This window comes from Rhinoraja longicauda, chromosome 15 (genome assembly GCF_053455715.1).
Source record: "Rhinoraja longicauda isolate Sanriku21f chromosome 15, sRhiLon1.1, whole genome shotgun sequence".
Classification (NCBI taxonomy): Eukaryota; Metazoa; Chordata; class Chondrichthyes; order Rajiformes; family Arhynchobatidae; genus Rhinoraja; species Rhinoraja longicauda.
The window spans coordinates 30,311,181-30,763,884 of NC_135967.1; the positions used below are offsets into that span (position 1 = coordinate 30,311,181).

Below are 452,704 nucleotides of genomic sequence, written 5' to 3' on the forward strand. Positions count from 1 at the left end.
GCTAAATATTATGTGGGTATGGAATTAAATAGAAAGGGATGTAGAGGATGAAGTTGAAGCCACTTTTGAGGAGGAATGGGGGGGGGGACAGTGAAAACAGCAAGGATGGAAGGGAGGTGGATGGGGCCTGGGAAAAATTAAGGGGAAAATTACCTGGAGGAATTTATAGAATTCAGGAAATGTTGAAGTTTGTACTTCCTGAAAGGAAGAAAAAATATTTTTTTCTTAAAGCAACGAATGTGGCGAAGTGTGAAATAGAAACGTGGACCAGGACAATTTTGAGGGGAAGTAAATTGTGCTTTTGGAGAGAGAATTCTGGATCATGTGCTAATGTATGGATCTTACACATTCAAGAAATCTAATCATAGTTGGAAGCCACATGGAATAAGTCAGAAATGAACACATACTATGGAAGGAGTGGTGGTGTGGAACCAAGTTTTAGTCAAAATCTTAACAAAAACAATAAGGAAAAACAAAAGTTACTGATTGTGAACAAGGCAAACATTCTGGGAAAGTAGCAGTGAATTAAATGGTAATTGAAAAGCAATATTGAAATTTTTATTTAGCAATATTTGATTAATTAATTTGAGTTTATTGCAAACCTGAATGTATCTCCATCATAAATTTACAGAAGTAAACACAAACAATCTATTTGTTCTCAGTATATGAACGCCATTTGCAGAAGAGCCAATCGAAAGTCAGATTCTTAAGTCCTTCTCTAAAATCTAATAAAAAAAGTGGCTGTAAGTAATTATCAAATTTAGGACTTATTGTAGTTTCCATTCTCCCAAATAATTCTGTGCTTTGAAAACAATCTTATTGTTCATTCATCAAAAAATTAACCCTTTTTGATTCTGTCTGTGTACATTACAATATGCTTGTTAATTTAATAAAATACAGTCATGGAATATTTGAATTTACTATGAAATAAAGCAATCAAAGGAACAGGACCTATACATACAGTTAGACAAAAAATGCTGGAGCAACTCAGCGGGTCAGTTACTCCAGCATTTTTTTCTACCTTCAATTTATATCAGCATCTGCAGTTTTTTTTCCCCACTAGGGCCTATACATACATACCTGTAGATCCTGTAGGTATACATGGTGCTGGTCACACAAGTCTGCTGCTTAAAATTCATGAACAATTCCTCTGGTGTGAAAGATGATTTGTGCCTTTTTCCCTCTCCCTTCCTCTTCTGAAATCACAAATTCTAGTTAAAATATATAATATTCACATATCAACATTTAGTCAGGATGTATCATCCACTTGTTATGAGATTTACATGATATCCGCATTACATCAGTTTTTCTTTCTCATACATTTAATGAGAAGTATTGACTCAGGTCATAGCACCATGGTGACCTTTCCCTACCGAAGTCTTCAGCACATCCCTCAAGACCTTGGGATATGCCAGCTTGAAGGTTTTAGCCATGCACAGCAAGACCAGTGAGTTTCAGACAGACCGAAGTGTGTCTTTCACTGAATTGGTAAACTTTGAGTGGTAGCTGGTACATGTCTTAGTATGGTTTCCCGGAAACAACCTATAAAAGCAGGGCATCCTGTGCTGACCAACTGTTCAGGATGAAACACAAAACATACCATTGACATCCTTACTAGACCATCTTAGCAAACACGTATTCGAGAAGGATCTGGTTGATGGCATTACAAGCACCTTGTGATGCACTGCTGTACATGAAGGAACTGACAGGGACAGTCCTTCTTACAAAAAACAAGCAACTTCTTTAGCGTATGTTTGAAAGTTCTGGAGATGAACAATCCTGCCATGTGATGTTGACAATCTGCTCTGGGAACCATTTAACAGCATCCACAATCTCCTTTTCCTGTAGGGATTCAAGGCTATTCAATGCTGACACTGCCTGATTGAAGTGGTCAAGGGTCAAGAGAGAGTCAAGAGTCAAAAGTGTTTTAATGTCATATGTCCCAGAGAGAACAATAAAAATTTTACTTGCTGCAGCACAACAGAATATGTAAACAATATAATAAACGAGAGAGAAAAAAAAGTTCAGTGTGTGTATATATAAATACTCACAAGTACACACACACACATATATATATATATATAAACATATATATATATATACACAGGTACACATACGTACACACAAAAAACAAATAGCAGTGCAATAGTAATAACAATAATAATAATAATAGTTTATTGTAGTTCAGAGCTTATTTGAGGTTGCAGTGTTTAATAGCCTGATGGCTGAAGGGAAGAAGCTGATCTTGAACCAGGACATAACAGTTTTCAAGCTCCTGTACCTTCTTCCCGATGGCAGGGGTGAAATGAGTGTGTGGCCAGGATGGTGTGGGTCTCTGATGATGCTGGCAGCCTTTTTGAGGCAGTGACTGATAAATCCCTTCGATGGTGCGGGGGTCAGAGCCAATGATGGACTGGGCAGTGTTCACAACTTTTTGCAGTCTTTTCCGCTCCTGGGCATTCAAGTTGCCAAACCAGGCCGTGATGAAACCAGTCAATGTGCTCTCTACTGTACACCTGTAGAAGTTCAAGAGAATCCTCTCTGACATACCAAATCTCCGTAATCTTCTCAGGAACTAGAAGCGTGGATGTGCTTTATTTATAATTGCATCAGTGTGCTGGGTCCAGGAAAGACCTTCGGAAATATGCACGCCCAGGAATTTGATGCTTTTGACTCTCTCCACCATCATCCCGTTGATATAAACAGGATTGTAGGTTCTCATCCTTCCTCTTCCAACGTCCACAATCAGTTCATTGGTTTTACTGATATTGAGAGCCAGGTTGTTGTGCTGGCACCATTTGGTCAATCGGTCAATCTCACTTCCATACTCTGACTCATCACCATCTGTAATTCGCCCAACAACGGTGGTGTCGTCGACGAACTTGAAGATGGAGTTTGCACTGTGTCCGGCTACACAGTCATGAGTATAGAGTGAGTAGAGCAGGGGGCTGAGCACGCAGCCTTGAGGTGCTCCCGTACTGATTGTTAATGAGGAAGAAGTGTTTCTGCCAATTTGAACAGACTGTGGTCTGTGGATGAGGAAGGTCAAGGATCCAATTGCAGGGGGATGCGCAGAGCCAGTTCCGTGAGCTTGGTAACCAGCTTGGAGGGGATGATGGTATTGAACGTAGAGCAGTAATCTATAAATAACAGCCTGACATAAGTGTTTTTATTGTCCAAGTGGTTCAGTGCGGAATGGAGAACAAGAGATCACATCCTCCGTTGACCTGTTGTTACGGTAGGCAAACTGTAGTGGGTCGAGGTTCTTGTTGAGGTAGGAGTTGATATGCACCAAACCTCGCAAAGCACTTCATCACCACGGATGTTAGTGCCACTGGTTGATAGTCATTGAGGCACGTCACCTTCTTGGGCACCTTCTTAAAGCAGGTGGGAACCTGAGACCTCAGTAACAAGAGGTTGAAAATGTCTGCAAAAACTCCAGCCAGTTGGTCTGCACAGGTTTTGAGAACTCGACCCGGTATACCATTAGGTTCCAGAAGCTTTCCGAGGGTTCACCCCCCTGAAGGATCTTCTGACATCGGCCTCTGTGACTGTGACTGTAATACCATCAGGGCGTATGGGGGCTTGGGAAGGCACATCAGTGTTCTCCCTATCAAAGCGTCAGGGATTAATGCTTCGGTCAAAAGTGTTCTTGCAGATAAAATGTAATTCCTCCACAATTCAATCAGAGATGCCTAAGAACAATTGGAAAGCCTTTGACCAGGCTTTGGTACTGCACCCTAGGCCTGGTTCTCCCTCAGAGTTGTCTCCGCCCTGTAGGATACCTCTCAAGTGTGGAGGATGGGTACTTTCAGCCCTTCGTATCAGGAAAAGGGATGCGTGGGCAGATGAGCGGCAGGGTTCTGGGCAGCCGCCTGACCCCAGGTATCTGGTAGTATGCATTCATTGCTACTCTCTACAAATGGCTCAAAGGGAAAGAGCCTCTCTGCCCTTTGCTGTCAACACATTCCCCATTTATTTTATGAATTGAGATGATAACAAGAGTTCCTTTTCAGGTTCTCTGAAAAGATATATTTAACAAAACAGTTGCCCAATGTGAAACCAAACAAGGATGATCCCAAGATAGACACAAAAAGTTGGAGTAACTCAGTAGGTCAGGCAGCATCTCTGCATATCCTCGGTTTAAACCAGCATCTACAGATATGTTTCTTAATCTGAACTGGGATGGCTGAACTCCACCAGGATTTTAGCATGGGGAGATAATGTTGTGGAACCTTAAATGCTTTTATCTGGATCTTCAATTTACAGCTCCTTTTTCTTTTAATTAAGAAATGCACAATAACATCTGACATATGTTTTGTATTACATATGATGTTGATCTGGTAATTTAGAACAGACTTAATTCTTTGAGTTAATCACATTTCCCACCTATCCTAATATTGTTCTTCTTTGTTCTTACAATGTGAGAAATAATGTCAGGGAAATGTATTGTCCTGAGGGTATTAACATTTATTGGTATTGGTATTGGTTTATTATTGTCACGTGTACCGAGATATTGTGAAAAGCATTGTTTGCATGCTATCCAGTCAAATTATAATAGATATGAGTACAATCAAACCATACACAAGCACAACAGGTAGTCCAAAGGGAAAAATACCAGAGTGCAGAATATAGTGTTACAGCATTATAGTGTTGTAGTTACAGAGAAGTCCAAGGTCTGCAATGAGGTAGATTGGAAGATTGGGATTACACCCTATCTTATATTATGACTGTTCATTAGTCTGGGAACACCAGGGCAGAAGCTGTTCCTGAATCTGTTGGTGCATGCTTACAAGCTTTTATATCTTCTGCCTGCTGGGAGAATCACATAGTGTGGCCTTTAATTCAAGTGGCTAGACTATGCAGTGGTCAAGGCTACTTTCCATCAAAGGAATTAGTACATTAATTAAGATTTGAAGACAGCTTTTATGATCATTTTTCAAGACAGTGAATATCACTACTGAGTAATTTAACATTTCCTGCTTTTGAGATCGAGAGCCTTATGGTAAAAGCATAGCTTTGCCAGCTGCACAAACCAATCTAATACTCGAGCACTGAGTTACAGGAGTGGTAGGGTTAACAACATGAATGCACTGACTCCTGCAAGAACCAGGATGGAAATATCTGGAAGTCAGTCTCTGACAGACAAAATATCTACATTATAAGACATAAATATTTGGTTTTTAATAAAGATTAATTTTAACTAGTTCCTCCTTCAATACTCTTCCCTCTTTAACACACAGACTTTTGCTGAGGTATGATTCTTCACCCAAGAGGCCACTGATCATGTGTGAGCCTGGAGTGTTGGCAGGCTAATCAATCACAGAGGACATCGTAGGTAAGCCTGTTTCTGTCTGCAGCGTTAACATTCAAACACCTTCCAGCAAGAGTACAGGATAGCTATCAAAAGTCAAAACCCTGGCTGATATTCATCCTCTCCATTCGATCACTATTGAGAGCGATTTCTGCGCCCCAAATGTTGCCCTTAATAAGCTCAACAAAACGTATGCATGGATCAAACCTGGGCCCTTTGAAAAGAGCCTGCTGTTTCCTCTGTCCATACATTGAATCAACATTTTTTTTTTCTATTTCTTTATCCATGCAGACCTCCTTGATTTGTCCAGCTTAGTGACAAATCTGAACATATCAATGCCAAGGTTACAGAAACTGGTTGCAGCAGACCCCTGCAGTTAAACCAATCATTGTAAAAACTCAACAATAAAGAAGAAACACTTTAGTCAGGCCTGAGGCATTATTTGTACCATGAAAAGTGTAGAAGTACCAGATGAACCAGGGAAGGTATTAAACAGCTAAAACAACGTCTAATTTTCACTCAAGGTTGAAGTTAGGGTTTCGTATACAACGTTTACATATTATCATCCATTATTCTCAAGTAGTATAAACCCTGAAAAAGATCTTGAGATTGGGATAGCACTCTACCATCATCCGCATGCATTGAAAAGCATGAAAGTAATACATTCAGATTTTTGTTGATTCGTTCAAAATCTTGCAAAGGTTTCTTACTTGAATGTTACTGCCATAAATTGTACCATTATACAACTTCATATATTTAATGCTTAAATATTATTTTTCCCTTCCCTGATTTCCAGCCTCGGCATCATCCCAGAACAGGTGGGCTGAAAGTTGACACCCACAGACCCACCTAGATTGGCAGGTCCATCAAGTGTTGTAAAGAAGGGAAAACTGATCAAGTGGCCTCAGGTTAACACTCTGATCATTGACGCAAAGGGATCAAAAAGTAAATGGAGACTAGAATGTGTAATTATAAAAACGATTATTGGTGAATATCTGAATAAGAAAGATTCTCAACATGTGGCTTTACAATTAAACATTGAAAAGAAGGATTAAAATCTTATCCTAAGTATTTCAGAAAATATTCAATAAAATTAAAATGAAAATATCCAAACAGTGGCTCTCAAGCTTAATTGTGGTAACAAAAATGGCGGTGCATTTTCACAGCATCAGGAAACCCCCTTTGCAGTCAGTGACAACTGCTAGAATGATTTTGGAGTCTAAAAAATGCACTGAAGCAACTGACTTCTGTGAAATGGGAGAATTAATAGATTAGAGGATGGAGATTTGATAGCTCAATTGCTTTTTCACAATCACAACCTTTCTTTTGTTATTCCTTTTGTGTCATTTTTGGATGGTTTCAGCTGATCTCACAGATTTATTGATTCCGATATTGTTAAAGGGACAAGTTCATACTCAGTGACAGCTCATTCAATGGATGGAATCCAGTGCAGCAGAAATTTCAACGCCACGCTATTACTCTTTACAACTCCGTTAGTAAACTCCTCTGTTTTGTCACTTTCTGATCCCAATGTTAAAACATCTTCTCAAACCCTGGCTTATGTAACACATTTCGTCATCTGCATTCAATTCGCTCCCATTTTACAGTGTCCTTTAGTTTAGTTCAGCATGCTGGGAGATACTTGTTATGTGAAGAATACTGCATTAATGCTGATTCTAGTGCGGGTTGTTGCAGCAATGTGCACCCAATTTATAGTTGGTCAAGAGTTATCTCTACTGAGGAGAATGTAAAGATGTTACACTGAGCCATTTTTCTTCAGCTTGGAGCAAAGAAAAATCATCCCAAATTAACAAGCCTGATGAATTTATACTGAAACCTGATGAAAACTTTGAGTGAACAACAGATGAAGACGTGACTAGATTCAGTTGAGATGCCTCTCTTGATTAGATAATCTCCTTGTACCAGCTGAATAAGATTCACATGGAAAGAGTGACAACTTGGGTGTGGAAGACGAAGTGCCCAATTGGGGTTGCACTTAACCTAGTTCAAAGTAAGACAAGGGTAAGATAGTTAACAACCCCACACATACAGAATTAATCCTTGAGCATTTCCCTTGTATTGTTTTTAAATCATGTTTTTGAGCAACTCTTTAGGAAGAAGGGTCTCGACCCGAAACATCGCCCATTCCTTCTCTCCTGAGATGCTGCCTGACCTGCTGAGTTACTCCAGCATTTTGTGAATAAATACCTTCGATATGTACCAGCATCTACAGTTATTTTCTTATACTCTTTAGAAATGATTTTTCTCACAATGCATTGATCATGTGGTGATATTTGGATTGGGATTTTCCAATATTACATTAATGTGGCCTAGAAATTAAATGAATCTGATAATTCTAGGGAATGTAACTCAGTTGTAGAGTGCGGCTTCGCATGTGTGAGGTCTTGGGTTCAATTCCAATGCACCTGCAGGGTTCCTTTCGGCCTTTCGGCCCACCGATTCCGCACCGACTTGCGATCCCCGCACATTAACACTATCCTACATGCACCAGGGACAATTTTACACTTATACCAAGCCAATTAACCTACAAACCTGTACATCTTTGGAGTGTGGGAGGAAACCAAAGATAATACACAATAGACAATTGACAATAGGTGCAGGAGTAGGCCGTTCGGCCCTTCGAGCCAGCACCACCATTCAATATGATCATGGCTGATCATTCACAATCAGTATCCCATTCCTGCCCTCTCCCCATACCCCCTGACTCCGTTATCATTAAGAGCTCTATCTAACACTCTATTGAAAGCATCCAGAGAATTGGCCTCCACTGCCTTCTGAGGCAGCGAATTCCACAGATTTACAACTTTCTGAATGAAAAAGTTTTTCCTCATCTCCGTTCTAAATGACCTACCCCTTATTCTTAAACTGTGGCCCCTGGTTCTGGACTCCCCAACATTGGGAACACGTTTCCTGCTTCTAGCGTGTCCAATTCCTTAATAATCTTATATGTTTCAATAAGATCCCCTCTCATCCTTCTAAATTCCAGTGTATACAAGCCCAGTCCCTCCAGTCTTTCAACATATGATAGTCCTGCCATTCCGGGAATTAATCTAGTGAACCTACGCTGCACTCCCTCAATTGTACAGCGTAGGTTCACTAGATCTCGGAGAGGACCCACGCAGGTCACAGGGAGAATGTACAAACTCCGTACAGACAGCACCCGAAATCAGGATCGAACCTGGGTCTCTGGCGCTGCAAGTGCTATAAGGCAGTAACTCTATCGCTGTGCCACCATGCCGAAAATTTAGACAATTTGCTATTGACTAAAAAACAATCAGCACATGCCTAACAGAATCCTTACAATCATCCCCAATACCTGTTTGACTTTGTCAACTGAGGGGTGCTACGATTATCTGGTTCCATTCTTATATATAATTATCAGCAGAGATTCAGTTATAGCTCCTCTTCCCACACCTGCACCATTCCTCTTGAACCCACACACAGCCATTCCTGCCCCTTTTCACATTTACATGCTGCCCATTGACAAACTAATTTGAAAACACCATTTCTAAACGCATGGTGTCAGCAACCATCTGAACCTCACATCTGTCTCCCTCGAGTCCTCCATTGTGTTAAAGTTGTTGAAGTTGAACAACATACACCACCTGGACAGGTATATGTGCCTCAGCCCTAATCAGTTCCAGTTTAACATCATATGTCGCATTTCAGGATTGTACTTTCTGAAGTAATTCTCAAGGTAGGAAGCAGCAAATGGGACAACACAACTTTTGCACTGACCCAGATTTATTCCTGACTCCTGATGTTGTCTGTGTGGAATTTGCACATTCTTGCTGTAGCCACATGGGTTTTCTCTCAATTCTTTGATCACCTTACCTAGCAAAACTGATAATTTATTACATATTTATTTGCTGTGTTGCTGCATTTAATGCTCCTGTAAAGCTAAAACAAGGGCGGCACGATGCGATGCGCAGCAGTAGAGTTGCTGCATTACAGCACTGGCAGCGCCAGAGACCCGGGTTCGATCCCGTCCATGGGTGTTGTCTGTACGGAGTTTGTACATTCTCACCGCTGTGACCACGTAGGTTTTCTCCGAGATCTTCAGTTTCCTCCCACACTCCAACGACGTGCAGGTTTGCAGGTAAAGTGGCGTAGTATAATTGTAAATTGTCCCTAGTGTTTGTAGGATATTGTTAGTGTGTGGGAATCGCTGGTCGGTGCAGACTCAGTGGGCCGAAGGGCATGCTTCCATGCTGTATCCCTAAACTAAACTAAAAAGTAAGAATGTCATTATTCAGGTCCCAATGCTTGTGGCAATTAAACAGTTGAAACTTGGCTATTTCCTCATCCCAAAGATGTGCAGGTTGTTAGATTAATTGGTCACTGTAACTTGCCACTAGTTTATAGTTAAGTGGTGGAATCTTGGGGGAATTGAGGGGATGCAGCAAGAATGAAATGAGGTTAGAGTAAATAGGTGCTTGACAGTCAGTGCATATTTGGTGGGCTGAAGGGCCTGTTTCCATGCTGTACAATGCGAAGAGAGCAATTTTGGCAGTTAAAGGAATGACTAAATTCACTGGATATCAAGAGTCCAGACCAGAAAAATTGAGAAAATCATGCAGCATTTGCGAGCTGGAGAAAGTCACAGAATAGTCAGAGGCAATATCAAACAGCAATCTCAAAAAATGTTTTGACTATTAGATTTCAGGGTGAAATATGAGATTGTGGGAGATGGAGTACAAAAGCAGGGAAATCTTACTGCAACTATATGTAAAACCAAGCAGAGTGAGCACTGTATATGGTTTTAGTCTCCTTATTTAGGGAAAGAGGGATTTCAGAGAAGTTTCATTAGGTTATTTCCGGGGATGAAGGAGTTGTGTTTGTAAATGTTGAGAAGATTGAGCTATTTCTTTTGGAGTTTAGAGGTTTGGAGTTGGGAGATAATTTTATTGATATACATAAGATTCTGAGTGGGATTTACCAGGAAAATGGTAAGAGTTGAATCTCTCGTTGGGGAAATCCAGAACTAAGCATTGTTTCAAAAAGTGATACCAATTATTTAAAATAGAGATAAGAAGATTTTATTTTCTCTCAGAGGATCATGAATTTTGGGAATCTCTACCTCAGAAAACTATGTAAGCTAAATCATGGACCCGAAACGTCACCTATTCCTTCTCTCCAGAGATGCTGTCTGACCCGCTGAGTTACTCCAGCACTTTGTGTCTACCAAATTGAAAATGATAGGCATTGAAGAAAGACTGTGAGGGCAAGCATATCAAAGGCAGAATAGTCAAGAATATTTTTCATGATTATTTATAGTCATAGAGACCTAGAGTGATATAGCGTGGAAACAGGCCCTTCAGCCCAACTTACCCACACCGACCAACATATCCCAGCTACAATCGTCCCACCTGCCTGCATTTGGTCCATATCCCTCCAAACCTGTCTTATCCATGTACCTGTTTAACTGTTTCTTAAGTGTTGGAATAATCCCAGCCTCAACTAGCTCCTCTGGCAGCTTGTTCCATACACCCACCATCCTTTGTGTGTAAACGTTACCCCTCAGATTCCTATTAAATCTTTTCCCCTTCACTTTAAACCTATGTCCTCGGGTCCTCGATTCACCCACTCTGGGCAAGAGATGCTGGGCATTTCTTGACTCTTGGAGCCTCTCCCATGACCTACACTGTCATGTACCCATTTAACGCTGCCTCTGATTTTCTTGCTACCTACCTATACCTAACTCAAAGTGGCCATTTAACCTACCAACCAGTACATCTTTAGCACAGGGGAGGAAACTGCAGTACAAGGGAAAGCTCATGCAGTCACAAGGAGAACGTGGAACCTGGAGCATCAGTTGGGTATTATGCTGGGCTTGGGCTGATGTTCTGGTAAATGATGAAACACAGTGGGTGAAGGTAGAGGAAAGGAAGGGAATTGATAAATTGGCATCTGTGCAAACACTAAATTCCCAGGTATGCTTCTGGTTGCTCAGCATGAAGGACTGGAATATAGGAAGACAACACCTGAAAATGACAAGGTAGACAATAGACAATAGACAATAGGTGCAGGAGTAGGCCATTCGGCCCTTCGAACTAACACCGCCATTTAATATGATCATGGCTGATCATTCTCAATCAGTACCCCGTTCCTGCCTTCTCCCCATACCCCCTGACTCCGCTATCCTTAAGAGCTCTATCTAGCTCTCTCTTGAATGTATTCAGAGAATTGGCCTCCACTGCCCTCTGAGGCAGAGAATTCCACAGATTCACAACTCTCTGACTAAAAAAGTTTTTCCTCATCTCTGTTCTAAATGGCCTACCCCTTATTCTTAAACTGTGGCCCCTGGTTCTGGACTCCCCCAACATTGGGAACATGTTTCCTGCCTCTAACATGTCCAACCCCTTAATAATCTTATACGTTTCGATAAGATCCCCTCTCATCCTTCTAAATTCCAGTGTATACAAACCTAGTCGCTCCAGTCTTTCAACATATGACAGTCCCGCCATTCCGGGAATTAACCTAGTAAACCTACGCTAGAAGAATGAATGAAGCCATTTAGCACTTTAAATTGCTCTAATGTACTGCTTCAACACATGATCAAATTATTGTTAAGGATGGGTGAGAATTTAAAAAAAAAAGTTAAATACAGTTAATATTATTGGTCTAAAATAACATTTAATGAAAATGAATAAATCAGCTAAAATTACAATGGGTAGCATTAGTGTTTGATTACAAACTGCATTTGTGTGCTAGTATTTCTCAAAGTGACTCCTAAACCATGATATTATCTTAGAACTATTTCATAACCGTGGCATGTTGCACCATAACAGCTTACGTACTTGTCTGTCATTGAACTGTATTACAACAGCAGTATGTGTAGTATTGGCCGGGATGATGATAGCTAAGAATGGACAATAAGCATCCTGCAGCTCATGTAAAGTAAACCACTAAGGGGTATCAGCTATACAGATCCTTTATTAGTGTTGAGACCATGGTAGTTGGAGTGACTTACTTGGCCCAGACTAATGAGTCCAATTTGTACTTTTTGATGATTAACAATTGATCTTTATGTTTCATATAGGAGAATTTATTTCTTTTGTGCCCTTTTTTCTTTTTTTGTTATTGTGCATGTACTAACAACCTGCACAGCCCCAAAACTAGCCACATGTTCAAAGAAAGCCATTCATTTACATCAGCATGCAATGCTGCACTCGAAGATAGTGTGAAATGCCTACACTTGGTGAAGAGATACGAGGTGTAACAACTGTTATCATACAATTAAAAGTGTGGCCATTTAGCCAGAGGAAATAATGATTATATCCTACTGCCATTAATATTTGAAATTGAAAGAAAATACTGAATTTTGAAAAATGAAACCATTCCTGAAACTGAGGGTCAGGTAATGGGTACTGTGGAAATGGAAAACTGTCTCTCGTTACATTTAGGATATCTCTTCTCCTAGTACTCTTCTCCTCTGTTTAATTAATCAATATGCAACCAATATAAGAATCAGCCCAATGCCCACAATGCATGAGTTCCCGTCACTTTGACAGGCCAAAATTTTTCCACTGTTTACAAATTATTGGTCAATCACTGTTTACTGTACTCTTTCCTTCAGTCAATTTCTCCAGTATGATCTCTTTTTTGCCCGTTTTCTTATACTCATTTTCTTAGACTTCTCCAGTTTTGCCCCTTTTCTCTTGAAGCAGGGTACAGATTCACACAAGGCAAACTATGTTAAGGTGGGTGTAAAGGCGGCACAGTAGCATAGTGTTAGAACTGCTGCCTTACAGCGGCAGAGATCTGGGTTCGACAGAGAACGGTTTTGTACGTTCTGCCTGTCATCGCAGAGGTTTTCTCCGGGTGCTCCAGTTTCCACCCACACTTCAAAGACATACAGGTTATAATATAATTGGCTTTGGCAAAAAATGCAAATTGTCCCTAGTCTGTAGGATAGAGTTAGCATATGGGATGATTGCTGACTTTAACAAAAAGCTATTTTGTCCATTTTACTTCCGCCACCCTTGATTCTCAGCTTCAGAGACATTTTATGTTTTTGTTCTATCTTTCAAGGTTCTTCCTTTTTTTCCTTCCAGCCCTTGAATCTGTTTTGTGCTAGAACATGATTATGTGAACATCATTATTATGTAGTCGTTTTCTATTCTTTAAGCGTTTGTTATGCTTTGGACTCTGGAGTGCATTAAATCCAAGGTGAACATAGTTATTTTCAATCCAAGCAGGCTGACAGCTCAATGGTAGCACTGTGGTGCAGCAGTAGAGTTGCTGCCTTACAGCACTGGAGACCTGGGTTCGATCCTGACTACAGTTGCCGTCTGTATGAAGTTTGCACGTTCTCCTTGTGACTGCATGGGTTTTCTCCAGGTGCTCCGGTTTCGTCACACAATCCAAAGACGTACATATTTGTAGATAATTGGCTTTGGTAAAAATTGTACAAATTGTCCCTAGTGTGCAGGATAATGCTAGTGTACTGGGTGATCGCTGGTCAGCACGGACTCGGTAGGCTGAAAGGCCTCTTTCTGCTTTGTATCGCTAAAGTCTAAAGTACAGTCTAAAGTCTAAAGACAGGAACAGCAATCTAGAGAGGCAACCCGGATAAATATTTCCCTCTCTACATGGGCATGTGTTATGTGCTGACTGTTTTGGTACAAAACAGTGACCTCCGGCCTTTAAGACAGTGCTGTGTGAGTGGCTGGATATGTCCTGGCTTTGATGATTTCCAGAGTAAAATATGAGGAATCATTGTTCAAGCTCCAACATGAAGGATGCCTGCTTGAACAAGGTTCTGGACAGTTGCCAAACTGCAAGCACCTTATGAAATTGCATCCTAACCAGAATCAATGAATTCAGAATGAACTTTGGGAAATAGTTATAGTTATAGTTATAGTTTAGTTTATTTGTCATTCCACTCCTTACAGATCATACAACGAATGGGACGAAACAGAGTGCCTCCGGGAGCCATAGTGCAACACAAATGCAAAACATATAGACAGGGGATGACAGTGCAGTACAATACGATACAGTACAATACAATTAGACAGTGCAATACAATACAATACACATAGGTAGGGGATTAAAGCATGTAAACGGTAAAAGGTAAAGCATTTAACCTAGAGTTTAAAGCATGTAAACGGTGAATTAAAAACCTTCAATGAGAGCAGGTAAATTATTGATTGCACATTAAATGAGATTATAAAGTGCAGAGTGCTAGGTGAGGTGCTACCCCCCCCCCCCCCCCCCCCCCCCCGGGTCAGGTGGGGCAGTTCAGTAGACAAACAGCCTGAGGGCAAAAGCTGTACCTGAACCTGGTGGTTCTGCAGCTAATGCTCCTCAGCCTTCTTCCGGAAGGCAGCGGGTCAAATAGACCTTGGAAGGGGTGACAGGAATCCCTCATGATGCTGCAGGCTTTACTTTTGCAGCTTCCTCTGTAAATGTTACTGATGGCAGGGAATCTGGTCCCAGTGATGTTTTGGGCTGTCTTCACAACACGCTGCAGGGCCTTCCTGTCTGCAGCTGAACAGGTCCTATGCCAGACTGATGCAGCAGGTCAGAATGGACTCGATGGTGCATCTGTAGAACCTGGAGAGAATGGATGTACCCAAACGAACTCTCTTTAGCCTCCTTAGGAAGTACAGGTGTTGTTGAACCTTCTTCACTAAGGAGGAGGTGTTCTAACTCCAGGAGAGATAGTCTGTGATGTGTACCCCCAGATATACACCAGAATGCAATTAAATTCTTTGTTTGCACGAAGCTCACAGAGTAAACAATATACATACAGTAATAAGTGCAATAATAAATACAAGTGCAAAACAGCAGAATGGTGCAGAGATTGCCATGCAAACTAATGCAGTGCAAAAATACTTACGTACAATAATAGAATAACCAAAAGAGGTAGAGTTAAGAGTAAGATTAGTGGCAGCACCTCCTGGATCTCTTATCCACAAAAGCAAAACTCTCTTTGGGATGAATACCAGGCCCCTCTCCTAATGCAGTAAAATAGTGTGAGATGGTGGCTTCACAGTCATTGCTGTTCTTCCAACCACAGAATGGAACCAATAGAGTTTATCAAGCATTTTTAGGAATAAGAGTTTGTGTAAAGTTTTATTGAATTACGGAGCAAAATTCTCACTCTGACTCAATATATTGATCTATATTTCTCAATTGACGTTTCTTTTTGATTTGGCAGATGGACGTGAGATTTTAATAGCTGTTATCCAAGTTTGTAATCCTCAACTTCCTATCATCCATCCTTCAACTTCCATTTCAATAACAGGCGGTTGCTGTGCCCAGACGGAACTCTCATACATTTTCTACATGGCAGTAGGGGAAGTGGCTAATTACACAATATCCATAATAATATCCCGATTCTTGATGCTCCTAGTCAACACTGTTGAGGGTTATGAAACAGCTGAGATGGCCTAATGATCAATAAGACCCTCTTGATATTCAATTATTTTTTGGAATGATGTAAAGCAATTTTGATTGAATATTGAAAAATGAACAGGTTTTTAAGTATATGGATAGGACAGGTTTTTAGAGATATGGGCCAAATGCAGGCAGGTGGGACAAGTGCAGATGGGAAATGTTGGCTGGTGTGGGCAAGTTGGGCCGAAGGGACTGTTTCCACATTGTAAGACTCTATGACTCTATTCTTTTTAGTCAGCCCAACCTCGTCCTTGGCTCTATTTGATTTTTCATTGTGATTTCACATTAGTGAAACATTTAGGTGCATCTCTATGTTGAAAACTCTACCTGGACGCTCATTGTTGTCAGTGATTATTTTGGAAATGCAAATCTTTCCTCCTCGACATAGCCCTCGATTCCATCATAAAATTGCATATGGAACAAAACGGGGTTGGGTTTGTTTTTATTGAGCAAGGACGAGGCTGAAGCGAGATTTAATAAAGGTATACAAATTGATAAGGTGCAAAGGTTGGGTGAATAGTGAAAAGCAGCTCCCCATAATGGAGACATCTAAAACCAGAGGTCATATTTTTAATTTGACAAGTAGGTAGGTTAGTGGGATCTGAGTTGGTGGAGGCAAGTACTCTTACACCATTTAAAATGTAGCTAGATCAGCACTTTGCCAAGGTAGAGGAAGCCATGGGCCAAGAGTAGGTAAATGAGTTTAGTACAATAGGTATCTGATGTTCGACCTCGAGATGGTGGGCTGTCAGGTCTTTCTCTGCTGCATGACTCTATGAAAAGATGGTTTGATATAAAGACCTGCATGGTGCATATAATTGAGTCTGAAGAAGGGTCTCGACCCGAAACGTCACCCATTCCTTCTCTCCTGAGATGCTGCCTGACCTGCTGAGTTACTCCAGCATTTTGTGAATAAATACCTTCGATTTGTACCAGCATCTGCAGTTATTTTCTTATACTACCGATGGGCGTATGCAAGTAATTGTGGCAAGTTTTCACCACAAAATGGTGAACTTTACATTTTCATATCCTGAAAAGGGCATTGGAAATCACGAGTCAGTTATTGGCAGTAAGCAACAACTCACATTAACATTACAAAAAAAATACAACTCAGCTGACCTGCTGAGTTACTCCAGCACTTTGTGTCCTTTTGTGTTTTAGCCAGCATCGGCAGTTCCTTGTTCCCACAGCCCCTTCCCAATGTATTTTTTTTCAATCAATCACAACCGATTATCTGATCATTTACTTTATTTTTGTGTGGGAAGCTTGTTGTATGCAAATTGGATGCTGCATTCCCAACTCAAACGTATGGCACTGGTCTCTAGGACGAACCTGATGCGCGAAAGAGCTATCTAAATGTAAATACAAGGAAGTGCAGATGCTGGTTGGCAAAAAAGACACAGAGTGTTGGAGTAATTCAGTGCGTCAAGCAGCATCTCTGGAGGACATGACAAAATAATGTTTCGGATCGGGACCCTTCTTCAAACTACGTAGTTCCAGTAATCTCAAATGTATATTAAACGCGGGTGTACGGTGATTTTTATGAAGACGTTACCCTGGTTGTTTGCTGTTAAAGGCCTTTCTACCATCATTTCAAAATATGAAAAAGAACTGGGGCCGAATTCCGAACCTCTGACATTTCTCGGGGGCATGAGAAATGCTGTTGAAACATATTCGCGATCCCCAACCGAGCAGGAGACGATTGGGCAACTCGATTGTCAATCTAGCCCTAGCGTTCAATCTGCTGCAAGTGACTGTGGTTAATTTATAGCACAAAACGTCTCCTCGCTGTATATTTTAGATCTGTTGCTATAAGTTGTGTCCTAAGTCTTTAAAAAAATCTTTTAAACAATTCTTTAAACAGATCTATGTTCTGCATAAATTGGTTCTTTCTTCCACAAGAGACCAGACATTGTCCCACTCTGCCTCCACTCCGCTGGCAACACTACTGGCCAATTGTAACCGAGTATCTGAACTACAATGGATGTGGCAACGAACCACGAAAGGGCCGAAACAATTTGATTACAAGTAATGTGTAGGAAGGAACTGCAAATGCTGGTTTAAACCGAAGATAGACACAAAAAGCTGGAGTAATTCAGATTGGTTCTGAAGAAGGGTCTCGACCCGAAAGGTCACCTATTCCTTTTCTCCAGAAATGCTGCCTGTTCCGCTGAGTTACTCCAGCATTTTGTGTCTGTCTTGGATTGCAAGTAATGTGGGTGAGAAAACCGAAAGAGTGGCGTTTGAAGAAAGGATGAGGAAGTGGGATGGTGCGACTCCGCACACGAGTCGACAGATCGTGTGCGATCTGGTCGATAACACGTTTTCACTCTGTGCCAACCAAAAACACCTTTGCTTGATCAGACGGACCAACCCGGGGCGAGGATTTTACACCGGCGAGCTTCCAGCTAAACTGGGATTATCAGAGATTCACAGCGCAGACTTTCAGTTTGGTAAAAAAGCGTGGTGTGGGAAGGGTCGTGAGACGGGCCCAGAGAAAACTGTCCAAATACGGAAGATTCAGTCAGGAAGAGCTGAGTGAAGTCCAGGTGTAGAGTTAGTTGCAGGTCGGGGAGCAATTGTGGAGCAGAGGCGATAACTACGGGTTAACATTAAACAAACTAGCGAGCCCTTTCTCCCCTGCACTCCCGGTGGTTTCGCCTGAATAAAGCGAGAGCCCGTGTGAAAAACACCACAGCTCCCGGGGGGTTCGAGGCTGGAGCCTCGGCCGGTCCAGTGTCTGTCAGTGTTACAGAGTGCACAGTACAAAGAATCGTCTTCCGTTTTACAGGCAAATACAGATTATGATTAGTATTCATATGTAGGGAATGGGGCGGGGAGAGAAGAAGAATCGTTAACATCAATATTAAACAGAACCGTCCCATTGTTGGCCAATGAATAGAATGGACACATTTTGTTTTTGGTTGAGTGCCATCCGAATTACTGCTGTTTTTAACAGCACACCCGCAATCCTTCCTCCATTTGGCGGAAGTTAAGCGATATACGAAACTACAGACTGACCGAGGCAACAACAAAAAAAAAAGTTCACGCTAAAGACAGACTTGAAGCACTGGTCGCAGACGGCTTCAAAGCGCGGAAGCAGGGCGGGTGGGGAGTGTAGGCGTGTGTGAGTGAGTGAGTGAGTGAGCGAGGGCCGGGCGGAATCCAGGCAGACGGATTTTCCCCATTGCCGGCGGCGGAGAGCCAGCTATCCCAGCAGAGATCTGACACCGATTCCCAGCATGAATCACTAAGGGTTCACCCAATTACCCAGTGCACACATTCCCCAGTATGTTGTTGTGCTCGTTCCCACTTTTGCGTGGATTTGTTTCAATGCATTGATATCTTTATTGGATTATTTCACAGTCAGATGATCGTCCAATCCCGCCAAACCCACACCCACACCCACACACACAGGATATTGACACCTGACCATCTCCATCTGATCTGCGCAAAGCCACTGGCTCGGCCCCGGCCCCAGGAGTCCTCCCGCCGAAGGGAAAGCAGAATAAAATCAATGAACCTTGTGCTCATCCAATAAACCACGGCCTGTCCGGTCATTTTCAACGGTCCGAGTTCCAGAGCTGGAGAGTTAAAACACATTCCGAACACACAGATAAAAGCATTCATTGTTCTTTCAATCCGTATTACACACGGAATTTCACGAGCATTAATCCTAAACCGATACACGCTGCATGAAACATCAACCGTGCTGCTATTAAATATAGGCCATTCACCGATTTCCCTCTTTTATTAGTAATAATCGCGATGTGTTATTTCAGGATTTGAGTTATTATTACTGTCTCCCGTTGGCCCGGCGATTTTTTTTTTAACCTATTCCATATCACAAACCATGGTGAAACGAATTGGTATTTTGTGGTGACAAAAACAAAGCAAAGCGCTGGAGGAACTCAACGAGTCAAGAAGCATCTGTGGAGGAGAATGGATAATGTTTCGGGTCGGAGCCCTGAAGACTGGAGTGGGGGGTGGAGGTGAGAAAGCTGGAAAAGAGAGGTGACGATGGGGCAATGTCTGGCAAGTGAAAGGTGGATGCGGGAAAGGGGAGGGGGATGTGTAGGAAGGAACTGCAGATGCTGGTTTAAACCGAAGATAGACACAAAAACCTGGGGCAGGCAGCATCTCTGGAGAGAAGAAATTCAGTCTGAAGAAGGGTCTGACCCGAAACGTCACCCATTCCTTCTCTCCAGAGATGCTGCTTATCCAGCTGAGTTACTCCAGCATTTGGTGTCTATAAAGGGGAGGAGATGACTGGCAGATGGGTGGACATAGTGATAAAGAGGGTCATACAAAGGAGAGAAGAGGAAGAGTGAAATGTAAAGCGGAGGGAGGGATATGGGTGGAAGAGGTAAGAGGGTGGATGAAAGGAAAATGGGAGATTCCAAGATGGCAGGATTGTAGATAATGGTAAGGAGGGGAAAGGAACGGGGTGATGAGTGTGGTGGGAGAAATGAGCATACGTGGAATTTGGGGGAGCTAAGAGAAGTGGTATCAGGGGGTATTACCTGAAATTGGAGAATTCAATGTCCTTACCATTGGGTTGTAGGTTCCGAATGGAATGAGGTGCTGTTCTTCCAGCTGGCATTGTGCCTCACTCTGGAAATGGATGAACCTAAGGAACGAAATGTTAGTATGGGAATGGGAAGGGGAGTTAAAATGGCTAAGCATCAACACTCCGGCACCTCCTCATGCCTACCCCTTGACCATAACTCTAATGATGAATACGAGGCCACCATCACCCAAACCATCCAGCACCATCACCCAAACCAACCATTGCTTCCAGCAATCTTCCCACCACAGCCTGCAATCTTATAGTTCCCCCACCCTGCACTGCTGTTTCCATCTCCCTCCCAAATGGCACAACTAGTTCTGCCCTGCAGGCCCATTGTTCCTGTCCCAATGAAGTAATCGAAATTCTGTCTAGGTGTCCCCCCCCCCCCCGTCCCCCCCTCCGACAAGCTCCTTCCCATCTACATCCATGGCACCTCACACCCTCTTCACCACTTCAATAAATTCCGATTCATCAGCCCCATTGCCTCATCTTTACCATGGATGTCCGGTCCCTTTACACCTCCATTCCCCATCAGGAAGACCACAGCGACCTCAGTATTCCTGCTTCTACAGAGAACCAATGTATTCCCCTCAACTCTCCTCTGCCTGGCGGAACTTGTTCTCACCCATAACAACTTCCTTTTTGACTCCTGTCACTTTCTTCAAGTCAAAGGTGTAACCAAGGGCACTCAAGTGGGTTCCAGCCATGTCTTTCTTTTCATTGGTTACAATGAGCACTCGTCCAAAAGCAGCCCGGCACCTTTCCCTCATTCTTTCTCCACCAAATCGAAAATTATATTGGGGCTGCCTCATGCACTTGTGTAGAACACATTGACTTAATCGACTTTGCCACTAACTTTCACTCTACCCTCCAATTCACTTAGACTATCTCTGACACTGTTCACTCCTTTCCCAATCTCTCTGCCTCCATCACAAGAGATATGCTATATATATTGGCGTCTACTGACTCCCACAGCTACCTTGACCACATCTCCTCCCACCCTGCCTCCAGCCATCCCTAACTTAATTTATCAGTCTTGACCATATCTACACTTAAGTCAGTAAGACATGACCTGCTGCATACAAGGCCACACTATCTGTTCCTAAAAATCCCATTCACTTCCTAATGGGAGTAAATCCTATCCTGAAGAATCCTATCCAATAGTTTTCCTACTACTGTCATGAGGCTCACCAACCTATAATTCCCTGGATTCTTTCTACTTATCTTCTGAAATAAAGGATCAGCATTAACTCCTCTCCAGTCCCTTTGGATCCTACCCGCGGCTAGAGAAGATACAAAGATCTTTGTCAAGGCTCCTACAATTCCTCTCGTGCCTCTCTCAATAACCTGGGATAAATCCCATCAGGCTCTGAGGATTTATCCACAATGCTTTTCATGAGAACCAACACCACCTCCTTGTTGATCTCAAACTGCCCTAGCATATTAGTGGTATCCCATCCTGATCTCACTATCCCCTACGTCCTTCTCCTTGGTCAACATTTGCCAAAAGAATACAGATTCAAAGAAAACTTTCCTTCACTCTAAAGTCTGTTTATTATTTCATCTAACGAGCAAGCTCCTGCAGGAATACTTATTTTCTCAGTGTGGTTGACAGTGATGATGTTGAAGATAATGAAATCATCACTCAAATATATCTCACAACTCATTTAGGAACTGAAAAACATAATAAAGAGTAGACAGCCTGGATTTCAAGTGGAAGGTCATGCTCTATCATGCCTAATGAACTCTTTACAGAAATTACAGAAAGTGTGGCTGACACAAACCCAAGAGACTTGCATACATGGATTATCAAAAGGTCTTGAGCAAAGTAGACTTATGTTTCCAAATACACAGGATGTGATGTTAAAAATCCAAAGAGCCAAATGTCAACTTGCTCCCGGTGGTGATGGGAGGCTTATACATTCACCTATGCTCCTCCGATGTAAGTAAAGTCAAACTCTTATGGAATTAGGATGCGTGTAGCAGAATGGAAACCACTTTTGCCAAAGAAAAGTGAAGTGAGATTAAAGTTAGTTACCCGGTCTGGATGAAACTGGGAAATGCCCTTGTGTAAGTTTAGATCATAGCATCATCAATGCCGTGATTAAAAATTGGGAATCAGAAGTACACTTTGAAAATTTCCCTGTGAATTCAAATTGGGTTCTATGGTTATTGCAGAGGAAGTGAGCACCAGAGAACAGAAAGGACAGCACAGTGGCACTGGGCGGCATGGTGGCGCAATGGTAGAGTTGCTGCCTTACAACTTGTGCTTGTCTGTACGGAGTATGTACGTTCTCCCCGAGACCTGCGTTGGTTTTCTCCGGTTTCCTGCCACACATCAGAGACGTACAGGTTTGCAGGCTAATTGGCTTGTTGTAATTGTAAATTGTCCCTAGTGTGTGTAGGATAGTTTTAGTGTATGGGAAGCGCTGGTCAGTGTGGACTCGGTGGGCCAAAGGGCCTGTATCTTTAAACTAAACTAAACAAAACTTGTAGAGGAGAATGTATTTGCCAAATGAGTTTCTATAGAACTCGGTGACATTTTGGTTAGACAAATAAGGAGGCAACATTTCCCTTGAAAAAACAGGCGTTTATAAGGATAAAATGAACAGAAACAAGGAGGTCTATCACATAATAAATATTAGCAATATTAAAGATCATTAGATTGGTGGAACAGTGGAAACATGGTTACACAATTGGTTAAGGAACATGTCAAAGAGTGATACAGCACAGAAAAAGATTCCCCATCCTCTGGCTAAAGAAACTCATCTCCATTCTAAAGGTGCACCCTTTTATTCTGAGGCTGTGCTCTCTGGTCCTAGACTACCACTACATCCTCTCCACATCCACTCTATCTAGGCCATTTATTATAAGCGAGTTCAGTATCTCGACTGCGCCTGCCCAGGTCATAGGTCACTCGTGCTAAACATTCTCGCCGGCTGAGTTGCTACGTGTATACACCTGCTTTCAAAACTATTAACTAGGTGTATTTATGGTACATTTGTACAAAGCTATGATGATTTCTGTAGGTTTTATTGCTTTATGCTTCGGTGAGTGAGCGAGATAGTGACGATGAATAACAAGCATTCCCATAACATTGGATAATTTTAATCAGTATTTGCCATCCTAATTTTCTGTTATAATCTTGTGATTGTATAAATGAGATCAATATACTTGCATCTGGAGAATAAGCGAGTTCGGTATCTCGCTTCTTCAGACTTCTGAAGAAGGGTCTCGACTCGAAACATCACCCATTCCTTCTCTCCAGAGATGCTGCCTGTCCCGCTGAGTTACTTCAGCATTTTGCGTCTGTCATTTATGGGGTAGCTATGTGCAAAGATGTGGCTGTGGCCCTTACTTTATACCTCAAAAATGTTTAACTGTAAAGTGCTTCAGCTTCTCATGATTAACTTTGATCAAATGCAGAAAATTGGGCAAGATGTAAAATGGGCTGCCGAGATACCGAACTCGTTTATTCAGTAGGTATCAATGAGATCCCTCCTCATCCTTCTAAACTCCATTTATGCTTTGCAAACTCAGATAGTTAGAGAGCTTAAATGTGATCTTTTATGCCACTAACAAGCATACTACCAAGCTAGTCCGGCTGATACTGCCTCCTAAAGTTAATTTTACAGGAAGCCTCATATATTATATATTTCTGTTGAATGAGGTGTAAATTAAAATCTATTCTGAATAAATGTATAGCAGTGTTTGTACTACGGATGCTGAACATTAATGCTACCACATTATATTGCACCTTGCACCCATTATTGTGTTGTAAACAAATTTTGAAAGCAGGATTTACCACCAGAAATGTTGAAACATTTTAACAATTGACAAGAGATTTTCAGTTATTAGCCAACCGAGTGCCCAACACATCTTCCCATCTCCACCCCTTTCCACCTTCAGCAGGGACCAATCCTTCCATCATTCCTTAGTTAACTCATCCTTTCCCACCCGCACCACCACCCTCCCATGTACTTTCCCCTGCAACCGCAGAAGATGCAACACCTGTCTTTTTACCTCCTCTCTTGACTCCATCCAGAGTCTCCTTCCAGGTGAGACAGAGGTTTGCATGTTCCTCCTCTAACCTCAGCTACTGCATCCAGTGTTCCCGATGTGGGCTCCTGGACATCAACGAGACCAAACATAGACTCGGCGACCGTTTCGCTGAACTCTTACGCTCAGTCTCCCTAGGCAATGGGATCTCCCAGTTGCCAACCATCCAACCATTTCAACTCCCCTTCCCATTCCCTTACGGACCTTTCTGACCTGGGCCTCCTCCACTGCCAGAGTGAGTCTACACACAAATTGGAGGAACAGCACTGCATATTTTGCTTGGGGAGCTTGCAACCCTGCAGTATGAACATTGAATTCTCAAATTTTAAGTAACTTAATTTCTTACTCCCCTCCCCTCCTCCCCTCCTCCATCCCTCCTTGCACCCATCCCCCTCCTGACTTGTTTTACCAGTTCCACAGTTCTCCACATTGTTTCTCTTGTGACCACACCTCCCCTGGCCAACAATGGACCTACTAAGGCAACACCCTGCCTGAGGTAATTTGTGGTTGGCCCAGATTGATCCTGATCTTTTCTCGCCTCCAGCTCTTCACCTCCCCCACTTCTGAAGAAGGGTCCAGACCTGAGGAAACACCCATCCTTATTCTCCAGAGACGCTGCCTGACCTGCTGAGTTACTCCAGCACTTTGTGTCTATCTTTGGTATAAACCATCATCTGCAATTCTCTGTTTCTCTGTGCTGTAACCTGAGTTGATTTTCCTATTACCACCACTCCTGGAGCCGCTTCGAGTCTCCAATTCTTTTCAGTTATCATTGGACTTACCATGTCATACATCCGTGTAGTGGTAACTGACCAAGCCAATTACTTGTTAAAGATCGCTTGGAAAGGATGATCTTACCACAAAAATATTGGGAATAGATAGCAATGTAAAACAATACTTGCAGATCCCACCATCCATTGGAAAAAGCTTTTATATTTCAAACTAAGTCTGGTAAGGCACAATGCTAATTATTTGCAGATTCAAAAGTACCTCATTAGCTACAGATATTCATTAAAATTCATACGGGTAGAGAGGCCAATGGAAAAATCTCCGCACTGGAGAACTTACGATGAAGTACTTACCACGAGTGAGGCTCGTGATGAATCCCTGTGCACAAACTACAAAGCTAGGTGCGGAATCCTGACTTCTCCAGTCCCGTGAGCTGACAGTGAAAGATTGGCTCCAGATTGCACTCCAGTGCTGTTTGAAATCATCATTAATAGATTTTCTCTCCTCCTTCACTCCCTTTTTATATTTGTTTAGCACTTTTTATTAACAAATTTGGGTGGCATGGTGGCACAGCAGTAGAGTTGCCAGAGACCCGGGTTCGATCCTGACTATAGGGGTGCTGACTGTATGGAGTTTGTACATTCTCCCTGCGAACACATGGGGTTTCTCCGGGTGCTCGTGGGTTCCTCCCACACTCCAAAGTACTGGTTCATAGGTTAATTGGCTTCGGTAAAAATTGTAAATTGCCTCTTGTATGTAGGATAGTGCTGGTGCATGAGGAATGCATGGTCAACAGGGACTGGGGTGGGCCGAAGGGCCTGTTTCCCCACTGTAGCTCTAAAGTAAACTAAATTAAACTAAACTAAACTAAGATATTAACAAATATCAGATAAGAATTGAAGAGATATCAAAAATATTTTATTACTCAGTCTTGATTTGTAGATCAACCAGTTCTCAACAATAGCAAAGTCCATCTGGAAATTAAATTGCCCTACCAGTTTGATACATGTGATATTCATTATCATGGAGCAATTTTTCATTGTTCTCAGGATGTGAATCATATTAGTATGTCCACATTTATTGGCCAACCCCAGTTATCCTGAGAACTGTGTGAATTTCTGCAGATCTGGAAAGGGCATTATGATGGGCACCACATGGCATTGGAGTATTGGATCAGCCAAAGTGGATGGGAAAAGGGCAGGTTGACTTTCCCAAAGGACATTAGTGCATCAATTTTTTGGTAATCATTTGGAAGTTACCATTACAGATGACACTAAAATGAATGGTATTATAGATGGCGAAGAAGGTTATCAATGACCACAGTGGGATCTTGATCAGTTAGGTACGTGGGCCAAGTAATGGAAAATTGTGTCAATTCAATTAATTGCAAGATGTTGCAATTTGGGAAGTCAAATCAGGGAAGGGCTTTCAAAATTAACAGGTGGGCCCTGGGGGTGGGGTAGAATAGAGGGACCGAGGAGAACAAGCACATAGTTCCATGAAAATGACATCACAGGTGGACAAGTTAGTGCAGAAGGTTCTTGGAATGCTATCCTTCGTAGGTCAGGACATTGAGTGCAGAAGTTGGGATGTTATGTTCCTGGTGTACAAGGCATCAATGAGGCTGCACAGAGTATTGTGTATAGTTGTTTACCCAGACTTAGGAAAAGCTTCATTAAGCTAGAAAGAAGATTTATGAGAACGTTGCCAGTTTTCAAGGGCCTGAGTTATAGTTAGAGGTTGGGCAGGCTAGGACTTTATTCCTTGCAGCGTAGGAGACTGAGGGATGACCTTATAGACGTGGAGAGAATCATGAGGAGGAAACATAAGGTGAATGCACACAGTATTTTCCCAGGGAAGTGGAATCAAAAACTAGATGGCCTAGATTTAAGATGAGATGGCAGAGATTTAAAAGGACTTGAAGGGCAACTTCTTCACACAGAGGGTGGTGTGTACATGGCACAAGCTGCCAGAGAAAGTGGTTGGGTCAGGTACAGTAACAACATTTAAAATATATTTGGACAGGTACAAAGATAGGAAAGGTTGAGAAGGATATGGGTCAAACGCATGCATAAAGCAATAGCTTAGATGAGCATCCTGGTAGGCATGGGCTGTGCTGTATATTCTGACTAGGACTCTATATTAGGGGACCGAGGATGTAATGGGACGGAGGAACTGTAGGGAATCCACATTAGTCAAGAAATGGTGTTTGGTAAACTGTTGGGACTGAAGGCAGATAAATCCCCAGGGCCTGATGGTCTGCATCCCAGAGTACTCAAGGAGGTGGCCCTAGAAATCGTGGATGCATTGGTGAGCATTTTCCAATGTTCTATAGACTCTGGATCAGTTCCTGTGGACTGGAGGGTAGCTAATGTAACCCCACTTTTTCAGAAAGGAGGGAGAGAGAAAACAGGGAATTATAGACCAGTTAGCCTTGCATCATTTGTGGGGAAGATGCTTGTCGATTATTGAAGATGTAATAGCAGCACATTTGGAAAGCAGTGACAGGATCGGTCAAAGTCAGCATGGATTTATGAAAGGAAAATCATGCTTGACTAATCTTTTGGAATTTTTGAATTCTGGAATGATCTGAATTCTAGGATCATCTATGTTCAATGCACTGACCAATTATACAGCCACATAAATAATAATGCCACAGGAACACGTCTAAACCATTTATAGGTATAGGTGGAAAACAAGAGTAATGATCTGTAAAATAATTATACTTGTAGAGTGGTTGCAGATGTATTCCATTGCCCTCTTTATATGAACCTATACTGTATAAGTTCATACAAGCGAATGAACATGTAGGAAGAGACAACATGTAGGACAAGACAAGAAGTTCATTAATGTTATTTTTAAACTCCAAAATGTGGAACTGTTTTCCAGATGCATTCACCCACTGCTCCCATGACCTTGCTTGGTCACATGCTGATATGCCTTCATCACTTCAGGAAACCAAAAAACTCTGAGGCCTCTGTACTCAAACCCCAGTTGTTTCACTTATCTTTGGCAATATACATTACAAAGTACCTTGACTGTCATAACCATCTGTTATTCTGGCTGCAGGTCTGTGACCTGTGGAGTTCGGCAGGGATCTGTGCTGGGACCTCTGTTGTTTGGGATATATATAAATGACTTGGATGCAAATGTAGACAGATTGGTTAGTAAGTTTGTAGATGACACCAAAATTGGTGGAGTTGCAAACAGTGAGGAAGGTTGTCAAAGTCTACAGTGGAATATAGATCAGCTGCAGAACCGGGCAGAGTAATAGCAGATGGAGTTTAATCTGAACAAGTGTGAAGTGATGCACTTTGGGAGATTGGGGTAAATATATAATTGTATAAATATATAATTTGGGGGAAATAAATAATTAATAGCAAGACCCTTAGTAGCATTGATGTCCAGAGGGTTCTTGGGGTCCAATACACAGCTCCATGAAGGTGGCAACAGAAATAGGTAGAATGGTAAAGAAGGAGTATGATTTGGTTTAGTTTAATTTAATTTATTTATTATCACATGTACTGAGGTATGCTTGCCATCGTCGATTGGGCATTGAGTATAAGAGCAAGGAAGTCATTTTGCAGCTTTATAGGACATTGGTTAGGCCGCTTTTGGAGTATGGTGTGAAGTTCTGGTTGCCCTATTACAGGAAGGATATGGAGGTTTTGGAAAGGGTGCAGAAGATTTTTACCAGAACATTGCCTGGATTAAAAGGCATTAGCTATAAGAATAGGTTGGACAAACTTGGGATATGTTCTCTGGAGTGTTGGAGGCTGAAGGAAGACCTAATGGAAGTTTATAAAATCATACAAAGCATAGATGTACAGTCAGAACATTTATTCCTAGGGTGGAAATGGCAAGTACTAGATGGTAGAGCTTTAAGGTGAGAGAGGAGATGGGCGAGCCAAGCATTTTACACAGAGTGGTGGGTGCCATGAACCTGCTGCCAGGGGCGGTGTTGGAGGGATTTGATGGTGGTATTTAAGAGGCTTTTGGATAGGCACATGGATATGGAAGGAATGGATGGATATGAATCACAGAACGGGAGAGGAGTTTAGCTTAATTTGGCATTGTGTTCAGCACAGACATTGTGGGCCGAAGGGCCTATTCCTATGATGCATTGTTCTATGTTGTCATTTTCTGTGTTACACAACCACAATGGGACAGACTGCAGATGCATCATGGCACCCCTTTGGATTCTCATAACGATTACACTTTTCCGATGGGAAAGGAAGAGTGGAAAGATGACTGTTGGGAGAATCAAACTGCTGGCCTGCCTTTTGAGGGCTTCGCCTTGGCATTAACCAAGCCGATACAAAATTACAATGAAGCCAAAGCTACATCTACGAACTGCACTGCAATTGCTTGCCTAGGTTACGGCAACAGCACCTTACAAACCTACACTCTCTACAACCACGAAAGATAAAAACAACAGTCATACGGGAACATCAGAACCTGCAGATCCTCCATCAAGTCATGCACCAAACTGACTTGGAAATGGAATGCATTTCTTCATCATTACTGAGTCTAAATCCTGCAATTCACTGCTCAATAGGACTGTGGGAGTACCTTCACCACAAGGTTATTGCCCTTCATCAAAGGCAATTAGAGACGGGCAGTAAATGCAGTGGGAAACTATTCAACCTGCAGTTTGAATCTTAAAGCAAATCCTCAGGCGTCTGAAACATTATACCGTGTAAATCTCCAGAGTGCAACAAATAAGATTTCTTTGTTACTTGCACTATGAGTCCATTATGAAAACAAGCTTAATTATGGAGGTTGACAAATACGAGTGGCAAAGTTATGGGAGAGAAAGAAAGTGAAATTACTATGTGGCATTAGCTCCCAAATCATGCAAAGAGTAAAGAAAAACCAATGTCCCTAGAATGAATTTCAAGTACATGTGTTACCTCCACACTCAGCTGTTTCACTGCTCTGCTGTCTGGCCTCTCATTCGGCATCACTATAAAGCCAAGCTAATCCAAAACGGTTTACATTCTCCCTCTCATCAGGTCCCATCTAGCTGAGTTTGCCAAATAATGTTGCCTCTTGGTCCTGCAGTGTCTCAAGTTTACAATCTGTATCCTGTATTTTCAAATCTTTCAGTGGTGTTGTTTATGGCATCTTGTATCACTGTAACCGCAATAGCCAACAACCCATTCACAAGCTCTGAGCTCTCCTGCATCATTAATTTAAATTGATCCCCCATTAGCAGCCATATCTTTAGCTGACTGGGCCCCAGACCTGAAACTCTCTCCCCTTGTGCTCTATATCACCTTTAAGATTCACCTGAACCTTCCCCTTTGATTAAATCTCTGGTCATCTCTACTAATATTTTCTTATAACATGGCAAATGCTTTTTCATTATGTTACAATGAAGCATCGTGGACTTGCCACTATCTTACAGCAGGTATACAAATGCAAGTTGTTTATGTCCACCAAGAATGAGTTTAAAATGTTCTCCAATGTGAGTTGTTACATTTTGTAAAAACTGTAAATTGACCTTTCCATAATACCTGCTGTGCTGCTTCTCGGAAACAATCTATTCTTACCTGAAGTCCTGCTTCCGCTTTATTCTCATCCAGGACGCACAATTCCTCAGCACATGTATAAACAAATGCAATGGCTTTGTTTGATTAATTGTGTGTTGTTGCACTGCGATTGTTGTGTTTTCTGGAGGTGTTTCCCCTTTATCCTACCAGATTCTGTGTCATGTTCAACATCTGACCTTTGACAGATCAGAAATGTTTCTCCTGCAGGAAATCTATGTTTCCTTGCTGACCTCCGTGTTTCACTGACGACCTGCTGGGTTTCTGGAAGTCCTCGACCTTGTTATGGTATGTTTTATGATTGCTTTACATTCATTGCTGTTGTAGTGAGTGCTATCTAACAGCCTTTTCCTAGTTTGCTTTCAGAAGCCTCTGAACTTATTTGATGGTCAGACAAGTTATTGGTCCGTAAGTCCGCAAGACATTGATCACATTACCAATCTGCCCGAGCGCTCAACTTGAATAAGCATGGTCTCTGAATCTCTGGGTGTTTTCATTCATTTCCCAACACATTGAAGCTGGCTGTGAGCCAAAAGAACCTACAATGTCTGCTCTGTCAGCTATTTTCAGGCATGGAGGTTAGAGGAATAAGTTCTATACCTTCTGCACTTGCTCTTCCTCACTCCCTTATACCTCTCAATATACCATGAAGATTCAAGGAACTGCAGATGCTAGTTTACAAAAAGACACACAAAGTTCTGGAGTAACTCGGTGGATCAGGCAGCATTGATGAAGAACATGGATATGCTGCCTGAACTGCAGAGTTACTCTAGCACTGTGTCTTTTTTTGTAAGTGACTATGAAGGTTCTCCATTCCTAAATGTTGCTCCCTTTGTACTATTGCCCACACGTCGAGGGCTGTGCTTATATGAGAGTCTATGCTCAGTCCATTTTACTCGAGGTCAGACCTGCATTCATCAAGATATGGAGAATGCTCTTTCAACAATCCGGTGATACAGACAAAAGTACATTTATGACCCGACCTCATTGCTTTGAGAATGTTTTATTGGACATTTTCCATGAACCACTGTCATCATAAATCAAATACCATGCCAACAATGATGTTGAGCGTGAAGTTCAAAGACGATGAACACCTTTTATCATTCCTCGGAACCCAGATCAAAGTGCCAACTTGAATATCAGGGGTTCTGGAGAGAAGGCAGGAGAATGGGATTGAGAGGGAAAGATAGATCGGCCATGATTGAATGGCAGAATGGCGGGGTAAACTTGATGGGCCGAATGGCCTAATTCTGCTCCTATAACGTGAACATATGAATGATTATCTTCAAGAACTCTTTCCATTGCATGACTTCCTTCCTGTGCCGTTGTGCAAGCTAAGCAAGTGGCTGAGTGATGGGAACTCACTGTGACAACTTACATGACATTATGCTACAAGCCAAATACTTGGGGAAGTCCTCATCCACACCTACTCCCTTGAGGCACTCCCAGGAAAGTATGTCAAAGATGCTATTCAAGCTTGGTCAAACGTTTGAATTATCCTGGGACATCAAAGGCAGATTTCCTTTCATCTATATACTAAAACTCGTTTGTTTGTTTGTTTGTTCCTGAACTACAGCCAAAACAGTACACGATAGCGCGACAATTTTAGGCCCACCTTACTGACCATTGTCCCTTTAATGCTAATGGAAGAGGTTTCATTGAAATCAGTGTTATATTTTTAAAGTTATTCACATTTTAAAGTTTAAACCTATCTCCTGGGGGGGGGGGGGGTGGGAGGGACGGAGGGAGGGGGTTGGAGGGAGGGGGGAGGGAGAGGGGAGGAGGGAGGATAAGGTGGGTTGAGGGGATGGAGTGGGGCAGAAGGGGGAGGGGAGGGGAGGGGGAGGGGGAGGGGAGATGGAGGGAGGGGGAAGGGGAGGGGGAGAAGGGAGGGGAGGGAGAGGGTGGGAGGGGAGGAGCGGGGAAGGGAGGAGGGGGGAGAGGAGATGGGGGGAGGAGGGGAGGGGATGAAGGGGATGGGGGAGATGGGGGGGAGGGGAGGGGGAGGGGGGGATGAGAGGGTGCTACACCAATGCAGGAGAGGTTTGGGCCCAACAGGTCCACTTGGTCTAGTATTGATTAATTGCTAGCTGGTTAGAATTGCAGAGGAGTGTTGGAAAAGTGGCAAGATTATACATGTGCACAGTTTCATAGACGCACCACAAGGTACAAACTGAAGAAGTTAAATTCCTTTAAAAACTGTTGGTCTGCACATTGATTGGTATAAACAGCACCTAATTATAATACCATAAATCCCAAGTGACTCAATCAGGAAAAGCACATTTTGCAGTGCTAATACAATGTTAGATGATCTCCCTTATTATAAACTGGATTCGAAATTCTTCTGCCATAAATGGCTGCACTAACCGAACTCTGCAGGGAGAGCCTGCTCCTATTCATCTGGCTGTGCTGCACGGGTTTCAATCACATTCCAAGTAGAAATGCATTGGTACAAATTCAGTGCACAGTGCTCGTTTAGCCTGTTGTTGAAAGGTAAACAGTTATTCGGATTTGACAACCATGCACCTGTGGACATGTCCATCACTGATTAATATCAGAGCTCCAGCTCTTACAGGGCACCCAACTGATATTCAAATGATTGCAGTCTTTCTTGGCAGCATTTCTTCATAGGTTTTGACCCAGGTTCAAGTGGGAAAGAATTCTCTTCCGATTCAGCAGCCATGACGTTTATCCCCTGGTTGCAGGTATGTAGTGACAAGCACTCTATACAGGAAAACATCTAGAGATGAGATTGGGAGAAGTAGCCTGTGAGACCAGGACAAGAAGCAAATCAACCATGAACAGGGGAGAATGTTGCAAAAAGCTCCATAACTTCACCCGTACGAGTTAAGGTCGAATTTCTGATGCTCCAAACTACAAAGAGGAAGTGGTCCTTCTGTGCAGTCATCTTTACTATTGTTCCACCATATGCATGTGCACGCACACACACATACAGACAAAATAATGCACAATAGTAACAATGATACATTGTCACATCAAAGCATAATGTAAGGTCAAGAACCAAATACTTTCAAGAACCAAATAAACAAAAGCTCATTCTGGACTCAATATCCAGTTCAACAACTTTACATCATGAGCATTTCCAGCACTTATGTTTCAAACTTTCAGCTTACACTCAATTTCTGCATTTCCTCAATTATTCTGCATTTGCACCTCCTCCAGGATGATCTTTTATTTTGTATCTTATTACCATCTTCTTTCAGCTGGCCCTATTATCATTTTGTCATTTAATCTTTCATGCCTTCCGCAAATGTCTCTCCTCTCCTCCTGATTTTTTCTGTACTTTAAAATGTTATTTCTCTTTAACTTGTCTTTTTTGATGAAAAGTTATCAACCTGAAATGGTAACCCTCTTTCTCTCTTTGGTGCTGTTGGGTACTTCCAGTATTTTCTGGTTTTATATCAGATTTCCTACCACACACAGTTGTTGGTATTGTTACAATACATTCATCATCACTTTTTCCTTTGCCTTGTGTGATGAAGTTGCAATAAACCACAGCATTTTGCAACAATTGGTATGTAAGCCATTTCATCTCAAAAGACAGCCATGGAAAGTTAGATAAATTAAGTTTCAGACAATGTAATTAGCTTTGTTCAGAGCTTGAGGGGCATCAGGTGGCATAGTCCATCTTTAGTGCTCAATCTATGAATGCCCACTTGTGTTGAACATGGACACAATGGTTCAAGAGGACTCCTTCTGTCCCATGAATATCTCTGAGTCTATGATATCATGAAACTTTGTCATAATGGTGGAACTGCGACTTGAAGAAAGCATACGATAATGTTCACAAATAGCAGCCTGTTGCAGATTAGCACGAGTCTGAAGCTAATCTTTCATAGGCGTACAAGAGAAATATGATTGAGTAAATGGAAATCAAATAACTGCAGATGCTGGAAATCTAAAATAAAACTGAAAATGCTGTGTGTGCAGATAACCTAACGGAAAACAAGTTATCTGAAATTGTTGAATTCTATTTTGAGTCCAGGAGGGTGCAACCTGTCAGATGTAGTTCTTCAAGCTTATGTTGGGTTTTGTTGGCATAGTCCTTGAGGCTACATACCGATAGGGACTGAGATGGTGAATTGGCATAGCCGTAAATCAAAAATTCATGGCCTCTTCCACGGGCTAAATTCAGATCCTCAGCAGTGTGATCCCCTAATCTATGTTTGGTTTCTCCACGCTGGAGGAGACCACGTTGTGAATTAGTTTGGAAGATGTGCAAGTGAATTGCTGCTTAACCTCAAAACACTGTTTGGGTCTCTGGGTGGTGGGACGGGAAAAAGGTGAAAGGACAGTTGTTGTATCTCTTCCTATTGTATGATGACAGAGCTGAGAAACATAGAATGATTTGAACAGTGAAAGTTACAAAAGGAACAATCTCTTCAAAATACTGAAAGGAGAGGAGGAATGTTCTCATTGTGGAATCTTGTTGGAGCTGGCAGAATCTTTGGAGAATGATGAGTTGAATGTGGACTCTGGAGGAGAGGCGGGGTGGAACGTAAGGACCTGAGAACTCTGTTCTTTGCTCTGTCCTGAAGGAGCGATGTAAGAGCAGAGGTGCAGGTAATAGGTGAGATGGCATTGAGAACAAGAATTATCTGAGCACCTGTTACCGTATTTTTCCACCCTACATCATGCTCCTCCTCCTCACAACCTACCTACAACACAGCTTTCTGGCCTAATCTTATGATCTAAATCTGCCAAGATTCATTAACTTTTCACTGCTTTCAAAACTGAATAGGGCACGGCTCCAATATTCTGACATTATCAGCTGAGTGACCCAGGGATTGGTTGCTCAGAGACCAACCAAGGGAAGGACATCAACCAAAATCCTCATCACTTTTTCTCCACAGATGTCAGGCTGATCTGAGTATTTCCAGCATTTTCTGCTTTTATTTTAATGGAGGAGTCAAACTTAGCTCAACAAATGCTCACCAAGATGAAAGGTTCTGTTGCTTTGTTGCATCGGCCAAGATTTGAACAGAAAAGTTCACAGCATTTCCTAAACACAGCAAATGTATTTTACAATAGTTGCAAAGGCTTGATAATGCTGAATCAACCCTTGGTTAGGCACACCAGTGTTCATTCCTTAAACTGTAGATCTACTTCTCATTCCAGAGTTACTTCCTGCTTAGGTCGAATGCATAACATCGGACTTTACTGGCTTTATCTTGCACTAAACGTTATTCCCTTATCATGAATCTGTATACTGTGAATGGTTCGATTGTAATCATGTATTGTTGTTCCACTTACTGGTTAGCATGCAAGAAAAGCTTTTCAATGTATATTCAAAGACTAAGCTTCAACTAACCTTGAAGGAAGAATTCACAACTCCTCACACAGAATTTAAAAAAAAATCATAAATGGGTGACCCTTTATTTTTAAACAGTATTGGGTGGCACGGTGGCACAGCGGTAGAGTTTCTGCCTTACAGCGCTGGAGACCCATGTCTGATCCTGACTACAGATGCTGTTTGTATGGAGTTTGTATGTTCTCCCCATGACCTGCCTGGGTTTTCTCTGGGATCTCCAGTTTCCTCCCACACTCCAAAGACGTACATGTTTGTGGATTAATTGGCTTGGTAAAATTGAAAATTGTCCCTGGTGTGTGTAGGATAGTCCTAATGTACAGGGATCGCTGGTTGGCACAGACTCAGTGGGCCGAAGGGCCTGTTTTTGCATTGTATCTCAGAACTAGACTAAACTAAAAGTAACCTTTAGTTTTACTAGAGCTAAAATTCTAGTAAACTCTACTAGAGGAAACATCCTCTCCACATTCACCTAATCAAGACTTTGGAGGATCTCACAGGTTTCAATTGGATCATCAATGCAAGACTCTGCAAGGTTACACAGGTTTTAATCAGGTCACCTCTCTCTCTCTTTTAAACTACAGCAGATACAAGCCTAAGGTATCACAAAATGCTGGAGTAACTCAGCAGGTCAGGTAGCATCTAGGAGAGAGGAAATGGGTGACGTTTCGGGTCGAGACCCTTCTTCAGACTGAAGGGTCTCGACCTGAAACGTCACCCATTCCATCTCTCCTAGATGCTATCTGACCTGCTGAGTTACTCCAGCATTTTGTGATACCTTCGATTTGTACCAGCATCTGCAGTTATTTTCCTACGCAAATACAAGCCTAGCTTATCTAATTGTTCCTCAAAAGACAACTCACCCATTCCTGTTCTTATCATAGTAAACTTTCTTTGATTGATTCCAATTCAATAAGATTCTTCCTGAAAAAAGGAAGCCCAAACTGTATATTGTACTTTAAATGTAGTTTCACCAATGCCATAAATAAATGAACCCTCCTCCTTTGCATTTATCTCCTTAGTTTTAAACAAGAACATCATGTTGGTTTGCCTAATTGCTAATTAGGTCTCAATCAACTCCCCTCTCACTTTTCTGCATTAAGCGATGCATGCAAAACCTGTCCAACTTTTCCTCATGAGTCAACCTGTTATTTTAGGGAGTAAATCTCTGAATTAATATTCTTCCTTAAATAAAAACATAATGTATACAGTACTCTGGATGTGTGTCACTAAGACCATACAGTATATCACTGAATATAAGTTCCTTACTTTTCTGATCAATTCTCCTTATCAATTCTATTAGATTCCCAAATTACTTGCAGTATCAGTGGAATGACCTTTTGTGAATGAGGCATGAGGACACTCAGGTGCCTTTGCACAATGGAACTCTGCAGTTTCCCTCTCCCTTTCCCTCTCCCCTGACCTCTCATTCGGAAGAAGGGTCTCGACCCAAAACATCACCTATTCCTTCTCTCCAGAGATGCTGCCTGTCCCGCTGAGTTACTCCAGCATTTTCTGTCTATCTGCAGTCTATCATTTAAATAATAAATCTTCTTCTTTTATGCTTCCTGCAATTCCGGGCAATTTCAAAATTTCCATCATCACATTCCATTGCCAAATCTTTCCTTACTCACACAGCCTATCGATATCTTTGTCTTTAGGAGCAGGGATGTTCTACTGCAGTTGTACAGGGCCTTGGTGAGACCGCACCTGGAGTATTGTGTGCAGTTTTGGTCTCCTAATCTGAGGAAAGACGTTCTTGCCTTAGAGGGAGTACAGAGAAGGTTCACTAGATTGATCCCTGGGATGGCGGGACTTTCATATGAAGAAAGACTGGATAGACTAGGCTTGTACTCGCTGGAATTTAGAAGACTAAGGGGGGATCTTATAGAAACATTTAAAATTCTTAAGGGGTTGGAGAGGCTAGATGCGGGAAGATTGTTCCCGATGTTGGGGGAGTCCAGAACCAGGGGTCACAGCTTAAGGATAAGGGGGAAGTCTTTTAGGACCGAGATGAGAAAACATTTCTTCACACAGAGAGTGGTGAGTCTGTGGAATTCTCTGCCACAGAAGGTAGTTGAGGCCAGTTCATTGGCTATATTTAAGAGGGAGTTAGATGTGGCCCTTTTTTCTAAAGGGATCAGGGGGTATGGAGAGAAGGCAGGTACAGGTTACTGAGCTGGATGATCAGCCATGATCATATTGAATGGTGGTGCAGGCTCGAAGGGCCGAATGGCCTACTCCTGCACCTATTTGCTATGTTTTCTATGTTTCTATGTTTCTATGTTTCTATGTCTATTTCTTATGTTTTCTGCATGGCTTCTTTTCCTACATAGCTTTGTGTCATCGGAAATTGTTGCAACCATATCTGTGGTCCTTTTGTCCAAATAATTTAAATAAATTGCAAAATTTGAGTTCCCACCATTGATCCCTTTTGCACATTCTTCATTACGTCTTGCAAACCCTGAAACAAACCAATTTCTATCTACCGAAGATAGACACAAAATGCTGGAGTAACTCAGTGAGACAGGCAGCATCTCTGGAGAGAAGGAATGGGTGATGTTTCGGGTCGAGACCCTTCTTCAAACTCTGTGGAGAGAAGGAATGGGGTGTTGCCTGTCTCGCTGAGTTACTCCAGCAGTTTGTATCTATCTTTAGTTTAAATCAGCATCTGCAGTTCCTTCCTACTCATTTCTATCTACTCTCTATTTTCGGAAGGCATTCAACCATTTCTATTCATACCAACATGTTATCTCCAGCACCATGAGCTTTTATTTTCCACAATAACCTTTGATATGGCACCTTATCAAATATGTTCTGACTAAGTATAGTCAGTTCTTTGTCACTGACAGTACATGCTACTTCTTTGAAGAACTCCAAAAATTTGGCTAAATATCATTTCCTTTTGACAAAACCATATTAACCTTGCCTGATTACTTTTCACTTTTCAAAGTATCATTCAATAATGTACCTAATAAGTTGCCTCTGGCAGATGTGCTGCTAACTGATCTATCGTTTCTTGTCTTCTATCTACCTCCTTTTTGGAATAAAGGAGTCACATTCTCAATTTTATGATCTCATTGAATCTTTTCTGGTTATAAGGAATTTTGGAAAAATTAAACCCATATGACAACTGTTTTGAAAATCAATAAATCTGCTGATGTTGGAAATCTGAAATTTAAAAAAAAGCTGGTAACTCTCCGCAGGTCAGGCAGAAACTCTGGGGACAGAAATGATATTTCACGTCACATTATGGTGAAGTGTGTGTTGTTGAAACATTAACTCTGCTTCACATTCCACCGTTGCTACCTGACCAGCTGAGTGTTTCCAGCATCTTCATTTTTTATTGCACCAATTCCATTATTAGCCACTAGAAGAAGTCCAGCAGGTCTTACAGCTCCAACTATTTGCTCATTACCCTTGCACTGATTATTGCAATTTTCCCATGTCTCCCTCCAATGGACAGCTTATTCTAGAATATTAGTCATATCCTCCAGAGCAAAGTAAGAAATGCCTGCTTAATTCATTCAACATCTTGTTTTCCATGAATAATTCCCCAAACTCACTTTCCAGAGGAATCAATGCCACCTATGTTAACTCTTTTTTTTTCAAAGTATGCAGATAATTTTTTACCAGCTGTTTTTACATTTCTGCCCAACTTTATCTCAAATTCTATTTCTTCTTCTGGGTTGTTCATTGCTGTTATTTACATTCTGTTTAATCTTCTAACATGTTTTTTGTGTTTGTGCAATTACATACTTTTATTAAAGTTTGATACCATCTTTAACTTTTTAGTTAACCACAGATGGTGGGTATTCCCATTTCTTTTTGTAATGTATCTATTCTGGGATATCCAAAAAGATCCCCATAAATATCTGCTGTGGCATCTGGATGGACAGATTCCTTAATCTAATTTGCCAATGCCCTTTGGCCAGCTTGCTTTCATGGCCTCATGGTTAACCATACTTAAGTTTAAAATAATAATATTAGTGGCCTTCTCTCCCGCAAAATAAATGTAAAATTCAGTTATATTATGATTGTTACAAACCTGCGGAGTCTTCACAATAACATCATTAATTAATCCCATCTCATTACACTATACCATGTCTAGTATAGCTTGTGCTCTGGTTGGCTCCACAATAGGCAGTTCTAAGAAACAATCCCAAGCTTACACTTGATAATCCACACTTCAAGACCGCACACTATCGTCAATCATGGAGAGGCTGAATATCACACTAACAATTCAGGTGGGATTCTGCAAAGACTCCAACCAAAAGAAAGGAGATTGAGTAACCCCAAGAATTTCACAAGAAAGGTTCAGCAAATCGGAAGGGTGGGCCTTAGATTAAGTGCGTGGAATTGTGAGTGCAGAGGGAAAATTTGATTAAGGAATACTTTTATTAAGGAAAGACCAGACTCAAGCTGGAAATATTGGAAGATTAGATGCATTCATATTGGAGGCAAATGAAAGCGCTATTCTGTGTTATCCACATTATAGTAGAAAGTAGGAGAGGAAATGAGAAGCACCCATTGCAGGTCCCTTGTGACCATTATAAACTTATTCAAATTGAGTTTTTAACTGGAATCGTGCCTATATCCCAAAATTGTGCACAGCTGGCAAGAACAAAGTGTTTTAGCAAGTGAGACTTGTCTCATGATTATGATCATTGTCACCATCACTGTCAACGTGTACCTGCGTGCTAATGATTCAGAGGAAAGACAATACATGATTACAACTGAGTCATCCGCAGTGTACAGATGATAAAGGGAACAGCGTGAATAACGTTTGGTGCAAAATAACGTCCAATAAAGTCTGATTAAAGATAGTCCAAAAATCTCTGACGTGCTAGAAGGTAACTCAGGACTGCTTTCTAGTTGGTGATAGGATGGTTCATTTGCCTGATAACAGCTGGGAGGAAACTGTCCCTGAATCTGGAGGAGAACTTGAATCTGGAATCTGAATCTGGAGGTATGTGCTTTCACATTCCGATACCTTTTGCCCGATGGGAGACGGGAGAAAAGGGAGTGACTGGGGGGATACTGTTCCTTGATATTGCTGGTATTAGGCCTTGCCAAGGCAACGTGAAGTATAAACAAGACAAAGTGGACCTGTTGGGCCCAAATCACTCCTGCATTGGTGCAGCACCCTCTCCTCCCCCATTCCCCCCTCCCCTCTCCCCCCCCCTCATCCCCCTCCCCCTCCCTCCCTCCCCCTCTCCCTCTCCCCCCTCCCAGGGTTGCCTCTCCTGCATTGGTGCAGCACCCTCTCCTCCTCCGCTCCCTCCTTCCCCGCTCCCTCCTTCCCACTCCCCCCCACTCTCCCCTCCCTTCCTCCCCTCCTCCCATCCTCCACTCCCCTCCCTCCCACATTCCCACCCCCCTCCTCCACCCCCTCACCCACCTCCCTTCCCCCTTCTCCCTCCTCCCCTTCCTCCTTGAAGAGATTTTACAGAATCAACACGATTTTATAGAATTACAGAATCACCACGGGCACAAGAGCAGAAATGCTTTCTTAGTCATAGACTCATATAGCGCAGAAAAAGGCACTTCAGCCCAACTTGCCCAAGCCGATGAAGATGCCCCATCTACACTAATCTGTTCAAATGTCAGCAAATACAATGGAGCTGATAGGATAAGTATATTTTTTGTATTGGTGATAGAAGCACACACTGAGTGCCACAACATATTATGCAGTTCGGTGAAGTATGACATCCCCCTGCAGATTTATTGAGGAAAGAATGATAGGAAACAACAGGGTCATTTTATCAAACAGAATGTATAAGGCACACTGAATGGTCGCAAGGTTATGATTTATTACAAGGGTTCAGATTGTATCTCAATATTGTCAATGCCTTGAAAGTATTCAAGATAGCATCATAAAAATATTGAACAACTTTCACCTGAAATTCTTCTATTGGTAATTTAAATTAATGTTTTTCTCATATTTTCTTATGACATTGAAGGAAGCTATTTGACACATTGTCTTTCATAGCAATTACAACAATGCCTACCCCAATTTATTTCCTTCCAGCATATTCCATCACACATACCCATTATTACAGATCCTCTCCTACTTGGCCCCTCCCCCCCCACCCCACCCCCCGCATCAAGAGTTCTCCTACTACCCATCGATACTGGGCGAAATTTACAATTAACAATTCATCTAACAATCAACACATCATTGGGGTGCGGGGGAAAACTAGATCACCCAAGGAAATTCCACACAACACACTGGATGCCAGGGTTGAAGCCACAGCGCTGAAGCCTTCATGCAGCCACACCATCTGTGCCATGCATTATTATGTGTGGGCTCACTCCTCCACTGAAAGAGCAAGTAAAGGAATCTTAGATCAACATTGAAAGATTTGTGCATAATTTGGGGCTATCAGATTATAGACAATAGACAATAGACAATAGGTGCAGGAGTATGCCATTCGGCCCTTTGAGCCAGCACCACCATTCAATGTGATCATGGCTGATCATTCTCAATCAGTACCCCATTCCTGCCTTCTCCCCATACCCTCTCTAGCTATCTCTCGAAGGCATTCAGAGACTTGGCCTCCACTGCCTTCTGAGGCAATGAATTCCACAGATTTACAACTCTCTGACTGAAAAAGTTTTTCCTCATCTCCGTTCTAAATGGCCTACCCCTTTTTCTTAAACTGTGGCCCCTGGTTCTGGACTCCCCCAACATTGGGAACATGTTTCCTGCCTCTAACGTGTCCAACCCCTTAATAATCTTATATGTTTCTTTAAGATTCCCTCTCATCCTTCTAAATTCCAGTGTATACAAGCCTAGCCACTCCAGTCTTTCAACAAATGACAGTCCCGCCATTCCAGGAATTAACCTAGTAAACCTACGCTGCACGCCCTCAATAGCAAGAATATCCTTCCTCAAATTTGGTGACCAAAACTGCACACAGTACTCCAGGTGCGGTCTCACTATGGCACTATACAACTGCAGAAGGACCTCTTTGCTCCTATACTCAACTCCTCTTGTTATGAAGGCTAACATTCCATTGCCTTTCTTCACTGCCTGCTGTACCTGCATGCTTCCTTTCAGTGACCGATGCACTAGGACACCCAGATCTCATTGTATGTTCCCTTTTCCTAACTTGACACAATTCAGATAATAATCTGCCTTCTTATTCTTACCACCAAAGTGGATAACCTCACACTTATCCACATTAAATTGCATCTGCCATGCATCTGCCCACTCACACAACCTGTCCAAGTCACCCTGCAACCTCATAGCATCTTCCTCACAGCTCACACTACCACCCAGCTTTGTATCATCTGCAAATTTGCTAATGGTACTTTTAATCCCTTCATCCAAGTCATTAATGTATATTGTAAATAGCTGCGGTCCCAGCACCGAGCCTTGCGGTACCCCACTAGTCACTGCCTGCCATTCTGAAAGGAACCCATTTATCCCCACTCTTTGCTTTCTGTCTGTCAACCAATTTTCTATCCATGTCAGTACCCTACCCCCAATACCATGTTCTCTAATTTTGCCCACTAATGTGGGACCTTGTCGAAGGCTTTCTGAAAGTCGAGGTACACCATATCCACCGGCTCTCCCCTGTCAATTTTCCTAGTTACATCCTCAAAAAATTCCAGAAGATTAGGCAAGCACGATTTCCCCTTCGTAAATCCATGCTGACTCGGAACGATCCTTTTACTGCTATTCAAATACTCCGCAATTTCGTCTTCGTCGTATAATTGACTCCAGCATCTTCCCCACCACTGATGCCATTTCCTTGTTCCCCATAATAAATTCCCCTGCTTCTGACTTCAAGGGACCCACATTTGCCCTGACTATTTTTTTCCTCTTCACATACCTAAAAAAGCTTTTACTATCCTCCTTTATATTATTGGATAGCTTACCCATCTTTACTCCCCGTATTGCCTTTTTAGTTATCTTCTGTTGCTCTTTAAAAGATTCCCAATCATCTGGCATCCCACTCTTCTTTGCTATGATATACTTCTTCTCTTTTCTTTCTATGCTGTCCTTGACTGCCCTTGTCAGCTACGGGTGCCTCTTACTCCCTTTTCCTCCTCTTTGGGATATTTCCTCCTCTTTGGGATAAATTGATCCTGCAACTTCTGCATTGTTCCCAGGAATACCTGCCATTGCTGTTCCACCGTCTTCCCTGCTAGGGCCTCCTTCCAGTCAAATCTGGCCAGCTCCTGCCTCATGCCTCTGTAATCCCCTTTGCTAAACTGTAATACTGACACTTCCGATTTTCCCTTCTCCCTCTCAATTTGTAGAGTAAAACTTATCATATTGTGATCACTGCATCCTAATGGCTCTTTTACCTCGAGTCCCCTTATCAGATCAGGTTCATTACACAACACTAAATCCAGAATTGCCCTCTCCCTGGTAGGCTCCATTACAAGCTGTTCTAAGAATCCATCTCGGAGGCACTCCACAAATTCTCTTTTCTGGGGTCCATTACCAACCTGATTTTCCCAGTCTACCTGCATGTTGAAATCTCCCATAACCATCATAGCATTACATTTGCGACATGCCAATTTTAGCTCTTGATTCAACTTGCCCCCAATGTCGAGGCTACTGTTTGGGGGCCTGTAGATAACTCCCATTAGGGTCTTCTTACCCTTACAATTCCCCATTTCTATCCATACTGATTCGACATCTCCTGATTCTATGTCACCCCTTGCAAGGGAGTGAATATCATTCCTTACCAACAGAGCGACCCCACCCCCTCTGCCCACTTGTCTGTCTTTTCTATACGTTGTGTACCCCTGAATATTCAGTTCCCAGCCCTGGTCCTCTTGTAGCCATGTCTCTGTGATTCCAACACCATCATACTTGCCAATGTCTAACTGAGCCGCAAGCTCATCCACTTTATTTTTCATACTTCGCGCGTTTAAATACAACACTCTAACTTTGATATTCACCTCCCCTCTCACACCGGTCACAATTGGCCCTGACCTTACTATCTAGAACCCATCTAGAACCTCCCTTCCCATTTATTCGAGAGTCCTTTGCAATTTCTCCTGTATCATCTGACTGACCTTCAATGAAGTGTGAGCCCTGGGCAAAAGCATTATTTCTTGAATTTTTAGGACACGTTTTATGTATCAAAGTAGTCCCATGAACATTAAGTATGAGCTATTCATGCCTAGAGCAAATGGTTTGTCAGTTATTTTGTGGAACATGGAAGCTGGATTTGACTGGTAGGACTGTGTCAATTTTCTGTGAAAAATAAGGTGACTGATTATGATGACAGGTCAGAACAGCTATAGTGTGTAAATGTTCAGCACCAAAGGGCGGCACGGTGGCGTAGCAGTAGAGTTGCTGCCTTACAGCACTTACAGCGCCAGATGCCCAGGTTCGATCCCAAAGATGGGTGCTGTCTGTACGGAATTTGTATTCCAAAGAAAGACAGGTTTGTAGGTTTATTGGCTTGGTATAAGTGTAAATTGTCCCTAGTGTGTGTAGGATAGTGTTAATGTGCGGAGATTGCTGGTCGGTGTGGACTCGATGGGCCGAAGGGCCTGTTTCTGCGCTGTATCTCTAAACTAAAATATGTGTGAACATTTATTTCCAAGTTGGCAAAGATTTACAATGCTGCTCCATTTTTCATTCGTGATACTATTATTACAGAACTTGGCCAGTTCAGAATATCTTTACACGGGATTTTTCCATGAAAATTGGTACCATTAAAAAAATTGGCCAAGGTGTATAATTAAGAGAACTCCCAATGATGCCATTGTCACTTGTATGGAACAAACCATTGCATTCTGTATTTATCTGTGTCATAAAATACCAATGAAATGCCAATTAAGGCATTATATCTAGCAACTCTGTTTTCTTTTCAAGCATCAAAACATAATCAGTCATGATGCAAATATGCAAAGATCAATTTATTTGTAATAGATGCAAAGACACAAAGATCAATTTATTTGGGATCTATAATTTGTGTTCATCAATATCAGCATCCAACAGGTCCACGTCAAATATAACACAACTAACCATGGAGTGAATCACTCCACCTGTCTTCTCTATATTTGAGAATACCGATGTGCACACTGTCATTATGTCCTTTAATGTTACCCCTTCTACAATGTTATTTTTCTAGTTTGCTTTTCAGTATTTTGGAATCATTATTTCCATTTATTTTGAATCAGCTGCCCCACAATTTGTAAACTCCTTTACGTGAGGGGCCACAGTTTGACAGTACAATGGCTCAGACTGCAACTGCTCCAAGATAGACTGACAAATTATACTTAAATGGTTGACAGTGGAGATGCAATGGCAAAGATTTAAAGACCGCATGGATAAAATCCAGAAATTGTTCATCCCTATCTGGCGAAAAAATAAAACTGGGAAGGCGGCTCAACCGTGGCTGACGAGGGAAGTCAAGGATAGTGTTAAAGCAAAGGAAGAGGCATATAAATTGGCCAGAAGAAGCGGCAAACCAGAGGACTGGGAGAAATTTAGAACTCAAAAGAGGAGAGCAAAGGGGTTAGTTAAGCGGGGGGGAAAAGAGCATGAAAGAAAGCTTATGGGGAATATAAAAACTAACTGTAAACGTTTCTTTAGGTATGTAAAAAGGAAAAGATTAATGAAGACGAATGTAGGTCCCTTTCAGTCAAACCAGGTGAATTTATATTGGGAAGCAAGGAAATGGCAGAACTATTAAATGAGTACTTTGTTTCTGTCTTCACTAAGGAGGACACAAACAATCTCCCGGAAATACTAGGGGACAGAGGATCTAGTGGGAGGGAGGAACTGAAGGGAATCCACATTAGCCAGAAAATGGTGTTAGGTAAACTGTTGGGACTGAAGGTAGATAAATCCCCAGGGTACTCAAGGGTAGTCTGCATCCCAGGGTACTCAAGGAGGTGGCCCTAGAAATCGTGAATACATTGGTGAGCATTTTCCAATGTTCTCTCGACTCTGGATCAGTTCCTGTGAATTAGAGGGTAGCCAATGTAACACCACTTTTTAAGAAAGGAGGGAGAGAGAAAACGGGGAATTATAGACCAGTTGGCCTTACATTGGTAGTGGGGAAGATGCTGGAGTCAATTATTAAAGATATTATAGCAGTGCATTTGGAAAGCAGTGACGGGATCGGTCAAAGTCAGCATGGATTTATGAAGGGGTGATCATGCTTGACTAAACTTTTGGAGTTTTTTGAGGATGTAACAAGTAGAATGGACAAGAGAGAGCCAGTGGATGTGATGTATCTGTGCTTTCAAAAAGCGTTTGACAAGGTCCCTCACAAGAGATTAGTGTGCAAACTTAGAGCACATGGTATTGGGGATAGGGTATTGACATGGATAGAGAACTGGTTGGCAGACAGAAAGCAAAGGGACTAGTGGGGTGCCACAAGTATCAGTACTGGGACCCCAGTTATTTACAATATATATTATTGATTTAGATGAGGGAATTAAATGTGACATGTGTGTGGATGACACAAAGCTGGGTGGCAGTGTGAGCTGCGAGGAGGATGCTTTGAGGCTGCAGGATGAATTAGATAGGTTGGGTGAGTGGGTCGATGCTTGGCAGATGCAGTGTAATGTGGATAAATGTAGGTTATCCACTGGTGGCAAGAACAGGAAGGCAGATTATTATCTGAATGGTGTCAGATTAGGAGAAGGGGAGGTGCAATGAGACATGGGTGTGCTTGTACATCAGTCACTGAAAGTAAGCATGCAGGTACGGTAGGCAGTGAAGAAAGCTAATATAAGAAAATAACTGCAGATGCTGGTACAAATCGATTTATTCACAAAATGCTGGAATAACTCAGCAGGTCAGGCAGCATCTCGGGAGAGAAGGAATGGGTGACGTTTCGGGTCGAGACCCTTCTTCAGAGCTAATGGTATGTTGGCCTTCATTGCGAGAGGAATTGAGTTTAGGAGCAAGGAGGTCCAACTGCAGTTGTACAGGGCCCTGATGAAATTGCACCTGGAGTATTGTGTGCAATTTTGGTCTCCTAATTTGAGGAAGGACATTATTGCTATTGAGGGAGTGCAGCGTAGGTTCACCAGGTTAATTCCCGGGATGGCGGGACTGACATATGATGAAAGAATGGGTCGACTGGGCTTGCATTCACTGGAATTTAGGATGAGAGGGGATCTTATAAAAACATATAAAATCCTTAAGGAATTGGACAGACTAGATGCAGGAAAAATGTTCCCGATGTTGAGGGAGTTTAGAACCAGGGGTCACAGTTTAAGAATAAGGGGTAGGCCATTTAGGACTGAGATGAGAAAAAACCTTTTCACCCAGAGAGTTGTGAATCTGTGGAATTCTCTGCCACAGAAGGCAGTGGAGGCCAGTTCACTGGATGTTTTCAAGAGAGAGTTAGATTTAGCTCTTGGGGCTAAGGGAATCAAGGGATATGGGGAAAAAGCTGGAACAGGGGTACTGATTTTGGATGATCAACCATGATCATATTAAATGGCGGTGCTGGCTCGAAAGGCCGAATGGCCTACTCCTGCACCTATTTTCTATGTTTTGTTGTCCCCAACAACCCTCACCAACTTCTACAAATGCGCCACAATGAGCATTTTATCAGGAGGCATCACAGCAGGCTTTGGGAACAGCTCCATCCAAGACCACAAGAATTTTTCAAAGAGTTGTGGACGTAGCCTAGCCCATCACACATATCAACCTCCTTTCCATTGACTCCATCCACACTGCACACTGCCTCCAAGCCTTTGTGTTGGCTGCACCAAGCTTCAGTGAGTCCCTCAGCACATACTCCTGCAGTCTAGAATGGGCTAGTTGGCAACATTCCCTAACGGACATTGTTCTTCGCTGGGAGATTAACATGTTTCGGGAAGACCAGAGTGTCTTTCACTGCCTTGATGGTCTTCCAGCAGCACTTGATGTTCGACTCCGAATGTCTGCCTGTGACCGTAAATCAGAGTGTTCACTGACACTGAGCTGCTTGGGATGAACCGTGACAAGGACCCTTGCTTCTTTCTCCAGACTGTCTTTGTAAATCCACATTCTGTGAAGAGGTGGGCGACCATCTCCTCTCCAGAGAAGCTGAATTGGGAACATGCCAATTGGATCCAGGCTTCTTTCATTGTGTAAAAAGGAATGTCAATCTATTAACATGGGTCTGTTTTCATTCTGTCTCCAGCCCTTCCATTCAGTTGCACTTTATTGCTTTATGCCATCTTTTACTGCAAAAAATGGTTGGAAAAATAATTATTAAGCAAGCTCTTTCAGGAGAGACGTGTTCTATGGATTCATTTTCCTGAATTATTGTGTCATGCTTGATGCAAATATTGCAAGATTTTCATTTAAAAGACAGCACACCAATACCTTGCTAAACATGCTTTCTGGTGACACTATTTGAGATAAGTTAGATCAAGATTTGTGAACACAATGCATGGAAAAAGTTTTAATATTTGTAACTCATTTCCATATTACCTGCATTGATATTATCAAGTCCTATATAAATACTACATGTTCCAGGTGAGATATTTTTGTTCTGTTATTTTATTCGGCATATTCAAACAGCTGGGATCCAAATATGATCGGTGAGTCACCCTCAATTTTGAAATAATTCATCTCATATCTCATGGTAGTATTCTTTCCCTCAAGTTTTTTATTTTTTATTTTTATGACTGCCACCTTTCTTTCAAACTAAACATGAGATTTCTCCTGTTCTCCTAGTTCTGAAGTAAGAGGATGAGTTCAGTCAGAAAACAAATGTTTCTTAATGTCTCAAAGAACTAACAATTGCATTTTGATTTCCTTGTTGCTCAGCCAGTTACAGTACAGTCACAGTCTCCAGCACGGAAACGCTGGTAAATAACCAGCTTATGACAATGTTGATGCCCTGGGTGATTAGTGAATTCATAATACCATAAACCCAATAAAATGAAACCCAGTCCAGCAACTGGTCTAATTGACAGGTAAAAACAACTGCATATTTAATTATTTGCTAATGAATTGATCCCCATAGCTATTGTAGGATTCATAAAGGCCTTAAAAGGGCTACCAGAATAATCTAGAATGGTTGGATTGGATAAAGTCTGTTAACGTTTGGCCTGGCTACTGGAGACCATTGTTCCAGACATTATTATATGTAATAATGGAATACACAGTAAATTGATGAAAATTTATCCTTGTCTTACTTTTATTTATAATGAATGATCTCTTGCTATCCACTTTGCTGCTGTAACACTGTGGGACAAATAAAGGAATATCTATCTATCTGTCTGTCTGTCTGTCTGTCTGTCTGTCTGTCTGTCTGTCTGTCTGTCTGTCTGTCTGTCTGTCTGTCTGTCTGTCTGTCTGTCTGTCTGTCTGTCTGTCTGTCTGTCTGTCTGTCTGTCTGTCTGTCTGTCTGTCTGTCTGTCTGTCTGTCTGTCTGTCTGTCTGTCTGTCTGTCTGTCTGTCTGTCTGTCTGTCTGTCTGTCTGTCTGTCTGTCTGTCTGTCTGTCTGTCTGTCTGTCTGTCTGTCTGTCTGTCTGTCTGTCTGTCTGTCTGTCTGTCTGTCTGTCTGTCTGTCTGTCTGTCTGTCTGTCTGTCTGTCTGTCTGTCTGTCTGTCTGTCTGTCTGTCTGTCTGTCTGTCTGTCTGTCTGTCTGTCTGTCTGTCTGTCTGTCTGTCTGTCTGTCTGTCTGTCTGTCTGTCTGTCTGTCTGTCTGTCTGTCTGTCTGTCTGTCTGTCTGTCTGTCTGTCTGTCTGTCTGTCTGTCTGTCTGTCTGTCTGTCTGTCTGTCTGTCTGTCTGTCTGTCTGTCTGTCTGTCTGTCTGTCTGTCTGTCTGTCTGTCTGTCTGTCTGTCTGTCTGTCTGTCTGTCTGTCTGTCTGTCTGTCTGTCTGTCTGTCTGTCTGTCTGTCTGTCTGTCTGTCTGTCTGTCTGTCTGTCTGTCTGTCTGTCTGTCTGTCTGTCTGTCTGTCTGTCTGTCTGTCTGTCTGTCTGTCTGTCTGTCTGTCTGTCTGTCTGTCTGTCTGTCTGTCTGTCTGTCTGTCTGTCTGTCTGTCTGTCTGTCTGTCTGTCTGTCTGTCTGTCTGTCTGTCTGTCTGTCTGTCTGTCTGTCTGTCTGTCTGTCTGTCTGTCTGTCTGTCTGTCTGTCTGTCTGTCTGTCTGTCTGTCTGTCTGTCTGTCTGTCTGTCTGTCTGTCTGTCTGTCTGTCTGTCTGTCTGTCTGTCTGTCTGTCTGTCTGTCTGTCTGTCTGTCTGTCTGTCTGTCTGTCTGTCTGTCTGTCTGTCTGTCTGTCTGTCTGTCTGTCTGTCTGTCTGTCTGTCTGTCTGTCTGTCTGTCTGTCTGTCTGTCTGTCTGTCTGTCTGTCTGTCTGTCTGTCTGTCTGTCTGTCTGTCTGTCTGTCTGTCTGTCTGTCTGTCTGTCTGTCTGTCTGTCTGTCTGTCTGTCTGTCTGTCTGTCTGTCTGTCTGTCTGTCTGTCTGTCTGTCTGTCTGTCTGTCTGTCTGTCTGTCTGTCTGTCTGTCTGTCTGTCTGTCTGTCTGTCTGTCTGTCTGTCTGTCTGTCTGTCTGTCTGTCTGTCTGTCTGTCTGTCTGTCTGTCTGTCTGTCTGTCTGTCTGTCTGTCTGTCTGTCTGTCTGTCTGTCTGTCTGTCTGTCTGTCTGTCTGTCTGTCTGTCTGTCTGTCTGTCTGTCTGTCTGTCTGTCTGTCTGTCTGTCTGTCTGTCTGTCTGTCTGTCTGTCTGTCTGTCTGTCTGTCTGTCTGTCTGTCTGTCTGTCTGTCTGTCTGTCTGTCTGTCTGTCTGTCTGTCTGTCTGTCTGTCTGTCTGTCTGTCTGTCTGTCTGTCTGTCTGTCTGTCTGTCTGTCTGCCTATCTGTCTTATTTGTGATCGAACTACAGCCAAAACGGCACACGATAGCTTGACAATTTTAGGCCCACCTTACTCATTGTCATCGCTTTAATGGTAAAGCAAGTAGTTTTATTGAAATTGGTGTTATATTTTTAGTTATTCACATTTTAAAGTTTAAATCTATCTCCCAGGGAGGGAGGAGGGAGGGGGAGGGAGGGTGGAGGAAGGTGGATAAGGGGGGTTGAGGGGGATGGAGAGGGGGAAGGGGAAGTGGAAAGGGGAGGGGGGAGGGGGAGGGGAGGGAGGGGGAGGGAGGTAGGAGAGGGTGCTGCACCAATGCAGAAGAGGTTTGGGCCCAACGGATCCACTTGGTCTAGTGTATATTACTAAAACTCTCTGTCCGTGTGTATGTGTGTTTGTGCACACCATAACTTTGCTGCTTCGCACAGCCAAAACGGTACACCGTAGCGCCACAATTTTTGCACCATGTTACTCACCATTTTCCTGGGCACAATGTCTAACAACTCTCATTCAAATTGAAGTTACATTTTTAAAGCTACAGGCATTTTAAAGTTAAAAACTTCACTTTCTAACTCATTTCCTGAAACTCCTCAGTGTATGACGAGGGGGCAGTGGGGAACAGTGGGGGTGGGGGGAAGGGGGACAGTGAGGGGCACGAGAGAGTGGGGGTGGGGAGGAGGGGAGAGTGGGGGTGGGGGATGGGGAGGGAGGTTGGGGTCAGGAAAGGGGGAGGGGGAATAGGGGTGGGGAGGGGGGAATGGGGGTGGGGCAGGGGAGGGACAAGTGAGGGGGGTAGGGGTATGGAGTGGGTCAGTGGGGGGAGGAGGGGGGATAAGGGGGATTGAGTGGGGGGGTTGAGGGTTCTACGCCAATACAGGAGAGGCTTTGAGTCCAGGGCTCACTCAGTGATGACACCCTCTCCTCTTCCCTGTTCCCCCTCTACGAGGAATGGGCCCAACGGGTCCACTTGGTCTAGTAGTATTATTATTATTATTATTATTATTATTATTATTATTATTATTATTATTATTATTATTATTATTATTATTATTATTATTATTATTATTATTATTATTATTATTATTATTATTATTATTATTATTATTATTATTGTTATTATTGTTATTATTATTATTATTATTATTATTATTATTATTATTATTATTATTATTATTATTATTATTATTATTATTATTATTATTATTATTATTATTTTACCAAGACACTGTTCAGAAAATTATCAATGCAGTAATGTTGTAACACTGTGCTCCACTCTTAATGAATTAATTCAAGCCACTTCCAATGCGACCAGTACCAGTGACTGATTATAACCAGCAGTGCTTCACCCTAGTTTTTGTAGCTTAAAATCTCCTCCCCAATATTACAATTTGGCAATGGAAAACCTATGATGATACTCCAGGCGAACCGTTCAATTGGGCACAGTGTGAGAATTTTAACTGCACATTATCTGGTATGTGCTTGTCAGAAATTTCAGTGATATTCCTGTGTAAATAACATGGAACTACATTTGGTGCTCTGGCCACCTCTGTTCATGCTTCTGAAGGGCCCCACTTCAGCGATGAATAATGCTATTGCTATGGTAACTGCTAAGACTGTTATAATTTGGTATGAACAGTATGCTGACTCTTCTTCCAAGTTCTGTCTATTAGCTTGCACTAGAGACTGATAAACATGATGGAGGTTCACGCTCCGTTTTAATTTGGAGTTTATATTTATGCTTTTCAGCTGGACTGGATTCTACATCCATGTGAAGCAGGGCGGTAGGTTACAGAGTCGAGTCTTACACATGTGATGTCACTTCTAACATTGTGCTTATTTTATTCTTTGGGAAACGACAAAAGTATTTGTGTGCCAATTCAAAGGCCACTGTGAAAATGATCTCCAACAGGAAAACATAATGCCTGGTTTCACAGGGAAATGATCAAGTGTGTCGTGGTATCACTGGAAATAGTAAACTTCCTCTTCGTGTTTGTGTTCATGTGCGTTTGTGCCAGTGCACGTTTGTGTGTGTGTTTGTGCCTGCATGTGTTTATGTGTGTTTGTGCCTGTGTTTGTGTGTGTGTATTTGTGCATGTGTGTATTTGTGCATGTGTGTATTTGTGTGTTTGTGCGTGCATGTATGTGTGTGTTTGTATGTATTTTGTGCATGTGTGTTTGTATGTATGTGAGCTTTGTGTATGTGTGCGTGAGAAGCAGGGAACAGAATAACAGCAATGAACAGAATAATTGTGTGTTAATGTCAGCATCTGATTTGTGAGAGGGCATGGGTGCGGGCAAGCACATACCAGATAATGTGCATATTATGAAAAGAACATATTTGAACTTAACTTTAAGGCAATTGAAATGTTACTATATTTAGAAAATACAAAGGGATCTTTATTCTGTGGCTATCTGCAACGTTTAATGTAGGTTTAGTTTAATTTAGTTTAGAGATACAGTGCGGAAACAGGCCCTTCGGCCCACCATGTCTGCACTGACCAGCGATCCCCACACGTTAACACTATACGACACATACTAGGGACAACTTACATTTACACCAAGCCAATTAACCAGCAAACCTGTACGTCTTGACATTTGGGAGGAAACCGGAGATCTCGGAGAAAACCCACGCGGTCACGGGGAGAACGTACATACTCCGTACAGACAGCACCCATAGTTGGGATCGAACCCTGGTCTCTGGCGTTGTAAGCGCTGTAAGACAGCAACTATACCACTGCGTCACCATGCCACCGTCTATGCAGAAGGTTCTGTGCTTGATCAGAACTTTCCACCTCACGAAGGAAACATGAAAGTACAGCGGAACAAGAGGGCAGCTGGTAGAGCTAGCTCCTCACGGCGCCGGAGACCCGTGGTCGATCCTGACCTAGGGTGCTGTCTGTGTGGAGTTTTCCAGTGTTCTCCCGGTGTGACCATAAGGGTTTCCTCCAGGGTGCTCCAGTTTCCTCCCACATCCCAAAGACTTGAAGGTTTGTAGGTTAATTGGCCTCTATAAATTGTCCCCTAGTTTGTAGGGAATGGATAACATAGAACTAATTTGAACTGGTGACCTATAGTCAGCATGGACTCGGTGGGCCTTTTCTCTTGAGAGATGCTACCTATCATGCTGAGTTACTCCAACTTTTTGTGTCTATCTTCGGTTTAAACCAGCATCTGCAGTTCCTTCCTGCACATCCCTTCTTTTGTATTCCGTTCCTCAATTCATGAACGCTAGGATGCAATATACACCACCAGCCCTTTCTCTCAACCCTGCCATTTTCAAGGATTTATGTGCACATACACCCAGGCCCCTCTGTTCCTGCATGCCCTTTGTTAATTGACAGAAGGGTGGGAGTTGAGCAAAATACTTTTCACTTAAAAAACAAAGCAGATCTGAAATACACTGCCTGATGGCTTGGTGGAGTCCAAAACCTTTATCACATTTAAATATGCATTTGATGTGCTGTGATTTATAAAACTACAGGCCTAGAGCTGGAAATTAGTATTAGTCTTAATAGCTTTTCCCTGTCCGCTAGGTCATTGCTACAGGAGGTCCTTAGGGCAGTTTTTGGCTCGATGAACTCGACCTGCTTTATCAGTGGTCTTCACTCCATCATAAGGTCAGACCAGGGATTGTTTACTGATGTCTGTACAGTATCCAGTTCTTATCCTTTCAGAAAATGAAGTGGATCAAGCTGGAATGCAGCAAGACCAGAAAACATTCAGGCACAGGCTGATAAGTAGCAAGTAACAATTGTACATTATTGTTATTGTTTTATTATTGTCATGTGTAATGAGGTAATGTGAACAGCTTTTGTTTGTATGCTGAGCATCAGATAATACTACACAGTATCAGATAATACTGTACAATCAGCAATACAAGTACAAGAGGTAGGGCAAGGAGAAAAAATACCAGAGTACTGAATATAGTTTTTCATTATTGTAGCGTAACATGAAGGAGGGCACAGAGGCACAGCTGGCAGAGTTGCAGCCTAACAATGCCGGAGACCCAAGTTCGATCCTGACCTCGGGAGCTGTATGTGTGGAGCTTGCGTATTCTCCCCGTGACTGCATGGATTTCCTTTGGGTGCTCCGGTGACCTCTCACATCCCGAAGAGGTGTGGGTTTGTAGGTTAATTGGCCTCTGTAAATTGCCCCTGGTGGATGCAAAAAGTGGGATAACATGGTCGGCGTGGACTTGGTGAGCCGAAGGACCTGTTTCCATGCTGTATCTCTATACTAATGTAAATTAAATTAAACTAAACTAAACAGTTCCAGAGAAAAAGTCCAAAGTCCGCAATGAGGTAAGGTTGAAAAATCAGGACAGTAGTACTTATTTTCAAGCTTTTAGCGGCACGGTGGTGCAGCGGTAGAGTTGCTGCCTTCCAGCGCCAGAGGCATGGGTTTGTTCCTGACTATGGGTGCTGATTGGCGTTTGAATGTTCTCCCTGTGACCGCGTGGTTTTCTCCAGGAGCTCCAGCTTTCTCCCACACTCCAAAGATGTATAGGTTTATATGTTTGTGTGTATTTGTATTGTATTGTATGTAGTTGTGTGTATGTATGTATGTAATTATCTTCGGTAAGAATTGTAAATTGTCCCTAGTGTGTAGGATAGTGCTAGTGTACGAGGATCGCTGGTCAGCACGGACTCGGTGGGCCAAAGGGCCTGTTTTCACACTGTATCTCTAAACTAAATTAAACTAAACTTTTGTATCGAAGATAGACACAAAAAGCTGGAGGAACTCAGTGGGTCAACTAGCATCTCTGGACAACATCTCGACCCAAAACGTGACCTATTCCTTTTCTCCAGAAATGCTGTCTGACCGGCTGAGTTACTCCAGCTTTTTGTGTTTATCTTTGGTTTAAACCAACATCTGCAGTTCCTTCCTAAACATTTGTATTTGCTGCCCGATGGAAACGGGGAGAAGAGAGGATGACCTGAGTGACGATGTTGTCTGCTTTCCTGAGGCATTGTGAAGATGGATTCGATAGTGGGGAGTCTGCTCTGGGTGATGGACTGGGCCGCAGCAACCTTCTGCTCTTTCTTGCGGTCTTGGGCAGACCTATTCCCATACCAAGTTAGGATGCAACCTGACAGAATACGTTCTATGTTGTGTTGTAGAAGCTGGTAAGAGTCATTGGAGGCATGCCAAATTTCCTTAGTGTCCAGAGGAAATAATGACATTGGTGTGCTTTTTTATAGAAACATAGAAAATAGGTGCAGGAGGAGGCCATTAAGCTCTTCGAACCAGCATCACCATTCATTGTGATCATGGCTTATCATCCAAAATCAGTAACCTGTGCCTGCCTTCTCCCCATATCGCTTGATTCCACTAGCCCCTAGAACTCTATCTAACTCTCTTTTAAATTCATCCAGTGAATTGGCCTCCACAGCCTTCTGTGGTAGAGAATTCCACAAATTCACAACTCCATGGTTGAAAAACTTTCTTCTCACCTCAGTTTTAAATGGCCTCCCCTTTATTCTTAGACTGTGTCCCCTGGTTCTGGACACCCCCAACATTTGGGAACATTTTTCCTGCATCTAGGTTGTCCAGTCCTTTTATAATTTTATACGTCTCTATAAGATCCCCTCTAATCTAAACTCCAGTGAATACAAGCCCAGTCTTTCCAATCTTTCCTAATATGACAGTCCTGCCATCCCAGGGATTAACCTCGTGAAACTACACTGCTCTGCCTCAATAGCAAGGACGCCCTTCCTCAAATTAAGAGACCAAAACTGCACACAATACTCCAAATGTGGTCTCACCAGGGCCCTATACAAATGCAGAAGGACCTCTTTGCTCCTTTTCTCATATCCTCTCGTTACGAAGGCCAACATGCCATTAGCTTTCTTCACTGCCTGCTGTACCTGCACGCTTACTTTCAGTGACTGGTGTACAAGGATTCGTTGCACTTTCCCTTTACCTAATCTGACACCATTGAGATAATAATCTGCCTCTTTGTTTTTGCCGCCAAAGTGGATAACCTCACATTTATCTACATTATACTGCATCTGCCATGCATCTGCCCGCTCACTCAACCTGTCCAAGTCACCCTGCAACCTCCTAACATCCTCTTCGCAGTTCACACTGCCACTCAGCTTTGTGTCATCTGCAAACTTGCTAGTGTTACTTCTAATTCCATCATCCAAATCATTCATCTATATTGTAAATAGTTGCGGCCCCAGCACCGAGCCTTGCGACACTGCACTTGCCACTGCCTGCCATTCTGAAAAGGACCCGTTTATTGGCTGCAGCTTCAATGTAGTTGGACCAGGACAGCTTATTGGTTATATTTATGCCCAGGAACTTAAAGTACTCAGCCATTTTAACTTCAGCATCGCTGTTGCTGAATGTGGCATGTACTGCACCACACTCCCTGAAGTCAATAACTAGCCCTTTAGTCCTGCTGACATTGAGGGAGCAGCTTTTGTGCTAACACCATGTTACAAAGCTCTCATCTCCTTTCTGTACTCCGTCTTGTCTTTGTTCGAGATCCAGCCCACCATAGTGGTGTCATCTGCAAACTTGTAGATGGATTTAGAGTAGAATTATGGACTAATTCAGTAGAATTAGTATAGTGCGGGGCAGAGAAAGCATCCTTGTAGGGCATGTGTTATTGTGGTATATGCATTATCACCTTTCCTCGTTGATTGTGGTCCACGGGTCAGAAAGACATTTGGCAGAGGGGAGAGCCGACTCCTAGGTTCAGGATTTTGCAGGATGAGTTTGGATGGAATTGTGGTGTTGAAGATGGAGTTGTAGCCAATAAATATGATTCTAATGTAGATGTCCTTGTTATTGAGCTCAGAAATGAGTGTAGGGACAGAGAGATGAAGTCTGAAGTGGACCTTTTGCAACAGTAGACAAACTGCAGTCGGTCAAGGCTGTCTCGGAGGCTGAAGTTAATGTTCACAGTTGCTAATCTCTCAAAGTACTTCATGATGGTGGATGTCAGAGCTACTGGTCAGGAGACATTAAGGCAGCTACCTTGCTTTTCTTTGGCACCAGGATGAGAGTGGTCTTCTTAAAGGAGGTGGGGATCTCAGAATTGATCAGTGAGGGGTTAATGATTTCTGTGAAAACTTCTGATAGTTGGTCCGCGTAGGTACTGTGGACACAGCTGGAGACCACATCTGGGCCAGTTGCTTTCCGCAGATGCACTTTCAGGAAGGCCGATCTTATATCTGCGACAGTGACCATTGATACAGCACACCCATGGCTAACAGGGTATATGACGTCCATTTGCCTGGTGGATTACAATTCCACCAACTCTTGTCTATGTTTGAAAATAAATTCAGGGAAAAACTATACTTTCTGATAGGCTTTTGGCTCACCTCATATCTTCCATCACAGGTGCAGAGTTGCCACAGTAGGTACTATTTACAAATTGTATGGCAACAGTTTGCCAAAGCGCCATTCACGGCACCACATTTCTATTGCCTTCAGCCTGATCTTGACCTGAGACAATGGTCACACACACACACACGCACGCACGCACACACGCACGCACGCACACACACACACACACACACACACACACATATGCATGCACGCATGCCGCGCACACATATTTTTAGCAGAGGTTAATAGACAGAGATCAGGAGCAAATAGCTCATTCAGATTTCCTCTCTTACCTCGCAGTTACTTAGGTCAATTGCAACAGCATTCTGTAACGTAAAGGGAATCAATTGATGCAGCTTTTAACATGTTTCTTTTTTTTTTTCCTAATCAGATGTGCAGCACTTTGGTCAACGTGGGTTGTTTTTAAATGTGCTATACAAATAAAATTGACTTGACTTGACTTGACATCTGTGTCTAAAGTGCAAACATGGTGAGGAGGAAGAGGAACTGTTAGGACCTCCTCTGTCCTCTCTCCTTCCCACGTTTGCAGTCATGTGCTTGCATACACAAAATCCTGTATATTTAGACACAAAACGCTGGACTAACTCAGCGGGACCGGCATCATCTCTGGAGAGAAGGAATGGGTGACGTCCGAAGAAGGGTCTCGACCCGATACGTCACCCATTCCTTCTCTCTAGAGATGCTGCCGGTCGCGCTGAGTTACTCCAGCTTTTTTTAATGTATATCTTCGGTTTAAATCAGCATCTGCAGTTCCTTCCTACATATCCTGTATATTTACTTGCACCTGTACATATAAACATGCATACACTTTTGCCTTTGTTAACTCACTATTGTTTCTGAGCAAGCCTTCTGATTCGGTCACCCTGCAAAATGCTTCCTTTACTGTACTGCATTGGCAGTTTTCAGAAGAGCAATTAATGCAGATGTGTAATGAGTGGCAGCACTAGTTTCCAAAATGAGTGCTCTTTTGTTCTACGATACTCAAGGCTTAGGAACAATGTAGTAGCAGTAAACACACGAAGCAGTAAGAACAATGTAGTAGCAGTAGGAACAATGTAGTAGCAGTAAACACACGAAGGAAACTCCAGTAACAAGCTGAGGTCATACATCCTGTTTCAAAACACTTGGAGCATGTTCGGCATTTAAATGTCGGGGCTTCACCAAGTAGATTACCCATCCAATTCCTATTTTAACAATTGTTTTGATTTAATCAGCATTAAAACTTGGTGGTAATAGAAATATTATAATAATTGTTAAGAAAGAAAATTAAAGGGCACCACAAATAGAGGGCAATTTGAGCCACTTTTCAAATTGTCATGTTTCTTCACCTCAGAAACGAGAGGATAATTTCACAACATGCATCATTCCAACGTACGATAAACAGAAATATCAGGGTTTCTATTCAGTTCATCTTTCCCTGGTCCATAGTTCGAAATAGAAGGGGTTCTACTTAACGAATATATATGATTTTACCTTCTTCGCATCTACCCAAACATTAAGCCCTTTTAATTATCAAAAAAAATAACAAAACGAGCAGTCGACATGAGTTCGATTAAACCTTTCTGGAGGCTGAACTGAATTTCACATGGAAGGCAATGTCATCGGACACATGTTTGCAGGTGGGTGAGTGGCCATATAGGAAATCCTAGATGACGCTTTATGACCTGAATCGAACATTCAGGTTTCTCTGAATAGAAATTGTCATATATTTTTTAAATTCTTTACTTCTTTAAAATAATAGAACAAGAAAGTGTTGAAATGAAAGCAATGGTGTAGGTTTCTTTTAGCTGTTCACAATGAAGATACAAACATGTACACCAATTATGCAATTATGTAGAAAGAAGACAAAATGTTAAAGTCTAAAATATATTCTCCCTGCTATTGTGCTGCCTGGGTGGAGAAATGTAGTGTGGTGTTAGCTGGGATACTGAACCATGTTTGATATTCAGCCTCTGCTAAATTAACTAATCTCAACCGAAGCAACAAGGACGTTGTAAAAACTGATTGTGCTATAGAGATGAAAAATCAGTCATAGTTCCCAGTCAGACACAAAATGCTGGAGTAACTCAACGGGTCAGGTAGCTCAGGGATTTTTTCATACCTCCCGTTTCCCTCTCCCGTGACTTTCAATGTGAAGAAGGGTCTCGACCCGAAACATCACCTCGTCCTTTGAGATGCTGTCTGACCCGCTGAGTTACTCCAGTAATTTTGTGTCTTTCTTAGGTGTAAAGAATTTTCGGTGGCAGAATCTGAAAAATCCATCAATTTGAAAAAATGGTGCAAGATTGATTTTGACACTTGTCGGAGATGAATGGATATGGTTGGCTGATATTAGAGGGAAAAGTATCAGCTGTCAGGAGAATATACAAACAGAATCCAGTCTAACATTCAGATTGTAGAAACAAGGAAGTGCAGATACTGGTTTACCAAAAAAGACTCAAAGTCTTGGAATAACTCTGAAGGTCAGGCAGCATCTCTGCAGAACATTGGATAGGTGATGTTTTAGGTCAGGGCCCTTCTTCACACTGATTGGTGGGTGGGAGGGGGGAGGGGGAGCTGGAAGAGAGGAGGGGCATGATAAAGTCTGGCAAGTAATAGATGGAAACACATGAGGGGGTTGACAGGCAGATGGTTGGATAAGAGCCAGAGATGAAAAGACAGAAGGTATAAGACAAAAGGATTGAAGAATTGCGAATTGTGAAACCAGAGCAAGGAATGTAGGTGGAGGCGAGAGATATATATAATAGGTATAGAAAAACATGAGTGGAATAAAGAGGGTGAATATAAAGAGTTTTTTTAGCCCAGAGTGATGGAATCAAAAACCAGAGAACACAGAATTAAGGTGAAAGGGGCAAGGTTTAACAGGAATCTGAGCCCATTTTTAACTCAGAGGGTGGTACATGGAACGAGCTGCCTGAGAATATTGTTGAGGCAGTAACTATAACAGAATGTAAAAGGCACTTGAAAAGGTACATGGATAGGAAAGGTCTAGATATGAGTCAAACACGGGCAAACAGGACTAGATAAGATGGGGCATTATGTTTGGCAAGGACGTAACATAGAAAATAGGTGCTGGAGGAGGCCATTCGGCCCTTCGAGCCAGCACCGCCATTCATTGTGATCATGACTGATCGTCCACAATCAATAACCCGTGCCTGCCTTCTCCCCATATCCCTTGATGCCACTGGCCCCTAGAGCTCTATCTACTCAAAGACGTTTTTGACCAAAAGGCCTGTTTCTGTACTGTATGACAATGATTCTAAATGATGGAACAAGCTTGAAGTGCCGTGGCCTTCTCTTGCTCTTAATGTTTGTGATTTTAAAATGTTCTATATCCAATTGTCAATTAATGGACAAATTCACATACTGGACAGTTTATATTGTTCCTAATCCAGTCCAGGTGAAGAAACAGTGAAAGTATCAAGGAACAAGACATTTTTAAAGACATAATAAAAGTGTGAAATGTGATAATGTAGAAAGTCTGTGAGAGAATTATGCAAGGAATAACGTTAGCAGAAACACGGGAAGGCATTGAAAGCTGATATGCTTATATTTTTACGTTAAGAGCATCAGTCAGCTTGGAAACTCCCAACCCGGAAGTCCCTACCCAGTCTTTGCTGCTAGCTGTTCGCAGGGTGAATAATCCATTTCGGTGCCGGGCGGCTGAACGACGGCGGAGAAAGCCTCTGAATTTGGGCCGTGGCACTGTGGCAGACGGAAAGTTATCTGGATTTCGCCCCGGTTAAATCAAATATATTAAAATTATCCGCTGCTTTTTAAATGTAATTTCAATTATATTTATCCTATATATATTCCCATGCGTTCCCATATTCCCAGAAACTCCCATTGGTTTATGTTTTATGACTGTTGGCAGATCAATTTTCCCTCTTGGGATAAATGAAGTCGTATCATACTTTATCCTAACGTGATCCATGTTTATTATTTTAAAACATTTCAGTGGCTGAAATTAATCTATCTCTCTGCTCCAGCCATTGGAAGACGTTTTAAGACGTTTATTTCGTTGGCTAAAAAGTACTTTGATGGAAAGTTTCCCAACCAATTAAAATAACTCAGAGGACTAAAAGGCACCAGGTTTACATTTGCTGGGACTCGAAACAAACGTCCCTTCACTGTAGCGGTGAGCGGCTCTGGTCAGCGGTGAATATGCAGTAACATTGGACCACACCGGGTCAATGCAGTCACGTTAAATGTTCGCTGCTTATCGGGCACTTCATGGGGATAACCTTCAGTGTCTACAGACACTGGGAGGGTCCTGTGGACAAAATGTAGAAGTGGGAATGTTCTGGGGATACGGGGCAGGCTTGAGAAGTTTGCAGTTCCTTTCCGCTTAATCCGCAAACGCGGTGTCCCGACTAAGTCAAGGTTGTACAGCATTGAGCCAGTCAGGGAGGATCGTTGGTCCGATGGGTCTTTATCTCACATGCACCGCCCTCCCAGCTCGAGCAAACAGGATCTTGCAGGCGGGCAGAGTTCAGGCGCTGCCCAGAGCTGGCTTCTCGATAGCATCTTTCCTTTGCCGCTCAGCTGTGTGAAATCCCGCGTCCGCCCGCAGCCCTGGGTCTGAGCGAGTCTGGGGATCGCACTCTGGGTTAATGTCCACAACACTGCACTTAATTTCATCCCACCATTAGTTTATTAAACATACTCCAAGGTCTTGATTTCTTTTTAGTTGATTAATGACCCTAAGTAAGAAGAGAAACGCAGCACAGTCCAATTACTTTCGTTTTTATAAACCAGCAAGCAGAGATGGAACAAACGCCCGGAGTAAAACGACAGAGCAGCGACTGCAGACGGTCGGTCCCAGGTTTACTGCCCGTAACCCCAGTTATGGGCGCAGGCAATCCCGGAATGAAATGTTCAATACAATTCTGTTTTATCAAGCGTTGTTGCATTTCAACAACTCAGTCCCAGAGCTGAAATACGAGTGACCAATGCATTAAGCCTCCCTATCTATCCTTCCCCAGGTCAATGCTGTCTATTACCAACATGGATAGAACATCAACAGATGAATCTGGCAGACAACAATGTTCTCCAATCGTTCCGGGAACTGCTTTTTCTTTTGCAAACATGTCATACATCTTGTTTTGCATATTAATTCAGGGCGTGAATCTCTAATATTAACATCTGCAGCAGTGCCACGGTTACCCCCTGGGAACTTTGCATGAATATTGTCATTGAGGGGTTTGCACGCAATACTCCTCCGACAACAGCACCCTCTGGTGCGAAGGAGCCGCGGCTCACAGCTGAGAGGGTGTGGGCAGCAGCGTGAGCAGCAGCAGCAGCAGCAAACTCTCGGTCGAGTTTTGCGCAGTTCTGGCCTCGAACGCCCCACAGGAGAACAGGACTGCAATGTCACGGGGGAAACGAGTAAGAGGAGCACTCGGGCATTGCATCTCCACTTCCACACTTTTTCACTTGATATTTCAGCTAAAGGATGTTGCAACTATTGTGGTTTTAAATGTTACAAACCTGCACAAGCTGCAAAAGGGTGCAGAGAAGATTTACGAGGATGTTGCCAGGACACGGGGGGGGGGGGGGGGGGGGGGAGGGCTGAACTACAGGGAGAGGTTGTGCAGGCTAGGACACTATTCCTTGGAGCGCAGGAGGATGAGGGGTGATCTTGTAGAGGTGTACAACATCATGAGTTATGGGGAGAAGGCAGGAGAATGGGGTTAGGAGGAAGAGATAGATCAGCCATGATTGAATGACAGAATAGACTTGATGGGCCGAATGGCCTAATCCTACTCCCTTCACTTATGACCTTATGAGAGGAATAGATCGGGTAGACGCACAGTCTCTTGCCCAGTGTAGGGGAATCGAGAGCCAGTTGGTTTAAGGTGAGGGGAGAATACATTGGTTTAAGGTGAGGGGAGAAAGATTTAATAGGAACCTGAGGGGTAACATTTTCACACAAAGGGTGGTGGGTGTATGAAACGAGCTGCCAGAGGATGGAGTTGAGGCAGGTACTATGGCAACATTTAAGAAACATTTGAACAGGTACATGGAGAAGACAGGTTTACAGGGATATGCGCCAAACGCAGGCAGGTGAGACTAATGTAGATGGGACATGTTGGTCAGTGAGGGCAAGTTGGGCCGAGAAGCCTGATTCCAGGCTGTATGTCCCACTGAGTTACTCCAGCACTTTGTGTCCTTTTATGTGTTAACCAGCACCTACAGTTCTTTGCTTCTACATTCTGTAATTCTGTCTCCGAGAGGTTTGCATGTTCCCCCTGTGACCCCATGGGTTTGCGCCAAATTCTCTGGCGTCCTCCCACTTCCCAAAGATGTCTGCATTAGTAGGTTAATCGGCTGCGGTAAATTGTATTTTCTTTGACTGGATAGCACGCAAACAAAAAGCTTTTCACTGTTCTTCGGTACACGTGACAATAATATAATAAACTGAAAAATGCTAATTCCGCTAAATTCTCCAAATTCCCTGACAGGATAAGCCAACAAAAAATCGCTGTCCCCTTCTGCACCAACCTCTCCAACATCATGGCTCTGATCAAGCTTGGCCTTCCACAATACATCATTCACATGCAGGCAGCCAATCTCGAGATGACAATGGAAATTATTGATTTTCTCTGCTTCTATGAGAATAATGTAACATTCCCACTGAATCATGGCAATCTCTAGCCCTTGACTGACCGAAGTTTGAGAAGGAGCATCGGACCACAATGAAGCCAAGCAAAAATGACTGAAAGTCACACCACCTCCCAAATAACCCACCCTTCGTCCCCCCCAAACATCTGTGGCAGTGTGCGCAGATCCTACTTTGTCTCGTTCAGCCACAGAGACATGCAGCATGAAAACAGGCCCTTCAGCCCAATGTACCCTCACCGACCCACGTGTCCCATCTGTACTCATCCCACCTACCTGCGTTTGGCCCCTATCCCTCTAAACCTATCCAATCCATGCACCTGTCTAAATGTTTCTTAAACGTTGCGATAGGACCTGGGTCTGAGTCATCTAAGTACCAGTCATCTGACAACCCAGAAAATTTGGGTTGTAGCAAATTGTTCTCAACTGCACTCGGTTGCCTAAGGAGAACGGGCAGCATAGCACCTATCCCAGAACTAAAAAATAGAAATACAGATCAAAGGGTGAACTGCCAGTATAATTAATTTTTATTTTAGTTAAAATGGAACTGCTTTTGCAGAATAAAGGAAGTGGCGATGCCTTTTATTTGAAATAACTTAAATGAGAAAGATGAATTGCAACTATTATTTCCCCCCCTTTTCCTGTTCTTCCTGAACCACAACTTCTGAATAAAGGGCATCTCTAGTATAATGTCAAATGACCATTTTTTATATGTGCCTGCTGGTTAGCTGACAGTGCAGGGATCACTGCCAGGCCAGCCACATTTCCATCTGACAGTCGTATATGCACTGATATTCCAACAGAGGTGAGTGACAGTACGTTGAAATCAGGAACACTGGATGATTCTTTCCGTCTCCAGTTAGCTTTGGATAATGAGCCTAATTGAAGCCTGCAACTGAAGTTCATCTGAGGTTAATTAACTCGGTATGGACCAGGAATCTGACTAAGTTGTTTTAGAAAAGTGGTTATAATAATTGAAAATTATATTTTCCATTTTCCCTTCTCCCTGTTTCCGCATGCCTCCATGCGATAATGTGGCTAGAAGAATGGGTTGACAATGTTTGTTCAAGCCTCTAGCACAGTATGTGGCTGTGAGGAATTGTGCATAGAAAACTGTGACTCACCTGATGAGTCTCCTCTTTCCATGAATGAGTCATCTCTAGGTTTGACATTTAATTAGGTGTTTTATTTGGTGGTGTATTTAAGTTCCCTGTTTCTATACATGAGATGACTTCTCGGAGAGGCCCGCTTGTACTTTAAGAAAATAACTGCAGATGCAGGTACAAATCGAAGGTATTTATTCACAAAATGCTGGAGTAAATCAGCAGGTCAGGCAGCATCTCAGGAGAGAAGGAATGGGTGACGTTTCGGGTCAAGACCCTTCTTCAGACTGACTTTGTACTTGTACTTTGGTACTTTGGTACTTGTACTTTGGTACTTTGCTCTTGTACTGAACTTGCCTTGAAGGTTTGTATCTCAGAACATCTGAGTGCGACATTTCACATATAAGTCTGATTTATTTCACTCTCAATCTTGACGGTTAAATTTTGCACTAAAGTTCATTCACGAAAAAGCAAGGAATTCTGGAGGTAGAGCATGTCAGCTGTACAATGACACGCTAAACTGCTGAGCACCTATAGAAAGGCCAGGTCTGAAGCATCAGTCTGAAGAAGGGTCCCGATCTGAAACATCACCTATCTATGTTCTCCAGAGATGCTACTTGACCCGTCGAGTTACTTTGGCAATTTGTGTCTTCTTTTATAGAAATGACAGCTTCAGTATAAAACAGATGAGGCTGGGATAATTAAGAAGAAACCCCACCTGCAAAGTTTTTATGTACCTGGCTGATGCAGTTGGGACATTGGAGCTAATATAGGTCAAACGGTCCTTCGATTTTGGTTCATTATTCTGTAAGTTAAAGGCTGATCTGATCTTGGTCCCAACTCCAATTTCCCACCAGTTCCATAAAAAGCCTTGGCTCCCTACTGCCATAAAATATGTTTCAGAGTCCTGAATATTTTCAATAACTCAGTCTCTATGTATCTTTGAAGAAGAGAGATCCAACATTTTGTAACCTTTTTAAAGAAGAAAAGCCACATCTTCACTTATTACAAGTGACATTTTATTCCAAAAGCGCCAGATTCCTCTCATCCCCTCTCAGCATTTACACCATAAATCCCTTCAGAACCTTATATATTTCAATAAGATTACCTTTCAGTGCCACGTGCTAGTCAGAGTAGGAATAGGAGGATATTTCAGATGAATACGTGGCTTGAAAAATGGTGCAAGGGGGAGGGATTCAAATTTTTAGGACATTGGAACCAGTTCTGGGAGAGGTGGGACCAGTACAAACAGGACGGTCTGCACCTGAGCTGGAATGGAACCAATGTCCTAGGGAGAGTGTTTGCTAGTGCTGTCGGGGAGGATTTAAATTAATGTGGCAGGGGGATGGGAGCAGAGAGACAGAGGGGTGTAAAATGAGGGTAGAAGCAACAGGTAGCAAGGTGAAAAGTAAAAGTGGTAGGCAGACAAATCCAGGGCAAAAATCAAAAAGGGCCACTTTTCAACATAATTGTATAAGGGGTAAGAGAGTTGTAAAAACAAGCCTGAAGGCTTTGTGTCTCAATGCAAGGAGTATACGTAATAAGGTGGATGAATTAAATGTGGAGATAGTTATTAATGATTATGATATAGTTGTGATTACGGAGACATGGCTCCAGGGTGACCAAGGCTGGGAGCTCAACATCCAGGGATATTCTATATTCAGGCGGGATAGACAGAAAGGAAAAGGAGGTGGGGTAGCGTTACTGGTTAGAGAGGAGATTAAAGCAGTGGAAAGGAAGGACATTAGCTTGGAGGAAGTGGAATCGATATGGGTAGAGCTACGAAACACTAAGGGGCAGAAAACGCTAGTGGGAGTTGTGTACAGGCCACCTAACAGCAGTAGTGAGGTTGGGGATGGCATCAAGCAGGAAATTAGAAATGCATGCACTAAAGGTGCAGCAGTTATAATGGGTGACTTCAATCTACATATAGATTGGGTGAACCAAACTGGCAGGGGTGCTGAGGACGAGGATTTCTTGGAATGTTTGAGAGATGGTTTTCTAAACCAACATGTCGAGGAACCAACGAGAGAACAGGCCATTCTAGACTGGGTATTGAGTAATGAGGAAGGGTTAGCTAGCAGTCTTGTTGTGCGAGGCCCCTTGGGCAAGAGTGATCATAATATGGTAAAGTTCTTCATTAGGATGGAGAGTGACAAAGTCGATACAGAAACAAGTGTTCTGAACTTAAAGAAAGGTAACTTTGAGGGTATGAGGCGTGAATTGTCCAAGATAGACTGGCGATTGATGCTGAAAGGGTTGACGGTGGACATGCAATGGAAGGCATTTAAAGGTCACATGGATGAACTACAACAAGTGTTCATCCCAGTTTGGCAAAAGAACAAACCAGGAAAGGTAGTGCATCCGTGGCTAACAAGGGAAATCAAGAATAGTATTAAAACAAAAGATGAAGCATACAGATTAGCCAGAAAAAGTAGCATACCAGAGGACTGGGAGAAATTCAGAGTCCAGCAGAGGAGGACAAAGGGCTTAATTAGGAAAGGGAAAATAGACTATGAGGGGAAACTGGCAAGGAACATAAAAACAGACTGCAAAAGCTTTTATAGATATGTCAAGAGAAAAAGATTAGTTAAGGCAAATGTAGGTCCCTTGCAGTCGGAAACAGGTGAATTGATCATAGGGAACAAGGAGATGGCAGACCAATTGAACAAATACTTTGGTTCTGTCTTCACTAAGGAAGACATAAACCGTCTGCCGGAAATAGCGGGGGACCGGTGGTCTAATGAGATGGAGGAACTGAGTGAAATCCAGGTTAGTCGGGAAGTGGTGTTAGGTAAATTAAATGGATTAAAGGCAGATAAATCCCCAGGGCCAGATAGGCTGCATCCCAGAGTGCTTAAGGAAGTAGCCTCAGAAATAGTGGATGCATTAGTGATAATTTTTCAAACTCTTTAGATTCTGGAGTAGTTCCTGAGGACTGGAGGGTAGCTAATGTAACCCCACTTTTTAAAAAGGGAGGGAGAGAGAAAACGGGGAATTATAGACCAGTTAGCCTAACATCGGTAGTGGGGAAAATGCTAGAGTCAGTTATTAAAGATGTGATAGCATCACATTTGGAAAGTGGTGAAATCATCAGACAAAGTCAGCATGGATTTACCTAAGGCAAATCATGTCTGACGAATCTTATAGAATTCTTCAAGGATGTAACTAGTAGAGTGGATAAGGGAGAACCAGTCGATGTGTTATATCTGGACTGTCAGAAGGCCTTCGACAAGGTCCCACATAGGAGATTGGTGTACAAACTTAAAGCACACGGTATTGAGGGTTCAGTTTTGAGGTGGATAGAAAATTGGTTGGCGGACAGGAAGCAAAGAGTAGGAATAAACGGGTCCTTTTCGGAATGGCAGGCAGTGACTAGTGGGGTACCGCAAGGCTCAGTGCTGGGACCCCAGTTATTTACAGTGTATATTAATGATTTGGACGAGGGAATTGAATGCAATATCTCTAAGTTTGCGGATGACACGAAGCTGGGTGGCAGTGTTAGCTGTGAGGAGGATGCTAGGAGGCTGCAGAGTGACTTGGATAGATTAGGCGAGTGGGCAAATGCATGGCAGATGCAATATAATGTGGATAAATGTGAGGTTATCCACTTTGGCGGCAAGAACAGGAAAGCAGAATATTACCTGAATGGTGACCGATTGGGAGAAGGGGCGATGCAACGTGACCTGGGTGTCATGGTGCACCAGTCATTGAAAGCAAGCATGCAGGTGCAGCAGGCAGTGAAGAAAGCGAATGGTATGTTGGCATTCATAGCAAGAGGATTTGACTTTAGGAGCAGGGAGGTTCTGCTGCAGTTATACAGGGCTTTGGTGAGACCGCACCTGGAGTATTGTGTGCAGTTTTGGTCCCCTAACCTGAGGAAAGACGTTCTTGCCTTAGAGGGAGTACAGAGAAGGTTCACCAGATTAATCCCTGGGATGGCGGGACTTGCATATGAGGAAAGACTGGATAGACTGGGCTTGTATTCGCTGGAATTTAGAAGACTGAGGGGGGATCTTATAAAAACATATAAAATTCTTAAGGGGTTGGAGAGGCTAGATGCGGGAAGATTGTTCCCAATGTTGGGGGAGTCCAGAACCAGGGGTCACAGCTTAAGGATAAGGGGGAAGTCTTTTAGGACCGAGATGAGAAAACATTTCTTCACACAGAGAGTGGTGAGTCTGTGGAATTCTCTGCCACAGAAGGTAGTTGAGGTCAGTTCATTGGCTATATTTAAGAGGGAGTTAGATGTGGCCCTTTTTGCTAAAGGGATCAGGGGGTATGGAGAGAAGGCAGGTACAGGCTACTGAGCTGGATGATCAGCCATGATCATATTGAATGGCGGTGCAGGCTCGAAGGGCCGAATGGCCTACTCCTGCACCTATTTTCTATGTTTCTATGTTTCTATTCTGTTAGCTGATAATTAGTGTAGGCAAACCTGCTCAACTGTTCCGCAGAAGATAATTCTTTCATCACAGAGATCATTCTTGTGAATTTCTCTGAGCTGTCACCAATACACACTTATCTGTCCTTAAATAAAGAAACCAAAACTGTGCTCATTGCTTCAATATAATGCTACAAATGTAACAAGATTTTATGTTCCATCTCCTTGTTTTAAAGGCCAACATTCTCTTGCTGTGGCTGCATTCTGCATGCCTCGTTTACAAGGACACCCAGATCCCTCTGTGCAGCTGGAATGTGTAATCTCTCTTCATTTAAACTCAGTTCTGCTTTTCAACTCGCGTTAAACCCCATCTGCCAAATTCTTGCCACTCGCTCAGCCAATCCGTATCCCTCTGCAATCTCAACATGGTTTTTAGTTTAGTTTAGAGATTCAGCGTGGAAGCAGGCCCTTCGGACCACCGAGTCCACGCCGACAAGAGCTCCCTGTACACCAGCACTATCCTGAACATTAGGCTCAATTTACAATTTTTACCAAAGCCAAATTAACCTACAAACCTGTTCGTCTTTGGAGTGCGGGAGGAAACCAGAGCACCTGGGGAAAATCCACGTGCTCACGAGGAGAATGTACAGACTCCGTACAGATAGCTCACGTAGTCAGGAGCGAACCCAGCTCTCTGGCATTGTAAACAAGGGTGCAGTGCTGCCAGAGCTCAGCGGAGCGCCGCTCCAGCACCTCTGTATAAACAAGCCAAAATAAACAGCGGGGAACTTTAACTAGGGGGCAATTTAACAGTGGCCACTCCGGAACCAGTGACGGCTCCAGCACCTAAAAAATTAGCACTGCAACACTGGTTGTAAAGCAGCAACTCTACTGCAGCACCACAGTGCCGCCTGTGCTGTCTCCCTTGTAATTTGATTTTCTGCACATCTTTGCATCACCAGCCAATCTACTGCAATCCACTTGACTCTTCATCGAAGTCTTTAATATAGTTTATAAATCGTTGAGGCCTCAGCCCTGATCCTTGTGGCATCCTATAGCACATCCGTTCTTTAACTTTTCAAATATATTGTCCCTGTGTCATGAATTTTTTAATTTAGGCAATAACCTGTCATGAAACCAAGCTGAAAATGCTTGGTTACATGAACATTTTCAAAATATCTCACTACAGCTTCGTGTACTTCCTTAATAATGGTATCCAGCACTTTCCCAATGACAGATGACAAGTTAACTGGCCTACATTTTCCTGCTTTCTATCTCCCTTCTGGGTAGCGGAGTTACATTTGCAATTTTACAATCAGCTGAGACTATCCAGTACTTAGGGAATTTAGGAAGATCACAACCGATCTATTTAGTGTACTTATAATGACTTATTTTAAACCCCTAAGTTGCAGGTCATCAGGTTCATGGTATTTTTCAAGTTTGTTTTCATTAGTTTGCCTGAAAACTTTTCTGGTGATAACATTCTTTCTTCCTTTGGCCCTCTAGTTTTCACTATGACTGGGATGCTTTTAGTGCATTTTGCATCAAGATATAGACAACATATTTGTTCTGAATCTGGGCAATTTTCTTATTTCCCATTATTAACATCTCATTTTCTAAAGGGATGAAAATTTACTTTAGTTAATGTCTTCCTTATTAAAGGCCACTGGCTATCCAATCTGGGCTAGAGATATCTGGGGGAAAAGCAATAATAAAGATCTGGAAAATACATCTACACATATTTAAAATAGGAAGGAAAGAGGGGCAAAGTCAAGGACATCAGTAATGAGGAAGCCATAGGTCCAGCTACCTGAGGCAAGAAAGAAAAAAAAAAGAATCTCTTTGAGACATTCTGGTCATCGTTATGTATTTTAGTGCAACTTTCAAGAACATGAACCAGGCCAAAATTTAAGATTGAGTATTCACTATTTTATTGATTAACATGTCTGTCCATTGAATTCAGGTGGTCAACATTTCAGGGAGGGAAAATAAAATATGTTACTTGAAAATAAAAAATTTCAAACTAGAATTGACCACTAAAAATTTTCAAACTAGAATTGAGGGTAACTCTCCAACCAGAACAGAATGCAAAAGGCTTGGTGAATGAAACACATTATTTTCTGTGTAGGAAAGAACTGCAGATGCTGGTTTAAATGGAAGGTAGACACAAAATGCTGGAGCAACTCAGCGGGATAGGCAGCATCTCTGGAGAGAAGGAGTGGGGGATGTCTCGGGTCGAGACCCTTTTTCAGGCTCTATTATTTTCTGTACTCGGTAAGATTTCCTGTAATGAGTTAATTCTGTCCTTGATGCGGCATCGTGAAGCAGAGCAGTGGGTACTCACAGGCACCTTCAGTATTTACAGTAATTACGCATATTGCTGCAGGTCACATTTTATTAACAGCAGCAAAATATTCATTTAATTTTGGTTATGAACCTTGCGACATCAGATAGACAAACATGCTGTATGTCTGTACACCCATATATGTGGGAGTGTGGCAAAGTCAGCATTCTTTAAATTCTAATGTCAGTACACTGTGTTCTGCTGTCAACAGAGTCTTCATGTAATCACTGGGAACAAAGGAAGACCAGAAGGACAGTCCATGGCTTTTGATTGTTGCTTGCCGATGACAAGCAAACCTCAATTGTTCCCTCAAAATGAGCATGAACCTACAACCATTGGACAGCAGGCAATGGTGGACCCACATAGTCACAATAGATTTTTTAGCAACAAGACCAATAAGGCACTTTTTTAATTATCATCCCAAACAAATTCAGAGTTTTTCTGCAATTCTTGAATGCATCATTTTGCAAAGAACCTTTTGCATTTTGGATTCAATGTTTACTATATCTATTCCCCTTATGATTTTATACACCTCTATAACATAACCCCTGACCCTTTGTGCTCCAAGAAATAAAGTCCTACTTGCCCAATCTCTCCCTGTGCTTCAGGCAACATCTTTATAAATCTTCTCTGCACCCTTTCCAGCTTTATGGCATCTTTCCTATAGCAGCGTGACCAAAATTGAACAACGATACTCCAAGTGAGGCCTCACCAATATCTTGCACCATGGTACATATAATGTCACAACTTCTATACTCAATTCCCTGATTGATGAAGGCCAGCATGCTAAAGTCCCTCTTCATCACCCTATCTACCTGCAATACCATTATCAGGAACCTATGATCCTAAATCCCTCTGCTGCACAACATACCATTCACTGTGAAGATGGTCTGGTTTGATTTCCCAAATGCAATGCCTCACACTTATCTGAAATAAACTCCATTAGCCATTCTTTGACCCATTCTGTTAGTTGTAAGGCCATGATCATTTGATTTTATGAACCAGTCTATTGTCCTTGACGAAACGGCTTTCACATTGATGTTTGGTCATTGCCAAGCAAAAATGTATGAATGGAAAAGATCTGGGTTTACTACTATTTTGCAAGGCCTAATGAATGGATTTGTGAGCATTAATATTATCAAAATATTTCCTGAGAATTTATATAGCGAGCCCACACAGATTCTGGGAAGGAAAGAAGGATAAAATTAAACACATGTCAACTCCCTTAATATTTTCTTTGTTCACAGTCTGTTCTTGCAAGTTCATTAATGATTCTCTTGCTTCATCATTGTACACTGGGATATTAAGCATGGTCAATTTTTATGTTTAAAGGCCACAAGGCTGCATAACCCCTTTCATGTAAGTTCAGTTAAGTTCATTTTTGCTACAGTTTGCCTACTTTGGTATTGACTAGATTTAAATATTCTTTTTGAGATGAAAGAACAATGTTAGAAGTTAGTGTTATAACTCGTAATTTATTTTTTTCCAAGCCCCAATTTATGGTCTGTTATCTTTTATTCTCCTCATTGAAAATTAATTCACATTTTATGAGGCTTGAGAACATATGGGTAACACTAAATTAATTAAATATCAGGGCAGAGATTTATCCAGGGAGGAGACTTGGTGGTTTTACTTTGAGGGTAATATAACACACAATTTTGCTTCATTTCATTATCTATCCTGGATTGTTGCCCTAAAAATCAATTTAAACTATTTTATCTTGTACGTTGCCAAATCATCATTTCCATTTCCCTTTTCCCTTTTAATTAACTGTGCATAAAGAGCCATATTTCCATACAAACCAGAATTAGGCCATTTGGCCCATCGGGTTTATGCCAGCTCTCGGAGCAATCACATCAATCTCATTCCCCCTCATATGTCTTTCATCAATTCTGATGTCCATCAACACCCCATTGGTTCTTCTGCCACGTACCTACATTGAGGGTGATTTGCAGCAGCTGATTAACAAGCCAACTAGCAAGTCATTAGGATGTGGGAAGAATATATATATATATATATATATATATATGATATGATATGATATGATAATCCAGAACTTCTGGGAGAAACACACGTTCACAGGGAAAGCATGCAAACTCCACTCTGGAGTCATGATCACACTTGAAGTTCATGTTCATAAGTTATAGGAGCAGAATTAGGCCATTCGGCCCATCAAGTCTATACCATTCAATCATGGTTGATCTCTTTCCCTCTCAATCCCATTCTCCTGCCTACTCCCCATAACCCTTGACACCCTTACTAATCAAGAATCTGTCAATCTCTGCCTTAAAAATATCCAGCACTTATCCTCAAAGTATTTAACAGCATTCCTCGAAAGGCCGGAAAGGACATTTTTGCATCTCCACAACCAAACCTTCTGTAAACCTTTCACAGGTAGGGAACCAGGGAGTGTTGTAGAGCAGAGGGATCAGGGAGTGCAGGTACATTGTTCCTTGAAAGTGGCGTCACTGCTAGATAGGGTAGTCAAAAAGCCTTTTGGCACATTGGCCTCATTAAGTTTAGACATTAGGAGGTCACATTACAGTTTATAAAAAGGCATAGGTGAGACCACATTTGAAATATTGGGTTCAGTTTTGGTCACCCTGTTATAGCAAAGATGTTGATACGTTTGAAAGAGTGCAGAGAAGATTTACGAGGATGTTGCCAGGATTCAAGGGCCTAGGCTATAGGGAAAGATTGAGCAGGCTAGTACTTTCTTGGAACGCAAGAGGATGAAGGACGATCTTATAGAGATGTATAAAATCGTGTGGAGAATAGATAGGATAAATGCACAGAATAGAAGAATCAAGAATGAGAGGACTTGACTTTAAGGGAAGGGAGAAGGATTTACTATGGACCTGAGGGGATCAAGAATCCTTTATTCGACTCATTATTATCAGCACTGCCCCTCCTCCTTTACTTTTTGCCTATTTAGTTTTCGTTGAAAGACTGGAGCGGCTAGGCTTGTATACACTGGAATTTAGAAGGATGAGAGGGGATCTTATCGAAACATATAAGATTATTAAGGGGTTGGACACATTAGAGGCGGGAAACATGTTCCCAATGTTGGGGGAGTCGAGAACCAAGGGCCACAGTTTAAGAATAAGGGGTAGGCCATTTAGAACGGAGATGAGGAAAAACTTTTTCAGTCAGAGTTGTAACTCTGTGGAATTCACTGCCTCAGAAGGCAGTGGAGGCCAATTCTCTGAATGCATTCAAGAGTGAGCTAGATAGAGCTCTTAAGGATAGCGGAGTCAGGGGGTATGGGGAGAAGGCAGGAACGGGGTACTGATTGAGAATGATCAGCCATGATCACGTTGAATGGTGGTGCTGGCTCGAATGGCCGAATGGCCTACTCCTGCACTTATTGTCTATTGTCTATTGTCTATTGTTTAAGTTTTAGTTTTAATTTATTGTCACCTGTACCAAGGCACAGTGAAAAGCTTTTTCCTTGAGAAGTTAAGTATCATGAAATATTTAACTCGCAACTCATTCATTTTGCAATCAAATCTCTGTTATATAAATTTATTTTTATTTGTCCACTGGTTCATCTATCTCCCTACAAGTAATATGTGGGTATTCAGAGAGAAAATCTTCTGTTTTGTATTTTTACTCTTTTCCCTCAAATTGACTCAAATTTGACTCAAATTGAAGGCATACTCTTATGTCTGCACACACAACACCATCCTAAAAGATTCTTCTTACCATTTCACTATCCTGGACTCTCACCTTATCCTTTTTCTTCGACTTGCTAAATTTCCTCTCACCATAACCCAATCATCAATTGTTTAGTTTAAGGTTTTCCTATAGTCCAAGTAACTTGTCTTACTCAAGAGATTAGAAATAGTGATTAACTTGGACTTCATTTGAACTGGTAGGTTACATTTGCTAGTTACAATGCAGCCCACTCTGTATCATGGAGGCCAGTCAAAGATTAGGTGAATTTGTAGTACATTTTTGTTCAGTCCACAAGTGGCACCAATCTTGCAGTAACCTGTCATTTGAATTTTCTTTCTGTAGGTGGAGGGAGTCGGTGACGGTGGAGGACGCTAGAACAAAGTTGAGAAGAACCGGGTTCTTACCTTCCGTGCCCTCGAGGTCGGCTGCCAGAGGCACCTGGGGCACAAAGGCTAAAGGTGGCTGTGCGAAGAGAGGAACGACAGTTCCCTGGATGATCCAGATCAGGGTGCCGGCTGCCACGGGCCTTTGTGGCCAGCTGCAGCTGGGACTTCGAAAATGGCACCAAAATCTGGCGACTCTTGCAAACAGACACGGAGTGCTGTACTTATTTGGGGATTGTACTTATTTATGGCAATAATCTTGCTGATCTGTATGCAAAAAAAAAGAATTTCACGGGTACCTTAGTACATGTGATAATAAAGAACTATCGAACTATTGAGCCATCTCCCATAATGAGCACTGGTCTCGGTCTCTTGTACTGCTCCAGTGAAGTAAGCTCAAGGAGCAGAACCCCATCATTAGACTGGGCTCATTGTCGCATCACAGACTCAATGAGGACCAGCAATCTCAGATGATGATGCTGGCGCTCCAGTTCACACTTCCCTTTCTTTACTTTGCACATTACGACCCTCTTTTACTTTGCATATTCATGCATCATCCATTCTACCTTAAAACTACATCTCCTCCCTTAAAACATGATTCTTTCTCAAATTTCCCAGTTTGAATGTAAGGTCATTCACCTGAAACATTGATGCCTTTTTTCCGCTCTAAGTACAGCTTGGCCAGCAGTTTCTATATTTATTTAACGTACTTGTTACACAGTGCAATTTCAAGGCATTAGTTCTTTCTCCTTGAAGTTTACAAGTACCAAATTCGTACAAATTCCACGCCCGAAACATAGAGGCATGACATGGGAATGTTGGCCATTTTTCAAACCAGGCCATGCAAGTCAGCATTTTAAAAAAATTAATAATGATTACAATTGTCCGTTTTAAAAGTAACATTAAAATATGTTAGAATGTGGAATATATGTTGAGGTATGAGGGAAAGAAAAATAAAGCGACCTGCACATTTCCACACATGGCTGACCTTTGACCAAGCAATGCCCAAGTCACAGCTGTTCCTGATAACTGACGTTTTTATCCTCCATTCGGTAAGGCAGCTCATGCATAAAGTCTTAACAGGGTATATGGGTGGCAATGATTCAAAGATGAAATAATACTGAACCCAAAAAGAAATGAATGCCCTTGTGAGCTTCAAGACCACTCACTCACCCCAGAGGTTGGTCACCTGATCTGGAGCTAATCTACGTAGGAATTCCTATCTGATTCCCAGTCTGGTGATACAGTCATACAGTATACAATGCATGGAAACAGGCCCTTTGGCCCATCTTACCTATGCCAACCAAGATGCCCCATCTTCATAGTCCCACCTACCTGCGTTCAGTCCAAATCCTTCAAACCTTTCCTACTCATGTACCTGTCCAAATGTTGAGATAGCACCTGCCTCAATACCTCTTCTGGCAATTTGTTCCACATACTCACCACCCTTTGTCCACCCATCAGCCACTCAAAACTCCCCTTGCCTGCATCCATCTATCACAGGCTTTGTCCTGTCCCCACCCCTTTTCCAACTTTTTCTCCCTGCTCCATGACTCACCGAAATTTGAATTAAATGGAGAGAATCAACATGGGAATTGAATGCAAATTACCAACCTGATGAGGGAAAGCAGCCAGAGAATCGGGATAATGGGCATGTGCTATGGTTGGAAGCAGTTCACCAGAAGGATGTGATTAAAATACCGTGACCAAAAGCTACTTATTCTAATATTCCAGTGCCACACAGATTGTTGGTGTAGATAGGTGCATAAAAGTACAAAGTGTGTTGTAGGATAGTGCTAGTGTACTGGTCGGCGTGGGCTCAGTGGGCCGAAGGGCCTGTATGCGCACTGAATCTCTAAACTAAACTAAATTAAACGAGGTAGTTGAGGCAGATACTATTACAACATTTAAAAGGTATTTGTACAGGTAAATGGATGGAAAGGTATACAGGCACGTGGGCCAACTGCGGGCAAATGGGATATCTCAGATTGGGCGTCTTGATCAGCATGAATGAGTTGGGCCAAAGGGCCTGTTTCCGTACTGTATTACTCTACAACTCTGATCAGCAAAGAGGAGGCATACATCAGAATTAGGCAGCTTCCTCAGTAAGTATAAGTACATTAGTAAGGATTCAGGAGGGCAAATAGAGGACATAAAAATGGATCCTGCAGGCATGGGAATGAATAATCCTAAAATGTTCGATAGGTATATTGAGAGTAAAAGGGTGGCTGCGATAGAAGAGATCCCCTTAAATATTAGCATGGCAGTCTTTGTGTGCAGCTACAAGAGATAATGGAGATATTAAACAAATATTTTTCACCAGTCTTTATGGTGGAGAAGATCATGGAAGCTATTGAACTGAGGTATATAAGTTGTGATGTCTTAGACCATATATGAAATATAAGAGGAGTTATTGGTTTCAAAATTGCTTTGAGATGGATCACCCAGACAGAGTAGGGGAATCAAAAACCAGAGGACAACGTTTTAAGGTGAGGTGGGGAAAGATTTCATAGGGACCTGAGGGGCAATTTTTTTACACAGACGTTGGTGGGTATATGGAAAGAACTGCCAAAGGAAGTAGTTAAGGCAAGTATTATTACAATGTTTAAAAAGCATTTGAACAGGTACATGGATGGGATAAGTTTAGAAGGATATGGGCCAAACGCAGGCAGGTGGGACTAGTGTAGACGGGCATGTTAGTCGGCATGGGAAAGTTGGGCCAAAGAGCCTGTATGACTCCATGATTCTCTATGAGATCTCAAGGCCTGACCAAGTGCATCCTCGGATCTTGCAGGAAGCATGGTAAGAAGCAGTAGAGATCCTTGCTAAGGTATTAGCATCCTCTTCAACCACAGGTGAAGTTCTAGAAGATTGAAGAAAGGTTAATATTATACCATTATTTAGGAAGGGCAGCAAGGATAAGCCAGGGACCTACATGCTAGTGAACATGACATCAGTGGTGGGAAAGTTGTTGGAGAGGATACTTGGGGACAGGATCTACCAACATTTGGAGAGGCAGCAAGGCTTTGTGTGTGGGAAATCACGTCTTCCAAATCTGAGAGTGCACCTTTCACTGAATTGAGAAAACTCCAGCAGCAGTCGACGTACCTTTAGAAAGGAGATGAGGAGGAATGTCTTTAATTAGAGGGCAGTGAATCTGTGGAATTCATTGCCACAGATGGCTGTAGAGGCACTGTCATTGGCACAAATTGACAGATTCTTGATTAATAAGGGTGTCAGGGGTTTTGGGGAGAAGGCAGGAGAATGGGGATGAGAGGGAAAGATAGACCAGCCACGATGGCATGACCTAGAATTGATGGGCCGATTGGCCTAATTCTGCCCCTTATGAACTTATGAACATGAGCATGCTGTGGGATTGGGGTCTGACTGTGCATGAACGATTTGATAGGGAGAAACAAACAGCTCCTCTGCTGACAGGGTTTTGCGGATTTCGACGTCAACTGAGGTTTAATTGACTTATGATCAAAGGTTTCAAAAGGTTTCAAAGGTCTTTTATTGTCACGTGTACCAATTAAGGTACAGTGATATGCGAATTACCATACAGCCATACTAAAAATGGCAACAAGCCACACAACTACATAAAGGTTAACATAAACATCTACCACAGCGGATTCCCCACATTCCTCACTCTGATGGAAGGCAATAAAGTTTAATCTTCTTCTGCTTTATTCTCCCGCAGTCGGGGCAGTCGAATCATCCATCGGGGTGAACGAAGCTCCCGCAGCTGGCGGTTGAAGCCGCCGCATCGAAGCTCCTGGGGCTTGGAGCTTCCGAAGTCAGTCTCTAACCAGAGACCGCGAGCTCCACGATATTAAGTCAGCAGGCTCCCGTGGTTGGAGCTCAGAGTTGAACGCTGGCAAAGGGATCGCCCGCTCCATGATGGTAAGTCCACAGGCTTCTGCGGTTGGAGCTCCCGAGGTTGGTCTCCAGCAAAGGCCACCAACTCCTGGAAGTTAGATACGGTACAGAAAGAAAAATTGCTTCTCCGTCGAGGTAAGCGATTTAAAAGGTCCCCCCCCCATATCAAACAACCTAAAGAATACTATAAATAATATAAATAATATAAAGATGAGACGGAGTTTCTTCCCACAGGCCATCAAGATTGTCAACTTTTATAACTCCAGAGACTAAATTTTGTCTACACTATAGTAACTTTATTAACTTTATTTATATACTGTAACTGTAATTCTTTTTTGTGCACAATCCGCAGGCATTGCCACTTTCATTTCACTGCACATCGTGTATGTGTATGTGACAAATAAACTTGACTTGACTTGACTTGAAACATACATTTAACACATACTATTAAAACAACAAAGAAGGAAGGGACAGACAGGCTGTTGGCGAGGCAGCCATTGCTGGCGCCACCCAGCGATGAAACGTATTCTGCAAGAGACAGATGGCACACTCCAAATGGGTGGAATATTCTGTGGCAATGAAACCAGGCCCAACCTCTGCCATAATGGGGACAGGTAGAACCTCAGCATGTAGTGATACTTGGTATTTACACACTCAGACTGTATGCACAGCTTGATACAGTCACTGCAGTCACATTCCAAGAAGTCCATCAGAGTGAGGGCTGTGTCAGGAACATTTCCCCCACCCCACCCCCTCCTTTCTCTGTACAATCTATTTTGCATCTTCAGATGAGATGTAAGAAGGCTCAGCTGATTGCTGCAGCAGTGATTCTGGGTGTGGGCCGCACCTGTGCCACATACAGCAACACCAAGAGCACCTTGTACATGGCAACCGGGTTCCACTCTGCAAAAGTGTTCATCGCTCCCACATCCCCAATTTTTGTTATGCTTTGGCTAATTGAACCATTCAATTCTAACTGAATGTCCCAACTCTTCTAAATCAGGTTCCCAGCTTCTCCAAGGAAATAGGACTTTACGGGTGAAGAGAACAGAGGATTGGTTGTACCAGTAGCCAAACAACATATTCTCAGTCTATGGACTATTCTCATCAATCTATGGACCGACACTGGGTTCAAGAGCAAAGTGCCTTCCTCATTCATGCAAAGGGAGACTTTGACCTGAGTGTACCTGCTGTCTGGGATTGTCATCCCTCTTATCCCCATGTATTTCTGAATGGATTCAGCAAATATTCAATATGATACACAAGCATGACAACAGAAATAGTACAGCCTTGCCGACTCCAGTTTACTTGGGAAGCTTTCCATTTCTCACCTGTTAATTTGGATTATGCTATTGGTGTCTGTGCCAAGCAGTTGTTCCAATTAAAGATCCCCCCCACCCCCCCCCCCCCCCCCCCCCCCAGCCCATATTGTTGCGCATGTCCATCATGTTAGTGTGTGATATTCCATCAAATGCCCACCTTGGTCCAAGCTGACTAGGCGGGTGTCTCCCTTTTAACCTGCATGCGATAAATTATATCCTGAGCACCTGGCTAGCTTTGATCAAGGTGAATCATTTGCCCAAGGCAGACATGACTCAAATAGTGATGACATTGGGCAAAATCTTGTCATTCACATTCAACAGCAAGAAGAGTTTCCAACTTCAGAACTCTTCCCTCTCCCTTTTCTGTTTATGGACGAAGCTGATGATGTCCAACCGTAGTGAGACGGGCATGGCCGTAAACTTTCAGCAGATCTGTACTGATCCAGTTCCACAAAGCCAAGTATAAGTCAGCCAGTAGTCAACTCTCCTGGCAGTTTTATTTGTCTCAATGGAATAGATAGAGCTTGTCGTCTCAATATTAGCTGGACCTTCCTGCTTGCTGTTGTCTGAAGCCTCTGAGCCAGAGAACAGGATGCTTTTGGACCCTGTGCTGTCTGTGACCTTCATGGTCAGTGCGGAAGGATTTGCATTTTTAATGTGTCCAATTGCAATAATGATACTAAGCAGTCCTGATATTTAAGGGTGCTGATGTAAAGCTCCCTCTGTTGATCCTTTTGAAAGTACTAGCACATGGTCTAATGAAGAGAGCACTGGACTACAAGATGATCTTAAAAGACTCCAAGACAAGGGGTGAGGCCCGTCTTTTTGCCTCTTGGAGTTCTTCCTCCACATTCATGCTTTTCTGAAGTTGAATTAATTCCCTATCACCATCTCTCACTTTCTGGTCTCCACTTTGACTTATCCGGGGAATCCAGAAGTCCCCGGATTCCATTTCCTGGGCTCCACCTTAGTGTGGAGTTCCACCATGGCCTTCCCTCTGCCAATAGAACCTTTGCTTGTCGGAGTGAACGGGTGTTTGAAGATCAAGATCTCAAACCTCAGTACAAAACGCATTTGTCTACTGGGCAGCAATGCTTCCTCATTTCTGCCTCTGAACCACGGCAGACACCTGAAAGCACAGGAGGGAATTTCACTAACACTTTCCCTCAACAAATTCACTAAATCCACTGAATTAGCAGAATTAGCGTACCAGTGTTAGCTTCCTCTCTCAGGCCAACAATTTCCGTGCAGAGGTCCTCACGACATTCTCTGGGGCATTCTACATGCCTCTCAACACCAGACTCCCAAACAGATATTATTTCTGAACTCTGTAGGGGGATGGGATCGCTGGACCGTACCTCTGCTACCTCCACGCCTGTTTCAAGGTTACCCTAACAGGTGAGTGGAACAATCTGGAGGGAGTACATGGAAATTAAGGGCGGCACAGCGGCGCAACGACAGAGCTGCTGCCTTAACAGCGCAAGAGACCGCGGGTTCGATCCCTGCGCAGCGCTATCTGTATTCTCATTGTGTTTGTACGTTCGGCCCGTTTGTACGTGGGGGTTTTTTTGGGGTTTTTTTTTTCTCCGAGTGTTCCGGTTTTCTCGCACACTCCAAAGACCTACTTCGGTAAAGTTGCAAATGGTCCCTAGTGTGTAGGATAGTGCAAGTATACTAGTCGTCGCGGGCTCCGTGGGCCGAAGGGCCTGTTTCCGCCGAAGGTAGACACAAAATGCTGGAGGAACTCAGCGGGTCAGGCAGCATCTCTGGAGAAAAGGAATAGGTAACTTTTCAAAGGTGGAGCCCACAATGGTTCAGTTTAAGTCCAATGGCCTTTTTTTTCGTCGCTGTATCGTAAAAGTCAAAGGTGGATGTGGAGAGAATGAAATGGGATCAGTGTAGGATTTGGAGGAGAGGGGACTTGATGGGTCAAAGGGCCTGTTTCCGTTCTCTGTGACTGCAAGTAACGCTGGAGTAAGTGATCAATGTGTGTGTGTGTCAACGGGCATTCGGAAGCCCAGCTCAAATCCTTGGCTGGAACATACCAGAGAATGGCTCTCGCTCAGTGTCAGCGCTGACTGGGCCCACAACTTAAACAGACATGCGTTAGCCCCTGCGGACACACACTGGAAGCAGGCACGTCAGCGGCAGCCTCAGTCAGCTGGAGTTCTGGGTTTCTATATATAAAACGACCAGAGAGGGTTAACTATAAGGAAACGAAAGCCATTTTCACAGGAACCTCAGACATAAAACCTCAGACATGTTTCATTTTCACACAGACTCTTTCAGTGACAGGGGTGACTGTGTCTCGCCCAAAACAAAAAGGAACCCCGAGGTGATATGGCTGCAGTGTTCAGACAAATGATACTCCCCGAGGCGGAGGCAACGGGTTCAGATCCCCGGCCTGACGATTGGGTTTAATGGTGCGGTCTGAACAGCGATCTCGCTGGTGTCTCAGTGATCCATTCACCCGCCGCTCCTGCACCAAATGGTTTAAAAAAAAACTAACAACTAACGCATTGTGAACAGCCCGCTGTTTTCTCCCTTGCCATATGCGACAGAGATATAACAGCCTGGTCCGTCTATTGAGAATTCTTTGGTCTTCCGTTCACAAAGGGCTCGATGTCCTTGGAGTTGGGATTTGATTGCTTTCGAGTGACCCCTGCTGGAAAGCGTGTACATGGGTTTAGGTTCAGCGGGTTTATCTCCCCCTGCGAAATAACTACCGATGCTCTATTTCAGGAACATAGTATCCATTTGGTTATATTACTGCCGATCTCCCGGTACAGGTGGATTAAGCACAACAACTCAATCATTTAGTTGTTGGAGCAACTCAGCGGGACTCATCCACTTGCGTGAAGAAACAGGTGACGTTTCGGGTCGAGAACGTCTGCTTTGATCTGTCGTGTTCACACCTTACCCTTCCATCCGGAATCAAGGGATATGGGGAGAAAGCTGGAACGGGGTACTGATTTTGGTTGATCAGCCATGATCATATTGAATGGCGGTACTGACTGCAAGGGCCGAATGGCCTACTCCTGCACTATTTTATATGTTTCCATGTGTCTATGTTTCTATATCTCAACTCCCCCTCTCCCCTGACTCTCAGTCTGAAGAAGGGTCTCGACCCGAAAAGTCACTCATTCCTTCTCTCCAGAGATGCTGCCTGAGTTACTCCAGCATTTTGTGTCTATCTTCAATTATTGGATTAGTGTCGACTTGAAAATGCGTGTTGCATTTGAAGACATAAGAGATCGCAGATGCTGGAATCCCGAGTAGAAAATCAGACGGCTGGTGGAACTCAGAGGGTCAGGCATTTTGGCTCCTTCCTCGCCAGATGAAGGGTCGATCGCCCATCCTGCCTGACCCGCTGAGTTGCTCGAGCAGTTTGTTTTGTTTCCATTATACATTCGAATTCGGCGTTGAATATTTCACAGTCACTTCAAAGGAATAGTTCAAGAAAGCCCCCTTCACTGGAGAATTGAGCGTGTAAAATCTTGGCTGATTCTACTGTGCATTGCTGAGGGAACGGCGCAAAGTTGGAAGGGCAGTCTTTCGGAAATGACCGAGACCCTGGATGTTTTTATAGCTGGGGAGCAGGGGAGTTCTCGTGTGCCACGAAATTTCTCAAATCTCCCCCACTTTTGTTGCCTTTACCCTGTTTACTTCTGCAAAAGTATTAACAGCAAAGTTACAGCAGTGAAGCAGGGAACTTCTATGAGGAAATCTCTCGTCATTGTACACTGGCCAGTGCTGATGCCTCGACCAACAGCAATATGAATTAGTTGCCGTTTACGATGCTCATTCTGTTCAAATTCGTTTTGTAAGTTTGTTACATTATATTACAGTGAAGTATTTTCAGATATTCTGAGGTCGCAAAATATGTTCCATAAAATCATGTTCTTTATTTTCTTTCGTCTTATCTGTGAAGACGTTTTACTTTGACTCACGTCTAACCGGGCTGTTTCAAATTTGTTAATGTCATCTTGTTCTGAACTTTCACACTAAAAGGAGAGTTCACAATTCCGCTCCCTAAATCCATTGGCTGAAAGGGGCTGGCAAAGAATGAGGCAGTTCATGGAAACGGGGTGGTTTTTTTGTTGTTGTGTTTTACTGCTGCTCAATCAACGAGCTTAAACAGCAGAGGCACGGAAGCACCAAAATAATAAAGAACCTCCCTATAGCTTCACTGTCTCTTCGGCGAATTTCCTGCAGATGAACAGGAACTCAACCGCGGAAATGCATTGCTTGGCTATTTTTACTTCAAAATGTGGCCATGGTTGGTAGAACCAGACATTTGGCACTGGCTTCCCTCTGGTGAAGAAAAATCTCCTTTAGCCAAAGTAGAAGTGAGACTTCGTTATAACATTAGCCTTACACTATCATGTTGTTAGACACGAAAAACAGGAGTAACTCAGCAGGGCAGGCAGCATCTCTGGAGAGAAGGAATGGGTGACGTTTCGGGTCGAGACTTATTATGTTGTTATTTTGGAATCTACTGGCGACTCTAAGATCACTTACCACTGACCCAGCCCGCCTATGGCAGTGTCTCTGCTTTGAGAACGAGAATGTAGACTCGCGTTTAAGTTTTCACTGCAAGATTTTACTCTCCTCGCTATAATTTATTGTGTTTTTCCCTCACTGTGACTTTCCTATAAACAATGACTCACACTGCAGTCTGATACCATGGGCTTAGACAGCCAGCCAATCAATACCTTACCTAAGCAACAACACTCCACCTGTGGCCGAGACACGGAGTGCCAGCTAACTTTAACACCATGTAATGATATTCGGTCCAATTCTGTCCTCATTAAGCATATACACAAAGACACATATCCACATGTGTCAGTGTATGAAATATCTTTTTTTTTCTGAAGCAGCCCATCGATTCCTTTTATGATTCGTTTGCTACTCAACTACATCAAAACATAATTGGCAGTAGTTATTTGACCTACCAACAATCTTGGATGTGGGAGGAAAATAGAGATCCCGGTAAAATCCCTCACTCCATTTTTACACCCTGGACCAGACTGTTGAGATCTGCTTGGACTTCACACATTAATGAATAAATAGTGAATGGTAAAACAGCAGAGTGATCAGGAGAGGTGGGTGCCAAACTGTGTCAGTGGACCCTTTAAGGGCAAGGATAGACTTCATTGATCGGCTGATCATTTTGTGCCTGTTTGTTTGAAAGCACAATTCTTATATTTTACATTCAATAAGCAAACGATGCTTTTGCACTGGAATAAAAGTTAGATGTCAGTACCTACCTTTGTGCCCATGGGGCTTTGATCCCCACAGAGGGGAAATCTGGGGATTTCATGGCATCAATTAATTGTTTAATTGTTTGACAGCTGCTCACCTCTGCAGTCTACTCAACAACTTTTAAGAAATAAGGTAATGAAGGGAGTAAACTGGTTATTTTATTTGATTGAACAGATGGCCTGGGAAACATATAAGCAACAACCAGTTCAGGGCCATATTTGCATCTCTATTGCATCCATCCCCTTACCATCTGCTAAATAACTGAGATTAAAATTCCATAGAGTTGACACCGAACACCAGAAATTATAATGCAAATTATATACAATATGAGTACAAAGTGCACAGTGAATGTTTCCCCCCCCCCGCAGGAACAGGTGAATTCAACAGGTTTTATAAACTGATGTTATTTCTAATTCTCTTGCACAAGCAGGTTACATTTTGAAGATGTACAGATGAGCCCACCCACACTGCAAACAATAAATGGCCATTCAGGAAACAATGCCTACTGAAAACATTTCAGGAGTTCACACCTGCATTGAAAAATGTGCAAAGGAAATGTGTGAACATCCAGGGCAGCACAGTGGTGCAGCAGTATAGTTGCTGCCTTACACCTCCAGAGATCCGGGCTTGAGCCTGACTATGGGTTCTGTCTGTACGGAGTTTATATATTCTCTCTCTGGCTGCATGGGTTTTCTTTGGGTGCTCCGGTTTCACCCCACACTCCAAAGGTGTGCCGGTATCTGTTAATTGACTTCTGTAAATTGTTCCTAGTGTCTAGGGTGGAACTAGTGTATAGGTGATCGTGGTTGGCACGGATCAGTGGGCTAAAAGGCCTGTTTCCACGCTATGTCTCTAAACTAAAGGTACAACAGGAAATAATTAAATATGGGATTTTTATCAATGAAAAAACATTTATGAAATATGGCTTTATAACTATTCTACAGTGTGGAAACAGCCCCTTCGGTCCAACTTGCCCACGCTGACTAACAGGGCCCCATCTATATTAATCCCTCATCCTCCTACACTCCAAGGAATAAAGTCCTAGTCTGCTCAAACTTTCTCTGTAGCTCAGGCTCTCGAGTCCTGGCAACATCCTAATTTGTTTTTCTGCATCCTCCCTAGTTAACAACATCTTTCCTATAACAGGATCAAAACTGAATGTTCTATAAATGTGGCCTCGCCAATGTCTTGTACAATTGCCACATGACCTCCCAACTTTTCTACTCAGTACTCTGACTGTTGAAGGCCAATGTGCCAAAAGCCTTCTTGACCACCCTATCTAGTTGCGATGCCACTTTCAAGGAACTATGTATCTGCACTCTTAGAGTGCTCTACTCTACAACACTCCCCAGAGCCCTGCCATTCACTGGGGAGGTCCTGCCCTGATTTGACATCCAACATGCAACACCTCGTACTTCTCTGTAGTAAACTCAATTAACCATTCCCTAGCCCACCTGTCCAACCGATCAAGATCCTGCTGCAATTTTTGACAAAAACATGAGACTGATCAGGAAACATTAACTAAAGGTATGGCATTAACAAGAGGGATGATGTGGTAAATTGATCAGTTGTACTATTGCAAGGAAGAATTTTATTATTCTGTTTCAGAGCATATGCCAATAAAATATTATAGACTCTTGTCTTGAAATTCTCCGCACATGGATATATTAATTGGCTTCATCTCGAACACCTGCAATTGTTTCATGAATCTATCTTCATGTGAACTTGAGACGGGGCAATGCCAAGAAGGTTTATGGTTCAAGCAGAAAACTTTTCTCCAGAGGTCATAATAGCTACGTGAGAGCAAAAGGAAGAATGAAGCTTTAAATGTTAAACACCTGCTGCTGAGCTTCTGGAAAAACATAAGGCATGTGAAAATGTTCACATTCACGATGTTCGAGGAAATACGGAACTGCCTGTAAAGCAGTTATACCTCTCTAACCCCCCCCCCAAGAGACAACACCTACGTATTCTTGCACAATATTGTAGTACCAGCTGTCAGATGGAAGGCAAAAACAATTGACATCACACCACAGGTAAGTGAAAGATAACCTGAATAGTACCACAGTACTGTAGTGACAACGGCAATATCAGGCTACGCAAACAATGGAGCAACCAACGCTTTGAAACTGGCATGCTACCGCCATAATTAAAGGGCTCCACTATTTGGATAAGATCATTTTTTGTCATTACTATTTATAAAGACAACATTTATGAAGGGAGAATCTGAGAACTAAAGCATTGTAAAGGTCCAAAAATGGACACAAAAAAGGATAACCATTTGATTCAGAACAAATATACTCTCCATTTCGAATGCAAATGCATAATAATATGGGGATATTGTCCAATAAATATAGAATATTTATGGATAAGGGTTCTCATCCCTTCCATCCAGATGTCTTCATATCATATCATATCATATATATACAGCCGGAAACAGGCCTTTTCGGCCCTCCAAGTCCGTACCGCCCAATGATCCCCGTACATTAACACTATCCTACACACACTAGGAACAATTTTTACATTTACCCAGCCAATTAACCTACATACCTGTACGTCTTTGGACTACCCCTCCCTCACATTTAATTGGGCATTTCAAAGGGTTCTGCTTAAATTTTTGAAAGTGGATCATCCATTCTGGGCTTATTGCTTGGAGATTGCAGCATGCTTGTGGAAATTCAGCTTCTTATGCCTTGTTAGATTATCATTATCAAATTTTATCAACTGAAGAGTGCACCCCCAGAGGGGAGGACTGCACAGATCTGGTCTGGGGAGGCAGAGGAACAACTACCGGACTGCTTGGAGTCAGTAGACTGGGCAATGTTCAAGGACTAGCCAATGGACCTGAATGAATACACCACAGTCGTTGCAGACTTCATAAGGAAATGTGTGGAGGACTGTGTTCCTACAAAAACCATCCAAGTATTTCCTAACCAGAAGCCTTGGATGAACCAGGAGATCCGCATTCTTTTGAGGACCAGATCCCGGGCATTCAGATCTGGCGATGAAGAGGTCCATGAGAAGTCTAAATACGACCTTGACAAGGCCATCAAAAAGGTCTAAAGGGACTTCCACTCTAAGCTGGAGGATGATGTGAATGTTCGGCAACTGTGGCAGGGCTTGAATGCCATCACCTCCTACAAGGCAAAATCAGAAGGCAGCTCAAGCGACAATGAAGCATCACTCCCTGATGAGCTCAATATATTCTACGCACGCATTGATAGGGATGACACTGATGTGTCTTCCCGAGCCCCCATACATCCTGATGGTATTACATTCACAGTCACAGAGGCCGAAGTCAGAAGATCCTTCAGGGGGGTGAACCCTCAGAAAGTGTCTGGACCTGATGGTATACCCATTCGAGTTCTCAAAACCTGAGCAGACCAACTCTTTTCAACGTCTCATTACTGAGGTCTGAGGTTCCCACCTGCTTTAAGAGGGCATCAATAATACCGGTGCCCAAGACGAGTAAGGTGACGTGCCTCAACGACTATCGATCAGTGGCACTAACGTCCATGGTGATGAAGTGCTTCGAGAGATTGGTTATGGTGCATATCAATTCCTCCCTCAACCAGAACTTCGACCCACTACAGTTTGGCTACCGTCAAAACAGGTCAACGGAGGATGTGATCTCACTGGCTCTCCACTCCATACTGGACCACTTGGACAATAAAAACACTTGCGTCAGGCTGTTGTTTGTAGACTACAGCTCTGTGTTCAATACCATCATCCCCTCCAAGCTGGTTACCAAGCTCACGGAACTGGCTCTGTGCATCCCTCTGCAATTGAATCCTCGACTTCCTCATCCACAGACCACAGTCTGTTCGAGTTGGCAGAAACACTTCTTCCTCATTAACAATCAGTACGGGAGCACCTCAAGGCTGCGTGCTCAGCCCCCTGCTCTACTCACTCTATACTCATGGCTGTGTAGTCGGACATAATGCAAACTCCATCTTCAAGTTCGCTGACGACACCACCGTTGTTGGACGAATTACAGATGATGAGTCAGAGTATAGAAGTGAGATTGACCGATTGACCAAATGGTGCCAGCACAACAACCTGGCTCTCAATATCAGTTAAACCAAAGAACTGATGGTGGACTTTGGAAGAGGAAGGATGAGGACCCACAATCCTATTTATATCAATGGTGGAGAGAGTCACAAACTTCAAATTCCTGGGCATGCATATTTCCGAAGATCTTTCCTGGACCCAGCACACTGATGCAATTATAAATAAAGCACATCAACGCCTCTACTTCCTGAGAAGATTACAGAATTCAGTATGTCAGAGAGGATTCTCTTGGACTACAGGTGTACAGTAGAGAGCACATTGACTGGTTGCATCACGGCCTGGTTTGGCAACTTGAATGCCCGGGAGCGAAAAAGACTGCAAAAAGTTGTGAACACTGCCCAGTCCATCATTGGCTCTGACCCCCCCACCATCATAGGGATTTATCAGAGTCACTGCCTCAAAAAGGCAGCCAGCATCATCATAGACCCACACCATCCTGGCCACAAACATTTCACCCCTGCCATCGGGAAGGTACAGGAGCCTGAAAACTGTAACGTTCAGGTTCAGGACCAGCTTCTTCCCTACAGCCATCAGGCTATTAAACACTACAACCTCAAATAAGCTCTGAACTACAATAGACTTATTATTATTATTATTATTATCATTATTATTATTATTATACTATTGTTTGTTTGTTGTGTGTAGGTATGTGTGTATGTGTGTGTATGCACACACATACACACACATATATATATATATATATATATGTGTGTGTGTGTGTGTGTGTGTGTGTGTGTGTGTGTACTTGTGAGTATGTGTATATATAGACTGAACTTTTTTTTCTCTCGTTTATTATATTGTTTACAGTGTACTATGTTTACATATTCTGTTGTGCTGCAGCAAGTAAGAATTTCATTGTTCTATCAGACATATGACAATAACACACTCTTGACTCTTGATATTATAATGCCCAGATTTGTAGAGAAACTGGAATAGATTCATTAAAGTCACACCCAAGCCTGAGGACAGATAATGAATCTCACCGCAACCTTGTTAAACCATCTTCAATTTACCAATGTAGTTTCTAACTGCTGAACAGTATATCCAGGTTACACAATCTCGAAAGATGGTCCATCTGAGTGAGACAGAGCCAGAAGATTGAAACGAGCAGCTCAGTGCCTATTTCAGGAGTCTTTATGAAGCAGCCTTTCCGGTGCATTTGGGAAACAGGACTGCCAGTTATTTTAGCTACTTGTAGCAAACCTAGACTTGGCAACCATCTCACTGAATACTTGCGCTCGGTCCGCCTAGTCAAGTCAAGTCAATTTTATTTGTACAGCACATTTAAAAACAACCCACGTTGACCAAAGTGCTGTACATCAGTTTAGGTACTAAGAAACAAACATACAGTGGCACACAAACATAACAGCACATACATAAACAGTTCACAGCGCCCCCTCAGAGGGCCTCAAATGCTAGGGAGTAGAAATAGGTCTTGAGCCTGGACTTAAAGGAGTCGATGGAGGGGGCAGTTCTGATGGGGAGAGGGATGCTGTTCCACAGTCTCGGAGCTGCAACCGCAAAAGCGCGGTCACCCCTGAGCTTCAGCCTAGACCGTGGGATAGTGAATAGCCCCAAATCGGCCGACCTGAGTTATCTGGAGATAGAGTGGTGGGTTAGAAGATTTTTGATATGGGGGGGCAAGCCCGTTTAGGGCTTTGTATGTGAATAGGAGGAGCTTGAAGTTGATTCTGTATCGTACTAGGAGCCAGTGGAGAGAGGCCAGAATCTGGGTGATGTGGTTCCTTTTACGGGTACCCGTCAGGAGTCTCGCTGCAGCGTTTTGGACCAATTGTAGGCGGGACAGGGATGATTTGCTGATCCCAGTGTACAGGGAGTTGCAGTAGTCTAGGCCACTGGAATCTCCCGGTTGCCAACCATTTCAATTCCCCTTCTCATTCCCCTACTTACCCTTCTGCCCTGGGGCTCATCCACTGCCAGAGTATGGCACCTCATATTTTGCTTGAGTAGCAACCCACCAGTATGAGCATAAAATTCTTTAATTTTAAGTAACTTTATCTCATAATCCCTCCCATCCCCCTCTCTCGTTGCCCCCTTCCTCCTCCCTAGTCATTTTACCAGTTCCACAATTCTTCTTTCTATTAAAATCACACCTTCCCTGGCTAACAATGGACCTACTAGGGCAGCGCCCTGTGTGAGGTCATTTGTGGCTGGTCCTAATTGGTCCTGGTCTTTCCTCGCCTGCAGTCCTTCACCTCCCCTGCACCCCCACTCCCCTCCCCAGCCCCTACTTTCAGTCTGAAGAAGGGTCGCGACCCGATGTATCACCCATCCTTTTCCTCCAGAGATGCTGCCTGACCTGCTGAGTTTGGAGAAAAAGAATGGGTGACGTGTTGGGTCAGGACCCTTCTTCAGACTGGTCTGAAGAGTCTGAAGAATGGTCCTGACCCCAAATGTCACCCATCTATGATTTTTAGATGCTCCAGTTGTAGAGACCTCCAGAGACCTTTTACCCACCTGGACAAATCCACCTTTGTCCTTTCAAGATTGCTGTATCTAGAAGTTATTTTGTGTGCCAGCATGAGTGTGGTTATCATACAGTGATCAGCAACATAACCAGTATATCATGACCTTGCATTTCAACTAATGTCCTACAAGGAATCACAAACATTGACATGTCCTTGAACATGTATCCTGAGCCTCCTTCAGAGATTTGGTGAACCCCATCAAAATTACATTTCTGTGTTATCTTCAATTGGAGATGAACTTGTCTTCAACTGCAACAGTGTCACTTTAGCATATCCATGATTCAGTTCATTTATTAAGTTTGCATTCATTGTTAACATTAAATTCCTACATGGAATAAGTGTGCTGAACTCTCATGATTGATTGGTGCAACTTCAATGGAAGGTCAGCAAAAGTCGCACAGGAACAGTAGTCTTCTGGGGTTTCAACAGATTCCTCACACCGTTATGTAGGAAGCTTAGGATAATTCTTAAGACATGACTGCCTATTTGACAATGAGGAGTATTTTATCTGAGCAAAATTCTGTCTTCATGATTATCAATGACCCAATCCACACTCCTTGCAAAGCTCTGATTATTTTGAGGAAGGTATCAGGATCCTGGCCTATACTTCCAACCTTTTTGATATACACTTGCTTCAGGGATGCACTCGTGTGAGCCAAGGAATTTCAAGTACTTAATATCAGCTAGAGGTAGCATTGTAACAGGTCTACCTCTCTGCTGTGTATAACTACTACTTCATCTCATTGTAGTGATGTCAGATTTTAAAAAATGCACATGCAAACATCAAATTAAGATAGGATTGGATTCACATATGATACTTCTAGATAATACGAAGGCTGCTATTTAAGCTTATGCCTTAAGGTTGGTTGCTTATTTGAAGAAAGTTGCCAGCCTTCTTGGAAGTGTACCTCAGCTGCAGTCAATGTGTATATGAATGAAATAGAATAAGTTGGAAGAGAGAAAAGGGAAGAAAAGGACACTGTTTTCCCAGAAAACCAAAAACAAAAATAAGATTGCTTTGGAATCTGCTGCTTGTTCTGCAGATTCCAGGTTCTTGTTTACCTATTCAAATGGTAACATCCATCAACGTTGGGAAGTTAAACAAGGGCAGGACATCAACAGTGAATAACAGGGCCCTGTTGTTCTCTGCCAGGAGAGGAAGTTTAGTTTACCCCTACAGTTTCTCCTTTCTTCTGGAATCTTAACACTTGTAAATCCTGGAATGTGGAAATCTGTTTTCTTCACTCAGTGTAATTAATAACAATGATATTCCCTTGTCCAACACAAAATATTAATAATAGATTGTTCTATATCAAGTGGAAACATTAAAGAGCACAGTGGATTTCTAACATGCATCCTTACCACCCAAAGAAGTTAACTGGGTCTTCCTTTACATAATTTTGAAAGGGAAAACAGAAGATTCTAAAAGATTTTGTAGAAGTCAGCTGACTAATATTGCAACTGCATGTGTCCTTTAACTGTATTGTGTAAAAAAAAAAGCTCAAGTCCAACTCCATCTCTAAGCACTATAGGTATCTAGACTTCTTGCAGTGCTAAGAGTGCTTTTTGGACCATTGGGGCCATTGGCTTTAGTTGAGTCATTAGATCATGCAACTATCACTTAGACTCATTGCAACTATCACTTAGACTCATAGTGTCATAGAGTCATTAGCACAGAAACAGGCCCTCAGGCCCAACTTGTCCATGCCGACCAAGATGCCCCATCTTAGCTAGACCCATTGGCCGCATTTGGTCCTGACCCCTCTAAGCCTTTCCTATCCATGTATCTGTCAAGTGTCTTTTAATTTTTATGATTGTACCTGCCTCACTTGTTCTTTTTTTTTCTTGTTCAAACAGAAATAGAGAGATCTTTTAATGTCTTGCTCCTTAAGCACCACAAGCAGTAACAAATTGTTTGTTTCATTTAATGTTTGTGGAATCTTCTCTGCACACATTGGTCACATTGGTTGCAAAATCTAAAATATTTCAAAGATATTTTATTGATCGTGAAACATTTTGGAAATTTATGATAACTGGCCATATATAAACAAAAGCTCATTCTTCAGTAGTTCTCCATTTCCCCATGCCACAACGTCACCTTTCCGTAAATTGCATCTTCCCACTGAAAAACTGGAAAATAGAAAGTCTTTGGGCCTCTTCTTCGCTCTTTGGTTTGACTGGATATTGTATGACAGGTCCTGTGGAAACCCTGGGATCTGGAATATTTGGCTATCCTGCCCCGCTCCTGCCAGATTTGATACAGTAACACAGCAATAAAAGAATGTTTCCACAGGGCTAAGATACTATGAAAGTCTATACCAGCCATGCTGCGTGGCACAAAGCTGGCTTTGAGGATATGCTTTTCGATTCAATTTTCCGACCCGGAATGCTATTTTTACCACCTTGCTATTACTCATTTGTTTCATAAATGTACTCATCGTGGCCATCTATTCCGCGGTTGATTATCCAATGTAAGAAATAATCCTGGATGTCTAATCAAAACCTGTTCCTTCATATCTTTGAAATTGCACTCTCTTAACCTGAAGTCTTCTGAGTGTGCTATCATGGAGTTACTTTATCTGTCTTATTAATGAACAAAAAAATGCGGGGCCTTATCCTACCATGTTATTACGTGCAGCTGTTCTTTCTGGCATTGGAGGTTAACTTAAAACTATCAGTAAAGGCTGGATTAAAACAGCACACACAACCCCTCCACCCCCTCTCCCGTTCTGGTCCTATGCCACCTTTGCTGTGACCATATGAATTGATCTGGCATTTGGACCAACAAATGGACTTGTTTTTCTCAGTACTACTGTACACTGTGAGGAACTGGTGCTATGAGTAAATGAATGCCTTATATGGCATTTCTTTGGGATTGTTCCCACTCCACTGCTATGCTGCAGAAAGTATGTGAAAGTCCATAAATCCATTTAAAGAGAGTTTCTATTTGATTTCCACCAAAGTTCTGATGACAGAGCAGAAAATCTCTGAAAAAGAATAACATCTTGGTTATTTGTAAAAAAATTATATGTCAGTTAGTATCTCAATCATGGAATACATAGGTATGTTAACAAAGTGCAGCTCTCTTGGATCTGCTTATACTGAAGGTATGAAAAGGGAGGGAATAAATGGGTTAAAATTATGTTTTCCTGTCAGTTTTGACCACTTAATTGATAAGGTACTCAATTTAAATTTGCTGATCATAATATTTTTGGGTAATGTATCCTGACAATTTGTAGTAAAATATCAACCTGAAATGTTAATCCCATTTCTCTCTCTGCAGATGTAGGCTGATGTGTTGAATCTTTCCAGTGTTATCAAAATGACAAATTATTGATTCAATCTCTTTAATTCGTTCAGAGTAATTGTTGCTTAAAAAGGACAGTTGATACATTCTACATTTGAGTTAGACACTCCATCCCCCTCTTGTATTTAGTTTTCCTCCTATCACTCCAATCTGCATTGGTAGATCCGAGATTTATGCCTCATTCTTTAGCGCTTGTTAGGATTATTGTACTGATTGCTAATTACTGCTGCAAATGTAATGTCTGTTGATGGGTCATTTGATTTGCAGCACAATTTAGAACTTTCTGTGCTCCTACAATAATTGTATGTTTACTCCAAAGGTGTGGAAGGGCAGCTTCATCTGTCATTTCGCACATGTATGGAGAGATGAAAAGCTTTATTATTTAATAGCGGACCTCTGAGGATGTTAAGCCTTCCTTTCACTCATTGCTTCAGGTTGTAGACTTTACTGACAACACCAATATTTGTTATCTTGGACGAGGCAGTAAAAAGTCAAGCACATTGGTGGATCTGGAGCCAAGTGTCCGCCAGAGTGGATTATATCCTGGGTGGTGGTTTATATCCTGGAGAAAATCAGTAAACCGAGCCATTCTCTGGCTAAAGAAATTCCTCCACTTTTGTGGCATAATTTATTTCAAGGTTGGTACAGGAAATCTGTGCAATATTAACCAGGAAGATGTCACGGTGCTGCTGAATGGCTGATGGTAGAGCAGCCTGAAGCCTTGAGTCTGGGGTTGCCAAGCACATCAGAGGCACTCGGGGTCTGGCACAAAACTGGTGCAGAGGGTCTCAACGAATACAAATGGCTACGAGGCTGTCTGTTTGGCAGCATTGCTATACGTCCAGGGCCCCACCTTATCAAAGAACTGCAGGAGTTCAAAAGGGTGATACTACACGGTATCAGTGTTGATTAACTATATTGTCAGCCTTTCTGTTTTCCCTGTATCCTAATAGGTGACTCTAAAGCAGGTCTCCAACACCCAGCAGAATATTCTCAGGGATCTGCACCACACGAAACACCCACTCAATAGACAATTCTCCTTTTACTGATATATCCATGAATAATAATTGAGATGAATATTATTCAGTCACCAGTGTGCATACTTTATTGAAAGTAAAATATTCAGCTATTGAAAATAAACATGCATTGCTTAAATTAAGCAATTGAATTAGGCAACACATAGTTATTGTATTTCTTTTGTGTTTTTATCTCAGTGTTTTTATGTCTGAAGTTGTTGATGAAAGGAAAATACTGCCGCCGAAGTATTAAAAAGGGATGAATGAGTTTGTTGTAGTTCTTGCAGCATCCTTTCAGAAATTTGGTGCCATCTTTAGTTTTTTTTTTTAGCATCACACACAGTTGGTACACTCAGTTTGGAGTTGCAATTTCTTCAACCTGAAAGTTGAGGAGCAACTATGAACTTGGCAGACAAAGCAACAGAGCTGTAGACAGGCTGGAATGATTTAATTCAATTATTCCACTTGTCAAATTTAGTTCCTCTCCTTATCTCACCATGCCTGAGTAAACATTAGCTCTATTTCTGGCATTTAGAGTTACATAGGATCACCAAGGATGAAAGTGGGAGCGAACAGCCACCAGTGAATAACAACAAAGGGCTTTTACATTTTGCTTGACACTTCTGGAATTAACAGCAGAGAAATATACTGTGCAGGAAAGATAACAATAAAACTGCAGGATTCCAGCTCTTGTATTTCTGGAAGTTGTAAATGGATGCTGTAAAAAGATACTGAAACCTTTCCCTACATAATACTGTTTAGCAGACTCATTCTTAATAGCCATCCTTCAATTATAATCTGCCAGAGATGGCCGAGCCACAATTTCAGACTCTCTTTAAAGACTCTCTCTCTCTCTCTCTCTCTCTCTCTCTCTCTCTCTCTCTCTCTCTCTCTCTCTCTCTCTCTCTCTCTCTCTCTCTCTCTCTCTCTCTCTCTCTCTCTCTCTCTCTCTCTCTCTCTCTCTCTCTCTCTCTCTCTCTCTCTCTCTCTCTCTCTCTCTCTCTCTCTCTCTCTCTCTCTCTTTATTAAAGCATGATGTTGTGGATAAAGCGGAAGGACATAGTAAAGCAATTTCTTCTCCCATTTCATTCAAAGGTTGGAGAAAGATGGACAACTTTAAAAAAAAATCTGATACATTTCCTAGAATGGTCTTGAAATCGGACGCAACAAGTGAAGACAAGGAGCTAAATAAAGCAGGTTGCACTTTTTCACAACTTTCTATTGCTGAGGCACAGTGTAGGGATAGCTACGTTTCGTACAGCAGTTAATAGAACAGCAAGTTGGCTGAAGGGCGGCATAAATGGTGAAATACTGATTTATGTTCATCCTGACTCTGGTGCCATTGTTGCTCCAAAACACGATACACTTTCCAGGAGTATGAGCATTTTTGAAGTAACTATTTCTTTCAAATCAAAAGCCGGACCACTTGGTACAGTTACGGACACTTAAAATATGAAAATGCAATTGTAGGGACTTTAGCTCGACACGGTCGCTCTCCTTGCTGAAAATCAAAATCAATGTATCATGTATGTACATGAACAGATATTTCCGTAACAAACATCTTTGATGGTTTCCAACTGAAACACAGCAATAACATGACAAAAATGGTTCATTAATCATGAGTAGAGCTTGCTCATCGCCATGGCAACTGGAGGTAGTGGCTATGGTTGCCTGAAGGGAGGGTGTGTTGATTTAACTAGTTAAATTGTGCAAACTTTTATTTGTAGGTATCTTTGAGAAGAATAATCGTGAGTTGGTAGCACTCAAAATGAATTGATTCAAGTTGCTTTCAATAATTACCTTCTCTTCTTCGCAAACACATGAAGCTGTAAATTATCAGTGTGAGCAAATAAGTGTTCATTATAAGTCATAAGGTCATGTGTTAGGAGTAGAATTAGGCCATTCGGCCCATCAAGTCTATTCCGCCATTCAATCATGGCTGATCTATCTCCCCCTCCTAACCCCATTCTCCTGTCTTCTCCCCATAACCTCTGACACCTGTACTGATCAAGAATCTATTTATTTCTGCCTTAAAAACGTCCACTGACTTGGCCTCCACTGCCTTCTTTGGCAAAGAATTCCACAGATTCATCACCCTCGGACTAAAAAATCTCATCTCCTGAAAGAATGTCCTTTAATTCTGAGGCTATGACCTCTTGCCCTAGATTCTCCAACTGGTGGAAACATCCTCTCCACGTCCACTCTATCCAGGCCTTTCACTAATCTGTATGTTTCAATGAGGTATGTATGAAGGAACTGCAAATGCTGGTTTAAACCGAAGATAGACACAAAATGCTGGAGTAACTCAGCAGGACAGGCAGGATCTCTGGAGATAAGGAGAGGGGGACGTTTTGGGTCCTGTCTGTCCCGCTGAGTTACTCCAACATTTTGTGTTTCAATTAGGTCATTGGTCAGTCCTATAATATAGGACTATCCACTCAACATTTAGGTATTAAATAAACTGTTTAGTTTATCAAGAGCTAACAGTGAGGGGTGTCATTGGTAATTTACAATCTATGTTGTAGTTTGACTCTGTCAAATGGGTTTATGTTGCTATAAAAACACACACAAGGCGATGGAGTAACTCAGCTGGTCATGTAGCATCTATTGTGAACAAAGACAGGATACGTTTTGGGTTGGGAGCAGTAGAGTTGCTGCTTTACAGCGAATGCAGCGCCGGAGACTCAGGTTCGATCCTGACTACGGGTGCTGCACTGTAAGGAGTTTGTACGTTCTCCCCGTGACCTGCGTGGGTTTTCTCCGAGATCTTCGGTTTCCTCCCACACTCCAAAGACGTACAGGTATGTAGGTTAATTGGCTGGGTAAATGTAAAAATTGTCCCTAGTGGGTGTAGGATAGTGTTAATGTGCGGGGATCGCTGGGCGGCACGGACTTGGTGGGCCGAAAAGGCCTGTTTCCGGCTGTATATATATGATATGATATGATATGATATGATAATTAGCAATCTGGAGAATACATATGATGCTGGTGGCTCTTGTCACAATGCCACACAGCAGTCTGAAGAAGTCCTGAACCAAAACGTTGCCTATCCATGTTCTTCAGAGATGCTGCCTGACTCACTGAGTTACTCCAGGCCTTGGTAAACCAGCATTTCCTCATGTCTTTATTCTGCGACAGTTTGTTTAAGAGCTACTATTTAAATGTAGTATGAATTTCCATAACATTTGTTCCACTACTGAAATTTCACAAGAAATCCAGCAAAAAGTAAGGGAAGTTTATGGATGTGGTTGGTGCAGCATCAACTCAGAGGAAATGTTCAAGCAGGGTTTTCAGGAATATCAAGTTCTTAGATGGGCCATACCAGATATGTTCAGTTTAGTTTATTGTCATGTGTATCGAGGTGCAGTGAAAAGCTTTTGTTGCGTGCCAACCAGTCAGCAGAAAGACAATACATAATTACAATTGAGCCATCCGCAGTGTACAGATATGTTTAGTGAAGGTAATTTCTTATTAATCTCCCCATGGATGGTGTAAGAAAAATGGTGCACGTCCCCTTCCCTCAACAGCTATTGCATATTAATGAGAGAAACAATCTAACAAAGTCTAAACACAAACTAGCAACATGCGCGGCCTGCAACCACAACAACCTGACCGCGGGAGAGGACAGCAGGAGAAGGGAAAAGACATTGTGGCCTTCCATCACAGTTAGGAGAGGACTGGAGGAGACTCACTGTGATGGATGTTTTCTTGATGGATGTTTCTTTTGTGTGTTTTGGGGGTTGTGTAATTTTAATGCCTATTTTGATGCTTTTGTTGTTGGACTGTGGGTGACTGAATTTCGTCCAATTTGGATGACAATAAAACTATCTTGAATCTTGAATCTTAAAGAATCCATACTGGTTCTGGCTTACGTCACAATGCCATACAGCAGCAAATGCAAGACATAGAAATATCAATATCATTTTAAACTCTGCCTCTCTTTTATTTCTCAACCAGTGTAATGTTACAACTACAAATCCAGGAATGCTCAAACAAAACAGTTTTCCAGATTAATTTAAGAGAGCACGTTATGTAAAACAAAACTGTTCTAAAACCGGATTTGAAGAAAGTAAACATTTTAGAACATTATCAGGTCATTGCCCTGAACATCCATTTACAGGCTTATACTTATTGTATGCTCTGCTTTGAATGCAAACACTACTTTGAGGGGGAGAAGTGGGGGGAACTGTGAGCTTTGTACTGACTGTGAGCTTAGAATATCCATAGCAGCATAGAATACATTTTATTCTTTGCCTCCTGGTATCCTTTGTTGCTGGGATACAGTTTTTTGGGAAATGTGCTGAAACCTCACTAGTGTGTCTGGCTTTCATCTGTAACCTAAAAAGGCCGATGTCTTATTTTCCCTAGTTTAGCTTAGAGGTACAGCATGGAAACAGGCCCTTCGGCCCTCTGAGTCTATACAGACACTGGTGATCACCCCATGCACCAATTCTACCCGACACAATAGAAGTACGTTTTTGGATTGTGGGAGGAAACCAGAGCGCCTAGAGAAAGCGCATGCGGCCACAGGTAAAACATACAAACTCCGTACATACAGCACCCGTAGTCAGGATTGAACCTGGGTCTCTGGTGCTGTAGGGCAGCAACTCTATCGCTGTGTCGCTGCGCCACTGTGCCGCTCTGTCTGCAAAGTATTCTAACCAACCTTTCTCCTGTTATCCCAGAGCTTTGCAACACGTGGAAAGGGCAAACTCTGTTGATGATAGAAAGCTCTTTACAAATGCACATTCGGACAGGAGATGTAGGAAAGCAATCAGCATTGGAAAATTGGCTGTTTTTTCCTTTCCTTGGTGTAGCAATGCTGAGGCCGATTGTTAGGCCCTGCCACACCCACAGCCACAGTTAAGATCAGCTAATTGACCACAGACCAGAGATTAGAGGTGAAGCTTTCCTGTTCTGTGTGGCCTGCTACAAAGTGCATTAACCCACTGATCCATGAGGGGACACACAGTGTAACCACATCAAAAGAGGACTATCATTCACCTGAGGACAGAATTTTAGTTTGCGGTGTTTTCATCATGATGTCAAATGGAAACATGGCCATAACATTTGGTAATACTTTAATACTTCAGCAATGAAATAATGTGGAGTATATATTTTTCATTGCACACAGGATAACTTTCTCAGGTGTTCAACAAGGAACTGAAAACTTCCCCAAAATCTTCATATGGTGCAAATATAAGATCAAAAAAGATTGTCTTCAAATACCTAGAGCTTTAAAGGTTGCTAACATTTCCACTACTACGCACGCTGGCAGATTTTTTTCCCAAACAAATCGCATTTTTTAAGCAAATACATTCTTCCTAATTCCTGTTTTAAAGCTGTCGACCAATAATTCAAATTCATCCCTATGAACATAAATCCATTCTAAAGAAGGGACTTGACCCAAACCGTCACCTATTCCTTTTCGCCGGAGATACTGGCTTCTTATCGAGTCCACATCACAAGATTAGAAATGGTTCAGCCAGAGCTGAACACACTTCTAGGCATCTGCATACAATGGCATCTTGTGCTTCTTGTGCTTCTTGTGCTTCTTGTGCGTAGTGGTGAAAAGATTGGTGGAAACAGGGCTGTGACGCGAACGCTCTTTCCTTGACCCCGAGATACTGGCTGGCCCGCTGAGTTACTCCAGCTTTTTGTGCCTATCTTCTGTTTAAACCAGCATCTTCAGTTGCTTCCTACACAACCCATTAAGTAGTGGTGATCAGTTGGCAGCATACTCCCCTCCAGGTTAGAAAGAAAAGGATTCCAGGTTAGAAAGAAGAGCCTAGAACAGAAGTATCCTCGTGAACTCTGCATTCCCCTAGTGAGAGATCAGTGTATTGCCAGAGGGGAATGTAAAACTAAGGATAGACACAAAATGCTGGAGTAACTCATTGGGTCAGGCAGCATCACTGGAGAAAAGGAATAGGCGATGTTTTGGGTCGAAACCCTTTTAAGTTTAGTTTAGTTTAGAGATACAGCGTGGAAACAGGCCCTTCGGCCCACCGAGTCCGCACCGACCAGAGATCCCTGCACATTAACGCTACCCTACACACGCAAGGGACAATTTACACTTACACCAAGCCAATTAACCTATAGACCTGCATGTCTTTGGAGTGTGGGCGGAAACCGAACATCTTGGAGGTCACGGGGAGAGCGTGCAAACGCTGTACAGGCAGCACCCGTAGTCAGGATTGAACCCGGGTCTCCGGAGCTACAAGTGCTGTAAGGCAGCAACTCTACCGCTGCGCCACCGTGCCGCCCCTTCTTCAGGCTGAGAGTCAGGGGAAAGGGAAACAAGAGATATAGGAGGTGATATCAAGATATAGAACAAATGAATGAAAAATATGACTTTTTTGCAGATTTGCTGCTGCTCCTCTTTTCGAAATTCCTACTTTGAAGAGGCTCTGTTCTACTTTGTACATTAAAAGGATAATGAAGCATTATTGTCCCAACCTATTTTTGTTGGTTTCCCTGCACAGATGTTGCCTGATGTTGAGAATTTCCTGTAGTTCTTTTCTTTTAACTCCTTCAGAGAAAGGCAGGGGAAAAATCTATCCTGCTCACCACAGCTCAACACATGCGCATTGCAAGTACAATACACCTGGGATCTAATATAAATGATGATCTAATATAAATTTAGTCACTGTATAATCAGGCTCAAAGTCTCCTAAAAAATGTTAAATAGTTAGTGTTAGATATTAACGAAAATGAGAGCACACATTTCAAAGATATTTTTCATCAGTTTACCATCAATCCACAAAAGAGAAATTTTCAATCATTTTATCATCAGTAGCTAAAACATGAAAGCAACTGATTTAAATGAAAACATATGTGCAGATTGTGCACCTGACATCAAATTGACTCCATTTAGCTTGTTCAATAGGAGGAGACCTGTTTTGGATGAGATTAGTGGCTATGTGCCATCACTGAACCATCTTGGAGATGCACATAGCACAGCAGTTCTTTACATTGCTCAAAGTTCTGCCTAGGTATCACAGGTGTGGAAATCCAGGACCCCACCACTCCTGTTCCTCCACCAACTTTCCATGGCAACACTCAGCTCCACCCACGTTTTCCTACAACTCACCATATTCCTGCAAAATACTTCCTGAATTCCTGATTTTACAGTTTTAAAATTCTTACCATGATTTTTTAATTCTGATCCATAACCAACTTCTTCTGAACCAATCTTTTTCTTCTCTCACCAGCCTCCAATATTAAAGGACTTATAATACGCTGAGGTCAATAGACAATAGACAATAGGTGCAGGAGTAGGCCATTCAGCCCTTCGAGCCAGCACTGCTATTCAATGCGATCATGGCTGATCACTCTCAATCAGTACCCCATTCCTGTCTTCTCCCCATACCCCCTCACTCCGCTATCCTTAAGAGCTCTATCCAGCTCTCTCTTGAAAGCATCCAACGAACTGGCCTCCACTGCCTTCTGAGGCAGAGAATTCCACACCTTCACCACTCTCTGACTGAAAAAGTTCTTCCTCATCTCCGTTCTAAATGGCCCCTTATTCTTAAACTGTGGCCCCTTGTTCTGGACTCCCCCAACATTGGGAACATGTTTCCTGCCTCTAATGTGTCCAATCCCCTAATTATCTTATATGTTTCAATAAGATCCCCCCTCATCCTTCTAAATTCCAGTGTATACAAGCCTAATTGCTCCAGCCTTTCAACATACGACAGTCCCGCCATTCCGGGAATTAACCTAGTGAACCTACGCTGCACGCCCTCAATAGCAAGAATATCCTTCCTCAAATTTGGAGACCAAAACTGCACACAGTACTCCAGGTGCGGTCTCACCGGTACAACTGTAGAAGGACCTCTTTGCTCCTATACTCAACTCCTCTTGTTATGAAGGCCAACATTCCATTGGCTTTCTTCACTGCCTGCTGTACCTGCATGCTTCCTTTCAGTGACTGATGCACTAGGACACCCAGATCTCGTTGAACATCCCATCTTCCTAACTTGACACCATTCAGATAATAATCTGCCTTTCTGTTCTTACTTCCAAAGTGAATAACCTCACACTTATCTACATTAAACTGCATCTGCCATGTATCCGCCTACTCACACAACCTGTCCAAGTCACCCTGCAGCCTTATTGCATCTTCCTCACAATTCACACTACCCCCCAGCTTAGTATCATCTGCAAATTTGCTAATGGTACTTTTAATCCCTTCATCTAAGTCATTAATGTATATCGTAAATAGCTGGGGTCCCAGCACCGAACCTTGCAGTACCCCACTGGTCACTGCCTGCCATTCCGAAAGGGACCCATTTATCCCCACTCTTTGCTTTCTGTCTGTCAACCAATTTTCTATCCATGTCAGTACTCTACCCCCAATATCATGTGCTCTAATTTTGCCCACTAATCTCCTATGTGGGACCTTGTCGAAGGCTTTCTGAAAGTCGAGGTACACCACATCCACTGACTCTCCCCTGTCAATTTTCCTAGTTACATCCTCAAAAAATTCCAGTAGATTTGTCAAGCATGATTTCCCCTTCGTAAATCCATGCTGACTCGGAATGATCCTGTTACTGCGATCCAAATGCTCAGCAATTTCGTCTTTTATAATTGACTCCAGCATCTTCCCCACCACTGATGTCAGACTAACTGGTCTATAATTACCCGTTTTCTCTCTCCCTCCTTTCTTAAAAAGTGGGATAACATTTGCTATCCTCCAATCCACAGGAACTGATCCTGAATCTATAGAACATTGAAAAATGATCTCCAATGCTTCCACTATTTCTAGAGCCACCTCCTTAAGTACTCTGGGATGCAGACCATCAGGCCCTGGGGATTTAACAGCCTTCAGTCCCATCAGTCTACCCAAAACCATTTCCTGCCTAATGTGGATTTCCTTCAGTTCCTCCATCACCCTAGGTTCTCCGGCCCCTAGAACATTTGGGAGATTGTGTGTATCTTCCTCAGTGAAGACAGATCCAAAGTAACGGTTTAACTCGTCTGCCATTTCTTTGTTCCCCATAATAAATTCCCCTGCTTCTGTCTTCAAGGGACCCACATTTGCCTTGACTATTTTTTTCCTCTTCACGTACCTAAAAAAACTTTTGCTATCCTCCTTTATATTATTGGCTAGTTTACCCTCGTACCTCATCTTTTCTCCCCGTATTGCCTTTTTAGTTAACTTTTGTTGCTCTTTAAAAGAGTCCCAATCCTCTGTCTTCCCACTCTTGTTTGCTATGTTATACTTCCTCTCCTTAATTTTTATGCTGTCCTTGACTTCCCTTGTCAGCCACAGGTGTCTCTTACTCCCCTTAGAGTCTTTCCGCCTCTTTGGGATAAATTGATCCTGCAACCTCTGCATTATTCCCAGGAATACCTGCCATTGCTGTTCTACCGTCTTCCCTGCTAGGGCCTCCTTCCAGTCAATTTTGGCCAGCTCCTGCCTCATGCCTCTGTAATCCCCTTTGCTATACTGTAATACTGACACTTCCGATTTTCCCTTCTGCCTTTCCATTTGCAGAGTAAAACGTATCATGTTGTGATCACTGCCTCCTAATGGCTCTTTTACATCTAGTCCCCTTATCAGATCAGGATCATTACACAACACTAAATCCAGAATTGCCTTCTCCCTGGTAGGCTCCAGTACAAGCTGTTCTAAGAATCCATCTCGAAGGCACTCAACAAACTCTCTTTCCTGGGGTCCATTTCCAACCTGATTTTCCCAGTCTACCTGCATGTTGAAATCTCCCATAACCACCGTAGCATTACATTTGTGACACGCCAATTTTATGTCCTGATTCAACTTGCACCCTATGTCGAGGCTCCTGTTTGGGGGCCTATAGATAACTCCCATTAGGGTCTTTTTACCCTTACAATTCCTCATTTCTATCCATACTGATTCAACATCTCCCGATTCTATATCACCCCTTGCAAGGGAATGAATATCATTCCTTACCAGCAGAGCAACCCCACCCCCTCTGCCCACCTGTCTGTCTTTTCTATACGTTGTGTACCCCTGAATATTCAGTTCCCAGCCCTGGTCCTCTTGTAGCCATGTCTCAGTGATCCCTACAACATCATACTTGCCCATGACTAACTGAGCCTCAAGCTCATCCACTTTATTTTTTATACTACGCGCATTTAAGTACAACACTTTAACTTCTGTATTTACCTCCCCTCTCTCATCGGTCACAAATGGCCCTGCCCTTAATCTCTTTTCCCCTCTAGAACTTCTATTCCCATTCTTCCGATAGTCTTCTGCAATATCTCCTGTATTCCCTTTAACCTCATCTTCATATTCACAATTTGTTAACCCCTCCCCCCCACTACTTAGTTTAAAGCCACAGGTGTCGCACTAGCAAACCTGCCTGCCAGAATGTTTGTCCCCCTGCTGTTAAGATGTAACCCGTCCCTTTTGTACAAGTCACCCCTAGCCCAGAAGAGATCCCAGTGGTCCAGAAATCTAAATCCCTGCTCTCTGCACCAGCCCCTCAGCCATAAATTCATACCCTCTATCTCTCTGTTCCTGGCCTCACCAGCACGAGGTACCGGTAGCAGTCCAGAGATAACCACCTTCGACGTCCTACTTCTCAGTCTTTTTCCTAACTCTCTAAACTCCCGCTGTAGCACCTCCTTCCTCTTCCGCCCGACGTCATTCGTGCCCACGTGCACAATGACTTCAGGTTGATCGCCTTCCCTCACTAGGATTTTCTGAAGCCGGTCCGTGATGTGCTGAACCCTGGCATAGAACATCTAGAGTTTCCTGGCTCCAATTACTTTACGTTTAGTCTTTACTTTAGAAATACTGCGCAAAAACAGGCCCTTCAGCCAACTGAGTCCACGCCCACCAGCGATCATCCCTAACACTAGCATTATCCTACACACACTAGGGACAATTTACAATTTACAGAAGCCAATTAACCTACAAACTTGATTTATTCACAAAATGCTGGAGTAACTCAGCAGGTCAGGCAGCATCTCGGGAGAGAAGGAATGGGTGACGTTTCGGGTCGAGACCCTTCTTCATACAAACTTGTACGTCTTTGGATTGTGGGAGGAAACCGGAGCACCCGGAGAAAACTCACACAGTCACATGGAGAACGTACAAACTCCGTACAGACAGCACCCATAATTTAGTTTAGTTTAGTTTATTGTCACGTGTGCTGAGGCACAGTGAAAAGCTTTAGTTGCGTGCTAACTAGTCAGCGGAAAGGCAATACCTGATGACAATCAAGCTATCCACAGTGCACAGATACATGATAAAAGGAATAATGTTTAGTGCAAAATAAAGTCCAGTAAAGTCTAATTAAAGATAGTCCAAGGGTCTCCAAAGAGGTAGATAGTAACTCAGGACCGGTCTCTTGTTGCTGATAGAATGGTTCAGTTGCCTGTTAACAGCTGGGAATAAGCAGTCTTTGAATCTGGAGGTGTGCTTTTTCACATTTCTATACCTCTTGCCAGATTGGAGAGGAGGGAGGAGGGAGTGACCAGGGTGAGACTGGCAGGGTGAGACTGGCAGGGTGAGACTGGCAGGGTGAGACTGGCAGAGTGAGACTGGCAGGGTGAGACTGGCAGGGTGAGACTGGCAGGGTGAGACTGGCAGGGTGAGACTGGCAGGCAGGATCAGCAACTCTACAGTTGCACCACTAGTCTTCACAAAAAAGAGCATGTACAATATTGACAGGTGTTCCGGTGCTAGCAGAAGCATTTAATAATAATCCCTATCCATACCACAATACATTCCCTCCTCTTCCTAATGAAATTCCATCAGGCCATCCTAAGCAGTGCTGGGTCCCAGACTACTAGCAAGGGAATTACACACTGAAAATATGTCATCCAAATTTCTTCTTAATGATTTTAAAAATGACTCACTCAGTAATTTATTGAAAGCATTTCTACTCTAATATTTCAAGGATCAAATTGACAAATCATGATTGTCATAGCAATTGCTCGTTTTTTTCAATATATTTGATTTTAGCAACAAAACATTTTAAGGCTGTTTTTCTCAAAATGGTGAATTGAAAGAATTAACACGATTCAGTGGGCAGCATTTCACTGCGGGATATCTGTTTACCTCTGGCTTTTCAGATTAGTTTACATCCACTACATATTATTGTGTGAGCTTGCACCAATATGCACTATCACAGGCTCTTTCCAAAATTCTAATATTAGTTGCTGTGATTTCTGTAAAAGGTTCATGGATGACAGAATCACTACAACAGGATATATGTTTAATCGCAGGCTTCTGGTGATGTCAGAGACTAACATTGTTTTATTCCAGCCAAGGAATTAGATTTGTATATTTGAGCAAAATTGGCGCTGGTGTTTTTCTTTAATTATCTCCTCTTCTGAAGGTGCAGGCTTGTAATCTCAGACATTTCTCACTGGTGCCAGCAACTCTCCGATATCTTGTTTATCTAACTGTGGTGAGCCTGATTTTGTCTTTGTTCGGTGTACTAGATAGCAATCAGAAGCAAAAAACAGAAGCCAATGTTTTCCTTATACAGTCCAAGGTTGCAGCATAGCTAATTATATTGCAACTGATATCTGCTCTCCCAATAAAGACTGCGGAAGGTATGTGGGATGTGTTAGTCCATCTGTGATTCTGCACTGGGCATTTTATTGACCCATGGAGCCATGATGCAAGTGGTATTTGTGAGCAGTAAGCTGACAATCAGATTTTGACCGACCTACTGTGATAACTTGTCAGTGCTTAACATAAAGAATCTTGTTGCATACCATCCAAACAGATCAGTTGTAGGACAGGACCAAACAATGCCAAGATCAAAGTGGCCCCAACATTGAACTGGAGATTTATCAAAATGAGTCAAGGTTAGGAAGGAAAAGTGACATGCTTATTTACGTTTTATCCACAAAGAAGTTAATAGATTTTAAAAAATGCTGAAATGCTCTTATTACAGAACATAGAACAGTAAAGGACAGCATCACGCCCTTCTACCCACATTGTTTATGCCAAACATGATGCCTAGCTGAATTGATCTCATCTGCCTGCATATGATCCATATCCCACTATTCCCTTCACTTCCATGTGCATATCTAAAAGCCTTATAAACGGCACTATTGTATCTGCCCCTGCAACCCTCTGCGTAAAAAGCTTCTCCTGAACATCTTCATTAAACTTTGCCCCTTTACCTAATTTCATAGAAACCTACACATCCAGCACATGCCTGTTTCCTTTGCTGTTCAGAGTGGATTTTAACCCTATTCACCTGGCAGAAATTAGGACAAAATGTAGGTCAAACCTTTTTCGTTGACTTTCTCTCAGATCTTGTATTTATCTATATTTATATAGTTTCTTGCAGGAAGCTTAATTACTTACCCAGAGCAGTAGCATGTTTGTACAGTGGTCATTGGTAGCAGGAAAGGATTATAATGTGCTGAGGAATGAAAGACTTGAATTTGCATAGGCCCTTTCATCTCAGGATGTCCCAAAACACTTCCAGCCTCAGAATATGGGGACGACTAACTAAAATTAAGATGAGGAAGAATTGATTATTTTTTGTCTTTGGAGCACCTTATTATAGAGAGCTGTTGGGACAGAATCCTTGGGTACATTTACAACTGAGATGGATAGATTTCTAATCAGTCAGGGAATCATTTGTTATGGAGAAGAATATCTCTCCCCATCTTCAGTGCTTCTGTGGAAAATCTTCCATGCACCTGAAAGGCCAGATGAGGCTTCGATTTAGTATCTCTTCCATCAATGCTCCAGTGCAGGACTCCCTCAGTACTCCACTATAGTTTCAGCCCACACTTCTGAACTTAGATGAATGAAATGATTCTTAAACCCATTTCCTTTGAGGTTAGAGTCCGACCATCTGAACCGTGACTGGCCCCATGATAGTGGGCATAACTGCATTGTTAACTTCATACAGCTTTCTCACGACATTGGGCTCTATCAAAGGCTGCCTCTGATAGATGTTTTATTTTCTATTGTAATATTAGGAGCCAATTTTGGCCATCTGATCCCAACTAAGAAAGTAAGTCTCCCTCTTTCAGGGTGAGATGGCAGGTGGAATATCTAAGGTCGCCCATATCTCCGTGGATCCACAGCTGTTTTCTACCAACTTCCTGGCTATTTCAGCAGGAAGCTGACCAGAAGTAATAATAATAATAATAATAATAATAATAATGCATTACATTTATATAGCGCTTTTCAAACACTCAAAGACGCTTTACAGGGATTTCTAGAACATAGAGAAGTGAATAAATAGATAAATAAGTAAACGAACAGAGAAAGGAGACAGAAGATGAGGTGACCTTCAGTGGTTGAAGGCAGTGCTGAAGAGGTGAGACTTCAGTGATGTTTTGAATGTGGTGAGTGAGGAGTAGAGGAGAAGTAGATTAATGAGTCCCGCTGTTAAAATCCTCTTGGCCTCAAGCTGCAGCAGGAGGGGGAAAGGGAACTTGGTTACATGGTTTCCTCCCAAAACCTCAGTGCAAAACCTCAGTGTATGTGTCCCTCCACCCTAACCCCTCACATCGACCAGGTCACATCATCAAGCAATCAAATTTCTACGGAACTTTTAAAAACAATGAAGATAAAAGACACAACCTAAAGTGGCTGTTAACTGTAACCAGATTGATTTTAATAAAGAGATACAAGGAACTACAGATGCTGGAATCTAGAGTAAAATACAAAGTGCTGGAGTAACTCAGTGGGTCAGGCAGTATCCCTTAAGGACATAGATAGGTGATATTTCATGTTGGGACTCTTCTTTGGGTTTTTATTTATTCAGGTTAATACCAGAATGACTACTACTCTTCACTTTGTTACTCACGACTTCACACTAACAGCACTATTTGCTAAATGCTATTATTGTTTTATCTTTCTAAAAAAGAGTATCATCTAACTTTCCAGGCCACCACGATGAACAAACCCATCAACCTTCTGAGCTAAATGTTCCTAGGTTGAATACAGTTTATTTTGAAATGCTATAGGCACTGCTAAATGAAGTGTTAGTGGTGTCAGAATACGTCTCATATTTTATAATAATGTCTAATGGCTTGAGAAAATTCAATACATTTTAAACTTACCACTTTTAAAAACAGAGTCTCAAGTTTTAAAAAAAGATTTTTTTAAATACCCGTTTCAAAACCCTGCAGTGTGACTTTCAATGATCTCATATTCTAATTAATTTCCACATAACCTTTTTATGCCATGAAGTTAACATTATTTTTCTATTTTTGTACTCTTTAAATATTGTGAAAAACTTTTTGATGAAATCTCTAAGCAAAGGTTGTCATAGATATACAGGTAACAGCTTAGTTTTGGGGCTTGTTTCTACGTCACCAGAAGCTGTTATTGACCAGGCAATTCCATGTCACGGGTATGTAAGAACTTCTTTACTCAGCAGGTTACATGTTTATTCAGGAAGTTTATGTCTAGTGTAGATTACGACTTTAAAGAGTGAATTTTCACAAGGCTGCAATTGAAAAATATATGACACGACCCACAAAACTGTTTGCTGAAGCATTTCTTTTTGCTGCCATCAATTATTTGCATCTAAATTACATGAAAATTATTGTCGGATAGCATGATGGCAAGACAAAAGACAATGGCAGACTGCCCACATAAAAGCTAACTTTTAGTTGCTTTCTTTGTATACGCCAGTTTGCTATTGGGAAAAAGGATTTCCTCACCTATGACTTTTTTTCTTTGAAGTGATTTGAAGTTTCAAGTGTGGTGGAAAATGTTGTTCCTCTTGGCACCTGGGCCCTTGGCTGCACTGCACTGGGCATGTTCATTTGGATTTTGACCAATTTGGCTTTCAAAAAGCAATGTACTTCATCTGCTTCCCACCACATCACGCGCGCCCCTTCAATCCCTCATATTTCTTTCTCCTCTCTGTATTTATCCAATTCCCCCAGAAGCTGCATCCACCACAATGTCAGACCATGCATTTGTACTCTGCATAATCCATTTTGTGCAAAGACATTCCCCTGTGTTGCCTTTGGCAGAGGCTGAAGGTGATCTCATAGAGGAGTATGCAATTATGAGGGGAATAGATAAGGTTAATGTCCAAAGTATTTCACCCAAATAGGAAAACTCAAGCCAAAGGACATAGGTTTCATATAAGAGGGGAAAGATTTAATAGGAATGTGAGGGGCCACTTTTTCAAATAGTGGTGGTAGGTTTATGGAATGAGCTGCCTGAGGGGGTAGTTGAGGCAGGTACGATAATTACTTGTAAAAGACATTTGAAGAGGTACACGGATAGGAAAGGTTTGGAGGGATATGGGCCAAATTTGGGCAGTTGGGATTAGCATAGATAGGCATCTTGGTCAGCATAGGGAAGTTGGGCTGAAGGACCTGTTTCCGTGCTGTATGACTCTATGATTCTAAAGTGACATCAATTCAAATTACAATTACACTTTTTTTAAATGTGGAAAACGGTATCATGAAAATATCAGTTGCCCCAGACCATCCAGACTTTAACAGAGTGGCACAGGAGAGTTCCAAGGTCCTGTGTTCATTCCTGATGCCAGTTGCTGTCTGTGTGGTTTGCACGTTCGCCCCACAACTGTGGGCATTTCTGCTGGATCTTCAGATTTCCTCTCATCTCATTAACACGCTGGTTGATTCATTGGCAGAGTGCTGGTTGGAAAATTATCCTTAAGTGTAGCAAAGTGACAAGAGAACAAAGGGAAGTTGAAGAACATGTGAGGGAGAACAAAAATAGTACTACAGCAAAAGTAGTAGCTAATTGTGTGGCATTCTTTGATGTAGGCAGTGTACCAAGTAATGCAGTTACAGTATCTGCACATATTCTCAAAGAAGGCATATTTTTCCAAAGCTTTTTGAGTTTAACTGGAATCATTGTTCAGCTAAATTCAATGTCACATCCTACAGCAGGAATTGCCTCGGTAGAGCTGCTGTTGCACGGCAGATTTCAAACATGCTTGACTTTAGTCAAGTCCAACATGGAGGACCAGCAGTGGAAAGTAAGCAAAGTAAGGATTCACTTCATAACACTCATAGGGAAGATGGAAAGAGTAGAAATGCAAGCAGCACTAGTAATCAAGAGTACTAAATATGTCTTGCAGAAGGGGGATATTGGTGAGATAGCATTGGTCGGCATGCATATCAGCATCTTTGAATTGAAGGGAAGGTCAGAAGCATTCACATTGACCAAATGATTGTATCAAAGAAAAATGCAATGATTGAATTTAAGAGATACAAGTCACAATGTCCTCCATTCTTCAGATAAAGAAGTACGTGCAATTCTACGGACCCAAATACAGTAAAAAAGATCCAAGTATCATCTTGTCTACAGATTGAACACGCAATCACCGTTCATATTTGATTCATTCTTTCAAAGAGGGAATGGAGTGTGGTGTATTTGTATGTATATCTAATTCATTGCGATGTAAATGATTCATATATGCATGTATCATAATGCAATAAAAGCATGTTCAACGTGAGTGCCTATGATAGTTATTGTTCATCTTCACAAGTAGTTGTGAAAATTCAGGTATCACAACCTGATCTAAAATTCAGATGTCAGGTTGACATCTGAATTTGTTCTGAACAAATGGTAGTCACCATCTCTACAATAGTGGCTCACAGACTCCTCCAACACACTACAATGATCAGATTGCATGAAATATGGGCTTGTTCTCAGTCCGTGCTATAACCAAACAATCAATTGTATTCTTGGCAGGGCTATTAGTGCAATCTGTGGCTGTTCATCGCTCATTGAATAGATAGAGCTCTTAAGGATAGCGGAGTCAGGGGGTATGGGGAGAAAGCAGGAACGGGGTACTGATTGAGAATGATCAGCCATGATCACATTGAATGGCGGTGCTGGCTCGAAGGGCCGAATGGCCTACTCCCGCACCTATTGTCTATTGTCTATTGGCTTGTTACTACCACATGGCAGCTATGGTAAAAAAACATAATACTTACGGAATTCTTTGATTCGTTTCTCCTGCACCAATCATTACAGATCCCCAAGCATTTTTTCTCCTATCTGACATTCTCAATTTTGATTCCTCAAAGTGCTGACTCTGCAGTTAGTTTGCATTCTCCAGCATCTCCCCAACATGAATGTCAGTGACAATAGGCTAAGCTAACACAGGGATACGTTGGTTCAATCTCAATCATTTCTTTACCAGATATCAGTGTGCATTTTCTTCAGAGAAAATAATTATGAGTAATTTCCCCTTTCCAGGCATCATTTATGAACTTCCATCATTGGCTTGGCTGAAATCTTATTACCAATAAAATTATAATTGGAACGATGCCAATTAACAGGACTGAAATAGCTGGCTGCTTTGGAAAAGTTATTTCATCCACTGACACCAGTGAAATTACAAAGAAATGTAGAAAATCTTCACTTTGTGGCTGTGTGTGTGTGTGTGTGTGTGTGTGTGTGTGTGTGTGTGTGTGTGTGTGTGTGTGTGTGTGTGTGTGTGTGTGTGTGTGCACCTGTATGTGTGTGTTCATGAATGTCAACAATCCGCATTCTAATTGAATACTTTTCAAAAGAGTAATTGCCTCCAGTTATTAAACTATTTTATTTTTTATTGTGAATTAAATATCATAGAAAGCAAAAATCAAGGCAATAAATCTGCATTTCGAATATCTCTTTTACCAAAGCTCAGATGTTCTGGCCATTTTCATGTTTCAGTTTCTGGGAGATTGAGGCAACCTGCTTCCTACAGAGGCACGAAATGTGTAGGAAGGAACTGCAGATGCTGGTTTAAACTGAAGATAGACACAAAAAGTTGGAGGAACTCAGTAGGACAGGCAACATCTCTGGAGAGAAGGAATGGGTGACTCTCAGTCTGAAGAAGGGACTGGACCCTAAATGTCTGAAGAAAGCGAATGGTATTGGCTGGGTAAAATGTAAAAATTGTCCCTAGTGGGTGTAGAATAGTGTTAATGTACGGGGATCGCTGGGCGGCACGGACTTGGAGGGCCGAAAAGGCCTGTTTCCGGCTGTATATATATGATATGATATGATATGATATGTTGGCATTCATAGTGAGGGGATTTGAGTATAGGAGCAGGGAGGTTCTGCTGCAGTTGTACAGGGCATTGGTGAGACCACACCTGGAGTATTGCTTACAGTTTTGGTCTCCTAATCTGAGGAAATACATTCTTGCCATAGAGGGAGTGCAGAGAAGGTTCACCAGATTGATTCCTGGGATGGCAGGACTTTCATATGAAGAAAGACTGGATAGACTCGGCTTGTACTCGCTGGAATTTAGAAGATTGAGGGGGGATCTTATAGAAACTTACAAAATTCTTATGGGGTTGGACAGGCTAGATGCAGGAAGATTGTTCCTGATGTTGGGGAAGTCCAGAACAAGGGGTCATAGTTTAAGGATAAGGGGGAAGTCTTTTAGGACCGAGATGAGAAAGTTTTTTTTTCACACAGAGAGTGGTGAATCTGTGGAATTCTCTGCCACAGAAGGTAGTTGAGGCCAGTTCATTGGCTATATTTAAGAGGGAGTTAGATGTGGCCCTTGTGGCTAAAGGGATCAGGGGGTATGGAGAGAAGGCAGGTACGGGATACTGAGTTGGATGATCAGCCATGATCATATTGAATGGCGGTGCAGGCTCGAAGGGCCGAATGGCCTAACCTGCACCTATTTTCTATGTTTCTATGTTTCTATGTCTCCCGTTCCTTCTCTCCAGAGATGCTGCCTGTCCTACACTGAGTTCCTCCAGCTTTTTTGTGTCCATTCTACAGAGGCACAGTGAGTACACTACCCAAAGTACTGCTGTGGCTGTAAAGAGTTTTGGGATGTCTTGTAAATGCTATATAAATGCAATTATTTATTTGTGCTGAATTGTTCTGAATGACTCTTGCCTCCGTAAAAAATATCCAGGTCTGTCTAAGACATGAAGACAGTCTGGCATCTGATGAGTGATTTCTCTCTCATTTCATGAGGTCCGAATATCAGGGTCCCTGCCTCATCGCTGATGTTTACTGAACAGAATTCTTGATATGAATGGGACATAATTTGATTTGTTTTGTGACGTGTGTCTGTTACCAATATGGAGGTACTACCTTAAGGACGATGTGTTGCCAGCACTTTGAAAGTCACTGCCACATGGCTGTGAACGGCAACATTCTTTATGCCATGTTTACATTTTGCTAAATGTATGAGATCTACAATAAACAGTTGTGTTCATTTGATGCTCCATGTCTAACTGAGTGAATAAGTGACTGTGATGCTCTACCCAGCAGAACCCACATTCTACACATCTCTAATTCAAGTCAATATCATTTAAAAAAACAATGCAGCAGAGGCACCTGCCCTGACTAAATCCATTTAAACCAAGGTGCATTCCTGACACTTTGATTGATGGATTTAAGGACTCTTTGGGATGGAGATTAGTAACTGTCTTATATTTCTCTGATGATGTTTTTGAGAGGAAGGGTGTCACCTGACAGGAAGAACTAGGCCAATACCATTTACTTTTAGACTATATTGACTGAAAGGAACAGAGAAAAGAAATTGCTTTGTATGTGGAAAAGATAGACGCAAAGTGTTGGAGTAACTCATCAGGTCAGGCGGCATCTCGGGAGAAAAAGGATGGGTGACGTTTCGGGATGGAACCCTTCTTCAGAATGAAAATATGGGATGGACTGGGAGAGGGGGGGGGGGGGCAGGGGGGGGGAGGGGGCAGGGGGGCGGGGGAGGGTGAAGAGCTGGAGGCCAGAAAAGATCAGGATCAATCAGGGCCAGCCACAAATGACCACAGACGGGGAGTTGCCTGGTAGGTCCTTTGTTGGCTAGGGAAGGTGTGATCTCAAGAGAGACAATAGAGATCAGTGGAATAATTGTCATTGTCCAGAGGTGAATAAAGAGCAAGAGAAATGGCAGCCTTGGTCGATTTATTTATCTTGTACACAAATTGCAAGTGATCTAGATTGTCCACAAGATAGGGACAGATGTGGGCCATTACCTGACTACGTGTACTTGTCTGTACGGAGTTTGTACGTTCTCCCCATGACTTGCATGGGTATTCTTTGGTTTCCTCCCACACTCCAAAGACGTATAGGTTTGTAGGTTAATTAGCATGGTATAATTATGAATAGTCCCTAGTGTGTGTAAGATGGTGTAAGTGTGCGGGGATGGGCATTGCTGGTCGGCATGGACTTGGTGGGCCGAATGGCCTGTTTCCGTGCTGCATCTCTGAACTAAACCAAAACTAAACATTGCAGCTTCTTCTACATGCAATCATGGATCTGGCAGGAGATGATAATTGCAATTTTAATTTGCGTCAAATGTCTGCTAGATCATAATTGCAATCTCATGTTTATTACATGAACCTGATTTAAACTGTAAAGCAGACTTACAAATAGGAAGAGAAAAGAACACAGCTGCCAAAATATTGGCTGCTTCTCATTTTCATACCATTTCTTATTCATTTTTGTAGCAATTTCAAACTAAACAGCAATAACCTTTTTCTTGTTGCATTAAAGCCTTGCCAAAAACACTTGTCTCGCATCCAACAGGAAGTGTGCTACCAAGTGGGCGACAGTCAAATTGTATTTCTTTAGATAAGTAACATGAATTCAACTGAAGGCAAGTGTTCCTGGAAGGTAATGAGCCAAAGGTTTAAAGAGAGCAGCCATGATATTTTAAACTGCCACTAACGGCACAAGAATATAAAGTACTGATTGTGGATGATTGTGGATGTTCCTTGTATCATATCATATCATATCATATCATATCATATCATATATATACAGCCGGAAACAGGCCTTTTCGGCCCTCCAAGTCCGTGCCGCCCAGTGATCCCCGTACATTAACACTATCCTACACCCACTAGGGACAATTTTTTAAAAAACATTTTTACCCAGCCAATTAACCTACATACCTGTACGTCTTTGGAGTATGAGGCTCTCTAGTTTGAGGAAGCAGCCCCTCAGTATTTACTCTGTCAATTCCTGTCAAAAGAAAATAAGGGATGATTTTCTTTTGATAGGAATTGACAGAGTAAAATACCGAGGGGCTGCTTCCTCAAACTAGAGAGGCCCATACAAGGAACATGCCTGGCCCTCGCTATGCCTGTCTTTCTGTCAGCTATGAGGAACCTATTGTTCCAAGCCTATTTCGGCAGTCTCCCCCCCCCCCCACCCTACCCCAACACAGCTCTTTCTCTGCTACATTGACAACTGCATTGGTGTTGTCTTCTGCATTAGAGTCATAGAATTATACATCACAGACACAGGCCCTTTAACCCATTTCGTCCATGCCCATCAAGTTGCCACTTGCATGCGCCTAGCCCACACAAAGTACTGTAATAACAGCGAATTATTCCAAGCAAACCTCTTCTATCCATATATGTTTAAATACTGTAATTGTATCACTTCCTCTGCCGGCTCATTTCACATACCCACCACTCTCAATCTGAATAGTTGCCCCTCAGGCCTCTTTTATACCTTTCCCCTCTCACCTTAAACCTATGCCCACTAGTTTTAGACTCTCCTACCCAGGGGAAAAGATTATGGCATTTCACTTTATCTATGCTCTTGTGATTTTATAAACCATCTCTCAGGTCACTCCTCAGCCTCCTTGCTCTAATGAAAAAGGTTCTAGTCTATCCAGCCTCTTCTTTCACCTCAAATCCGGTCCTCATCTCCAGACCCAGTAATGTCCTTGGAAATTGTTTTCTGCACCCTTTCCATTTTAAACACATCCTTCCTTCAGCAGGACGACCAGAACAGTACTCAAATTGTGGCCTTACAAATGTCTTTTAACTTTACTCTTCAGACTTAGTGTGGTCGAGATGGTAATTAGGGTAATGGTATGCTCCTGCAGGATATGGGTGATCAAGGAGACTCCAGTCACCCAGGTGACACCTATCGGATGTGTGCCCAGCTGCAGCTACTGACTGACTGCGTCAAGGAACTGGAACTGGAGTTGGATGTAATCAGAATCATCCGACAAGCCAGGGAACCACAGGCCGCTGAGCATGACATCTGTAGTGGGCAAGTTACTGTTTGTTATCATGGTTGAAAAGCTATAAAACTACCGAAGAGTTCAACTGCCACGCGGCTGGGAAGGACTCGGCAAGCCGCATGGTCATGAGGAAGGACCCAGTGGGCCTCAGCCTGTAGACGGAAGCCACCAAGACCAGCCCTGCTCGTCCTGTGATGGCTGGAGCAGCCTGGGGCTCACCTGGATCGGGCGCCGCTCCAGAAGACTGAACGCACCAGCCGGAATAGACTTTGATCAAAACATGGCTACCATTGCATGCGGTCTCAGTGGACTATTTCTATACACCTTGTACTAATCGGGGATATTGCTTAGGTATGGCAATATTTTACTGAACAACATGCAATAAAAGGATTCACTGTATGTCTGCACACATGATAATAAAGAACCATTGAACCATTGTACTGCATTGGATTTAATTTGTTCTCTTACAAGGTCAGAACATCCTCAGTCTCTTGTGTGAAATTCTTTTTTTCCCTCTGGAAGAACAACAAGCAACATCCAATCGATGGGGAGAAAGAAAAGTCAGTACCTATTATTTGGATCAAATAAAATCATGTGCAGAAGAGTGTGTTGCTGCATATTACACAACATTACTCTTATGAAACGGTGCTATTTCTGGTCATTAACATCAGCTTTTCAGAGAAACCGATACATTAAGGTTGCATTGACACAAAGTGCCGGAGTAACTCAGCGGGTCAAGGCAGCATCTCTCGAGAAAATGCATGTGTGATGTTTTGGTTCAGGCACCTTGTTCAGACCTATCCATTTTCTCCAGAGATGCTGCCTGACCCACTGAGTTACTCCTTTTGTATAAACTAGCATCTGCAGTTCTTTGTTATAACACCTTTAAGTCGGAGATGGCTCTAGAAATACACCATTTACACTATTGTGATATATCATATCATATCATATACATACAGCCGGAAACAGGCCCTTTCGGCCCTCCAAGTCCGTGCCGCCCAGCGATCCCCGTATATTAACACTATCCTACACCCACTAGGGACAATTTTTACATTTACCCAGCCAATTAACCTACATACCTGTACGTCTTTGGAGTGTGGGAGGAAACCGAAGATCTCGGAGAAAACCCACGCAGGTCACGGGGAGAACGTACAAACTCCTTACAGTGCAGCACCCGTAGTCAGGATCGAACCTGAGTCTCCGGCGCTGCATTCGCTGTAAAGCAGCAACTCTACCGCTGCGCTACCGTGCCGCCCAATATATATAATAGTGTGCAAAGTGAAAGCTGTAGGTAGTGTTCTAATGTATGGCATTCTGCCCCATTAAAGGTGTGCGGGAATTTCCTGGGTTTGGCAGGCCTGTGCCAATCTGGGGCCACAAAGGTAGATAAAGTTGTATCGGTCTTTCAAGGAAACTATTCTCCTGAACAAAGTGGGAATAAAATACTTGGAGGAAGATAAAGTGGGATCCACAGGTTGTTAAAGATCAGGTTGTCCTGGAGTGCAATATCAAAAGACCTATAAAGAGGACTGCAGGAATGTGCAGACACATTGACGAAGCAAATTATGATGCCATATACTTTGGTAGGAAAAATGAGGAAGGACAATATAATATGACTGCTTCAGTATCAAAGCCATTACAGAAATGAGAGACTAAGGCAGTACATTCAGGGGCAAATCTTTGAAGGTGATAGAACAAGTAAAGAAAATAATTTAAATTGCACATCGGATCCTCAGCCTCATAAATTTGAGGCATAATCCTTCAGCACCAGAAGAGGCATGACAAGCAATCCTTGAGCGAGCCCCAGGACCCGGGTTTGATCCTGATTTTGGGAGCTGCCTCTGTGGAGTTTGCGCATTCTCTGTGTGATAATTTAGGCTTCTTCTGGATGATCTGGTTTCCTCCAAAGATGTGTGGGTAGATTAATTTGTTACAGTAAATTATAACTAAGTTTAGATTAAAGCAAAAAGACCCAAAGGGAAGTTGATGAGCATGTGTGAGAGTGAATATGTTTCAGAAACACAGGGCACTGGAACTAATGCAATTAGTCCGCAGGAGTCGGCATACATTTGATGGGCCAGATGGCCTCCTTCTGTGTCAATATATGATAGGATCAGTCATGTTAAATCTTCAAAAATTACTAGGACTTCCACATCTGTACTGCTGCAAACAGGTTCTGGTCACATCACCATGAGCAGTCAATGAAGTTCACGAAGAAGATTTAGCAAAATGTTTTTATGGTTGAGGCCTTCGATTACATGGATAAACTGGAGAAGCTCAGATTAATTATGTTGAAATTGTGCAGTTCTGATCACCCTATTGCAGGAAGAATGTGGAGGCTTTGGAAAAAAATGCAGAGGGGGTTTACTATAATGATGCCTGGGTCAGGGGATGTTAACTACTGGGAGAGGTTGGACAGACTTGGATTGTTTTCTTTGGAAAGCCGGAGGATGCAGTATATAAAATTATGAACGGCATAGATAGGGTAGACAGTCAGAGTCATTTTCCCAGGTTGGAAATAGCGAATACGGCCTTAAGGTGAGAGGGGCGAAGGTTGAAGGAGATGTGCGGGGCAAGTTTTTTACACAAGGGCAGTGAGTGCCTGGAACGTGGTCTGGGAGTGCTGGTTGAAGAAGATACTGTACATCAGTGACTTTTGGGTAGGCATATGGGAATGGAGGGATAGGAGTTACGTGCAGGTAGATAAGTGATGGTCTTGGCATCATGTTGGCAAAATTGACATCAGAAACATGAACAGTGTTGGTGTTGATTTAATGTGAAAGATATATGTAAATTGCCCACAGAGGTGAGAATGGACGAGGAAGTACCCCTGTACAATGACAATAAAGATATATTGTATTGTATTGTATTGTATTGTAGGAAGAGAATTTATAACAAATAAGGTTGTCTAGTCTCTTTGGATATATACCCAGATATTTGATCAAGCAGGATAAAAATCATAGGTTATCAAGCAACTGAACCATCCTACCAACATCTAGAGACAGACCTGAGCTACTAACTACCTCATTGGAGACCCTCAGACTATCGTTAATTGGACTTTACTGGACCTTATGTTGCACTAAACGTTATTCATGTTATTCCCTTCATCATGTATCTGTACACTGTGGATCGCTCGATTGTAACCATGTATTGTCTTACTGCTGACTGGTTAGCATGCAACAAAAGCTTTTCACTGTACCTGTCACCACATGACAATAAACTAAACTGAACTAAACGTTCACACAAAGGGTGGCGGGTGTATGGAACAAGCTGCCGGCAGAGGTAGTTGAGGCAGGTTCTATTGCAATGTTTACAAAACATTCAAACAGGTACATGGATACGACAGGTTTAGAGGGATATGGTCAAACGCAGGCAGGTGGGACTAGCGTAGATGAGACATGTTAGTCGGTGTCGGCGAGTTGGGCCAAAGGGCCTGTTTCACTCTATGGCTCTAAACTAAATGACATCCAATTTATTACACTGTCTGCAATTGTTTTTGGATTTGCCTCATAAAGATGGGTCACCAGTATTTGTGCCATTGCTCCTGGCTTTGCACAACTATTTTGTGGTACTGAAGAAAGTGCATGGGTAAACATAATGGCATGAAGATCCAATTTTGTAGTTCGAAAGCAGAAAGAAAATGTTAAAGATGATACATTAGCATAAACGTTTTGCTTGAAGCAGCGCTAATGATCTGGTGAATGAATTAACGCAATTCAAAAGTAAAGTAAAATTGGTTAGGTGGATTTTGTTAGACAGTTGTTTACAGTCAATTGAAAGAAACCAATCTGATCAAATTTCATTATAAAATGACTTAACTGTGTGTCACACATATTATGTTATGTCTTCGAGCTGGCGTAAAAACCGGCTCCTCTCGTTGTCTGATGTATTTGTCTTGTTTTCTGGTGTTGATGGAACTTGCAGGTCACCACAAGTCAGCATCAGGTTTTGCTAAATAAATTTCTAATGGAATGGAGACTTGTTTTCCCAGCATCCTTGGCAGAGGAGAACCCGCTCTATTTTCGGTACGCACTCTGGTGGGATGCTGGACGGGATGGGTCGGAAGACTTTACCCATCCTTCGAAGGGTAAACATCAGCCAGTTTTCATATGAGATTGCAAACAGAAAATGCTCACGGTGTAAAATATAGCGGAGAGCCTTTTTTTTCAGTAGTGAGTGGGTTCGCTAAAGGGCCTGTCCCAGTTAGGCGATTTTAAGGCGACTGCCGGCAACTAGGCTGTCGCCGCATGTTCGCCAGGGTGTCGTGGGCATGATCGTGAGTAGTCTCCAATGAGTCGTAGCAGATCTCGGCTCATCGCCGAAAAAGGATCCTGTTCGAAATTTTTCGGCGACAGCTGGCTTGTCGCCAATGATCGTAGCTTGTCGCGGGCGCTGTCGTAGGTTGTCGCCAGGTGTGGTAGGTTGTCACCGATACTGAGGATGGATGAATTTCATTGTCGGCTACCAACGTCAACCGGCGACAGGTACCGGGATCAGGAGAAGACAAGGTGCGACAGGAACTGTCAAAACCCGTCCACAGAAGTTCAGTTGCAACAGCCAGCTGTGGAATGGGGGGCAGAGACCGCAATGCTGTCAAAGGGGGGCGGACACCTGACCATACCGACAGCAAGGTCCGGCCATGCCACTGTTTAGGTATATTGTGTAATTGTTTGAAGTTTATTTTTTTTTAAAGATTTTTGCATGTAGTTATCCATCTTTCATAGGAATATAGTTTGTTTGAATAAAGTTGATTTTGGTGATTTTAAAAAAAAATTGGAGTCTGAATTTATTGCATTTCTAAGTACTTTATCATGGCATCTCATTCAAAGATTCGAGTCGCATTCATTTTGACCAATGAAATAAGCACTCACACAGGCACTGCACTGCATGTAAATGAGAACTCTATTCATTCATTTATTTAGATCAATGAAGCAAACACATACACAAGCATTTCACTATGTTGAAAGGCAAACGCTTATCATTTAAAACGAACACAAAGCCAATCACAGCTAACACAAAGACAAACGGAGTTACAGCGATGCTGTTAAAGGGGGTATGGACACCTGACCATACCGACAGCAAGGTCCGGCCAGACCACTACCACGTCACTGGCGCCTCTGTGGCTTACACCTATGATAACTGGACTTTGGACGTTTTCTTGAGGACTGGTCATTCTTTGTTTGGCGACTGACCTGTTCAGATCTTCTTTTTCAACTCCTCTCTAAAAACTTAGACGTTTTCTTTAAAAAATGGCATCCAGGAGAAGGAAGGGCTAGACCAAGGGCATAGGTCGACCCCAACACTCACCCACCAGGCAGCTGGAGACTGAGGTGACCCAGGTGGAGGAGGTGCAGGAGGAGAACTGGGAGGCTGACATTGTCCCCACCACCAACACCCCAGCCCAGATGAGCACTGGTGAGGACTCAAAAAGACTTTATATTTTCAGCACCCAACAAGAGAGTGACTTGGTTGAGTGGTATCAATCGCACCCTCAACTGTACGGCAGTACCATAACAAGGCTGGGAAAACAGCTCTCCTTGAAGCAAAGGCAAAGCGGTTCCCTGATTACCTGTAAGTACAAACTTCTTGTTGTGTGCTAGCTGTGGTCTTTTTTCTTTTGCAAGCAGGCAATCCGCACTGAAATTTATCTTTTTATTTATACAGATGAGCAACTAGCTGTGTTTTTGTTAAGTCAGAGGACTAGATATGGCAAGCTGTCCCAGAGTACAAATAAGTCTGGGTCTGGTGCAACGAGCCTGTCGCAGAGGCAGGAGTGGATCCTGCATAAGTGGTCCTTTCTGAGGTCACACATTGTTCGAGTGGATGCCTGACAAAACCCAAATTCAGTGGGTATCATAACATAATCATTGTGAGAGTGATTATTTGATTTTCATCCTGCTTGTCATGTCCTGATGGTCTTGAAAGTCTGTAACTTCACATTTATCTCCTTCAAGTTTGCCTGGGGTGTACCGCTGTTCAGGACCGCGACTGAGGACTAAGGTGATCCTATGGATGGACCCTCTGGATCAACCATTCAGCCGCACAGCAAACTGAGAAAGACCACTGGCGGCTCCAGTGCATGCACCTAGTTTGTTGTAGTAAGTGCATAGATGGTCTCACTGCTCCTTTGCTTTCCTGGCGGAGGTGTTACCTGGCAATATCCCCAGTCCAAGCAGCGGTGCTGAGTTTCCTCCACTTCTCCATTAGCCTGGTGTGATGTTGGCTTCATCATCCATGACATGAGTGGGAAGGCATCATCACCAATCAGGGTGTATGGGATGCCAGGGGTGTCTTGTCCTGGCAGAGGTTTTAGCTCAGGAAAGCCTGCTCTTCCTTCTTCAAGTGCTTCCCCAAGGGAGGTCTCTCTCCAGATCCCACCATCTGCGACACTGCCAGGTGTGCCCACATACACAAACAGGAAGTTGTAGTTTGCATCCACCGCAGCCATCGGTACGATGGAATGGAACTTCTTGTAGTTGAAGTACTTGCAACCTCCATTGGGTGGACACCTGATGGCCAAGTGCTTGCCGCCCACTGCCCCACATGTGTTCTGAAAGTTCCATCTGGTACCAAAGCCTTGTGGAAGCCCTCTTCCACTCATCTAGTGTAGAAGGACAATGCATGACTTCTTCTTCATAAACATTGATGATGGCCTCACAGGTCTCTCGGACTAACTTGCTGATGGTGTTGTGGGCCACAAGAAAGCTGTAGGAGAGGCTCTTGTAGGAGGCTCCTGATGCAAGGTGATGGCTAGGCGCAGGCCTGGTTCTAGTGGCTTCCTCATGAAGGTCTCCCTTTTCTCCAGGAGAGGACCCACCCGTGACCTCAGTTCGTTAAAAAGCTCAGGAGGCAGCCTAATGAAGTTTCTGAAGGCAGGCTCATCTTCTTGCTGGAGCTCAGTAAACAGGTTGTCAAATTGACCCAACCTGGGTCTCTTCATGGACAAGGGCTTCAACCACACAGACCTCTTCTTGGGCTTCTTCTTCAACATTCTTCTTTTTCTTCTGTCTATCAGAATTTGAAACGTGAGGGCCGCAGCAAGCATCAAACATTGCATTTGATGTAAGTGCAATGCCAGAAGTTTTTGCTTCTTGGTAAACATGATGCAGATTGATCGGCGATCCTACCAACACCCCTTCGGCGCCAAAATCACGTTAAATGGCTGCCCACGTTGTCATCAGTTGTGACCTGACAGGGTCAAAGTTTGTCGAGGGCGGAGGTCAGGTTGTCGTCGGTTGTCGAAGCTTGTCGTGGTCCTTGTCGTAGTGGACGTCCTAGGTCGCGAAGACTGGGTCGCCGGTTGTCGTAGCTTGCCGTCGCCTCGGTGGCAACTGTCTGGAAGCGCCGAAGATAGCGCAGATAACTGGTATCACAGATTTCTGGCGAGGTCCGTGAAACTAAGGAAATGCCACTGGAGAGGTAGATTTGTAGGTAACAGGTGCAACGTTGGTGGCCGGAAAAATAGTTTTAACTGAGAGTAGTTATAATTTGAAACTCACTGCTGGAAGAATTGATGAAACTTAATCAGTGCATTCAAACTGGCACTTGGGGGAAATCTTGAATATGAGTAGGGTCCCGGCCCGAATCCTGCCCATTCCCTCCACAGAGGTTGCCTGACCCGCTGAGTTTCTCGAGCACTTTGTGTTTTAGGAGCGATGAGTTGCACTACTCAGAGCTGGCATTGAATCAATGCCCTCCTTTCTGTGCTTTAACAGTTTTGTGATGGTCTTAATTGTGTATTTGTATGTAACTATTGGACTTTGCTACATTCTCTACCGTATAACAAAGCAGAAGTTTGTACAATTAAACTAGGTGATAATTGCAAGCGCTTCACAAGCTATGGTGGACAATGCATTTGGATTGGAAATCTGACTGAGCTGTGGGTTGAGGGGGAATCAGAGGTTTTATTCACTTCTGAATCTCGCTGATGCGAACACTGCATTTAGTGTTGTTTTTGTACTACCACCGATGCATTTCAACGGTACTGTATAATACCCCAAGGTGCTGAACATGAGTGTTATCGGGCTGCAATTGAAAAATGGTTGTCCAGATAATCTAACAAAGGAAGTTATAAAGTCTGAAGAAGGGTCCCGACCCAAAACGTCATCTGCCCATTTCCCGTCCCGCAACAAACACTGTCTACCCGCTGTGTTTCTCCAGCAGTTCGTTTTAAAAAAAAGATTTCAGCATTTGCAGTCGCTTGTATATCGAAGTTATTGGAGCTAACTATCGTCAATGATGACAGAGCAGGACGATTTCTGTCTAAGATTGATCTCTCAGATGAGACTTACAGAGTATCAAATACTGGAGTGAATCTCCATTAAAAAAGATCTCCCTTCTCAGGTTTCTATTAGCAGCTTCATGATCAGTCACTCATTGGAGAGGCCGAGAGATGAAATGGATTGTTACTGCAGAAGGAAGCTTGCAATTTCTTAAATTTTACCTTTACTATTAGCAAGATATAGTCTGAAGAAAGGTCTCGACCCGAAAGCACCTATTCCTTTTCTCCAGAGATGCTGCGCGGCCCACTGAGTTACTACAGCATGTGTAAGAAGGAACTGTAGATGCTGGCTTAAACCGAAGATAGACACAAAAAGCTGCTGAGTTACGACAGTATGTCGTGTCTATCTTCAGAGGCAATAAGTCGTGATGTGGTCTTCGACTGTATGATCTTGGATGGACGCGCCTAATGCCGAGAGAGACTTCACATGTGCCTTAAAAAGTTGCTTGCTTCCCATTTTTAAAAACAGAATCTACCTTTTGCAAAACAACCCTCCCTGATTCTCTGAATACCCCGCTATCTGAACCCAAGTCCAGCGCGTTTATTACCAGATATTAACCTCCATGTACATCCATGTATCAATATATATCTCCGCAATGTTAGGTCAGCCAGTCTAGATGGAATGGTCGAATGGGCCAGAATATCCTTGAATGTACAGATTCTGGTCTTTTGCCTCAAAATAGCACCTAGAATATTTAGTTAATGTTTCAAAAATGTTAATGTGTTTAAGAACGGGTTGAAACACTAATATCTGTTTTCATGTCTTTAAACGGTCTGCCTGTCTTTCCCAATGTTCTGCGTGGTTTAAGTACTCTTTGTGCATTTGATTGTATTTTCACAGTAACATTTCACCAGAGATGTGAGCAGAGGGCCAAGTCAAAGGATAGAAACCCCCGCCCCCCCCCCCCCTTCCCACCACCACGAATAACCACCAAAACGTTGTCTAATGTGGTTCATGGGCTTGTGTGACCGTGTTCACGCACAACAGCAAAGACTCGTGGGTGCGCACCTCCACCAAAAACTGGAAAATGTTAATTATTTTATCTCAGGCCGTATTTATAGGACTCCCCAATAGCTTGTAGTACAATTGCTGTGGACTCAATGTAACATCACAATTGGGTGCCGACCCGAAGCATCATCTATCTATCCACGTTCTCCAGAGATGCTGCCTGGCCGACTGAGTTACTCCAGCACTTGGTGTCCTTTTGTGTAAACCAGCATCTGCAGTTCCTTGTTTCTACGTTTTAAAAAATGAGAATTCTCGCGATCTGTTGTACATTGCATTTGTACTTATCTCAGTAGAAGGAACTCGGGGAATCATTCTTGTCGATGGTTCCATAGTGTAGTGGTTATCACGTCTGCTTTACACGCAGAAGGTCCTGGGTTCGAGCCCCAGTGGAACCATGTATTCTTTTTGTTTCATGCTTTGTAAATGGGGCGAACAATTTTATTACACCGAAGATGTAGACCATCGATCTGTACACCATTGAAGACACAAAATGCCGGACAACTCAGCGGGTGGAGGCACTTCCGAAACGTGACCCGTCCCTTCTCTCTCTCTCTCTGCCTGCCCCGCTGAATTGCTAATGCATTTTGTGTCTATCTTCGGTGTAAACCAGCTTCCTGCACAATATTTATTACAGTGCCTGCTGGATGAATTCTAACATCTCAGGGCAAATTCGGTTCCCGGCCAGAGAACAGCATCGCGTCTATTGCCATTGCCCACACACACACACACACACGGCTCAGTAACGTCGCAAGATTTGGGTTTGCAATGTTGCACTTGGTCTGCTCCCGTTTCGAAACTGAAACTTCAGTGCGCAACTCTGGATCTTGCTCAATGCACAAAGATCGTTGCACTTCTCAAACGTTCGCCACCTCCCATCGATCCCATTGCCTCTCCCCTCCATCGGCAGCGACTGCCTCCTTCCTCCCCTCAGGGTCCAGCGTTGGGTCCAGCCACCAGTTACCCCCCCTGGCTGGGCTGGGCTGTGTTCATTCCCCGTTCCCACCTCGCTATAGGGGAAAGTGCTGGGCTGTGTGTGTGTGTGTGTGTGGTGTGTGAGAGACAGACAGGTAGGGAGAGGGTGCAAGTCCTTCCTCAGTGTCGGGTGAGGGTGCAACGCAGTATCGAGGGGAGGTGCAGTACATCCCCACCCACAGTATAGGGGAAAGTGCAGGACAACCCCTCCCTCGGTGTGGACCAAAAGCTGCCCCTCCCTGAGGGCGGGCTTTAGCCTCGGGGGAAGAGGAAGGGAAGGGGAGGGTGGGAGACATGCAGGGCGGCCGCTCCCTCTGCGTGTGACTGTGTTGGGGAGGGTGGAGATTGGCTCTTCCCTCTCAGTATAGGTGTGTGTGGGATGGGTGTCAGAGGGTGTAGGGCGGCACTCCCTCAATATAGGTGGTGGTGGGGGTTGTGTGTGTGAGGGGGGGGGGATACAGAGCAGCCCCCTCAGGGTGTGTATCAGAGGGTGCAGGGCGGCCCCTCCCTCAATATAGGTGGTGATGGGGTGTGTATGTGAAGTGGGGGGGGGGGGGGGAGGAGAAGCAGAGCAGCCCCCTCCCCCCCCTCAGAGTGAGTGTGTCAGTGGGTGTAGGGCAGCCCCTCCCTCAATATAGGCGGTGATGGTGGTGGGGTGTGTATGTGGAGGTGTGTGGGGGAGAGATGCAGAGCCCCCTCCCTCCCCCTCAGGGTGTGTGTCAGAGGGTGCAGGGCGGCCCCTCCCTCAGTGTCGAGGGTTGCGGGACGTCTCTGCCTCCCGTGTGTGTCGGGGTGGGTGGGTGGGTGGGGAATTACAGAGCGCTCCCTCAGTGTGTGGATGTGTCGACGGGGTTGCAGGGTTTCTCCTCCCTGTGTTGATTGGGGGGGTTGCAGCAGGACAGCCCCACCCCTCAGTGTGCACTGTGGGGGTGGTGGTGCAGGGTGGCCCCTCCCTGTGTGGGGGGGGGGGGGGGGGGGGTGGCCCTCCCTCCGTCTCCCCGGTGGCGGTGCCTCAGTCAGTCAATCAGTGCTGCACCGCCTCCCACTGTCGCTTCACGCATAGTGCAGGCTGCCTCCTGATGTTTGCGACTATATCCCGACCCCCAACATGCCACACGTGCAATCATTTTTACCAATTCATTCATTGTATTGAAAGTTTTGCATTTATATTTCAAGGGCAAACGTGGTATTGTTGACATGTTATCCCTGGAGTATATGAGCGAAGTAATAGTGTATTCTTATTGAAGCCGTCCAGCTGTTGCGAACATCACACAAGGCTGGCATTTCTATTCCGTTTCCTGGTGGTATTTGAGTAGGAAGGAACTGCAGATGCTGGTTTAAACCGAAGAAGGGTCTCGACCCGAAACATCACGCATTCCTTCCTTCCAAAGATGCTGCCTGTCCCGCTGAGTTACTCCAGCATTTTGTGGCTATCCTCGTGATGTTTTATTTATTTCCAAGGTACATTATGTAACATCGGCTCCGCGTGAATTTATTAGTAACAAAATTATTGCTTAAGTTTGGTAATGCTATTTTGCTCAGTGTCTCGAAATTTGTGATGACATGGTTTGTGTTAATAACTACATATGATCAGCAATATAAAAACAATTGTCTGTGCCGCTCTTCCTGGATTTCCTAATTTAGAACAGAATCTCTTACGCTTGTGGATATCCTGGCGAAAAGGGCTAGATCTCTTTTACCACACGAAGTACTTCATTTCCTTCTATTTCTTCCTCCATTTCTTATAAAGTTTCCCCTCTGTCTAATTTAACTACTTTATATGCTGCTGTCTTCTAACTGCTCTCTGAATATATTTAAAAAATATTCTTCTGAATTCTTTATTGATGGACAGAAATAAGATTAGGCTAATCCATTGCATACACTTTGTACTCTCCTTCCAAAATAACTCCAGGTTCAAACCAAATCTTGGAAACAGTGCAATCTTTTTCCAAAAATAAACTTTATTCAGAATTAAAATATCTCAAACAATAACTGTACAAAAACTCTTCCAACATACTCAGTGGCTATACACACATTTATTAATGTTGTATTTGGTAGTGTTTATAAAAATATCATTACACCAGGCACCCTTGCCACTCATGTTGCCCCTGGGGTGATATCCCTTCCCTTGTTTGAGTGGCGTCTCTACCAGGCTCTGCTCCTGAATGTGCAGCAGTGGAAGTACCCTAGACTGTGGTCCCACCCAGCAGAGCCTTGGTGTTGCCTGCACCAAGCTTCAGTATGTCCCTCAGCACGTACTCCTGCAGTCTGGAATGGTGCAATGAGCAGGCTTCACTATATTGACTGTTTAGCACAAGTGATCAAGAGCAAACACCTGTTGTTTTAAAGGGTTGGGAGAATTAACCATATCAGGTTTCATCCTTGGGTTGAAGGGGTAAGAAAAATCTCCAGAGAAGAGATAAGCTGTTCTCAAATTTTAAAATAGCAACGTTAGGAGTGAAGTATGGACTCAATGTTGTAACTATTTATCTTGACAGAAAATCTAGGGTTACTCAATATCCTCTCAACTAACATTTCAAACTTCCCATGGTTAGACTACCTGATGCAAAGGAACAACTCATGATTAGAGTGTTTGTGCTGGCGTACCATTGAGATTCAAAATAAAACATTGTGTGTTTGACCTACAGAAAATAGCATTATGCATGTTGGGGTAAGTTACAGTTTAATTGCTAGGGTGGGTTCTCATCTATTGCATGGATGAAAATGTAGAAATCATTTGTAAAAATTTCACCAGAACTATCTGGAGTAGAAAAGTAAAAGAAAGTCCTTCAAATTATGAAAGGCGAGGATATGGATTTTTTCCCCCTCTGATTGTGGGTGATAGACCAGAACAAGTAAAAAAAATAGTAAAAAAACAAATGAGAAAGAAAACGAGGAAAAGCAAGAACTAAAATCGATATGAAAAATATGAATTAGTTATCTAACATGGGTAAGCTGGACAAGTACAGGAACTCTGTAAGTCATGAACCACAGTTGTTTTCTGCAGCATTGAATCAAAGCTTTGCCAAGTCTCTTGAATTCATTTGGCATTTAGGACCCCCTGTGCTGGCTTCAGTATGACAGAACAGGGTACGGCAAGCAAATTAGCCAGCGTCCGCTTGTGATGGACATTTATTGACTAATGGAATATCTGTGTGTGTGGTTGATGTGTGTGTGCATGACAGTTAGTTTTCTGTGAGCTCATGTCAGCTCTTGGCTCACAGTGAGGTTGAACCTTGTGCATTTGAGCTATAGAAGCCCTTGACTGTGCTGAAGGATCTGTGCATGGAATGATTATCAAGTTGCTGAGCGTCCTACTCCCTTTTCTACCCACCATGTTTCATAGATCATTGTCATTTAGAAACATAGAAACATAGAAAATAGGTGCAGGAGTAGGCCATTCGGCCCTTCGAGCCTGCACCGCCATTCAATATGATCATGGCTGATCATCCAGCTCAGTAGCCTGTACCTGCCTTCTCTCCATACCCCCTGATCCCTTTAGCAAAAAGGGCCACATCTAACTCCCTCTTAAATATAGCCAATGAACTGGCCTCAACTACCTTCTGTGGCAGAGAATTCCACAGACTCACCACTCTCTGTGTGAAGAAATGTTTTCTCATCTCGGTCCTAAAAGACTTCCCCCTTATCCTTAAGCTGTGACCCCTGGTTCTGGACTCCCCCAACATCGGGAACAATCTTCCCACATCTAGCCTCTCCAACCCCTTAAGAATTTTATATGTTTCTATAAGATCCCCCCTCAGTCTTCTAAATTCCAGCGAGTACAAGCCCAGTCTATCCAGTCTTTCCTCATATGCAAGTCCCGCCATCCCATGGATTAATCTGGTGAACCTTCTCTGTACTCCCTCTAAGGCAAGAACGTCTTCCCTCAGGTTAGGAGACCAAAACTGTACACAATACTCCAGGTGCGGTCTCACCAAGGCCCTGTACAACTGCAGCAGAACCTCCCAATTTGAGGAATAACAAGGCCTATAGGGATGAAATCCAAAGGCTGGCAGCATGGTGTTCAGTGAACAATCTGGTCCTGAACTCCTCCAAAACAAAGGAACTTATAATTGACTTTAGAAAAACCAGTGGAGATTACGACCCACTCTACATCAATGGGGTCTGTGTGGAAAGGGTACCAGCTTTCAGGTTCCTGGGTACGCACATCGCAGAGGATCTTACCTGGTCTACCAACACCATCACCACAGTAAAGAAGGCACAGCAGAGACTCCACTTCCTGAGGATCCTCAGGAAAACCAACCTGCAGGAGAAGCTCATGTTGTCCTTCTATCGCTGCTCCATCGAGAGTGTGCTGGCATACTGTATAACCACATGGTATGCCAGCTGCTCAGAAAAGGACAGGAAGGCCCTTCAGAGGGTCATCACGACGGCCCAGAAGATCATCGGCTGCTCACTGCCCTCCCTGGAGCACCTGTTCAGCCTACGCTGCCTCAGTAGAGCAGGCAAAATAATAAAAGATCCATCCCACCCCGGCCACCGTCTGTTTGTTCATCTGCCCTCTGGTCGACGTTTCAGGTCGATCAAATCCCGAACAAACAGACTTAAGAACAGTTTTTACCCCAGGGCCATACGAGAACTGAACACTACCTTTGCACTAGGCAACACCGTTAAAAAATCTTGTACTTAATATAATTGTATTTAATTGTATTTATGTATTTATTTGTTTTTGCATTTATTGCATATATGTTTGTACGCACCGTCAGGATTGGCTATTTTTTTAATTTCGTTGTACTCGTTGCAATGACAATAAATGAATATTATTATTATTATTACTGATGTTCCTAAACTTAGTTGAGGGAAACTTCAGCCAAAAAAATCACAACCACATTTACCATGTCCATGAAGAGGAGAAAATTTATTTCAGAGGCATTGTAATCATGAGCATTTTCAAGAAAGGAAACCAATCTGATTTTGACAACTCCTAACAGGTCACACTTACTGTCGGCCACAAGTCTCCACCAAGGTCCTCCTCAACTGCCTCCCCCTAGTGGATAGCAGTGTGGATTCCATCCATCTGGAGGCACAGTGGATGCTCATCACGCGTCATCCTCGAGAAATGCAGGGAGCAGCATCGACCACTACATAAGGATGTTCTTGACCTCACAAAGCCCAGAGGAACTGTGGAGCATACTTTGCATATTTGGCTGCCTGCTGAAATTAATCTCCCTCTTACATCTGATTCATTGTGGCATGCCAACTGTGATTCTAACCATCTGGTCAACCTCAATGCTAAAGATGGCTGCATCACTGCTCCAGTGCTTTTCTCACTCTCTCTTGCTATAATACTGCAAATGCCTTCCAACATGCTTTTACCTCATGTGACACAGATCTACATCACCTCCGGTCCAGAAACAAGATCATCCAACTTCTGTTGTTGGACTGCACTACACAATGACACGTAGATGTGCATGTTCTAATTACTATTGAGGCCCTAGAATATAAGAACAAGGATGTAAAGGTGAGGCTTTCAGGCACTGGACAGACAGCACTTGGAGTGTTGTGAGCAGTTTTGGGCCCCATATCTGAGGAAGGATGTGCTGGCTTTGGAAAGGTTCCAAAGGAGGTTTACGAGAATGATCCTGGGAATGATTGGGTTAACATGATGAGCATTTGACGGTACAGGCCCAGTACCATCAAATGCTCATCATGTTAACCCAATCATTCCCAGGATCATTCTCCTAAACCTCCTTTGGAACCACTCCAAACATATGGGGGGGGGGGGGGGGGGGTGTCACTGCATTGAAATCTACCGAATAATGAAATGCCTGGATAGAGTGGTGAGGATGTTTCCACTATTGAGGGAGTCTAGAACCAGAGGGCATAGCCCTCAGTATAACTCAGTATAAAAGGACGTACCTTTAGAAAGGAGATAAGGAGTAATTTCTTTTAAAAGAGGGTGGTGAATCTGTGCAATACATTGTCACAGATGGCTGTGGAGGCCAAGTCATTGGGTATTGTTATGGTGGCATTTGACAGATAATTGAGTAGTAAGGGTGTCAAGGGATATGGAGGGAAGGCAGGAGAATGGGGTTGAGAGGGAAAGATAGATCAGCCATGATTGAATGGCGGAGTAGACTCAATGTGCCAAATGACCTACTTCTGCTCTTATGACGAATTACATTCATTCGACTCTATTGATCAGCAACGATAACCATGCTCCAGAAAAAGACAGTAGACACAAAATGCTGGAGTAACTCAGCGGGACAGGCAGCATCTCTGGAGAGAAGGAATGGGTGATGTTTCAGTCTGAAGAAGAGTCTCAACCTGAAACATTACCCATTCCTTCCCTCCAGAGATGCTGCCTGTCCCGCTGAGTTACTCCAGCATTTTGTGTCTACCTTCGATTTAAACCAGCATCTGCAGTTCTTTCCTACTCCAGACTGAACTCTCTACTGAAGTCTCACAGCAAGAGATTATCAGGTGGAAGAATTTTAAGAATTTAATTAAGAATTTCCAAAACAACAATAAAACACTCTTAACTGTCAAAAGAGGAAAGAATTCAAGAATGTTCTTATTGCAACCTTAAAAAACTGTAATTCCTGTTAGAGGGATCTCTGGCCCAAAGCTGTTCAAAGTGGAGGAGAATCCCATTTAGATCCCATCGAGCATCAAATCCATTCATCAGGAGCACACAGAAATACAAACCTCCCAAACTACCCAGTCATCAGTTCCAGAAAGCACCAGCTGCCTCACCTGGTTCAGGGGCTGTGCGTTCCACATTAGACTTATCAATATCTCAGAGCTCACAGAACTGGAATGGAAGGGAGTCATTCTCTGTCCAGCGGGATCAGCTGAGAAGGAAGACGAGCATGCCATTGTCCGTTTTGCTTTTGTTTGAGATTAGATCGGGAAGAGCTGTGAGAACCTCCATGGTGGAATATGCTGATTCAGTGACTTCACAGTTGGTGAATGGCTGGAAGATTTATGCCATTTATTTAACTATGTTATAGAAAAAAACCAGTCAAATTGCATTTTGTTTACTTTTCAAATGAAGTGATACATTAAATTAAAACATTTAAGCCTCATACACATACACAGTGAGAATAATCTCTTAATGATTTCTGACATTATATCAGCCTTTAAATCATTATGTATGCTATTTCCACTCTCTGACCTTTATACCTACAGCTCCCTCAGTCATTAATGTCATGAAGGGTATGGTACAGATGCCTGGTCCATCTGTCTTTGTGCCATGTGTTGTGAAGACAATGGAAGCAGACAGGATTACACAGCTGTCATTCTTCATTGATGCAGATCCAAGGTGGCTGTCCTGCCCTTAAGGGAAGCAGTAATGGTATCTTTACTTTTGGTGTAACCTTTTAGATAATCAAATGTTATTATTTTATTACAGTTTTCCGCTTAAGTTTCCTTGCACCATACATCTCAATGCTCAAGAGAAAATACTTTTTAAAAAGTCATTCACTGGACAGCTGGTTTCTGATGCAGACTTCGAGGTAACAATACCAAATTAATTACTACAGCCGTGGGAATAGTCACTAGGTTTGCCTGTGATAAAGGTAATCGGAAGCTGGCAAAGGTGGTCCAGCTGCTTTTAGATTGATTAAGAGTCTTGGAAGTCTTAGAAGAGTGTACTCTCTGACAGTGGCACTCTTGGTCTGGAAAATAAACAAGAGGGACTCAGTAGAACAGGTCCTTGTTTTTTTATTTAGTGACATTCTAGTCAACATCTGCCTACATCAACAAAGAGGATAAATTTATTGTAGAAATTGCAGTGAGTTTAAAGTGGCTCAAAGCAACACTAATACATTATAGACACAAGGAACTGCTGATGCTGCTTTACATAAAAAGACACAAAGTGCTGGAGTAACTCATTGGATCAGGCAGTATTTCTGCCGAGGATAGACAGAAAAAGCTGGAATAACTGCGGGATAAGCAGCAACTCTGAAGAGGGTTGGGAACTTTATCTGACGGTGCTTTTTTTACCCTAATAAATTGAGCTATTTTGCCAGGTTGTGGTCGTTTAAAAAAAGAGCTCCCCTCAGTGGGCGAGTGAGTTGGAGCACTGCTGGTGCAGCCACAAGCTTTTCAGACAACAGCCACATGTTCCAATTGGAATCTATTGTCTGGCCTTGCATTTATTTTCATGATGTTTATTCTAATTGCCAAGATAGGATTTGTACTCTTTCCCCATTTACTAGCACTGAATGTTTATTTCACTAGCGAGGGAGCATCTAAGAGGTGGAGCAGCCTGAGGTTTAAAAAGCAACCATTCGTGTCCAGGAGTGACTGTTCCTAATAGTGCATAAAGGGAAGGAAGGCAGTAGTGGAGCAGCCTGTTGCGAGCCGGCACTTTGGGAGACACAGTTTGTCGAGGTGCAACTGCTGTCTTTGAGGGTAAGTATTGAGGTTTTGACGCAAGCGTGTTTGTTATACACAAAGTTCTGGAGTAACTCAGCGGGTCAGGCAGCATCCCTGGAGAAAAAGGATGGGTGACATTTCAGGATGGGACCCTTCTTCAGATTCAATGTCCGAAGAATATCGAAAGGTCACCTATCCTTTTTGTCCAGAGATGCTGCCTGACCTGCTGAGTTACTCAAGCACAATGTGTCTATCTTCGCTATAAACCAGCATTTGCAATTCCTTTCTACACAGTGTTTGTTAAATGTACTGATTAATAGAACAATGAAATTCTTGCTGCATCTTAGCAGGCCCAGAGATACAAAGTTAAATATACAATAATCAAAGATAATTAATGAATAACTGTAATTAATAATCTGAGGTTTGGCGAGGTGGCTGGGCAGAGGGTGACGGCCAGATAAGGTAAGGTCTTTTTTATTGTAGTTCTTCTTTAGTCATAGTGCAGATGAGTTGACAATTAAGGCATTGGTATGCTCCTCCTGTAGGATGTGGGGGATAAGGGAGACTTCCCGCATCCCTGAAGACGAACCTGTGCAAATTGCAACCAGCTACAGCAGCTGATATATTCAAGACACTGCAGGAATCTAGAGAAGAAATTGCAGGAGCCCTGGGTGAGGTTTATAAATCATCAGTAGACACAGATGAGGTGCCGGAAGACGAGGGTGGATAATATTTGCCTCTATTTAAGAAGGGCTGCAAGGAAGAGCCTGGAAACTATAGGCCAGTGAGCCTAACATCTGTGGCAGTAAGTTACTGAAGAGGTTTCTGAGGGATAAGATATATATATGTGTATATATATATATATATATATATATATATATATATATATATATATATATGCATATGGATAGTCAAGGGCTGATTAGGGATAGTCAACATGTGGGAGATCATGGCTTACGAATCTGAGTTTTTTGAAGTAACCAAAAAAGTTGAGGACATAGCTGTAAACATTTTGTATCTAGATTGTAGAAATGCATTTGATAAGGTTTCACTTGGAAGGCTGCTCTGGAAAGTTAGATTGCATGAAATCCAGGGAGGGCTAGCTGACTAGATAGAGAATTGGCTTCATGGAAGAAGCAGAGGGTGATGGTGGAAGGTTGTTTGTTAGACTGGAGGTCTGTGACTGCTGGTGTGCCCATTGCTGTTTGTGGTTTATATTAAAGACTTGGATGAGAATGTGTAAGGCATGATTAGTAAACTTGTAGATGACACTAAAGTAGGTGGTATTGTAGATAGTGAAGATGATTATCAAACATTACAGCAGGATTTTGATTCACTGGATGTTTTCAAGAGTTAGACTTATCTGTTAGGGCTAAAGGAATCAAGGGATATGGGGGGAAAAAATGGGGTACTAATTTTAGATGATTGGCCATGATCATATTGAATGGTGGTGCTGGCTTGTAGGACCGAAAGACCTACTCCTGCATCTATTTTTTTCTATGTTTCTGTGTTCAGTTGGGCAAGTGGGCTGAGGAATGGTTAATGAAGTTTAATGAAGATAAGTGCAAGGAATTGCATTTTGGGAAGTCAAACCAGGGTAGGACCTACACAATAACGGCAGGGCCCTAGGGAGTGTTCTAGAGCAGAGTGGTCTAGGAATGCAGGGATATAATTCCTAGAAATTGGCATCACAGGTACAGAGAGTGGTCAAGATGGCTTTCAGTACATTGGCCTTCAACGGTTCGGTTATTGAGTATAGAAGTTCCGATGTAATGTTACAATTGTTCAAGATGTTGGCGAGGCTACATTTGGAGTATTGTGTTCAGTTTTGTTTACTATGCTATAGGAAGGATGCTGTTAAGCTGGAGAAGATATACAAGGACGTTGCCCGAACCTGGGGGGCCTGAGCTATAGTGAGAGGCTGGGCAGGCTAGGATTTTATTCCTTAGAGTGCAGGAAGCTGAGGGGTAATCTTATGGAGGTTTATAAAATCATGATGGGTGCATTATAAAATCCAAATAGATAGGGTGTGCTGAGTCTTTTTCCCAGGGTAGCAAAATCAAAAAGAAGCTGTCATCGGTTTCAGGTGAGAGACGAAAGATTAAATAGGAACCTGTCGGGCAACTTATTCACACAGAGGATGGTATGTATAATGGAACGAGCTGCCAGCGGATGTAATTGAGGCAGGTACAATAACAACATATTAGACAGGTACATGGATAGGAAAGACGTAGAGAAATATGAGCAAAACACGAACAAATAGGGCAAACCTTGATGTGGCATCTTGGTCAGCATGGATGTGTTGGGCCAAAGGGCATGTTTCCTTAATGTAGGACTCTATGAATGTTATCCAAGGTTACTGAGATCCTCTGGTCTGTCATCTCACTGAGAGAGGCTAATATAGGAGTTGCTCATCCAAACTTTGAGCTGAGCATTCTGTGGAGTAGAACTGAGAGATCCTCACCTTCTACCTGATTGCAGCGGATCATATGTATTAAGCACAGTTCCTGCAACTTCATTAAGTACTGTGGAAGGGCAACAGAGAAGAGGTGGCACAAGGTAAAAGCAATGTGTTTGACCTCAGGTGACAAGATTTAACAGTGATGATGCAGATGCAACCTTTGACCATTAAATGCCCTCAGTTGTAGCTAGTTCACCACCACCGCATTTGCAAAGGACAATTAGAGGTTGTCAATAAATACAAGATCCTAAAAAATGAATAAATAGATTTTAAAAATTGAATGTGTACATGGTATTGCAGCTAAAAACAGCAATATTGAATTGGGCTTGTCGGCTCTGCATGTTTATTGTGTTGCAGTCAGCAGGGGAAGTTTGTGTGATCTGTTGTTATAGCAGTTGTATCACATGACTACCACTACCTGTGCTGTTAATTGGCTGCACGCACATCAGCAGAGGCCCTGGTGTTGAGTGGCTAGGTCTGTTGAAAGGTAACCTCTTAAAGTGCATTTTGACTGCAACAAAAAATGGCGGGAGCCAGTGAAAGAAATGAAACCATGCTTTGGCAGCATGAGGAATGTCTGAACATGTGGGAGTATAAACAGAAGTGTTCAGTCAATGTGCTGGCAGTGTTTCACTGACTCGCTGCTGCACAAACGTGCACAGACCTCAGCCTACAATTGTGAATTCTTATGTAATAGATAAGATAACCATTGCTATCTGATGGCCAGTCTATACTGGTTCAAATGCAGAATGAAGCAACATAACTACTGCAAGGCCAACGGCATGAGGTACTGCTTTTGGTGTCACAGAAGGTGGAATCCTTTTTAGTTCATGAAAATTTCAGACTCCACAAGCCCCCCCCCCCCCCAAACAATGCAGTCACTAATACTTTGAAGAAGGGTTTTGACACGAAACGTCACCTATTCCTTTTCTCCAGAGATGCTGTCTTACTCACCAGCATTTTGTGTCCATCTTCGGTTTAATTAGCATCTGCAGTTCCTTCACAATCACAATAATACTTATTAGTCAAGTATGTTTTGCAACATACGAGGAACTTCATTTGCCATACAGTCATAACAATAAAAAGCAACAGGACACACAAAATACATTTTAACATGAACATCCACCACAGTGACTCCTCCACATTCCTCACTGTGATGGAAGGTGAAAAAAAGTTCAATCTCTCCCTTCTTTGTCCTCCAGCGGTCGGGGACCTCTAACCTTCCGTTGACGGGACGATCTTAACTCCCGTAGCTGGTGGCGGGCCTTCCTCGTTGAGGCAATCAAGCTCCTGCATCGGGGGGGGGGGGGGGGATCTCAGCTCCCCCCGCGCAGGGCCATCTGCCCTGGGTAGTCGAACGCCGTGCAGATTGGAGCTTCCGACCGATCTCAACCCGAGACTGCGAGCTCTGCGATGTTAAAATCCGCAGGCCGCGTTGGAGCGTCGCTCCCAGGCAAGGGATCGCATGTCCAGATGGTAAGTCCACATCCCGTGGGGGCTCAAAGTCAGTCCCAGGCAAGGCCTCCAGCTCCACGATGTTAGGCCACCGAGCAACCGAAGATACAACCCGCAAAACAATCGCATCTCCGGCAAGGTAAGAGATTGAAAAAAAGTTTCCCCCACCCCCCCACATAAAACAAACCAGAGAACATTAACAGAGACTTTTAAAACTTACCAAAAACAAAAAAAGTTCAAAAAGGACAGACAGACTGTAGGCGATGACAGAATTACATAAATTTACTATTTGGTCTTTATAATTGCAGGAAGTCTAAGTTTTGAGTCTATCATCTGTGTGGAGAATGATTTGAGCATGGTTCCCAGAGCACGCACTGCAATTAAGAAGAAAAAGGTGCAAAAAGATGCCAATTTTCTTTTGGGAGACTGAGTATCACTTAAAATTGAACCTGATTAGCAACCCCCCCCCCCCCCCCCCATATATTGTATCCACCTATCCCTTAACAAGTCAAGTCAAGTCAATTTTATTTGTATAGCACATTTAAAAACAACCCACGTTGACCAAAGTGCTGTACATCTGATTAGGTTCCAATGGGGAAAAAAATGAAACATACAGTAGCACGCAAACAGTTCACAGCGCCTCCTCAATGAGCCTCAAACGCTAGGGAGTAGAAATAGGTTTTGAGCCTGGACTTAAAGGAGTCGATGGAGGGGGCAGTTCTGATGGGGAGAGGGATGCTGTTCCACAGTCTAGGAGCTGCAACCGCAAAAGCGCGGTCACCCCTGAGCTTAAGCCTAGACCGCGGGATAGTGAGTAGCCCCAAGTCGGCCGACCTGAGGGACCTGGAGTTAGAGAGGGGGGTTAGAAGATTTTTGATGTGGGGGGGGAGTGTCCATTTAGGGCTTTATACGTGAATAGGAGGAGCTTGAAGTTGATTCTGTACCGTACAGGGAGCCAGTGGAGAGAGGCCAGAATCGGGGTGATGTGGTCCCTTTTACGGGTACCCGTCAGGAGTCTCGCTGCGGCGTTTTGGACCAGTTGCAGGCGGGACAGGGAAGATTGGCTGATCCCAGTGTATAGGGAGTTGCAGTAGTCTAGGCGGGAGGAAATGAAAGCGTGAATAATTTTTTCTGTGTCGTCGAATTGGAGGAAAGGTTTGATTTTAGCTATGGTTCGAAGTTGGAAGAAGCTGGCTTTTACCACAGTGTTGACTTGCTTATCAAATTTTAATGCAGAGTCAAATATCATGCCGAGGTTTTTGACATGCGGTTTGACTAGGCAGGATAGACTTCCAAGACTGCCTGTTATCAATTTGATGGAGTCGGGGGGGCCGAATAGGATGATCTCAGACTTGCTCTCATTTAATTGGAGGAAGTTCTGTGCCATCCAACATTTTATGTCCTCAAGGCAGTGTAAGAGGCTGTTTAAATTTGACTGGTTGTTGGGTTTCAGGGGGTAACAGGCTTTGTCCTGCCCCCACCTCTCTTCCAGCTTCCTCACCCCCCACTGCAATCAGTCTGAAGGGTTCTGACCCAAAACATTGCCTTCTTCTCCAGAGATGGTGCCGGACTGCTGAATTACTCCAGCGCATTTTGTTATATAATAGAGATCACTCTAAATACATTGGGAAATTTGGTGACTGAAGAAACTCAATTTTTGTGTCATTCTGTAGCTAATTTTTGCAGCCACAAAATCTTAAAACTTAATACTTTTCAAATGACTCCCAAGAATGTAATCTGTAATTATTTTTCATTTACAAATTAATCAGTTCAAGGATGAAGGATAATGGAAGTGAAATTCAATCATGTTTGTTTTACATCATCCAGTTTTCTTTGCTGATCAGTCAACTATTGATGTGCGTTTGAGAGATTTTGCCCCCATCATTTTGTTCTATATGTTTATTGGTATTAATCAAAATCACAATAGGCAATTTATTCATTATTATGTATTTCTCAGGATTAATAGTGAGGCGCAAGCTTGCCAAAGCTATAATTGCTGGTCCAAACTTACACAAACTAATTTAAGACTCAACTTTGCATTAAATCCCACTCACACGTAACCTCAACTACAATTAGCTCTAACTCCTCGCACAGCCCACCTCCTAATATACCCACACCTTGAGTTCAACAGTGGGAAAGCTAGAATTGAAATAGGATGTATCCCATCCCAATACTAGCTTTACACCTTGCTGATGTCACATCTTTAGTTCCATTCAGGAATCTTTCCTAAATCATTCTTTTCCCTTTCTTTAAAAGTTTTGATTCTTATTCAGTTATTATTTTTAAGTCACTACTAGACCAAGTGGACCCGTTGGGCCCATTCCTCGTAGAGGGGGAACAGGGAAGGGGAGAGGGTGTCTTCACTGAATGAGCCCTGGACTCAAAGCCTCTCCTGTATTGGCGTAGCACCCTCAACCCCCCCCCCCACTCAATTCCCCTTATCCCCCCATCTCCCCCCACTGACCCACTCCATCCCCCCCCCCACTCATCCCTCCCCTGCCCCCACTCCCCCTGCCCCCACTCCCCCTTCTCCTACTCCCCCTGCCCCCACTCCCCCTGCCCCCACCCCCACTCCCCTTTCCCCCACTCCCCCTTCCCCTACTCCCCCGCCCCCACTCCCCCTCTCCTGACCCCCACCTCCCTCCCCTGCCCCCACTCCCCCTCTCCTGACCCCCACCTCCCTCCTCTGCCCCCACTCCCCCTCTCCTGACCCCCACCTCCCTCCCCTGCACTGTCCCCCTTCCCCCCCACTGTTCCCCACTGCCCCCTCCCCCCACTCTCCCCAACCCCCTCCCCCCCACTCTCCCCCTCCCTCCACTCTCCCCCTCCCCCCACCCCTACACCCACTCGGCCACCACGCCCACTCCCCTCCGTGGAGCTGTTGGCTGCGAAAGGCACTTACCAGTGCCCTTGTGTTCAACGCTGACTGCCGACGTGCGAGTCTCTGCCGGGGCGGGGCCAGCCGAGAGGTGAGGTGAGAGAGGGGAGGGGAGAGGTGCGAGGGGACGACTAAGGCCGGGCGGGCGGCCCTGCTGCCGGCGGCCATCTTGTTTTGGCCAGTGAGGAGCAAAATGAAGTCGAACGTGGAGCATTGTGACGTCATATGCTGAGGACTTTCAGGAAACGGGTTAGAAAGTGAATTTTTAAACTTTAAAATGTCTGTAGCTTTAAAAATGTAGCTTCAATTTGAATGAGAGTTGTTCGACATTATGCCCAGGATAATGGTGAGTAACGTGGTGCAAAAATTGTGGCGCTATGGTGTTATGGCGAGTCTGGAGGCTTGTACTTTGTTAAAGAAGTTTATTGCGGTAGCAATATTCAATTACAAAGGAAAACAACCGAGATTATAGACAACCATTAACTCAAACTGTTCACATCGAAGTTCTCTTCCCACTGACTGGTTTTGGTGGCTGCTGAGGGCTGCTGGCCAGAGGACTCCGGAAGGAAATCCCCGGGCACTCTGAGTGGCGAACCATATACCAGTTCCGCGGACAAAGTTCCGAGATCCTGCGTAGGAGCAGTACGGATGCCCAAAAGGACCCAGGGGAGCTGGTCTACCCAGTCAGGGCCGTCCAGCCGCGCACTGAGGGCCGCCTTAAGTTGCCGGTGAAACCTCTCCACGAGCCCATTAGCCTGTGGGTGGTACGCCGTGGTCTGCTGCAACCGGGAACCGTACAGCTCCGCTAGCATAGCCCAAAGGGCAGAGGTGAACTGGGACCCCCGGTCGGTGGTAATGACGGACGGAACACTGAAACGGGCCACCCAATGGAGGGCCAGGGCCCGGGCACAAGAGGCGGCGGAGGTGTCGGACAACGGGAAGGCCTCCGGCCAACGGGTAAATCGGTCAACCACCGTGAGTAGGTGAGTGTAGCCCCTGGCGGAAGGTAAAGGCCCAACTAAATCAACATGAATATGGAAAAAACAGACCGCAGGGACCGCAAACTCCTGCACCGGAGGTTGGACATGCCGGTGAACTTTAGCGGTCTGGCAGGGAACACAGGATCGGGCCCAAGCGGCGACTTGCTTCCGCAGGCCATGCCACACAAACCTGGCGGCCACTAAGGCAGAGGTGGAGCGAATGGACGGGTGCGCCAGCCCATGAATGGCATCAAACACCCGGCGCTGATGGGCGGCCGGCACCTCCGGCCTGGGGCAGGGAAGGGAAACATCACACCAGACTTTTGTACCCGCAGGCCCGCAAGCCACTTGGGCCAACTTCAACCCCGAAGTGGTGGACTGGTATGCTGAGGCAGTGTCTGCCAGGCGCTGTGCCTCCACAAGCTCCTGGAAATCTACCTCGCATTCCACCGCTGAAATTGGGGAAATGGCTGGCCTGGACAGGGCATCAGCAACAGCATTAAGCTTACCCGCGACGTGGCGGACATCAGTGGTAAACTCTGAGATGGCAGTCAGGTGCCGCTGCTGGCGGGCCGACCATGGGTCGGACACTTTCGAAAAAGCAAAAGTCAATGGTTTGTGGTCAGTAAAGGCCACAAATGGGCGGCCTTCTAGAAAATACCTAAAGTGGCGGACAGCTAAATAGAGAGCCAGAAGCTCTCGGTCAAAGGCGCTATATTTCAGCTCAGCCGGATTAAGCTGTCGGCTGAAAAACACCAAGGGCTGCCAACTGCCATCTACATGCTGTTCCAAAACCCCTCCCACCGCCACGTCCGACGCATCGACCGTCAGGGCCGTGGGGGTGGAGGCGCTCGGGTGGACGAGCATGGTGGCGTCTGCCAGAGCCACTTTAGCTGCCTCAAAGGCCGTCTCAGCGGCCGCGGACCACTCCAACTCGACAGGTTTGCCTGCGAGACACTGGAAGAGCGGACGCATGATCCGTGCCGCTGCCGGCACGAACCTGTGATAAAAATTCACCATCCCCACGAACTCCTGCAACCCCTTTACTGTGGTGGGACGCGGGAAGGCACGAACAGCCTCCACTTTTTCGGGCAAAGGAGTGGCGCCGGCTGAGGTGATCCGGTGTCCTAAGAAATCAATAGAGGGGAGGCCAAATTGACACTAGGAGGGGTGGATGATGAGCCTGTGGTCTTGAAGCCGCCGGAACACGGTCCGTAAATGGACCAGGTGTTCCTGCTCCGAGCGACTGGCAACCAGGATATCATCCAAATAAATGAAAACAAAAGACAATTCCCTACCAACATGGTCCATAAGCCGCTGGAAAGCCTGTGCCGCGTTTTTCAAACCGAAAAACATACGCAACCATTCGAACAACCCGAACGGAGTGATCGTGGCAGTCTTCGGCACGTCTTCCGGATGCACAGGAATCTGGTGGTAGCCCCGCACCAAATCAATTTTGGAGAATACCGTGGCACCTTCCAGCCTAGACGAGAAGTCCTGGATGTGCGGTAAGGGGTAGCGGTCTGCCGTAGTGACGGCGTTAAGGCGTCGGTAATCTCCACATGGTCTCCACCCCCCAGATGCTTTGGAGACCATATGCAATGGAGAGGCCCACGGGCTGTCGGAACGACGGACAATGCCCATTTGTTCCATCTTCTGAAATTCTTCACGCGCTACCATCAGTTTGTCTGGCGGCAACCTCCGGGCCCGAGCGAAAACGGGGGGCCCCTCGGTGGAAATGTAATGGACAACGCCGTGCTTTGCAGAAGGGGCATCGAAACGCTGAACGAGCAGCTCCGGAAACTCAGCCAGGAACGCAGCATACGGGTCGGAGGCCGTGACAACGGCCTGGACAGTCGGGCTGGGCGGGGTGGCCGGCGGTGGAGCAACAGGCTCATCGCTGCTAGCGGAGGGTCGAAGGCCTTTACCTCGGACATCGGCTACTAGTGAAAAGGCCCAGATCAAATCTGCGCCCAGGATCGCCTGACCGACTTCCGCAACGATAAACGACCATTCGTACGTGCGGGTGCCTAAAGACAGAGACATTGCCCGCGTACCATACGTGCGGATGGGGCTACCGTTAACCGCGATGAGGGTAGGCCCTCTCTTACCTGACCGGGTTTCGAGGTCGGTCGGCGGTACGATGCTGACTATTGCTCCCGTGTCGACCAAGAACTCTGTGTCTGTGAATCGATCTCTGACGTAGAGGCGTCGGTTCTGGCCAATCGCAACTGCCTCTATGTACGATCGGCCGAGGCATTTCCCGAGAAAATGCAAGGTGAGCGGCAGTTGCGGGCTTCTCCACCCCATCTCAGATGATAATAACACCAGCCGCGCTTGCGCGGATCTTTTTGGCGGGGTTTCGGAGAAATGGCGGGAGTCGCGGCGCCATTTTGATGCCGCTGCGGGCTGCCCGATGGTGCCGAGACCCTTTTGATCGAACTGTGTTTTTTCAATTTCGATGCCATGAGCGCATCAGCTTTCTCCGCATATGCCACGGGGTCCTTAAAAGAACAATCCGTGAGCATAAGCCTAACATCTTCTGGAAGTTGCTCTCGGAATGCCTGCTCGAACATGAGGCAATCCATGTGCTCACCTGCCAGCGCCAACATTTCGGCCATGAGGGCGGACGGCAGCCGATCGAGATCAGGTAGGTGCATAAGCCTCTCAGCTCGATCATGCCTACTGAATCCGACTGTTCGAAGCATGAGTACCTTCAGCGCCTCGTACTTGCCCTCTGCTGGAGGGGCGGTGATGAACTGCATCACCCGCGCGGACGTCTCCGGCGGTAGGGCGCTGACCAGTTAATAATACTTTGTCTCATCCACCGCGATGTTTCTCAGGTGGAACTGCGCTTCAGCGTGGGCAAACCAAAGGTGTGGTTGATGCGCCCAAAACGGAGGAAGATGAACGCTGACCGCGTTTAGCTGCGTACCGCTGGGCGTTAGAACCGAAGCAGGGGCGTCTTGTCCCTCCATGGTAGATGATCGGCTAGATCACGTCGGGGTCACCAATATGGCGAGTCTGGAGGCTTGTACTTTGTTAAAGAAGTTTATTGCGGTAGCAATATTCAATTACAAAGGATAACAACCGAGATTACAGACAACCATTAACTCAAACTGTTCACATCGAAGTTCTCTTCCCACTGACTGGTTTTGGGCGCCAAAACCACCACGTGACCTTGCTGGCCAATCCGAGGGTTCGACTCTCAGGACCAATCCCTACAGTGTACCGTTTTGGCTGTTGCGAAGCAGCAAAGTTATGGTGTGCACAAACACAGAGATTAGAGATATGTGATGTGCTCAATTTAAGAGTGAGTAGATAAATGCATATTGTGGTTGACAATTAGGATCAGAAACTTGCATTCTATTTTCCTCCTTTAAAAGAGCACAATTTGACAAAACCTTGGATTAATGGGGAATTGACTTTATATCCTTTGCATTTCAGTATCACAATTCATTGCCCTTTAAAGTTAAGTATTCTGGTCATCTTATTAGAGACAAACTAACATGCTCATTAATTTACACAGAATATGACAATACATGTAGAATTCTTCAATACATCTATAAAAGTAGGAATCGACTCCCACAACATTTCAAGGATAGAAACATGCAGTAACTTAGTGTCATATCTGTCTCTTTGACAAGCTTCTCACCATCAGTGCCATCACTAAAGGCACTGGGCTTGTCACCACTTTCACCTGCATTTCTTTCCCCTATAACTGACTGACTTTGATCTTACTCAAGTCCAAGGTCCGCAGTATCTGCACTGGGATTTATTTCTTAATTCTATCAGCAACTGTGGCATTTTGTATCTCACCGTTCCAGTAAAGTTATTTTTCCATTTGTTCTCATTCATCTCTCAAATAGATCACCACCCTTTCACAGTTGGCACAACTATCATTTGATCCCTCTTGGTCACCTCATTACAAATAGTCCCTTTGTTCTCTCCACTGTGACGAACAACATATTTAATTAACTTTTCCTATTCCTGCTAGAAGGTAATTGAACTGAAATTGTAATTGTTCCTTTTCCCACAGATCTGCTAAGGATCTCCAGCTATTTCTATTCTTATTATCGCCCCGCAGGGGGTGCTGGTAGCAAAGATTAAAATTATCAGGTTACCAAACACCAATTGAGAGCAAAGTCTTATACACCAAAGTCTGAAGAAGGGTCCCATCCCAAAAGGTCACCCATTCTGTTTCTCCAGAGATGCTGCCTGACTCACTGAGTTACTCCAGCACTTTGTCTATTTTAAGTCTTTTATACCAGTTCAGTTTGCAACCTAATGAACTGGGATATATAATGAATCATGATTGACCCTGTTCCTTCGCACCTCTTCCCCATTCTCACTGAATTGCAGATCTAATGGTCCCAATAACCGTCCATTATTTTAACCCAGTGTGTATTCTCTACATGCAAACACAAAACATGGGTACTGGCAGACATTTAAATCAGAGGATGGTTTGGTGGTAACATTCAGCTGGCGTTTCTCAGATTTTGCTATTAAGTAGGCCATTCTGCCTTTCTACTATTTGCTGGGTTTCATCACCCCTGCTTACTTTCCTATTCTCTCTCTTGTGCCTTTTAACCCCATTCTGATTTCCCTGCCACGCACCTATTTTACAATTACAGTGGTAAATTAACCTGTGTATCTTTGGAATGTGTGAAGACCCGGGGAAAACCGACAGTCAGGGAGAGAACACACAAACACCCCATAGATCAAACATGGGCCGATGGAGCAGAGATTCTAGCTGCGAGGCAGCAGCATTAGACTGCAAGCACCATGCCACGTTGGTAACAGTTTATTTACTTGGTTGAATTTCATCCATTTCTCCTCTAATTCCTACTGAAAAAAAGGTAGTCAGTGAATATGAATAGGCAGCAGAAAAAACTGTCAGTGCTCACTGCTTGCAATCTCATATTAATGAAAGTTATGTGAAGTCTGTGGAATGATTGTGGTTCTAGGCTTGGACTCCAGAGTAATCCAGGAACCCGTAAGTAAATCTGTGGTAGAGATTACCCTGAAAGCGATAGATCATTGACCATTGTATGGCAGTGACCACACAATATCCCTGCTGTTTGTTAGGTAATACTGCTTCTTTTAGAACCCAAGTTCCTCAATCATTCAGAGGAGCTTGTCAGGACCTTCACCTGCAATTGTATGCGGGGGTCAGTACAAATATGGTACAAATGTTCTCATGACTTGTAAAGTGTAAATGTTGCAATACAGTTATCTATCAGCTATCTATATTGCATCCTGCAAGGCAAAAGTATTCTTATGGTGACATGATATTTCTGTCTCTTTCCCTGTCCAAAATGTGGAAGTTGAAGGGCACCTTAGCACCTAATCTCAATTATGAACGGACAGAGAACATTGGTCTGATTGTCAGGTTTAATTGGCGAACAAACTGGGACCATATTTAATTCACAACAGCCAAGGGCATGGCAAGAGTCTGTAATAAGCAGGTTATTCCAAAAATTAATAGTTTTGTGGTGTGATGCTTTTTAACGTCGTTTAGATGAGTTTTTGTGTGGTCTTTTTCGGCTTTTATGAGGAATTAGTTCCATATTTGTTTTCAAACACTTCTTCTTGTCCTGAAATACATCCTCTCCAGAGATTGGTTCAATTATTGCACCCAACATTGTCACAATTTTTGGTAAAGTTAATTTGCGTGTTGCTGTCTCGGTATTCCATGTATTCCCAAGGGGAGCACAGATGCTCTTCTCAAATTGACTCTGATTGGTAAATGGGAAAGGTAGTTCATTTACCTGCAGAAAGACAAAGAATACAATATTCAGTGCTTAAAGAAACAATTTATAATGCATACAGTTGTGACCAGGTGACATTTAAAATATCTATGTCAATTATTTACTTAAAAGATTTAACTCAATAATAGCATGGAAATACTCCACACATTTATGTTTGGTTGTCTGCATTAGGCCCTGTAACTGTTCACCGTGTAATTCAGGCATACAGTTCAGAACCATCTCAGGCTCACTCTTCAATTAACGCAGAGTTTGTATTCTCGAGCAGCATGACAGAAGGCATGCCACACTTGAAACCACTTCAAGAGGCCGGGGAAATTTAAAAATACACGATTCCTGCTTCCCAGCTAATGTCAGCATTGTATAAATTTCTTTCAATTTCAGTATCTCACCAGCATTCATAAGCTAGCTAATATATGAAGAATGGCCATTTGAAAAATGAAGCTGTGCAATGGGAGAGGTCTCAACCAGGGTTTATTTACTATTATTTAACTGGCTTCTGTAAATTTGTCTCTATTGTGTAGGTTAGATCTAGTGTATGGGTGATTCCAGGTCGGTACAGACTCGGTTGGTCGAAGGGCCTGTTTCCACGCTGTATGTCTAAACTAACCTTCACACTTCATGTGAAGGGTAATGGGAGAGAAGATATACAAATGTTCAATATATTTAGTTTAAGAAATATTAAGTCAAGGTTAGCATCAGCACTTTGCAAATTTAACAGCTGCATAAAATAATCTCAATAATTCTGAACCCTCCCCACAAATGTGGTGATGGTACACAGAGACCCGTTGCTGACTGAGAACATCACAGTAAACAAAGCAATTACAAGATTTTCCCTAAAGCTTAATGTCTTTTCTGCAGTATCATAAAAGCATGACTGTAAAAATATATAAATCTGCCTACGGATGAATTCCTAAAGAAATTCTACAGTAAATCTATTTGAGTTTGAACTGTGGCATTTAAGAGCACAACACTGTTGGTAATAGGTGTTTTTGTTGCCACATTATTGTGTTCATTTGTGAAGCTTTTCAAGTAGACCGACACATATCTCCAAAATAGTCGCAAATGATGTCTAAATAACAGTGGCTTCCTCGGTACAAGTTTTAAAAGCTGAAAAGTGATAAATCTGCAAAGGTATGCAGAAAGACGTACAGGTATGTAGGTTAATTGGCTGGGTAAATGTAAAAATTGTCCCTAGTGGGTGTAGGATAGTGTTAATGTACGGGGATCGCTGGGCGGCATGGACTTGGTGGGCCGAAAAGGCCTGTTTCCGGCTGTATATATATGATATGATATGATATGAAAGTATGTGCTTCATTTGAAACATAGCTAGGTGGAAAGAGATCGAGACATAAATCCCTGACTTCCACATCCAAACACTCTTGGGGGAAAAAAGCGCTTCCTGGACATATCAGGAGTATAATCGATCCAATAACGATATTTACTTTACAAACCTGGTTCACTCTTACCAGACAACTTAAATTGAATAAAGGACAAAAAGTGTTAAGATGGATAGCTTTGGATAATGAATTTAAACCAGGGATGTATGACTCAACATTTAAAGAGTGGATGAAAAAAGGAATGACTGCATTTTGTACTGTTACTGAAAATGGAGACCTAAGAAGTTTTCAAGATTTGAAGGACAGATTTGCACTTCGGAACCAAGACTTGTTTAGATACCTCCAACTGAGAGAATATTACAACAAAAAAGTAAAAAGGAAGGCACCAGAAAAGAATCCAGTGGTAAAAGTGATAGTCAATGCGTATCATCAAAAAACATCAAGGATTATTTCTAAACTTTATCATAGTTTAATGGAATGTCAAGCTAAAACTACATTTTATGTAAAATTTAAGTGGGAAAAGGAATTGAATATCACAATCTCAGAAGAAGAATTACATCATATGTGTGTAACACTAGACATCCACTAATTCACAAAAATGGAGAGAATTTAATTGGAAAAATTTGATTAGTTTCTTTATTACGCCTAACATAAAAAGCAAGCAAATTCTAAGGCAACAAACATGCTGGAGGCAATGTGGCCATACAGACGCAAATCATGCACATATCTCCTGGAATTGCCCAAAAATAGAACCATTTTGGGACAGAGTGAATTCAGTATTAAAGGAAGTATTAGGATATATAGTCTCCAAGAAGTGTTCCATTTTATACCTGGGTAATATAACTACACTGGTGCTGAAGGAAGGTCATTACGGTTAAAATCCTACTTACAGCTGGCAGAAAGGCCATTGCAAGAAACTGGCTTGTAGTGGACACACCCAGACAGATGGTTAGACATAGTACAGGAAATATTTATGATGGAGAAAATGACATATTCTCTAAGAGTGAAAGAAGACGAGTTTAACAGAAAATGGGAAAAATGGATTAGGTATAGAAATAAAGACATAAACACTGTATAATTTTATTGACAATAATGTAGGTTATTGGAAAATGTTTTAATAAGAAAATAGATCTGTATACTGCTTCATTAATTGTAAACTGAATTGTTTCGTTGTTACATGTGTGTTTTATTTGTGTACGCATAAAAGCAATAAAGATTAAAGAGTAAAAAAAAGAAACATTTATCTAGATCATTACTTGGAAACAAAAGGCTTATACTTCAGGAGGTAAATATCTCACCATTTTAGCAATTTAATGGCACAATGCGATAGTGCAATGGTATATTTCAGAGACAATTATCATTTTGACATCTACGAGTTAAAACAATCGAGACTGAATTACAGAAACGCAATACTATCTGTTCTGTTCAGGAACTGGGTTGAAAATTTTCAATCTCAATGGATTTCATCATTGAAAGGAAGAAAGGCATGCTTTCATCCCATCAAGTCTGGACTGGATTCATGCGCAATTTTTGAAAGCAGAAGACAATATACTGATCTTCCATATTGCAACCTGTCGTCTTCCGATATCCACTCCCTTTAGAATGGGCTGGGAACCTGGTGCCTGACCATGTGGAAGTCATCTCACCTGATGTGCTGCAATGTGAATGTCTCGTTTCTCGCTGATTATAACATTAGGTAAATTCTGATCTTTCCTTGGCTGAGCTGCGGGAGCTTTAATGCAGAACCTACGAAGAATTGGAAACAGAATACAATGAGATCACATGATAATATTTGCTACAGACATTTTAACCGAATCTGACTGTGGCGCATTTTATTTCAAGAACACTTATGCATATGAATAACTATCGCACAGGCTGGCAAGATAATTGAGCCAGGTAATTGATCAACTTGCCTTTTCTATTCTTACCAATATGATTAGCTGTGCAATTCCCTAGATTATACTCCATTTACCATTCCCCCCCACTTAATGGAGGTTCCTTGACAAACACTCCTCATAACTTATTTTAAAATTTGGTATATTACCATGGATCATAAGTGACTGAGACCCCAACAATGATCCAAGGCAGACTATTAGGTACAACTCGCCAACTTACAAATGACCACCTTTTCCCGATTATCTATTTTATGTGAACTAATCAACTATGTGCTAATATATTACCCTCAAATCCATGACCACTTAACCACATGCCTCAGTGGCACTATATTAAATATTTTTTGAAATCCAAATATAGTACATCTATAATCTACACTAAAATGTGTCCAGCTGAGTAGATTAAAAAAAATACTCTCACCAATTTATTTCATGAGGACTTCATCTAATGTTATGCTTTTCAAAGTGCTCTGTTAACACTTCCTTATAAAGAATCTCAGCATTTTCAAAGCAATGAAATGGCCTGTAGTTTTTCTTTTCCTCCTTTAGTTGAATAACGTTACCTCTTCTGCATTCCCAATACAGCTTTCCCAATACAGGAAGATCACAATTAATTCAGCTACTAGCTCTGCAGCCATTTCTAAGAGCCCTCGGATGCAAGCCCCACGGGGTAAGGAATTTGTCAACCCATAGTTCCACAATATTGTCTAGTCTTCAACTGCTCATTATTCTAAATTGCTCACTTTCTTTTGCCCGTTGAAATCTTCATAAGGACCTGAAACAAAACATCACCAATCCGTGTTCTCCAGAGATACTGCCTGCCTACTGAGTTACTTCAGCACTTTGCATCTGTGATTCCTTGTGCCGTCATAAAGTATTTGTTTATCCTTTGCTATTTTGCTCTTCTGAAGTATTAATTCCCCCATCTCAGCTTCCCTCTTCCTTTTAAGGTATTTACATTTCTGTAAGTTGACCTGAATGTTTCATTTTCTCTTTCCCCCAACACACAAACCCCTCAACCATTTTAAGTAATTGTTTCCAGGTTACTACAATTCTCCCAATTTTCAGGCTTATAATAAATGTTTGTAACTTCCAAGCAAATTTCATTCTAATATTATTCTTGACTTTAGAGATTTCAAGCTACACGGACTCTATTTTTGAATGGAATGTACATCTGTTGAGAATTATGTATTTGTTTAAAAGTCTACCATTGCTGATCTAAACTCGTACTTCTTAATCTAATTCCCTAATCTTCATTAAGCAACAACCTTTCATAGTTGAATAATTTTCTTTAATCAAGTTTTAAGAATTGTTTCAAACGTTACTTTCTGACTGAATGCGAGTGTGTTATGCAATGATCACTCTTTTATTCTTCAATGCTTTACTCTCAGATCACTAATTAATCTTGGATCATTACTCATGACCAGATTTAAAATAACCCATTCCATGGATGGATCCACAATGCACTGTTCTTGGGAACCGGCCTGAATGCAGTCGATGAATATGCCCTCGATAGCACTTTTGCCAATTTTATTCACCAAGTCTATATTAAGGTCGAACAAGTTATCAGCAATTCCAAGTGGGGAGAGCACCGAACACCACTGTAGCAGCAGGGGGAAAAAAAACTAGATATTTATTATTCTAACTTATAAGTAGAGGCTCACGCATGGCTCGATTCTAATCATGTATTGCCTTTCCACTGACTAATTAGCACGCAACAAAAGCTTTTCACTGTACACGTGACAATAAACTAAACTGAAACAGAAACATTCATGCATTATCAATCTACCTTCTTCTCTTCTTTGCACTTGGGCGCAGACCCTGACCTCCCCATTCACCCCAGCCTGGCAATACCAAGTTAATGTTTTTTGGTTTGTTGGCATTAATCTGCCTCTTCTTTTCTTTAATGAAATCACCAATTACGTCATCTGATGCAAAGGCCTCCTTAATGATCATACGTTGATCCTCTTGACACTCATTCTAAAATGGAGGAAATAAATGGAATATTATTTCAAGACCAGAAGCTCACTTGAATTTTTGAATATGATTTTAAGCATAACTATATTTCTATAATGTGTTCCAAAGTCACTTAGAGTATGCACTTAAATGGGACATCCAAATGACAATAATGTATTATGTAATAGGATAAATTCTATTATTATTCTATATACATGTAACTCAGTGATACCTTATTAAAGGCCAGTCTCATATAATAGCTTGTTCAAAGACTGCTCTGAGAAATGATACAGTGCTTGCACAGCAAATTCCAATTTCAATTGTACACAAAGAGAACTATCATTTGGAAGCTCTTTCAAACAAGAAAAGATAAATTGCAAGAATCAGTGTTATTACATGATTGTAGTATGTAAAAGGCTCTTCAAAGATGGTATTAGACTATAATTGACCTGATCCATAATTGCAACTTCTGTTAGGTTTACTGGGGGAAAAGTCCAAAACATTCCCCAAGTTTTGAAAAAAGAAGTTTTAAAGGTAGAGAAGCTTCTTGAAAAGATTTGAGGGCACTGATAGGGAAGGTGTGGCAGATGACAGATGGCCCAAACACAGAGCACCAGTATAATGTTTAACTTTAAAAAACATTATTGTGTCTAATTGCAGCATCGGAAGCTATTTGGCCTTCTTACAAAATAATGCAATTAGTCCTAATTCCTGTTCAACCACAGCTCTGCAAATATTTTTATGTCGAATATTAATCCAATTCTCTTGTGAAAGCTAAAGCTATATCAGAATCCACTGCATATAAGCAGTGACTTCCAGATCATGATCATTTGTGCAAAATAAGCTTTTCCTCAAATCAATTAAATCAGCAACCTCTGCTAATAACTTCCCTCTGTTTACTCTACCTAATCTCTTTGAGATTTTGTATATCTCTCAATCTGCTACAGTCCAAGGCAAGCAATCCTAGATTCTCTTGTCTATTCTTATAAATGTAATCCTACAGCATGATAATAAATCATTGCAGCAACTTCGCTGGAGGCTTCACACATATCCTAAAGTTCAACGATCCAAATTGGATGTAATACTCGAGTCTCAGCCTAATCAGTGCTTTCCAAAGATTCAACCTACCTCTATTTTCAATTAACTACACTTCCATGTTTTGTGCTATCCTGCACACCCATGTCTGCATTTTAAAAACAGTTTTAACTGCAATACCAACTCATGGGACGACCATGGTCTATCTCCTTAGTCCGAACTTTACTCTTGAACATATCATTGCAGTGGACAAAGTAAATAGTATAACTACCATAAGCAGTGACATATTCAAGAATTCAATTTCAATTTTCTTAATTCTAATTAAAAATAATCAGAGTTGGATCAGTTTAATACAACATTAATTCAACTGAAGTTTTGAAATGATTGTCAAAAGCAATTATTCCAAAACAGTTTGGTTTCAAATGAATTAATCTTCCAGTTGCAGCAATAGGTTACTAAGGCACTAACTATGTCATGATAAACCAGTTTCCTAAATTTGAAAATAACATAACCCACAGAATTTATTCAGCTATATGTTTTCCAAACCCCAAAGGAAATCTGAATTTTCAGAATTGTAGTGAAACCTTTAATTGTGCTTCAGGATCATTTTTGTTCTTGAGGAAAGCTTTAAACTAGATAATGAGGATTAAAAAAAGTTGCGAAGGATTTAGCTTTTGTTAACATTTACTCTAATTATAAACAACAACCAGAGATTCTATTTACCTCACGCAATAACCAATTAGTCAGTAAATTATTTTCTATAAAAGCCATTAATAATTAAGTTACCTCCTCCTCTATTGCTGTTGGAACTAAAGGCACTTTAATGGTTTTTGATGCAAGCATCAACACATTTTTTGGATTGATATGGTCTTTTTTTACTTTAGTTGTAGTTTCTGGTTTATTTTCTGAATTAACTTCATCATTAATGATCTGTGGTGTATTCAAGGCTGATGCCTCATTAAGTTCATGTCTTTCATCACGACCCAAAGCCTCAAGTTCTTCAACAGTCTTTTTGTGCTCCAACTGCTCATTTAGTATTGGTTCTTCTTCCTTTGCCGGTATCTGTGCGTCCTCCTTGCTGCTCTCAGTTCTCAATTTCTTATTTTTTCTTTGATTTTTCTTCGGCTTGGTTGACAAAGGCTGTGATTTATTCTTAACCAATGTCTTAAAAATATGATTAAACTCACAAACGTCATCATCGAGATGCTCCTCTTTTTTGTCCTGGTCAATAGGCACAATGGTTTGCTGTTCTTTGTTATTGTTAACGTTATCTGCATGCATTATTTCACCCACATTAACAGTCTGTGCACCTTCACGTTTTGTACGGATTTTCCGTCGTTCATCGAATTCCTGCAGTAACATCTCATTTTCTGATGGTTTCTCCCCTTCGTCTGATTCTTCACTGTCATCCAACTTCACAGCAGAAACTACCTCCGGTTTCTCAGCTTCAAAATTCTTTGGATCAGTACTCAGTTTTCCCAACATCCAAGGGTTAGCTGCAGTGCTCATCTGAACATCATTCACAAAATCTGGAACAATGTCATCCTTGTCCACCTCAGCTTCCATTTCATCCTCACTCTCTGACTGAGGGACCACTTTTGTCTTGAGTAGTTTACTTTTTTCTAACTGCACCTGAATTGCATTACGAGCCTAAGGGGAAGATAACATTAAACATTAGCAGATCAAATTAAATAAACAGAATTTCTGCAGATTATTGCAAAATTAATTAGCCAACAAATGCAATCAAATGCCAATAATTTATTCAACAACTAAGTAATTGATAAATTAGGATTGTTTCCTTTACAATATCATGCACAAAAACATTTGTATTTCCTAGAAGAAACTGTTCATTACATTTGCGAGAGACATCTTAGCACAACAAATATCACTCTTCATTTTCAATGTAAATATGTATCTTGAACTTCTGACATCACTCATTTGGTGTGGAAAAAGTTATTATTCAATTATGGACAACTAGAATTAATTGTGTGTCATATATTAGAAAATGCTTATTATTTAGGAAACAGTCAAAGGAACAAAGAAGTTATAGGAAAAGACTATTGAAAACTTATACAACACACTTCCTCTCATAAAGTTAAAATATTTCCTAAATTAAATCATTTGATGTAATCTTACACTTTCAGAGCAGTTACAATGGTTTTAATGGAAGGCTGGAACTTTTTGTCTCAGAAAATAAGAGCGTTTCTATGGAGTGAAATGCATTTTACTGGAGACAAAAGAACAACAGCCTTCCACCTCCTTCAATAGTCACATACGTGTCCACATAATTGAATCAGCTTTGTGCTTCCCACAAGGCACAAATACAATGATAAAAACTAGTCCCTAAGACTCAAAAGGAAAAGTCTCCAATGGCTAGAATCAGGCCCAACACAAAGAAAGATTTCAGGCTAGAAACAAGGAACTGCAGATAGTCGTTTGCAAAAGACAGAGTGCTGGAGTAAAGCAGCGCATCTGGCAGCATTTCAGGAGAACATGGATAGTTGACGTTTTGGTTCGGGAGCCTTCTTCAGACTTATTGCAAGGGAGGGGAGGTAAGGAGAAAGCTGGAAAGAGAGGAATAGGAGAAGGCCTGGCAGGTAATAATTTGATACAGGTGAAGAGGTTTTTTTTGATTGGCGGATTGTGGGGGAAAGGGCAGAGATAAAAAGACAAAAGGTGTGAAACAAAAGGAGTGCAGAGTTGCAAATTGTTAAGATAGAGGAAATAATGTAGTTGGAAGCGGAGAAATAGATTTGAATCTAGGTGAGGCACAGGGGATGCTATCTGGAGTGGAAGGGAGAAGAGGTTATGTATTTATCTAAAATTGGAGAATTCAATGTTCATGCCATTGGGCTGTCAGCCACCCAAGAGGAATGTGAGATGTTGTTCCTCCAGTTCGCGTGTGGCCTCACTCTGGCAATGGAGGTGGCCTTGGACAGCAAGATCAGTATGGAAATGAGAAGAGCAGTTAAAATGGTTTGTTAGCAACTGGGAGATCCAGCAGAAAATCTTACCTCCATATCATATTTTGCCATGATGACTTTAGATTTGGCCCATTTTCCACTATTTTGGTGCCGAAGTGACATTCTTTCCTAACAACGAGAAAAAAATATTATCTCTTGTATTCAATCATCTTTGCAACTAACTTAACTTGATTGCAAAATAAGACCAAGCATAATTGTTGTTCATTTTTCATCATCTAATACACAATCATATTACAATCCCATTGATTTCCTGATTCTGAAATTACTTGTGCTATGCACTCTAGTGCTCAGTTAAAAATCTGTATGATAATATCCAAAGAGATCCATAACCTGCTACGTAATCTCCAAACCTCAGCGATGAAATAATGATGCAAATAATCTCCATCCTTAAGGTAATTCAGTCAATTAGATGTACACAGAGACCAACAGATTATGGTTCTAAAACTGAAGTCTTCATCAGCAGGTTAATGGATATCACACCAGTCCCGTTTCATCCACTTACACCATCCAGTTTATCATCATTTTTTAAAGTAAACAAAAACAGTTACTGTATCAATAACAACAGGCATCACTGAATGACGTCAGTGGCAAGCAGACGTACGCACGTCAACACAAATAGTTAAAACTACACAAGACCACAAACAACTGGTGTCTGTACGTACAAGCAATCTATTGGCTTGTCAATTATAGGTACAACCAGAGATTGCTGCCTGCAATATTTGTTCTCTTTATACAGCTTTTGGTTAAATACACTAAAATTGAAAGCTCTTTGATGTTATAATTGATGTATGGAATACCTACAAAATACTATCTATACCCATAAAGACCTGGATTTTATTGAGCAGGAAGCAACGTTTATAGCTGTCCGTAGATTATTGAGGACACTCCAAAAAAGCTAGGTCAATCATTTCATATAAAAATCAGTTTACTGATATTGTGCAAGACACTATGAATCCTTGCAGAGCAATTGATTTTAATATACTCTGAACCAGACTATGGATTTGAAATTTGATTTCTACTTATTCCATTGCCACTTGCTATTCCTTCTGTTCTCCTTTATATCTTTCCCTGCCTCATTTATTATGCCCACCTCTCACAAGCAATGACAACATCTTTGTCTTTTAACAGCAAACAATGCCTCCATTTTAGATAGGATCATTTAGCCACTAATCTGAAGTTCCAAACACTATTTTTCATTTTGTTAGGTTCAATATTGTCTGATTAAAAACTTTGTATACAAGGAAAACTTCTTAAGAGTTTTCCTTGCATATGATAGAAAATATACAATGGTGTATATACAACCAGATGATAGAAAAGTAATAAAGACATACAGCCAAATGGGTTTATGGTCTGGCATGTCAATTACAAAATGACTACATTGAGTAAATCTATTCATACACATTATTTTTTATATAATCGCTGCAAGTGGAAAATCATTTCACCCTTCGGGAACATTTGAAATTTTACATGAGAAAGATAACCAGCAGAACAACAAAATTCCCTTTGCCATCAACTCACAATTTTCTGACTTAAAGAATTGAAAATAGAGGCTCAGTGGAATAACCTTTGTTAACAAAGGCTATATTTCATTCGCTGTTAATACACTTATGACAACAATGGACAATTTGTCATTTTTTGGGAATTGCCTGCCCTTTTCCAACAAAAAGCTTTTCAATGTATTTTTCATCATTGTGAATTTTGGCAGTCTTTCCTTAAGACAAAAAAATGTTTAATCAAGGGCTGTGAGAAACACAGTACAATTCAATTTAGATGATTAAAAACATGTTTTGAGTTTCTTTAAACATTGTGTTTATTTAAAACAAAAAAAACCATTATCCATTTGTATGGTCTTTTAGACAATGTGGAACGCCAGATATTCAACAGCTGGGACATGGATGATGGACCAGTCACTTCTCCATCAGCAAATTCCCACCAAGTGAACTATACAAGATTAAGTCAAAACTTTTCTTGAGAAGGCAGTAGATAACTGAATAAAATTCTGGGCAATGGCTCATGTTACATTGAATAAACTGTAGCTCATCTAAAAATAAATATCTGTTGAACAGCCACTCTGCCAGCATGGAACAATTAAGAAGAAGCAAGGCTGAAATATCCCCAGTGAAAAGGAGAAATGCATGAAAAGTAAATGCATGGCAACTTGTCTACCTTTAACTGAGTAAGATAACCCAATGCATTTTATAAAAAAATGAACAAACAAAATTTAACATAGAACAACATAAGATTATGATTAATTATAACATAACGTTCAAACTCCTGTATTCAATACCCTGATTCAGGAAGCAGGACATGTTGACCTCAGTGGCGGGGCTGCTGCTGGAGGCAACAGTCGGCATGTTTGTAGTGGTCTCAAATTGTAGTGCTAACGAGTGGGACTTCATATGGAATCGGGTGGAGTAAAATAACATTAATGGCTGCATTGAGATCAAGGAGGAAAAACAATCTAAATATGGTCTCACTGGACTATTTATGGCTGATTTAATGCCATGGCAACAAAGCCTAGAAATGACATACAGTAACATACACAGATCATGACGCATTTTGGCATTGTGGTGATGCAAGTAGATTAACCCAGAACCTAAAGTAATGATTTGGAGACAAGAGTTCAAATCCCACTACAGTTAATAGAGACATTAAATATTATGAAAGTAATAGAGTAAAATCAGCAAAGGGTTGTTTTAAGAATAAATGTGGTTCACCAATATCCTCACAGGAAGGAAACCCAATGCCTTTACCTGGCTTGGCCTGTAGGTGACTCAAACACAAAACAATGTGATTGACCTTTAAGAGTCATCTGAAATGGCTCAACTCATTTCATGGGCGCTTAGGGATAGGCAATATATGTTGGCCTTGCCAGCGACACCCACGCTCCATGAAAGACTTTATAAAAAGTGTTAGAACAATTGTTAAATTTAACATTCATAAAGTCAAAATGTAATGTATTGTCAAGGCTAAATACTTTACCAAATTTGACAAATAAAAAGACCCTATAAGCCCAGTGTCTAAATGAACGAATAAAAATTGTGGCGCATAAGATCGTGCCAAGTAAAGAGCTGTCAGGATGAATGGTGGATCTCTCTTCCCTTTAATGTTCCACTCCCAATTGTGCCAATTTAAGTTGGTTTTGATTATTAAAATATCAAGCACCTTTGGTGTTTAAATGTAATAACCAAATAATGGCCGTAATGCAAGTGTGTAGACTGTATGTATAATAAAAGTTAAATTGCATATGATTTTCCACCTCCATTCGCATTTGTTCCATTTTCTTCAGTTCTTCAAGAGCTGCTGTAGGGTTAGTCTTCCTTAGTTCTTCAAACTTCTTCAAAATCTCCTTGTGCTTCACCTTTTTTACAATTTTATGAAACCTGCAGATTTAAATATTTACCTGTTAGTAAATACCCTACAAACAGCTGGACTAAATAGGCATGTAAAAATCTTAATTTAAACAAAAATTACAATAAACATAATATTAAATTAGCCAGATATGTACACAAATCACAATGTAATCTAGTTACAAATTTCCTTTACTAACATTTTAATTGTGTCAGTGAAAGGTACAAATTCTGGTTATGTTTCAATATCTGATGAATCTCAATTTTTTCTAATTATATTTGGCTGATCATTTAATCTTTTTTCAACCAAATTCTTCAATGGATCCTATTACCTTTAATGTCAGTTTTAACAATGTACTTCAGTTGTGCTCATTAGCTTATTCATGCACATCAAATTTAGTTGATCTCTGCTTCGCTTTTTCCCTCCTATTATTTCCAATTCTTTAGGCTCATGGTACAAAATAATCTACAAAGCTTGGCCCACTTGACATTTCATTATAAACTGGCCCAAAGCCTCCAAAGAGCCGGCATTATTTCCCAGATTTCACTTGGAGTTCTAAAAAAAAATAATCAAAAGCCTTATTTGTCAGACAGAGCAGTTAACTAGCTCCCATCCATCTGTCCACAACTAAGGTGAGGGCTATGCACTAGTCACTTTGTGACACATCATGATTACTTAAAGCAGGAATACATGCCACTGAAAAACAACAAGCTGGTACTGAGTAATATATTGACATTGACAGAGAATTAGTTATTGTAGAGAAAGCAAAGGGTGCAAATAAACAGATCTTTCTTAAGCTGTCAAGCCGTGACTAATGGCGTGCTTCAATGATCAGTGTGTGCACTGAAAATTCACAAACTACACCAAGGATTTAACCAAGAGGACTCAATGTCATATTTCCAGGTTTATGAAATGATGTAAAACTGGGTGAGAATGCAAATAGCGAGAATGATATAAAAAAAGTTTTCAAGAGAGTACAGACTGAGTGAGTGGACAAGAACATGGTGAATGCAATGTAATATGGAAAAAGTGGCATGTTATCTCCTTTGGTGCACAAAGCAAAAAAGCAAAGCATTTTTTTAATAGAGAATGATTGAATAAGAATGTAGATGTCCTTGTGTACAAGTCACTGAAAGTCAAACTGCAAGCTCAACAAATGTTAGAAAGGTAAATAAGGAGAGGTAAATGTTGGTCTATAAGGAGAGTAGCAACATTAGGAAAAGTAAAATATACATCTAGTTTAAGGCTACAAAAAGAATGGGGAATGGCAAAGGGCAAAGAGAACGAGAAAGTCTGTGATGGATTGAGAATTAGGAATGATTTAATGACGGTTCGCAATAACTCTTAATTCTTTGATCTTTTAAATTGTTATCTATCTCTACCATAAATATATCTCAAGAGAAACCTTGAGCAGAGAAATCCAAAAATTTACTACCTTCTGAGAGATGTTTCTATGCAACAGGAAACTTTTTTTCATCTCCATCTTCTTCCACTATTGATCAAATCAATAAAATATTCTGTCTCGTTCTGTGTCTTGCATTTACTAAGTCTCGATATATTAAACAGAAGTACATGCTACCTTATGAGGTGCTCTCTCTGGTCAATGAAATGGGTTTCAAAGGAGGAGGAATGGGTTGTATCTTTAAATCCAGATATACCCTTCCCACCTGAACAGAGGATTTTTAGTTCCAGCCTTAACCCATTATGGGCAACCAGCGAGCACACTTCCCACCTAAGGCTCTGGCCTAACCATGGGCTGCAGTTTTCTCATTACAGCCAGAGGATATTCCCATTCATCTGCTTACCACCTTAACCTTAATATGAACCCAAGGAATTAGAGCAGGGCTAAGTCATTTGGCTGTTTCCAAACTTTTATTGGCCAACCCTTTATTCTGAGACTATTGAGGGCGTGCAGCATAGGTTTATTAGGTTAATTCCCGGAATGGCGGGACTGTCATATGTTGAAAGACTGGAGCGACTAGGTTTGTATACACTGGAATTTAGAAGGATGAGAGGGGATCTTATCGAAACGTATAAGATTATTAAGGGGTTGGACATGTTAGAGGCAGGAAACATGTTCCCAATGTTGGGGGAGTCCAGAACCAGGGGCCACAGTTTAAGAATAAGGGGTAGGCCATTTAGAACAGAAATGAGGAGAAACTTTTTTAGTCAGAGAGTTGTGAATCTGTGGAATTCTCTGCCTCAGAGGGCAGTGGAGGCCAATTCTCTGAATACATTCAAGAGCTAGATAGAGCTCTTAAGGATAGCGGAGTCAGGGGGTATGGGGAGAAAGCAGGAACGGGGTACTGATTGAGAATGATCAGCCATGATCACATTGAATGGCGGTGCTGGCTCGAAGGGCCAAATGGCCTACTCCTGCACCTATTGTCTATTGTCTATTGAGACTCTGGACCCTGATACTAGACCCTTCAGGAGAGCACCCTTTGAATCCTTCCAAGAACTTTGTAAGTTTCAAGTATACTCGCTATCTTCTTATACAGTAAACTTGTCATCCCTGAACGTAGTTCAGTGAAACTTGAGGTAACCGAACCATCACAGATTATTCCACCTGAACTCACGCATCTTCTAATGTAATATTATGTTGTCACGTTCTACGAGTGCTTGCATTATCAGCCCTGAAGGGCTCCAACCAGAAACATCACCGATCGAGTCTGAACATCACCCATCGAGTCTGAAGAAGATATTAATGAAGATAGACACAAAGTGCTGGAGTAACTCAGCAGGTCAGGCAGCATCTCTGTGTGACCCGATGAATTACTCTAACACTTTGTGTCTATCTTCGGTACATATCAGCATCTACAGTTCCTTTCTACGCATAGATATTAATGGATATGTCCAATGCACATCATTAATATGCAAAACAAGATTAGGGGATACACAAGCTACAGATTTCCAGAATATAATGGTTAAGTTACATTGCTCTGTTATGTGCAAAGAGTTTAACTCATTAGGCTTAGGTTACTTTCATAGTCCGCCTATCAGACTCACCACAAGAAGTCTCGTAATCAACACTCTTCGAATCTTTTTATTGAGAATTGTCAATTACTATAAATTAACCTCTGTCCCACAATTTGAATGATTAAAACTAAGGAGTCTTGTTCTTGCAGATAATGAGTGGTTCATAGAAATCTTAAAATTGTCATTCTACACTTGCAGAAAATTAAGCAAAATTAAAGATGATGGATGCAAAAAAAATGAAAACACGCAGAGCTGTAATATAAATCGGGCCCATTATCAAAAAGATCTTCACAATTGATAAACTAATACTCAAAAGGCAACTCTTACTTTTTGCTCTTGATTTTCTTTGCTCTTTTTGCTCTAGCCTCATAATATGACTGAAGAGCTCTTGCCTTCTGCAGCTCAGCTCGGCGCTCTTGTGCCTAAAGTAAAACAAAAAGGTATATTCAGAGTCTATGTCTTTTGTGGGTCTATTACGGCAATAATTCATGTTCAAAATGCAAGATCCAAGTGCTGTCCCATCTAACCAATCTCTTTCACCTCCATAGGCAATGACCTGCAGCACTTTGTTTTAGTTCCAGATTCCAGTATAAAATAAAGCCACGTGTAGATACAAGGAACTGCAGTTGCCGATTTAGTGCTAGAAAGTGCTAGAATAACTTAGTGGGTCAGGCAGCACCCACCCCTGGAGAATATGAATAGGTGATGTTTTGGGTCGGAACCCTTCTTTGGACATTGGAGTGGGGAGGAGGCCATATTGGTCAAAGGACAAAGAAGGGCCTTCATTTTGTGTGTCCTGTTGCTTTTTATTGTTATGACTGTATGGCAAATGAAGTTCCTCGTATGTTGCAAACCATACTTGGCTAACAAAGTATTACTGTGATTGTGATTATACCATGGAGTCTGAGTGTCCGAGGAAGCAAATAGACCAAATACGTACGCAAACGCAAGAAGTCCAAAAATACAAGAGTAGTAATAGGGAAGTTTCACCATTTGTCTTTTCCTATTTTATGGCCCTTCTCTGTCTTGTCTGCAAAGCTTATAACCAGAAATGTTGGGTTATCTTAAACATTTGCCTCTTTAATGGAATAGAATCCACGTTAAAAAAATTACAGAATGCATAGAATTGTTAAAAATACATTGAGCATTTCTTTAACCTGTATGTCATTTGTTAACCAAGAGAATCATTTCTGGACTCTTAAGAACAGAAACTCGGCAAACTGAAGGAGCATTAGTGGAAGAACAGTTTGATGGCTATGATCATACCTTAATTAGAATTACCAAGTACTGGAAATGGGCAAACATAAAACAGAAGTAACATTTTCAGTTGCAGTAAGACCAATTTAATAAACTGAGATGTGATTTGGCAAAAGTAGAAAGGAAATTGAAGGTAAATTTGTGTCAGAACAACAGGAACTATCCATGCAGAAAACAATGCAAGTTCAAATCATAAAGTCTCCATAAAGAACATGATATAGGTGAGCATGTAGGGCAGAGGTGAGCATGTAGGGCAGAATTGAATAAAATGGAAGCATACGACAAACATTCAAGCAAAGAATACTCTCAAAGATAAGACCTATCTACGTCATCCAGTGGTGCAACAACAGCATTTAAATGATAAAACATCTACAGAGGAACTACTGTTAACTATAAAGCATGAAAGATACCTCCTCCAGACACATAGCTCGCCGGGAAGCATGTTCTCGAGCTGTCATGACAGGCAGAGTTACTGGCTGCTTGTTTTTGTGAAGCAAGTTAAAAATTTCCTCTTCCAAAGGTGTCCGAGCCTGGAATATAGACAATAAAATGAAAGACAAATCATCTTGGAGGTTATTTTTAAAAATTCCCCTCTACCTTTGGCAGCGACTTATGTTCCTGATGTAAAACAGGCTTAAGCAGATCACTAATTGAATATTAAATAGAGAACAAATAGCAAAACATAGAAGCAAAAACAGTGAATAAATTGGAAAAATATAGGGGTACTATTTCATAGAGCAATCTGTAGCTTATTCACTATATGCACAAATACATCAGATGTAGAAATTAAGGGAATATTATAAAAATTTAAGAGAGAAACCCAAATTGTGACACGGTTAATGAAAATTTGTAAGAGCTTCGAGTGCCGTGGGCATTTATCGACTACAATGTCTTCAAAATTATTATTACGTTCAGGTAAACAATGATGACTGTTTCAACAGATAATAACAACAAAAAATCATTTAAGATCATTAAATAGATTAACAGAGAATTGAGTGAAGTGTATTTAAATTGACAACAATTAGAAATACGAATTACTTGCCAGACTGCGTTGAAAGGTTGAAATATTATTTAAAGATAAATGAATAGGTGGTTACAAAGAATTATAACCAATAGGATAATGAGCAAGAGAACAGGATTGGAATAAAGCGTCATTACTATGTTATTATGCTATTGAATACTTGGTTGGATTTAGGAAAGGTACATAACCATTCCAGCTTTAGTGACCCTTATATAATGGCTCATTCAGAAGCTTATAACCAGAAATGTTGGGTTATCTTAAACATTTGCCTCTTTAATGGAATAGAATCCACGTTAAAAAAATTACAGAATGCATAGAATTGTTAAAAATACATTGAGCATTTCTTTAACGTATATCATTTGTTCATCAAGAGAATAATTTCTCATCATTTTATGTTGTTATTATCTGTTGAAAGGTAGATAACCATTCCCGCTTTATTGACCCTTATATAATGGCTCATTCAGAAATTTCACATTTGGCTAAGTATCTAGCCACATCCAAAGGAGAGGCAGACTTAAGGTTACATAACGATTATGTTCCCGAGAACTGTCCATAAACTGATTTTTCTGTAAGTCAGAAATGAGGAATTTCAATGAGGGTGGATTAACATGAACATTTATTTATTACCTTTCCCTGTGTAGTTAAAATGGTACCGAAAAAATATATCACACATCCAAAGCCTAGTTTCAAGGCTTTAAAGTATCAATGGATATTATATTGTTTGATAAGGCATTTTAGTGTCAAAAGCGATTGCCTTTTGCTTCCAAAGCTAATTTCTTTGCTGTGACCTCTGCTGTGAACAGGCATTTGCGTCGTAATGAGATGTTGTTCAATTACTGCAGAAAGATCATGTGTAAGCAGATGTCTTTTGAAAGTCTGTTGTCTTTTGAAATAACTAGCTGCCATCCTTATTCCATAACCCCTGAACATGCTTGCACTTCTGTAATTAATCTTACTATCTTGAAAAATACTTTAAGTTATGGAAGAACTTAGGTAAAGTCAGATTTCCATGTTAGATCTTCCGTAACCCTTGTATCCTCTACGTACCACAATGTTTGATGATTCTGCAGTGACAAGCTTTGGCCATTGATAGTATCAATGCCATTTCACAAGAAATGGGCATCACAGACAGATGAAATCCTGTTTTTATGTAACCTCAACACATTTAGGGCAACAGGAACAATAAAGAAGGTCACAAAGAATAAACTAAACTGGCTGACCTTTTGCTCTTTTACCCAAGCCATTAAAACTAGCTGTAGCATCCGAATTAACATTAGGGGACAAAGTGGATGTGGGAAGTTTCACTTTTGACCGATAGATGCAATATAAACTATACCCCACTATGTATCCTCTATGGACCATGAGTCAAACTATACCTTCCAACCAGCTATCATTTCCTCCATTGGTTTGACAGTAAGTGGTTCCTGGTTTAGTGGAAAAGTGAGCTGCTCTGCTTTCCGGTTCTGCAACACAACACGATCCCACTTTGTAATCTCCTTTGTCGTTTTCTCGTATGCCAACGTCCTTTGAATCTGTTAAGAGGAGCATCCAATTTTTATGATAAATTGCTGAAATAATGTCCCATTAATGGCAAATTGGCATCAAACTCCATCGATTCAAGTCCTATCAGGATGCATAACATTTCTATAGTCACTATATGCTGGAATAATGGGCTCTACATCTGGCTACATTCAGTCTCATTGCTTACAAAGCCCAAGGACTGGTTTTGACTCGAAATGATCGAAGTACATACAACAGAAGGATGCCATTTCTCACATCAAACTCATTTCTAGTATTTGGAAAAACAATCCAGATGGTTCCATTTTGTGGCTATTTTCCCATGTTTCTATCAATGCAAATAGTTTTGCTGTGTTTACATTATACAAGTTCTTCATAACTTTGAACACATCTACCAAATAAAATCTCAACTTCTCTGCTCCAAGGAAAACATACCCAGCTTCTCCGTTTAACTAATTACTACAAATCCAGTCGAATAAACATTTTTGCAACCTCACCATAGCCTACATGTCATTCTTTAAATTGTGTAGGAAAGAACTGCAGATGCTAGCTTAAACCGAAGATAGACATTAAAAAACTGGTGCAACTCAGCAGGCCAGACAGCATCTCGCTGTCTAACCCGCTGAGTTACTCCAGTTTTTTGTGTCTATCCTTTAAATTGTGCTGTCCAGACCTGTATTCAGTAATTAAACTGTGGTCATACAGTGTTTCAAAGGTTCATTGTAATCACTTTTTTTAAAAAAATGCACTTTGCCTCCTGGAAAGTTGACAACCCCATATGGCTGTCTCACACTGTTCTCCTCTGGTCTGGCCACTTTCAAATATTTGCAATAATATACATCCAAGTCTCTAATCCTGCACCCACTTTAGAATTGTATTATTTATAGTCTATTCTCTCTCTTTTGTATTCCCACCAAAAGTATTAATATACTTCTGCGTTAATTTTCGCTCTCCACAGTACCCGTCTGACCTCCCACGTACTCCAGGAACATTCTGTTTTTATTTCAGATTTCCCACATCTGTAGTACTTTGGATTCATTTAGTTTTACCCAACTTTTGATTCTCGTTTACCTTGACCTAACCTGTTTTCAATCCACTTAAACCAACTCATCTCCAAATAAATAATCTATTTTGTTTTACTCTGGATTGCTCGGTACCTTTTCTTCAGATAATCTAAACTTTATGATCACTTCTGCTCCACTGACAATCACTCCACTTGACTCAAAAGTACAAAACTCGTAACAATTCAGCTAATACATTTATAATACAATAAATACATCTATTGGTGCCCTAAATTAATTCACCTTTTCACTTTGTTGCTTGTTGAGGGGTAAATCAAGCGTCTTGCTTGCTTTCTCAAACTTTGTGAGCTGTTTTTTCAGGTTGTTTAAAGAAGACGAAGGTTGGATGCTTCCCACCAAATCCGATAGCTGAATCTTCTCATCCGTGCCTAGAAAGTGTTGGGAGGGGATTAATTAAAAATCTTCATCTGTCCGTTTCCCTCCATAGGTGCAACCTGACCCAATGAATTCCTCGATAGACACAAAATGCTGGAGTAACTCAGCGGGACAAGCAGCATCTCTGGAGAGAAGGAATGGGCGACGTTTCGGGTCGAGACCCTTCTTCAATATATTCAAGACAAGGTATGTCCATTGAATTCCTCAGTATTTCTCTTTCTGCACAAGATTTCAGCATCTACAGTCTGTTGTGACTCCACAGAATCTTATTCCCTGATTTTTAAATGTTGAGTAAACAAAAAAAACATTAAAAGTTTTGTTTTTGTTTTATTGTCTAATAAGCTTACACTTCCTTAATTTCCTGTGCATGATTTGGCATTTTCTTGATTCAGGTTACATTTCTCAGTAAGGATTTTGGGGTCTAATTAATTAAGGAAAAGGGCAAGGTGCTTGTGCTGTTCTTAGTTCCAGATTCCCTGTAGGCAGCTCCTTGTATCCAAATGGGAATTCATATTGAAAGCACTAAACACAAATTCAACCCGTCAAGGCTGTGCTAAGACACTGACCATCAACCTCTGTGATGTACAGTTATGGAGACAGCTCTTCTTGGCAAATACAAAATACTCAGCTGGATTCAGGCATCGTAGACGAGATAAATATTAGTTCAGGATAAACATTTCTACAGGTGAAAGTCATGCAGACAGTTCTCTATTTTCAGAACGTGACCTGGACTACTTAACAAAATCTATCCTTCTAGAGAAAATAAAAGGTTTCCTATGCTAGCCTCACAAAACTTCCAAGTACTATTATTCCATTGAGGAAGCAACGAATAGTAGAATAAACACAAACCAATCCCACTCATGTTTGGGGGATTGATTACAAAGTGACGACGTAGCAAAGTTTGTCGGCCTCTCAGTCATAGCATGCTCTTAAGGGCAAGGTAAATACATTTTATCAATGAAATATTGTGACATAGAAGCTGGCCACTTGATTCCATGCCTGTGCCTGTCAAAAACAAGCTCTCCCCTCAGCATTGCCAATCCCAAAAAATACCCATAAATCCAGCATTTACTTATAGTGACAATTTTCTATGCTGCCAATGAATAAAAAAGACGGGGATCTAAATCTCCAGTGCCTGGAACCCGCTGCCTAGGGTGGTGGTGGAGGCAGATACAATAGTAGCAATCTATTTTCGGTCAAAGCAAATTAAAAAAACATTGATATACTATACCTAGTATGCACTGAACATAAGCACAGACAAAGAACGAATGTTAAAACAGAAGACAAAAGAATCCAATAAAGAAAGATAAGGATAAAGCACAGTACATAATGTATTGATATCAGTATCACAATGGCTTTGCGCGGAAAATCTCAGAGTACTGTACCTTCTGAACTGACAGTAAACTCTGAAACCTGCAAACTAGCCTCTGTTCTCTCCATCTTCTTCTTCCTGAATCACAAATGAGAATGAGGAAGATGGTGTAATTGTCCATCATGGCATGAAGCTATATTCACAGTTTGAAGAACATGCTCAGAAAATAATTGGATAATTGAATTTATCTTAATAACATACAAGCGACATTTAGAATAGAATATTTATTCCTAATTCTAAACATTAGGAAATCCAATTACACAGATACAAAGGGCATTTCGTTACACATTTGCAAGCACATTATAGTGGGACCATTTTGGCCGCTGGACTTACATCGCCCGGTGCAGCTCGGCTGCGGGGCTTAACACCGCCCGGTGCAACTCGGCTGCGGGACTTTACATCGCCCGGTGCAGCTCGGCTGCGGGGCTTAATGGCGGCGCTGCCCTAGCAGCTGCGGCTCACCTGCGGTCCATTTGTCTTTGTGTTTTTGTTGTTTTTTTTGTCTTGATTGTAGTTGTGATGTGGTGTTTTTGTGTTTGGGTACTCTGTGTGTATGTGGGGGGGAGGGGGGGAACAGTAACATTGTAAATAGATGTCCCTTCCGAACGGAGACTCGACCTTTGTTTTCTGGGCCGTGTCTCTGTTCCTGCTGCGGCCCAACCATCGGCCCAACTCCTGGAGCTGGCGGCCTCCAGGGCTCTGGTTCGCAGAGCTCGCGGATCGGACTTACCATCACCGGAGCCGGCCGTCTTCGGAGGCTGCGGGAGCGGCTGCGACTCGTCTTAGGCTCGGGCCGCGTGGATGCCGACATCGGGAGCTCCGGCAGCGGCAGCGGGTTCGCCCGCCCCTGATCGCGGGGCTTGGGGCGCGGACATTTCACCGTCCGGCGCGGCCTAAGATGGCCGCGGGATATTTCTCTGCTGGGCGGGGGCTTCAATGTCGGGAGCCACGACCGCCCCGACGTGCAACAACAGCGGCAGCAGCAGCGTGTTCGCTCGCCCCGGATCGGACTTATCATCAGCGGAGCCGGCCGTCTTCGGAGGCTGCGGGAGCGGCTGCGACGCGACGCGCCTTGGGCTTGGCCCGCTGTGGACCGTCCGGTGCGGCCTGCAACCACAACAACCTGACTGCGGGCGAGGACAGCAGGAGAAGGGAAAGACATTGTGGCCTTCCATCACAGTGAGGAGAGGACTGGAGGAGACTCACTGTGATGGATGTTTCTTTGATGGATGTTTCTTTTTTTTGTGTGTTTTTGGGGTTGGGTAATTTGAATGCCTATTTAATGCTTTTATTGTTGGACTGTGTTTTGGGGGTTTTGGGGTTGTGTAATTTGAATGCCTATTTAATGCTTTTATTGTTGGACTGTGTTTTGGGGGTTTTTTGGGGTTGTGTAATTTTAATGCTTATTTAATGCTTTTATTGTTGGACTGTGGGTGACTGAATTTCGTCCAGTGTTGGATGACAAATAAAGCTATCTTGAATCTTGAATCTTGAATCTTAACACCGCCCGGTGCAGCTCGGCTGCGGGGCTTAACACCGCCCGGTGCAACTCGGCTGCGGGACTTAACACCGCCCGGTGCGGCTCGGCTGCGGGACTTTTCACCGCTGGTGCGGCTCGGCTGCGGGACTTAACACCGCCCGGTGCGGCTCGGCTGCGGGACTTTTCACCGCTGGTGCGGCTCGGCTGCGGGACTTAGCTGCGCAAGGCTTGGTCGCAGGCCTTTCATCGCCCGGTTCGGCCGCGAGACGTTTCAGCGCCCGGTGCGGGGACTGTGCGGGTCGGTCGGGGACGAGCTGTCTGTCCGTGGGCGTGGGGAAGAGAGGGGAAGTTTTGTTGCCTCCATCACAGTGAGGGGGTGTTTGGAGTCACTGTGATGGACGTTTGTGTTGGGGTTATGTGTCTTGTGTTCTTTTTTTTTTCTATGACTGCTATGTAGTTTCGTTCGGTACTTCGGTACCGAACGACAAATAAAGCTCTGTTATACTGTTATACTGTTATACTGTTATAAGCAATCACACTAGTGATCATTAGTTGCCTGTCATATCCAATAATCATTTAACAATGTTAAAAACTTTGTAACATGTGTACCTAAAGGTCGTATCAGTGTTCACTGTCATGTGTATGTTAGATTTTATTACCTTTTTTTGTCACCAAGGGAACTAATTGCCTCCAGCAGCTTTTGGTGTTTTCTCTCATCATCACTGCCATTCTGAAAAGGAGAATTCTATGAACAGCTTGAACAGCCAATCCTGCAAATACTGTTGCAAGTGTTCCAGACGTTTTGAGTCTCAAAGGCATTGGCACCAGGAAATAGAACCACGATTGCAAAATCTAAAAGTCATTCGTACGACACATCAATGCATAACATTCCACCTGGTAATTCTATTCCAGATAAATTTCTTAAGACAGGCATGTAGTAAAGTGTACTGTTGGCAAATTCCTTTCCCTGACCAGAATCATCAATTAATTATTTACAAGGCCTCCCGACTTTAGAAACACATGACTTATGTGTAGCTTGTACATACAAACAAGTATTTTGTGTACAAGAGGAATGGATTTGCTGTCCACTGCAGGTTATGAACAATTCACATAAATGGAACCCTGCTGTAACCCAGACATGACCTGTATATGAAAGTGTCATCTTCCAAGATGTTCAACTTTTAAACATATGCTTTGCGGTATCCATCTCAGCATTTTAAAATATTTTCTTTGTCCAAATACATGAATCTGGACATTCGTCTGAGTAGTTTATATCCTATAGCTAGTAATAAGAATGAAAGCAAAATAGTTCAGGCCAAGCAGAGAATTTCTATTATAATTCATTTATTCATGATGTAACACGTCTAAAAAAAATCTGACCACAAAATGTACACACATTTGGTGGCTTTCAACGTCCCAAGTGCTTTTATATCTTATGGATTCAAGAAATTAAAATTGAAAATAAAAGAACTGACCATTGATTCCAGATTTAGTTTAACTTTTTAAAAAACTGTTGATAACATGGCCCTATTTAGGAACCAATTTTCCTCGATAACATTAAATATTTTTACAATAAAATCCCACTAATTTGCAATATCAAGTTTCTGATTTTAACAGGTGATATTCTAGTTTTTAGCTTCTCACTGCAGAGGAATCAGGAGTGAACTGAGCTATCACACCTGAAGACATTTCATGAAATTCGATGAACAAATAGAAGTACAAAAACAAATCCACACCGTGGACTGCAACATCCAGTTTTCCAAATTTTGAAGGTTGTATGGAACATATCAGGTACAATTTATTCATCTCTTCTTTAAAGAAACAAGTATTGATCAAAAAAAACTTTGGGACATGGAAGTTATTACCTCATCTTCACTATCGGTCAAGTGATGTTCAGTCTTAAACAAATCCTCCTCTTCTGCACCAAGGGATAGCAAATCCCTGAAAAATACAAGATCATTCACTGTTCATACACACTAATAATGCAAACATTTTATGCAAGTTCCAATTGTTAGGACAAAAATCACTTATTACTGATTTATAACAGTTAAGTTACTTTAAGACCATTTCAGAAATTATGGCAGTCAACTAACAATACAAATTAAAGCAACCTAAAAAAAGAACATGTTCCCTTTACTACTCTACGTTATAAGTACTTTAAAGCTGCTTACAGAACAAAGGGATACTATTAAATAATCAAAATGAGGAAAGTGGGAATAATTTTGCTTAAATGGTCATTCTAAGCCCATTCAGATCTGCATAGAGTCAGAGTTATACAACATGTACAGAACCTTTGGCCCAATTTGTCCATACTGATCAAGTTGGCATTCTGGGCTAGTCCCATTTGCATGCATTTGGCTAATGTCCCTCAAAACCCTTCCTATCCATATATCTGTTTCAATGTAATTTGAAAGCCCTAATTGCATCAGTATCTCCTTAAACAAAGGAATAGCTTTAGCTACTTCTCCATTCATCCAGGGTCCAGGTCAGAATTTGCTGCTTATCACCATTAACTTTCAAGGAGATTGTTGGGAAGGGAGCTCCAGGATATTTACTCAATGCTATGTACATGTTCAAGTCAAGAGATTTTAAGACATTGAGGGTAATCATGCCTCAATCTACCTGACATCCCTATCCCTCAATGGTGGAAGCTATGGGTTTTACTGGTGGAAGAGTTGGGGCTGTTTTTGAAAGCTCAAGAAGTTGCTGAAGTGTACTGTTAATGAGGGTACACCCCAGTCCGGATGCAATAAACAGAGAACGAGTGGATGTTTGAAGTAGTGAATCAAGAGGATTCCTTTGCTCCAGAAATAGTTGAGGTTACACGTTTTTATCATTCCACGGAAAATATAATCAACAGGATAATGCCAACAAAATGTTTCAATAGACAATAGGTGCAGCAGTAGGCCATTCGGCCCTTCGAGCCAGCACCACCATTCAATGTGATCATGGCTGATCATTCTCAATCAGTACCCCGTTCCTGCCTTCTCCCTAAGAGTCAATAATAAAACAATTTTTTTACCAGTGTATCGCTGAATAGACGAAAACAGACTTGCAATAGTCTTACATAATGAAAGTATTTACAATAAGTTTTGCAAACACAGGGACTTCTACAACCTGGGCAAACGTGCCAATCTTTTTGGTCCAGCAATAACCTACAATCTCTGTAGTGAGATGCCAATACCAAACTTGTGAGAGAATGAACAACTTCAGTAATGGAAACGTGCACCTCACTGGTGTATTGCCTTACAGAAATATAATCAGACCTATTATAATGGATCTTTAAAATAATTATCCACTCACTTCATTTCGAATACATGTGCAAAAAGGATTCAAAACGGTTGTACATAAAGTTTGACGGCGTCAGGAAGGCGGAATTGTTTTGATTCCAGAGTGTTTAACTGCCTTAACGAAGGGTGTGCGGAGTCTGTGTCTTCACTCTCCCCCGCCCGATTCACTCCATTAAATGTTTCTGCTCTTGTTAAATATATCAGCAATTTCCCTGACTGCAAGACTAACTATGCATCCTAAAACCGCGGATACCCGGCCGGGTTGTGGGTCTGCGGTTCCACCTTTGGCTTCAACTCCGAATCATTTCTGTCAACGCCTGTATTCCGCAACCTTCAAACTTGAGGGCAGGACTGTACGCTGAAGAAGCACCACCGCCACCCGCCCCCATAACAAAAGCCACCGTGTGTGTGAAGCTGGTTCTCACCTGGTGCGTTCCCTCTCCGGCTGCTTCATCGCCGCCATGTTGTCAGCGACTGCACATGGACCCAGACGCGACACGCTCGCTGCCGTCAACCGACGCGCTTCCTCACCGACCGCACGGTCGTAAAGCTCGCTGTCAACGTGGAGCAAAGAGACAAACGGTGCGAGGGACTGAAGACAGACATAAAATGCTGGAGTAACTCAGCGTGGCCAGACATCATCTCGAAGGAATAGGTGACGTTTCGGGTCGAGACCCTTCTTCAGACTGAGACCCAGGGGAGAGGGAAACGAGAGATACGATATAGAGAGATATAGAACAAACTAGACCAAGTGGACTCGTTGGGCCCAAACCTCTCCTGGATTGGTGCAGCACTCTCTCCCCCTTCCCCCTCTCCTCCTCTTCCCCATCTCCCCCCCTTCCCCATCTCCCCCCCTTCCCCATCTCCCCCCTTCCCCATCTCCCCCCTTCCCCATCTCCCCCCTTCCCCATCTCCCCCCTTCCCCATCTCCCCCCTTCCCCATCTCCCCCCCTTCCCCATCTCCCCCCTTCCCCATCTCCCCCCCTTCCCCATCTCCCCCCCTTCCCCATCTCCCCCCCTTCCCCATCTCCCCCCCTTCCCCATCTCCCCCCCTTCCCCATCTCCCCCCCTTCCCCATCTCCCCCCCTTCCCCATCTCCCCCCTTCCCCATCTCCCCCCTTCCCCATCTTCCCCCCTTCCCCATCTTCCCCCCTTCCCCATCTCCCCCCCTTCCCCATCTCCCCCCCTTCCCCATCTCCCCCCTTCCTCCCCTTCCCCATCTCCCCCCTTCCCCATCTTCCCCCTTCCCCATCTCCCCCCTTCCCCATCTCCCCCCTTCCCCATCTCCCCCCTTTCCCCATCTCCCCCCTTCCCCATCTCCCCCCTTCCCCATCTCCCCCTTCCCCATCTCCCCCCTTCCCCATCTCCCCCCTTCCCCATCTCCCCCCTTCCCCAAGTCCCCCCCCTCCTCATCTCCCCCCCTCCTCATCTCCCCCCCTCCTCAACTCCCCCCCCTCCTCAACTCCCCCCCCTCCTCATCTCCCCCCCCTCCTCATCTCCCCCCCCTCCTCATCTCCCCCCCCTCCTCATCTCCCCCCCTCATCTCCCCCCTTCCCCATCTCCCCCCTTCCCCATCTCCCCCCTTCCCCATCTCCCCCTCAACCCCCCCCCCCTTTATCCTCCCTCCTACCCCTCCCTTCCTCCACCCCTCTCCCTACCTGCCTCCTCCCTGCAAGGAGATAGATTTAAACTTTAAAATGTGAATAACTTTAAAAATATAACACCAATTTGAATAAAACTACCATTCTTACCATTAAAGCGATGACGGTGAGTAAGGTTGGCCTAAAATTGTCGCGCTATCTTGTACCGTTTTGCCTGAAGTTCGATCACAAACAAACAAACGAGAGTTTTAGTATATAGATGAATGAAAGATATGCAAAAAAGTAACGGTGGTCCCACAATGGTTCATTGTTGGCTGTGGGCTAGGTGATAACGAGTTATACAGACAATTAAACTCACCAGGATGACAGTGAAACTAGTATAAAAATTCACTTATGGAATTTATATGAAAAAATAAATATATTTTCACAAATTCTATTTGCATTTCTTTATGCTTGCACAAATGTGGCAGTTAATTTGTGTTTGGTTTGCATTGCAGATTCAGTTTACTCCTACCATGTAGCTGTAGCTTTTTCAAGACTTCCATATTATATACTCTTAAGGTGTCTGAAGAAAGACAAGTTCAAGGTAGTAAACGTAGATGACCATGGAAAGGAAATTCACTAGATGTAAAACTCTATTTTACGAAGGCTTAATACTGGTGAAAACTTTAGTGCAGTTGCTAAAATGTTGGTGCTTGCTATGCCTATAGTAGAAACAATAAGGGACAACAGAGACAAAATTAAGTGGTAAAGTATTAAAAGAGTTGACCATGTGGATGGAAGACCAGATCAAACACATCAAACACATCACAAAGACAGCCTTCTTCCACCTCAAAAACATTGCCCGTCTCCGTCCATCCCTCTCCTCCACAGCTGCAGAAACCCTCATCCACGCCTTCATCACCTCCCGTCTGGACTACTGCAACAGCCTCCTCTATGGCGCACCCTCAAAAATCATCAGTAAACTTCAATACATTCAAAACTCCGCTGCCCGTCTACTCACCCACACCCCGATCCGTGACCATATCACCCCCGTCCTTTATAAACTCCACTGGCTCCCCATCCCCCAGAGAATCCAGTACAAAATCCTCCTCATAACCTACAAAGCCCTCCATAACCTGGCCCCATCCTACCTGACCGACCTCCTCCACACTCCCACCTGCACCCTCCACTCTGCTGCTGCCAATCTCCTATCCCCCCACATCCGGACCAAATTCAGATCCTGGGGGGACAGGGCTTTCTCCATCGCTGCTCCCACCCTATGGAACTCACTACCCCAAAACGTTAGAGACTCCTCCACACTCACCACATTCAAAACATCGCTGAAGTCTCACCTGTTCAGTACTGCCTTCAACCACTGAAGGTCACCTCACCTTCTGTCTCCTTTCTCTGTTCGTTTATTTATTTACTTATTTATCTATTTATTCATTTCCCTATGTTCTCTAAATCTCTGTAAAGCGTCTTTGAGTATATGAAAAGCGCTATATAAATAAAATACATTATTATTATTATTATTAACATAATGTGCCACAAAATGCAATGGTTATTCAAGCTACGGCAAAGAGTATAATACATTTGTGAAAGAAGGTCGTAATGCACAAGAGAAACCTTTCCTGACAAGTAACGGTTGAATCTAAAGCTTTTGGAAGGGATTTAATTTGCATACGTGATGAAACTGTTTTTGCTGATTTTGATATTGCAATGAATTATCCTAGTTAATTGAAGAAGATCATTGATGAAGGATACATGACCGAACAAGTATTTGATGTGGATGAAATGGATAATTTTTGGAAATGCATGCCTGACAAAACATTATTTTTAAAGGAAGAGAAGACTGCACCAGGTTTTTAAACATCTAAACATTATCTAATGCTACTTGTGGATGATAATGCTGCTGGTGATTTTAAGTTAATGCACATTCCAGTGTACAGCTTTGAAAATCCCAGTGTTCTCAAGCGAAATTGAAAACCTACCTTACCTGTAATTTGATGCTAAAATTGTAAAGTTTGGATGACTGAGACTAATTTTCATGACTGGTTTATCAACTACTTCAGTCCTGCTGTGATACCTCTTTATTTGCTATTCTACTTTTTTTAGTCTTCACACATTCAACAACTACCTTGAAGCTGGTGTTCAGAAATGAGGCTACTGTTTCAGAAATGTTTTTTTCATACTCCCCTTCCCCTTTAGAAAATCTAGAGTAATTTTAGAATGCAGCAGTGCCTCACAGATTTCCCAACTCACCAAACAGCATAATTAGCATTGGCAGCTTGCTAATCAAATTTAAACGAGAACCAAATACCAAATAAAACAAGCAATAATTTGCGGCTGAGAAGCAGTCAATTTATCATTGTTCTTCTGTGGCATTCCTTCAGCATAGAGGACGATTTGCTTCTACCCCATTTGTGTGGGTTCTGAAGTGACTATTGAACAATGTAGGAACTGAAATTTCTTCCACAGGCAGGATAAGAGGCAGGTGGTACATAGTTTGCAAGGTGGTGAGCAGCTTCTGCAGATGCATTGTGCTTTTGCCTGTTCCCAAAGAAGGATGGTTTATGACAAAGCCTCAGATAGATTATCTAGTTGTTAACTCACAGCAAATTATTTAACAGTTAAAATAATACCATACCCATGAGTTTTTGCATTGCAATTACTTTGGGATTAAGTAGTCCTGGTGTCTCATGTCTACAAATCCATTTGGCTATTGATCTCTTAAAAGAAAAAAAAACCAGTTTTTATATCAATGAATCCTCCTGGACATAAACAAAATTAAACTTTTGTGATATTTATAAATCCAGTGATATTTACTTTTTCACCATTAAGTATTAGGTTGACAGTACAATCTCCCCTGCTGAAGGCAAATACCTTAAAAACATGTTCTCAGTTTGCTTATGCACTTTGTTCCTTGAAATATTATTTTGTTTATCATAAGGTCACCTTTATTCAAGAATATTAAGTCATACTTGGATTATATTTGTCCAGGAATGTTTGTCATTGACACTCAGATTAGTCATAGGATACTATTTCCTTCTACACAAATGTTGCTGAACCTGCTGGATATTTCCAGCATTTTCTGTTTTTATTTCAGAGTTCCTGCATATCCAGTTTTTTGGGGGGCTACGTTCTTCCTCATGATTATTCTTCCTGAGAGAATTTTTAGAAAGTATGTGCAGTGGACTGTGTGGTAATAATAATAATCAAGCCCAGCTGCAATGTTCTTTGCAGTCAAGTAGGTTGTTAAATCACAATTTGCACTTGTACACAAAGACTGGTGACACATCAAAATCACTGAGGCTAAGAAATAAAAGGAAAAGGAAGAATCAGCATAATGTCCACATCCGTCATTATTACTAATGTTGTCAAATAGATAATTGCAGTCTATTTGTCAAAGATTTTTAATGCCTTTGTGATAGCTGGATTAGATTTGGTCCAATTGCAAAAGTTGTGAACTATTTATAAAATTAATTAAAGGTTTTTAACTGTGCATGCTTTAATTAAGAAAATGATGGTGCTCATCTGACTCAATGTAATAGCCTCCAATTTTAAGTACTACCTTGTTGATTAAGGAAACTGGTGTAGCTAGCGGTGGAAGTGTCTTCAATTCCGCCCTCTCTGCTGGCATCATTATTAAGAACATGATTGTAAAATGAGTAACAAAACAATAAAGAAGATCAAAAGTAAGTTCATGTTGGAATGTGGAAGTGATGCAAACGATCAGAACAAATCAATTATGGATTATAGTGTTCACTGATTTAATTCCATATACCAAGATGGTTGACAATATTCTACTAATTTAGAGTGAGGGGAACGTATAATACTTTAAGAGAGAAATAATGAGCTTTCAATGTATTGGGAGGGTGCTTTGATAAGGATCACTGCAAAGAAAATCATCAAGGACTTGAAAGCAAAATCCTTGAACTTGCACCAAGCAGCTTCCCTTTCGTAACCTTCGTATATTTTGTATAACTACAGGCAGAGATGCTGCCTGTCCCAGTGGGCTACTCCAGCATTTTGTGGTCCAAATATGCTGCCTGTCCCGCTGAGTTACTCCAGCATTTTGTGTCTATCGTCGGTACAAACTACAATATGGGTTAGTCACCTGCTGCTGCCAGGAATGATCTGAATGCCAAGAAGTTCAGCGTGGGAGTGAGGTTTACATTTTATAGACAGGATAGTCCAGTCATGAATAGATGCCTGGAGCTCTGCCTGAAGACTCTCACGAAACTCTGTCAACTTTACCAATGAATACATTATTAATGAGAGGGGTAGATATGGTTTGTATAATCTTACAGTGCCCTCCATAATGTTTGGGACAAAGACCCATCATTTATTTATTTGCCTCTGTACTCCACAATTTGAGATTTGTAATAGAAAAAAATCACGTGGTTAAAGTGCACATTGTCAGATTTTTAAAAAGCCATTTTTATACATTTTGGTTTCACTGTGTAGAAATTACAGCTGTGTTTTTACATAGTTCCCCCATTTCAGGGTACCATAATGTTTGGAACACATAGCTTCACAGGTGTTTGTAATTACTCAGGTGTGTTTAAATGCCTCCTTAATGCAGGTATAAGAGAGCTCTCAGCATCCAGTCTTTCCATCACCTTTGGAAACTTTTATTGCTGTTTTTCAACATGAGGACCAAAGTTGTGCCAATGAAAGTCAAAGAAGCCATTATGAGACTGAGAAACAAGAATAAAACGGTTAGACATCAGCCAAACCTTAGGTTAACCAAAATCAACTGTTTGGAACATCATTAAGAAGAAAGAGAGCACTGGTGAGCTTACTAATCACAAAGGGACTGGCAGGCCAAGGAAGACCTACACAGCTGATGGCAGAAGAATTCTATCTATAATAAAGAAAAATCCCCAAACACCTGTTTGACAGATCAGAAACACTCTTCAGGTGTCAGGTGGGACTCGTGAAGATGGGGCATCTTGGTCGGCATGGGAAAGTTGGGCCGAAGGGCCTGCTTCCACGCTGCGTGACTATCTCCAGATGTCTAGGTCAAGACGACTCCAGCAGTATGTTGTATACAGTGATTGGAACAATTTAGGTGCTGCATAAATTACACAAAGCAATCTTCTGAATTTATTGATGCTTTGGAAAGGACATTTAAACCTAAATATAAAAGAGATAATATAATATAAGGCTTAGTAATAACTTCGACTTGAAAATGATATTTAACTTGATATATTTTACTCTTCACCATTTAAGATAATTAACTGAAAGCAAACAGGGAGAGGATGTGCATAGAGTGAGGCAAGAATTTAACAATGACAAAATGCGCAGTCCAAAGGGTGGGTTTCAAGGAGCAGCTTAAAATTCTAGTGATTGAACCGTGGAGAGGGAATGCCAGAGTTTAAGATTCTCATTAGAATTTAGATGGGATGCTTACTCCAAAGCTACAATATTTATTAACACTGCACGCCATAACTGTATGAATGACAACAGATTGAGGGAGGGGAGGGGAGAGAGGAGAGAGGAGAGAGGAGGTGGTATTTGTGTCTGATATCTGTTTACTGAATGATTGATAATTCCTGAGCTGCTATGTTTGTGGAAATATAATTACATGTCTGAGATGGAATTAGTGGGATAAATTCAATGCCAAATCAGAAAATGAGAGTGATTGGATTACCAGGGAGAATAAAAACGGCTTTCATTGTTAATTTCAGAATCCTGCTGTTCAGGAGTTAAATTGCTGATTTCACGCAGGTTCTGACGTCCGGTTTCCCAGATTCCGGATTTTTTTTTAGCTTACTCTTCCCGGAACTACAGACGTAAAATATCATCAAATTTAAACAATCAAAGTCTTGTTTTACTTAAAAAACGGTTACCATGAAATCCATCCATAGGGTAAATTATTACCCTTAAATTATTGAAAATATGAATTAAATGCATAGGGTAAATTATTACCCTATACATTTAATTCATATTTTCAATGTTATTGTTAATTAAAGTAAGAAATAGCATTACAACTTGCCTCACCCGACCCATTTACTTTTCTGATGTGCAAATGGAGAAACTTCACACAATCCGTTCAATGCATTCAGCGAATAGCTCACTTGAAATGCTGTTATCGCGAAGCTAATAGCTGCAGAGCGCAATTCGAAGAGCTGGTTTTTAAAATTCCCATGTTTATTTTTAAACTTACCAATTCTGCTGTGATTTGTATTTGGCAGCGCTATTTAAAAAAAAAATAAACTTGATACCGATTCTAGTCTGTGATAACCCCACCCTGGTAGCCTTTGATGTTCGGCTGGCAATATGTTTAAATTCAGAGGGTATATCCATCCCCTCTCTGCACATGACCTGGTTTAAGGGCGAATTGCAGCCAGAATTGATGCATCAATGTTGCTGCCCGAATAGCTGAAGAGACGTGCGCGCCCACGCCGAAACGGAGCCAGACTAGTACGCACGGCGACGGGGGTGAGCCGGGCAGCGAGATCCCAAGCGGGGAGTGGGAAAGGGCGTGGACGACGGACGACTTGCTGAGCCTTCTGCGGGTGGTTTAATGCCCAGAGATGGAGTAGCGCAGTCAGACAAACAGACAGACGGACAGAGGGAGGGAGAGGGAGAGTCCTGGCAGTAATAAGCCAAGGCAGGCAGGGCTCGGGGACGAGTAAAGGAAACATTGCCTGGCCGCGGACAAAGACACCTCCCTGACAAGGTGGATCGCAGCGAGCTACATTGCACCTAACCATCAAGATCTGGGACATCGGGATATTAGATTTGGAAGATATTTTACGTATTTAATTGAGCAATATGAACGAGGGAATACACACGAAGAAGGGCGAGAAGAAACGTACGCGGAAATGGCAGAAGCTGCCCGGCAGAAACACCTTCTGTTGCGATGGCAGGATCATGATGGCCCGGCAGAAGGGAGTTTTCTACCTCACCGTCTTCCTCATCGTGGGAACCACTGCGCTGTTCTTTGGGTTTGAGTAAGTAACAATAACAGATAAATCCAATCGCTGTCGGAGGGCGGTGGGAGGATTATAATAAGGCTTTGGAGGTTCCAAAGTTGCAGGAGTCATTATTATTTAGGCTGCAAAATATTTTGTAACTGAGGGTGGAAAACTGTATTTGGAGAATAGCTTGAATCAGTATGAAAGCCATTCCTCTTTGACCACTTAGCGTGTGGCCTGCGTCTGATCTCCATGGATTTTATATCCTGTGCATTTGGAGCATCTTACATCCTCCTTGCATTGGCATCTGTCACGTCCCAATTTTGGATAGTATTTGCTATTTTTTAAAGTAAATAACAAATCTTTCGGGGGTTGTTTCAGCAAGTTTCTAATATTACATTTTATTTTTAAATAATTTTCACTTGATAACGCCGTCCGTGACCTTGGCAGCTTATGCCTTGGGAGTCTCCGTGCTGTTTAAAAATATGCGAGAGACACTGAAAAATGCTGATAAAACCGGTTTCGCAAAGTGTAGTTTAACGAAGTAATTCGGGCCAAAAGAACACAAAAGGATACAAGGTGCACTGGGAATGGGCAACAGCAGGGGAGCCGGAGTGATTCTTATCGTGCTGACGTTTGCGATGAAACGATGCGTTTTAATTTGATTTCCTCCTTGCAGTCGCATTTGGCAAATGCAGATAAAATGGCTTGCTGAATCTTTCAACTGGGAGTCTTTAATTTGAAGGAGTTACCATCCAATGGTTGGTTATTATACTAGAATCGTTTATCTTTGCATCTATTGTAAGGGAATTAAAAAAACTTTTAAAAACAATTTCCTTAGAGGTTTCCTAAACACTTTACAGCGGAAAAAAACCCCCATCGGGTGTGCTGAAAGTCTTGAATTGTATCTTAGACTATCCAGGATAATCGTGGGCACAAAATGGGTATCTGACAATCGGCTTCCTTTTTTCCTGGATGTAGGAGTTGGGTTCTAGCTGCATGCCAGTCAGTCAGGCGACTGTCTGGTCTTCTCACCACCCCTCTCCCACCAGGAGCAGTGCAGCAGGCTGTCTGAAGAAGGGTCTCACCCGAAATGTCACCATTCCTTCTATCTAGAGATGCTGTCTGTCCCGCTGAGTTACTCCAGCATTTTATGTCTATCTTCGGTTGAAACTAGCATCTGCAGTTCCTCCCTAAACATCTAGATACCTACTCAGGACCCAAGAGGGTTTACTTCAAAGGCTTTGTGGTCACAAAATCTACTAAAAAATGTTTGAAGACACCGTTAATATATTGAAGGAATCGCCCTGTCAATGAAATTCTATAAAATGTCTTGATAATGAATGGAAGAAAGTCGAGATTAAAGATCTTGATTTTTGAATTAAAAAAAAAAAAATGCAACAAGTCCAGATGGGACCAACTTTGTTGCTTGTTTTGCTAAGAACACATGTATGTAATCAGCCAGGTGGTGGAATTATACCAAGACAAGGATATTATTTTATTCCCTTGATCATTACTTGAAATATGTTTTCTGTTTTGGAAATTAAGTTTCTTGTATTAAATTAAGACTTTTAGACTAACGTTCATTGAAATGGTATCCTAATCTTGATGCGTGTGGTTCATGAAAGGAGTAAAATTATGATTCTATAGATATTTCCATTTAATGGTTTTGAGGCCCTTGCCTTGTGTCTTTATTTATGTTTCCTCTTTTGGATAATCCACAGCAAAACCTGTGTGAATATTGTCAATGAATTTGAGGATAGGAACATTAGACAATAGACAATAGGTGCAGGAGTAGGCTATTCGGCCCTTCGAGCCAGCACCACCATTCAATGTGATCATGGCTGATCATTCTCAATCAGAATTAGAATAGATAAAGTGTGGTTCATTTCCTTTTGGGTCTTAAAAAGGGTCTCGACCCGAAACGTCACCCATTCCTTCTCCCCGGAGATGCTGTCTGTCCCGCTGAGTTACTCCAGCATTTTGTGTCTATCTTCCTTTTGGGACATTTGGAAGGAGGTCCAACATAGGGTATTTGAATTTGATTCTGTATAATTCAAAGGTTGAGGGTAGGAGTTAACTTGGAAATGCATCTGCATTCTGCTTTGTCTGTTTAGTTTTTAGTTTAGAGATACAGCGTGAAATTGGGACCTTTGGCACACCAGGTCCATGCCAATCACCGATCACCCTGTACACTAGCATTATCATACACACAAGGGACAATTTACAGAAGCCAATTAACTCACAAATCTGCGCGTCTTTGGAATGTGTGAGGAAACCAGAGCCCCTGGAGAAAACCCACACGGTCACAGGGAGAACGTACAAACTCCATACAGACAACATCCGAGATCTGGATCGAACCGGGGTCTCGGGTGCTGTATGGCAGCAATTCTACTGCTGCGCCACTGTGTTTGTCTTTTTCACAAGTTTGTTTATCTGTTTAGAGAGTCAAGAAAACATTAAGCTTAAACATTATCTTCATGTGGTAACATATCCTACATATTATTCTGTGTATAGGATTTTTTTCCTGTTCAGTTGGGTTTACATTTCAGATTTATGGGCGGCACGGTAGCGCAGCGGTAGAGTTGCTGCTTTACAGCGAATGCAGCGCCGGAGACTCAGGTTCGATCCTGACTACGGGTGCTGCACTGTAAGGAGTTTGTACGTTCTCCCCGTGACCTGCGTGGGTTTTCTCCGAGATCTTCGGTTTCCTCCCACACTCCAAAGACGTACAGGTATGTAGGTTAATTGGCTGGGTAGATGTAAAAAATTGTCCCTAGTGGGTGTAGGATAGTGTTAATGTACGGGGATCACTGGGCGGCACGGACTTGGAGGGCCGAAAAGGCCTGTTTCCGGCTGTATATATATGATATGATATGATATGATTTGTTCTGTGTGAAATTAGTCTATACTTTCACAACTGATCAGTTTGAGATCATAATACTGATCTCAGTCCCCTTCAGTCCCTTGTCATACTTTGAGAAAACCTACAGAACAATTTTTGGGCAGAGCATTGAAGTAGTGGTATAATTAAAAAAAATAACCATGAAACAAAATAGTTTTGTAATCTATCACCCAATCTCAGTAGGCTGTGTCCTGAGCTACCTAGAGAAGTAAAAGCAAACATTGTAGAAGCATTGGTTGCAAAGTTTCTGTCTCCTCAGATACCATGTAGTTCCAAGAAACTGGAGAGTTGCACGTGTTACACTCTTGTATTAAAAAAGTACAAGGAAGCTAAACTAGGCAATTACATCTGGTTACACTGAAGCTGTTGGTTTAGGAATTTGTAAGCATCATAAATCATGAGTCATGGTAACAACCGCTTGTGCAAACATATTAATAAAATAGAGCCAGCACTTATTTCTTAATCAGTGTTTTGATGAAGCAAGCACAAATGATGATATCTTCCTTCCCCTTGGAATAAAGGAGTGACAAAGTCTGAAGTATGTAAAATCATGAAAGGTGTAGACAACGAAGATAAAGGGAAGACCGTTTCCATTGGCAGAGGCTCATGATGCAAAGGCAAAATAACCACAATTAACATGGGTAATACCTAGCCTGAGGTACCAGACAGTCTGAAGAAGGGTCTCGACCCAAAACATCACCTATTCCTTCTCTCCAGAGATGCTGCTTGTCCTGCTGAGTTACTCCAGCATTTTGTATCTAGAGCAGAGGCAAGTTTAATTGTAGTGTTTAATAAGGTTTGGATTAGTATCTGACAGGAAAGTAATTTTCAGGGTTATGGGGAGAGGGTGGAGCATTGGGACTATCTGGATCCATCTTGCATGGAGCCAATATGAACTTGACAGGCAGCCTATCTTGCTATAACCATTCCGTGATACTGATTTTTTTTTTTTGGATTCCGTATGGGTCACTTATAAAATACTATATAATGTATTGATGATGTGAGGAAACATTAGTCATGGGGTCCTGCTGTATAGAATTAGTGCTAGAGCTGTCTGCAAAAAAAGTAAGAAAGTGGAAAACTAGGCTCATTATCTGATTTGCATATCATTAAAGTTTAAACCTCAATGTCAGTGTGTGATTAAGTATCCATTTAACCACAAAACCTGGGATTGTAACAGTGGTCTGGCGATAATTGTTCCTTATTTCTGGGACCACAACTTGTTAATGACATGAAGCCTTTTAGAGTGCAGAACAGATTTACTATAATGATTCTAGAGATGAGGGATAGTAATTACATACATTGAAGTTTAAAGTTGGAGCGTGCGAGAGGATTTCATGGAGATGTTAAACATAATGAAAAGTTTGCACATTCAGGAATTGTTCCCATTGGTAGATGTGTCAAGAACTAGGGAACATCGAATACAAGTGCTAGGCAAAGAAACCAATCTATTTTATGCAGCAAGCTTTGTCTGATTTCTGGAGGAAATATCATAATTGCAAAGTATTTGTATGAATTTTGCTGCTTATAGATAATTTTGTGTATAGATAATACCTTTTTGGGATACCTGGATGAAAGGTGAAAGTAAAAGCCGCCTATTACCAGGGCCAAAGAGAATAATCTGAACATTTGTAAGTAAAGGCTTGTATGCATACAGACTAGTTTGATTCATAGTGTCGTAGGATTATAAGCTTTACACGAAAGATAGGGAAATATTAAGTAAGACCAGCCTTGGTGATTACATAAATAATGGAGCGATTACGATGAGGTAAGCAGACTTATGGGTTGAAGTTTTTTTTTAAAAAGGATCAACAACTATTTTGGCGTTGCCCCCAGGCTCTATTGTATCCGAAGTAAAGTGATTGAATATATAAATTAATGAAACGTGTAGCAAAGACCGATTGATGTGGTGTAGTGTATGAATAGAGAGATAAACAACACTCTAAATGATAGGAAAATGCAAATGTTTGCCATTTTTGGTGACAATGGGAGATGCAAAGAACAACAAAAGGTGAGAAAGTAGAAAATATATATATTTTTTTATAGCTCATATAATTGACATTTTTATATTGGGGCATGGAGGGGGGAATAGTGAATGGATGGAAGCAATGTGAACTTCTTAAACAATGGTGGTATTCTTAATGCATATGGAAGATGTAAGCATCATAGATATAGATGAAAGAAAAACATTTGACAGTGGATGAAAGGCATAACATTTTGGATATTCTAAGGAAATTAATTATCAGAGATGAGGATTTGCCAAATTAAAAGTAATAAAATGACACTCACGAGGAGGATTTCTAATTCTAAGCATAATATTTGCAGAACCAGTTAGTGTTTGATCCAAGATTTTAAAGGTAAGGCTGGAGTGTTTAAAAAAAATATTTTGATAGGATGTATGTATTGCTGCCAAACAATCTTCTTGAACTTTTGTGTTCCTGTGGAAGACAGAGACCTTTCCAGGTAACTACGCTGTGCCCTTGTTAAAACTGTATCGAATTGTTTCCCAATTTTTTCCCAATAAAATATATTGCCTCTCATTTTGTTACCTTAAGTATCATCTGCCTATTCATACACAAAGTTTATATCCTTAAACAAGTATTTATTTAGTTAAAGTTCAATTTCATCTGCAAATTTCAAAATTGTGCCCTTTATCTGCAAGTCCAAGTTAGTGATGTATTTAAAAATAAATTGTTGTCACAGTAGTGAATCTTGGAGAACCTCCAGTTAATAACTTCCTCCAGCTTGGAAAACTAACCATTTATCACTGCTGTTCTCACTTGCAGTCTTTAATGTCTTTACAAAACAGATTAAAATAAACCATCTCTTTTGACTTTTCTGTATTAATTCATGCTCGATCAAGTGCTTGGTAGTTTTCTCTCGTGTTATTACACTTGCAAACATTAAATGGATGTACACTTCTTGGTTACTATCTTTAAGCTTCCTGTTAGCCACTACTGATAGATCACATTTTAGTCCCAAGGTGGCACCTATGATGATCCCTTGTACCATTAATATGCCCAGTGAAGACATTTAAATTCCTTTTTGTGTTGTTGGCATCTTGACATTTTATTCTAATATTTGCTTCATTCTTGTCACTGCCATGATTTATTGTATTTTGTGTGGTCACTTGTTTTTGAATGTCATGAGCTATTTTTTTCATTATTCTTCAGGCTGTTTTGAGGTATCTATTTTCATTGAACTTGCTTTTTTGCTAGTGTTTTTTGATAGTTTTCAATACTGATGTAAATATGCAGGAGGGAGGTAAATCTAAAGCTTCAGTTTTGAAGTAAAGAGATTAAACAACAGAATGGTATTAATTCCTGTTTCTGGCAGTTGTACTTGAATAAAGACAATGTATGTAGGTCATTGGATCCTTCATTTTGAAGGTCTATGCAACAAATAAGATATTTATAGCTATTAGTTGAATTATGCGAGATTAATTTATGTACTATTATCTCCTTTATCTTGTGCCTTGAATTGTACGCATATGAAGGTATTTTCATAATCTCCACATTGCTTGTTGACAAGGCCATTGACCGTTGGAATTATGCCAGCGTCATTAATAATTGACCAATGAATAGTACAAATTGGAAGCTTTTGAGGTTATGGTGTTCCTTATAAACAGGCCGTAGCAATTACCAGTACTGTGTAACACAACATTTTAATAAAGCATTGTTTTTGATGTCATTATTCTTTTAAGTACTTAGTTAAGTTAGTTTTGCTTTTTTACAAAAATATATGTATTTAAAAACATTTGAGAGGGAAAAGGAAATAGCTAATCAGTTTTGCATCCAGATGGTTTTTGCAAAGTCTCATGAAAATAACAGGAAGGTCATTTTCCTACAAGTGACAAAAGCAAAGGAGAAAATAAATAGGCTACGAGGTATGCTTGATGCCCAGCGATTTTGTCTGGCGGCCTGGTGAAGAATGAGGAGATGTATTGGACACTGTACATAACCAATCTTAATACAATGCTAAATTTCATACCTTTGAGAATGCAAATGATTGTTTAGTGTTTTAGAACTTTCAGTACACATTGTGGAGGCAATGATGAAATATTCACCGGGGGAGAGTTACTGCGAAGTGGAATGGAAGGATGGGAAGGCAGATTTAATTGTTTAGCCTCCAGATCTGAGACCATGGATTTTTTTTATTGTACGGAATCTATATTGTGTCTAACGTATGTGCTGCTGCAAAAAGCACATAGTATAGAAATGATCGGCGGTACATTTGAGTATAGAAATGTTTAATGAATCTAAAAAAAACTCACTTGAAAATTTGTTACAAACTTGATTTTTGCCTTTCTTTTACCTTTCTGTCATTCTGCCCCCAACTCACTCATACATTGAAATGATTAATGAATCTAAAAATGTATTATGTGTCTGATTTTGCCTTTCATTTACATTAGTCACTCTCCCACCTTGGCCATTAATGACCAAGATTGTTTTACTCAAGCCATCTTATTTTTTTAATTTTTAACTTAATTATTTTGCTTTGTTTATTCCTCATGTAAATATTTCCACATCAGCCGGTGTATGCTTATATTAATAAATTCTTCAATTGTGCTTTTTGAGTGACCATTAGTAGATGGGCTTTTAGTGTCACAGATGTAGTTGTTGATGCAAGAAATTTAGCGATATATATTTAAAACAATTTAAACATGGAACATGCACTAAATCCATCATATTTGAAAATGGAAATGAAGTCTAATATCATAAGGAGGACTTTATTATTTTTCTTTGTAACTAGTTATCATGAATTATGAGAGAACTGTAGGAAAACCTTAAATTGTCAAACTGCAGGTATTGGAAATCTGACGTTAAAAAAGACACAAGTCAGGCAACATCCTTTGAAAAAATAAATAGTTATTGTTTCGGATCGAACATCTTTTGCCAGAACTGAGAAGTAGAAAAAACAAGTTAAGTTGCAGAAAAGGTGGGAGAAGGAATGGGTAAGTCAAAGGGAATATCTGTGGTTAGAGTGCGGATAGGTTGGGGTGGGGGGTTGGCACATCCTCTGGTTAAACTAGTTATTTAGAAAATAAAAAATCATAATGTAATGCTAAAAGCATGGCTGTGGAGAGAGGAAAAACTGATCCAAAAAAACAGATGAATGGCTTAGAGCAGAAATGAACGGTTTGATACCGACTGACATGGATAGAAAATTGGTTGACAGACAGAAAGCAAAGAGTGGGGATAAATGGGTCCCTTTCGGAATGGCAGGCAGTGACCAGTGGGGTACCGCAAGGTTCGGTGCTGGGACCCCAGCTATTTACGATATACATTAATGACTTAGATGAAGGGATTAAAAGTACCATTAGCAAATTTGCAGATGATACTAAGCTGGGGGGTAGTGTGAATTGTGAGGAAGATGCAATAAGGCTGCAGGGTGACTTGGACAGGTTGTGTGAGTGGGCGGATACATGGCAGATGCAGTTTAATGTAGATAAGTGTGAGGTTATTCACTTTGGAAGTAAGAATAGAAAGGCAGATTATTATCTGAATGGCGTCAAGTTAGGAAGAGGGGATGTTCAACGAGATCTGGGTGTCCTAGTGCATCAGTCACTGAAAGGAAGCATGCAGGTACAGCAGGCAGTGAAGAAAGCCAATGGAATGTTGGCCTTCGTAACAAGAGGAGTTGAGTATAGGAGCAAAGAGGTCCTTCTACAGTTGTACCGGGCCCTGGTGAGACCGCACCTGGAGTACTGTGTGCAGTTTTGGTCTCCAAATTTGAGGAAGGATATTCTTGCTATTGAGGGCGTGCAGCGTAGGTTCACTAGGTTGATTCCCGGAATGGCGGGACTGTCGTATGTTGAAAGGCTGGAGCAATTAGGCTTGTATACACTGGAATTTAGAAGGATGAGGTGGATCTTATTGAAACATATAAGATAATTAGGGGATTGGACACATTAGAGGCCGGAAACATGTTCCCAATGTTGGGGGAGTCCAGAACAAGGGCCCACAGTTTAAGAATAAGGGGTAGGCCATTTAGAATGGAGATGAGGAAGAACTTTTTCAGTCAGAGAGTGGTGAAGGTGTGGAATTCTCTGCCTCAGAAGGCAGTGGAGGCCAGTTCGTTGGATGCTTTCAAGAGAGAGCTGGATAGAGCTCTTAAGGATGGCGGAGTGAGGGGGTATGGGGAGAGGGCACGAACGGGGTACTGATTGAGAGTGATCAGCCATGATCGCATTGAATGGCGGTGCTGGCTCGAAGGGCTGAATGGCCTACTCCTGCACCTATTGTCTATTGTCTATTGTCTATTGACTGAGAAAATGAATTAGCTGAATTCGATATAGAGTCTAGAATGTTGCAATGTGACTGCATGGAAAAGGAGGTATTTAAGTTGTGCCTCATTGTAACAGTGCAGGAGATCACAGGTAGGCTGGTCAGAAAAATAATGGGATGGAGAATGGAAGTGGGAGGCAACTGGAAGTGCAGGATTGCCCCGTATATTGAACACGGATCCTCTACAAAGCAGTCATCAATCTGCATTTTTTTTCTGCCCAGTGTAGAAGAGGTGAACATCTAAAACAATACAATAAACTAGAAGTACGTGAATTACTGCTTCACCTGGAAGATCTGTTTGGATATCTGGATATGGGAAAGGAGGATGAAGGGACAGGTGTTGCATCTCCTGCGTTTGCTTTGGAAAGTGCCATACGTCTCAGTGTGATTTGTGGGGATGGAAGAGCAGACCAAGGAAATGAGAAGGGAACAGTTCCTTTGAAATGCTGAGAAAGGACGAGAAGATATCTGGTGATGGACTCTTGTTGGACAATAGACAATAGACAATAGACAATAGGTGCAGGAGTAGGCCATTCAGCCCTTCGAGCCAGCACCGCCATTCAATGCGATCATGGCTGATCACTCTCAATCAGTACCCCGTTCCTGCCTTCTCCCCATACCCCCTCACTCCGCTATCCTTAAGAGCTCTATCCAGCTCTCTCTTGAAAGCATCCAACGAACTGACCTCCACTGCCTTCTGAGGCAGAGAATTCCACACCTTCACCACCCTCTGACTGAAAAAGTTCTTCCTCATCTCCGTTCTAAATGGCCTACCCCTTATTCTTAAACTCTGGCCCCTTGTTCTGGACTCCCCCAACATTGGGAACATGTTATCTGCCTCTAATGTGTCCAATCCCTTAATTATCTTGTATGTTTCAATAAGATCCCCCTCATCCTTCTAAATTCCAGTGTATACAAGCCCAATCGCTCCAGCCTTTCAACATACGACAGTCCCGCCATTCCGGGAATTAACCTAGTGAACCTACTCTGCACGCCCTCCATAGCAAGAATATCCTTCCTCAAATTTGGAGACCAAAACTGCACACAGTACTCCAGGTGCGGTCTCACCAGGGCCCGGTACAACTGTAGAAGGACCTCTTTGCTCCTATACTCAACTCCTCTTGTTACGAAGGCCAACATTCCATTGGCTTTCTTCACTGCCTGCTGTACCTGCATGCTTCCTTTCATTGACTGATGCACTAGGACACCCAGATCTCGTTGAACTCCCCCTCCTCCTAACTTGACACCATTCAGATAATAATCTGCCTTTCTATTCTTACTTCCAAAGTGAATAACCTCACACTTATCTATATTAAACTGCATCTGCCATGTATCCACCCACTCACACAACCTGTCCAAGTCACCCTGCAGCCTTATTGCATCTTCCTCACAATTCACACTACCCCCCAACTTAGTATCATCTGCAAATTTGCTAATGGTACTTTTAATCCCTTCGTCTAAGTCATTAATGTATATCGTAAATAGCTGGGGTCCCAGCACCGAACCTTGCGGTACCCCACTGGTCACTGCCTGCCATTCCGAAAGGGACCCATTTATCCCCACTCTTTGCTTTTCTGTCTGTCAACCAATTTTCTATCCATGTCAGTACCCTACCCCCAATACCATGTGCCCTAATTTTGCCCACTAATCTCCTATGTGGGACCTTGTCGAAGGCTTTCTGAAAGTCGAGGTACACCACATCCACTGACTCTCCCTTGTCAATTTTCCTAGTTACATCCTCAAAAAATTCCAGTAGATTTGTCAAGCATGATTTCCCCTTCGTAAATCCATGCTGACTCGGAATGATCCCGTTACTGCTATCCAAATGCTCAGCAATTTCGTCTTTTATAATTGACTCCAGCATCTTCCCCACCACTGATGTCAGACTAACTGGTCTATAATTACCCGTTTTCTCTCTCCCTCCTTTCTTAAAAAGTGGGATAACATTTGCTATCCTCCAATCCACAGGAACTGATTCTGAATCTATAGAACATTGAAAAATGATCTCCAATGCTTCCACTATTTCTAGAGCCACCTCCTTAAGTACTCTGGGATGCAGACCATCAGGCCCTGGGGATTTATCAGCCTTCAGTCCCATCAGTCTACCCAAAACCATTTCCTGCCTAATGTGGATTTCCTTCAGTTCCTCCATCACCCTAGGTTCTCCGGCCCCTAGAACATTTGGGAGATTGTGTGTATCTTCCTCAGTGAAGACAGATCCAAAGTAACGGTTTAACTTGTCTGCCATTTCTTTGTTCCCCATAATAAATTCCCCTGCTTCTGTCTTCAAGGGACCCACATTTGCCTTGACTATTTTTTTCCTCTTCACGTACCTAAAAAAACTTTTGCTATCCTCCTTTATATTATTGGCTAGTTTACCCTCATACCTCATCTTTTCTCCCCGTATTGCCTTTTTAGTTAACTTTTGTTGCTCTTTAAAAGAGTCCCAATCCTCTGTCTTCCCACTCTTCTTTGCTATGTTATACTTCCTCTCCTTAATTTTTATGCTGTCCCTGACTTCCCTTGTCAGCCACAGGTGTCTCTTACTCCCCTTAGAGTCTTTCCACCTCTTTGGAATAAATTGATCCTGCAACCTCTGCATTATTCCCAGGAATACCTGCCATTGCTGTTCTACCGTCTTCCCTGCTAGGGCCTCCTTCCAATCAATTTTGGCCAGCTCCTGCCTCATGCCTCTGTAATCCCCTTTGCTATACTGTAATACCGACACTTCCGATTTTCCCTTCTGCCTTTCCATTTGCAGAGTAAAACGTATCATGTTGTGATCACTGCCTACTAATGGCTCTTTTACCTCTAGTCCCCTTATCAGATCAGGATCATTACACAACACTAAATCCAGAATTGCCTTCTCCCTGGTAGGCTCCAGTACAAGCTGTTCTAAGAATCCATCTCGAAGGCACTCTACAAACTCACTTTCCTGGGGTCCATTTCCAACCTGATTTTCCCAGTCTACCTGCATGTTGAAATCTCCCATAACCACCGTAGCATTACATTTTTGACACGCCAATTTTATCTCCTGATTCAACTTGCACCCTATGTCGAGGCTACTGTTTGGGGGCCTATAGATAACTCCCATCAGGGTCTTTTTACCCTTACAATTTCTCATTTCTATCCATACTGATTCAACATCTCCTGATTCTATGTCACCCCTTGCAAGGGAATGAATATCATTCCTTACCATCAGAGCAACCCCACCCCCTCTGCCCACCTGTCTGTCTTTTCTATACGTTGTGTACCCCTGAATATTCAGTTCCCAGCCCTGGTCCTCTTGTAGCCATGTCTCAGTGATCCCTACAACATCATACTTGCCCATGACTAACTGAGCCTCAAGCTCATCCACTTTATTTTTTATACTACGCGCATTTAAGTACAACACTTTAACTTCTGTATTTACCTCCCCTCTCACATCGTTCACAATTGGCCCTGCCCTTAATTTCTTTTCCCCTCTAGAACTTCTGTTCCCATTCTTCCGAGAGTCTTTTGCAATATTTCCTGTATTCCCTTTTACCTCATCTTCATATTCACAATTTGTTAACCCCTCCCCCCCACTACTCAGTTTAAAGCCACAGGTGTCACACTAGCAAACCTGCCTGCCAGAATGTTTGTCCCCCTGCTGTTAAGATGCAATCCGTCCCTTTTGTACAAGTCACCCCTAGCCCAGAAGAGATCCCAGTGGTCCAGAAATCTAAATCCCTGCTCTCTGCACCAGTCCCTCAGCCATAAATTCATACCCTCTATCTCTCTGTTCCTGGCCTCACCAGCACGAGGTACCGGTAGCAGTCCAGAGATAACCACCTTCGACGTCCTACTTCTCAGTGTTTTTCCCAACTCTCTAAACTCCCGCTGTAGCACCTCCTTCCTCTTCCGCCCGACGTCATTCGTGCCCACGTGCACAACGACTTCAGGTTGATCGCCTTCCCTCACTAGGATTTTCTGAAGCCGGTCTGTGATGTGTTGAACCCTGGCACCAGGGAGGCAACAGACCATCCTCAAGTCCCTCCTGCTGCCACAGAATCTTCTGTCCGTCCCTCGGACTATGGAGTCACCGACCACTACGGCTCTTCCAGACTTCGGTCTCCCCTGTCCAGTATCCTTGCCAACAGGTCCGCCACTCGGACTGGAAACGTCTTCTGCCCCGACAGTTCCCAAGAGGGTATACCTATTTGCAATAGGCACAGCCACTGGGGTCTCCTGTAGTCCACGTCCACTCCCCCCTGAAACAGTCTCCCACCTTCGCTCGACCTGGACCCTTGGCGTGACAGCCTCACAATAGGTCCTGTCGAGGAAACTCTCGCATTCCCGGATGGCCCTGAGGTCATCCAACTGCCTCTCCAACTCCACCACACGTCCCTTCAGGAGCTGCACCTGGACACAGTTCTTGCAGGTGTAGCTCCCAGAAGCTCCAGCGACGTCCCTGTCTTCCCACATCCTGCAGGAAACACACTGCACCAACTTTTCCGCCATCACCTTGTGCCTATAACCAGCTCTGGCTTAAAACAATTGTATCCTCCTGGCTGACTCTGCAAACAATAACCCATTGATTATGATGGTAGGTAAGGACCATAGGAGATCTGTCCTTGCCACCAACCCTCCTTATTTAGTTCCACTCTTTACTTTTCTTTCCTATCTGATTATGAAATTTGCAGCCTTTTATTTAAATGTACAGCATGGAAACATGCCCTTTGGCCTATTGAGTCCACACCAGCCCATTGAACACTTGTACACTAGTTCTGTTATCATAGTTTCACATCCTATACACTAGGGGTAATATACAGTCGCCAATTAACCTACAAGTCTGCATGTTTTTGGAATGTGGCATGAAACCCGTAGAAAACCCATGTGGTTACAGGGAGAACGTACAAATGCCATACAGAGCATGCCTGTTGCCAGGATTGAACGTGGGTTTCTGGCGCTGTAAGGCAGAAACTCTACCACTGCACCACCCTTCTTCACATTAACTCTTGGCCTCAACTCAATAGTCAATAGTCGTTTATTTGTCACATATACATAAATGTGTAGTGAAATGAAACATTACCCGCAGTTAAACAATAAGACCAATAAGAATAATCAATAAAAATGCAATAACACATACAATCACAACTAACACCAAACAAAAAGAAACATCCATCACAGTGAGTCTCCTCCAGTCCCTTCTCACTGTGATGGAAGGCCAAAAATGTATTTTTCTCTTCCCTGCCGTCTTCTCCTGCGGTCAGGCTGTTGGAGTTGCCACGTCGGGGCGGTCGGGGCTCCCGATATTGAAGCCCCCGCTGGACGGTGAAAGGTCCACGGCCTATTTCAGGCCGCGCCGGACGGTGAAAGATCCGCGGTGGGCCGACCCAAGCCCCGCGATTCGGGGCGGGCGAACACGCTGCCTCTGCCGGAGCTCCCGATGTCGGCCCCCACCCAGGGGCCTGCGGGCTTCCGACATCCACGCGGCCCGCGCCGGAGCCTCCGGAGACGAATCGCAGCCGTTCCCGCAGCATCCGCAGGCAGCCAGCGCCACAGGTGGTGAGTCCGGGCCGTGGGCTCTGCGAACCAGAGCCCCAGGTGGTCCTAGGTGCATGGTCGGTGGTAGGCCGCAACGGGAACGGAGACACGACACAGAAACAAAGGTCGCGTCTCCGTTCGGGAGAGAGAATTTTACAGTTCCCGTTCCCTCCCCCCCCCAAACATAACATACAAACACTACACCATATTAAAACTACAATTCATACAAAAACAACAAAAAACACAAAAGACAGACGGACTGCAGGCAAGCCGCAGCTGCGACGGCTCCAAATCCCTTCCAACTGGCTACTATCTGTTAATCAACCCCTCCTCGCCTCGCTTTGCCTTTTGCTTGCTAACTCCTTGCCTCATCCCTCTACCTTTTTATATTGGCTACTTTTCCTTTACCCTTTCAGACCTGAAATGTTGACTATCCATTTCACAGATGCTGACTTCCACCAGCAGCTCCCCTTTTTATGCTGCTGATGTGGGAAACTTCTTTGTTCTCTAATCAGCTGAAGAGATAAAGCTTCAGTCTTTTACTCTTCCTTTTTATATGATCAAAATAAATGAAATATTTTGCCTTGGCGTGAAGTTGCACCTGGTTTATTGTGCAGCACCTAGTTGTTGTGCAGTAATTGCACCTCATGGCTATTTTTATCTTCAATTACTTAGTGCGTATGTTTAACCAGGGTTTTGATAGTAAGTTCAACATTTCAAATCTTGCAACTCACTAGACCTTGGTTGTACTTGGAATGTGTTAAACTGCAAACTATGTCTCCGTTCAGATTCAGGGATACAGAAATAGAATGGTTACCACGAGACAGAGCAAAGTGTTTTTGGAGCAGGCTACTCTTGCAGATCCATCTATCTTAAACCATTTATTCACAACACATAAATAGCGTGGCTACCTCCACCTTTTATTTCCTTATATTGAGGGTACTAATGGGGATCAATGTAACATAAAATAGTGACAATCATAGCATGTCTAATACCAGTGTATGATTAAAATTAAAGTATATGATTTATTGGTTGGAAGGAACTAAGAAAATGTTGAAATTTTAAAGGGTAATGTTTATTCCCCCAAAATCTTAAGGTCAATTAATGATTAATAATTTCCAGGATGCTTTTTTGAAATTGAGTTTAAAGTTCACGGGAATCTAAGGTTGAGGTGATACCAAGTAAGAAATTTCTGCAGCAGTACATGATGTTGGAGGAGAGATTGAAGTAGATCGTAGTCTTATGGTGACACCAGTTTGTAAATGCTTTTAACTCCTAATCAACATAATAAATTAATCCTTTGTTTAGTCTTTTTGCATTATATTGGTTTTTAATTTATTGAATTGATTAATTTATTGAACTTTTTTATGTTTGTTATATTATGTTTGTTATGTTTGTTTATTATATTATCTATTGAGTACTGTGTTTACAAATCTCTGGTGCTGTTGCAAGTAAGAAAGATGTTCCATTTTGGTACATGTGACAATAAAATACTGTTGACTCTTGATTCTTTTGGGGAAGGCTGCAAGGGCATAGCCTTTTGATGAGAACTGAGTTAAACTAAGTGTAAATAGGAATACTGAAGGTGAATGTCAGTTTCATTACATCTGCAAAATCCAGGCCACAACTTTAAAGATGTCAAAAGTGGTCAACTATTACTACTGAAGTAGCGACTAGTCCTAGAGTTGTTTTTTTTTTCAATGTAAATATTAGAACATGTGAATGAGGAGCATGGTTTGGCCTTGTTCCACTGAGCTTGCTTCACCATTCAATAAACTAATGTGTTGAAAGCAGTTTGACTACTGCAGTCTGTAGAAGGGTCCTGACTTGAAACGTCGCCTATCCATGTTTCTAGGGATGCTGCCTGACCCACTGAGTTACTCCAGCAGTTTGTGTCTTTCTAAGATAAAGGGTTACCTGTTTGTAACCTTGTCTCTACTCTCCCACCTACCTGAGGTAACTTTTCACCTGTTGTTTATCAAGAACCTATTTGGCAATACATTAATCATTTTCAAAGACCTTGCCTTCACTGATTGTTGAGGAAGAATTCAAAAAACTCCTAACCTCTTTGTAAGAAATATGTTTACCACTTCACTGCCTTTATTGTTGTATTTATTATCAAAAAGTGCCTTTTGATTCTCCCTCACAAGGAAACCTCATCACATCCATCCTGTCAAGGTATATTAGGATCTCATATTTTAGTTGTCACTTTAGCACTTTCAAACTCCAGTTTGTTCAACCTATCCTCATAAGATAATTCACCCATTCCAGATATTAGTCTGGAAAGCCTCCTCTGAAGCCGCTTAATGTGTTTTCATGTTCTCGTTATTGGTATTGTTTTATTATTATCGCACTTACTGAGATACTGTGAAAAACTTTTGTTTTATAATCATAATACGATTATGATTACACTACAAATCATAATTGTGTGCTGTGATTTGCTGCCTAGGGTAATCATACTGTACATGAGGACATCACATATGTAGGCATATGAAAGTCTCAACCATTATCACTTCAGCACCATTGATACAGATTGGATATGCCACTTCCTGAAGTTGATGACAAGCTCCTTCGTTCTGCTGACATTGAGGGAGAGGTTGTTGCTTTGACTCTGTATCTCCATCTTGTCATTGTTTGAAATCTGGCCCACTGCCTCGGTGCCATCTGCAAACTTGTAAAATGAGTTAGAACTGAGTGTACAAGGTGGTACAAGAAGGGGCTGCAGACATTCTCAAGGCATTCATGTTGAGAACTTTCTCCTATCCTTGCTGATTGTGGTCTTTAGGTCTGGAAGTCAGGATAAATTGGCAGAGGGTTTTTGAGATCCAGGTCCAGGAATTTAAAGATGAATTTGGTTTGAATTATGGTGTTAAAAGCAAAAGTATAGTCATCAAATAAGAATCTGACATCGATATCCTTGTTATCCAAATATTCTAAGGATGAGTGCAGGGCCAGTGAGATAGTATCACCTTTGGCGGTAATCATCAAGATTGTGCTCGTGCGTGATGCCTCAATCATTCCAATTGTTTTATATATCAATTCCAAGACTCTCAATTATCCTTTTTTTAAAAAAATTAGGAGGCCAGTATTGTCCGTAACACTGGATATAAACTTGCAAATACCTTACATAACTGAGGCATTACCTCCCTACTTTTGAAATCAATTCCCCTTGCAATAACTTATACCATTCTTTTAGCTTTCCTAATTAATTGCTGTATCAGCTTTCGAGCCATTTTAGAATCCTGTTATATAGCACAATGACAATCTCTCACCACTTATATTAAATCAATTTTTCTATATTTTTCCTGCCAAAATGGACAATTGCACATTTTCCTACATTATACACCATTTGTTGGATCATTGTGCACTCACCTTATCCATCCATATCCCTTTGTAGTCTCCTTATGGCCTTCCTGTTAAATTATAAACACATGATATTTCAACATTATAAATTTGATTGGGGTAACTATCTCTAGGCAGAAGAAAAATGCTGGTGCTAAGCCCTGGTTTAGTACAGTTTTATTCAGTTTTTTCCATGATTGTTGGAAGTTGCAATATCTTTCCTTGTTACATTTTGTTCCGTTTTTGTAATGTCTTGCATTGATTTGGGACATTTTGCAGATACAATGGGTAAGATGTAACACTGTTTAGCTGGTCTGATGTTTACAATTTCCAAGGAAACCAGCTTAAACATTATAAAGTCTACAGAGGAACACCCTGAACTCAGGATATCATAGGTTTTCGCACTAATTTGTTTATTCTGTGAATTATATATTTACTTTAACTGTCATTGCATGGTTGCACGTGAGCTGGACATTATTTGTCTTAAATCGTTCAACCTATTACTGGTTTTTGAAAACCCAGGAACCACATAAGCAAATGTCCACATTGATCACTTATAAATTGTTTGTACTTGCTGCACATTGCTTTGTATTATTTACTGTAAAAGATATCTAATGAGTTACTAATTGTTACTGATGGCGTTAACATGTCTTACTTGTGTGCTAATTTGCTTTGTTTTTGAAATGCCAGGAAACCTTGTTAGAGGCTAATTTCCTGACAGCCATCATTAAAAAAAAATCAAAGCTGAAAACCATAATAACATGAGGACTCGAGCAGTTTTAGTGCAGTAACCTCACAGGCTTGAGAGTACTGCCTGCAACTAAACCATAGGTCTATGATCACAGGTGGAACTAGTGTAGATGGGTCACCTTGGTCGACATCGGCAGGTTGGGCTCCTGTTCAATGCCGCATGACTCTCTATGTAGCAGCTTGGATAGAAATTTGACAGGAAAGTAACAGGAAATTGAGAGTAGTAGTGAAAGGTGTCTTGGCCAGGAGAAGTGTAGAGTGGGTTTACCAGTGGTCAGCACGAGGATCATTAGTTTTCTCACTGACTCTAGACTTCTGCATTTGAATATATGCACATATAGTCTAAGCAGAGATTTGAATTACCCTTTGTAACTGCAACAAATTATGTTTTCCTCCTGAGCTGCTCATTTGGTGACACCGTTATAATACAGGCAAAATGTTCTCCTATTTCTGGTATAAAAATCGCCGTCCAATTTGCTGCTTCTTTTCTGAATAATTTGGCAGAAGGTGTTTTTTCAGTCATTTGTCTCTTGCTGTTACTTGAATTGTAAATAACGACAAACACCATCATCATTTGTAACCTGGGTAACTGATTTGTGACAACATTTCAGTCTTTAACCTTCCAATGAAATCCTGGAGAATCCTGAGCTGCTTGAAATGTGGCTACCAGTGTAACAGGTGTATTGGCCCACATTGTGGTCACTCTGGTTAGAGTACTGGCCAAATACTGAACTCTCGCTACTAGTGATCCATTTCTAGTAACATCATAGCCAGTCACTGCTTTGCCTGAAGCCACTGAATGGATTACTAAAAACTTCCATTGAACTGTGACTGGAGACCCCCCCCCCTGTATATATCAGCATTGTACATCATGGTTAGTGAACTGGAAACTGAAGTTGTTAAATTCTGTGGTTTTGTTTTATGAGATTTTGTATTCTAATTTGGTTCAATAGACAGGTGATAACACTTTGATAGACAGGCAGCATAGTGGCGCAGCGGTTGACTTACTACCTTACATCGCCAGAGACCCTGCTTCGATCCTGACTAAGGCATCTGCCTGAATAGAGTTTGTATGTTCTTCCTGTGACCACGTGGGTTTTGTCCGGGTGCTCCGGTTTTCTCCCCACTCCAAAGATGTACAGGTTTGTAGGTTAATTAGCTTTGATGAAAATTGTAAATTGTCCCTAGTCTGTGTGTGTAGGATAGTGTTAATGCACAGGGATTGCTGGTCATCGTGGACTCGGTGGGCTGAAGGGCCTGTTTGTGTGCTGTATCTCTAAACTAAACTTTCTTGTACTTTTTGTGGTTAAAAAGTGAGTTGTATTTTTAGTTTGAGAAATGGGACAAAGCTGAGAACTTGGTGATAATTTCGAGACCTTAGGCATGTTGATGTTGGAAACTGAAATTATTGTGTTCATCCAGAGGGATCTAAGTTTTCCAAAGAAGGCAAAGGTATATTGATTGGATGGTATTGAGAACCTTGTTGTTCATCCCATAATAGCTGTATCTTCAAGTGTATGTTGCTAACATGAAGGCAATTGGAATGGAAAGTGTATAATTACAAAATGCTAAAATGTACCTAGTTCAGATATTTTGAAAGCATTAATTGAGGGGGAAATTAAGAAAAGGGATGTTTATAAAGCAAAAAGATCCATTAACAAAAAGATGTTAAATCCAAATTATAGAGGATGGAGGCCTGAATTAGATAACCTTCACAAAAGGCAGCACCATGGTGTTGATGGTACAAATGCTGTCTTACAGCGCCAGATACCAGCGTTCGATCCTGAGCTTGGGCCCTCTCTGTATGGAGTTTGCACGTTCTCCCTCTAACCGCATGGGTTTTCTTCTGGTGCTCCAGTTTCCTCCCACATCACAAAGTCGTGCAGGGGTTTGTAGGTTAATTGGCCTCTGTAAAATTGCTCCTAATGTGTAGGGAGGGGGTGGATGAGAAAATGGGATAACATAGAACTAGTTTGATCAATGGTTGGTGTGCACTCAGTGGGCTGAAGGGCCTATTTTCTTGCTATATCTCTAAACTAACAAGAACACAGACAGAGGATTGTGTTGGGTAGTTTAACGACTGAACTGCATGCTGTGTGCTATCTTTATGCTATCTGTTTAACGTAATAGCTGCATACGTCAGTGCTAATTGTCTTTTTGCCAGCTGCATGTTTGAGAAGAGCTTCAAATTATAACTTCAGCATACCACTCAAAGCTGGCCAACGTCTAATTAAAATGAAGGAGCATTGTAGTTGGAGCAAGCACTGAGTAGTTAAGGAAGTGAACATGGGGCAAAATAATGGCACAACATGCCATAAAATGGGTTCCAAGGATTTTGGGTGCTGCACTAAAGGTTTTAGAGGAGGTGGAAACAATAAACTGAGGGTCTTAATTCTTCTCCTTCTCCTCACTACTTCTTTCAGTCATACTTCTCTCTAAGGGTAGGTCCTATTTGGGAGCAGCTGGTTTAGACAAAGGACTTGAAGCCAACGAAAAAGGTGTTTGGCATCTGCCACACTATTCCAACTGTGGAAGGCACTAAACTATTATGGAAATACACTCAGTGGAAGAAATGAACACGTAGATAACCTTTAGTTGTAGTTAACTCCCCTTCCCATTCCCAGTCTGACCTTTCTGTCATGGGCCTCCTCCAGTGCCATAGTGAGTCCCACCAGAAATTGGAGGAGCAGCACCTCATATTTCACCTGGGCAGCTTGCAGCCCAGTGATATGAACATTGACTTCTCCAACTTTAGATAGTTCCTCTGTCCCTCACTTCCCCTCCCCTTTCCCAGATCTCCCACTGTCTTCCTGTCTCCACCTATATCCTTCCTTTGTCCCGCCCCCCTGACATCAGTCTGAAGAAGGGTCTCGACCCGAAACTTCGCCCATTCCTTCTCTCCTGAGATGCTGCCTGACCTGCTGAGTTACTCCAGCATTTTGTGAATAAATACCTTAGATAACCTTGACTATCTTTAATAAATGTTGGTGGGTATTGCAACTTATGCCTTGGGTATGCAAGATAGAGAGCATATTTGTGGAAAATGGCAGCATTGACATTAGATCATCATGGCAGACTGATCAATCACATAATTTGCACATTGACACTGCTTCCGATAAACATCTACGTAAGAACTAGGGAAAGGGAAGACAGCTGAAGTATCATGTCAGGAGGTTCTAAATAGTGCTTCTGTGTCCAACATGGTTCCCTTGCATTTGTGTAGCACTGTATCATGTTCATGTTATCCCAAAGTCTCAACTAATTGGTTAACATATGGAAACATTTCCAAGTCCATAGGTCCATGAAGGTGGCAATGCAAATAGATAGTGGTAAAGAAAACATTTGGAATGCTGGCCTTTGTTGGTCAGGGTGCTGAGCATAAGATTCAGGAGGTTGTGGCAATTTTATAGGACTTACAGGAAGGATGTATATGTATTTCATGCCATATTTTGAATAATATTATTTTGAATAATGTTATTCTTTTAGATTGTTACTTTGATTAAACATTGTATTTACGCATAATTCATTCAAGCAATTTATTTTTTTCCTTGTTTGGCATTGTGTAAATAAATGAAGTAACAATAAATTGGTAGATGTTGTGGCAGCTTCCCAAAAACTATGTCTAATGGTTGATCATTATCTCTGTGTTACACCTTAATAAACATTTTAATTAAAATGTTGTTGAAATCCTATTCTGGTGTTGGACGAGTTTCAGTATTAATTTTGTCCTGTAGAATGCATCTATTTCTGCAGTTCTTTTCTTATCTTAGATGTGTAATGGCATACAGGAACACCAGTCAGCCCATTGGAGCCATGCTAGCTCAAAGAGGAGCAATTCTCTTGATTAGTACGGGTGTCAGGGGTTATGGCGAGAAGGCAGGAGGATGGGGTTAGGAGGGAGAGATAGATCAGCCATGATTGAATGGCAGAGTAGATTTGATGGGCCAAATGGCCTTATTCCGCCCCTATTACTTATGGCCTTATTCCGCCCCTATTACTTATGGCCTGATGACCTTATAATGCCATTAGTCTCACTTCCCTCTCTATATTTCCTAGTACCTTGCAATTTATTCTCTCTAACACATGTTATCATCCCACTTTGATTATTTTGCCATGAACCTACACCAAGGGGTCATTATAGTGGATAATTAACCTACCTGCTCATCGTTGTGAGGTAGGGCAATGGCAGAGGTCCATCTGGTAATTGAACGAGTGTGCAATCTCCAAACAGAATTGAACTCTGGATAGAACTCAGGTTCCTGGTGATGTGATCTCCAGTATGTGTTTTGCTGTATTCCGAAGGAAGAAATCATTGGAGAATCAAGTATAGGAAATGCAGGAAGCAAATTGTGCTTCAATAGGCAGGCAACTTGCCACTTAAATGTGCAATTTATTGTTGCATCCAAACTGCAGTCACAGGCAGCATGTGCATTGTATGTAATGTTTCTGGTGGCTGCTAACATTTCCCTCCTTAATCCTGACAATTTTGTCTGATTTGTAAAAAAAAAGTTGACCTATTGAGTTTTGCACCATAACTTCAAGAACAAATATTTTCTGCCATCTTATTGTGTAGCTGGTGACAGTAAGTGTTTTCTAAGCAGCTGAAGATGAATATGTGAATTTAGAATTAAGAAAGGTGAAATGGTTGCTTTTAAAGGATTCCTACAGCCCAAATTGTATAATGGTCTGAGGGTTAATCCAAGTTTAAAATGTTGCACAGAAACAATAAAAAAACAAATATTAGAATTTGGTTATGTTGCACCCTGATGTTCTAATCAACATTTAATTGCGTGGATCATTTTAGGTACTTTGTGTCTATTTCTGGATAGATAATTAACCACAAAGCGCTGGAGTAACTCAGTGGGTCAGGCAGCATCCCTGGAGGAAAAGGATGGGTGATGTTTCTGGTCGGGACCCTTCTATCGGGTTCGGCAGATTGGTGTCTGAGCCTGACCTGGGCCTTTCCAGGTTTGTAGCTTTGCACCGCGACTGGGATCACTTGCCCACTCAACCAAATAGTTAGCTTTGGAATGCTGGGAATGTTCTCTGGAGGAGTGCAGTAATAATGTGCCACATTTGCTTTTTCCTACGTGTTATGTTGCCAGGGAATATTCCCTACAGGGTTTCTTTCCTTTATGGTTGAAGTAACTTGTCTTTGCATCACTTCTGAGGGGAAGAGAACTTTGACTGTAAACAGGCAGGTGTTTGTGTTTACGGCACTGTATTTCTATGCCCTGAAGAAAGATATGGAGTGCAGAATATAGTGCTCAACATTGTAGTGCATCAGTTCCCGTAATGTTCCATTGCTGAGGTAGGAATAGGCTTCTGTAGGTCAGTTCAAGACCTAACGGTTGTAGGAAAGTAGATGTTCCTGAACCTGGTGGTGTGGAACTTCAGGGGTCTCTATCTCCTGAAAGTAAGCATGCAGGTACAGTAAATGGCATGTTGGCCTTCATAGCGAGAGGATTTGAGTATAGGAGCAAGGAGATCCTACTGCAGTTGTACAGGGCCCTGGTGAGACCTGCTGTATTGTGTGCAGTTTTGGTTCCTAATTTGAGGAAGGACATTCTTGCTAATAGAAACATAGAAAATAGGTGCAGGAGTAGGCCATTCAGCCATTCGAGCCAGCACCGCCATTCAATATGATCATGGCTGGTGATCTAAAATCAATACCCCGTCCCTGCTTTTTCCCCCTATCCCTTGATTCTGTTAGCCCTAAGAGCTATATCTAACTCTCTCTTGAAAACATCCAGTGAATTGGCTTCCGCTGCCTTATGTGGCAGAGAATTCCACAGATTCACAACTCTCTGGGTGAAAAGGTTTTTCCTCATCTCAGTCCTAAATGGCCTACCCCTTATTCTTAAACTGTGATCCCTGGTTCTTGACTCCCCCAACATGGGGAACATTTTTCCTGCATCTAGCCTATCCAATCCCTTAAGAATGATATAAAAATTATGTTTCTATAAGATCCCCTCTCATCCCTCTAAATTCCAATGAATACAAGCCCAGTCGACCCATTCTTTCATCATATGCCAGTCCCGCCATCCTGGGCATTAACCTGGTGAACCTACATTGCACTCCCTCAATAGCAAGAATGTCCTTCCTCAATTTGGAGACCAAAACTGTGCACAATATTCCAGGTGCGGTCTCACCAGGGCCCTGTACAACTGCAGTAGAACTTACTTGCTCCTATACTCAAATCCTCTTGCAATGAAGGCCAACGTGCCATTAGCTTTCTTCACTGCCTGCTGTACCGGCATGCTTACTTTCAATGACTGATGTACAAGGACACCCAGGTCTCGTTGCACCTCTCTTCCTAATTTGACACCATTCAGATAATGGTAGACACAAAATGCTGGAGTAACAGTGGGTCAGACAACATCTCTGGAGGGAAGGAATGGGTGACGTTTCAGGTCGAGACCCTTCTTCAGACTGATGTCAAGGGAGGGGGCGGGACAAAGATAGAATGTAGTCGGAGTCAGTAAAACCAGTGGGAGCAAGGGCTATCTGAAGTTAGAGAAGTCAATGTTCATACTGCTTGGGTGGGAACTACCCAAGTGAAATATGAGGTGCTGTTCCTCCAATTTACGCTGGGCCTCACTCTGACAATGGAGGAGGCCCAGGACAGAAAGGTCAAATTGGAAATGGGAGGGGGAGTTGAAGTGCTGAGCCACCGGGAGATCAAGTTGGTTAAGATGGACTGAGCGGAGGTGTTCAGCAAAACGATCGCCGAGCCTGTGCTTGGTATCGCCGATGTAAAGAAGTTGACCCTGGAACAGTGGATACAGTAGATGAGGTTGGAGGAGGTGCAAGTAAACCTCTGCCTCACCTGGAAAGACTGGGTCTTTGGATGGAGTCGAGGGGGGAGGTAAAATGACCGGTGTTGCATCTCCTACGGTTGCATTGTCAGAGTAAGGCCCAGTGCAAATTGGAGGAACAGCACCTCCTATTTCGCTTGGGTATGAACATAGACTTCTCTAACTTCAGATAGCCCTTGGTTTCTCTCTCCATCCCCTCCCCCTTCCCAGTTCTCTCTCTGGTCTTCCTGTCTCTGACTACATTCTATCTTTGTCCCGCCCCCTCCCCTGACATCAGCCTGAAGAAGAGTCTCGATCTGAAACGTCACCCATTCCTTCTCGCCAGAGATGCTGCCTGTCCCGCTGAGTTACTCCAGCATTTTGTGTCTACCTTCGATTTAAACCAGCATCTGCAGTTCTTTCCTAACCATTCAGATAATAATCTGCCTTCCTGGTCTTGCCCCAAAGTGGATAACCTCCCATTTATCCACTTTATACAGCATCTGCCCACTCACCCTACTTATCCAAGTTGCCCTGCAGCCTCATAGCATCTTCCTCGCAGCTCACTCTGCCACCCAGCTTTGTGTCATCCACAAACTTGGAGATGTTACATTTAATTCCCTCGTCTAAATCATTAATATTTTTTGTAAATAACTGGGGTCCCAGCACTGAGCCTTACGGCATCCCACTAGTCATTGCCTGCCATTCTGAAAAGGACCCATTAATTCCTACTATTTGTTCCTGTCTGCCAACTAGTTCTCCATCCATGTCAATACCCTACCCCCAATACCACATTGAGGGAGTGCAGCGTAGGTTCACCAGGTTAATTCCCGGGATGTCTGGACTGATATATGATGAAAGAATGGATCGACTAGGCTTATATTCACTGGAATTTAGAAGGCTGAGAAGAGATTTTTTAGAAACATATAAAATTCTTAAGAGATTGGATAGGTTAGATGCAAGAAAAAAATTCCCGATGTAGGCTATTTTGGACTGAGATGAGGAAAAACCTTTTTGCCCAGAGAGTTGTGAATCTGTGGAATTCTTTGCCACAGAAGTCAGTGGAGGCCAATTCACTGGATGTTTTCAAGAGAGAATTAGATATAGCTCTTAGAGAGTTAGATAGAGGCTAAAGAGATTGGGCTAACGGAATCAAAGGATATGGGGAGAAAGCAGGAATGGGGTACTAATTTTGGATGATTAGCCATGATCATATTGAATGGTAGTGCTGGCTCAAAGGGCCGAATGGCCTACTCCTGCACCTACAGTATTTTCTATATTTTTATGTTTCTATGTTTTTCTGTCTGACTTTTGCAGGAAGAAGAGGATGTTGTCCGGATGGTAGGGATCGTTGATAATAGATTCAGTCTACTTGAGGCGTTCATCATTTAAGTGCAAATGATGGTGGGGAGGGCAATGCCTATCATGGACCAGACAGTACCTACCTCTCTCACTAGCCTCTTGCATTCTTGGTGTGTTAGAATTCAGTCATGATACTTTCAACAGTGCGTCTGTCAAAGTTTGTTAGACTATTCGGTGATATGCCAAATCTGTTTAATTGTCCGTGATAGTAGAAGTGTTGGTGTTCCCTCTTTGTGCTGGGCCCAGAATAGGTCACCTAAGATATTAATAGGTCACCTAAGATGTTAACACCCAGGAATTTGCAGCTGCGAACTGCCTCCACCACTTACCTACTCATAAAAACTGATGCATGGTTTCCTGGCTTCCCCTATCGGAAGGCACCAATTAGTTCCTTGGTTTTATTGATGTTGTGTGAGAGGTTGTTGTTGCAGAACCACTCAATTATTTCATTCCTGCATACTGACACTTGTTAGCCTCAATTGGTTAAAATGCACCTGAAACTTTGCAGAACATCTGGTCCAAGATGAAGTCTTTTTTCAGGAAGAGACTTCACACGCAGCAACGTGATAGGAAGGCAACTAACTAAAGTCACTGAACAGATTTTGTGCAATGCTTACGTCCCAATGGGACGATGGCAGTATGGTATGTAGAGACAAAGACTGATTACTCTCAGTCGAATGAGGAATATCATTCTTGCAGTAAACAATCAGACTTGTACTCCTGGAAATGTTATAACTCTAAACAAGTTTATTTTCACCCAGAAACTTTCTGATTGATTTTCAAATTGCAAACATTTTTTTTCATTTCTAGGAATGGCAAATGCACTCCTGCTCCAAGTTGCAGTCCAGGTTTTGTCCCCTTCCCACCTCTTTTCTCGCTTACTTCAATCAGTCTGAAGAAGGCTCCTGACCTAAAACGTCACCTGTTAATTCCCTCCACAGATGCTACTGTCCCACTGAGTTCCTCTAGCACTTTGTGGTTTACTCAAGATTCTAGCGTCTCCAGTTCCTTGTGTCTTCAGTCCAGCTCCTTGCTTACATAACCTAAAATTCAACTTCTTGTTGACGAATAAATGGAACATGAACTAATATTTAATACTTCCTCCTCCTGCCTGTCATTCTTTAAAAAATAATGCCTGGGGGATTTGCTGTCCTGGACATCAACAAATTAAGTTTCAGAAACCGAGCGAAAGGTGCATTGGTTATTAAAATGCACGTTTTTCGCAAGAAATGGAAAATCTGTTTCTACCTCAATAAATAGGTCAAAAAAGTGAGGAAACCAGGGTGTAATCACAGTGAGAATATCAAGTGATTAATACTTGTAAAGAGTAAGTACTAGAAGAATTATGAGCCACTGATCCACTGGACTAAGTGACACATATCACAGGGAAAAATACAAAGTTACAGAAGTGGCATATTTTTGGCAAGAATTATAGTTGATCTAAAATTCCTTGGATTCCAAAATAATGGCGCAGAAAGTTAAGGATGAAACACCAATTCAAGAAAAGTGAGGGGGGGGGGGGGGGGAATAAAGACAGATCAGTTATCGTGAAATCAGGAAAATCTGGACAGTAAATGCATCATTTATGGTAAGTTATCTATTTTAAGAAATGTTAAGAGGTGTTTAATTGATCTTTATGAAATTTATATGGAATGTTGGGCAAACAAAAAGAAAGATGGCAATAGAATAATGTGTTCAGTATTTTTAAATGCTTGGAAGTGGAATCAGATATAACAGTCTGAAGAAGGGTCTTGAGCTGAAACTTCACCCATTCCTTCTCTCCAGAGATGCTGCCTGTCCTGCCTGCTGTGTGACTCCAGCATTTTGTATCTATCTTTGGTTTAAACCAGCATCTGCAGTTCCTTCCTACATTAACAAGTAACCTATGTGGAAAGTAACTGCATTACACAGTACTGAACGGCCTTGGTATACAATATGAAGAAAACAAGCACCTTACTGAGCTTACATAACAGTGTACCCACTCCCATTCTCACAGTTTACACATTAAAAAAAATTAAAAGCAACAGCATAATTTGAACAAAGTCATATACTCAGTTTTGCTACTAGAAAATGCTATTAACTCTCTTGAAGGTCAGCAATAGTTAAGTATCACTAAAGAAACTATCAATTTGAAATATCTTTTAGCAAGTACCACTTAATTCTAAAGGTTGTGAAATATGCAAATGTGTTCTTCATCGGGGAACTTGCAATATTTTCAGTGTCTTTATGATAAGTAGACCTTTAACCATAAAACAAGTTGTTCTATTGCCATGTTAATAAGCACTGCAGTTATGCAACAATGATCAGATGGTGCATCTTGGGCTGTCCATTGGGATCAAATAATCCTCTCTGGATTTGTGTTCTGAGGATGGTCACGGGGTCAATGTGAGACCTGCAGACCATTCTACCAATGGGGTAAACAGTGGCCGAAATGGCAGACGAAGGCTGACTGCAATTTGCTTAATATTTAATCCAAATGCTCAAGATGACCAATTTATTTAAAAAAAAAATTGTAAATCAATCTTATCCCACTTTTAGTCAGGGGGATCGAGATGAGGAGAAGAAGAAGATTAAAATGTCTTACTAATTTATATTTTTAAAAGAATCCTGTGGCCATTCAGACATAAGGCAGGCTTATATCAGCAAGCCATTCTCCAGTTCTGCAGATTGTGTGAAGCAAAAGTGTTGGAAGTCAATGATGTGCTCCGAAAAATAAAGATCAACTATGCCTATAGAAGGAAAGAACCTTTATTGAAGGTTTCAAAACACATGCAAAACATCACATGGGAATAATGGAATTTGAATAATTCAAAACACTATGTAGGGATGAATGCAATCATATGTTGTGCATTACACAACGTAGCATTGCACAACATTTCTGAGAAACAATAAAAATACAGATCATTCGTCCCAATGAAGACAACCTTGAGATTGCAAATTCTGCACGATAAATGATGATGAAAGATGTTTTCTGACACAAAAGCACCTATTCTTGTTCTCCAGAGATGCTGCCGGATCTGCTGTTACCCCAGCACTTTATGTCTTTGAGGGGAAAAATTATGCAGGGTACAAACCAAGTTTCCCGATAGGTATGGATTTAAATTTACAAAACAATATTGAATTCCACCTGGCCCACCCTACCACTCCCTCGTCCAGAAATATATTTTGCCCAAGATGTTCATGAAAGACCGGGATGGCATGAACAAAGTGGGGTGGGTTCTATTGATTCAGAAAAAAGTTACAGCATTGGAGTAAAAGGAGAAACAGGAACATCAAGGACAGAATTTATTTGGTTTAAACGAGAGGTTCCTACAGCCTGCAAGGAGCAAATATGCAGGGAAGTTTCGGAGACATAACAAGAAAGAGGAGTGCCAATGAGGCTTTCAAAAATATTTAACGCATACTGACTGGCATGGCAATAATATGGAGCACAGAGAGGTAGGATTATTGACAAGTGTTCAGAAGTTGTTTGATGCCAAATGAGGAAAGAAGTATTGCTGGATTTGATTCTTGGCAATGAGGACCAACTATCAGTGGCAGAACTTTTAGGGAGTATCAATTATAAGATTTAGAAAAGCTGCGAAACAAGATAAGAAACTGTAAGGCAAGAAAATCCATTTGAATAATAGTTAATTAGGAACAGGAGTAAGCTACTTGAATCCCCAACAGGTCTGCTTTACCCTTCATGAAGATCGTGGCAAACCTTTTAGTAACCTGAAGTCCCAACTTACACCTGCTCCAGTTACTTTTAATTCCCTTGCTTATCAATAATCTATCGATATTTAAAATATTCGAACCCTTTGTTCACTGCCCTCTAAAGAAGAATATTTACGAACAATAAAGGTTTTAACGAATGAGGGAAATTAAGTAAGGTTTTGTGTATGCAATTTATATATGGACTTCCAAAAGGCATGTGGTGAATAGCCTATTTGGTAGTACGCATGTCATCGAGAAATAAAGTAACAGCATCAATAGAAAATTGGTTAAGTGACAGGAAAAATACTGGCAGTGTAAAATATTTTTTTCAGATTGGAAGGTAGTTCAGCGAGTCTATGTTAGGGCCACTGCTTTTCTTAATATATATTGATGACTTGGACATGGGTGCAATTTGCAAATCTGTAGAGGACATAAAATTGGGAGGTAGTGAACTGTGAAGAAATTAGTTATGGGTTTCAGGAAGATATCGACAGGTTGATTCATTTGATTATTTTTTGGTGATTTAGTTGTAATTGGCTACATATCTGATTGCTTTTAAGACACTTATAAGTCCTTAAGCAACGATAAACAATTGGCTGGAATAAACTGATCTTTAGCCAGCTGTCCTCTTTGGACTGGCCATTTAATTATATCTTTGAGTTTGGCCACTACCTGATGCCTTTGACTGGATGTTGCACATCAGATGCTGGAACATCTCACTTCCTGCTCCATTCCTGGGCTTGCTGCTGAGACTACAGCTGGAGCAACCTGCACTGAGGAGCCAGATGCAGTTTGCGTGCTTTTCTTCAACTTTGCACCTCATACGCCAGCCAAACTGGTGCAACCATATTTATTCAGCATATTTAGACTTTAGAAACACAACGCGGAAACAGGATCTCCGGCCCACCAAGTCCGCGCCGACCAGCGATCACCCCATGTATTAGCAGTATCCTACCCACACACTGTGACCAATTTACAATTTTACCAAAGCTAATTAACCTCCAAACCTGTACGTCTTTGGAGAGTGAGAGGAAACCGGAGCACCCGGAGAAAACCCATGCGATCACAAGGAGAATGTACAAACTCCATACAGACAACCGGGTCGCTGACGCTGTAAGGCAGCAACTCTACCGCTGTGCCACTGTGCCATCATGGAAAGGGCAGAAATAAGCAAGCAGTTTTATATGCACAATAGTTTGAAAGTTACAAGTCTTTATTTGGTGCGGTAGAGTTGCTGCCTTAAAGCGCTGGAGTCCTGGGTTCAAGTCTGATTGTGGGTGCTGTCTACAGAATTTGTACATTCTCCCTGTGACTGCGTGGGTTTTCTCCCAGTGCTCCAGTTATCTCCCACACTTTGAAAGTAGGGTTAATTGGTTTCTGTAAAATTGTAGGATAGTGCTAGTGTATGGGGATTGCTGGTCGGCACAGACTCAGTGGCCTGTTCCTGCGCTGTATCTCTAAAGTCTACAGTAAAGTCTATTCAGTGGCTGTTGTAATGTTCAAATGGGAGTGCAGCTTGTTAGAACTTTATCTGCTGTGTACAACAATTTTTAATGCAATATCCAATGCCCGCTCAACCTTTGCATCTTGTCTTGGGAAACAGCAGCAACAGGAGCCATGGAGTTCTACCCAGTCAACAAGTTTAAGATGCTGCAAGAAACCAGGAACTGTTAAATGACACAAAGTGCTGGCATAATTCTCACCTCACTGAGGCAGCATTTCTAGAGAACAATCTGGGGAAGGGCCCAGACCCCAAACGTCACCTATCCATGGTCTCCAGAGATGCTGTCTGACCCGCTGAGTTACTCCAGCACTTTGTGTCCTTTTTTAAGATGATGCAGATACAGGGCACAGCAGGAGAGTGATTGCGAGCGGGGTTGTCTGGAGAAAAGCCGTAATGATAACGATCGGTAGACGTGGGCTACATCCGCAAACTTGAAAAATCTGGGAGTCCTTTGCCCTTTGGAAATTAAGTGTTTCTGAGAGTGAATTCTATTATTGAGATCCTGAGAAAGGATAAAGGTTTAGAGAAAAACAAAGTTGTAGGTGAAATTGAAGGCCAATTCACTGGATGTTTTCAAGAGAGAGTTTCATATAGCTCTGAAGGCTAACGGAATCAAGGGATATGGGGAAAAAGCAGGAATGGGGAACTGATTTTGGATGATCAGCCATGATTAGATTAATTGGCGGTGCTGGCTCGAAGGGCCAAATGGCCGAATGCACCTATTTTCGATGTTTCTAAAAGCAGAATAACTTGTAGTTATTTGCAATTGGGTCTGAGCCACGCAATTATTTTTTATGATTTTAATTGAAATTTGCATGATAAATAATTGCACTTACCAGCCTCTCACCTCAACCCATTGACTCTTGCTAGGCTTTTCTCCATCCCCACCTCTGTTTTCCAGCTTTCTCGCCCTACTCCATCAGTCTGGAGAAGATTTATTCCCTCCAAAGAAAAGCCTGGTATTTTGTTGAAAGTCCAACCGAGGGACTGGGTACTAGGGGTTCTGGTTGTTGTACTTCGTGGTCCGGTATCTGTTATACCTTTGTTATGACTCTGGACGGACCACAAGTACACATGTTTAAAAGGTTAGAATGCTGGAGCTTAAATCCAGGCTGTTTATTCCACGGCCACCTGGAACTAGAGTGACCACCAAATCACCTAATTCTCTTATATACACGTTACTACACAGGCAAACAAAGTAGTCCTTGTGATATCACAACACTGGTAACCAAAGTCGGAAAAACAGTTGAAATCTGCTTTGACCGAAATTTAGATTTAGAGATACAGCGCGGAAACAGGCCCTTCGGCCCACCGGTCTGCCCCGCCCTACACACACTAGGGACAATTTTTACATTTACCCAGTCAATTAACCTACATACCTGTACGTCTTTGGAGTGTGGGAGGAAACCGAAGATCTCGGAGAAAACCCACGCAGGTCACGGGGAGAACGTACAAACTCCATATAGACGGCGCCCATTGTCAGGATCGAACCTGAGTCTCCAGCGCTGCATTCGCTGTAAGGCAGCAACTTTACCGCTGCGCCACCGTGCCGCCCCGACAATTCCTTCTCTCTTACTCCCCCCACATAGATGCTGTTTGACCTATTGGGTTCCTTTTTGCAGTTTCATTTTTGCTCCAGATTCCAGCATCTACAGTCTCGTGTGTCTCCTGGTTAGCCTTTCCTTGTATTTGGCACTTGGATGGCACAGATATTACATACAGGTTATCAGCTCCCTCCTGAATGTTGTCTGGGTCTCGCGGCATGCAGTCGCAAACATGTTAATTTACTGAGAAGTGCCCTCTTTTTTTATAGTCTCGGATGTAAAAATTGCAAAGTGTACTGATCATGTGAAAATTAAGTTAGCTACAAATTATATTTGTCATATAAAAATAGCTTTGAACATATTGCACTTAGTCGCATGAAGTGTTAATGTGTTTTTAAAGTGTGAAGAACATTCCGTCTAGCAGTTACTAATCATTCCTGTATCTTAACACACTGGTAATGCCTGTATTCTACTGAGAACCTACAAAGCTACAGTGGCCTGGATTTTGCAAGCAAGTAAATTTGGGATATTGTTATGGCCCTTAACCTTGCTGAGTACAGTAATCTCAACATTATTGGTATGTGGAGTGAAATTATATCAGTTCAACTAACTTCTGTGATGGCTGGAATCTATGAAGAAGAGCAAGTGGTTGGCCTCATCTTTGCTACTTCCCACCATGTTCTTGCAGCTCCTCATTCTATTAGATGTTTTTATTTTTCTCTGTTTATATTCAGTTTCTGGGCATTGCTGGAAATGTCAGTACTTGTTGCACATCTCAAATTGCCTTTGAGTGGTGGTTGTGAGCTTCGTCCCTAAACAATTGCATTCCTTCTGATGAAGGTACTCCCACAATGCTGTCGGGCAGGGAATTCCAGGATATGGAAGCTATCACAATGAACGACTGGTGACGTACTTTCAAACGTGTGATATGGATGGGAACCTGCAGTTGGTGTTAAATATGTTTGCCACCTTTTTTCATCATGGTGGTAAGGGTGGGGTTGAGAGATACGGTTAGAGTAGTCTGGGCAAGTAACTACAGTAGGTTTTGTAGATGGGACATACTACAGATACTGTAAGCTAGTGGTGGAGAGAATCGATGTTAGGGTCATTGATAATGACATTTTGCTGGGTTGTTTTGTCCTGGTTGGTGACAATTTTGTACTTGTTGGTGTCAGTGTTGTACTTGTCCAGGCACGTGGAGAGTGTTCCATCACGTTTGTTTGTGCCTTGTAGATGATGGAATCTGGAGGCCAGTCACCCACTGCAGGGTTTCCGTCTCTTTTAGTTTAGTTTGGAAATCCAGTGTGGAAACAGGCCCCGCGGCCCAACGAGTTTGCACCGACCAACGATCCCTGCACACTAACACTATCCTGCACACTAAGGACAATTTACAATTTTACCAAGCCAATTAGCCTACAAACCTGTACATCTTTGGATTGTGGCAGGAAACTGGAGCACCCAGAAAACACCCTGCAGGTTATGGGACGAACGTACAAACTCTGTACGGCAGCACCCGTAGTCAGGATTGAACCAGGGTCTCGGATGCTTTAAGGCAGCAACTCTAAACTGCGCCACCATGCTGCCCTTGTATTTGACCTGCTCTTGTATTTCTGTGATTTGTCCAATTGCATTTCCAACTCCAACCACTGCTGATTTGGCTGGAGTTTGCAAGCTTGCGCTGTTTCATTGGTTATGGGTATGCTTATCTTTGTCATTAGCATGCCGTTTATTCAGTTTCGCATGCATGTAAATCTGTGTGGCTTGGGCATGTTGACATCTTTAGAAAGGCCTGCTTCTTGCATGCATCTATAGATTTGCCACTTGTCCCCTGACTTGACATTCATGGTGAAAGAATAAGCAATGCTACTGCAGGACTGCAGTATCCACTGATGCCTGATTTTTATCTGCTAGTATTATTAAACAATTATCCCATTTTACCCGATGTGGTGGTTTGTCATTCCATATGAACTTGTCTCCCACGTCTGTGTAGAACAGTCATCCATTTACTTAAACATTAAGCTTAGACTTCAGCTGAACTGCAAGCATGCTATAAACAATACATGATAAAATCAGTCTCTTAATATAGTTGCTACCCACAAACCTTATGGTAACAATTTCCTAAGTAGTTCACAGGACTTACACCAGAACAGTACTACAAAACATAGTGATAAATTGCTAAAACATCCCTACGGTTAATTTGGGAGCAGATGCACGATTCCTGGTTTTGGCTTTGTATTTCTGCTTCCTACCTTCTGTGGAACTGATATCTGACTTATAGTTTGGAAGCTACAGGTGGATACAGTTGAAGGGGAGGGGGGGGATGGGGGGGGGGGATATTGGCAGTTGGTTGGACAAAGGCTGGAGATGAAAAGACAAAAGTTATGGAGAGAAGATGAGAAATGTGAAGCCAGAGGAAGGAATATGGGTGGAAGAAGAAAGGAGAAATGGATGCACATTCAGGTGGGGCACAGAGAAGAGGGGAACGGGGGGGGGGGTGTTAGTAGGTTAATTACCTAATATTGGAGAATTCAATGTTCATACCATTTGGGTTGTAAGCTACCTAAGCAGAGTTAAAATGGTTAGCAACTGTGACATCCGGCAGGCTTTGACAGACTGAGCGCAGGTGTTCAACAAAATGGTCGACTGTCTACATATCCCGCTGATGTAAAGGGAACCACATTGGGTGCATTGAATGTAGTAGAAGAGGTTGGAGGAGGTGCATGTGAACTTCTGCCTCACTTGCTCACCTGGAAGGGCTGCTGTCCCTGAAATGGATATGATGGAGGTATTGGAACAGGTGTATCTCCTGTGGTTGCAGGTACATGGGGAGGTGGTGGTTTGAGTGGGAAGGGATGAGTAAATCAGGGAATTGCAGAGACAAGTCTCTGTAGAGAGCAGAAAGAGATGGGGATGGGAAGATGTGACTGGTGATGTGACCATGTGGAAGGTGGTGGAAACCTTGGAGATCGATGTGCGGGAGAACGATAAGAACCAGGAGAACTCTCCCCCTCGAAGGATCAAGGGTAGCGAGAGCTACAGAGGATTTATGGGTGAGGGGGGAAACCACGTTTACTAAAGAAAGAGGACATCTGAGATCTCAGATGTCCTAGAGTGGAAAGCCAACACTTGAGAAGCAGATGCGTTAGAGATGGAAAAATTAGCTTAGGGGGTGGCATTTAGTTTTGTCATTTGCTTATTCTTGGATCTTCTTATCAAAGATGAGGTTATAAACTACAGGTACTTACAGTTGTTTCAATTTCTAACGTGCACAAACTTCAAGATTGGTGGAACTGTATACTTGGTTGTATATTTCTGTTCATTCATGTTCTGATAAGACAGGGCAGAAATATTGACTCTCTCTGCAGCTGCTGCTAGCCTCCTGAGCATTAAATGCATTTATTGCTTGTATGTAATTCTTGAACTTAACCATGACGGTACTCTGAAAATTGAATGTTGGCAGAACTATTACATTGGATATTTAAAAAAAAATTAAGTTGAAAAGTCAAGCATTTCAATTAATTTTGGTAGAGAAAAAGTCAGAATTTGCATTTAAGATCTGAACTTTTTGATCAAATAGCTGTAGTTTGTTTTTACAATCAAGCCAACCTTGTGATTAGAACTTGTTTGGGAAAGAATTTTAGTATTTTTTTGATAATCAATGTGAATGTTATTGCAATATGTGACCTAGTATAAGAACATATTACTTGCAACCAACAAACTAGTGGAACTTAGTGAGTCGAGCAGCATCCGGGGGGGGGGGGGGGGGGGGAAGAGGGAAGAGAGGATTGTCAACTGCATCAGGACTGAGTCTGTTCCAACCTTCCCACCCCCCCTCTCAGATGCTACTTGACCCATTGAATCTCCTCAGCACATTGCAGATTCTGGAATGCGGGAAAAAATAAATAGTCTCATGTCTATATATTATTGACAATTTATTAGTGCCAACGACAAAAGGTAATCACAAGTATTGCAGCAATTGCAAAAAAGGCATCAAACATCACTGAATGTGATGTAATTAAGCAGATGTTATGCAAAGATGGAGGAGCTGTGTTGCAAATTCTGGAAAGTGAAATGATTTGTCATACAATTTAAAATAGAATCATAAAAAAAGAAAGATTTTCTTGTTACCTAGCTTCTGTTTGCATTTGGCTATTTTATCATCAACATTTTATTTTGCTCATTGTGCTTAATTTATGACTTTATTCAACGTCATCTTCACATGCTTTCTCTTCAAATTTCCATTTACTATCCTAGTGGTATGATGCGTTATGAAATTACTGATTTAAAACCCTTTATTCAGTATGTTTTTTAATGTGAAATGTTGATCAACATAAACACCTTGGAATACCTTTTTTCAGTAAGCTGTACACTGAATTGCACTAAGTCCAATGCTCTCTCTTTAAAAGTCAAATAATCCTCTTATCATTATTGAGTTTAGTTTATTAAGTTGAGTTTGGTTAATATTCCAAAGGTACTGCAGGAATACTGTAGGAAATACTTTATCGATACCAATATGCCTATAACTGCTGCATTAGAATTGTTGTAGGGATCTTTTAGTCTATTTTGCAATTAATAATGTGCATCCACTCATGGGATTAAGGGTTCAATTAACGTATGCGCTATATTTGAAAGTATTGTGGTGGAAAGCAGTGGGGTGGGCATATGGGGGAGGGTTCAGGGTGAGGAGGAAGCAAAGTAATTGCTGATCCAGCATTGATCCTTTCCAATGCCTGTGCAATCTGTTGGTTAATATTTAATGACCATTCTAATTCTCTTTCTCTTTATATTTGTTCTCCTAAGGTGTCCGTACTTGGCAATTCATCTTTCCCCTGTAATTCCTGTATTTGCAATTATCCTCTTCATCTTTGTGATGGCCATGCTATTGCGCACCAGTTTCAGTGACCCTGGCGTACTCCCACGTGCTGAACCAGATGAGGCCGCGTTCGTGGAGATGGAAATAGGTAAGCAAGAACAAGCCTTTATTGTGATCTGCTTTTATTAATTACTTTTCATACTGCAGGAAACAAAATTTGACATTTTTAAAGGAATTGGAGATAACCTTCAAATCATTGTTGGCCAGACCGTAACATTGTGTTGCCTCACCTCTGATAATATGGGTTCAGAAAAAAAAATTTGGAGTAATGAAACTGAAAATAAAGTTTAGACAGTTTCAGTTCCATAGCTACAAGAAATGAGTACATAGTCTATTTCAAACTGGACTTTAGCACTAGTTTGATACTGGTTGTTAAGCATAAGCTTTCTCGTGTGGGAAGGAGATGTAGTTGAAGTGTTAGAGAGTGATAAAAGATGAGAACATTATTGCAGTTTCAACGTTAAAAATTGTATTGACCCATTCACGTGTTAATACACATACGTATTGACTCCAGTTACATTTTTCATGCCGAGTACAAACTGTATTATAAAAATTAGTTTTGTGTACTAATGCACAGTTTTTAGTTAATATTTTTAGTAGAGCAGTGGGAATCTAGGAGCACGGGTACATAATTACTTGAAAGTGAAAAGACAGGTAGAAAGTGTGGTCTGGAAAGCTTCAACACATTGGCCTTTATCAGTCAGGGAATTGAGTATGAAATTTGGGATGTGACATTGGTGAGGCCACATTTGGAATATTCTATTCTGTTTTGGCCACCCTGCTTCAGGAAAGATGTTGTTAGAAAAAGTGCAGAGAATATTTACAAGGATGTTGCCAGGACTTTAGGGCCTGAACTATAGGTAGAGCCTGGGCAGGCGAAGACTTTATTTCTTAGAGTGCAGGAGGATGAAGTGATCTTATAGAGGCGTATAAGATTATGAGGGAAATAAATAGGATAGATGTACAAAGTCTTTTACCCAGGGTAGGAAAATCAATGACCAGAGGATGTAGATTTAAGGTGAGGGGGAGAAGATTTAATAGGACTCTGAGGGGCAACCTTTTCACAGTGAGGGTGGTGGGTATATTAAAAGAGCCGTCTGAGGAGGTAGTTGAGGCAGGTACTGTAACAATATCTAAAAGACATTTGAAGAGGTACATGGATAGGAAAGGTTTAGAGGGATACTAGACTCGGGTGGACCCCTTGGGTCCAAACCTCTCCTGGGGCTGGGTGAGGGAGCCACTCACCCCGGCCCAGGCCCCGGGCAGTCATCGCGGCGGGTCCTGCCTCTTCCACTCTCCTCCCCCCCCCTCTTCATTGGCCGCCACTCCCGTCACTCAGAAGGGTCTCGCCCCCAGCAGCCATCTTGGGCACAGCAAGTGGAAAAGGGGTTTATTAAAGTTTAAAATGTCAAGAACTTTTAAAATATAACACTAATTTGAACAAAACTTGCTACTGCACACCCCAGGACCTCTCCTGTGAGCCTGGCAACCCTCCCCCAACTGACGAAACTCACCCACTCCATCCCCCCATAACCCCCCTTTCCCCCCCCTCCTCCCCTGCCCCTTCTCCTCCCCTATCCTCCTCCTCCCCTCACCCCCACCTCCACTCAGGGGGTTCTCTGGCACTCCCTCCCCCCTCCCCTCAAGCTCAATTCCTATTCTAAGACAAGGTGACTAATCTCTTGAGTGAAGGAATGCAGATACTGGAAATCTGAAATTAAAACAAAATGTTGAACTCAGCAGGTCAGACAGCATCTATGGAAAACAATTTTACATTACATCTTCAATAGAAATGTTAAAGACATTCCTCATGAATGGAAAGAGAAATGGTGTTAATATTTCGGGTCAAAGTCGCAATGTAAAATTATTTTGTTTTCTCTCTCTCCTGATCCTGATATAGGGTCTTTGACTCGGCATGTTAATTCTATTTCTCTTTTCACAGATGTAGCCTGACTAGCAGAACGTTTCAGCATTTTCTGCTTATAACCTTTGAGCTTAGTCAGTTCTGGCTCACTTATGTTCCCCTTGCATTTGAGTGTGATTATATATTCTAAACTCGTACAGAAAAATAAGCAGAAAAGCTAAAACTGTATTGATCAGGTTCAGAATTGCCATGCTGTGCACATTTTAGTCCCTGTACTTTGAAAAAAGTTTGCAAAGGTGCCCTAAAATAGATAAGAATAATTTTGCATCAGAGTGGTTACGACTATCAAAAGGACTGAACAAATTGGAACCAATTGCTCATGAAAATTGAAGGGTGAGGAGTGACCTAATTGCTCCTCGTTATTATAAGATTTTGGTGACGTAGATGCTTCCACTTATGGTGGAGTATATGAATAACAATAATAAATCCAGTTAGGAATTCGGACAAAAACATCTTTATTCAGTGAGTAGTCATAATGCTATCTTATTCAGTAGTTGAAGTAAAAAGGAACGATGCATTTCAGGAGAAGATGGATAAATACAGGAGAGAGAAATAAGCAGGAGGGTAATTTGAACAAATCACAAAGTACTAGAAGAATCCAGCATCTGTGAAGGGAATGGACAGGCAATGTTTTGGGTCAGGATCCTTCTTCATTCTGGTAAATAAGTGAGGGGAAAGTAGATAGAGAGAGGTGGGGTGGGGCAAAAACCGACAACGATAAGTGGATCGAAGTGAACGGGTGATTGGAAGATGGGTGGAAATAGTAAAAAAAGCCTAGAGGTGAATTAGATATGAAAGGGTGCCAGGTAAGGAAGAAAGAGGAGGAATGGAAGGGACGGATATGGGATGGGACAATGGAGAGGCGAAAGAGGGGGATAAAAAAAGAAATAGAGGACTTTGAATAAGGAGGGATTGAAGATATTAGTGGAAGGAGGAGAGGGAAGGGTGACGAGGTAGTGGGAGAAAGGTGTGAACATGGTAGTGCAGGGATATGAAGGAGGGTTGGGGGTTTTGCATGAACTTGGAGAATTCAATGTTTGTACCATTGGGTAGCAGGCCTCGCTCTGGCAATGGAGGAGGCCGAGGATAAAAAAGTCTATATGGGAAGGGGAATTTAAATGGTTGGTAACCAAGAGCTACAGCAGGCCCAGGTTGACAGAGTGCAAGTGATTGGTGAAACAGTCACCTAGCCTATGTTTGGTTTTAATGATGTAGAGGAGGCCTCAAAGGGTGCACCGAATACAATAGACAAGATTTGCAAGTAAACGTCTGTCTCACCTAGAAGGGCTCTTGGGGTCCCTGAATGAAGATGAGTGAGAATGTGTAGGGTCTAGCACTATGGCCGCAGAAGAAAATGCCGAGTGTGAGAGTTGGGACAGGTGGACCAGGCAAACAAAGGAGTTAAGGAGGATAGATTGAATGAATTAGAATGGGAGGAAACTCCTGTGGAGCATAATTCCTACCTAACTGGTTGACTAGTTTGGTTTTTTGGGTTCTAAATGCTCTGCAATATTTTCAGCCAGTACATGAAACCTTTTATTCTATAATCATTGAAAGCTTTTAGGGGCCAAAGATGGACTATATGGATGAGACAGAAAATGTACACATTGCTTTGACACAGCCTTGTATATAATTGCACATAATGGTTCCATAACGTAGAATGCAGTAGCTATTCTTTAATGGTGAAGTTTTTAATGTGGTGATATTGTGAGTTCGGAAAAAGAGTCTTGGAAATGCTCTACCTAAAACTCAGTATTTTGGCAGAGTTCCTGGTCTATTAAATCGGTGTCTTTTGATATTTGGCAAATGTAACAGCTCTGACACATGTTTCAGTATCAAGAAAATGCAGTCTATTCCAGTAAAAACACATAATTTGCATTAGACATTAAGTTCTGGGAGAAAATGTGCTGCTTTGATGCTTGTGAAAAAAACGTCTTGCGGCCCACTTATTTATATAGCCTGGTTTCTTTTTATGTGACTAGGATTTAGTTACTGACAGACTCATTTATGCTGCAACTTTAATTTCAACTGAAGCAGCAATATGGGGGAACATTTTAATGCAGTAATTAAAATAAAGTGGTGGGCAATGAGGAAATCTTTCTTATCAATTTAATTAATTGATTGAGTTTTTGCATTTTATAGTAATTAAAGGACTAAACTACAGTATGTACCCTACTCTTTTCTCTTCACATAGAACAGCATTGCACAGGAATAAGGCCTTCGGCCCACACCAAACATGATACCAGGCAAACTAATTCCATCTGCCTGCACATGGTCCGCATCCCCTATTACCTACTGGTTCATGTGTCTGCCTGAATGTCTCTTTAAACATTGCTTCTGCCACTTTCCCAGCAATTCTAGGCAATTGCCAGTTCAGTTTAGTTTATTGTCAAGTGTACCGAGGTACAGTAAAAAGCTTTACCACTGCATGTAAACAAAAACAAAACTTGTCTTGCATGTCTACTTTAAACTCTCCTTCTTTTACCTTAAACCTATGCTCTCCAGTATCTGACTTCCCATCCTGGGAAAAGACTTTTGATGATCTCCCTTTTCTATGCCTCTCATAATTTTATAAACTTCTATCAGGTCCCCCTTCAGCCTTTGACACTCCAGAGAAAAGTGTCCAACATCACTTTGTGCCTGATACAGTCCAACCCAGGCAACCATCCTGTGCTCTCTCCAAAGCCTTCCCATCTTTCTTACAATGTGGTGACCAGAACTGCACATAATACTCCAGATACCATCATATCTACTACTTGTGTTGCCTCTTTTTGGGAGCTATGGACATGCATCCTAGGATCCCACTGTACATCAATGCTCCTGAGGTTCCTGTTATTTGTTGAATATTTTTCTTTTGCATATGACCTCTCAAAATGCATTGCTTTGCACTTGGCCAGGTTAAATTCTACCTGCTACCTCCCCATCCAACTTTCTACACCCTGCTGTGTCATTTGACAACCTTCATCACTACCCTCAACTCCACCAATTTTCGCAATTATCCGCAAACTTATTCTCTTTATTATTGTCAATGTTTCAACACTCCCAAAGCTGATACTCTGCACCTGTATCCATCCAATAGCAGAAATAAATAATTCCATCACTGAATCTTCCTTGTTGAAATTGATGGAATATATAGTTTCTGATTATTAACTAATTTCCTGAACCAGAAAACTATGGTATGTTTGATTCCTATTATTTCTTAGTGAATGTTTGCATTTTTAACTTAAAATCATCTGACTAGCTCTGTTGCCAGATTTATCTTCTTTTTTCATTCTTTTGGTGGTTTTTGCACTTTTGAATTTGGACGTGTTGGTTTATCACAAATGAACTAAAATTGTAAATCAGCAAAAGCTTTTAATTGATGACATGAAATCACTATGATATATTCGGAAGAGGGTGGGTGTTGGCCAATAGATTGCTACCCACCTTCTCAACATTATGTTTTATCTCATTATCCTTTAACTTTGCACTCTGAATGGCTTGATTGCATTCATGTATTGTCTTTGGACAGAAGCTGAAGTTTTTCACTGTATCTTGGTACACGTGATAATAATAAACTAAACTAACTTCCTCATTCCGTGTTTTCTTTTCCACTGTTTCTCTCTGCAATTGACTGATCTGTTTAAAATATAAAATTCTTAAAGGATTGGACAGGTTAGATGCAGCAAAAATGTTCCAAAATTTTGGGGGAGCTCAGAACCAGGGGCCACAGTTTAAGAATAAGGGGTAGGCCATTTTGGACTGAGATGAGGAAAAACCTCTTCACCCAGAGAGTTGTGAATCTGTGGAATTCTCTGCCACACAAGGCAGTGGAGGCCAATTCACTGGATGTTTTCAAGAGAGAGTTAGATCTAGCTCTTAGGGCTAAAGGAATCAAGGGATATGTGTAAAAAACAGGAACGGGGTACTGATTTTAGATGATCAGCCATGAACATATTGAATGGCAGTGCTGGCTCAAAGGGCCGAATGGCCTACTCCTGGACCTATTTTTCTATGTTTCCTTCAGTCATAAACATCTGAAGTAATTGTTAAACTACCAAAACACTTACCTGCTCTATTTTTAGTGTGGTAGCTTAGTTGTGAGAGTGACCAAATCATTTGATAACAGGCCATGTGGTGGGGCAAAGGAAATTATGATTGCATAAAAAGTGGAAATTAGAGAAAATATCAAAGTGAGATGTGACTGAAGGAAGTTAAAGACAAGCCACATAGAAATCTGAACATGATGAGAATTTTAAATTACTACGTTGGATACGATAGAGGTAAAGCATTTTCTGCTGAGTCATTCAGTTAAATGTAATATATAATATTTGTCCCATGCAAAATATAATTGTTTAATGGTATAATTGAAACTCCAATCATTCATAATGTACTCATTTGATAGCCTGCACTTTAATTCTAAATATTGTTTTATTTCATACTTTTAATGTTTGCCCTTTTATTATAATTGTTCAAGTGGACTTTCAATTGGCCTGGATTGCACTGAACTGCAGCCCGTGGTTCTGCAGAAAACTGCCTGAAACAGCTTTGCATGGGTCAGCATGCTCCTAATTTCCACCTCTGTACATTTCTGCAGAGACGTCAGGAATGTGCTGAGGTCAATTGATCTCTTGCTCTGTTGCTGAACTTGGTCTGGAGTCCAGTGACAGGGTTCAGTCCTACTGAGTTGAGGAACCGGATGCACTTTGCATCTAGTCCCTCTGCTTTATCTGAGCCTTGACTGATATAATGTAGCTGCATTCATCAAGATGGTGTCACCACCTTGGATGGAAAAGTAAGTGTGGTAACTGGTTCATTATTTTTCTTAAATTTAATGCTTTTAATCAATTTGGATCCTTCAAATGCTTCCAGTTAATGTTTAGAACCTTAATTTTTAATGTTTTAATTATTTTATTCCTTTTGATCTTTTTCTATGACTGTAGATGATAGATATTTAAAAGCAGCTCAATAGTCTTTGAGAGCAGTGGGCTTTCAAAAAGCCATCAGGATGGTTTGTAACTGTTCAACTGTCTGGGGTCTGGTTGCTGATTGCAGACTGTTCCACTTCACATGCTGGACACAGCAACAGCCCTGGAGCTTGATTTGAACTGCAGGGTTACAAAAACTCATTGGGGCAGAGGTAGCAAAGGAGGGCAGCATTATGCATGGGTTGTATCAAACGGGTCCAAAATTTTACAGTCAAAGTCGTACAGCATGGCAGTAATCTCTTCGGCCCACCAAGTTTATACGATCACGTATTCAATGGTTAGGATTGCCAACTGTCCCGCATTAGCCGGGACATTCCGTATTTTGGGCTAAATTGGTTTGTCCCATAAGGGACCGCCCTTGTCCTGTATTAGGCCCAGGGGGGGGCACTGTAGGCCTGGACATTGTAGGCCCACTGGCCGCTGTAGGCACAGACACTGTAGGCTAACGGAGTTTGTTCGGGGAGCGGGGCCGAGTGTGTTCACCTGACGGAGGTCGCATAGCAACTCGCCAAGCGGTCCGAGCGGCCTCTATTGGTGGAGCGGGAGCACGTGGCCGCTGGCTGGGTGAGGTCACGTGGGGCGCGAGCGGTGACGTCACCTTTTGTCCCTTATTTGGGAGTGAGAAAGTTGGCAACCCTATCAATGATACTAGTCCTACACAAATCTGGCTCCATTCTTCCCACATCCCATCTTCCACCAATGTACTCCTTGTACTCTTTTAATCCATTCAGAAAATATCCAAAAAGTAGAGGGTTTTTACAGTAATTTGATACTTTTTGATTGTGAAGGATTGTGCTTTGATACAGGCCCTGTCTTGCCCAGCAAGCAACTGATCTCAGACAAAGCAAATTGATAATCTTGTTTTCTAGAAACCGACTGCGCTTGTGCTGCTATTTTACAAACAAGCTGCTCTGAGATCCCTCTGCCTATCCTGCTCCACTTCAATGTTCTCTTTCCACTCCAAACTCTCAACAAGTAGCAGGATTTTTAAAGGCAGTTGCATGAGTAATAGATTGTTTCAGACTGCACCAATGTATGTGTGTGCTGTATTGGTTGTGCAAGCACAGCTTGATAAATGTGGGGTGTTCAGTTCCCCAGACAATAGTGCATGCATGGAGTTACTGGAAGTTTTGGTGGCAACCCCTGGAGACAAGCTTCACAAACCAGGGCTTGGTGGCATTGTTTTCTCCAAAATGAGGAATTTGTGTGAGTAGTACTCTTTTTGTATTCTGTGCTGAGCTTATGTAAATATAGTTATTTTTCCCACAGAGTGGTGTGTAGTTATGAATATTTCCAGGTTCAACTAGACCGTTCTACAAGTTCAGCTTGATCAGTAGCAACGGTCAGATTTAATAGACGGGGATTTTCCTTTGGGACCTCAGGTGGCGCAGCGGTAGAGTTGCTGCCTTACAGCGAATGCAGCGCCGGAGACTCGTGTTCGATCCTGACTACGGGCGCCGTCTGTACGGAGTTTGTACGTTCTCCCCGTGACCTGCGTGGGTTTTCTCCGAGATCTTCGGTTTCCTCCCACACTCCAAAGACGTACAGCTATGTAGGTTATTTGGCTGGGTTAATTAAAAAAATGTAAAAATTGTCCCTAGTGTGTGTAGGATAGTGTTAATGTGCGGGGATCGCTGGGTGGCCCGGACCCGGTGGGCTGAAGGGCCTGTTTCCGCGCTGTATCTCTAAATCTAAATCAAAAGGTCTGTGGGTCAAGTCGTCCCATTCCCCAGCACCCAGCCACCAGTCACTTCCTCTAGTTGCCAATCTCTCAATCCTTCCATTCCCTCTCATCAGGCCCTGATTCTGTGATCTAACCTTGACCAGTTTCATTGACCTGCTTGCGCCTCGGGTACTGCTGAATTTTAAATTACCAGGCGCATGACAAATAGGGTTGATGCCATGCCTCGTAGCATTGGATTAATGTGCTCCATTGGTCACCAATGAACATCTTGGTCACGTTAGGGCTTCCTTTGGAGATTGGGAATGGAAATTGTCCTAATGCGGACCGTGTGAGCCTCTGCATATTCTACTTTATGTAGATTGCATGCACTCTCTTTCATTGAAACAATGACATTGCACATGATGAAGGTCATTCTCATCTCCAAATCTATTAAACCACCTTTGGTTCAGGTTAACATTTTTGATATGTTTATTTTACTTTAAAATGCGACTTATTGAAGTTGCAATGATTTTTCATTTTATCCAAGAAAGCTGCAGTTTATGATTCAGTTTCAAGAAAATCTGGTGCTGATGAAATGCTTCTGTGACAAGAGGTGACTTTCTCCCAGTCGGTTGTCAAAGTAGACATCTGTCACTTTGGGCAAGCCAAGAAACTGGAACAAATATATTGCCAGAGTACCTTTTTATGTGGGATTTGTTCCAATGTCATTCTGCAAAGTGGTGAATGGATTATGTCCGCTTCATAACCTCCACGTTGTTTTTGCTTTGTTTATTATGATCGAAGTTTCAATGGGAATAATCATTATTTGGTTTTTTTAATGCATTTATTATTTGGATCTCGTATTTGGCCAAGTTTTACTTTTGATCATCTCTGCTTGAGTTGGGTGAGTTTTGGCTTCACCTGACTGATAGGAGCAATTTGTTTATCAGTTTAAACCAAAAACGAACCTATTTTTGTACGTTAATTTATAATTGATGGGTGATTTTCTCTGCTAAATCGATGTACATATAAGATCCGGGCTTATTTATGTATAATAATTGCCATTTGGTGTATAATTTGCTGCCAATCTTCACCCGGCATTGTGGCGCAGTGGTAGAGACGCTGCTTTACAGCGTCAGAGACCTGGGCTCAATCCTGACTATGGGTTCTGTCTGTATGTAGACAATAGACAATAGGTGCAGGAGTAGGCCATTCGGCCCTTCGAGCCAGCACCGCCATTCAATGTGATCATGGCTGATCATTCTCAATCAGTACCCCGTTCCTGCTTTCTCCCCATACCCCCTGACTCCGCTATCCTTAAGAGCTCTATCTAGCTCTCTCTTGAATGTATTCAGAGAATTGGCCTCCACTGCCCTCTGAGGCAGAGAATTCCACAGATTCACAACTCTCTGACTAAAAAAGTTTTTCCTCATCTCTGTTCTAAATGGCCTACCCCTTACTCTTAAACTGTGCCCCCTGGTTCTGGACTCCCCCAACATTGGGAACATGTTTCCTGCCTCTAACGTGTCCAACCCCTTAATAATCTTATACGTTTCGATAAGATCCCCTCTCATCCTTCTAAATTCCAGTGTATACAAACCTAGTCGCTCCAGTCTTTCAACATATGACAGTCCCACCATTCCGCGAATTAACCTAGTAAACCTAAGCTGCACGCCCTCAATAGCAAGAATATCCTTCCTCAAATTTGGAGACCAAAACTGCAGTTTTTATGTTTTCCATGTGACTGCATGGGTTTTCTCTGGATGCTCTGCTCTGGTTTCCTACATAAATTTGGTATCCTAATTTGAGGAAGGACATTCTTGCTATTGTGGGAGTGCACCAGGTTAATTCCTGGGATTGGGCAACTGACATATGCTGAAACAATGGATTGACTTGGGTTATATTCACTGGAATTTAGAAAGATGACATTTTTGAAAAGATTTGGGACTCGTTTATGAAATTTCTGGAGGGGGAAGATTTTACTGAGGCCTTGTAGTGAACTGCTGTCTGTCTTTATTTTCATTGTGATTATTGTCTGGTTAGGATATTAAAAGTGGGAGCAGTATATATATTTCTTTTAAAAAAACTGTTTTTTCTTCTTCTCCATCCACTATAATGAGGAATAGTTTGTTGTAAACATGCACTACAACAGAAACGTGCCTTATTTCCTTTATATTTAAAGTGCCTTCAGGTCCCTAAATGCGACCTTGTTGTTGATGTGCCTTGTTATGTTATGTTCAGTGCTTTTGTATGCTATTCGGAAAAAGCAATAAAAATATTAATTTTTAAAAAAAGATGAGAGGGAATCGTAGAGAAACGTATAAAATTCTTAAGTGATTGAACAGGCTAGATGCAGGAAAAATGTCTTCGATGTTGGGGAAGTCCAGAACCAGGGGTCACAGTTTAAGAATAAGGGGTAAGCCATTTAGGATTGAGATGAGGAAAAACTTTTTCACCCAGAGAGTTGTGAATCTGTGGAATTCTCTGCCACAGAAGGCAGTGGAGGCCCATTCACTGGATGTTTTCAAGCAAGAATTGGATATAGCTCTTAGAGCTAACAAAATCAAGGGATATGGGGAGAAAGCAGGAACGGGGTACTGATTTTGGATGATCAGCCATGATCAAATTGAAAGGCGGAGCTGGCTCAAAGAAATGGCCTACTCCTGCACCTATTTTCTATGTTTCTATGTTTCCTCCCACACTCCAAAGACATACAGGTTTGTAGGTTAATTGGCTTTGGTAAAAATTGTAAATTGTCCCTCGTGTGTAAGATCGTGTACTGGGATTGCTGATTGGCACTGTCAGTGGGCTGAAAGGCCTGTTTCTGCGCTGTATCTCTAAACTCAACTAAACTAAACCAATGAAGAGAAAAATGCACTCAGTCAACCCGTTAAACATGTGTTTGTCAATAATTTTGGACATGTTCTAAATTTTCCTTCATTTGATACACTTACATTGATAATTTGTTACATTGGGTAAATTGAGAGTGACTCTCTTTGACATCATTTATATCCAGGAGCCTCGGGAAAACTGATATTGAAAGAAACTGAGAGAAATGCTGCGTGTATTAGTGCTGTGGCTGCTTAATGGTTAATGTGATTATTTTATGTCAGTCATCTTAAGGTGTTCTTGTAGGTGTTCCGTAGGGCAATGTGTCATGCCCAAGCATCTTTAGCTGTTTCATTAATTATGTTTGCTCCATTACGAGGTTGGGTGTAATGTTCAATTCAATTTTCAGCTCCTGAGGTAACAACACAATTTGTGCCGGCATGCAGCAAGATTTTCTGGGGTTTTTTTTGCAACCCCCCTCCCCATCTCAACCTCCAGAAAGAGCTCAAAGAATCCTTTTCTGAAATAGAGAGTAGGTTGGTTGTGAGATGTGGAGAGGCCAAAGAATGGCCACTAATGTGCCAAGAGAAGATGGCCCACAGGTGCCTTGTAGAATTGGATTGGGGTAAGAATTGGATTGGAGTAAGAGCAGGAGGAAAAAGATATGCCTCAGAACTGTGTGTAAATCTATTACAATGTCTTTGAGGATGAGGAGGGGTTTCAATGATTAAAACTCTTTTCAATTTGTGAGCAGAAGATTCAGAAGAAGGAATTGTAGTAGATAGGTGATGATTTCATGTTTTACTTGGCAGATGATGCGAAACACTAATCAGATTGCTGTCAACAGTGACTGGTAACGGTGTCTAAGTTTGACCTGATTGCAAATGTTAAAGCATTTCTGAAAATCCAGTCCTTTGGTTCCTGTGAATAATTCAGAAGGTACAGAGGAATGGACGGGGATTGCACTTGAAAGGAGAAGGCAATGTTTTATATTGATCCATTCCTGGAAAAGCCATGGCCAGGTTTGAATCTGGGCAGACTTTTTCTGTGCAAAATCTGAGATCAAACGCTGCATCTGAGAAAAGTTCATAAGTTATAGGAGCAGAATTAGGCCATTTGGCCCATCAAGTCTACTCCGCATTCAATCATGGCTGATCTATCTTTCCAGAATAAGAAAAGTTAATAAATTTTAAACTTCAAAACTGGTCTGATTTTTGGTAATATTGTGCTTTTAAAAAAAATATCGCATTTGACTCATTGCATTTGAATCTTGGAATTGATGTGAACATATGTTTACTGGCCTCTGGAGTCCAGGGAAGAAGTGTCCTTGCTCTCCCTTAGTTTTCCATTTTCCCTCATTAACTCAACTGTAGAGATAGAACTTTGTACTGCTTTGAATATTTTAACAAGTAGGCTCTAAGTGCCAATTATCCTCCCACATGTAGCTTTGACTCTATTTTTTGCACCCGATTGGACTTCTGGTATTTTGTGGATTAAACAAAATAAATCACGATTTCAGTCGTTGACTTTTTGCAAGGAGAGTGGTCAGTTTATTTGATTTGTCATTTATGAAGACTTGATGTGATATCCTTTTACTTTTGCCCAAAAATGGAAATTTTCATTTGAGTGTGAGTCTTGCCAACAGATGAATATGCATTGAACTTTTCTGGAGAAGAAATATTACCTCCGTCCTTTTTCAACTTCCTAGTGGTCAGTCTGAAGAAGGGACCCAACCGAAACATCACCTATCCATGTTCTCCGATGATACTGACTGATCTGCTGAGTTGCTCTGCACTTTGTGTCTTCAATCAATCAATCAACTAATCAATACTTTATTACAGACTCAGGATCCAGATATAAGACAAGACATTGTGTGTCTTAGAATATTTGAATAGTACTTTGGCTTAATCTTTATGGGTATTCAACAATCTTGTCACGTTTTTATTCATCATGAAGCCAATTTCTAATTTGGCTTTTGCCGGTAGTCTGTGTCAGTAACACATGATATACTGCGGCATTAATTATATAACCTCATTCCTTAATTGATACTTAATGTAAAAGCGAAATAAGCTTTCTACTGATAGCTAATGTTATTCAATATGCGAGCTGGGGACAAGCCAGAAACCTACAGGTTAAATGAGTTTAACATCAATAGTGAAATTAGAGAGGAAAAAAATGAAGGGGAAGAATTTATGTTCATTTGGAAGGGCAAAGACTGAATAGGAGGAGTCAACATAATTTTGTGCAGGGGGAATCATATCTCACAAATCTTGGGGTATTTGAGAAGGTAACTAAGAAACTTGCTGAAGGCAGGGCAGTAGACATGGTTTATGTGGACTTTAGAAAGGCCTTTAACAAAATTCAACATGGTGGGCTCGTCCCAATAGTTAGGGTACATGAGTTCCAAGATGTATTGGTAGACTGGATCCAAAATTGGTATGGCTATAGAAAGCAGAAGGTAGTGGTCAAGTGGTGTTTCTATGATTGGAAGTGTGTAACCAGTGGTATACAACAGGAATTGGCACCAGGGCCATTGCTGTTTGTCATATAGATATAAATGGCTTGAATGAGAATATAGATGAACTCATTAGTAAGTTTTCCTAGGCCAAAGCAGTATATGAGTTATGATGGCTAAGGAGTAGAGAGATATGGACCTAATGTTGGAAAAAGGAATTATATAACCTTCACAATTTGTATGGATAAGTTGGTCCCAAGGGCCTCCCTTTGTCCTGTATGACTATGAAAAGTTTAATTTTAATGTTTTCTGATATATATTCATCCATTTTACCATAATTTCCAGAAGCGGCAAATGGCAATGTTCCAGTGGGTCAACGGCCACCACCTAGAATTAAAGACATTCAGATCAACAATCAGATTATAAAACTGAAATATTGCTACACATGCAAGATATTCCGTCCACCCCGGGCATCCCATTGTAGTGTCTGCGATAACTGTGTGGGTAAGTAAGATGATCGGTCTTTTGATGTGCGCTTGAAATATTCTGCTGAAGCTGATTGAAAGTAGACGTGTTGTACCTCAAAGAGATGAATATCCAACTGAAAATCAGCTGCTTGTTCAAGACACCACTTGACGATTGAAACAACAACATTTTGAGTGAACATCTTTGCTCTCTGTCCATCTTCTGTCCAAGTTTAGTTTTGACCAAGTTTGACAATTGGGGTTTAGAATTTGCATTAGTGCTTAACATTTCCAGATTTTTAACCTTGTGAAGACTTTCAAAATGAGGCAAACAGTTAACAGGTAAAATGCAATATTCTTTTGACATCTAGACACAATGGATAAGCAAGTTACCAAGAATTATTCTTCTATTATCATCATGTCTTTTGATTCAAATATGTGACACATAAAAGTAGTTGTAGGTGCTACTCCAAAATTTGGTTGCTTTAAAGTCTAAGTAGAATATTTTGCTGCTACCAGGTAGTGGCAATATCATATCATATCATATATATACAGCCGGAAACAGGCCTTTTCGGCCCTCCAAGTCCGTGCCGCCCAGTGATCCCCGTACATTAACACTATCCTACACCCACTAGGGACAATTTTTACATTTACCCAGCCAATTAACCTACATACCTGTACGTCTTTGGAGTGTGGGAGGAAACCGAAGATCTCGGAGAAAACCCACGCAGGTCACGGGGAGAACGTACAAACTCCTTACAGTGCAGCACCCGTAGATGTGTGATTTTTTTTTTAGGAGAAATAGAAGGTGGTTTTGTAGAAATTCTAATACTCATTTGAAATTCAGTTCTGAGTTTCTTTTCAATTGAAAAAAGGGTCCCAAGTTTCGGGGATGTACTTTGAATCGATACTGTGGTAAGTTCCCAATGTGGTTATATTGGGCTGAACGGCCTGCCTCGGTGCCATACATTTCAATGATCCCTTCACATTTGATGTAGAAGCCCCATGCTCTACTCCCTCTTCACACACGACTGTGTTCCTGCATTCGACACCAACACCGTTGTCAAGTTTGCAGACGACACAATGGTGATCGGGCTGATCACCAACGGTGATGAAACAAAATACAGAGCGGAGGTGCAGAACCTGGCGGGCTGGTGCTCTGATAACAACCAGCCCCTAAATACCACCAAGACCAAGGAGCTGATCATCAACTTCCGTAGGTCACACAACGGGGAATACGCCCCGATCTTTATCAACGGGGAGAGTGTGGAGAGAGTGTCCAGCTTGAAGTTTCTGGGCACTCGCATTTCGGAGGACCTCACATGGTCCAATAACACTGCTGCGCTGGTCAAGAAGGCACAGCAACGACTGTTCTACCTAAGGACACTGAAAAAGTCTGGTCAACCCCAACAGCTGCTGACGACATTCTACCGCTGCACCATAGAGAGCATCCTAACACATGGCATCCCTGTGTGGTATCTCAGCTGCACGGAAGCAGAGAGGAAAGCTCTTCAGCAGGTAGTCCATAGAGCTCAGAGGACCATCAGAACACAGCTACCAACCTTGGAGGGCATCTACAACACACGATGCCTCAGAAAAGCCACCAGCATCCACAAAGACACCTCACACCCCTGCAATAGTCTGTTCGAACTTCTACCATCGGGCAGACGATACAAGGCCTTCTACGCCTGCACCTCCAGACTCAGGAACAGCTTCATCCCCAGGGCCATAGCTGCTATGAACCGGTCCTGCTGAGCCGGATGGTCACATCGCACAGTGAACTGGCACAGATCTACTTGCACTTTATTCTGTTTTAAAACTGTTCCAATTTGTTTCATTGGGTTGTTTAAATTAATACTGACTAGCTAATTAATTTATTGCATCGTATGGGAGGCGCATTCCCAATCTCGTTGTACCCCTGTACAATGACAATAAAGATGTATTGTATTGTATGTTGTAACATTCTGATCCTTATCAATCCATTTCATCCACCAGCTAAATGATGCTTAAAAAAAAAAATTGCCTTCGTAAGGTAGATACAAAGTGCTGCAGTAACTCAGCGGGTCAGGCAGCATCTCTAGAGAGGAAGGATGGGTGTCGTTTCAGGCCGGGATCCTTCTTCAGACTGAGACTGGCAAGTCTCCAGACTTTTTTTCTTTTTTTCTTTTTTCCTTTTTTCTTTTTCTTTTTTTCTTTTTTTCTTTTTCTTTTTTCTTTTTTCTTTTTTCTTTTTTCTTTTTTCATTTATCTTTTCTTTTTTCTTTTTTCTTTTTCCTTTTTTCTTTTTTTCTTTCTTTTTTCCTTTTTCCCTTTTCTTTTTTTCTTTTTTCTTTTTTCATTTTTCATTTTTTCATTTTTTCTTTTTTCTTTTTCCTTATTTTCTTTTTACTTTTTCTTTTTTCTTTTTTTCTTTTTCTTTTCTTTTTCTTTTCTTTTTCTTTTCTACATTATTTCCCTGGTGCTTATAAATTGCAGTGATGTGATTAATAAATAGCAAATCTCTTTTTAAACAAAAAAGGTACACCCAATATATTTTGCCATAATGTTTGGCCTATAGCTAAAACAAAATAATCTAGGAAGTAACTGCAGATGCTAGTTTACATTGAAGATAGACACAATGCTGGAGTAATTCAGCAGGTCAGGCAGCATCTGTGGAAAGAAGGAATGGGTGATGTTTCCGGTTGAGATCCTTCTTCGGTTTAAACCAGCACCTGCAATTCCTTCCTACATAAACACCATGAGGAAACAGAATAGAAATGCCAGCCTTGTGTGATGTTCGCTGTGATGTTCAGAACAGTCAGACTGAATCAATAAGAAGACACTATTACCGTTCATATACCAGAGACAACATGTTAACAATACCACGGTTTCCCTTGAAGTGTAAATGTAAAACTTTCAATGCAATTATATATATATATCTTTTTTTTCATATTTCAGATACAGCGCGGAAACAGGCCTTTTCGGCCCCACCAAGTCCGCGCCGCCCAGCGATCCCCGCACACTAACACTATTAACACTATCCTACACACAATAGGGACAATTTTTACATTTACCCAGTCAATTAACCTACATGAATGAATTTGGGGAAAAAAAATTACACATGAGGCAAGAGTTGGGGATCGGGATAGAGAGGGTTACAGAGATAAGGAATTGTAAGATCAAAAGAGATACATATAGAGGAAAATGTAGAATAGACCATTGTTAGCTTGGAGAAGGTGACAACAAAGCAAACTGAAATGCAATGTAATCATTTCACTAAGTCCAGAACATGCTGTGGGTGATGGGACCCAATTCATTTTGTATTTGCCAAGTATTTTTGCATTTTAGTTTCTATCAAGGCTGCATAAGTTTAACTGGAGAAGATAAGTTGCAAGACTTTTAATTTCCAGTGTTCATTCCCTCACAGAGCGTTTCGATCACCACTGTCCTTGGGTTGGAAATTGTGTTGGAAAGAGGAATTACCGTTTCTTTTACCTCTTCACCATCTCGTTGTCATTCCTCACTGTCTACATCTTTGCTTTTGATATTGTTCACGTGGCACTGAGTAAGTAACATGGGGAAATTAATTGCTTTGTAATATCATTATCCCAACAATTTGAAACATAAAGTTATGGTGAAACTTGATTAATTGGTTCAATTACATGATGGTTCTATCTGGTTCTCTTTGCTTTCTTTCTTTGGGCTTTGTGATCAAATCCAATTAGGACATAGCTTTGTTTTGAACTTTCAAGAGTTAGGCAATTTTCAATTAAATGGATCATTCTGTCCTGCTTATCCAGTATTTGCATTAGGCAGAAGTGGGATATTATACTATGATTATGAACAGTAGCTCACTTTCTTTACCTGTTGTTTGGCCATTTACCACTTTGGCCAGTCTATTGGCTGAGTGAGATTGCTAATCTATAGATCTATTACTAAAACTCTGTGTCGCAGTGAGGGATGTGATGATGTTTGTGAGGATGTGATGATGTTTGTGAGGATGTTTGTGATTTTGGCCACCTGTGATATAACCATATTTGTGCCCCTGTCACACGTAGCGCGCCAATTTTAGGACCACCTTACTCACCTTTGCACTGGGGACCCTTTCATCCAAGTTTAATTCAAATTGGTCCTATATTTTTAAAGTTAGAGAGATTTTAAAGTTTAAAAAATCGCTTAATTGAACTAAACTGGCAGGGTTCAGAGTGTGACGTCACAATGGAAAGGTGGGGACGGGACCCGCTGGAGTGACGGCAGTGCTGGCCAATGGGGGGGGGGGGGGGGGTAGAATGTTCTCATTTAAAAACGGCAGTTTAGCTCAAAGATACTAGAGGAGCAAGATGAACCACTCCATCAAAATCGCCTATACTGAAGTGTGGTACGCAAAGGAGCGTATTTGATTTTAAAAAACACTTTTCATTTAAAAAAACATTTCAAAACCCCCCCAAAAAACATTTTCATTTAAAAAAAGGCTATTAAAAAAACCCGTTTGTTTCAAAGAATAGACGCTTTATTTTACAGCTAAGATTTATTTTGATTTACAAAAAAAGACTTTTTCATTAAAAAAAAACGTTAGAAAACCCCCCAAAAAACCTGTTTCATTTTAACAAAAGCCGTTTAAAAACCCATGTTTTTCAAAGAGTAGGCACTTTATTTTACAGTTGAGATTTATTTGATTTAAAAATTTAAAAAAATCATTAAAAAAAAAGTTTTAAAAACCGAAAAAAAATTCCATTAAAGAAAACCCATTTGCTCACAGAGTAGTTTTTAAAAAAAGGCTGTTAAAAAAAGTTAACAATCCTGAAAAAAAGACAGTTCCATTTTAAAATACTGTTAAAAAGACCAGTGCGCAGTTGGGCGAGGTTTGCCCTTCGGAGGGGGGGAGGGGGACCCGCCCGAGTGACAGGAGTGGCGGCCAATGAGGGGGAGGGGGATGAGAGCATCAGGGGAGGGAGATTGAGTGGGGGGGGGGTAGAATGGGTGAGTGGGGGGAGTGGTGGGGAGGATGGGAGGATGGAGTGGGTGAGTGGGGGCATGCCGGAGAGCCCCTAAGAGTGGAGGGGGGGTGAGGGGAAATAGTGGGTGAGGGGGGGAGGGGGTGAAAAGGGGCATTGAGGGGGGATGGAGGGGAAGGTGCTACACCAGTGCAGGAGAGCTTTGGGCCCAACGGATGGCTGCCGGGTCCGCTAATGCGCGGTTGGGGGAGGGTTGCCATGTTGTCTATTTATCTATATTGGACCCGAACCGAAAATGCATCGATCCATTCCCTCCACAGATGTTGTCTAACCTGCTGAGTTCTTCCAAGTTCCTCCTTGTTTTTTGCTCAAGATTCCAGCATCTTTATTTATGTTGATATATTGCACAGAGACACTTCATTTCTTTTCTGCTTGCCAGAATGGAAGCATTAAACTTTGTGCCACTAGGTTCTGGATGAATTGTATTTGGAATGCATACGAGGAATACAAAGTTCTAAGCATCAATAAATTTAATGTCCAAGAATTTACGATGAAAGACAAATATAAGTGTTTATGTGCAACATATCAACATAAATAATGATGCTGGAAACGAGCAAAAAACAAGGAGGAACTTGGAGGAACTCAGCAGGTTAGACAGCATCTGTGGAGGGAATGGACAGATGCATTTTCGGTTCGGGTCCAACAAAAATAAAGGGTATGTTCAAGGATAGAAAATAATTGAAATAAAAAGATCGTCTTCACTGTTTATTATGTTTTCGCTGAGCTTTTGAGGAGCAAATTCAGGTTATTAGTGACCCTTTTAGTCTCTGTGTCCTTTCAAGGAATTTTGGCATGGAAAAACTAGGTAAACAACTGCGTGTTTATTCACCCAATCTGACTGGAGATAACTTGCTGAGAAATGCACAGTCTAAAGCAGGAAGCCTGAGTTAGAATACTCATTTCGTACAGAAAGATAAAGCTAAAATGAGATATGGTATTATTAGAAATAAAATGTCAAGGAGCGGGTATTTATCCTTTTAATTGTAGAAATTAAACGTATATTGATCTCTGATAGTCTATTGATTTCAAAGGAGCTGAACCTTAGGAACAGATTTCAGTGTGCGTGCGTTTTGACATTCCACGTTTAGGGCATGTGATAGAGATAGGATTTCTGTCTCCTGAGGTTTTGCAAATCTCGTGAAGGGAGGAAGCTGCATTTCTAAATGCGGGTGTTGAATATAAGAGGTTGTATGACACTGCACAGGTGCCCTGCCTAGCTCTGTCCCACAGGGTACTAAATTCTTATAATGCTCTTGGTCCTCTGGGCTGAAGCCTCACTGGTACGTACTCCCTGTACTTTATCAAGGACATCCGCTTGGGCTGATCCGGGAACCCGGTATGAACCCCTGCGCTCTCCCTGCAGCAAGGAAGCCCCCTCTTGTTTGGTCAAGTCAAGTCAAATTTATTTGTCACATACACATACACGATGTGCAGTGAAATGAAAGTGGCAATGCCTGCGGGTTGTGCACAAAAAGAATTACAGTTACAGCATATAAATAAAGTTAATAAGTTACTATTAGTGTCGACAAAAATTTAGTCTCTGGGGTTATAAAAGTTGACAGTCCTGATGGCCTGTGGGAAGAAGCTCCGTCTCATTCTCTCCGTTTTCACAGCGTGACAGCGGAGGCGTTTGCCTGATCGTAGCATCTGGAACAGTCCGTTACTGGGGTGGCAGGGGTCCCTCATGATCTTACTTGCTCTGGATCTGCACCTCCTGATGTATAGGTTCTGCAGAGGGATGAATGTAGTTCCCATGGTGCGTTCTGCCGAACGCACTACTCTCTGCAGGGCCATCCTGTCCTGGGCAGAGCTGTTCCCAAACCAGACTGTAATGTTGCCGGACAGGATGCTCTCTACAGCCCCAGAGTAGAAGCAATGAAGGATCCTCAGCGACACTCTGAATTTCCTCAGTTGTCTAAGGTGGTAAAGGCGCTGCTTAGCCTTACCCACCAGTGCGGCAATGTGCGTTGCCCACGTCAGATCCTCTGCGATGCGGACTCCCCAGTATTTAAAACTGCTCACCCTATCCACAATCGACCCATTTATCTCCAGTGGCGTGTACGTCCTTGGATGTTTAGCCCTTCTGAAGTCCACAATCAGCTCCTTTGTTTTAGTGACATTCAAGAGGAGGCTATTGTCCTGACACCAGAGTGCCAGATCAGCCACCTCCTCCCGGTAGGCCTTCTCATCGTTGTTGGAGATCCGGCCCACCACCACAGTGTCATCAGCAAACTTGATGATGGAGTTTGAGCTGAACCTGGCCCCACAGTCATGTGTGTACAGGGAGTACAGTAGGGGGCTAAGGACGCACCTCTGGGGGGATCCTATGTTCAGGGTGAGGGAGCTAGATGTGTGTTCCCCCATCCTGACCACTTGGGGCCTGGCAGTGAGAAAGTCCAGGACCCAGGCGTGGGGAGGGCTGGTGTTCAGTAGGCAGGAGTGGCAGAGTGATATAGCTGCTCAGTGCTGAGCTATGGACCTCCGAGCTGATCCCTGCGTTGTCTGTTGGATATGTTGGAAGTGCTGTCTTAGCCCTCTCTCTGCATGAGTGAACAACCCTTCAACCGTCCACTGATATCTTTATGCTTGGTAGAGCAGCACGAAGGGCAAGGGTTCACACCAAGTTCCCCACACAACATTGTAAAGCACTGGGAAAAGCAGGGTACAAGTAAGTAAACTCCCATCAGAAATGTATATGATGGCCCCTTTTAGAACTGATTTAATTAGAACTCTTATTTCTGGGAAAACAACCAGTACTGAGGAATCTGTGTAATTAAGGCTTATTGTGTGTTAAAAATTAACTAGCACCTGAATGCACAAAACTTAAATGACAGAGTTTAATGCTTCATATTTTTATCTGCATCTCAAAGTTTGAGGTGGTATAAGATAAATTGGAGAACAACTATTATTTTAAAGCTTAAACAGGAAACAATGTGCAAATATCGTTAAGGACACAAAGTGCTGGAGTAACTCAGCAGGTCGGCAGCATCTCTGGAGAACATGGATAAGTTACGTTTCAGGTCTTGATCTGTGAAGTCACCTATCCTTGTTCTCCAGAGTTGCTGCCTGACTAGCTGAGTTACTCCAGCACTTTGTGTCATTCTGTGTATTAACTAGCATTTGCAGTTCATTGTTTCTGAAAATATTGATATTGGTTTAATATTGTCAGATGCACTGAGATACTGTGAAAAATCTTTGTTTTGTGTGCTACCCATGCAAATCATACCACGCATGAGTACAACAGATAATGTTAAAGAGAAAATAAACAGAGCAGAATCTAGTGTTACAGGTACAGAATAAATGCAGAGGCCACTACAAATTCAAGGAAGTACTGCACAATAGTTGAAATTTAAAAAAAATATATATATTTTACAACAAGGTGTTCTAAACTAATTTTCATTGATGTAACAATTTCAATTTGGTTTCTCGATTTTTACAAATAATGCTAGTTTCACAGAAATGCTAGATATTGAATGGATGTTTTAGGCAGACTGATGGCAGCTCAGAACTAAGATCAATCAATATTAAATGGTGATTGCTGATTCAATTGAGCAAATATGCAGGCCATGTGGTCATTAAAATAATTTACATCAAGAGATTAAACTAAAATCTGTTGCTCTTGATTGATAACATGATCCCTTGTTTCATACAAGTGTAATTTAATTTGACAGCTTTCCACACTATGCCTGTCTATTCCTTCTGTAGGCTTTCCCAAAGTTTAATTTTCCCTTTGTAAGTTACTCCGTGTTCTTGTTGCTTCTCCCCCAAAATTCTACCACCATCGTTTCCATATTCCAGGATGCTACTACTTGAATGTTGCTCCTGAATTTGAAAATGCTGCAAATACGCATTGTTATGTGTATATTTGTGTGCTGTCATCTTCTGATGGAAACTCCACACTGAATGCCTACTTTATATTTCTTCCCCCCCGTTAGACTTGGAGTAAGATATGCTCCTTCTTTATATTTCACTGACTTGTCTGTTCAACATATTTTCTTTTTATTTTAAACAGGATCAGTGGACAATGGCTTTTTAAACACGCTGAAGGACACACCAGGAACATATCCTTTGAGAAGCACCTATGTTTGAAAGTATTAATAGTTATAAACTCTCAAGTCACATAGCATTGAAATAGGCCTCCAGCCTACAGTGTTTGTGACATCAAGTACTATCTACGTTCACCTATTTTCCTGCACTCGGTCTGTAGCCTTCTATGCCATGACATTTGAAGTGCTCACTTAAATACTACTTATGTGATGTGAGAATACCTGCTTGAATCAGATGATGTGTGGCCTTTGCAGCATGTAGGATTTTGAACATTGTGTTACTTGGTAACTTGCAAGCATTTATTTTTGGTATCTCGTATGTATTGTTTTTTTGTTCCTTAAATGCTGATGAATAATTGAGTACCATGAAGCAGTGTTTTCGGTTAGATCTTTGGTCACTATTGAGTTAATTGATTTTCATTGTTGTTATACTACAACTGGCTTCGGGGAAAAATAAATTGACTTGACTTACCAGACTGCAAGTCATTGTTAGCTTTGTTTTGTAGGGAGAGCACGATGGGATTTGGGAATGGAACTCCAAGAGTTCTACTGTTGCCTATGTCGCCTCTCCTATATCTTCAATTGGGAATCATGATAGCCATTTTCCCTAAGGCCCCCGTAGACCACAATGATAATTGATCAAATACGTGATCACAGTGACATTGTTTGTGTCAAAAATCTATACTTCTGCACCTCGCCGGCCAATGTAAGTGCCGATGAGTTTTCAGATTGGAATTACTGCTGGAGCCGCTTATTAAGTGTCACCTATCAGAATACACTGCTCCATTGTACTCAATCATTATCTTCTTTGTGTATTTTTAAGGATGAGATCATTACATCTAATCTGGGTTCTCTATTCAGCAAATGTCATAGACCACAGATTTGTCAATCACAAACTTAAGTTTAAGCCCTTGGTAAACAGTAAGGATGTTGTATGTGTTGATTGTTCGCTTAACCCAGTAATTTCTAGGCTTTTAATTTGAACCAGAAGAACTGCTGGTTTCTACTCGAGGATTAGATTTTGTTTTACAAAAGTAGAACTGGAGGATAGAATCCCTCCCACACTCTATTTCTCTGACTAGTTTCACTGATGTGATTAATTTTACTGTTTGTATGCATTGTTGTCACCTTCCCCTCAGCTAACAATGAACCATTCTACATTTCCTTTAGCATTGTCTGCTTTGATCTGTTGTTTTCACACCTTACATTCTCTCTCTAACCTTCCATATCTCCAGTTTCCCTCTCCCCTGACTCTTAGACTGAAGAAGGGTCTCGGCCCGAAATGTCACCCATTTCTTCTCTCCAGAGATTCTGCCTGTCCCATTGAGTTACTCCAGCATTTTGTGTCTATCCTATCGCTGCTTCACTTTAAAGTTTAAGCCATTCCTGGCATGTTTTTTTGGAAAATACTTTGCAGTTGAGCTACAAAGATGGAATAGGTTACATGAGACCATTTTGTTTCTTGGAGGGCTCGACACGTAGATGATGTTCTCCCCACCATGCATTGGGGGCTGAGGGGGATGGAGTGGGTGAGTGGGAGGGGAGAGGGGATGGAGAGGGGGGAGGGGATGGAGAGGGAGGGGATGAGGGGGGAGTGGGGGAGGGGAGGGTGCTACACCAACGTAGGAGAGGTTTGGGCCCAACGGGTCCACTTGGTCTAGTATAATCTATTTCTGGCTCAGAATGTCTCTTTCTGACACTGTAACAGAGTGCATTATGATCATAAAACATTTATAGCACAAACTAACCATTGTACCCGCTGACCCCACTACGTCCCTTCACCTAATCCCACCAAAGTTCTTTTTATAGCTTCTCCTTGGCTACGTGCCATTTACCTCACTGATGCTTGAAGGGAGTATTCTGCATTCTGCTCAGACGTGGTTATTTGTTTCTGACCACAGTCTTATCACTGTGGTATGTTTATGAAATATTCTTGAAAATTCAGATATTGGTTGCAACGATAGTTTTATCCCCCACAAAGCATTGTCAAAAGTCTTGATGCAAGTCTGTAATATTGAAGTATTTTGCAATATTTTAAATAAATGCTGAAGACCTGGCGCTGCTGTATCTTTCCCAGAATCAAATAGCATCAAAAAGGTTTTCTCGTTATTCATTTTTACTGTTTGTGGGGCATTGGTGATGCTGAATGTTTGTTGCATTTGGCGGCTTCATGTATGATCCATGGGTGCCATATGAAGCACTTTAAAGTTTCAAAAATATAATATGTTATATAAATACTAGTCCTCCAGAAGTAGCTATGAATTAAAGAGCATTTGCTGAAAATGGAATTTGCTTTAATAGGTTACCATTTATTTTTTAATGTTCAAAGGCAGTGCTAACATTTCTTATCCCCTGAAATGAAGAGACAATTGAGTCAAACGCATTATGGGGCTGAAGTCATAAACTGGAGAGCCTCAGTGAACCAGATCGGCTTGTAGAATAGTCCCATGGTTTTATGAATAATATTACTGAGGCAAGCTGAGATAGATATGATAAGTAGAAATAAAAGATTTTAATATTCCAGCAAGCATTTATGATAGGAAGATGCATCGAGATGATTTAAATTTTTTTAAAAGATGCACAAGTTTGAGCCTAGCTTTGAGTCCAATTGACAAGAATATTGTATTGTGTATGGACTAATTATACTTGTGGAAAATTGGTGTTAAAAATAAGATGTAATATTACTTGTGTTTGGAAAGTATTTCTATTAAATACAAGTACTCTTGCAAATACATGAACATAGCGCTTCAGCTTTTTTTCCTCTATCCAAGATGCAATTTTTATGTTTAACATCAAAATCACCCTTCTGATTCTGAAGTTTGGTTCTGGCCACTGTAAAATATACAACATTGAATTTATTTATTACAAATAATTAATGTTGCCCTACTGTAAATATCAAAAAATACCCTTTTATTTAATGGTGTAGGAAAATAACTGCAGATGCTGGTACAAATCGAAGGTATCACAAAAAGCTGGAGTAACTCAGCGGGTCAGGCAGCATCTCAGGAGAGAAGGAATGGGTGTTGTTTCGGGTCAAGACCCTTCTTCACCTTCTATTTAATGGTGTCACTGAGATGCTGTATTAAAGGTTAACCTTTACAGGTGTAGGGAATAGAGGGATATGGATCATGTACAGGCACATTAGATTTGTTTAACTTGGAATCATGTTTGGCACAAACATCGTAGGCCCAAGGGCTCATTCCTGCTGTTCTACCAATTATTATATTTTTGTTTGAAATGTTTAGTGACAATTTGATGTTGTAAAAGATTGCAAAATTTAAAAATGTAGTGAGCACATGAAATTATATTTATTATTTGTTGTTCCTTAACTTTACCTTTACTGTGCTAGAAGTGGTGATCTGCTTCTTCACATTATGGTCTGTGATTGGTCTGTCAGGATTTCACACCTACCTTATTGCGCTCAATCAAACCACAAATGAAGACGTAAGTAAAATTCATAAAATAGGAATGGTTTTGTAAACTTCTGGACTCGGGATTATAACCGTAACTGATCAACCATCGAAGGCAAATTTTGGAAAATGACAACTTGTACTGTTGATGCTCCCTTTGGGAGTGTGGACTCCCTTTTTTCTCCAAGTGAATTTCTCTAGATGAGAGTGGAGATTGAATACGGAAAGTGGTGATTTCTAATCTCAAAGTAATTTCCACTTAAATAATGAGGTTTCCTTTTGTGTGCGTAACTTGCTGCAGTGTAGTTTTCTTCCATGTTTTTGATGGCGAGAAAGCAAATTGTTCTGCTTCTCAAGAATAACTCGGGGGGAAAAAAAGTAGGAAACTATTTCCAATCTAATGAATTCTATTATCTAATGTTGCGAAGAATGATTATTAAAGCTGCTTCTTGTATAAATAATCTATTAATATAAAACTAGCTTTATTAGATACATAACTGATTTTAAAATGTAAAATGTATTGCTGCCAATTCGATTTCAGGATAACAAACAGACACATTACCTTCACTATATTTTATTTATACTCTATCACTTTAATAACTTTGTGATGGTGAATCCTGTAGATGTGAGATTTGTTTTCATTAATAAGTGCAACATATAATTTTATACCTGAGATATGTGGTAATTATCAGAATATGAGGCATTCAGCCCTGTTCCCAAAATTCTACCATAGTTTTGGCAAAAATGAGACCTTTGTCTAATAACTATTCCATTTTTTAGTGAACAGGTGGTAGTCTCGTGAAGCTGCATTTAATATCATGTACAAGGCTCAAGGCAGTAGTAATTTTCCTATTGATTTATTTTTTATGTGTGACTATGATTAACTGTTAATGGGAAGTATTAATGCAAAGAGTGACATGTGATGCTATGACACTTGTGTTAGATGAGTTGTAAATCCTGTTCTGGATTTGAAAGGAATATAGTATTTACCAGTTTGAAAATTTAATTCATTACATTCTTTTGCACAGATTAAAGGCTCTTGGTCAGGTAAAAATGGAATCCATAACCCTTATGGCCATGAGGGTGTAATAAAAAATTGTTGTGAGATCCTTTGTGGGCCAGTGCCACCAAGGTAAGGAATCTGTTTAAAAAGTTTAAAATAAGGAGCCAAATGGCGATGTGCATAAGAGAGTCAAGAGTGTTTAATTGTCATATGGAGTAACAAATAAATCCTTGATTTAAATTGTTAATGGAATTACAGAAAGGAAATCCTTTCAATGTCTTGGCCAGCATTCACTCGGTCACCAGCACCAGCACTGAAATGGAAATTGTTCAACTCATTCTGAAGGATCTTAATTTAAATGAATTGACTGTGCTGTTTGTATAACAGAGACCTTAACAGTGGCTTTATAATTTACTTTGGAACAACTTTGAATTTTTTTTGTGGATATAAAAATAGTTGAGAAAAATGATTTCATGTTCTGTAGAAGATAGACACAAAATGCTGGAGTAACTCAGCGGGGCAGGCAGCATCTCTGGAGAGAAGGAATGGGTGACGTTTTGAGTCGAGACCCTTTTTTAGACCATGTTGTGTTATGTATTTGTTATGTTATGTATTTTGCAGCTGCATATTTATCCTCAATTTTTGTTCAAATTCAATACACTTTTGCAGAAATGCTTGTTTCTAGGGTTATTTAACATTTTTAATTAGATTGAAGCTTGCCTATTAAATTGTGTGAGTGTTAATCATTGTTTGCAGTTGGTCAAGTGGTTATCAAAGACCCCAGGACAATTGTTTCCGTGAACATTCAAAGAAATGCGCGATTATGAACTGACATACTCGTTTTACAAATTCCAGCAAAAATAAATAATTAAGCCTGTCATTAGATTAGATTTGTTGCGCCAGTTAACTGCTGAGGTTTATGTTAAGTTTCTGTGCAAGTACCTTTAACCCAGAAGTAAAGAAAAAGAAGAGCTGCTGCTCCACAGCACCAGAGACCCAGGTTTGATCCTGACCTTGGGTGATATCTGTATGGAGTTTGCACATTCTCCCTGGGTTTCCTCTGGGTGCCCCAGTTTCTGCCACATCCCAAAGACGTGCAGGTTTATTGTTTAATTGGCCTCTATAAATTGCCCCGCGTGTATAGGGAGTTGATGACAAAGTGGGATAATGTAGAACTCTTGTGAACGGATGATCGATGGTCAGTATGGCCTCAGTGGGTTGTAGGGCCTGTTTCCTTGCTGTATCTCTAAATTAAACTAAATGTTATAACATCAATATTGGGCAAATTTCAAATTATGGAGAATTTACCAAAGCCTTATTAAAAAATGAAATGTGAATTGCAGTTTCAAGCTTTTGAATAAGTGTACCATAGTGCAAAAGCTGGTTGAAGATTGTAGAATGTGGTTCCAGATGTATGGCAACAGCTCATTGCAGTTATGCCATATTGAGCCCTGTGAGTTTGCTGTTTGAATGTTTGCTTTGTTTAATTTCCTCTTGTTTCTTTGTCTCCCTCTCGCCAACATAATCTCACAAAAGGGAATAAAAGTTTTTAATTAACGAAGAATAAATCCTAAATGCATTTCTTTTTTTAGTGTTCTTGACAGAAGAGGGGTCATTAAAGATGAGCCTGGTATTTCAGTCAATACTAATGGACTTGCAAGTACAGTTCCACAGACAACGGTAAGACCATGGGCTAGTTCTGTTATTGATGTATTTGGATACATTTAACACGGGGGAAAAGAGTAAGATGAAAAGTTGTGGAAGGATACTTTTAATTAATATTACTAAGTTAGGGAAAGCCATGAAGGAGATAGTATAAATTAGTTAAAGAAGTAATATAATAATTTTTCTGGGAAGAGTCGGTTGAGTGATTCTATGAAAAGGAATGGACTACTTGGATCTGTTCACCTGTTTCTGAGGTCTAAAAATAAGGACTTGTTGCATGGGATTCAACTAAACATAGCACAAAAAGTAAGGAAATTTGTGTTTGGTAGATTATTTCTTTGTTGTAACAATGCTTCTTGGCAATAAATCTTATACCGTTGGAAAGCCTGTTTATTTCCCTTTTAAATGGTGCCACATTTGTAAGGAACATGCATTTGTGGGATGAGCAGCAGAGCTGAGTATGTGGGTTGCGCCCATGAAAAATCTGCCAAATCTTCTCTGCCAATGCCAAACAGCTTATTCTGCCATTTACTCTTGTTCGGTGTTGTTTGGTGGATTGGATGATTGAAGTCTGAAGAAACAAGACATATTGGCAATTTAACAATTTATTCATTTAATAAACAGGAGCCTCAGTAGCTCAGCGTGGAAGAACCATACACAGCCACAACAGCCTGGCACCTCCTCCTCATGCTGGTCACCAGCCTGGTCACCCCATTCTTCAACCAGCATTTGTCGCAAGTCAGCCAACGTGGTTGTGTTGGTCACTCTGGCACGAACAGCACGCCCAAGCTGATCCCACAAGTGTTCAATGGGGTTGAGGTCAGGACTGCTGGCAGGCCATTCCATCCTCTCCACTCCCAAATTCTGGAGGTAGTCTCTGAGAAACCCTGCTCTGTGGGGACGAGCATTGTCATCTTGGAGGATAGAGTTCGGACCCAGACTGTGGAGATATGGGATTGCCACTGGTTGCAGAATCTCATCTCGATATCTCTCTGCATTGAGATTGCCTCCAATGATGACAAGCCTCGTTTTTCCAGTGAGGGAGATGCCGCCCCACACCATCACACTGCCTCCACCAAAAGATGTTACTCTATCGGTGCAGCAATCAGCATAGCGTTCTCCGCGTCTTCTCCACACTTTGACCCTATGATCCAACTGCCGTAGGCAGAATATGGACTCATCGCTGAACATAACGTTCCTCCACATGTTCAGGTTCCAGTGCACGTGTTGCCGACACCAGCGCAAACGGGCCTGACGATGAAGGGCAGTCATGGCAGGCCTCCTGGCAGCCCTATGAGACCGGAGATCGGCTGCGTGCAGTCCGTTCCGAATTGTCTGGGCAGAGAGCCGTCGGCCATATCGTCCTGCAAACCTTGACTGCAAATCTGTAGAAGACAGCCTACGGTTCCTAAGTGCTGACAGGGTGAGGAAACGGTCTTCTTCGGGTGTCGTCTTCTTGGGACGCCCACTTCGCGGCCTGTCTCTGACATCCCCCATTATATGGAACTTGGCCTTCACTTTGGAGATGGTACTAGGGCTCACTCCAAATAATGCCGCAACTTGGTTTTGCGGAACACCAGCTTGAAGTTGCCCTATCGCACGGGCCCTATCCAGATCAGTCAAACGTGGCATGCCGATTCTAGGAGCAGACACCTACTGACCACTGTAGCAGGGCCCATGCTCACAGATGCTGCCAATCAGGTGCCAATCAGGCACCTGATTGTCAGCACCTGGGGGTACCAGAAGCTCAAAACAAGAGTCAATAGGAACAGCAGAATAAGCTGTTTGGCATTGGCAGAGAAGATTTGGCAAATATTTCGTGGGCGCAACCCATATACTCAGCTCTGCTGCTCATCCCACAAATGCATGTTCCTTACAAATGTGGCACCATTTAAAAGGGAAATAAACAGGCTTTCCAACGGTATAAGATTTATTGCCAAGAAGCATTGTTACAACAAAGAAATAATCTACCAAACACAAATTTCCTTACTTTTTGTGCTATGTTTACATTGTTAAGAACATATCGGCCAAATAAGACGGGATAGAATTTTGATGGTTTGTTAATGAAGTGCAATATTGTTAATTGCTATCCTTCATTGAGTGATTTGACTCCATCCAGCCTTGCGTGTGAGTGCTAAAGATCTCGTGATCCTGTGTACAACACTGTTCAAACTGGTATCTTTCCATCTATCAACGCTGCTGAATACATAAAACGCAGATGTTTTCATGACAATGTCATGAGGATATTTGGTTGTTGTTCTTAGAGGCATAGAGTCGTACAGCACCGAAATGGGCCCTTTGGCCCACACTGTATCCATTTTCACTAATCCTATCATTATCCCATTTTATTCCTCCCACATTTTCATTCATTCCTCCCAGATTCACTTACCCACATACTTTTCAAATGTCGATGGAAACAGGAATGACCAGGGGATCCCTCATACCAAGTTCCATACACACAACACAGGAGGTCAGGATTGAATCTGAGTTGTTGAAGCAGTGAGGCAAGGGCTCTTGCGGCTTCATCAAAGTCCGCCTATATAAATGGGTATACCTACAAAAAAAAGTAACCGATTGCTTCTGCTGTGCTTTGTGACATTTCAAGGATGGAACATGACATATCTTGCTCACTGTTTGTGTGCACATACAACCTGCCATCCTGTTCTTTTCATCATCTCTTATTCATTAATAGGAAGTACAGATTTCTGCTTGTACTGAGGTTCATTGGTGAACATTTGCAGTAGATGTGGATTTCCGGCATTTTGACCAAAACAGTGAAGGAAGGCTATTGCTCCAAATCAGCATGGACTGTGACTTCCATGCATTCTTTGTCCATCTCAGTGAGTTGGGGTTGGGGGGTAACTGATTTGGGAGGTGAGGTGCTCCTGAAGCGAAATTGGATTGCTGCGGGTAAAGTAGAGGGACTCGTTGTTTAGGACTGTCTTCCCTGAGTGTTATTGAAGCTGTAGTCATTTGCAGAATATTCCATTGCGATCTCCAAGTGTCTTTAAGATAACAGAAAGGCTATCAGACTTGGTCGTTACTTGTTGTGGAGCATCTGGACTTGCTAACACAGCTGCCCCGACAAAGGAATTTGTCATGTGTCCCCTTGAGATAATTGAGTTGGGGATGGTAGAATTTAATGGCATTGCCATTGACTGTTCAGCAGAATTGATTTGACTACTTGCGCAGGTGGTGCATGGTTTAGGTTTATTATTGTTATGTGTACTAAGGCACAGTGAATAGCTTTGTTTTGCATGCTATCCGATCAGATCAAATAATACTATACATAAATACAATCACATCAAGCTCAAATACAATCTGAGTTTAATATCAATATGAGTGGGAACTATAGGCCGGTTACTCTGACTTCAGTGGTTGGTAAGATTTTAGAGTCCATTATAATGAGGTTGCCGAGTACTTAGAAGTTCATGATGAAATAGGCCGAAGTCAGCATGGTTCTGTGAAGGGGAAATCTTGCCTGACTAATCTGCTGGAATTCTTTGATGAAGCAAATAGTTGGACAGACACAGGAGAGTCAGTGGACGTTGTTTACCCAGTTTTTCAGAAAGCCTTTGATAAGGTGCCACACGTGAGACCGTTATCGAAGATGAGAGCCCTTTGTATCAAAGGGCAGATACTAACATGGATAGCAGGTTGGCTGGATGGCAGAAGGCAAAGAATGGCAATGAAGGGGGTTTTATCTGCTTGGCTACCAGTGACTAGTGGAGTTCCGCAGGGTTCGGTGCTGGGGCCGCTATTCTTCACGTTGTATATTAATGATTTAGATGAGAGGATTGAAGGCTTTGTGGCTAAGTTTGGGGATGGGAGGACGGGCAGGTAGTGCAGAGAAAGCAGAAGGAATTCGAGACGCGGTCTCCAATTGCACGGTGGCGCAGCGGTAGAGTTGCTGCCTTACAGTCAATGCAGCGCCGGAGACTCAGGTTCGATCCTGACTACGGGCGCCGTCTGTATGGAGTTTGTACATTCTCCCCGTGACCTGCGTGGGTTTTCGCCGAGATCGGTTTCCTCCCACACTCCAAAGACGTACAGGTGTGTAGGTTAATTGGCTGGGCAAATGTAAAAATTGTCCCTAGTGTGTGTAGGATAGTGTTAATGTGCGGGGAGCACTGGGCGGTGCGGCCCCGGTGGGCCGAAGGGCCTGTTTCCATGCTGTATCTCTAAATCTAAATCTAAAAAAATCTAAAGGTTCGTACAGTGGGCAGAGAAGTGGCAGATGGAATATAGTGTAACAAAGTGTGGAGTCATGCATTTTGGCAGTAGGAATAAAGGCGTAGACTATTTTCTAAATGAGGAGAAAATCCAGAAATAGGAGGTGCAAAGGGACTTGGGAGTACTAGTGCAGGATTCCCAAAAGGTTAACCTGCACGTTGAATCATTTAATGTACGGGGATCACTGGGCGGCACGGACTTGGAGGGCCGAAAAGGCCTGTTTCCGGCTGTATATATATGATATGATATGATATGAATCGGTAGTAAAGAAGGCAAACGGAATGCGAGCATTTATTTCAACAGGGCTAGTATACAATAACAGGGATGTAATGCTGAGGCTCTAAAAGGCACAGGTCAGGCCGCATTTGGAGTATTGTGAGCAGTTTTGGGCACCAGATCTGAGGAGGGATGTGCTGGCCCTGTAGAGGGACCAGAGGTGTTTATAAGAATGATCTCAGGAATGAGTGGGTTAAAATAGGGTGAGCGTTTGACAGCACTGGGCTTGTACTCGCTGGAGTTTAGAAGAATGAGGGAGGACCTCATTGAAACGTACCAAACAGTGAAAGGCTTGGATAAAGTGGATGTGGAGAGGATGTTTCCACTAGTAGGAGAGCCTAGGACTAGAGGTCATAGCCTCAGAATTAAAGGACGTTCCTTTGGAGAGAGTTCCTTTGGAGAGACCCTTCTTCAGACTGATGTCAGGGGGGCGGGACAAAGGAAGGAAATAGGTGGAGACAGGAAGACAGTGGGAGATCTGGGAAAGGGGAGGGGAAGTGAGGGACAGAGGAACTATCTAAAGTTGGAGAAGTCAATGTTCATATCACTGGGCTGCAAGCTGCCCAGGTGAAATATGAGGTGCTGCTCCTCCAATTTCCGGTGGGACTCACTATGGCACTGGAGGAGGCCCATGACAGAAAGGTCAGACTGGGAATGGGAGGGGGAGTTAACCACAACACAGGGTTATCTACGTGTTGATTTCTTCCACTGAGTGTATTTCCATAATAGTTTAGTGCCTTCCACAGTTGGAATAGTGTGGCAGATGCCAAACACCTTTTTCGTTGGCTTCAAGTCCTTGTCTAAACCAGCTGCTCCCAAATAGGACCTACCCTTAGAGAGAAGTATGACTTCCACATTAGGCAGGAAATGGTTTTGGGTAGACTGATGGGACTGAAGGCTGATAAATCCCCAGGGCCTGATGGTCTGCATCCCAGGGTGCTTAAGGAGGTGGCTCTAGAAATAGTGGAAGCATTGGAGATCATTTTTCAATGTTCTATAGATTCAGGATCAGTTCCTGTGGATTGGAGGATAGCAAATGTTATCCCACTTTTTAAGAAAGGAAGGAGGGGAAAAACGGGTAATTATAGACCAGTTAGTCTGACATCAGTGGTGGGGAAGATGCTGGAATTATAAAAGACGAAATTGCTGAGCATTTGGATAGCAGTAACAGGATCATTCCGAGTCAGGAAGGATTTACGAAGGGGAAATCATGCTTGACAAATCTACTGGAATTTTTTGAGGATGTAACTAGGAAAATTGACAGGGGAGAGCCAGTGGATGTGGTGTACCTCGACTTTCAGAAAGCCTTCGACAAGGTCTCACATAGGAGATTAGTGGGCAAAATTAGAGCACATGGTATTGGGGGTAGGGTACTGACATGGATCGAAAATTGGTTGACAGACAGAAAGCAAAGAGTGGGGATAAATGGGTCCCTTTCGGAATGGCAGGCAGTGACCAGTGGGGTACCGCAAGGTTCGGTGCTGGGACCCCAGCTATTTACGATATACATTAATGACTTAGATGAAGGGATCAAAAGTACCATTAGCAAATTTGCAGATGATACTAAGCTGGGGGGTAGTGTGAATTGTGAGAAAGATGCAATAAGGCTGCAGGGTGACTTGGACAGGTTGTGTGAGTGGGCGGATACATGGCAGATGCAGTTTAATGTAGATAAGTGTGAGGTTATTCACTTTGGAAGTAAGAATAGAAAGGCAGATTATTATCTGAATGGTGTCAAGTTAGGAAGAGGGGATGTTCAACGAGATCTGGGTGTCCTAGTGCATCAGTCACTGAAAGGAAGCATGCAGGTACAGCAGGCAGTGAAGAAAGCCAATGGAATGTTGGCCTTCATAACAAGAGGAGTTGAGTATAGGAGCAAAGAGGTCCTTCTACAGTTGTACCGGGCCCTGGTGAGACCGCACCTGGAGTACTGTGTGCAGTTTTGGTCTCCAAATTTGAGGAAGGATATTCTTGCTATTGAGGGCGTGCAGCGTAGGTTCACTAGGTTAATTCCCGGAATGGCGGGACTGTCGTATGTTGAAAGGCTGGAGCAATTAGGCTTGTATACACTGGAATTTAGAAGGATGAGGGGGGATCCTATTGAAACATATAAGACAATTAGGGGATTGGACACATTAGAGGCAGGAAACATGTTCCCAATGTTGGGGGAGTCCAGAACAAGGGGCCACAGTTTAAGAATAAGGGGTAGGCCATTTAGAACGGAGATGAGGAAGAACTTTTTCAGTCAGAGAGTGGTGAAGGTGTGGAATTCTCTGCCTCAGAAGGCAGTGGAGGCCAGTTCGTTGGATGCTTTCAAGAGAGAGCTGGATAGAGCTCTTAAGGATAGCGGAGTGAGGGGGTATGGGGAGAAGGCAGGAACGGGGTACTGATTGAGAGTGATCAGCCATGATCGCATTGAATGGCGGTGCTGGCTCGAAGGGCTGAATGGCCTACTCCTGCACCTATTGTCTATTGTCTATTGTCTATTGTCTATTGAGATGAAAAGGAATTTCTTTAGTCAGAGGGTGGTGAATCTGTGGAATTCTTTGCCACAAAAGGCTGTGGAGGCCGTCAATGGATATTTTTAAAGCAGAGATAGATAGATTCTTGATTAGTACGGGTGTCAGGGGTTAGGAGAGAGAGATCGATCAGCCATGATTGAATGGCGAAGCAGACTTCATGTGCCGAAAGTCCTAATTCTGCTCCTATCACTTATGACCTTGTGACAATAGAAGGAGCAAAGGGCAAGAATATCGAGTGCAGAATACTGAGTGCAGAATATATTTCTCCGAATTGTAATGCAGCTGTTCCATTGACATTATTTGCATCTGAACCTCATCCAGGCTTTTTTTTAATCTCTGCCTTTGCCCTCAGGAATTCCGGCAGTAATGGCCTAAGACTAAGATGATTCGATTCCTATAATTACTACCATCTTCTTTTGTCACAGACATGGCTCTTGTTAGATGAGAGTTTTCCCATCGACTCCCACTATGTTCGGAATCATTTAGGGTAGGGCAAAAAATGCTGGTATTGCCAGTGATGTCCAGATTCTTTAAAATAATAACATTAAGAAATTGGTTAGAATTGTCCAGCCTTTCATAGAAGCAAGGGCTAAATGCAATTTCTACTTGATAAATGCTGGCGTTGTAGTATTATTAAAATGGCTTAGATAGCTGCACAGATAATTCTGGAGCATGAGTCATCAGCGCTGCATCCAGGATATTTTTAGATCCACAATCCATGTTTTATTCCGATGGACCTGGAGATGGTTTTCTCATGTGCAAAAAAATCATATTGGCTGCTGGCTTGTTTTTTAATGGTGGCGATCTTGCGAGAAGACTAGGATAGAAGACTAGGATGGCTAATCTTTTCGACTCCTCGCTGGGCTGACCGTCAGTGAGAATGGAGATGCGCCCGGAGCCTCCTCTCCTGTAGTTCTTTCCATTTTTGCCATCATTGATAATTTGATGTGGCAGCACGGCAGAGCTTTAACCTGATCTATCAGAAAACCAAAGAACTCTGAATAGAGCTGTTGGCTGCCTCAAACTTATCACAATTTTATCCCCTCTCAACATCTACATCTTCCATTTACCCTCCAGCTTATTTTATTCCCTTAATCGTATTGTGTGTTGGAACAATTATTTTTAGGAAACTATATATATATAGTTTCCTGAAAATAATGTGTGTGTATATATATATATATATATATATATATAGGTCAGTCTGAAGAAGGGTCTCGACCCGAAACGTCACCCATTCCTTCTCTCCTGAGATGCTGCCTGACCTGCTGAGTTACTCCAGCATTTTGTGAAATAAATACCTTCGATTTGTACCAGCATCTGCAGTTATTTTCTTACACTATATATATATATATATACTGATCAGCCAAAACATTATGACCACCTGTCTAATATGCTGTTGGTCCTCTGCGTGCCGCCAAAACAGCACCAACCCGCTGAGGCATGGACTCTACAAAATCCCTGAATGTGTCCTTTGGTATCTGGCACCAAAATATTAGCAGCAGATCCTTCAAGTCCTGTCAGTTGCGAGGTGGAGCCGCCGTGGATCTGACTTGTCGATCCAGCACATCCCACAAATGCTCAATCGGATTGAGACCTGGCGAATTTGGAGGCCAGGGCAACACCGTGAACACTTCATCATGTTCCTCAAACCATTCCCGAACAATGTGTGCAGTGTGGCAGGGCGCATTATCCTGCTGTAGAGGCCACTGCCATCAGGGAACACCATTGCCATGAAGGGGTGTACCTAGTCTGCAACGATGTTTAAGTAGGTGACACGTGTTAAATTGATGTCCATATGAATGGCCGGACCCAGGGTTTCCTAGCAGAACATTGCCCAGAGCATCACGCGCCCTCCACCGGCTCGTCGTCTTTCCCCAGTCGGTTCGGACCAGACGTGATAGCTTCCGTTGACTCGTGCATTGATGAGCCTTGGGCATCTAACACCCTGTCGCCGGTTTGTGGTTTGTCCCTCCTCGGCCCACTGTCGGTAGGTACTCACCACTGCTGACCCAGAGCACCTCACATGCCTTACCGTTTCAGAGATGCTCTGACCCAGTCGTCTAGCCATAACAATTTGGCTCTTGTCAAAGTCGCTCAGGTCTTTACTCCTGCCCATTTCCCCTGCATCCAACACATCAACTTCAAGAACTGACTTCACTTGCTGCCTAATATATCCCACCCCTTGACAGGTGCTATTGTACCAAGATAACCAATGTTATTCACCACCTGTCAGTGGTCATAATGTTTTAGCTGATCGGTGTATATATGCATGCATGCACGCATTTTTATACATATCTAATAGTTAATATTAATTCTGTTGGCTGATTTTGCAAATGTAGATGTTACACTGATCAGTGCTGTTCATTCATAGAAATATTGCCAGAGATCATCCCAATGTCATCCCTAGTTTTGTTATTGTTGGCTCCGGTACTTTCAAAATCATAAGCTGTTATGGATAAATGCACATTTGACAACAATCTAAATAATTGAGGTCATGTTGATTCTCTTTAAATCAGCAGATTGGAAGGGTAGCATCTGAATGCAGCAGATGTTCAACAATGTATTAGGAAGGAACTGCAAATGCTGGTTTATACCAAAGATAGACACAAAATGCTGGAGTAACTCAGCGGGTCAACAGCATCACTGGAGAAAAAGAATAAATGACGTTACAAGCAGCATTTCTGGATGGAAGGAATGGGTGACGTTTCGGGTCGAGACCCTTCTTCACACTGAAGAAGGGTTCCGACCTGTAACATTACGTATTCCTTTTCTCCAGAGATGCAGCCTGACCTGCTGAGTTACTCCAGCATTTTGTGAATAACTCCAATGTATTACACGTGTTTCTTGTATGTTGCAACAATTCTGTTATTTACAGTTTTTTTATATTTTGCATTAGGAAATACAGTTTGGTCAGGAATACAGTATGATGGGTAGAAAATGGAAATTATTTAGTTCCTTGAAATTGACTCCTTGGGTCATGCAGCGTGGATGTAAGATAGGTGAAACTGCATTTTTATACCTTTTTTAGTTAAAAATAAAATTGCCTTGTTATAGCAGTGCCTTTTTAACCCTTTGATCTCATCATTTTTCTTTTTTTTGATGACTTAGTATAATAGAAGGTTTTATTAATAATATGGTGACATAAGAGACTGCCATTGCTGGAGTCTAGATCAAAAATCAAACTGCCGGAGGAACTCACTGGGTCAGGCAGCATCTGTGGAGGGAAATGAACCATCAAAGTTTCCGAATACGAACCCTTCATCTGGACTGCGTCACTGAGTTCCTCCCCAGCAGCTTGTTTTTATATCAATGCCATTTCTAAACATTGTTTCTTCTCTATCAGGCAAGCAAAGCTCCGTTGATATCTAATGAGCAGGCGCCTGTAAAAGTAGGTCCTTTTGTGCCTGGGCAAATGGAGCCAGATGCAAGAGAGACACCATCATCACCGAATACAAACAAGGCACTTCCATCTCTACCAACGGCGGACCTAAATATACAGTCTGGCACCACAGTCCTGCGGAGAGATGCAGTGACGAAAGGAACATATCGGGGGCATGCCCTTTAGCTCCTGGAGGATATTCAACAGAAGTTGGAAGATAGTTCTTCTAGCAAAATCAAGGTGCAAATTGAATTGACACTACAATTTCCATCAGATCAGTATTGTGTGTGTTATATGAAGATGTTTTGGAAGTTGGATATGCTGTGATGTAGCATCAGACTGGAATGTTAAAGAAAAGGTCAAATTGCTCAGAGACTTTTCAGGGCCAATTTGCTTATTCATAGCCAAATGTGTTCATTCAGACATTAGCATTTGTTATTTTACTTCACAAGTACAAAAATGTAGAATGCCAAATGAGTTTTCCACAAAGAAGTGATTGCTATTTTGTTTGTGTTTATTTCCCATTGCACATTGTAACTTCTTGAAAATAACCGGCAGGACAAATATTATGCGAATATCTCGTGCAGTAATATGCTGAGTTTCATTTGGATGCTATGCAAAATATTGACATGATTAAAGTTCACCAGGGTAATTTCATTATATCACTAGTTACAGGCATGTGATCAGTGCAACACAATCTATATAAAGAGAGTTATGAGAGACTTTTCTTCCTTGTGTATGTATGTATATGTGTGTGTGTGTGTGTGTGTGTGTGTGTGTGTGTGTGTGTGTGTGTGTGAGAGAGAACACTGGTCTCATCAGAAATGTGAATTTGATGTTGGGTAAGTGACATTGAACTTAGACCTGAACTTATTTTATCCTTGTACAAATTAATGAATAATCTGATGCTGCCATTGGATGTTGTTTTCATGAAACTACTTTTTTCCCCCCCAAATACTGTGTTGTTGAACTACTGTCACTTTACTCTGCAGTTTTTGAACCAGTTCACCCATACTATGAAAGCGTATGAAATAGCCTCCAACTTAAAATAACTGGCTATGAGAAATGGTTTCTGAAAAATTAAACCACTCCATTCCTTTGTGATTTTTAAAATGGAGCTGCAGTTCCACTGCCTTGCACGTTGAATGACTTTGCGAGCTTAATGTGCAAAATATAGAAAGGAAGCAAAAAGAGACTGGGAATCTGTTTTGATGGGAATCTGTGTTATAAATGTCACCTTTTAAAACTTAATAATTCCTTTTACTTGCTGTGAGAAAGTGGACAGACTACTAATAGCTGAAATATGGTTTGGTGGTACCATTTATAATTTAATAAAAACAAAGTCTTTTAACAGCAGTGAAAGTATGCACAAAATAGTTTTCCCTTGCAGTGTTTTGAATTGTCCAAAGTTTTGCAAGTTCTCAAGACTACTACATTTTAATAAGGAACCAAGACCAAACTGTCACCTCGGTCTTAAAGGCTGAAGTCTCAGAATTCCAAATTACACTGGGGTGAAATTTCAAAGTCCATGTGAGGCACAAATACAAAAGGTTTTAAGATTGAAGAACATGCTTTGTGCTCCCAAATTCATTTGAGCAGTCTACAGTGCCTTTGATACTAAATCAAACCGTTTTGAAATTTGTGATATCTTTCAGATTGAGATATGTGACAACAATGTATTAAATTAGGTTAGTACTTAAAGGATGAAACATTAATAGCTATAGAAACAGTACATTCAATTGTGTTTTTCATTAGTGTAATTATTATGTTAGTTTCTATGATATTTTACTTGCACCAATAGCAGAAATTACAGCATGCTTTGAGTAAAGTGCCCTTTCTGTTATCCACTGCATATAGAAAGACAGTTGTTCTGAAGTTGCCACTGAACCAACAAAAAATTGATTATTTCTTTATACATTATATTTATAACACTCCAAATATAAACAAGATCATGGAAAGAAAAATCTAGTTTCTTCTGATTTTGAACCTTCCAAAAACAGAAGTAACCATATCAGGAAATCTGGGTTTGCGGTTGCATTTATGACCATTTACAATTTCAACCAAATAATTTGTACTGCAATTGGATTGTGTAGGAGGTAACTTTATATTTATTGGTAGTGAGTCTACATTTTACCACATACCTTTCATTAATAAAATGTAGCATTATGAAATTTAAGGCCTTGTGCAAAGGTTAGATAGGGCTGACCTATTGTCTATTCTATACACTGGAATTTAGAAGGATGAGAGGGGATCTTATGTTATCGAAACGTATAAGATTATTAAGGGGTTGGACATGTTAGAGGCAGGAAACATGTTCCCAATGTTGGGGGAGTCCAGAACCAAGGGCCACAGTTTAAGAATAAAGGGTAGGCCATTTAGAACGGAGATGAGAAAAAACTTTTTCAGTCAGAGAGTTGTGAATCTGTGGAATTTTCTGCCTCAGAGGGCAGTGGAGGTCAATTCTCTGAATGCATTCAAGAGAGAGCTAGATAGAGCTCTTAAGGATAGCGGAGTCAGGGGGTATGGGGAGAAGGCAGGAATTGGGTACTGATTGAGAATGATCAGCCATGATCACATTGAATGGTGGTGCTGGCTCGATGGCCCGAATGACCTACTCCTGCACCTATTGTCTATTGACTCAATTTCTAATAACTTTCATATGATAATTTTGATTATTTGAGTAACAAAACTCAATGAGCTTTCATATTTGAGAGCAGTTTTCATTACTTCTCATCCAGCTGCTATGACAAGCATGTGATCTAAATTAATTAATATAAATTGAACTGATGTCTTAAAATCAGCTCGAAGGTATCACAAAAAGCTGGTATCACAAAATGCTGGAGTAACTCAGCAGGTCAGGCAGCATCTAGGAGAGAAGGAATGGGTGACGTTTCGGCTCGAGACCCTTCTTCAGACTGCTCGCTGCTCCCCCTCTGTGATTTCTCCTGCCCTCCTACTCTACGACGATTTCTCCTCACAAAAAGCTGGAGTAAGTCAGTGGGTCAGGCAGCATCTCAGGAGAGAAGGAATGGGTGACGTTTCGGGTCGAGACCCATCTTGAAAGCAGCTTCATACTGCAGAATCTTTTTGTGTAAAGTACAATAATGTGTCCATTTGATAGTTGACAAGTAACTAGCCATCTGTGAGAATGCCACTCTAAAATTAGAATATGATAGGATCATTACTAACACTACACGCACACTGCTGATTGAATAATGGAGACAAATTCACAACATAATAGTCTACATTGAATTTTATGTCAGTGTCATTGATACTTCATTTAACAAGAACCAAATTAACACATGTGTCGGCAAGCTAATTTGTGAGTTCAATACCAAAAGTAAAATAAATAACTGATAGATTTCCACCAAATCGACATCCTTTGTGGACTTTGAAATATCTGTTAGAGCCTAGTTTGAAAATAAGAGGCTCGTTTCGATTTTTGACTCATTTGTCCATTCGTTCATCTTCCTACAGAAAAATCAGTTCAAATAAACATTTAGCTGGAGTTGGACAATATGGGAAGGTTAGATTATTAATGGAAAGGGTGTTGATAAGGCTAATCTCCCATTCCAAGTGAGCTTTTCCCATATCCTGGACTTTATATCATATCATATATATACAGCCGGAAACAGGCCTTTTCGGCCCTCCAAGTCCGTGCCGCCCAGCGATCCCCGTACATTAACACTATCCTACACCCACTAGGGACAATTTTTACATTTACCCAGCCAATTAACCTACATACCTGTACGTCTTTGGAGTGTGGGAGGAAACCGAAGATCTCGGAGAAAACCCACGCAGGTCACGGGGAGAACGTACAAACTCCTTACAGTGCAGCACCCGTAGTCAGGATCGAACCTGAGTCTCCGGCGCTGCATTCACTGTAAAGCAGCAACTCTACCGCTGCGCTACCGACTTTGATTTGCCTTCAGTCGTACAGGTCAACCTGATCAGAAACTGGACTTTTTTTGTTTAAAATTTGATTATTAAAGATCAGACAGTTGCAGATATATGGATGCTTGTTAGTCATATGGTAAGGCTCCATAGTTTGGAACATAAATGGATGATTATTTGAATTGATAATGACTCGATGTACCAGGTTTGGTGGAATATTCTCCCTAATTGAGAATGATCAGCCATGATCACATTGAATGGTGGTGCTGGCTCGAAGGGCCGAATGGCCTACTCCTGCACCTATTGTCTATAATCTCTGCTCTTCCACAAACAACTATGCAACATGAGTTGCAGTTGCATTATATGTTGGAAATACAGGTCGGCAAGTAAAATCTACTTAGTTGAAAATAAGGTGCAAATACTTTAAATCTGGACAGTTTACCTGTTAGGGTAAGTTATCTTTAATATTTAAGATATTAACTGCTTTGACCATGAAAACATAAGATATACTTTGAAGCAAGTTGGTGCATACTTAGCCAGAAAATGTTAACACTTGACCCATTAATTTAGTGCGTATATCGATACTTTGCAGTATTGAAATGTGCCAAATCAATTGGGTCAAATGTTAACATTGGCATCTCTTAATTTAATTGAAAATTCTCACACAATTTGATTATTTAATTTATCGGGTTATTTTTTCTCTTCTGAGTTGTAACTGTTGCTGCAATGCCGAGAGAATATTTTAAAGGAAAAACCTAATGATTAGAAAGGGATTCAAAACTAGTTGAATTGAGCATGATGCAATAAAATTGAATTTGTGCACACTCCTTCAAATGTTGCCTGTGTTATCTGATAACCTAATATTTGTATTTCACATTTTCTATATTAACTATATAGATATGATATATTTAGCAGTGAAACCGGGTTATTATCTCCGCAAGACCTACCTGCAATTACTTTTCCCCCTTTCATAACTTACAGAATATTTTCTTTCCTATTCACACTAGGGTTGGCTTTTTGGCCATTCACCATTTGCATTCACAGTTCAGAAATGCCCTTTGCTCTCCTTTTTTTCCCCTCATGGGTACACTATATCTCTTATGGCTACCCCCTTCTCCAACAACCCATCTACTCGATGTGAAGAATGTTCCCGACCCGCAACACCTTCTATTCATGTCCTCCAGATACGCTGCTTGACCCGATGAGTTCCTTCAGCACCTTGTTTTTCTTTGTAAATGACCATCTGCAGTTCCTTGCATCTTCGTGTTTTCTTTCTGCTACAACTCCCCTAATTCACGTCGACCCTCTATATACTATTGCGTTCAACATCAACTTTGAGCCTTATTTTTCCAGTTCTTCTCTTCCTTTCTGAATCTTACAACCGCATCCTTTTCCTCTACTTACCTTCCTTAAACTCTTCCTCTAACAGAACGAGCAAACCTGCCTACAAGAACATTGGTTTCAGTGCTGTTGAGATGCAAATCATCTGCCCTGTATCAGTCTCACCTTCCACTACTTTGGTCCTAATATCCCAGGAATCTTAAAGCCATCCCTCCAGTATTCTCTCTCCAGCTGCACATTCATCAGCGCCATCCTCCTACTTCGACACTCGCCCTTTTCCTAAGTGATTGCTTTTCGGAGATGTTAAACGATTGAAGCAACATTTTCTTTATATTCCATTTGTGCTATTTAAAAGACCCATGAACTAAAACAATCTGCATAGATACATTAAAAATAGGTGCAGGAGTAGGTCATAGACCCTTTGAGCCAGCACTGTCATTCAATGTGATCATGGTTGATCATCCGCACTCAGTACCACGTTCCTGCTTTCTCCCCATATCCCTTGATTCCGCTAGCCCTAAGAGTTCTATCTAACTCTCTTTTGAATGCATCCAGTGAATCGGCCTCCACTACCTTCTGAGGCAGAGAATTCCACAAATTCACAACTCTCTGAAGAGTTGGTCTTTGTTTGAAAGATTTATGAATGGATGGTTTTACTCTTAAGGGTTAGAATAAGTTTATTTCTTGAATGGTACACCTTACAAAAGTCGATCTCAGCAGTAATTAAAAACAGCTAATGTTTGAAAGCAAAGATTGTTCAATTATTTCTTAGAACATTTACATTGGAGAAAAGAGTACCACTATGTAGGTCTTTGTAAGTTTTGGTAGAGAATATCATTGGAGATATTAACTTTAAAAATGATGGCCCCTATTGGTATTTTTAAAACTTTGTAAAGAGACTAACATCATATTGTATGAGTTCAGGTTTACAATGTGCTCTTCTTCCTGTGTTAGTGTTTGTATTTGGTTTTTGAAAATTCAGTACGAATATGAATTGATGATTCTGAGTAATAATCTCATACTTTTGCTCTATTCCTTTTGAACTTTAAATTTGCATCATGAGAGGAAAGAAAGAAAACATAATTTACCATACACTTTTGACCTGCTTTGAATAATCAAGAAAAAAAAATCACACCCAATTAAATCCTATGAAATGTGATCAGATTTGGTCACTAACGAATTGTCTTAGCTTCAGGTTTTTGTGGGCAAAGGGGATGTTTAGGTGCAGATATGTATATTTTTTTACTGCAGTTATCCTAGCAAATGTCATCTGATAAATCAATTCCCAAAAGTCTATTTGGATGTTTACAAGGTGCCAAAAATATAAATTGCTTAAATGCAGATTTTTAGATTTAGATTTAGAGATACAGCGCGGAAACAGGCCCTTCGGCCCACCGTGTCCGCGCCGCCCAGCGATCCCCACACATTAACACTATCCTACACACACTAGGGACAATTTTTACATTTGCCCAGCCAATTAACCTACATACCTGTACGTCTTTGGAGATCATTCCAGATAAATGGGAAGCTTTACTGCCATCACCATGTGCTGACTTCGAAGCACTTCTGTTCCTTGCTATTTCACTCTTTTTCACGTTCTCACACATGCTTGCTTCCTTTTGTGTCTCCTTGTCCCTCTCTACAGCATCCCTCTGCCCCTTTGTTCCTTTCTGTTGTTGTTCCCAATCTGAGTAGTATTGGACCAGATTTTTAGAGTTGTTCAAGTGTGTTAAAAGAGCCCTGATTATGGATTTGTTTTAAAATATGTAGCAGAATTTTATTTTTTTCTAAGCGGGTTGGAGTTATAAATATTGTAATTTACAAAGCATGCAACATCTGTGTCTGGATGTAATTACAACTGTATTTGATTTTTTTAAATGCAGTGACTTAGAGTCATACAGCTCTGATCACACATGCACTTTATAATAGACTTCAATGAACAGTTTTGGCAACAAAACCTTGTGCTAAATTGTTTTTGAAATGCGTAATCTTTATGTACAGATGGAAGAAAAGACATGACCAGTGTTTTTAAAGCATCAAAAAAGTCAAATGGACAAAATTAGTTCTGTCAGACATCATGTTTTACAAATATAATTCATGGTTGCAATTTTCACTGCACATTTATGTCAAATGGAATTGTAAATTGTTTTAAATGATTTGAACAAAACTAATTGCATTCCACAATAAGTCATTGCAAAATATGAGAAAGGTGTTCTTCCATGTCTCAAAGGACATGTTAAATAGATGAATAGACCCTCCACTCCCCTTCCCATCGAAGCCAGAAATATTCTATTATATGCAAACCCAAGGCATCCTGCACAAAAGGATTGACCTTGCGCGTACACATACACACACAAATGCTCACCTTTAGTAGTTCCCGCTTTGTGCCAGGACATTAGGGGTTGAGAGGTCCAGTGGGGACAATGTAGAGTGTGGTCGAAAATTCATTAATGGGAGCATGGAAGGCATCAACAGCAAGGACTAAGTAAATAAGCTGGGGATACATGTGCTAGACTCAATAGCCGTGGGACAGGTTGATATTTTCCCCCATAAGTAGCAAGAAGCCGGCCTTGCCTTGTGAATACTTTCTGCATATATTGTGCGTGTTCAGCTACTTTGCATATGTTTTAGCAACCTGTGACCTGTACACGATGGACTTGATAGCAAGGTGAAAGAATCACTGGGCTGTGAGATGACTTGTACATCACTTTAACAAATATTTTTTTCATAGTTCTTGGTGAGGAAAGTAGTATACTTTGAAAGTATTCTGGCACAATGTTTGTTTGTGTAAAATGTTTCTATTTTGTTTCAATTATTAAATCCTTCCACCATTGAATAATTAACCATCCGTTTTTTAAGTTTAGATTTGGAGGGTGCAGAGTAGCTCTATGTTGGCAATTTGTGGATAAGCTTTCTAAATAGCAGCAGTTTTTCTGCAATACAAAATTCTATGCCAGTTTTCTCTAAATGAGTTTTACAGAGAATGTCTTGCAGCAGTGCAAAATATGACCAAAATGATTGATTCGTCAAGTTTTATTAAATATTACTCAAAGTCTTTATTTGCTGCCTGTAGTTAAATTGAGCCCCAAGTTTTCCATTCATTTAATGGTGTGAGCATTATCTTTTCATTGCTGTTGGTTGGACAGAACACTAGAACAAGATGCGTTTCCGAAGGGTATGTGTTACGCAACTTGTTTAAGATAAAAGCAAGACTGCATGCAGAGTATTGCTTCTTAAAAAAATTCTCATCAGACAAAAAATATAGACTACTAAATCAATGCTCATATGGGATGTTAATGGGGGTACAACAGAAGTTGAAAAGGAGGCAGGATGGTAGAGAGTTAGATGGCAACTGTATTTAAAAGACACTTATTCCAAATGAGTGATGCTCAATAAGCCATTCAGTTTGCCTGCTGTCAGGTTCTGATATGCCCGTTGTCAGGTTATGATATGCAGTGTAAAAAGTGAAAGCTTGATGGTTCACCCTACATCTGCTCCCTTCACTTATCGCCAGCTATCATCTATTATTGCTCTTCCAGAACACATGAAATAATTACCAAACCACAGACTACAAATGTTATGTGCACCCTATTTTGATCAGTTGAAGCATGTATGGGTTTGCTTAGATGTGCTGATAGAGATATTCATCTCATTAAATCAGTGAACAGATTTGCTCATCTGGATATTCAAGAGCATTTGGACCAAAGGTTCTGCTTGACTATCCAGTTTGCAATGCGAAAATGACCCTCTCCCTCTATCATTCCATGTGACTTTAAAAGCCTTTTACCTCAGGTTTAACTTTTTTTGTTCAGTTAGTAATGATATGTGCTGCTGTCTGGATAAAATGTGTGAAACTAAATGCAAAAAAAGAAAATCATTTTTGTATTCATTGTTTATAAAGAAATTTACTGTTTTAGAAAATTGTTCTATGCCTTTACAATATTCTGATAGTGACTGTTAATTTATGATTTTCATTTGCCATGTATTCCTTTTCAACCAAATTAATGTAACTAACTGTCTATAAATACAATTCTTGTACATTATTTGTTTCATATGTGTGATTTGATTGTCTTTCAGCAATTGTTATTTGAAGTAGCTGCTCTCCTGTGTATCACAAACATTTACACACTTTAACACCATCTGGTGCTGCCGCCCTGGATTACCAACTGGGAATGGGATAGTATTTGCTATGCATGGTCTCCGATGGTATAAACTTGATCACATGGATAGTCTGATGAAAATGTGATTAAAAATGTTTGTATGAAGTGTTTTCATTCTTTTTCTACTCAGATGATTTGTATCAATATTGAATCATGAACAGTTGTGCCACACTTCAGCAAATAATACCTGAGTAAGTGGTCAATCACACCTCTAAACACCCAATAGCATGACTCAAATTTGATTTGGATTGAGAGTTATCTTTGAGGGTGATGTTGAGATCATAATGCACCAATTCGTGGCAGCTGAAGAATGTTTAAACACCTCGATTTTAATTTATTGGAGAAATGTTGTGGATACTATTAATTAATTTCTATCCCTTTTCATTTGGCTAAGGCTTTCTCTTTGTGGCTGACTTTCTCCCCAGGATTGTTCCTGGATATTTGTGGTTAACCAAACGTTGGTGATACTTGGAGCGAGGGGTCATGGCACCAAACCTTTAAAAAAAACTAGTTAATGGGATAACCCATACACTTGGCTTTGAAGCACTATTATACATTGAATCGTAGAATAGTTGCAGCACAGGCCATTTGGCCCATTGGGTCCTTGCTGGTTTCCGACTAGAGCAAATCGCTATCTGCTACCCTCAGCCATTTGCAGAGTGGCTGAGGGTAGCAGATTTGTTTATTTATCTATCCAATTCCATCTTGAAGGCCACAATTGTACCTGCTTGCCTTCACCGCATTAGCAGACAGTCCCTCCAGATACTAAACACTGTGTGTTTACACACTACCACACTGTGTATAAAAATAGTTACTTGTCACGTCACTTAATTCTCTTCCCCTTTATGTTATAACAGTGACCTTTAGTCCGTGACCCCTCCCTCAATGGGTACAGCCTCCTACTAGATACTATGTTTAGCCACCTCTTCTTTATTTTATATACTTTTGCCATAGCCTCATCAGTGGCTAAAGAAAATAGTCCCAACCTCACTAATTCATCCATTACGTTGTAGCCTCTCCTCTCAAGAATAATTTTTATAACTTTTCTGGTCCTTGTCTTCACACCTTCCTATAATGAGGTACCCATCCTCCTATAACTTGTCCAAAATCTAATTTTGATAATAAAGTTTATAGCTAATATTTTCCTGATATTGAGGCCAGTTTGTAAATGGGTAATTTGGGGACTTGGGGAAAGTGTTCATTTTCGTAATGAGCCCTGAATAAATAACTATTGCGTATTTTAATCTGTTGTGGTAATACGGTCTCGAGACACTTCTAGAAATGCAAAATTAAATATTAAAATGTATTAATTGTTTAATTGGCAGGATCTAGTGGGTGAAGCTGTTATCATGCTCCTTGTTGATTAGAGTCATTTCACATTATTTAACTTAAATTACCTTGGAAGCTGGGATACTTATGTTTGCCATTGTTCTAAAGGAGCAAGGATGCTTTTTGAATTCAAACACCCAAGTAGAAAATGTTGACCATTAAATTGGAAGCAATGTGATGTTCTGTTTCACTCCTTTCTACTTGAAGGAACATAAAATTGATTGGAAAAGCCATTTATACTTTTTATACTTCTCTACAAGAAGTGTGACTATTTTAATGCTGGTTTAAAAAAATATTTCTGAGGTATATTTTGAATATCCTTGGGAACACCATAATCCAGTTTGTGGGGAATACGCACGTGCATCCCTCCTGCAGTTTTGGACTTGTTAGTACACATTTGAGCCTGTAATGGGCATGCTGAATTTCTGGGCCCTTGAGTTTCAATTATTGGGTCTAGTTTGTGCATGTTGAGACAACCAGCAGGAGGAGCACTCTATTACTTCTTCAAGTATACAACAACCATTGAAAATATGGAGGAATTTTAAGGAGTCACTGAATATTTAAAACTGGACCACATTTTTGCTCACTACTTCTCAATTTATGGTTTGTTGCTACCCATCGTTGTAATGGTAATGGGGAAAGTTGTTAGTTGTGAATGGTCTGAGCTCACCCCCCTGCGTCTCATGGAAAGCACCCTAAAGTTCCCTGGTCAGTTTGGGGCAGCGGTACATGGTGACCTCGGCGCATGAAAGTGGAAGGGTCGGCTGCTGGAGGCAATAGCGGATGCCGTTACAATGGCCGCATGTCGTGGTGCTGGAATGGGCACGAGAGGCAGCCACTGGAGTTCCCACAGCAGCCGAGTGAGCGGGCAAAACCTGCAGCAGCGGCACAGTGACAGTGGCAGCTAGCGGAACCGACAGCATTGCGCAGGGCTTGACAAACCCAACATCACTGGTGCAGTACCACCAGGACAGTGGGCCGTGAATTGTGAAAATAAGAAATGCATTTCTCCTTTGGCCAAGATCAGACTTAAAGGTTGCAAGATGGTGCTGAAATTTTGCCTTTTGTCCCAGAAGAGGATCTGCTCATATCCACTACCATTGTTCCTAGTGTAAACCAGCCCTTTAACCCAACATGTCTATGCTGACCGAGATGCTCCATCTAAGCTAATCCCATTTACTGGCTTTTGGCACATATCCCTGTAAACCTTTCCTGCTCATGGAGTGATGTGTCTGGATGGTACATAAAAACAAAGGTTTTCATTGCATCTCCGAACACATGGCAAAACTAAACCAAACTAAAAGCAATAAGTAATTACAATAAAGGAATATGTAGAAGCTATTGCCTTGCAGCACCAGAGACCCGGGTTCAATCCCGATTATAGGTACTTGTCTGTACGGGGTTTGTATGTTCTCCCCGTGACCTGCTTGGGTTTTCTCTAAGAACTTCAGTTTCCTCCCACACTCCAAAGACATACAGATTTGTATGTTAATTGGCTTGGCATAAATGTAAAATGTTCCTCATGTGTATTGGGTAGCATTAATGTGCGAGGATCGCTGGTCGGTGCGGACTCGGTGGGCCAAAGGGCATGTCTCCGCACCGGATCTCTAAACTAAACTAAAGGCAGAATTCCATTATACTATAGGGAAACATGCTAGTGGCGTGTACGGCACATATATATAAATGCAAAAATAAACATTCATTTTAAAGAAAGGTTTCTATCATAATCAGTATTTGGACTAATCAATGCAATATAATTTCCTGCTTTTGTATGTTTCTGACTGTTTTCTCTGGAAGTCCGTGGCTCTGAGAATAGAATGTCCAATATCTAGCCCACCCAAAATAAATACAATCTGCTAAATAAACCGCATATACTTTGAATAAAATGTTGACTGTATATGGTTTAACTTCCATCATTCGTGTTAGAAAACTGATGGTGGCGACCTATAATCACCAGGAACTGATGGAATAATGGTAGGTATTGCACATTTTGCAAGGTTCATTTCTTTGCTAAATACCAGTTGCAAATAGCTTGAATAATTTTGTGACACTATTCTAACACTAATCTTAGCGTAAATGATTGGCCTCTGATGACTGAACTGAGGAGGAATTGTAATTATCCTTTGAATTATCTACAATTTGAGGACCATGGATGCTCAAAATCATTACAAACAAGAGTAAGATTTGTTTTAAACACACAGGAAATTGGGATTGGGCAGGAAAATGGACGATGTATAGTTTTAATCAAAACTAGACCAAGTGGACCCATTGGGCTCAAACCTCCTGCATTGGTGCAGCACCCTCTCCCTCCCTCCCCCTCCTTCCTCCCCTCCGCTCCCCCCCTCCCCAACTCTCCTCCTCCCCCTTCCTCCTCCCTTCCTCCTCCCCTCCCCCCCCCCTTCCCCCTTCCTTCCCTCCCTCCCTCCCTCCTGCCCTCCATCCTCCCTCCGGATTTCAATGAAATTTCTTCCATTAGCACCAAAGGGACAATGGTGAGTGAGGTGGGCCTAAAATTGTTGCGCTATCGTGTACCGTTTTGTCTGTAGTTCAGGAACAAACCATCAAACAAATGAGAGTTTTAGTATATAGATGTGCTGCAGTAACTGTGGATCAGCCAAAAACGTGCTGAGTTACTCCAGCACTTTGTGTTTTTTGCTCAGGATTCCAGCATCTGCAATTCCCTGTCTAATGTATAGCTCTAGCCATTTTCTTATTAAACATTTTTGAGGAGATATGGTATCTATGTCTTAATTTCCCCTAACTTGTTGATAATTTAGATGGACAAATAACAAAAATGAGAAAACCTTTGAAAGCTGATAAATCTTAACCAAATAAATGCTTTATTGAAACCAAAGTACACTCCAGTTCTAAAATTAAGTAGAAAAATATAAAGATAAGCTACAGATCTGTAAAAAATTGAATTTCAAAGTTAGGCTAACATCAGTACAAAATCTTCAATCAAAACTAGTTGAATTTTAAAATGATGAATGATCCATTCATGAACTATACATATAAAATGCATAGCTCATCATTTTTACATGATTGCACCTACCACCAGGAGCCCATTTGTCATGAAAAGAACCACAGGTGCATTATGCGATTGCCATCTTTAGGGGATGGGTTTAGAGGAAACTTCAAGATGGCTGTTGTGTTCTTTTGTCCACTTACTTTGTGGATCAAAACACCATTGTTAACTTGCCCATACATCAATGAACATGGCCTCTGTTGATAATGAGGATTTGGAAATTATCTTTACATCTTCAATATTCTACTGAATCAGCTTCAACTAAAGAAATATCAATGATTTAAATAAATGGGCAAACATGTGCAGATGAAGTGCTTCCTTTGCAAGGAGAACTCACTTCTGTCAGTCCTTTAATCCCCAGAGAATAGAATCCCATTTGGATCGTGGAACATGCATAAGATTTCTACTACACAAATTCCAACAAAATATTCCCTAACTTTCTAAAGCTGAATATCATGCAGGAAAACATACTGTAAACAATAAACAAAATTAAAAATGCTTTCCTATTCACAGCATTCCTCAATTAATTATGATATGTTGTGGCTCGATACAAGAGTTGCAGATTTCAAGCTGCTATGTTTTGCGTTTTTGAAGCCCCTGCATGTCAACCTTAATAGTCCATTGAACAACTGGTTGAATGATGTGGCTCAATTTTCAGCAGGAGGCTCTGGAATTTGCTCTTCAGTGATGCTTAATTCTGAATCTTCTGGTGTACTCTCTAAATTCTCCGAACTTTCGTAGCAGCCCGAGTCCCGTGGAATATCACACAGCGGACCTGAGCTTGAGAGTTGTGCGTCAGTATTCTCTTCCTGCTCTTCTGTCTCAATTCCAGCTGTAAAGAATGCATCAAGTATATGAGCATTATATAGCAATTTTAAGTTGTCAGCCAACAGACTAACAAGGCCCTTAAATTATGTAATTTCAACAGTGCAAATGTGTTCAATAAGCAATTTTCTTTAGCACAACTTGTACTAAAGGTTTCCCACTTGACAACCTAGTTATAATGTGGGAAACCACTGTACTTCTGTCCCATGTTTAAAGAGGTATTACATTCTCTCTTAGCTTTAGCCCACTATAGCATCCTTGATTGTAGGATCAGAGTAGGATCAGATGAAATGTGTGAATCAATTCACCCCATCAAAATTTAAACACAAAAATATTGATTATATTCACCATTGTTGTGGAATGTACAATGTTTTTAATCGATCAATATCGCATACCTTTATAGATGGGAAAAATTGATTGTTTTTAAGAGTATACGCGTGGTATTAAAATACTGCTACTTGTATTAAAATATCACCAGGAAATAATGTTTTACAAAATTGTAGAAAATAAATTTGAATTTGAAGTGCAATATTAAAATAAAAGATCCTCCCACTTTTATAATCTAAAAGTAGCTGTACAATGTTTTTATCTGTAAATTAATAATGATTCTGGGCTAAATCTGGGATTGGATCTAATTCGATAGGTCTTTCAAGGAGTTGGCATGGAGACGGGGCACTTTTTGTGTTGAGTATTTCTGTTACTAGAATAGCCAGCACCTGGAAAGCATTGAACAATATTCTTCTGCATGATCATACAGTTAAATGGAGAATTGTGTACAATGTAACACTGGCTTCTAGCTTTAATCTGTAACGAGACCTGTCCCATTCCTTTTTGGGCTGGGTTTCTTTCAGGAAGCATTCTATTTCGGAGGAACCCTGGAATAGAACTAGACAACTTGACAATGCCTGGTTTAATCCAACATTAAACACACATCCGCTGCAGATTCAACTTGGATTAAAACCTATAATCAATGGCTAATGATATCGTGTACTACAATACTAAAATGCCATCAGCTTGGCAAATCTGGTACTTTTGTTTTTGAGTCATTGTTTGTTTGAACTTCACTTTTGGATTCAAGTGCCAATTGAGGGTAACATGTCAATGCAGCACCAGGGAATTAAACATTGCCACAGGTATGCTCTATTCATAAAATGTTACAACAAGAACCTGATCGGCTAATTTAGGTGGACGTTAAAGTTGCTATGGTTAGATTTTAAATCGGGGAGTATTTTAGTGTTCTTACCAAAATTTCTTTATAATCAAAAGAAAGGGAACCAGGCCAAAATTCAACTCAATTGCTGAATGCAAGATCCTACTGCTTATTTCTATTTGTTACATTTGATTTGATAGATGTGAGATAGATGTGATAATTTCAAAATTCTGCAGCAGAATATTTTTCTGAAATTACTAAAATTCATCATCTATGCTGAGTAGTCAGTCGAAGGTTGGAGAGTTATGGAAACAATACAGTTGATGAGAGTGGGCAGAAATGGCAATATCAGCAGGAATTTGATTAGTGGCTGATTATGCATCCTGTTTTATCTCTTCTCCCATTATTCACTCTCTTGATTGTATTCATGATCTTGCTTAGTCTGGCCATTATTCATTAATCTGTGCTACAACTTGCACGAGTTGAAGACATTTCATATAAAACAGTGTGAATCAGACTTAAAATCAGAGTGTGTAAGAAGGAACTGCAGATGCTGGTTTAAACCGAAGATAGACACAAAAAGCTGGAGTAACTCAGCGGGACAGGCAGCATCTCTTGCCTGTCTAGACCCTTCTTCAAACCCTTCTTTTTAAAATCAGAGTTCTGATTTATCAATGTCAATGTGTTTTTGATCCTAGTGGATGTTTAAACCTTTCTTGGATTCGCTGTCCAATACTTTGCCCTTAATAGGAAGATCAGGTTAAACATTCGAACTAGCCTTGAACTGCCAATTTTATTTTCAAGAATATTTCATTTTTAAATGTGGATCTTTTCAGCAGACAATGTAATTTGATTGGATTTGATTTAAAAACAATCCAATCAAAGGTAAATCCTTCAGTCTTTCACAAGGGAGGAGCGGTTGAATGTGAAGGAGTTCAATGTTTTCTGCCAGTTTCCATTGTGGAAGCTAATTGAGCTTCCACCAACTGGCGACGCAACCAATCATTGTTGGTTCTTGGTTTATTCATAGGCAAAGAAATCAACCTACTATCATAGTCCATGAGTAGCTCAGCAGCTGTGAGCAATTTGGCTCTCTGCTCAGGGTCCAGGATATTCAGTTCATTCAGATGTGTCTCTTTCAGCTCTTTAAAGTCATCGAGAGTCTGGTAACCGTTCAACAGCAAAGTGGAAGTAAGCTCCTGCTACAGAGGGACAAAAGATCCAGCATTATTACAAAATGCTGCGGAGAAAATCAGCAGCCAGACCATATTCAACCAAACTGAAAATGTGTCTTCATTAAAAACTCTGGCCTTCAAATCACATAACTCGGAGAAATTAACTAATTGACATGCAATTCTACAGCATGTGGCGATTATATATATATTTTTTTTCTTTTCTTAAATTCCTAGTAATTTCATAATAAGCTATTTGGAACCAAAAAAAACCACCTCCTCGCATCATTTCCACAAATGAACTTTCCAAAACAAAAACTAAAATAACTTGGATGCAAAAGTTGTATGCAAACAGCAATAGGAGGAATAGTCTGATTTGGTTCATGAAGGGATGTTGGTTAGCAGGCAATATGCTGTTTCTTTAGATACCTTGTCTAAAGAACAACACCTGCTGCATGTTACTGCTCAGCCACAAGAAGAGGCGGCAAGCCAGGTAACCAATGAATTGATCAATGAAGATTGCAAGCAGTTTAGAGGGAGAGATGGGAGAGAGGGAAAGGATATATATATATATATATATATATATATATATACACATATACACAGCTTAATGGGAGAGGGGGAAAGAAATATATATACACATGTATATGTATATGTGCATATGTGAATATATGTATGTGTATATATGTATACGCGTGTATGTATATATATTTTTTCCCCTCCCATCCCTCCCTCTAAGCTGCTTATATATACACACACACACATATATATATATATATATATGCGTGTGTGTGTGTATATATATATATATATATGTCTATGTGTGTATATATATATATGTGTATATGTATATGTAAATGTATATGTGTATATATATATGTGTGTGTGTGTGTGTGTATGGGCCCTGCAGTGCACAGATTCCATGTCGACCATCAATCACCCATACATTAGTTCTATCGTACACACTGGGGACAATTTACAGAAGCCAATTAACCTACAAACCCACACGCCTTTGAAATGTGGGAGGAAACCGGAGCACCCGGAGAATACCCACGTGGTCACAAACAGAATGTACAAACTCTGTGTCGACAGCACAGGTAGTCAGGACCAAACCCGGATCTCTTGCACTGTAAGGCAGCAACTCTACCGCTGTGCCACTGTGCTGCCCCATTTCCCTGTACCTCTGTAACTTATTCTCTCTAACATGCCCATCAACATTCCACTTGTATATATTAAGGGATAGTTTGCAGTAGACAATTAAAAATGGGAGGTAACTGGAGCAAATGGGGGTGCAGGGAGAATGCACATTCAATTACACAGGAGTCCTTAGAACTGTAAGGCAGCAGCTCTGCCTGCATCACTACCATAACACTCCTACTGCAGCAGTTAAAACCAGGAATGTGTGAGAAGCTGAAATTGTAGGAGTGCAGAGACTTAAAAGATTTCTCTTCAGAGAAAACCACCATCAATCTTTCTATCATTGCATACTATCACCCGCATTCCAATCTGCTTTTCCTTCCCCAAACATCCTTTTCATTTCCCAATGCTGTGCTCAGGTTCTCTGCAACACCTTGTTTGATGCTCTGCAGGTTTGTTTGATGCTCTGCAACACCTTGTTTGATGCTCTGCAGGTTTCCATCCCATGGTACAGCATTGAAAAGTTTTTCTTAGTCACAAATGAATCCTTTGTAAGTGACCATGGTAAGTCACACACCCTCCATCCACCACCATCCCATCTCTCTGAAGACACTAGGAGCTGCCAATCAAAACCCTTCCATCACCTGTATCCACCCATCACCCGCAACTCCGCCCTTGCTCCCCCTTCCCCCCCAGTCGCCACAGGGACAGAGTCCCCCTAGTCCTCACCTTTCACCCCATCAGCCATCGCATACTGCAAATAATCCTCCAGCATTTTCGCCACCTCCAACGGGATCCCACTACCAGCCACATCTTCCCGTCTCTACCCCTTTCCACTTTCCGCAGAGACCGTTCCCTCCCCAACTCCCTGGTTAACTCGTCCCTTCCCACCCAAACCACCCCCTCCCCAAGTACTTTCCCTTGTAACCTCAGGAGATGCAACACCTGTCCCTATACCTCCCCCCTCGACTCCGTCCAAGAACCGCAACAGTATTTTCAGGTGAACCTCTTTCACTTGTACCTCCTCCAACCTCATCAACTGTATCCACTGTTCCAGGTATGGACTCCTATATGTAGGCGAGACCAAGCGTAGGCTCGGCGATCGTTTCGCTGAACACCTCTGCTCAGTTTCCCTACATCTAGCTGATCTCCCGGTTGTGAAACACTTTAATTCCCCCTCCCATTCCCGCACTGACCTTTCTGTCCTGGGCCTCCTCCATTATCAGAGTGAGGCTCTGCGCAAATTGGAGAAACAGCACCTCGTATTTCACTTTGGCAGTTTACATCCCAGCGGTATGAACATTGACCTCTAACTTCAAATAACCCTTGATGTCCTTATCTCTGTATCTCTCTCTCCCCTGATTCAGTCTGAAGAAGAATCTCGACCTGAAACGTCATCCATTCCTTCTATCCAGAGATGCTGCCTGTCCCGCTGAGTTACTCCAGCATTTTGTGTCTATGTTTTGCTTAAACCAGCATCTGCAGTTCCTTCCTACAACATCCACCCATCACTTGCCAGACACCCCCCCCCACAATAATCAATCTGAAGATGGGGCCCGACCTGAAACATTGCTCATCCATGTGCTCCACATATGTTGCCTGACCTGCTGAGTTCCTCCAGCACTTTGTATCTTTTATCCATCTTTCCAATCTGTCTGCAGCCTACATTGGGTGATCATCTCATCCTGCAATGCCTTTCCTGCTTTCTCTACTTGCCTCCGACATTTTCGGTTTTTGCTTGCTTCCATTCTTATAAATCCAGTTGTAGCCATCATAAAAACATCTGTAACATCTTCTCTTCCCAAGTTCACATTTGCTCCTTCCTATTTCTCATCTACTCTTTGCCCTTGGTTCCATTTTGAAAACACGTTTGATAATGCTGCTCAGATTGTCGTCATCTCCCACTTCCACCTCCACTTCTACTTCCACCATCTCTCATTTATCACACTGCTTGTTGATAAACTGTACCAGATGGGTAGAAATTTATTTCAATAAACATTGAGAAGACTCATGGCTTCTGTTGAATGTGTTTTCACTTGCCACATCAATTTGTTGCACATTAGACAAGTCTCCTGCATCACAATTTGCAGCTTCTCTGTTTAAGGAGCTACTGAATTGCAAATGCGAGTTGCATTTGACTAAATGAGGATGTAAAATCACTGCTGAAAGAAATTTAACAGCCTTTTGTTTTGACACCCTTTTAAAACTTGCAGGAATGCTTGCAATTTGGAACCTCATTTAAGGCAGCTCTTTTTTCCAAAGATGTCAGTAGAAAAATTATAACAATCTCCTTCCATTTGACGGATATTTCCTTTTCCATATTCTAGTTTGACAACAAAGAGAAACATAGCAGACATGGACAGCTTGCACAATGATGTCGGGCGAAGTCCTGAAGTTTGCAATCTATTCTCTGTCTCAATATCACAGAATACATTTATGGGTTGTCTTGAATGTTGAAATGATTTGATGGCAGCGATTTATTCCAAATATTTATCTCTAGCTATCACTTTGGCATGAGCCTCATTCATGTCTTAAAAACGTCATTTTGAATTCAGTTTAATGTCGTGTTGAGGAAGAACTGTGTCGTTGGACGATATGATACAATATGATATGTTAGAACGTTATGTATCCCAGGAGGGAAATTGATCTGCCAACAATCATAAAACACAAGATACATGAAACATGAAATTAAAGTGACGAGTGGAACGGATTGGGGATGTGCAAAGATTTGGGGGGGGGGGGGGGGGTTGGGGGGGATGGTCAGTCTACCCCATGACAGAAGGGGGAGGAGTTGTACAGTTTGATAGCCACAGGGAAGAAGGATCTCCTGTGGCGTTCTGTTCTGCATCATGGTGGAACCAGTCTGTTGCTGAATGTACTTCTCAGGTTGACTAGTGTGTCATGGAAGGGGTGAGCTGTATTGTCCAAGATGCTCCGCAGTTTTGAGGAGCATTCTCCCTTCCAAGACCACCTCCCATGAATCCAACTCCGCCCCCAGGACGGAGCCAGCCTTCCTGATGAGTTTGTCCCAGCACATTACAGCGAAGAAGATGCCACTGGCTACTACCGATTGGTCGAACATCTCTAGCATCTTACTGCAGACGTTGAAGGAGACGTTTGATAGGATATTAAATCTTTTGATTCTAATGGTTTAGTCTAATGTTATAAATGCCATAGAAATTTTCATACAATGTAATTTCTCCCAGTTTCCTGACCTGAATTGTTCTTTCATTTAACACCACCGTCCATTATTAGTTCCCCTGTTATTAATAATTCTCAATGAACTTTCAGCAGAGAATCTGCTAAGGCCATCAGAGTCACCAACTCTTAATTTCTTCAACTGCACCGGCCTCCACTAATCATTTCTCACTGAACTTTCCTCAGATCCCATTATCTATTCAATGGTTCTGAGGAAAGGTCATGGATTCCTTGATTAGAGCGGGAGTCAAGGGTTATGGGGAGAAGGCAGGAAAATTGGATTAAGAGGCAGAGATCAGCCATGGTTGAATGGTAGAGTAGACTCGGTGGGCCGAATGGCCTAATTCTACTCCTATAACTTGTGAACTTGGGAATTTGAAAGGAACTCTGTTTCTGTTTCCACAAATGCTGCCCTATGTGCCGTGTTTTCAGCATTTTCTATTTTGTTCTTTTTTCAATTTTTGCCTGCTTGCATACTTGCTCTTTAAATTATTCAAGTTTCTACTTGAAAAGCTGTTTTTTTGCCATTTAATCTGGAAAGGAAATGCAACCTCAGTTTCCCCTTCTGACAATCTTGAAACTAGAAAAGGAATACACAGTATAGCTCTCACTGTTATTCCACACCTGCCTTTAGCATAGTATTTTGAAACAGAAGCAGAATATACAAAGGGCAAAAACAAAACTTGGTACACTGTGCTAAACTATTCAGACCAGCAGTTACCCAAGGTTCAATATCTTATATTGTTTGGGCAATGGTTAGAATAATACAACCAGGTTCAGTGTTAATTGGGTTGGAAGGATAACCAATTTTCTTGGGCAGGCACAGCAATTCATCTTTGTTACAAGGTGTAACAAGGTGAACATCTGTGCACTCAACCATAACCATCACATTAGATCAAGTCAAGTCAAATCAAGTCAAGTCAAATTTATTTGTCACATACACATACTCGATGTGCAGTGAAATGAAAGATAGGTGTGTTATGATTATTGGTGGGCCAGTTGTCTTTCCTTGCACTGCCCTCACTCCCAATTCCTGAACCATTTCCTCTCATGTGTCTGTACCTAATAAGAGGCAACAAAGACAGTTGGTAGTGGGGTCCTATTCAGCTCCAAAACCCAGATACTACCAATAGTATCTCGACCATCAGAGCAGAGGTCTGAGCTGCCTGCCTCAACCTCCGCTAACGTCACAGGTAGCTCCATATTGCACCAAAGACAATTGAAAAGTTAATTGTTTTTCGGTACTCAAGGACGTGCATGTGAGTGTTCAACAAAAAGTTACATGTTGAGGTCTTCCTTTTTTAATAGAATTAATTAATGTTTATTTATTTTTTCTCACATTTTTGGGGGAATTCTTGATGCATGTGGCAATTTGCCATTGTACTGTCTTCTCAAAGCATTTGGAGCCATGAATAGACAATAGACAATAGACAATAGGTGCAGGAGTAGGCCATTGAGCCCTTCGAGCCAGCACCGCCATTCAATGCGATCATGGCTGATCACTCTCAATCAGTACCCCGTTCCTGCCTTCTCCCCATACCCCCTCACTCCGCTATCCTTAAGAGCTCTATCCAGCTCTCTCTTGAAAGCATCCAACGAACTGGCCGCCACTGCCTTCTGAGGCAGAGAATTCCACACCTTCACCACTCTCTGACTGAAAAAGTTCTTCCTCATCTCCGTTCTAAATGGCCTACCCCTTATTCTTAAACTGTGGCCCCTTGTTCTGGACTCCCCCAACATTGGGAACATGTTTCCTGCCTCTAATGTGTCCAATCCTCTAATTATCTTATATGTTTCAATAAGATCCCCCCTCATCCTTCTAAATTCCAGTGTATACAAGCCTAATTGCTCCAGCCTTTCAACATACGACAGTCCCGCCATTCCGGGAATTAACCTAGTGAACCTACGCTGCACGCCCTCAATAGCAAGAATATCCTTCCTCAAATTTGTGAGAACAAAACTGCACACAGTACTCCAGGTGCGGTCTCACCAGGGCCCGGTACAACTGTAGAAGGACCTCTTTGCTCCTATACTCAACTCCTCTTGTTACGAAGGCCAACATTCCATTGGCTTTCTTCACTGCCTGCTCTACCTGCATGCTTCCTTTCAGTGACTGATGCATTAGGACACCCAGATCTCGTTGAACATCCCCTCTTCCTAACTTGACACCATTCAGATAATAATCTGCCTTTCTGTTCTTACTTCCAAAGTGAATAACCTCACACTTATCTACATTAAACTGCATCTGCCATGTATCCGCCCATTCACACAACCTGTCCAAGTCACCCTGCAGCTTTATTGCATCTTCCTCACAATTCACACTACCCCCCAACTTAGTATCATCTGCAAATTTGCTAATGGTACTTTTAATCCCTTCATCTAAGTCATTAATGTATATCGTAAATAGCTGGGGTCCCAGCACCGAACCTTGCGGTACCCCACTGGTCACTGCCTGCCATTCCGAAAGGGACCCATTTATCCCCACTCTTTGCTTTCTGTCTGTCAACCAATTTTCTATCCATGTCAGTACCCTATCCCCAATACCATGTGCTCTAATTTTGCCCACTAATCTCCTATGTGGGACCTTGTCACAATGATTGAATGACTGAAATTCCTTGCATAAGTATATGAATTCAGAGAGACAAAGCCAATGTCCACTCGTCTTGGACAGTTCCACACAGGGGAAAGTAATGGTGTAATGTGCTGTATGAAGAGAAATTCAGCTTGACATTTTAGAAGGGTACCGGAAACTCTGCCACTCACATCAGCTATGACAGGGTCCAGCATTTATTCTACATAGAGTTAGTCATACAGCACACAAGCAGGCCTTTTGTTCCAACTTGCCCATGCTGATGAAGATGCCCATTTACGTTAGTCCAAACTGCATACATTTGCCCTATATCCTTTCAAACCTTTCCTTATAAATGTACCTGTCCAAATGTCCTTTAAATGTTGTTATATTACCCATAGTACTTGACTCAACAACTTCCCCCAGCAGCTTGTTCCATATACCCGCCCTCCTTTGTGCGAAAACGTTGTCCCTCAGGTTCCCTTTAATCTTTCCCCTCTCCCTTAAACCTATGTCCTCTGGTTCTTGATTTCCCTACTTTGGGTAAAAGACTGTGCATTTACCCAATCTATTCCTCTCATGATCTTATACATCTCTATAAGATCACCCCAATAAAGTCCTAAACCTGTCCAACCTTTCCATTTAGCTCAGGCCCTCATGTCCTGGCAATATCCTCGTAAATCTTCTCTGCACTCTTTCCAGCTTAACAACATCATTCCAAAACTGAACACGACACTCCAAATGCGGCCTCACCTATGTCTTGTACATCTCTGATTGGGACTGAGAATTGGTAGTGAGGTAAATTCTTGAACAATTGCAGTCCTCTGATGAAGCTATACCCCTAGAGTCATTGGCCGGTGAGGTTCAGGATGGAGATCCAGCAACGAGGAAGGATTGGTGACATGTTTCTAGGTCAAGATGGCGTGTAATTTAGATAGGACCCTGCAGGTGGTGGTGTTCTCATATACATGCTGGTCATTAATTTTATCAATGCAACTATGCATTAATGCTTGTGCAGGGAGCGAATGTTGCATTTGCAATGTATATTGTGATCGTATGACTTGCAATGCACAATTGACCACTGGCTGTTAATTGACCATTGACTAAATAAGTCTATTTACAAATTCTATCTCTATTACCACTGGGTGTTATAGCAATGAATATTAATGTGGTATGCCTGACTTTAAATGAACCACAGGAGTTGCTTTTAATTTTAATGACAAGATTCAGAAAATCCGTGTGTTTGCCATTAACTTTACACAAAACCATAATATGCTTTTGCTGAACATATAAGTTGCCTTCTGGAAGTGATAAGATTTTCACAGAATTTAACCCCCTCGCAGTGTAGTTCTGTAAATTAAAACCCATGCATTCTCCAATGTCAACGGTGTAAAATGTCTCACCTGTAGATTAATTCTGTCCAATAACTCTTGCAGGTTCTTGGGCTTTGGCCTTTTGCTCTTGGTGAATAGCCTTGATTTCCTAGGTTGTTCTACTTCATTCGGAAGAATATCGACGTAAATAAATTTAAAGGATCCAACTTTGTTTTTCAGCATGCCAGTCCATGTCCCTACTGGTGGTTTCTCTATAATGTCAATGATATCTCCCTTCTGTCAGTAAGTAGAAAATAAGTTAGATAAATAGAACAAGGTTAAAGATCATGCATGTTATTTGCAACCGGAAATGAGCCCTATCGCTTACTCATCCACTGATTATTTATTTTCCATGTTGTAATCTTTCCATGGATTCATTTCTGCACACAAGGCTGCATTATTTTATTACCAAAATAATAATGCTGTTCTGAGGTGGGTGGGCATGGAATTGTTGTGTGTTCTGTACAGGGCCAATCATTGCATTTGTGCTCAGTTCTAGGAATGTTTAGAGAAAGAGATTGCTCTATGATATCAGAAGATTAATTGTATGAGAAAAAGAAAAAAATCAGCTCTAGGTAAAGGAGACTCCTCAAGATAAAGGAGAGGTACAAGGAGAGGTCCTAAAGGAATTGGGATTAAAAACTTGATGGGTAGAAATATAATCTATAAAGACGTACAGGTATGTAGGTTAATTGACTGGGTAAAATGTAAAAATTGTCCCTAGTGGGTGTAGGATAGTGTTAATGTGCGGGGATCGCTGGGTGGGCTGAAAATGCCTGTTTCCCCGCTGTATATATATTATATGATATGATATGATAATGGGAGGCATTTACACAGGAGATGGTTCTGGTTACGGTCTGTATACTGCCGCAGGGAACGGACGGGATATGGAAATTGAAAACAGTGTTGTATGGATGACCAAAAGCGGGACAGTAAAATAGAGCAGAAGAAAAGAACAAATGCAAGGTGCCAATTTGCATGCATTGAGAGAGCTTGTGAAAATACAAGCAGCAAACAAAAATAAATCACAAATATTTTAATATGAATATGCGACAGAAAATGAGTTGTTAAAAGGGAGGTGGGGCCAACCAGCGATCAAAGGAAATATACATGGAGGCAGAAGACATAGTGAAGGTTTAAATGACACATCACACTTCACCAAGGAAGAACATGCTGCTGGAGTCTCAGCAAAGGATGATGTGATTTAGATTCTGAATGAGCTAAAGGACATAAAGAAGAGACTGTAGAAAGGTTAGTTGCACTTAAAATGGATAAACTACTTTGTCCAGATGGGATTCATCCAAGGTCACTGAGGAAAAGAAATTGCAGAAACCCTGGCCATAAGATGACTATAAACCGAGGGCTGGTGTCAGAGGGAGGGATTATTTCAAGTACTACACCTTAGTTGAAAAAAAGGGAATAGGTATAAAGCTAATAACTGCAGGTCATCAGTTTAATCTCAAGAAAGAGAAAGTTCTCAAAACAGTAATCATAGACAAAATTATAATCATGTGGAGAAGTGTGGATTGAATAGATAAAGCCAACATACATTTTGTAAAAGATAAATTGCGTCAAACTAACTTGATTTTTTAATTGAATTTATAGTCAGGATCAATGAAGGAAATACCTGTTGGTATTGCCAAAGATTTTTGCCAAAGATTTTTTGGTATGATGTGATCCAATAGGTTGGTCATTAAGGTTGAATATCATGGAATAAAAAGCAGCATGGATTGAAAATTGGGAAACCATTAGGAAACAATGGTAATCAAAGATAGAAACCTTTAAGTTATAGTAAATTGTAAAGAGATTAGGAATAGATTTCAAGATGATATGGACATTGGTGTCCATACCATATGATATTGATATTGGTATTGGTGAATGAAATTTAATGCTGATAACTGTGAAGTGTTGTATTTTGGTGGGATGAATTGGAAGGTACTTCCAATTCTTTGGTCTTTGGTCTTTGGTCTTTGCTACCAACATCTGATGTTACAGGAGATACAATGTGATCTCCCAAACCTGAAAATCTCCTCCCATAGCTGTGTCACCTCTTGTGGGTGCTAATAGAGTTTCTGCTCATCAGATCTTTCAATACTCCTGATCAACCTATTGTATCAGGGTCTTGGTGGAGCTTACTATTAATCTGTCAGACCTGCTGGAGCTACTGTGGGAATCTGTTGGAAAGATTGCACAATTTTGATATTGTGGCGTATATGTGATATTAATACTCAAGGAAAGGAAAGCTATGGTACATAAACAGTTCATTGTTCAGAACTTTGCTTGTGCAATAAGGAAACCTTTCAGTTTATTTTTGGCTTTAACTCAGTTTTGCTAAGTAGTATTTTTATTAAATTAATATGAAGTCAAGCACTAACTGAATACCAAAAAGACCTCAATTTGCATAAAGGCTTTCCATCATCTATACTAACCATGAACACAGCTTTTTCTCCTGCATTATGATTTCAGTGAACAATGTACTCTTGAGTATCAATCCATAGGAGGCAACAAACCAATGTCTTACCTTAAGTTTTAAAGATTCAACATCATATGGACTTGGGATGAAATCCGTATGGACCCTTGCCCGGCCACAGAAAGGCCCAAGGTATGGGGGTGGGAGGTTCTCTAATTGGACACTGTCTCTACTGCTGACTTCAGAATATGAGGAAAATGGATCTCCACCTGGTAAACATAGAACATTGATCGTGCTAGAAATTGTCAAACTACAATCACTGTACATCAGTGCTTTGACAGCTCCTTCCTTCTACAGGGTCATGGCCAACAATCCATTGTTTCCCAGACATGTCTCCTCGTGGAATATTCTCTCTTTGGCCTCCAGTCTCATCCCATTCCCTTAACCTGAGCTGCCTGCTTCTACTTCCTTCAAAAAACTTGCAAAATTGCCTGGTACAATTTCATTTCAATCCATGCTATGTTCTACAGAATATGTTTATTTCCATTGTATACGTTTTGTCTCCCATTGTTCAGTGGTTCTTAATCAACTTCCATGGTTATTCTGAAACTCTCTGCCACTATAACGGTTTAGAGTCACAGTGAGCCACAGCATGGAAACAGGTTCTTTGGGCAACTGAGTCTACATCAGCCATCAAACTACCAATTACTCTAATCCTGCCCCAACCCATTTTCTCCTCACATACCTCTGTAAGGTGCTGCCAAAGGTGACTGAATGTGTCAAGTGGTCAAACTGCAATATATGCCCATTGGACACAAAACACTCCTATACAAACTAATTTTTTGCACAACAAACATAATGCCAGGCTTGACAGAAAGATGAACGGTTGAGGCAATACAACTGTTGATGACATCTGAGCACCTGGGGTATTTGGGCTGAATTACTTCCTACCTTTTAATGCATGATTTTCTTGAATGTTAATGTTAAGGTCATTGGAAGTATTTATTCTTTCAATGATTGCAGAGTGGGAAAAAGTCCTACAATTTCACGATTGAATTTAGCTTTTTCAAACAAAAAGCAATTTTAACAACTAGAATTTGGACAAATTCTAAATCATATTTCAAAATACAGTGTACTTAATGTAGATTTATGAGTTGGGAGAAATCTTTACAAGAAAGCTACAAAGTTAAAATATTGTTGTTTCACTTTTCACAGATGATGCGTGACCTGGTAGGTTTTACAGACTCTGCAGATTTTTTTTAATTTTCAAAGCCACACAATAGTCTTCTACGTTTTTTGTATTCTTGGACACTGGTAAATTGTACTGATGGAATGAAATATACCTGATCATGATTATCTGTATGGTCAGCACTTGTGAAATTATATATCTCATTAGTTCTTAATAGGTGTTCTTACTCTTTTTACCTTTGAATGGATTTCAGCGGGTATATGGGGTGAGAGGATGGTTTGATGGAAACATAAAATACAAGAATTCCTCTCAGATCATAAATCTGCAGGGAGATCCACCCCTGGATCAAGTTGTCATATGACTAGATATCAGCCATGATGTACATCTCAAAACTAAAGTGCTGAAGCATAACTCTCTCTGAGAAAATATCTCGGGCATATGAAACATATCTATGAAGCAAGTCAAGGCAGAACTGGGGATTAGTTCAAAACTCCAAATCTATCTGTGCCTGGCCTGTTTCTCAAAAATATCTTTGGAAATGCTTCCATTCAGTAAGCTGAGGTGATCTGTACATTCAAAGATAAGTAAAGGAAATTCTGTTGGGACATTTATTGGATATAAATAGGGAAGAATTCCTGAAGGAAGTTCATTACACCTGCTTCAAATATTGGAACACAAAAGTATTGAAGTGAAAAGAGAGCACAGGCTTTCAATGAAGTTCATGGTAGTATTGCAAGGCAAGGATTAAATGAGGCAAATTATCTTCATTGTTTGAACCTCAACTTTAATTAAAATCACATAAATATTTGCCAGCTCCTATTTTAAATTTTATCAGTGGAAAAAATTGTAATATTTAGAATGCAACTACAACTACGTGCTTTTATTGTTGGACTGTGGGTGACTGAATTTCGTCCAATTTGGATGACAAATAAAGCTATCTTGAATCTTGAATCTTGAACAATATGTCATTTTAGGGACCTTTCAGTATGACTGCCGTGTTCATTTCTAAACACATTCAAATGTAATTTGTTTTCACATTCCCATGGATCTCATATCTCATTGTGCTGCTAACTATGGTACTTACCGCTTGATGTCCTTCTGCTGAGTGGACTGTGGACGTACTCTTCTGATTCACTGGCTGAGTATGACCTGTCCCCTAGTCTTAGGTACATGAGATCATCAGGTGTCATTGGAGACATGGGGCTTTCTTCTCCACTTTCACTCTGAAGGAAGAAGTTGGCAATAGGTCAATATGAGCCACAACTTGTATTGGACTGCCAATTGAATGGCCAATCTTGATATATTTTCTTACAGTTGAATCAAGAGTCCACTTCCAAGTTTCCATCACTGCCTATAACTGTCAATACATTTCCTGACTACAGTTCACTGAATTGTTGATCACTCTTTGTATTACAGAATCTTTAACTGGTTTCAACCCAGCCCCCGATCTTCTGTCAGCTCTTGCCTTGAAGTACAACTGCTGAGATTCATGTGATGACCTGCATTGAATTACAGAATAAATGATTTCATGGTGAGATTGTTTATTTTGGGGGGAAAGATGAAAAATAGAAATAGTTGAATTCTAATGAATTAGATTTTGCTTCTGTTTAAACCATTGTCAACTATCATTTTGAAGTGGAATGCTTCATTACAGTACCTGTAATACTTGTGTGATAATGTACATAAACTGAAGGAGTTCACCGACAGACACAACTTTATCTTCCCTCTTCTCTATCTAAACAAAATGCAAGTCAGACATGTCTGGCTGAAAGTTACCCTGTCTGTAGGCCTCCCTCATTCAGATCACTTACCCTCTCTCATTGTCAATGCAGCATTGACTGTCTTAATTTGTTCTTCCAGAACCAGGGGTCACAGTTTAAGAATAAGGGGTAGGCCATTTAGGACTGAGATGAGAAAAAACATTTTCATCCAGAGTTGTGAATCTGTGCAATTCCCTGCCACAGAAGGCAGTGGAGGTCAATTCTCTGGATGTTTTCAAGAGAGAGTTAGATATAGCTCTTAGGGCTAATGAAATCAAGGGACATGGGGAGAAAGCAGGAACAGGGTACTGATTTTAGATGATTAACCATGATCATATAGAATGGCAGTGCTGGCTCGAAGGGCCGAATGGCCTGCTCCTGCACCTATTTTCTATGTTTCTTCCACTAGCCTGCCCCACTCTGAACTTACAACACTCTTCTTACAAAGGAGCAATCCCAACATCATCATTGCTGTTCTTGTCATTGGGCAAACTGATCTCTTGTTTGCAGAAGTTGAACATCAGCTGTTAAACATATCTTCATCCCTCCTGTGGCATTACCATTAACACACGGCCATTGTCTCCCAGTAACCTATTTCATTTCCACAAGATTTTCCCTGCACTATCTTGAGCTTCCTATTTCCCCAAGCTTGCACAAGCCACTTCTACCTCTCACCTTAATTTCACAGGTAAGACTGCCTGAGAGAACCATTTCTTCAAACTCTCTTTATGCTTCAGAACTAATTTCTTCCAAACGTAGCCAGTTGTTTCCCACTTACTTTTGTGACACCTCTGCTGCTCTACACCACTTTAACCATTTCTGGTTTCATGGTCCCATAAGGTCATAAGGTCATAAGTAATCGGAGTAGAATTAGGCCATTTGGCCCATCAAGTCTACTCCGCCATTCAATCATGGCTGATCTATCTCTCCCTCCTGCCTTCTCCCCATAACCTCTGACACCTGTACTAATCATGAATCTATCTATCTCTGCCTTAAAAATATCCACTGACTTGGCCTCCACAGACTTCTGTGGCAAGAATTCCACTGATTCACCACTCTCTGATGAAAGAAATGTCTCCTTATCTTCCTAAAAGAACATTCTTTAATTCTGAGGCTATGTCCTCTAGTCCTAGACTTTCCCACTAGTGGTCTCAACCAGCTCATCTCTATCATGGCTATCTAATCACTTTGCACCGTAAGAGATTAAATGCAGAAGGTTAAATCTGAAGTTTAAATCTTAAATGCAGAAGTTTAAATACAGGAGTTTAAATCCTTCTCAGAACCACATTTTTTTTCTCCATTTAATGTAAATTCACAATGTAAAAGAATCAGAATCCGTCTGCTGGCATTGTGATGACATGTTGAAATTCTGAAGTGCTCTTACCTTATCTTCTGATAAAGCTTTCACCATCATTTTACCAGACTTCCTATTCATAGTACGTGAAATAACTGCTCGCCATTTCTTTCCAATTTTGCTTCCAGATTTGGTGACCTCTTCTGAGCTGGCTGCTATACCATCACCCATCTCTGCCTGTAAGTGAAACCAAGGTCCAGTCAGTTGGTTGAACTTGTATTCTGATGTAACAGGCAAGCATATAAGACTGAAGCCATTTCAATAGGCATTAAATTACATATTTCTAAGTTGGTCATCAACTATTCTAAAAGATGATTCAATGGGTTTTCATGGGAATGGTTCAACTTCGTATCTAATACTGCAAAGAAAGAAAAAGTTGAATTGATCTGCTAAATGCAGAAAAAAACAGCAAGTCCATACAGACAGGATGATATGTTAAATTGAACGTGAGGAATTAATATTGTCCTGATGATTTGAATAAATCATCGCTTCTTTGACATATTACTATGGGATCAGGTTCATCCACTGATGAGAGCAGATATATTAATGATTCATCTGAAAGGTGGCTCCTGTAACAGTGCAGTCCTCCCTCAGTATACAGTATTAATGGGTTGTCAGAGTAAATGTTTCTATTGAAGTCTCTAGAACAGAGTATAGCCCACAGCATTTTTGTTCAAATGCTACAGAGCGACCACTGAACCATCGACAGATGCCTCATACAACTCACGTTTGTATATAATTTTGCCATAAAATACAATGGCTTAATTGGCAAAACACCAGAACTAAATTAAGGTGTGACCCACAATAAATAGTTTCTTCATGCTGCATTGGCGCTTACTATCACACAAAAAAATCACCATATAGGGTGAGTGAGTCTTTTTCCCAGGGTAGGGGAATCAAGAAATAGAGGGCCTGGTTTTAAGGTGAGAGTGGAAAGATTTTGCAGGAACCTCAAGGGCAACGTATTCATACAGAGGGTGGTAGAAATATAGAATGAGCTGCCGGAGGAAGTCGCAGAAGCAGATGCAATAATGGCATTTAAAAGACATTTGTACAAGTACATGGATAGGAAAGATTTATAGGGATGTGGGACGGGCACAAGCAAATGTTACTATTTTGGGTGGAGCATCCCGGTTAACACGGACAAGGTGAACCTGTTTCATGACTTTAAAAATAACATTGTTATTAGCAATAATCTGCCTCCTCTTTGAAAAAATCCTTCTCACTTTTTCTGCAACAGAGTAATTCACAGACTTACATTTTCAGTTATGATGGGCTCTTGCTCAGTAACCAATGGTGACGATGGTGGCTTTGAGCGCTCAAAGCGTTTGAAGCTGCTTGACCTTTGTAGAGAGAGCTATCAAAATAATTACAAACATTATTGTCATTTTTGTATTAAATAAGTAAACATATAATTCTCGCTGAAAGCTTACAAGATAGAATAGAATAGTTCCTTTATTGTCATTGTAACATGAGCCATGTACAACGAAATTGTAAAATGTCAGCCAGTCAGTGCACCATTCAAACATTTCTAAAAGCTAACAATACATACAAGGTAAAATATTTAAAAAAAGATAAACAACTAAAATAAATATCATGAAAATAGCACGCATAAACACCCAACCCTACATCCTTCTGTCGATTTCACAGTCTCTTATTATGTATCGCCCCTGCGTTCCTTGGCGGCTACATTTAGTGCCTTTATAGCAGTGGGGTAAAAACTATTTTTAAGTCTGTTTGTCCTTGTCCTTGTAGATCTGTACCGTCTGCCTGACGGTAACAGTTCAAACAGGGAGTGTCCGGGGTGGGAAATGTCCTTTATAATACTCTGGGATTTTTTGATGCAGCGGGAACTGTGTAAGTCCTCCAAGGTAAGTAGAGGGCAGCCGACAATCCTCTGGGCGTTGTCAATGGCCCTCTGGAGCGCTTTCCTCTGAGCCGCTGTGCAGCTGGTGTACCATACGCATACACAGTATGTTAGGATGCTCTCAATGTAGCACCGATAAAAGGACAACAGCAGTCTCTGAGTGATGTTATTCTTCCTGAGCACCCTCAGGAAGTGCAGTCTCTGCTGGACCTTTTTCAGCAGCGCAGAGGTGTTCACGCTCCACGTCAGGTCCTCCTCAATATGGATTCCCAGGAAGCGGAAATCCGCCACCCTCTCCACACAGTCCCCTCTGATAGTTAATGGTACCATGTCCGTTTTATTCTTTCTGAAGTCTATTATTATTTCCTTTGTCTTTAAGGTGTTGAGGAGCAGGTTATTTTCTCCACACCACACTGTCAGCTGCTCCGCCTCATCCCGGTAGGCGTACTCGTCCCCCCCGGTGATGAGTCCCACCACCGTAGTGTCATCCGCAAATTTGACAATGGTGTTGCTGTGGTGGGCGGGGGTGCAGTCATGTGTATAGATGGTGTAGAGCAGGGGGCTCAGCACGCAGCCCTGTGGAGAGCCGGTACTGAGGCTGAGGGCCGTGGATGTGTGATGGCCCACTCTGACTCTCTGGCTGCGAGCTGACAGGAAGCTATTTATCCACATACAGGTGGAGTGTGGAAGTCCCAAGTCCCCCAGTTTGTCCACCAGTTTATGGGGAAGGATTGTATTAAAGGCAGAGCTGTAGTCCACAAAGAGCATCCGCACGTAGCTCCCCGGCTGCTCCAGGTGGAACAGTGCAGCATGGAGGGCTGTGGCTATAGCGTCCTCTGTGGATCTATTCGCTCTGTACGCAAACTGGTGGGGGTCAAAGCTTCGGGGCAGGAGTGATGTGATATGACCCCGGACCAGTTTTTCAAAACACTTCATCACCACTGGTGTGAGTGCGACTGGCCGGTAGTCGTTGAGGCTGGAAATGTGGGGTTTTTTGGGCAAGGGGACTATGATTGCGGACTTCAGACAGGATGGAACAGTGGACTGGGCCAGAGACTGGTTGAAAATTCTCGTACAGACTCCAGCCAGCTGGTCAGCGCAGTCCTTCAGCACGCGTCCAGAGACGCCGTCGGGTCCAGTAGCCTTCCTTGGATTGATGGCCCGCAGCGTGCGCCTCACCTCATGCTCCTCTATGTAGAACACACATTGAAACATTTGAAGAAACTGGCAGTTTATTCACACCAGACTTTTGTACCCGCAGGCCCGCAAGCCACTTGGGCCAACTTCAACCCCGAAGTGGTGGACTGGTATGCTGAGGCAGTGTCTGCCAGGCGCTGTGCCTCCGCAAGCTCCTGGAAATCCACCTCGCATTCCACCGCTGAAATTGGGGAAATGGCTGGCCTGGACAGGGCATCAGCAATGGCATTAAGCTTACCCGCGACGTGGCGGACATCCGTGGTAAACTCTGAGATGGCAGTCAGGTGCCGCTGCTGGCGGGCCGACCATGGGTCGGCCACTTTTGAAAAAGCAAAAGTCAATGGCTTGTGGTCAGTAAAGGCCACAAATGGGCGGCCTTCTAGAAAATACCTAAAGTGGTGGACAGCTAAATAGAGAGCCAGAAGCTCTCGGTCAAAGGCGCTATATTTCAGCTCAGCTGGGGTAAGCTGTTGGCTGAAAAACGCATAGGGCTGCCAACTGCCCTCTACGTGCTGTTCCAAAACCCCTCCCACCGCCACGTCTGACGCATCGACCGTCAGGGCCGTGGGGGCGGAGGCGCTTGGGTGGACGAGCATGGTGGCGTCTGCCAGAGCCACTTTAGCTGCCTCAAAGGCCGTCTCAGCGGCCGCGGACCACTCCAACTCGACAGGTTTGCCTGCGAGATACTGGAAGAGCGGATGCATGATCCATGCCGCTGCCGGCACGAACCTGTGATAAAAATTCACCATCCCCACGAACTCCTGCAACCCCATTACTGTGGTGGGACGCGGGAAGGCATGAACAGCCTCCACTTTTTCGGGCAAAGGAGTGGCGCCGGCTGAGGTGATCCGGTGTCCTAAGAAATCAATAGAGGGGAGGCCAAATTGACACTTGGAGGGGTGGATGATGAGCCCGTGGTCTTGAAGCCGCCGGAACACGGTCCGCAAATGGACCAGGTGTTCCTGCTCCGAGCGACTGCCGACCAGGATATCATCCAAATAAATGAAAACAAAAGAAAAATCCCGACCAACATGGTCCATAAGCCGCTGGAAAGCCTGTGCCGCGTTTTTCAAACCGAAAGGCATAGGCAACCATTCGAACAACCCGATCGGAGTGATCGTGGCAGTCTTTGGTATGTCTTCCGGATGCACAGGAATCTGGTGGTAGCCCCGCACCAAATCAATTTTGGAGAATACCGTGGCACCTTCCAGCCTAGACGAGAAGTCCTGGATGTGCGGTATGGGGTAGCGGTCTGCCGTGGTGACGGCGTTACGGCGTCGGTAATCTCCACATGGTCTCCACCCCCCAGATGCTTTGGAGACCATATGCAACGGAGAGGCCCACGGGCTGTCGGACCGACGGACAATGCCCATATGTTCCATCTTCTGAAATTCTTCACGCGCTACCATCAGTTTCTCCGGCGGCAACCTCCGGACCCGAGCGAAAACGGGGGGCCCCTCAGTGGAAATGTAATGGACAACGCCATGCTTTGCAGAAGGGTCTACGAAACGCTGAACGAGCAGCTCCGGAAACTCAGCCAGGACCGCAGCATACGGGTCGGAGGCCGCGACAACGGCCTGGACAGTCGGGCTGGGCGGGGTGGCGGGCGGTGGAGCAGCGGGCTCATCGCTGCTAGCGGAAGATCGAAAGCCTTTACCTCGGACATCGGCTACTAGCGAAAAGGCCCAGAGGAAATCTGCGCCCAGGATCGCCTGACCGACTTCCGCGACGATAAACGACCATTCGTACGTGCGGGTGCCTAAAGACAGAGACATTGTCCGCGTACCATACGTGCGGATGGGGCTACCGTTAACCGCGATGAGGGTAGGCCCTCTCTTACCCGATCGGGCTTCGAGGTCAGTCGGCGGTACAATGCTGACTATGGCTCCCGTGTCGACCAAGAACTCTGTGTCCGTGAATCGATCTCTGACGTAGAGGCGTCGGTTCTGGCCAATCGCAACTGCCTCTATGTATGATCGGCCGAGGCATTTCCCGAGAAGGTGCAAGGTGAGCGGCAGTTGCGAGCTTCTCCACCCCATCGCAGATGATAATGACACCTGCCGCGCTTGTGCGGATCTTTTTGGCGGGGTTTCGGAGAAATGGCGGGAGTTGCGGCGCCATCTTGATGCCGCTGCGGGCTGCCTAATGGTGCCGAGACCCTGTTGATCGAACTGTGTTTTTTCGATTTTGACGCTATGAGCGCATTGGCTTTCTCCGCATATGCCACGGGTCCTTAAAATAACAATCCGTGAGCATAAGCCTAACATCTTCTGGAAGTTGCTCTCGGAATGCCTGCTTGAACATGAGGCAATCCTTGTGCTCACCTGTCAGCGCCAACATTTCGGCCATGAGGGCGGACGGCAGCCGATCTCCGAGATCCGGTAGGTGCATAAGCCTCTCAGCTCGATCATGCCTACTGAATCCGAAGGTTCGAATCATGAGTACCTTCAGCACCTCGTACTTGCCCTCTGCCGGAGGGGAAGTGATGAACTGCATCACCCGCGCGGACGTCTCACTCGGTAGGGCACTGACCAGGTAATAATACTTTGTCTCATCCACCGCGATGTTTCTCAGGTGGAACTGCGCTTCAGCATGGGCAAACCAAAGGTGCGGCTGATGTGCCCAAAACGGAGGAAGATGTACGCTGACCGCGTTTAGCTGCGGTACGCCGGGCGTTAGAACCGAAGAAGGGGCGTCTTGTCCCTCCATGGTAGATGATCGGCTAGATCACGTCGGGGTCACCAATATGGCGAGTCTGGAGGCTTGTTCTTTGTTAAAGAAGTTTATTGCGGCAGCAATATTCAATTACAAAGTATAACAAACGAGATTACAGACAACCATTAACTCAAACTGTTCGCTTCGAAGTTCTCTTCGCACTGACTGGTTTTGGGCGCCAAAAACACCACCTGACCTTGCTGGCCAATCCGAGGGTTCGACTCTCAGGACCAATCCCTATGGTCGCTACACCTTTGACTTTTTAATTGAAATACAGTATTTATAATAATTAACTTATTCTTAATTCCTTTTCCCTTCATGCCAAACCAATACATTTTTCTGTATTCAATACGTTTGTATTATCATCTACATTATTGCTGACAATACTAATTCCCTGTTCTCCCTTTGTCAAGCATTAAATAAATTATTGAAAACAAACATTTAAAAATCCATCAACCCAAAGAGTCTAAAATAGCTGTGACATACTAAAGTTTATAAGAAATTTCTCTCTATACTTCAGTGGAACGGTTAAACAATTATTTTTAAAAACAGGTTAAAATTGTTGTTAATATAATAAGCAGGTGAACACATTGAACTGTCACGTGCCATCATTCCACAATAGAACCTCAGGAGCCAGAATCTTTGATTTATTTATTTTGGAAAAATTACAGCATTATCGTTGAGGTAGTTGAATGAGGATGATATTTTTTGATGAAGTTGCCATTTTGAGGTCCATGCGGAAGATTCAAGAAAGTATTAAGATTTCCCTATGATCTTTGATCACATCATTATGCCATCAGTTCACTTTCGTGTCATCCTTGACTCGATAATAATCTGTCTTTGAATCAGAAGATTGATGCTCTGGCCACAAGACTACAAAATCAGTGCAGTTCTGGGGAGTGCTGCATTGCCATTAAACTGAAGCTTTCCTGCTTCACACAGTGAATAACAAATAGTACATGTCCCCTGGATCTGGCTGTCTGGCTCCTGGATTTTAAAGAGCCTGCAGCGATAATGGATGTAATAGTTGTGATCTTCCAAAAATTCCTTGGATTCTTGAAAGATTCCAGAAGTTTGCAAAACGTGAGGCCTTTACCAAGAAAGGAGGGAGACAAAAAGTGATAGATCCATTGTTTGTGAAAAAAATGCTGGAATGAATAATTAAGGAAACAGTGGCAAGGGGCCCAGTGGGAGGCCACGGAGAACAAAGGGAGAACGCAGAGGGCACGGGGGTAGGGATGTTGCCACCTGTGGCGGAAGGCAGAATATAGGACTGTTTGGTGAACTTTTGTAACTTTGTTGGCGCCAGGAACGTGGCAACACTTGTGTCCCGCCTTGGTGAGATTCGCTCCATGATTTTACCGGGTTGTATGCAAACCAAAGCATTTCACTGTACACTAGGCTCATGTGGCAATAAAATATCATTGAATCATTGAGATACTTGGATGATCACAATGTAATACAGTTTCAACATGATTTTAACAAGAGGAAATTTAGCAACATTTCTCTGTCAGATGATCTTTCAATATTTGATATTCTCTAGCCCAGAGACCTGACTCTTTGAATATTCAAGATTGGAACTGGCACATTTTTGAACCTGAATGGAGTTGTTAAAATCGTTCATTAACGGCCCCAAGTTCCCTGGTCTTCATGTCTTTCTCCACAGTATAAACAGAAGAGAAATGCTCACTGAAGAAGATCCCCATCTCCTCCGGCACCATACAGAGTTGGCTGCTTTGATTTTTGAGAGGTCTTATTCTCTCTTTAGTTACCCTAATGTACATAAAATATCTTAAGATTCTCCTTAATCTTACCTGCCAGAGGCATCACCTGCCCTTCCCCCCCCCTCTGATTTCCTTCCTATGTATGTCCCCCAGGGATGCATTTGATCCAGCTGCCTATTCCTGACCCATGCTCCTTTTTCCTTTTGTTATCCAGGCTTCATTATTCCCTCCTGCCTTACCCTTCACACTAACAGGAACATGCATACCTTGAAATGTGTAAGAAGGAACTGCAGATGCTGGTTTAAATCAAAGATAGACACAAAAAGCTGGAGTAACTCAGTGGGACAGACAGCATCTCTGGAGAGAAGGTCTGAAGAAGGGTCTCGACCCGAAACATCACCCATTCCTTCTCTCCAGATATGCTGCCAGTCCTGCTGAGGTACTCCAGCTTTTTGTGTCTATGCATACCTTGAACTCTCAACATCACACCATTAAAGTAACTTGCATTTATTTTCATACAATTACCTGGAAAATCTATGTTTTTTCAATTTTGACCCACTGCTGCATCATCAGCTGGGCATTGATCTCCACCATTCTATCTCTAACGTTCTCTGACTCCCCACCTCCATCCTCTTCCTAAACCCCACTTCTCGGAACAAGCTGCTGTCCATCCCTTTTGACACACCCCCATTTGTGTCTCAGAAAAGAATTTTGTCTGATTACATCTCAGCACGCAAACTGGGAATTTTGTTTTACACATAGAGTGTAAGCAAGCTACTTTTACTAGTAAGTCGTAAACACAAGAACACAAGTAAATGGGAGCAGGGACATGAAACAGATAATACTGGAAATACTCAGCAGGTCAGGCCTGCTCTGTGGGAAGAAAAAGTGAGACAACATTTCAGGCCATCATCAGAACTGCGAACTGGGCCGGATTAAGCTAGTGAGGGGCCCGTAGCATATGTTATAAAGGGGCCTTAAATATGGGATAAGGCCCCGCGCCCCACGTGACCTCACCCAGCCAGCGGCCACGTGCTCCTGCTCCACCAATGATGGCCACCCGGGCCGGGAGGTGGGTTGCAACCTCCGTTCAGCGAACACACTCGGCTCCGCTCCCCGAACACACTCAGCCCCGCTCCCCGAACACACTAGGCCCCGCTCCCCGAACACACTCGGCCCCGCTCCCCGAACACACTCGGCCCCACTCCCCGAACACACTCGGCCCCGCTCCCCGAACACACTCGGCCCCGCTCCCCGAACACACTCGGCCCCGCTCCCCGAACACACTCGGCCCCGCTCCCCGAACACACCGAGAGGGGGAGAGTGGGAGAGGGGGAGAGGGGGAGAGGGGATGAATTAGGGGAAAGAGGTTTGGAGGAAACGGGGAGAGCGTAATGGAGATGCGCAGGGGGGGGGGGGGGGAGAGTGTGGTGGAGAAGAGGAGGGAGAGTGGGACAGAAGACTGGGAACAAAGGGGGAGGTAGATTGGTGGAAGAGAGGACTGGAACAGTAGCTATTTGGAGGGATGAAAGTCTGGGAGAGGGAAGGGGGATGGGGCAGAGAGGCCCAGTGGAATGGGGAGAAGGAGATAGCCGGAGGAGTGGGGAGAGAAAGAGACTGCAGGAGTGAAGAGAGAGAGAAGGCCGTAGCAAGGAGAGGGAGGGGCGGAGGGGTAGGGAAAGAACAGGCGGGAGGTATGCGGAAAAGTGAGCAGCGGAGGATTCGGGGGAGCATGTGCCAGAGGAGTGGGGAGAGAGCGCCGGAGGAGTCGGGAGAAAGAGGGCCAGAGGAGTGGGAGGGGGTGTGTGATGAGGTGGTGAAAGTGGCCCGGGGACGAGAGAAAAGAGCCGATGAATGAGGAGTGAGAGGGCTGGGATGTGTTGGGAAACTAGACCAATATTCGAGCAATAGACAATAGGTGCAGGAGTAGGCCATTCGGCCCTTCGAGCCACCACCGCCATTCAATGTGATCATGGCTGATCATTCTCAATCAGTACCCCATTCCTGCTTTCTCCCCATACCCCCTGACTCCGCTATCCTTAAGAGCTCTATCCAGCTCTCTCTTGAATGCATTCTGAGAATTGGCCTCCACTGCCTTCTGAGGCAGAGAATTCCACAGATTCACAACTCTCTGACTGAAAAAGTTTTTCCTCATCTCAGTTCTAAATGGCCTACCCCTTATTCTTAAACCGTGGCCCCTTGTTCTGGACTCCCCCAACATTGGGAACATGTTTCCTGCCTCTAACGTGTCCAACCCCTTAATAATCTTATACGTTTCAATAAGATCCCCTCTCATCCTTCTAAATTCCAGCAGAGAAAGCCGGAGGAGTGAGGTGTTTGGGTGAGGCCGGAGGTGTGTGGATTAAGAGGGCCAGAGACAGGGCTGTTGGGCGGTGACGTGCCGGCTGCCCATTGGTCCGTGCAGCCCCGCCGCCAACCCCGCGTTGGCAACACATTCTAACCGCGACGTTGGCAACGCATTCTAACCACGGCGGTTGGGGAGCGGTGCGCGCAACACAGCCTCCCTCAGTGGGATGCCCATTTCAAGCATTTAGCGCAGGGCCCTCGAAAGCACAAGGCCCGTAGCAAATGCTACTTTTGCTACTATGTTCATTCGGCCCTGACTGTGAAGGAGATAAAGGAAGCTTATAAAGCTGCAGGGAGGAGAAAGGAGTAGGATGCTTCTGAGAAGGTAAAACTGGGGTAACCTTGGGGATAAGCTATAAACAAAATTATCCAGTTTGTTGTGAATTTGATCAGTTTGGGAGAGCAAATGCCAGCAAAAGAACCTTGATAAATGAAAGTGGAAGTCATGAGGCATAGAGTGGGAGGATAAGCCCAGCTGGTCCTCTGCTCCTACAGACAGAGAAAGGATGGCAGAAAGTAAACAAGTGAGCTCATGTTACAGATGGTATAAGACAATAACTGCAGATGCTGGTACAAATCGAAGGTATTTATTCACAAAATGCTGGAGTAACTCAGCAGGTCAGGCAGCATCTCAGGAGAGAAGGAATGGGTGACGTTTCGGGTCGAAACCCTTCTTCAGACTGATGTCAGGGTGGCGGGACAAAGGAAGGATATAGGTGGAGACAGGAAGATAGATGGAGATCTGGGAAAGGGGGAGGGGAAGAGAGGGACAGAGGAACTATCTAAAGTGGGAGAAGTCGATGTTCATACCACTGGGCTGCATGTTACAGATGGATCAGCGATATAGACCGAGAAAACTTGTCGAATTAAATACTGAGTCCAAGCCCTGAACTCCTCCTCTGCATCAGTTCCCCATAGCACTCACTTCCCCAATCTTTACACATTTATTTACTTCCTCTTTCAATCAGTGTACATAGCTCTAGGGGGTGAAAGGTCAAGGGATTTAGCACCCTCTGTGAGAAATGGAAATGCTGAGAAGTATTTTTTCACAACAATTCAAATGAAAAGTTATCCTTTTAAAAGGGAGAGTCTTTTGTGGGAGATGTTGTGACATCTAGTTTGGTTCAGTGACCAAGCCTGACAATGTTGTGTCACTTTGGTTGCAATGGTGTGTCACTTTGGTTGCTTGGTTAAATACTGTGTCATTTAAAGTAATTCTAGCTGAAATTTCTCTGAGTTTTGTCGTAAAGAGAAGTGCTTGTGTAGTGTGTTGATTAATGATTTGGAAATGCAGGAATTTCCAGTAGGGTTGATCTTATTCAAATTCTGATTTAAATTATTTACAACTTATTCTGGTTTTCTCCACTTTTTTTTTGTTTACTGTCATTTCATGGCTTTTGCTTAGGTCCAGTTCCCCTGGTCTTCTTATTGCAGCGAGTTGTAGTTGTCTCCCAGTTCATCACACAGTCCAGGCTCCCCACCATTGACTCCATCTACACTTCACGATGCCTCGGGAAAGCAGCTCACATAATCAAAGACCTTTCCCACCCCCATCATTCCTTCATCTTCCCGCTCCTGTTATGCAGAACTTACAGTAGTATGAAAGCGTGCACCGCCAGACTGAGGAATAGCAATTCCCCACGGTTATCAGGCTTCTGAACAGTCCTCCCATTACTTAAGGTACATTACGATTCACCACTACACCATTACGGGCATTGAACATTGTCTCTGGAACTTGTGCGCTACAATGCTGAGAACGCTACAGTATTCTGCAGTCTGCATCTTTCCACTCACTCTCCTCTGGTATTTGAGTTTGGCTTGAATGTAATTACGTAAAGTATTTCTGAATTAATCGGATAGCTTACAAAACAGTACCTTGGTGCACGTGACAATAATAAACCTAAACCCTTCAGCAAATGCTCACCTGGACATTCTTCACATGTGGAATTGAACAAATGGTGTCAGTGACTACTCATTTGCAAGAGATCTTACACCTGAGCCTGTTTTTAACAAGTATCCCCATCTGGTACTTTCCAGCAAGAGTCATGAGGAGAGATCATGATCACAAGCCCTGACGTGTGTACTTTCCACCTTCCACAGAAGTGCTGATGGCAGCAGGACATCCCCAATTATTCCACAGCTGGGGGCAGGCAGCTGAGGCCAGCTTGCCAATTAACCCTGGGACTTTCTGGGTTTGTGCGGTTAAGTGCTCATTATTCAGTACAATTACCCACCAACATGATGCAAGACTCATATGGAAAATCAATAACAAATGGACAGTTAAGCTTTATCCTAGTTGAAACACTGTTCAGCACCTGTGTCCCACTATGATTTATGAAAATAAATTAATATTCCTTGAACTAAGAAGTATGCAAATTGTATTTCTGTACATAAAGAAAGAATACAATTCAGTTTTGTCTAGTGCGACTGTTGAGAGATACAATGAGGCATGTCATTCACTGCAGTAGTTGAGGCAAAGTGTCTGATGTAGAGATTTCATGGTGATCATAGTGGTGTATGAGGGGGCTAGGTTACTTAGCATCTATCCATGTTTCAGAGTCTTTAACTCTAGTTCAGTTTATTTTGAGTTACAGCGTGAAAACAGGCCCTTTGGCCTCCTGAGTCCATGCAGACTCGTAATCACCCTCACCTAGTCCTATCCGACACACTAAGGACAATTTATAGAAGCCAATTAACCTACAAACCCACATGTCTTTGGAATGTGGGAGGAAACCGGAGCACCCAACATTATGCCAGGACTATCACATATCTACCTCCACATAACCCACATTCCTCCATTCCCTGCATATCCATATACTTATCCAAAAATCTTTTAAATGCCACTAATGTATCTGCTTCAACCACCACCCCTGAAAGATTCAAGAGATTGCTGTTCCAACATATCATGGAAAATAAACCTCTGAATGAAGATTTTCTTTGTTGGGCACCATATTCCACAAGTGATAATATTTAGTGATTCATCTCTCAGTGGATCTCTTCTCAGGGTACAGTTTCAAAAGAACCCCAGCCACAGCCAACACCACACACTTCACCATGCTAAATTAAAGTCTCAAAATGGTTCTGTTCCTCTGCCAATCACAGATAAGAAAAAATGACTTTGATTACTAAGTAAGTGGATCAATGCAAGTGTGTGTGAGTGTGTGTACGTGTGTACGTGTTTATGCGTGTGCATGTGCTGGGCCAGCATCTGCGGACAACACAGTCCATTTGTAGGCGTGGAAGAAAGAATGGAGAAGGAACGTCTAAAGAATATGCCTCACCTTCTTTCAAATTAGCCTGTTGGACCCCCAATCAGAAGGATGTCCAAAGCTAGATGCTGGGGCCAGTACTGAATCCATCACATTCAATGGTGGATTCAGTACTGGGCACCATGGATCCATATTGGCTAATACCGTGGGTCCAGTGGTGAAAAAAGATGTGTGACCCTTCCAAACATTGATGGAATGATAATTCTTGGATCACCAAATTAGGATTATCTGTGTCCCCTATCATCTGGTCTCCCTAATATAGGAAAGATGTCATTAAACTAGAAAGGCTGCATAAAAGATTGAGGAAGATGTTATTGGGTCTGAAGTTACGAGTTATAAGGAGAGGTTGGGAAGGCTAGGACCTTTTTCATTGAAGTGTAGGAGGCTGAGGGGTGACCTATAAAATCATGAGTGGTACAGATAAAGTGAATAGCCACCGTCCTTGCCCCAGAGTACAGGAGTTTAAAACTGGAGGGCTTAGGTTTAAGATGAGAGGGGAAAGATTTAAAAGGGATGTGAGGGACAACATTTTTACACAGAGAGTGATGCATATATATGGAATGAGCTGCCAGAAGAATGGTAAAAGTGATACAATTACATTTAGTTGCAGACGGTGGGGGTATTGGCACAGAGAGAGACTTGCAATAGTAGGGTTCCAGCCTGGCACTGTGCTTTGAAGATGTTGTTGAAGATGTATGTTGGATGTGTCCAATGATTATTGTTTCAAGACAATTTGGAGTGTTTCCCTGGCAAAGCTCAAAACGGAGAAATGGGGAACTACAGATGGCTGTTTTTTTTAAAAACCACAAAGTGCTGGTATAACTTAGCGTGTTGAACAACATCTCTGGAGGACATGGATAAGCGGCGTTTCGGGTCAGGAGCCTTCTTCAGACCCAGACATGGATAGACAACATTTCAGGTTGAGAGCCTTCTTCAGACTTACACTAGGACAGGTACATGGATAGGAAAGATTTGGAGGGATATGGGCCAGACAAACGCAAGTGGGACTTGCTTGTTTTTTGGCATGAACGAGTTGGTCCAAATGTCCAATTCCAAGCTGTACAGCTCTATGACTGACTGACTCCGGTAACAGCTAAATGAACCTGAGACCTTACAGTGTCAGTATATATCCTCACAATGGTGATTCCTATCCTTGAACCTTTCTCTCCCCCTCTAGCTCATCCACATTATTATCCCTCATTATTGTTCCTTCATAAGAAGTGCCAGGCTTATAACAAGACCGGGCCACCACCCTACGGTTAAGACCACGTCATTTCCCTGTCTTAACCAATGCCAGATTGTTTTTTAAAAAGGAAACACCTTGTGCTTTGCTGTCACATCTCCTCACGGTGTTGTCTGCTTCTTTTTTTAGGGAGTTATGCAAATTTACTTCATTTCACAGTTAATAGGTCATTGGATGATAATTATGGGCATAAGTGCTACAGAAAGAGTAGTGGTTGAACAATGTTTGAAATGTCATACAGAATCCATTTTTCTCTATCATTAAAGACTATGGTTATTTGAAACGTGGGGGAATTTTGAATGGAAAAATAAAAAAATAGGCTAAATAATGAAAGATTGCGGAGCTTTGAGAAGTAGAGTGATTTCAGTATCGTAGTAAATGATTCATCAAGAATCAGTATGTCGGATCAGCCCGGTAGTTAGGAAAGCTACCAAAATGTTCGCATTTGTTTTGGGGGAATTGAACACAAATGTCAAAGATTATATCTTAGTTGCTTTGTGCATCGTTGAGACCATATTTGGAGTACTGTGTACAGTATTGGCCATCATATTTAAGGAAGACGTTAATGCAATAGAAGAAGTTCAGCGAATGTTTACTAGTCTCATCTCCATGGCAACCCTGACCTCCTATCTGAGATTTTCTTTTTGTCTTTATTCTCCCGCCATCCTCTCTTCAAATTAAGACCAACTTATTTCCCCTCTTTCCCAGTTCTGAAAAAGGGTCTTTGCTTTGAATCATTCTTTTCCCACTGATGCTGCCTAACACACTGATTGTTATCTGTTTTTCGAAATTTTCATTCAAAACGCTAATACCTAGAATGGGAAGGTTGGCTAATGAGGAAATATTAGACAGTATCTGCTACTTAGAAAACCAAAAAATGATTTCATTGAAACATATAAGATCCTGATTCTAACAGAAAGAAAAAAAAATGGCTTGGCATTCTCAGCTGTGCCATGCAAAATTATATCATTAACTCCCAGCTCAGCTCACCATGGCATGGCTTGATATTCTTTTTGTAAGATAGACCCCACCACCAATAATCTCCCTTAGATTCCAAAGCCCTTCTGTGCTGAAGGGGAAAGAAGTACTTTAATCGTTCCTTAGAGTCATAGAGTCACACAGCATGGAAATGGGCCCTTCGGCCCAACTTGCCCATGCCGACCATCTACACTATTCCCACCTGCCTGCATTTGGCCCATATCCCTCCAAACCTATCCCATCCATGTACCTGGCGAAATGCTTTTTAAAATGTTGTGGTAGTACCTGCAATAGTTCCTTGTGATAGTTCCTTGTCTTCACGATGAGCCATTTAGCTCTCAGACACAGTACAGTACTTTGAGGATTGATTAATTGGATCTATAAAAGGGTTTGACGTATTTTGAAGGCCCTGAAGGAATTCTTGCTAGCTCAGCTGCTGTGTGCACTGCTGAGACCTTACATGGGGTGATTGTGCAGATTTGCACATCAAACCTCTTAAACAATCTATTCTAGCTACATCCCAAACAGAAATCAGACATTTTTAATCCTCATTTAATTAGGATGTTTCTCATATCCGTGCTAACTTCATACATAAATCATTATACAAATAATGAAATTTGGTTAAATTGAGCATTTCAGAACATCTTTTTACCTCTACTCTTTGTTCCCTTCTCTTCCCTGAGTCAGTAACACTGTCACATAAGCACTTCCTAATAGTTCTGATAATTGGGAAGAAAAAAAACCCATACTGTAATACAATTCTCTCCCATTTGTTGAATTAACATACTTATGGCCTCTGTGGAAAACTCTGTCCCTGCTTAAGCACTGATCTGAGTTCTCCATTTTGAACACAATTCAGCCTCAGCTGTGATTGAATCTGTATTCATTCCATATATTTTTCTACTTTTTAAATGTCCATTTCTGACTCAACAAAAACACAGAGCATCTCTCTCTCTTACTCTCTTGAATTATGAGGTAAGGACATTAGTTCAGCCTTGGAATTAATCAATGGACGGATAGGAGTACATGCCCGTCGGGACTCTCGATACCTTGTTCGAATCTATGCTGTGCTCTCTATTGAGTGGTAACAATACCTTGGTTCAGTTAGGGGAGATCAGGCAGAAGCACAAGTTTAATGAAGAGGTTAACCACTTCCCGCCAGACGCCCTATTTTCATTGTTCACAGAAACTGCATCACAGTTTCCTTTACTTGCAAGGATGTATGTTTGACTAAAATGCAACAAATTTGAACATTTGGTAGTTTGTTTTCAGAGTTAGCATGACTACCCTCTAATATCAATCCTTAATTTTCTTTTCATTTATTTGACTATTGATGACACAAAATGTGATAAGCAAAGAAGGGTCTCGACCCGAAACGTCACCCATTCCTTCTCTCCCGAGATGCTGCCTGACCTGCTGAGTTACTCCAGCATTTTGTGAATAAATCGATTTGTACCAGCATCTGCAGTTATTTTCTTATAAGCAAATGCTTGTTGGTCAAGCAGATGATGGAAACATATTGTTGAATGATGACAATTGGAACAGTGGTGGGTATTTGCTTATAAATTATGAACTGGCTTGTGGGCATGGGCTTGGTTACTCAGGAACCTCAATGCTATAATTTCAGCATTAACAAATTGTTACTGCTTCTATTGATCTTTAGAAACAGGCAAACTATTTGTGTGGTTCTTTTAACGACAAGTCTCCCAGGACGTGGAATAGATTTACAAGAGCTTACATTCTCACCCATGATGCAGTAGAATAGCACAAAGATTAAATTTTATTTTCAACTCTGTAGCAACTCTGTTCAGGTGGTAAAATTAGGAATGGGCTTGCCTGTGCTTTAGAGAGAAAAGACATTATGACTACATGATGTACAAGAGCTCAGTCCTAAAATAATTATTTTAATAATCTCAATTCATCACTTTGCTTTGATGGCAAGCTATTTAATCAGGGCGGCACAGTGGCTCAGCAGTAGAGTTACTGCTTTACAACGCCAGAGACCTGGATTCGATCCTGACTATAGGTGTTGTTTGAACAGAGTTTGTACATTCTCCCTGTGTCCAAGTGAGTTTTTTCCAGGTGCTCCGGTTTCTGCCAACATTCCAGAGACATACAGGTTTGTAGGTTAGTTGGTTTCTGTAAATTGTCCCTCGTGTGTAGAATTGAACTAGGATAGAGGTGATCTCTGGCCACCACGAAGGGCCAGTTTCCACACTGTATCTCTGAAACTAAAATTAGATATAAGGAAACTTAGTTGCTGAACATTTTTGCCATAACTCAATATCTATACACACCCAGTTCCAGCATGTTTCTGCTTGGTAATAAGAATCAGGAAACCAATTCTGAGATGAGGTTAGTACAATATGCAAAAAACGAGCCTGCCATTTGGCAGTCTGTCTAGACAGCCTCAGGGTGCAGGTGGACGACGAGGGGATGTTTATTTCTGTGCCATCAACAGAAAAAATAAACTCAGAATCATAGTTCTTATTGTTTTCTTTTGACATATGGGGGGCCATTTGGCTTGTCGAGCCTATGTCTCCACTTAGAGAAGTCCTGCTAATCCCACCCATATCCGTCTAACAACATATTTCTCACCTGCCCATCAACTCTATCTTGGATCTCTGTCTACCGACCTACATAAAGGATAATTTGCAGTGGTCAGTTACCTACCAACCAGCATGTTTCTGGGATATGGGTAGAAACCAGACAAAGGGGCAGCACAGAGGTGCAGTGGTAGAGACCCATGTTTAATCCTGATTACGGGTGCTGTCTGTATGGAGTTTGCGCATTCTCATTGTGACCATGTGGGCTTTCACCAGGTCCTCTGGTTTTTTCCCTGACTACAAAGACGTACAAGTTTGTAAGTTAATTTGCTTCAGTAAGTTGTAAATATTGTCCCTAGTGTGTAGGATAGCGTCAGTGTAGCTGCTGATCACTTGTTGTTGCGGACTCGGTGGGCCAAAGGGCCTATTCCTGGGCACAGAGAGAACAGGCAAACTTCACACAGACAGCACCCAGGTTCAGGATTCAAGCAAAGTTACTGGAACTCTGAGGCATCAGCTCTATTAGCTGTGGTACTCTGCTGACATTGACCAAATTTTACAGTAATATGGGTCTAAAGCTAGCATACACTTCTATTGGACATCACAATATCTTTGTGTGCTGCATGATAGATTTTTTCATACATGCCGTGCTATTATTCACGTTTCCAAATTGCTTCCTGGTCCTCATGTCCAAGCCATGTGACTGCTAAAAGGTAGCCAAATACAAATATTGATGCCCAATGGTGCTCAAGATATTTGGACTCCATTTGTAAGATCTGCTTTAGCAGAACGTAAAGAGGACTTTCTGATCCAAATTAAAAACATGGAATCCAATGCTTGGATCTATCTACAAGCAGGTCTACTTTAAGTTATCTACTTAACACTTCTCTCACACCTTGCATCACTAAGGGTCTCAGTTGGATCCAGTACAGACTGATGTTCAATCCAATTGCAACGTTGATCCTCCACGTAAATCCACCATCACCCAACCCGTGTGCACTCCTCCAATGAAGGATGATGAGGACCTCTTTGAAACTTACTGAATACTGAAGAGTGGATGTGGAGAGGATGTTTCCACTAGTAGGGGAGACTAGAACCAGAGGGCTCAGAATAAAAGGACGCACCTTTAGAAAGGATATAAGGAGGAATTTGTTTTGAATTTGCAGGAGAATGGGTTTGAGAGGGAAAGATAGATCAGCCATGATTGAATTGCAGAGTAGATGCAATGGGTCGAATTGCCTAATTCTGCTCCTATGACATATGAATTTATGAATGTCTTGACCCATCCCTTGTGGTACCATTTCCCCTGACATGTTCACATCCTCCCTCCTCTTCTCACCATCTCTCCCCTACCTGAGGCTTTCTCCAATTATCACCCTCTTTATATCTGTCAATGAGCCGAGTTGCTTCATTGGCATCACAATGTCAGAGCTTCTCCATGCAATACACCATTCATCCACCTATTCAGGCACAGGACAATTATTCTGCCAATGGCTATACCTGATCTACAACCCAGTAATCTGACCAACATTTACTCTTCAACCAACACCAACCAAACATAGTGGTGTAATTGGTATTTGGCATAAATGCTGACTGGTTCTTGTTAAATTGTCCATCTTTTAAAATATTGAGTACATTTTCTAACCCATTACTCATCCAAAACAGCAGTAAACCATGTCAGCAGGCATGGCAATTTCGGGAGGTGGATCAAAAATAAACTATCACTAGCAAAGTAACTCTCTGTGTGGAGAGCTGAGTCAGTTTTGCAAGAGAGAAGTGGGCGAAATATCAGGGCTTGTGTTGCAGTGATGGTCCTTGTGGGCAATGAGGATCACATACTTTCCTCCTGACCTCAGAAAGAAAACTTGGACAAAGGACTCCTTGCCTTATTAACATAGAACATAGAACAGTACAGCTCAGCAGAATAATGTTGTAATTTCCCTTCCGCCAATTTAGTACCTTCTCCCAAAGTCCAGATTTATCCTTGTCTTCAACTGGAGTTGCGACCATCAAAACCCTAGAACGAAGAGGTGTTAATTCTGTCCTTCTTGGAACCAAATCTCCGTAATGACCGTCTGTAAATTCATCGTTCCATGTACCTAGGCTCTAAGTTCATTTGCTTTATCCATAATACTCCTTGTATTAAAATTCATACACTTTAGCTTTCAGTCTCACCGTGTTCATTAACCTGTCTCTGCCTACCCTTCCTTTCAGACATATTTATCATCATAACCTCCATCTTTCCATCAGACCCTCCACACATTCTCATTCCACCTTTTACTGATTTGGACATTATATTTTTCATTCTATTGTGCTGCTGCAAGTAAGAATTTTATTCTGTTTGGGACATGATAATAAAACATTCTTGACTCTTAATATTTTATAAAGTAATATGAATATGTTGTCAATGAAAAATAATATGATGGGTAAGACACAGTGAAGGACTACTTCTGAAGGATCTAACAATGTGAATTACATTTTTGTGTTGTGGCATAACTGTTCCATTTTGCACAGTATCCTGCAGAATAGTTTCCTTAGATGATAGCAACCAATTAAACACATGGAGTTGGCTGGTGGTTCTTTATGATTCATATGAATTCATCCATTTACAGCATCTAACATCAGGGTAAAATTATTTATTTTGTCCATGTTTGCAAAAATGAAATGAATTATGTGAGGCATATTTAGAATTTTGCTGCAAATAGCCAATGTTTTGATCCCCAAACTTGAAAGAACCTCCATAATCTCTCCATTACATATACAGCATACTGACCATCATCAAATTATAAATGGCAACCAACCTGCATCACACACAAACCATGCAGTGACAGTCTAAATTCATTTCTCTTTGTAATCTGAAAACATTAAGCCTTTTCAAAGTTCATCAGCGTTAGTTGGATTCTTAACACATACTTAACTTTCCAAATTCAGGTAAATACGCAATGGGTAGGATATCCATTATCTGCAGATTGCCTCTGGACATATTTTTAGCCTGGGATCATTTATGTAAAAATCAATCTCTTTAGCTTCCACAGCATATGTCATGATAACAGCTTAATCTGTAGCCTTGCTATAGATCATAGAACAGCACAGCACATGAACAGGCCCTTCAGCCCACCCAGCCTACGCCGAAGATGATACCAGGTTAAACTAATCTCGTCTGCCTACACGCAATCCATATCCCTCTACTCCCTGCTTATCTATGAGCCTATTTAAAAGCAATTTAAATGTTACCATTATATCTGTCTTCACCACCAGTCCTGGCAGCATGTTCCTGACATTCACTTCTCTCTCTGTGTAAAAACTTGCCCTGCACATCTCCTTTAAACTTTTCTGCTCCAAACTAGATATGCTCTCTAGTCTTGGCATTTCCTGGGGAAAAAAGGTCCTGACTGTCTCTCCCTCAGCTCTACCCTCAGCCTCTGACACTCTAGAGAAAACAATCCAAATTTGTCCAACCTCTCCTTAGAGCTAATGCCTTATAATCAGTCAGCATTCTGGTAAACCTCTGCTGAACCCTCTCCAAAGCCTCCACATCCTTCCTGTAATGGGACGAGTAAAACTGCACACAATACTCCAAAGGTGGCCGAACCAAAGTCCTATAAAGTTGCAACATGATTTTTTAACTCTTATAGTCAATGACTCGTTTCATATATGCTCCGTCTATGGAACAGGTGCGCTACAATATTCTGCACTCTGTATCTTCCCCTTTGGTCTACCTATTGCACTTGACTTGATGGCATTTACTTGACTTGACTGTGTAGTTTTCTGATCTGTTAGGATAGCATGCAAAACAAAAGTTTTTCATTGTGCCCTGTGGGCACGTGATCATAATAAACCTAAACCTAAATGACACCTTGTCTACCAATCTATTTAGTTGTATCACCACTTTCAGGAAGCTATGGACGGATCAGATTCTCCTACACATCAATGCTGTTAAGGATCTTTCCATTATGTATGCAATCCCCCTACATTTCACCTCCCAAAGCCCAACACCTCACACCTGCTCAGATTATACCTCATCTCCATTTCTCTGCCCACGTCTGCAGGTAATCTACACCGATCAGCCAAAACATCATGACCACTGACAGGCGAAGTGAATATCTTGTTACAATGGCACCTTTCAAGGGGTGGGATATATTAGGCAGCAAAGTGAACAGTCAGTACTTGAAGTTGATGTGTTGGATGCAGGAGAAATGGGCAGGAGTAAAGACCTGAGCGACTTTGACAAGGGCCAAATTGTTATGGCCAGACGACTGGGTCAGAGCATCTCTGAAACGGCAAGGCTTGGGCGGTGCTCCCGGTCAGCAGTGGTGAGTACCTATCAATAGTGGTCCGAGGAGGGACAAACCACAAACCGGCGACAGGGTGTTGGGCGCCCAAGGCTCATCGATGCTCGAGGGCAACAAAAGCTATTCCGTCTGGTCCGAACCGACAGAAGGTCTGCTGTGGCACGTCACAGAAAATTTTAATGGTGGTCACAGGAGGAATGTGTCACAATACACAGTGCATCTCATCTTGTTGCGTATGGTGCTGCACACGGAGAACCAACAGCATATTAGGCAGGTGGTCATAATGTTTAGGCTCATCAGGTCATAATGTTTTGGCTGTTCGGTGTATATCCTGCTGTACACTTTGACAACCTTCTGCATTTTCAACAACTCCAACAATGTTGATATTATTGTACTAATCTACCCATTTACATTCATGTCTAAGTTATTCATATTATAAAAAAATATATATCACAAGCAACAGAGATCACAGCGCAGATCCTTGTAGAAGTCCATGGTAAGACCCACAGGCAGAATAACAACATCCACCCCAACCGTCTATGGGTAAATCCTCTATGAGTAAGCCCGTTCTGAATCCAAACAACCAAGGCACCATGGATCCCATGCATCTTGACCATCTTGATCAGCCTACCAGAGGGACTTTACCAAAAACCTTACTAAAATCCATGCAGAGTACATCCAAGAGTACATCCACTGGCCTATCCTCAACAATCACTTCTGTCACCTTCTCAAAAAACTATAATTCATAAGATGATGACCTTCGGTAGATAAAGCGATGATGTCTGTCCTAATTAGCCCATTCTCTTCCACATAAATGTAAAGCTCATCAATGCCTCTACTTCCTTTGCAGATTGAGGAGATTTGGTATGTTGACGAATACTCTCTTGAACTTCTACAGGTGTACGGTAGAGAGCATATTGATTCGGTTGCATCATTGCTTGGTTTGGCAAGTCGAACGCCCAGGAACAAAGGAGATTACATAAAGTGCTAGACACTGCAAGCCCATCCAAGGTACTGACCTCCCCACCATCGAAGGGATTTATAGGGGACAGCCAACATCATCAATGACAATACCATCATGCTCTCATCATTTCACTCCTGCCATCAGGAAGAAGATAAAGGAGTTTGAATTCTGTGACTTCTGGGTTCAGGAATTGCTTCCCAACCATCAGGCTCTTGAACATTACAAACATCACCTAAATTGTGAACTACGAACCTTCTTGTTTGCACTCGGGACTTTGGGTTTTTGTTTAGCACTAATATCGTTTTTTTTAATTGAACTTTATTGTGTTATGAATGAGTACTCTGTGCATGGACCTGTTATGCTGCTGCAAGTAAGCAGTAAAATGTTCAATTTTTGATACATTTGACAATTAAACACTCCTGACTAAATCCTATCTCAAGGAATCCTCTCCAATAGCTTCCCTAACACTGACACGAGGCCCACCTGCCTAATCCAAAAATAAAGGGCTGCTAATCGACTGCTCAAGTAAAGAATCTGTGAAATTGCAACTTTCTTTTTTTGCAGATTGTGAGCCTGTTCATATCCCATTTCCTACTGAAATGTTCAGACCTCCTGTCAATTCATCAATAATGGGCAAGTGTGGGAAACAGTTGCTGAAACATGTCCGCAGGGAAATGGTGGAGATTGACTGGAGTTTGACTCAGTGTGGCTTAGTGATCACTTCAACAGAGACCTTTCAGTCATTAAGACTGAAATGGAAAATCTGGACTTAACTTTCACAAAAGAAGCACAATATTCCATCTCACTATGCCAACCAATCACTTTTTCTCTGATGACAATAGAAAAAGGAATTATTTGAAGTGGTAATTTTCAAATCAAATAACAATTATTGGGGGATTTCCTCCCAGTTCTTGCATGCAAAATGTTCTTGAATCAGATTTCTAAAAGAAGAGATTGTATCACATATGTCAAGGGAATAATGCAATTGTTTCTATTAATGAATGTCTCTCAAAAATTAAATAGTTAAAATGATAAATGGAGTGAAAATATGTATCTAAGTGCTTCTTTTAAAGTGAACCATATTTTGTTGATTAATATTTTTCTGACTAAAGATTGCAAGAGCTTTGTGGCATGTATCTGTCACTATGGCATGCACTGCACAGCAAATTAGTTATCTTGCACACTTAAGCATCTTTACAGGATGGTTGTAAGAACTTAACTTAAAACCACAGACTAATATCTGTGGAACTAAGCAAATTCAATATCTGTTAAACAGTAAAACTTTTAGTAGTATCGTATTTTTTCCACTGAAGGAGGACAAAATGCTGACAATAAATTTCACTATCAATTTAACAATTTTACATTCAATTATTCTTGTACTGTTCCTATTCCTTCTGCTTAACATCTAGAGCTCACATTCTCACCTTTCTGTAAGCACTGAAAACCACAAGAATCACTAAGCTAATGCTGCTATAACAATGATCAACACAACATATCTCTAGCATTGTTATATTTGTCCCCTATTTTTAAGGGGTAAGAAAATCACTTATCTATTCTATTTGAGTAAAACTAAACATTATGCTACATATAACAAGGTAGAATATAACAATATACAAAACACCTTTCATTTGGTGGGGATACATGTAGGCCTATAAGATTGCAAACAATTGTATTTATGATTCATGTTGAAGGACTGAATATTATCCTTTCATTAATATTCTTGTAATGATAAAGAATCAAACACTTCCTTAGTTGAATTTTCCACAAATAGGGGTTAATCTAGTTTTTTTTAAACCATGCCAAAAATACATGAAATCCTGTTTTAATGCACCGTTTTCGTACTGATTATTTTTTTGGTTCCAACATAATTTGTTGAATTAACTGTATGGTTTTAGTGCCATTTTGTGCCAAAACTGAAATTATTTCATTACTGTGACATTTTAACTTTATTTTAGTCTAGTTTATTATCACATGTACCGAGGTACAGTGAAAAGCTTATTTTTGTGTTCTATCCAGTCAGCGGATAGACTGTTTTGTTAACTGGATTAGGAGTCTTTAGTATTCTTTAACTTCTTTAACAGTAATGTTAGTTTCTATTAGCTGGATTAGGTTTTGACCAAGAATCAAGGGAAAGACATGCCAGTAAAACACTGTTTCATACCCTACTTTTCATATAAGAACCAGCAAAAGAGAAACAGAATGTTGAATCAGTTCAGTAATAGTAGGAAGATATCAGATTGAAACTGAATAATATTCTGGCCATGTCGTGCAACAAAAGTAGTGCAACTTTGAGTCATCAATTGACATAGAGAATTGCAAGACCAGTGGGATGTCTGGATATTAATGGCCAGGAGATTGATCTCCAAATTTGAAGGACTGAATTACAAAAACAGAGTTACTTCGGCTCTTTGACTGTCAAAGAAAGCAACTTTTTTTATGTATAACAAGGCCAATGTTTATTCCCGTCATCGTCCTTAAGAAGGTGGTGGTGTTCTGCCTTCTTTAACTGTTGCAGTTCTTCTGGTGAAAAGAGGAAGGAGTTCCATGATTGGTAATAGTGATGATGAGGGGGGAGCAATTTATTTTAAAGTTATAAAAATGAAAATTCAGTTGGTGGTGTTCCTATGCATCTAGTCATTCTTGGTGGTAGAGTGTGTGTGTTTGAGAATTGCTAACGGAATTGCCAAAACTAGAAAATATGTTGTAGTTTTATAGATTTAGTTTAGTTTAGTTAAGAAATACATTGCGGAAACAGGCCTATCGGTTGCACCTTTGGTGCACCAATTGAGTTCACGGTCAATGCTAAAGATGAAAACGTGTCTTCAATAATGAAAATCAAAACTATTAAAGTACAATTTCATAGTTGATTTTTCCAATAATTCAATTATAAATCACAATACATAACAAAGGGGAAACCCCGTAAGAATCCAATTGGATTATTATTTGTAAAACTTTTTTAAAATTTTGCTTAATAAAATTCCTAATATAATCAGTAATTAATTTGAATTTAGAATTAAGTAAAATAATTAAGTAAAATATAATTCTTTCTATTCTGATGAGTCCTTATCCTCACAGGATTTGATAATTTTGCACTGCAAAATATGTATTTTAGCTCTTGAACTCTAAGTAAAACAGAAAGCGGCTACTTTTGTGGAATTGCAATTGAGTTGCAAATAGCAAACATGCAAAGCACAAGAAAAAAAATCTAGTTGCACACCCCAGTCCCCATGATGCATTTTCTTATGCTTTTTGTCAACTTTTTGGAATTCTACTATTTTAATCGTACGCTATCAAAGCTGAGATGGCTGATTGAATATACAGCAGCGAAGTAAAACATGAACTGTTATCAAACCAATCTGATAAATTACATCCAAAGTACATTAATTACAGATGTCAAAATAACCTAAATTCATGGACACTGACCATCTTTTAAATAGACATTATAAAATTCTGGACCAAGCAGGGACAACTTGAAGGGGAATTATTTCTTCACTTGAAGGGGAAGAGAGAATGAGCTGGAGGGCAGTTAAAATATAGCAGTTCTATATCCCACACAATTACAGCTAGCATTGACTGTAGATGAGACTTGTGCATAACATTGGCAGGCCCTGTATTAATACATGCAAATTGGGGACTAATGACGTACGTGGGATTATTGGGACTTTCAGCAGTTAGCAGCATTCAGGCATGGGTTATTAAGTGGTCCACCTACCACCTACCCTTGGCATTCAATGCCATTACCATCACCAAATTTCCCACCATCCCTCTGCTACTTCCCTGCCTAATTATTTCCTGGGGATTACCATTGATCAGAAACTTAACTGGATCAGCCACAAATGAGGGTATAAGACTACCATGACCACAAGCGCAGCTCAGAGGCTACGTATTCTGTGCTGACTGAATCACCTTATACTCCCAAAATGTTTTTTTGCCGTCCACGAGATGTAAATCAGCAGTGTTACTCTATACTTTCTGCTTGTCTGCATAGGTGCAGCTGCAATAAGCTTGACCCCCCTCTCGAACAAGCAACCTGCTGAATATTTAATTCCCTTTACTAGTGGTGCACTGTGGTTACAGTGTGCACCATCTACAAAATGCACTAAAATTACTCAGCTAGGTTGTCCGAATGGCACCTTTCAAATTGACAATCTCTACCGCCATGATGGATAATGGTTTCAAGTGTATAGGAACACTCACTTGCAGGTTTCTTTCCAAATTGTACACTGGCCTGACTTGGAAATATATCACTATTCAGCTATCATAGTTAGGTCCAAATCCTGGAACCCTTGCCCCAGGAGCATTTGTGATAGTGTCTTCACCAGCAGGGCGCCACCATTAGAGATGGAGAATTAATGTTGACTTTGCCAGTATTTCCTAAATCTCACAAACTAAATGCATAAAAAGGGAGTGTTGCACATTCCTCTTGGCCTTCTGTGACAGGAAAATTAACTTTTATTTGTCCCCAAGAGGACCAGAAGAGTTTCTTCAGGCCTCCCAAAGAAAGCTGGCATCTCGCACATGCTCCTCAATCTTGCCACCACTACCTCTTTTGGCTGCAATTCCCATCATCTACCACCCCAACTCTGAATTTTGACAGTAATGCATTCCAGTACTTACCCTGTTACTAGAGGTTTCAGTAGGGCCCTGGGCCATCTGACATCAGTTCCGATGTCCCTTAAGTTTAGTCTTTAACCTTTTGACTTCCTTTTTTTTAAAAACAATATTGTTCTGAATAGGTTACCTCGTATTTTCCCCTGCTCCATGCTCTCTTTCCTTTATCATTCTCTAAGTGTGGCAACAAAGACCTAAGCTGAAGGCTGCAATTTTTTAAAGGGGAAAACCGCTTGACTGTATTTCACAATTGTCAAATAGTTGTGCAATGGTTGAAAGAAAGAGTCACCGGAGTAGGGTGACTGTGTGTACTCTGGAACCCTGTTAACAACCTTACTCCCAAGCAGCACCTGTGACCCTGGATTTCACATGGAGCCCTGGTTTGCACAATCTTTCTTTGATTGCGTAGGTTCCCGCTGATTCCACACACAACCCCAAAAAGCATGGATAAATAGTGTAAGTTGCCTCTGTAAATCGTCCATAATATGTAGGTGAGAGATGGAATCTTGGGGGGGAGGGAATTGATGGGGATTTGCATAGAATGAAACAGGATTAGTGTTATCAGGTAATTGATGGTTGATAGGCACTTGGTGGGCCAAATGATCATAAGGCCATAAGTGATAGGAGTAGAATTAGGCCATTTGGCCCATCAAGTCTACTCCGTCCGCTATTCAATCATGGATGATCTATCTCTCCCCCTAACCCCATCCTCCTGCCTTCTCCCCATAACCCCTGACACCCGTACTAATCAAGAATCTATCTATCTCTGCCTTTAAAATATCCATGGCCTCCACAGCCTGGAGAATCAGATATTTCTAGTTACATGGCCATTCTCCTGCCTTCTCCCCATAACCCCTGATACCTGTACTAATCAAGAATCTATCTATCTCTGCCTTTAAAACTATCCACTGACAGCCTCCACAGCCTTCTGTGGCAAAGAATTCCACAGATTCACCACCCTCTGAATAAGGGGTCTGTTTCCAAGCTGTGTGACTATTTTTTTCAGAGGATCTGAAAGAGTCAGGGTAAGGAGATTGAGCTTGCCTTGTGGGAATCAGAGGAATATTCTTGTCCACAAGGGAATCTAAAATTGAAAAGTATATTTTGTTCCTTGACCTTCTCTAGCTCAAACCTCGTTTGAGACAGATTTCACCCAGCATGGATTACTCACCAATCGGGCCTCTGACTAAAGAGCCAACTGAGTCTTGATGACTTAATTGGACCCTGTTCTGCACAGCTCTCTATGCTTGGCTGCTCAAATGAATAGGTTAACATTTGGACCTGATGCTATGACAATGGGGCAGAGGAAGCAGCTTGCTCTCCTCATTTTAGCAGCATCCCCTTTTCGGTTGCCATCAAACGAATGAAGTGAAGATCAGAGTACCAAAGTCAAAGATCACAGATGAATAATAGCAACATAGAGAAGACGACATAGGTGGCAAAGTGGCACAGCTGTAGAGCTGCTGGCTCACAGCGTTAGAGACCTAAGTTCTATCCTGACCTCGGGTGCTGCCTGTGTGGAGTTCGCATGTTCTCCCTGTAACCACGTGAATTTCCTCCAGGTGCTCCGGTGTGTAGGGACTGGGTGAGAAAATGGGATAATGTAGTACTAATGTGAACGGGTGATTGATGATCGGCGTGGTCTCGGTGGGCCAAAGGGCATATTTCCATGCTGCATCTCTAAACTAAACTAAAACAGTGATAGGTTATTAAAATCATGGAACTGTGTTTAAGAAACCCAGCACAAACACCTTTGATCAAAACTTTGTGTCATGACCAGTCAATTGGCAGGATCATCTCTTGTGAAACAGAAGATCTCTTTTAAGAGAGAATTATTTATTTAAAATAGTGCATTAAGTTTGAGGAAGAAGTTACAGGATGATTTGAATGTACATAATTATAAGTCTGGTGTTTATAGTTTCCATTTGACATGATATAATTTGATACAAAGGGTTTTCCTGTTAAAAATTTAATTTAAATTCAGGAATAAAACACCATTTTGACATGTTACAATTTTTGAACATATATCATTATATATCAATTTTTGAATGTATCTACATCTATTTTGCTTGTTTAGTTCAATAGTAGCAACGGTCTCCCTGACTTAGAGGAAAGGAGAAGAAAGCTTTACATTTGAATGTAGCCACACATTGCGAGCTAATGATGATCCCCGAGATGATGACTTTGGAACCTAATCTCCATTGCCAACCCTTTGAGCTGGACCCTTTTTGGTTTAAGATGTTTAATTAAGATTTGAAAGGCAGAATTCGGCTTCGAATATCTCACTTCAAAGAGAAAATATTTCATTTTCTGCACCTGAATACATTTATCACTTCCATCTGCATAAAAATATATATTTAAAAATACAATGGTATGATAACATTAGTTTAACAGTTTTAACACTAATCAAAAAAAGATCCTGCATAGAGGAATATTCATGAATAACTTCTATAATGATTAAAGGGCCAATTTTCATTTGCACATACTTCAGCTACTATATAATCAATGCATGATACTGATCACAACAAAGATATGGACACCCACCACTCTGAATTCAGAATGAATAATTTCAACTAATCGTAATCTGGTACAAGAATATTAAGAACTAAGATACATGGAGTTACTGCATGGAGTGACTAAAAGACAACCCAAAGTGCAATCTTGCAACACCAGGCAATTCATTCACAACCTGTAAAACTACTTCTCACGGATTGCCTTTTGCTGTACTTTTTAGAACTTTCATCAATAAATTCCTCACCTTTGGTTTTCGATTTTGCTCCTTTTCTGATGCATTGGATGGCTTCCTTCGCAGCATATTTTATAGCAATTAAATTCAAAAATGGACAGAAGTTAGTGAGGTTCTGCTTAACCGGAGGAATCTGAGTTACAGGAAGAAGAGTCACGTGGTTTGTTCTTTACCGCAACAACATGGTGTGGGCTAGAACTTTAACGTCAACCTTTAGTATCTAACTAGGAAGGAAGTAACAAGTCTTCCTGAGCTCTATGTTGTTTGCAAAGCATCATGACCAGGGTGTTTAAAATGACAAAACATCATTAATATTTAGGCTACATGTTTAATTTGTAAAATTCATAAATGTAATTAAATATGGTATGTGGTGCAATAAACTATGTTTAATTGGATTCATCATTCACATGCCAGCTAAGTTTGAGAACTGCATATATACACTTGCACATACCAATAATGATGTCAGAGCCAGACTAGAAATAATTATAATTTCTATTATAATTGGGAAATTGCCAGACATTTTTAACGTCACAAACACAAAACATTAGAATGATTTATTGCACAAAAAGTGATGTGCCTCATATTTAGTTATTGAAATGAGGTTCCATTTTCCAGAAATTAATTTGGTGAAATGGCATGATCTTGCCCAATGTACTGCGGGCAATAATTCCTTGTGGGAATCTACTTCCAAAAAATGTTTGCTCAATTTCAAAGTGCACTATGTCTTTACTGAGTACTGCATGTGTTGCAAAGTGTTAATGATGAAAGGTTGTAAACTAGCAGCTCAATGCTTATGCTTTACTCCACTTGTTTGTTCAGTAGAGAAACATACTCTGTTCTTTCATTAGCCACGAGTGAGGTACCCGAAGGCTGGACGGGGCTAATGTTGTGCCTTTATTAAAGAAGGGCTGCAAAGACAAGCTAGGAACTACAAACCAATGAGCTTTATATCAGTGGTGGGAAAGTTAATTGACAGGATTCTAAGGAACAGGATTTATTTGCTTTTGTAAAGACCAGGCTTTGTTCATGGGAGATGATGTCTCATAAATTTGATTGAGATTTTTGAGGAGGTGACCAAGGCGCAAGGCAAGGGTAGGATGGTGGATGTTGTATATATGGATTTCAGCAAGGCCTTTGACAAGATCCCAATTGTAGGCTGGTCCAGATGGAGAGATTCAGAATAAGACTGAAAATATAGCCAGCGTGGAAACAGGCCCCGAGTTCATGCCAACCAGTGATCACCAGTACACTCGTTCTATCCTGCACATTATGGACAATTAACAGAAGCCAATGAACCTACAAATCTGCACGTCTTTGGAACGTGGGAGGAAACTAGAGCACCCGGAGAAAACCCATTCAGTCACAAGGAGAAGATACAAACTACATGCAGAGAGCACCCATAGTCAGGACTGAACCCGGGTCTCTGGCGCTATAAGGCAGCAAATCTACCGCTGCCCACTGTGCTGCCCCTAATCTTTGAACCCTAATCCACTTTTCCACATTAACACAGTTGTTTTTTGAACATGATTTTCTATAACATGAGGTTTCTTAGGAATCAACATTTGTGGTACAGCAGAACTTCTTGTAAATAATCAAAGCAAAATCATTTTCTAAAATTGTCAAATTCAATATTAATTCCCTAATTTCTAATGTACCTAGACTCTCAGTAATGATGAGATGCGATTTCTTAATTTCTTTGGAATCATTTAAGAAATTGAAGACAGAGAGATCAGAGTGGGAAGGGGATGAAGAGTTAAAGAGACAGGGAACTTACTGAAAGTTTGGGATCATGCTTGTTGACTGAGTGGAGGTGTTCTACCAAAGCAGTCACCTAACCTGCGTTTTGTCTGTCCGTGAAAGGAAAGGGAGCATGTTTCACGGTGAATAAAGGATACATTACTGAATGGTACAAGTAAATCACTGTTTCACCTGCTGACTGTTTGAGGTTTAGAGCTTTATAGAACATACAGCACAGAAACAGGCCATTTGACCCACAATGTTTATGACGAACATGATGCCTAGTTGAACTGATCTCATCTCCCTGTACATGAGCTGTATCCCTCCATTACCTGTAGTTTCCTTTGGTTTAGTTTAGTTTAGCGATACAGTGCGGAAACAGGCCCTTCGGCCCACCGAGTCCACACTGACCAGCGATCCCTGCACATTAACACTATCCTGCACACATTAGGGACAATTTACACTTATACCAAGCCAATTAACCTGCAAACCTGTACGTCTTTGGAGTGTAGGAGGAAACCGAAGATCTCGGAGAAAACCCATGCAGGTCACGGGGAGAATGTACAAACTCCATACAGACAACACCCGTAGTCGAACCCGGGTCTCTGGCGCTGTAAGGACGCAACTCTACCGCCGTGCCACTATGCCGCCCAAGTGCACTTCCGTGCCCATCTAAAAGGCTTTTAAACACCATTTAGATGGTGAAAAGAGTAGGTTTTGCACTTCCTGCTCCTACTTGAATGGGTTTGTGGGATGAGGAAGAAGAGTTGTGAGGAAGAATGAACCAGAGCATTGTGGTCGGAATAGTCCCTTTGGAATGCTGAAACTGGAGGGCAGGGTGGGTTTGGTGGGGACATGACATTGAAGATGTTGGAAAGAGGGCAAGACGATCTTTTGACTGTGAAGGCAGGTGGGATGTAAGTTACAAATGATGAGTCCCACAAATCCTATATGAATTCTGGGATAGAAGGGAGACAGAAGTGTGAGAAAATACATGGACACACTCAAGGGTTCTGCCAACTGTGGTGGTGGGAAATCCTCTGCGGAGGAGAAAGGGGACACCATAAGAGGATTGATATGAAGATGGCATTGTCTGATGAAGTAGATGGAGAACCTTGAACAGTTACCACAAATTTCTTCAGAATACAAGAATAAGGTAGGACTTCCTGCACCGAAAGCTCAGTGAAAAATAAGTTATGACAAATGCACACCCTGAATAAAACCACATAATTTACAGGAAGAATGGTAGCTGACAGCAATGCAATGTGTCATTCAAGGTGCCACATAACGAGCAGTGCAAAACAGAGGTCTCAGGTTTGATGGATTGACAACTGAGCTAGCTCATCTCACTGTGGGTAACAGTTAATGTTCTGTTGTGGAAAATATTTATTACCACCTTGCAATGTACCAAAGCCTCTCTCTCAGGTGGCACAGTGGTGCAGCGGTAGAGTTGCTGCTTCACAGCACCAGAAGCTCAGGTTCGATCCTGACTATGGGTGCGTAGGAAGGTACTGCGGATGCCGGCTTAAAGAAGAAGTCTGAAGAAGGGCCTCGAGCCGAAACGTCACCCATTCCTTCTCTCCAGGGATGCTGCCCGTCCCACTGAGTTACTCCAGCTTTTTGTGTCTATCTTCTGACTATGGGTGCTGTCTGTGCAGAGTTTGTGCGTTCTTCCTGTGACCGCATGGGTTTTCTCCTAATGCTTCAATTTCCTCCATACCATAAAGATGTGCTGCTTTGTAAATTGCTTGGCTTCAGTAAAATTGTAAATTGTCCTCAGTGTGTAGGATAGTGCTAGTGCACGGGGATCACTGGTCGGCATGGACCCGTTGGGCCAAAGGGCCTGCTTCCATGCCGCCACTCTAAAGTCTAAATTCTAAAAGTAAAATCGGGGTACATGACTATTCATGCAACTGTCTATATTTGTACAATGTCCTTGGGCATATGAATACTCTTATGAAGTTTACACAGATAGAGCAAGTTGAATGCTCAGAATTGAAAATACAGTGAAAACAAAGACAACTTCAATGGCATGATTTTCAATTATTTCAATAGGACATACCAGAGATACTCAGGGTCCAGGCAGACAAGGCAAGAGTACAGGCATACCAGGTAATGATCCAGGCAGCAACTATGGAGAAACAGAATGCTTCAGGTCTGATGAAGGGTTCTGATGCAAGGTCAATGAACTGAAGCATTGATTGTATCTCTCTCCATTGATGCTGGCTGACCTGTTGAATGTTTTCAGCATTTTCTGTTCTGTCTAGATCTGAATCATTTTCTTTAAAAAAAAAAAAATCCTGATAACCCTGTTAATCCTTCATTATCCACTTCAGTCCTATAAATTGGTTTTCATCACAGGCTACGGTGTTCCTATAAGGCCCTATATGCTCCCAATTGTTATTGAATGAGAAGTACACTTCACGGATTTTAACCAAATACAGAGACAGGAAGAGTGAGGTTGGAGGAAAGGAATCAAAAGGTTTTGAATGTTTGTGCCACTACAGTGGAAAGTAAGAGAAATGAAATACCAGATGGAATAATTAGTGACAGTACCAGGGAATGGGATGTATTAACATAATTGTGTTGAGAGGAAATGGAAATTGGTGTGACAGAATCATTGACAAGAGCTGATGTCACTGCATTTGCCATTCTGAGCACTCAGCTTGCTCATCTGTGTGAACTTGATAAGAATATTAATATGCCTAAGAATCTTATAAAAATATCAGCAGTTTGTGTATTCCACTGTATCATATTTTAATAAGCCATTGCATGAATAATCATGTACCTGGATTTTGAAGAGAGAGAGACTTTGATACAGTCGCCCTTGCAAGCTGGTAATAAAGATTTCCTAGTTCCAGCTTGCTCCTGGCTGTGGAGTGGTTTTATCCTCCAGCAGAACATTCATTGTCAGCTTAAGTGAGATCAGCTAGTTCAACAGTTAATTGTACACTAAAGAAACTGATTAGTACGGATGTCAAGTGCTATGGGGAGAAGAATGAGCTTGAGGGGGATAGATAGGTCAGCCATGATTGAAAGGAGAAGTAGACTTGATGGGCTGAATGGCCTAATTCTGCTCCAATAACTCATGAATTTATGAACTTATGAGATGAAAGCCCTCAGGGCAATCTGCCTTTTCCTCATCTTCCACACCATTAAACTCCACACCTCTATATTCAGATACGCATTGTTTTCCTATGGCACTGGACAGAATTTAGGCCTTTCAAATAAAGGTGAAATTCCTAACTTCTATTCAGCTTATTAACGATGACAAGGCGACTGTGTTTTGCTGTTGGAATTTTCAAAGTCCGGTGGGGGAGTACAAACTTCTTCAGATTTCCCAGGACGATCTCTCCACTGATGATAGAACAGTTCCAGTTGGCCAAAATGGTGGTGGACAGGAATATAAGACCAAGGTAAAAACCCTGCTTTATTTAATTGAGCTGAGTTAAATAAATTGCTTTTATTTGCTTCATATTGCATTTATATTTGAATTCTTTATTATTTAACATTAAAAGAAGTATTTTGATGTTTAATAGTTTTGGGTGTATTTCAATATATTTCTGAATAACAGGAACATTCATAAATGTTCAATTACTTTGACAGCTTTGACAGCTATCAAATTTACCCAGTTCTCAAAGTAAATCTGTGTGCAGGGTTTGTATATTTGATGGGGAAGGTCCCGTGTTAGGGCTTGCAGGTCTGCTGTGAATCAGTTTCCAGTGTAAGGAAGCATGCAAAGACCTTGCTCCAAGCAAGGGCACGTGACAAGCAAGCTCGAGTGACTTACCAACAGTAGAAGCATCTAGTCCATGATTCTGGTATTCCCATTGACTCTCCTCTCTCCCATTGTTTGAGATTTAATTGGTGTCATTACCGCTCACTTTATCCCTGCCCTCTCTTGTTCTTTTTCTCTGTTGCTTACTTCCTTATTATTTTCCATTACTTTTCCCTTCTCGTCTCCCAGATACTCTACCCGATTACATGTGCTTGAAATCTGTTGTGTTCTAATCTTTCCCAGTTCTGAAGTGAGGTGTTCAATCTGCAACTCTCTCCCTTAATACTGCTCGACCAAGTGATCTTATTTTAGCATTTGCTGTTTTTATCCCACCTTTCCTACTCTTCATACTGTTGAAGTTCCAATAGATGGCTTTTATATCCCCCAAAGACCTGTCAAGCACTCTGGCTTTCCAAAGGTTTAACATTCTCGTACTCATTGCAGATTGGTTTAGCCCAGACATCCATGTTGAATAATACAAGAGGATACTTGCCCTTCAGTAAACAGTTACTAGTAGATGCTTTTACATTATAAAAGCAATGTCAAAATTACACACCAAAGTATCGTAGTAATCTGCACATGCACTGGATTAGTGCCGCATCCAGACTGAGCAGAAGGACACATAGCCCCACCCTGTCCCGACTAAACCTGTCACTTGCTTCCCAACCTAAGCACCACACAAGTTCCATTATATTTCAATGGAATAGAAATCTATTGTGAGTGTTATTTTACCTTCAGGTCTCGGAGTGCTGTGTTCTGATACATCAAACTATGAGAGGTGTGAAAGTACAGACATGTTTTGTAAAAACCTACTTCTGTTGTGCGATTAAAAAAATGAGAAGTGACGTTGATTTTATTTTTAACATGAGGAACAGCTGTTGTATACTTCCTATTAACATTCAGTGGAATTGAATTTAATTTTAAACGGTAGTGCCATCTATTTATTTTTATTTTATTTTTATCTAAGCCATTTTAACTGAATTTGAAGGCAATCCTCTCTATTTATGAACTTTTTTTTCTTGTTGTGAAATGAGGATGTGAGCATTTAGAGTGCAGGCCTTCATTAAACTGATCAGGGTTGAAAAGATTTTGAGGTTGGCACAGTTGGGATGGCACAGTGGCGCAGCGGTAGAGTTACTACCTTACCACTCCAGAGACCCGGATTTAATTATGTTTAAGGATGCAGTCTCTATGGGGTTTGCACATTATGCCTGAGACAGCATGGGTTTTCTCCCACGCTCCAAAGACATATCATATCATATATATACAGCCGGAAACAGGCCTTTTCGGCCCTCCAAGTCCGTGCCGCCCAGCGACCCCGTACATTAACACTATCCTACACCCACTAGGGACAATTTTTACATTTACCCAGCCAATTAACCTACATACCTGTACGTCTTTGGAGTGTGGGAGGAAACCGAAGATCTCGGAGAAAACCCACGCAGGTCACGGGGAGAACGTACAAACTCCTTACAGTGCAGCACCCGTAGTCAGGATCGAACCTGAGTCTCCGGCGCTGCATTCGCTGTAAAGCAGCAACTCTACCGCTGCGCTACCGTGCCGCAGGTTTGCAGGTTTGTACTTAATTGGCTTCTGTAAATTGTCCCTAGTGAGTAGGATTGAAGGTGATTGCTGGTCGGTGTGGACTTAGTGGGCCGAAGGGCCTGTTTTCAAGCTGTATCTCTACGCTAAACTAAAGGTCAATGAAAGGGCTGTGGTTTAAAGTGCCTGCAGATTGCAGGAGGAAGGGGAGACTGAAGGAGCCATGACAATAATGCATATCCATTTGTGTTATTGAAATTAGTGCCCATTCCTGAAATACTGTTTTTAAAAGACCTTCAAATTGTGCATCCCCTTTACTGAGATTCACTGTTAACATATTCACATAAATAATAAACTTTTTCTCAGGATGGAAAAATCAAATACTAGAGGGCATAGCTTTAAGGTGAAAGGGGCAACGTTTAAATGAGATGTGTGGGCAAGTTTTTTATGGAGACAGTGGCATGTGCCTGGAACGCCCTGCCGGGGTGGTGTTTGAAGAAGTAGGTCAGTGGCATTGAAAATATTTTTGGATGGGCATATGGATATGCAGGGAATGGAAGGATGTGAGTTATGTGCCGGTAGAGAAGTGATGGCCATGGTATCATGTTCGGCACAGTGCTGTGCTGTAGTTTGCTGTATTTTATAATAATAATAATAATACATTTTATTTATATAGCGCTTTTCATATACTCAAAGACGCTTTACAGAGATTTTGAGAACATAGGGGAAATGAATAAATAGATATAAATAGATAAATAAGTAAATAAATAAATGAACAGAGAAAGGAGACAGAAGGTGAGGTGACCTTCAGTGGTTGAAGGCAGTACTGAACAGGTGAGACTTCAGCGATGTTTTGAATGTGGTGAGTGTGGGGGAGTCTCTAACGGTTTGGGGTAGTGAGTTCCATAGGGTGGGAGCAGCGATGGAGAAAGCCCTGTCCCCCCAGGATCTGAGTTTAGTCCGGATGTGGGGGGATAGGAGATTGGCAGCGGCAGAGCGGAGGGTGCAGGTGGGAGTGTGCCTGTGGAGGAGGTCGGTCAGGTAGGATGGGGCCAGGTTATGGAGGGCTTTGTAGGTTATGAGGAGGATTTTGTACTGGATTCTCTGGGGGATGGGGAGCCAGTGGAGTTTATAAAGGACGGGGGTGATATGGTCACGGATCGAGGTGTGTGTGAGTAGACGGGCAGCGGAGTTTTGAATGTATTGAAGTTTATTGATGATTTTTGAGGGTGCGCCATAGAGGAGGCTGTTGCAATAGTCCAGACGGGAGGTGATGAAGGCGTGGATGAGGGTTTCTGCAGCTGTGGAGGAGAGGGATGGACGGAGACGGGCAATGTTTTTGAGGTGGAAGAAGGCTGTCTTTGTGATGTGTTTGATGTGTTTGTCGAAGGAGAGGGTTTGATCAAGGATGATTCCAAGATTCCGGATGTGAGGTGAGGTGGATACTGGGAGACCATCAATGTTGAGGATGAAGTTTTGGGTGGATTTGGTGAGCATTTTTGGACCAATGATAATGATTTCAGATTTGTTGCAATTGAGTTTGAGGAAGTTTGATTGAAGCCAAGATTTTATTTCAGTAATGCAGTTTGTCAGTGTAGAGTGTGTGGTGGAGGAGATTGACTTGGTGGAGATGAGGAGCTGGATATCATCGGCGAAGCAGTGGAAGTTGAGACCATGACGGCGGATTAATTGACCAAGGGGGAACAGGTAGAGGATGAAGAGGAGGGGGCCAAGGACTGAGCCTTGGGGGACACCTTGGGGGAGGGGAGCGGTGGGGGATTTACAGTTGTTAATGGAGATGAACTGGTGTCTGTCAGAGAGGTAAGATTTATGTTCTATATGAAGAAATATGTCAAATGGAAATTTTATCTGAAAAATCATGAAACAACTCCTGAATCAAAGAACCGATTTGGCATATTGTGCTGTTGCTGGCAATTCTGCAGAATTAATCTGTAACGAAATCTGTTGACCATGAAGTCTCTGAATATGCAGTTTCATAGTAAAGCTTTAAGCAAGCAGTGAAACTAACAACTTCTGAGCAGATCTAAGAAATTGACTGCATTTCATTGACAGGTCAGCATGGCAGCAAAGCCCAGGGAGTTTTAGTTTGTTGAAGACACCAGACAAAAGCAGAAATATGTCAGGGTATTCAAACCAAGACACAAACAAAGATATATGTTGGGCAGTGCAGTGGAGCACCTGATAGAGCTGCTGCCCCACAATCCCAGAGATCTGGCTCGATACTGACCTGGGTTATTGTCTGTGTGGAGTTTGCACATTCACCCTATGACCCCATGGATTTTCTCTAGATGCTCTGATTTCCTCCCACATCCCAAGATGGGTGGGATGTAGGTCAACTGACCTCTGTATATTGGCCCTAGTGTATAGGGAGTGGATGGAAAAGTGGGATAGCATAGAACGACGGTGAACGGGTGATAGTCGGTCGGTGTGGACTCGATGGACCGAATGGCCTATTTGCATGTTGTTTCAATATTTCAATCAAAGATCTTAGAACACAACTTGGTTAAAGAGATAGCATTTGAGAAGTGTCTTAAATGAGGAGACGTAGTAAGGAGGAAGGGGTTAGGGACAGAATGTCAGCAGCCAAGTTTTCGGCAGCTGAAGTCCAAACTGACAGCAGCAGAAAGATGTGAACCAGAGGTTTAGAATTAGATGAATTCATAAATCTGCGAAGGTTTGAGATGAGCTGCAATTAAATGTATTGAGAATAAGTAGAGGAAGCATCACTGATAATGTGGAGGTCCTCCCTTCCTGTTGCATATTGACATAATAATCAAATCATTTGCCTCAGTGATCACAACGAGATGAAGCAAACTGCTTTTAAGGATATCTTTTGATTTTTACAGTGAGGAGCTGGCAACGTCTGTGGAAGAAAATGGACAATTGCCGGTTTGGCTTGAGACCCATCCTCTGGACTGCAGGAGTGGAGGGAGCGTCGCGTAGCTTGTACACAGAGGTGAGGAGGGTGGGGAGCGGCTGACACGTGATAAGCGTATATAGAGGAGGAGAGGTGGATTGGTGGATGGAGCCAGGTGGAGACAACACACAGGGTGGGAGGAACCAGGGGCTGACATTGATGGCATCTGATGGGAAAGGCAGTTGGAATATGAGACCAGATAGGGGAGGTGAGGTGGGCAGATGGGAATAACGTGGGGAGGGGACCTGATGAGAGGATGATGGAATTAATGGAGAAGAAACTAGGTGAGAGGAGCGATAATATTGTGGGAAAGAAAGGTGAGGTTCTTGGTGTATAAAGGGACTGAGAGGGAAGGTCACCTGAAATGAGAGAATTCTATGGTCATATCATCGGGTTATAGATGATTGAGATGGAATATGAGGTGCTGTTCCTCGAGTTTGTGTTTGTCCTCATCCTGGCTGTGAGGGAGGCTGTGGGCAGGCAGGTTGGTGTGGGAATGAGGAGGGGCTACCAGGAGCTCCAGATGGCCGTGGCAGATAGAGTGCAGGTGATGAGCAAAGCAGTCAGTGCTTGGTCTCACAGATGTACAGGAGAGCATCTGATGCAACAGATGAGGTTAAAGGAGATGCATATGAATCATGCACCACCCACGTATCTCTACTTTAATTTATTACAATTTGCAAGTGGTCTTTTATGAATCTTCTGTTTCACACAAATCCGTTGATTAGGTAAGGCTGATCGTAAGTATATAGAATAGATTAATCTTGCAAATAGAAACCTCTCATGATGCTAAAACAAAAATTGCTGGAAACGAGTTAATGTTTCTAATTGATCACCTTTTATTGGAACTATGAGAAAATTCTGATGAAAGGCCAATGATCTGCAACATGTACTCCTTTTGCCCTTCCTGGACTTGCCGACTATTTCCAGCATCTTATTATGGAATTTGAACGCCCAAAGTATTTTGTTACTAATTATTTTCTAATGTTTGAGCCCTGTTGGTTTTACCTCACTTATATAATGTCGCCTTCAAAAATAAAATGCCGTTGTGAAGTTTTTAAGTGTTAGATGCTGCAACCTGCCACCTTCTTCTCCTCTTAGCAGCACTTTAGTTTTAATCAGGAGTCTGTTTGAGGCGTTATGACTCTGCTTATTCCCAGTACTGGAGCATGGAGGAAGTTCCCAGCTGCCTGCTGCCTACTGGCAGTAATTAAACTGAAACGTCTCTGAGCCAAGGAGAAACATCATTAATGATGACTTGTTCATTAAAAAATTACAAAATATAAATCACTTTTTTGCTGTGCCATCCCATCAAACTGGGTTATCTGATGGCATCTTATCTATTCGAGTGGACTTTATACCAGTTAGGTTATCTTTTTTTCCCCTTTATTTTATGTTGAAGGATTGTAAAAGCCTATTCTTTCCTTTGATACCCTTTTGCTTTTAATATACCTGTAGAATCTCCTCTAACGGTCGTCTGTTATCTTGCCTGGCAAAGCTAACATGTCCTGTTTTTACCCTCCTGATTCTCTCCTTAGCCTACGATATTTCTCCATTCCTCGATGAATTTGCTTGACCCAGCTGTTGATACCTGACATATGCCTCTTCCTTTTGCCAGAGGAAGTGGTGAGGCAAGACAATAACGATATTTAAAAGACATTTGGACAGGAACATGGATAGGAAAGGTTTAGTTGCTGCAGGTACTCCTCAGGTTGACCAGCGTGTCATGGAGGGGGTGAGCTGTCTTGTCTAGAACGCTCCGCAGTTTGAGGAGCATCCTCCCCTCCAAGTCCACCTCCTATGAATCCAACTCCGCCCCCAGGACGGCGCCAGCCTTCCTGATGAGTTTGTTGATTGTATTGGCATCCGCAGCCTTAGCCCTGCTGCCCCAGCACACGGCAGCGAAGAAGATGGCACTGGCTACCACCGATTGGTAGAACATCTGCAGCATCTTACTGCAGACGTTGAAGGAGTAGAGCCTTTCCAAAAAGTACAGCCGGCTCTGTCCCTTCTTGTACAGGGCCTCAGCGTTCCTGGACCAGTCCAGTTTACTGTCCAGGTACACTCCAAGGTATTTGTACTCCCTGGTAAACTGTACATCCACACCATTGATGGAAACAGGAAACAAGAAGATAACTTGTTTATTGCTTATCTCTGTGTTCACCCAGTTTCATCCATCAGGGACACTCCCCTCCCCCACCCTCCCTACAGCTTCATGAGCATCTTGTGTTTCTGCTACAATTCTGAAGAAGGGTCACCAACCTGAAATATTAACCCTGTTTCTCTTCCCACACATGCGGCCTGACCTGCTGAGAATTACCAGCATTTTCTGTTTTTGTTACCATGAGGAAGTCTGATTTTATTAAGGTTTTAATTTGCGCCTCCTCCAACTGAATGGGCCAGGTTACCATAGTAACTACTGTGTAGGAAAATAACTGCAGATGCTGGTTCAAATCGAAAGTATCACAAAATGAACTCTAACTTCAGATAGTTCCTCTGTCCCTCCCTTTCCCCTCCCCTTCCCAGTTCTCCCACTGTCTTCCTGTCTCCCACTACATCCTATCTTTGTCCCGCCCCCTCCCCTGACATCAGTCTGAAGAAGGTCTCGACCTGAAACGTCACCCATTCCTTCTCTCCTGAGATGCTGCCTGAGTTACTCCAGCATTTTGTAATACCTTCGATAGTAACTACTGTAGTTGTTTTCTGTTTGCCGATATTAGTTTCAATTGGAAACTAAAATTGAAACAAACTGCTTCTACTTTAATTACAAATTGCATTTAAATTTGCTGCTCGCAACACTTTTGCTTTGTATATTTTGTATGTCCTTCCTTTAAAATTCGAAGATACAAGTGAAAACATAATACTTAATGATTTCAACATATTTTATATTGTATAGACAGGATTTGTCTCATGTACAATATGTCTCATTGTGTATGTGGTGGTCAAGAAATAGCCATCACCTAATCTCACTTTCCAGCACGATGTTCATGTTGTATTTAGTGTAGTTATGTTCATTCATTATATATAATGAATGAAAACAACTAATTTCTTTGAATTGGCAACAAATTATTAATTGTTTGTAAGTAAAAATTGCTTTCCCTGGTATAAAACATGTCAGTTTCAAACATCACTCGATCATGACCAGCAAAGGGGTGAAATTACAAAGGATTCGACTCCAATTTTTCAGGTTTACCTGAGTACAGAGTGTGTCAGTGGATTGTAGGATTGCTGACATTGCACCAATTTTGGAAACAAGATGATAGATTAATGCTAGTTTGTTTAGATCAGTAACTTCCATGTTTGGCAAATTATTGGAGTCCACTCTAAAGGACGTTACAAACTTTCACTGAGTTAAGCACAGATCGATCAGGAATAGTTAGCTTGCATTTGGTTAGGGAGGGATAAACCCACATTGAAGTACTTTTCAAATGTAGAAGAATTCCTGTCCCTGCCGCTGTGTTGGGCAGTGAATTTCAGATTCTTACTGCAGTTTCTCTTCATCTCCACTCTTAAAATAATCACTTTAAATCTATGGACCCTGGTTATTGATGCCTCTGCTAAGGGAAATAGGTCCTACTTACTTAACCTTCATAGGTCCCTCAAAATGTATATATCATAATTTAACGCAACAACGCAACAAATAAATGTATAATAGCACAAAAATACAAGAAATTATCAGTAATATGAGGCAACCAGAACATACCAGTGCAAACAAAAATACTTAGTGCAATCTAAAACAAGCCCATAGTAGATTGGTGCTGATGTAGGCTTGTAGTTAGGGTTGTGCAGTCTGGTTCAAGTCCATGAAGATTGATGGGAGAAAGCTGTTCTTAAACCTGGTATCATGGTTCTCAGACTCCTATACCTTCTTCCTGATGGTAGCAGCTAGATCGGAGCATTGAGAAGATGGTGTGGGTCTTTGATAATATCAGCTGCCTTTTTGAGGCGGTATTTCCTGTAGATCCATTTGATCTACAAAATCATGAGAGGAATAGAACGGGTAGTTGCACAGTCTCTTGCTCAGAGTAGGGGAATCGAGGACCAAAGGACGTAGGTTCAAGGTGAAGGGGAAAAGATTTAATACGAATCTGAGAGGTAACGTTTTCACACAAAGGGTGGTGTGTGTATGGAACAAGCTGCCAGAGGAGGTAGTTGAGGCAGGGACTATCCCATTGTTTAAGAAACTGTTAGATAGGTACATGGATAGGATAGGTTTGGAGGGATTTGGACTAGGCGCAAGCAGGTGGGGCTAGTGTAGTTGGGACATGTTGGCTGGTGTGGGCAAGTTGGGCCGAAGGGCCTGTTTCCACATTGTATCACTCTATGACTCTATGATGGTGGAGAGGTCAATACCCATGATGGACCGAGCAATGTCCACCATTTTCTACAGCCTCCTTAGTTCTTGGGCATTCAAGCTACCGAACCATGAAATGATTCAACCAATCAGTATGTTCTCCACTATTCGCCTGTAAAGGTTCAATTCAATTCATGCTGAATCTCCTTAATCTTCTGAAGAAGTAGAACTATAAATTATAATCTGGCTCCCATCTAACTACAGTTGTGGACAGTTCTTTCATGACCTCCCTACTCTATGTCTAAGCTAATAAAGAAAAGCACCCATGAGTCTTATGTTTTAGCCACCTTTATTGACCTGTCCTGCTATCTTGAGGATCTGTAGATGCACACCCCAATATCCTTGATTATGCCACACCACAGAAGATTCATCCATTTATCCACTCCTGTACCTTGCTGCATCTCCTCAAATGCATTACCTCACACTTCTTTGCATTAAATTGCCACTTTTCTGCACAACCTAGCAGACTAACTGGATCTACTGCAGTCTACGATTTCTCCTCACTGTCAACCATTTGGCCTATACTCGTATTGCGCGCAAAGTTTCTTAAGTACCCCCCCTCCCTGCTACAAAAAGGTCTAAATCATTAATATTTATAACAGGAATCAATGGACTAAATAGAAACAATGCCCGCAATGGGATCAGTTAAATCATAGTTTGTAATTTTAATTAGGCATCTTGCCATATTCTGCAAGATACTGTAACATTCTTGTTAGTGAATTTATTTTTACTAAAGCAGCAAAACAATATTAGCTTTCACATAAAAACAGAAATTACTTCTTTTTTAAAAAAGTTATTAATATTTCTGCGTAGAGTGCAGTTTTGGCCAAATACTTTTTGCATGCCAAAAGTATTTTGAAAATTTTAATCCAGGAAATGTGCCAGCGAGATAAAAATCACTAGCTACCTGAGGTTGAAGGTAGCAAAGATTTTAGTGCAGCAATAAACCCCACACCAAGCCACAATATTCTCTTGTTGTCTTCGACAATTGTAAACCAGTAGGAGTTGAGCTACTGCTAGTGTTCTCATGCAAAAATATGGGTCACAGCTGCAGACTGTTCAGTACCTCAAGCCTCGTGCAATAGATCTGCAAAAACTAGCAAATAGAAATCAATCCAGTTACATTGCATTCTTGCACCAATATTTTTTCTCAAAACGAAAACATTCTCATGATTCACCCGGGTAGCGGGGTCAAGGAAAGAGCATTCACGTCGCGGCCCTGCTTCCACCAATCTTCCCACCACCGCACACAAGAAGCACAAGACGCCATTGTATGCAGATGGCAAGAAGTGTGTTCAACTCTGGCTGAAGAATTTCTAATCTTGTGATGTAGACTCGATAAGAAGACCTGAGTAGATTTTGTGGCATAACCTGAGACCTGTGCAGATCTGTGCCTAGAAATTGCAGAAAACTTGAATCTGTCAGCCATCTCTACATCAGCTGATGAGGACAGAAGTCCTCCTGGCTTTCTTGGGTCAACATGCAACTCTTTCATTTTGCTGCCGTTAAGGGGTAGGAGTTGTCCTGAGACTATGACACAAGGTTTTCCATCTGTACCTTGTGTCATTGTTGTAATGAATCTGGCAGACCACAGTGGTATCATCGGCAAATTTAAAGATCAAGTAGGTGCTGTAGTTTGCTACACAATCACGGGTGTACAGGGAATAGAGCAGGGAACTGAGCACACAACCCAAATGGGTAGTCATGTTGAAAGTCAGGATGGAGGAAATTTTATGACCAATTCTAAATGTTATGACTGAGGTCAGCCAGATTAGACATTAGACTTTTAGACTTTAGTGATACAGTGCAGAAATAGGTATTTCGGCCCACCAAGTCCACGCCAACCAGCGATCACCCCACACACTACACAATCGGGACAATTTACAATTTTTACTAAGCCAATTAACCTAGAAACCTGTATGTCTTTGGAGAATGGGAGGAACAACGTGGAAATCACTTTGGATACCTAACTATGATTCATGCTAGCAAATACTGTCAAATTTCTAGAGAGTGAAGTGACTCATAGTTACTGTTATATTTCCATCCCTGTCGGTATATTTTCCATCATGCATTAAAATAAAGAAATAAACATCTAGACACTCCCTTATTGCAATGTAGCTGTTGGGTTTCAAATTTAATTCTGTAAAACGTGATGATTTGAAACTAAAAGTTGTGTTGAATAATTTGAAACTGGAATCAAGTGCCAAGGGATAACTAAGTGGGATATTAGTGCTTATATCATGTCTTTTAGAGTATGATTGCTTTCTTTTGAATACTAAAAAAAAATTGTAGTTCTTTAATGGTGCAAGAAAAGTTACTTCTACTGCAGAAGTAGGATTCTACAACTCAACTACTGCGGAGAATAATTTATTGATGAAACATAATGATTCAGAAAGTGAATGATAACCTTTCTGCACCCAAACACGTCTCTTTTCCTGAAGTGTACTGCACGGAAATTGAATTTGCATTGTTATAAAACAAATATTACCCTTATTCCCAAAGGATATTGCAGCTCTTCTGTGTTAACGACATTAAAAAAACCAAGGACAGATCATAGGCGATTGAGATCAAAATTTTATTTAAGGGTGTTTCTCATCCTCTACTAACAACAGCTTGCACGTATATACTCATTAATGTAGTAAAATATGCTAAAGCATTTCACACTGCATATCAAACAAATTTTGAGGTAATAAGATTGATGACCAAAAGATTGGTGAAAGAGCTGGATTTCAAGTAAGGGAGATAGTAAGTCAGAAGACTATAATTAGAGTTTTATTATAGCTGCACAACTGTTAGATTGGAGAGAGAGAGAAAGAGAGAGAGAAAGAGGGAGGGAGGGAGAGAGAGGGAGCGAGAGTGAGAGGGCGAGAGAGCAAGAGAGAGGAACACCGCCATGAGGAATATGAAAAAAATAAGTAATTTTAAATCAGGATGTTGCTGGACTGAGTACCAGTGTTGTTCTGCAGCCACAGGGTGATAGGTGAACAGAACTTGATTCAAGATAGAATAAAGGCATTATTACTCAGTTAATATTCCAAACAATCTTTCAAATTATTTAACCATAGTGTATAAAAATTGGAAACAGGAACATTATCTTATCAAACTGAGAAAGCCTTAGAAATAGTTGATTTTTTTTTAAACTGCAGATGCTGGAAATCTAAAATATAAACTGAAAATGCTGGAAATACTCATCAGATTAGGACACATCTACAAAGGGTCTTCAATGTTGCAGATGCAGCCTGACCCGCTAAGCATTTCCAGCTTTTTCTGGTTTAGACATGGATGTGTGCTGCAAAAGGTGAGTTATATTGTCAATGTGCAGGATGCCAAGGCCTTGAGTGCCACTGACCTGCTGTTACATGCTCTCTTGTTGCCCTGCAGCATGTATAAAGAAAAATGTAGCATTTGGAACGGTGAAATGAGGGAAACAAAGTGTTCAGAGAGCAGATGCCCGATTGGAGTAGAGGTCAGCCTGCTGTTGTGTGGATATTGAGGGTTCAATTGGCCAACTTCATTTGGGACAGAGCAGGTGGGGTAATGACATGGAAGGCAGACATTAAGACTCCTATATAGCCTAGAGTATCTGGGTGCTTTTGATGCCAGCAATTCTGACATTGAGGGATAAAGCTTTTGGTTCACAGTGATTCAAAGAGGAATTTGTTATAACTGCAAAAGAGTTGCTTGGGATGGGATAGAGGGTTAATGGCTGAGAGCTGGCAGAGAGTGTATGGCCTCTGCCACAGCATAGTATGGTTAACATTGACAGATGAAGGAAAAAATAACTTTTTAGTACATTAGTGGAAGCAAGAAGTTTATCTGGGTCAAAGCTTTCTTTGGTTTTATGTTTACAATCTTCTATGCGTAGTAAACCCTTGAAAAATGCTAGAAGGTTGAGTACGAAGTTGAAAATAGGCTAGAAGTATTTTCTTCAAACTATTCTGCAGAGACTATGTGCCAGAGATATAGCTATTTTTTTATAACTCATTATCCACTTCATGGAGAACTGCCATCTGGGTGATCTGACACTGGGAGCTCCTCCTGTCACATAATATTATGTTTTTGGTTCACATAAAACAGTAACAGCTCTGCAACATTGATCTTGGCAGTTACAGCAAGTTATTCTTTTGCTCAGCTTCAGAGATGTCTAAGTGGATGTGGATGTGGAGAGGATGTTTCCACTAGTGCAAGAGTCTAGGACTAGAGGTCACAACCTCAGAATTAAAGGACGTTATTTTAGGAAAGAGATGAGGAGAAATTTCCTTAGTCAGAGGGTGGTGAATTTGTGGAATTCTTTGCCACAGAAGGTTGTGGAGGCCAAGTCGGTGGATATTTTTAAGGCAGAGATAGATTCTTGATTAGTAGACGTGTCAGAGGTTATGGGGTGAAGGCAGGAGAATGGGGTCAGGAGGGAGTGACAGATCAGCCATGATTGAATGGCGGAGCAGACTTGATGGGCCGAATGGCCTAATTCTAATCCTATTCCTTATGACCACACGATTTAAGAAAGTTAAGGCAAATGTTATCAGGGCTGATTTTCTTTTGTATTTGGGCGGCACAGTGGCACAGCGGTAGAGCTGCTGCCTCACAGCAAATGCAGCACCGGAGACCCAGGTTCGATCCTGACTACGGGTGCTGTCTGTATGGAGTTTATACGTTCTCCCCGTGACCTGCGTGGGTTTTCTCCGAGATCTTTGGTTTCCTCCCACACTCCAAAGACGTAGAGGTTTGTAGGTTAAATGGCTTGGTAAATGTAAAAATTGTCCCAAGTGTGTGCAGGAAAGTGTTAATATGCGGGGATCACTGGTCGGCGCGGACCCGGTGGGCCGAAGGGCCTGTTTCCGCGCTGTATCTCTAAGCTAAACTAAACTAAACAATCACCCAAAGTCACTTTATTTTATCCAACCTTTGTCCAAACATTAGCCTATCAACACCCAACCCCTCCCCTTGCTTGTTTACCTAATACCTGCCATGTTTTGTCCTGCCCCTCCTCTATTCCAGCTTTCTTTACCCCTCTCCCACAATCAGTCTGAAGAAGGGTCCCGACCCAAAACCTCATCTATCCATGTTCTCCAGGGATGCTGCCGAACCCGCTGAGTTACTCCAGACTGTGCCTTATTTCTTTCCCCGCTTTATTTTATTGTGTGCTACCATTATTTTAATTCAAGTCAAATGCTCATGTGCAGCAAAAGATAACCCTTGGGAAAGTTTCCTTAATGTGGGCTGAGAACTGTTATGCTATAAAATAAAACAAACGTCTATTTTGCCATATATAGAGCAGTATCAAGACCAATCTGAAAGCCTGAATCTCAGTGAATGGAACTATTTCAAGAATGTGATATCCTACATCAGCAGAACAGCTCTGGTTGTGAGGGAACTAAAAATGTCAGGTTTCTCTTGGTGGGAAATTGACATAAAAACTGCCGACATTTCCTCTAGTGTATGATTATAAATGTATAAAAAGATAGAAATATATAAAATGATGAGAACCGTAGATACGATAGTCAGAATCTCTTTGTCAGCTGGGAAATGTCAAAGACTAGAGGGCATAGCTTTAAAATGACAGGGGCAAAATTTAAAGGAGATGCATGGGGCAAGTTATTTTATACAGAAGGCGCTAGGTGCTTGGAACATGCTGCTAGCAGTAGTGGTTGAGGCAGAAACAATAGTGGAGTTTAAGAGGCTATTTTTTAGGCATTTGGATATGCGGGGAATGAAGGAATATGGATCTTGTTGAAGGCAGATGTGATCAGTTTATATTGACATTATGTTTGGCACAGACATTGTGGGCCGAAGGGCCAGTTCCTGTGTTCTACTGTTCAATGTTCCTTTAGCACAGTGTTTAAAAAAAAATTGAACACACTAGTTGGTGTTTAATATTTCTGTAGTATTTTTGTTTATTGGCGCAACATTTAACTGTTGCCTTACGTATAATGCTAGTGACGCCTAGTTTTCACACTAATGTACTTGGAATAACCCAGTACGCTACAATGAGAATCATTCTTGGGATTTCTTTCTGTTAAGGGGCACAGCGGTAGAGTTGCTGCCTGACAGCACCAGAGACCCGGGTTTGAGCCTGACTACGGGTGCTGTCTGTACAGAGTTTGTAGGTTCTCCTCGTAACCTGTGTGGGTTTTTCTCCAGGTGCTCTGGTTTCTTCCCTCACTCCAAAGATGTAGTTTTGTAGGTTAATTGGCTTGGTAAAATTGTAAATTGTCCCTATTGTGTGTAGGATAGTATTAGTATGTGATGCTTGATGGGCGGCATGGACTCGGTGGGCCGAAGGGCTGTTTCTGCACTTTATGACTAATCTAAAGTAAAAGAAGGTTTGTGAAAAAGGTTAGGTTTGTGAATTTTGAGCATTGCTATTGAAGTTTTCCCTGTAATATTAAATTTCCCAACAGGACTCCAACCAATAGAGGAAATGATAATGTCACAAAAGCACTGTGTGAAAATGGTTGTGTGTGTTTCTGAAGCCAGTCGTATTCTTCCATTCGGTTTTGTGCTTGCAGTTCAGGGGACACTATCTTCCAGATCTTGTCATAATAATTGTTAAGCCAGTGAATCTGGGAAAGAGAATATTGAAAACAAATTAAGTTGAAGTCCAAATAACAGGAATATTATCATTTCCAAAATCATTTTAACTGGTCGCTGCAGTATTATGCTATTCTATGCAGACTTAGGCAGTAGTGAGTAGATATCTGGTTACCACACTAGGTCTAACAGTATCCGTCAATAACATGTTTTCCATCACGTAGTCCATTGTATTGATTTAAATGAATTTAAACACGTTTTAGTTTAGTTCAGCTCAGTTTAGTTAATTTAGTTAATTGTCACGTTTACCGAGGTACAGTGAACAGCTTTTTTTGTTGTGTGCTATCAAGTCAGTGGAAAAACTGTACATGATTACAATCAAGCCATCCACAGTGTACAGATACAGGGTAAAGGGAATAACGTTTAGAGCAAGCTTAAGTCCAGTAAAGTCCGACTAAAGATAATCCGAAGATCTCCAATGAAGTAGATGGTAGGTCAGGATCGCTCTCTAGTTGGTAATCGGATGGATCAGTTGCCTGATAATAGCTGGGAAGAAACCATCCCTGAATCTGGAGGTGTGCATTTTCACACTTCTGTACCTCTTACCTGATGGGAGAGGGGAGAAGAGGAAGTGACCGGGGGTGAGACTGGTCCTTGATTATGCTGGTGGACTTGCTGAGGCAACATGAAATGTGTGTAGATGGAGTCAATGGAACGGAGGTTGGTTTGCATGATGGTCTAGGTTATGTTCACGACTCTCTGCAATTTCTTGTAGTCTTGGATGGAGCTGTTCTCAAACAGTGCCCAAAAATTCTGAAAGCACGTTGGATTAGTTGGGTGCAATGCACTCTCTGGCCCACTCATTGTTGCTATAAATGTTATTGAAGCAGTAGGTGCATAAAACTGCAGAGAGAAGTTCAGGGTAATGTGAAGCCCTCTTTAGTCAAAGCGTCGAAAAGGAGAAAGCCTATATTTTTCCATCAATGTTATTTCAACCTGTTTGAAATAAATGAATGAACGAAACAGTGAAAGTACTCTGATTGGATAATCTATGTGGTGTCCTATATAATGATAAAGATAAACAATTATGCTACAACAAGCAGTCTTTTCTCAAGCAATTTACAAATATCTAAATAAGATGCCTGACGTTCTGAACAAATAAATGTGTTGAATGACTCAAACATAAACAAAGAGTTCAACTTTTCTCTACTAGAACATGCAAAACACATCCCAAAATGGTTCACATGGACATTACCAGAAAACATTATGTATTAGGACCAGAACCAAAGAGCCTGATTAAAATCATTGTTTTTAAGAATCGTCTTGAAGAAGAATGAGAGGTAGACAGGTGGAGAGATTGGAAAATGAATAGGTCCCAGGGAGCAGCAATAATAAATTGAGCGATACTAAGTGCAGGAAGAACTTATTGGGTCAGGCAGCATCGGTGACGGGAATGGACAGATGACATTTCGGATGGAGATCCCTCTTTAGGTTATGTGGAGGGCCTGTCCATTCCATCCTTAGCTACTGCCTGACCTGCTGAGTTCCTCCAGCACTTTGTGTTTTGCTCAACATTCCGGCATCTGCGTTTCTTTGTGTCAGCAGTCATAAATTGTTTTGTAAAGAAGCAATTATTCACTCACCTGCTGCTCATTCAAGATGGACAGGTCAATCAATTTTCTTTCATAGGGAACAAGAGACACGTGTTCAAAGGTCAGGTAGGGTTTTCCACCAAACATATGCTGCACAAAATAAGAACAATTCTTATTTCATCCGCAGTTCAAATGAAACATGAATCATATGTGGTGGCATTGTAAATATTTCCTCTAAAATCACATTTCAGCATCAACTCATTTAAGTACTAATCTTAATCCATTTTAAAAAATAAATTGTTTTGATCGATATCAAAACTATTTCCTAGAAGTTTTGACATCCAAATAGATTAGATTATGACACCATGGGTGCTAAGAGGCGTTTAATTGTTTAACAAACTGAGATAAAATAGAAAGTGCGCTTGCTAGTCTTTTATCAAATGCAGGCCCGGTTAATGTGAGGATTTTTTTCAGTCAAATAAAATAAGCATTTACTGATAAATTCGGATAACACCAGCATATCGGAAAAAGGACCAGCTGTAAACCGGACCGACATTCCCTGACCTGCCCCAGCAATCCACAAGATCATGGTTGATCTTCTATCATCTCTTCATTCTCCTGCCTGATCCTCATATCTCTTAGTTCTCCTGCCTGATCCTCATATCTCTTAGTTCTCCTGCCTGATCCTCATATCTCTTCATTCTCCTGGATTCTAAAATATAATGCTTTTATTGTTGGACTGTGGGTGACTGAATTTGGTCCAAAAAACTTGTTTTTTTGGATGACAAATATCTTGGATCTTGGATGCCTTGAATCTTGAATATTGAAAATTAATCTGAACCTTGAACATGTTTAATGAGTGAGCATCCACAGCAGGTGGGATAGAGAATTCCAAATATCCCCAACTGTTCTGGTGAAGAAATGCTTTTAAACTAACCTTTTAAATTGAGAAAATACCTCATAGTTTTATTCTCTCCAGCTGAGATTCACAATCTCTTGGCATCCACTTTGTCAAGGCCGTTGAGGATATTTTATGCTTCAATGAGATCTCCTTTCATTCTATTTACCCATACAAAAATATAGACCACTTTGCTCAAAATTCATGGGGCATAGCTTAGACAACTGTTCTTCCACCGTATCCAAGGTAAACAAGTACATTTTTCCTAACATAAGGAGTCCAAACCTCCATGCAGCATTCCAGGTATAGTTCCACTAATCTCTGGGTAATTGAGCAAAACTTTTAATTTGTGCATTCCAATTCCTTGCATAAATAGTCGACGTGCCATGTGTTTTCTGAATTGTCTTCTGTCCTGCATGTTACAATCTTATTCACATACGAGGGCGCAGAAGACTCTCTGAGCTACTGTTTAATCACCAACTTAAGAACATTTAGTTTTTAATACCTATCAGAGTTATTAATTTCACATTTGCCCGCATTTTACTTGATCTGTCATCTTCTCATCCACCCATTTATTAGATCATGAGAAATAGTTACAGGAATAGTCTCCATTCAGCTCCTAAATTCTGTTCCACTATCCATGAAGACAATGGCCGATCCACCTTTTTCCATCCTCTTTCCTGCTTATCCCCATAACCCTTAATTCCCCTGTGATTAAAATATATGTTTCATTTTTGAATATATTCAAGAATCCAGCTCCCATGCCTTTCTGGGGGCAAAGAATCACAACCATTTGAAAGAAACAATTTTTCCTCATCTTAGTCTTAAATGCGTGCCACTTAGTCTTAAATGCGTATTGAGATTATGGCCTCTGGTCCTCAGCTCTTCCATGACAAGATACAACCATCCATTACTCAACCTATCAAACTCGGAAAGAATCTTACATGTTTCAAAGAGATAACCTCACATACTTCTAAATTTCATTGAGTTCAGATCCAATCTATTCAACGTTTGCTCAATGACAATCCTTCCATACCCAAGATCATCTGAATAAACATTCCCTGAATTCCTTTCAATGTCCTTCCTTCAACATAAGGATCAAAAGTGTCCACACCACGTGCTCTCACCAGCGCCTTGTACAGTTCACTTCCTTACTTTTATTTCCGAACACCTTTGAAATAAAAACCAACATTAGACAATTTATTTTCTTGCATTCTGATGCAGTGTATTTCCATGACATTCTGCTTTTTTTTCTTCAGAATTCCAGTCTTTTTTCAGTTTGGGCTTTATTTATTTTGTGAAATATTATTTGTTTTCAAAACAGTACATTTTAATCTATGTGGTTGCAATATGCTTTCAACTCTATGCCATACTTTTACACAATAATGTACTTCCTCTTAAATTAATGCATAAAAGCTCTGAATGGTGCTGAAAATGATAAAAGTTTTGATGTGTTCCAAAAACAATGTATTTATAGTAATTTTCTGCTTGCCAAAATATCTTGTCTGATTGGAATGCTTGAGCTGTAAGACAATCATTTTCATAAGTGTTACCTTAGTGTCTGCCTTCACTACCATGACAATATCTTCAATCCGAATTCCAAATTCATTATCTTGATAATAGCCAGGCTCTGGAAAAGGAAAAATTACCATTGCAACATTTGCCTTAAAGGGTTGCCCAAGAGGATACGACCAGGGATGCAAATTCAGATCTGAAATTGCTGCCTTTACATTATGCACAGTGATTGCATAATGTTAACCTGTCAGAAATTAGCAGACCAACTAACATTTAGTGCAAGAACCCACATCTGGAAAATTCGGTAGCGCATGGTGTCCAGTGCATTGTGTGCTATTGAACAGGCCTCAAACCAGTAAAGTGGTTTCCTCGTTACCCATTGCAGTAAATCGTTGGATAATTAAATATCTCTGTTGAGGTAATGTTACCAGGGTGGCACAGCATTGCCCAAGTGTCAGCTGTGGACTCGGTCAAGTCTGTTCAGGTATAGGTTTGGGAGCACCATCAATAATGGCCCTGAACTGGCAGTAGGATGCCAGCTTATGAAGTGGATAGGTGTTGCAGCTTTAAAGGAGCTTTATAAGTGTATAGGAGCTTTATAGGAGCTTTATAGGTATTGCAGCTTTATAGGTGTTGCAGCTTTATCTCTGCATCTACCCAATCTATTCCTCTCATGATTTGGTACAATCAAACAGGAACTTATCTGCTTATTTTTTTAAATTACAATGAATAAAAAAGATAGGGTGACATCAAAGTGTCTTGGCCCTTCCCACAGTGGAAAATAACATGGCCCAGTTCCCAATAATGGAGCTGGAACCTGAATCTTTTTATGCACAGTCACTTTTGTCACACTCTGATCTTTCATTCAATTATCTCTGTACTTCAGTCTTCCTCCTTCTCATTGTCTTGCTGGATTGTGTTCATTCTACTGTCCTCGTGTCCTACCTAACCTAAGTTCTCCATTGGATTTTGACTACTTGTCCACTAGTTACTTTCAAAGCTGTTGAATAAGTTGCTCCTTCACGTAAATGCCAGTTTGGTACATTTGGTTGGACTAGGACGTTGACCTCTATGAGTACGTGAACCTTCACAGTGAAGCTAATGATGCCATAGTCAGAGGTGTTACATTTCATACGAGATGCAACTTCAGGCTCTGTTTATTTTGGGTGATGTTAAAAAGGCCCATTCAGTGAACAGCAGGAAGTCCTGCTGATAATCTGCCCACAGCAGTCGTTCAACAGATGCGAAAGAAACAGATGTATAATTTGTCGCTTGTCAGACCTAGCTGTGTGTCTATATAATTAGCAGTAAAATATTTGAGGATCTGATAAGATGCTATAAAAATGCAAATTCCATCTTTTCTGCTACTGTTTAAGAAGTTTCTTAACACTAAAATATTAAGTATTTAGTCTTACTTAAATAATCAGCGTTTCCCTTCCCCCAGTTCACTGTGTTCAAATGGAAGAATTTCACAATTTGCTATTAAATATCCAAATTCTATGTTTGAAGGGCTCCTATTACACTTAAAAGCAATGCTTACCTATAGATGTAAACATTCCCTCGTCAAGTGACCAAGTATCACCACTTCCAATGCCAACTGGCCCTGTGCATAAATAAAAAATTATCAACGTAAAAATATTTCTTAGGAGTGTGCGTCTACATTTTATGTTGTTTTCCACAAATTCTCAAGGCACTCTCTAGTTTTATGCAGTTAAAAAGCAATACTTGCCTCGAAATTGGGCTACACGTCTCCCTGTTTTCTATAATGCCATTTTGTACAGTGCTTGCACTGATTTGAGTGAAAATAAGTCTACAATGGTGTCAGAATTGTTTTACACCTCAGAGAATGTGCGGAATCGTGACGTGCGTGGGTGTTCATGGGAGCGAGTATCATTGCAATCATGATTCCCCTGCTCGACACTTGGAAAAAATTATTTGCCCTCAAGGTGCAATTCCCAGGGCACCAGCAGCATGTTGGTGATCTGGGGAAGAGGGAAGATGCAAGGGAAAGAGTCTTTGCAATTATGCCTCCTCTCTCAGGATTAACTAACTACTCCACTAGCATCATCTAGTACACCTATCCCCATACTCTTGATCATGGTGGGATTATAGTTTTGAGCCAAATTTAATGAGGCAGTCTCTGGTGAGTTTTGAGGCAGGCCTTTCTCAACATGGCAGAGTGAAAGATGCAGTATTGTTCCTTTGGGATTTAAAACATATATATTAACAATGTAATTTCCTGGGCGCGGGAGCTCCAGGTTTTGTGACAAGAACCTGAAACATACAATATGCAGCTGGAAATGCCTGGTGCAATTTTACTAATGTGATTTATTCCAAGTAAAATCAATATTGGATCATGTAGCACTAAAATAAGGCACTTGTGAACCAGTTTCTGGGTGATAATACACAAAAGACTTAAGGTCCGCGTGTGTAATGGTAGCTTGTGATGTTTTAATGCACTTCTCCGAAATCCCATCCTCTCAAAGTTTAAGAGGCAATAGATATTTTAGCACCTCCACTAAACCAGAGGAGATAAGAATATGTCACCATTGCATTGAGTATTTGTACCTAATCAAGCAGAATAACTTCAAGACTAAATAGTTTGTTGAGGAAACCACAAAAACTCTCTGACGCCTGCTATTCTGGTTGACAAATATTTACATATTGGCCAACAATGCACAATGAGCTCAAGGGCAACATTTCGTGGAAACTCCCTTACAACAAAAAATTGTTGAAACTTATTCCGCATGAGAGGAATAGGTCAGGTGGACGCACAGAGTCTCTTGCCCAGAGTGGGGGGGCTCGAGAACCAGAGGGCATAGGTTTAAGGTGAAGGGGGAAAGATTTTATAGGAATCTGAGTGGTAACTTTCTCATGCAAAGGGTGGTGGGCGTATGGAATAAGTTGCCAGAGGAAATAGTTGAGGCAAGGAACATTCACAACATTGAAGAAGCAATTAGGCAGATACACAGATAGGACAAGTTTAGAGAGATATGGGCCACACTCAGGCAAGTGGGACTAGTGTAGATGGGACATATTGGTCAGTGTGGGCAAGTTGAGCCGAAGGGTCTGTTTCCACACAGTAAGACTCCATGACTCATATGTGAATTGGCATCCAGTTAACTCACAAACTAATCTCAACCTGTCAGTTTGGTTTTTATGGACTTTCCACAGTGAATAATGCTATGTCAATTTTCTTTACAATGGTGAACATTTCTTGCACACAAATGCTTTTAAATGAAACTGTTGTGGCGGATCAGGCCACTCCTTGGGTCAGCCCCTCGTTACGTGACGGACAGGCGTAAGGGGTTAAAAGTGAGACCAAGGGGAGGCGTGGCTCATCCCTGGGAGAACTACGCTGTAGGCAGGAGCTCACAGCATAATAAAAGAATCTTACTAAAAACTGCCTGGCGTCTTGCCTTTTCTCTGGCCTCCGCCAGGCCACTACATTGGTGACCTCGACGGACATCACACGTAGTGATGTCGAACGCTGATGCGCAACCCGGTCCTGCCGACCTCGGTCCTGCCGACCTCGATGCCGTCTCCCTCAAACTCCCGCTGGCATTCCGCTGGCAGACACCTCGACGGCCACCTGCGCGCGGGCCTTGGCGGCGCACTGGATCGCCCGGTTCGGGGTGCCACTGGACATTACATCCGACCGGGGGCCACAGTTCATTTCGGAACTGTGGTCGGCCATGGCAAGACTCTTGGGTGTCAGCCTACACCACACTACGGCGTACCATCCACAATCGAACGGGTTGGTGGAACGCTTTCACCGCCAGCTGAAAGCTGCCCTGAAGGCTCGGCTCACGGGCCCAGACTGGGTGGACGCCCTGCCGTGGGTTTTGCTGGGGATCCGCACCGCACCCAAGGAGGACTTGGCCTCCTCCTCCGCCGAGTTGGTGTACGGGGCCCCCTTGACGGTTCCCGGGGAGTTCATCCCACCAGCGCAGGGTCGAGTGGAGCAGCCTTCTGACGCCCTGCAACGTCTTCGGCAGACGGTGGGCAGGCTTACACCTGTGCCCACGTCACGTCATGGGACCTTCCAGCCACACGTCCCTGCCGCTCTAGAGGACTGCCAGTTTGTGTTCCTGCGCAGGGACGCACACCGATCACTTCTCCAGCGGCCGTACGAGGGCCCCTTCCGGGTCCTGCAACACAGCTCGGCCACATTCGTTCTGGACATGGGGGGTCGCAGAGAGACTGTTTCGGTCGCACGGCTGAAGCCGGCACACGTGGACATTGATCGGCCGGTGCCGGTTGCGCAGCCCCGCCCGCGCGGTCGCCCCCCGTCCAAGCTACCCCCTCCAGTGTCTGCTACGCCCCTCCACCTGTCGGTCAGTCGCCGGTCCCTGCGCCGGTCATGGTGCGCACCCGGGCTGGTCGCCTCGTGCGCCCTCCTGTCCGTTTTGTACCTCCGGTTCTTGGGGGGGGTCCTGTGGCGGATCAGGCCACTCCTTGGGTCAGCCCCTCGTTACGTGACGGACAGGCGTAAGGGGTTAAAAGTGAGACCAAGGGGAGGCGTGGCTCATCCCTGGGAGAACTACGCTGTGGGCAGGAGCTCACAGCATAATAAAAGAATCTTACTAAAAACTGCCTGGCGTCTTGCCTTTTCTCTGGCCTCCGCCAGGCCACTACACTGTAACTCTTTCATGACTTTGAAACACAGCAGGAGAAATCCTAACATTACTATTGCAGCTTTCACCACCTTAGACCCACTCCAAGAAACATTTTCTGGCTTGATGTTGGAGATAATTGGCAAATGCTTGCTTACTTTATAATGCAGAGGTGCAATGATATTAGTTCAAACATGCTCACATTCATGAACACCTAGGAAGTTGCCAATTCCATGTCCAGTTCCATGCCTGTAGTTCAATCCTACTTCCCACAATGAATGTCGAGCCCATACATCAAGTGAATCTCCTGATGGCAAACACATTATTATAAAGGCATAAACAGAATTTTATGGATTTAAAGGCAGTACACATCTTTTCCAAAATACCCTTTGGAACTTACTTTTTAGAAATATTTTCACCCAGTGAAAATGGGTGCTAAGTAGTTAAGAGCCTTAGCTCACTAAATCCACACCAACCATCTCCAGACTTTATGCATCAATAACACTATGAAACATGCCCTCCCTATTTATCTAGGCTGCTCTTAATCATTATCGTTCGATAAATTCACTTTATTTGATATTTGTTCTCAGGATTCACTGGTAAAACTGGCATTTATTACAGTGGCTGTGAACAGTAATAACTGCAAAATGATAAGCTCCCTTGTTAAAAGCATCGACCCATTTGCTAAAGGAAACACTAGGATGATAGAGTGGCGCAGCTCATAGAACTGCTGCCTACAAGCTGCAGTGATCCGGGTTTAATCCCAACCCATGGTATTGTCTATGTGGAGCTTGTATATACTCTCTTTGACTATGGTGCTCCAGTTTCCTCCCACATTCCAAAGACATGCAAGTTGGTAGGTTGGGTGGCTACTGTAGAATGTGTGCTGATGAATGGTTGAATCTGTGGAGGGTAAAAGGAATGTTGGGAGAATAAAATGGTATCAGTGCAAGATTAGTGTAAATGGGTGCTAAATAGTTAAGAGCCTTAGCTCACTAAATCAACCATCTCCAGACTTTATGCCTCAATAAGGCTTTAGACTATGAAACATGCCCTTCCCATTCATCAAGGCTGCTCTTCATCTCATTATGTGCCTTAATTAAGTCTCCCTTCAAGGTTTTTTAACACAAAGAAAAAAACATTCATGTAACATTCTGTACAGCACAATTTTCCATTTCAGACAACTTACATGTAAATCTTCCCCGTCCTGCATTCTCTCCAATACAATCACATATTTCATGCATTCAGGTTTGCAGAACTGTACATATACTCAAGTTATGACCCCATACTAATTCCACTGGGTGGCGCTTCAATGGCAGCCTCACCTACAGTCTGTCTGTCTGTCCTTTTCCTCTTTTTTTGTTATATTTAGTGAGTTTTAAAAGCATGTGTTCATATTCTCTGTTTTGTTTTACGTGGGGGGTTGGCGGGGGGGGGGGGGGGTCGGGGGAAACTTTTTTTCAATCTCTTACCTTGCCGGAGATGCGATTGTTTTCTGGATCATATCTTCGGTCGCTCTGTGGCCTAACATCATGGAGTGGAGCTGGAGGCCTTGCTCGGGACTAACTTTGAACCTCACCGCGGGGCGTGGACTTACCATCAGATAGTGCAATCCCTTGCCTGGGATCAATGCTCCAACCGTGGCCTGCGGACTTTAACATGGAGGAGCTCGCAGTCTCGGGTTGACACTGACATAGGGAAGCTCCAAAAGCCGCATGATGTTCGACTAGCCCCGGGGTAGATTGCCCGGCGCGAGGGAGCCGAGATTCCTCCCCAATGCAGGAGCTTGATTGCCCCAATGAGGAAGGCCCGCCATCAGCTACGGGATTAGGATCGTCCCATTAACGGAAGGTTAGAGGCCCCCGACCGCTGGAGGCCAAAGAAGGGAGAGATTGAACTTTTTTTCGCTTTCCATCACAGTGAGGAATGCGGAGGAGTCACTGTGGTGGATGTTCATGTTAAAATGTATTTTGTGTGTTCTGTTGCTTTTTATTGGTATGACTGTATGGCAAATGAAATTCCTCATATGTTGCAAAACATACTTGGCTAATAAAGTATGATTATGATAATCAAGTATCTGTCAATCTCTGCCTTACAAATATCCATTGATTTGGCCTCCACAGCCTTCTGTGGCAATTAATTCCTCAGATTCACCACCACAGGAATTTAAATAAATTCACCACAGGAATTTAAATAAATTACTCCTCATCTCTTTTCCAATGGTATGTTCTTTTATTCTGAAGCAATGGACTCTGGTCCTAGACTCTCTCAATAGTGGAAACATCCACTCCACATCTACTCTATCCATGCCATTCACTATTCAATAGGTTTCGATGTCCCCCCTCAGCCTTCTAAACTCAAACGAGAACAGGCCCTGCACCCTAAAATGCTCATCATACGTTAACCCAAATAATTATTTGAATCTTTCTCGTAAACCTCCTCTGGACCTTCTCCAACGTCAGCACATCCTTCCTCAGATACTGGGCCCAAAACTGCTCACAATACTCCAAATGCAGTCTAACCAGTGCCTTATAAAGCCTCAGCATTACATCCCTGTTTTTATATTCTAGTCTCCAGTGATGCTGCCTGACCCGCTAAGTTACTCCAGCACTTTTTAGTCTATTTTGATAAACCAGCATCTGCAGTTCCTTGTTTCTACTTAATGGGTTATTGTCAGCATACACACAGTTTTTTTTCCTTAAAAATGGCAAGCACTCACACCTTCCCATTGAAAGCATACAATCATAAGCTGGGCTTGTTCACTCCTTCACTGCCTTACCGATTGTTCTGGTAGGGAAGATAGATCGAGCTGTGTCAATCTGTCCCATTAGCACCCGAGTGTAAGCTTCCTGATAAATATTTAAAAGTACATGATTCATTAAAGGACAGTATCATTCTAAATCCATAAGCTAATATGAAAGTTTAATTCATGTTTAATTGAGGAGCTCTATTCATTTAAATTAAATTCAACAGTTCTAAATGATATGGCCCAATTTCAGAATTTTGGTCAATATACAAGTATCGAACAGTTACTTCAATGGAATATTTTGAATAAAAATATAATTTAAAAAAACGTAAAAAATGATTACAGTTCAATTAAAGTTTCAGTAAGTAATAGTAAAACAAAAGAGAAAGTAAAAACATAACAATAATTCTTTTAAATAGAGGAACAAAGACCAAGAGTTGGAGACAAAGACCCAAATCCTTAAAATAAGGATTCTGGGTAAAAATGCCATAAAGTGGACACACTGCTTTCAAAAATTTATACTTCAGACAAAATATCAAATCAAAATTAGGATGAAGAACGCCACTCTCATTGCAATTTAGAATGTCTTGCTTTTGTAGATTTGTTGGACCTATGGAGATTACATTCACCAAGAATTAAAGAATGGTAATAAAGATTCTGCAGATTCTTGATGTGAATGCTCGATGTACAACATTGTAAACCAAGAAAATAATTTGTAAAAAGAAACTGTTCTTTTATTTGAATTGTTGTAAATGCCACAGGGAAGACTTTTGTCCTTTAATGGAACCAAAGTTTGGAAATGTAATACAACATGCAATAAATGGACCACTATGGGTGGAAATTTGTGCAATACCAATGGCTCAGTAACTCCTGCACATGTAAGTCGTATTTACTGTGTGGGAGTTATTGATAACTCTGTGAATGCACTTAAGGCTTACTTCTGGAATGCATTTTCAGGTTTGTTTGCATTGGAAACAATAATAAATTTGTATTCAAAATTACAAATGGATTTAATATGGTAGCTTGAAGATGGCTCATTTTCATGCAAAAATTAAAATACACCCATTTATGAGCCATGCCAGTCAGCATCCTAAGTGTATAGCACCAAGGGGTAATACTGTGCATGATTGGCAATGGTGAATAAGCTTGGGGTGCATCTTAATGGCTCTTTCCCTCACAAAAAGAGGAGAAAGCCCAGCAAGACTACCTGGCATCAAGCAAGTGCAAACTTATTACTGCTGCAGAAAGTGCCATACAATAATCTTCACCGATGAGAGTCTAATGATCTACGTTGAACGGCACTACTATCATGCCCAGCGATATCCTTGGACATGGGGGCTTCAAATTGACAAGTAACTCAACGCGACCAACCATATATATAACGTGGTAAGAAGACCATGTCAGAGGCAGGGTACCATATGGCATGTGACTCTCCTCCTGGCACCATAAGCTGGACCCCATTTACAAAGCATAAGTTAGGTGAGTGATGGAGTATTCTCCGCTTGTCTGGACTAGTGCAGCCCCAGATATACCCATGATGTTCAATATCATTCTCGACAAAGGAGCCTGTAGATTGCCAACCCATCCACTATTGTAAATATTTATGTCCTCCAGCACTCTGCTCCAAGACATTAGTGAGCGTCACGTACAAAATGCACTGCCATTGGTTACTAGGATACTCCAACAATTGCCCCAAATCTGCAACCTCTTACTAAAAGGGAAGGAGAAGGAAGGCAAGGAAGGGCACCACTATCTACAGGTTCCCTCTAAGTTGCATATCTTCCAAACTTGGAAAGATCATTGTTGCTTCATCTACATTGGGTCTAAATCCTAGAGGTCTCTACTCAACATGATTTTGGGAGGACCAAAACCAGAAGACATGTAGCGGGCTTACTCGCCTCTCTGCGAGGGCTAGGCTAGGCTAAGGCTGCAACATCAGCATCTTGAAACATGAAAAATAAAGAAAGCACAGTTATCCCCGGTAATCTTCTTTTTAAGAAGAACTACACTCGTCTTTGCAAATCAATCCTTTTCCTTGGGGGGAAAAAAACTACAGATGCTGGAAATCTAAGATAAATACAGCAAGTGCTCAAAGTATTCAGCAGGTTAGACTAAATCAATGGTAAGAGAAGCAGAGTTAATGTTTCAGATCAACGATCCTTCATCAGAATTGGGAAGAAGACAAAAGAAGCTTACTGATTTATCTTTTGCAAGATATGTACGAACTGTTGGGGATGTTGAAAACAATTTTAATAATCTATTGGTTCTTTATTTGGGATCAAAACAACCCAAAAGCATTTAAAGTTTGAAATTGGTCTATTGGCAAGATCAATAGGTAATTATTTATTTTCATTTCAGACTGATACAATGAAATTGGAGTTGGTGATCGTGTTCATGGAAATCAACACCATTAGAAGTTTAGATGGTAGAATTCCAAATTCACCTACCTTTTGAAAATCAGTTGGTATTCCCCAATGTACTGTACGGGTAATATCTGTTGTTCCATCTCTGAGTTTTTAATTCAAAGCAAGAATGTTTAAAACACAGCTTTCAAATATAAAAGACACAACATGCCTGACCATCTCTTTTGCTTTCAACTAGATTTCTTCTCAGAAGTGTTTCCAGCAAAAGCAATTGGGCATTTTTCCCATTGAATTTTAAGACACAAATTATGTTTAGCAAAGTTGAATTTTTCTCATTCTTTTGTTATAGCTTTAAAAATATTATGTTAAAAATTGATCCCATCCAGGACCCTCAGGATTAATTAGAACCTTCCAGCTAATTTTGCTATTTGCAGATCTTTGAGAAAGACTCAAAAAATAAACTGGATCTCTTTAAGTACAAGGACATTTGTTGATACAGATTGATGTTATTACATTTACCAATACTGTTCACCAATCTAGCCAGTTAATAGCTATGTGTATTTTTTTTAAAGTCACTTTAAATGGTTTTATGCAAGTCATTTGCAAGGGCTAAAACTGTACTCTGATAAATCAATCTTTACAAAGTCATTACTTTTATCTAAATCTAAACAGGGTTTAATTTTTTTTGTATTTTAAAGCATTTGTAGTTGCATTGTGCAAATGTGGTCAAACGTGGTCAATCATGAGCAAAGAAAACATTTCAAAATGAGCATAACGTACTGGAATTGGCAACTGCCCTTGGAATTTTACAACTATTTCCCATTTTCGGAAACATCCCAAAACATTTTCCAAACAATAAATCCGAAATACAGCCAGTTCATGCTGTTTCCTCGGCAAACATAGCAGCTGCTTTCTATAAAGTTAGACCCTGCAAACTGGAATGAAGCAAATGAGAAAAAAGGGGGAAGCTCATTAAGAGATTCAGAATATGGGAAATGTTCCTGGATCTAAATCATTACAACCAATGAACCCTGTGTGTGAAGTATCTCACTGTTGGTTTGAAAGATAAAACGTTTTTTTTAAAGTTTAAGAAAATTATTATTATTTTAGATCATGTAATGCATTTCTATGTGTCTTCATTGGATAAGGTTTGAATGATAAAAGGTAAAGTTAAAATACACAAGACTAAAGATATGTTTGTGATTGACTAAATGAGATATTTTTTGATGATATTACACTATTGAACAGTATATGATCAACTGTTTTCGTGCAGTCCAGTCAAAAAGAACAATTATCTGCACTTGTCTCTATTTTGCATATGGTTAAAACTAGTTTTCTACTGTTCTTGTTTGTTCTTAGCAAATGGTGAGCAGGTTGGTCTAGATATTGGAGAAGCTGCTGTATGGCCTGCAAAAGTCTAACATAATTTACCCATAACTATTTAAGTCATGGACTCACCATTGAAATAGTTCTTGGGACTATGGTGAGACACAAAAATGTTGCACATTCTTAGAGCAGCCAGGTATGAATGTGTGGAGTGGATAAATACATTACAACTTCTATTTTGTCAATTATCCACCCATATTGGATCCAATTGCACTGAAAAAAAACATGGCAGATCCAGGATCTAGATATCTCTCCTTTACATATATTGCCCCCTATTGCCCTGTTCAACACAATGTCATGGCCAAATTCAACAATACAACCAGAGTGTATAAAGTAAGGCTATGGTCAAGAAAACACATTGGCACCTCTACTTCCTCAGAAGACAAATAGCGTTCGGTATGTCTCCCTACAATACTAACCAATTTTGAAAGATGCATCATAAAAAACTTCCTACCTGGATGCATCACAACGATTTGGCAACAGCTCTGCACAAGACTACAAGAAATTGCAGAGTTGTGGATGTAGCCCAGTGCATGACACAAACCAGCGACTCATCGAATCAAACCAGCAAATCATCGACTCCGTCTAAACTTCATGCTGCCTCATGAAAGCAACCAACATCATCAAAGACTATTTTCACCTTGGTCATTCCCTGTTCTCCCCTCTCCTGTCAGGCAGAAGACATCAAACCTTGACAGCATGTACCACCAGATTCAGAACAGCTTCTTCCCTGCTGTTATCAGACTACTGACCTGTCCTCTCATAAAATATACTCCTGATCTCTCAATCTCCCTCAATGTAGCCTTTGCACTTCTTTTCATCTGCACGTTTCTCTCAACTGTAATGCTACCACGTTGTAACATTACATTCTGCACTCTAGTATTTCTTCTCTTTGCACTATTTATTTTACCTGTCCATGGCTTGATTGTCCTTGTGTATACTATAATTTGCTTGGATAGCATGTAAACAAAGTTTTTCATTGTATCTTGTTACACGTGACAAAAAAATAATGCCAATAGCGCTACTAATACCAGCACCAGCACCAGATAATCCCACAGATTTTAACACAATGCTATTTCTATCCAGGACTAAATGCTTGCCTATCTCCAACATGTTTCTTCATTAGTCAACTCATATTTTTCCTTGCTTTTATCAATTAATAGACCTGTGCTGTAGAAGTGTATTCTTTAGAGTGGTTTAGATGGGAAAAAAAGAGAATGTATTCAATCATGGAATGAAACTTTGCTGAATTAACCTAAAATAAATTATATTTATTAATGATGGAATCTAAGGAAAACTGCTGATAATTTGAAAGAACATCCTTAAGCTAATGGAGGATTAACATAGCAAAATCCGTCACCCCCAACCAGTAACTCGACTGTCTAAAGGCATATTTCTATTTGCCTAAATATTAGTATGCATTCGAAGCACCAAAGTATTGTGTAATAAAACGGAATTCAGATTAAATCATTGGATACATTCAGTTCATTGTGTTTCATTGAAATATTAGGTAATACCAGCTTCATTGAGGTAATAAAAAGAGAAAAAGAGTTAATTGGACTCAACGACCAACAATGAAAGGGATTTCCAAAGTTTTGAAGTTATGGGAGAGGATAAGTTAATGTTTGAGCTTGATTTCCAATGAGGCTTGGCAGTCAAGATACAATGTTTGCAGGGGAAATTGACCAGGAACCTGTTTGGCTATAGTCACTGATGACTCTGTGTAGTTGTTTTAAGATAAATTCACTGATTATGATCATGCTTCAGTTTTGCACATAAGCAGGTGACCTTTTATTGCTGAATCTACACTGCAGCACAGATAGGGTAAATCTTTACCAACATGAATTATTTTTATCATATAAAAAGGATATTAACTGAAGATGGACTTGTAATTTATACCATCATTTGTGGATGTTGAAACTTACAGGTACTGTCCTCCAGAGTCAACCAAGTACATCTCATCTGGTGTCAGCTTTCTTTGGGTTTCTTCATTGGGACTAGCCAAAAAAATGAATAAGACGTTATTGACACTGACAGCTGTGATCCAGGAAAACAACCTCAGCTTTGAACAAACTGAGTTTAAACTGCAGATTTAATTAAAATATGCTAGCATACTTTTTGAATTTCTAGGAAATTTATGTTTCCTCCTCTACATCCTCAAAATATTGAAATTGAGGTACTCTTATTCTAATTCAAAGGACAAGTTTTTGGCCCTCTTTGTTGACATTCCATGGCATTACCGCCACTGAACTCATCTGAATAACAGACACAAAATGCTGGAGTAACTCAGCAGGTCAGGCAGCTTCTCTGGAGTAAAGGAAGAAGTGATGTTTCAGGTCGAGACCCTTTATCAGTCCGTCTCGACCTGAAACATCACCTATTCCTTTTCTCCAGAGATGCTGCCTGACCTGATGCCGAGGTACACCAGCATTTGTGTCTATCTTCAGTGTCAACCAACATCTGCAGTTCCTCCTTACACCGTTTGCATAACATCTCAGGTCTGCCTTTATCTAGAAACTTAACAGGGTCAGCCATGAAAGTACTGCAGATCCAAGAACACATTGCAGACTCGGTAACAAATCTTTGCAGAATCAATGGAGGTGTGATGGAATAGCTTTCATCTTCCTGGAGAATGAGCTCCAACAACACTCAGCGAGTTCAGTGTAAGCAGTAGCTTACATTCCATCCATTGTGTTAAACATTCACTGTCTACCACGAGGTAGTGGTAGCACTAGGTGCACTAGGCACCAAGGTTACAAGACTGGAAGGTAAGAGAAGCTTTGGCAAATTGCGTTGGTGTATTTTGCCAAAGCTATTCTTACCGTCCAACCTCATAAACACTACCACTTAAAACGCTGCAATCATTAGGAAATATCACCATCTACAAGTTCATCTCCAAGTCACAAATCATTGTGGCCTGCAAATATGTAATTGTTCCCTTTTTCCTAGATTTAAATTCTGGCCTACAATCCAACAACAATATGTTGGTATATTATTCACAAGGACTATGGTTCAAACAGACAGCTTATTACCACCCACTCAAGGGTAATTATAAATAGGCACCAAATCTATTACCAGGAATGCTATAACATAGAAACATAGAAAATAGGTGCAGGAAGAGGCCATTTGGCCCTTCAAGCCAGCACTGCCATTCATTATGATCATGGCTGATCATCCACAATCAGTAACCTGTGCCTGCCTTATCCCCATATCCCTTGATTCAACTAGCCCCTAGAGCTCTATCTAACTCTCTTTTAAATTCATCCAGTGAATTGGCCTCCACTGCCTTCTGGGGCAGAGAATTCCACATAGGAATAACATAGGAATGAATGAAACAAATTCATGGAATTTTAATGCTTAAGTCTATTATCTCGATCTGCTAATAACCAATCTTTTAAACTCAATTTCAATATCATGTAATATAGGCATTTGTTGATGTGAAACGATGGGGAAGTGCATCTGAGGAACCTACACTAAATACGTAAGCCTCTTTTTGTCTTTCACTATGTGTTTGATTCGAATTTGATCGCCATTTCTTTGAAAGGTCAGTGTTTCTCTTTTGTATGCCTACCACAATGCTGACCTACCACCTAACTTCTGAACTTTGCCCTTATTGTGTTAAAAACGAAAATTGAAATAGCGCATGAAAGTGAAATTTCCCTTGGTTCACAGATACAGTGAACCTAGTATGATTGCAAACAATTATTGGCCATGGGGGCAAGGAACTGACTACATGACAGTGGTGTTTCCAACCATCATTGATTGCCCAGGACTTTCCTCAAATGGGAATTTGATCCCTTGGAGGACAACTGCCAGAGATACTTCTTTCCCTCGTGGTTCCTGGTTTCTATTATTTCCTATCAACTTAGCACCTACGATAAATCACTGAGATTTTTTTAAGCTAATTAGTGAAGGTATGTCCTCTTATTCTACTTTAAAAAATATCTGGTCAAGTATTTGCATTGCCAACACTTAGAAGATCACAGACCAAGTGCTGGTAAATAAGATTAGTATAGATGTGTATATAGTATAAGATTAGTATAGATGTGTACTTTAAGGACAACATGGACATTGTGAGCCAATGGGCCTAGTGCTGCGTTGTATGACTCTGGTTTAGTCAGTTGGGAATGTGGGTTAAAGAATGGAAATTCAAATTTAAGTCTGACAATTATGAGTGTTGCACGTTGGTACATCACATGTAGGACATTCACAGTAAGTGGTAGAGCCCTGGAGAATGTTGCAGAACAGAGATATCTAGGAGTACAGGTTGAAAGACTGGAGCGACGAGGCTTGTATACACTGGAATTTAGAAGGATGAGAGGGGATCTTATCGAAACATATAAGATTATTAAGGGGCTGGACACGTTAGAGGCAGGAAACATGTTCCCAATGTTGGGGGGGTCCAGAACCAGGGTCCACAGTTTAAGAATAAGGGGTAGGCCATTTAGAACGATGAGGAAAAACTTTTTCAGTTAAAGAGTTGTAAATCTGTGGAATTCTCTGCCTTAGAAGGCAGTGGAGGCCAATTCTCTGAATGCATTAAAGAGAGAGCTAGATAGAGCTCTTAAGGATAGCGGAGTCAGGGGGTATGAGGAGAAGGCAGGAACGGGGTACTGATTGAGAATGATCAGCCATGATCACATTGAATGGTGGTGCTGGCTCGAAGGGCCGAATTGGCTACTCCTGCACCTATTGTCTATTGTCTATTGCATGGTTCCCTGAAAATGGCAAGTCAGGTGAATTGTGTGGTGAAGAAATCCTTTGGAATGCTTGCCTTCATTGGGAAAGGTATTGAGTGCAAAAGTTGGGACATCATAGTGCAGCTGTAAAAGTCGTTGGTGAGACCACACTACTGCATGCAGTTCTGGTTGCCTAGCTATAGGAAGAAAGAGTGTCTGGAAGTTGAAAATGGTGCAGAAAAGATTTACAAGAATGATACCTGGACTTGTAGACATGAGATATTGCACGAGGTTGGATAATATGGGATTTTTTGTTTGCAATGTAGAAGGTCAAAGGGGTAACCTTATTTAGGTGTACAAGATCATGAGGGATACACATAAAATAAACACCCACAGGGTAGAGGTTCCTGAAACTCAAGGGCATAGGCTTAACGTGAGAGGGGGGGAGATTTAAGAGGGACCTTAGGGTCAACATTTTAACCCAGAAGGTAGTCGGTATCTGGAATGAGTTGCCAGAGGAAGCTATAGAAGCAGACACAATTACAACTTTTAAAAGGTATTTGGCAGATATCTGGATAGGAAGAGTTTAGAGGTCGATGAGCCAAATTCAAGCAAATAGGATTATCCCAGCATGCCAACGTGGTCGTCATGGACAAGGTGGGCTGAAGCTCTCTGACTCTGGGTGCTGTACAGCTCTCTGACTCTATGACTTACTGCCTATGATATATTCTTACTGCCTATGACTTTCATGCAAACAAGGCCAACCACAAATCACAGACTCTAATTAGCATGAGATAATATTCCTCTTCTAACAGAAAAATGTGGATTGTCCTTTTTACTCCTTCTGATTAATGGCCCGCTAAGTATCTTGCAGGAAGGCGTGCTCCGAAATATCCAATTTCTAAGGATGTGAGAGCCATTTATTATCAGAAAACAAGTATTCTCTCACTTTTAATTTTTTTTTAAAAGCCATCAACCCCTTTTAAATGTATGCATTCCAAATGTTAAACAATTTGACCACTTTAGTTAAGTAGGCCCCATGAAAATATGCATGAGGGTCGGGGGTTTTTTTGAAGTTGCTTTGAAAGTCAAGATTAGAATTCAAACATTGACCTCCAGATTCACTCAATTGTGATAGATGGGAAGATGGTTTTAAGGTTGGAATAACTTCATCTATTTTGGTTCCTGGCGACGCTAAAAACTTGTCAAACCTAAATGGAATGATAAGAGTATATTAGGGAAACATAAAAATGAGCTTCTCTTTTATTTCAACAGTTCTTTGGTTTTATGGCACAGTATAAGAAAATAACTGCAGATGCTGGTACAAATCGAAGGTATTTATTCACAAAATGCTGGAGTAACTCAGCAGGTCAGGCAGCTTCTCAGGAGAGAAGGAATGGGTGACGTTTCGGGTCGAGACCCTTCTTCAGACTGGCACAGTATGATCAGGCCGCACTGCTGTTGCTCCCATTTTCTCGAGAGTTAAAAAAAAAAACATAAAACTACTTTTTAGTCGCTATGATTTTCAAATTTTTTTTTCATCTTCCTCCCCATAATTGTTCATTGTCAAAAAGCAAATTATTCTAAATGTCAAGTTGCAGAGGTCAGATTTCCTGTTCTTTTGGTGATTCCTGCCTTTTATTCAGAGCAAAGAAAATCAGTTTTAATTAATGCTGGAGATAGACACAAAAATGCTGGAGTAACTTAGCGAGTCATGCAACATCTCTGGAGAGAAGGACTAGGTGACGTTTCAGGTCAACATCCAATGTCACCTATTCCTTTTCTTTCAGAGATGCTGCTTGATCTGCTGAGTTACTCCAGCTTTTTTAATCTACCTTCGGTGTCATCCAGCATCTGCAGTTCCTTCCTACATTATTAATTTAATAGGGATTTGGCAGGAGCAGAGGTGAGGGAGAAGAATGGGTATGAACTTCATCCTCCGTTGCATGCACTAAATATTTTATAAAATAATGTATGCACATGCAAGTTTGTTTCAGAAGTTCAATATTGTTGAATCAATGGTATAAAATTTTCAAAGGAGAGTTTAACATGCATATTTCATCTCAATATAGATGCCCAATATTTTCACATGGATTGAACCCTACCACTGACTGTTGGCATATATATTTGGACATTCACTTGTAGCATTGGTACAGTTTTGCCACAATTTTCCTGCTTGGCCTCAACGTTCCATGTCTTTAAACGTTCTCATTTTCAGAGACCCAGGACATTCGGCCAACTTACTTCATGGTGGACCTGCTGCCTCATAGTACCAGAAACCCAGGTTTAATCCCCACTTCAGGTGTTGTCTGTGTGCAGTTTACCCATTCTCCCTGTGACCGTGTGGGGTTCCTCTGGGAACTCCAGTTCCCTCCCACACCCCAAAGACAGCGGGGTTGTCGGCTAATTGGTCTCTATAATTGTCCCTGATGTGTAGAGAGTGGATGAGAAAGTGAGATAACATAGAACTAGCAAGAACAGGTGATTAATGGTTGGGGTGGACATGGTCTGTTTCATGCTGTACCTCTAAACTAATTGACTGTTAATCTTTCATGACATATTTCCATTAACCACTCTTGTCAATCCTTCTTCAGAGGACTATTAAGGGCCACATGCTTCAAATTATGGCAACTCAGCTGTTTAATGTCTCTGGTGTAATTCTAGATTTATGTGACAGTTGGCACATAGTGTAACATAGTGTGTTTTACCTAATTACCTACAGTATCAGTAATGGTTAACCAGCACTATAACTATTGGTTAAATTAGTAATTTGGCAACAAATAACATGTCCAAATCACTTCTAAATCATAAAGTAGCGCAGATAATGATCTAGAAATTGTGGTGCATCGGAACTAAGTTTCATGTACGTGTATCATTATATCATCTAGTTAGTACATTAAAAAAGAACATGAGTTTCTGTCTTATGCACTTTCCATACTGCTGCCATTAAACTCTGTCATATTCCAAAAAGATAAAGAAAATTATGACATCTGAGATCGAGGACTAATCAGGTAGGGATAAGGAGATGTAAGCTCACTAGAACATGGTTAGAGATTTTATTGGGACTTGGGCCAGGATGGGTTTAGACAATGGAGGCTGGTTTGGATTGTGTCAGCTTGGGTCGGCGTAGTGGCGCAGTGGTAGAGTTGATCCCTTACAGCACCGAAGACCCGAGTTCGATCCTGGCTAGGGGTGCTGACTGTACGGAGTTTGTACCTTTTCCCTGTGTTCGGGTGGAATTTCTCCGGGTGCTCCAGTTTCCTCCCACACTCCAAAGACATACAGGTTTGTAGGTTAATTGGCTTCTGTAAATTGTCCCTAGTGCACACATAATGTGCATGTGTATGTGTGCTCACTGGTCAGCAGGGACTCAGTGGGCTGAAAGGCTTGTTTCCACGCTGTATGTCTAAAGTCTAAAATAAAGCAGAAAATCTCTACCTTACTGAGGGGAAGTGGTGAGGGGAGGGAAGAAGGGGGTGGTTGGAAATCTATGTGTGAGACAGTGCTCAGAAAATGTGGGGGGAAATCAGTGAGTTAGGGAATTGGAGGGGCAGGTGGAGGGATTTGTAGTTACAGATAATCTGTGTATGAGTGGATTAGAAGTGAGGGTTTGTTGCCTGTGTAGAAGGTAGGTAGATCATGGCCCAGCCAAATATTGTGTTAGTAATTGCCTTAAAAATGCCCAAATGACTGGCAGTCATAGGACAATATGAACTTGTTTCCTTTGGTCCAGGGGTGAAAGGGTGCTATTTGATACATGGAATTATGTAAGGTACACAAGTATGACTCATGCCGAATTAAAGCAAAACCACACGTAATGCTTTTCAGCACATTTATCCCTGGAAGAGAATATTTTCAAGTGCACAGAAAGAAACAGTGCCAATAAACTAATTTCTTGGCCTGCATTGATAAGGTTGAAAATTAGCTTATAAATATTGTTCAAAATATTCAAATATCCAGCTTACGGCAGGAAGAGGCACGAGTAATAAACAGTAACACAGGTATCAAAGTCCTCATTACTTTTTGAAATTGCAATTCATAATCAGGCAACCCAGTATTAATGATTAACAAAGTCACTTAAATAATTTCTTCTCACTGTTTTCAACTATAATTGTTCACTTACAGCACCAAAAGTGACTATCAGGGCGGAATAGAAATATAAAACGTATATAATTCTGATAAGCAAGACTAAAGATTTAGAGTTAGAATTATTTGCAGTATTGTGTGCTGTCCTGGCCTCCCCATTAAAGGAAGTATGTGGAGGCTTTGGAGAGGGTACTCAAGGGGTTTACCAGAACGCTGCCTGGATTAGAGAGTGATATTCATAATAAGGAGAGGATGGACAAACTTTGAATGTTTTCTCTGGAACATCAGAGGATGAGACGAGATCTGATGGAAGTAAATAAAATGATGAGATCCATAGATAGGGTGAACAATCAGATCCTTTTTCCCCATAGTAGCTATGTCAAAAACTGGAGGGCACAGCTTTAAGATGAGAGGGGTAAAATATAAAAGGGGATGTTCAGGGGAAGTTTCTTTATACAGAGTGGGACGTTCCAGGAATGTGCGGCAGGAGTGGTGATGAAGGCAGATATGATCGAGTGGATTAGGAGAGGATGTTTCCAGTAGTGGGAGAGTCTAGGATCAGGGGGCACAACCTCAGAATAAAAGGATTGAGAATTGAGATGAGGAGGAATTTCTTTAGCCAGAGGGTAATGAATCTGTGGAATTTATTGACACAGACTGCAGTGAAGACCAAGTCATTGGGTATTTTTAAAACAGTGATTGATAGGTTCTTGATTAGTGTCAAAGTTTATGGGGGGGAAGGCAGAAGAATGGGGTTGAGAGGGAACAATAGATTAGCTATGATTGAATGGTGGAGCAGACTTGATGGACCAGATAGCCTATATCTGTGCCTATGTCTGAATTTATGTTCGGTAGTGGCAGGTGAACGGCTTTTAGAGGAGCACATGGATATGCAAGGGCTGGAGGAAGATGGATCACATGCAAGCAAGGAAGATTAGTTCAACTTGGCATCATGTTAGACGCAGATCTTATGTGTTGAGGGGTCTGTTCTTGTGTTGTACTGTTCCATCTTCTTTGGCTCGCTGAGTAATGCTAAACCTTGAATATATTTTGATCCAAGGGCTTAAATCCATTTTAAGAAGGGAGAAAAATAAACAAAGAATCAGGTGAAAAAGAGAATACACCATGATTGGAAAACATCAAAGCTGGTGCAGCAATAGCCTTGCAGTTGGTGGGGAATATTTGCAAATAGGAAACTAACCAAAGATAATTGATTGACACAAAATGCTGGAGTAACTCAACGGGCCAGACAGCATCTCTGGAGAGAAGAAATGGGTGACGTCACCCATTCCTTCTCTCCCGAGATGCTGCCTGTCCCGCTGAGTTACTCCAGCATTTTGTGTCTATCTTTGGAGTAAACCAGCATCTGCAGTTCCTTCCTACACAAAGCCAATTGATAATTGGCATGAAAGTAACATAACTTGCATCCCAAACAAGGTTTAAAAAAATGTTGGCAGGAGGCAGGACAAAAATGACTGCCTAATTGTGAACAGTTCCCACAAGTGAGCCAGGAACTGGCCAGGAACATTTACAGGTTTGAGAACACTGCTCGTCTCCTTCCCAACATCACTTGTGGGGGGTGTGGGGGGTGTGGGGTGGGGTGGGGGAAACCTTTCCTTTTTAGGTTTCTTCCTCACGGCGCGGGGCGCGGCTCGGCCGCGGGCCTTCCATCGCCCGTGGGGCCTTCCATCGCCCACGGGGCCTTCCATCGCCCGGTGCGGCTCGGCCGCTGGACTTTACATCGCTGGTGCGGCGTGGCCGCGGGACCTAACATCGCCCGGCGCGGCCGCAGGACGGTTCAGCGCCAGGGGTGGCTTGGCTGCGGGGCCTTCCATTGCCCGGCGCGGCTCGGCCGCGGGACTTTACATCGCTGGTGCGGCTCGGCCGCGGGACCTAACATCGCCCGGCGCGGCTTGGCCGCGGGACTTAGCAGCGCACGGTACGGCCGCGGGGCCTTCCATCGCCCGGCTCGGTCACGGGACGTTTCAGCACCCGGTACGGCTCGGCCGCGGGGCCTTCAGTCGCCCGGCTCGGCCGCGGGACTTTTCAGCGCCCAGTGCGGCTCCGCCTAGGTCGGTCGGGGACGAGCTGTCTGTCCGTGGGCGTGGGGAAGAGAGTGGAAGTTTTGTTGCCTCCATCGCAGTGAGGGGGTGTTTGGAGTCACTGTGATGGATGTTTGTGTTGGGGTCGTGTGTCTTGTGTTCTTTTTTTTGTGTGACTGCTGGAGATGTAATTTCGTTCGGTACAGGACTGTGCGGGTCGGTCGGGGACGAGCTGTCTGTCCGTGGGCGTGGGGAAGAGAGTGGAAGTTTTGTTGCCTCCATCGCAGTGAGAGGGTGTTTGGAGTCACTGTGATGGATGTTTGTGTTGGGGTCGTGTGTCTTGTGTTCTTTTTTTTGTGTGACTGCTGGAGATGTAATTTCGTTCGGTACCTCGGTACCGAATGACAAATAAAGCTCTGTATTCTCTGTATTCTGTATTGTCATCTGGCGCCATCTGCAGGGGATTTGTAATGTCCAGTAATAGACAGATTGATCAGACACAAGATCAGGCAGCATCCCTGGAAAAACATGGATGGGTGACGTTTCACGTTCATCAGACAGGATTAACAAAGTACACCGCATTCAGGACCTTGCAGAATTGCACAGTAGACAGGACCTTGCGGAATTGCACAGCAGACAGGACCTTTGCAGAATTTCACATCAGACAGGACCTTGCGGAATTATACAACAGGCAGGACCTTGTGGAATTGCCCAGCAGCCAGGACCTTGCAGAATTACACAGCAGACAATACCTTGCAGAATTATATAGTTGACAAGACCTTGCAAAATTTCACATCAGCAGACAGGACCTTGCAGAATTACACTTCAGCAGACAGGACTTTGCTGAATTACACTTCAGCAGGCGGGACCTTGCCATCAGAGCTCAGGGAGTTGGCAAGCAAGATCATATTTTCAGATGAAGACAAAGTAAGTGTGAAATAACAAAAAAGCGCAACTGAAGGTCCAGTTTGTGGTCCCAGTCAGCCAAGTATAGGCTACCTTTTACACATCGGCTGGTGATGTGAAACGTACTGCATGAAAGGGTGGAAGCAAACACATGTCAGTGACTTTGGGAAGAGAGCATTTGAAGGAGGTAAATATGCCTGTGAGGAAAGAGCAAGGAACTGGGATTAATTAATTCTACCACAGAAATAATTGAAACTGATGTTTCCCTCAGATTTAAATCATATCATATCATATCATATATATATACAGCGCGGAAACAGGCCTTTTCGGCCCACCAAATCCGCGCCGCCCAGCGATCCCCACACATTAACACTATCCTATACCCACTAGGGACAATTTTTTACATTTACCCAGTCAATTCCAAAAAAATAGTGCAAATTTGGTTAAGAAATATGAGAGAAAAAGGCCAATAGCATAGTTTGATTTGACTTGATAAAATGAGCTGAATATTACCATGGTAGCACTATTGGCAAGGCTTGCACTTGCTTGTGGCCTTTTTAAGGTATTTTTAAATTGGATTGTGTGACCAGTGCGTCATCCAAATGACAGGTGCTCTTTGACAGGTGCTTGGAACCTGTTTGAACAGGGCTAACAATTGGTGGTCTCCTTAAACAATCAAATTGAAGATTTTGCATTGAGCAGCGTAAAATGTGATCCTGGAAGTGTGAATTAGAAGTTCTAATTCAAAAGCAAATCATACATAGAAAGCAAAGGAAAGAGAGTAAAATAAAGATTTAGTTGTGAGCAGGTAGACAAAATAGTAGTGAAGGAATGAGATTTCAAAACTAATTTACAGTGCCAGGAAGGTTGTTTGGATGTACATTGGGCCATGTGCCAGAAGTCCCTCCCTTCCCCTCCGCCTGTGAAGTTATGAAAGCTGGAAACCTTGGGTTGAGGAGACAGGGGTCGAGTTTCATCTGTTGTGAAAGTTATCAATGCCATTCAAAGGTGTTTAGGAAAATAACTGCAGATGCTGGTTCAAATCGAAGGTAGACACAAAATGCTAGAGTAACTCAGCGGTCAGGCAGTATCTCAGGAGAGAAGGAATGGGTGACATTTCGGGTCAAGACCCTTCTGCAGTCTGAAGAAGGGTCTCGACCCGAAATGTCACCCCTTCCTTCTCTCCTGAGATGCTGCCTGACCCGCTTAGTTACTCCAGCATTTTGTGTCTACCTTCGATTCAAAGGTGTTTGGAAGGCTTGCCTTCATTGGACAGGGTGTTGAGTGCAGCAATTGACACATCATGTTACAGCTTTATAAGGTGGCGGTAAGGACACATTTGTAGTTCTGTGCAGTGTTCTGGTCGCACTGCTATAGAAAGCATGTCATTAAATTAGATCTGAGAGGTAACTTTTTCTCACACAAGGAATGTGTATATGGAACGAGCTGCCAGAGGAGTGATAGAGGTGGGTACAATTACAACATTTGAAAGATTTTTGTAAGGTCTCTTTTAAATAGAAAAGGTTGGGAGGGATATCAGTTAAATTCAGTTTAGTTTGTTGTCACGTGTACCGAGGTACAGTGAAAAGCTTACATTGTGTGCTAACCAAACAGTATAAAGGCAATACATGATTACAATCGATCCATTTCCACTGTATAGATACATGATAAGGGAATAACGTTTAGTGCAAGGTAAAGCCAGCAAAGTCCAATCAAGGATAGTCTGAGGGTCACCAATGAGGTAGATAATAGTACAGCATTGCTCTCTGGTTGTGGTAGGATGATTCAGTTGCCTGTTAACAGCTGGGAAGAAACTGTCCCTGAATCTGGCAGTGTGCGTTTTCACACTTCTATACCTTTTGCCTGATGTAGAGGGGAGAAGTGACCAGAGTGCAACCCATCCTTGATTATGCTGCTGGACCAGGTGAGCATATGCTGTGGATATGGGTCAGGTGCAGGCAAGTGGAACCAGCTAGATCAGGCCATTTGGTTCGGCATGTTTCCGCACTGTATAGCTCCATGCCTATGACTCTATGTGCCCAACTTTGTGATGTTTCAGTTCAAATCACTGAAGCTGCACTTTCCTTCAGAACTGGCAGCTACAGCCACCAAGCAATGCCCTGTGTGGAAACACAATACTAGTGAATCATACCTGTCGCCCTAGTGAGCTGATCTATTTCAATCAAGTGGTCACGTCAGAATCAGTTTTTATTTATCCTGACAGCCCAGGTTCCTGTCCACTGACCTGTAGTGTGCAAGAGCTGCGTTCAACCCACTGGCTGAGATGGTCTCGAAGCTGGGTCCTCTGGAATTATTCTGCTCACTGTAAAGGAGTAGGAGAAATGAATCCTCAGTTGATAACACAGTAAAATTATTTTCACTTATCCAAGATCTGAAAATTTTAGTTGATAATTATGGGGCTTAGAAGTTTCATTCATTTACGTGCTTCCTCTGTCCACTATTTTAAACGGGTGACGACAATACATTAAGATAATTCAAATATTGTATTGTGTTAAAATAGTAGATAATTTTAATGATAACATTACCACCACTCGATTCTGGGATTATACTGATATCATTACAATAAATCCTCCAATTTTTTTTCTCTTGGAGCTAAAGACTAAGTCCCCTCAGAAATGTCTCTGATAAAAAGGAAAAACTGAAACATATCACAGTGGGATGAGAGTTTAGACTTCACCTGCCATAGTCTGTGCATTCATACTGGCCTTTCACTGTATTTCCATAAAACAAATGATTACATTGCAAATAATAGGATTCATTACCTCAAATGCTTTTTAGTAGTTATAATATCTCAGTAAAATAAATTATGTGCAAAGATTTTGTTTGGGTATATTGAGTCTTCCACAGACTGAAGAAGGGTCCCGACCCGAAACATCATTTATCCATTTTCTCCAGAGATGCTGCCTGACCTGCTGAGTTACTCCAGCATTTTGTGTCTATCTTTGGTATAAACCAGCATCTGCAGTTCCTTTTTATTATATTTTAGTGCCAACATTGGAACTGGGAATCATCCAACGCGCACATCATTTTATTTCCACATGAAGTTTCTATAGGGTTTTTACCTGCGCAACTTGTTTACATAATGTGCACCTGAGAGCTCAGTCTCGGTTCCTTTTGGAACATTTTTTTCCAGCCACACAAAGTAACTAATGACAGCGACTGCATCACGCACCTGAGGAAAATAGCAGCTGTAAAGGCAAGTATATCATAATTATCCCAACTTTTCCTATCCCTTAAAGGAATACCAATGTTGTTATCCCTATCTCTCCTGCTATCATCAACAACACAATCGCAATCCCGCTCTCTCAGTCCAGAATTGAAATGGACTTTCCCAGCCCTTTAATGGCTTCCTCCTATGCAAAGAAATTACTCTGACCATTTTGCCAATCTGTTAGTAGAGTCAGAGTCTTACAGCGTGGGAAAAGACCCTTTGGCCCAACGTGCCCACACTGGCCAACATATTCCATCTACACTAGCCCATCCTGCCTGCGTTTGGCCCATATCCCTCTACACCTGTCCTATCCATGTACCTGTCTAAATGTTTCTTAAATGTAAGTAGTTTACCAGACTTTAAAAGAATGCACACTGCAATTTTTACATGAGCGAATTAATCAAATCATTCATCAGCAAGTAACGCTGAAAATAACTTCAAAGCACCCTCCCATCCGTTGTTTTTCTGGGTGGATATGATGAGGATGCAGGAAATGCATAATTGAAGTTAAATCATAATAGTTTTGCTGGGATTATCTTGTTGTGAATACTTCCTCTGCTTCAGCTGCTTTGTGAAAGTCATTTGTACGAGTTATGGACACATCTAATTTCCCAAGCAGGGTTTCAGTTTTATACATAATTCATTGACTTGTTCATTAATTACAAAACAACAAAAAGGTCAGCAATCTTAAGGTATCGATTAGGTGCAACCTGATGAACCCCTGATATAAACTGATATTTCAGTATTGTACTCCGGGAGTGCTGCATTGTCAAAAGGACTTAGGGAACATTCAGTTCAGAGTAAAATAAATTCATACTACTTTTAGGTTTGGTAAGGATGTTTATAAGTAGAAATTACATTTCTTTACCAGTCTCTACATATTTATCGCACAACTGGTGTAAGAGTTAATTCTGTAGCAACCATTTTGTGCTAACTGGAAACCATTTTGTGCTAACTGTGGCATACATTTTGAGCTGAATATGCTCTTTAAGCTGAATATGTTCCCGTGGGAAGTCGGCCTTCACGGTTCCAGACACCTGCAGATAAGAAGTTGCTTCTCGGGGTTTAGAAGTTGTTTTTCATGGTTTATCGAGAACTGGATGTTCCAATGCTCTGAGCCAAATCCAATTGTGCCTCCTTATCACACAATGGTGGACTCTTTGGTATGCAACCCCTTTACTCCTCTGTACTCCTGTTTGACTCCCCAACACAATTAAAGCAACTCTATTATGGGAACTCTACTATGGATCTGTTGAAACTGCTTTATGCTATGTAACCATGGAAAATTACTGCATGTGCTTTGTGCTGCTTTCAACTGTATAAATACTGACTGTAATCTGTGTATTCTTTGAGAGGACAGAAGCAGGTGCTTGAGTGAACAACAGTACACTCGGGTCTCTGTGTCTTCTCCCACCGGTGTTAAAGTAAAAAGTTTTAACTGAGTCTTGTGTTCTTTGAATTATTTCATAGATAAGTTTAGGTGACTTTCACATTTGGCATAGTCGGCAGGATCTCATTGGGACGGACGACAAGGACAAATAAGTGGCAACAGTGAAACGGAGACTTCAGAGGGGGATTTTGCGCAATCCCGGTCCACGACATCCGGCTCACTGGAAGATTGCGGTCCTTCGCCCGAGGTCGATCTGGTTCCCCAACCGAGATCCAAAACGAACACAAGCAAGGGAATTGAGGTAAGAGTCTTTATCGCATGAGTCTGTGGTCTGGGTAAATTGAAGAGTAATTTCATAACGTGGTATAGTGATCGAGTATCAGGCCAGGAATGGGACAGGCTATGGATAAGAGCGACGGTGGATCGCTGGTACAGCATATGTGTTTTTTGGATCCAGGGAAAAGTAAGGATTTTAGGCAATTGTCAGCGACTCTGACAAAGCGGCTAGGTGGTGATGCCTGGCCGGCAGGGGGATCATGGAATATTGAGACTTTAAAAAGGGCAGAACAATTAATGTGGGAGCGAGATGCGGGAAAGAAATGGACCATTGGTGATAGAGTTAAAAATCGCACAGACAGAAAACAGACGATGCAATTTGTTGCAACTAGTACAGAATCCTCAGAATGAGCAACCTCCCATTCCACTGGCTGTCACATGGAAGCCGACAGACATGGCCCTCATGTTCAAAAGACAATTACCATGAGTTTGCGGCCAAGTGCGGAGAAGTCTCGGAGGCAGAGAGAGGAATTGGGCCCCCGATGTAAGTAGTTTGCTTTACTGCATCGGTTTCCTCTGATCTGTCATCTGATGACGAATTGGCCATTCGCTAACTCCTGTGTGATGTCTTAACGAAAATAGGTCAGTCTGGCGAATACTGGAAGAGGTAGATATTTTGGTCAGTGATTGATATCTCTGGGAGTCGACTAACATTGTATGATATTGGTATCAATACCACTGGTCAGGTTTCGGTCCTGAGAGTGTGGGTTACAGTCGCTGTAAGGTTGGGTCCAGTTGTGGTGTGAAGGTGTTGTGAGGTTGTGGTATGAGCTTGTGTGAAAGTGTTGTTGTGGGAGGTAATAAGATTTTGGACGTTTGGAATGCGACTGTGTAAAATTTGTGCCATTTGCAATGCACTGTGTCGAATTATCAGTAAGCAAAATGGGTCATTGTTTGGATACACAACTGAATCTAAAACAGTGCTTTGCAAATCTTATGTGGACGAAATTGGTAAGTGAATTCGGCCATTGGAAGGAACTAAGGCTTTGGATGTTGTTGAAATGAATAAAGGAAGTTTCGGTGTTGTCAAGTTGGTAAGAGAATATTTTAAAATTGGGATTTAAAGTTGGGAATAGAATTACTGAAGGGGGAGTGGCTAAATCAGCCGGAGTGTTAAAGAAGGAATGTGCTCATGAGAAACGTTTGAGACAGAAGTCTGGTAAGACCCTGATGGGGTCTGGGGATATTGATGTAAGCGGATTACGTAGTCCAATGGCTGGCCTTCCCCTAACAAAGGGAGAGGTTTTTTTTCTGATTTGGATGAATGGAATCACAGAATTTATATGGTTCCTAACTCCCCCATGTGTTGTCAGGACAGCAAACTGGAGTCAGCAGCTTTGAGCATTCTGCTCAGCCAGCTGAACTGTTTGTCCTAATGCAACAGAGCAGATTTCTGTTATAAAATGATCTGCCCACACAACAGGTCAAACACCGGTGAATGTAGGGAACCAATTAGGAAGCTAGAGAGGCGTCTCGGGGACAGCAGGTGGTTGTGCCTAAAATGATGGGCCAGACTAAAAGCTCAAATAAAAGCAAGTCTCCCTCGGAAAGGAATGCCAACCATCCAAGACGTCATTAAATTACAGGAGGACGCTCCTGACCGGGATAAGGTACTGTGGAAACAGCTCGGGTGTACAGTTGATTGTGAATCCAAACTGTGGACCACTCCTGCTGGACAGGCTTGTATATCAGATGATTTAGCAATGTGGGTTTTTGAATGTATACACTTTGCAACTCATTGTGGTGCTAAAGCAACCAGTGATATGCTTCTAGCCACATGCTGGCATCCACGGTTGCCATCTCCGGCTCAAGGTATTAGCAATGGAAACGGTGTACCTTGTGAGATGGGTAAAACACCATTGCCATGGGTTCCTTTGAGACCCTCCAGATGGGCTACAGTGAGCTGGAGAGATGTCAGTGTTATAAATAAGTATCATGCCTCAAAAGTCCAAGACAGGCCTTCAATCGGCTGACGTTCCATTCTCCAAATCCCTCCGGGTTATCATCATCACATTAGAGTACATCTCTTTGGCACAGGTGGTGAACGTGGTTCAGTTGGTCTGGCCTACACGTTCTTTCCTCCATCATACCTGGACTCAGCAAGGCTTTAAGACAGATGATCACCAGGTGCACTTTCATTATAAGCTAACCTCGTCTATTCTGAGGAGAGATTTCAGCACATAGTCTCCTGGTATTATGGACTCGTCCCTTTAAGTAACTGGTAGTGGCTTCTGTGCCTCTTGTACCCGGGAATGCAGGACTGGTAAAGCATGGGTTAATTGCTGTGCATAAATAATTAATTCATCGCTGAAGGCGTGTGGGTCAAAATAACTTCCACACACTTAATCATAATGTGCCCGTGACAACTCTATAATATCTACTTATATACACTCAAAGGGTCAATAGAAAATAGACAATAGGTGCAGGAGTAGGCCACTCGGCTCTTTGAGCCAGCACCGCCATTCAATGTGATCATGGCTGATCATTCAAAATCCGCACCCAGTTCCTGCCTCTAACGTGTCCAATCCCTTTGGACAATTTACTGTCTTTCCGGGATTATTTCATCTGCAAATTTCAAAATCTGAGGATTGTTTTAACGCCTCCTGGCGAATTTTTGGATGCCACCATGTCTCCTTTGCCACCCTGACCATACCCTCCTTACCAGCATGCATAAGGAAGTGTATATAGTTTAAAGGAACGGCAGAAAAGCATCAGGTACACAAATTTGCCCAAGAGGGGTAAGCCAGAGCCCTGTCAAGGAGTCAATGGCACAACCCTCTCATTTCCAAGATCGCGTCGCCCAGCAGAGGCATCCCCCTACATCACCCATGTCTGGCAAGGCCATTCTGCCCATTAGAATCTTTGGTTCTGTGGGAACATAGTGCAGGATTCGCAAGCTACGGTGCAGGCAGTGATGTCAGCAAAGGGCATTTCCCTGGAAATTTTAGTCGCAGCCACCCGGATGGGCATTGCACTTGATAATGGTCAGTTGTGTAGGGAGGGCTGGGGCTTGCAATAGGTTGATCACATAAAGCTGAAAAGGGGCAATCTTATAAAGAACGTCCAATGTCTGGTGCAGTGACTAGCACTGTTTTAGATTGCGGCATGCTTCTTCTTGTTGGGGTGAGAGAGTGAATTGCTGCGGTACCTTGGCGGAGGCAAGGGCGAGAGTAATTTAGTGTACACTCCCACGTCGGGGATCCACTCCGGCAGAAATTAACCAAGCCCAGAAAAACCCTCATCTGTTTAGGGGTGGTCGGGCTGGTGTGGTTCCCAAAGGGTTTTCCATCGTACCCCCTCGGTTGGATGCAGGATAGCGGACGTTAGAGTGAACACATCTCCTGCGACTGCTTCGTACATGGTTAATGTTGATCTTATACAATTCACAAATCCAAACAAAATCTGGGGCATTCTTAGAGAGTATCATCATTTCCTGCAACTTCCACGGCGTGTATACATGCACCACTGCCTGCGCCCCATTCTGTCCTGCTAATGGATTTGGCATTGCTCTCAGTAGCATTCTCTTTTTAGTCGTTTTAGTTTCCTGCTGGTTCTCAGCCTCGCGTTTCCTTTGCTCTTCGTTGCACTCTCTCACTGATGAATTCAATTACTGCTGCTCCTTCCTCTTCTGCCTCAGCCCTTCCCCTCCTTTCGTCCTCCTTTTCAGTTTCCCGGTCGCTATCGGTATCATCTTCCTCTGGGGATGCCCTTCCCTGTGGGGGTGCCGATGCCCCCCCCCCGATGGGATCTTAGTGGGGCAGTTCCTGCTCTTGGGGACAGGTGGCGAGGGGCATATGGGAGAGGTGTTCTACACCATTCCCAATTTTCCCAATTTACTCCTCATCCCCCTCTTCTATAAACAGGGTCGCCATGCCAGACAAGGAGTCCTCGGGGTTATTTCGCTTAGGTTTCCATTTTTGCATTACCAATTGTTTACAATCCTGTTGGCCAACTGCATTTTTTTTTCCTCCTGATCATCATGCCATTGGCACTCTGCCAATAATACATCCCAACCTTTCAATATGCCTTCCTTCGTGCGTAACTCTATCCCTCTATGACTTGCATTATTCATCCAACTTCATGACGAAACTCCTTCCACACCCCTTGTGCCTAATATTTCCATTCCTCAATTAATTTCTTCCATTTTCTCTCTCTCTAATATTTCCATTCCTCAATTAATTTCTTCCATTCTCTCTCTCTCTCTCTCTCTCTCTCTCTCTCTCTCTCTCTCTCTCTCTCTCTCTCTCTCTCTCTCTCTCTCTCTCTCTCTCTCTCTCTCTCTCTCTCTCTCTCTCTCTCTCTCTCTCTCTCTCTCTCTCTCTCTCTCTCTCTCTCTCTCTCTCAGCAGCTGCTCCGCCTGCTTACTGACTTCAGTCAGCCTACTATCACCTTAAGAATATATCAAGGGTTAAAGGACATGGCTCAGCAGGATAGCTGCAGCTGTTTCAGAAGCAACTACTCGAGTTCCACTAAGACCAAGAAAGTGAATCACATCATTCCAGTTCTGAGGTCTCACACTTGCATCCAATCTGTCAAATAATTAATTTAAAAATACTACTGTGATTCATAAAGCACTGAATGGTTCAGGGCCAAAATACATTTCTGAACTTCTGTTACACTGTAAACCATCCAGACCTCCCAGGTCTTCTGGGACAGATCTGCTCTCTGTCCCCAGAGTCAGAAGTAAACCTGGAGAAGCAGCGTTTAATTTTTTATGCACCACATATATGGAACAAACTCCCAGAAAACTGCAGGTTCGCTGCAACACTCAGTTCCTTTAAATCGAGGCTGAAGACTTCTGTTTGACGCTGCCTCTTATTAAATCAAATAATTATTCATCCTTACATTGCACTGTAACCTTTAGAAGAGGCTTTATTATCCCTTGTCAAGTGAGCCTCAATCCATTTACTAAACTCATCTACAATAACTTATGCCTCAAATGGTGTTAAAGTAAAAAGTTTTAACTGAGTCTTGTGTTCTTTGAATTATTTCATAGATAAGTCTAGGTGACTTTCACACTGGTATTTCTGAATCTCCCACCAAAGTAAAATCAATTTGCATTAATTATTCGGCATGACATCTTGGATTTCAGATCCCAGCTCAACCACCCTACACAGTGGCTTCAAGTTCTTTTTGTACTTACATGGGCTTGTTTCATCCCTCTCTGCTCTGTTGCATCCTTAGTAGCCTTGGAAATTTGAACTGGAGAGTACCTATCAATGAGTAATTTTGACTGCAAAAAATGGAAAATTACATCAGTTACTGATTTTGAGACCTACAACCATGAGGTAGAATTTGTAATTTTAAAACTAGAAATGAATTAGCATGAAACTTTTTTTCTATTGAATGGAAATGAGACCTAATCTGAATCCAAATATTTTTTTTCATACGATTTCAAAATATTTGTTAGGTTGCAGCCTTGAAGCATATGTAATGTTAATGTGAACATTACTTGTCACCATAAGGCTGTCACCCTATTAAGGATTGTGTCATCTGATGAACTGCTCTTTGGGCTGCATCAAAGTTTATAGACGGTTCCAAAGACAGCTAGTGAAGAGCTCTTGAATGTGACATGTTGAATTCCTGGTGCCAAACTTTAGACATTTATACAACGCGGAAACAAGCCCTTTGGCCCACTAAGTTCACGCCGACCAGCGACCACCCAATACACTAACACTATCCTACACACTAGGGACAATTTACAATTTTACCAAAGCCAATTAACCTACAAACCTGGTGGTCTTTGGAGTACGGGAGAAAACTGGAGCACCCGGAGAACACCCGTGCGGTCACAGGGAGAATGTACAAACTCCAGGTCTCTGGTACTGTAAGGCAGCAACTCTACCTCTGCTCCACCCTCACTTGTATACTAAGGCACTGATAACACACACTTCACAATTTTGAAATATAATATTCTTCATTCTTTAAATATCATGGCTTCTGACACATGTTGAACTAGAATAATTTGGAATGTAATTTTGTCTCATGTTTGATACATTGGGGTGTATCCCATCAGAAGAAGATAGGTCTCGACCTGAAACGTTATTCATTCCTTCTCTCCAGAGATGCTGCCTGACCCGCTGAATCACTCCAGCATTTTGTACATGTCTCTCTCGCCACTGATGCTGCTCGACCTGCTGACCTCATTTTCTGTCTGTATATTTCAAATGTTCAGTGAATTCAATGTCATTATAACTTTGAATAATGCAGTAAATGGATGATTAACTTCCAAAAATGGACATAGATGTGGGAGTGAGGATGAAATCACAAAGGTAAATAAATTAAGCCACAGATGGATGGATTTAGAATGAAGGAAACAATCTTGGTGTCAATTTGCTGCAATATTTTCATACCAATGGAGTTACGAAAAGGTAAAGCTGATGGGAAAGCAGAATATTTTGCAAGAGTGGATTGCAAAATGAAGGTTGTGAAATTGGGAAGGAAATTTAGAACAACATTCAGGCAGAAATAATCTGAAGCGTGAGAAAAACGTGATATAGATTCAGATCAGTCATTCACAGCTCAGAAAATTTCACTAATCAAAATGATAAACATTAAAATAAGCACAATGGAACAATAATGAAATGAATTTATCTTTCCCATTTTTTGTTCAGCACTCCATCAAGTATGGAAGAGACAGATCAGAGAATTGATTGCAGAGTATGTGTTTATTTATATTTTTTATTTTAGCAAAATAGAATGCATATATCCGCTCTGTCTGCTACTTTAATTCTCCATCTCATTCTGACCTATCTGTCTGTAACAATAGACAATAGGTGCAGGAGGAGGCCATTCGGCCCTTCGAGCCAGCACCGCCATTCAATGTGGTCATGGCTGATCATTCTCAATCAGTACCCCGTTCCTGCCTTCTCCCCGTAACCTGTTTCCTGATACAATGAGGCTCACTTCAAGCTTAAGGAACACCTCATCTGTAAACACAGCAGTTTCCAGAGTCAATACTGACTTCTCTAACGTTAGTTTTTTGAAAGTTATATTTAATTTCTCTCATTAAAATTTGGGCCTATGCAAAGGTTGGCACTACTGCCTGAACACACGGCACAGAAGTGCATCTGGTAGTCGTTATCTCATAGCGCTAGAGACCTGGGTTCGATCCTGACCAGGGTACGATCTGTGTGGAGTTTTCACATTCTCCCTGTGACCATGTTGGTTTCCTTGTTTCCTCCCACATATCAAATATGTGCAGGTTTGCAGGTTAATGGGCCTTTGTAAATTTCTGATGAGAAAGTGGGATAACATAGAACTAGTGCGAATGGGTGATCGATGGTCAGTGTGGACTCGGTTGGCTGAAGCACCTGTTACCATACTAAACTAAACTAAACACCTGGATGCTGCAATCAACCACCATTTCAACTCAGAATATTACAGGAGAAAGGTGATGGTGAGAAATTTGGTTAAGAGGAGAGTGTGCAGTGATCTCAATATTGCAAATATTCAAGAAGTAGGAAGTATATTCAGTTTGTATTTGCAGAAGGATTTATTGAAAGTGCTTTGCAAAACTTTGAATTTACCTCAGGAATGACTTTATAAACACCATAGGTTGTGTATTTTTGACCGATCCAGATGGTAACGTTTCCTTTAGCATATTCTTCCACATTTTGTTGGATTTTGTCATAGGGCTTCAGTTGAACGCACTCAGCTGTGGTACAATGCGCATTCAAGTATTGTTTGATGTCTGGAGGCAGTCGTGATTCATTCACAAACAGTCTGGTCATTAAAATATATATTCAGAGAACAAAAAGAGCACCATGTATCAGTTTTAACCTGTCTGAGTTAGATAATTTATATTTGTCGTAAATTGTGTTATTTGCTTATATTAATATATTATCCTTGCCTCAATACTTGTACAAATATATACAATAGTTTTCAGTATTAAAGGTTGCATATTGTACAGTGACCAGAAACACTTAATTTTCCAAGATTATATAACCATAAGCATTTGTCTAATTTAGTTCCATCTTCTCTGGAAATATCCAGTCATATTGTGGGTTCACCAGGGAGTGGATGATTGGGACTGACCCAGTGCTTTCTGCTTTTTGTTTAGTTTAGAGATACAGCATGGAAACAGGGCCGTTGCCCCACCAAGTCCACGCCAACCATTGATCACCCATACACTAGTTCTATGTTATCCCCCTTTCGCATACTATACGCAAGGAGCAATTTACAGATGCCGATTAACCTAAAAACCTGCACATCTTCGGAATGTTGGAGGAAACCGGAGCAACTGGAAAAAACCCACGCAATCACAGGAGGAACGTGCAAACTCCACACAAGTAGCACCTGTGGTCAGGATCGAACCTGGGTCTCTGGCGCTGTGAGGCAGCAACTCGACCACTGCACCACTGTGCTCCCCATTGATTATATATTGAATTAACGTTGAATTGTTGTATGCCCAACCACACAGAGAAAAGGATGACAGAGACATTGTTTGAACTTATTGGAGGGTAACCCATCACAGTGATGTCAAACTAATGGATTACCTGAAATGGGAAGAAAATAAGAATAAAGGGACAATTTTTCACTTTTTTTTGTGTGTTCTTAATGTGATATGCTCAGATTATAAATAGTTAAGTCTAAACAATAATGCAAAGCAGCACTATTCCGATGCACTATTATAATACAGGAGAAGTGATTAAAATTAAAATTAAAATTGCAGATGTGGGAAATTTGAAATAAACTCTGAAACTGCTGGAAACATATGAGCAGATCAAACAGCATCTGTGGAACTGATGGGAAGTCTTTGACATAGAATGTTAACTCATTTCCTCTTTCCACAGGTGCTGCCTGACCAGCTATGGCATTTTCTGGTTTTCTTACAAGTATAGAAACTTCACCTCTTGAACATTGAGATTCAACCTGTGAAGACCTTGGGCATCAATTTACAGGAGTCCATTGTTGCCAGACAGAATATGAATGTGGTCATTACTTTGATCCAGATTGGGGGAGGGGGAAAGAAAGCACATGAGCTATTCTTGTTCAAATGATTGTTCAAATGTGGAGAGGGAGGCTGGTTATGTCAGAAAAGGATCCATTTGTGCATCTTCCAACCAGCCTTATCCTCAACTGGGAATGAGGGAAGAATTAAACAGTCATTGCCAGAAGTGGGACTGTAACGTATAGTTCCAGTTTTTAATAAGTACACCCTCATAGCGCCAGAGACCCAGGTTTGATCCTGATCTTAGGTACTGTCTGTGTGGAGTTTGCTTGTTCTCCCTGTGACTGTGTGGCTTTCCTCTGGGTGCTCTGGTTTCCTCCACATCACAAAGGTGTGTGGATTTGTAGCTTAATTGGCCTCTGTAAATTGCCCCTAGTGTGTAGGGAGTGGATGAAAAAGTGGGATAACATGGAACTAGTGTGAACGGGTGATCGATGGTCAGCATGAACTTGGTAAGTCATAGGGCCTGTTTCCATGATGTATCTCTAAACTAAAAAACAAAACTCTGTGATCCAGCAACTGGTTATTCCAGGCCATAAGCACCCCGCAGGATTCTGTAACCCAACTATTTTGTTCCATTACTGCAGATCATCGCTTTCAAGGAATACATTTTATACAGGCAAGCCTCACCAAAACACCCTTTGGATAGGGCAGACATAGGTTTCTAGTGATGGTACTAAGATATAAAGAGCTTTGCCGAAGACGGCAAAGATCGCAGAGAAATTTGGATGCTGCTCAGTTCACCACAGACCAGACTCCCCACCATTGACTCCATCTACACTTCACACTGCCTCAGAAAAGCAGCTAACATAATCAAAGCCTTTTCTAACCCCAGTTATTCCTTCTTCTCCCTGCTCCCATAGGGCAGAAGATACAGATGCTTGAACGTGCGAATCACCAGACTCAGGAACAGCTTCTTCCCCTCTGTTATCAGTACTCTGAACATTCCTTCCGTTAGCTAGGGTACTGGCCAATTCACTTCTACCGCTTTGTGGATATTGAACTTTGTCTCTAGCACTGATGCACCGACCGCAATGCTGAGAACTATCGTCTGCACTCTGTATCTTCCCCTTTGCTCTACCTATTGTACCCGAGTTTGACTTGATGATATTTATGTATAGCATATAGTTGATTGAATAGCATCAAAACAAAGCTTTTCACTGTACCTCATTATATGTAACAGTAATAGAATAAAAATAAATAAAAATATTAGCTTCGCATTAGTGTGGAGATGTTTATTGGATAGGGTTTGGGAAAGTAGAGCAACCTTCTATTACCAAACACTTAAGATGTCCCAAAATGAGGGGGCACTATTTGAAGTGGAAGAAATTGTGAAAATGTTGGTTTAAGAATTCTAGTGCACCCAAATTGTGTGCAATATAAACGTTGGAGTAGAATGTTTATGACCCACAACTATACAGTAAAGGCATACTCAAGGTTTGTACTAAAAGCCTTGAAACATCCGTGAAATTATGCTGCACCTTTCTGCAATAGAAAATGTGACAAAGCTGGGAGGTTGCAAGTTGTGCAGGGGACAGGATTGAGGAGAGTAGAAAGAAAGAGCCTAGACTAGAGGACAAAGATTGGGTTGTGGGGTTAAGTTGCTGAGAAAGGTAAATGCCTGCTTGGTGGAGAGTAGGAGAGTGATAATTTTCACTGAGGATTGGATCTATGAGGCAAGGAACAGGCTAGAGATCTCCACTGAAGATCAGGCCTGGGATAATAGACAATAGACAATAGGTGCAGGAGTAGGCCATTCAGCCCTTCGAGCCAGCACCGCCATTCAATGTGATCATGGCTGATCATTCTCAATCAGTGGGATATTTGGCAAGGTTTAGGGGTGCCGATGAGGTAATTGGCCTTGGGGATTGGGTGCCTAGGTCTATTGAAGTATTAGTGGGAGAACTATTGTTGGGGGTTAGATAGTGGAGAGGGCATTATTTGGGGGATCATGAAGGATCAGGACGTCAAAAGATCAGGGTACCTAAGTTGTGGTTTGTAGGGAGCGGTGGGGGGTTTGGATTGGAACTGGGTTGAGTATCAAGAAGGATCAAAGGTAAGGATGGGGCTGATTTTGCAAGAATCCCTATCCGGTACAGCATTAGTAAACTACAGATAGGCACAAAAACTCAAGACCCTTCTTCAGACAAGGGTCTCGACCCAAAACGTAACCTATTCCTTTTCTCCAGAGATGCTGTCTGACCCGTTGAGTTTCTCCAAATTTTTGTGCCTATCTATGGTTTACTGTGGATTAAACTCTTTGGTTTAAAAAAGCATCTGCAGTTCCTTCCTACACATTAGTAAACCATAGTTGTCTTGGGAGGCTCAAACAATGGTTGCTTTTGGAGCAGCTTAGACTAAGTCCCCCTGCATTGATCTAAAAATGGAAAAGATATCTTCCTTTTTGCGAAGGGTGTGAGCGCTGTCTAAGATATGCAAGGTTGACTCATACAGTAATGTATATGGTCAAATTTCTGGAATGAAACACAATGCATAGAAATGTTGCTGTTAAACTACACAGTAAATGAAATTAATTTTCAGTCGCATAATGCTGTAAAGAAAAAAAGCTATGCCAGTGAATTTCTAAGGTGTGGTGTCTTATTTATAAACACTGACTAGCAATGAATGGTTAAAGGTTAAACATTGGTTTCGCAAGTTACTTTGGGGAAGTAACGACTTGACTAAATAAAGGGGAATTAGTAAATGTATTCAAATTTCCAGAAACTGTTTGATAAGGGAGGATATAAAATGTTACAGAATAAGCTAAAAACTCATAGCGTTCGGGCAATGCATGGAGGACTGACTAGTTAACACAAATCAGGAATCAGGGTAAAAGGGTAATTATCAGGTTGCAAGCCATGACCTATCTCTCCACATCACTGTTTATATCTTGTTTCCCTTATCCCAAACCAGTCTGAAGAAGGGTCTCGACCCAAAACGTCACCCATTCCTTCTCTCTCTCTCTCTCTCTCGAGATGCTGCCTGTCCCGCTGAGTCACTCCAGCTTTTTGTATCTATCAACTAATTAATTGCCACTGTATTTCAGTGATGGATCTTCAAATATTTGCAATCTATATTAGTTACTTAGATGAATGGATCATTGGTGTTGTTGTCAAATTTAGTTTTGGCATGAAGTAAATAGTGAGAAGTTTGCAGAGCCTGTAATGATAAATTAAACGAGTGGGCAAAAGTTCACACATGGTGTATGATTTTGGCAAAAACAAGCTTATTCATTCGCGTTGAGGCTAGCTGCAGGCAATGGCACAGTTTCACATAAGGGATTATGCTGCCAGATTATGCTATCGAGAGACCCATCTAGAGAAAATAATTTTCTCCCTTTTTTAACAAGAAAATATTACTTTAAATGATCAATATTGAGTCTGTAAACCAACAGTTTGCACTAGGCCCTCTTCCTTGGCATAACTCTGATAAGCCTCTTCTAAGTTCTCTCCATCGCCTTGACATCCACCCTAAAGTGATGCCAATACAAAGCATTCTAATGAATCACCACTTCAACCGAGTAAAGTATCCAATTCACTTCCATGTTTGCCTCTTCTCTAGTCAATAAAGGGGAATTCCAGGACCCTCTGCTCATACTTTCTATCTTGTTTTCCATTATTTCAAACTTTTTGTATTAAATCAGATCTGCCATTTCTCTATTCTATTCAGGCCCTTCCAGACCCATAATAACTATGCCAGCTTGAGAAGTTAAATTTAAATTTAGTAAATCTAGAATTAAAAATCCTGGTATTAATAATAATGCCCATGAGTTTGTCAAGTAAACCTAGATAGATTACTTTAGGGAAGTACATCTGCTGTCCTTACTCAAGCTGGACTCAGTGTCTCTCCAGAACTATAACAATGTAGGTGATGGTACCTGAAATAACTCAGAAAACCTCAGCTGAAAGTCAGTAAGTGATGGTCAATAACTACTGGCCTAGCTGAAGATATCCACAACTTGTGCGTGAATTTAAAAAAAGACTTTTTACTATGAGACATTGTTTTTGATTGAGCTCAGAATTCAGAGGGACCCTCCCCAATACCTACAATTTCCACTCCAGTATGTGCACCTTTCTGATCTGGAAAAATATTGCTACTTTTTCAGTATCACTGGGTATAAATCCTAAACTCCCTACTGAAGAACAGTGAAAGTACCTTAAAATACCTTTGTTCAAAGACGTAGCTCACCAATAAATGTAGACTGTTGTAGCAATAACAGCACCTTTTGTATAAGTGCAGAAACACCTTCTACTGAACACTATTTACAGCGACATTTAGTTTTCTATTGAGCACAAAGTTCAGGCTTGCATTGCTCATGTAAATTGAGGATGTCAAGGTGGAAGTACGCCCTCATGACTAATCATTACGGAAATGATTAATGATTCACTTCTGTGTGTGTACAATATTTCAGTTTTTTATGCCACTTTGATGCACATCATTAGGGTGTTACTATGGCATACACAGGGGGCAATGCAGAATCCATTATGTACCATTATGTACGTTAAAGCATTATTGTGTGTGTTGTGTGTGTGTAATAAATGTGCTTAATTTGGAACTTTTAATGCAATCATTTAAATTCCTGTGCAGTATTTGGTTGTTTCTAAGTTTTGTTCAGTTGCTTATGATCATTTTTAGCTCAAAACAAAACATACATGCTGGAGTAACATACATGCTGGAGTAACATACATGCTGGAGTAACATACATGCTGGAGTAACATACATGCTGGAGTAACATACATGCTGGAGTAACATACATGCTGGAGCAGGACAGAGATAGATGATGTTTCAGGCCCTGGCCCTTCTTCAGACCAATTGTTGTAGGGAATGGAACGAAAGCTGCAAAACAGGTTGTAGTGATGCAAAGCCTGGCATGTAATAGGTGAATACATGTGAGGGAGCTTTGATAGACAGATAGGTGGACAAAGCATAGAGATGAAATGGAGACTAAAGGGTGTAAGATAAGAGGAATGAAATGTGAAGCCAGAGGATGGGTTATGGATGGAAGGAGTCGGGAGGGGAAAGGGGTGTTGGGATCGTCAGCTTTCTCCCATCCCCCCCCCCACCACCATCTCATCAGTCTGAAGAAGGGTCCTGACCCAAAACGTCACCCGAGTAACCACAGTACTCTGTGTGCATTTTGTTTTTGCAAACCAGCATCTGCAGTTCCTTATATCTCTACTTTTAACTCAAGTTGAGTTTAGCTGTCCCACAGTGTGAACATTACCTGATCCAATCTGCAGTCAATAATGTGTAAGATTGGAAGAAAGGATTGTATGCGATGTCGTTCCCTCGTAGGTTGAACAGCCCTGGATGAAAACGTACAGGAAAGTTTATCTTAATAACAAGTAGTATTCGCATAATTGCTAGAATTGATATATCATTTATTTGCTTTTTCATATTTTTCATTCTTATCCCCTTCCACAGAGAATGCCTTAATTGATCCTATGCTTGTAGCAACTCGGACAGCGACCAATCAGCCCATCAGCTCATTGCTGGCTCCATGGGAGCAATCCCATTAGTCACATCCCCTCTTTGCATATTTTCCCTATTATACCCACAACTTATACCTTCTAAAACATGCACATCAATATACCTTTGATTTTTTCTACATTTCCACATCTTTGATTTTTTCTACATTTTTCTAACCTATGCTAAGAAGTATTTTACACTTGCCAATTGACCTGCCAACATGTCTTTGGGGTGTGTGAGGAAACCAATGTGATCACAAAGATAACATGGAAAATAAACAGACAGTACCCCAAATCAGGACTGGAACTGGGTCCAAGGAACAGGAAGCAGCAGCAACAATTGGAGCATCGCTGTGCTGCTGACTGAATATAAATATAATGATCTATGGATTATCATTGAACCAAGCACATGTAAGTCACTTGGAGGGGGAGTCTGTTTGCAGATAGGCTTGCAAGTTTTGCTAATTCATGCTTAATTTGTTGAAAGATGAAATATGCCACATGAGTGCTAGAATAACTCGGCGGGTCAGGCAGCATCTCTGGAACAAAAGGATGGGTAACGTATAGGTTGGAAACCTTCTGTTTGAAAGGGAAACTATTTGGTGTGAAGATATAAAAGAAACCCCCGGGTATGCAGTACTTCATATTGATTCTCGGCATTAGCCCTGAAAAATACACGAGGGAATTCATTTCTGACATTTGCATGTGCTGAGATAAGCATTAGAGAGGCAATGAGGTCTCAGCTAAAACGCAGATCCTGTCATGTTTTATGTATCTTAGTCGACCACTGCAGCCAAATCTTATTGTAAATATTGCAACATGAATATAACAATCAATAAAGTATAGCCACAAAATGCTGGAGTAAATTATCATTGACCAAAGCACAGAAAACTGCTGTATCTGTGATCATATTAGACATGTGTGTCCTACCATTATAGATCTGGAAGTAGTGAGAGAAAAATAGCTTCTCTATGGGAACCCCCAAAAGATTAATGTGAAAATTATTCTTCAATTCCTAGAAATTTTGCCCATTTTGATGGGAAAAGGATACAGGGTCTGAGGGGTTTCAATGGGTAAAATTGATAACTTTGTGAAGTCAGGAGGAGCCAAAGAGCCAGACATGGTCAGCTTGAACCTTTAATTTCATGGACCGTGACTGACGTTATCTCTTCCTGCGCATCAGACCTCTACGATTGTATGTGCAACCATTGGACAAAATTTTCAGCCACTTCCTGGGAATTTAAATAAGGCTTAATTAATCTAATTAATTAGCCTTTACTGATCCAATGTTAAAATCTGGCTCTGAAACATTCTCGCACGGGTGGCAGTTTGTGAATAAGGTCCTTCTTTTCTCAGCCAGGATCTTTGAAAACAAATATGATGTGGCCATCACAAGCCTGGGTCAGTTCAGGTTACAATTACATGATACACAACTCAAGGTTAACACGTTTGGATGACATTTCACCGAAGTCACTCGCTTCTTTAAATAGCAAGCAGAACGCCTTTTTATCATTGAAGATAGATACAAAAGCTGGCATCGCTGGACAGCGATATGAACATTGACCTCTAACTTCAAGTAACCCTTGCTTTCACCCTCTCTCCATCCACCCCCCTTCCAAGTTCTCCGACCAGTCTTACTGTCTGACTACATCTTATTTCTGTTTGCTTTGTTGTCAACTTCTCCCAGCAAACAGTGATCTATTCTACATTTTCCTTGATCTCCATTCCCTTTGTCCTATTTTAACACCTTACATCTCCTCATCTATGTATCTCCCTCTCCCCTGACAAGAGTCTGAAGAAGGGTCTCGACCCGAAACCTCACCCATTCCTTCTCTTCAGAGATGCTGCCTGTCCTGCTCAATTACTCCAGCATTTTGTGTCCATCTCTGAGCATCTCTGGAGAAAAGTATTAGGTGACGTTTCTTCAAACCTGAAACATCACCTATTCCTTTTCTCCAGAGATGCTGCCTGACCCGCTGAGTTACTCCAGCATTTTGTGTCAATTTTCGGTGTAAACCAGCATCTTCAGTTCCTTCCTACCTATTTACCACTATTGCCAACTGTGGTTTTGAGCCTACATTTAAATTGTATAATAAAAATAAATCTAATGATTTAAAGAATTACTGAGAAGTTATTGTAGAAAAAAAGTGAAATGTTATTTACTCCAATCCTCTTCATGAAACAGTTAAATTAGAATCCAATTTGAGATTGTTAATTATAGTTTAAAAAATATTTGACTTCATTCAACAATACTTGTTTTCATTTTATTTTTAATTCTTTCAAAGTAGATTCTGATATAAATCAAGTTACTATGCAAAAGTAGTCAGCAGTAAAATTAGTTCTAATAATAGAATGATAATTAGAAAAAAAATGATGAAATGCTGTATTCATTAAAGTAAGGGAAGTAAATTTGACCACTTAGTATAAGTAGCAAGTGTCCAGACATGAAACGTCACCTATCCATGTTCTCCAGAGATGCTGCCTAACCCGATGAGTTACTCCAGCATTTTATGTTCCTGCCAGATTAAAGTTCTGGAAACGTCAACATTGTGTATAAATTCAAGCCCCACCAAAGAATATTTATTCATTCACAGAATGCTCTACATATCCAATAGCCCGTATTTGTTCATTATAATTTATCTCAATTTTTTTCTAAAATGAGAAAAAGATATTTATCTAAAGGAATAGCTCTCACATGCACTTTCATCCAGTGCCGAGATTAACAGTGCCGTTGGCTGGTAAAGGTTATATTTCATCTGTGCACGGATTTCTTCCACCTTTTCTTGCCATGTTCTTCCTGCAATGCAATGTACAAATGATTAAAAGCTCCCACTCCTGTATGTATTTGCAGTTCAATACAATCAGGTCTTAAAATGAAAGGGTTGCTCTTAAGCAGGATTTCATCTTAATTCCATATTTTATTGTATGGGAAAAGCCTTCATGGACCAGAACATAAACATATGCAAGATAAGTTATATTTGAATCAATCACTCATGTAGGGAAAGGAAAGACTTACAAACCTTTTTAAGTGTGTCTTAAAGATAACGTCATTGATGATGGTCCTTTATATGAAGATATTTTTCCAGAGAGCAAGTCTAATTGTACCTTCACCAGTTATTTTGCACAATATTCTTATTCTGTGTATTTTTTCTTTGAGATACAGTGTGGAAACAGGCCCTTTGGCCCATCGAGTTTATACTGACAATTGATCACCTGCACACTAGTTCCATGTTAACCCACTTTTGCATCCTACACACTAGGGGCAATTTACAGGAGCCAATTAACTGACAAACCTTCACGTCTTTGGAATGTGGGTAGAAACCAGAGCACTAAGAGAAAACCGGCATGGTCACAGGTAGAACGTAGAAGCTCTGCACAGACAACACCAGTAGTCAGGATCGAACCGGGGACTCTGGCGCTGTGAGGCAGCAGACCTAGCATTGTGCCACCGTTGCTTAGTGTAGGGTAGTTGTTTCAGGAATCTGGTATCACCTAAGAACAAACAGAGTTCACCTACATGGGGATAAACTGTGTTCCTGAGTTTTTCGGATGCTCAATGGCTGAGCAAATTTCTCAGCTCGTGCAGAAACTTGAGATAACTTTGAAGTCACTGTGAAACACAGCACAGAAACAGGCCTTTGGCCCACCTAGTTCTTGCTGCTCATTAAACTCCCATTAGGTTGTTTTGTATCTGACTTGCCTTTGGATGCCTAGGGATACTTTTCATAATTATGTCTTTACAGGTTAGAGCTAAAATGAATTTTGTTTTAAAAATAAGTCAAAAAAGTAAAGAGTATCGTTTTCATCCATAAAAATGAAAGAAATAATTTACCAAGGAATTCAGAAGGTACTTTGAAAATATCGTCTGTCGGTTCAGGTGGTCGTTCTTTACCCCAGATAATATCTACTAAGTTGGATTCTTTGGAAACAAATTGTCGTTTGCCTTGAACCAAAGCATTTTCGTAACTCGTCCACTGCACTGTTTAAAAAAAAAATCACAATGTATTAATTGGTCTGAAAATATAGAATAGCTGTATCTTTACAGTGGAAAATAAAATCAAGAAAATTGACAACACTTTATCATATCACAATGTTCATTGTATGTGTGTTGCATTCTGGAGTATCAAGGCAAAGCTGCAGAAATGGTAATGAGTCTTTTGTTTTTTAAGGTTTACACTGTTCCTGTTTGGTTTGTGTACTGGGATCGTTAATGTTTCCTGAATCAACAAGGTGGAATTGCAATTTTAGATTTCTTTTCTGGCATAACACATCTCACATGAAGACACTCCTTTGTCCTAATTATTAAATATGACATTTTATTGTCATACCTCAATATTCAATGATTTACCTTAAATTGTACTCAATATTTTTATATTAATGTCCCAACTTCAAACATCATCATTGATGAAATCGCAGGATATATTTCACTCACACTCTTATAGCTATTATTCAACGTGAGATCATCCAGTGGAGTATTCAATATGAAACCCAGTTTGCCACTCCATTCTCTCATTCTCTTCTCTTTTTTAATGAGGATATTGCCATTTGCAGAAACATAGTCTCAAAGATAATGGTTATTCTTTCATTTGTTCAACAATTTACCTTTCTCAAAATATGAGACCGGATGAAAAATATCAACACTACTTACGTGCAGAGAACAACTTTGCTACTTTTTCACCTTTTTCCCATTCAATATATACAATCACAGTACATTTCCAACTTGATTACCATTTTTAAAAATCAGAAATGGAATTTTGAATTTTTTATATCAGTAATTGGGCATGTCAGGTCTTCTCTCAATCATTTATTTTTAGAAGGATGAGAGGGGATCTTATAGAAACATAAAATTCTTAAGGGATTGGACAGGCTAGATGCAGGAAAAATGTTCCCGATGTTGGGGGAGTCCAGAACCAGGAGGTTTTACAAATCGGGGAGATTATCATGGCGGCATTCGGAGATGACATATTTGGAGGGTTCGTCCGCCGAGGCAATAGGGGTAGAGTTCAAAAAGATGCATTCACCCAACAGGCAGCAGGAGATTGAAGAATAGATATGTAGACAGATTATGGAAAGATGCAAAATGATCGTCATTGTGGGTGCCTTTAGCCACCAATATTGACTGGCACTGTGTGCAAAAGCCTTAGACAGGGCAGAATTTGTTAGGTGTATCCAAGAGGATTTTCCGAAAAAGTATCTGGATGGTACAACCTGAGGACTATAATGGGACATACTGGAAAATGAGCCTGGCCAGGTGACTGGCGATGTGGGAAGGCAGTAGATGTTGTCCACATGGATTTTAGTAAGGCTTTTGATAAAGTCTCTACTGCCTACCTCTTCTGTCCTGTCTCAATAGTGTTTTATTTCTTGATGACCCGACCTCAAAATTACTTCCAAAGATTTTCACTCAGTAAAAGAATTCTTTCAAATATCTACATTAAATTTATTTTTATGCATTTTCTCCGTTGATCTTTATATCTGCTAAAATGTATCATTGCTCCTTAATTCCTGACATTTTATTGACTCTATTGCTATTGAGGGCGTGCAGCGTAGGTTCACTAGGTTAATTCCCGGAATGGCGGGACTGTCGTATGTTGAAAGGCTGGAGCAATTAGGCTTGTATACACTGGAATTTAGAAGGATGAGGGGGGATCCTATTGAAACATATAAGATAATTAGGGGATTGGACACATTAGAGGCAGGAAACATGTTCCCAATGTTGGGGGAGTCCAGAACAAGGGGCCACAGTTTAAGAATAAGCGGTAGGCCATTTAGAACGGAGATGAGGAAGAACTTTTTCAGTCAGAGAGTGGTGAAGGTGTGGAATTCTCTGCCTCAGAAGGCAGTGGAGGCCAGTTCGTTGGATGCTTTCAAGAGAGAGCTGGATAGAGCTCTTAACGATAGCGGAGTGAGGGGGTAAGGGGAGAAGGCAGGAACGGGGTACTGATTGAGAGTGATCAGCCATGATCGCATTGAATGGCGGTGCTGGCTCGAACGGCTGAATGGCCTACTCCTGCACCTATTGTCTATTGTCTATTGTCTATTGTCTAACTCAGTACTAGTTGGTTCAACAATGACCTTGGGTACTGTTTGTATGGAGTATGCCTGTTCCCTCTGTGTTCATGTGGGTTTCCCTGAGTGCTCTGGTTCCTCCCACATCTCAAAGTTGTGCTGGTAGATTGATTAACCATGTCTCCAGGTGGGCAGAGTTGAAGGAGTTGTGCTCGAGAATAGGTTGCACAGAGGCAAGTGAAAAAATGAGGCTGATGGGATTTTTCTGCGAGCTGGCAAAGACATGGTCGGCCAAATGGAGTCCTCGTGTTTTAAATGGAAATAGAATTATATAAAATGAGAAGCCAGAAGTATCAGCAGCGCAGAGTTTAAAGTGTTTAAATCGGACTGTGTAGTCTCTTCATAATCTTGTTGCTCCTTCTGTTGAGAAAACTTCTAATGTTTCAACCATGATAAATCTGGTACTTCAATCATTTACAGGAAACACAGACTGAAACTCTGAAACAAATGTTTCAAATCGTAAAGTAAGATCATTGCTAATTTGTGGTTGGAAGCAGAACTCAGCACCTGGAAATATGTGATAATTTAAAGTGCTTCCAGCCATTGAATGAAATTCGCAAAAGCAAGGGAATATAATCACTGTTCCACCCTGGGTTCCTCAATCTCTGCTGATTGCAGGAAGAAGGCTAGACCCTTGGAAAGTATGAGTTAGAATTAGCGATTGAACAGAATCTTGATTAAATACATTGGGAATCAACAAAATACAGGCACCTTGCGTATCATCTATGTTTATCTCTGCATTGTTGAAATAACGCTTTTGTTCATTTAATACCAAAGCTTGATTTACACACTCATATTTTTGGAATAACATGCTTAATTTTACTGCTGAGAATGTAGTCATGTATATGTTTAATTTACGCATTTTTGACAAACGCGCTGCTTTTCAAGTACGTGAAGTGCCTGCCCTGCGAATATTTTGTTTAAATGATGAATGCTGTTTCCTTACCAACTGAAAACAGAAAGGGATCAGCAGCGATTATTTCTCCCTCTTTTGTTTGTTGCAGAATCCAATCGACAATCATTGCTAAGAAAAAACAATATTTACGTCAATAAAATGAAACCAGGCCATTCAATATTCACTAAGCAAAAAAGTCACGTATTGTTTTTGAGCCTCACTCTCCCCTCTGTTGAGCTCCCAGTTGCAGTCCATCTGGCGTCCGGCTTGAATCCAGTACCGTCCATCTGTCCAGAGAACGGCATTTGTCTTACTGACTACTGCAATGCCTATGAAATAATCAGATGGACACAAGTCATGAGTAGGCAGTCTGTTGCTGTTTGACTTGAACCCTGTCGTGAATTGTAGCATTTTACTAAAAAAGATTGATTTTTTTTCTTTAGTTGACAATGTTAATTATACAGATTTGCAGGTGGCTTCATGTTGTAATCCATTTCCAAAATTTACTTCAATGCAAACAAATTTTAGTGGCAAAGAACATATGTGTATGGCTTCTGATCAAGAATGAATGTTTGCTCCCCGTGTGTTCAGGTTATTTTGTACTTTCAAAGAACAAGAACTTGGATTTGTATAACTCATTTTCTGACTTCAGGCGAGCCCAACATGTTTTACACACAATGAAATGCCCTAGAATTGCAGTCATTGCTGTTATGTACATAATAAACTGGGCAATTAGCATGCAAATAGCCCTGGGAAAATGTTCAGATAATCTTATCCTTTTATAATCTTATACATTTATCCACCCAGGAGATGATTCTGTTTGAGGGACAAATATTGCCCAGTAAAACTTGTTGTTGTTGTTTGAGTCACGGTATCCACCTGTGAGGCAGATGGAGGCTCGGATTTAACCACTCATAAAAGATGGTATCTCCAACAGTTCAGCAGTCCCTGAAGTGTCAACATCAAATTAGATGTTGTCATCTTCAGATTGAGATTTGCACTCGTAATTTACTAACATCAATCTAACAGTTAAGTGGTTTTCTAAGGAACAATACATGGTGACAGTCCAAGAAAAACCCCATTATATTACATATTAATTTGAGAAAATAGAAAATATCACATCAATAAATTACATTTTTCTATCTTATTGCACTGCTGTTTGGGCAAATTAATACTTGAGACAAAGAAATTAAGCTTGTTTTAATTGGACCAGTAGGGGGATCAGTGTGCTTTTTTTCCAGGACCACAAATGGAGACTTATAACCTGAATTCTAACCAAACTGAAAGAATTTATTAACCAGTGTGTCACTGCTCCCCCTCTCCTCTTTATATTGGCTATCACGCCTCTCTACCCTTAGTCCTCATGCAGGGTTTCGACCAAAATGTTGACAACTGCTTTCACGCAAAGCTGCTGTTTGACTTGCTACGTTCCTTCAGCGGATTGTTTGTTGTGCCAGATACCAGTGTCTGCAGTCTCTTGTGTCACTATTGTGATGAAATCTGGAGTATCGTTTAGACAAGGTGCAGGCAACCCTGAAGTAGACAGGCTACAATGAAAGGAATGTACCTTCTTTGCCTGTTATTATTTCCATACTTCCTGATTATATATACTTTTTAAAGTCAGATCTTTCCTATTAATTTATAATTATGCCCAGCATTGTAATAACTAAAAATGGTTGTTGATTCATGCTTTTGATTTTCATGTCTCTGTCCTTTGTGTGGGTGGAGAAAGAAGTATTTTAATTGAGACTATGCATATTTTGTCTTAGTAACTAATGAAATGTAATTAATGAAATGACACAGCTTTTTAAATGTTTCTCGGTCATGCCTAATTAAAATGAAATACTTCTGAACAGCTTGACACTGTAGTTGTTTAAGTTTGCTAACTGCAGCTAGGCACTTTAATCAATAGGTCTGGATGGCGCCAGCAAAGGCAGCCTCACCAAAAGTCTGTCTGTCCCTTCCTTCTTTGTTGTTTTAATAGTATGTGTTAACTGTATGTTTTAGTGTTCTTTAGCTTGTTTTATGAGGGGGGTGGGAAACTTTTTAAAATCTCTTACCTCAACAGAGATGCAGTTTTTTTTCCGTATCATATCTCCGTCCGCACAACGGCCTAAACATCTGCTGGAGACCGACTTTGGGAGCTCCAACCACGGGAACCTGCGGACATTAACATCGTGGAGCTCGCGATCCCTTTGCCAGGGATCGACCTCAGAGCTCCAACCATGGGAGCCTGCGGACCGTAACATCATGGAGCTCGCGGTCCCTGGTTACAGACCGACTTCGGGAGCTCCAAGCCGCAGGAGCTTCGAACCGCCCCGACACTGGAGCTTTGATTACCCCGACACGGGAGCTTCGATCGCCGCCTTCGAGAGCTTCGATCGCCCCACTGGATGGTTCGATTGCCCCAACCACGGGAGAAAATGAGGGAAGAAGCTTAGACTTTATTGCCTTCCATCACAGTGAGGAATGTGGGGAATCTGCTGTGGTGAATGTTTATGTTAACTTTTATGTAGTTGTGTGTTTGTTGCTTTTTTTTTAGTATGGCTGTATGGTAATTCGAATATCACTGTACCTTAATGGGTACACCTGACAATAAAAGACCTTTGAAACCTTTGACCTTATCAATAAACCTAAAACCTGTTTATGATACCTTTTCAAAGTTAATTAAGTTTCAAGCTCTGCTAAGATGTGAATCAGGATTCAGCTTCATTTAATGCTGCATTGTTTTTGTTCGGAGACAAGACATCCTACCAGGTGGTGGATTGTTTAGGAATCTATGAGGTTTATCTGATTTTGTTAGTCAGGAAAACTGGAGGACCATAAACGAGACAATTTTAGCTAATTAGCTATCTAGTTAACTAGTTAGCTAAAGTACTTTGTGAAGAACACCAATAAAATCCTAATTATTATCATGTTCGCAGAAAGCAGGTTGGTATATTGGAAGTTTCCTGTAGGTTTACTCCTGCCTTAAGAAAAAGATGATAACAAATTTGAAATATATGCTTTGCTTGAGGTTCTCATTTTAAATTTCCAATCAGACAATTTCCTTCTTGCTGAGAGATTGTACGATGGTACTTTTCACTACTTCCACTGTCAACCTATCAGTCTTTTCTGAAGCCCAGACTGCAGCATTACCTTATATTACCAGACTATAATAATTTGATCCTTTAGCTATGCAAGCCCTTAAGCTTGTCCATGCATTTGGTGCATTCTTGGCAGAAGGTAGCATTTCTATAAAGAATAAAACTATCCCTCCCAAAATGTATAAACAGCCGCAGCCAAACAGAAATACCCATTCTTTTTTTATCAATAATACCTGCAGATCCAGTGAATCCCGTCATCCAGGCTCTTCTTGCATACCGAGCGCCAATATATTCACTCTGAAAAAGAATATAAATCCTTCTCAATCCCCAGTTGTGAAGAACCCCCCCAGGGGGTTATTGGGTTTATACCAAAGTTGCCACGATTGATTGGGATATAAACCAATTGTCTGCTGAGTATCGTTAGAAACACATTTTGTGAATGTAAATTGCCAAAATTATTGTAAATTCAAGACTAGATTGGTCTGATTTATTAAAAAAGAAAATTATTATATTTTATTCCTTCATTATATCAATGACTAAAACCAATAGATGATGTTGCAATAAGTTCCCAAACTTAGTTAATTAATGTGTGGGAAGAAACTACAAATGCTGGTTTATACAGTACCAAACATAGACACAAAATGCTTGCGTACCTCAGCAGGTCGGGCAGCATCTCTGTAGAAAAGGAATAGGTGATTTTGGGTTGGAACCCTAACTCTGAAAAAGGGTTCCGACCCAAAACGTCACCTATTCCTTTTCTCCAGAGATGCTGCCTGACCCGCTGAGTTACTCCAGCAATTTGTGTCTATATTTAGTTAATTCATCATCGTTGGAACTGAAACATGGCTCCTTAGAGTTAAAAGCACATCAGCAGTTGTTTTTGACAGTGTTGTAATGATGAGAAGTGTGTCAGCATTATACACAATGTGACAGAAGACGAATATCTCTCATCAGTGGTGTCTCAGTATCAGACATAATTCCACACCCTCCCTTGATATCAGTCAAGCATCAGACGTTGCAGCTAGAGAAATAGCTTGGTTGAGCAGTGCCAGGGCTATAATAGCCCAACGGCAGTGCAACCAGTCGCCAGCCTCTGAAGTCAAAGATGCATCATTGTACATTATCATCAGTGGCACTCGAATGTCAGTACTGATCAGTGTTGGAAAAAAATTGTGTAGTTAGCTATATTTTAAGTCGGATTCAATCTATGAACTGCATTAAAAACTATTGTCAGTCTGTTAGCATTAATTTGCTATAACTATAATTTGTTTTAAGCAAAGCAAAGGCATTTGAGAAGGTGGATTTCAATCTCCATGAATGATTATGGCTTTACCAAATGAATAGTTGAATTATAGACTTAAGCAGGTCAGAGGATCACTAAATATGAAATTGCTATTAATTTACATTTACATAAAAGACCAAAATAAATATAAATAGGTTTTGAGTTTCAAAGAACTGGTAAGGTGTTGAGTGTATTTCAAATTCTTCATTTTGACTGATAGATGTTAGCCATCAATCATATAAATAATGCCAGTGTAACCTTGAGCATATGACACCAAAGTTTATTACAGGAAGCATAATTGGAGGAGGGTGGAAAGTGCAGCCAATTATATCATTTCAAATTAAGTAGATACAAATAAATCTTTTAAATAATGGTCTGGAAACTCACCAAATGAGGGTCAGTGGCAGGAATCACGTATATGCTGATATTGTGTGCATCCATCAAATTCCTGAGAGCATTCAAACGGATTGTCGTGTTGACTGTGGTGGAAGGCAGGTACTAAACGTATGAGAATACAACATAAATCCAGTAGTTAAGAATTTATCAATTCTGATTTATCAAAGTCAGATAAAGTAGTCAGATTTATCAAAGTTTAAATTTTTATTTCACAGTATCTTGCAGACTTTATATATTCCTTTTATGAGGTAAAACCAAATTTAGTGTTGAAATATTTTAAAAACAAAACGGGTAATATATTTTAGTCTAAAATAATATTGAAACAAAAACTACAGTATTCTGTTAATATGGCTGTCCCTGTGCAACTATCCCACATTGTTCTCAAGGGTTCATATGGGATCTGATGTGATGCATCGGTCAATGATTTTAGATTTTGATCCTCTGTATAGCGAGTAACTGATTTCAGATGATTTTGGCCACTGTCGCTCCAAGCAGAGGTAAAAGTAAGCCAAGATTTCTGACCTGACCATTATCTAACGACCTCAGCTAGAACGTGTCCTGCAATGGAATGTTTTTCTTAAATATATAGAGAAGACCATTTGCTTAATCGTTTCACTTACTTTGCTCTTACTAATGTTAGTGTTGAAAATTACATAACAGAATTCATTAGGACCTAAATGCTGCAATATTCCTGTGTGGGCATTAATGTTAAATGTTACTTTGAAGCATCTTCAGAATTTCTGATCAGAATAGTTTAATATCTGTTTGAAAGATCCAGCATGGAAACAGACCCTTCAGTCCACCGTCCACCCCAGCCTTCAATCACTTGTTCACAGTAGCTCTATATTATTGCACTTTTGCATCCACTCCCAAAACACTAGGGGCAATTTACAAAGGCCAATTACTCTATGCCTTTGGGATGTGGGAGCACACAGAGGAAACCCAAAGGTAGAAAGTGTTTTGCTTGTGACATACATTTCCCCCAGCTTCACTGTGCTTCACCCCCACCCATTATATTTCAGACAGGTCAGCAAAACACCAGAACCACAGGCATTTCTTACTATGCCACTAATTTGCTTGTAAAGCAAGCCATGAAGTATCTTTCTCCCGGTTGTTTTTGTTCTAAAATTAACAATGCTCAGTTTCCAGCAGAAGTAGGAAATGGGGGGAGCTCAGATTTATCAGTTTTCCCGGAAGATATCTTGTTGCATTGTGATAAACATTGTGTAATAGTGATGAACATTATGTAGGTTAATTGGCTGGGTAAATGTAAAAATTGTCCCTAGTGGGTGTAGGATAGTGTTAATGTACGGGGATCACTGGGCGGCACGGACTTGGTGGGCCGAATGGCCTGTTTCCGGCTGTATATATGATGATGATGATGATGATGATTATGTGATAAACTTAATTTAGAATTTTGGGATTCAATTTTAAAATTATGTTATCTAAGAAAGACATAATTTATTTAGTGTTCTATGATAATATAGAAGTCAAGAAAAGGCAGAATAAACTTACCAGGTTGGTAATTTCCATGGACATCCTCACCAAGGCAATCCAATAGAACTCCAGGATATTTCACCTATCCTTATTTCAGTACTAATATACCCTTGACTGATGATGGTAGCCATACATTTTAACTATCCTAGACATAGGAACTATGATACCTCAGATTTTTCAAATCATCTCAATTTGCAACTTTATCACTACAGATCACACACTAACCAGCCACGATTGAATGGTGGAGTAGACTTGATGGGCCGAATGGCCTAATTCTGCTCCTAATACTTATGAAGCAGCTTTAATGTGGCTCTCTTTTCAAAGAGTTAATTATCTTGGCTACTTATGGGAGGCTTTGCAGTGCAATTTCTCACCAGAGCGGCATTGTGTTTATCTGAATGAAGAGGATGACTGCTTGTCAACAAGAGCAAACCTAGAAAAATGATCATCAATGCATTAATGTGATTTAAGTTGATTTTCCATGGATTCAAGTTACAAAGCAATCGATTTAACTCTGATGATATCCATGTTGAATTAGGAAATAGCTAAATGTACAATTAATAAGGTAATGAGAAAATTAAGGCAGCAGACCGAAGATTCTGCAAATCCTGGTTTCTGAAACAACAGACAGAATGCTGGAAGAAATCAACAGGTCAATCTGCATCTGTGAAAGGTTGAGAACCTGCAGTAAGACTGCGAGGAAAGATTACCAGTATATACCAGTGTTAAGAGGGGTGGATAGAGGCTGGTAGGTGAAAGGTAGAGCCAGATGGGAAGGGGATGATGGGTGGATGGAACCATGTGTGGGAAGGGGATGAGTGGATGGGCAAGATGAATAAATGGAGATGAAAACAAGGCGTGCAGGTGAATGTGTGTGGAAGGAGAGTACTGTGGATGTGGCTTACTTGAAATTGGAAAATTCAGTATTTATATCAGCGGCTATAAGCTACCCAGGAGCGGTGTGAGATGTTGTCTTTCCATTTTGCGTTTGGCCTCTCCGTGGCAACGGAGAAGAACGAGGACAAACAGGTCATTACGGGAATGGGAAGGTAAGTCAAACGACATGAAACTGAAAGCTCAAGAAGGCCATAGCAGACTCATCCTCTGTCTGCAATGACATACAAACAGTCGCATAACTCTGCACAGCACCTATCCTACACATGGGTTACCAGTGTCGGAGGCCACAGTGTGAGCACAGAATGCAGTCGACCAGGTTGGAAGAGGTGTGGTTGAACAGGAAGGGCTGTTTAGGTCCCTGGATGGTGGTGAGGGTGGAGATGAAGGGACAGTTGTTCCCCTTCCTTCAGTTGGAGAGGGAAGTGCCAGAGGCCGAGAAAGTTGGAAACAAGAAAGGTATACGATCCAGAAATTGCCTAGCATGTTTGGCAAAGGTTTCATAAAGAGAAAGCAGAGAAAGGAACAGCAGCCTGCCAGGTTTTCTCATGCGTGTCATGTAAAAGCTCTGGTTGACTTTCTTGTAGCTGTTGGCACTAAAAGGCTGCTTGGCCTCTTCAAACAGCCTTTAAAAGGGCATAGGTGCAACATAACCAGCTCCCTTCCAGCTGCCGGAGATTGTTCACTTCTTGCAGTTGGTTGCAGCAGTTATTGCAGAAGGCAGGTTATATGCACCCAGGCAGCGTCAAAGGCAACGATGGCGTGGAAGATGGATAATGTCACCTGCAGGACGGCTGACCATTGTCCAAGGGATCCATGCAGACCCTGCAGAGCCCCCCGCAAGTACAACTAGAGTGAGGTTGCTAGGAATTAATATATCAGAAGCAATAACACTCATCTAGCAGAGCAGTGCTACAAGAAATCTGATCTCATCAGATATGTCAAGGTGAGCCTGATGTAAATTACCCTCGCTCAGCAAATACATTTTCTTCCAATAAACCTTTCCTGGCACTCAGACACAAAAGCTACACTACTTCCCTTATTCTCATCTCTATCCCTCTGTCATATTGTGCCTCTCTCCCTCTCCTTCTGCGTCTGACTTTTCCTATGGAAGTGTTGCAAATTCTCTACTTTGTTTCAAGACAACACAGTAGATGTGATGGAGAAACAAGAAATTGCAGATGCTGGAATCCCCTTCGGAAATGTGACCTATCCATTCTCCCCCTAGGATCTGCCTTATCTGCTAAGTTTCTCCAACACTTTGCACTATATAACAGATCTGATGCTTGCAACAAACTCTTAAAGGGACATACATGCTCTACAAACAACACAACATGAATTTCCTGATGGGTTTTCAACTGCAAAACATTTTATTTTGGAAATAAAATAAAATTCTCAATCATAGTCAATTGATAATTTGTTTGGATGTCAGTCTGAGTTTGCGGCAATGGACTCCCTAAAGAAAAAAATATTTAAGTAAAACGTACTGCAATAGTGGACCAAAAAAGAGGTTAAATTTAAGATAGCAGGGATAGGGATCAATGTCCTCATTCGTATATACTGCACGTGTATAATCGTGAATTTAAATTTTGTTTGTCGGAACTGCTATCATAACAGTTAAAGGGGAAGCGAATACAGGAGAAATTGCAAAGGACTCTCGAATAAATGGGAAGGGAAGTTCTAGAAGGGATAAGAGAGTAAGGTCAGGGCCAATTGTGACCAGTGTGACAGGGGAGGTGAATACCGAAGTTAAAGTGTTGTATTTCAATGCGCGAAGTATCAAAAATAAAGTGGATGAGCTTGAGGCTCAGTTAGACATTGGCAAGTATGATGTTGTGGGAATCACTGAGACATGGCTACAAGAGGACCAGGGTTGGGAACTGAATATTCAGGGGTACACAACATATAGAAAAGACAGACAGGTGGGCAGAGGGGGTGGGGTCATTCTGTTGGTAAGGGATGATATTCACTCCCTTGCAAGGGGTGACATAGAATCAAGAGATGTAGAATCAGTATGGATAGAAATGAGGAATTGTAAGGGTAAAAAGACCCCAATGGGAGTTATCTACAGGCCCCCAAACAGTAGTCTCGACATAGGGTGCAAGTTGAATCAAGAGCCAAAATTGGCATGTTGCAAATGTAATGCTACGGTGGTTATGGGAGATTTCAACATGCAGGTAGACTGGGAAAATCAGGTTGGTACTGGACCCCAGGAAAGGGAGTTTGTGGAGTGCCTCCAAGATGGATTCTTAGAACAGCTTGTACTGGAGCCTACCAGGGAGAAGGCAATTCTGGATTTAGTGTTGTGTAATGAACCTGATCTGATAAGGGGACTCGAGGTAAAAGAGCTATTAGGAGGCAGTGATCACAATATGATAAGTTTTACTCTACAAATTGAGAGGGAGAAGGGAAAATCGGAAGTGTCAGTATTACAGTATAGCAAAGGGGATTACAGAGGCATGAGGTAGGAGCTGGCCAGATTTGACTGGAAGGAGGCCCTAGCAGGGAAGACAGTGGAACAGCAATGGCAGGTATTCCTGGGAACAATGCAGAAGTTGCAGGATCAATTTATCCCAAAGAGGAGGAAAGATTCTAAGGGGAGTAAGAGGCACCCGTGGCTGACAAAGGCAGTCAAGGACAGCATAAAAATAAAAGAGAAGTATATCATAGCAAAGAAGAGTGGGAAGCCAGAGGATTGGGAATCTTTTAAAGAGCAACAGAAGATAACTAAAAAGGCAATACGGGGAGAAAAGATGAGGTACGAGGGTAAGCTAGCCAATAATATAAAGGAGGATAGTAAAAGCCTTTTTAGGTATGTGAAGAGGAAAAAAGATAGTCAAGGCAAATGTGGGTCCCTTCAAGACAGAAGCAGGGGAATTTATTATGGGGAACAAGGAAATGGCAGACGAGTTGAACCGGTACTTTGGATCTGTCTTCATTAAGGAAGATACAAACAATCTTCCAGATGTTCTAGTGGCCAGAGATCCTAGGGTGACGGTGGAACTGAAGGAGATTCACATTAGGCAGGAAATGGTGTTGGGTAGACTGATGGGACTGAAGGCTAATAAATCCCCAGGGCCTGATGGTCTGCATCCCAGGGTACTTAAGGACGTGGCTCTAGAAATTGTGGACGCATTGATGATCATTTTCCAATGTTCTATAGATTCAGGATCAGTTCCTGTGGATTGGAGGGTAGCTAATGTTATCCCACTTTTTAAGAAAGGAGGGAGAGAGAAAATGGGAAATTATAGACCAGTTAGTCTGACATCAGTGGTGGGGAAGATGCTGGAGTCAATTATAAAAGACCAAATTGCGGAGCATTTGGATAGCAGTAAAAGGATCGTTCCGAGTCAGCATGGATTTATGAAGGGGTAATCATGCTTGACTAATCTTCTGGAATTATTTTGAGGATGTAACTAGGAAAATTGACAGGGGAGAGCCGGTGGATGTGTTGTACCTGGACTTTCAGAAAGCCTTCGACAAGGTCCCACATAGGAGATTAGTGGGCAAAATTAGAGCACATGGTATTGGGGGTAGGGTACTGACATGGATAGAAAATTGGTTGACAGACAGAAAGCAAAGAGTGGGGATAAATGGGTCCCTTTCAGAATGGCAGGCAGTGACTAGTGGGGTACTGCAAGGCTCGGTGCTGGGACTGCAGCTATTTACATTATACATTAATGACTTAGATGAAGGGATTAAAAGTACCATTAGCAAATTTGCAGATGATACAAAGCTGGGTGGTAGTGTGAGCTATGAGGAAGATGCTATGAGGTTGCAGGGTGACTTGGGCAGGTTGTGTGAGTGGGCGGATGCATGGCAGATGCAGTTTAATGTGGATAAGTGTGAGGTTATCCACTTTGGTGGTAAGAATAAGGAGGCAGATTATTATCTGAATGGTGTCAAGTTAGGAAAAGGGGACGTACAACGAGATCTGGGTGTCCTAGTGCATCAGTAACTGAAAGGAAGCATGCAGGTACAGCAGGCAATGAAGAAAGCCAATGGAATGTTGACCTTCATAACAAGAGGAGTTGAGTATAGGAGCAAAGTAAAGAGGTCCTTCTGCAGTTGTATAGGGCCCTAGTGACACCGCACCTGGAGTACTGTGTGCAGTTTTGGTCTCCAAATTTGAGGAAGGATATTCTTTCTATTGAGGGCGTGCAGCATAGGTTTACTAGGTTAATTCCCGGAATGGCGGGACTGTCATATGTTGAAAGACTGGAGCGGCTAGGCTTGTATACACTGGAATTTAGAAGGATGAGAGGGAATCTTATCGAAACATATAAGATTATTAAGGGGTTGGACACGTTAGAGGCAGGAAACATGTTCCCAATGTTGGGGGAGTCCAGAACCAGGGGCCACAGTTTACGAATAAGGGGTAGGCTATTTAGAACAGAGATGAGGAAACACTTTTTCAGTCAGAGAGTTGTAAATCTGTGGAATTCGCTGCCTCAGAAGGCAGTGGAGGCCAATTCTCTGAATGCATTCAAGAGAGAGCTGGATAGAGCTCTTAAGGATAGCGGAGTCAGGGGGTATGGGGAGAAGGCAGGAACAGGGTACTGATTGAGAATGATCAGCCATGATCACATTGAATGGTGGTGCTGGCTCGAAGGGCCGAATGGCCTACTATCCATTCAATGGCCACCTATTGTCTATTGTCTACATTGCCTTCTAATTTAAGATCACAGATCAGAATATTTCAGTGGTTATGCACTATCAGACAAGATATCAAGTGATGGTGATCTTTTAATCATTTACCAATTTAATCAAATCCTGTAATTACTTTTATTGCTGCTGTAACTGAACAATGTTTTATTTTAGGCCATGGCAGAGTTTCAGTAAAGTATTCAACAGCAGTTTATAGAGAAAGAACATAAAATAGTTCAACGGTCTATAACTTCACCGGGGTATCAGGTTCTGACCAATGGGTGGGACCAGAGGGCATTTTATAATTCTTTTATTTCAGACTCCACTACACTGAATGTAAAAGTAATAAACTCTGCATTTCAGTTATACTTATGGTAGATATTCACGTATATTAACATACTAAACCTCCTTACCAACACTGTTTGGGATTTCTCTCAAGGTGAGTACCTGCAGTCCATTTTGTCAAACATAGATAGAAACACAGAAAATAGGTGCAGGAGGAGGGCATTTGGTCCTTCGAGCCAGCACCGCCATTCATTGTGATCATGGATGATCATCTAAAATCAGTAACCTGTGCCTGCCTTCTCCCCATATCCCTTGATTCCACTAGCCCCTAGAGCTCTATCTAACTCTCTTTTAAATTCATCCAGTGAATTGGCCTCCACAGGCTTCTGTGGGAGAGAATTCCACAAATTCATAACTCTCTTGGTGAAAAAGTTTCTTCTCACCTCAGTTCTAAATGGCCACCCCTTTATTCCTAGACTGTTTCCCATGGTTCAAGGGGTTTACTAATTTACAATTCAGTAAATTAAGAAAAACAACTGTTTTCCCATCGATCAAAAAACAGAGCATTGTTCCTTGCCGAACCTTAACATTCCTGGCACGAGCTCTGGATCACATACTAAATCTTCCACAATGGCTGTTGTCAGAAAACCTTCAGCAAGAATACATAACTCATGCCAGTTGGTCCGCACCTGTTTTGAGAATGTGACCAGGTACACAATCATGACCAGACGCTTTCCGAGGGTTCACCCTCCAGAAGGATCTTCTGATGTCGGTTGCGGTGACTGATATTGCAAGACCATTTGGGAGCTATGGTAGCCGGAGAAGGTACACCAGTGTTTCTCTATCGAAGCATGCATAAAACACATTGAGCTCATCCTGGGAGTGATGGTTTTGTTGCTTGAGCTTCCACTTGATTTTGCCTTGTAGGAAGTGGTAGCATGCAAGCCCTGCCACACCTACCGAACATCTGCCAATTTAGAGCGAAAATCCCTTTTAGAAACATAGAAACATAGAAAATAGGTGCAGGAGGAGGCCATTCGGCCCTTCGAGCCAGCACCGCCATTCATTGTGATCATGGCTGATCATCCACAATCAGTAACCTTTAGCCCTTTTGATGCCCATATTAAGGTCATATTTGGACTTCTTATAAGAATCTGCATCACCAGACTTGAATGCCTGAGATCTGGTCAGAAGATTGCCGACCTGGTTCATCCAAGGCTTCTGATTGGGGAATACTCAGACGGTTTTCATGGGAACACACTCCTCCATACGTTTCCTTATGAAGTCAGCAACAACCGTGGAGCATTCGTTCAGGTTCATTGCTGTGTCTTTGAACATTGCCCAGTCCTCAACTCCACACAATCCCAGAGTTGTTCCTCTGCGTTCACTGGTCAGCTCTGTGCAGTCCTCACCGCTGGGGCTGGATTATTTAGTCACTGCCTATACACAGGATAGAGCACAGCCAGGTGGTCAGATTTCCCAGTGGGAGCGTGGGATGTAGACATCTTTGATGGTGGAAAGGCAGAGGTCGAGAATGTTGGATCCTTTGATAGTGATGGTTTCAACGTGATTTCTTCCAGTGACTTTGTTGAAGTCCCCGACTATGATAGGAAATGTGTCGTGGTGAGCTGTCTGGTGTTTGTTGACCACGTCAAGCAGCTCCTCCAGTGCTAGACAATCGTCTGTCAGGGGTGGGTTGTACACCGCAGTCATGATGACAGGGGTGAATTCCCTCGGGAGGTAGAAGGGATGGCACTATATTGCCAGTTGTCCCAGGTGTGGAGTGAGCAGGAATTGGACAGGATCGCTACATCTGATCATCAGAAAGAGTTTACCATGAGGCAAATGCCACCAAGTCTCCCTTTCTCTGTTTGGTCCATGCGATGAATGGAGAAACCTTCGGGCTGGAGGGCCAAATCTAGAGAGCTGGGGATGAACTATATCTCTGTGAAATAAAGTCCACAGCAATCGCTCATCTCTCTTTGTTAAAGCAGCCTTGCCCTGAAGTACTCAACTTTATTTTCTGGGAACTGTACATTGGCCAGTAAAATGGTAGTGAGGGTGATGCGGGGTCGTTGTGCCATGGGCTTCAGTTTTACTTACAGGCTGCCCCGTCGACCACATATCCAGACACAATGGGGACCTCCGTGGTGTTTCCTGGCACTATACTCAAGATCCTCCGTGGGACTGGGGTATCCCCTGCCAGTTAGATAGAGCTCTTAATGATAGCGGAGTCAGGGGGTATAGGGAGAGGGCAGGAACGGGGTACTGATTGACAATAATCAGCCATGATCACATTGAATGGCGGTGATGGCTCGAAGGGCCGAATGGCCTACTGCACCTATTGCCTATTGTCTATTGCCATCGGTAACTCCATTGCTGTCGGCACATCGCAATACTGCTAATCCATTTAAATGGACTTGCGGCCTGTCAGTTACAGCACTGGTTTGTGTCGTTTATTTTATCTAAATAAGTTCAGAACTGTTATCTTTGATCCTTTCCTGTGGCGCTGCTGGCAAAATGTCGCCACAGTATGCCACCGTTTTTTCTTGTACTTTATTTTTCATAACCTAAATTCCTGTCCCAAGATGTTGTGGTGAATCCAGTGTCAGTACTGAACGTTTCATGCAAGTTGTAAGTTGAACAGAGAACAACCCTGAAGTATATGTACAAATGCATGCATTTCTTCGGCTGTGCTTATATCACCAAAAGCTACTAGTCATAACATAAAAAACAGGATGATTCCAGTATGCCAAAGTCGAGTAAAACAGATTAACAATCTTTGACTAAGACAATAATAAATAACATCTCTAGTACAATGTTCAACCCAATCTATTCATGCAGAACAATTAACCCATACCAATAATTCAAATTGAAAGCTGTCACAGCAAGTAAAAAAATATTAGCTGTTTTTTCTGGCTGCAATGAAGCACAATCAGCTGTTAGGAACTTTTGCAACAATTTTAAAGAATTGTAAACTTTATCAATTAGAACATTATTTATTTGCAGTACTGTCATTCTGTAGAAGTTCGAATAAGGAACATACGTTATTTGCAACTTCTTTTCAAAAAGGAATTTTTAAAACTTAAGAAATCTCAGCTAAAAAACATTATCAGGTAAGAATGAAATAATATTGCAACTTAGCTTTAAAAAGTGAATGTATTCACCTTCTTGAACCAGAAGCCATGTCCAGACTGCAATACGTAAAAGTTTCATACTTTAAATGAAGCATCCGAGCTTACGCAATGGAGTCAATGCAGTCAACTGAGAACAAATACAATGAGACAAACTTTAGTAAGACATCCCAAGGTCACATGGGTATGTTGTTGACAGATGATAAACATGTGCTAAGATTAAAATTTATTGCATTGTGAAAGCAAGATCAGGCAAAATCTAGCCTGATTATTATGATGAAATAAAAGTAGATTGAGTCACGGTGGAAAGATTCAAATCACCACTGAGATATAGGTTTTGCTGTAATGACTACACATTTAGGATTCTTTTTTTTCCCTCGTGTAACAAGTTAAACAGTGAAATATGAATGATCAGGCCAAACTTAACCAGTTGTATGATGTAAAATTAAGAGTAGAGAAGGACGGGAAAGCAGTTAAATTATAAGCCATGAATACCACGTCATGTACAAGAACAGAAATGTAGAAGTGGAAACAAAAGATTAGATTAACAGATAAAGAAAATGTTTGAGCAAGGAAAAGTAAATTCAATACATCAGGCAGCAATTGATGGGGAGTGGTAGGGAGAGGGAGTGAGAAACAGTTATTGTTTCTGGTTTTTGACTTTTTATCAGAACTGCAAAGTTAGAACTGGAACAAGCCAGAGATACAGTTCCTGAGAGTACTCCATAACTTAGTTGAAGTTTCACAGAAATGCCAAAAAATACGCTTTCAGACATTTCTTCAATAATTCTGAGAATCATCCATCAAAATTATGACAAGCTTTCAGGAGAGTAGTGAAAGTAATGTTATGTGAATTCTCTTTAAAGAAATTAAAACTATTTTAAAAAATGTCTTGTAAAAGGCTCGGTCTGAAATAAGTACATAATTACAATATATATACTGTATAATACTAGTGATACCTAGTTTTCACACTAATGTACATGGAATAATCCAGTACACTACAATGAGAATAATTCAAGGGATTTCTTTCTGTTAAGGAATAGGGAACCCACCCGGAGGACCCAAAGTCTTGGTGGACCGTGGTATTGCTGGAGACGTCGGACGCGAAGACCAAGGGGTGGAATAATGCCTCCAGCGCCTTCAAGATCCACTGTAGGAAGCGCCCCCAAGACACAAAGATGGCAGGCCGATCTAGTCGAAGGCGACGGAGGTGGCCCTGCAGGAACCTGGGGCTTATCTGGAACATAAACATCTCCAGCAGACCGAGAGTGCTGGCCTTTGGACGTGTAAATACGCAAAAAGAATTTCACTGTGCAGTTGCACATGAGACAAATAAAGCACCATTGAACCATTGGATTTTTCACTTCTCCTTGTCTGGATTTCGGGGTTGCTGGAGGCCAGGGTCATATTACTTCCCTACGTTTATCAATATGCATTATATTTTTCTGCTGTAAATAATGGTGAGGATAAAAATATAAATTTAAAAAACAGAGCAGCTATTTTTAAAATACATTTAAATAGCAACATGTTATCAAATATCTGATATCTGATATCCTACATTCTGTGATGCCTGATTCACTGGACACCACAAAAAAAGAAACCTTATATAAGAAGCAGCCAACGTTTTAAAACACCAGACCCAGGGCAAAAGTAACTGTACGGTGACTGAAAAAAAAGAGGGGGTTCATAAAACTTCTTGATGATGGATTATTTGTATTTCTGTAGCTGAAGAAACATAGAAAATAGGTGCAAATAGGCGCAAGGGACGAGAACTGTACTTACTGCTTCTGCATTCGCTGTTTGTATCCACTCTATCACTGCCGTGCTTGCCAGGACTAATCCACAAAGAGTCAGAGACTGGAAGTGTTAGACAGGTTCTACCCACACAGTCAGACCTGGCTATTGGCTGCCTTCTTTCTCAGGAAGTCGAAAGTGGGAGGCCCAATATTGGTCATTCCCAAATATCAGGAAGTATTTCTACAATGGAAATGCTTTTGAGGAGGGGACATATTCCGCATATCATGGGAAATGTTTATTGATTCCTTTTTATCTTAGCCTGTGAATGAAAATAGAGTTTCTGTGAAGGAAGACAATGAGGCTCAATCTGCATTGGTCATGACATTATTAAGTTGAAGTGATTTACAAAACCCACCAGTAATGAAATCCTGGGTTGATCATCTAACCCCAAGTAATTCTTCAAAGGCCATAAAAAATATTTGAGTGAAAATTCTGAAAATGCCATTACTTTAGGATATTGCCATCTTCGGCTTATTGCCGTTTCTTAGGCTTATTTCTCGAGCAAGATCCAAAACATTGTTAATAAAGTTGCAAATAAAAATAATTAAGGATTAAGAAATACAATGCAATATATCTTTATTGTCATTGTACAGGGGTACAACGAAATTGGGAATGCGCCTCCCATACGATGCAATAATTTAATTAATTTAAACAACAACCCAACGAGACAAATTGTAACAGTTTTAAGACAGAATAAAGTGCAAGTAGATCTGTGCCGGATCACTGTGCGTTTTGACCATCCGGCTCAGCATGACCAGTTCATAGCAGCTATGGCACTGGGGATGAAGCTGTTCCTGAGTCTGGAGGTGCGGGCGTAGAAGACCTTGTATCGTCTGCCCGATGGAAGGAATTCAAAAAGACTGTTGCAGGGGTGTGAAGAGTCTTTGTGTATGCTGGTGGCTTTTCTGAGGCATCGTGTGTTGTAGATGCCCTCCAAGGCTGGTAGCTGTGTTCCGATGGTCCTCTGAGCTCTATGGACTACTCGCTGAAGAGCTTTCCTTTCTGCCTCCGTGCAGCTGAGGTACCACACAGGGATGCCATGTGTTAGGATGCTCTCTATGGTGCAGCGGTAGAATGTCATCAGTAGCTGTTGGGGTAGACCAGACTTCTTCAGTGTTCTTAGATAGAACAGTCGTTGCTGTGCCTTCTTGACCAGCGCAGCAGTGTTATTGGACCATGTTAGGTCCTCCGAAATGTGAGTGCCCAGAAACTTCAAGCTGGACACTCTCTCCACACTGTCCCCGTTGATAAAGATCGGGGCGTATTCCCCGTTATGTGACCTATGGAAGTTGATGATCAGCTCCTTGGTCTTGGTGGTATTTAGGGACAGGTTGTTATCAGAGCACCAGTCCGCCAGGTTCTGCACCTCCGCTCTCTATTTTGTTTCATTACCATTGGTGATAGCCCGATCACCATTGTGTCGTCTGCAAACTTGACAATGGTGTTGGTGTCAAATGCAGGAACACAGTCGTGTGTGAAGAGGGAGTAGAGCATGGGGCTCAGAACACAGCCCTGTGGTGTGCCGGTACTCAGGGTGATAGTGGAGGATAGGTGCGGGCCCATTCTCACTGCCTGCGGTCGCTCCAGCAGGAAGTCCAGGATCCAGTCGCATAATGACGAGCTGAGTGGAGTTGGTGATGAGCTTGGTGGGGATGACCGTGTTGAAGGCAGAGCTATAGCCAATGAATAGCATCCTCATGTACGTGCCCTGTCTCTCCAGGTGAGTCAGGACAGTGTGAAGAGCCAAAGAGATGGCGTCCTCTGTGGATCTATTTGCCCTGTATGCAAATTGATGTGGGTCCAGTGAGTCAGGGATGCTGGATTTGCTGTGTGAGAGGACCAGCCTTTCAAAGCACTTCATGACTATCGGAGTTAGGGCAACCGGACGGTTGTCGTTCAGGTTGGTGATCTTTGCTTTTTTCGGCACCGGCACTATGGTAGCCGACTTCAGGCACTTGGGGACCGTAGCCAGAGATAATGACAGGTTAAATATCCTGGTGAATACCTCAGCCAACTGTTCAGCACAGTCCTTAAGTACCCTTCCTTGAACTCCATCTGGGCCTGCAGCCTTGCATGGGTTGACCCTTTGCAGAGCGCGTTGTACCTCCTGTGTGCTCAGTTGCAAGACCAGTCCCTCCGCCTCGGCTGGGGTTCTTCCACTCAAGGTGGTGTTGCCAGTTTCGAAGCGGGCAAAAAAGGTGTTTATCAATGCAAATAATAAAAAATAATAATCCTACCAGCCTGACATAAACTTTCAATATTTTCTGTCAAAAGTTAAACCTGGCTCTCCACCTTGTGGTGTTTAAATCGGTAACAGAGAGCAGATTGTGAGGAAAAATGCTGAGCAATATCTGAAGGAGTCGGGGTTGCGAAGGAGCACTGTACACCAAATGATTAATCTCCACCTGTTGATGCCTGGTTTACAGCTATTAAATGTTGCAATGGCATGTTTAGCTGGATCTAAAAATAAGTGAACAGGAGGGAGGGTAGGCTTGTCTTTTTAAGTTTAGTTTAGTTTAGAGATACGGCGGGGAAACAGGCCCTTCGGCTCACCATGTCCGCACCGACCAGCGATCCCCGCACATTATCACTATCCGACACTTACTAGGGATAATTTTACACTTATACAAAGCCCATTAACGTACGTTTTTCGAGTGTGGGGGGAAACCGAAGATTTCGGAGAAAACCTACCCGGTCACAGGGAAGGCGTACAAACTCCGTACAGACAAGCACCCATAGCCAGGATCGAACCCGGGTCTCTGGCGCTGTACATGAAGTGTCACATGAAAGAAAGCGGACATTTTGGAGGGGTGAGGGGAATCATAAATAAAAACATGATTATTCTTTTGGCATCTTATTTAAGAGTGATAATGTATCAATTGTTCGATGCAAAAGGAGGCAGATAGAGTGGCTTCTCACAGGACTGTTGTAGATTAATCCCTGGATAAAATGGGTTACATTATTTTCACACCGGACCATCAGCTGGCCACTCACAGAAATGCATATCTTCATAGTCCTCCGTTTATTGCAGGTGTGCAATTTAAAAAGCTATGATCACACATTACTCTCATTGCTTGAGTCTGCTCTAGATGTCCACTGTCAAGCCTAACTGCTGGCGGAAGGCTGCTGGTATTGACCAGAGTGACTTTGGGTGAGGTGCACTGCCACTTCTCCCTTGTTTCTCTCTTTGACGTGGGTACTTCCATGGTGATCGCAGCAGGCTCGATATATATATATATAAGCAGACAGAGCTGCCTATGAATAAGCTGTGGACTTCATTGCTAGTTGTCTGTGTGTTGTGGTCGACCGCTGTCTGAAAACGTGGGCTCTCATTTATTTCCCGTGCAGAACCAACTCACACCTCAAACCTTTGAGAGGGATGAGGAGTACCTGGAGTTGGTTGGCAAGGAATCACAAACAACACCGCAATACTGTGGTAGAGCCAGAAGATGTCCCCTGAGACTACTGGCCTCAGAACAACTATATCCAAGGCATCTTTAGGCCTTTTCTTGAGTGGCTGTGTAACTTAATATACCAGTGAAAGAATTCTCAGGTATTCCCTTTATGTATTGCTCATACTCATCCATTGTGATAAGTCAGCAAATGGATTCCTTCAACTAGAATAGGATCCAATTTGGCATTAGTCAGTACACTCTCTCCGGCAGTATGTTGTTTGCCTGAAAAAGGTTCATGCTGGACTGGACCATCAATGAAACTTGGTTTTTAACTCCCATTTCTAGAAATCTCCACAGATAGAAGTCACTCCACTGTTGATTTAATATTGTGACATACTTTATTGTTGGTTATCAAATTTATAACCACTCAATATAAACATAAAATACGGCATGTGTACGTGTTTATAGATTTGTTGTGTTTGCTGAGAATCTGAACTTCAATAATGCTGACTGTCAAAGAAAGCAAACCTCTGGGAACTGGTCCAGGCCCATGCCCAAGCTTGGCTGACGTGTGCCAGCAGTTCCCAATCAGAGTACATGACAATCAGACCTCACATGTTTGTAAGGAAGGGAATGAATAGAAGGGCATGTATTCATTAATGCAGTAATTAGCAGAATTATGGAAACAGTCATGAACAATGTTTTCAAGTTCCACTTGCTTACCAAATGCCTTCAACTATGCAGATTTTGGGTTGCCCAAGTTCGCTCAGTTCCATTCTTCTTAACAACCTTGGTCCAAAAGAGTGTGTGACTCTTCATGTCATCAAAGCAACATTGGTTTGAGTGTTACATCAAAAAGCCCCAGCAGTTTTTAAGTAATTGTGAAAAACCTGCTCTGGCTCTGACAAAGCAAGGCATTTAATGTTCTTGGGGGGCAGTCATCTCAGCAGACAGCATTAGAGGAGTTCCTCATTGTAGTATCCGATACACAATACATTAAACCTGTTCATCTGAGACCCCTTCCTCCATTAGATTAAGTAGTCAGTTTCAGTGTTCAGATTCATGCACAATTTAGAAAAAATCTATCAAGGCATTGGATGATATGAAAAATAGTGATCATCTCCAGAGTAGAGACTAACCACCTACCCTTGGCATTCAATGGGATTAACATTGTTGAATCCCACACCATTGGAAGACACCATTGACCCTAGCCTGCACAGCATGTGTTAAATAGATAACTTGGCGCATGAAGCATGCTAGAAGGTTGTCATTATGTGTTAAGTCACTTACTTCTTGATTCCTCAAAGCCTGGTCACTGGAAGAAATTAGTATCTGGTTCAGGAATAGAGTCAGTCTAGGGAACAGATAAGCAGTTGGGGAGATGTGTAGGAAAATAACTGCAGATGCTGGTTCAAATTGAAGGTAGACACAAAATGCTGGAGTAACTCAGTGGGTCAGGCAGCATCTGAGGAGAGTTGGGGAGGGTGAAGGTTATAACTCCATCAAAGATGGCGAGCAATTGCTGGATCAGGACCTTGGGGGGGGGGGGGGAGCAGAGAGTTGGGAGAGCACATTATAGGAAGATGGGGGAATGGGACTGGGCCAATTGAAAGGAGATTGCTGCATTGAACGAGGACAATCAATGGGTCAGTATTAGAGCTGAGTGGCTGGGGAGTGATTAGTGGGGATGGGGTAGGATTAACCCTAATTGTACCACAGATTGATGCTGCAGTACAGTGACATGGTTGTTGCAACAATGGTTAATATCAGAGCAGCATTGATTATTTTCATCTGCAGTCCTCCAAAAATAAAATATTGCATGGGAATAAAGCAATTGGATGCGCTGTGACAAGGAAATTGTTTTGGATTTGGGAACATGTCTGAAGTCAGGCAGTGCCTGCCAGAATTTCTGGAGCGGTGCAAAATGCCTCAAAAATGTTTTTTAAATGTTTCATTGGAAAATACGTATAATTACAGATGGATAACACTGAGATAAACAGTGCCAGGTAATCTAATTTCTAAGTTATGAATATTTGATTAAGGGGGCATGGCTGCGTTCTGCAGCTGCGGCTCACCGGCAGTCTCTCTGTCTTTTTTTTGTTTTTGTCTTTGGAGATTAGTGGGCAAAATTAGGGCACATGGTATTGGGGGTAGGGTACTGACATGAATAGAAAATTGGTTGACAGACAGAAAGCAAAGAGTGGGGATAAATGGGTCCCTTTCGGAATGGCAGGCAGTGACCAGTGGGGTACCGCAAGGTTCGGTGCTGGGACCCCAGCTATTTACGATATACATTAATGACTTAGACGAAGGGATTAAAAGTACCATTAGCAAATTTGCAGATGATACTAAGTTGGGGGGTAGTGTGAATTGTGAGGAAGATGCAATAAGGCTGCAGGGTGACTTGGACAGGTTGTGTGAGTGGGCGGATACATGGCAGATGCAGTTTAATGTAGATAAGTGTGAGGTTATTCACTTTGGAAGCAAGAATAGAAAGGCAGATTATTATCTGAATGGTGTCAAGTTAGGAGGAGGGGGAGTTCAACGAGATCTGGGTGTCCTAGTGCATCAGTCAATGAAAGGAAGCATGCAGGTACAGCAGGCAGTGAAGAAAGCCAATGGAATGTTGGCCTTCGTAACAAGAGGAGTTGAGTATAGGAGCAAAGAGGTCCTTCTACAGTTGTACCGGGCCCTGGTGAGACCGCACCTGGAGTACTGTGTGCAGTTTTGGTCTCCAAATTTGAGGAAGGATGTTCTTGCTATGGAGGGCGTGCAGCGTAGGTTCACTAGGTTAATTCCCGGAATGGCGGGACTGTCGTATGTTGAAAGGCTGGAGCGATTGGGCTTGTATACACTGGAATTTAGAAGGATGAGGGGGGATCTTATTGAAACATATAAGATAATTAGGGGATTGGACACATTAGAGGCAGATAACATGTTCCCAATGTTGGGGGAGTCCAGAACAAGGGGCCACAGTTTAAGAATAAGGGGTAGGCCATTTAGAACGGAGATGAGGAAGAACTTTTTCAGTCAGAGGGTGATGAAGGTGTGGAATTCTCTGCCTCAGAAGGCAGTGGAGGCCAGTTCGTTGGATGCTTTCAAGAGAGAGCTGGATAGAGCTCTTAAGGATAGCGGAGTTAGGGGGTATGGGGAGAAGGCAGGAACGGGGTACTGATTGAGAGTGATCAGCCATGATCGCATTGAATGGCGGTGCTGGCTCGAAGGGCTGAATGGCCTACTCCTGCACCTATTGTCTATTGTCTATTGTCTATTATCATTTAAATGTTTCTTTTGATTTATTTTTAACTCTGTATATGTGGGGGGGGGGGGGGGGGGGTGGTGGGGGGGTGGTAGGGGGGTGGGGGAAACCTTTTTTTTCCAATCTCCTCCTCAACGGAGATGCGACCTTTACCGTGTTGTATCTCCGTTCGTGCTACGGCCTAACACCGTGGAGCCTCCAGCTGGGATCGACCTTGAAGACTCCGGTCGCAGGGCCTGGACTTACCACCTCAGAGGCTTCGGCCGTGGGCCCTGCAGACCGCAACATCGGGAGGTCGCAGGTCCCTGGCTGGCGACCGGCTTTCGGGAGCTCCAGCCGTAGCAGCTTCGACCACCCCGAAGCGCGAGGTTTGATTGACCCGCTCGCAGGCCCCTCATCGCCCTGCGTGGCCTGGCCGCGGCACTTTCCATCACCCGGTGGGGGCTCAGGACCTTCATCGGCCTGCTCGGCTCGGCCCTGGGACTTTCCATCGCCCGGTGGGGGCTTCAAAAGTCGGGAGCCTCGATCGCCTCGTGGCACCACAGGAGAAGAATGAGGAGGAGATAAGACTTTTCTTTGCCTTCCATCACAGTGAGGGTGTGCCTGGAGCAATCACTGTGGTGGCTGTTTGTGTTAAAAATTGTAATTGTGTGTCTTGTGTTCTTTATTGTCTACTGCCGGACCCTGACGTGAGAGGACGCTGGCGCTATTTGTTCGCCGCTTCTCTGTCAGGATAGTTTGTCTGTTTGTTTTTATGTCTTGACTGTTTTTGTAAAGCGTCTTTGAGCATTTGGAAAAACGCTATAAAAAATAAATGTTTATTATTATTATTATTATTATTTTTATTATTATTATTATTATTATTATTATTATTATTATTATTATTATTATTATTATTATTATTATTATTATTATTATTATTATTATTATTATTATTATTATTATTATTATTATTATTATTATTATTATTATTATTATTATTATTATTATGATGATGATGATGATGTTTAATTTCTGTCCCAACATTATTAGCAACCCAGTCTTCAAAAATCGACAATTTAATACCATTTACTTCTTGAAAGTTACCAAAAAACTAATGAGCTATTAAATACAATGGAATATTGATACTGCAGCACCCTTCCAACTCTGTCTAACATTTCAGGGTAAGTAATAATAAGGACTGAGTGGCAATTGTACAAAGTTCAAAGATTGCAAACACAGCAAGCTTTGCAGCTGCTTGTCATTACCCCTATCCTTGTTGCACAACTTCCTCATAGCGCAAATAATGAGGTGTGAACAAAGATCATTGTTCACAGCCATATAATGTCTTTAATGTTCACAAGAAATTTATCAATGAGGAAAACCATTTGGATTATCACCGTTCAACCACCCTGAACAGTGCAAAATCCATCTCGTATCTTTATTGCAGTTGTACCTTGTGTTTTCTATATTGCTATGAATGAGCTTGGTAATAGATACCATTTTGTTTATAATATTGTGAGGATTATTTGCAAATGGGTGACATCATGTCTCCAACATTCTATTGATTGGGTTTTTGTGATCCGTGTTTTACCATGCGATAGTTTCTATGATTGATGTAACAACCAAAGCCTTTACTCTCATTATTCAGAGAATATGCCTATTTTTCACAAGGCTCTCAAAATAAACTTACAATTTCGCGCATCAGGCTTATCTTGCTCAAAGACTATCTAAGCCTCTTTGTATTTCCCTTCTCCTATCTGGACAACTTTCCACGTATAAAATCACAATAGCACCTACCTATCCTATTCCTTAAACAATTAGCAAGCCAGGTCCCAAGCAACATAGCTTCTCTGAATGTAGTTTATCAGTCTCTCTTCAACGCAACAATGTCTCACTTTTCATTAAGAATTTAAAGTTCTTTCATCAATTGGGAATTTATGACAAAGGTCATTAATTATATTAATTGATAACCGTAAGGAGATTACCAAAGATTAAATTAATCTACCATAATATGCAGACATTACTGTATAGGAAGGAACTGCAGATGCTGGTTTAAACCGAAGATAGACACAAAAAGCTGGGAGTAACTCAGCGGGTCAGACAGCATCTCTGGAGAAAAGGAATAGGTGATGTTTCGGCATCTCCAGAGATGCTGTCTGACCCGTTGAGTTACTCCAGCTTTTTGTGTCAATGTGCAGACATAACTATTCTAATAATATTCAGCTTCATGAATTATAAATTATCAGAAGCTGATAACCTACAACCCAAGTCTTTGGAGGAGGTAAATGTCATCTTCCAAAGTTCCACTCACTCTAAAATGGTTCTCTATTAGTCTTTTGAATTTGTAACTAGCGGATTAGATAGACGAGAATCGGTGAAAGTGGTGTATTTGGATTTTCAGAAGGCCTGTAACATAAAGCTATTCAAGGGATTATGGATACTTAATGGTCATTCGATAGTTTATTTATTATCACGTGTACCAAGATGCAAGATACAGATCAGCAAGACTCTCACCATACATAAGCACAATCCACTGGTTAGTACAGAATGTATGGAACAGCCCACTAGATCTATATGCAAGGGGTGCAATGTTGGTGCTATTTTGCAGTCCCAGGTACAGCTGGCTCGTTGGCAGCTTCTCGCCTCCATTCCAGTCATCACATGTACCATCGTCCCTCTCCTTGCCTGGGCCTCTTCAGCCCCTGTTCCCGGGGTTGGGGGGAGGGGGATGAGGGGGTTGCAGCCTCCCGCAGTCGATCTTGAAGGCGTGGAAGGCAAGACCCACGGCATTCTTCTTACCAGGCCTTTTGCCCAGTGTCCATCGCTGTCTCCCACCACCTCCTCTCTGATTCCCAGTCTTTGGGGGGTGAGCAAGGGCTGGGCTCAACGGCTTCCCTCACCAGGTGGGGTCCCAGTTCCGCGATGGATGAGCCAGGTCTGCTGTTGGGATATGCCCGCGGCTCGCTGGATGACCAGCCCTTTGTTCCATTGAAGTTAACTTGCCAATTAGGAAGGCAAATACTGTGTTAGCCTTCATTGTAAGAGGATTTGAGTACAAGAGTAAAGACATGTTACTGTGAACACATGGGACTCTGGTGAGATCATATTTGGGATATAGTGTATGTTTAGATTTCCTGTCTAAGAAAGTATAAGTTTGATTCCTTGGATGGAGTGGGATTGTCCTATGAAGAAATATTAGTCAGACTGAGCCTAGACGCTTCTGAGTTTAGGAGAATGATAGGTGGCCTCGTCGAGAAATACAATATTCTTCCAAGCTTCAGTACTTCTGCACTAAAGGGTATATCTGATAATTCCTAAATACCTCAGAACTGAATGCCATAAGTTATTTCCGTTGCATGTTGAATCACCTCTTTTATGTGAATACCTTTGAGTCAGAGAGCTCACGTTGACTAGGAGCTTGTATATGGAGCAAAGTCGGCTGCAGGCCATCCTATCCCATTCTTGAAACTTGTTCTCCTTGCCCCACCATCCCTCTCAGCTCTCCTCTCCCCTCTCTACTTCTCTATAAACTTACACATACAATCAGCCTGAGGAAGGAGCCCAACCAGAAACAACACCTAACCATTTTCTCCAGAGAACCTGCCTGACCCAATGAGCTACTCAAGCTTTTGATATAAATCAGCTCTTTGGTATAAATCAGCATCTACAGTTCTTTTTTTATTACTCCTTTTGGTAACTTTAATCACCTTTATAAACAATCCTCAGTTTTAACAGTTATTCAACCATGATTGATTTCAGATCGTCATGCCATTCCCACCTGATAGCTACCTATTAGTGATTGTCAGTCAGGTAAATGAATGATGAGCCCTTTGCAATGTTCACACATGACCCAGCTGAGATCAGTACAGACCAGGGGTATGTAAAAACAAATCCTTGGGTTGATCTTGGGCTTAAATACCAAGAATTGGTTGAAAATCCTGATTGTTTCATTAACGATTCAATAACATTTTCCGTGTGATAAACAATATTATTCCAGTTTTCAGTCAGTAGATGGCAGTGTGCTTCAATAAACATGTCCTCTGGCATTTGGAGACCAATGTTTTTACTAGAATTAGGAAGAAAGCCAGCAGGAATTTGTCTTTCTATTGTGTGTTTTATTCCTTCTTAGCAATACAATGGTGCAATTTGCACATTGTTGCATCGTAACTACAGTACTGCAAAACACTGCAATTAACTGGAGGTACTAGACTGGAGACCATCCCCACAAAAAGGCATAGATAATACTGTGTGTCATTTGCAAGGCGCCCAATTCCATTTGTGATTAGGGAGAGGCCTAGAAAGAGTGTCATTATTGATAAAGTGTCTCGAATTATGGTGAACCGAGTGTGAAAATGAAGTAACGCCTTGTAAATTGAAACTATGTAGCCAAACGGGATCCATAAAGAGTGGGAGTAAAGCACCCAAGAGATCACATACATCCCACACCCTAATGTAGTTGGACAAAAATGGAGAGAATATATGCAACTTGAAAGTGAGTGTTAAATTAAGTAAGGAATGCAGCCAATTATAATCTTCCAAAGGAAATTATATTTTAATGTAAAAAGATTGTAGTTGCCAGTTATATTCCCCATAGTTTCACACAAGCATTGCTTACAAGAATTGAACCGCAGGATCTACCAAATAAGCCAGAAACAAATGATAATGAGAATATTTTATAACTATCACAATAAAAAGAGACACATTACTTACGAGCAAGTAAGAAAATTACTGATAGACCTTCCTCACAGATAGAACCAACTTTACATTACACCAAACTAATTTTCAGGAAAATATCTTATGCTGGTTAAACATTGGTCAGTATGCCCAGGATATCTCCCTTGAAGATATATGACGTTTAACATCTAACTGAGACACTATGCAGGTTCTCTGCTAATCCTCTCACCTAAAGCATACCACTATTGTAGCGACCATCACTGTGGCACTGGAGTATCAGCCTAAATTTAAGTACTTCACAGTGGTGCAGCGGTAGAGTTGCTGCCATGCAGCATCAGAGACTTGAGTTTGATCTTGATTATGGGTACTGTCTGTACGGAGTTTGTATGTTCTCCCTCTGATCGTGTAGGTTTCCTCCAGGTACTTCGGTTTCCTCCTACACTCCAAAGACATACAGGTTTGTAGGTTAATTGGCTTCTGTAAATAGTAAGTTGTCACCAGTGTGTAGGATAGTGCTGGTCAGCGTAGAATCGGTGGGCCGATGGGCCTGATTCCAAGCTGTATCTCTAAGGTAAAGTCTAAATCCCTGGAACAAAGATGAGAGTACTGTTCACTGCAGTTTAAAATCAGAGATTTCATACAAGTTGCATGAGATTTGTGATTTTTGATCAGGGTCGTCCCTGCATTTAATACATTAACAGATGGATAGTCAGGGCATTCTGTAGAGCCTGTAGGGTGTTCTGTACAGTCTACTGAGAAGCAATGAATGCCTGGATGGCTCTTCCATATTTCCAGGGAGATTTATTTACATTTTCATTGGATTATCTTTATTCAGAGGTGTTGATTAAGGGATACATATTGGCTTTCAAAGTAGCATTTTACCCAAGAGGCCAGATGTGGTTTAATGGTTCATTCTAAAGAGTTTTCACCTCTAACAATGCATTAGTCTCTCAAAGGCACCTTTGAGTGTTCAGTTCTCTGAAATGAAAGACCTCTAACTCGGAGACAAGAATGCTGTCAATTGGGAACAAAAAATATGTCTTCCCTTTGATGCAAAGACTACACAACAATATCAGGTCGGAAAAAACCCCATAACATGCAATGGTCTGAAACTGAGAATGGGGAAGGTGAATGGAAACATCTGTGTAATCAGGTGATACCTTTGGATACCCTGTGGAGCCTTGCTGTATTACAGACAATTTACTGCATTTCCTCTACTGGAAAATCAACCTTTAATCAAAAGTAGTTCACTGGATGTAAAACACTTGGTGGCGCCCTGGGGTTGTGGAATGCGCATTCAATATTGTCCTTGTAAAAAAGGACAGGTTTCAGTTCGTGTCACTGTGCAGGACATGCCAAAATGAAACCTGTTCCCTGGTATAAGCCATCAACCGAGATAATTCATGGGATGAAGCGCTGGGCAAATGTGTGCAATATTCTTTGGAATTGAAAAATTTGATGATCATCTGTAAAATAATGAGGAATATCGGGAAGGTGGGCAGGGACTGTTTCTCTAAAATAGACAACCAATAGCAACCAACAGTGGTGGGTCTCATCAGCAACAACGACGAGACCCACTACAGGAAGGAGGTGGACCAGCTGGCCGCGTGGTGCACAGACAACAATCTCTTCCTGAATGTGGAGAAAACAAAGGAGATTGTTGTCGACTTCAGGAGAACGCACACCCAACACCCCCACCCACTGACCATCAATGGTGCTGCTGTGGAGCAGGTGAGCAGCACCAAATTTCTGGGGGTGAACATCACCGAGGATCTCTCCTGGAGCAACAACATCACGTCCATCGCCAAGAAAGCCCAGCAGCGCCTCTACTTCCTCCGCAAACTGAAGAGAGCGGGAGCCCCCACACCCATCATGTACACTTTTTACCGAGGTGCCATCGAGAGCATCCTCAGCAGCTGCATCACTGTGTGGTTCGGAAGCTGCACAGCCTCCAGCCGTAAGACCCTGCAGCGCATAGTGAACACTGCTGAGAGGATCACTGGCGCCTCACTCCCAACACTCCTGGTCCTTTACACCACCCGCCTCACCCGCAAAGCATTGAGCATTGTGGGTGACCCCTCCCACCCCTCCAACAGCCTCTTCACCCTCCTGCCTTCAGGGAGAAGGTTTCGCAGCCTGAGGTCAAGCACCACCCGACTAAAGAACAGTTTTTTCCACCAGGCTGTCAGGATGCTGAACTCTCTCCCCTCCCTTCCTCCTCTCTCCCCTGCCCCTATGGGACCTGGACTTTAACACCCCACACACACGCACATCCAGCACCAGACACTTTTTTAAAAAAAATTTGAAGTGACTATATTTTATATTTTATGTTTTATGTTGATTGTTGTTTGCTGTGCCTTTTGTTTTATGCACTTTGTTCCTCGGGATTGTGGGAAACGGTATTTCGATTTTCTGTCTGTGTGAACTGGCTGAGGATTGACAATAAAATTGACTTTGACTTTGATATGGAAGTAATATTAAAGTGGGCATATTGTCAATTAAATCCAGAAAAACAGTTATTTACACAGGTTTGTAAGCTGGAATTCACCTAACCAATAGATTGTAGATGTGGACTCAAATGAGGCATTTAAAAAAGAAATAGATGTTTAATAGGAAATGTAAATGAGGAATGCAATTAGTCAAATGAAGAGTTATACTAGCTGAAGAAAGAACCGGCTTGATGGACCAAATCATATTTTTTGACGGCAGATTCCTCTTCCCCAGCTATTCTCTCTCATTTTGTGTAACTGGTCATTCACTAGAAACTGGTTTTGGAGTTAATTCTATTGGTGCAGAATTAACACTGTGCTTGTCCATGCACCGGTGGTACTAAAACCCATAGGTAATTCACACTCTAAAGGATTTAATGGACACAATGGCAGGCTGAGCTCAATTATTTTTTCTCTGCTTCTCTCATTACGGGATGGCAGCACATTTCCTGGAGAGTGGGCAACACATTGGAACACGAAGGATCTGATCTGCATCTGGACCATACGGAACAACCCTGAGGCAGGCATGTGGCAGGCACAGGCAAAGTGTCTCCGGCATTCTCCCATTCAACAATTATACTGCAGTAAAGTACATTTCTAATGCACTTTAGTTCTTCAGAGCTTTCATGGTGAAACAGGTCGAGAAAGTGGCTTTAACCCTCTTCTACTCTACTGCTTGTATATTTTTTGGAAAAAAGTTTTTACAAAATTGGGCAAAAAGCTCCACTTTGATAGTTTGCAGAAAATCATGCACTACTTCAGGTCCACTTTGAGTACCCTACAGGGCAAATAATGTCCTCGTTGTTGGTATGCTGACTGCAGGGAAATAAGTCCGAGCCTTAAGAATTCTCCTCATGACACTTGCATAACCGCGGCAGAAAAGGCTGCTAAGGAGATATAGAGATAGCACAGTGACAGGGAAAGGGGTGGGGTGATGGAGAACATGGGGAAGATGGTGTCCTTTGAGTCTGGACATCCACCAGGTGAATACTGCTCAAGTCAATTCCCAAATTGCAGTTGGATCCAAACACTGGGAGGTTTGTCCTGATCTAGAAGCCATAGATTGCTGCATGCTACCCCTAGATGACTTGCTCAAAGAGCTGGCACTCAATGAATGGCCCATCACTGACTCATTTACTTCAGTGGTGACGTGGAAACTGAGGCTGCCAGACACCATGTTTAAGACATCAGTATCATCACTATAACCTTTCCGATCCCTGTACAATGTGCTTCTAGTTTTCCGATCAGTGAGCAACAAGATTTCAGGCTGCCCTCAAGATCTTTAGCATCTACTGATAGCGAAGTGATTTGAGCAAATGGGAAATTTGTGCTAATGAGAAAATGAATCCAATTACAAATTATTTCGTTTTTACCAAATAATTTTCTGCTCTGATATTTGACACAGTCAGTTTTCCAGTGCAGCAAATGTACTACTGATCGAGGGAATTAACACTGTATTTGTTTCCCTATTCGATGTTAATTGTTGCTTCACAAATAATAAGTAAATTCATTTATAAAAAGCCTAAGCACTAGATAACAACACCAAACACAATGGAAATATTCATCCACCATAGCTAATTTTGGAATTATGGCGAGTATTGGATACGTAGAACATGGAACAGTGTAGCACAGGGACAGGCCCATCGACCCACAATGTCTGATGCCAAGACAAATTCATCTCATCTGCCAAAGATAGACACAAAAACCTGGAGCAACTCAACGGGTCAGACAACATCTCTGGAGAAAAGGAATAGCCAACGTTTCGGGTTGAGAACCGTCTTCAAACTAATCTCATCTGCCTGTACATGATCTGCAGCCTTCCAATACCTGCACAGCCAAGTACCTATGTAAAACCTTCCAAATGCCACTATTGTATCTGCATCCACCAGCACCGCTGGCAGCACGTTCCAGCCACCCACCACTCTCTGTGCAAGAAGCACGCCTCACATATCTCCGATAAACATTGCACCTCTTCCCTTAATGGTTTGCCCTCCTATCTTTGACATTTCCACGATGGGAAAAAGGCTCTGACCGTCTACCCTCGTTACGCCTCTCATAATTTATATCCTTCAATCACCTTGCAAATTGCAGATCACAGAATTACTATTTCTAAACAGAGTCCCAATAGGTTTGAAACATTGAAATTTCATAAAAGCTTTAAATGTCTGCTTTTTATTCACATCTATATTCCATTCCAATACCAAAGGCAAAGTGAATCCCTCTAATTTCTGTACAGAAACACACTTGGGCAGCCGTGTTCTTTAGCATTTTGGTTTATGGGTGAATTATGGATCATTGAAGAATAGGGAAGGAAAATCACTCATCCTTAATGCCCAGTTTTTCATCCGTTTCCATAGATGGATACTCTGGCTGCATTATGAATGACTTTTCTATGTGCTGTGACCATTGTAGATTCAATTGGTGTGTTATAAAGAATGATAGATGGTAAACTGGAGAATAAGGACATTGAAGAAAATAATTTAAAACCCCGCGTAAATCGTATAATGCCTGTAAAGTTGGTCAGTGGAAGAGACATGACATTGGCAGCAAGAGAAAGAGTTGAAAGATGCGAACGGTAAGAAAAGTAATAAAGGCAGACCAACTTGAAAGATATGGATGACTCCAACTCCCTGAAAATGGACTGTAGAACATGGAACATAGAAATGTATGGAACAGGAACAGGCCCTTCGGCCCACAATACGTGTGCTGGCAATGATGCCTAGTTAAACTAATCTCCTCTGTTGGCATGTGACTCATATACCTCAATCGTGCATATTTGTGTACCTCCAAAAACCCCTTTAAATGTCACTATTGTACAGTATATGGTTCCACTACCACCTCTGACAAGACGATCGAGGCACCACCACTCTCTGTGTCAAATAATTGCCCTGATCATCTCCCTTAAACTTTCCCCCTCTGACTTTAAACCTATCCCTTCTAGTCTTTGACATTTTTATCCTTTTGAAAAAGATTTTGACCTAATCCACTCATAGTTTTATATGTTTGTATCATGTTGCCCTTCAGCCTCGAAGTTCCAGAGAAAAGAATCCAAATTTGTCTAACCTCTCCTGATAGTTAATACCCTCTATTCTAGGCAGCATTCTGGTACACCTCGTCTGCACCCTTTCCAAAGCATCCTTTAGTTGAGAGCTAAATAGAGCTCTTAATGATAGCGGAGTCAGGGGGTATGGGGAGAAGGCAGGAACGGGGTACTGATTGTGAATGATCAGCCATGATCACAATGAATGGCGGTGCTGACTCAAAGGGCCAAATGGCCTACTCCTGCACCTATTGTCTATTGTCTACAGTTTATCTTTAGTTTTGTATTATGTGGGGGGTGGTGGGGGAGAGTGGGGGAAACATTTCTTATCTCCTTCCTCGACGGAGATGCAATTTTTTCCATGTCGTATCTCCATCCACACTGTGGCCTAACATCGTGGAGTTGGCAGCGTCTTGCTGGGACTTCTAGAGCTCCAAAACCGTGGAGCCTGCGGACTTACCATCTCGGAGCGGGCGATCCCTTTGCTGGGTTCGGCCTTTGGTGCTCCAACCTGCGGGAGCTGCGGACTTTAACATCATGAAGCTCGCTGTCCCTGGTTAGGGACCGATTTCTGGAACTCCAAGCCGCAGGAGTTTTGGACCGCCCCGATGCGGGAGCTTAGACCACCCTGACGTGGGAGCTCAATCGCCGGCTGTGGATGTTTCAACTCCCCCGACCGCGGGAGGAAAGGAGGAAAGAAGGTAAGACTTTATCACCTTCCATCACAGTGGAGAATGTGGAGGAGCTGCTGTGGTGGATGTTTATGTCAATTTTTATGTAGTTGTGTGTCTTGTTGCTTTTTTGGTATGAATGTACGCAAACCAAATTCCTCGAATGTTGCAAAACATACTTGGCTAATAAATTACAATTTTGACCTTCCTATAAAAGGTAGACCAGAACTGAATAGAAACTCCAAATGTGACCTAACCAATGTTTCATAAGCTGCCACATGACTTCCTGAATCTTTTACTATATGGCCTGACTGATGAAGGCAAGCGTACCATAAGTCTTTTTTTTTCCACTCTATTTTTGTTGCCTTGAAAGAACCAGTGAGGTCCTTTACCTAAGAGTAATATAGGCTTTAATGTTCTAGTTAAGGTTTTCTTCAGTGTGCAAGGTATGCGCTGTTTTGTGGCCTTCATATGTACATTAAAACTTTGCATGATGTGAGAAGTTGCATTGCACATTAGTTAACATCACTGTGTGTGACTGGTGGTCCCACTACAAATGCATTTCACAGGTATGGTTACCCACAACAAATTTGCATAATTCATTACCCATGAATTCAATAAAAGTTAATTACACCATGCACAAAAACACTGAGCGACTGGAAGAATTTGAAGGCCTCAACAGTTATAGTGTTAATTATTCTTGTTCTCTTAAAACTTACTGCACTATGTGCAAATCCCTCCTTTCACCGTGTAAGGCTGCCAAACGTCTTAATAAGTTTGAAACAATGAAACCTCATAAAAGCTTCAATTTACTGCTTTCTATTCACTTCTACATTCCTATCACATGCCAGGAATTGTTGCTAAAAATTGAGTTTCTGCTTAAAACATCCAGAACAAACACCATTTACAATTTCCTCTAAACTTCATGCACCATACAAATCCACATCTTGCTTTCACAATTTAATTAATTTTTTTCTGTCCTTTATTCACATGCACCTAGAGATGATTTCAATACCAAATGATTGAACATAGAAGATAACATAATAACAACATTGCCAGGTTAACCCAAGTCACATCAGAAATCCGACCAATACACCAGGCATGCATTAAATTTTATTATTCCCCATGCATTTCTAACAATAATGGAGAAAGAGGACCAGGCGATATTGGGAGTGACCATCAATGGGTATTCCTTGGACAAATAAGACTAAAACTCAGGTGAGAAAAAACGTTTTCACCTAGAGAGTTGTGAATTTGTGGAATTCTCTGCCACAGAAGGCAGTGGCTGCCAATTCACTGGATGGATTTAAAAGAGAGTGAGATAGAGCTCTAGGGGCTAGTGGAATCAAGGGATATGGGGAGAAGGCAGGCACAGGGTACTGATTGTGGATGATCAACCATGATCACAATGAATGGCGGTGCTGGCTCGAAGGGCCTAATGGCTTCCTCCTGCACCTATTTTATATGTTTCTATGTTTCTATGATCCTTGTTCTTTGAAAAGTTCAGCTAACATAGCTAAAACCTCAGCTAACCGCTATTGCTGTCTTGAAGATTTCAGTTGACTTGGCAGTCATAGCTTTATAATGGCAGAGTGCCAATTTCAAATCGCTTTACATTAAAAATATCCTTCCTGATTTCATTCCTAAGCGGTCCAAATTAATTATATGATTGAACTAATTTTGGGGGGATTTTGGCACCATAAGAGATAATTTCTCTGCAAATGCCCTCTTGAATCCTGTTACAATTTTAAAGATTAGGTCATTTATTAACCTTTTAAACTCAAACAAATATATCAAATTTGCAAAGAAAGGTTATGTTACCTGGCCTTCAAACAACGAAAGGCCTAGATAGAATGGACATGGAAAGGATGTTTCCAGTAATGGGAGGGTCGAGAGCCAGCGGGCACAGCCTCAGGATAAAAGGACATACCTTTAGAAGGGAGCTGAGCAAGAATTTCTTTAGCCAGAGGCTGGTGAATCTGTGAAATTCATTGCCACAGACAGCTGTTGAGGCCAAGGCACTGGGTATTTGTAAAATTGAGTTTGATACGTTACGGGAAGAAGGCAGGAAAATGGGGTAGAGAGGGAAAAATAGATCAGCTATGATTGAATAGTGGAGGAGACTCAAATGGCCGAAAGGCAGTATCTGTGGAGTCACAGTGTGTCCATTCCCACCACAGATGCTGCCTGACTCGCTGAGATCCCCCAGTACTTAGACTATCATTCCCAGCACAAGAGAAGAGTGGGAGCATGTGGACCCAATGTCTCAGCTTCCATTGTGGCATGATAAAGTCACCCAACGTGTTGACTAAGGCTTTTATCATGCAAGAATAGAATGGAGCCATCACAGCTGAGGATTTTCACTGTTCAAAGTTCAAAGTGGGTGGCAAAATGTCATAGCAATCCAGAAGAGATCGTATCGTTTGTTATGTGCAGGCCTCCTACAAGGCAGGTACAGGAGTTAAAAGAAGAAATGTTGGCAGATGCGATATATACCTCGTACCCAATGCTTGCTTTGCCACAGCTACTGAAATGTATCAAACACATCAGGCACTCCAGAATGTGTTCTGTAAGGTTGCTAGGAGTCAGCTGCATGATGCACCACCTTTGATCATACACCATTCATACAGCAGTTGAGAGAGTTCTGGTTGCAGTTCACCATAGTTGACATTTGGCAGCCTGTGTGCACAGTCAGTGGCACCCTGCATTGTGCAAACCTTCCAATCTTTGTGAAGCCATTTGGTTGCTTTGTCTGCAACTCCCTGGCAAGACTGAAGAAAACATACTTATCTGTCTTGCAATATGCAGTGATTCAGGGACCTTCCTTCTGTGTGAGCCGACAGCAAATGCTGAGCTGTTGTTAGCATCTTCTGCCTCAGTCTGGAAGGATCCTGTGGGCTAATGGGTTGAGTGCCAATTGATCTAGCACATTTAGGGGGCTGCCTTCACTGAAACAGAGATACTCTGGTTGCAAAACCACTCTGAACATCTTGGATGACTATAAGTTCCTCCTATAACTTCCTTCTCCCACTCCTTCTGCATCCAGCATTTTATCTTGTACCACATGCCCTATCTCGCAGCATGCCATGCTCCAAGGTGGTTATACATCCATGATAGGGAGTAATTGATTTGCACAGAATTGATTTGCACAGTGGCACTGCAGTAGAGCTGCTAACTTACAGTGCCAGAGACATGTGTCCAATCCTGACCACGGGTGGTGTCTATATGGAATTTGTACAATACAATATATCTTTATTGTCATTGTACAGGAGTACAACGAGATTGGGAATGCGCCTCCCATACGATGTAATAATTTAATTAATTTAAACAACAACCCAACGAAACAAATTGTAACAGTTTTAAGACAGAATAAAGTGCAAGTAGATCTGTGCCGGATCACTGTGCGATGTGACCATCCGGCTCAGCAGGACCGGTTCATAGCAGCCATGGCCCTGGGGATGAAGCTGTTCCTCGCTTTCCCTGTGTTCTCCCTGTGACCACGTGGATTTTCTCCAGGTGCTCTGGTTTCCTCCCACATTCCAATGATGTGCAGATTTGTAGGTTAATTGGCTTCTGTAAAGTTGTCCCTAGTGTGTTGGACAGAACAATTGTAGGGGAATCGTTGGTCAGAAGGACTCGATGAGCTCAAGTGCCAAACTAACAGTTTGAGGCTAAGACAATATCTATCAATCCCTGCCACACCATTCCCTGTCGACTTTATCAACATTAATAACCCAAACAACACCAAATCCACTCACAGCAGCCAGTGCAAATCATTCAACCCTTCATTTATTCTGCACAGTTTTGGCAGGATTTGTTCATGCAGATGCGAACACTCTTACACATTTGGCAGCTAGCATGGCTTACATTGTGAATACGCTGGCCCACATCAGGCACTGTATTGGAATCAACATAATACCCATAACACAAGACACTGGATGCTACAAGGCTGACTTTGTAACCAAAATCTTTCTAGCCCAGAAAAAAATCAATTTCTCAGGCTTTCTGTTATGACTCTATTAATACTGCTGACAATCTTAGTCAGGAATGTGGAAAAAACTCAAGATAATATTTCTGTTTCTCTCACCAAGGCCAAAAGGATGATATTTCCATATTAATGTTTTCACTTGTGCACTTCCACCGATATTCACCATGTCTTCTAATTTAATTCTTCTTAGGATTCTGCTCAATTTTCTTTCCCTCTTTCAATGTACACGAATGAGCCAAAACATTAGGACCACCTGCCTAATATGCTGTTGGTCCTCCATGTCACGCCAAAACAGCGCCGACCTGCCGAGGCATGGACTGTACAAGACCCCTGAAGGTGTCCTGTAGTATCTGGCATCAAAACATTAGCAGCAGATCCTTCAAGTCCTGTAAGTTGCGAGGTGGAGCTGCCGTGGATCTGACTTGTCGATCCAGCACATCCCACAGATGCTCAATCGGATTATCTGGAGAATTTGGAGGCCAGGGCAACACCGTGAACACTTTATGTTCCTCAAACCATTCCCGAACAATGTGTGCAGTGTGGCAGGGCGCATTATCCTGCTGAAAGAGGCCACTGCCATCAGGGAATACCATTGCCATGAAGGGGTGTACCTGGGCTGCAACGATGTTTAGGTAGGTGACACATGTCAAATTGACGTCCACATGAATGGCTGGACCCAGGGTTTCCCTGCAGAACATTACCTAGAGCATCACACTCCCTCCACCGGCTTGTCGTCTTCCCACAGTGCATCCTGGTAACATCACCTCGCCAGGTAAATGGTGCACACGTACACGGCCATCCATGTGATCTAAAAGAAAACGGGACTTATCGGACCAGGCGACCTTCTTCCACTGCTCCAAGGTCCAGTTCCGCCACTCGCGTGCCCAATGTAGGCGCTTTCGACGGGCATCATGGGCACTCTACGCTCTATGCAGCACTATACGCAACAGGGTGTGATGCATTGTATATTGTGACACATTCCTCCCGTGACCACCATTAAAATTTTCTGTGACTTGTGCCACAGTAGACCTACTGTCGGTTCGGACCAGACGGTAAAGCCTTCGTTGCCCTCGCGCATCAATGAGCCTTCACTCCTGCCCATTTCTCCTGCATCCAACACATCAACTTCAAGAACTGACTGTTCACTTGCTGCCTAATATATCCCACCCCTTGACAGGTGCCATTGTAACAAGATAATCAATGTTATTCACTTCACCTGTCAGTGGTCATAATGTTTTGGCTCATCGGTGTATATGCCCTGTGCCACCTAATTGGTGCCACTTAATCAATCTTATTTTCATCCTTTTCATTTTAATATGAATGATTTTTACGCCATGTTGAAAATTTCAATTATTTTCACCTTAAACAAAGAATCATTAAGTCCCACTTAGAATAAGTCAAGTCAATTTTATTTGTATAGCACATTTTAAAACAACCCACGTTGACCAAAGTGCTGTACATCTGATTAGGTACTAAGGAAAAAAAAAAAAAAATGAAACATACAGTAGCACGCAAACATAACAGCACATACAAAACAGTTCACAGCGCCTCCTCAATGAGCCTCAAACGCTAGGGAGTAGAAATAGGTTTTGAGCCTGGACTTAAAGGAGTCGATGGAGGGGGCAGTTCTGATGGGGAGAGGGATGCTGTTCCACAGTCTAGGAGCTGCAACCGCAAAAGCGCGGTCACCCCTGAGCTTAAGCCTAGACCGCGGGATAGTGAGTAGCCCCAAGTCGGCCGACCTGAGGGACCTGGAGTTAGAGAGGTGGGTTAGAAGATTTTTGATGTAGGGGGGGGAATGTCCATTTAGGGCTTTGTATGTGAATAGGGGGAGCTTGAAGTTGATTCTGTACCGTACAGGGAGCCAGTGGAGAGAGGCCAGAATCGACGTGATGTGGTCCCTTTTACGGGTACCCGTCAGGAGTCTCGCTGCGGCGTTTTGGACCAGTTGCAGGCGGGACAGGGAAGATTGGCTGATCCCAGTGTATAGGGAGTTGCAGTAGTCTAGGCGGGAGGAAATGAAAGCGTGAATGATTTTTTCTGTGTCGTCGAATTGGAGGAAAGGTTTGATTTTAGCTATGGTACGAAGTTGGAAGAAACTGGCTTTTACCACAGCGTTGACTTGCTTGTCAAATTTTAATGCAGAGTCAAATATCACGCCGATGTTTTTGACATGCGGTTTGACTAGGCAGGATAGGCTTCCAAGACTGCCTGTTATCGATTTGATGGAGTCGGGGGGGGGGGGGGGGGTGGGGGGGGGGGCGAATAGGATGACCTCAGACGCTCTCGTTTAATTGAATAAGTCTTGATAGTAACTTTTAAAATCCACTTCACATGTATAATCTGATACCAGCGTGTCCCCAAAAATATAAAGAAAGCAAGAGCTTAAGAGCTGGAGTTGACCATACCTCACATTTGCTCCTCCTTTCGATAAGGCAGTGGCTGAACTGATCTCAACCTCATTTCCACTTTCCTGCCTGGTCCTCATAAACCTTCATTCACCTAAACATTTCTCTCAAAGTTGAATATATTTAATGACTCATGCTACACAGTGTTTTGAGATAGAAAATTCCAAACATGCATAATATTTTGAGAGAAGAAATTCCTCTTTATCTCATTCTCAAATGGATGTCCCATTGAACATAGACATAGAACGTAGAGCAGTACAGCATACAATGTTTGATACCAAGTTAAATTGATTTCATCTGCCTGTACATGATCCATATCCCTCTATTCCCTGCACCTCCTTGTGCCTATCCAAAAGCCTTTTTAATGCCACTGTTGTATCTGCCTCCAGCACCACCCTGGCAATGCATTCCAGGCCCCCACCACTCTCTGTGTAAAAAACTTGCCCTGCACATCTCCACAAAACTTTCCCCTTCTCACCTTTTCGCTACGCCCTCTAGTGTTGGACATTTCCACCCTGGGAAAAGAGTTCTGACTGTTGCCCCCTTATCGTGAGTCTCTATCGTCTAATTCTAGATTCCCCTCTAGAGGAAACATACTTCCAGCATTTACACTATTAAATTTCAAGATCAATATGTTTCAATAAAATAACTTCTCAAAAACTCCATGGCATCATTAGTCATCAATGCTTATTCTATATTCGGTCTGCTCACTGCACAGTGCTGAATTACAAACAATGAACATATTTTGAATACAACCAGCAATTTCAGAAAAAAGACAACATGAAAACCTCAAGTGTTCTTAAACATCTTGGGTGACAATTAATACTATATCAATGCTCATAACAATTTTACATTTATTCCAATGATACACTGTGGTAAATTGGGAAGGGATAAGAGTTAAGGGACAAATTTAACAGAATTACGAAAAAACTGTATGACTTTATTCCTGTTCCTATTTTCCTTCCTCTGTTTATCACTATGTGGCACTGCATGTCTCTGGAGTATATTCTTTATTGTATGCTGCTTTAAATTTAGTCACATATTTTGTGCTGTTGATGCCTTTCATAGAGTTGTTTCCACTTGATATCACGTTAGAGGTTCTGGTAACTTCAGGGATTTAATTTGCCTGATATGGCTATGGCTTGCTTTCGTGTCAATGAAACCGATTTGAACTTGGTGCAGTGTTAACACAAAAAGTTCTGCTTTATAAAACATGACATTCACTGCCCTTTCCCACTATCAGTGTAACAACTCACTTGCTGTTTGAAAGATCAAATGACTCACTGCAAGTTTGAGCAGTGAACACGTCGACTTGCATCAGGGTGATTTAATGTAGTAAGCTGATAGACAATGGATTGAAATAATGTCCCAGCAATAAATGTATGTAATTACCAGCAGAAACCTCCTTTATGAAATTATTCCTCACAGTTCAAGTATCCAACTCAAAGATTTCTTCTTTTGAACTCCAATGATTGAAATTTCATCAAAACTTCATTGATTTCAATACTTCTATCTGTTTTCCTGGAGGTATGCATTTGTGCTGGACTTGATCCTATTGCTGTTTTGATTGTGATTAAATTTAATGTGTGACCTTGCTCAGGAAAAAGCAACAGGGTTCAGCTGTAGATGAAGTACCACTTCTGTCCTTGGGCGACACCACATGCACATTAAAACAGTGCATTGATAAAGAGTAGAATCATTGAGTGATTTTCTCCCCTCTGCACTTTAGGTGCACTGAGGTTAATTATTATGTCTTAACTTTAAGCATTGACCTTAGAAAAGATCAGAATCTGGATGTGAAACATCCGGGCCTGTATAACACAAGGACTGCTAATCACAAGGCCAAGCTTAGAGTGCAGTAGATGAAAATATTTAGCACCGATGAATCATTTATAAATCAAAGACACATCTATAGTGCGGTTTCACACTATAGTCTAAATATCTGTCTCAAGTTATTTTTAGTTGGATATTTTTCAATTATTCAATCAAATTTAAGAGTAATAACCGAGTGCAGTTTGATTATTGGTTTTATTGCAAAAAATAAGTCATTTTAAGAGAAGACACGGCTACAGATGCTGAAATCTGAGCAACAAGCAATCTGCTGGCGAATCTCAGTGGTTGGAGCAGCATCTCTTGCAGGGGGGAGAATGTCGGCAATTTTTTTCTCCACACAAATGCTAGCTGACCCATTGAGTTCCACCAGCGGGTTGCTCATAAGTAATTTTATGTTACTTATCAGGTGTAAGTTTATCAGATGTAAGTAACACTATTTAAATAAATGAAAATGATTTTTTTTTTAATCTATAGAATCATGGTGGCACGGTGGTGCAGTGGATGTGTTGCTGCCCCACTGCGTCAGAGATCCAGGATCGTTTCTGACTATGGGTGCTGTCTGTATGGACTGTATGTACACCCCGTGACCGTGTGGGTGCTCCGGTTTCCTCCCACACTCCAAAGACCAAAGGTTTGTAGGTTAATTGGCTGCGGTAAAATTGTAAATTGTCCCTAGCTTTTAGGATAGTGCTAGTGTACGGAATCGCTGCTCAGTGCGGACTCGAAGGGCCTGTTTCTGTTCGGTAACTCTAAACTAATTTAAACCACCATTCATTTGTTGGGATCTCAGTTAAAGTTATTTGTTCAAACCCTTACTGCTTAATAAAATGGCTTGTTGTCAAACGCTTCCTTGAAAGCCTGTAAAAAAGTGGAATTCATTCTGGGGTCACAGCCAGCTTGTAGGTGGGGCCAGCATCTGTGCAATGTTTTTTGAAACTATTTCAATAAATCAGGGAAACACAAATTGCGCTCAGTATCATTTTTCTGTTTTTTTGGCCTGGCGTAGTTGACTTCAGGCAACGCGGAAACCCTGGTCCATTTTGTAGTTTCTGAAAATAGTTATGTTATTGTTTGAAAAAGTAGCCAGAGGTTCTGGAATTTCTTCAAAGTGCTGTTGCTTTGCTTAAGACGGTGATGTACTTCGTAATAGCTCTGCAGAGAATCATGCTTGAGTTTCCTGGGTCTGCTGACTGGTGCAATTACTATGGTTAAGTCCAGGTAAAATTTCAACTGAGGTCCCTGGAAATCCCTACATAAACTGTAAAGAAAGAATTCAGCCTCCCCTTTGCAGCAGTTGAGCAACAAGAAGAACTAGTGCACGGCACGGTGGCGCAGCGGTAGAGTTGCTGCCTTACAGCGAATGCAGCGCCGGAGACTCAGGTTCGATCCTGACTACGGGCGCCGTCTGTACGGAGTTTGTACGTTCTCCCCGTGACCTGCGTGGGTTTTCTCCGGGATCTTGTAGGTATGTAGGTTAATTGACTGGGTAAATGTAAAAATTGTCCTTAGTGTGTGTAGGATAGTGTTAGTGTGCGGGGATCACTGGGCTGCGCGGACTCGGTGGGCCGAAGGGCCTGTTTCCACGCTGTATCTCTAAAAGAAAATCTAAAAAAAATCTAAATCTAAAAAACTATTCTTGGCAATTCTTATTTGAAGTTTAGTTTAGTTTGGAAATGCAACATGGAAACAGGCCCTTCAGTCCACCGAGTCCACGCCGACCATTGATCACCCTCCGTACACTAGTTCTCTGTTATTCTACTTTCTCATCCAATACACAAAGATCAATTTACAGAGGCCAATTAACCTACAAACCTGCTTTGCCTTTATCTTTGCGATGCAGGAGGAAGCCAGAGCACCCGGAAGAAAGCAACGTGGTCATAGGAAGAACATGCAAACTCCACACAGACATCACCCGAGGTCAGGATCGGACCTGGATCTCTAGCGCTGTGAAGCAGCAGCTCTACCACTGCGCCACAGTGCCTCCCTGACTTTCCAATTATTTGATTATATATTTTATCCTTTCTTACCTTCTATGTGCACGGATTTAAGAGGTTCAGAATCGCATGTGCCCATGGTCAAACAGGCATTGTACAAAACTCCTGAAGAGAAATACACAATTACACTCCTAAAGATTGCAAACATACTTGGATTGTGCCGAAAGGGATGGGAAATAAACTCGTTAGAGTGCTCTTGGGTGTTCCGACATTTAACTTGGGTCATCAGGAAAGAAATGGCACTATATCTTGTCACCAGCTCTCTGACTTGCAGGGAGATATATCTATTAGTGGCAATAAATGTTCTATATCTTCGGCAGGGAGGAATACCAGCAGTGATTGTGATCAACAACACTAATTTGAGTCTACTGTCTAACAGACAAAGTCAAAGCATGGACATGCAATACTCTTGAACCACATTGCTTTCTGCTATATTTAGGCTGCCTTCAATGTACATAAATAGATTAAAAGCTATCCGTGAGAAGAAAGAAAATAAATGCAATATAAAGTTTTTTGTGTAACCAGCTAACTGGATAATATATTCCTGTTGGTCCTCTTGTAGGATCAGTTACTTTACAGGACCTTGTGCTTGGGGGGAATGCTTAGTTTAGAGACACTGCAAAGAAACATCCCCCTTGGCCCACCGAGTCCACGCTGATCATTGCTCACCCGTTCACACTGGTTCTATGTTATCCCACTTTCTCATCCAATCCCTGCACACTAGGGGCAATTTACAGAGGCCAATCAACCTACAAACCCACCCGCTTTTGGGATGTGGGAGTAAACCGGAGGACTCAAGTAGAACCCGGGATCACAGGGAGAACATGCAAACTCCACACAGAGAGCACCTGAGGTCAGGATTAAACCTGGATCTCTGGCATTGTGAGGCAGCAGCTCTATCAGCTGCGCCACAGTGCTGCCCATAATAACTGCGACATTTTCATAAATACAATCTTCAACACTTTTTTAATTTGGTAAATAAGTAACATAATTTCAAAAATAGTTAATGGGCAGAAGAGAAGGTTTGAGGTGCATGAAATATAAACTAGTTAATTTAGTTTAGTTTAGTTTAGTCTATTGTCATGTGTGCTGAGGTACAGTGAAAAGCTTTTATTGTGGGCTATCCAGTCAGCTGAAAGACACTACATGACTACGATCAAGCCGTCCACAGTGTACAGATACAGGATAAAGGGAATAATGTTTAATGCAAGATAATGTCCAGTAAAGTCTGATTAAATATGTTCTGAGGATCTTCCAGAGTGTGTTGACAGTGACAACATCTGTGGCATAGCACATAGTGGGATGACATTCTTGATCAGTGACTCTTTTGGAAACATTAAACCGTGCGCTGAAGCATTTCCTTAAGGATTTCCTTTGAGGAATTCAACAGCTTGTAATGCAGCACGTGCAAGTGAAAATCGGAAAAATCTGCCTCCCAAGGACTAACGTCAGTTTATGACACATGGAAGTAGCTGTCTCTGCAAACTGCTGCATAGCCATCCTGGAAGCTACTGAGGATGTGGTATCACTTCCTGCAAATTCTTCTTGTCGCTAGGAATATGGTTTTCCATGATTTAACTAAAGATTAAATGAATAATTTAGAAAGGAATTGGCAGCTGTCAAAGACAGACATAATTATTTTTAAAGAAATGCGTCATTAACTTAAATTCTTTCAAAAGAATGCATACCTCAGAAATGTATTAAACTATTCCTTTGTGTATGCTATTGATGGCAGCTGCATTATTATGTGAGGAATTTTAAAAAACCCATTTCAATCCATCAGAAATTTAACTTGTTATCAAAGTGGTGGAGAACTCTTAGGGGCTACCATTAAAACGTATGAGATGCCTGGCATGCTGAAGTAGGTCAGCGCACCCCATTTTGCAGGTTAAGCACTGTTCAAATAATGACAACTTAGTGTGAGATTCCAAATGCTCAGTCTGTGAACTCTCTGCTCATGTTTTAGGAATGATCAAGTCCACTAGGACTCAACCTGATTATATTCATTATGAGCTCTAAGGTGGATTGGACCTATTGCTGGGAGCTAACTGAATAGGAATGTAGAGTTAAATGTTGAATAGCGATTAGAGCCATGGTGACAGTTATATAGCATGGAAGCAGGCCCTTCGGACCATCTTGAATATGCTAACTAAGGTGACTCCCTGAGCTAGTTCAACTTCCGTTCATTTGGCCCACATCTCTTTAAACGTTTCTTATCCATAAATTTGTCCAAATGTCATTTGAATATTGTAATTGTATCCACCTCTACCACTTCACCAGCAGCTTGTTCCATTACCCCCCACCCTTTGCGTGAAAATCATTCCCCTCGCCTTCCTTTTAAACCCTTCTTTCACCCCTTAAATCTATGCCCTTTAGTTTTAGACGCCTTTGTTCCAGGGAAAATAGTCCCGTCTACCTAGCCTCTCCTTATAACACAAGCCCCCCGGTTCCACAAACAGCATTATGAATGTTTACTATGGGCTCTTTCGAATCATCACATCCTTTCTTATAGTAATAGTGACCAGAACCGAACATAATATTCCAGGTGCAGTCTCACCAACGTCCCATACAGCTGTAACATGGCATTCCAACTCTTGTTCGCGATGCCCATCCAATGAAGAAAAGTATGTCATAAAGCTTCTTCACCACCTTGTCTATCTGTGCCACCATCTCATATATACCCCCAGGTCTCTATTCTACAACACTCTCCACGACTCTGTTATTTACTGTGTAAGTCCTGCCTAGGTTTAACATCAAAATGAATCTCTTCACACTTTGCTGACAAACTTCATCTGTCATTCCTTTGCCCACTTTGCCAGTTGATCAACCTTAGATCATCTTTTTCATTGTCCACTGCCCCACCAATGTTGGTGTCATCTGCAAACTTATCAATTGTGTCACCTGAATTCTCACCCAAATTGTTTATATACATATATAATTGTTCTTAAAGAGAGCAGAGACACTAATAAATGTAGAGTACTCGAGGCCAAAGAATATCCTTCCCATCTTCTAGCCATTTACACTGGAGTTGACTCTAAATCAGAAAAAAGTCTGCCAAATGGAATAGATAAAGTCACCAAAAGTTTTCTAGTCTTTACTCTCAACATCCAAGTCCAACATCCAACTAAACATTATTCATGTTATTCCCTTTATCATGTTTCTATACATGGTGGATGGTTCGATTGTAATCGTATTGTCTTTTCGCTGACTGGTTAGCACGCAACAAAAGCTTTCTACTGTACCTCGGTACACATGACAATAAACTAAATTAAGGTGAGCATGCCACGTCCATTTCTATCCTCTATCAGAAGGTTCTCCCTTATTTGCCATGATGGCATTATAATTGGAGGTGGCATGTTCCCACGTTATTATGTGGGATTATTTCCTCAATGTTAGAATTTCTGGGTTTGTGAAATTTTGTTGAGGCATAATTGAGGAATAGATCAGGTAGATGCCCAGAGTAGGTGAATCGAGGGCCAGAGGGCATAGGTTTAAAGTGAAGGGGGAAAGATTTAATAGGAATCTGAGGGGTAAGTATTTCACACAAAGGGTGGTGGGTGTATGGAACAAGCTGCCAGAGGAGGTAGTTGAG

At 41.8% G+C, this 452,704-nt stretch overlaps 4 protein-coding genes and 1 non-coding gene across 8 annotated transcripts; 2 read left to right on the forward strand and 3 right to left on the reverse strand.

Annotated features, from left to right (window-relative positions):
* Positions 1-131,530: 131,530 nt before the first annotated feature.
* On the forward strand, positions 131,531-131,603 carry trnav-uac (transfer RNA valine (anticodon UAC)). Its single transcript has one exon. It is a non-coding gene; the product is annotated as a tRNA-Val (tRNA).
* Positions 131,604-151,391: 19,788 nt separating this feature from the next.
* On the reverse strand, positions 151,392-181,534 carry LOC144600611 (U3 small nucleolar RNA-associated protein 14 homolog A). Its single transcript, XM_078412403.1, has 14 exons — positions 181,423-181,534; positions 179,573-179,648; positions 178,367-178,437; positions 176,241-176,305; positions 174,703-174,848; positions 173,257-173,412; positions 171,270-171,389; positions 169,930-170,024; positions 166,532-166,655; positions 163,303-163,380; positions 161,075-161,938; positions 159,087-159,277; positions 157,052-157,151; positions 151,392-154,068 (listed from the first exon to the last, which is right to left on the reverse strand). Exons 1-14 carry the CDS (start codon positions 181,458-181,460, stop codon positions 153,805-153,807), a joined length of 2,388 nt encoding a protein of 795 aa, XP_078268529.1. The 5' UTR covers positions 181,461-181,534; the 3' UTR covers positions 151,392-153,804.
* Positions 181,535-184,415: 2,881 nt separating this feature from the next.
* On the forward strand, positions 184,416-277,356 carry zdhhc9 (zDHHC palmitoyltransferase 9). Of its 4 annotated transcripts, XM_078412406.1 has the most exons (10): positions 189,026-189,542; positions 228,002-228,162; positions 242,258-242,416; positions 245,783-245,920; positions 251,383-251,429; positions 254,756-254,860; positions 255,855-255,958; positions 257,422-257,509; positions 267,422-267,524; positions 267,869-268,036. In XM_078412406.1, the coding sequence occupies exons 1-10, from the start codon at positions 189,364-189,366 to the stop codon at positions 267,892-267,894; spliced, it is 1,110 nt and encodes a 369-aa protein (XP_078268532.1). In that variant the 5' UTR covers positions 189,026-189,363; the 3' UTR covers positions 267,895-268,036. The 4 variants fall into 4 exon arrangements, with proteins under 4 accessions (XP_078268534.1, XP_078268532.1, XP_078268530.1 ...); XM_078412408.1 differs by lacking the exons at positions 189,026-189,542; positions 267,422-267,524 and adding an exon at positions 184,416-184,441 and having other exon boundaries at positions 267,869-277,356; XM_078412404.1 differs by lacking the exon at positions 267,422-267,524 and having other exon boundaries at positions 267,869-277,356.
* A 4,176-nt stretch (positions 277,357-281,532) lies between these two features.
* On the reverse strand, positions 281,533-330,446 carry sash3 (SAM and SH3 domain containing 3). The gene is made up of 8 exons (XM_078411982.1): positions 330,322-330,446; positions 301,049-301,147; positions 299,821-299,967; positions 297,761-297,899; positions 295,599-295,756; positions 293,108-293,314; positions 284,677-284,830; positions 281,533-282,485 (listed from the first exon to the last, which is right to left on the reverse strand). Exons 1-8 carry the CDS (start codon positions 330,376-330,378, stop codon positions 282,301-282,303), a joined length of 1,146 nt encoding a protein of 381 aa, XP_078268108.1. The 5' UTR covers positions 330,379-330,446; the 3' UTR covers positions 281,533-282,300.
* A 16,705-nt stretch (positions 330,447-347,151) lies between these two features.
* xpnpep2 (X-prolyl aminopeptidase (aminopeptidase P) 2, membrane-bound) lies at positions 347,152-419,704 on the reverse strand. The gene is made up of 21 exons (XM_078412409.1): positions 419,616-419,704; positions 410,971-411,055; positions 409,117-409,228; positions 407,681-407,744; positions 404,583-404,690; positions 404,413-404,490; positions 401,230-401,376; positions 400,093-400,194; positions 397,154-397,235; positions 390,506-390,701; positions 388,120-388,209; positions 381,102-381,211; positions 380,264-380,341; positions 368,231-368,302; positions 365,004-365,064; positions 362,590-362,659; positions 360,013-360,117; positions 356,735-356,797; positions 355,233-355,309; positions 352,833-352,931; positions 347,152-351,221 (listed from the first exon to the last, which is right to left on the reverse strand). Exons 1-21 carry the CDS (start codon positions 419,662-419,664, stop codon positions 351,021-351,023), a joined length of 2,049 nt encoding a protein of 682 aa, XP_078268535.1. The 5' UTR covers positions 419,665-419,704; the 3' UTR covers positions 347,152-351,020.
* Positions 419,705-452,704: the final 33,000 nt, after the last annotated feature.

Bases quoted from the DNA above. Each gene is read 5' to 3' on its own strand.
- LOC144600611 (XM_078412403.1), bottom strand. From the start codon at position 181,460: ATGGCGGCGATGAAGCAGCCGGAGAGGGAACGCACCAG. The intron at 179,649-181,422 runs GTGAGAACCAGC...TGTATTTTTCAG, and splicing joins CCGGAGAGGGAACGCACCAG to GGATTTGCTATCCCTTGGTG. The intron at 166,656-169,929 runs GTAAGAGTTGCC...TTAAATCTGCAG, and splicing joins AAGAAAATCAAGAGCAAAAA to GTTTCATAAAATTGTAAAAA.
- zdhhc9 (XM_078412404.1), top strand. From the start codon at position 189,364: ATGAACGAGGGAATACACACGAAGAAGGGCGAGAAGAAACGTACGCGG. The intron at 245,921-251,382 runs GTAAGTAACATG...TATTTTAAACAG, and splicing joins TATTGTTCACGTGGCACTGA to GATCAGTGGACAATGGCTTT. The intron at 254,861-255,854 runs GTAAGTAAAATT...TCTTTTGCACAG, and splicing joins ATCAAACCACAAATGAAGAC to ATTAAAGGCTCTTGGTCAGG.
- sash3 (XM_078411982.1), bottom strand. From the start codon at position 330,378: ATGCTGCGAAGGAAGCCATCCAATGCATCAGAAAAGGAGCAAAATCGA. The intron at 295,757-297,760 runs GTAAGTACCATA...TATGTTTACCAG, and splicing joins CAGCAGAAGGACATCAAGCG to GTGGAGATCCATTTTCCTCA. The intron at 282,486-284,676 runs GTAGGTTGATTT...CATTCTTTACAG, and splicing joins GCTACTCATGGACTATGATA to CTGGAATTGAGACAGAAGAG.
- xpnpep2 (XM_078412409.1), bottom strand. From the start codon at position 419,664: ATGAAACTTTTACGTATTGCAGTCTGGACATGGCTTCTGGTTCAAGAA. The intron at 411,056-419,615 runs GTGAATACATTC...TCATTTTTCTAG, and splicing joins ATGGCTTCTGGTTCAAGAAG to GTTTGCTCTTGTTGACAAGC. The intron at 409,229-410,970 runs CATAAGTAGCCA...CTCATACGTTTA, and splicing joins AATTGCACTGCAAAGCCTCC to GTACCTGCCTTCCACCACAG.